The sequence below is a fragment of the Coloeus monedula genome (genome assembly GCF_965178545.1).
Source record: "Coloeus monedula genome assembly, chromosome: 9".
Classification (NCBI taxonomy): domain Eukaryota; kingdom Metazoa; phylum Chordata; class Aves; order Passeriformes; family Corvidae; genus Coloeus; species Coloeus monedula.
The window spans coordinates 22,009,773-22,581,364 of NC_138789.1; the positions used below are offsets into that span (position 1 = coordinate 22,009,773).

At 48.6% G+C, this 571,592-nt stretch overlaps 15 protein-coding genes across 21 annotated transcripts in view; 5 read left to right on the forward strand and 10 right to left on the reverse strand.

The window, feature by feature from the left end:
- The window catches only part of ERI3 (ERI1 exoribonuclease family member 3), a 130,074-nt gene extending 59,341 nt beyond the window's left edge, over positions 1-70,733 (reverse strand). Inside the window, exons 1-6 of the mRNA XM_082286756.1 lie at positions 70,677-70,733; positions 60,857-61,131; positions 46,870-46,986; positions 40,694-40,753; positions 38,399-38,490; positions 19,120-19,192 (exon numbers count right to left, since the gene is read on the reverse strand). Coding sequence (XP_082142882.1) covers positions 19,120-19,192; positions 38,399-38,490; positions 40,694-40,753; positions 46,870-46,986; positions 60,857-61,108 — 594 coding nt within the window. The 5' untranslated portion in view covers positions 61,109-61,131; positions 70,677-70,733. The remainder of the gene's footprint in view (positions 1-19,119; positions 19,193-38,398; positions 38,491-40,693; positions 40,754-46,869; positions 46,987-60,856; positions 61,132-70,676) is intronic.
- Positions 70,734-92,042: 21,309 nt separating this feature from the next.
- RNF220 (ring finger protein 220) lies at positions 92,043-312,218 on the forward strand. 6 transcript variants are annotated; one of them, XM_082287655.1, is made up of 16 exons: positions 92,043-92,189; positions 97,114-97,853; positions 181,288-181,362; positions 228,948-229,077; positions 242,296-242,341; positions 251,711-251,806; positions 255,850-255,892; positions 263,326-263,447; positions 264,463-264,595; positions 280,478-280,574; positions 281,568-281,654; positions 282,961-283,016; positions 284,738-284,816; positions 299,673-299,781; positions 300,910-300,984; positions 309,197-312,218. In XM_082287655.1, the coding sequence occupies exons 2-16, from the start codon at positions 97,229-97,231 to the stop codon at positions 309,266-309,268; spliced, it is 1,845 nt and encodes a 614-aa protein (XP_082143781.1). In that variant the 5' UTR covers positions 92,043-92,189; positions 97,114-97,228; the 3' UTR covers positions 309,269-312,218. The 6 variants fall into 6 exon arrangements, with proteins under 6 accessions (XP_082143781.1, XP_082143784.1, XP_082143783.1 ...); XM_082287658.1 differs by having other exon boundaries at positions 263,326-263,369; XM_082287656.1 differs by lacking the exon at positions 92,043-92,189 and adding an exon at positions 92,774-92,893.
- A 5,360-nt stretch (positions 312,219-317,578) lies between these two features.
- On the reverse strand, positions 317,579-321,896 carry TMEM53 (transmembrane protein 53). Its single transcript, XM_082287629.1, has 3 exons — positions 321,815-321,896; positions 321,249-321,343; positions 317,579-319,413 (listed from the first exon to the last, which is right to left on the reverse strand). Exons 1-3 carry the CDS (start codon positions 321,870-321,872, stop codon positions 318,751-318,753), a joined length of 816 nt encoding a protein of 271 aa, XP_082143755.1. The 5' UTR covers positions 321,873-321,896; the 3' UTR covers positions 317,579-318,750.
- Positions 321,897-332,626: 10,730 nt separating this feature from the next.
- Positions 332,627-349,355, reverse strand: KIF2C (kinesin family member 2C; the record flags this gene model as incomplete). Its single annotated transcript, XM_082286770.1, has 22 exons — positions 332,627-332,703; positions 332,895-333,021; positions 333,379-333,495; positions 333,573-333,675; positions 334,839-334,906; positions 335,428-335,538; positions 335,988-336,192; positions 337,587-337,729; positions 337,979-338,070; positions 339,164-339,227; positions 340,811-340,901; positions 341,179-341,341; positions 341,425-341,479; positions 342,474-342,569; positions 342,818-342,918; positions 343,318-343,434; positions 344,179-344,304; positions 345,162-345,194; positions 346,936-346,984; positions 347,203-347,304; positions 349,112-349,206; positions 349,292-349,355. The coding sequence occupies 22 exons, from the start codon at positions 349,353-349,355 to the stop codon at positions 332,627-332,629; spliced, it is 2,199 nt and encodes a 732-aa protein (XP_082142896.1).
- A 2,927-nt stretch (positions 349,356-352,282) lies between these two features.
- On the forward strand, positions 352,283-357,041 carry RPS8 (ribosomal protein S8). The gene is made up of 6 exons (XM_082287357.1): positions 352,283-352,330; positions 353,167-353,273; positions 353,643-353,742; positions 355,104-355,279; positions 356,226-356,355; positions 356,882-357,041. The coding sequence occupies exons 1-6, from the start codon at positions 352,327-352,329 to the stop codon at positions 356,989-356,991; spliced, it is 627 nt and encodes a 208-aa protein (XP_082143483.1). The 5' UTR covers positions 352,283-352,326; the 3' UTR covers positions 356,992-357,041.
- Positions 357,042-360,895: 3,854 nt separating this feature from the next.
- On the reverse strand, positions 360,896-363,016 carry LOC309575950 (uncharacterized protein). Its single transcript, XM_082286843.1, has 2 exons — positions 362,962-363,016; positions 360,896-362,680 (listed from the first exon to the last, which is right to left on the reverse strand). The coding sequence occupies exons 1-2, from the start codon at positions 362,978-362,980 to the stop codon at positions 361,473-361,475; spliced, it is 1,227 nt and encodes a 408-aa protein (XP_082142969.1). The 5' UTR covers positions 362,981-363,016; the 3' UTR covers positions 360,896-361,472.
- A 3,380-nt stretch (positions 363,017-366,396) lies between these two features.
- PLK3 (polo like kinase 3) lies at positions 366,397-373,466 on the forward strand. The gene is made up of 15 exons (XM_082286947.1): positions 366,397-366,601; positions 367,386-367,493; positions 367,580-367,696; positions 368,117-368,246; positions 368,333-368,420; positions 368,934-369,029; positions 369,696-369,891; positions 370,246-370,372; positions 370,770-370,879; positions 370,959-371,076; positions 371,181-371,264; positions 371,466-371,628; positions 371,734-371,863; positions 372,083-372,193; positions 372,487-373,466. The coding sequence occupies exons 1-15, from the start codon at positions 366,443-366,445 to the stop codon at positions 372,679-372,681; spliced, it is 1,932 nt and encodes a 643-aa protein (XP_082143073.1). The 5' UTR covers positions 366,397-366,442; the 3' UTR covers positions 372,682-373,466.
- A 780-nt stretch (positions 373,467-374,246) lies between these two features.
- DYNLT4 (dynein light chain Tctex-type 4) lies at positions 374,247-374,900 on the reverse strand (the record flags this gene model as incomplete). The annotated part of the gene is made up of 1 exon (XM_082287592.1): positions 374,247-374,900. The coding sequence occupies one exon, from the start codon at positions 374,898-374,900 to the stop codon at positions 374,247-374,249; it is 654 nt and encodes a 217-aa protein (XP_082143718.1).
- Positions 374,901-377,154: 2,254 nt separating this feature from the next.
- On the forward strand, positions 377,155-383,913 carry BTBD19 (BTB domain containing 19; the record flags this gene model as incomplete). Its single annotated transcript, XM_082287587.1, has 8 exons — positions 377,155-377,264; positions 379,274-379,511; positions 379,924-379,977; positions 381,487-381,546; positions 382,811-382,879; positions 383,203-383,334; positions 383,530-383,655; positions 383,779-383,913. The coding sequence occupies exons 1-8, from the start codon at positions 377,176-377,178 to the stop codon at positions 383,911-383,913; spliced, it is 903 nt and encodes a 300-aa protein (XP_082143713.1). The 5' UTR covers positions 377,155-377,175.
- Positions 383,914-386,087: 2,174 nt separating this feature from the next.
- On the reverse strand, positions 386,088-406,141 carry PTCH2 (patched 2; the record flags this gene model as incomplete). The annotated part of the gene is given in 25 exon segments (XM_082287506.1): positions 386,088-386,492; positions 386,636-386,881; positions 387,284-387,383; positions 387,653-387,795; positions 387,921-388,058; positions 388,562-388,845; positions 389,308-389,488; positions 389,577-389,719; positions 389,980-390,292; positions 390,380-390,785; positions 390,890-391,008; positions 391,088-391,213; positions 391,300-391,392; positions 391,516-391,671; positions 391,751-391,882; positions 392,113-392,260; positions 392,532-392,653; positions 392,747-392,942; positions 394,900-394,991; positions 395,233-395,302; positions 395,420-395,609; positions 405,380-405,624; positions 405,804-405,832; positions 405,834-406,069; positions 406,072-406,141. Coding segments are annotated over 25 exon segments (4,383 nt in total).
- A 12,811-nt stretch (positions 406,142-418,952) lies between these two features.
- On the reverse strand, positions 418,953-517,664 carry EIF2B3 (eukaryotic translation initiation factor 2B subunit gamma). The gene is made up of 11 exons (XM_082287074.1): positions 517,404-517,664; positions 513,800-513,939; positions 497,575-497,734; positions 491,951-492,062; positions 467,495-467,584; positions 449,151-449,281; positions 448,310-448,503; positions 444,310-444,387; positions 443,454-443,602; positions 429,610-429,713; positions 418,953-419,166 (listed from the first exon to the last, which is right to left on the reverse strand). The coding sequence occupies exons 1-11, from the start codon at positions 517,549-517,551 to the stop codon at positions 419,114-419,116; spliced, it is 1,359 nt and encodes a 452-aa protein (XP_082143200.1). The 5' UTR covers positions 517,552-517,664; the 3' UTR covers positions 418,953-419,113.
- A 607-nt stretch (positions 517,665-518,271) lies between these two features.
- LOC309576341 (E3 ubiquitin-protein ligase HECTD3-like) lies at positions 518,272-526,485 on the reverse strand (the record flags this gene model as incomplete). Its single annotated transcript, XM_082287575.1, has 21 exons — positions 518,272-518,356; positions 518,526-518,597; positions 518,702-518,783; positions 519,053-519,127; positions 519,520-519,649; positions 519,910-520,116; positions 520,209-520,298; positions 520,427-520,546; positions 520,796-520,899; positions 521,136-521,200; positions 521,321-521,370; positions 521,463-521,645; positions 521,904-521,985; positions 522,335-522,500; positions 522,701-522,783; positions 523,856-523,969; positions 524,240-524,355; positions 524,731-524,866; positions 525,285-525,377; positions 525,920-526,080; positions 526,159-526,485. 21 exons carry the CDS (start codon positions 526,483-526,485, stop codon positions 518,272-518,274), a joined length of 2,541 nt encoding a protein of 846 aa, XP_082143701.1.
- Positions 526,486-531,473: 4,988 nt separating this feature from the next.
- On the reverse strand, positions 531,474-541,405 carry LOC309576196 (E3 ubiquitin-protein ligase HECTD3-like). Of its 2 annotated transcripts, none has more exons than XM_082287311.1 (21): positions 541,042-541,405; positions 540,735-540,895; positions 540,263-540,355; positions 539,873-540,008; positions 539,317-539,432; positions 538,943-539,056; positions 538,490-538,572; positions 537,942-538,107; positions 537,389-537,470; positions 536,322-536,504; positions 535,737-535,789; positions 535,355-535,419; positions 534,817-534,920; positions 534,367-534,486; positions 533,936-534,025; positions 533,383-533,589; positions 532,865-532,994; positions 532,396-532,470; positions 532,119-532,200; positions 531,928-531,999; positions 531,474-531,670 (listed from the first exon to the last, which is right to left on the reverse strand). In XM_082287311.1, exons 1-21 carry the CDS (start codon positions 541,288-541,290, stop codon positions 531,586-531,588), a joined length of 2,466 nt encoding a protein of 821 aa, XP_082143437.1. In that variant the 5' UTR covers positions 541,291-541,405; the 3' UTR covers positions 531,474-531,585. The 2 variants fall into 2 exon arrangements, with proteins under 2 accessions (XP_082143437.1, XP_082143436.1); XM_082287310.1 differs by having other exon boundaries at positions 540,964-541,405.
- Positions 541,406-541,436: 31 nt separating this feature from the next.
- UROD (uroporphyrinogen decarboxylase) lies at positions 541,437-545,161 on the forward strand (the record flags this gene model as incomplete). Its single annotated transcript, XM_082287312.1, has 10 exons — positions 541,437-541,633; positions 542,451-542,563; positions 542,641-542,720; positions 542,910-542,972; positions 543,057-543,254; positions 543,497-543,658; positions 543,942-544,079; positions 544,222-544,322; positions 544,577-544,643; positions 544,849-545,161. The coding sequence occupies 10 exons, from the start codon at positions 541,437-541,439 to the stop codon at positions 545,011-545,013; spliced, it is 1,284 nt and encodes a 427-aa protein (XP_082143438.1). The 3' UTR covers positions 545,014-545,161.
- Positions 545,162-545,988: 827 nt separating this feature from the next.
- ZSWIM5 (zinc finger SWIM-type containing 5) overlaps positions 545,989-571,592 on the reverse strand; it is a 97,140-nt gene continuing 71,536 nt past the window's right edge. The window contains exons 3-14 of the mRNA XM_082287466.1: positions 566,859-567,007; positions 566,063-566,213; positions 560,622-560,801; positions 558,171-558,347; positions 555,749-555,895; positions 554,652-554,789; positions 553,915-554,175; positions 553,382-553,517; positions 551,539-551,696; positions 549,311-549,474; positions 548,923-549,004; positions 545,989-548,500 (exon numbers count right to left, since the gene is read on the reverse strand). Coding sequence (XP_082143592.1) covers positions 547,638-548,500; positions 548,923-549,004; positions 549,311-549,474; positions 551,539-551,696; positions 553,382-553,517; positions 553,915-554,175; positions 554,652-554,789; positions 555,749-555,895; positions 558,171-558,347; positions 560,622-560,801; positions 566,063-566,213; positions 566,859-567,007 — 2,606 coding nt within the window. The 3' untranslated portion in view covers positions 545,989-547,637. The remainder of the gene's footprint in view (positions 548,501-548,922; positions 549,005-549,310; positions 549,475-551,538; positions 551,697-553,381; positions 553,518-553,914; positions 554,176-554,651; positions 554,790-555,748; positions 555,896-558,170; positions 558,348-560,621; positions 560,802-566,062; positions 566,214-566,858; positions 567,008-571,592) is intronic.

Below are 571,592 nucleotides of genomic sequence, written 5' to 3' on the forward strand. Positions count from 1 at the left end.
CTCCAAGGAGCAACATACAGAACCACAGAAGTTCTTTTCCTTCCCCACTCTGGACCCTGGGTGCAGACCTCTCCTGTCCTGGCTTTGCTCCCCTTCAGTGGCTTGAATACCCACATACTGGGACTCACTGAGGTCCAGCTGTTGCCAAACCACCCTTGCTCTCTGCCCAGTTAAAAGAAGTTAAAATGTGAGCACTGTGCTTGACAGATAGCATTTCTCCCAAAGTCACAGTCCCAGGACCAATACACATAGCATGAAACTCGAGGAGGCAGGCACTATTGCCTTCCCCACCTCCCAGTGTGTTCTACTGGGCTGCATGTGCTTCTTGAACCTTTCCTGCTTTCATCCTTGACTACCCTGTCACACAAGCCTTGGGGAACCTGGCATTAACAGCCCTGGAGCACCTCCTGGCTACAGACACAGAGCTCCTGTTTCTTCTTACCCTCTCCAACCCACCCCGAGTTCAGTCAAAAATTTATTCACAGGAGACTGCTGGACAGACAAAGTGTCCTCCTCACCACATATGGCACCATGGGCTCTGCCACCAGAGATGGACACAGCTACCGCCACATGCTGTCCCCCAGTCTTCCAGGGGGACCAGAGTCAAAGAGACTCAGTGCTGGAAATGGAGTCAAATTCCCAAATCAATTGGGGCAGAGGATTGGAAACTTTCCAGATAATTGTCCATTAGAAATAAGAAGTTTCCTTCATCAAAAGCCAGATCTCACTCTCATCCAGGGAATTTGGAGCTCCTGGCCAAAGAGAGGATGAACTCCTGCCTGAGACATGGGCACGAATCCTCCACAGTCACACTTGGGGACAACATCCAAGTCCGGGCTCTAACTCATTTGGACTGGAGACAGTTTTGGTAACTCTGCCTGGCTCAAAGCAGCCCTCAGCCAGGAGAGCCCATCCCGTGGCCCCAGCTGCCCAGTAGGCTCTACTGTGATACCCCACAGCTTCCCAGGCAGCAGCATTATCCCCTTCATGCTAAATTCCGTAAGAGTCCCCAGTGCTCTTCCCATGGGGCAGTCCTGGTGTTGCAGAAGGCTCCTCCCTGTGGAGCTACAATGGGAAGATCCATCAGACAAAGCACCTTCTCTTCAAGCTGCCTGATGACGGATGTTCGGCCAACGGAGCAGTGGGATTGGCAGAGCACCGCAGAAGCTCTTTATAATTCCTGCTCCTCTCCTCCTTCCTCAGCGCCTCCTGGGAGAGACATGATGATGAACGGTGACATAACTGACTGTTCCCAATCAAGGTAATGTAAGTAATGACAGCTGACGTGATTCCTGGAACGTGCAGGCGCTACTGGCCCACGTGCCTTGCCTACCACAGGCAGCACTGCCAGAGCTCATGGAGGGAGAGGAGGCCAGAGCATGGAAGTCTGGCTGGGGGACAGGGGAGGGAGAGTCCCAACACAAGAGTCTGTCTCCAAACCAGCTGCAAATAACTCATTACATCAGTCTGCAAACGGAGCGGGAGCCAAGGGGAGGTGGAAAAACTGATAGCATCTATGTCATGGATCAAACGCCTCCTGGGCTGTGTACAATGCCTGCCCCACACCTGGACACCACACCAGAGTGACAACGGAGACTGTAGCATCCCTAGTCCTTAGGAGGTGGCTTATGGGGGTCTTGCTTGGTCCCTCAAGGTTCAACAAGGCTTTTATTGCCCTGGCACTGCCCGGGCTCCCCCCACCATCAGTGACTATCTGGAAACGGGAACATTAAGTCAGTAACCTGGACCTCACCTCCCCATGCAGCTGCTGTGCAGGCAGCACTATGTCATCTGAACTCAAGGCAAGGGGATGCAGCAGCCCCAGATTGCACACATGGGTATTCAGAGATTCACAGAGGGAAAGAAAATACTGTGCAATCTCATACCCACAGTCCTCTTCTACAGCCTTGAAATTAGTAGGCAAATTTAACATGCAGAGAAACGACCGATTAATAACCCAGCATTGACTTAAGAAGACCTTGAATAATACATAGTGCTTGTACACGGAAGGGGAAAAAGTCAAGTCCTTCTGCCTGTCAAGTGTATCTGCCTCCCAAGCACCGACACTTGATGAGAAACCTCCCTGCCAGACACACACAGTTCTAAGCAGCTCTTCAGAAATGTCTTTTGATAAGATGAATGGCAAAACTTTGTACCAAGTTAGGCTGGCACTTGGACAGGTCCAAGTATGGTGTTATTTTAAATGTAATTAGTACTGCCTGTTAATGAAGTCCCTTTACACCTGCCAAGCAGAGGATGCCACTGAGCATTTGGAGCCTTAACCATGAGGCTGCCCAAACCTCTCCTCCACCCTGTCTGCACTGCAATCCTCCCAGCAGCTCAGCCACAAGAAAAAGGCAGATCCAAATAGACAAAAGACTGGCAGAAGCTCAGCTGCAGGTGCTGGGCTCTACCACACTATAATGACAGCAGATGAAGCTATGAATGAACTATTCCCTTCCACAGCTTGGTTCCAGCTTCTGTTGTTTAATGCTGGTTTTGGTGTGACACACTGAGCAATGGCATCAGTATCCCTGTGTGGTGCTGTCTACTTTCCTAAATAATGATGGCTGGAGAAAAATTTGCTCCCTTTTGAGAATATTCCAAACCAGATCTAGCAGAAAAATGGTGTTTACCTTGACAACAGCCATTTTTGTGTAGGGGCTACATACAAAATGCCCATTGTGAGAGGGGTGGAATGCTGCAGAGCAGCAGGGATTTGTGTAGCATCAGTGGAATACTGTGTATCTCAAATGCTTTAATTTTTGAGATGGGGAGAAAAACTGAACAGCAGCTCAGGCAGAGGTTCCCAGCAACTGGTCGTTCTGACTCTTGCAGCTGAGTGACCCTCCTGTGTGCCAGCCCATGAGGATGCTGCATGGATTTAATGCCTGCAAAGCAATTTGAAAGTGAAAAGCCTCACGAACAAGCCTTGTGGCTGAAGTCCAGAGGCAAGAGAGATGAGACCTAATTTCTGTTCAGTCTCTGATATGGATTCACAGGAAAATCATCCAATCCCCCATGCCTCAGTATCCCCACAATAACATCTATTGAGTGGTATGAGCCTAAATTCATTCATGTCTTTAAAGAGCTTTAACATCTACTACCTGAAGACCAAAGGACCATCACTACGCAAAACACGAGCTGTGTAGAGCACAAGGTCAAAAGGCATTTAAAAAAGAAGCCACCCAGTGCAAAACACAATGGAAAAAAAGTGAGCAGGAAACGAGATTTGCCTTCTTCAGATGTAAATGAGTTCCAGGTAGCAGCAGAGCTCCAAAGACACCCATTTGAGCACCAAAAAGAGTTTCTACAAAGGGACCCAAGAAAAAAATGCAATAAACAGGCTCAATTCTCAGAGTTTGATTTCCAGAGCAATAAGAACAGAAACTAAGCCCAAAGAAAAGATCTGTATTAGAATCCAAATCCAATCATTCTGATAATAAAGAAAAGACATCTGAACTGGTGCAGAACTATTTCCAGAGAAAAGTTTGTCTCCCCATCCCTTTAACATTTTGCAGTGGCTCAATGGAAAAATACTTAAGAAGTTGCAAGTTTGGTCATAATGTGTAAAAAGCCCCTGAAATGCGACATCATTTACTCTTCTGTGGTATTGCTCAGCAGAGCTAATAAATCTTGCATGAGCAGAGCTGATTCTAATTTTCTAATATGAAAAGGCATTTGGATTGAGAGAGAGGGGAAGATAAAAGTGATTGAATCTCCAATAGCCCAGCGTCAGTGACAAGAAACATCCTGCCATGGACCCCAAGGAAGAATGGCTCCCCCTCCTCCCTGAACCACAGGCACACTCACCCGCTCACACATCCAATTCTCCCTGCTTTCTGCTCGCCACGTCTCAGTCTCCCCTATTGACAGGACGTGGTTTTAAACACAGTTACACAAGTTATCATTTCTGCCTTTTGATCAATCTGAATTTTCAGGACAATTACCCTCTTAATCAATGATTGCTATCAGCAGCCCCTTGGATTCTTCACCAAGGCAATCGTGCCGCCGGGGCAGACAGCGTGTGCATATGCAATGAAGCTGCGGGGAGGCACAAGTCCATCTTCCCCTGACGTAGTCGTCGGCTGAAAGGGTGGAGAGCTGTGAAGGCCACTTCAAGGAACACCTGACGTAAAAAATAAGCGGAGGGAATTAAAAGGGACATTGTGCGAGGCACTGGTGGCACAGCTGGGCTGGGGGATCAGGGACCTGCTGAAACATTGAGTTGAAAAATAAGCCAACTAACCCAACAGATTTAACATCCACTGAAACCAGATATTTAAGAGCTATCTATAGCCAGCACTAACCACTCCTAATGAGGCTAATAAAGTCAGTTTCCAATTAGAGACTGAAACACTAGAAGGAAAGGCAGAGAGGCAGCCTTTAAAAACCTCTGAAGATGTGGAATTTGGATATGGGGCTTTCTTTATTTTTTTTTCCATCAGAAATGACTTAACATCACCAAAATGCCCCTAGGATTTACACACACAAAGCAAGCCCCCCGCTGCTGTTCCCTGGCAGGGTATGTGTTTCAGTAATTGATGTTTGCGCAGAACCTCAGCTCTTGGAGGACATGGCTCCTTCGAGGCATCTCTCAGCACCACAGAAACATGGCCTCAGATATTTAGACACCACAGGAAACCTCAAAGCAGCCAAAACCCAATTGCAGGGGCTGTGGGCTGGCTGGGGGATAAGGCTTGGTATCCCTGCTCTTGTGAGAGCACCACTAGGCCGTTAGCAGGTTCACTACACGGCTTGTGTTTCCAGATGAGGCAGGGCAAAGGAGCACGTGGCTCCCACCCACACATCTCTCTGGGCTGCTTCCTCGACAACCTTAAGTGCTTCCCCATGGCATGGGACTCCTTAACACAGCATTCTGCCCAAAAAGTACCTCGGCCAGACCCAGGCACCATTGTGTCTTCCTGAGTAGGTCAGCAGGTAGAGAGGCTGCATCTTTTCCCAGGCTTGGGAAACATCCTGCACCTCTCGGGTGCTGATTTGACAGTAGGGAGCTTTGGGACCTGGATGGCAGCAGGAAAATGCTGCTGGAAAGCAGTCGAGCTCCTGCAGAGGAAGGCATTATGGTGGCTTCACCATCTTGACCACCAGATCAGGCTGGCAGAAAGCAACAGAGGCAGCGCCAGGTGAGGCTCGTGGGCCAGCTGCCTTTGCAGGCTGCTGGCTGGAGGAGCTCTCTGAAAGGCACAGTATTTCACTAGCTATTTTGCATGGAGAATTGCCGATCAAAGATATCCCCACTGTGTACTCCAGAGCAATAAAAATAAAAAAAACCCACAAGAAGAATTCTTTAGGCGGGTAATGGGCATTTTATTCCTTTTTATGACACTAAACATAGGCAGCTGGCATAATTACACCACAATAAAGGCATAATGTGCACCTAGCAGAACAAACTCATACTTTTGATAATTAGGCAGAGCAAACACAGTCTGGTATTCAGTCACATGGCTTCACTGTCTCCTGGATCTGTCAGAGCCCCTATCCCCACAGCACGTCAGCCCCATTCTTGCAGCTGGATTTAGCTGGGCCCCACGGGGAAGGCTGAGCAAGGAATCACTGGAACTCTCCTGCACCAAGAGGAATGACCATGCAGCTCCACTGCTTAGAGCAGACAGTCCGTGTGCAGCTCCTGGGAGGTAGCTGGAAACTGCGTGTGGCAGAGCACCAATAGAGGATCAGTCACCTCCTGATCAACACAGACTGTCCCCCCAGGGGAAGGAATGGTGCAGCAGAACTAGCTCCACGTGGGCAAAACATACGTGGTACAATGCCAAAGGGAGACCCAAAACACAGGAGAGACTCAGAGCTGTTTCTGGTTTGGCAGCTCCGCCAAGACCAGCTCCAGTACCTGGAAGGGGCTGAGGAGAGGCATGGGGACACCCCTCCACTGCAGTGGCCAAAACCATGGTGCCAAAAGGCAAGAACAGAATGAATGTCCCAGGAAGGCTGAAAGACCCTCACCTACAGAAATAAAGGCCCAGTGTGGACCTGCTGGAGGCTAGCAATTAGCTCTTTGAAAGTTTTGTGCTACCCTTAGTCCTGGTAGACCTGCCTCCTCCAAAACGTACTGTCAGGCTGCAAGCACACTCCTCTGGCAGCTGCAGGCGTCCACATAGGACAGCCCTTCCCTGAGTGAGGAGCGCAGCCAAGACGGAGATCCCAAATGATCTCTCAAATGTTAACAGCATCAATCAGGGCTGGGCTGACAGAGGTTACCACACTGGGAGAGCAGAGAGAACAAGCTTTCCTGAAATTGGCACCAAACCATACACTAAATGTCTACAGTTTGTTTAAAAATGCATCTGCAGGATGCATGCAAGAGGAGCACTGGTAGAACAGCACACTGAGGTTTCATCTCCACACCACTAAAACCCATCAGGGATGTCAACCAATGCTTGGAAGAGAGACAACAGCTCAGCTACACTCCATCCTGCATGGCTTAATGGAAGTAATTTGCTTTAAGGTATTTTGAGTGCAGCACTGAAATGCCAGTGTCCTGGCTCAAAGAAAGGTGGGGTGGGTGGAGCTGATCCACCAGCCATGAGTGAGACCTACACGTTCACCTGTGGATAGGATGCCCAGGAAAACATCAAACAACATGATTACGAGCTTTTGCAACACAACATTGAACACAAGGAAGGAAAGGTGCATGTTTGTCTGTAAATAAAAGCATCTTGCCCCACCATACCTACTGACACCCAGAAGGGACTGCTGAGAACTTGATGCGTACTGGGAAAGCTTGGGAATGGCCATTTGCTCAGGAGCTTTGATGCCCTATAAAGGTGGCAGCAACACTCATGTCAGAGCACCCAAGGAGAAGATGGTCCTGGTTTGTAGCAGTGCCCAGGCAACTGGGAAAACCAGTCACTGTGGGATAGACCCTGGCTGGGCTCATGCTTCAGTGATGAGAGCTGCCCTCCCCAGCAGGCCACAAAATAAGAGAAGTTTATGCCCAGACAAGGGCAAAAGATGGGTTTTTTCTAAATAAAAGGAGACCATATCTGTAGACTTTTCAGCCAGTTCTTAGAAAAGCCACTTTGACAGATTCAATCCTTGGGTTGCAGGCAGAGTTCAAGCAAGGAAACCTGCAAGTGGAAAGAGCAAAAGCCAGAATGAAGCCAGAAGCCAGCATGGGGGAAGGGTGACAGGAGACTTTTAATCCTAACTCTGAAATCAACTTGCTTAGTAGCCTTGGGGTTCTGAGGGATTTAATTAATTAATTTAATGAGTGTGAAGTACTGCAAGTTATTAATATACAAATTCCACTACTGTATCTCCCATCTCCCTGCTCACCATCTCTGGCTGCTTTATACTGAGCCCATGAGAAGCCAAAGCCAAGCCCTGCTATGCTTCTGTGCAATGGGGCAGAGGCTGCACACCAACACTTTCCCAGCCAAGAGACCAGTAGCAAAGCCCCAACCCTTTCAGTAGGACAGTGCAACGTACACAACACAGGGCACTAGGAACACCTCAAACAAAAAAAAAGTTCTGTTCTTCCCACTTACAGGTAAGCCAATGGCTACCATAAACCAGCCTCCTGTTGCTGGTGGTGATGGCAAGCAGTCAATCACTCTCCCTTTTGTAGTTATGTTAACCAGTTAATGTTTTAATCCCCAGTCAGAAAATCTGATAGCCCATCACACCCTCCCAGAGAACTGCACAAGTCTATTTTCATGCTCCTACATGGAGCTCTTGTCTTTCAAATACAGAGAAAACCAGCTCCTTTCCCAGGCACTAGGCAGCTGTGCTGGTACTCAAGTAAAGCTCCAGATGAAAGGCTGGGATGCAGGGATGCTCTGTCCCTTGCCTTTCCCATGGGACTATAGGAAAGGCCATCTTTCATGCATTGTGCCTTCAACTCCCAGCTCCTCCTGGCCTGGAATGCAGCACACGTTGTAGGATTATTGTAAAACATGCCCTGCCTCTAATCCCTTCTCCTCCAGCCTTGCTCTGGTATCGACTGCACGGAGCTGTGTTAGGCCTGGGGTCAGCTTCCCTCTCGCAATACCAGGGCTTGCAGAAGGTTCCAGCTTCTCTGGCAGACCTCAGTACTTGAGACACAGGGAAATGCAGGATGCTCCACAGCTTCACATAAACAGGCAGGTGAGGCTGGAGGCCCCAGTTTCTGCCAACAGCACCAATGCCCTGTAGGCACAGCTGCAGTCCTGCGTGCAGGTGAAATGCCAGACCTGTGCCAGACTGACATCCAGCTCACAAAGGCCTAATTTGGACCATTCTTGTGGTTCCCCTGGCTTGCTCCTGGCCTGCCATGCTAAGGGCACCAAGTCTGGGTGCAAGCTCTTTCTAAAACTTTGGCACCTACAGCACACACCCCCATAAAGAGGCAGGACCAGGAGTGTCAGCATGGCTCCTTCCTCAACCTGCAAGCAGCAACCAGACCCATGGAACAAAGGTCTGAGCAGTAGGCTTAACCTCAGCAGCAGCACACACAGAGCCAGATGGAAACCAGGAGGCTCCTCGGTGCAGGGGACAGATGTTCAAATCCCCCAATATGGGGAACACAGGCACAGTGAGGTGCAGCCGAGCAATATGGCACTCAGCAGGAAGAGCAGCACGCAAGGTCTGAGCAGCTGCCTTTCTGCCTTTTGCCTGCAGCTAAAACAATGTGTGTAGAAATGCCAACCTGCCTCCAACCATTTGCATAGACAAGGATGCTTTCAGTAAAGCGACCACTGCAGTGTGCTCAGCAAACCACTGCTCAGAATTTCACCTAAAAGGCAAATCTTTTGCTCTGGTTAAAAAAAGCTCAAAGGCAACAAATTCTACTCTCTGCTTTGTCCAATAGCTGCAGGCTGCATGGGGCCAAGGAACATAATTGTGCTCCTCAGTTTCTCTTGAATCAATACCTTCCGACCTTACCTGAGAGCCCTCTGTATCACATGTGGCTACAGGAGGCCCTGGTTCTTACTGAAGCCCAAAGGCACTGCCAAGTAATAAAGTCTGCCTTGGTATTTTCCCAGCTCAAACATCTAGGATCTGGGCAGACAGCATCAGGAGGGGAGTGGAGACTGTACATGGCACCCAAGGGAAATACCCCTTCTTTCCCTGCTCATGTACTCTGAGTTTCAGTGATGCGTCCCAAGGAATGCAGACAGCCCGCGTCCAAATGCAAGGGCAAAGGAAGTATCATAGCACACAGGGCAAGCAGGAGGGGAGAAGTGATTACCAACTGTCTGCTTCTAGGCAGGACCAGCTCCACCCAAACCATCCCCACCACATTCTTTTGAACTCCCAAGAACTAGAGGTCCCATATTCCTGCCCTTTTCCATGGAGACTGTTTACTGATCTCCTTGCAGCATGTAAGGATGTGATTGAGAGCCATACACCACTACCAGCCAGAAACTGAGCACTTTCATTCCTCAAAAATGATTTGTGCTTAGTCTTCTCTAGGCTGAATATCCCAGATCACAGAAGCAATCAGGTTGGAAAAGACCTCTGGGATCATCAAGTCTAACCTATGACCTAACACCACCTTGTCAACTAGACCATGGCACTGAGTGCCAAATCCAGTCTTTCCCTCAAACACTTCCAGGGATGGTGACTCCACCACCTCCCTGGGCAGCCCATTCTAATATCTAATCACCCTTTCTGTGAAGAAATTCTTCCTAATGTCCAACTTAAACATCCCCTGGCGCAGCTGGAGGCTTTGTCCTCTAAATCCCTCAATCTTCCTTTGGAGATCATGTCTTCCAGTTCTCTGACCCTTCCTCTGTTCCTCTCTGGGTTTTTCCACCTGTGCCAGGTCCTCCCCAAATGCAGTTATGTGAAATTCATTTGTTCCAAAGTCTAAGACCAGGCTGCAAAACACCCTGCCTAGGAAAAGAGGTTAACTTTAACATGCACCTAGCACATTTTAGCATGTATTAGCAAAAGAGAATGTAAGAGCACCCCTGATGGTAAAGAAGTTAACCTGTGTGTGAGATGCCATGAGAACACATGCAGCATAGCTACAAGAAGGACAGAAGGATGGAAGGAAGTTCCAGGAAGAGCTTGTTGTAAATAGGACCAAAATACTCATGCGTACCCTTTACCCTGGAGTAGCTCCAAGTGGCTTCCATGTAACTTACATTAACCCTCAGGGGATCACATCTTTCCTGTCTCTCCAAACAATTTGTACAGACACAAGTTCCACAGAAAACTGCTTCTGTGTTTTGATGATGTAATTTACAAAAAAAAACCCCAAAACCAAAAACCAAAGGAGAGAGAAACACAAAATCATTTGATTTAGGCAAAAATGGACACTGCTTATATCTGCCCTCCTGAGATGGGCATGTATGTTATCGTTCAAGTCATCTAAAACCAGTGAAGCCTCCAGGCTGCATCTAGAGCCCCTCTCAGCTGTAGCAAGACCAGCTCCTGAGACTGCAAGGAAAGGAAATGAAATGTGAGGCTGGGATCATTACTTTGAAACTATAAGCTCGTGCCACTGAGCCAAAGCCTGTTATATCGACATGGGTTTGTGTCACCCAGCAGCAGACATCATTCTCCATCTCTGACTGCTCAGTTCCCCTCCTCCCAGGACAGCTGGCAGCATGGTCACCTGCAATGCTCTGCAAAGTCTAGCTACAGAAAGCTCCCAACACCTTGCCCAGCAGGTTAAGTTATAGGACTGAGGTACTGCAGAGTGGAAAGTATCCTTCTGACTACTCCCATCATGCTTGGAAGCTGCTGACAAAGCACAAAGTGCCACTTGTAGAGGAATAAATAGCAAAAACCTCAAATTCCCTTCCCTGGTACAGAGAGCCCAGAGGGAGGTGTTGTTTCTTAAAGCCTGCAATGTTTAAAAGTCACTGAATTTGTACCTCTGCTGTCACAGAAGATACTCCTACTCTGTGTCTCCAGTCACCAGCTTAGGCAGCAGCTCTGAGGGACGGAGACAGCCTTGCCTGACAGTGAGTCCCAGGCTGAGAAAGTCTGGGGAAGAGCCATGAACAACAGCTACTGTCCACGCAGACCACACGCCGTGCCTGTGCTTTCTTTGTTTTATGTGGAAGAGGATGTCAAAATCAACCCTGCTGGTTACTCTGTATTACGTGAGCACTCTACCTTAGCATGTATTGCAAACCCACTACAACAACCCCTTGGTCTATGTGGTTACAACTTGTAGGGAAACTGAGGCACCAACCCATCCTGTACCACCTTCTAATGAATCCAGGAAGACAAAAGGGAAAAGACTGCCAAAAACTTCCAGAATCCCCTGTCTATTGGTTTTCCTTGGAAGTACATTTTTACTTAGCACTCCTTATTAAGTAAGAAAGGAAGGACAACTTGCTCTGCAGAAGGACAGAAAGGGCTGCTCCTTTAAGGCCTCTCCTCGATGCCCTTTCTCGTTGAGATGACTATCCTCAACTCCCTCCTCATCTCCCTCCCTTTGATTTAAGAGTTCCTCTCTTGGCCCTGACAGTAAGGTATTTCTGTCCCACAGATTATAACTCACTCTGGGCTATTATTCAACTCCCAAGCCCTGGCCCTGCTGCATTTAGTCCAAACATAATATCCTTCATGCATATATTATCTGTCTCCCTATTATCTGGAATCATTTCGGAATTAAATTTCAGTCCTGCAATATTGGCTTGAAGAGCGGCTCGCTTTATGGGCTAGTCAAAGGTTAGAATACCAATCAAAATAACACTGCCGATGCAGAGAGACATTTTAATATTCCAAAACCCGGTAATTGTAAAAGGACATAATATTTTTTCCCTGATTACCCCAAAGGCAACACATGTTAACAAGGCAAGGGAGAGAGTGAAAGAAATTTCAGAGTTCAGACAGCTGCACGACAGATTTAAAGGAGAAGTCATGGATGGCTGCTGTGCTCCAGCCCCGGAGAAGGAGGGCTCCTCTGCCCGTGCCAGAGGTGCCGCATTCCCCAGGATGCTTCCCCCTCCGTTCCCAGACTCGTGATGTGCGTGCTGTCTGGAAGCCAGCACGTCCCAAGCCAGGAGCCCTCCAGAGTGCTCTCACTGCAAGGGAACGGAGCAGCCAGAGCTGTGCAAGACCGATGGGCAAAGATCATCACGATAGAAGAGACAGCCATGATTGGCTGGCCTTACCTGCAAAGGCCACAGCACTGCCCCAAATTCCTGTCTGAACCAGAGCTGATGTTTTTAGGAAAAAACCCTTCCCTCCTGGGCTGGATAATCCACCACAGCCCTCGGTAAGTTGTTCCAATGGTTAATTACCCCACACTGTAAAGATCTGCGCCTGAATGACCTTGCTTTGGCTTCCAGGAACTGGAACTGCTTATGCTTTTGTCTGCTTCTGTGAAGGAACCTCTTGCCACGTCTTTAGATACTTGACAACTACCCTTCCCTGGTACCCTAAATGGCTCCCAGGGTTGTTACTGCATGGAGAGTGCTCCTTTGGTCTTGCAGTTCTCATCCAGTCTTCAAGTTTCCAGATTTCTGATGCAGATGGGACCCAATATCCCATACTGGTCAAACCAGACCCAAAGAAAGAAATGATCCAGCCCCTCTGCTCCTCCTCACCATTGCCTGTGTATAAATCCAACAACAGCTGCCTTCTGGATGCAGTACCTGCACGTTACCGAAAATGATTTTTATGTTTTCTTTCAGGGCATTGACAAAAGTGTTAAATACAAGAGGTCTGAGAAATAGATCCCTGTGGGACCCCACTAGGAAGATATGCACTCCATGATGATTATCCATTTACAATTAAATGCTAGGAGCTGTCAGTTTGCTCTTTCTTAATCAATGTAATGTGTGCCATGTTGATTTTGTATCACTCTTGTTTCTTAATCAAAATGTCATAAGGTACCAAGTCAAATGCCTTCCAGAAGTATATTACATTGACATGGTTACCTTTATCAACCAAACATGTATTCTCATAAAAAAAATATCAAGTTAGTTTGAAAAAGACCTAGTTTCCATAAATCCACATTGATTGGCATTATATTATCCTCTTTTCATTCTTTATTAATCAACTATGATATCTGGCTTTTCATTACTTTGCCCAGAATTAATGTCAAGATGATAGGGCTATAATTACTTCATCGGTCATCCCATTTGCCCTTCTAAATTACTGGTACAACATTAGCTTTCTTCCAGTCCTCTAGAACTTCCCCCTTGTTCAAAGACTTATTAATAGTCCAGGGCATCTCAGCCAGCTCTTTAAAACTCCTGTAAACCAGCTATGCAAAATGCCAACCAATTCACCACTTGACTTTATCAGAAAACTCTGTTGTAACAGCAAACCTCTTGCTCAGCAACATGGCAACCTCTGCCTTTCTGTATATACGGAGAAAAGTATTTATTAAACACAGTCATTTTGCTGTTATAAGCAATTCCTTCCATTTCCTTCCAACTATGAACCAATGCCATTCCACAGACACTTTCCTTTCCTCATCTCCCTGAAAGAGATACCCTAACTCCCCTGAGTGCCAGAGTCATATTTCTCCTTGTGTTTCCTTTCACAACCTCTCCAATTTCTGCCCTCTGAGACTTTCCAAAGCCAAGAGCTTCACCAATGGGGTGAGGAGCCAAGCAAGCCCAGGCTCCACTGAAGAAAGGTATGCCAGGGTCTCAGAACTGGCATCCATGCTGCAAACCAGCAAAGCCCTGGGCACAGTTCTTTGCAGTTAGGAGGTAACATTTATTCATGTGCTTGATGCTCTGGCCATGAAGTACTTTGCCTGAGGACTCCTCCTCTGGCACTTCTAACCTTACCAGGCATTTTATATTCCCTGCAACCAGTAACTCAATACACAGGAAATTGATAACAATCACTGTGAGTCCTTAAGAAGTTAGACTTCAAAAAAGCAACTTCCAGGTATACGGGTTAACACATAAACCATTTCTCACCCTTTTCAATGATCTTCATCCAAAGCACTCAAGACACTTCAGCACCAAGTGCCTGAGAAGTACTCAGAGCCCCTCCTCCCATTCCAAAGGCAGAAGGAATTGTTAATTCAGAGGAGAAACAGAAAGCTGTTAGCAAATCTTTGTTTGTTTAAGATGTGTTTATTTCTAGTAGCCAAATATTAACAAAAATATCCTATTACATGTTTCCTCTGCAGATTTCACAATGCAAGTAGGTGACCTTAAAACATTTGTGCATGTTTATTAACAGTTTGCTTCCAAACAGGAATATCTACAGATCAATAAAGGCTGACCCTGGAAAAGGCCAGCTCTGTGTACAGCCATAGCACCCCAGCATGGTCACGTTGTGCTCCCCAAGGCTCTGTCAACTCTGTTTCATCATGCCCAGAGAAGGAAAGTTGCATTCCTTCACACACATCATTCAACTCTTGCTTTTCATAAAAACTCTCATGAATTTCAGGATGTCAAACCAAGACCAGTTTTCTGTCACTCCTAAAGCAACCACTATTACTGTATCTAAAGACATGCTGCACCCTCTGAACAGAAATCAAAGATGGTCAAAGATGCCAGGGTAGCTGTGCAGAGAAAGGGACAGTTCTGTGATGGGTATGAAGATTGTCTTCTTTAAAAAAAAAAAAAAAAAAAAGATACATATAATTTGAAAAACAAGGAAGAAAACAAACCCTTAGTGGATACATAAAACACTCCTCTTATCTTTTAAATGCAAAACATCCAGAGAATAAATGGAAGATCAGGATAGTGTACACATGTTAAGAATAACTTCCACAGCCAGTTCTAGAGTCACAGAGCCCACAAGTGCCTTTCTGCCAGCCCTCCAACAAGTTTTGCTGTGGTGGAAAAGACAATTGAGCAAGAATATGACCAAAGTCTCAAATCAAGAATAGCACGATGAAGAAGAACTAGAAACACATTTTCTTTCACACAATACAATACCTACGCCGGAGAATATGATCTGACAATAGGCTGAAAAGAAACAAAGGGACCTGCATCTTCATACAACTTAAGAGTACATAGAGGATAACTGATACATCATTAAATAGCAAAAATCATTGCTGCAGGATGCTGTAGAAACTGAAAGCATGAGCAGATTCAGAAAAGGGTGTACAAGTTTCTGGTAGACATGGTAAAAACAGTGGGTGCTAGATACAGTGGTCCAGGGACAGCTCTCAGCTCTTGAGGAGACAGTTGCTGGGAATCAGAGAAAGCTGACTCGAGCCATGCTCTCCCTGTTAGACCTGTGAGCATTGGCTACTGGTCTCTGGCATAAAGATAATCTGGGTTACATCTTTGGTCTGGCCATTTTGATACCCTCATCATCCTTCTAACGTTCTTCTTGCACAAGCTCATTGTAAGAAAATCTATCTTCACCCCTCTTCTTCCACCCCCTCCCTCCATCAAACCACTCTCCCTTCAGTGATGTGCTCCCAGCCCAGTGGTGCTGGCAACTCCTACTGCCTGCTGGCTTTCCCATTCCCAGGCTCTTGGACAGCCTGTGATTGCAGGCACTGTGTCCTCAGCCTAACACACCACTGGTTCCAGCCCCTGGGGTGAGGATTCATCACAGGACCAACCATGCTGCTAACTCAAGTGGGACCTGGAAAACAAACCACAGAGGCTCCTGAAAGAGCACAGGAAGCACAAATGAGAGCTGATCCTTGTGTTAGAATAAGCAGTAATGGATTTACCCAGGCTACCTGAGGATACTCTCAAGGCAGCAGCTTGGTTGCAGCTTGCTAGCTGCAGGAGCTTTCCTTTTTGCATAAATCTTGACCCATGGCCTCCTGCATTCTGCACATACTACTCCACTGTTGTCCCTCTCTCCTGACATGAAGCACTCTCTGTTATTTCCACCCTGAGCACCCAGCTCCAGTGATGTAGCTCAGGTTCTGCACCTCAGCCTTAACCCACGGGGCCTCTGAAGATCGACATGACAGGTACCTAAGGAGAACTGGCAGATGGGATGGTGGCTCTCTATTGAGATGGTTTAGGGGGATATCTGAAATGTTGCAGCATTCAAAGAAAGCTTCCTCTGCTTTCTGCTGCCCTCCCATAAGGCTGAGCTAATCGAAGTGAAGAACATGATAAACTCTCTGCCCCGAGTCAGCTCACACTGACAGTTCACTAGAGATACAAGATCGCTCAGTGACATTAAAAATGTCAGCAAACACCGATCAGGCTTGATGGAAGGGATGCATTAGCAGGCTGGGGGGGCACAGGGCAAGGTAAAACTTCAGCAAACATGGTCAAGTGCATAGGCAGCTTTCTTCCCCCACTCTCTCCTCCACAGAAGGCTTTATTACAGATCCCAAGACACAGTGGCCACCATTGCAGCAGTCAGATGTGGAGCTCACTACCACCTGAACGGCCAGATCAATCCAACAAGGTTTGCCTGAGGCAAAACAAGCATGGCAGCTACCGGGGGCACTTCCTGTCTCCAGCTTGCCTGAGAGGGAGGTCTTGGAAATTGTGAAAGCTGCCTGCAGGCACAAGGTTCTCACCTCAACTGCTCCTGCAGCACAGCAGTGAAAAGGAAGTTTATTGGGAAATGAACTGAGAAAGACTCTCTCATCACTGTGGGAAGATCTGCTGAGCTCTGGAGCATTCCACGCTCTGGCAGAGGGAGTCCAGACAAGGACTGTTTTTTAAAATGACACAAAACAGAGACAAAGAGGACCTGAAGCTGTGTGTGCAGGGGCAGAGGGAATCTGGAACGTATTTTGTTGCTACACATAGATACACAAACTTGTCTGTGTGTAATCCTCCTTCAGCATTGCCTGGTAGTTGTAGCAGGAGCTCCCTAATTCAGAAGGGTCCTCTTGTTATCACTGCTCATAAGCAGAGACTCAAAGGAGGTACAGCAGGTGCAAGTGGGCCATCCTGCAGGAAACTGCTCTCTGTCCCATGTGCCTGTTTTCTTGAGATCTGAAACATTCAAGTCTCTGCATTATCCATGACCTAAAAATCAACAGTTTCACACTCCAAGCCCCACCCACCCCACAACACCTTCACTTACTTCATGGATCAGGTCAGAGGCAGACTCAGCCTAGGCAGTATTTCTAGGTCAGAAATGTGCTAGAGGGAGGGGAAAAGGGGCCACCTGAGCTATGCAGGAAAGAATGGGGTGTGTGGGGGGGGAGAAGTTGTTACCTGTCCACTCTTATCATCTTACCTGTTTTACACTGGGAGCTCAGTCAATAGAGACTGAGTCTCCGCTGGGTCCGTCTGCTTGGACAGAACCAGTTATCTAGGCTGGAAATCCTCTCTTGTGAAAACACACAGGCAGTTGCCCCACAAGCACCTGAAAGCAGTGTGTGGCATAGAAAGATCAGCACCCTGGGGTAAGAGCAAGTCCCAGGGACAGGAGAGGTCTCTGCTCCCCTCTGCAACATGGGTCACTTCCCAGAGGGACGCAGGGTCCCTGGAACCATTCTGTGTCAGAGGGTGTCAGGTATTAAAGTCTCAGAAAAAACTTCATTGTTTTTAAGGGACTAGAGGGGTTGGAAGAAGATCAGCATTTCTCTCTCACATTCCTGCACGATCTGAAGGAGGTTGAAACTTTACTTTCCAGTAACACATCTGCAGAGGAGGACAACCCAACCCACGTGCCCCCATCCTACACGCTCAACATGTGACCCTTTCAGGGAGCTGGGTAGGGGAACATTTCATTGCACCAACTTCCCTCCTGCTCCTGCATTTAGCTCTGTGCTTGGGACTTCATGGATGCTCAGCAGCCCTCAGCTTAGTATCACAATATTTGCTGACATGCAATACATGAACGGTCATCTTGAAGAAGAGACACTTGCCTGGACATCTACATAATGATGAATCCCAGCTCCTAACACACTAAATCCAGGAGCCTTGAACTATGGGAAAGAGCCATAAGTCATTCATCCTGCGGCCCAAAGGAGGAGCATGGATGGATCAACCTACTTCTTAGCAAACATCACAGTACACAGGGATTTTTTTTTTTGAGTATTATTATTCTGCAGCCATCAACCTGCTGGTTATATAGCTGCTATCCATTCACCGGAAGTTTAGTGAACTTCAAATGGCGATCATTAATGGTCACTGAACTGCAGAATGCCCCAATGTGCTTTCAGATTTCATTTACCAAGGACCAGCAATCAGCCAAAAGATTTGCTCTGACAGCAGGGAAATACAAGACCCTTTGACAAGTTCAGCCAGGAATGTGCTGCCAGCATCCCTTGTTAAGTTCATGTTCTACCCTATTTGACGGAACAGATCATGCAAATTGTCCTTCTGCGGCCGCTCAGCCTGTCACTCATGCTTCCATTTAAAACAATAAATAAATAAAAGAACAAAAGAAAAGACCACAAGAACAACGAGCTGTTTATAAGCAAATTCTGCTTCCTGAGCCCCCTAATTACCAGGAAAAGGCATAGAAACCCAAATAAAGCACTAAATTGGATACAAGGAGGGAATCTTACTCATCTGAAGGTTTAACCAGGACAGCCACCCCAATTTCTCTTGTGCACAGACTGCAACCTCCTCCCTCACCCTGCTACTGCTTGTAATCACATTTGTTCTTTTCTTCTCACTTTGGTTTGTGACTTACGGCATCACCATGTTTTTCTGTGTAGATGGAACAGCTGTGCCAGGAGTCCTTGTGGATGCACAGCATGCTGCTCCTTAACCACCCAGGGAAGGTGTGGAGCAAAAGACAAGGCACCAGACAGTACTGAGTCCAAGGCATTGTGCTTAGCAAAGTGATCACTGATCTCTTAGGTGGATGTGCTGCTGAGACAGCTCCCTTTCCCCACACCACAAAGAGAAATGCTGATTTTTACATTGGAGTATTTCCACATTTATTAACCGGAATTTCATCTGATGGGAACCATGCTCCTAGGAGCCTTATATGGCTGCAAAACAAAACAGAGTCAGCAGTACTGGTGACAACACAACCTTCACTGAAAAGAGGTCTCACAGTGTCCCAATATTATGCAGAGGCATCGCACTGTGCCTGCCACAATGGGATTCTCCCCAGCTGCAGAACACATCCCATCAAGTATAGTAAGACTCTATTAGAGGAGATACAATAGGGAGCTGGAGGACTCGCTCAGCCCAGCTTCTGAGAAAATAACTCATTTCAATGCAAAACAGCAGTAGTTATTAGACACCCCCTTAAAGAGGAAAAGTGAAGGACAAGGGGAGGAGGGAGACAGGGAGACAGGGACTGTGGCAGTTTGCACAGAAGTACCTTTTTCAGATTAATCCACTGTTTGAAGTAATCAGCAACCGGCAGCCCTAAGTACTGGCATTGTCCTGGTAACCTATAAGAGAGAAGAGAGAGCAAGTTTGATTCAATCAGTGTCTTGACAACACAAACTCTGTTTTCTTAAGTGCATTTCGTTCAGAGATGGAAAAGACTGAGTCTGCTGTAACATCATGCTGCACATCAGAAACACCACAGCTCTTGGCAAAAAAATCTCATGAGAGTAAAGCTTGGCTTAAGACTTTTATACATCCAGCCACATCCAGGCTGCTGAAACCTTTTAGACTAAACATTTTGAACAGCAGTTGTGTACAAGTGCAGCACTCAGCTCTTCTCCACGCTGGCTAACACACAAAGATGACTGGAGTATCCAGGCTGTTTTTGGCTAAGCAAACCCATCACAAATCCCTGCAAAACCATCCTGCTCTGCCAGCAGCTTACAGGGCAGACAGAAGGACTGACAATTTACCTGTCATGCCCTGGTGCTTCTCCATTTGGCCTTTATGGTTAAAACATCAAAAGAGACATGAAGGAGGGAAGGAGGCATCAAAACATTCATTTTTTGGGTAGCAGTGCTGTAGGGCTAAGAAAGCAGAGGCTGTTTTCCAAGCAGGTGCTTGGAAACAGGAGGAAGAGAGCAGACACAACTCTGAAGATACAAGTTGCTGCACAGTGCATCTCACTAGGGAGATACATCCCTGGCACAGCAGCCAGGGATGTGAGCACAGCAGCCAGAGCTGTGAGCACACATATTTATCCTTTCCCTTCCTACAGCAAGCCGATGGAATAGGGCTGAAAACAAAACTGCACCGGTAAGGGAGGCAGATTGCCTGAAGTGACAGCAGCACCTCAGGAAAGCTGCTTTTCCCACACTGTGCCGATCCCAGTGAGTTTGCAGGGGAGCAAGGATGTGCCCCTCAGCTGGGGAATGCTGAGTCGCAAACAGTGTGGCTCCAGCCAAGCCTGTGCAGGGGCATGAGTTATGTGAGTTTTCTCTGGCCACTTTGATCTGATCAAGAGTAATTGATGGATCTTGTTCATTCACATACTGCCGAGCATGCCTGGGGCACTGGTCATGGGATCTTTAAGTGAAGCAAAGGAACATCCCAAATAAATATGTCAACTAAATAAATGACTAAATTAGAGCTGTTTGTGCATGTTAAAAGTCACAACCCTAGAAATCGGCTTTTGCAAACAGAGAGAGGTGGGTAATCTCCCAAATTCCTCAAGCATATGGGGGTTGTAGGAGGAGATTGCAGGGGAGGAGGAAGAGCTACGAGTGTCGGCAGCAGCTGCTCAAATATCTGAACACAGACCACTACCATGTCCAGTGCAAAGCCCTCTCCTGCTCTCCAAGGAGGAAAGAGTGAATAGTCCAGACTAGACTGCAAACTCGAGACTGAAATATAGGAACAAACTCTGGATACAAGGTAAACACCCCAAGGTGCACCATCAGCATCCCAGGCAGTACTTGAGTGCTCAGCCCAGCTCCAATTCCTTTGGTGAATGGGAAAGCATCTTTCCAGACATTTCCCCAAGTAAGGAGATGAAGGAGCAACACAGATAATGCACTTGCAGATAATGTGAGACTCAGGGTAGTGCAGTACCAGAGCAGTCTGGTCTTGGTGACTCCTCCATTTCTATGCGAAGCAAAGGAAGGAAGCTGGGAATCATATCCAGAGGAATCTCCTGGGAGTATGTGGCCAACAGAGCCAGCACACACCGGGACCCACCTGTGTACCACCTTTGCCCTGCTTAGGCTAAGAAAGGAATAGATTTCCTGTGCCAAAGTCAAATGCCTGGTCCTGAGAAGATGCACGTGTGATGATTTAGGACCAATAATTTAAGTCATACAAACACATTTGAATAAGTATGTCCAGAGGAAGTTCTTTGAAAGCAGGAAGGCTGTCAAGAGAACGAGCCATGGCAGTGTGCAGTGCAAGCAGTGCAAGCTGACAGCACAGTCCCATTCCTGGGCACAGCTCATCTGATGCCACTATGCCGAAATAAAGCACCTGGAGTCACTCCTCACAACTGCACAGCTGCCACACAAACAGCAGCCTGGCCCATGCATTTTACAGTCATTACACAGATGTCCATGACATCCCTTAGTCAAACAGACCCAACCAGCCCCAATCAGCATGCTGAGAAAGCTCTTTCTCCAGGAAAGCTGCTTTTTGCTGGTGCCCAGATCAAGAAAGATCACAAGAAAAGGAACCATCTAAAACAAATAACTGGTCTAAATATAGGCACTTGATTAGGCCAACCTCTTTCAGATTGCTCACATTTAGCTAGACAGGATGATGACAGAAGTTAGCAAGAGGTATGTTAGAAAAAATTAGTTTCTCCTCCTAACCCAAGAGGAGTTAATACAGGTCTCAGCCTAGCTCCAGTTAGAGGAAAAATTATCAATTCACCTTACATCTGGATAGGGCCCAGATGAAGTGAGTGCAGCATTGTTCTTGTTAGCCACAGGAATTGACAGCAAACCACCCAGTGCAATGAATGACATCTAAAGCACTGCCATCCCTGTGGGACCAAAAGGCCCAGCAAACTGGACAGCCTGGTTCTATTTTCACCCTGAGACTGATGGCAGTGTGCCCTGGGCGCTGGACAGTGGGTCTTTAATTGGAGAAAATAAATGCTCCAAATAAATATGTCAACTAAATAAATGACGCATTTTTGCAAACAACTAACAACCCCAGAAACTGCCTGTGAAGCTGTGTGACCTCAGGACATTCCCCCTCCCCCTCGATGCTTGTGCTCCCCTCATTTCTTGTCAGCAGCAGAGGGGCTTCAAGTTTTTCAAGCACCAGGAGACCAACATGTTATAACCTGGGTGGGCTGTTAGCAGCATGGACCAAAACATAAGTCTATCCCTGAGCTGGAAGATGGCAGTCCTGGTGGCTCCAGGCCACTGGGGACACAGCCACTGAGCAAGGATTAGCACAGGATTCCTATATGGGTCTGGTCTAGTCTAAATATGCAGCACTCCTGGCATAGGGAACCAGAGGCTTTCACTGCACAGAACCTGGGTTTCCAGGTACCTACAGGGAGGAAAACACCCCTGCAACATCTTTTCCCAGCTCCAAGATTGTCACCTGTAGTGGTCCCCCCACTCTCCAGCCTGCTGACCAGGCAGGAGTTTTTCTATCATCTTTTCCAGGCTGGACTAAATAAGGCACATCTGTGGCTGTCCTGGGGAACAGAAATACCATGGCCTGTAAGGAAGCATGTCTATTTATCAGAGCCACCACTCACTTGAGCATTCACTTATTTGATAAATAAGCTCTTATACTCAATATGGCTTCTTGATCTTGCCAGAGCCAAACTTGCGCACTGAGGGCAGCTTTGCTTCAGCAGAGAGCTCAGTATTCAGCCCTTCCTCAGCTAAGGGAGAAGAGAAATGATGGCACATTTTTCTGCATTCAGCATCCCATGATCCTTCCAATTTTTGAATGAGGTCTAACTGGCTTCCCAAACACTAAAGCTCTCACTCCTTGGGAAGGAAGCTGGCTTTCAAAAACCACCCCATCAACCAAATGCTGACTGCATTCAATACAGAATAAACTTGAAAATGGCTGTGCGATTTTCCAGCCTCCAATGCAGCTCTGGTGCTCTGTCCTCCCAGAAGCAGAGATGGGAGTGCATAACCTCTGCCTGCTCCCAAAATGCACATCCCCTTTGGGTGGAAGAGCAAGTGACATCAAGTAGCACACTCTCCTCCACCAGCAAAGCAAGTCTAAGTCCTTCTTAGACCATGGTCAGTAGTGGCAACTCTGCACCATTTTCAGAGAGCTTTCACCACCCCAGGCTCTGATTTCCACCCAGCCCTGCTTCACTACCCTGCAGGGTAAATGGGGCCTGGAGATGAACGGGATGCAAATAGGAGGTGAGGTAACATGGCTGCATTTCTGCTGTGGAAGCCAGCTCTCTCCAAGGCGGCAAGAAGCGCACAGCTCGGCGGTGATAAACGGCCTTGCTTTAGTTATCACTTTCCTTAAGTTAAGGAGAGCAGCCTAGTGATGGATGGTCTGGAATTCGGTTATCAGGGAAGGCTGTCAGCCAGAGTTGCCTATCTCCACACACATTTAGCAGGGCGTCATTATGCGATGGCATGGAGTTAAAATATGACCAAGGGTATTGAAAGAAAAAGAACAGGATTAAAAAAAAAAAAAAGCAAATTGAGCAACAATAAAGGAGCACGAGGCAAGAACGTTATCATACTAGTGACACCTTTTATCTCAGTCTGGTTAGCTAAAGCAGGGCACAAATTGGTCCTTCCTCCACTATTGTATCCTCTTGTACAAACAGAGGCAGATAAAATGTGTCACCAGTGTGATAGCATATCAATTTAACCCTAATTATCTAGAGGGTCAAACGAAGAAATAGGGGTTTCTCATTTCAACAGGTCCCTCCATCTCTGCTCGGAGCCAACACATTAATATGGAAGGAGGAGGGGCAGCCATAATTGATTTCCATCACTCAGGTGGTTCTGGCGTATAAAAAATTAATGCTTGATTCTCCCAACTAATCAGAGCTGGTTAACGTCCATCTGCTTCTGGGTTCAGGATGTCAGGAGACAAAGAAATGGGGCCACTTGCTACACACAGGGTATATTGATATTGAGGCAGTTAAAAGAACAAGTTCCTCTATGGGAAGATAAAGGAACATTAAATCTTGGGGTTTATAGACACGATCTTACCCTTCCAAAAAAATCTGTTCCCTGGAGACCTTGCGTTGTAAGAGATGCATAACATTTTGTGTCCTGGCCAACACCAGTGCATTGGGCTGCAAAGGAGAGGACTGACAGGCTCCTGCCCTGGAAATCCTTCACTGAAGAAGGAAGCTGCTTGGATACTGAAGCACACAACAGCACCATTGTCAAAGAGAGGAGCTGTCAAACCACCTCAGCCTGGCACCTTCGTTCAAAGCAAGGTTCGTCAACTCTCTGGATCACGCAGTCCAGAGGTGCTGCTCTGTTTTGATGTAGAGTGGGATGTCAGCTCCACACACCACTCAAGGGGCCAGAGGAGCCCACCTGCTCTTGCTTTCCACCAGATAAGCCCTTGCCAGGTGACTGCACCCCACTCTCACCAAGCACACACAGTGCTGTCTCTCTCTGCCCCCCATCAGTGCAGGACAAACCACATTGCATGGCTGTACTTAAAATTCTCAAGCAGCAGCTGTGGAAATACTGTACATCTGGAGAGGGTCTGAACAGCCCTGGGCTTTCGCAGAAACCCTGAGACAGGTCCCATCTCCCTCCCTCTTTGCTTTCCTTCCACCCTCTCAGTTCTCTCAACCACCCCCAAACTTGTCACAGTGCAACAAGCCTATGAGCCACACATCAGCTTTAAATATCAGCATGCATGAAGCAGGGACATGAGAGCAGGGAAGTGGGAACAGACAGAGCAAGCCTCCATCGCCTGTCAGGTAACACTAATGAATTTCAACACCAGCAGCCATTGCCTCAGACGGGCTGGTGAGAGGAGACAGAGTTACAGCGAGAAGCCTTTGCAGGAGCAGCCTGCCTTTTTTCAAAGCCCCCTCTGTTAATAAATGTCATTGTTGAGCAGGCTGCAGCAGTCCTCAAGCCGGGATGGCGTGGGCTGGGGGAGAGACAGGCAACTGACAGCACTTAGGATGCCTGGACAGCACAGCCTTTTCTTCTCCTGCTTCCCCAGAGAAGCAAGAGTCAGGAAAAGGAAGAAGATGGGACATTGCTATTGGCATAAAGCTGTCTTCCATTAAGGCCCCCAGTACTCAAAACCCAAACCTCCACAAGGAGCCACAAGTGCAATGCCAACACCCTCCAGTCTGGTTCACCGGGATGGATGGAGGCTCTACAGCGAACAGTCCTGGAATGGGCAGAGGGATGTAGAGACATCCAGGCACACTGCCTGCATTCCTGACAGCAGCAAAGGGTTACAGAGCAGTTGGTCCCTTTGCTAACACAAATGCATTCCCGAGGCAGCGCAGGAAGAAGCATCCAGCACGGGGCACTATATGGCAACCGCACCGATGCACAACATGAAGGTCAATGCAAGTCTTCTTTACAAATGTCAACCTGTCATCTCTGGATATTAATGAGGGCTGACCAGCAGCTAAAATGCATCCATGCTCCATTAGTAATAAGAGAGACACAATGCAGGAGAAGAGCACACACCATGGCACATGGAGGCACCAGTGGGTCTGCAGGGCCTGGGGAGGTGTGGTGATGCACAACATAACTTAGGCCACTCCAGATGCCCAGGAAAGAAAGCAGTTGCCACACAAACCCTTTCACTGGACTGTGCATTATCTTTGCCCACCAATCTTTAATTGGATTAGTGTAATGAGGCCAAAAACACAGGCTAAGCAGCAAGGCTAATACCTGGCACTTTCAGATCTTCTTTCTTTTTCTGTGATGCCAATTCTGGACAGAGCTGTGTTCTCTCTCTACCAGACATATTCCTGCCTAGGAAGCCTAAAAGACAAACTGCACGCCTCAACACTCGGGACTCATAGCAGCATTGGCTGAAATATCTGAACACCCATCCCATGCTAACAGCATGATCCTTATTCTCGAAATTTTTGCTGGGTACTAAGAAATTTGGGAGAACCTCAAGACCCTTGCTTTCCAAGCCGCTAGCCAGAGAATGGAAACGGTGTTATCCCAGACTGCAGCCAGAGCAATGTATACACTAGGGACATAATTCTGCCACAAAAAGCACATAGGGCAAGTGGCTTGTCGTGACTTGCTCGTCCTGCAAAGCACTGTGTGCCTTCCACTGCCATCAACCTTAATGAAACATGAAGGCATTTAACACCAAGCAAGATCTGGCCCTTTTATGGGTATCTGTCTGTGCGTCAGCAAGATGCTGGCAGAGATGCTATCTCAACATTAAGAGCAAGGCTGTAACACAGCAGGTATTCAGCCTCCAACAGAAGATGTTCATCAACAATTGCACACACATGATGCTACAATAAATCTATGTGCTACTTCTTAACAGCTTCTCTTAAAAAGATTCATAGCTCTATTTACTGGGCCTGATTCTACTGCTAGGCATGTAGGAGTAAATCTAGAGTTACTCTCCCTGGAGTTTGTAAACAGCCAGGGATAGTAGGATCAGAACTGAGCTTTTTGATTTTAAATAAGTACTTAATTACCATGCAGGAAACCAGAGCTTACTAGCTCCATGGTTCAGCTGAGATGAGAAGCGCAGCAGGCAGAAGATTCACACTATTCCAGATTGGTGGAGGGATAGAGCAAATGCTCTCACCATCCCTTCCAGACACAGAGAACAACTAGGTGGACTTCCCTTTGACATCAGAAATGCATGACACTCCTCCCAAGAAAAGAGATACTGCAAAGTCTCCAAGGCTGAGATCGCCTCCCCAGCCTTGGGAACCTGCCCTATGAAGAACACTTAAAAACAGATTTTTACATGTAAACTTGGTGTGAAAGTCTGTCTGCATACTAAACATGACATTATACAGCATCTTATGAAGAGGAGTGTACAAAACTGAATACTGTGTTCTCAGTGAAAGTCACGCATCACGACCACAGGCTGTAGCAGGTGAAGAATGTCCAATCTGTCATCAGGAAACACTCTTCACCATGCAGGTAATAAAGCACTGGAACAGATTAGTGGTAAAATCTCCTTCCCTGGAGACATTCAAACTCATCTGGAGAAGACCCAGAGAAACCCAATGTAAGTTTGAAGTTAGCTCTGCTTTGATCAGGTGGTTGGATTAGAGATCTCTATTTAAATTATTCTGTGAATCATGCTCCAGCAGAGCCTGAATACATAGAGTGTGTGTCCTTTCTCTGTCTATATGGTCTCTTAGTAAGTGTTTCATACAGACATTAATTTAGTAATCACCTGGTTCTCTGCATACTAGCTGCTTTAAGAGGGAGCATTCAGACTCCTGCTGCAGAACACTGTAATTACACACTGAGTAAGGGAATATATCTGATGAAACGGATGCACCCACAATACATCGTGTCTAAGCCCCCTCAAAGCCAAAACATGCACAAAAACTAAGCTAAAATTAAACATGATTCTCCTCCCACTGCACAAATCCCATTACAGAAGTATTTCTCCCCAGGAAACCTGAACGTGTAAGACCTAGAGCAAGGTGCTGCTCTAAACTGAGAAGACACATCCTGTCCCAGGCCTTCCTTAGACCTGCTCTCTGACAGGCAGGAGTAAACCTTGCCTCTTCCAAGCCTTGCCTGTCCAGACCATTTAGTGTATAAACTCTTCAGGACAAGGGCTTCTCTGCTATGAGTCATAAACTGTTTAGTGCCTAATGGTAAAGCCTATAGACGCTTAACATAATACAATCATGTCACTTAAAGGCCATTAGTCTTCAGTCTAAACAGCACTTTTCCAGTCACAGAGGGGATCTGCCAACCCAGGAAGGCAGGATAAAGGACGTGGGTGGTCAGTCAGGTCACTGGACTTGCAGACACCTGACGTGAAGCCCCAAGCAGGAGAAAGCCTGGCCAAAAGGCATGGGGGAAAGCCATGGCAGCTCTAGCAATCAAAAGTTTTCTCTTTTGAGCTTGCTTGAACCACTTGAATCAGCTGAAAAACCCTGTCTGCCAGGTCTGCCTCCACCTCCAGCCATGGCTATACCACTTGTAAGGGGAAGAGCCCCTCATCCACAGAGGGAGTCTCCAGCCTTCTGCATCACCTCTCTCTCCACTCACTGAAGCAGACTATTTATCTGCATTCTGTTTTGTGACCCTGTTTGAACCCCTCTTCTTTCCTGGCACCATCTCTGTCTTCCTCTGGCACCACATCATCCAGTTCTACTCTCTCAACTGACTTCTGAGATTGCTTCTTCTTCCCACTCCCCACTAAAGGGAAAAGAGAAATCCTAATAGGAGCCAGTGGCATGGGGTAAACCACCTTCCCGTGCCCTCTGATGATACACAACCCAAAACTGCATGCACAGCAGCTTCATGGGCTCTCATGCTGACAGCAGTGGGGAGACTGGCACATTGGGTAACAAGGTCTGAGCATAGTTTTCTGTGCAAATTACACATGCACAGGGGAAAACAAGTTTGTCTTTTCCTTGTGGGGAAGAGACTGCTCCCACCTCCAAGCACAAGCGCTGCCATTAGTATTTGCTTCGCTGGAGAGAAGGAGCAGCAAATCCTCCAGAGCAAAGGACAAGTGCAGCAATTAGGATGCAGGGGCTGCGGGAGCTGTTTAACAGCACGACCTGGAGGTCAGTGCCGCCGACTCCCAGCCCTGCATAAATATTGTATGAGTCGGGGAGAGGGGCTGTTACGGCCACCCTCAGTGCCGGCCCTCCCCCATCCATCGCCATTCTGCATCCAGCTAGATACGCCAGCAACATTATTTACAGATGTGACAGTCAGGAAAATCACTTTAGTAACTAAGGGAATGGGAATGAAGGCTGCACAGTAGAGCAGGCGCCTGGGAGCAGGCTCCCATCCACACCTTCTGCCTCCCTTTGCAGCCCTGCCAGATGGCATGGCCTGTTCTCAAACTGGCGGATGAAATACCACCAGGAACAAGGAGGGGAGGGCAGGCTGTGAGCTCCCTCTCAAAGCCTGCCCAGGGGTTTGATTATCAATGCTGCTGAAGGACACTTCAGCCAGCAGCTGCCTTCCAGTTTCCTATCAGTATCTCTGCTAGACCTGCCCTTTGGAGGGAGCTTTATATCAATATAACGAGAGGCTTTAGAGGGAGCTTCCCTCAGACTCTGTGTAGCCCCACAGAAGGGTCCCCACTCCAACACAGCCACAGGGGCTCATCCCTGCAGAAACTCCCCCAGCTGCTCTATTTGGTACCAGCCACCTTCCTGACACATGACCTGTTCACTCCTTATTCCCTGAAGGATTGTCTTCACCTGCAGCTTCAATCACACTGATTGGCGCCAACTCTACTGTATCCTGGAATGTCCTCGTTCCTCTGCCCACTTTTTTTGCTGGACATGCCAGGTAACTGCATGTCTCCTGTGATGCTCTGCACAAATACAAACCTATTCTCAGATTCACCGAGACTGGAGGCTCCTGAGGACAAGGACATGGGCCATTCTCCAACTGTACCAATAGCCCACGAATTCCTAGGGGCATGCTGCTAATAAATATTACTGCCCAGGGCAACACATGAGAACTGCAAGATGGAAAACACAGCTTGGATGTGCTTCTGCCCATGAGACCTCTCCAGAATTTTTTTCATTGTTCTGTGGCTGGTTGCTGAATCCAGGGAAAGCAGAAGCCCTGTCTTACCATTAGCAGCTTTTCTAAATTCACTGTGCAATTAATGGGCTTAATTATTGATGGCAAAGGCAGGGAAGAGAGGAAAGAAAGAGCCAACGAGAAGGGAATGATGTGGGGGTGGCAGGCGCCAAAGGTCTCCGAAGATCTTCCCTCAGCCTAGAGCAGAGAAAGAGCCCCTAGCCGCTCTGCCGCTCCCACGGCCCTGCTCTAATGCTCCCTGACATGCCTCTGAAGACAGCGAGCTGTTTGCAGTCACCACCGTGATTTGTTAGTAATTATTTTCACGGTGTCACATTGCTGTCACTCTCTTAACAAAGAGACAGGCAGCCCGAGGCTGCCTGCAAGAAAGAACCAACAGAGAAAAGGAATTGTCAGGCACCCAGGGATCCTCTTTGCTTCCTGGGTTTCACAACCAGAGTCCTTACCAGCTTCTGAAGCAACTTCTGAGGAGAAGTGGCAAGTCAGAATCATCTCCCATCCTGGTCACAGGAAGAGGAATTAATTACTTAGCCCTTTCTCAATTTCACCTTACCTGTAAATCCAGTGCAAGACCCAGGTGCTTAGAGCCCAACAATTTGCTTCAGGCCTGCAGCAAACGCAAAACAACTTTGGCAATTGATGATTTTTAGTGCTCTTCTTTCAAGTCCCAATTTCTTTTCATGTGGTCTCGCCATTAGAATGTGCTTCCCAAACACAGCAATCCTGATGACAAACCCCTGCCTAAGTCTATCACCCTCACACATTAACGCTCCAGACTGTTCACGTGCTCTTCCTACACCAGACTCATTAATTCCAACACACTGCTGTGCTCTGCATGGCAGTAACATTTCACTTGGCATTTCACAATGCCAGAGGACCTCAGCAGCTTCCTCACACCTGAAATACAGTCTAATGGCTTGCTGCCTCTGTTTTCTCATACACAGCACAGTGACTTGACAAGAACCTCCCTGCTTGAACCACCTCCAGTCCATCCATCCAATCTTTGGCTGACCTGTCAGTCAGTCCAAGGTAATCACTCTTTTCCCAGTAAACATGGTGTTTGCTTGGGCCCCCAAGGAATGGAGGCTACTTTGGCTCCTGAAGTGTCACATGAAATAAGGATATAGAGATGAAAGACTGAGACACCTGGCCAGACAACCTTTAAAGCACTCTTGAGCACTATGCAGAAAGCAAGCAGACTTCCTCCAGAGCAATTCCAAGTCTGAACTACTCCCAGCACAAGTGTTCTTCCCCTGCCTGCTTACTGATGGTGCACAAGGGTCAGTCTCTGCAGCCATGGGGAAAGCTGGGTATTAATTCACCTTCTTAGCAAAGGGAGAGTTTGGAAATATTAAGCCTCACAGTCTAAGGAAAACCTTCCTGCAATTAACTGCATGGAAGAGCTCTGACTCAGAGGGCAGCTCCTTTTCAGGGGTCCTTTTAATAACCAAGAAATGGCATATACATGCTGTGAAGAATTAGGATCACCACTGGGAAGCTAAATGGTCCATAAAATGTAAAAGTTCTCTTCAGAGCTGGGAGCACTGAGAGCTGGAGGAGAGGTCTTGGCAACCTCCCGCCAGCCTACTCCATCCATCCGGTTTGCAGGGACAGACGTGACTCCAGGCAGGCATGAGGAACTGAACTCAGCCAGTGCCCAGGCACCTTTGGCATGCTGGCTGACAGTCAACACCGAGACCTGGCTCAACGCTCAGATGGAAAAACTGAAGCAAGGAAATTAAAGATGACCAAGGAGCACCTACGGAGGAAAAACAAAGGGTGTCCTAGAGTGTAGGTGCTGGGTGGAGAGGAGAGAAATCCTTGCTCCAAGAGAGGCAAAGCTGGTAGGACCAAGGCAGGATGAAGTCCTGGGCAGTATGAGCTTCCCCGCACACAACCCTGCCAGGATATCGCCCTGCTTCCTCTGTCTTCTTCCCACACACTTCTCTATTCTGCTTTCTTCTACTACCACCTCCATATGCCTCACATCATTGCTAATGCCTGGTCCACATCAATGTCTGAGCACATGACACTGCCTTTGGGGTGCCAGGCTGCTGAGGGCAGCACCTTGGCCAAACACAGAAAAAGGTGACTCCAACTTGAAATGGACTCAGCTCAAAAAGTTAGTCTGCAGCTCCAGTGTCCTTCCAAGTCCTGCACACACCCGGTCATCCACTCCTGAGGACACAGAGTGTCGCTGGACAAGGCACATGAGAATACGCTGGAGGGAAAATACCAGGGATGACCTCAAGATGGCCCAGTAGGTCTTTGCCAGCCAGGAGCTTCAGGAGGAAAGGGACTGAACCCATCCAGGAAAATGGCTCCCAACAGGAAACAAACATCCAAACAAAACATTTTCAAGAAAGCTATGGACTCACACAGTAGAGCAAGTGAAAAAGGAAGGATGCTGCTCCCAGGCTGGCAGTATTCTTCAAGCAGAGCTCTCTAGGCAGAGGAGCCATAAGCACATCTCTCCCAGCCAAGCCACTGAGAGGGCATCACGGGTGCCAACACACAACTGCTTTGCTTCAGCTGCGAAGTAAGAAGAGCTAGGATTCAAAGGAAGACAGCTGACATTTCAGACCCAGCATGAAACACTATGGCTGTCTAACCCTAGAAAAATTAAGCTGTTTTAAGAGAAAATGAATACTTTGTGCAGCTAATCCTGTTTTTCACACATGCCACAGACAACAAAATTCAGACGGCAAACAGCCCTCCAGTGGTTGTCCTCTGCAGTCCCAAGGCAACCAGCTTTTCAATTCCTCAAGGCACAGAATCACCACGATTGTGAACTGCTATTAGAGGGCTCTCATACAGACAGAGGCTAGGCTGTGTTTTTTACCAAGGACCCATTATAGATCCATTGATTTTGAAAACATTTTGCCTGAATTCACTAAAACGCTGGACACAGAATTCACCTTAGTGATTCCTGGTGCAGAGGGAATTATGGTTCCCTATTCTATGAGCAGATGGCATTGAGGTCATTGACTTACATCCAGTTCAGTGTGACTGTTTTCAAACATAGCTGAAGAGCACAGAGTTAAGTTACTCAGGGGTAGAAAATCCACCTTCTCCATTTATTACTCCATCCCAAAGGTTCAGTGCTGGAAATAAAGCACATGATGCAATGCCTATCTCATTCTCCCCTACACTGCAAACTTATCTGTAAGTTTCTCTAGCATCTTTCACGCTGCTTCCAACTTCTTCGGTCTTAATTCCCAGGCAGCAGAGTCCTGCTCCCCAGAGTGCACTGGGCAACACAGTTCAATAAATCTGTGGCCACTACAGCCCTGACTATGACAAATGTCTTTGCTATGATGTGCCAGACAAGGAGCAGACCTGAAGGTGACAGTCCATTGCATGATTATCCCTATGCAAAGATTTCATGTCCAAAGCTTAAACCAAAGGCACTCCCAGATATCTCGGACAATGTAACTTGCAGAAGCCCACACAACCAATTATTTCAAACAAAGACAAGAACAGGAGTCAGGCAGGGTAACTGGTACATAAGGATAACAGAAGTCAAGTCTGGTAAATTCATTTTAAATAACAGTGTACAAAGGGAGAATCTTAAAATCCAAAATTTGTTTTGCATCAGTGATATCATTTTCTTTAAAAACAAAAAGCTGGACTGCAGGGTCGCAGAAGTGAATGGGGGTCAGTGCTATTCCCTGTAAGTGCTCACAAGGCTCCCTTGCTTAGCTCCAGCAAAGCACTTTAGGATGTAATTACATGAACAACTCCATCAGCAAAGCTGACTCAAAAGGTTCCTGACCCTGGATACTCAGTCCCATCCCTTCACTGTAGTTCACACCACATTCTTTGTTCAGCCAATGTAACTGTGTGAAGAGATACAGCATAGGCTTGTTCAGCAAAATGATCCCCACTAAAAAAACACCACCAAGCTAATCTGAAGATCTTAGTTGGAAAGGAATTGTTTTATGAGCCTTAAATGCAGATGACTACGTTATCTTTCAGTTATCAGATCTTTCTTGTTACTCTCAACTCTGAACATACCTCTTGCCCTGCTGCCACACAACCAGCCCACCCTACACCTTCTCCTGCCTTTCCTCATGACTACCCAAGTGTTCCCACACCCCAGTCAGTGGCCATCTGCAATTTCTCTCCAAGGACGAGGCTACCAACCCCCTCCTGGTCGTCTGATAAAGAACAGCACATACAGGGGACACTAACACCAACAATTCTTTTCCATTCATGACCCAATGTTGATCTCAAAAACTTCCAGGACAGAAGTCTGGAAAGAACAACCCATTGCCACATTTGGAGCTGGTCTGAGAAGGCAAGCATCCTCCCAGCCTGTGTAATTTGCAAGGAAAGAATTAAAACAGTAAGACAAAATTAAGCAATGGTATAACTTACTGCTTCGAATTTACTAATATCCAACCTAGGAAGAGCACCAAGGCCAATAAACATTTCAAGACACTTCACTATGTTTTATCACTATATTACAGAGTACTTGCCTTTTAACACTTATTTAAGAAAATAAAAAACTTCTGAGCAGTAGTTTCCTGCGAAGACATAAATTAGCATGTTCTGATCAGCCACAGCAAGTGCACTACAAGCATCTTCATGTCAGAGTTATATAGACCAAAGCCTACAAATACTTTTAGCTACGCTCAATGCATTTACAGAATGATCCAAATCTGGAAGGAGAAGGATTAACTGATGATTCTGACATTATGGTATAGGTCTGAGATTTGGGACATGAGGCTTCAGCTCTGCCTCTGCCTGCCTGCACAGCCACAGGCATATATCACTTAACCTCACTGTATCTCAACTCTGTAGCTATGAACACATGGTAAAAAGGCCTCTTTCGTTGCCAAGATTAATTCACATTGTGTTTAAGAGGAACACAGAGGAAAGCAATTTGACATTTCAGCAGAGATAAACTACACTAAAGAGCTTATATTACAAGGGCTCAACTCTGGCAGATACTAAGTACCCTTTTTTCCACTAAGCCTGTCTCCTGCAGTCAGCAGCTCCCTCAGCCCCTTCAGAGGCACGTTACCCTCGCCACCCAATGCCACATCAATGCTATTTGCTTAATGACTAGTGTCAGTTCCAACCTAGGTGCAGAATGAGGTCCAAGCACTAAAGCAGACTACATCAGGTATCTGAATCCATCCCTGGAGCTGTTAAACTTGACTATAGCTCCTTGCAACAGGCTAAAGGAATCCTCCTGCTGAGCATGCAGAGGCCTGAGGACCGTGTGTCTAACGAGGCTGTATCCCCACTCATATTTTAGCTTGGCAGGTCTGGTGCACCTTTCATCTTTTGCTTCAGGTAGCTCTCTTTAATTAATAACATTTCTGAGTCGACACAGAGAACTTTCCACCCAGAATGAATGGCCCTCTCTCATTAGAACCACGACTTGTCATGATGTATTCAAGAGTAGAAGTGTGATTCATTCCCTTGTCTGGGAATGAGGGGTGTTGCTGGGGGGTGGGGGGGAGAAGAGTCTCTGTAATGAGTGACTGGTATTTGCTGAAGCTGATATGCGACTCTGTCGGCTTGAACTGCCTTGTCAGGACAAGCCTTCAAGAAAGGTGATGTTCCTACTCAAGAGGTTTTCCTCATTAAAGAAATTGCATCTTAACAAGAGGGAAGGGGAGGGCTGGTAGGAGAGCTGCTGTCTCCCCGACTCCAGCCTGGTTCACACACACCAAGCACTGAAAGCAGGTTGATCCAAGCGCAGCCAGCAGAGGATCAGCATTCCATTTAGGAGCCCTCTCATGCAATGGACTATCTCCAACAGCAACCAAATCCCCTCCAACAGGAACTCTCAACCTGATGGTGCAGCATACCCATGACAAAGCCTTTGCTAGCATGGCCGAGGACCTTGACTCATGCTTAACCTCCATAAGCCCTTCCCAGATGTGTGGTGTCCTGTTCTGGGCAGCCAGCTCCTTGTGAGTAGTGCTCCCTTGTTGTTTGAGGGAAGACAGACAAACAGCTTCCAAGGAAGCTCCAGTGTCCAAGAGCAGTCAAGTCTGTAGCCACACAGTGCTTCACTCCCTGAAGATCAGCAAGCCAAGCAAAGGTTTTACTGATCCTTTAGCAGCTAGTTTACATCTTGAATCCTGCAGACCCAGCAGTGCCAGACACCATCAGCAGAGAGCAATACCCTGACAATCACTGTTCCTCTGGTGCTTTTGTCTGAGCTACGAGTGCTACACACATTGCAACTCCTGGCTTAGATGGGGCTATTTCCCCACCATATCCCTACATCCACCACTGACAGGCTTGTAGGTTCCTCCTCTTTGTTACAGCCACTTCCCTGCATCCAGCTTGCTCATCCCACTGGGCCTCCCTGGCACCCACCAGTGGCATCTACTGGAAGCCCTCACAGTAGACAGGCCAGTCCAGAAGACACCATGCCTCAGCTCTAGACCAGCACATGCAGACAGAAGCCAAACTAAATGCCCAGGTCACTGCTGGAGAAGCCAGGAACAAGGCTGCATGGTTTAGCAGCCAAGCTAAGGACAACAGAGGATAGGAACTCCAAACCACTCAAGACATGGGTAAGAGGACTGCAGCTATGCAAGCAGCTGTCATTACTAAGGAAGCTGAGAAAAGAAAGAGCATTTAGGAGTGGACCTAACACAAGTCACAAGTGGTGACTCCTTAAGCCAGGAGTGTTACACTCACCTCATTGTCCTCAATTCCTCTGGAACCCCACCAGGTTTCTATCACGAAGTGCTTCCACCAACACTCCTCCAAATGTGGACAAGCAGTACCACCTCCCTTCCTACTGCCCCAATGCCTTTTGTGCCCAGTCTGTGTTCTCAACACCGTAGCAACGGGCATCAGCTACACCGCAGGTCTTGTAGGGAAGCGTGGGGTGATTCCCTGAAATAGCTTATGGATGTTGCATGTCTCCAAGCCTCTGTCTCCCTATCTGAGCAGCCTTGTTTCAGCTCTCTGCTTTCTCTCTTTAAAAAGAGATGCTCAGTTCTGCTTTGCTAAACCCTATTTGGCAATGTGTCTAAACACACGCAAACTTAATTAGTTCAGGAGGGAGACTCGGCATTTGTGGTGACGGATAAAAGTAATGGGAAATGAGACAAGTCAGAGCTGGCAGGGAGTCCTCACTCGAGCCTCATCCACTGGCACGGTGCTAATCAGATGTGACGCTGCACGCTGCAGCACCCAATCGGCGATGGAGCAGCGTGATGTGCTACTCACCAGGCGGCTGCAGCCAGACTCCTGCTATCCATGTGCTTGGAAACACAAAACATATTTTCTGCTTTGCCCTGGAGATGCTTTACGATTGAATTCTGGAGTTAATGGTTTAAAAAAAATTTTTTAAAGCAAGAGGGAGAAAATGAACCACTCACAACAACCTCATGGCCAGGAGTGGAGTCTTCTTTTTCAGCTGACTAGTGAGGGACAACCCAGGCGAGAGACCACTGCCAACGGTGAAGAGTATATCTCCACTACAGAACAGCATGTCCCTCTGAGCCAGCTCACCCCACAACCCCTATGGCTCACCAGAAATAGGGCTCATCTTTACCTCTATTTTGCTGCTGTAGAGGTCTGAAGAAAAAAACCCAAAAAACAAAAAAGCCACCCAACACATCCAGGTTGCTCTTTCCATATGGACACCAAGTTAGGATGTCATTACCTGGAAATCTTGTCAGCCTACTGTGAAAGAGATGGAAAGATGGGCTTGGAGCAAAGACAACTTTCTCACAACTATCAACAAAGTGGTAAATTGGACTCTCACAACAGCAATGCAGGAGTAAAGAACAGAGAAAATAGAATACTTGAGAAACAGAAGTTTAGCACAGCAACTGTTTGTGCTGGTCTCTAACAGAAGCTTAAACATGATATATAAAGAAAAATAACTCACTTGTAATTTAAGCAACTAACACAGGAACTTGCAATATATCCGAGCTCGTGACATAGCCTGAGCAAAGAACCAGATTTTGACTCAGAAGTTCACATACCACCCCTGTGTCTCCGTCTGGAGCCCATTTCTCATCTCCACTAGCGCTTGTGCTGAGCTTTGGTCCCCATATTTCATGTCTCACTAATCACACCAAGAAAAGGCAAGGAAGGAGCTGCCACTCTGCAAAGACCACTCGGCAGGGAAGAACTGGTGCTGATTGCTCCTAGGCTATGTGCAGTTTATTTAGGCTTCCAACTTGGGGAAACCAATGTCACAGTGAAAACCAAGTAACACTACTAACGAGTTGTGGCTGTCAGATCAGGATGGGATGTGTCAAACCCGTGCTTTACTGGTGTGATAACAACAGGAGTCTTTATCCAGCACTGCAGGGAAATGAACAGCTGAAGCAAGATTATATGAATCCAAGGGAATTCAGCACTATAGGACACTGATCTGCAAACACTTTGGAGACTGAATTAATTTAATTTTTGGACATTTAGCTCCATTCTTATAATAACCTTTCTTAGGTTGGTGGTCTAGCTATTTTCCTAACAAAACATGCACACACACACTCACTGACACTTGCAGATCCCAATGCAGGTCTCCACCTGGTACTTGCCAGATATTCACCCAGCTGATGAAGATGACCTTAACAATAAGAACACCACTGGAGCATGCCAGACCTGGCTTGTATTCTATTCTAAAGACTACTCTGTGATTCACATCGAGTTACTGTGCCAAGATGACAGAAAAAGCCTTAAATGCAGGAAGTCAGGTATGGATCATCACTTGATCATCCATGTATGCACTCAGAAATATCCATCCCTTTGGAAAGTATATTGGATAAAAGGCAAATGATCACAAAGCTCCAGTTTAAACTTTTCTTGGGGTTCTGAAAGGCTTCTCTCACTATAGGGAATATCCTAGGCAGTGATCTTGCACCATGCCCAGCAACCACCTGTCTTTTGAAACAACTCTCCACTCCCAATTATGCAAGGCAAACAACAATTTCCCTAAGAAACAATGACTAGGGACAGTTGGAGGCTTGCAAGGACAAAGACATAGGCACTAGAGGCAAGCATGGAGCAATAAAGCCCAGGAAAATCTCCCTCCCCTTCCATACTCACATCACTTTCAAATCCCAGTCTCCACAGGTCACAAAAATCGACTTGACGCTGGGATCTAAGAGGCCTTCCTTTGCCATCCACTCGTCAACCCTCTGAAAGGAAGGCAAGAAAAGGGGATGAGTTTTGCAGAGACAGTCCAAGCCACAACAGTTAAACTCAGATAAGCTGCTTGCAATCAAGACAGAAGAAAATTGTGATCTTATCCAACCTCTCCCTCTCTCTCTTCTCTCTTTGCTTGCCATCTCAACAACAGCACGTTTGGACCTTTGAAGATTTCTGATAGGAGACATCAGGCAACCAGAGCAGAGATGATCTTATCAGACACCGCAGCAGCTCTGCTTGTGGAGGGATGAAAGTTGTGCAGCGTTAACGGGACGACACAACTGTGCTGTTACCTGGCATTTCTCCTCTCCCTGTACCAAAGGGGCTCGTAGGGAGCATAACTTGTGTCCCCTCCAGTGAGGAGAAAAGACAGGTATATTGAGACAACATCCCTCCCCTGCAGCATTTCTCACATACTCTACTTCATATAGCACCAGGGGGATATAGAAAGGGGGAAAAATGGAAGGGCTGGGCACACACAGGCACTGTGTGGCAGTAACAAGAAAAGCCAGGTGTCCCCTTCCTCTCTAGGCTGGATCCCTCTTTCCTTCTTACAGTTCTGAAGAGGTGCTTGTTCAGGGTACTGTGGATTTAAAGTGAATCCACTATTCCTGATCAACTTCCCATAGGGACAGATGTTCTGGGTCCTCTTCAGAAATGGGCCACGTTAACCTGGAGGATGCAATCCACCTCAGGGATTAAGGAACTAACCTACACTAAAAGCCCTGCATAGACACTTACCCAGCTAAAAGTAGCAAACAGCATGCCCAAAATCTTGCAGTGGCAGTCCAATCAGGTGTTATTATGCAACCTCACTAGCAACATTTTCAATGCTTGAGCAAGAGAAATCCCTCCTCTTTTCCCTTGCTTGATACCTTTCACTCCTGAGTAAACCAGCATGCCTCAGAAGCTGCCTGACCTGAATCTCATTTTAACCTAGAAACATGCTGCTGTATGAACACCTTTTCTGTCCAAATAAAAAAAAAATTCTACAGAAGTGTTTCCACACCCTAAGGAGCTTCCAAAGAAACAGAACAAACCATTTTCTGGAATGTAGTGATCTACATTCACCCATCCAGGCAAAGAGGGCTCTCCCTCCTGGGGAAACAAGCACAAGCATCCATGTGTTTATGGACCTGCAAGGCTGCTACATGCTCTCTGGAGAGCACAGGGAGAGCTGGGGGTTTGCATGGATGCGAGATGTCACCTCTACAGAGTACCATCTTCGGTCTCATGTCACTGCCACAGCCTTTCCTGCCAGGCTTGATGCTTCTTCCTGTGACCAACTGGACAACAGCCCTCTCAGTAAGGTTCCCCAAAAAAGCAGCATCCAGCCTCTCAGTCACACTCCCTTGGGCTGGCAGGATCTCCCAGCCAGCCTCACATGAGCCTGCCTGGAGTCGGGGACAGCAGCAGTAACCTTTCTAAACTCCCTGATGTGAGCGCCCATCAAGTGCTGTCTCCATAGAGGATTTTAACGCCTTTAATTTAATTTCCTCAGGTAAGCAATTGTTGCAATTATTCTGATTAGGAACAATTAGGTAACACAGCAGTAGAAATCCTGACAGAGATGATGCATCGAACACCAACCTCCAGCCCAAGTGGGCTCTGCTTGAGGAGGTTTCCTTCACTATCCGACTACCAACAAAAGCTATTGATGGAGAAATACTTCCAAGCTAATTAAGCCTTAAATGCTTTAGGAATTCCACATTAAGCAGATGGTATTATTAGGGCTGTATCTGCATTCGCACATCCTTTAGATTAGATTTCAGAGGCATTTTCTTTCTATACTACATGTATTATTGAGCATTTAAATAGGTAGAAAAATTAATTTAATAAAGTGCTGAGGGAGGGGAAAAGAAATGAAAGCAGAAGCTCCAGGAGCAGTGGTCTTGAGCAACATCTTGGTGCTTTAAAACTGGCTCCAGAATCACCTCTTCTCCTATCTACTAGCAGGAGTTTGGATATCTTGTCAGCACCCTTGACATGAACAGCTGGAGATGACAGATCAATGGTTCAATACTCTCAGCAGTGTGTCACCAGTGTGACAGCAAATGTTATTCTAATGAAGCTGTAATCATAGTCAAATTACGCGGTTCAATTCTCAGCAAGGGGAGGGTGCAGGGAAAGAGATGAAGAGGGGACTACAGGACCAGAGGTCAGAGTTCGAGAACTAAAGGTTACTCTGCTTACCTCAAGCACTTGCTGGAGGCTCGGCTGCCCATCCACCATGCCTTGAATAATCCCAGTCAGCTGAAACAAACAGAAAGCAGTCATCAGAGCAGCGCTCAAAAGATCATTAGAGAGGTCTACTCTCCTGTCCATCTCTTTGCAACCAAAACATGCTCCTGTGACCCACATGGGTGTTGCTGAGGAACCAGCCACAGCAGTGTGACCCTGACAGCTCTCCAGCCACAGGTAAGGGCACAGCTACATCCCTACCACAGAAATGTAGGGGGCCTCCTACCCACACCACAAAACTGCAAATTATCAGCACGGCAGGGTCCATTTGGGGAGCAGTGTCATGCACCAGCATGATGCCCTTTTTCAACATGCATTTCAGCAGTTTCGGTATTGCCTCGAGGGACACAGGCAGCGGTAACTACCAAGGTCACTGCTATCACAGTGACACCAAAATTTCAGCGTTAGATGAACCAAACAGAGGAGTATTTGTAAGTGAGATCCTCCCCTGAGAGCTGGGCTGCCAGCACGTGCACTTTCCCATAGTCCACCACAGCATTCCTCGGCAGTTCAAAACTGTATTTAAAATAATGGAATGAAATCTGAAGAAAAGCACTTGCTTCCTGAACCCTTTCTGAAAGTCTGTTTTCCAAGAGGTTCCTTAGGAAGAGGTCCTGCCAACAGATACTTCCACTGACTGCTCCCAGACTGCTTGGCTGTTCAAAGCTAAACACATGCATTAAAAGATGCAGTCTCCTGGGCCTCTGCCTGTGTCTGCCCAGGAGAGCTTGAGGCACATGGAAAACAGGTAATTTTTCTGTCTGCCTTCCAACTGACAAAACTGTCTTTTAACATATTGAATATCGGAGGTCAGTAGCTTGCCATCAATGCACCCAAGTAATTAAAAAAATCATTATTAAAACAAGTGTACGCTATGGGATTTCACTTCATATGGCACTTCCTGAAGCTACACATCTCATACATTTTCATAAAATAAAGGTCAAGCCCAACCTAGAAGCATCCAAGCCTCTGGAAGCCATAGCATCCAGTCGAGACATACTGATGGCCCCACCACCACCCAGGAGTAACTCTTCCACACAGACCAGCTCAACCTACTCGTACAGTGTAAGTCCTCTCACAAACCACAGGGCTCTGCTTTATTAAACACGTGGCAACTGAAGGAAGCTAAATGGTTTCTATCTTTTAGTTTCTTTGGCTTATAGCACTAAACTTGGAGGATAGAAAAAGAAAAGATATTAAACTCCAATTAAATTGTAATTACATTTAATGAATACCAAATACCTGACTCACTGAATAAACTGTAAGTGGAAAGATTATTTTCTCATAGTGACTCCCATGAAATGGCAATACATACCTTTTAGGGAAAGTATTTTAATTTTAAGAATGTGGAGCTCCTCTAGGTGTGTTTCTCAAGTTCATCAAGCCATTAGGAAGTGGAATTTTAAGGAAGTGGAGGGATGCAGACACTCTCTTATATTTCAGAAACTGTTTTTATATTAATCTGTATTGTAATTGGGTTAACAGCTGCTACCTACAGACTTCCATACTCTGAGAAGCAAATAGATTTGAGGAATTAATGCATGGCTCTTGAGAGGAGTTTTTAAAGCTCACTAGCATGTTTTTTGCTTTTCTTGCCATCTTTCTCTCCATGCATTCTTCTGGCAGAGGTTGGCAGCTCACCTATTGCAAAGTGCTGGTTCTGTCTTCCAGACAGCAGCTCAACTCAAATCTCTGGAAGTGGCTGAAAGGTATGTTCAGAAGTGAACACAGAATCATTGAATAGTTTGGTTGGGAAGGGACCTTTGAAGCTGGCATCACATCCAGTCCAACCTCCCTCGCAATGAGCGGGGACATCCTAAACTAGATTAGGTTGCTCAGAGCCCCGTCCAACTCCACCTTGAATGTTACTTCTCTGGCAACCTGTGCCACTGTTTCACCACCCTCAGTGTAAAAATCTTGTTCTGTATACTTAGCTGTCTAGTTTAAAATCATTATTCCTTGTCCTGTCACAATGGGGCTGAGGTGAAAAGTCTATCTTACAGGCCCCCTTAAGTACTAAAAGGTCTCTTGGGAGCCTTCTCTTCTCCAAGCTGACCAACCCCAAAGCTCCCAGCCTTTCCTCACAGGAGAGGCGTTTCATCCCTCTGCTCATCTTCATGGCCCTCCTCTGAACCTGCTCCAAGAGGTCCAAGTCTTTTCTGTACTAAGGATGACAAGCAACCTTTCACTATCTCAGCCAGTACGAATGCAAATGGTTTCAACTGCTGCAGGCACCTTCAGGACTGTATCTGTGGAGCACTGCACCCCTGATGCCATGGGAAGACAGGGTATAATGGCCTCATCCAAACATTTCCCATCAGGAGGAGGGAGGGATATGAAGGCGGATGCAGAGGTGCCACCAAGAGTCACTGCTTATTCTTGCCCAAATCTCCTTCTCTCCTTCCCTGCCAGGCCAAGCAAAGTACCAGCTCATCTGTACAAGGACACGTCGCCAAGTATACGCACACAAGATTCATGCTGCAGAAATCACACACATGAATACAAAGGAATGTACCTGCTCCATAGGTACATTTCAATACAGGTCAGACAATGCTCAAACGGGACCAGATTTCTACTCTCTCATCCTTTCTGATACTCTTTGTTAGCAGTTATGCCCATCTGCCAAATCCAACCTAGTGCATTGGACCTCTGCAGCATTATCTGGTTTTGCAGCTTTGAAAAAGTATAAAAACATAAAACTGCACAATTGTAAAATTTCACTGGTTATCCCAAGAAGCATGAGGTACTTGGGAACATAAGCAAGTTATAATACCTTTATATTTTTGTATTTTCATTATCTCTTGCTTCAGGAAAAAACCAATAAAAATTAATCATAAAATGAGAGCAAAGTATCATGAAAAGATCTGTACAAGCACCTTGTATGTAGAGGGAACCTCTCCTTAAGCTCCCGACAAGAACTTTCTTGGGCATCAGACAAATCACCTGCATCTTCCAAAAGGGCATGATGAGCTTTATACATGTCACAACTGCTTTTAACAACTTGCAAGCACTTTCCACCTTCTCCGCCTGAACATTCAGCTCACCCCTCACCATAATCAAGGCTCACGACCTATTGTCTTACAGAATCAGGTCAGGAGAAAGGGGATGAGATGAGGTCTCAGAGTGAGCCAGCACTGGAAGATATGCTCCTGGACACTGGTGTGGGGAGTTGGAGAAACATCCTGTAGCCAGGGGAGAGCACAGACACACCAAAAGGTAAGCAAAGGGATGTCCTGAGGGCGGCAGCAAGATCTCCACCCTTCCAGGCAGCCTTCCCATGCTCTGCTGCTGTCTTCAAGAAGGAAGAGGGATGGAAGAGGTACTCCAGACCCAAGGAGTAATGTCAAGCAGCCACAGTAACCCCTCCAAACAGAGTCTACACCAAGCAGTTCTACTGCTTAGCAAAGGTAGCAAGCAGAGGGGACAGGGGAAATCAGCAGCACAGCAGACAGGCTCCCATGTAATGTCATCACCACCACTTTTCCTGGAGAGTTTATCTGGAAAACCACCGTATTTCTACTCCAAGACAGTCTGCTGATTACCTAAGCACTTGTCTCTGGTGTACAATCTGATAATCAGGCCTGGTCTTTCTTTGTAGACAAAGAGGCTAATAAATCTCACCCTTTGTAAGTAGAGGTGCCTAGACAAAGCCCTTTACTGGCATTTAGCAAAATGAGTATTTTTCAGAAAACATAAACCAGCAGAAAGTCAATAACAAGTGCTGGAGCAGTTCAGGCAGCAGCTCTGCAAGAGCACATCCTGGCTGTGTCCCTGGGGTCTCAAGCAAACCTACACCAGTGGCACAGGGACAATCCCTGCACCTACCTAGCAGCACCCCACTGTTTAGTAAGGTTCACCTGTGGCTCTTGGGGCAGGGTTTCAAACTCAGCCCCAGACACAGGCCCCAAGAACAAGCCCAGTTACACCTCCAGCATGATCCCACTCTTGGACCTCTTGGCAGACCCTGCAACAGGCCAGGCGACTGCCAAGACAGGAAGGAGAGGGGCCATTCCGGGCACTAAGTTGCAAGGGGTACAGCGTGGGGGTGACCAGGAGCCAGTGACGTCAAGGCGAGGATTAAAACCAGCTTCCTAAGCCATGCTGTTAATAAGAGAGGACTTGCCAAACCTCGTAAGTGGGACCTTTTTGTACCATTGATACACACAGGTGGGGGTTCTGCAATCATTTTGCCTGCTGGCCTCAGTACTGCCCATTTTCATCCAACTCTGGACATGATGCCAGACCAAGGTTAGCGGCAGAGTCTGCAGCAGAACGCTGACCTGGGACACCCGTGCCCATCCTGGACTCCTGCAAAAGCACAGCCAACACATACACACACACACACACACACACTCACTCAGCTTCGCTTGCTTCAAGGCTCCACACAGGAGACACAAACTCCTGCTCCAGACCCCTGAGAGCAAGAGAAGACCGACAGACCGTCACTGCAGTATGGGAGCATTAGATGGGCGGCGGACTGTTGGTCACAAGGTCATCATCCAGAGAACCTCTGAATGTCCCCAGGCTGCAGCAGGCTGGAGGCTCCGTTCAGCTCACCAAGCTGAACCACCAGCACACACCAAGCAAGTCATGCAGACTGTTGTGCAAGAACAGAGCTGCAGTCTTTAGCAGCAGGGGAAAGGATGTAATAGAAGGATTTCCAGAAAAAGGAGTTTTGGGGGGAGTTAATAAGACAACTTCTCTCCAGAATTTAGGTGACTTGTAAGGCAGACATTTTGGGCTCAGCTCTAGAAGATGACGTTGTCTTTAGCAAAGATCAGGTGCAAACTGTGAGATTTATCACATTTGTACAAGCATACGTCCAGCAAGTCTCATGGGGATAAGGACAGCCAAAGTAGTTGTCCAGCCTTCTAGCATTAAGTTTGCAAAACCATTTCCATTATAACCTTCTGTTCTCACACATTTATAGCTTTCTGAAAGCTCCTCTCTGGGGAATAATGTTTTCTGTGCTCAGTCTTTTTTTTTTTTTTTTTTAAGTTTAAATAAAATACCTTCAGATGGTTTTGAGTTACAGAAGAATAAAAATAAGTATTTGTTTTTACAATGTGAAAATATGGAAGGGGCTGGTTGGTCCTGGAGGGGACTCCACCTAACACAGAGGAGTCATTTTTCATCAGGTTAGTACAGGTGGGAGAAGCCCTCCAAGGGCTTAAGTCTGCAGCCACAGAGGTAGGGGGAAATATACCATGGTGTTGATGATTCTAGACAAGAAAGGGACAGAATGAAGAACTTAAATACATGGATTCCCACAGTCAGCATTTTAGTCATTGAGCTGGCCAAAACTGAACCAGTGGACCGACAGGAAAAAAAACCCAAAGCAAAAGGAACTTAAAGTTTCTTTTGATGATAATGGCAGGGAGGAAAAACACATTTGGAAAAATAGTTAACTTTTTGGGTTGAATGAAAAAAAAAACAAAAAATCCCCAAAACCAACAACAAACCCCAACCCCTGCTCCTCAATTCCTTTGAACCCTCAGGGATTGCATTTACCACCTTCATTCCATATCTGGGAAAAGGTGTCCACAGCTCAAGAGCATCTGTCCTCAGCAATGAGATTAAGCAAGTAAAGAGACGTCACTTCTCCAGCAATCATTTCAAGTGGCCCACAATTACAATATCAAAAAGACAGTCCTAAAAATACAGACATGAATTATCCTACCACTCTGAAGGACTCATCAAATCCCAACATGCAGGCCCACAGGTGAGTCATTTACTGCCTCTGCACCACACATACGCACAGCACTTTATTTCCTCAGTCCATGCTCTCTTCAACCTTCTCCACCACAGAGCAGCAGAGCAAAATCACAAGAGCTCATAAAGAGGTTACAGGATTTTGAACATCAGCTAACACGAGTGTGTTTATTTGGTGGTCACCCAGTTAGATGTTTGTTAGTTGTAAATTCACAGCTAGAGTTATTTATGAATCCAACTGAGGTCTTTATATGTTATGGCAATAACAAAAAATGATTCTCGTTGTCATTAACTCAAGGCTGGCATGACACGCTGCCTTGCAGCTGCACCGTGAAGAGGCGACCCAAGTCCCTGGTGCAATGGAAACCTGCTTCCCAGAGAGACTCTTGGAGCACCAGGGAACCTTTGCACTTTACCTCTGTACAGAAGGGCGTAAGCTGGGGATGCACCACAGGCTGAACATACATGTGAAAGGTGGATTCGATCTCCATTGTCCTGCCATTCAGCTTCAGGATAGGGAATTCGATGATTTCCTGAATAGGGCAAAAAGAAAAGGAGCTGTTCATTTAAAACAAACAAGAAACAAAACTGGAAATTATCCCATCTAGCAAGGTGGCCTGATAGTCCCAAACAGAAATAAACTCAACACAAAGCTCTGCAGAAGTGGGAAGGTGATGCTGCAGCACAGAGCACGTCCAACACCATCAGAACAGATGAGGACAATGCTGATGCTCATCGCAGCCGGGACGGGCAGCAGGGAGGTCTCTGTGCTCAGCACTGAAGCTGCACACATCACTGCTTAAGCTGAACCTAAGGAAGGTGGTCTCACAGCACACACACGTGCTACCCAGGGAACATGGAGATGTACTCGCATCGGGCTCGCAGCTGTTTAGGACAGCACAGGGGCTGTGCCCTCCCCAAGACCAGTCTCAGCCTTTCCAGCCCACCGTCCTTTTGGTGGATACTATCAGAGAGACAACAGGGACTACTGCACGAAGCACCTCCTTCCTCGGAGACGCTGAGGAGCACTGCCCTCCTCCAACAGACTGACAAGAGGAGCTGAAAGCTCCCCCCCAAATCCATCCCTACGGGATACAGCACAGTAGCAAGCCCCGCTTCATTTTCCTCTTTGTAGACAATTTATGCTGATAGGGAAATAAAAATGTTCCTTCATCAGAAGAATGTTCAATTATTTGAATAATCAGCAATCAAAAATTTACATGGACCTGTTAATAAAAAGTTTAAACAAATCCAGTTGCGATGGATTTCTCAATTATTAAAAAATATACATGAAATTAAAAAAGCCGCCCACTGAATAAAAACGATAAAATCCTTTGTGTTCACCCCCCTCCTTCTCCACTCCCTTTCTTCCTTCCAGTTTAATGTAAGAGGAGAAGTGACAATTTGTTTGGTGTCTTTAAAGAATAATTTGTCTATGTTATTTAATAGAGATCCATGGCACCAAGGTTCTGGAGTGCAAATGAGCCCGCTGAGTGATATCCATGCAACAAGCCTCTCAAATCACTTCTGGAGAAAAACAGAGAGAGGGAGAGAGAATAAAAAAAATATTGCTTTTTAATATTCAAAAACAGTTTGCAAAATTTAATCAAAGCAGAGCAAAAGCTAACATTTTTACCACTTTGACATTTTTATTAGCGCTTTCATAAATTTTTAAAACATGAATGGAATTAGTTTAACAACAAAAAAAAACTGCCTGAAAACATCTGGAAGAGACAAATAAGAAATAATAAAAAATGAAAAAAAATCCAACTCCTGTGAGTAAAATTAGCATGTGAAAAATGCAGCCGCTGCAGAGGAACTAACACACTTTTTTGGACCATGGTTGCAAACCTCATGACCTGCAGGCGGAAATTATCGTGAGGTTACACATATGAGCTGATGACATCACCACCCCACTAGGCAGCGGGAGGGCAAGAAACTGGGTGGGTAAATGGAAACAACAGATAATTTAAATAGCCAGGAGAAACGCCCGATTTCCATGGTGGGCAGAGCCCAGAGAGGCAGCATAGCAGCTCCCCAGCACAGCAGGGGCACAGCCCAGACCAGGGCACATGGAGAGCACGTGCTGCTGAGATGGAAAGTTAGAAAAAAATGAAAAAAAAAAAAAAAAAAAGTTAACAGTGTTGAAGTGCCCAGGTGTAGACATTGAGCAGTGAAGCTGCAAAGGACGCAAGGCTTAAGCATTTCCTCATGGTCAGCTGAGCCACACCCTGTGCGTGCTACGCTGGATGAGGCAGAGCAGATGGCTGGGCACATCCTTCCCCACAGCCGTACCACCCCACTGAGAGTCACCAACTTTTCCCAGGAAAGAGAGCAAACTTGACCCAGGGGTTGCAAGAGAAGGAGAAGGCACATGCCAAACACTTGAGCGTTAGCCAGATTGCCTGTTGTGGTGCAGCCAAACTCACCAGCTTCAGCCACCCAGGAGGACCCATGGAAACACAAGAGAGAAATGCTGGATACAGCTGATCCTCCCTTCAAAAGGGCCACCACAGATAGGCTCTGAAAGCAGCACATTTCTGTTCAGAAGGAAAACAGACTGCAAAGTTTGAAGTCAATGGACAGGCCGCCATAACAGAGCCAGGCTTAACTGCAGGATAATACCATCCCATCTTTCAAATTGGTCTGGGGCATCTCACTGCCCCTTAGGTCTGCATCCCAGCCAGAGGGTGACCATGGAGGCAGGCAAGCCCACGGCAAGGCGAGACGAACATTCCCCTTCCAGAGAGGGACACACACCGGCTGGATTTCACAGCAGGGCTGTGTTGCAATGCTGGGATGTGTCCTAAGGGACCAGAAACATCCTCAGGGGCCATCAAGTGGCTGGATGCAAAGAGACACTGAAAGACAGCCTGCTGCTGATCTGATACACAAAGGCGTCACTCGCCTTCCAGAACCAAAGGCAAAAAGCACTTCCAGGAGGGTCGGATTAAGACAGACGGAGGAAATAAAAAGCCATACTAAAAAAAAATGTGGAAAATTTAACAATATCCAGAATTACTGTAGGTCTGTGGGAAGTGCATGGCCAGGAGCAGGGGTGGAACCCCAGAGGCAACTCGAGAGTCTTAGGAGAAAGTGCAGCCACTCTCTTGGGCTTATTGGGTCAGTTTTTGAAGCAAGTGGTAAAGAACCTTTCCCAAAAGGCTGTTTATCTGCACGCTTCCTATAGCAGAGATTTTTCCAGTCTCTGGCAGTGTTTGCTCCACTGGTATCTAAGGCAACAGATACCAGCCCCATGAAATCAGCCCCACTCCTCACTAACGACGTTAGCCAGTCCTGCAATGAAATTTAACCTGTGACACTGCTGTACTTTTCATTTAAACTTTCATTTGGAGAGAAGCAGTGTTTGGAGACCCTGCAGTTTGTCCTGCTAATAAAGACAAGTGTTGGGACCTTTAAAGGTGCCATTCATCTTTTGCCTTTATTAAATTCAATTTTCTTAAGCCCATGATACATCATGAAATTAAGAGTTGACATTCCTGCAGAAACAAAAATATCTATCAAACATAAACAGAAAGGGGGGAGAAAAGAGGCCTCTATTACCAAGAATTTATGGCTTAAAGTTGATCTGTTTCCACTTTTTTTCTCTCTCTCTTTTTTTTTTTTACAAGCATATGGTTTGTTTTAGATATCTGAAATGTTATTACAGATCTAGAATTTCATTAGTAATTATTATGAAATGGTGAGCACTTAGACACTCACACACACAACCAACCCCCCAACAGACTGTGATGCAGGAAGGCAGCCGGGTGCTCTCTCACGTTTCACAGCAGCCCAGTGAGCTCAACATGCTCAGCTCCATCTCCACCATTCAAGGACCTTCACTGCTTCTTCCCAAGCAGGAAAGGTGAAGGAAAGCAGCATGAGGGAGTTAAGGGCAGAGATTCACTGACACTTCCTTTCTTCTGTCAGAGCCTGATCACCCATGTTACCTTGAGATCCTCACATATTTCCGCTCCAACACTGAGTAAATGTTCCAACTTTGGCAGTGATTTGTGCCAGCAGCACATGGGGCTTCTAAGTCTTCCCTCTGCCCCCACCGCCAGCTTTTCCTTATAGCACAACCAGGAGTTATGGATAAATAATGCTGAGGGTGTCCAGAGGCTGCAAATAGCCGCGAGCTACAGAAGAACAAATGTACTCATTTGAATTTTGCGAGCACTGCAATTAGGTATTTTATTTAGCACTGCAAAGTAACTTGAAAGGAAATCCAAGATTCAAACCACCACCAATAAATAAGCGGCTTTTTATTTTCCTTTCATTGTCAGAAAAGTTGAACATGTTTTCTGTTGAGAAATTCTGCACAAGGCTCCCAATTACAGGCATTTGCATTTATATTGTTGGAACACAGAGCTTCTAAAATCAATATTAACACGCTTAAAGAAAAAAACATCAGCACCCTGTCCCTCCCCTCAGCTGTGCCCCCAAACACAGTAACAATAGGAACCTACAGAGCCAGAGGCTTATACAGATCCATTACCGGGTCCGTTCTCTTTACAACAATCCTGCATTTACCATTTCAAGGTACTTCAAGCAAATCTGTGTGACAGCTTCCAGAGAACTTTCGTATTTTCTAAAAAACCAAGGGTATTAAAAAAAAAAGTTCCAGGTAGAAGCCTCCTGTGCAACCTGGCTGTCCCAAGCCAGTGGGTTGAGCAGCAGCAGGGTAACTGTGGCATGGCTAGGGACTTTGTTATAAGACGGATTTGAAAAATTCTTAATGGCATATGAAAGCACTGCTATAAACCCAGCCTTTCCCTACCCAATCGTCCTACATGAAACTCCCCTCCCTTTAACACTGGAGCAGGGATGCACCAATTCAGCTGTCTTGATCTTCTTGCTAATAAAAGAAATGAACAAGCACATAACTACACTTGCTAACCAATTTCTTGTCAGAGAAGAAAGCACCTGAAATTACACTAATTCCCGCAGAGGAACTTTTTTGCTTATCCTTTTGGATCTGGGTGCCACTAACATCATTATACAGAAAGAATAAAGTGCTCAGCAAGAGCTTCCCAGCTCTCAAAACCTTTTAATCCAGAAGCATATGTACAAAGTGGACAGGGCACGCTTCAGGATACAGAGTTATATATTTGAGGAAGACTGTATGGCCTATTCACTTCAAAAACTACCAGAGAATAATTTATCCCTTACTCTAACCCCCATGTGAAGAAGTTTAATAAACACAAGAATAAAAGATGCCCATAAAAATCAGAGCTGACTGCTCAAAATGCAATAAAAACAAGCAGAGGCTGTTGAGAGAAACGGATTTTGTCTGATAAGGAAAAGCATAAAACTTCTTACCAAAAGAACCTTTTACACCTTCAAAAAAGGTAAGGGCAGAAGAAGCAACGGAGTGTCTGTGGAGGGACAGAGCCTCAGTACCAGCTCTGTCCATTGAACCATTTTGTTCAAGGATGGTTTTTTTCCCCCCTCTCTTTAAAGAAAAAAAAAGTCATTTTATGCACAAGGAGCTTATTTCTTAAACAAACACTCGTGTTTTTGATTTACACCACGGGCTGCTCCTAAATAATTTATGGCGGGTTAAATTTATTGCACAGCCCTGGCCGGCTGCAAATTCGAATTGCCAAATAATTAGATTTTAGGGCAATGCTTATAAATTATCCGCCGATTTGTCCGGACTTGTTTGTCAGTTGCTTTGTGCTTCAGGTCATCTTTGGCATTTCGCTGTTTGTGTTTTAATTGCTGATTTACACTTTGACAGATGAGAGTTGATGCCTCCAAGATCGGGGAGAGGGTGTGGGGGGGTTGAAAAGCAGAAAGAATCAGAGCTTTTAAAGCCTTGTGATTTTCCTTTTTTTCCAAGGCAATTAAAATCGAAAAGGGACATAGTAAGGACAGCACTAGCCTAACAGATCTGCTTCCCCAGTTTCCATCCTCTGCCTTAATTATTATTTTAACTAAAGCCATTTCCAAGTGAGCAGCCTTGCACTGGTCCTCAGGGGCAGTAACCAAGATGACCTCATAGGTCTTTTCCCCACTTCTAAATTTTTATTAAACTAACCAAAACAAGTACCATAAAGGCAACACCTCTCCAGTGCGGAATAGCAGGACTTCTGCTGAATCAGGGCTATGCTGGCTTTCCAGAGGATGTCTGCCTGCACACACAGCACGGAGCCTCTCAGCACTTCAGTCCTGGCTAAGTTACTCTGTGTACTGATTAAACCTGTCAAAAGGTCTTTGGGGAAGCAGCTGACCTCCAAATTTCTTTTTTCTACCACTACCTATCTTAAAATACACATATGCACACACCTAACAATTTGATACATTTTAAAACAACTACTATATCCCAGAAAAGTGTGAAGGGAAATACACATCAAAAACAAAACACAAGAGAACTGGCAGGAATATGGGAAGATCACGAAACACTGTGACAAGATGATGTGAAGAGCAATTCTACTGCCTGACCATTGAATATCCAATGTTTCTTCTTCCCCCTGCTCTCAGGTGAATCTCATTGCCTACCCCCAACACTCAGGCACTGAAGCCCAATGTCAAAGGCTGGATTTCCTCAAAGATAAATTTTGAGTTGCATTTTATGTTCTGCACTGACATCAAACATGGCTCTTATTTCCCAGTGCTTCCTTACAACTCTGAGGGTGAGGGACCATTTCTCTTTCTTTAATAGAAGCTGAAATCCCCATCTAATCACACGCCTCCAGGAGCTTCAGCTTTAAAAGAGACATCTAGTCCATGCACCTGCCTGAGGGCAGCATCATCACCCCCTAAATAATTTCTGACTTTGTCTAGGCTGTTTTTACCGACTCCAATAAGAGAGACTCACACACTCCCCAGGCACTCACTCTATCCTCCTGTTTCATTAGTCTTATCATTGGAAAGTTTTTCCTAATGTCTAATCTGAATTTCCCTTGCTGTTGTTTAAATTCCTGACTGCTCTTCCTACCCACAGCAGACACAGGCCAGAACATTGCCTTTCTCATTTTTGCAACAAAGACCTCATCTTATATACACGTCTCATCACTGCACTAAACACAACCCCAATGCCATCCAGCCTGCACTCACAGTTGCATTTTGCAGACCCCTGATCACACACATCGATTCTCTTCTTCACCCTTTTGAAATAGTATATATATATATATTGTTTTTTTAAAGAGTATGGGAACCAAAGTGAAGTACTTCATCAGCTCGAGTCCCTTCTTACAGGGCCAACAAAAGGAAGATCCATGTCTCACAAATGACACTTTTCTCCTAAACTTACTGTTGTGGTCCTTGGGAGTTTTTCATGCCTGCCATTGCACCTGAAATCTTGACAGCAGGCTCACAACCCTTGCCCTGCCATCCTGAACAAAACTTTCAGTAATCACTTCCTCCCAGGCTAGTTCCTACCTCTCACCACCAGCATCATCTCTCCCTGCCAAAACCCACTAAGCTATTCTGATTTTTCCAGCAGGACCTAGACATCAAGAATAAGGCAGAATTTCCCTCCTCTTTTCACACATGGGATGAGAAATATAGACCAAGAGACATCAACACTTCAACTTGTTTCTTCAAGCACTATTGACATATATTTAACCACCCAGAACATCTCTACTGACACAGCCAACAACAATTTAAGCTTGACAGTTTGGGGGAAGTTTAGCACTCAATCCAGGTTAAAAACAGCACACATGCACACTTCCAAGTACTACCTTTGCACTGCAAGATGGCAACGACACTATATTCTTTTTCACATCCACTCCTCTCTATGGCAGACAAAAAGCCTGTGCAGTCCCTGTTGCAGAATTATCACATCATTTCAAGACCCAACCTCTTCACCTGATATTGAGCAGGACAAATGATCAATGTTCCCAACGACACTAAAACATCTGGGATGGGTAGAAAGGGCACATTAGTGCATGTAAATGAATACCCAGGGTTTTACAGACATCACAACTAGCTGCTGATGACAGCGCATTTCTGCCTGACAGAGAGGAACTAAATAACGTTACAAAGAGTATTTTGCCAGCTAACAAGTGCACAGACCAACAAAAACAACACAGGGATGGTTGCACAGCAAGCTTGGCATAAAGGGGAAAACCCCACAAGATTTATGCATGTCCTGTGTCCTTCTCACTAAAAGGGTTGAGTTGCATTGCTTCTTTATGAGGAAGGTTTTGTTCAAAGTGAAGACAAGACCACTTTAACACAGCAAAGACCATTTCCCAGGAACCACAGCAGCCTGAAGAGCACCATCCCCAAGCAGCACTAGATGGATGCCATGCCATAAAAGAATACTGCCTGTTTTTAAAACATTATGCTGGGAGTGATGCAAAATACTCCCCATACCTCAGAGGCTGCAAAAGAGCAGCAGGCACACACCGATCATCGACAACTGCACAGGGCCACGCACACAGCAGGACAGGCACAGCAAATATACAGACCTGTGACATCCACCCCCTTCACTTCAGAAATGCACGATGGGAGCAATTCCAGCAGCACATGTAGCCCTCATCAGTGGCTTTACGGAGAGGCGAACAAACCTTTAAACATGATCCAGCAGACTTGCACATTCCTGAGCTAGCCTGAATCTTTTCTTTTCAGGGTGACTGCCGCTCAACTGCTTTCTGCTGTAACAACAAGTCTACTTAACTTTGCAACTTGTCACCTAAACGATGTGTAATGTTTGCACAGCTAAGGATACAGTGTTCAAACAGCACAGGTGGGGAACTGCACGCTGGGATGCATAACTGATGTGGGGTCTCCACACACTGCGAGGGAAAGGGCAACATGACTGATTGCTTTAAAGTAGTCATCTCATTGGCCTGTCAATAACCAGCCAAAAGCTGAGCAGGTTAGGGCAGGTTAGGACTGCAGCCATTGGCCACCCGAGTGCCTTGGTATTTTAGAGTTGTTGCTATAATAATGCTGGGTTTATATCTTTAAATAAGAAATTGCTTTGAATCTTTTTTCATACATGAGATGACTTGCCTGGTGGTCTCATGGTTGTGCTCTCCAGGAGATTTGGGTTCAGTAACTGTTCATGTGCTCTAGCTCATCAGGGTTTAAATAAATACAGCTAATGCTGTTGCCTGAAGTTATAACCCACCCTGTCAGATTGACATGGGTCACAGTAAGGTTGTTCCCACTTGCTGGGAGAATGAGGGAGATCTCCAAGGCAAAGTGAGTGCAGGTCTGAGATGCCAGGTGCGGTGCAACCCTCTAAAGCTACAAGGCCTAAAGAAGTTTGTTCAAAACTCAATGCAAACAGGAAAATCCATCTGAATGGGCTCTTATATGAACTGTTTCCTGCCACTCTAGGAACTCAAAGCATTCTGATGTAAGAACAATGGCATAACAACAGCCATAACTGGCAAAGAGATGATAAATATATATATTTACTTACTTTCAGTAAAAAGAATAAAAAGCAACTTTTAAGTTGCTAAGTTAAATGCATTTTTAACAGCATTCCTCTAGAAACAGTATTGTAAGAAGCTAAATTGAGAAGTAAGTAATTAAAAGTACACCCAAGCCTAAAATGCATGAACATAGGTAATTGCAGATTAATATTCCACTATAATACTTATGCTGAATTAAAGTTGCCATGGGAAACAAGCCTGAATTTCTTTACTTTTCAGCAACTCACGATCATCCTCAGTAAGGGTTTTGGCAGGTGATTTCTAGTGCATTGAGCTTAACAGCCACATGAAAACAGTGCTAGAAGAAAACTACTACGTGGGGATGTCTAGATAGAACAGGCAGGCACAGGCACACACATGTCCTTTATCCACCTCTGGGTAGGACTGTGACAATGTCTGTTACTGTGTGAGGCATCTGCATTCCTATCCTGGCCTTCAGCTGGGATTGCCTTGATGCAGTCTCCACAGAAAACCACATGGAAAGCACACAGAAGGTACCTTGCAGCCTGCTTCCCAGCAGATAAGCAACCCCTCCATTGCTGCCTCCTGCAAGAAGTTTGTGATTTCAAGGACATATTCCTCCAACAAAGTAGCTTCAGCTGTGGCTCCCAAGACAGCCTCCCTATCCTCTATCTAGTCACCTATGCAGAGAGCTTGGCAGGGACTGCACATCTTTTGATATGGCCTAAATTTGGTGGAAATCAACATCCATTCCCATTACAAGGTCAGTCTATAAATCACAGCACCTCAGGAACAGAGACACATGGCTCAGTTTTCCCTGCTGCAGGAACAAAATCGCACATAGAGCAGGACAGGCAGCTGTACAGATCATCACAGCCACTCCAGCTGCACCTGCCCGTCACTGGGAGCTGGAACCACAAGATGAATGTCCAAGGGAAACACCTGTAATGTCTTTTACAGCAGCACTCAAGCAAATAGAGACTGAACCTGATATAACCTTCTCCTTCATTTGTACTTAATATTATCTTACAGAAGGACTGGCTCCTATTTGTTAATACACTTTTGCAAATCACAATATGTACTATGATCATCCAGATTTGTTTGTACACTTAAAAATAAATTAGTCACTGAACATCTGCTTAGTCACAGTGTCAGTGTTTACAGTTTTGTTGAAATGGTGAGTGATGTTTTGTATTTATTAGTATATCCAGTTTCATTTGACAGCAATTATAATTAAAAATTCTCCCCAAATAACAATCTAAATGCATGCTAAACAGATTTGAAGTATCTAGGATACACTAACAAAAAATATCAAGATATTTTTGCATTTAAAAAGTACTGTTTAGGACAACACAGAAAACATTGTAAACAATTTATTCTGCTTCTGGTCACAACCTTCTTCAGCAATGAGAAGATCTGAACATTTCATACATTCCCTTTACAGAGAGTTTGAAAGAGGCAAATTTCTAGTTCCCAAATGATTATCAAATTTGAGTGGATCTGAGACACTCAACACCTGAAAAAACTGACATGAGAAAAGGCAACTTTATCATTACCAAAGGCTCATTTAGCAGCTTAGCAACTCCTAGATAACAGCTCCTCCTACCAGGTCAGAGGTCTGATGCTCTTTTACACTTTCAGGCAGTAGACATCCAGAGCTTGAATTTTGATTTTCATTTAAGTAACTTCAATAGATCAGAGATTAACATCATATATAGAAGGCTAATTTCAAATTCAGCTTTGAACAGATCTGATTTCTACCTTCAGACTTTTTATATTTAAACCAAATCATTTCTTTTCATCCACTTGGCTGAAGTTGAACACAAGATACTTGGCTTGCTGACTGAAAGAGGCAAACCTTCTTACTGCTTTAATAAAATAAGGTTACAGGCAGCCACAGATGTGTCTGTGGAGCTGCTTAACACAGTCACTGAAAGCACTGACCACCATAAACATTGGTGTCTACAAGGACAAAGGGACAAAAGAGCAAGACTCCCACTTATTAATGCATCTTCTCATGAAGCTAAAGCTCCAGAGGTACCCAGCTCTATGGGCTGACAGTGTATAAAAGCAGAAGGTACTTATAAACTCTTACCAGACAGTAAAAGAAAAAACTCAGAGCTGAAAAATGAAACACACCACCACAGTTCTGGGTCCACCGACCTCCACAGAATGACAGCTCTCAACTGACCCCACTGGGCTTCGGATCACATTCCAAAGGCACAAGGTAAGCTTTAAAGAGATGCGAGAGGCCAGCCATAAACATCTCTTACTGCCAACCCCTAATGACCTTTGGCTGGCTAAAACACTACAAGACACAGACTGTGCAGTTAAACCCCCCCACGCCTTCTTTTCTCTCTGGGATGGTCCCATTAATTCATGAATACATCCAGAAAACCAAAGAAGCTGAACAGTTTCTATGTGTATATAAACAAGCACTTTGATGGAGGGGCATATCTGCTGAAAGCTATCAGAAGTCAGGGCTGCAAGGATGCTCCTGTTCCTTTGTGGGTGTAGGGCAGGGAACATGAAGTACCCTTGATGCCCGACCCAGGACTGACTGGTAAAGCACAGGCCAGCGGCCACAAGGCACTCAGCCAGCAGTCCCAGCCACTGGAGCCACAATGCAGATGGGTTCCCAGGAGAATACCACTGTCCTTGACCCTCCTTGATCCCCATTACAGAGGCCATACCACGAGACCTCAGAGAGAGATTGGACAATATGAAAGGGAATGGAAATGAAGGGGTCTTTAGGGCTCACGAATGAGCATGAAGGACTTCCCCAGGGATAAAGCCAGCAAGGTTGCCTGTTACAGAGGAGCACGAGTAAATACTACGGGAGGGGGAGCAGATGTGGCAGTCACACATATTAGTGTACATAAAAAGATAGCTCTTTCAATAGTTTCTAGTAAGAAGCCGGAATATTTTGAAGAGCAGTTAGTGAGAAATGTGAAATGTGCTGTATGGTGGCAAGTGAACTCTTTCAAGACTTTTAGGCTGAACTGGCTAAATTTACAGCTCTGCTTACACTTAAAATAACATGGATCCCAGCTTAGCTTAGGGCTGTATATACAGCCTTCTCATCAAATCCCAATGCATTTGAATTTCATTGTATCTAGACTTCTATTTTGCAGGCATTAAAATAAAAGCAGAAGAACTATCAGAATCACAGTGAAGATCAGCACCTGACCATTTCTAGCTCCCAGGTCTGACCTCAGACCAAACCTCCAAAACCTGTCTATCAATCCTGCAGTGAAAGATCCTGTCACTAAAACTTTGCAGAAAACATTGCTGAAATGCACGGCACCATTTGCTCACCATGATACACAGCTTAGCAGCAACGAGGACAAAAGCCATGCTGGTCAGCAAAGAGATAAGAGGTAGGTAAGGGCATCAACTAAAGTCTCATTTTATAAAGCTTCCCAATTTTGGCAGGCATCTTCAGCCTTTACAGCTACATTGAGCCCCACGTTGCAAAAGTAATTTCTTTATTTGTCAAACTAATTTGTTGGTGAGGATGTGAGGGACTGACAGCCCTTTCAACACATTATATGATGCAGACAGGCACTGAACACAGCAGACTGGAAAAACAACACTGAAGAACATCTCCACCTTAAAGGTGCTATCTCACCAACAAAATATATAGCAGACCTGCATTGGCCCAGACCATTACTTTCCCTGGCAAGGACTTGGGGACAAAGCTCCTTAAAACAGTAGTAATCATATTCCACTCATGCTCCTTTTTACTGCCAGCTGTAAACTAGCTCCACATGCATCATGGTTTTGCATCAAGATGTGCACAGACCAAACCCATATCCAAAGGGACAAGGTAGATCCAATTTACAGCTTTGACAGGTCTGTGCACCCGAGGCGGAGCATGCAGGAAATAGCCTGACATCTCACTTGGAGAGCGGTTAAGAGCCTGCTAGCAGAACTGGATGCAGAGCCACAACAGCCTCCCACAAAGAGCCAGCAAAAGAGCAAGGAATTTGCTATCCATTTTTCAAGAAACACGAAGGGCAGGCAGCACCCACCAAGGCACTACTGGGCAAGACAGGAGTCAAGTTTGATCCTAACTTGCAGCAACCCTGTGTTAGGACAAGCACGGCACTGGGAAATGAACACGCTGCATCGAGTCACTTCAGTATTGAGACATCACACTGAAAACTGCTTAAGCCTTTCATATAGTAGAAACAAAGCACAAGGAAGTTGTGCAATTGGTAATATCAATGCAGGTATTACCAGCAACACATGCAGACCAATTGCTTGGCAAAGGAGGGTGAGCTCACTTTAGACTCAGAAATTCTGTTTGTTTGCTGCCAACTTAATATCAGGGTTTTTTTCTTTTTAGTACAGTTTTCCAGTTGAAAACCTAGGCCCATCCTACTGACAACTGAGAATATTTTTACTAATCTGTTCTACACTACTATGGAAGAACTGTTTGCAGAAAAGCTCTGTACTTCATTTGGATCTCTGTATGTCTTAAGTGGGAGAGCACTGGAAGATCTCTCTGAAGCTGAACTCTTCCTGCCTCAATACATTCCAGAGTTAGAACACAGGCAAGATATTTGATCTTGCTGAAATTATCTAAAAACTGTTTTTCTTCTATAGTTAGAAACACCATTATGCTGCACATATTCTCATCATTCAAAATATTCTTTTCCTAGAGCTGTTCACTAACAACAGCCTTTTTCTTTGCAGAATCAACACGGCTGCCATCTATTAATGCAAGTTTCCAGCCAAAAACTTTTAGACCCTTCCCAGTTCAGACAAATGACAAGTACACGTGACTTAAAGATGTTTTCAGTAACACATGAATTGTGACTTCCTTGATGGAAATCAGACTCCTTCATTCATTCTCACCAATTCCTGGCATTGCTCCTGAGACAGCAGGTGACTGGCAAGAGGCCTGGAGAACCAGCAACAGAAAGTAGGTGGGACAAACCAGAAAAAATTAGTGAGCCAGCACTATGCTTTCTCCTTTTACCTCTCAGAAGAGCAGCAGCAACTTGCAAGATGATAATTAACAGGATTAACTATTTACCTGAGGATGAATCTGCGGTTTATCACATGTAGCCTCAAAATCCAGCACTAAGAAGTAGTGATATCTCTGTGGAGGGAAGGATGACATTGCTGCCATGGAAGCTCCAAAGCCGTGGGACGCCAGTTTCCTGCTTACGATGGAGCTGAACCCTTTGAGAACACCAGCTGGGAGGAGGAGGGACACAGCTTGTCTTGCCCTTGAAAGTAAGTTTTGGGGAAACTTTGCTGCTCCAGTATGGAGAAGTGCTATCATTGAACATCCAGAGGCATCTGAAACTGAAGAGAGACTCATGTTACTCATTCATATATACATCTCATCCCTACTGGTATCTCTTCACTGTCCTCCTCTGACAGGGATTCCCTTTGTGCTTCCCAGTGGACGTTCCAGCATCACAAACCCGAAATAACACAGTAACCTGCCCTAAGCAGAACAGATGACATTTGGACTGAGCTTAAGGTGTCCAGAATCACAAGCAACTGAAAATTAACCGCTGCAAATGACTCTAAATTAAGAACTATGAGATACACAACAGTCATGGCTCCAGGCACCAGATCACACCCCATTACAGCACTGCTGAACCTCATTACAGCACAACACAACACGAACCAACTAAAACACAGAATATCCAATCTAAGCCCCGCTGAAATTTCTGAGGCCTTTCATCTTTTCACATACAATGCAGTTTCTGATACACGGTAAAAATAAAACACAGCAATACACATACCAACACTACAACTTATCCAAACAGCTTGGCCCTGAAACGCCTGCCAGTTGCACCAAAACACTACACTTCCATTACAAACCCAGGTGGCTGGTGGCTGGAAGGCTCCTCCCAAGGAAATTTCTCATTTGCTCTGTATATAAGGTTTCTCAGAGATACTGTTTTAGTGCTACACACCATTTCTTACTTCAGGTATTTCTCAGAGGAGGGTATCAGTTCAACTAACCACACCCAGAGACTGCAGGAACTGTAAAATGCAAGCAGGACTCTATAGGTTACAGTCTCCGTCCCAAAGAAATCTCTCACTCAGCCATCACCTTTTGATGCTTTTATTTAACAAACACTATTTAATAAATTGCATTATTCATGTGAGACTACCTGGATTTCCCCTCCTGCTATTTTTCTTCTAAAACTTTGCAGGAAACAGTTGCCACGATTGTCATTATCCAAGATGGGGCAGCCTCAGGACTGTTAATAGATCTACAGGGGTGAGAGTTCAAGCCCAGCTCTTGGTGTTACATGGGTGGGTACAGGAACTGATAGCAAAACAAGCAAATTGCACCAACTCAGTCCTCTTGTGCAAGGGTAGGAGTGCCCCCTCTAACTGGGTATGCATACATATACACACACACCTTCCTACATAAATATTTAAATCTATCCCCACAGTTGGTCCCACTGCTTGTGGAAGAACTCCATCACATGACATGCTACCCACTTGCCTTTTTAGGAGCACAGCCTCCCCACACCTGTGCTGGCTTTTTGCTCTACCATGAAGGGATGGAAGCAACCACCATGAGACATGGAGACAAAATGGCCATGGCAAAACGGGGACTCGCTGCTCATGAACAAAGTCACTATTTGCACAAAAGGCAGCATTTGCTCTCGCCCATCCGTTAGTCTGTCAGGTAAATAATGCACGTGCCAAAATACACACTTAATGAGGTAAATAATACGCCTTGAATAACGGCTAAATCTGTATTTACCTGCGAGACCAGAGAAACTCGGAAGGACCAGATTAGGAGATAATTGCAGCTAAGCAGGTTGTGTGCTTCGAGTAAACATGCATTTGGTACCCTTCCCTTTCCAGGGTTTTGAGTGAAAGGCAAAAATCAAAGGAGTTGAGATGTTTAAGACCGAGACAGCGCCCACACTGCAATTCCATGGCATATATGCATCCCCTCTGCTTTAAGGCTATGATGTTTTGAAGCTGTTTGCTTTATTAAAGCAGTGTGCCAGGCAGCAGGTCCCTTGAAAACTGAAAATTCAAGTTGCAAAACCAAAAAAAAGAGCCCAACATGACATTTATTTTGAAGGGGCTCAGTTCAGTACCTATTGCCTTTCCATCTACAGCTTTGGCTGTCATTGATAAATGCATTACAGCCAAATAGAAGTTAGTTATACTTACTTCTAACATGTGCCAGATAAGAGATATTTAAGGTATACATGCTTTAAATCTTCAAGCTACTATGAATCTAAAAGCTCATCACAACAAATATAATCGCTCAGAATAAAGCAGCATGTAAGCTAGTTGCAGGAAAACCTGGTCCTTAGCCTACTGCATAAAGTAAAATACACAGTTGGAGTGGGGGAGGCAGGCAGGCTTCAACCCCTATATCAAACACAGGCAATAAAACACGTATTATCCACCCACCCACAGCAAGATCTCTAATATATCTTAACTGGCAAGACCAGGGTATCTGACAGGGACCCCATGAATCTTCAGCCTGGGTTGCACTACACACAGTGGTGCAGAGGCTCCTGAGCCCCTGAGTCCGTGACAAAGGTTAACCAGGCACCTTGGCAGGATTCAGGCATGGCCCCACACAGACACGGCAGCACCATGCCAGACCCTGGCATGGCAGGTCAGTGTCACACAAGTACCACGTGACATCAGTGGAGGGAAATAACAGCCAACATCCCGTGCCAGTTTACACTAACAACTTCTGCAGTGGTCCACGTCTAGCAACAGGATCAGGCTCCCCATCCTAAAAGCAGCCTCCCTCTGCACTCTCCCATGTAGCAGAGGGAGCAGTGCTCCGAACAAAGGTGCATGAGTGGGGTATTGCAAGTGGATTTCCCTACACAGGCAGCATATAAATAAGGGTAACCCCACTGCAAACTCTGCACCTTCAGCCAAATGAAGTTTTAACGGTATGTTTACCCAGCCACTGCTCTGGGTGCCCTGGGAAGACCTCACATCATCTTCTTTGGCAAGGTCAGAGTGCCTCAGAGCACAAGATAGCTGGTGAGCAAACACACTTTATTAGAAGTCATGTAAAGCATTTATAATGGCTATGACAATGCAAAGCACTAGTAATTATCCTGTATTTTTTTCCAACAGACAATGATATAAGCAATGCAGCTTCAAAAATTAAAAACCCAGCTCTAGCCATATAAATCCACATGTTCAGTGATTCCATTTCCAAACCTACATAAAACACCACATATATATTTCTTATACACACAGGATCAGATTATAATCTCAGACAGTGCAAGCTGTCACATCTGGCAGTCAACCCTACTAGGTTAATATTTCATATCACACAGCTCAAATTCCTCACACAGATACGTATGAAATGTAATGGGACCATGAACTGAGGTTGGACCTCGGGAATTATTTTGACAGATTGTACACAGACCTAGGAAAATGTGACAGCACTTTACATTTGCTACATGCAGTAAGATGGGAAATGGCCGTATGTGGTGGGTTTCAGCTGGAACATAAAGTTTGTGTTCTGTGCTGTATAATAGCGTGTGTCCCATGTGACAGTACTGGCTAAAATCAGCATCTATATTTTAAAAATAAATTTTAAAAAGAAAAAAATTCTCTGGACATCAGGTGCAGGTACCAAGACAAGTTCAGGCTGACCACAGCTCTTGCTTCTTTAGCAGTCCAAGCACATGGTACTGAAGCACGACAGTTTGATCACCAGTAAATAAGGAAAGCCAAGAGAAAGGCAAGTGCCAGCTGTAGCCACCAGCTTTGCCAGGGGTCCCACTGAGCGTGAAGCGGAGAATCTGCACTGGCAGCCGTTGCATGCCAGGCTTCCTACTGGGAAAGTTGCTTAGGGACAACCAAAGCAGCAAGGAACAAGACAGGGAACTCCTGCCACTGAAGAATGCTGGTGACAAGAGCCAGGAGGGCAGTGCAAATGCTGTCCCCTGCCTGCAGGGCAGCCCCAAAGCTACAGAGATGTGCACCACACAAGCTCCAGAGGATTCAAATTCATCAATGGCAAAACAAATTAGCCTACGAACTTGCGTTTAATGGCTCCTGGCACATAACACAAAAATGAAGTTTTTACAACTACATCTAATTAAAATTACAGTTTGCCTTTAAGCCCAAAATATTCCTCTTCACTGTCCAGTTTGATAAGCGGAGTAGGGAAGGGGCAGGAAGACAACACCTGACTTCACAATGGAGGGGTGGCCCAAGAAATTAAATTTTATGAGAGCCTTTTCTTACATGTTAAGTAACTTTGTTATGGCAAGACAGCCCTCCTGTTTATTACAAAATAAACAAACAAACAAGAAAACCCCCCCACTAATCTACACTACAAGACACACTGAAATTTAAAAATAAAAGCAAGCAAGCTCTGGGAGTAAAATGCTTCAGTTTATTATTTGTGCAAAGCCTGGGTAGGGGCAGCTGTGACTCCTGGCCTCCAACATACAACTGAACTCAAGGCTAGAGCAACCACAACCAATCAAAAATGTAAGTCAGGTTTGTCTATTTTATTAAAATTATGGAGGGAGATAGTTGGGGTAATAGGGATGCTTTCTGTAAAACAAAATTGCATACATTTAGCAACACCTGGAACACAGTATAACAAAAAATGCAGGACTTCAATTTTGGTAGCTGTTCAAATGCATACTCAGAGGTCAAATGTGAGCCCATATTTCACTTGTGTGAAGACATAACTGAAGAACAATAGAGATAACTCAGGATTTTTTTTTTAATCAACCTTAACCTAAACCCGAATATTTCATTAGATGAACTACAGTCCAAAAATGACAGCACCTGGCTAGCCTGTGAGGCAGGAAACGAGAGACTATGAACAAGACCAGCTTATCCACTTTCACCACTCAAACTTCCAAAAAGAAAAAAAACCAACATAAAGTAAAACAAATAACAAAAGACAAAGCTTTTAGAACTGTTTAATAAAGTAACACAATTTTAGACAGGTAAATTTGCTTCTTTAATTTGTTAACCTCACAGTATCATCACTTGAACATGAGAACAGTACACTTCACAGCTGCACTCCCTTCACGTTTGGCTGGGTTTGTCTCCGGCACTGCTAGACAACCACGCCTGTGTTTTGGAAAATTTGTAATGTCATGGCATGTCTATATGCTGCCCCATCATTACTCAGCTCAGATACAACTTGGCATCCATCATTTTGTTTTTACAGCACTCCACAATCACACCCAGGCTCTTCCCACTGCTGATGAGGAGGTCCCTGTTCTCAAGAACTTACAGTCTAAAATTAGAAGCAATACAAGTGAGGGGAACAACAGAAAAGAATGAGGGTTACAGGATGAAAGTTGGGCAACTGCTCATCTGGGAGAAACATGCATCTTGGTAGGTCAACTGAAAAAAATAATTCATCCTATACAGGCACTGGTTTCCCTCTGTATGGTCATTATGGAAGAGGTAAGTGAACACAGAAAAGGCTGACTAAAGGATGGAGGGCACTCTTGGGTTAAGGAACGTCTCTCCCATTTCTTGAGCTCATTCTTGCCGCTGGGTTCCTTGGCTGATTTGTCAAAGGCACGACCAGACATGTCAGAGCACCAGAATCTCTTCCATTGTGACATCACAGACGCGATGGCTTGTGAGATCACAATGTGCGAGGCCGAAGGCGCTGATTACTTAGGGAAGCACTTGCTGGAGCTATGGCACCCTACAAGGCTGGGAAACAAACACATCTCAGTTCACTTGACAACACAGTGAAACCCACATGAGACTCCACACCAGCAGGACATGAACTTGTCTGAACAGACCACCCAGAAGCCGTCCCAAAGATGCACAGCACAATTCCACTCCAATTTTATTAGGCCACCTCTGCTAGGCAACCCACTTTCGTCAGCTCCTTGACTGGTCTCCTAAGACAGGCTTTGCTGTGTATTTTTAAACCTTCTCCAAGAGTAACTGCAGATGAGCAAACGGGTCTAAGCTGGAGTCTGAAGAAGTTCCACACAGCAAAGGACTGGTCACTTAGAAGAAACGTAGAGAAAGGAAAGAACAAAAATTAAAACAAAGAAGCAATAACAGGGACACATACAGCAAAAGCTGAAGAGGAAGAACAGATTTGCTATTAAGGAAAAGAAAGTTGCACAGGATTAGACCAAAAATCCTCTAGTCCAGCCTCCTGCCTCTGTCTGGGAGCCATTAGAAAATGCACCAGTGTGAAACTACACAAAATGAAGTTAACCAAGCCAATAGTTCTGGGAGGCCAAAAGGAGGCAGATCTGTCCTTCCCTCTCAGTCTTACTCTCCTGCTGATTACATTACACCAGTTCCTGAGTTTGTCTGGCCCTTCTGTGAGCCGATTCAACCACAGGAACCTATAAAAGGACTAGCACAGCCAGAATAAAACACAATTAAAACAAGATAGTTTCCGGCTGGTTTAGTGAGACGAATTAGCTCAAGGCCAGGCTGAACAAATACCAAAGCTCAAAGAAGAGAATGGGCCCACACTGGCAGAGGCAGGAGTGACATAAGCCACTGGGAGCTGTTGGTCAGCTCAGCCTCTCACCAAACCACGCACTCAGACCAGGACAAAGACACCTGGGATGATGTGGCACTTTGCAGAGAATGGAGAAGTCATCTTGGCTCCAGCAGCGTAGACACATTAAACTTGAGTTCACAAAGCCCATCAGACCATGCTGTCTCAACCTCATGTAATGCTGGCCCTTAAGTTTCCATTTCCTTAGTCAAGCCCAAAGGCTTAACAGCTTTCAGAAAAGTTTCTGGCCTTGAATTGCAGCATGAAGAATGGAGGTTCCCCAGTACCTTCAGAACAGCTTGTTCCAATGGTCAATCAACTTGCTGTCAAAAAATAGTATGTCTTAGTTTTCATTCAAACTTTCCCAGCCCTGGTCTTTGAGACAAGTTCTGAAATTTATGGCACTTCAGTGCTCTCAATCCTCAGCACAGCTCCCAGTGCCAGGAGCCAGAGATCTGTAGCTACTACGCATCTAGTCAGTAAAAGCTACTATTGCATATTGGCCTGATTTAATGGAAAGGAGACATAGTAGGCCACCCTTTGTTTAATGGAATCTGGCACACATAATTACTTCATTTTCATACACATGAATGCCACAGTTGTTCAAACCACTTATACAGCTGCACACCTTTGTTATCTGAAAAATGAAGGTTAACATCTGAGTGCCAAATGAATCCCTGCCTGGATCAGGGAGACAAGATTTGCATTGCTCGATAAACTGATAACTTTTGATCTTCACAAATGAACTCAAAAGTGTTAAAAGAAAGCCAGAACTCTGGCAAAGCTCTGTCCTGATACACTGGCAAAGGCTCCAAGCAGGGTAGCAGCTACAATGGGGCATGGTTTCCACACAACCCAGTCTCAGCCCAGAAAATCCGCCAGGGAAGATGTTGACCCTAATATTCAACCACAGAAAAGTAAAAAAAATTATTGTAACAAATATAGCTGAAATTAAAATTTTTTTTTTGTTGTTTGGAAGAGAAGTATCTTTACCTGCACAACATATCTAGAGAGAACATAACTTTTCAGCTGGCCTCTGGCCAGCTGAGATCACCTCTCTTAGGGAAGGGAAATGGTCCAAATGGTCCCTAGCACAGCCAGCACTTCTGCTCTAGGTTATGTTTTGACAGCCACAAGTTGTCCAGTTCTTCCCTCATTCCCCTGCTTGCCATGGCACCATACTGATACGTTAGCTCATCACTACTAGAGTGAAACACCAGGAGTCTCAGCAGGACCATTTCTAGCAAAAATACCTGCTTCAGCTCCAAGGAGAGACTTGTGACAAAAGCACAGTTGCTTACAGCCTTCCATGCTCTCCTGCAAGCCCAGGCACAGTGGGCAGTCCTGCACCATTTACCTGGATGTCACCATACCTGCACTCCACAGCCTTGAGGCCCTTCACTGCAGGTGGCTACAGGACTGATACAGGGACAGGTGAAGTGCAAATAATTCACACACTGAAGTATCTTCCAGAACTCTACTTCCAAATTTTAGGGGGTAAAAAAAAAAAAAAAAAAAAAAAATCGAAATCAAATTAAGGCCTACCAAAGTTAACAGAATCAAAACAAGATAAGCACCAAACCAGCTGCAATCAGGCCTTCTAAAGAAAGCAAACTGAAGTATCTCTCAAGTGCAGAGCAGAAACTTTAGGTCCTATCAGCGTATATTCAACCCACGGTCTTCTTTATTTAGCATCAAGCACATAGGCATTTTTAAAAATTCTTTAATCACTTTCTTCTTTTGGATTTTGGTAACACTCAAATCTGTCTAGACACACTAACTTTACAAAAGAATACCAACCCCAACACACTGTCCATGTAGAGCAATCCAAAGTTTGAGATGAACAAGACGCATAAAAGGTCCACAGGGCCACTCTTTGAAACAAAACAAGCATTTAGTCCACACTGTAAATTAACATGAAAATTCAGTTGCAAAGGGCAGAATTCAGTGCTTCAAAATGGAAGCAAAAATATCTGAAATAAAAAACACCATCTGAGATCAAATTTCCCAAGCCTATGCAGTGAAGACTAACCAACTGGACTTCTAACATACTACTGAATTTCAGAATAATTCATTCTTGGATAAAAGTTCAAATGTCAACTTTAATATCAAGTGATATGCGATGCTACAAAGTTGCAAAAAGACACTACAGTACAAAAGAAATTCAAGTTACCAGTAGAAAGAAATCAAGTAAAATCCTCAAACAGCTGTCAACAGCATCTGATGGGACAAGTGCTCTGGAGATGTACTTTCCTGGAGCCCTGCGTACCTCATCCTTCCTGAGGCACAGTGCAAGCATTAACATATTAGAAAACTTGCTGGTCCCTTGCATCACAGCTTGAAAGAATATTAAGAGTTCAGACTAAACAGCAGCTGTCAATCCACCATTTCTGGAACCAAAAGCTCAATAAAGAAACTAGATAAGTGAAGAAGTAGCAAAACAAATGCTACACTTATTAGCAAACAGGCCAGCAATGACCACGTAAATCCACCAGACACAGGACTTGTAAAAGACAAAACATAAGCAGTAAATGACAACACCTCTTCATACATCTCAGTTTGGAAGAAACACCTGTAACAGCATAGCAGCAAGAAAACAAAAGGAGAAGAAATTCCTACTGCCACTCAGGAAACAAGTAAACAGACTGTACTTCTAAGCTTTCTCAAGTTTACTTCACTCTCAAGATATGAGACAGGTGATCTGTTCAATCTCACAGGGTAAAAAAATACGGAAAAAAAAAAAATCAAACCTCCTACTCCCTCATTACTTCCACCTATGAACCTCCACATCCCAAAACATAAAAAATCTTTGCTGCTGCTGCTGCCTCCAGCTCAGCCCGTGCCCACCCCCTGGGCAGACGGGCTGTTTTCCCTTCCTCAAGCCCTGAAAGCGACTGATCCCGCTCCAGCTGGGATGTGGGGGACTGCTGCCACCGCCACCCTCAAGACCTCCCGTCACGGCCGCGCCGGGGAGCGGAGGGCCCGGCAACTCGGGCGTCGAGCGGACGAGGCGCCGCCACCCCGCGCCCTCCCCTCGGGCCGGGGCCGCCCCCGGTCCCCGCCGGCACCCCCGCCCCGCCCCGCCGGGCCCGCAGCCCTACACGCCGCCCCACGCCCCCGGTTGGAGGCCCGCCGCCGCGGGGGGCCGGGCCGCGTCCCCGCTCCGCGCCGGGCCTTCACCCCCCGCCCCGGGCCACGGCGGCCCCACGTCTCCGCCAGGCCTGCGGGGCCCCCCGCGCCGGCCGAACCCCGCAGGGCCGGGCCGAGCCGCCGCCCGCCTCCCGCACCACCCCCGCGGCGGGGCCGCCCCGGCCCGGCCGGGCCCCGCGCCCCGCACTCCGCACCACGAGTGCCCGGCACCGCCACTCACCGCCCGCACTCTGACCCCCGACCCCGCGCTGAGCGGCAGCGCCGCCGCCCAACCGCAGCGCCGCCCGCCGCCGCCGGGGGCGGGGCTTCCGACCCGCCGCGCCCCCTCGCGCAGGCGCGTGCCGCGCGCCGCGCCGCGGGGCACGCTGGGGATCGTAGTTCCGGCCGTCCGGCCCCGCCGCGTGGCTTCCCTCGACGGCGCGCCGGCCCCCGATCCCCGCCCCGCCGTGCCCGGCGGACTCTCATCTTCTCCCTACCGACCCTACTCCTCGTCTACCCGGAGGCCACCGCTTACCCGTCCTGTGTCCTCAAGGGCCATCCCACCGTGTCCCCAGGACATCCCCCCCCCCCCCCCCCGACCCCTGACGCCTCCATCCTACTGTGCTCACTCATCGCTCCTATCCTAAACCTGTGTCTGGACCGTGCCTGGTCTTTGCTAGACACCCGTGAGCTGTGGCACCTCCTTCCCACTCACATGGCTGGTACCCTGAGCCAGGACATGTCAAATCTCACTGGCTGTCACACTCTGCAAGGGTTCTGAGCCCCCCATCCCTGACCACTAGACAGGGGACAGTAGCTACTACCAGACAGCATGGCAAGGAATACTGGAACAGGCTGCTCAGGGAGGTCGTGGGCTCTCCCTCTCTGGAGAGATTGAAAACCCACCTGGAAGTGTTCCTGTGTCACCTGCTCTGGTGACCCTGCCTCGGCAAGGGGATTGGGCTGGATGATCTCCAGAGATCCCTTCCAACCCTAACAATTCTGTGATTCTCTGAACTTACCTGCAGTGATACCTAATCTTTAGCCTACTGACGCAGTCACAACTCTTGGAATCTCAGCTGCAATGACAAGTGTTCTAGCTGGGGTCATTCCCTGCATTGCTTCCTTCCTTGCTCCTCACATTAACTCACACCTCCACACTTCAAGCCAGCAGCTCCTTTGCACCCCCCGATACTCCTCATATGTGTAATTAGCAAACTCAGAGCACTGACTCGTGCACATAGGACTGTGAGGGATTCTAGAGACCACCTCACCCATCCTTTGCCTGCAGGTAGGAGCAGTCCTACCTGCCATCTTGCTGTCCTCTTTAAATCATCCCTTAAGCCTTTCTCTGCCTCCATGCCTTAAAATACTGGACAAAGATAAGCACCAGAGTGCAGAGATCACTGACTGATGGTCCATGCAGCGTGGGTTGGCTGCCTGACTGAATCTGCCTGGTTCTTCTGCTTTTAATTGAGTTGCTGGCTCTTCAGGCTGGATTTATCCTTTCCTGTTTGTATGCGGCCTTGATCTTGGGAGGCCTGAACCATGAAAGTAGCCTGTCAGAACTATAAAAATACCAACAGCAAACCATTTAATAATAGAAAGAGTTCCTTTAAGCCCTCTTAGATTTGGCATCTCTCAGCCTCCCACCCACATAAGCAAGGATAATGTGAAATTTTACTTCTAAGCTTAGCTATATCACTGTGATTTGTCAAGTCTTTGGTGACTGATGTATGGTTTGCCAGGAGCCCAGGAGCGTGAATCAAAGGCCGTTGCACTGTGGTGTTTCTTGAGCAATCTGTCCCTGGCCCTCCCTTAGCAGGAATGGAAACTGGCTGAAATTATACTACAACCCCAAAGTTTGACATTTAGGGCTCACAGCCTGCCTGTGTTTCTAAGAGGATGAAAGAGAAGAGGCCTTTCCTCTGCTGACCTCTGCATCTTGCAGTAAAAAGTAATTCCTTGGTCCGGACAAACAATGAATGGCCCATAGATGTGTGCATATCCTTTTTTCATCAGCCAAGCCTAGTGCTGTTTTCCAGGTTTCCCAGGAAGTACAGCAGGCAGATTTCCTCCTGCCCAGTTTTTTTGGGGGAAACCCCTTTTCCCAGCTGAGTTATCTGCAGGTACCAGGGGCCACACCTTGGCTTCTGCCATGCTCCATGACCCTTGTGAGAACCGAACAAGGTTTGTAGGACATCAAAGAGATTCCCTTCAGCAACTGCACTTTCAAAGAGGGCATTTTTTTCCAGCATGGCTATCAGCACCCAAACCAGTTTGAAGAGAGCCATGTTTTATGAAATATTGTCACTGTTTCTGTATTGTTCATGTCTGAGCCTGTCTTTTGTGGGCGTGCATGCCTCAAATGAACACTGCAGGCCACTGAAAATGTCACCTACAGATTAATCTGGCTCACTCCAGGCTTCTGGAAAAATAAATGAGGGTGATCAATAGATATCCCTGTGGCGTGCCCATCACTGCACATGGCTCCTGTAGCATCCTCACTGGGAACAGCTTCCCTCCCCAAGGGACTCTGTCAGTAAAGGCAGACAATTGCCATGGGGCCCTGGGCAAGGAATGCTGAGAAACTGGGTCATGCAGGCAGGGAAGAGTGGCCAAAGGGCTGATAGTTGCTCAGTAGGGTCACCTTATTTATTCCAGGTAGCACAGCCCATGTCAGTCCCATTGACCCCATTGCCTCAGGACCAACTCTATCCGAGAGCAAGTGTGTTTCAGGAGTTGCTCTGGTGTCTTAATTGCTTGTCCTACTTTAGAGATTTTGAGATGGCTAGAAGGAGCCCAGCGGAAATAGGGTCCATGCTGGGGCAGTGTCTGCTCTGTCCTGATTTACATGAAGAACTAACTATCTTCAAACCTTGGGTGGAAATCATCTCAAAAATTTCAGCTGTGACCTTCTCTCCTATGGCTGGATCCCTCTGCTGCTGCCAGCAGATGCAAGAACCTGGTCTACAGTTACCTGAAATTTTATTTGTTTAAAAACCCCAACAGTTTCTTAACAAGGCATCATTTCATTCAGCACAGATGTTAAGCCACCACTGGGCCGATGGATGGACAGAGCTTGATTAGAAAGTAGCAAACCAGTGGGGCAGAGTAAGGCAGAAAATACAGAATAAACCCCCCTGACCCTACGTGGCAACTGCCAGGGTTCCTCTGTGAGAAGAAAAGGCTGAGCTCATCCTAACCCAAGATCATCTATCAGGTCTCTGCCTGCTGCTGGGTCAGCACAGAGAAGGAGGGACATTTCCCAGCCCTTCTCCCAGTGCCTCCTTCCCAAGGGCCCATGGAGCACAGCTCCTTTTAAAGCAATTGGATTTTACATGATTATGGCACAAAGAAACATCAGCTCATTTTAAAGGCAACTCCTTTAGTACTGTTCAGCTGCTTATGCTGAGTGAAACTTTTAAATGTCTTATAATACACATGACAAGTAGTTTTGTATCACTGTTTTCTACTTAACAAGTTAATAACGTGCCAACCCAAATCCTTCAGTTACTAATGCCACCGGTGGGACTCATTAACCAACGTGAGTACGTATTTAAGGGAATACTAATATTCACAACGTACATTTTTATATTCATGTTGTCATTCTTGAAACCGCAGCTCAGTTCATGTATTCTGTTGAAACATTTGTTTGCAGAGGATTTCTCTCTCCCTTTTCCTCTAAACATATACACTATCACTGGGGTATCATTCTGGTGAATGATATTAATGACAGCCTGTCATCATGGAAAGCTATTTCTAGCTGTCAATTAAAGGGTGTTTTGAAAGAAAGCAGCTCATTCAAACCCCGTGGGAGCAAGTGTGTCTCATTGTTTGACAGTGACCCCCTTGATGAATTTGGGAGCAACAGCAGCTCTGTGTGGCTATGAGCTTTGCAGATGCAGTGCAGGGCTCTTGGGTGACAATGACAGGAGATTTTAAAGGTGCTGATGTCCTTAGCAAAGAAAAGGCAAACGGGTATTTCAGATGATAAAAGCAATCCACATTGCGGAGTATAGGTCAGGAAAGGAGTCCCAGGGATACTAAGCCATTCTCCTCCATCTTGTAATATAATTTCCTCTCCAACATCCCAATTTATCAACCTCCATCTTCAAATATGTTTCTTTACCTGTCCATGCTAACCCAAGGCTTCTTCAGCTTTTCTCTACTTGATAGATGGAAAAACTTCTTATTCCCAGATAAAATGTATTTATAGCTAGTTTAATTTATTCTGGAAAAATGATCCTTTGATTTAACTTGTTGGTTTCTTTGCCTCTCCTGGTGTATTTATAGGCAGCTCTCAGATCCCAATCATTTTTGCCATCTTTGCTTTAGTGGCCTAAACAAGCCATTTTTTCTTGTGTCTCCTTACCACCTTATCTTTCCATTTCCCACTCCATCTTAGTAGACCTCCTCTGCACCTGCTTCAGTTTCAATTAAATTTTCTTGAGTATCAGTGCCCAGACTGGTATGTGGTATTCCTGAGCTGGGCTCCAAGGCCTCGTACAATATATGTCACTTGACCCTATAAATATCACTCATATAAACATGCTTGATTTCTACATTTCCCCCCTCAACAGGGTGGTCCGCTCTCAGGGCTTTCTTGTTCCTTTTATTTTCCTAAGCACTCCTTGCACAGTAATAAAAATGTACAGACTCAGTGGGGATCTGTTTTAACTTCAAATGTGCTGATTCAGTTCAAAAACCATTAATTCAGCCAGAATCAGGGCCATGGGGTGGAAATCCTTTTCCAGTTAAAACAGAGGTGAGAGGGACAGCCCTTGGCAGGCTAGGAAATAAAGTGCATTAGAAAAACATTGCAGGACATCAGAAAGTGGCTATTGACTGGGCTGTGTTAACAGAGGACAAGGGAGCCTTGGACATTTCACATCAGGATGGGATATCTCCATAGGAGATCTGCTTGGATTTGAGCAAACCTCTGGGGTTTGATGCATGGGAGCATTTTATTTCTCTAGTCTGTGCTTTGCTGAGTTGGACAAAATGGTCCCTACTGGACCTCATATTGACTGAGCACACAAAGCTAGTCAGACAGGCTGGTCCTGTCTCCAAAAAATCCCCCTTCAATGAAGAGTGCAGGAGGATGCAGTGAAATGCAAAACAAAGAAACAACTGTGTTGCTCAGGCTGCATATCAGTGCTCTTCCCTTTTTTGTGGGTCCCAGTGAATCCAGCTTCTGCCCCTCCCTCCCACTTTGCTGGTGGGATGAGCAGAAAAACTACCTACATGTGTCAGGAAGGCATCAGCACCAAAACACAAAATAAAATGACCCCTCAGCAAAGGATTTCCCCAAGATATTTGACCAAAGGAAAACATGGGCTGAACATCAGGAGAAATTTCCTGAGGCTATGATGCATTAAACTGTGGGATCACCTTCCGAGAGGAGCGGTGGGAACCATGAAACCAGCCACTTACAGCACTGTAAAATGTCCCATTGGTGCCAACGTGATTTTGGTTCAAGGGAGCTGCACTGAATCATCTACCATGCCTTTTCCAACTCTTGCTCCTAAAAATCAGACCCAAGAAGTACAAAGAAAGAAGTGCAAACAGTGATGTCAATTTTGTAAAGAAATACAAGTTTTGCTACATTATTGTACGTCATAAAACCCTTGTGCTTGCACTGTGTACTTAATCTTGATATTCCAATGCCATCCACAAAGAAATTCAGGCTTAACCCTGGTAAAAAATATTGTGCAATTGGGTGCAGTTTATTCTTTATATTTTAATAGCTATAGCAAAACTCCATTGCTAACTAGTAAAAAAAAAAAAAGAAGAAAAAAAAAGAAAAAATTGAATGTGTTTTACAGCTATGTCGTCATGGGAAAGCCGTATTTCAAAGTGAGGGCATCAACAGCGGTGAAATGGGACATTTTGAAACATTTTAAACATTTTTAATGGGACGTTAAAAAAACCCACTTCACCAAAATCTCTTTGCCAGTATTTTAGCTAATAGGGTTACAGTGTATAAAGGAAGGGTTCTGACGCCTGCACAGGCCACCCAATACTGAGCCGCTGCTCAAGTGTCTTGAACTCTAAGTGTAAATGGAAAAAACATCTAAAATTAAGCATTTCTCCTGGAGAAACACATTGCTGATAAAGCAAATCTTCCCATAGGACAAGCACACCTGCTGGAAGGTAGAGAGACATTTTTATGTGTGGGATTTTAACCTGAGATAAAATACTTTTCACGGGCAGTCATATGGGAGACAGCTGGCCAAAAATAATAACAGAGGAATTTGTGTCCCTTGGGAAATTCTGAGGTTTCAAAAAATAAGACTTTTGACCTACGTTGGGACAAAAAGTTTTGTGCTCGGATTTTTTTTGTTGTTAATGATACATTCCCAAATAAAAATAGTGTATTTCTTTTCACTTTACCACTTTGACATTTCTTTTGTTTTATTATTACATCATTCTAGAAGTCCAAACCATCCACTACACCACACTGTTTCCTTTCCTCATACTGTACATTACCTTGACAGGCATAATTCCCACCCTCTTTTAAGATTCCTATTAAACCAGCTAAATGTCTTTGTGAAACTGAATATCAGGAACAACAAGGATCCCTGCCCTAAGCTGGGGCAACAATGGGTTTTGACAATTATTTTTCAAATATGCCTTTCAAAGATGGACATAAGAGACTAGAGCAGGGGAAGAAATGCTTGGCCCAGTCTGAACAACCCCAGGGAACATGATTTTTCCTGAAAAATCTGATCTAGCTTTTGGTCTGATGGATGCCAGGCAAAGGGCCTGGCACAAGCCTGTCATCACTGATGGTTTGATTTTTGCTGTGGGCAGGGAAGCAAAACTTCACAAAGGAAAAATACCTTACCCAGAGAGCACCTGGTTTCCCCCCAGCTCAGGAGATTCCATGTTTGAGGCCAAGTGCTTGGACCAAATGGGGTATAAACATATAAGAGGAATAAAACAATACTGTCAGAAAGAGATGGGGGGAAAAAAACCAAAGAGCAAAACCGACATATGAATATTTTTAATAATGTCTCACCAAAAGCTTGGATAACATTGATACATCCTAGTAAATGCTCCCAGTTACTCCAATCATTGTTTTCTGGTAGAAAACTGGTCTGTTGGAAAAAAAAAAAAATACTTACTCTGCTATGAAATCTCTTAGGTTCACTGTTTATTTGAACTCAGTTGTGATGCTTTGTGCTACAGAAAACTTCCTGGACCCAACATTCCTCTAATCTGCCCCATCGAAACGAAATAATTACTTGGATAGTTCTATCCCCTGCTGCTCCAAGTGTCCAGAGGCCAAGTCTTTGAAGTAGTTCCTAAACTCCTGACCAGAGCAACTCCTTTTACCAAACTTAAGTCTCGCCTTTATCTCCAGAAATACTCACCTCCAATGGACAGCTAAAATCACCAGAGGGAGGGGAGTACGGGGTTGCTGCCTGGTCTGGGAGTCAGACCCTTGCTCTCACATACCTTCTGCCTACACTGCTTTAACTTCCCCACTATCTCCCCTTCTGTTTATTCTATTTTCTGCCTCTTTGTCTTTCCTCTCCAGTGTTTGGAGACCCTCTTTCCTTTTCCAGCCTCTCTCTTCCTCCCATCATTTCCCCTAGCTCACTCCTTCCTTCCTCTCTTTCTTCTTTCCTTCCTTCTCAGCACTCTCCCTGGAGTTTCTATTCTCTCTTCTCTCCTCCCTCTCTTCCACCAGGACTTCCCCTAATGCTGCAGGAGGTACCTAGTCTGCCAGGGGTAGAGAGGAGAAGGACATGCCGTGTCCAGAAAAATCTGAGACACAGATATCCCACTTGCCAGAGGACCAGTTGCAGATCCTGCTTCTCCTGCTGCTTTCAGTCCACAGGTACTAGCTGTGTGGATTGTCACATAGGAGCAGGAACACCTAAGGGGTCCTGGGAGAGACAGCACAGAGTTCAAAAGCTGGAGACCTTGACCTCTGTGTTTGCAATTGTCCTTTGAAACCCAAGAGAAAGAGCCTGTTAAAGTGAGTGGTGCATCCTCCCCCAGCCTCCTCCTTTGTTACAGCCCTGAAAGTAACTGAGCTTGGAAATACCAAAATTCTTTTCCCCCACCAAAATTCTCACTCACATTGGCTGCCATCAGAAAGCACAGCTGAGACCACTGAAATTCATCACACCTGTGACCTACACTGGATGGGAGGGAAAGCTCCTCCAGCTGAAGAGGCCTGTGTAGTAATGTGCTACCTTATCTCTAGTGCCACTGACTTCAGTCTATTTAATTTTCCCTTTGTTTTTAATATAGATTTATTGAAAACAACAGTTATCAAAACAAACTGCACTGGCAAATTGGTGTTCGTCTGTAGCTGTACAAGCACCTATAAAGCTGCCAGTGAATGAAATAAATGGTGCTATATGGGAGGTCAGTTATTGCAATTGAAGTTCCCCAAGGATTTGCACTGGGCAGTTTAATATTTTTCTTATTACCCTCTTTTCTTTTCTACTATTTATGCCTCTCTGTTTAAATTTAAAGCATACAGCCATCTGCCAAGGCAAGCATCTCTGATAAAATCATCTCTGCTAAACCTTTTCATGAGTGGGCTTCCCTCAGAGTACCAGCAAATACTGTTGTGTCCCACTTAAAATGTAGGCAAATGGAGACAGGGAAGTGAATTTTTCCAAGGTTTTACCAGCTAGGCCAGCTCTTTTTTTCCCCCTGATTTTGAAAGGGTTTGTCCTTACCTCATGCTCCTTGTAAAAACCCTACTGATTAAAGCCCTGCTTCTTGCCATGTTATTTAACCTCCATTTAAATTCTGTGGCTGTATCCCACCTTACACAAATCACACCTGGTATCTGTGGGCTCCTCCCTACACACGTTTGTAAAAAAATCAAATCCAATCATAGTCTAAACCTGCTCATGAGAAGAGATAAAAGGGTTTCTGTACTGATCTCCACATCAGGAGAACACAAATCAAATAACATAACTGTCAAATGAGGAGACGAGGTGTTTAAACGCCTATAGAAACAGGAACTCTAATTACAGAAACATCTATAATGTAACTAATATTATTTACATTAGAGCAATGCTAATCCAGATGAGGGTTAATGTCCCTGCTCCTAAAACATTACAGTTTAAATAGACACGAGACTGTGAGAGGATGGAAGGAGCATCAGCATGCTCATCCCTGCTTGAAGATCAGGGTTGGAGGCAAACTCCTCCCGATAGAAGAGGATGAAAGTGAGCCAAAATGTGCAATAATGAAGATAAGTTTAGTTGCAGCCAGAGAGAGCAAGCGACTTGCTCAGCCTCACACAAGCTGCCTGGGGGGGTGGCAGAAAATGAATAGAAACCATGGATGGCTTATATGAGTCTCTTACTCACAACAACATTACTCGGCAGTGGGCAGTGCTTGGATCTCACCGAGTCTTGCACTGTGCCCTGCAAACATCCAGTTCACTGGAAATGAGCTCCTACTGCCACTTCTTGAAGCCAGGCTGTGGGGTTTTAGGCCAGGCTGCTGCAGGTGGACCTTTTCCTTCAAGTGAGAGGCATAAGCCATCATTTTGGGGGCTCCAGGGAACAAGGCATCTTGACTTGGTTGACAGAGAAAGTGTCGAGCTGATGGAGAGCAATAAAACTACTCCATCCCCCAGACTGATTCACTGGTCAGCCCGTCAACATGCGGACAACCCACCACATGCTCAGAATTGAACCTTCAGGCCTTAAAGTCTACACCCTGGAGGAACTCACTCAGCTTCTCCAGGTCAAAATCCTCCTACTCTTTATCAGGCTCAACCAACTGGGTACAAAACATGCAAGTGCTTTGTCCTTTACCCACTGTGGTGCCCAGCTCTGGCAGCTGTTTCCCAACTTCAGAGTGCTAATGAGAGGACATACTTTCCTCCTCCTCCATCCTGCCCCTTCCCAGTCTCTTCTCAGTGCAAAAGCTCAACATTCAACACTTGCAACTATCAGCAGTTTAGAGACCACTTGTGGTCCTTCCTGTCTGTCCCAAGATACCCCACTACAACCTGGGGTTAGAAATGACCTGTTTAGACCATATTCCATTCGATGTGAATTGCTGAAGTGAGATAGAAAGAGCAAGTATGACCTTCTCTAGATAAAGCTGTTGCAATATTAAATGTAGCCCTGATCTCTTAAGGGATCTGAAACATTTCTCATACCCTTCAGAAACTTCCTGTAAGAATAACAGTCCCACACACCTAAAATGAGACAAAAATCTTCTGCACTTGGAGGGAAAGGATCCACATAATTTGTCACTGGACCCAGCAGGTTTCCCAAGGTTCTGGCAATAGTTCAGCACAAAAGGGAAAGCTAGCAGGTGAGAAACAGAGCATTAACAAGTCTGAATGACACATGCAGCCAGATTGTCTGCTTTGCTGACAATTGATGCCATCCCTATTACTGGAAGAATGCTGTGAGCATGCTTCCCTAGTGCTCAGTAGCTTAATGCTATGGATAGCCAGTGTTTCTTGTCATGCCTTACAGCTTCTCTGAGCTGGTGTAAAAAGGCTTGCTGTCCCCATGCCCAAGTTTACTGGTGGAGGCAGTCAATGCACAGCCAGAATGTGTCTCTCCAAGCATCTCATATGCTTTGGGATTCTGCAGAGTAGCAACTGTATTATTAACACTTCTCTGACACAGCTAGAGATACTGTCTTCTAGAGAAGCTCACTGTTATGTGTCACTGCTGAGCATCTAAATTCTGGACAAGGGAGAGAGAATCCCACAAACAAGACCTTCTGAACCTGCACAAGGGGAGTGCAAGGATTTCCACAGATGCTCCTCTAAATAGGACCACTAGGAGTCTAGGGCTGAGGTATTTAAATTAGACAATTTATTCTTACCATCTCAGGGAAGAGTTAGTGGGAAGACTGGGGACAGCAGCCACCGGACAGTAGATTTTGCAGTTTAGGACAGCAGCCTTGGGGCAGGCAGTGGATGGCTGAAGGAGTGGATCCAGGCAGCCAGGGACTGCAAGTAAGGATCTGCTACAGAAACAGTTGACAAACAGAGTGCTAGAGCACTCCCCTTGTTTCTGATGATATTCCCTCTTCACTCTCGCTCTCAGTTTCTTTTCCTTTCACTCCTGAAATGTCTCCTAAGGAAAGACACGCAATTTGCCTCTCTTGGCAGAGGAGATACGACACAAGCGTGTGGTTCCACATCTTTACATCCCTCTTACATCCTCCACCTACAGTCAGAAGTACCCTGTAGCTGTGGTGGGTAGGCAGAGCAGGGATGGCAGGGAGAGGAAAGAACAAGAAGAATTGGAGGCTGAGGCAGAGCATCACTGTGAATCACTGCAATTTCCTCTGATCCTGTTTTATCATTGGGGGTGGGAATGTAAAAGATGCAGAACCCGTGTGAACAAGGTCAAATTAAATCACATTTCCAGGCTGGGGAAATTACTTTTGCCTGCAGCAAGAGAGGTGCACAACACGAATGAAGAAGGGGAGGTTCATGCCACCAGGCATGCTGTATCCAGCTATTGCAAGACAGAAGGAATTTATAATTAGCCCACTGAAATATATCCCTGCAGGATTTCAGTGGAGGGGGGAATCACACCAATAGAATGTGTAACAGAAATACCAACTGAGATCTGATTCCAAACCTTGTGGGAGACAGCTCACCCTTATCTCAATGAACATGTGTTTCTGTCTCATGAGATGACATTACTCAACAGGGTCAACTACCCACATGCTCTGAAGAGAGAGACACTGAACATCTCCAGGACAATTAAAACCTGACAGCTTCAAGAGCATCACCGGGAGAAAGACCCAGATGCTACTCAAGTTCGAGATTTCCTACAAGAGCACACAAATTGTCAGGTCTGTTTAACACCTCTTGGTCAAACCTTATGTCTGTCTCTCACTGTCACAGCCTGTGGAGGGAGAAGAGTGCTGTGCATGGGTGGCTTGATGAACGGATGGAAGGATGGATGGAAAGGAGTCTCCTGAAAACCAGCCTAGAACACAGGACAGGAAGAAGTGACCTTTCACATACTTCACATACAACAGGGAGAAATTAATACATGCAGCTTCAGTGGATATACATGATGCATTGCAGGCACCTGGGAATTTGTGCATTTGCCTTAACCAACTCACTGTCTCACTGCTAACAAAGGAAAGTGGCTGACATGGTGAGTGCAGGTGATAGCTCTCAGCTGTGAGATGCTCAATTTGGGGTGCTGTCACCACATTTTTGAATTTTGAGTAGAGTCAAAAATGGAGAAGTGTGGAGATGGACCAGACCTAGAGCTCAGCTAATCCGTGTCTTGCCCCTGGTACCAGAAGGCACAGCAGGCATGCAAGCGAAAACTACACTGCAGGGCCAGACATTCCCTGTACCAGTTTCCTCTTCAAGCCAGCTACTGGTCCAACCTGTACAGTTAGGGCTTATGCCTCTTCCAAGTTTTATTGATGTTATTTGCTCTTAAAACTCAAGCTATTCTGGTTATCTGAATAATTATCTGAATTACAGTAAATTCTACCTTATAGATCCTATGGAGGGGTTGAGGTCTACAGGAAAACTGCAGAAGCAATGACATGTTGTTGCAGTGGGGATACTGCAACATACATATACCAAACCAGGAGTCCCGTGGCAAGGAAATATATATGGACAGACAGATTCTTGATAGATGTTTCAGAGATGTTTATTTCCCCAGCCGCATGGCCGGGGCTCTGCCCAGGAACTGTTCCAGTCACCGGACCAAGGGTCCTTCTGCCCGCGCAGGGAACACAAACCAACCCATGGGAACGAGGCTGAGCAGGGGCAGGGAAACCCCGTGCCTGTGCCCTCAGGGCCCCTCTGCCAGGGCTGCACGGCAGGGGAGGGACCCCAACAAGATGTTCCTCCAACAATCAAGGCAGGAATCTGAAGGGTTGTGATATGTGGGGCACTGGGACTGTGTGATGGGATATGAGGCATTTGAACTGGATGGCAGAAAAGGCTAGCTCAAGATAAAGCTGGGCCAAGATAAAGAAATTTTGAGTGTATCAGTTTCTGAACAGGCTTGTGTCTGACAGAAAGCTGGCTTGTTGCACGTATTTGCCTGCTTTAAATAATTTACTGCTAGAGTAATGTGAGCTGGATTAAAGGACAAGAGAGGGGCAAGAAAACGGAATGGGAAATGCATGTGAGAAGTGACTTGTGAGAAAGACTGGTAGAAGAGAGGTATTTCTCAGAGGAAGATGGGCAATTTCCTGGGAGGGGAATAGCCAGGCACCAAGTCCTGGAATTCAGCAGCAGTTTATTTCTGTATGAAAAAAAAAAAAATTCCAAAATTTTAAGAAGAGGTTGTGAAAATGGGCGCTGAAGCCAGGTTTGGTGACTGAGGTAAGGAACAGCTGAAGCTCTCAAGCATGTCAGCCTGTTGGAAAGGGAAGGGAGGATCCTGAGGAGTGATGCTCAGTTGGGTCTGTAGCAGCACCCTTCCTACTGCAAGTACCCTGACAGTGCTTCAGAGCTGGACTCTACTGGGCACCACGTTCCGGGGCAGGGCAGGAGGCAGGTTAGTCAGGCTGGGTACTCATGGGCAGTGTGGCAGCCATAGGGATGGGCTTTCCTCGTGCCGTGTCTCTGTTGGGGCCACACTGCTGTGGGACCAGGATAGGGGAGTTTCAGTATGGAAGTCCCAGGCCTGACCCAAATCCCCAGGGAGGGACTGGTTAGACAGAAATTCCTGCTCCCCTGCCCTGCCACAGGAGGGGTTTGCTTCACTGGAGAGGAGGCTTTGCACAGAGTGTTCTGCACAGCACAGAGTGGATGGATAGGGAAAAAGATGTTTTGCTCTGCTCTCATCTGAACAGAGACTGGTTTGTATTTCAGCCTGGATTTTCAGATTTAATCTCCAACTCCTATTAGACAGATCAGTCTAGAGTAAGCAAGTATTTATTTATTTGGTTATTATTATTTTTTCTAGGGAGGAATACCATCTCGTTGGCATGACAACGGTGCTGTGGGCCACCATAAACACTGGATCATTAGCACCAATGCATTGGGCCATTATGTAGGCTTGGCCATCAGCACGGCTAAGGTGCATGAGTTTATGGTGCAATCCCATTCATGTGACAGCATGGGAATTATCAAAGCAGTCACAGTAGTGAGCACTACAGCTGATGCTGAGGTCCAGCCTTATACAGGATTACTTACTGCATTGGCAGAAAGCATTTTTCCTTTGAAAGAAGGCAGACACAAAAGCATAGGCTTGTCTGAAGTCACCCATGGTGTGTGAGCTACTGCATATCTAATGCGGCTCCTGCGATGGACCACAACCACCATAATACTCAGCACTTTAAACTCCTAAACAACATCCTTGTGTGGTATGCAGTATCATGAGAAAGTACACATGCATGTAAGACACGAGTGTATTTTCTCCTAAGAACAGGCAGTTCCCACCACTACAGATGTGCGGGGTGGTAAGCATGGCCCTGAATTACATGCACAATCTGTATGTTCTTGGGAAAGAGCAACTTGTCTTCCTTTTTACTGTAAAGCCCCATTTTAGCTTATATATCTGTAGCATATATTAATAACAATCATGCTGCACTTGGCTGCTGCAAACTCTGACTGATGAGAGCAGCCCTAACTCACACAAGTTTCCAATTGATTTTATCTCATGTTAAGCTCTAACTAATCACACCAGAGAGCTGACTTAAAAGCTCACTAGACCTGTCCTGCTCAGGTTTGCTTGCCTGGCTAAAAGGGGAGGTGGGTATTGTTTCCCATCCTCTGCTGAATTGGGCTTCCCCATTGAACTGGGAAGAGAGGAGGAGCCTGGAGCCATAGGTCCAGGCTGTGGAGGTAGTGCTCCCCTGTCCCAGGCTATGCAGCTTGTTTGGGCCCCAAAAATAAGCACAACATTTTCCCTGTGGTACAGTCACAGCAAACACAACTAAATAAGAAGATCAAAGTGTTGCTCACCCTGTGCACTTTCCATGGGCCAAAGCAGGAGCCACCACTCTGAGCTGCTCTTGGACATGGCTCCAGCTTCCTCTGGCTTCTGTGGCACAGTTCAATAGCTCTGCCTTAGTTTTGCTTGATCCCATTAATGACAAAAATGACAAACACATATGCGTTGCCTTTATAGCTATTTCACGCTTTGACATGATCCTGGGCAAGTTACCTATGCTGTCAGCGTGATGGATAGTGCACAGAAGGGGGGTTGGACAGGTGTAGCTCTTCTCACAGGGAAATATTTTTCCACACCATTAGCCTGTGGAACTCCTAGCAACAGGATATTGCTCAGAGAGGGATTCAAAAAAGCCCTGAAAAAAGAGTGGATGCTTGTACAGAAAACAAGTGTCCAGTGCTGTAATCAAATTTTAGAAACAATTGATAGGAAAGGGTGTTGCTGCGTGCATGTGCTTAAATCACACACTGTGGCTACCAGAGTTTTGGAGAGAATTTTCCTCAGGAGCACATGGGCTCTGGACATCTTACCTGTGTCAGGCTTCAGCTGTAGAAATGATAATGTGGTTGATGTTCACATAAGAGCAGTGCTCCTTAAACAGTTGATATAGTTACTTGTATAACATCTGCCATCCAGTCTACAACCTCCCTTTTGGTGCAGGACTTTTCCAAGGGGAACGTCGTATCGGAAATGATACTGCAGGACAATGATTTATAAAGAACATTGGTTTACAAAATCCCAGGCATGGTCTCCACTCTGCTGTAGAGATTTGGTGATGAGCAAGGCTTAAAATTACAGTGGCATCTTGCAACGTGTTATGAAAAGCAAAACCAAGAGGTTCTCCTGTGTTAGCAGACTTTGGAAGAGATCTAGGTGATGGTGATGATAGCGATGCTGATAGTGACAACAACGATGATGATGATGATGATGATGAACAAGAAGAAAATGAGTTTATCTGTCAGCCATAGAAAATTTTTGTAGGCTGAAGAAAATTTTCTTAGTACTAGTTGTATGAGTCAACAAGTCATTTAAAGGACTTTTTTCTCATTCTGGGAAGACTAGTCACCGAGAGTGTGCCAGCTCTAAATTTCAAATTTCTGGCAGATAGTATGATTTCAGCCCTGCCTCTGCCAAATTCTTCTTCTGAAGAGAGAGGGGTCTGGCAGAGGGCAGCCACAGATGGCTCAGAAGATGAAGAGATCCCATGTTATCTCTCCTGAGCTCTGGGACAATCCTTACACCAACCACTAGAGTAAAGCCCAGATCAGCTGCTAAAACCAGAATAATACTCCCAAACTCATAAGTCAACCTTCCTCTCAGATGTCCTTGCTAATAGCATCAGAGTGAGACATGACTAACAGCAGAGCCTCCAAGCTCCTGTTCTCCTGGAATGTAGCCACCAGCTTAGGGATGCTTAAACCAGGGTCACAGCTCTGACAAAACCAGGGGATAAAATCATTTGGACAGCAGGGACTTCTGGCACTGGCAGCCTTGCCCAGCACCTCCTTCCCGGAGTGGCCGCTGTCGCAGCGGCGAGGGCAGGGTGGCGGTGGCACGCAGCTGAGACACGCTGGCTGTAGCCAGCAGAGGGCATGGACATTACACACGGCAGCCAGCCACCCACACCCCGCTGGGAGCGACTGCCGCCTCCGAGACTAATTGCGAGAAAAAGTTCGTTTTAATTAGTTAAGTAATTCGTTTGCCATCTTCCCCTCCTCCACCCATACTGCAGATGATGGGATGCAAGGAACGGTCTGGGTCTAGCTATGGGTGGTGATGGTGCCAGTGACTTCAGGACGTAGGTCCATAAGTGGAGAATTTCACCACTTTTTTGGGGTGTCACTTTTTGGGGGACCGAATAGGGCAGCTCCCAACAAATGCACCGCCCTCTCATAGGATCCCAATATGCTGCAGGTACACGTGTGACACAGTCTGCCCCTTGCTTTCTGCCATTGCTGCTACAGTTTATCACATTTCTCAATCTTATTTTATACAATAGCAGCTAGAGGACATAATGATGAGTGAGGGGATGTCTTGTTTTAAGAATGTACATTGGTACTGTAAGAATACAGCAGACTTCCAGTCAAGGCACTGTTCATGGTGGAATTTACATCTACACTTGACTTTATGTATTATTAGTAATCCTATTGAAATCTGTATGCATAAAGTTAAGTGCATCCAATCAACCCTGTAGGTTCAGGATTGTATATATTAATTTAGACTTTAGTATTTAGAACAGCATTTGCAACGGGAAGGGACAGCACTGTGATAGCCTGTAACAATCTCAAATTCTGCTTTAGTATTAAGTTAAAAAAAACCCCACAACTGGAGGTGTCCCCTATTACTCTTAGAGATGAGCAATACACACAAAGTTAAATCAGATGTTCAAAGTTATTTTGAGGCCCAAATAATCAGTGTAGCATATATATTTCAGTGGAAAATTTTCCTATGGGCCTCTGTGCATATCACAGCTCCATAGTGGTGCAGGAGTCCATGTTTATGGATCCATTTTCAGGATCAAAATCCTCATTAGTAATACAGATTAATGGTAATTACAAATATAAATAACTTGACTGTATCTTCTTATTTTCCTCTGAAGACATTGCTCACAGAAGCTAGCTAAATGCCAGATTTGTTCCCTGAATCCAAGCTGTATTAAGTTTGTGTGTGACGATGCAGTAACATAAAGTTAAATAAAGCTGCCTTTTTTTTCAAGCCTCAAAACACAGAGCTTGGTTCTCAGCTAGCATAAATTGGACACTGGTGCAGAAGTCAGATCCCTTTTTCCATACTAAGAAATTGAAAGAGTAAAAAAAAAAAAAATTGCTTTTTGGCTAAGAACAAAAGAAAGAAGTTTAAATCTGAGAGATCATTTTTCATGATGTTGTAAGTACTGAAAATACAGCTTTATAATAAGAGCACTTTTTTCCCCTGGAATTCTGTAATTTTGATGGTGAAGCTGTAGCACAAGCTGGGTTGTAACTGAATGTTTTCCTCAGGATCCCTGGGAGATAAGGGATGGTTTTTAATGTGGCTTCCTGAAGTGTGTCAAACTCTGATGTTATTTAAAATGTGGCTCATCTACACTACCCTGTGGAATATTTACTGAAGTCCTGAACTGTTGATGCTTTTGGTGAGGAGCATGCTGCAGGATGGAAATGTGTGTGGTGCCAACTAATTCAAAGTCCCCACACAAAATGGCAGGACTCAGGTGTTGAGACACGTCTCTGTGCACAGCCTGTGGGGCAGCTGTTTCCAAAGAGGTGTTTGAAATGACCAACACAAAAAAATTATAACTTTGGTTAATCAGAGGGTAACTACAAGGTGTTACTGATGAGCAAAATACATGCACAATTATGTTTGCTCAAATCTGTGAGAGATTTTTACCTGGACTATCCAAATGCCAGTTTTTACACAAAGCAGAAAAGGAGTTCTGGAATCTGAGCCCACTTTTACCATTGTGCCATGGCTGATCCATGGGAGAAGGCAGTGCTTGCTGCCTGCCTTGCCATCCTCCTTGGTCTTGCACACGGTGTGCAGGAAAGCAACAGTGGAGCAGATGCCTTGAAGGGAAGCAGGCTTTTTTTGGTGAGTATCATCAGCCTCTCAGTGGCTGTGCTGCAGGTCAGAGCAGGGAACAGGGCTGAGCTGGTGGTTATGTCAAGAACGTACATGAAGCTCCTTCACCCAGGTGCTTTCTTCCTGAGTTGAGAAGCTTGAAATGCACATTGTTTTATTTTTAAAATTTAAGTGTGAAAATAAGAAAGATTATTATTATTTCTAACACTTCCCAAGATTTTATCATTCAAAAGTCATGCAAGCACTCTGCATAAGACCTACCTCTGAAATGCTGCAGGAAGGATGGGTGAGTTTCAGTCCAGCAAGAAGCAAACCATCACGGTCTGCACCCAGTTAAGGCCTGAGGACACGCTTCATGCTGTGCCTGTGGACAGTTTTATAGGGGCTGGTGCATTCAGTGATCCTGGAGTAACAGGTAAACTCAGCCCATATACTTCAGTCATGAGTCACTGCTTACACAAAAGTTGTTGGATGACATAAGCCTGTGATCCCTCTTGCTCTCATACACAGAATATAGCCCAAGTGGTTGATGATGCTCACGGAGAGGACTTCTTTTTTCAGTGTATGTCACATAGCACAGTTGTATTTTGAGAATGCCAGTGCAGAATTAGAGAAGAGCCATAAAATGCTGCCCATTCACTATTTTTAAGAACAACCTGAAAATATTTAGTACTTGAAGAAAAAACTCAAAACATTTCACTCTTGAGCAAAACAAGTAAGTCTCTTGGATCAATGTTTGGTGTACTTCACAAGAAACAATGAGACAAGTGTTTCTTTTGAGTCCCCATCTAAAACTGGCTCTTCCATTTCCTATGACTGGCAGTTTTTGTTCGGGACACTCCTAGGGCTGGCAGGGAAGTTGCCTGTGGCCGAGGTGGAGCGTGTGTGCAGAAGGGTTTGTGCAGAGCTGCAACGTGCATTCAGGAAACATTAAAATAGCAGTGTGAGTGCCGTACGTGCGTGCGTGCCGCAGTTGGGAAACACTGGGAGTGTTAAGTCCCTAATTTGCTCTCTGGCTCTGCTGAGGCTGTCCAAGGCAAGTTTGGGGATGATGCCCACCCCTGGAAATCGTGCCCATCCCATGCCAGAAGATAGCGGAGGGTGCATGAGAGAAGCCTTCGTCCCCATGGGCATCCCGAGGGGACTCGGCTGCCTCAGGGCCGGAAGGGCACGGGGCTGCCCCGGAGCGGAGAAGCTGCCGCCCAGGGGGCCCAGCAGCGTCCCGCTGCAATTCGGGAGGGAGCTGCACGGTGGAAAATGTGACCGGTGCCAGGCGGGTGGGCGAGGCCGGCACGGCGGGGCTGGGAGGAGAAGCGGCGCCCCTGGGAGAGGAGCAGCCCCCGACGCCCCGTTTGGGCAACTCCGGGGGCCACGGCTGGCGGGCAGCCGGCGGGTGGGCGCCGGTCCTGGACTGCATTTCCCATACTGCCCGAGTGTCCTAATGTATGCAGTGCTCAGCCCGGCTCCGTGTGTGTGCGAGTGTATGTGTGCGTGTGTGTGTGCGCGCGTGTGTGTGCGTGTGTGTGTGCGGCGGGAGCCCCTCGGAGAGTGGAGGCTCATTCACTGATGAGAGCCGGCACTGAGAGGCAGCACTGCTCCTTCCCTCGCACCCCCGCCGCCTCCCGCGCTGCTACATGCGAGCGGCGGGCGGGCAGCGGGGCCAGCACGCCCGGGACTGCCCCGCTCCCCGCACGCCGCCAGCTCCGCGCAGCGCCCGCCGCCAGCCGCACCGTGAGTACCGGCCACCGCGCCCGCCCGGCCACACGCAAACTTTGCAGGGCAAGTTTCAACCCCCCCCTCCCCTACCTCCATCCCAGCCCCCGCGCCCTTTCCCCCTTCCTCCTTCTCCCTCCCCAGCGCCGGGGAAGCCGGGCAGCTCGCAGGCGGCGGGGAGCCGCGCCGGCCGCGGGGAGGGCCGGGTGGGTGGGGATCGGCATGGTAATGCCGAGGGGAAAGGCAGATAAAAGGGCCCCCCCCCCCCCCCCCCCCGCACCCTCGGAGAGCCCCGAGCTGCCTGGATCTCCCCCCCCCCGCCCCCCCGGTGGCTTTCCGAGGGGGACCGGTAGCCACCAGGGGGATCAGGTGCCGGGGACCGCCGCGGCAGCCCGGCTGGGGACCGCGCACGGCGAGGGGGAGCCCGGCCGGACCCGGAGACTGGCACAGATCCCTTGCTCCCGATAGATATCATTTTTTAAAAACTCTTTTTTTTTTTCCTTTTCTTTTTTCTTCCGTATTTTTCGGTGGGGCAAGCCGGGCAGTTATTTCCTCGCTTCCCTTCGCTGCTCCCGGCGCTCGCTCTCTCCGCGGTCGCTCTGGGCAGCGACAATTTCATTTCCCAGCAGCTGCAAAACAAAAACTTTTTTCAAAGGAAACAAGCAGATCCACGCACCCACCCAGGGGTTTGTTGGTTTGGGATTTTTTTTGTTTGTGGGGTTTTTTTCCCCTTTAAAATATAAAAACTCAGTCTTTTATTTTGCAATAAAAGTATCTGGGGAAAAAAAAACCCCAAACCAAACAACAAAAACCAAAACCAGCCCAAAACCAAAACACCCGCCAGGGTCTCTGTGCGTTCAAGCAACACTGCCCAGCCAATAATTTTATTTGCTCCGAAGCTTTCATTTTTGGGATCGTGCAGTCCCCGGGTGAACTTTAGTTTTAAGCCGTCTCCAAAATGCGCGATCCCCGCTCAAAGACCGATATTTTTTTTTCTGCCACTCGTTGTTAAGTCGCACTTAGCTTAATTTTGGACGCGGCTGAAGTTTATCCAACATCCTCGCCCCTCTTCGGGTCCTTCATCTCTAAAAGATTGCCGCCCTTGCCCCTGGCTGCTTCCAGGTAGGAATCAAGTGCCTGGATCTCACATGCGGTGTTGTTCTGGTTTTATTATTGCAGATAAAACAAAGGTAGAGAGGCGGTTTAAATTGGCAGCGTTATTCAACGAATGAGCTAAAATTACTCCACATGTGAATGGCGTAGCTTGGAAAGCCAGAAGAGGTGAAAGGAATTATCCCTGTTTTTGCTTTAGGTTCTTTAGAAAACTTTCTGGATCATCCAGCGATGCGATCGAGAAATTGCAGGATTTTCTTTCTTTTAAGCAACAACCCCAGCTCTAGACCAGGGAAGTCTGTAAATAGGTTGGAAGCATGGAAAATAATTCTTCACCTTCAGATCTAAATACATAAAAACCATCTGGTTGACCACAATGAAATCATTAGGAACTGTCTACTTAAAGAGTTGTATTGAATGCTTATCCTTCCACACAGGAAATGTGTATGGTAAGTGATTGTTGCAATAAATCCAAACAACTCTGGGCATCTTCGCGTTTGATGATCTTTGTAACTCGGGTTTTAAAGAGGAAGAAAAAGTGGAGGGGTGGAAAGGCGACTTAACGGGCTGTATGGAACGGGCTGGCGGTGCCCCCTCCCGTTGCCCTCCCCGGGAGTGAATAATTCCCGAGGCGGCAGGAGACGAGCGGCCCCGGCTGCGTCCCGATCGCCGCTTCCCGGCGGGACGTGCGGGGCCGGGCGGGAGCGAGCCGGGCCGGGCCGGACCGGGCCAAGCCGGGCCGGGCCGGGCCCTCAGCCCCGGCCCCGCCAAACACCTGTTTAATGCGCCGGCGGGGAGCGCGGAGCGGTGGGGCTTGGCGGCGTCGGTAGGCTCCAGCCCGGGGCTCACCCCCGACGGATTTTATTTTATTTGGGTTCATTGAACAATCTCCTCGGGCGGGAGAGAAAAACCGGGAGCGGGAGGGAGAGGGGGCGGCGAGCGAGTGCCAGCCCGGTTGGCCGCCCGCGGGGGGCGTGAGGGGCCGTGAGGGGCTGGTGCCCGGGGCCGGGGCGCGCCCGCCGCCCGCGCTGCCCGGCAGAGCGGGGCTTCCCCCGGAGCGACGCCGCCCGCCCGCGGTTTTCGTTCGGATTTCGCCAAGTCGGAAGCGTGGCCGGGAATGCGGGCCGGGGGCGAAGCGGCAGCAAACCTATCGGTAGGCTGTGGGTTGGGTTTTTTTCCCTTCTTTCTCTGTTTGCCTCTTCCCAAACCCTCGGCGCTTCCTCCCTCCGGCAGCCGCCGCCGCGGGAGCGCCCTCCAGGCCCGGGGGCTTTTCCCCGCGTTTTTTTATTAAAAAAAAAAAAAAAAAAAAGTAAAAGGGTTTTAATTTTTCTTTTTTTTTAAATTTTTTGAAGAAGAAGTTTACGGCCAAACAGAAGCGGGCGCAGTCCAGGTCCAGGGCTGGGGCCGGGACCGGGGCCGGAGCCACTCCGCCCGGCCCCCGCCGCCGCCTCCTCCGCTCACCGCGCTCCTAATTTTTTTCCTTTTCCCCTTAAACCGATTTCCACAGCAGCTGTCCGGGTGTGCGGCTGCAGTTGGCATATTTCACGCCTTGGAAAAAAAAATTAACTGTTTTTCCTTTGTATCTTAATCCAGTGATGAGAGCTCTCCTTTGTTGGCTTTCGAGCTTGCATTTGTTTTATTTATTATAAGGAAATCCAGTTTGGTTCAAATATATAATCCATTTGAGCACTTAAATCCCCAAACAGCTGGCATTATTTTGTTTTATAATCTTTGGCTTTTCTACGCAGAGCATATTTCTAAATTCCTACTTGACATTTATGGGAAAAAACTTTTTAATGTAAATGGATATTGTGATTTTTTTTCCTGGGTATTTCCTAATTTACATGCATCATCAATTTTCCTGGATTTCCTAATGTTTTAATCTTTTTTTCCTCCCCTATAGCTTGTTAATTAATTTTTTTTTCCCCAAGAAAACTTTTTTTTTCCCTGGAGGGAGAAAGACGTTAATTTGCCCCATTACTTTAATCTCTGGCATTTGGAAATGGTTGAGAGACCACAAAAATGCAACCTGTTGTAGAAACCAGAGTGGTGTGTTTTATTTATTTTAATCGATAGCAGAGAGGTGATTTAGTAATAGGAACTCTGAGTAACATTTAGTAAAAGATTTGCAGATCTGGTGGCTGTGTATGGGGTGTGCATGTGCTTGCATATGAGCGCGTTTCTTTGCAGGCTGATTAGCAAGAGGGTTTTACACTTCAAACCAGTGGTCACTGCTGTTTTCTCCACTTGGTGGGTGTTTGTGATGCCTGATAAATGCAGCTCTGTCATGGCTTCTACTTTTATCAGACTTCCCTCTTAACTAATGCAGCACAGTGCTACAACCTTTGTAAGCACGGGATTCAAAACTAAGCCATAGAGAACTGATTACTACTTGTTCCTTGGTGAGAGATTTTTTTTTTATGGTTCAGAGCTAAAGGCTCTTGCTACAATTTGCCTTGGTTGTGGCGTATTTAGCCTCGTTATTAGGAACATGCACGATTACACAGGTAATTTGTGTACACCTTAAACAGGGTAGCTCTAAAAGCCAATAACTATGCAAATAGGTAGCCATGAAAAAAATAATGCTAAAAAAATCAGTTAGTTTTCAGTATGTCCATCTAACCTTCATACTTGGTAGACAGTTCATGTAGCTTCCTAGATTGATCTCCACCCTCCCTCCCTCTACTCCTTGTTTAGTTAATTCAACAAAGACTTTTTGCAATCTGTTTGGAGTTTGTCTGATGCCGTGGAAAAGTAGCTGCTGATTTATTTGGTTGCTTTTCGATTTCTGTCTCTAGCCCGTCTTTTCTCCTCCTTTCAGCGGGGATGTCAGCTGTTATTACTTCCTATTGATCCCTTTGCAAAGTGAGAAGTGAACTAAAATTAATGTCAATTCCACTGCTCAGATCAATAGCTGGAGTTATTTTAATCTGGATTTGCGCGAGGTGCTAAATTAAAAAAAATCAGCATAGAGGCAGAAAAGTAGCAGCTCCTCACTCCACCTGTGCCCACTGCCTTCCCAGCACCCAAATGTTCCCTCCAGCTGATTACCCTGCAATCCATATTTTTTAATTAAGAAGGTCAGTTAGTTTTCTTATTTTTGGGTTCTGTATTTAAACCTATGACATTTTGACATTGGGAGTGTATTAACGATAGATTTTCATAATGACTGGTCCGCCGCAGCCTAATCTGTCCGTGTTGCTGGGGGGTGGGGAGGTGCTGGGCGACAAGGGAGCAAGAGAGAACGAAAAAGGAAGTGGGAGCTGAAAAAAAATTAAATTTGGCTGGCTGAGATATTGTAATGTGTTGATTTATTCCCGGTGTAATGAAGTTTGCAAACGAATAAACGGCCATAGTGATTCACAGTATCCTACAGGAGTGTCAAGTGTTGCGGCCAGATTACTAATTTATGAAATACATTTAACGTAATGGTGTGAAAGCACAAGCAAAAATAGAAAAGCAGGCAGAGGTGGTTGCCTTTTTTTTTTTTCCCCTGGAAATTTGTATTTTTCTGTGATTGCCCAGTTTTGCTTCCATGTTAATGATAATTTTTTTCTGAGAACAGTGGCTTATTTGCATGCATCTCTTTGAATATATAATTGTGTGTGTGTGTATGTATATACATATATATTTATATTTACATGGTTATATAAGCCCCCAACAACTCTAAATTTGCTAGTGGCTGCAGTTTTCTGACCTCCAGTTTTTGATCAGCCTCATGTGAAGCAGCAGAGCAAGTGTACCCAGGACTGCAGTGCTGACCAGGCTGCCCTTGGCATCCCTCACTCTTCCTCTCCCCCTTGCTCTCTGTGGCAAGAACTCAACGAGAAAGTTATTTAAAATTTGGAAGAGAGCAAATCCGTTAATGCGAGATACATAATCTGGTAATTTAGCAATGATGTCTGTAAGGATGGGTGCCAAATGAGGAAGCAGAGAGATGATGTCCACTCATCTTCACAATTCATAACAGTCAGTGGAGCAGTGGGTACAGGATGGGAGAGAGGAAATGCTATCACTGAACTGCATTAAAGCCCCAGACTGGATTTCATACACTTTGTTAACCTAGGCTCCCTCATTCATGGAGTACAAAAGGCACTCCATTAGGGAGACACTCTTTCACTAAGTTTTATTTGAGATGTTTGACCCTCTGGATTTAAGAGGCACAATTTGTAACAGCTTTTTATTATTATATGATTTTTCTGGCCCTTTGAGCTCCAGCGGCTAGTATATTGTTTCAAAGTTATAGTCCTTGTATTTTAAGCTGGGTTGTGGGGCCTGAATGGCAGGCGGCGGAAGCTTAAAAGAAAAGGCATGAGATTGATTGGGGGAGAAAATAACAACACAAAAAGGCACTGCGAACTGGGGGAGATAGAGAAAGAAGGATTTTCCTTTCTTTCACCCTGGGAGGGGGTTGTGGCTGGGTGGGTGGCTGCAGCCAACCTGGGAGGCTCAGCAAGATGCGAGGCAGAAATTTTGTTAACATTTCCCTCTAAATGTTAATGGCACATCCAGGGCAGTTTACAAATCTACTTAAGAGTGAGTGCATTAGGAACTAAAATTACTGATCCATCCTCTCTTGTCCCCGACCCGAAAGGCAGACGCTTGCAGAGATCAGATGGCAGAAGCACCCATTATGATTTTAAGTATTGTCAGAGACGCCAGGCATTTTACTGGGGAAGTCTCTTCTCTTTTGGCTCTCGGGGACCGCGTGTGCACGCGTGGGTGTTTGTGCTATACACACGCACCCGGCCACAGCCACATTCCTACATTCCAATGGTGTGCGTACATATATATGATGGTATGGAGCACTGTGTGTGCAAGTACACATCTACCCATATGTACTGTGAGAGTGAGAGAAAATACCTGTCAGTTATGTACGTCTCAAGCATCGTGTACAGTATAACTGTGTGTGCTGGCTGATTTGGGTAACTATGTACAATGGATGTTTTTATGTTGGTTATACACCCACAACCCCCAAGCAAATAGCAGGATGTTTGTACGTGGAGGCTTTCTTAAGTTTATTGCGGTTATATATATGTGCTGCTTGCTATATAAAATTCCAGTTATAATTTGGAGTTACTATGTTAATTTTAGACTGAACATTTTTTATTAGTGCATTATTAAATCTGCATGTTATTATGTTTGGTTTGCCTTTCATCCATCTGCACTGGATGATACCCTTTAACCTGGAGGGCCAGGGCTGACTCCAGTAGTGTGTGAAGTTGTCTATTGATTTTCTTGAATGAGAACAGTGGCGCATCTCCGGCCGGTGGCTTGTAACACATGTGGCCACCCTGCTGCTGGAGCATCCCAGAGAAACGAGTGCAGAAACCTAATTGGTTGTGTTTTCTTTCCCTTTCTGTTTCCTTGCAGTGTTCGAAGGGTGATGATGCTCCAGTAATTTTCCCACTCCATTCCTAGGCATCGCTTTGCTTTCCTTCCAGGGAAGATCATTCTGCTTGTGATCCTGCTGAGGAAAGAGACTCCGATGGACTTACACCGGGCAGCGTTCAAGATGGAGAACTCACCCTATCTCCCCAACCCACTGGCCTCCCCAGCACTGATGGTTCTCGCCTCCACTGCTGAAGCCAGCCGTGATGCTTCCATTCCCTGCCAGCAGCCAAGGCCTTTTGGGGTCCCCGTGTCAGCAGATAAGGACGTGCATATTCCCTTTACCAATGGCTCATATACTTTTGCCTCCATGTATCACCGCCAAGGCGGGGTGCCGGGAGCATTTGCAAACCGTGACTTTCCTCCATCCTTGCTTCACCTCCACCCCCAGTTTGCACCCCCCAACCTGGACTGCACCCCGATCAGTATGTTGAACCACAGCGGCGTCGGAGCTTTCCGCCCCTTTGCATCTACTGAAGACCGGGAGAGCTACCAGTCAGCTTTTACCCCGGCCAAGCGCCTGAAAAACTGCCATGACACTGACTCACCCCATCTGCGCTTCTCGGACACTGATGGGAAGGAGTACGAGTTTGGCACCCAGCTCCCCTCCAGCTCCCCTGGCTCCCTCAAAGTTGATGATACAGGGAAGAAGATCTTTGCTGTTTCTGGCCTCATTTCTGACCGTGAGACCTCATCCAGTCCCGAAGACCGAAGTGACAGATGTAAGTACCTTTGTTGACTTGGTGGCTCTTTAACTGTGCCTTGTTGAGATACTCAACAGGTGATTGTTCCGCAGTGCTGTGAGACTTACTGGAGGCAGAGGCAAAGCAGCCTTTCCTGCCTGCTGAGCTCAGCCATGCAATACCGCCTTGTTCTTCCAAAAGGACATTGACAGATTTTAAGGTGAGGTGCTCTTGAAGGAAACTCACCTTCCAGCAAACAGCTGGAGAGGCGATGTTGACCACGCAGAAAGCTGTCCGTGCACCAGTGTGAGGCTGTGGGTGCTGGTACATGTATGTATGTAAACAAGGATGCAGTTGGAATGTGTAGCCAGGAACTTCCCCAAACCTTGCAGCAAGCATGTGTCCCCTGCTTCTTCAGGTGTTTCTTTCTGACCCTTTCTTCATGCACACCATTCTTAGAGCAAATGCATTACTGACTGTCAGGATTCATGCCTCAGGTTAGGACAAAAGTTCCTTTTCTTCTGGTTAACTCAAGAATATTTTTGGCCACTGAGCTCCCTCTTTAAGACAAACACAAATTGTTCTTACAGTTCAATAAGCTGTTGCATCACGTGCTTTCTCTGAGTGTTTCCCCCATTTTGGTGCCCACTGAAAGGTGATGTGTCCTTTTGCAGGCCAGCGATCGGACTAAAGGAACCCAGTCCACTTGTTCATGACTAACTCCCTGTTCCCCCATCACCTTGTCCCTTGTGGTGTTGCCACACGTAGGGGCAGAGCTGTCTTTCATGAAGGGCAGGCTTCTAGGTTTGCAGAGCTGGGAGGTGATCCAAAATGGGGAGTGGTCTGGGGGCAACAGAGCGTGGTGCCCCAAGGAGGAGTGCTAACTTACGATCAGAGTTTTTCTGTAAGCCCAGACATGTAATCACGGAGTGAGTGGTTTGCTTTTCACATGGGCTCCTTTGTTCTACTGAATTTCATTCATAGAAAACAACTTTATTATTGTTGTTGTTATTATTACTACTTTTATTTTAAAACAAAAACCTACTGCACCGTTGCTTCCTCTCCCTTTCAGATGTGATTTTTCTTCTCCCCTTTATGATACTGAGGAGAGTAATAGAGACATTGTGGCTCTCTCTCCCCTGTCGGCGCTGCTTCCTCAGGCTGTCTCCTTGAATTAGGCACTGTGCTAACTTACCGGCGCTAAAAGACATCTGCCTAAACCCAGCGTACCTTTTCAATAAAAGTCATCATAAAATCAACCTGCCTTTTAAATCCATCGCTCTTTGGTTTTGAAATATGCTGCAAGTGTGTCTTTTATTGTCCGCGTTTGTGAGGGTAGGACAATTCCCACTGAAGGCAGGAGCCGTGTATTTCTCGCAGTACCAGTGTGATCTCTTGTGTCTCTCCCCCCTCTCCTTCTGATCCACCCCCGACTGTGCTACTTTTTGTGCCGTAAGCTCCTTTCATTGTTCAGCATCTCCTTTCTCTCCTTTTGGGTCCGTAGGGGAAGTAGCTGTAGGTGGGAGCACGTGTGGATGTGTGGAAGCTGGTAATATAATTATCCATGGGGGAGGCAGGTGAGATGGCAAGGCTTAGAGACATCTTTGTTGATGCTCTTTCCCTTATCGATACAACCTGGCTGTGAAAATGAAGCTTGCTCGAAAGAGTACTCTGAGAGATAGCAGCGGAGGAGAGAGTCCGCTGGCTAAATGAATTTAGAGCACATCAGCTGCTATGGATCTTGCTGGCAAAATCCTGTCAGATACCCCATTTAAAGAAGTAAATCTGTTAAATGAATTAGACCACATGGAGCACAGCTGCGGACAGACAGACGCATCCACATCCATTGCTGTGCCTTGCCTCTGCCAAGAGCGTGTGCCGAACGTGGTTCCTCTCCTTCGGGGAGCAGACAGGGCTTTGCACAGATGCAGGCAGGGTGACACCGGCTGCCAGCGCTGCTGCCAGTGCCGCTGCCAGTGCCATGGCAGGGGACTTGCCAGGGAAACGAAGCAGAATAAAAACTTTGCAGATAGCTTGGAAAACTTGAGCAGAAGTGGAAGGTGTTTTGTTGCATTGTTTTTGTTACCATGTTCAATCTCTTCAAGATGCTTTTCTGCACGGTAGAGCTGAGCAAATGCAACATCCCTGATACTTCATTGACATTAAAATTCTTCTGTAGCTACCGGGATGATGTACACTAAATACGTCTGTTGGCTCTGTATCATATTCCCATCACATATGGATACTGCACCATGGAAATTTCGCTCCATTAAGATGGCAAATTTATTTGGTGTGTGCATACACACATATGGGTGTGTTTGCTGGAGGCTGAGAGCGACTGGTGGAGCTTGTAGAGGATCCTAATGGTCGTTGATGCTGACCATCAGAAAACAGAAACTTCTGAAGTGAAAAATTCAAGAGATCACAGTTTGCAGATAGAATGGTGATCCTCTTTTGCATTAACATTTGCAGATATATTTTTGGAGTTTCTGTAGAAATGTGTCCTTTGGGAGGTTTGTTGTCTCTGAGAAGTTTTGTGGATTCCTTGTGTAACTGTTATGTATATCCCTTTGTAAAAGCTGCCTACTTGTGCTCCTTATGGAGCAGGTAGGTGGCTGTAGCTTCAAGGTAAAAATGTAACTGGGCTTTTCTACAACTGCAAGCAGAAATTGTAAAATTTTCATAGATCAGCAACACTTTCCCATATCTAACAGGTGTTTTTCATGTTTGCAAAGCTTCACCATTTCGGTGGATTTTTCAGATTGCTGAAAGGGTTTGTATTACATGGAAGCTGAATTATTATGATTGCCCTGCGTAGTATTCTGTTCCACCGCACAGGAGCCTTTTTTGAATAGATCATTAAAATATTTATTTTATCTCACAGCTTAAAGGGTGATTTTCTAGAGAAAGTTCCCCCCCCCCCTTTTTTTTTAAATAAAATTTAATCACTGAGTTTTAATTTCCCTGAAAAATAGGTTTTTGCTTGGAAGACTTTGCAAGAAAAGAAGGATCAAAGTGAGACATTTTCACATTAAGGAGTGTTTGGAAGGTGCATGTTTAGTCCTCTGTGTCATGGGAGGATAGTCTCAGCCTGTTTTCACCAGTGGAAGAAATTTGCAGAATTCAGTAAAATTATTTGGGATATTTGCTGGTGTAATTCAGATTAGCACCTGGTCCTATAAGAGATGTGTTTATGCAGGAGAGGATTCTCAGCCTTTTGCATGAACCTTTCCTTACTTTTAAAGCAGGATGTTGCTTGGACCCATACCCTGCATCCCACAAAAGGACAGCATTTTTGGGGTGCTTTTGGGTGGGACTGCACTCTTCGTTAATCAGCAAATTGGGCTGAGATGTCTGCATTTAGGTTAGTTGTCTCTTGCTGTAAAATGTGAGTATTCAGGACATCCGGAGTGATGGAGTGTGCAGGCAGCATGTGGAAAAGTGGAGTCTTTCCAGGGATAAGCAGACATACCATGCACTGGATGGGCCCATTCCCTTAGGTGCTTACTGAGAAAAATAATGCCATTTGTTAGGGTTTAGGAGCTTCTTGTAAAGCATGTGTTAAAGGCACTGGAAGACATATTTTATGGGTTTGCTTTAATAAGCGTACAATAATTGAGATTCCTAGAAGGAGTGGAAATAAATGGCATGTTCCTTTCTGCAAAAGAGATCTATAGCCCTATTTTAAAATCAGGGGGAAAAAAGAAAGATTCCTAGTTTTTTACTTCTAATAAAATCTGTCTCAGTGTCCTTCTGTACTCGGTTCCTGTGGCATTGCTTTCTCACAAAGTGACAGGCAGAGGTCAGTGCCGAAGCTGGGACCTCCTGGCAAAGAGCTGGACCTTATCAGAGCAGAGACCTCTGCCATCCCCATGGGGCTGCCCGTGCCCCCAGCCTCCCTGGAACCACAGAAGATGGTTTCCCATTACTGTCTGCTGCTTGGTCTCCGTCATGTGTTGTCTGTGACTTCTTGTGGAGCACAGACCAATGTGTGAAGGTGATCCTTTGCATCCTGGTCACTGATTCAGTTTCCATCCTCTGGCCAGTCTGGCTCTCCAAGTCTGTTTCCCTGCTCCTGTCTTGCCCAGCTCCTGCTGTGCCCAGGGGATAAACATTTGAGTTGGGAGCAGGCTGGGATCCTTGCTCTTCCCTTGGATCTGCTGAGTGTAGTAGGAGTGATTCTATTAACATTATTTTGATTATTACTATTTTTGATAATCATATTTCACCTTGGACATAGTTTGTGCTGCAACTGGTTTCTTTACTGCAGGAGAAGTTGTGTGATGTATTCGTGAGCTCTTTGGGGTTTGTTCATTCCACTTTGGGGTTTTAAAGAGCATCTCTAGCATGCAGTTAGTTTTCCTTTTGAAACAACTGGTTTGTTATCGATGAAATGTAAATTGCACTTCAGGTGATGGACATCAGGGCTATGATGATCACAGCATGAATTCTTGAATAATGTGGTGCTTTGGAAATCAGATCGAGGGCTGTTTGTGCTGTCACCCACCCGCTCAGACGTGTGTGTTGGGATTTATGTTATGACCTGTGTAGAGAGCTGTGTGTGTCTATGTACATGTGCTGCGGGGAAGAAGGTTTATTTTTTGTGGGGGAACAATAGACTGGAGGGGGAATGCATGTGTCCACATGTCCATTGCTCACAGCTCTTCCTGCTGGGATGCACCACTTCCAAGGCTGGTAAAATTTGGGGTCTAACATGAAGTGATGCTTTGTTGCTAATGATAATCAGCCATGACCATGGGAAATTGCAAGCTTAACTCTGCTTGTGAAATAATGAAATAAATTGAGTGGAATGTTTCTTTCTGTCGTGCAGTCCCCTGCGTAATATAGGACTGAAGAAGCAGCAGTGGAATTTTGGAAGGGCTGGGCAGGCAGATGGGCAGTAGCAGTAGCAGGGATGATGATCATGCATCCATCTCTGTTGCTCCACCAAATACTCGCCATCCTCGTGGAGTAAAGTGTACTGCACGGAGGGAGGTCTTGGAGCACGCAGCAGTCACCTCCTTTTCCTGCTTTTCTGGCAGCAACCTTCCCTCTCTCTCTGCAAGCGGTTGCCGAGACTCCTTTCCATGCTGTTCGGCTTAATTGTCTTGTTGGGATAAAGAAATGTTTGAACAGTTAAAAGTGGGGAAGGGCTGGATGGGAGCAGCCCCTGCCGGCTGTGGGGCCATCTGGCCTCCCTTGGATCTGCCGGTCTCCAGTTTGTATTTCTCTTTCTGTTATTTGGGGCTATCTGGTGCACTCAGAATACCTAATCACCATGGTGAGGGGAGGGATAGGGTTGCCTCCCCCGGCCTCCCCTTCCCATCAATTGTCATGCAGAGCCCGGCCGGGCACTGCTCCTCGCAGCCCTCATTTGCTGTCCTCACCCGCTCTCGGCAGAAGGATGGCTTTTAATTGATCGTTTGAGGGGGAGGGCTGGGGCTGTTTTCTCCTCCAAAATGTTTCCCCGTGCAGCCACAGCCATCCGGCCAGTCTTCACATCATCTCTGCCATGCCAGAGATGCCTCGTGTCTTCTCTCTTCATTTCTGGACGCCCCGGGAGCTGGTGTCAGGGCTTGTAACCACTGTCCTCGGAGTGGTGAGCAACACCAAAATGTTACATTTATCCATCTCCTGCTGAAGAGATGGGCATGGATGCAGTAAATATTGATTGCTCCTCTTTGCCCTGTGTGCCTGGATGCTGGCAGGAGGGTACTTACTCTACAATTGCAGGGAAACCCCCCCACCTTGCTCGGTATTTCCCATCAAAACCACGGCCTCCCAACCACTGGCCAAACCTTGCTTTTCGAGAAGGAATGAATCACATTAAATCTTCAGCCCCATCGATCAGGCTCGACTGCTGTCAGAGGATTGCGGCAGGAGAAGTGCAGCCAGACTTGGTGGCTGCCGTGCTGTGCTGGGGATTGGGAATCCTGACCTCGGGCATGGCTTGGAGTCACGGTTTCCCGATCCCTAACAGGGGAGTAGTGATACCTCCCTCACAGCGGAGTGTGCCGCTTTGATATCTTCTGACAGAAGACACTAGGCAAGGGCAAAGTATTAGTATTATTAATATAGTACAGTTAGTAGAATATTATGAACTATTATAAATCATTACTACTAAACTACAGTTATTAAAGGAAATGACCAAAGTGCACTTCGTGAGCCAGGATCTCTGACAGTTAAAACATTGTTTTATTATTTTACTTGCTAACTTGCAAAATTCAAGAGTTAGCAACAGTTTCCTGGTTGATTGGTGGTAGTTGCGTAAGGAATTGGGAGAAGCAGGGGGGAAGGTGAACATTTCAGGAGGGAGAGAATAAGCATTAGTGCCTCTGTGATTTATTTTTCTTTCCTTGATATTTTGAAGGTCTTGAAAGAAAGAGATGTACTCAGGCATGGGCCTAATCCTTCTCTGCAGTAGTGAAAGTGTTCAAGGCAACAAGGTCTTAATGTTTCTGGAATTCCCCAATGAAAAAAATAGAAGTGAAGGTGCTTGTGAATCACTGCTGGTTGTTATTTGTTTGATATCATTTAGACAAGTCCCATTAAATGCTAGCAGCAGATTCATTTTTTTCTCTTTGTTTGCCTTCCAAGGAGTAGAAAACAGACATAATTATATTTTACGTGAGACTGTAAGATTTCCTCTCATCTCTTTTTTCTGGCTAATATCTGCAGCTATAAAATAAATTATTTTTGTGCATACATGGTGCTAGACTGAGGTAAATAACTATCATCTAAAATCTGTCTAACCTTAATCTGCATCAGGAACACTATAGGGAACTGTACCCATTTGTATAATATTAAGCTTTATTTTTATTATGGATTTCTAATGCAAATTCATAGTGGGAACAAAGTTGTTTCCTTTTAATATCATATTCCAAGAAAAGCAGCCATTGATAGCAAATTGTGACAATTTTTATCCTGTGGTTCCTGTCACTGGTGGTCTTCTATCATGTCAATGTGCTTGATAGCCTGTGAATGTTTCACCTCTCTTCTTCAGGGCGGAATAGCAGATTTGGGGACTTTTGAGGACATTTTTCAGCTATGCAGAGCAATTGAAATTCTTCAGAAATAATGGATTTCTATTTTGGAAATCTAATACAGGATCGGATTCCTATACAGCATCCTCTGAAAAAGGGCATGTGCATCTTTGTAGATCTATACATGTAAGCTGTGACTTTCTCCCCTTTCATGCAACATCACTGTTAGCCTGCCTGGCTTTGCTGGCCTGAGTATAGAAACTCGTGGTTGTCAGACATTTGGGACAAATTCATCACCCTGAATTCAGGTTTTTTTACAACTGAATTATATTCCTGTTGTTGGTCAGGTATTGGGTATTTGCTGGCCAGATTGGCCGCTGTTCTCTGGGACTCAGCCCTGGAGTCAAGGAAAGCACTGGCTGAAGAAGTACTGCTGGGTTTGGTACTATCTGTATCTGTCCATTTCTTCTTTGTTCTATCTTTTAAAAACATGAGGGTGGCTGTGATAAACTGGGAGTTCTTCTTAGCCATCACTTTCTTCTCTCCTTCGACCATTTGCTGGTGTCTTGAATTACGGCAGTGCCCTGAGCAACAGAAGAGGGGGAAAAACAATGCTGGGGAGGAGCAAGACAAGGAGAGATTTATTGTCTTAAATGCAGATAACATGGAAGGGAGTCCTGGTGACAGCAAAACTGCTTGTGGAGTTCAGGTGTGGGACACTTCCCTCGTGTTTTTCCTCATTTGGGGCATGGTTTCTAATCAGTATTGCTTTTAAAATCTTCCCCTTTTGCTAACTTCAGGCTGAGAACAGCTTTCTCACTGAACTGCAGAGTAAGAATATGTTTTGTGCTTTTTCTTGTGAATCCTGGACTGCTCTGAAGTGGGAAAAGGAAGGCACCAAGTGTCTCTGGATACCCCTAAAAGGAAGAGCTGGCAACTGTGTCCTTGGTATCCCCCAGCAGTACTGATTCTTAAGAACTGTCTCTCACCAGAATAACCACATTAAATTTTCAATTTAGGAGAACCCAAGAGCTTTTGCACATGAGCTTTTTGCAGGTGCAATCCTTCAGTGTTACCTGGGCTTTCTAGGTGTGCAGTGCCACAGTCCTGGACAGGGTGAGGCTGGCAGGACACATCCAGCTGCAGCTGCTGGGCTGGCACGGCTGGCTCCCTGAGCACGGGCTTGTTCTTTGGGAGGCAGGTGAATGCCTCTTGGCACCTGTATGAAAACTAAATCAGAAGGCACTGGGACAAGCAGCTGGGGTGAAGGCTCCCTGTGACACCCTGCCCAAAAGCAATTGGCTTTGTAAACAGAGCAACAAGTAAAAGAGCACTGCCCTGAAGGACCCATTTCTTTCTACTGGGATTTTTGCCACTTTGATTTAAATTAAGGTATTTTTAATTAAAAAGGACTCAACCTTTTCATCTGATTTTTATATTGTTTCCCGGCGCTTTAGGAAACAACTTCCAAAGCCATTTAGAATGTGGAATTGTCTGTCCTGTAGCATCCCTCTCTATCAGGACTCATAGCATAATCATCCCTCATAGCAGAGAGCCTGCTTTGGCAGTTGGGCAGGGATGGGAAGAAACCTGGTACCAGATCACAGCTCTGCCTTGTTCTCCAGCCTGGCTGTTCAGGGGGATGCTCCACAAAATTCCCTACCAAAGGCCCCATGTGAGCCCCCATGTTGTTCAGGAGGTGATGTGAGGGTGTTTGTGAGTGAGAGAGGAGGACAGTGAATGGCACCCAGGGTGCTGCACCTCTGGCTGGGTAAGTGAAAGCCTTATCAGGGTGGCCTGGCCGTGCTGCAGCAGAGCTGCCCCGCACCCAGCCCAACCTTTGGCCCATGCAGGCTAGAGGGAACCTTGTCTCCTTGTCACTGTTTGCAGTGTGAGGAATCTCGCAAGGTCCATCTCACAATGGCTGTAGATGGGTGGAAATCCTGGGAGTTGGGTATCAGTGCAGGTCAGAGGGATCCAAACTCTGCAGCACCGTCGGGGGGGGGGCTGCAGAAACTCGCTTCCTTCCCTTGTTTATTCTTGTGATTGCAAACCAGCCTCACTTCATATTTCCAGCACTATAGGTGGGAGATAAGCCTCTAGCAAAGTCCTTAGCCAGGGTGACAGCTTTTACCTCCTGAGCACTTGTCTTCAGCCTCCCTGAGGAGGCAGCTTGACCACTGGCTTTTTTTTTTTTTCTGCTGGGGAGATGAAGGAGCAATCAGTGACCTGGATAACCCTGTGCTGAGCAGGAGCAGAGGAACTTAATGGTTACAATCAAAAAGTTGCCAGCCTGAGTGGATTCATACATCAGGAGGTGCCCCTTAGATGAGAGGAGGGGAGAATGGGCAGCCAAACTCTTACAACCCTGCTTCTTTGCCCTCAGATTTGCACTTTGCTCAGCATACAGCCTGTACAGGACAGCTGGTGTTGCTGCTGCCAGCTCTGCTCCTGGGGACTGGTTGCTGCCGTCTGTGCTGCTCCTTCCTTTCTGCATATTTGGGTTCATGCACAAAAGTGTTTCTCCCAAAGAGCTGATTACGGAAGAGGGGAGGTGACGGGCAGCCTGCCTTCACTCGAGATTTGGGGCTAATGTGTTCAGGGAAGCTGTATGGAAGGCATTGGGACATTAGTAGTGCGGGAAGCAGGGCGTCTGCAGACCAGAAATTTAATGTCAGCAAGAAGTGTTTGAGAGAGTGTGAAGTAGAAAAATGCTGCAAGTTATTTCTGTCTTAATTTGGCCAGTGTGTTGTGTCCAGTCCCACATTTGGTCCAGGACTGAAATAAGTATGATGATATTTGGATCAGGACTAGGATATACTGGAAAAAGTAAGCCATGGAAGTCTGCAGATCTCTGTCTCCACTAGCCAGAAGTAATGTTCCCACCATCTCATTATTTTCCCCTCTTAAAATGAAAACAATGCGTTAAGTGTGGAAACAGGGGAGGATTGTATTAGAGCAAGACAGAGCTGGGCAGAGAGAACTTGCATTGGCCTCATTCGCATGTAACAGAGATGTCGTGGGTGTAGGAGCCTGGGGAAGCTGTGTATGGCATGGTCCAGATCAGCCCCCAGGTTTATGGCACATCTCAAGGAAGAAAGAACCTTAAACAAACAAACAAAAAAGCTTCACCAGTGGTCATCTCTTCAGGAACACTGTGAGGACCCAGTGTGTATCTCCCACCTGGGCGCCCAGCCTGGGGCATGGGCACGTGCTGGTGAAGGTTGGGGAAGGTTATGATGTCAATGAGAAACATCTGTATGTGCGTTCTCCCAGATGTTGCCAGTTGTGTCTGGGTTGTTAGCTGCACCTGGGCTAAGAAGAAAAGGAAACCCCTGGGTGGTGTGATGGATTTTGCAGAGCCTGGGAGGAGAAGGCAGTTAGACATCACTTGCTGATAGTCTCTCTGCTATGTACTCAGGTGGCTCACTGACATTTGGGTGATCCAGGACCCACATTTTTCTGCATCTAAGGAAATGTGTCATCAACCCGTCACATACCAATTCTTTTACTTGTGTTGCTTGTTTCTAGCTTGAGTGGTGGGGGGGTATTGAAGAACACATTTATTGGCAGAGCTGAGCGTGCCTAATCCTTGCAGCCATGCGGAGCAGGAAGAGGGAAGGGCTGCCTGGGCAAAGCCCTGAGCATAGGTTGTGCTTGTGCTGTGGACCCTATTGACCCTGGACAAGCAGAGTAATTTCTCATTGTCTGTCTCTAAAGCAGGGATTATGATATTCTCCAGGTGAGGGTGGTTGTGTTCCTGTTTTGGAGGTGCCTGGATCCTAGAGCACTGGTCATAACCATAGTGCCTGGATTGAAAAGGCTGCACAGGGGGAGGGATGGAGGCCTGTTTAATAAACATGACAAATGGGATTTTTTTTTTTTCTGAGGAAACAGTTGCCAAATTTTTTTTTAATGAAACTTGGATGAACAGCTGAAATCAGTGGCTAGGAATGGTAGAGAAAGAATTGGGGGGAAGAATTTGGAGTAAGGTAGATAAAAGTGAGAGATAAAAGAAATAATGCAGGGAAGGATGAGTAATCAACATTCTTGGAGTGAAGCGCAAGCTCTGGCTTCCTTCCTGAGCAGTAAAATAAAATTTAAAAAAAAGTCTTTAGAACAACAAAACTCTGGACGCGCTGGTTTCCTTCCTGACAGGCCCAGCCTGGTGGTGTTTCGATGAGTCCTCATTGGCAACCAGGGCTGATCTAAAGGCCAAAGGCAGAAAGATGGGGGGGAAGGGAGAGGGATTTAACTCCTTGAGCTCTGCTGGAAAAACAGAGATCTTCTGCTTTGTGTGAGTTCCTTTTGCCATTGCTGGACTATGAGCAGTGTTCACTGTGGCTCAGAGGTCTGAGAGGTGATGGGATGACAGAGTGATGGGTACGTCTACCCAGGTGCTTGGTCATAGTCAGATTTTACAAAACAAAAGTGAATATTTTTAACCCTTGTGGACAAAATTCCTAGGTCTGTGAGTGGTACAATATGACACAACAGCATCAGTGACCAACAGGGGAGTGGACTGGTGACTCTGCTCTTGCCATCTCGAGGATACTCAATTTACTTGTGGCATCCAGTTTATAGTAAAGCGCTGCTCCAGTCCCTGTTTTCAGCATGTTTCCTGGCTGGGAAGGAGCTGCTGGGTGCAGGAGAGCCTGCCGTGCCCCAGTGGCTCTGGGCATCTTGCAGGGAGCTGGGAGTATGGGAGGGGAGGCTGTGTGTGTGCTAGACAGGTTGAATGGCTCGGGCAGAGCTTGTTTTGCAACTAACTCTCTGAGCCTTGCCGCTCTCTGCAGGGTTCCCCTCTCTGAAAGGTCGAAGCTACTTCTTAATTCTCAGCAGCTGACAAAATATTTATTTTCAGGTACTTAAAATATTATAATTTGAAGTGGAGTCCAGGGCCCTGGCTGGAGCTGAGCTTTTGTACTAACAGCTTCAGTGAAATGCCTTTTTCCTCCTACAACTTGCCAACAAATGCTTGGAAAATAATTGTGGGACAGTCATCCTTTTAGTGAGCAGATCAAGAAGATTTGAGACTTGCCAGAGACTTTCAAAGGACAGGCCAAAGGTTCAAGTTGTTGCCAGTTCTATTTGTCTTAGCCTTTATACTTACTTTTGTGTCATTAATTTCATCAAATGTCTGTGGGTAAAAGGCACCCAGCAGGCTGCTGCTTTCGCTGAGCTCTCTGGGTGTACTTGGACACCTCTTGGGAAATAAGCCCACCTTTTTGTCTAGGGAGAGAGATTAATCCCACTACGGCTGTAACAGAAAGAGGCTTACCCACTAATCTGACACAGAGACAGCTGAGCTGGGGGAGCAGGACCCTGGTGTCTTCTCTGCAGCCTTTTTTAACTGGTTATGGCAGAGACATGCGCAAATGAATGACGCTACCTCGGTGGTACTCTACCTACAGCACTCATAGAGACCTACAGAAACAAAATGCCACACTTGGATTTTCTGGAAGTTACTGAAATGAGGGCTCAGCAAGACGGAAAAGTGAGCAGAGGCCAGGCAGAAAGGACCTCAGTGTCCTGGGTCTTGTTCCTGGCCCTGCTGTTGGGTCCTTGGGATGATTATCTATGTTTTGGGCTGCTGGCAGGTCGTTCTGTTGATTTTGGTAGGCAGGGCATCACTGTTTGAGCTCTTTGCAAGGGCTCTTCTTGCTAGATTAACAACTCTGTTGGCATTATCCTCTCCTGGGGGCCATGCAGCAAAAAAAGCAGGGAGGAGGCTGTTTTCCCAGCACGGTCCCTGCAGGCAGAGCTTCCCTGCCCTTCTCTTGTGCTCTTGTGCTGCAAACTTCTTTCCTTGGTGCTCCCATTGCTGCCTGCATCCTGACAGCTGCTTTCCTACCCTTTCTGCCCCAGTGCAGACGGCCAAGCACATTAATTTTTCGGCAGAAGTGTTGTAATAATTAGGCAGCTCGTCGGAGGGTTTAGCAGTACTTAACCAGATGTGAGAAGACTCGTCCCATGGTCCCCGCTCTCTTGCTGGGCTCCAGCCAGCTGCCTTTTCCTGCCTGCTCAGGTTGCCTAGAACAGGCTGTAGGAGATCTCCTGGCTGCCCTGGCTCCTCTTGCCTCTCTTCTTATGTTAAACACTCATTTGTAAAGGAGAAAGAGGGAGGGTGGAAATCCTTGGGCTGTTTCGGAGAAGAGCAGCAAAGAATTAAAAGCAGACACCTGCAGGGCTTGGATTTGAGACCTCCACCATTAACTCTTCCCAGGTCAACATCCCCCAGGTTTGTGGCCCTTCTTTTGGTGCCAGCCAGGGACACATGGTGGGATGCAAGGGCTGGAGTGGGGGCTGCTGCTATTTGGAGCTCCAGACAGCTCCTTGTTATATATAATCTCCATCAAGTTTTATATATATGTAAGTATAGTATCTCTTGATATGTATGAAAAATTGCCATATCCCCTGCCTCAGTTTCCCTCCTGCCCTGTAGGGACGATACGTTTTCTCTGCACTCTATGCTCTATGACCATTTATACACAAGGCAGCAGTATCATCACTAACATGGTTATAAAACTAGGTTGTAGTAAACTGTATTGTCTGCCTAATCCATATTAATGGAAGAAACTGTTGCAGGCAGGATATTGGCCTGGATGGCCCTTGGATTAAGTCATTCTGACAATTGTTACACTTCTATGGTAAAGTTTTATAAATACACACTGATGCCATGTATTATCCTTAAGAAAATCTATACATACAATGTATAGGTTTATGGTTATAAAGAGAAAAGATGTATTAAATCAGCAAGACCAAGGGAACAGACAAGATATAAAAATGATACTGTATTATGCTGGAACTTATTGAAAATCCCAGTGCATCTTTTTTATGTAAATGGTAAATTCTTTTCTATGTTCTGAATATGTTTCCTAATGTGTGTCACGTACCAGAATAGTAGCATGAACACAGTTGCAAATACGGTGTGTGTTTTATTGTCAGTATTATACTGCATAGCAGAGTGAGGGTGTTGAATGCTGCAGTCAGTTATATACAGCTGTAAATGGGAGCTACCTGCTGTTCTGTATATAGCCAGCTGCATATTTATTAGTAAATACCAGTCTAGGTAAAAGAAAAATAAAACAGGAAGTTGTATTAAAGACTTGAAGGCTTAAAACTAGTTTGCCAAAGCTCCTGGGATCCCACTGCGGGGAATGGTCCTGCATTTTCCTGCATTAAGTCTTTTCCATCTTGATTTTTCTAGCTCTGTGAATTTAAAAGCCTCTTCTGAACTCCCCCTGCTCATCGGTTTGTGGAATGATTTGTCAGTGTTTCAAAGCAGGGTAAAGATTGGGTTCGGGGCTGGAGAAATTACGGGTTGGCTCCTTCCCTGCTGTAGCTCCAGCTGAACATATCAGAATCATGGAGTCACAGAATCACTTAGGTTGGAAAAGACCTGTAAGATCATCGAGTCGAACGATTTACTCAGCAGTGCCACATCCGCCACTAAAGTATGTCCCCAGGTGCCACATCTCAATGTGTTTTGAATACATGCCGGGTCAGAGCCGCTCTGGGTGAAGTTCCCAGGACCGGCGGCTCGGGCACGTGTCACACAGGTGTGCACGTCGCACGCAGGGCATGGGTGGCTGGTGTCCGCAGCAGGAGGGCCAGGTTGTGAGGGGAAAGCAAACCCCAGATTTTCTGCGGTGCCTGTGGGCTTCCTGACTGACGGACACTACTCCAGAGAAAGGCATCGGGGGCGAGCATGGGCTCCCAAACGAGCGATGGCTCTGAAATACCCGAGTGTTTGACCTAGAGGGAGCTCTCTTACATGAAGAATGAGACTTGGCACTGCCTGCCCGAACAGCTTTTAGCGTCCGTATTTTCAGCAAACCTCTGCTTCCTGTATTCTCAGTTCCCACTGCCAGGTACTGCCTTTCCCTGAGTGATGTACGGAGGGTTAGAGAAGTCCTGTGTTTAACTCCTGTGGTCGCAGCTCTGCAGGGGCCAGAGCCAGAGTCTCACTTGTTCTTCAGAGTTTGCTTCTTGTGGAAGTTGATGGAGATTTCTTCTGGCAATAGAAGTTGGTTCTAATTTTCCTGCTTCCAGTAGCACCATCACACCTCACAGATAAGTCATGGCTCTTGGGGTTCCAGGCACCTGCTCTGCTGGAAGGAGGAAGGGCTCCTTGGTGAGGAAAGAGCCTTTTGCTGGCAGCCTGTATCCAGCAACTGGAGATATTTATGTCATGTCCCGGCATGGCTCAGTTTTTCCCTTTGGGTCTTTCCTTTTAAATGGCTTCATATCCCCTCATCCTCCTTGGGGTAGGTTCATCTGCCTGAATGCAAATCCATGATGTTTTGGATTTAGATGAACTGGTATTTCCTTCCCTGGAAGCTGGGAGATGCTGGAGGTGATACAGATGGATGATGCCAGGGTGCTTCCTCAGTGCACAGGCAGATATGGCTCTGACCTGTTGCAAGTCCTTGAAATCCCACCAGTCCTGCTCCCAGTGGGTGCAGGAGCTCCGAGCTCCAAGAAAGCCTGTCTCTGGACACTGCAAAGCATCAGTGAGAGGCATGATTGAGCTGACAGGGAGCTCACAGCCTGCTGCACCCACTGCAGCAGGGCAGAGGGGACATGGCTCTCCAGAGGCAGCAGGTGTAGCTCTGCACCTCCAGGCCACCCACTGACTTAAGAGAGTGAAAGAGAAACTTGCCAAAGTGCTGGGGCAGAGGTCTTAAAGAGCTCACAGTGTCTGACAACTCTTGAAAAGAGGACTGAATAAAAGCAGGATGGTGCAATTCTTTCCTGGGTCCAGAAAGCTGCTATCTGGGAATGGGGGGCCCAAAAGAACAGCTTCATGGTGCAAGGGTCAAGCTGGAGGGATTGAAAGTGGTGATGCTGCCCTATTCCTCCATTCATTCCCAAGCAGTCCAGGTCCCTATGAGGCTGGGTCCAACTTTTCCAGTACCTGGCTTGTGATCCTTCTTCAGCCCCACTGTCTGGTTGCTGGGCTGCTTTAAAAGAGAATTGCAGAGAAGCAAATCTGGGAGGGAAATTAAGGACAGACAGGGTGAAATAGCACTATTTTCCTGTGGGTGCTTTTCTTTTCTTTTTTCCTTTTTTTTCCCCTCTTTTTTGTTTTTGTTTTGTTGAACAAAGGAGTTTCGGGAAGGAAAGGGTGTGTGTGAGGGTAAGGAACCAAATGGGGAAGGTGGTTGAAGAGAAGAAATTGAAAACTAAACCAGCTTTCACATCTAATTTTTAAAGACAGGTTTTGCACTAACATTTTGTGGGCCTTCAGTTTGTAGTCTAGTCCATGTTCTTTCTAGAGCAGGTGAGAAGTGTGAGCAGCAGAGGCAGGAGAAGTTACTTTGGTTCATACCCCCAATTTGACTAGAAAATGCCAGAAGAAAGTGAGTGGGATTAGAATAAGCACTTTTCTCGGGGATGACTTCTTGTCTCTGTGTCTCAGATGATGGCCATTCCTTCCCCATCTCTTGCTGTCCTTGCTTTGCTAGCCAGCAAACCATACCTGAGCCTCCATGTGCCCTTCTCCAAGTTGGCACAAGGAGATTGTGGGAAGCTGTTACTTGCAAGGCTGTCTCCCTTGGACTTCTAACAAGATGAGGGGATGCTGTGGAAGAGGGAGCTGGGTGAGTCAGCACAGCCAGCTTGGGGATCTCAGCAAATATATTTGCATGTCAGTAGTGCCCAGGCATCTCCCCATCCCGTTTCTGCCTTCAACAGGAGGAAGCCACTTGGTTGAGTACAGCTCCCACAAAATTCAACTTTCTAACCCCAACCCTCAGAAATCCTGAAGTAGCAGGTATTAGATATAAACTCTTGCAGGAACCTTAGTGAAATGCCTGAGGCGCCAACTGTGGATGTCCCCATGCAGCAGAAATGCTTCATCTTCTCTTCCTCTCTCCCTTTGTGGTCATAGGTCCATGGCCCAGATGGGCTATTCAGGGGGCTGGCTAGAGGAATCTTTTTATTCTACATCTAAATTTCTTGAGAGTGAGTTCACTGTGGGTCTCTGCACTTTGCTCAATACAAGCAGCTCTCCTTATGTGTTTCACCTTGTACAGAAAGTCAGTTTTATGTTTATGAGTCCCAGGGCAGGTGGGTGGCTCTTCTGGGAGCAGAGCAGGTTCTGTGTCCTGCACAGGGTGATGCAGACAGCTTTAGGGGTGCTGATTTCTCATCAGCAGTTCCCACCAGCTGTTTGGAATGAAATGCTTTGGCTCCTGAGAAATTCGTGGGAATCCCAAAGGGTTAAAAACACCTGGTCAGAAACAATCCTGGAACTTGGGTGGCTCAAAGTAAGTATTGAGAATCCTGCAAATACCTGCTGTGTGTGTCCCTAATAAAACCATACCCCCATATGAGGGGCCAGGTGGGGGATGATGAGTGTGTCCTGAACATGCAGAGAAAGGTGAGCAGAGGAACAGCTGTTTTCTCCCTCCAGGTCCAGTATGACTTAGAGCAGGCATTGAGGTGATGCTCTGCTGCACAGTGGAGGAGCAAGTGATGCTGGCTACTGCCCACTACCTGCTGGTCCCTTTGGGCCCTTTTGTGATGCCCAGTAGGGGAGAGGAGGACCAGAGCATCCTCAGCAAATGATTTTGAAAAGGCCTCTTTTTCTCTAGATAGATGTGTTTTCAGCTCTTACCTAGACTTTACACTTAAGAGGTCCTTGCTTAGTAAGCCAGGAGAGATGCAACTTTGGCAAACTCAGGCTTGATTTAAACAAGGACAGCACTTTAAAAATAAATCCTTCTTCTCCTGATTTCCTAAGATACATCCGGGTAGGGTGGCGTCACTGCTGGTTTAATGCTCCAGTTTAAAGGATAATTTTGGCCAAAGCCACCCTTCTGTAGTAGCCTATAATTAGCAATTAAAACATAAAAAATATTTCCATCGAGTGACTCCTAAATAAATGCTTGTCACTGCTGATCAGAGTTGGTTTATTTCCATGTGTGTTTTCCTTCCTTCTTTTTTTGTATAACTTACAGCCCTGTAAATGCTCAGCAGCTGTTAATATGATTCTGTCGATACATTTACCATGGTGATTTGGCTATATTTGGCGAGTGTGTGAAGAAATCACTCACCGGTTAGAAGAAGGAAAGACAAGCTGTCGATATCAAGGGAGAAATGCTAATAACCCTGGTGACAAATCATTCCTGGGAATCTCAAAGGGTTAAAAAAAAAGCAGCAGCACTTCCCGGAGAGAGGGGCCTTGTCGAGTGAAGGTGACTCATCCGGAGCTGCAGACACCAGCTGTCATCTCCAGCTCCTCCTGTGCTTAATCACTTCACTTTTCTAAAGAAATATTTTGTTCTAATTCAAACAGACCCGGGCTTGTTTGTCTTTTATGAATTATTTACTGGTGAGGAGAACCTCTTGAGGTATCCATCTTCACTCAGAAATAAGTGGACTCTCAGAGCCTGCTGAAGCACTTTAAAGCACACAGTCTGCTCCGTGATGAGCCTTTTTTTTTTTTTTAAACAACCACTTAAAATCAAGAATAAACCCTAGAAAGTCAGCTGTGGGCTTCGGACTATACTGAAGAAAATGCACGGGGACTTTGGCCTCATCTGGTTGCTTTTTGAAAGGCATCCCTGCCCATAGGTGGGGGGTGGTGATGCTCCAGGTGACCCCTGGGACTGCCACTGTTTTTCCAGTGTGGAGGTGGAGATGTGCCCCCATACCTGACTTGCTCCTAGATGCAGTCCCATAGGAATTATGAACTCATTGTGCATGGAGCAAGTGCATGAAGTAGCCTGTCTGGGCACTGACAATCTTCAGCTTTGGGTGATGTTTCTGTTACTTAATAAACCCACAGCCAAATTCCACCTGACTCTTCCTGACTTCAGCTCTTTGCACATTTATAGCTCTTCCAGTGGAAAGAGAAGCTTGTATGATATTTTGCAGTCCCAAAAGGTCTGATCCAGCAGCCATGGAAGTAAATAAATGGAAAAATTTGCACTGACTGGACTGGGCATCAGATTAGTCCCTAAATATTAGTTGATCTGCTTTGGGGTTAAGACAGACAAATATTTCCCCAAGGTTACTGCTACAGGAATAATCGATCTACCTGTCTTGGATATGTCTGGGCTGCCTATCATCACTGTAGTGTCTAAGTGAGTGTTACCTCCCAGGAAGTCTGTGCCTGACCAAATAAGTTGCCTTTTCTTTGTGTGGTTTGAGACCAAAGAGTGCAGTTTTCAGTATTTAAGATCATTGCTATTTGGCACTTACCTTCTCCACAGGATATTGGTACTTGACTGCAATGTCCTTATTACGTATATCTTACATTTATTTTTAAATTCTGGGTTTAAATTCATTTTTTCCTAAATAAATAACATCATCTGTAAATAAATTACTTGTTCCTGAAAACAATTTAGACAGACAGAGTGTCTTGAGTGTGATTTAGCTTGAGTGGTGTAAGTCACATGCTTATACAAGCCTCAAAATGACAGGAAAGATAATCACATCAGGCAGTCTGTAAAACAGAACAAGCCTGGAGAGGGGTTTTCTTGTATACAATTACACTTAGAGACACATGATGAGAAGGGATTCAGGACCTAGGGAGGCTGAAAGAGGCAGCTGGTTTTGTCTAGGCACTTACTTGCACTAAGGTCCCTTCATGCAAGCCTCCACAGCCTGTGGAAGCTGCAAGGGAGATGAGCACCTGGAAAGTAGGTCTGCCATACCTGCGTGGGTTTGGCTAAAGGGTTTTGCAGTGATGCCAGCTGCAATGCTGGTGTATTGCAGACCTGGGAACGCCACAGGCATGTGCTGCAGCCTTTTCTCCATCCCATAGGTTATGTGCAATGGGGCATATTTTAGCCTCATTTCAGGGCTGCTCTTGTGTGAGCCAGAAGCCTGCAGCCTGCCAGCTGCCCCTGAGCACAAGAGACAAAAGTTCCCGAAAGTCTCCTTTGTGCCCCATTTCTGTTCAGAGAATGGGAACATCTCCTGGAAAATAAGACCCATGAAAGCGATGCCCTTCCCAAAGTCAACAATATATTTGCTTTTGATTCCTCCTTTTTTTTTTCTTTTTCCTTGCAGAAGAGCCTTTAAGCAACACTTTTTTTAAGGGGCACTTTTGACACCCAAGCCTCTTCCTGCCTCTGTCCACCCCCTCCTACCTCCAGCCCACACAGTCTGCCGGATTCCCTTGCTGCTCCCTTCCTGGTGCAAAGATAAGACATTTGGAGTAAGAAGTTTGTGTCATACTCATTAGTTATGTGTAAGTTAGCAGAACTCAGGACTTTTGGGGGATTTCTGTCACTTCCTATGAACTGTGGGATCCCACTGTTTAAAAAGCAGCATCTGGTAGAAGGCACAAGATAAAATAACTGAGGTTAATTTCTGAGCCAGTTTCTTGCCTTTTTTCTTGTGTGAAAAGTTCCTGACTCCGTGTTGATTTTCTTGAGATCATGTTTATTTAAATCAGGATAATAATCTTCCAAATATACCCTAAAATTATATAGCCATATAAATCCTGTCATAATATATTCAGTAAAACTGTCAGGTGATCATTCTTAATGTAAAATGAGACCTTTTCATTTTCATCCAGTCAGTTAGCACTAAATTAACTCCTTGGAGCAGGCTCAGAGTCATTCATTTGAGTAAATATCCCAGTTATTTATTGAATATGCAGCATTGCTGTTTACCTTGAGGCTGGGCGCGAGGAGCTCCTGTCCTTATCCCAGCTCCAGCACCAAGCACTCAGGAGGCTTGAAAACTTCAATAATACCCACAAAAACATTCATTTTGTTCTTAATCTCAGTGCAGCCATGAGATGATTCCCAGTGACAGGCTCAAGCTGTGAGCTAGGCTGCAAGTTGGACTTCTGACAGCCTGGAAGCAGGAATCGCCCCAAGACGGCTCAGGTGCTTGGGGATGTGGGCAGGAGCTGTCTTGCCCATGCAGCTGAGGATGCTCTGCCAGTGGGCTCCTCAGAGGCGGACTCTGACACCCCAGCTCTGTTCTCCTTGGGCACCTCACTTCAGAGCATCTGTTCTGAATGGTTATTTTTCCACAAATATTTGGTTCCCGCCTAGGACAGGTCTTTTAAACTTCCAGTCAGCAGCTGGTCTGGGCACATCAGGACCTCTGTCTCCTCCTCTTGGGATGGAAAGCTGCCAGCAGCTGTGGGAGAGATTTGCTGTGGGATTTACCATGCATGGCTGTTTGGAAGAAGCATTCAGACTGATGCTGGAGTCCCAGAAGGGCTGTCACTGAGATAAAGACCTTCAAAGAGCTTCAGCTCATACTTTAGTAGGATTGTTTTGAGGTGTTACAGCCTCCTCTCAGTCCTCAGAAAGGCAAGGTCCCTCCTTTACCCCTCTTCATCCCTCCTCTGGCTGCCAGGCTAGTGGGGAGCATGAAAGGTGAGCAGAAGCCTGTCCCAGAGCTTGCCACAAACCAAGATGGAAATTGAAGTGCTCCCTGCAGGGGAGGACTCTAATATCTTATCAGCATACTCTGTTTAGATGTCTAATCTCATGATGGAGCAGGAGGGAGAGATGAGCTTCTTTCCTTGCATTCTTGAGCAGACAGTGGAAGTATCTCCAGAGATGTGCTGGCATCAAGCCCACTGCCTGGAAAGTACAGACTCAGCCAGGTTCAGGGAAGCACCTTCCTTCTCCTGGACCTAAGGAAAGAGCCTTATTTGCAGCCCTGTATTCAGCTTGCCAAACACAAAAGCCAAATAAAAGCAAACAAATCGATGAATCAAATCCTGACTGTCCGGAACTGGGCTGCCAGGAGACACACTCATCCTGCTCTTCTGGGAGATCAAATTCACTGCACAGATCAAAGAAAGAAGAGGAAAAGCTCTTCAAAAGTCAGGAAACAAAATCTCCTCAGCCTTCCTTTAAAGAAGGAAAGTTACTGGACTGCAGCCTAAAGATCCAGATGAGAAAGCATCAAAGGGAAGCTCTTAGTCACACATGGCTCTGTGAAAGGTGAGGTCTGCCAGGTACTACATGTCCAGTTTGAACTGACAAACTTCAGCTCCCAAAGAGCAGTCTCTTATCCTGCCTACAGGAGATCTACATCCCCTTTTCCTAGAAAAAATGAGAATATTGGAGTAAGGGAAAAAAGAAATTAAAGGGCTTGCCAAGTTTATTCATAAATTCTTGGTAGTCTTGCAGAAAATGGAGGGCTGTGTGCTTTCTTACTTCTTCTTCTTGATGACCATTTCAGCTGTAGCCTGCTGAAAAAACAAAGGTGGTGAGGGTGTTCAGGCTGGTCTCTCCTTAGGAGAGTGGAAAAGAAAGCCACCTTCATTTGAGGTGTGTGGTGAGTGTGCATTGCAGGTTGAGGAGTAGGAAGATGTGCCAACTGCAGATAAGGCCAGAAGTTCAGAGCTTAAACTGAATCCCTTCTGTCAGCTGTTATTTTCTAGCATGGAGGTGACAGAGCAGTGCAGTAGACTGCTTAGGCAGTGGGGAGCACTGATAAGTTTCAGGAGCAAATGGAGCCAAATTATTTTAGGAATGTGCTAAATTTAGCTGTTTCTGCTTTTGAACAGAAAGAAGGAAATAACCTCGTGTTCACCCTTCTACTTCTGCATGATTTTGTGACTGTCCAGGTATCAGGTTCCCACTGTTGTGCAGACACAAAGCGTGGAGCATCAGATGTTCTCTCAGAAATGCACTCCAGTTTCTGTGGGAACTCAGTTCTGAGGTAACCTGGTGGGCTGGGGAGATGGACAAGAGGTAGAGCAGGTTAAAGTGAAGGACCAGCAGCTGGCGAAAATGGTTCCATGTAAGTTTATCAGCACATGGTCAATAGGAAGAAGGGAGAAAGGAGTTCCCCCTCTCAGAAGAAAAGGAAAGGAGATGCAAAGGGGAAAGGTGTGAACAAATTGTACGGGGATTGGAAGCAGGGAGCACAGCTAGAAAGATGGCCCTTACATCTTTCAAATCTAGGAGCTGCAGGAGTACAGTGACCTCAACCATCTAGTTGGGTCGCCTGTCCAAAGAACTCACAAACTCCAAGATGCTGTGGGTGGCTGCCTGAGGAGGACCACTCGTTCGTAGGTACCAACGTCTCAGCAGAGAAAACTTAAGGGCTCAGTGTGGTAGGATGCTTCAGTCTGTTATCTCTGTTATCTCTGTTTTCTTAGTCTGGCTGACCCAGGGTGGTTTTGACACCTAACTGGGATTTCATGCAGTTTATTTTAGTTTTGTATGAGATTGTTTAGTGTTTAAAGGTTACCTGTATTAAAAATTTTACTGTTGTATTGATTGACGGGTCTTTTCTTCCTTGTTGCTGAAGACGAGAATGAATTGAAAAAACATGTTCCCAACTCCCCCACCAAACTGGAGCACTCTTTGCTAGGGATAGCTGGCAGTTTTCTTCCACCATTTTTTCATCTGCTTCCATCTTGCTATGCGCAAACGTGCTCACAAGGCATGGGCTTCTTCCAGGATTGCATGATATGCTTGCAACTCACATTTGTACACTGCTGTGTATTGCTGCCAGTGCAACTTCTACTTCTGGATATATGCAGCAAGATTTTAAAAAATCCAGCAGTAACCAGTGTGATCTTCTTGAGCAAGGTATTTGTGCAGGAAAAGCAGGTCAGAGACCACAGGGGGATGCTTTGCTTTACTGTAGCCTAAGCGGGGTCTTGCCAGCACTACCTCTGCTGTAGAGAGCAGAGCTGTGTTTGTAGACAGACCATTCACCTTCATCTGCTGGAAGGAGGTGTCCTTTGGGGGACTGCTACAAACCAATTCTGTGACAGCATCTGTTGCAGATTTGGTCCTTTTGTACCCTTTGAATAAGTGGAGGGTTTTTCACTGCCCCAGGTGCTTTCCACTAGGGTTGGTGTGTGTGATTCTGCCAAGAAGGATGCATTGGCCCCACAAAGCATGTCTGGGATGGTGCTGTCATATTTCCTCTGGCCCCTTTACTGTGTTTATTGATATCCACATTCCTCCATTTTAGTGCTTTAGCAATCGTGGTGATAAACAACACCATAACAATATCCCGTGGGCACCTCTATCCCTGTACTGCAAGGTGCTGCTTAAGTACCTGTGCTGTAGAGTATCTCCAGATGGGAGTTGGTTGGTATCCCAGCACAGGGTACCTCTGGAGGTCATGGTCCAAGGAGGCAGGTGGGCAGCAGGCATGAAGTTCTGCCTCTCATCTTTCACTCTACCCACAGAGTGCTGGAAAGCACAAATTCTGTTGAGATTAAGTTATAATTTAAGGCAGTGAACATGTGCTCTGTTGGCAGCTATAAAGATTCAAATCATAAAGTTTTACAGTGGAATGGTTTCTGTAAAAGCATCGTTAGAAAGGCGGAATCGTGCCTTTAATTCTTACGACTTATGGGGCTGCCTGGTTTGTTTTGGTTTTAGTGGTGCTTAGTGTGACATGAGGTGGGGTCCCAACCCCATCTTTCCATTTAAAGTCAGACCTTTCTTCCCCAAGGCCCTGCTATTCCAGTGCCTTGAGAAGGACTGGAGATGGTGCAGAGTTTTCTGTGTTCACCCCATCCATGTGAATTTTGGGACCCCTAATGAGTGCAGAGTTTTTCAACTAGCAGGAAGGAAGATGGTCGGCATCATCAGATGTGTGCTGCATAGTTGTGGTGTGGAGCATGGGGAAATCCAAGCTGGGATATGAGTATCTTGAGCATGTTGTATGTCCCCAGCTGAACTGTCAGTATAAGGTTAGGTTTGGGTTAGCCAGCTCCAGGGCTTTGAGGCTGTTGAATCATAGAATCATAGAAAGGTTTGGGTTGGAAGGCATCTTAAAGATCATCTAGTTCCAACCCTGCATGAGCAGGAACACCTTCCACTAGACCAGGTTACTTAATGCCCTGTCCAACCTGGCCTTGAACACTTCCAGGGATGGGGCATCCACAACTTCTCTGGAATATTCTTCCAAAGGACATTGGAAGCTTCCTCCTTTCAGACTTCGAAAGTTAGGTAGCCTTAGTCATGTCCCATAACATTGGTTAGCATTCAAAAGGAGGCACCAACACATGTTGCTTTGAGCTTTTGCAACATGCAGGGTGATGTACTCCACCTGTAATGCCTTTGCTCTGGAAGCACTGGAGTGGAGACCCAATTGCTTTCAGCAAGTGAGGGCTCTCAGGTCTGGACTTCGGAAGTGGTCTGACACAGATGGTGGAAATTGCAGCTGCTGCGTGAAAGACGAATGAATTAAATCATAATATGAATAATACAGTCAATACAGCAGCCATGAGTTGTTTATTTTTATGTTAAATTCAATGCATTTTTGTCGCCCTCATATTTTTAGTGATCAATAGGGCAAAGATTTTCATATTAACAATACTCAGCTGCATTGTAGAAGCGGGGGGAAGTGGGAGGTTTTGGCATCTGGATAGACACGTAAGGTTTTTGTCACCTCTTTGGGACATGTGGAAAGTAGTTTGAGATTATGAATAAGCATCATAGATACACATATTGGCTGAAAAATTAGCAGTGAAAGTTTTGGAGGTATTCCCATTTCAATGGTTATCTGCAGCTCCCAGATTTAGCACCCCACTGGGGGAAGTTCACTCCAGCAGCCCTTGTTGTGCAGTAATAGCAAGATGTTTACAGGGGAAGGAACACACCACTAGTGTGACTACACTTGGTTCATCTTTCATTTTATTTATAAATTAAAGCACAGGGACTTATTCTTCATGAAAATTAAGGTCTTTGGTGCAGGTGGTGTGTGTAATATTTAGAGCTTTGACCTTGTGTGCTGCTGAACTTTGCAGCTGGACCACTGGGTGAAACTGAGACGGGAATTAAGCTCAGCTGTAAGTCAGCTGGGTTTGAAATGGGAGAGTTTTACAGTCCCAAGTCATAGGATTTTATGAGATTCTGGCAAAGAGCTCAAATAGGGGACATGGAGATAGGCATTTCCCAGCCTTCATCTGCAAAATGGCGGAGCAGACGATTAGTGGAGGTGCTGTTGGTATTTTATGGATGGAAAGGAGGCATGTAATCTGTTTCACTGGGAGGTGGAAGTGACTTGCCAGCCTTGGTTGGCAGCTGCTGGCTGGCAGTATTGCCTTTAAAGCTGAGTGTCATGGGATTAAATTGAGTCCTGTGGCATTATGGCCCAGTCTTCTCCTGCTTTTGAACTGTGCCTTTGCCGAGCCCATAGATCAGCTCGGCTCAGGCTGTGCGGTGGCAGTAACTCGGCATTATTGAGCCTGTCCTCCTCGCTCTCCCAGGCAGTCACACGTGCGTCTGGCCAGATTTGCAGGACTCAGCAATGGACAGCCCAGGCCCCACTTACTCAGAGGAGCAGATCGATAACAGAGGCGGGTGATAGATGAGGAGAGTTAGGGATGGATAATCTGCTGAATTTACATGACCCAGGGTGGTCCAGGGAAGGCTTGCAGCTTTGCTGAGAGACTTTCAATAGGAGACAGAAGTTGCCTTAGTTTCCAGCTGCTGACTGCATTTTAAAAAACATTTCGGGGTCTGTTTGGGTGGGTGGAGGAAGCTGACAATTGTGAGCAGAAAATAAAGCGGCGTGTCCGCTGCTGCCTCCCGGGCTGCGTCCCCCGGTCCTGCCCAGAGCAGCCGAGCCGGCACTGCGGGAAAGGGAGCATGCAGTGCCATGCATCCATCTGCCTGTGCCATCAGGCTCCATCCCACAGTGGAGGTTCAGGAAAGAAGAAAATACTGCCAGGATGGGCAGGATGTGTTTTGAGATATTTTTTAGATACCAGTTTGATACCTGCATTAAATTGGTAGTGCTGACTCACTTGGTAAGAAGCAGCGGGTTTCAGGCCCAAAGCTCTGTATTTCCAGTACCTGCTTAGCAAACACATCATTAAACAAACACCAGTAGGTAGAAGAGAGAAGCAAAAAGCTTTGCTTTTAAAAAATAATAATATTAATAGAAAATATCCCAGCTTTCCAGTCCCACTGATACTGGAGAGTGGAGTTTTAGGGCTTAATCCTATAAGATGCTGTTAAATGCCTTCTGCCATTACCACAGAGCATATGCCAGTGGCCAGCTTTTGGGGAGGAAACTTCCCTTGAATTGAGGCTGCCCTGTAACTGTTTACAGTGGTGTCTTCCTTTTGTCTTACTTCGTTTGATCTTTCACAGAAGCATCTGGTCTGGCCTTTGCTGAAGACACCACACTGGGCTGGAAGGACCACAGGTCACTTCATCTACCCACAAGTGACATCTCTGGTGCCCATAAAACTATAACCTTCCTGCTGGCTGGAGTGCGTTGCTGACAGACCAACACTCTTTGATTTAAGTGGTTTAGCTTTTTCTGTAATGTGTCTATGTCATTTGGTCTCAGGTTCAGTTTTTGGCAAGAAATAATGTTTACAAAACCTCTAAAAGAAATAAAAAACCAAACCAAACAGTTACTTGAAATAAAAATGTATGCCAATTCTTTAAAAGCCAACCTTCCTCCTTTCCTTTCATCTGTTCATCTTGGAGCTCAGGCCTTGCAGTATGCACAAAATGTTAAAAGATAAGGCACTGCAGAGCAACTGGAAGCAAAAGTGAGGACAGGAAAGCTGTTTTCAATATGCGAACTGATAAAAGAGCCCAAATTCTGGGTAGTAGAAAATAAAATAGATTTTCATGATTCTTCCCAGTGCAACCATCACAGAAGTTTCTAAAAAAAAGAGAGATTATTTTTTTAAAAATACATATGATTTCAATCAAAGTATCTTTCTTTATTATTTTACCGAGTTAGAACCCAGTCCTACAGTTAGGTCTATTTTGGATGCAGCTGATTGAGAACCATCTTACTCCCTCTGGTATGAGGAGGCCTTTGCTGTCTTTAGAGTCTGTTCCTCTGTATATCCAGCTGCAGAGTTGATGTCTTGTGATGAAATGGTCCTCTTTTCTTACAAATGCCCTTCTGCAGGTAGAATTAATGTTTCAGAGTTGAGGATCTTCTGGGGGGAGCAGTGCTGGGAAAAAAGCAGGACACTAAGAGCTGCCTTGTGCAGAAGTGCACATGGCTGGCGTGGATGTAAAATTGCTCATCAGCTTTGTTCTCTGAATTTTGCTAGATATTTTAAGTAACCAGAGGTAGACCATGGCTAAGGACGAATGGTTTTCATACCAAAGGTCAGATGCAGCCAGAAGGGCAGCAAGGTGTCTTCACACCACACAAAAATTGCTGTTCTAATGCAAAAAGATTAAAGGGGTTGATTTTAAAGGCTTTTCCCTTCCCTTCCCTTCCCTTCCCTTCCCTTCCCTTCCCTTCCCTTCCCTTCCCTTCCCTTCCCTTCCCTTCCCTTCCCTTCCCTTCCCTTCCCTTCCCTTCCCTTCCCTTCCCTTCCCTTCCCTTCCCTTCCCTTCCCTTCCCTTCCCTTCCCTTCCCTTCCCTTCCCTTCCCTTCCCTTCCCTTTGTATTAGTAAATATGACTAAATGCTCAGGTCTTGGCCCTAGGTCAGGCTGTCCTGCTGGGAAGGGAGGCACTGAGCAGGGACGGCATGGGCTGATGGGCTGCAAGGAAGGCTGCAGGTATGGGAAGCTCTTGGCTGGAGGAGCCCTGCAGCTCTGTAAATCATCTTTTTGGGTAGCTGTGCTGGGTGCCACAGCACCCAAAGTGATTGAAAGTGACTGAAAGGAGCATCCTGGAGAGGGAAAACTACCTGTGCAAGTGTAGGGAGTTCAGAGGAGAGCAGTGGTACCCTAGGGGTGCTTGTATAATGGTCTCGGTAGAACATGTGCCCTCCAAACAAAGCACTTGTATTGCTACTCTCTATAGGCAAGGTCTGGATCTGAATTCTCTTCAGCATTTTGGCTGCCCTGGCCTCCTTCTAAGGAAGCAGAAGGAGCATTGCTAGGAGCCTGGCATGAGGGTATAAGCCCATACCTGTGAGCATGGTAGCCCAGCAGCGGGAGATGTGTTCGTGCCATAGCAAACCAGTGCAGCATTGGTGCTGGGGGCAGCTTCAAAGAGGAATGGGCTGTTCTACTGGACGAGTTGTATTTAAAGCAGAGAAGTCTTGAGAAGGCAAAGCTTTATGTTTCAAACAGTTCTGTATAACAGTGAAGAAGAAATGCTCTTGCACACCTGGGTCTCTGTTCATGTTAGGTATATATACATTGGCATATATATCTGTATACAAACACAGTGTATGTGTCTTCCGAGAAATCACAGTCACGGACGTATCTGGACACACGTACATTTCACCCAGAACAGAGCCTTTATACATTTGTGTTTATCGAGTGGGCTTTCTACAGGGCAAAGTTCCCTTTGCTTTCTGCTTCCTGACATTTCAGGGAGAAAAATGTCCTGCCGTAGCCTCAGGAAAATAACTGAGTGAATAACTTAAAGGAGGAAAAAAATATCCAGGATTGCTCCAGTTAAGGAATTAGCCTGCCTTGCCTCTGCAATAAAGCTCCTCTCCCTCTCCCTGTCAGCCCTGGGCACCCTCCTTGCTCGAGTTTTAATTCTAGTCTCTAATCTCAGCCGCTCCTGTGATAAATTAATTGTAATGATAGAGGCCCCAGTTACGAGGTCTGCACCGTTTGCTTGTAATCTGAGCGACAGGTTTAGGGCCTGCTTTATTTAAGATGCGAGGGTAATTACATGGGAGTTAGCATATGCAGGCAGGGAGATATGATTCATTCTCCCAGCGACGGCCATGACACAGCTGTTTGTCGGATAAAATAGAGGAACCGTGTTGTTACAAAATGTTCCCCTTATTATACCTCATTAAAAACAAGGCTGCGATAAGTCAGACCTGGCAATGAATAAAATGTATTGCCCCCTGTAAAAGCTGATAGGAGAGAAAGAGGGTCTTCCGAGCAGGCTTGGGTCATTTATTTATTTTTTGTTCTCTTTCATGCTCCCTCTTCTTTCTTTCCCTCTGGTTTTCTGCCTCGAACTGGCTGCTGGAGGAAAGAAAAGGAATGTTTTCTCTTGCTTTCTCTTCTTTCTTTTCTTCTTTCTTCCTTTCTTTGAACCTGCCTGTGCCCTCCCCTTCTGGGAGCGATCGCCGATAAGACAGGGTCGGGCCAACGGCAATTAGCGAAGACTTTGGCAGGGAACAAAAGGGGAGATTTGTTCCCATCGGCCTAACACGAGTTGTGCCTCTTCACCTTGCCTGAATGCAACAGGCTGAGAGGGACGGCGAGCTCCCTCTCCAGCCCAGGGGCCGAGGCCTTCCCAGGCAGGTTATTAAAAAAAATAAATCAAAATAACATTAAAACTCTCCTTTCAGAAGAGAATTTTTTTTTCTTTTTCTTTCCATTTCTTTTTAAATAACCCGAGAAATGTAAGGTGGTTCTCTCTCCCTTTTCCTCTGCAGGAAAACAGTGAAAGTTTAAACAATAGAAGCCAAAAGTGGGGGAGAAAGGCACAAGTGACTCTGAGAGCCCATCGGGGTGAGATGGATAGAAAGGGTCTCTCTGAACTGGCATGCCGGAGCAGAAGCATAAATCCGTCGCCTCTGAGAGTACTGGGGCTCGGGAGTTCAAAGGATGGCTTTCAGTCTCTCACCAGTGCTTTTTTCTTTGTGCACACTTTAAGCTGTCAGACTTGGTGGGTTGCAAGCATTCCTGCTTATTTATTTATTATTTTGGTGTCCTAAGGATACAATGTTGACTTTTGTCTTAAATTTTTTTTATTATTATTCTGGGAAAGATAGAGTAGTTTTAAAGCAGTAGGAGCAGTGAGAGGTCTTGCCCGCTCTGGAGGGCTGTCATTTGGGAGAGAGGCACCCACCAACTTGAGCAGAGCTCAAGGCATGCAGCTGTGGCCTTTTGGAGCTGTTTGTATGGGTTGCATTAAACCAAATGACGTGTGTCTGGGTTTTTCTAACTTTTTTTTTTTTTTTAAACTCTGATCAATACGTTCAGCTGCCTCTTCTCAGACCATTTGCTTCTCTCTTGCGAATGTTGTTCTTTTCTTCCCACAATAGCTGAGATGAATGAATAAGGCTGATTGATAGATTGGCTGGTTTATTTTTAACTTAAGCTATTGAGGGAGATTTGTAAAAGTATCATAATTTCTCTGGATGGATATTTAAGTCATAAACACCATAACATTTGGCTAACAAGATATTGAACTGCGTTCGATTTAAAAATTAGATGCAATATCATAGAAATAACTTAACTGAAGTACCAGACACAGCAAGTTAGTCCCTTTTTAGGTTTGTTCCCTTGGAAATGAGTCCTGTTTGTAAAAATGCATATCTGGTTTGCATTCAAAACACCAGGTTTTTGGAAGGGTAAATCATTGCTTGCCTGGCTTGTTGGCCTCTGTGCTGTACCCCAGTCCTATGCTGCCATGTGGCACATGGCGGGTGTTAGCAGCAGGCTCAGGAGTGACAGTGATAGCAGAAGGCATTGCAGGGTGATCATCATGCTGTTAAACTAGTTAGGGACTTGCAATGGTAGAGCTGGTGTCCTGGGCAAAGAAGAGCAGATTCCACGGTGTAAGCTGTGTTGATGTCCCATTGCTTCTCATGGCTTCTCCCCTGCCAGCCAAAGGAGGCACAAGTACTTCCAGGTCTTGCCTCTGTCTGGTGGTAGTACTGTAATAGAAACAGTGATTTCTGGGTTAGGGGCAGTGTCAGCTCGTGGCAGTCATGGCAGTACTGGTACTGTGCCCATTTTAGCTGTAGGGAGAGCAGTGCTGTGCACTTGTGAAGAGCCTGTTCACATCTCCTTGATCCAAGGACGAGGGGTACAGTGCTGAGAAGGCCTCTCGAGGCAAAACATCCCAGGTCCCCGTACAAGAGTCTACAGCATTGCCACGTAGTGCTGCAAGTTTCAGGATGAGACTGAAGGCTGATGTTGGAGTGATGGGGAGAAGTCAAATGCAGCATAGGCAGCTCTTGGACCGTTTTTTCCAAATCCCTGTGTTACCCACACTTTCCCAGACTGGCTTGCTTGCCCCCTCACCTCCTCTCCCCACTTCTGTATTGATCCTCTGCACCAGTTCTCCTTTCTGAGTAGATCTTGTTTACAGAGATGTAATGAAGTGTCTTATTTCCAAATAAAATCCCGAACAAGCAGGAGTAATGGTTCACAGATTCGACCACTCCCACAGTGGTAATTTACTAAAATTAAAACTTAATTAAGCCAGGCTCACTCAAAGGTTTTGCATAATTTAGTAGTCTGTCTTGGATAGCCACAGAGCTGTGCAGGCAGGCAGCTGAGTCAGGAGCCAGGTCTGTCATCCAGATCTGGAGTCGGAGCTATTACTTGGCAGTTTGTACACCTATTTATTCTCTCTTGTAAGATCTTAGAGCAGCTTAAAGGAGCGAGCTGGAATCACTGCCTCCCTTTTACTGAGGGGGAAAATGAGATCCAGAGAAAAGCATCAGCTGTCCAGGCTGGTGCTGTGAGTAGTAGTAGTAAAGAACCTGATGTCTGCACTCTTTCTTCCCTGTTCATGCATCACATCAGCCATTCTCAAGATTTTTTTAAATGGATTATCACTCAGTAGCAGCATCTGAACTAGGATATGTCTGCCGAGGGATGCAGCTTGCATTTTACGGTCACATCATGTGGGAATATGTCACCTTTGAGCACAGGACCACTTAGTGTCACTTAGGGATGACAGCTTGGAACTGTGTGCAGCCAGGTTGTGATGATGGTACCCATAGGACAGGCTGCTATGGCTTAGGGCTCCTGTGCAGGAGAGCAGGAAGCAGGGAGGAGAGCTGCTTCCAAAGGTCTTACAGTCTAGGGAGGGAAGACAGGTAGCATGAGCAGTATTGAAGGAAAAATGGAAAGGCTTGAGGCATCTTTAATGGAGCAGCAGCAGAAGTGCTGAGGAGCACGTAGGAGCAAAGACCAAATCGATGGGCTGCTATCAGTGTGTGTTAGGCTGTACTGTCTCTCCGCCCCAGTAGATGCCCTGTCAAAGACTGCTGTTGAACAGGGAAGAAATCTTTGTACCCACAGTTAACTTGGTTTCCTTTTTTAATTTCATAATGGAAAGGGATAACTTTTATCACTGGAGCCTACTGCCTCTGAGAGAGCTTTGGAGAGCCTTGACAGTAGAAATGCCAAGGCTCTCTGATCCTGTGAAGTGGTGTTGGTGGAAGCACCACTGTGGGAGGTGGGTAATGTCTGAAACCCATGGCTAAATCAGTGCAGTTTTGCTCTTCTACTGTGTGCAGGTACCCAGCTGCATCAGATATACCTGAGCACCCCTGTGGAGCGCTAAAGCCTGTCTATCTCAGTTGTCCCACTGTCAACATGGGGAAAATGGATGGGGACTGCCCAGTTGGGTCAGCCCAACAGGCCATAGGAGTGCTGGTGCTTTTGAGAGATGCTGGCATGGCTGCAAGGGATGGATGAGCTAGTGGAGTTTGCTTCCTACATAACCATGCACGAGCAGGGCTTACAGAGAAGATGTAAGAGAAGATACAGAGAAGGAAACAGCAGCTGTTTAGCTGTTGTAGATATGTAGAGGGGAGCTCACCTCAAACGTCACCCTGAAATGTCTGCCCCAAAGGTAAGGGAGCTGCAGAACTCAATGCCTGGACCATGAGCACTGAATGGGACACCCAGCGCTGGTATGGAGGGGAGGGACACCAGCGGGCTGCGACGTTAAGGATCACCCAGAAGATGCCGGCTCAAGAGAAGGGGGGGACAGCAACAAAAGCCGTGTGTGTGTGTGTGTGTGTGTGTGTGTGTGTGTGTGTGTGTGTGTGTGTAAAACCAAAGGCCAGCCCTCCCCTCCCCCTCGCCCCATAGAAACCCACGGGGGGCCGGAGAGGCAGGTGAGTAAATCACCCGCCCGGCTCCATCAGCGCCGGGCTCTTCTTTGTGTGCCGCACAAAGGCGGGGAGCGGGTTATTTTGGGTGCGTGCGGGTGTGTTGTGACGCTCGGGACCCCCCCCGGCCGAGGACGAGCGGGACGCGGGCAGCGGGAGCGGGGCCCCCGCCGGGCTGGGTGCCCCTTGTCGCTGGCCCGAACCCGCCCCGGCCAGACAATGCCGAGGGTGGGCTGGGGGAGGCTTTTGTCTCCCAGTTTTATACACTCTCTTTTCAAGGTGGGGAGGAGGGAGAGGGGCTGAAAAAGTTTTTGAATTTCAATCAGGTTGGGCTTTGAAAGCCTTTCGCTTTTGTTGCGGGGAGAGGAGGGGAGGTTTACATTTCAGCTGAGCCTGGTGGCCGGGCACTGGGGAGGCGAGGGGGAGGGGGGGGGACAGCCTCTTTAATGACATCAGTTTGGCTTTGGGGCTAGTTATCCAAAAAAAAGTGTCATCCCAGAGCCTGAGGATTTGGCAGGCACAGGGAGAGGGTGTTCCACAGGGACTGTGAGACGCTGCTGTGGTGGCTTTCTCAGTAGCTCCGAGACAGGCATGTCCACCCGAAGAGCTGGGTGTGACCCACAAGCCCGCCTGAATGGCTTGTCCTCGCGGAGGACTGGCCGCCTCCCGCCCGGCTCGTCCCCCCCACATCGGTGGTAGCTTTGACTTGCGTAAGCTGGTGAAGAATGGACCCACCGATGCCTAGAAATCCGCCTCCTCCCTCCTTCCCTTCCCACCCCTTCTCCCCGTTTCTGAGAGGTATAATGGAGCAGATCTTAACAGGGAGCAGCTGCTTCTGCCCCCGTGCCTGCCTGCCCTGCGCTCTGCTTTATAACCTTGGGGTGAAAGGGGGGCAAGGGGTGCCTGGTGCCTCCCAAGATACGATGGCTCGGGTCCTCTTTCCTGTGCAGTGTCACAGCTGTCACCACAGCACAGGCTTTGGAAGGTCTTGTTCAGCTGGGTGCTGAGGCTCCCCTCAGCTGGGCACCGTGCAATTTCCGATCTCACAGCACTGTGATGGGGTGAGAGCAGCATACTGCGATCTCCATGAGCTGGTTCATCTGTCTCTGCACCCCGCTCACCCCCTCCACAGGGCAGACGCAGCAGGGGATTACCCTCTCTTCATGGTCAGCCCTGGGGGAGAGGAGCATCACTCGTGCCAGTGTCATCTTCTCCAGTAATGTGTTCCTCTCACGTGCTGATGCTGCTTTTGCCCCCCATCTGCCCAGTGGTGGAGGGGCACCTGTACCAGCTTCCCTGGCTGAATCAGATAGTGCAGATGGCCCTTCCTCTTTTGTATGTGGTGCATTTGACTCTCCCATTCAGCTGCGGAAGAGCTTGTTTTCCTTTGTTTTGGGTAAACTCAAGAAAAACACACTTCCAAGAGCAGATCTCAGCTCTCCTAAGGGACACCTCTGATATTAAAAACCAAACACTGCCCTCTTCTTCTAGTTGCTGCAGTTCTTTGTGGACAAACTTGGAGTAAAAAATGTGGAAGCTCTCGTGGAATGAGGAGTACGGTTTCACATGATGATTTTCCATTTTTGAGGAAAATCCTTAATCCTAGGGCATGGATCCCAATACTCGGGTCATAGAAAGAGTGGGACATTTCTGGTTTAAAGAAAATAAACTCAACAACCTTTGGATTTTGATCAGAAACATTTTATGTCCCAGAAGTGTGTGTGCTGCCAGACCAGCATGCCCTTGGCAATGAAATAATTTCTTCCTCTTGTGCATCTGTCAGAAGCAGCAGAGCAAGTGAAGAGAGGTTGCCAGGAGCAGGTCTTAGCTCTTATAAAAGGAGGTCTCCTATTCTACAAATATGAAGAACCCATTGAGGAACCCAGTTCCTCAAAAGTCAGAAGATCCAGAACTTCTGTCCTTCCCCAGGGGCAACAACTTTTCCCAAGCCTTATTTCAATATAATTTGGGAGGAATTTCCACAATACAAAGGATGGTTTGAAAATGAGTCTCATTTAATCCTGAATCTTTCTTTTAAAGTTTAGTTTATTACCAAATATGGGCATCCAAATGAAACCCCAGCAGAGAAGTGCCTGGGAGAGCTCACCATCAACATTGCAGTGGCTCTGTGAGGCTCAGGTGTTCTCCATTGCTCTACATTGTGTTTGTGCATTTTTAAAAATCCATTAGCTTTGCCCCTGAACAGTACTTACTAGGTAGAAATGCAAAATACAAATCGTATTTCTCAGAGTAGTCTTGTTGTATGTCCTTTCTGCCTGGTGTGGACTTTTCTTTGTCTTTAAAACACTACAAAAATTCACATTGATTGCCTTGAGAGTTATAAAGCAGCTTCGTAGAATCACTGTGATGCTTGGCACAGAAGGACATTGCCGAATTGTTCCTGCTTTCTGTCTCTAATGTAAGCCCAGCAACTTCAGTGGATGGCTGCTATGGAGGTATCCCTGTTCACCATCTCCTCATCGAGCTGTAAGGGTCTGTTTTAGAAATGAGTTAGAAGAAAGTGTTGGTGGACAATGAAGACTAACCATCCCTTTCAGGAACATCACCATAACACAAGGGCATGTCTGCTGTTGACTCCTACGTTGGGCAGACATTGCCAGCAGCTGCAGGTGCTTTATACCCCTCATCATGAGGAGCTCTGGCAGTGACCCGAGGTTCTGTGGAAGATAGCGTGCAGTGTTCCATCTGTGCATCTGTCACCCCCTGTAGGACCACAGAGTTGGAGGTAGGAGCTGGTGCGCTTTGGAGCAAGTACCCTGGTACTTGGTACCTAGTACAAGGCTGGCATGAGTGAGGGTGAAGGAGGTACCTGTACCTGCCTGGGCTGCTGGGGTTGACCAGGGTGGCACAGCACCCAGAGTGTGACCCAGCATTGCTCAGAGGCAGAAGTTTGTCAAGAGAGGGAGAGGTTCAAAAGAGAAAGAGGTTTGGGGGAAAGCAGCTAGACCTTGAAAACAGAGGTGTTGAGATGTTTGTTTCTGAAACTAGTCAGCAGAGCTTGGGCAGATGTTGTCTCCTGGTGGGGCTGTGTGGATGCAGTGACAGGTGGAGCTCAAGTAGGGTAAATGTCCTTTGTTCATTAACCTGATCCACAGCTGTGGGAAGTCCTGCCATGATGTATGGATATGTCCTTATTTTATTTTTATCTATTTACCTCTCAATTTAAGCAAGATGGGACTGGATGTCCACTCATAGAGGACTCACGTCTAGTCTCAGCTACATCCTGCGAGTGTTCAGGAGCTCCTGGTTCCAGCAGCATTATAGCAGGATTTATGCTGGCAAGGTAAAAGTCAGAATCTGGCCCTGCCACCCCTCCTTCTTCTTGTAGGAACCTTTTTGGTTTGTGGCTTGCCCATGAGTCCATGCAACTCCATTTTGCTTCTCTCTTCTTTGAAAAAATCCCCACAATCTAATTTTTACTCTGATCCCAGGGCCTAAGGTGCCACCCCAAAATAAAAATGTATCCTCCCTTCCCCAGGTCCAAGGAAGTTGTTTTCCTCTGCCTTCTGCAGTGCAGGTTAAGCCAGTGCCAGCTCTGGTCTCGGGAGATTCCCTGCAACCCCCACTTGCCTCGCTCCGTCGCCGGCAGCTTTTTCATTATTTATTTAATGTCTTGTACCGTAAATAATGGTGACTTTATGGTTATTAGGAACGGGTTAAGGTACATGCGGGCAGCACCAGGCTGCCTTCAAAAGGAACAGGCCCGGCATAAAATGTTGCGATAATTGCTTTACTGCTGAGTGCTTGGTCTTTATTTTGTGTCCGATTTGTCTCTTAAGCCAGCGTAACATTCTCCCCGCTGCAGGAGAATGCAGAGAGCAAATTGAAGGTCTGAGCGTGAACAATGCAACATGGTGCACTGCTGGGTTTTTCTTTTCTTTCCTCTTTCTTCGTTCCTCTCTCGACCTCCCTCCAGTCATCCCTGCTCCCCCTCCCCCTCCAGCCTCCTCTCCCTCTCTGCTGCTCTGACTCTTCCACCTCTTGGCACCCTGTTTATGGCAGGTGAGATGGGAGGTGGGAAGCTGGCAGGTCCTCTTCAAAAGCAAAGAAAAAAATATAACAGTGGAAAGCACCTTCTTACACAAAGCCAGCATGTCCTTCAGCCTGAAGCACATGTCCCAACCCAAGAATAATGATGGCTTTTCCATAGTGCTAAGGACACAGCAGCTAAGGATGCTCCTAGGTGCCCACACCTGCACGGCAGCTGCCCACGCACCAAGTGTGCCAAGGAGGAGACAGGAGGGAACAGGTCATGGAGGCAGGTGGGCTTTTAAAACACAGCTCCTAAGGTACTGAGGCCTGGAATGTGTTTGTGTCATCCTGCTGTACAGGATAATTACCCTGTTAGAAGTAATTGCAGATGATGTCCTGGTTTCATTTGTGATTTTTCTAAGGTGAAGCTCCACTTTCCCTCTGCTTAACCATGAAAGGCAGCTGTGGTTGCACTGCTGACAATGGGAGCATTCTGGAGCAGGGCACCTGTGGTTGGTGCGTCGGCCATCCTGAAGATGATGCAGCTCTTTTCCCACCTGTATGCTTCTCCCTGGCCTGAAACCATCAGAATTGCTTTCCCCTAAGATTTATTTTTTGGTGGAGGGGGAAGCCAAGTGCCAGCCTGGTTCTTGGTGGCACTGCAAGTCAGTTCTGGACTTCTCCTGTGACCTGACAAAGCTGCTCAGTTTTCTTTGACCTCAGTTATCCTGGCTGTGAAATGGTATCACTGGCCCAAATTTGCCTTATTCTGAGTCTGTTTAATAACTGTCCAGAAAGTGCTGTACCAGAGGGACAGAGATCTGTCAGAGGCAGGCGGAAGCGAAGAATGCAGTTTCTCATCTAATCTCTGGTTGTAGAAAAATCATTGCTTATTGACGTGGCCTTGTGGACTCCTCTGGAGTTCCTGACTCTCCTTCATGATGGAGAAACCTCCTCTGATTGGAAAGTCAGCAGTTTCCTGTTTATGCAGTATGTGCTGGCAGGATGGGATGGGGTGATGGGAGCTGGCCTGGTACGGAGCAGTTAAACAGTCCTTTTTCCATGCCTTCCCAGCAGTGTTGGGGACAGTTGCTTTACTAGGAGGAAACAGAGAAATTTGGTTCAATTGTAAAGGAGTCCACAGCCTTCTCCTGAATGCCCAGCCAGCAGTTTTCTGAGAAGTTCAGAATCTCTCTCATTTGTGATTGGACCTTTATGCCTTTTATACCTGGTATGGAGAATTTAAACCAAAAAATATCCCCCAGGCAGATGTCATCTCCAAAAAAGCTTCAGTATGAATTTTGTTCTGGAGTTAAGATTTGGCTGTTACCCCAAGGACAACAGCTACCTGCTGAGAAGTTCATGTGGGCAAAAATTCAACTTTTTGCTTTGCTCTCTCTTCCTGCCTTAGCTAGAGATACGATGCTTACCCAAAATTTAAATTGAAGGACTTTTACCTTTGCTGGTCCTCTGGAAAATATGATTAGCAGAGCAAATTATTGCACAAAAAAAAAAGCGCTGTTGGTTTTTTTCCTTTGCAAGGTTCCAGGAATTATTTCAATCAGAAAGTGCTAGTCATCAATTTAAGCTTAAGAATCAATGGGTTGTAGCTGTGGCAAAAGCCAAATCAATGCTAAAAATCTGACCCATGGATAGGTTTGGTCCCCTTTCTCACACTCCCCACCTGCCTTCTTTCCCCCACCCCCTGTCCCCTAGAGCAGCAATAGAGGAATTAATACGGCATAAGGGGAAATATGAATGAATTGGGCTGAGTGAGAGAAGGAAGAGCAGGAGGAAGAATTTGCTCTTTGTATCTGAACAGCTTTAATTAGCTGTTTCTTAGTCTCTTTGGTTTGGTTGCTTGTAAGGGTAATCCAGTTAAAGAGGGTGCCTTTCATCTCCGTTAGACTTTTCTCAGCAGAGAGGGATGGGTGAGCTGTGCTGGAGCACAGGGTTCTGCAGGCGGGTGGGAGCTGAGGCCACCCCAAACCCCAAATGTGAATGTTCCTACAGGGCTGCCGCCTTCAAAAACAACTAAAATAATCCAACTCTGGTGCAGCCTTCTAGCTAGCCACGAAAGTCAGCGGTAAAATGGCCAATGTGCTTCTCTGGGCTTAATGTGTCCTGTTTTCTGACCCCGAAACGTTTTCTTTATGAAAGGATCAAGTTGGGAGCATTGTCCCAGCGCCTTGAAAAGAGCTGCACAGAATGCTCTTTTGTGTTAAGTTGCCTTTTTTTTTTTTTTTTTTTTGAGCCACTGCCTGCTGTGTTTTTTTCCTCCCCCTCCCTTCTGCATGATGGGGGGAGAGGCTGGGACGGACAGTGATACAGACAGAGACTGTCTTGATGAACCATCTGTGCCACAGTGTAATCCAGTGGAGCTGAAAAATTAAACAGCAGTTTCAATTAACTTTGTCTCTCTGGCTCTTTTTTCTTCTTCTTCTTATTCTTGGGGAAAAGTTTTATTTTAACCCCTTGAAAGCCGTTGATATGGAGAGGATATCAGAGTGGGCAGGGCACATGTGAAAACACACACCTGAAATCAGGACAGTGTCCATGAAACCCAGCATCCTGTGTGGTGCAGGACACGCTGTCTGCAGTAGAGGATGGTTCAGCAGGGCATATAATTTTGGAATAAATGGACCACAGGGGAACTTTTTCTTACTTGGTTGAAAGCGTGTGTACTCTGTTAAAAGATGACACTGACAGTTTTTGTTTACTCTCGTTGCTATAACCCAGGATGTTTCCATTATCCTGTTTAAATGGGTTTTTTTCTCTCTTTGACTGTAGCCTCAGCCTTGCGGCAGGGAGTTGCAGGGGTTAACTGTGCGTTGTCTATAGCTGTTGCCTTTTTATCAGTTTTGCCATTCATATTTTTAAATTTATTTCCCGTCTTCCTTTACCAGAGGAAAAGTGTAGTAGGTGTTACTTTATTAAAACTACTCCTGCTGCCTGTTTCATATGCCCTTTGTGGCCATTTCTGCTTCTCCTCTATAGAAAAGATAATCTCATTCTCTTTGGGGAAAAGGTTACTTCTGACCTCGGATGCTGACTATGGTTCATGTGAACATTTCTGTTTGCAGCAGAGTTGGCATCCCTGCTACTGGTGCATGTGTGGGTCACCCACCTTGTGGTTACTGTGGCTTTTTTTGGGGAGAATCCTGGTTTTTTTCCTGTTGATGACTCTGGCTGTCTTATGTGCATTGAGAAAACCCAAAAATGTTGCCAGCCAGTCATTGAGCTGAGAGTATTTGCCTTTGGAGGAGGCTTCCTGTGAGGGATGTGTTAAATTGTGACCATCTGAACACAGTCCTTAATTTGGGAACTGCTTCCAGCATTTCTGCTGGATACTGAAATGCAGCTTTGCTCATCTGTAATCCCCATGGCTGTCTTTTGGCCTCTTTGAGAAACATTACCAATGTTTTGCCCTCCAGTCCTCTGGCGTAGCAGTTGTGGTAATCCTCATACTATTTTGTTCTTACAAACTCCCTTTAAATCTATAGGACTCACAGTACCTCACTAGGGAGATGAACCTCATTAATACTTTATTTTGAAGGAGAAATGAAGCACAAGGAAACCAAGGGACTGGCCAGAGTAAGCAGGTAACCAGCATCATGGCTGAGTCTGGTCCATGAGCTGGAAATCCAGGCTGCTCCCTGTTTTCAGTGGAGTTGAGGAGGATACCCAGCCCTGTCACTCACACATTCCTTCATTTTCATCTCTTCTGGGCCTGGGAACTTGAATTTTTGTAACCCATGTGCTCTGCACACATAGAAGCAGAGTCTCCCAGCATCTCGCTCCTCCAGCTCATCTCTTGCCTCCCCCCTCAAGCATGCAGCAACTTTCCTGAGCCCTCCCAGCTCTACACCTTCCTCCTCCTCAGTCTTCCTCCTCAGCAACTTCTCTTCTCCTGCAGTTGTAGCACAGCAGCAGCAACTTTTTAGGGAAAGACCCATGAGGATGGCCCCATGCCTGTTTCCCCTCCCACTGCTCACACTGAGGGCATGGAGGTGGCAGGGGTGGGGTGCAGAGCCTGGGCCCGCTTGTTGTCCTTGGCTATTGAACACTCCAGGATTCCATCCACAGCTTTGTTGACTGAAGGACAGGGACCAAGGACCTTTGCTTCCCACCAGAACAAATTCAGGTGGTTCCTGGACCCAGGCTGCTCTGTCCCACTCTGTGGGAGGTGGGACAAGGGGGCTGTGGGTGACAGCAGAGCCATAGCTCTGCAGCCTGTGCATCTCTGCCTCAGGCCTACATCGTGCAGCTGGGTAGGGCCAGACAAAGCAAAAAATATGCCCCCCCAATCCACTGACTTCTGCAGCCAGGAGGGGAGGTTGCTGAGGCATGTGGGTCCTCCCGAGTCCCCCACTGCAACTCGAGCTAGTCACTTCCTAGGCTAGCAGACAAGCAGGGAATGTGGCTGCTGGCAGCAGCGTCCCGGTACCCACTTGCCCTGCCTTCGCCCTGAGCCCTCTGTGGCAAGGCAGCCGGAGGGTCTCCCCCTCCATGTGGGCAGCTTCCCAGTTACCAGGGGCTGCTGCTGGCATGACAGGGGGAAAGAATACTCAGCAAATTGCTTTGCTGCACATCTTAAAGCAGCCCTTGATTTGATTTAAACAAAAACAAAAGGGGGCTGGTGGAAAGCGGGGCAATTGGCGGGCGCAGCCCTTCTTCTGTGTCTCGCACACACAGGCTCGCATAAGTGACAGCTCAGTGGGCCGCTGTTGAGCGCTTTCATTGCACTGGCTCAGCCTTTAGCTCAGGAAAGCCAAAGTGTCTGTCACTGTGTCCCTCTCCGGCCCCCCCACGCCTTTTCTTTTGCTTTTCCTTTTCTTTCCCTCCCTCTCTCCGCAGAGGAATGGGCGAGACCTTTGCATTCAAAGGGAGGATGGCTCTGTGAGGTCTCACTGAGGGTGGAAATCGCTTTAGCAGAGATGATGTTTCTTTGTTTAGGGGCAAATTGTGCCCCTTCTCTGTGGCTCCAGAGTTGCCAGATGCTGTCATCTGCAGGGGGTCCCCAGAAAGGGGTGCAGGAGCCATGAGAGGGGAGGAAGGACTGGTTTGGGAGGGAAGCTGTTGGATACAGTAGTAGGGATACAATGGGGAACAGAGAAAGGTTTGGGAGATTTGTTGTCAGTGTCTGGGGAACTGCATGTAAGCAAGGGCCCAGAGAAGAAGTGCAGCCAGTTGGAAAGAACGTGTGCTCCTTCCTCACATCGTGGGACTGTGAGCTCCATGCGGTTTGAGTACAGCTTCTCTCTGGATGCTTTGGTCTGAGTTTCTGTGGTTATTTGATACCACATCAGATTCCCATGCTGCTTCTACCTCCAGCCTTGACCAAAATGGAGCCCTAGCACTGAATTAACTGGCACTGAGGGAGATGGATTGGGTATTGCATTTCAGTGTCTCTAGTTCATTTTACTGGAGATGACCATATCCAGCTCTCATAGCAAACTAGAGTAGATCCATTCCTTGGTTTCCACATGAACCTCACACAAAATGCAGCATAGTGGGATCAAGAAAAAGCAGTGAACAGCATCAAGGAACACACAGGGTGTTTGGAGATATGATGATGGGTGTGATGGGGCAGAGCCTCTTACTGCTCACCCTGGAATCACCCACTGCAGACACTGCTCTCCCTCTCTCAGCATCGCAGGGAGGAGCTGGACTCAACACCACCAGCAGAGTTTTGAGAACATGCCTAGTAGCCCTCTTCTGATGTCCAGGCATGTGGTCTTGTCCAGTTATGGCCAAGTGTGAATGTGTTTGAGGTGATACATTCTCCTGAGCTCCAGGACCAGGGCTGCTCTTACTTTGACAAGTGAGCAGCCCTCTCCAGCGCCTGTCCCTCATCATGCTTTTTGAGCTGACACCTTTGCTGAGCTCACTTCTCAGATGTGTGCATGTTCTTGTGTACTCTCATCCCTGAGAACTCTGAGCATGGTCACCTCAGTCCTCCTCTTCCTGGGCATGATCCTGCAGGCTCTCCCTTGACGGCAGCAGCTGTCAGGTCTGTGTACCTCTGAGGATGCTCTTAGATCACTTCCAGGCTCACTGCCAGCACTGTGGGTGGAGAGGCTGGTTGGTATTTGGAAGCAGACAGGGTGGCTGCTTTAGCAGCAAATTGCTGTAGCCCCTGCCATGGGGAGTGAGATGTGGAACATGAATTTCGTCTTGTGTGCTGCTCCCAACAGTCATTCTCTGTGTTCTCCATTCCCAGTGGCAATGTCAGGCTCACCACAGGTCTGCTTTGGCAGAGGTGAAGGGAAGAAAATATCTCCCCTGTGAGGGTTAAGGAGAGTGACTTGTGGGTGATCCTGCAGAGTACTCCTGCCAACCCCCAATTCATACACCTTGGCTGTGCTGAACGCTTTCTCTCAGTCCTTTTGGCAATCTCACAGTTAAAAACTTTACCAGTTTCTTTCTCTTTTTCCCTTCCTTCCTTTTCAGAGTTGACAGGGGCAAAATAAAGGCTTTATTTTTTTTTAAACAATTTTGTTCCTTCTGGGAGTGATGGAGCGAGAGTGAGTGAAGATTATAGCTCTGTGTGCCGAAGACCTTCATAATGGGGGGAGAAGCAGTGACATAATGGGAACCTAATGGCAGTAATTGGCCCTGGTTTTGACAGGGCCTATATCACAGCTCAGGAAAAAAAGAGATGTTTAAAGTAAAAATTTACACAAAATTATACGGTTTGGGGGGTGAAAACGGCTGTTTGGTTTTTATCTCTCTTTTTTTCCCATTCCTCTGAGGACATTGCCTTGCACTATGTTTGTGTGTCTGTGTGTTTTCATGTCCATCACTTAATCAAAGTCAGAATGCGGGTCCCTGAACAAGAGAGCCCTCTGTGCGGCACCCAGGTTTTTAAAGCTCCGGGTCAGATGCTGAAAGCCGGCACAACTGAAGTCTCCTTCAGGAGAGGTGGAACGTGGGGACCCCACTGAGATTTCTCTGAGGTTCAGCCATGCCAAGGCTGGTGGCACAGAAAGTGAGGAGCACAGTGGGGCACAGAAGCCAGAGCAGAAAAGAGGGGCTATGAGCAGGGGTGTCTTTCTTGTTGCTGTGCACACCACAGAGTGAGATCCCTTCTACCTTTCTCCACCTGCACTTGTTGGGGCTTGAAGACCCTCTAAAAGCCTCACTCTCTTGTAACAGTCCGCACAGGCAGAGGACAGTGAAAAGGATGTACATCCAGCGAGAAGGATGGATGTGAAAAGGATGTACAGTGAAGAAGAATGCACATCCAGGGAAGGGCAGCCCTGTATCCGGAGCCTGCTCCGCCGTCCTCTTAGCCCTCGGCTCACTGTGCTTCCTTTAATGTTTACTCTGGTATGCAGAGAGCAGAGGTCCACAGTATCTCACCCAACCTCAGACCCTTTGAACCTCCTTCCTTGAATGTAGGCACAGTTTCCCCAGCCCTAGGCAGCTCCTCGATCATCTCTCAGGATCTCTTGCTGCTGCAGTTCAGGTTCTCTGTTCCTCTCTCCAGCACTGTGGTACTTGGGGACAATGTCTTTTCTCCAACACAGCCATGTCAGCACCAGCCAAAGTAAAATGCTGGTCCAAGCTCTGATCCCTTTGCAGGCTTGGACCACACTGCATGTTTTTTGTTGCCATTCACAGTGCAAGCTGAAGTCCAGTTTGATGTCCTCTACCACACTCCAGCTTGATGTCCCCAAACATCACCCCGGTCTTCTCTTTTGATGCAACTTCCCCGCACATTTTCTTGCTCAACACATCTCAGTCAGTTTGTTTTCGCTTGGAATAGCAAAGGAATTGTGTGTGCTAATGAAAGGTTCTGTACCAGGGGGTTGCACACTTAGCCAGAGAGTGGCCACAGGACCAGAGCTGTGACTGCAAACAGAGGCTTGGAAGTGGAGCACCACAAGCATTTGTGTGTCTGTGCAATTTTATATTCACTGCTTGGGACGGGGACTCAAACTTGTACAAGACCCTGCAGATGCCTTCAAGAAGTGAGTGCACTACACATGGTTGTGCCAGCTCAGTGACAAAATGCATCACTACAATTTGGATCACAAAGCTATTCTAGATGTTTCTAGAGGGCATTGAGTGACAAACTCCTCTGTCTTTAAGCTGGATTTAGCACAAAGGGCTGCTGGTCTTATGAACAAAAGATGTTCAATTGGGATGCGGGTCTGCACTTGGTTTGTCTGTTGAAAAGGTCCCGATTCTTTCACTCTCCTGTCTTTAGGACCTCCAAGTGTATATAGTAAATCATCTCAAGGCTTGCCGTGTCCATCGCCCAGTAGAAGTTGGACAATTTTCTTCAAGGACTGACCCCAAGGGGGCAGCCTGGATGCACATCAGGTACATTTATCCCGTGGGAATGGCCAAAGGGTGCTTGTACAGATGTCTTGCCCCCATTTTGACCAAAATGAAACCAGTAGTTTTGCAGTAGTACAGTTTAAAAGAGACAAGGAGCTTAAAGTGGGATCTCTCAGTGAAAATGCCTGAGGGCTGTTGTTACACCTCTGTGTTAAGGGATCAATAGTCATTTGGACCAGATTGAGCAGAGAAAAAACTAGTCTCAGCAAGCACCATTCCCTGTGTAGCGGGGTTGGAAGTGGTATGCCCTGGTCTTGGAGAGTATCCTGGGCTCACTGGACACTTGGTGAGTTTGCAGGCCTCAGGTGGCCCACTCTGGTGCGATGTTTTGGGAATAAATAAATGCATCTGTTCTCTAAGCTGTGAGCAGTTGTCTGTTCTTCATTGCAGTTGAGTGACAGTCCTGACACAGAAGCTCTGTGCTGATCCACCAAGCCCACATGATCACCTACTGCTGTGGTCTGCCTGGAGAAGGTCTTACCTTGGCCCAGCTCCTGCAGCCATCTCAGCTCTCCCCATCTCCCAGAGAGGACAGAGAATTTGCTTAACTGCAGTTGAGAACATGGCAATGCAAAGTCCCAGCACCTGTACTGCTGGCTGGTTGTGGGGAAGAGGAGTCCTTTTAAACACTAAAGGTTGAGCATTGCTGTAACTTTTCCCAGTGCTTGCTTTGCTTTAGTCTGGGGTACCTCTGCCCACCCCACTGTCAAGCTCGTGTGTGAGAATGTGTGTGCCTGTGCGCATGCACCTGACTGATCTCAAACAAGTGTGCAAAACTCGTTTGCCTTCCCAGCTCAAAGGCTGCAGAGCTGCTGGGGACCTTGGGGGCAGGGGGAAGGCAACATCTGTTCAAAACAAAACAGTGCCTCCTGCTAAATGGCCTAGAAAGCTCCTGCGAGTGGGGTGCTGGGTGGAGACTCCAACGCTGGGAATGTTTTGTCTGGAGGAGCTGGAATCGGAGGTGGGTGTCCATGGGGGCTCCCACATCCTGAGAATGAGCCACATCTGGGGAAGTCATTTGGCTGGTGCTGATGATTCCCCAAGCACTCTTGGCTTTAATGACTCGTGATGCCGCAAGAAGTGGTCCTGTAATGGCCATTCCATGCTTGGCCAAGGGGCACATGCTCTGCCCCCACACCGGTGTGTTTTCTCATTCCCGCAGGGGACCAGCACCTTCCGCTCTCCAACTGCCCCAGGCAGGGCCACCTGGAGACCCCAGTGCTTTCGGGAAGGGTCTGGGGGATTTGCAGGTTGCAGTAAGGTGTACTGCTGGTGGCCATCCAGGTGTTTGTTCTGGCTCTGCTGTACCCACCACCGGTGCTGGACCAGTGTTAATTCTCCCTGCATGCAGAGGGTTCAGAGGTGCTGGCTAAGGCAGGAGGTGGATGCAGACCCAGGAGCGTAACTCTGAGCATGTATCTGCTGCTTGTACTGGGACGGAGGAGGGCAGCACCCTGACCTGGAGCAACAATCTTGGCTGTTCCACTGCCTGGGAGCTGGATTTTCAGTGAGGATGCTATCTATGTGTCATTGCCTATAGCTCAGCTGGCCAAGCCCCAAGACACCAGCACCATGCTTGCCTGCTGGAATTCGTACGGGACCAAGCACCCCCAAGCATGGCCCTGTGCTCACACAGCCCTTCTTACTGTGCAGCTGAGAGGCAGTGATGGCACATGTCCCCCTTGTCCCTGCTAGACTTCCACAGATTTCCATTCAGAAAAGTCCCTGCTTTGGACCTTGCACCCTTCATATAATCTACAGAAATCTGGGTGATCCTGTCAGCAGCTGGCCAGGTGTGCCGCTGTGGCCATTTTCAGCTCTTCTCAGAAAGGAGAATTGCTGTGGGACTCATCCTGCTGGGAAGCAAATTAGAGATCTGTTTAATCCAGCGCCTTGCCTGCAATGGTGAGCAGAGCTCAGTACTCCAGCAAGAGTGTAAGTGCTCTGTTGTTGACAGTTTGGGGTTATTCCCCTCCAACCCCTGTGCCACTCACTAATAGACTTCAGCTGAAATCCCCTGGCTGCATGACAAAACCCAAGGCAAAGTTCCCTCGACTGGAAGTTGCCTACTTCTGGCTTCTTGTCCAGTAGCCATGGTGCTCCTGTGGCTTTTCTACTGTCTGGGTACCATAATTATTCCTCCATGGGGGTATTTGGTGGGCCTCAGTGTAGTTTCCAGTGGTATGCACACATAGGGACTGGGGCTCTGCCATCAGCTTCTGTGTCAGCCTTGGCACAGAAGCTGAAGCCCAAGAGGAGCCAAGGATAAAGGAGCTGGCACTACACAAAGTGTGCATCACAGCTCTCCTGCAGCCTCTGAGGATGCTGCTGACCTCGCCAGATGTGTGGGGCTGCAGTGGGCTGACCCTGTCACATTGCTCCAGTCTCTCTTAACCCCAGAAAGCAGACTGCCATGGTTGAGTACCCACAAGTCAGTTTGTGTGCAGACACAATGTTCTTCAGGCTCCAGCTGCAGTGAAGGATAGAAAGGCAGGGTCATTGCCTGGTGCCTTCTGCTGTGCTTCCACGGTTGCGCTGGTTTGGGAGTCTGCTGCAGTCTGTTCCCACCTTTGCTGTCTTGACAGTGTCCAGATCTGTTTCTGGAACAGTCAACCTGCACTGTTGACTGTCTCCTTCTTCCATGCCTCCTGCCCCTGGCATGGGTCACCTTCCTTTGTTGGGTTCTCCTGCTTCCCACACAGACCCTGGCAAGAGGTTTGTTTTCATGCCAAACCAAATGCAAAGCCAGGACAGAACTATCAGTGAGCTTCACGTGTGCATTTAGGCCACTTGCAGGGCTCGGACCCTGCTCAGCCCCAGGTTGCAGCATCCGGTATCCCATCCTGGCAGGAGCCTGTCCATGCCAGTGGGGAGCAGGGAATTCCCTCCCCCTGGCTGCCTTGCACAGCAAGCGCTCATAAAGCCGCAGGTGTGGGATGTTTGTTATTTAGTCTACAGCCTGGTATGTGACAGTTTCTTTTCTACTCAGAGTGGTTTCAGATAATTAGTACATTATGATTCCACCACCTTGAGTGGGGGAGAGAGGAGGGGGCAGCCCACCCTCAGACTACTTGTAATTTCACATCCTGTGTTTTATGGACCCGAACTGTTCGGGGCGGGGAGTTGGATGGGGGGGGTCAGAGAGCAAACAGCAAGTCCTTCCCCCACTGTCACCATCCACCAAATCCTGGGGTTGTTAGGGTGGCCAAATGTTATTTTGCAGAGTTGTAACCAGCTTAATTCAGAGATGCTTGTTTGCACTTTTTCCCCCTTTTTTTTTCTTTTTTTTTTTCTTTTTTTTTTTTTTCTGTTTTAAGGCTTGAATGCCTTAAAAAAGGAAGAATGAAAAACAAGATGCTCTTTCTCCCGGCCTGTCCATGCTCCCCTCTCCCTTTTTATTACACGCTTATCGCTTCTTTCCCTCCTGCTTTTGAAATTGATTTCCTTTCCTTTCTCCCCTATTCAGGGCCTAAACGCTGAATGTTCGATATTTCATTTGAGGCCGCTAATCGCATTACCACCCTTGACGTTTTACAGATATCATATTATGGGCGCAAATTTGGCAAATTATTAGCGTTGTAATGTATAGCTTGTCAAAGGTATTTAAGACACTAAGAGCCCTGGGCTTATCAGGGTTCGCAGAGAGCTCTCGTTGAGCTTTTGAAATGCAGAGAGCCGGTTATAAAACACACTGTGACTCTCTTTTCAGCTTGTAAAAAAAGAGAGTGTGAGAGAGAGAAAGGAGGGGGGAAAAATATCATCCATCTATCAGGGTCTTCTAGGGCTGATAACAAGCAAAATTCTTCTCTGTGGGTTTCACTGGAAATGTGAGAAGCTTTTAAAACATTTCACAAGCTGTCTGGGAAAGAGGAAAAAATCTTTATTGAAAGGATGTAGCAATCTTTTTACTGAGGTCTATTTATCTCCTGGGAACAAGCTGTAAGTAGGAGTTCCCCTCCTCGTGACTGGAGGGGTTTGGGGGGGGAAATTGGGGTCCTTCAGTGCTTCTGTGGTGACTCCTTCTGGCCCAGCCTGGGATGCTGGGGTTGGAAATGGGTCCCAGCAGCTCTCCTTCACCCTGATCGGCTGGGATGCTCCTTCCACAACCCACTTGCCAGCCGCAGGAGAGAGGATAGGGGAAAAACCTCTTCCTTGGTGTCCCAGAGCAGCTCCGGGGTAGGCAGAGCAGGATAGAGACAGTGTTGGCATTTGCTCAGTGACCCTCTCCCAAGGGGAGGTGTTTCCTCTACGATCAGTTTATTAAAATGGTTTTAAGTCCTTTTAAAGCCCTGTGGGGGATTTGTGCCTTTCCTTGGTGTCGAGATGTGAGCGTGTGTGTTCCCCCCTCTCTTTTCAGACCAAGGGAGGAGGGGGTATGGCAGCGCTGGGTCACATTTTGCTCCCAATATTGTGATGCTAACAAGCTGCGGAGTTCGCCAAGGCGAAGCGGGGTGACAGGGTTGGCGTGATTCACTCCCCGCTGGCAGCAGAATGGATATCATGTGTCTTATTACAGAGTTAGACAGACAGAGCCCCACCACTGAGAGCTGTCAGTCCTGCCTCCGCTTGACAAAAACAAGCCATAAATAAGCAAATGCTTCACAGCAAGGGGGCTTGTGTGTGTGTGTGTGTGTGTGTGTCAAAGAGAGGGAGAATGGCTCTGTGCAAAATACCCATGGGGGGCTGTATTTGTAACCCTTGTTTGTAAGAGGGAAAATGGGTGGGATTTGTGCCACTGGGTCTCCACAGAAGAGAACGTCTGTCTTCCTATTGCCTTGTGTAAGTGTTTGGAAACATAATCTTGCGTACACCAGGCAGTGCACATCTGGGTCAGAGCAAGCCAGTACAGGGGGTATGCAAGCATGGTCAGAACATTTTGTTTGGGAGGCAGTGTCAGCAGGAGGGGTATCGGGGGGGTTCTTCTTGCAGAGGGATTTCACTGGGAGGACACAGTGAGGTGCTGAGGTTGGTAGAAGCTTTAAAAGTACCTGTTGCACACTCATGTAGGCCTATCTGCAATGCTTGTGTGCTGGGAAGATGCAAAACGGTAGGTTCAGGGAGCACAGAGCATCTCTGAAAAGAGCTGAGCATGGGCACTGGTTGTGCATAGGCATGGGTGAAGTGTCCATCATGTTCAGCCAGCTCTGCCAGCATCTGTTAAGGTAGGAGGACATGCAGCTCTCAAGGGCAGGGAGCCTGTCTTGTCTAGGGCAGGAAGGGTCCATGATCTTGTCAGAGATTTTCTAAGAGAGCATAAGTGAAGGACCCTGAGTCCATGCTCCTGCCTATGCCCTGTGATGGCTGCAGCCATGTCACCCATCCCTCCCGAGCTGAAACAGAGATTAGCACTCTTTCTCTTCTGGTAAATGCAGCAGGTTTTTCTGGCAGCCCCGTGCAGCCCCCTTCTGCTGCGGGTGCTCTGCCATTCACATCCTCCCAGCAGCTTTCAGCCCCTTCTCATTTTGTGGTGCCCCGGGGGTTTCCAGCGAAGGTGTAGAGCCCACATGCAGAGCACTGTTTGATCCTCAGTTCGCTTTTCTTGTTCAGCATTCCTGGGAAGCTGAGAAGTAGTCCATGGACCCCCGGGGGCCACAGACCAGGGGCTGCAAATCACTGCGCTCCGCTTAAGTCTGTCAGGTTTTGTAACTGCCCCTGTGCCTGTGGGAGGGCAGGGGATGCTGTCCTCTGACCAACCAGATAAAGCAGTGAACCACAAGATTTCCATGACTTGCAGTGCCATACAGAGCTGGTCAGCAGCCCTGTGCCGTGAAGGAGTTTTGGGGCAGTGGTACGGGCTGGAAGAGCAGAAACATCAGCCAGAGGTCAGGCAGCGGTGCACGGTCTGGAGAGGTGCTGGGAGCTGTGGTTTGTCGATTCTTGCAGACTGCTGGTGCCGTGATGGGAAAGAGAAGATGCTGCAAGATTTGGGCAGGGATTCTGGGTTGGATTTAGCTCCTCTGAGGAATTTGCCTCATTGCTGGCAAATGTGCCAGGCAAGCCCTTTCAAATACAGCTACTTTTCTCTGGTCTTGGTCCTTCTACCTTAGAAGAAGGCAGTAGGAAAAAGATATTGCCCTGTCCTCGGTTGGTTTCTGCTGAATTGAATACCGTCCTTAGGGCTCTGGTCCCATTTCCCTAATAGACAGAAGTTTGTTTGATTTGAACGTGGAGCCCTGGGCTCCCTTCCTGTCTCAGCCTCCTAAGGATGCAGCATTCCCCCTCTCTCTCATATGAAATGGCGCATCGGTAAGTGCTACTTAAGAAAACACATGTTTTCCCCCTTGAAAGCAGCCCCCCCACTCCCCCCTCACACCAACACCTTTCTTTATTCGACCCAAACCTCACCAAGGGGAATTTGCAACAACTGCGGTGATAAATCCGCCCGCAGATAATTGGCAAGAAAACAACACTTGTGCAGTATATAACGTTTTATGGTTGTTTCATGTACTTTATTATAATACTAATGAGCAGTTATATATCAGGAGCTAACTGCACGCCGGATTAGCTTGTTAGCATGATATGAAACGGCAGAGCAAATAGTCCAGTCCCCCTCACCCGTGCGCCCTCCCCCTACCCCTCGTTCCCATTTGCACTGAGTAATTAGTATGCAAATTAGGCCCCGGGACCACACAAGTTCTAGTATATTACAAGGGCTTTATTATGCTCTTGTGAGTAGATGATGGAAGCGGCCCATGACAGTGTTTATCTCACTACCTCTCTCTCTTTTTCTCTCTCACATACATTGGCAGAGAGTAAACACACACTGAGCTGGGCCCCGTACCATTATGGCTCCCTGAAGATGCCACCAGCTTGCCTTTATCCCGACGACCAGAGTTAAGAGCCTCCTCTGGAAACACCATAACAATGATGTTAATAATAGTAATAACAACCCTGATGATGGTGATGCTAAGAGCAGCCTTGGCTCTGGCAGTCATGGTGATGATTGCAGGAGCAAGAAGAAGGATCAGAATGAGCCAGAATGAGCTCTTTTTCACCTGGATCATGCTGCGGAGGAGCAAGGGTTGGCCTCAGTTTCCAGCCCTGCAGGGATATCCTGCTTTCTTGAGCACAGGATTATGGTGTGTTAACTGCTCTTGATGTGTGATGCTCAGAGCGGAGCATCTTTATAGTCTTTGGTGATTTCCAAGCTACTGAGCAATAGATCTCAGCTGAAGTATGCTCCTGGCCTCCTCTCCCCTTATGTTTTCTGTACACTGTCCTTGGTGTACCACTTTCCCTTTTTCCCTTTCTTTCTCACTGAGGTGGTCTCCAACCATATATCTGGTGATGGATAGACCTCCCTGAATATAAATGTCTTCCATTTAAATTAGACTGAAAGGCACCAACAGCATCCTCTGTCTCTGCTGCCAGCATGACTCATGTCACTGAGGCACAGACTGAAGTCTGTCTCCATGGTCCATGGGTGCTGTGCTGTGACATTGAACATGGTGCCTTGTGGCTGTACTCCCACCCACAGGAGCTGAGCCCACTAGCTTGGGTGCCCAGCACTCTTTTGAGCTATTAGTTAAAATTTCTGGTTGTTGTAACCAGGGCTGGTGCCAACCTGGTCACCTGGGTGGGAATGCATACAGTCTCATTCCCACCCCTGACCCAAACTGATCTCTTCAGGTCTGAGATCTGGTGTCTCACTTACTTGAGGGTTGAAGCAATGAGTATTGAGGAGCTGGCAGGAGTGAAGGAATGGAATGAGTCTCAATGAAACCTCATCCCCACTTTTTGGACCCTTGTGGCATGCAGTCACTTCCACAAGTGTGTTGAGCTCCATCTCAGAAAGAAGCAGGTTTTTGCGCAGAGAATTTCCCCTAGGAAACCCTGGCTGAGACGTTCTTGGGCTTTGACTGAAAGAAGATGTATGAGGAGGCATGTGTGCTCTGTGGAAGTGGAACCTCCTGCAGTCACCATAGCGCTTGTGCAGGTGCCTACGACTTCATAAAGGTGTGGTAGAGTCAGACGTTGGGCAGAGGGTGGGGGCAGAGAGACCTGGATCTGTACTAGACTCTGTGCTGGGCTGCCCATGGGGCAGGGCAAGTGTGGCAGACATCAGGTATTAAGCCATCTCCAGGGAGCTGCCTTTTTGGGGACCACTGCCAGCGTTTACTTTGATTTTTTCCCATTTGCATAGGTTTTTTTTCTCATCCTGGCAGCTGACCATCCTGGATGTTTGCTGTTCTGGGGGACACAGAGAAAGAAAACTAGAGGGATGGTTTGCTTTTCTGGGATGGGTCTTCTCAGGGCTTAATGCTGAAGAACTTTGTGCAGAAGGAGAGAGAGCATGAAATCCCAGAGCAAAAAAAAATTGGCCACATTCGTCCTAAGCATAAGCGAAGGGCAGGGGAGGATCTGTAGAGGCGGCAGTTTTTGTAAAGCACTGAAGTGCCCCACACATCATGCCCTGACAGGCCCTGATGTTAGCTCCCGGAATGGATCACAGGAGACTCATTAGAAAAAACAAATATTATCACACGCTGAAATGATTTATGGAGAAAAATGAAAAATTTTGTGTTGTTGCGTCCTCGCTCCCTGGCTCTCCTTTGCTTTCGCTCAGGGAAGTTATTTATGGCAGCGGGCCCTTAACAAGAGCAAGGCAAAGCGCCGAGCTGCTCGCTCCTGCAAACTGCCTGCATTTGATTTTTATTAGCGAGTTAAAACTTCCTTCTTTTCACCTCCCCCCTTCCCCTCGCACGCCTTTATTATCCCGGACTAACCGAAATGCATTTTAATGCCTACTACTTGTGCTTTTAATAGTGATCCTATCGCCACCCCAGCAGCAAATAAAGTGACATTGACGGGGGGAGGAAGGCCGGACAGACAGCCGGGCAGACAGGAAGGAGTTACAGCCCGCGTGCTCTCGCTCCTCGGCTGCTCGGCGCCGATACCTTCCCAGTAACCCGAGAGCTGTTTTATTGTCAGACCAGCAAATGCACACCCAACCGGGTGCCACCGATGTGTTCACAGCCCCGGCAGCTGCTGCTCTTGAGGCCAGGAGTGGGCAGTGCCCCGGCATGTGGCATTGGGTCCCTGAAGGGTGGCTGGTCCTCTCCTCCCATCCATGACCAGAGATGGTGGGTGGGAGGCTCCACAGTTCCTGTGGAAATGGCAGACCCTTTGCATCATATCTGTGACCAGAGGTCTTGGGCAGATCTGGAGCTTCCCCCCAGCTTTGTGTCCCTGGGTGGGGTCTCCATACCCTAAGCTCTGCTGACCAGGGGGAACAGCCCTACAACTTCCCAGTCAGGGCCCTTGTCTCCCAGCCTCACACAGGATGCTCCTTCACCATGGCCTCAGCTGGAGGGTGAAGAGGGGCCGGTGCTTTTCCTCTCTGGGACACAGCCTGGCCACTGGAGCAATTTTCCTGGCCTCAACTCCACCAAATTACCACCCTGAACTGTGCCCAGTAGGAGAACCCTGGCAGGGGTCAAAGTCAGCCTCCAAGCTTCCATCCCTTCCACTCAGTTGCTAAGTGTCTCCAGGGCCACAGTGACTATGCCAGGCCTTGGTCGCCCCCAGGAACTGTCTGGGTGGCTGGACAGATCTGTTCTTCCCTGTTGAAGCATCCCCAAAGTGGCAGGATAAACTTTCCGGAGCAATGGTTATTGTTTGGCCTTTCTCTCCACTCCCTCTTTGTGCGGGTCTTTTCACATGAGCCCAGTCTGGGCATCCTCCCAGTCAAGGGGTCCTTCCAGCCTTGGCCACAGCCCTTGACAGTTGCCTTCCTGGTGGTGTCCAGGGCTTTTGAGGGAGCTGGGGTCCCTGCACTGGTAAATGCCCGCTGACACCTGCAGCTCCTCAGCTGGTGCTGCTGGCTGGGGGAGGTGCAGGGAGGGGGGATCGTTGGTGGCATTATTATGAAGAGCTCAGCAGGCCCGGGGCCGTCCATTGTCCGGGTGGCAAATAAATAAATAGAAGAAAGCAAGTCTTTCCTATGGCTCGGCAACGGGAGGTTAACAGCTGGACATGACATGACAAATTGAGCATTTTTTTTTCCCGCAGGGGCTGATCCCAGCAGCTTGTTGTGAGGAGGAGGGATGAGGGAGAGCAGCTGAAGGAGGGGAGGGAGAAATTGGCAGGGTGAGCGTCCCACTGCTGTGGAGAGGCTTTGTCCCAAGCCAACCACCTCCTTCCCCACCAAGCCAGGGCCCCAGGACAGGTCTCTAGAAAACACGTTATGGGGGAACTGTCCTCCAGAAGGGAATCCCCACAGCCAAAACACCCACCTTAACCCTGCGCACCTGATTCATACCACGACAGGTCCCCGCAGCAAGCCCCCATGTTATGTCCCCCCTCAGCACAGCTTCGTTCCGAAATCAGGCAGCACACTGCCTTTTAACGGCCAATAAAACCCAGAATTCTCCAGCAGGAAAAGCAGGGGAATTAATCAAATCGTGGATCTGCTGTGAATTACGCGCTCACCTCCCATCTGCCTGTTCAGCCAGCTCACCTTCCCCTCCCTGCCTGCAGCCCCTTCAGCTTGCGGCAGGAGGGAACCTTTATGGCTGCGCCTGGAGCCCTTGCCATTTGTCGTGGGCTTAATAGAAAATGTGTTAAACATACAGGAAATGGCCCAAATGTTACCAACACGTCTAGTTTGCTTGATTTGTTTCTTCTTTTCACGAGTGGCAGGGAGTGGTTGATTTAATTTGGAAATTGCGGGATCCAATGGCAGCTGGCCTTGTCCCCAAGATGGTCCTTCCTGAAGGCCTCTGCTGAGATGGTGCCCCTGGCTGAGTGTGCTGCTGGTGACAATGATGCCTGTCACACCAAATGCCATCCCTTTTGTGAGCTGGGGTTTTTTTTGAGGCTTCTCCCCAGGTGTTTCCGCCAAACCCAGTCTCCTTCCTCTTTGAATGGCTGCTGCACTGCATGTCCAGTGATGGGGTCCATGGGTCCCTCCTTACGCTTTACTGTCTTCTCCCTGTCCCAGCATGTGGGCACCTTGGGTCTGGCCTGCCTCCATGACTTTTATTCCCACCCTTGTGCCTTCCAGGACCTGTCAAGGACCTTGGTGCCTCCAGGAGAGACGGCTGCATTTCTTTGGAGGGCCTCCATGTCCAAACATTGTTCTGTCCAGAGTTGCTCTGCAGCCCTTTCTGTACGATTACTCTTTGCAGTGTGTTGACTTGCTGAAGGCTTTGGGAGACCTGGAGTCTGCTCTGTGCCACCTGTGAAAGCCAGGGGCAGTTAAGGGACTCAATAGTCACTCATAGTTAGGCTTCACTGAGTTCCCATCACTGCATGGGTGTGGCTGGAGAGGAACTGCACGCTCTTGCCCATCCCAGCTGATGTGCCTGAGACCCAAATAAAGTCCTCTGAACCAGCAAATGTGACCCAGGCTACCCAGCAGAAGTAGCCAGGATGGTTTTTTCTGTGTGGTGGACACCAGTGGAGCCATTGCCATGACTGTGGTGTAGACAGGCCCAAGGGAGCTGGAGCCATGGTGGGTGGTCAGGAGGGAGACTCTATAAACCCCATCAATCTCCTCCTCTGGCTCCCATACATCTGCTTGCAAAGGGAGGGGGAGGCAATAACCTGGCTATCCGCTCACCATTGGCGCTTTGGGAGGTGGAAGGGGGAGGAAGGGGGGAAACGCCAGCCCCGATCCCTTGGCAACTGTGGGCTGAAATATTAACTGGAAGAATGTGCCCAAGACTTGGCCCCCACACTGGTCTGCTCCAGCACTGCCTCCTGGGGGGAAACAGGGAGGGGGCAGCCTGTTTGCACAGTCCAAGTGTCAACTAATTAATAGGAGTTTATAGGAACATTTCCAGGGCAGCTGGCTGAGGAGCAGTGGGGGAAGCGCCCCACGTTTCCTGAATCCCGGCCATCACCCAGTGCTCTTCAATGCATCTTGGAGAGACAGTAGCTGATTGGATGTGCTTGGGGGTCTGCATGACCAAAGCAGCTCAGCTGGTCACTGCATTGCTCCTTCCTGCCTGTGCTGCCAACATGCAAAGGGGTGCCCATGGCTTGTTCTGCAGACCTCTTCATTGCACAGACACACTTCTCTTCCCAGAATTTTAAAGTCCCTGTTGTATGACCCAAATGGGTAAATTGGTTGATGTGTGTCCTACAGTAGTTCCCTGAGCACCCATGTTTGGTTGAGGAGCAGCAAGTTTCACATTCTGCTCTCTGTCCTCCAGGGTACAGGATGTGTCCATTCCAGACCGTAATTCCTCATGTTTTCTCAAACAACATAAAACATGCTTCCTGGGAAGTGCATATGCTCCCAACAGTGTATGTGCTGGAGGGTTCCCTCAGAGCACCTCTATTGCTTCCTCTTGTCTTGACATCAGACTGTGTTGACATCAGTGAGAGGCTTTGCTTGTAGATCTGTCCCAATGCATAGCATGCTCCTTGGGACAGCTCCCCTCCTGTGCTTCACCTGGTCATGGTGTAGGGATCTTACAGAGGCTGTCAGGATGGAGCTGTCCTGGGATAGTGAAGGGCACAAGCTGGGGGAGGACCCTGAGGTGCCCCACAGAGAGTGAGGCTGGAGACCCATGCTCTGAGCATCCCTGAATCTAAGGCCTACCTGGCTGTGATCTTTGAACAAACCAATAAATGAAGTGTAATAACCAAAACAGTGATTGTTTTCCTCGCGGTAGCTGTGGAAATATCTCCTGGGGAAGCATAAAGCTGCCAGCCTCAGGTTTTAGATCACAATCCCACTAACCTTCCTGTCCCCTGGGCAATAGTGTACTGCTGCTGCCCTCAGAGCTAGGCTCTATTTATTATATATACTGGCCTCTGTGTGTGGCGGTGTGTTCGTAAAGCCTGATTGAGCTGTAAGGAAAAGTGCACTCAAGGGGAAGGAGGAGACAAATGCCTGATTTGGCCTGCCCTAAATATGGGCTTATAACCTCTGTGGGTTCTGCCAGAGGGTTCAAGTCGGTCATCCAGATGCAGCTCCCGCTGCATAAAGGTGTTCTTCGATAGTCGTCTTCCATGGAGGACCACAGCTGTCCCTGCCATTGTAACCACCCCTGAGGCACCCAAAAGGCTTCTGGAGCACAGCAGGACTTGGAACAGCTTTCTCTGAGCTGGTGGCTTGCCCTTTGCAAGGATCTGCAAAGTGCATCTTGGGGAAATCGAGACCCTTGACCATGCAGGTGCAGCTTGGAGCAGCCAGCAGATGGGACCCCAGCATGGCTGGGGATGCTGAGTCCAGAGCCTGCAAGGTGGTATAGCCACTGGATGGTAATGAATCATTCTGGGTGTGTCTGAAATGATAGTTACGTGTAGCCTGGACCAAAATCACCTGCAAGTGTTTGCCTTCAGGTGATGGATGGAAAACCAGGTCAGCATGGGAAGGACAGTGTTTTGATCTCCTAACTGTGCAGATCTTTGGCCCTGGGCTTGGAAGAACCTCATCAGGGTGACAGAGATAAGCAGAGATCCATGTCCCATGCTGTTCAACATCACTTGCGTGTGCCTTAGACCTTTATTGTTGCTGTGCTGGAGGGGGAGGATCCACAGAGAAAACCTTGGCCAAAGAGGGAAGAGGGGATTCTACAGGGCTGCTGTACTGGCTTGTGGGGGTGTGTGTATCTGTGCACAAGTGTACACAAATATGCCCAGCAGTGCTCAGCTGTGTGTTACAGATCTGGTATTGCTCAACTCTGGGAGCAAATCTTCTGTGCCAGTGCCAGCAGCCATCTGGTGTGGATGGCTGAGGGTCACAGCACTGCTGCTCCATCCCATGAGTCACTACGGAGCTCAGCGGGGCCTTGACTGGACTTTCCCATTTCACTTTGTCCAGTTTATCTGGTTTTATACAAATGTAAACTGAGGCTGTGATAAAACAGAAGACAAGATAGACTGGGCCTGGTCAACCTGCTGAGGGATGGCATGACCCAGGAAAGGCCCAAAGGACAAGCAAGACTCTGTTCTCTGCTCCAAAACCCCACTAAGAGTTGAGCATTGGCCTTAATTAACTCCTGGTTCTGGAAGCATTTACTCCTGGATCAGGGCTTGGTGTTCCAGAGCCATCTTCAGACCTACATCTCAAAGGTCACTCTCCTGGTATGGCTGGCAGCAGGAATGCACTCCAGCAAATTATGTGGCTGGCAGTTGCTGGAGTCATCAGCATATCCCTGCTTGTCTTGCTGTGGTTTCTACTGCAATGTCTTGGCTAGGTGAGAGCCCAGTACAGATTGACGTGGGAGCTGGCAGACTGGGAATGACAAGGCTGCCCCAGCCAGTCAAGAAGGGGCACAGTGGTACAGCACAGACATAGTTACTCTTCATTGGGGTAAGAGAGAGCTATAAGATCTTTCATTTTCCAGGAATCTGCTCCCTCCCCCTACATTTAGCTTTCCTATATAATATTCCATGCTGTAGCCTATAAATGCTGCTCTGAGCCCACAGCCTGATTGAATTTGGAAGCCTTTGTTTACAGATGTCTGGCTGTACAGGGGTATTTATTGAATTTTCCATGAAATGTTGCTCCTCTAATGCTGTAAAGCACAAGCTGCCCACATCAGAGGAGCTGCGTGTTAAGGGATCGGGTTTCGCAGAGATGCATTGCTCTCGCCATTGCTCTCCCTCACCATCCTTTCCCCTGACAGGGAAGGAAGGTGGGTGCTGGAGTCCATGAGCAGCAGGGATTTAAGGAGACTCTGGCCCTTGAGAAGAGGAGAACTGTCTGTCTTGTGCTCCAGGACTGGATGGTGCATTTGGTCCTGTGAGGCAGCAACTCCAGCCACGTGTAGTGCAGCCTGGCCAGTGCTGAGGGCAGAGCAACTCTCTGCAGGGCACAGCAGCAGCCATGTCTGCTGGTGGGACTGCAGGTGGGCCTGATTTTGGGCTGTTACAAGTACTGAACTGGCTATTGATGGCTCTAAAGAGACCTTGATGGCAGACAAACGTCATCAGGACTTTTTTGTGCCTTCCTTTGAGGCCTGAATTGTTGGGAAACAGTCAAAATAGAGGATAATTTATTAAGATGTCTCTTTGGTTGCTGTCTCTTCAGTCCATCTTTCCTTGCTCATTTGATCTACTGGTGCCCCACAAGAAGAAGGCTCTTATCAGGAAAAGAAACAGGATTTTCTTACTGGAAGACCTTTGTGGAGCCCCTCAGAGCATCCTCTGACCTCAGTGTGTCATTTTTAACCTTTGTCTTGGGAGGGAAATGAGGGAGAGCCTGATCTGTGAAGGACACATCTGGGACCTGCCATTCTTGCAGTGGTAGCTGGAGGAATGTGTCTTCCTTCCTCATGAGGGAAAGTACAAAACCATCTTGAAAAACTCTGGGTCAGGAGCCCCAGGATCTCTGATGTAAAATAAATGATTCTCGGGAGAGAGCATGTGTTCACCATGTTAGAAAAACAAGCCCCCTGCAAACAGCACATACCAAACTCTGCTCGGAGGAAGGGACTTCAAGGGTGGACGGAGGGAGCAGTCTGAGCATCAGAGCACAGCTTGCCCCCCTCTCTCAGGCTGGATCTTCACACTGGTCGGAGGAGGAGGCGGGAGGGATGGGGGCTTGTTTTCTCAGATTTGATTGGTTTATTTATGTTTGGTCCAGGCTCCCATCTGGTCCAACTTCAAACAGGGGCTGCCGCGAAGTGTGGAAGCCACCAAGAGAGAATCTGCAAACAACAGTTGTGCAAAGTATATAAATATTTCTGGACATAAAAATGACTGTGTCTGAGGAGGGTTCACATTGAGCTGTGGTGCAGGGTTCCCTGTCCTGCTTGAGATAAGTCCTGGAGAGTGGCTCGAGCAAGGAGAAATATGTGCTTATCTACAGTTTACATGTGCATGTGCAAGAGCAGAACCAGGCCTGCTGAGTGCTGCTATGCTGGAGACTGCAAGGCAAGGAACGGACAATGAGGAAGTCTGTCTGTGTGTTCCAGATATAATAGTCAGTGTGCAAAAATGTCCACTGATTTGGGGGGCCAGAATTGGATTTCAGGCTCGTAACTTGTTGAAAAATCCAGCATGGTCTGTCTCAGCTCCCAAAATATAGCAGCTGCATTTGAAAAGTTTGGTGTAGATGCTGGACGTGAACCTTTAATTGAAGATAGGGAGAAAATCCGGTTCTGTTCACAATGGCATTTTGTGCTGTTTGAACAGGAGCAAGTATCTGGGCCACCCTGAGCAATGCAGCTGGGGGCTTCAGAACTGGCTGCTAGATTGTGAATCAGATCAGCTCAAAGATTATAGTTTGGATGATATTCCTTCAGGAAAAAATGGGCAATGGCTGGTGTTTTGCCTGGCCGAAGACAGTGTCTGAGTTGGTGATGCTGAAGAGGACGTGAAGGCTGTGCAGGGGAATTTGTAGCTTATGCTGCAATGGTGGGAACTGTGAACACCACTGAGGACAAAGAAATAGTGTCGGGGTAGAGAGGACAGTGCATGCTGGGAGGGGATGCTCAGGTATAGGAACAGTATATGGCATTCCCAGATGCGCTTCTCCGTATTCAGGTACTGGTCCTTGCTTGTGCGAGGTAATGTGTATTTCTTGCTGGGATGAGGAGAGGGGCAAGGAGAACACAGCCACCTCTGTGGACCCATTGATACATTTGGGAATATTTGTGGGTGATGGGTCTTGTGGGGTTCACCTGGAGTGTGCCAGCCCCACACAAGACATTCTTTGTGCCACAGTTCCCCTGAGGCTAAGCTGTCCATTGACCTCTGACCACAGGGACTGGAATCAAACCACATGGGAGAAATCCAACCAGGCTGTTTGTTCTCAGATCAGATGAAGAAGAATCCAAAAGCAGGTATTTCTTTGGTTGGGTCCCGGTCAGGAGACAGAGGGCTGTTCCAGATCAGTGAATTGAAATCTGGACGGTTTATGTTCCCAGGATTCAGAGGTTTTAATCTCTAAGATATCTCTTAACATTAGCACACCCAGATGTGCCATATGCAGCAGCATGCATTTGTCCCTCCCTCAGGGAGAGCCAAGTGCCAACTGCTAACGATGGACAGGAATGACATGGTGCTTGGTTGGATGCTGTCCTTTCCTCTGCTACAGAGCTGCCTGGTTGGTGTCCCAGCCTTGCTTCAAGAGGAACATGGCAGCTAGAGCATAGACTCAGCCAAGGGAAGGCATGCAGCTCTACCCAGGCTTGGGGATTGTTACAAACTACATCAGGCAGCAGAGTCAGCAGCAAGGCAAAGCCAGAAGGCCCCTTAGTAGCAGAGACAGTATGCTGAGATTCCCAATTTGCCCCTTTTCCTCTTAGCAGGGACCAGGATCAGTCCCATGTGAGCTCTAAACCCCACCACCCTGTGGTACAGGTCTGTTTCTCCAGGAACCGTGACTCTCCTGCTGTGCAAGCACCACCAGCTTCCCACATCGGGGGCTCCCCAAAACTGGCAAAGACCTGGGGAAGTTCACTGGGAAGATCTCAGAGTTGAATTCAGCTGTTTGAGATGGAGAGTGTCTAAAATACGTCCTGCCCGTGCGGAGCCCTGGCCCAGCCACCGGCAGCCGCTCTCTGCAGCGGCCCTCAGTTAAACCTGATCCCTTGCTTTAAGGGGCTGCCTGGTACTTAGTGGAGACCATAAATAGCGATTTATAAACGATCTTCACGCCGATTCCTCTGCCGCTGCTCAGACATCAAAGTCTATAATTCACGCCCTCCCGCGTCCTGAGCCTTGCAAAACCGGAGCCTTTGATGTGAGCCCCCCTCGGTACCTGCGTGCAGGGCTGGGCCTGGCTGGGCTGCGGGCATGTGCGCTGCGTGCAGCAAGGCGCCAGGCCTGCTCAGCCAGGCATTTTATAAGGTGTCTGCTGTCACTCAGCCTGTTCCTGAGCCTGTTATCCCCTTTGGCGGGGCCGTGTGGGACGGCTCTGGAACAATGGGAAAGGACCAGGGGGAGATTGCTGGGGGCAGCGTCAAGAAAGCACCTGGCCTCTCCTTCCCCCCTTCCCCCCAGCACCTGCAAATTAATGGAAACTTCTCCTTCCAATAGTGCTGCCTGTACTGTTTAACAAGTCCAACTGCATGCTCCAAGGGCTAGAAACCAGCCTCACTTCTCGGGGTGCAGATGGCTCCCAGGATCCTTGCTCAGCCCAACTGTTCTTCAGGAAGGGGCAAACACTGGTGTGAGAACGATGTGGTGTGAACAGTCAGTGTTTATACGTAAGGTGAGGCTAAGAAAGTGTTTCTGTAACAGTTTTCTCTTCCTCATACATGTGAAACTGCAAAATGGAGGCTCCATGCTGTGGTCAGGCTGAGCTCCAAGTGAGCTTTGTGGGACAGGTGTCCCTGGGCATGTGTCACCAGCCTGGCAAGCTCTTCCTCTTTCTTCTGCCTCTTTCTCCCTCTTGTTTTTTAGTTTCTGGAGCTACAGAGAGTAATTTGAAGATGTGAAACCAGTGCAGACTCTGGAGAAGGCACACATCTGTGGTCACATCCCTCTTAAAACAAATGATTGTTCAACTGGAACATACTTGACGGTGGTACCAAAGTGTTGTGAGAAGGGGGAGAGAGAGGACTTAGGTCTGTATCCCTGATCATCACTGTCAGTTCAGCCTCTTGGTCCCCACATGAGGGCCTGCAGGGTCAGGCATCAGAGCTGGATAAGTCACATGTAAAGCACAAATGAAACTCTATCCATAAAAATGCTGCCTGGTGTGGTGTGAAATACTTTGTCTTACAAGCCAGACACTGCAAAGTTGATAGAGGCATTTGGGATGTTGGGAGTACTTCAATGTATTTTGCAGCTGGGATGGTTGTGGCTTTATTTTATTTTATTTTATTTTATTTTATTTTAGGCAAATGTCTGTAGAAATGTACTGAGGGAGTCTTGCATATGCTGTAGGCTGGCAAGTGGGGAAGAAAGGGCATGAATCATGTCACTTGGCTCTGTATTTAATCATATCAAACTGGTTTGGTTCTCCAACAAGTCAACATATATTATCTGTGTAAAAAAGGCATTTTACAGGACTAGGAGTCTAAATATCATTTATAAATATTTAATTCTACAAGTGATCTTTGCAAAAGAAGAATAGCTCTTCATTATCATACCTGTGTCTATTGAAATATCACCATTATTTATCATCCACTGTTGGTGCAGTGTCCCACTTGGGCCTGGAAGAGTTATTTTCTACTGGAGGCTACCACGGGACTGGTCTCGTCCTTCTCCCCATACAAGGCATTGTTTGAAATGGGACACACAGCCCTGGCATGGGTCCCCTCTGCCCTGGCCCCCAACTGCACCAGCGCAGCAGTGGGAGGGTCACACTGTGGAGGTGTTCAGTGACACACTGCCTAAGCTTGGGAGAGCCTCATGCTGTCAGGCTCCTTAACCTTAGCAACCAGAGCTGCTGAAACCCTCTTGGTCAAAGAGCTTTCGTGCAGTACTGGTCACCCATCTGGCTGTGAAAGTGCCCCGCTCTGGTGCAGTTGGACTGCTCCTATAGCTGCCAAAGTGAACCATAAAAAGCAGTGGCCTCCGCACTCATTCTGTCCCCATCCCCATCCCTGTGGCTTTCTGCCTGTTTAATCTCTCTGACATTCAGCCCAGCTTTGCCCTGCTCTGTTTTGACTCCTGACAAGCCTTTCAATTTGCTCTCCTCTCTGAAGAGCTGAGAAGCCATTGATAGCTCTCCCCCTGAATTATTGAACCTCAGTGTCGGGTTTCGGGCCCCAGGGAGCAGCCCCACACACCATTGATCTGTAGGGCTCAGGTTCATCCTCCTGCTGGCACATGCCTGTCCCTGGATCCCCAGGCAGACATGGCTCCCTGCATGCATGGCTTCTTGCTCTGCTATGGGAGGAGACTCCCATCTTTTAGGGACAGGGCTTTAAAAGATGACACCTTTTGGGCGTGCATCCTGCACCATCATCCTCTCTTATTTGACAAGGATGGGAGAAGACAGGCTTGTTCTTGGCCATTTTCCCATTTGTAACCAGTCTGACAGCTCTGGAACCTTGAGCCCTGTGTGTCCCCTCCTGTGAAACAGAGGTGTGTCATCGAGGTAGCACCAAGATCTTCTGTTGGAGCAGAAGGCTAGGAAAGGACAAAGGATTTGTTCTGTTAGAGTAGGGGAACCTCTGACTTTGCTCTTCTTGGAGAAACAATCCTCCCTGGAGAAGACACAGTGACAAGGAGTGTCTCATTTAAACCCCACTGGTGTCTTGCCCCAGCTGCCCAGGACTTTCTTCTTGTCACTGCGGTGCAGGCTGATCAGAAAGCAGACACCCTCTCACACCAGAAATATCCTCAGTGTTTTCATACGCTGTAGTGAATTGTTTTCCAAAGACCATGGGAATGTTTCTTGACAGGCTGCAGAAGACTGATAGCGTTTTTCACCGTATTTTCAACAGGAACATTATTCATCCCCTTTTTTCACTGCCATCCTTACAGCCACTGCATCATGAAAGGAAGCAAGGAGTAGGTAGCCCTCACACACCAGCCTGTGTCACCATGTGTGTCCCCTGGCACTGCTGGGCAGTGCTGATTACCCAGGAGAGGACAGATTTCCCATACTCTGTCCCTCACTTACCTAGACAGGGCATTTTTAGCCCCTGGCCACTCCATGGTCCTTTTCCCAGAGGCTGGCAGGATGTGGGGGCATGGCAGGAGCCAGAGTGCAAATGCATTTAAGTAAGGGGGGGGAAAGGAAGGGCAAGTGTGGATTTTATTAAGTGATAACACATCTTCAAATCAGATTATGGGAAATTTTCGGGGGCACCTCAGCATTGATTGGCTGGGCCAGCATTGGTGAGGCTGTGTGGGAGCACGTCGGAGCATGTGCAATCGGATCCCTTCCATTAGCCTGATCGATAGCCACCGTGTGGGGGGAGTGGGCAGGAGCGTGGACAAAACTGCATAAACACATACGCAGGAGCCAAGAAATCACATTACAGCCAAAGAATCCGAGCACAACATGGGTAACCCTTTCACCCCAGCGCCCAGGCCAGCATTAATGCTTTCAGGGCAGCCCTCTGTCTCCAGTGCTGGATTGGAGGATGACCAAGTTGTGGCTTGGTGTAGCAGTAGGAAGCACTGACACACCACTTCCCTGTGCCTGGCTTGCTGGAGGCCAGGTGTGTTTCTTTGGCTGCAAGGGGTCTGATGGCACATGCTCTCAAGTGCATGATGTGGTTGGGCACCAGGAGCATTACCAGCCTGTGCATGTTGTCCCCTCCAGTGGTGTCCCCTCCAGCAGTGTCCCCCCCACTCTTTGAAATGGAGAGCTTGTGGATTAGTATCAGACACTGCATCCATGTGATGCACAAGGAGAAGGAGCTGCCAAAGGGCTCGAGAGTCACCACAGAACTGAGCCAAGCCCAGCCTGCAGGCCAGGTCTTCCTCCATCGCTTCTCACCAGCAATTTGCAGTGCAGCCCCAGGAAACTGGGAGTTATGGGTCTCCCTTTTGCATCATCCATTGTCTTCAGCAACCCCTAGTGCTTGCAGGCAGGCAGGTTGGTGCATCCAGTCCAAGGCAGCCTGAGAGCAATGAGGGAGAGGAAGGAAGGAAGAACAACACTTCCCATGGGACAGAAAGTCAAACTAGATGAGGGGGATCTCAGAGTGTGAAGGACAGAGAGCTAACACTGAAGAGACAAATTATATTTATAAAATCTTCTCTGCTTCTTACGATCCTAAGAATTCATAGGAACATGGGACAAACCTTGTTGTCCTCTGAGCCCACGTCCTTTACATCTCACATTTAGGGTTTCTGAATAAAAAAGTGTCAGAGAAGAGCAATGCAGCTGCGGGAGCCTTCCCACTTTCACCTGCAGTGTGGTCTGGAGCCCCAGGATTTCATCTCCCTCTGCACCAAGCCCCATTTATCACATTTCCAGGCCCTCCCCAGCCATGCCTGCCTTTCCAATCCTGTTTTGACACTTCTAATTAGCAGACATTTAACACCTTGTTTTGCTTGGACTCTGCCTTCAGCCAGACAACACATCGATGGCCTTTGACTTCTCCCCTGACCTCGGCTAACCTGGCAGCGCGGAGCTCTTGGCATCGCTCTGAACACATCCTGTCCAATTTCCTCCTGCTGCCCTCTGCTCCCCGGTCCCCACGGCCCTCCCCAGCCGTGCCGGGGCAAAGGCATGGCAAGATGTGACGCGCAGCCTTTCCCTTCGTAAGCGCTTTCCTGAACATGATTTAAAGCACTGAAGCAAGAAGAGGGAAAAAAAAAAAGACCTGTAATAAAGTCAGCACTCTGCTTATTAAGGGGAAAAGGCTGTGTTTTACTTATACTAACATTAATTAGATAGATATATAGGGAGCAAAGAGGCGTCTGGGAGATTTATGCAGAGCCCCTGAAGATGGATGTGAGGATTGATAGACAGCAGCTCCCTTAGAGTGCCAGGAACAAGGTAACTGGGAAGCAGTGATGGGGAGCCAAACAGCAGTGGTCTCAGTGATGCTTAAGTGCAGCAAGTATGAGGGTAAATGAGGATATTTGGACCTGCCAAAAACACCTGGGGGTGCCATGAAGCTGTACAGAGATGCAGATGGGGAGTTCCGGGGAGGTTTCTGAGAGCGTCCTCAGAGAGGAGCATGTCTCCCTCTCCTGTTCCCCTCTGCTGTACAGGCAGGCAGGTGTTCTGGTAGCTGAAGTCTTTTGAGCAATACTTTGTCTTTCATTCTCCAGAAACCTGTAGCCATCTGGATGTCGTTACTAAACTGCGAAGACACTCAAAGCTGTTTATTTCCATTGTGAGACTTTTCTCCCTCTGCCCCCTTCCTCACTGCATCAATAAAATATTTTCCTACCATTCCCAGCATTGGACAGATAGCAGAGCAGCAAACTGATCATGGCCTTTTCACGGTCCCCCACAGAAGGGTACTCTGTTGGTGTCTGATAAGAGCTGGTCCCTCTCTGCTCAGTGTGTCATGTCGAGGTGGAAGAGCCATCGCTGCCCCAGCTGCCCCAGCTCCCATCCACACAGTGGGGCAGAACTGTGTGCATGCCACTAACACAGCAGAACAGGAGACCGTCTTCCTGGTTCTTCTGGGCCTGCCTTCATGGCCATATGAGCCATCCTTTTCTTGTATTTCTGTCTGGAGAGGTGACCACAATCTGTGGGTCCAGCAGGGGTAGCTGAGCCCATACCACCTGTATGCTCTATGCTTTTCACCCACCTTCCTCCTTCCTCATGTATCTCATTGCAGAGTGCAGAACTCCTCACTGGCCCTTTCCTAGAGGTGCAAGGACACATCTGGAAGCTCCATGTGACACCTTTGCAACTGTTGAACTTTCCACTTTGCCAAGACAATTAGCATCCTTCGGCTTTCTTCTCCAAGCATTTTTTTTACTTGCAAGGACAAAATCTGACTGAAACAGGAAAGGAAGCTTAACTGTATGTCCTTGCAGCCCCAGTGGAGAGGCCTCACTCATCCTAGGACTGCCAGGCATTTGCACACCAATGAGAGACTTCCCCAGCCTGCAGAGCTGGCTGTCTTGTTAAATTTCTGTTCCCATCTGCTTTGCACAGGGGCGTCCACACAGGGAAGAGCCCAGGGCTACATGGGGAGGCTGCAACAGAGGTGGGAGTTCAGCTGAGGTCTCTTTGATCTGTAGCCTTGTGCTTCACCATAAGCCCATCCTGCTCTTGGGTTAGGGCTTGTAAAAGACTTGTAGCTGCTGCTGACAAGTGGGGGGTGAAGGCTCTGGAGTTTTTATTTGCAATTGCTGCAGCAGGCCTTTGCCTGTGTCCGTGAGCCACATCAGGGCCATTCATCAGTGTGTCCTGCCTTTGCTTTCTGAACTGGGTATCTCCATCCTGCCCAGGCAGTGTCCCCTCCCCTCTTTCCCCCAGCCTGGGTTAAATATAGCAGCTAACTTTGGTGGTGATTAGTAATAAAATTTTAACAAGCATCCATATGAATGTCGTTCTGTCACTTTTATGAGGCCATTTACAGCAGGGAGATATAAGAGCACCTTAAATCTCCCCCTAACAGGAGGGGTCATGTCAGAAGGGTGAGAAGCAGAGGGCCCAATGTCCCATGTCACCTGCCTGGTGGTGCTGCAGGTACTCCCTGTCCCCGTGATGGCACAAGTGGCTCCCCTTTGTGGAGATGGTTTTGTCTTGACCAGTCACTTTCTGGACCAGTGGGTGGAAAAGCAGGGAGATGCTGTGGGCTGCTGGTGCCCACAGGCACTGCCCATCTGCAGAGGAGCACGGCACAGGGATGTTGCTGGAGCTGAGGACAGGCACAGTGGCATGAGGTTAGCTCAGGCCCTGCAGCAGGGCAGAGGCCTCAGTGCTAAGGCACTGCACTTAAAAAAATAAACTCCGGTAGGAAAAAGTGTTCACATCAACCATTTTCCATTCGCTTCCCAAGCGAGCTAACTGCAAAAAGGGGAATGAATGGTTCCTGTCTCTTTGCCCAAACCTAAATTTGGGGCCTGACTCTACTCTGACACTGCCTACTTTTTATAAGAAAGGCTTGTAAAAGCCATACACCCTTCCTTGTTTCCGATCCATTTGGCTGCACACCAAGGGCAGGGTTTGCTCCTGCTTCCAGCAGTATGGATCTGCCCCATCCTCAACCACGTCACAGCCTGCGTAAGCGGGATTGGATTCAGTCCCTGCTCGGCAATATATGTGTGAGCAGCTGAAGGGATTCTTTCCAGGAGAACAGCAGACGGAATAAGCCTTTGTGTCTCCTGTGTAGTTACACACCCCAGCTCTGCTTCTGTCTGTAGACTTAATTTGTGTCCCTGAAAACTTTCTGCTGCTGGTGCTGCTCAGCATGGCAACTGTATCAGGTTAGGACAGGTCCCAGGTCTGGCCAGGTTCTGGGCAGAGCACCAGGGACAAGCACGGTTTCTGAGCGGTCATCTAGCCAGCAAATTCAGGATGTGAGGCAGCACAGGTGGTATTTCATGCTGGGAAGCTCCTTCTGCCCCAGGTGGGAGGCAGCAGCAAACGTCTGCACCTATTGAAATCTCCATGCTCCCAGAGGAGGGCAAAGGGGAACCAGGACAGGGAGAGGTGCTGTGCCTTCCCAGGGTCACAGAACCCTTTGAGTGACAGCAAACCTCAAAATAAAGCCCTTCTGTCCTGATAGCCATCAAACCACATGGCTTCACAACTGCTCTGCAACACTCCTTTCGTGTGGGCGCTCTGCTTCCTGTGCCAGCAGTGCTGGCTCAAACACAGCTTCACCAAAACTTTTAATATTAAGAAAAACACCAAGACTTGTGGTCTGAGTTATGAGTGGAAGTTTAGGTTTGTTCCTTTTTCTAGTTTTGTTTCTTCAAAAAAAAAAGGAAACACACCTTTGAATAGTGAAATCAGAAAATAAGGAAGCAAAATGTTTCCAAAAGAAGGGCTTGCTTGTTGTGAGCGCTGCCTGGTCATTATTTTTGTTTAGTGTAAATAGCAATGTCTATACATATACATTAGTTATGTAAAGACACCTGATATCCAACCTTATATACACTATATATACCCAAGCACTAGCTGTGCAAGGCAAGTATAAAAACCACCTCTGCAAAGGCAAGGGAGCAGAGCAGGGAGCAGATGCCTTGTTCTAGGTCTAGAGCTGGAATTGTAATTTGCTGTTGCTAACCTGCTTCTTTCCAAGGAGGCGAGACAGAGCATCCAGCAATTCAATCTATTTTTTAGATAATGATAAAATGGTGTCAGTGATATCATGGCCAATGATAAAAGTAAGAGGAAAAGGTCGGTGTAGATTATTATGATTTTCTGATGAGGAGGGCAGAAGCCAATAGGTGGCTAAATCAGACTGCAATTTTTTTCTCAGAAAAGGTGAGTTTTCCATTCTGGAAATTTTCATTCTGGAGTCTTGTAGGATATGCTGGCCCTCTGGTTTTGACTAAGTGGGAAAGTGCTTCCACTCTGTTGCTGTTTCCTATGAAAAGCAAGGCTGTGTGAGCCAGCAGCCCAAGGAGACAGCATCTTCAGGACTCTGCCTGTATTGCTTGCAGGCCACAGGGTGAAGCAGGAGTAAGAGCACAAGACAGCTGCTGGCAGCTTTTGCGTGAGAGAAGGCAGTGGCTGCTGCCAAGCCAAGATGATGTTGGCACTGCCTGTGCTTGGCAGCAGCAGGATGACCCCGTGTCTTGCTCTCATGCCGCTCTGTTGAGTTTCACTTGGAGCCCAGGCTCCCCCTAGGCTGGTATTTGGGTGTTTTGCCTAATTGCTTCCTTGGGTCAGATGAGACATCTGTATCCCTGGGAGCAGGAAGGACCCAATGCTCACTGTGTGCATCACTTCACATTGCTACTGAGAGAGCCTTGCTGCCACGGATGAGGTTAGTGAGCCAGGATGTCCCACACATCCTTGGTGCTGTAAATTACATTCTCCATCCTCTGCACACCCATGCATGTGCCACATGTTCAGTGTGCATGTCAGTGCAGTCATTGATAAAGATTGGGATCCTGGGATCGCCACAGTGACCTGTGTTCAGGGGCAAGTTGCCTGAGCTTGGCAGAAGAAGATATCTCAAGGCCTTTAGCAGGTCAGGGAGGTAGGACGTGATGCTGAGGGAAAGTGAGCCCGTGGATGGTGGGATGCAGGGGTAGCCCTGCTCTGTGGGGTTAGAGCCTTCTCCAGCAGGAGGTCAAAAAGGCAAAGTTTCTTGGGAGGTGAATTATCAGTGGGAGCAATATCGTCAGGTCAAGCACATTGGTGCTGGGGTAATACAGTTAAGGTGCAGAGCCTTGGAGGGAGCCCGGCCGAGGAGTGCAGCATTAAAGCAATGAGCCCAGCTTAATCTGCCCCAAGTGAGGGCAGTGGGGTCTTTAATATTGTGTCAGGCTCGCAGGCCCTTGTTGGCGGGTTATTCTTCATGGCAGCTAATGCCACTGGGCTAACTGAATTAGCCCCTCCTTCCGCGGGGTGAGCATGGGGTTGCCGGGAGGGCGATCGTGCCTCGCAGCTGCAGGGAGAGCGAGTGATGGCCTGGAAATTCAATCAGGTGAGGAGCCATTGCCACCCCCGAAGGACAGGGAGCAGCCTGATTGGGGAGGAGAGCCCGGATGGGAATGCCAGTGACTGGCTCCATGCGGCCCCTGGGCAGGGTGTGCTCCAGGGATTGCTCCCTGCTCTGGATGGCATGGAGTGCTGTCCTGCAGTCTGCTGCTCTGCATCCATCAGCCTTCTGGGAGCACTTCAGTGGAGAGTTCATCCATACCTCTCTGCTCGTTTCCGACTTGCTCATGGCTAGGTGCCATATTCCCTTGTACATCCATAGGGAACCATGGTACAGGGACACACTGGGTGGGACATGCAGTATGTCTCCAGCCAAGCTGGGCATCCCTGGGGTCCATCCTCTGGCGAATTTGCAGCATTTCTGTTTGACTGGAGGTGAAGGTTGACTGGATGGCCTGGCCCAAGGAACTGGCAAGTGGCCTTCTTTCTGGCTTTGCTGTTGGGATGAGGGGCTCCCCAAACAAGCCACTGAGTGATTGCATGATCCTCTTTGGAAAGCCCCGAGGGAAGTGCAGCTAAGGAGGACAGCTAAGGGGCTGGGTACAGCAATAGCCTATCAGGAGTCCCCCATCTAGACTAATTTTCTGTCCTTAATACACGGAAGGAAAAAAGAAACTCTGAACCTTGTAGGCATTTGCTTGTTGTCCTCGAAATGGATTACTGCTTTTTTTCTCTCCCTGTCCCAGCAATGGCTTTCTTTTTCACATCTGATTACAAGCACACTCCTGGCGGATCCTGCAGCACACCCTGAGTGGGTGATGGTGGCCCTGTCCAGCACTGCCTGGATGGTGCCGAGCTTGCCTGTGTGCCTGGGGTCTGGAACGGCCTGCACCCAGGTGGTGACACGTTGTCAGCCCCAAAAGCTGGAGCGACTGGCAGAAGCCACAGAGAATGCTGTGGTCTCAGGGACTGGGACAGCAGAGCCATGGCAGAGGGTTGCTCCCTTCCCATAGGACACAGTGCCTCACCCCACCACACCAGCCCTGTCTGTCACTGAAGCCCCTGTCCCTTTGCCCCTGCCACCAAGGCAGACACAGTCTCCTTTGCTTCCCCAGGTGCCCCTTTGATCTTCAAACCTGCCCCATCTCTCTCTATCCCCCCTTCCCTCACATTATTATAAATGGAGGTTTTGGCTGCCTTTAAATAGTCATATCACTCAGACAAGCTCATGTCAGCCATAAATTTTACAATAATGATGATTTTCTAAGTGGGTTGACTGGAGCTATTTCCGCTTCAGCCTCAAGTTACTGCACATGTCCCCCCCAGGGTCTGGCAGCCTCATTTGTTGTCCCCCTAATTGTCATTTCTCCCATACTCACTTGGGCAGAAGCTGGAAGGAAAACTGACTCTGCTGCTGGCCCTGGCCCTCTTGGTTTTCCCACCTGGGAGGGGGTTTGGGAGGAGGGGAGAGGGCTGCTGGGGTGAGATGGCACTGGCTGCCTCTAATGCAGGCAGGGGCAATGGCTGCAGAATCCCAACATATGGATGCCCTTACTTCTCGCCGCTCTCCCCCCTCCTCAGCCGAGTGAAACCAGCCCCGACGTGTGAAAGCTGTAATTGCAGGTAATCCTCCAGCACTGCGCATGGTTTGAATTTGGCAGAGCAGGAATGTGGAAGGGAGAAGGGGAATTACTGCCCAGACGTGCTGTAGGGCCAACATCTGCACGAGTCATCAGTGCACATCTGGCTGCAGCAGCCTGCACTTGTAGCCCAGCCGGTCACTTTTTAGCCCATTGGGTCTGTCTCAAGCTCCCACTTAAGGGCAGGACATGGACACCCTGGTACTGGGAACCTTAGACTGTTGGAGGAATTACTTCCTTCACCTGCTATTGCTGCTGATGTTGAGTGGTCACTCAGACCTGGGGTGCCATAGTTTTTGTATTTGTAAAATAGATTCAGGCTGTCTGAAGTACCACACTCAAGGGTACCCATCTCTATATCTTCTGGAGAGAAGAGTGCCTGTGGCACCCTCTTCCAGGTTTGCCTAAGGCTGGCACTGCTTTAGAACACCCCCAATGAGATGCTGGAGCAAAGGAGCAGATTCCTGCCTCCACATACAGCTGGGATCAGTGAAGTGGGGGTCCTTGCTTACCTTCTGTTTCTCCTGAGTGTAGTCCCAAGAGACAGCAAGCTTTCTGCAGCATTTCTGCCTTGCAGGATCTGGCCTTTGCTAAGGAAGAAGCAAAGCAGGATGGGCAAAGTAGGACTCAAATGCTGTCAGTACCAGAGGGTCTTTGTTGGCTCCAGGTGCCCTGGACCCCAGTGATCTGTTTCCATTGAATAAGGATGGAAAGCCTCCATCACACTGACAAGATGTGCTCTTGGTAATTCTTTGCATTTTCTGGCTGTGGCTGGCAAGCTTGTCCTGCACCCTAGGAAGGTTGTTGGGACCAAGGAAGAAGCAGAAAGGGTGGGGGACATGGAATGGCTTGGGGCACAGACAGGGGCCGAGGTCTTGGTGAGGGGAAGCTGGTTTATCCAATGCCTGTTTTCTGTGGCTGGGCTTGATCTGATGTCCAGTGAGAGGGAGGTTAGAGAGACAGGCAAGTAGCTGAAGATCCACCTGCTGCTGTGCTCAGGATGAGGGCTGGCCCTGGGGAGCACTCTGATTGTCTCATCCCTGATTGTTTCAAGCCTGCTCTGTCTCCTTGACAGAAAAGACCTGCTGAACCTTCTCATCCTGACCCTTCATCTCTGAGGTTTTGTTTGGAATGTGCATTGTTAGAGTGTAAATCCTTGCTGCCAGTGAGCCACAATGTGCTGGGGGCCTTTAAGCAGCAGGTGTGTGTTGTGCATCTCCTCACAAATACGGCTCAGCACCGTCCCTCATAAGGAGCCTGCTTGGGGCTGACCCGGGAGCAAAAGCACCTTTTGGTCAGTCACTTACACCGCTCCCTGCTCTCCCAGCCCTCTGGAAAGCAGCCTGACCTCGTTCAGTGAGACAGCAAACACAGCCTCCTCCCAGGCAGGCGGATTCCCAGATAACCCCCCATCTTTCTGAGGGTAGTGCAGGCTTCAGAAGCATTGTCTCTTTGGAAATTAATTTTCCTGTCGATTTCCTTATTTCTCTTAATTGATGAGGGGCAAGTCTTAGGCACGTTGCCAGCGGCACCAGCCACAGCCTCCCGTAGGTATCAGTAGAGCCAAAAGCACTAGCGCTGAGGATTGGGGAGTGTAATGAACTCTCAGAGGACTCGTTGCAGCTCAGCCCGTGCTCTAGATTAGCTGAGGAATCATCTGGCCCAGCTATTAACTGTCCCATTTAACATCATAAATTATTAACCTAATTTTGAGGAGGGTCGGTGACAGATCACGCTGATTTTGTCCGCTTCTCTACAGCCTCTCAAACAGCCTGCTGGCGTGGAGTAAGCCACGGGCAGGGACTGAGGGTCTGTGCCTCCAGTGAAGGGGAAAGACAGGGCAGCACAGCCAGCTGGCTGCAGAAGGACCAGCTCTGGCTCTTCTCCCAGTCCAGTGGAGAGCTCAGCCTGAGCAGGGGGAGCCCCCAGAATGTAAGAGTTGCCCCAGGGAGGAGCAAAGCCACCCACTCCCCAACACATCTGCACTCATGTGGGGCACATCTGTGCCCCTGTGCATGGGTGTCCAGGACCTCTCCCCCTTGCTGGGTACTGGTATGTGCTGGCCACTCTCAGTGGAAAGTCTTTAGCAGAGGCATTTTGTAGATAGCTGAAGCTCTCTAGTTCGTATGGCAAAGGCCTGAAGTCAGGAGGTTTTTCTTCCTATGCTTATAGACTGGAGCTTGTTTGAAAAGTTTCCTTCCTGAGAAAAGTTTTAAATAGAATAGTGGGAAGAAAGTATTATTTGGTATAAAAGTTTTAAACCTTTCAGAAGGGTTTTTTAAAGCCAATTGAAGTATGAAAATTTAAGGGCTACCATCCTTTCTTTCACCTTTGTCTTTGTTTGAGAAGAGAGATATGTGCAGGAGGAAGGGGCTGAGAATTGCACTCAAACCAGCATTTCTTTTTATTGAGTGAAAAAATTTTGAAATCATTTGGTCTGTTGAAAAAAACATACAAACCTGAAGGAGAGCAAGCTCTGAAATCCTTGTAAAATGCCTCTTTCATTCTGGCATCACCAAAAGGACTTTTTGTTTCCCTTCAAGCAGCTGTGCTGCTCGGTGCTGCCTGTCCGTGGTGTGCGAGCACATGGCCCTGGGCTGGCCTTATGTGTGTCCCCAGGCTCTGTCCCAAAACGGGCATTTGGAAGTCAGCATTTCCCCCAGTCCCACCCCTCTTCAAGGCTGTACAAGCTTCAGTGGCTGTAGGACCAAGCATCACTGCCACACATCTCCCTGAATGGAGGTGCTTGGGGTCAGGATTAGCAGGCTGAATTGGTGGTAAAACACACCCCAAAAAAACCCCAACACAAGCACAAAGAAGTGCTTTTGGTTGTGGTGAGAACATGGAAAAGTGTCAGAGTCTGTATTAAATTAACAAGAGCCTGTACCACTAACCTGCTCATCCCTGAGTACCCACCTACTAACCACAAGTGCCTGTAGCTCATCGTGTGCTTCCTGCCATTCTTTCCCTTAAACAGTGAAACAGGGAGTCCTGAATTTGCAGACTCACAGCACTGGTGCTCTCATTCTCCCTGTACTTGATGTCAGGCTTTACACACATAGAATAGAGGAGGAAGTCGCCTTTGCCAGAGGCCTGAACCTCATTGTGCACATGCAGTACAGACCCGCACAGGACTGATGGCCAGCACACGGATATAAAATACAGCGCCCTGCCATAAAACATGCACCGCTAGTCTATATATTTTGCAATCCCTTTAAAGATTTTTTTTTCTTTAAACCCCTCACCCTAGCTCCCTCCCCGTTCTCCCCCCAAAAAATTATTATAAAGAATTATTGCCATTAGTACGTCTTTCCCAGTGAAAGGAGAAAATCGCCTCATTCATAATTTATACCCTCAATTACTATTAATAAAGAAATATTTCAGCAGAAAATCGCCTGGGAAAATTACACGTAACATTGCATTAACATTCTATTTGAACATTTTCATCACATTTGTTATAGAGTTAATAAGAGGGATATGCTCCCCTGACTTCTTCATGAAATTATGGGCTGCCTATGATAGTTTAATCTTTTAGACTTTATATAATATATTCACTTTACTAATTGAGCTATCCAAGGAGCAGTTAGGGATGTTCTTAAACGTGGAAGACAAAGTAATCAGGGCCGTGACTTCCTGACAAGAAGATCTTCTTCCGGAGATGAGGAGCTGCACGTGTGAGGGGCACACACGTATGTGTTTGTGTGCAGATGTGCCACTCCATTAGCCCTTCCCTTAATGTCCTGCCTGTATTTCGAAGTGAACATGAATGAAGGGTGGCGGCGATTTTCTGACTTGTGAAATATTCCCCAAAACTTCCATTTGTATTTCAGAGTGAAAGGGGGTCTGGTGAACTTGAGCAAAGTATTGTTTTGGGAATAGGAAATGCCTAGCATGGGGAGGGTTCTCCGGAGCAGCACTTCATGTAGACAAGCCTTTATGCTTAAATTCACCCCCACCCACCATCATGCACAGATCATCTCCAAAACTCTGGACAGGGAGATGGGCTGGGGTGTACAACCTCTCTTCTGCTCTCCCTGGAGCTTCTGCTTCACCATGTGGTGCCATTCAGGACATACAGTGCAGAAAGGCTTCCCTCCACCCAGGGGTACAAACAAACCCAAAACTGGGTTGTAAGCAAGAAGTGAGGTAGGTGTGAGCAGTGAGAGATAAGGAGGCACTTGGAAGATGGACACCATGACAGTGCCACCACGGGCATTGCTCTGGACAATCTATTTGTCTCCGGAAAATGTAGCGACAGGAAGGTTTTGGTAGCTCTCTCTTCTCCTGTGCCTGCAGCAACTGAAATCTTGGTCCAGACTCAGCTGCTCTTGGACCTTTCCTTGCACAGATGCAGCATTGGGTACTGAGATTTGAGCCCCTCAACCAGTTTAGGAGATGAACTCAGGTCAGGGTCTCTCTGTGAGATCCTCCTTTCCCCTCCATATGCACATGAGGGGCCCCTTATCACGAGCTGTGATCCAGGGCTCCTGGTTTCAAGCAGGAGGCTTCCCAGGGCAAAACCAGGCAGTGTTTTGCACCAGGTCTATGTGAGAAAAGGCTGCATCGTCAGCTTGCTGGTGGTTGCTCACTCATTAAGCCTAAGTGGATGTAGCCCACAGCAGGTGCAAAGAGGGATCCATCACTGCAGAGCAGTGGCCCTGCCACTGGGGATGAGGTGAGCTTCTGTTCACTGCCCTGATAAAGGAGACTGCAGGAGCACAAGATGAGCCGCTTCATTTCACATCCACAGGGCTCTCATGTCCCGTCTGCATCCACCAAGACCAGGCATGGACATGGAAAGGGTGACAGGGCAGAAGGTGGCACACAGGCTCCTAGGCGAGGGTTCTCAGTCACCCATGAAACCACTCTTGTGACTCCCAGCATCTCCAAACTTGTGGCCAGTGCTGACAGCAAGCCATAGGTTTAATGAAAAGCTTTCATGTATTGGGATTCTTTAGAGGGAACTCATTAAACAGCAAATAAGAGCCTGGATGTTGCCAACTGAGTCCTGCCAAAAGGAGCTCCTGCAGGTGAGGCAGACTGAGATGGCAGGAGACCCCCATGCTGGAGGGCAGGCAGGTGAGGTCCTGTCACTCTCCAGCATGGGGGACTGCATAGCCAGTGCATAGCATCAAAGATGGGAATGAGTGTGGGAAGAGTGCAAGGAGGGGGTTGGCAGTGAGCATCCCTCCTCCAGCTCCCCAAGGTTAGTCTGTTCACAAAGCCTTCAACCCATCATGTTTGGCCAGGCTCAGCAGTTCAGACTCCTGGAGCGACACCCAGTTCTGTCACCCAGAAGAGGAGCTAAGCTCCTGCCAGCCTTGCCCTCCCAGCCCATGGGAGCCCATCAGGAAGAGAGGGATGGACGAGTGACAGCAAGAAAAAAAAGTGACTGCAGTGTGAGGTGTGGAGAGCAGAGCATCCAGGCATGGCTGCGTGAGCTGTGCAGCTCCTCTAATGCTTTCATGGTGGAGTATGGTTGTTCCCAGCTGGCTTCACATGGAATGTGCTGCACCCTCACTGCTGAGCTTGCAACCAGCATTTTCCTGGGTGGTGGTTTGCCACCAGCCAGCACCGATGGAGGCTGTAGGCACCTGGATCACCATGGAACTGTGCTGGACAAGCATCAGCCCATGCAAGACCACATCACCTCATTGCTTCCCAGATGGGCAGGGGGCCACAGAGCTGCCATGTGTGCAAGCACACAGGGAGTGCAGGGGGTTGGGCATCTTTCCAGGGACCACATGGGCAGCCTGGGAACTGTGGAGGCCAAGGAAGGTGAGGCTTGAACTGTCCACCCCAGAGATGGCCACTGCCTGGCCCTGGGCAGGATGGACCACACTGTAAACAGGACAAGGCTTGTAAACAGGGCTCCAGCTGGGATAAATTTAGTCCTTTGGGGTTGCAGCCCTGGCGCGGCAGGACACGGTGTCAGGGTATTGTCGAGAGGAGAGAGGGAGAAAGAAGCTGAATAAACAAACACAGCTTGTCCTTTTTTTTCCTTTTTTTTTTTTTGTCCCAGCATTGTTGTTTCAGCCGGACAATTGCCCTGCAGATTGAGGGAACAGGCTGGAGTTCAAGTGAATTTGGCTTCCAGTGCCTCCCTTTTCACATTGTGTTTTCACATGAGAATGTATCCTGGCATATATGGGGAGAGTGTCCATAACTGTGTGTGTGGGCAACTCCATGGATGCTCTGCACACACCTTTGGGCTGGCCCACAGGGATAGGGGCTGCTTTGCCTCCCAGGTGAGGCTGAGCAAGTTGGCATCATCTCTCATGCAGGACTCGGCTTTCTCCTTATGCACCAGACTAACACTCATGGGTGTCCAGGAGCACACGTGCAAAGTATGTGTCTCCGTGGGTAGAGCAGCTCTGGAGGTGTCCCTCCACAGCAGAAGGACACTGTAGAGTTGAAAGTCTTTGCAGAAATCTAGAAACAGAGATCAGGACTCGAGTTCCTTTCCTCTTTTTCTGTCATAGGGTTTGGACAAGTCATATCCCCTTGACAAAATCATCTGTGATTTCAGGAGCAAAGGGCATGGATCTTCTCTTTCAGTCCTGCTGTGTGAGGACCTAAGTCTTTTTCTAAAGGCCGTGTTTAGAGGCAGCCTAACTTTCACATCCTAATTTTATTTTTCTCACATCTTTCTCTGACACACATATACACACGCATGCTTCTATTGGAAAAACGATTTTAATACCCATGGTACATTGTCCTGGTGTGATATAAAATCCAATGACATGTGGCATTTGGAAAAGGTCACTTCCCCCATCAGGATTCATTATCCTACCTCAGCCTGGGAAGCCATGGGGTTGCCCCCTCCTCTGCGGACCCCTTGCCCCCTCCCCAGCTACAGGAGGTGAGCAGGGAGAGGGAATGAGGCATTGGGTGGCCATGCCATGGGCCTTGGCAGTGTCAGGCAGTTTCTGCAGCGAGGGCTCTTGTTTCTCATTTGATGTCCCTGCCCTTCTGGGTGCCTTAATTTTCCTCCTGCCACAGAGCAAGAGGAGTTACAGGGATGTGCTGCTGGGAAAGCTCTGTGGGGTGCACAGGGCTGGGTTTGGCTTTTGCTTGCCTCCCCCTGCTCACTGCTCCCTGTCTGTTCCTTTCGAGTCAGAGCCAGCACCTGTGGTGCCCTCGCTCGGCATGGTTTCAGAAGAGAAACGCTCCTCTTCCCTGTTTTACTTGTTGAAATTTTTGGCTAGGTTGACTGGGAAGTGCCTGTCTGTGTTGGTGCTCACTGCCACCTAGACAGAACTGAGAAGAGAAAGTGGAGAGGACATGGAAAGCCCAGCTCCTCACCAGCTTCCCCACCAACCATGGAGATGCTCGCAGCAGAGCAGGAGAGACAAGCTGTCCTGGGGTTCTTGAATGTTTTTGCCTTTCCTTGGATTCATTTCTGCTCAGTTTTTCCCAGGACCATCTTTGTCCACCTATGTCCAAGTATATCCACCTCCCCAAGCTGCTTCCAGCCCAACTTGGAGCTATTCCCTGGAAGTCAGAAGGGTGGAGGTCAAACTTGCTGTGGAGGCTGTCTAGGGGTTCTTGGGGATGCAGTCCCTTGCAGAGCAGAGCATGAGCTGTTCCGTGGGAAGGGAACTGAAAGCAAGGACTTTTCCACTTGTCCACTAACTACCTTGGGGCACCTTGGCCAAGTCGTAACCCTGTTCCCCACCTAAAAGGGAGGGGAGAGGTGAGGGTGGGTGCACTGAGCATGCAATGGCCTCCAGGCTTAATGGGAAGGGCAGGAGGTGGGAAAGGGGAGCAGGTTTTACTGGGGGGAGAAGGATTGTTTTTGCACTGGGGAGTGGGGTTTAATGCTCGATGAAGATGACTTCTCAGAGTGCTGAGGGTGATGGTGACTGGAGCCCCTTCCTACCACATAAACACCAATGAGTTATGGGTACCCCAGCCTCTAATTACGCAGTCAGCCCCAAATAGGCTGTGTCTAATGAGGCTGACAGACTAATATCTCAAGAGCCCTTAATGTGTTATCATCTCTTGCTGTATGACCTCATATTTATAACTGCTCTGGTGGAAGGTTGAGAAATGTCCTTCTCTTCCCCCAGCCCCCTCCCCAACTTCCCCCCCGCCAAAGCAGCAGCTCTTCAGCCTCATCTGTTAGGATCAGGAGGAGAGAGGCGACTTCTCTCCATCCATCATCAGAGGAGTTTGCACTATTAGATGATTAAAGATATTTTTTATAATATTTGGAAGAGGCTTTGAAATGTCTCTCAAACAGTGTGATTAATGCCTGCTTAACCCTTGCCTGGTCGGGATGGTGTGGTAGGGAGGCAGGTGCATGCCAGGGCAGGACTCCCTGGGCATCTCAGCGGTCACCCAGCCGTTGGGCACCCCAGGCCCTGACAAGGTGTGATTCATGAGCGTGGGGCACCTGCAGGAAGCTCCAGCCTCCAGGCAGTTCCTAATGCACCCGGGGACATTGTGGTTTCTGAGGCTGCAACGGTTGGGGCAGGAGGAAGCACTGTCTGCCCCCTCCCCAGCACTTACACAAAGAGGCCCCAGGGCTGTGCCAGTCCAGGTCTGCAAGCTGAACCATTCCACACTGAAGCTGTGGGTTTCAAGGAAGGGCAAGGAGGGGGAGTGAACAACCCTTGCCCATTCCCAGCTGGCCTGAGCTGGTGGAGTGCTTGCTTTCCTCATTTCTCTTTCTTTTTATTTTGTTGCTCCAGATGAAGTCTCTCCCAAAAAATCATTGGCATCTTAGATGCTCCAGTAGGATCCACCTTTAAGGTGTTGCGACCTTGCTCTGAGTTTGCCCTGAAGACCCATGGGGCTGGTGGACACATTCACACTAAAATTGGTGTCAGCATTGTCTCGTATCTGCCAAAGGCAAAATTACTTGTGTTTCCTGATATTGGTTCCCATGGGGGAGTGGAGATTTGGCTTCAGATGGGGGAAGTATGCCCACCTCCTTTAATCACAGGCACAATGTTTCATAATCTCAATTTCTTGTCAATTGATTGCCAGATAGAAGCGACAACCAAAGAGGGCCCCAGGCGTCTGCAACTGCCACTCATCGTATGATTTTAACTCTCCCCCTCTGTAAGTTTGCATTATTTTCTTCTTCTTGTTGTTGTTATCTAAAGAAATCCCCCCTCCCTCCCCCTCCAAAAAGCCTCCTAGAAATTCCAACACCCTTGTTGATTTGGTATTCTATGTATAAATAGCTAAGAAGGGTTAATGCATGATTAGTAGGTGTTTTATTAAAATGGTTAATCTGTCATTATAGAGTCAAAAGGATCAATAGATTTCTTATAATCATGGCTTAAAATCATCTTTAGCATCAATACTTATGGGCTTAAAACCCTGGACAGGGCCTTTAGAGGACCTGGGGGTCTCCTGTTAACTCCTTCCAACTCTTTTGTCACCTGAAATGTGACTGTTCAGACGGAGAAAAGCCAACACAGGGCTGCATATTCTGTTGTGGTTACCATCCACCTTATTACTGATGGGTATTAAAATTGCCACACCTGAGTGACAGAAAAGGGAAATGGAAAGAGGGAGAAACTGGGGATGCAGCTGGATAAATGCTCTTTATTATAACAGTCAGCAGCACCTGACTGGAGCGAGGCTGGGGCATGGCCTGGCTGTCTCTGATCCATTAGGTGCCTCTGCAAAGCAGCAAACACTGGCCAAGCATTGCCCATCACAGCCTGGCTCCTTCTCTAAGGAGCACTGCCTCTACCCCAGGGTGAGGTGGGGGGATTCCAGCCTTGCACAGAGGTGAAGCTGTGCGCCTGCTGTGAGGCAGTGTCGCACTGGCCAGGGAGGACTTACCCAGTGCCATCCAAGTCACCTCAGCCCCAGGGGCTGCTTTTCTGGCAGCTGGATGGATGATGGTGGGTCTGGTTGACCCAGCCCTTTGGGATGCCTGTTCCAAGCTGCTGTTTGGTAACTCCAGTGACACTGTGACAAATCCCAGAGCCACTGAGCTGCTGACCCCCAGTGCGAGGTCTCTGCAGGAGGAGGTGCTGTTTAGACAGGCTGACATGCGAGCATCTGAGCCAGCCCAGGCAGGGGGGAGTGCAGCCCCCCTCTGTCCCCTCCCTGCCCGACACAGCATCCTCTCCTCCAGCAGAGGAGAGATCCAGAGGTCATGCAGGGGGTCTGTGGTGCAGCCTGGACAGCAATGCAGAGTGCTGCAACAGCGACTGGCACTGGCAAGTGTTTCCTGAGTGATTTTGGGAGCCTTGGCTGTGGATGTTGGCTACACCACTCATACAGTGGAGACCTAGAGCTGCTGCCTAGTGAGCAGAGCAGATATGGGTGTGCTGGGACCAGTCCTGGTGGCCTGAAACCCTCCTTGTGTCTCCATTTCTCCCTCCCAGGTGTATTTGTGCCATTATTGTGCAGCCCCTGGCAGTACAAGCCAGCCCAAGGTTGGAGACTCTCACTCAGAGGCTGCTGGGAGCTGGTGCTCTCTGATGATTTGGCCATGCAGAGTTACTCTGCTGCAGCCCCCCCTCCCTCACTTCCTTGCCCTGCATAAGGGCTCAGCCCCACTCCCCACCAGCTCTGCTCCCTGCCCAGCCCCACAGCCCAGGCCAGCCAGCTGGGTTCAAATCAGTCAAGATGAGATAAAGGCAAATTCACCCCATTACTTTCCCTTTGTCTTCCCTGCCTGTCCTGCACTCAGGCTGGCTTGAACAACTCCTGCTTCTTAAGAAATCCCAAGTCTGCCCCATCCAGCTGGCAGGTGTGTGCCTGGCACAGGGATCTCAGCCTGCCTGGAGGATATAGGTGCCTCCACCTCCCACCCCCACCAGTGCTCTGCATGGAGTTGGGCGGAGATTTTCCAGACTCCGAGTCCAACCCTCTCCATCCCTGTCTCATTGCTTATTTCTGGGCTATTATGTTCGACAGGGAGAATTTGTTTCTGTCCCGAGCAGATCCCCGGACAGTTTCAAACCTCTGAGGATTTATCATTTTGAGCTTTTGTTTGTGGGTCTCCAGGACCCTCTGCCCCACAGCCAAGCCCATATGTTTCTCTGTCTCCTCCATGGAGCCTGCTGGCCCCCAGGAGCACTGACCCTTCTCTTCCCCAATGGATGTCCAGGCATGCAGCTTCCCCACACCCCGGTCACACACATGCATGCAAAGGCTTCTGCTGGGGGCAGGATGCTGCAGTCACAGAAGAAGGGGACATGTCCATCCTATCGACCAGGAGCGTGATGGCTGTGACTCTTTCTGGCTTTGCTTTCCAGGGCTGCCAAGGGAGGTGGCCCAGAGCAGAGCACACTGGGCTCCCAGCACAGGAATCCCTTTAGATCATGTTCAGCCCACCCTGGGACTGATGTGCAAAGCCTGGGCTTCTCCCCTTGCAGCCCCCAAATTGCATCCCTGCTTGCCTCTCTGCTCCACAGCAGCTAAGCAGCTGGGAGAGCTGGGCACAAGCAAGGTGTGACCTCCCTCGCTTGTCTCAGGGGTCAGCAGGGACATACCCTTGTGTCTAGTACAGCTGAAACAGCAGCAGCTGCCTGTTCCGAGTGACAACACGGTGACAGTAGGAGCAACTCTTCATCTAAGCAGATGTTCAACTGCCCCATGACCAGGGTGGGGAGCGTTTGGGGTCGCTCCCAGCAAGTTCAGGTCTATTAGGACAGAGCTATTGACTGGCATGGTTAGCAACTGGGGCTATGTTTCCAAATCACTACCACTGCTGTGTTAGATGGGACCCCACTTGTCACCAGCCCCCCTGCTCACTCTCATCCTGTCCCGAGGCCACTGTGTCAGTGACAGAGAGCTGCTCTGGAGGGCAGTGGAGTGTGACAGAGAAGGAAAAGGGTGCAGGGCTGGTCCACCAAAGCACCACCCCTGCAGCCCCATCCCCTCCCTGGCTGCCCACATTCCTCTGCAGCAGCGCCAGGAAGGGGGGGGGGACCAACCTTTGGCATGTTTATTGACACTCCCTGAGTTCATACTGTGACTCTACAATCTTTCCGTGAGATTATTAAGAATTAATTGATCACTTTTATATTCCCCCCGATACCCGGTGCTGCTTTGCGACAGGCGGCAGGAGGAGGGAAGGGAGGCGGGAGGAGGGTGGGGTGTGTGTAAAAAACACACTGATAAATGTTAATTACTCTTTTACAGCCCTTGTCAAATTCCAGAGCAAGTCGTAAATTCATTAAACTCTAACGGATTAAGCACATGCAGCTTATTTAGTCGCCATAAACAAGATCATTTGGATGTTGATTTTCCCCTTTTTATTGCTGCAGCAGAAAAGGGGAAAAAAATCAGATGAGGGAAGCAGTTGGTGGTTACGAGGGAGTCAGAAAAGTTTGGATTTATTTTATATCTTGTTGCCTTGCTCTGTGGCAGCTCTTTGTAGTGTATCAGCCCTCGGGTTGTGCCAGGGCAGCGTCTTGCTGGGGAGTCTGGCCATCCCAGGAACCAAGCAGCATGGACAGCCCTGGGATGGAAGGTGTCCATGTCCTCTCCATGCTCCAACAATGCCTTCTTAGTGCTGAGGCTCTTAAAGACCCAAGCAAAACCTGGATGAGCAGAAATGGGATGCTTGAAGACCTTTCAGTGATGTTTTTGGTTGTGGTGGCTGCTCTGCTCTCAGTCATGCTGGGAGGTCTCCAAGGGTAGGTTGTCTCCAGGAAGGCTCATCCCGGCCTCTGGGATGCAGGAGTCTGCCTTCAGCCACTCTGCAAGGGATTGTGCAGGCCGAGTTAGCATAGAAGCAGCTCTGCTCATTCTGGGATGTTTCAGCTCATTTAATGCTATCCCCAAAGTGCTGACTGTGCCCAAGTAAGTGAGATGACCCCTATCAAACCCAGCCAAGTGAGAGAGGAGAGAGGGAAGGGAAGCCATGCTGTTGGGCAGGGACATGGTGCCTTTGACTGCTCCAAACATGGGAACGTGGCCCGAGGTCTGCCAACCCGCCCGGTGAGCTTGCCATCCTCTACTTGCCTGTGTTAATAATCCAGGCTGACCTCCTGAGCTGTGGGAGTGGTGGAAGGAGAATGAGAGGAGGGTCATGGAGATTAATTAATACTCAGGACTCTAATTATGAGTTTCTTCAGCACTGGATTTCTAATGAGGAACAGGCACTGAGGCAGCCCTGAGTCCTGCTGCCCCCCAGCTGGCCCTGCTGAAACACCTCCTGCCACCTTGCAGGAGTGGTTTTACTGGAAAGGGACAGCAATTAGCCCCTGGGCACTAGCATCTCCCACTGTAGCTCCGGGGCTCCAGGCTGTGTGTCCAAAAAGTTGCCACACTGCTGCATAACTCTGTCCATGCCTTGGGCTGAGCGTTGGAGACCTGCTGCCGTCCTTAACACGCCCAGCTCCCTGCCTTGGTCCAGTGGGACAAGAGCAGGAGGTGGCCTGGGGGACCAGAGGTCCTTGGTGGGTGTCACAGCCAGGCTCTGTGCAGTGGAGAGTGCTCTGCAGGTCTGATGCTGGCAGGAGCAGTGGCACGGCTGGTTCTGTGGTGCTGGTCACCCATCTCCAGCAGTGCTGGCCCTGGGACATGGCTCTCCTTCTCCAGCATCTCCCAGCCTCCAGCAAGGCTGTGCTCACCAGGAGCTGCAGGCAGCCGTGCACTGCAGGCAGCAGAGGGAACTCTAAACACCTCACTGGAGCTTGCTGCCTGGCTGCTGCCAGAAAAATTTCGGGCTTTCGCTTCAGAGTCCTCGGCAGCTCTTCACCTAAAGGAGGTGACCTGGGCACTGGAGGGATGGCTGACTTCCTCCCACCCCATCTTAACCCGTCTCTGAAACAGGTACACACCCAAAAGGCTGAGCTGTGAGAACATGCCTAACTGCCCCAGCCCTGCTCCCCTCTCCATTTGCTTCTTGAGGGGCAGAGGGAAGGAGAGGAGCTGCCAAAGGGCTCAAATAGGACAGCAAGAAGCTGCCAACCTTCAGAGCCCCATTCCCAGCAAGCATTTGCCTCCCTCAGCCTTCACAGCAAGTACAATGTGCACAGATAAGTGCCAACAGAAGCATCCCTGCCTGTCAGATGCCTCCATGCTTTCCTGCTGTGTGGAGGTGCCCTCCAGAGATATCCCTGGGGTTCTGAGCGCAGGCGGGGCATCCAGGGGTTAACGGAAGGAGCATGTCCCATGCTAAGCAGTAGCTAACAGCCACCAGCTAATAACTTTATGGCTTCAAAGCAGGGCATTTATCATGCTGAAGTTTGTTTATGCACTAGTTACATGGCACATTATACCAGCACTGTGTTTGGCTGATAAATTCTCCATGACAAGCGGGGCTACCAATGGGGACTCACCAAGTCCAAAAGACCAGTAGCTTTTTCCTGAACTCTGCTTTCCAAGATAAGGGTGTTTTTTCCCTCTTTTGTTTTGCAAGGAGGAAAGAAAAAAATTAGACAACCTGTAAACTTGGAAAAAAAAAAAAGGAGACTTGTATTGGGTAAGTTGCCCAGTGCCATGGTGCCCCAGTGGGGGCAGAGGAGAAGGTCCTGGTCCTGGTGAGGACCAGGTGAGCTGTGTTGGCAGGTGATGCTTATGGGCCTGTGGGCTCGTTGGGCATATACTGAGTGGGCACTGAAAGGCTCTGGGTGTCTCCAGGAACAGCCTATCTCAGTCCTGCCTGCATTAATGGAGGATATTTTATTTTGCAGAAGTGTTAGAAGGCACTCTGGCAGCCCTCTGGTTCTGCACAGTGTTTCTAAAATGATCCATAATCGTAGCATTTGTCACTATTTTGAGGTTGTGCATGTGCGCGATTTGTTACAGCTTCGACACAGCTGCTGTGTTCCCCTGTACGTCTTGCTCTGGGTTCAACTGCTTTAATCCCACTAATAATAATGACCTTCACATTTCTGGCTTGCTCTATCACAGGAGCCAAACCCACTTCGCAAACATTAACAAGCTCGGCCTCCCAGCTCCCTGCAAACATGATCGGTCAGGATTATTTTTCCTGCTGCAGTGGTGGGGAAACTGAGGCATAAAGCAAAGAGCATGCTGATCTGAGCCCACTCAGAGGGGAACCTTTTGCTTTAGCCAGTAGACGTCACCCTGCTCCAATTTTGACCAGCACAGACTTTCGTAGTCTCACCTCTGGAGCAAGGCCTGGGGCTGGTGGGATGCAGTGGGATGGGTCCTGAGGCCAGGACCTACGTCTGAAGTGCCACTGAGGGTTTGTGAGGCAGCAGCTGTTCCTCCTGCTGGGGAGTGGGACACGCACTTTAGGGATTGTGGTGTGCCAGCTCATCCTGGGCTCTTCCTGTGGAGCCATGCCCACAGTGCTTGCTTCCCTGCCCTGCTGCAACAAGCAGAAAGCCCCCACCATGGTCCAGCATCCAATGCCCAGGCAGTGGATGTGTGGGTGCCCGGCTCCCTGCATGAAACATGCTCCAATGTGCATCCACAGGGGCTGCCCAGGGAGGGCATCTTGGTGCATTTACCTGTGCACACACACAGGTGTGCATAAGCACAGATTGCTGACTGCACTGGCTGCATCTCCAGCTCCAGTGCTGTGTTAGGATCCATCCATGGCTGCCCATCTGCATGGGCGTCCCCAGACATGTAGCCATCCCAGCCTGTGCATCTCTGGCTGCATCCCTGTTGCATCCCCGGCTGTGTACCTGTGCTGGTGTGCGCGGCCGTGGATCTGCTTCAGTGGCTGCGTGCAGTGGCCCCTGCAGGCTGTAAATACTGGCAGTGTGGCGGGGAGGTTGAGCGGTTTATGGCTCAAGGTCAGGCCCGTGAATCATAAAAAGGTGTCGGAAGGAGCATTAACTCCTAGCCTTCACTTGGTCTCTGTGTGGTTTCAGGCGGGGCCCCGAAGGCAGTGATTAAAGGGTGCACCTTCCCCTTTCAGTTTTACGGTAAAAGGAAAGCAGTAAATTAGAAGCCCACAGGCTGGGGCAGGCCAGGTCCCACCAGCACAACAGCTAAGCAAGTACCTGCCGTGCACCCCGAGACTCCGCCGCTGGCTCTGCACACCCCCCCTGGCACAGCCCCCACACAGCTCCTTCCCATGGCAGTCGCTTTCCGAGGAGCAGCGTCCGGCCATGTGGCGGGCATGGCAGGGACATCCCTCCATCCTTGCCCAGCAACAGTTTGGGGTGGCCGAGGGTGTTCAGCCCCACTCACCCCATAGAACAGCAGCACCTCTTGCTCTGCACCTTTTTATTACTCCAGCTGTAATTAACTCCAGTAATAAATTTTTAAAAATCCAAATAGATATAATTAACGTTTAATGCCCCTGTTTTCTTGCGAATTGTCAGGACTATTAAGAACGGAGTATTGATTGAAGAGGCAGATGTTTCTGCTGCTGAGGTGGGACTGCTGGGACAGAGGCAGAGAGCCCTGACAAAATGGTCGGGTCCTGTCCCACATCTGGACCTCAGGACAGTGAGTTGGAGCTGGGGAGAGTTGGGGCAATGTCCAGCACTGCAGGGCTGACCCTGGCCTAGGGAAGCAGAGAGAAAGGGATGGACAGTTCTCCTATTTTTCCCCACCACTCAGTTATAGGTAGCCTCCAGCGCTGTGGCCTTTTTTGAGCACTCAGTCATGGGGCATTGCGGCCAGCATATGCTCTAAGCTCACCATCTCCTGGAGAAGGGCTTTCAGGGACAGAGGTGTGAACACACCCTGTTCCATTCTCATCCCACATCCTGCAGCTGACCCAGTTTGCAGCTGTCCTGGCACCCTGGCTCGTCACCACCGCCATCTGCCACGAGACACAGGAAACAGCACCTTCCCTGAGCTGCTGCTGCTGCAGCCAGTCCTGATAAGGCGCCGTACGAAGGGCTGGGCCACTGCCAGACTGATTTCTCCCAGCTCCTGACAGGATTAGTACACATCTGCCCCAGGAACACTGCAGGTACTGCAGCCCTTCTGGCCCTGTTTTCCAGTGGGAAGGCTGGGACTGGGCAGAATGAAGAATGCAGTAACATGCTGTGCCCCTGTCCCTGGGCTGGATTGAGCATTAGATGTCTCTGAGGAGGGGAGGAAGGGAACTTTGCAGGGTGCCAGGAGAGAAAATACTTCTCCTTTCCCTTAAAAGAATGTGCTTTTTCCCCTGAGGAATGGCATTGCGGAGCCCTGGAATTGACGCAGCTGCCAGAGGTGATGGATGGCGCCAGCTGATGGAGCAAAGCGGGTCAGCAGAGCAGAAACCAGCAGGCACAAAGAGGGAGCATCCCTGCTAACCAAGGCAGGCGGTGACACCCTGTGCCGGGGCTGGGCCCACAACAGCCCCCTCTGTGTTGGGCTGGAGAGCCGGCACAGCTGGAGTACCTGGGGTGCCATCCTGCGATGCCCCCGGCTTCACCCCGACTGCACCCGCCAACAAGAAGGGCCTTTCTTCATCTCCACACAAGCCCTGATTGTTCAGATGCTTCCCTTGCCACTGCCTTGTGCTTCTGCCCTTCCCAGAGACAGTTCTGGGAGGAAATGGAGGATTTGCAACATCTGCATGACCAGAGCTGCTGGGACTTCAGAGTTTCAAAAGGAACTGAGACTCCTCATGTTTGTCTTGGTCCACCAGTTTGTCTTGGTCCCCTCAGCAGCTCCAGACCAGGACATCTCAGTTCTCTCAGCAGCTGTGCTGTGTGGCTGTGCAAGCCCACAACCCACCCTATCTCAGTTTCCCCACCAGTGGCTGAAGTCCTGCTTCACCTTTGCAGATGTACGGCAAAGACTGCGTGCATACATTTGAGCCAAGGCACCTCCAAATATTGGGGAGCTGCAGTGCCAACTTCCCAGGGCAGTTGTGCTGCCAGGTCCTCTGCCTTCCCTCCTGGGCACACAGGACTGTGCTGGCCATCTCACAGATGAGAAGGGGGAAACTGAAATGTGGAAGCCTGGGCATTGTGAGTCTTGGAGGACTCTCCAAGAAGGGATCTGGCCACCTTTTGAGGCTGGTGGGAGGAACTGAGTTTTTGTAAATGGTGGAGGCAGTGGTTGCAGACAGAAATCAAAAGACAAGGCAGCTGTGTAAAATCAGCCCAAACATCACTGAAACTTGTGTGCAGTCTCTGTTTCTTCTGAGAGACATATAGAGAGCCTCTGGGCAGGGGATGGGACAGCAGCTTGCAGTGATGCCAAGGGGATGCTGGCACTTGTGCTGTGACTGGGGCTTACAGACACCCACTCCAGCCCAGAAGCTCCTTGGTCTGCCAGCAGGAAATGTCTTCTCCCCAAACATTGTCCCCATCAGCCACCCATGGGAGGGCAGGTTATGTCCCCCTCAAGCATGGGTGTGTGGGTAGGATCAGGAGGAGATCTGAATGAAGGCAGGCCACATCAAGTTGTAGAAAGTAAGAGCTCTTTGGAAGGCTGGAGGAAAACAGGATGCAGTGAGTCCCAGGCTTGAGACTCAGGACTGCAGGATGCTCCCTATCTCTCTTGTGGGGTTAACAGGACCTTTACTTTCCTTTCACCCAAGCCCAAGGAGGAGAAAAAGCTCCTGCCTCAGCTGGGAGGCCGTACTTTTTGTTCAGATCCCCTTGGATAGAGGCTCAAAATGTCCTCCAGGGATGCAGAGCTACATTGTCCCTCCTGCTGCTTGGGGATACTGAGCATGTCTCCCCAAGATGCGTGTCAGAAACGAGCCCAGGTGTCCTGGCTCTGATCCCATTCTCTGTCTCCAGCTGAGGAATGTATCTTAGCTGAAGCTGCTAGGCTGAGGGATGTATCTCTAGAAGGATCTGAACCCTGAACTGTCATCTCTGCTCTCCAGCAAACCCAGCTGCTGAGTCCCTGTGCAGCACCAACTGCTGCTCCAGGAGATGTGAGGAGGAGGAGGAGGAGGAGTGCAGGAAAGGGGCTCAGCTTCAAATCGATTCTGAGCACTGTGATAAGAATCTCTTATCACCCTTGTCATTGTAAGGGCTGGGACCGAAATGCTGGGCTGAGTACAGTCAGATTTTTGCAGACCAGAGGTGAGGAGGAGACAGGGCACAGCAGGGAGCAATTTTGGCTCTGGAATGAGTTCCCCGGGCTTTGAGAACCTGCTTGCTTTCCAGTGTCACTGTAAACCAGCTTTCTTTTCCCAGCCTTGGGGCTGCCCCCAGCTCCTTTCTCCAGCTCTTTCCAAAGAAGAGGAGCTCCTGGTGACACAGATGAAATGCAGTGAAGGAATGGGTCCAGCACATCCAGACCATGCGTGGTGGTCAGGGGCACACAGAAGAGTAGTCCTGGGGGCTGAATATTGCCAGGAGACTGAGAGCGAACGGAAGAACCAGGAAGTTCATGCTCCCACACCTGCAGCGTCCTCCAGCTTCTTCCCACCTTCCCCTGATCCGGGCTCATCTCCATCCTTTTAGGGGGTGCAGCACAGGTACAAGACAGGTGCCCAGGAGCCAGTGGAGCTGGCAGGGATGTAGCAGGGCTTTCCAGGCCTTTGGGAATTCCCTCTGTTCCCATTGCTGTCCAAAAGCAATGGGTAAGGAAAAAGGAACTGCTAAGGTTATGTACTCCAGGTGGTATTAGACAACATAGTGATAGCACAGAGTACCCTCAGCTGTAGGAGGCTCTCCAGGTGCCCTGCTGCATGTTTTGCCTTTAGCCCCTCACGCTTCTTCCCTGCGTTTATTAACAACTGTTGATTGGGATTCCAAGGTCATCAAGCCTTGCAGAGGTACAGATAAAATCTAAGTCTGCTGCAGTCCCCTGCATCTCTGGCTCCACCAATCCCCCTGTCTATCTACAATCTCTCTCCCCCTGCTAAGCTTTCCTCTGTCAGACAAGCCCCAGAAGGTTAAACAGCAGCACGGCCACTGCTCTGTTCTCCTCCAACAACTGTGCAGCTGGGGGATCTGTCATCTTTCCACCCTGTCACCCTGTTCCCCTTTGCAGTGGCTGTGTGGGATGCCCTGCTGCCAGGTGGGGATGGCCAGGGAGGGACCTCAGTACTGAGGTGGGCAACACTGTTCCAAAAGGCTTGCTGAGGGTCTGCAGTTGCCTGGGAGGTTTTGCTGCTGGCTCCACACTACTCACGTCAAAATAAACCTGCTTGAAAGACCCCATGAGCCCCCTGCACATGGGTGCCCTGCTGTTGGGAGCTCCTGGCCACTGTGAGGTGCCCCAGTGCATGGCAGAGCTGGGGACTCACACACCAGGGGCTTTGTTGGGCCCAGTAGTTGTTGTGCTAGAGAGGATGACTCTGAGCTATGGACTGGTTTTTCCTATCATGGACCAGATCCAGGTTTCATGGCTGCTTAGTGGTCAGGGAACTGGCCCACCACTCTCAAGAGACAGCTTAGGACTTGCACATTTAATTCCAGGAGGAACAGTGTCAGGTCGAGAGAAATTGGCCCCACCAGAGGATTTATTAATTTCTCCTTCCCTCTGCCTCCTCACAGGGGCTGTGCTGAGATCCTCTGCCTCAGAGTCATCTCGCTAAAGCCAAGGGGAGCTTAGTGCTTAAATGGTTTTCGTGCTGCAGCGGAGTTTAGTGCTTGTCAACAAGTCCGAGGTCTTGCCGAAAAACCTTGACAAAACACCAGCAGGGAGACAAGGAGAGCAGGCACCAGTGCTGAGAAGGGGGGAGCACATGAGCCAAATCTCCAAAGCACCTGCATATGTGGGAACATCACATACCCAGCTCCACATATCCCCACTAGCAAATTTGGCTGCCCCACACTCCAGCAAGAATTGTACTTGGCCCAGCTCTTAAGTTTAAACTTCATGGAAAAACCTTCATTAAACCTCACTAATGTGGAAAAGCAGAGCTGGCCTGTGGTTTTCAAGCCCTTGCTTTTGTAGGCTCTTGCAGAAATTGATGTACACTTATATTTTGTGTGCTGTATTCACCGGGATGCTTTTCCTGCCGAGGCCAGCCTGGAGCTGGTGGGGCTGAACACTGTTGCAGTAACGTGCTGGCTCTGCAGATGGGGATAGCAGAGCTCAGAAACTAAACCCGGCTCCAGATGCCACTGAAAAAGCTTGCCCTGCCTGGGGAGGACAAGGAAGACACCCTCACCTCCTCAGGCACCCCAGCTTGCCCCGCTTGGAGGAGAAAACCTTAAATTAATTTTCTTTCCTTTTGGGGAGCTGGATTTCCTGGCTATTAATTAGTCTGAGCATGGGATATAGCTCAGTTCAAGCTCTGGGACACAGATCTGGCACAGTGCAGATCTGGGAGGCACATGGCACAGGCGAGCTGGCAGTGCCAAGGTCTGGAGGCCACTCATTCTCTGGACTTCCGGGAAGCCACCCCACACCTTGGTGGCAGCACGAGGAGCAAGGAAGCACAGGTAGCAGGGCAGGCTGTCCCCATCATGGGAATGCTGCAGCAATAGCAGCCCCCAAGCCACCTGCTCCTATGGGATCTCTGGCTGCCAGTGGGTCACCCAAGTCCAATGTCTGAGCAGGATTTGGAGGAGAGCTGGGTAGCTTTATGGGCAGTAATAGTATTTACAGCCCTGCTGGCTGAGGTGCTGATCCGGGGGAAGGGAGACCCCTCCCAAGCAAAAACAAAATTGCAACAGTATCTGGCCTCCAGCCTTCCCAAAGGCAGGACTGGCCTCATCCTTTTATTGAAGCATGCTTGATGGACCAATGCCCCATGAACCCGTGGGTCGATCCCACCTGGCACAGTGAGCATTCCTGTGCTGGTGAGATCCTCACCTGGTGTAAACTCACACTTCTCCATGGATTAAGCCCTTCATTTTCATGGGAAGTGTCAAAGATTTCCTTTCCTCCCCCAACTCCATGGCTTCACCCTGACATCCACAGTGACTGCCTTCCTTGGCAGCTCCCCTGCCTGATGGGCAGGGATGGCAGGCAGGTCTGTGCACACCCCACACTGTTTTCCCATCACCTGCCATAGGGCCCGTATGTTTTCATTTAGTCAACATAGGGTAAAGCTGTAAAACATATGTCTGCTTCCCAAGGAGAGGGGAAAAAAATGACTCCAACAGCTTGGTCCAGTTAACAGCTTGGGCTCTTGACTCTGCAGTTGGCTTTGCAGGGACTTTGTTTCATGCTCCACATTAGCTGGCCCCCGTCTCTGGCTGCGCCAAGGTGTGCATCTGTGGGAAGGGATATTTGGGGGCAAGGATGCTCGTGGGGAGAAGGATACCCCCAGGATCTTGGGGAGCATGGTGGGGCTGTGCTGCCCCTTGAGAGCAGGCAGGCAGGCGCATTTCCACCCCACCCTTTGTGGGCTCCTCCCAGCACAGCTCCCCATCCATCCCATACATTTACCTAACGCTAATGAGACGTATTGATTGGAATGATGGGATTTGTAAAGGTCGCAGGGTTAAAGTACATAAAACCAGCCTTTCTGGAGCTGCAATATCAGGGCCGATGGGTCTGGTGGGAGAGATTAAAGGCCTCGTGCTGCAAGAATGGAGAGAGCTGACAGCAATTACATTTCAGATGTGTGCATAGTTATAACACCCCCCCCCCCCTTGCCTGTGGACAGGCAACCACGTCCCCACCACTACAGAGCAGGTCTCCAACATCCCCCATCTCCCTTTCAAAAGCAAGATTTCAACAGAGCAAATCCAGGAATGAAAGAATGAGAGAAAAGATGAAAGGGAGGGAAAAAGAAAGACTGAAGACCCCATTGGAGAGGTCATGCCCAGCCCTATCCCTCTGTTTTGTGCCCCTGTTTTGGGATTCCCACCTGAGCTGTTGTGCCATTACGGTGTGCTAAAGGTGGCAGAATGTGAACTCTGAAAACACTGTGGTCTCTTTTGTTAGGGCAGGACTCCCACTACTGGTAATGAGATCATCTGGCAGGTCATTAGAGATCTCTGTCCCCCAGAAAGGTTCTTGCTCAAGGGCTGGAGGAGTCCAGACCTCCAGAAGCACAAATACAGTTGGCTGGAGGTTTGTCCCAGATCAGGATTAACAGGTCTTGGAGTAAAAGACAAATCTGGACATCCCTTTTTCTAGAGGTGATTCTCAGCCACATGGGAGACACACAGGAGCTCTGTCTCTTGTGTTCTGCTCTGGGATGTGCCCATAAAAGTTTATTCCTAAAGCCTCAGAGCCAGCCCAGGTCTGGTGGAGCCATCTTAGTCCATCATCCCTCTTTGCAGGCCCCTCTCTACACCACATGTTTGTTTCTTGAGCCAAAACAGAGAGGAGCACTGCCAGGAGAGTTGTACCACCTGAAGGTGGTGTGCTTTTAACGTCACAGGTTCCTGCAGTGGTTATGATGTGCAGGGGAGTAAAATGTGCCTTGGGGTCTTTCCTGGGTCTCCAGAGGAAACACATAGAGACACAAGCTAGGCTGAGGGATGTGCTATGTTAAGGATCAGTGTTGACAATATCACTACACACAGAAACAGCTGAATTATCTCCATGAGTGACCTCCATTACCCCAGCCCCAGACAGGAGGAAGCTCAGCTCAGGGACCTTTCAGCCCCAGCTCATCTTGACTTCACATCACCCACTGTTCCTCTCACAGTGGGATTAACACCAGAGACACCTGGGACTTGAGAAGCTTGGCTCCATCTGGCATCACACCAAGCTAAGAACATGAGCTGGGGCTGCATTCCCCCAGGGATGAATCCTAGAAGGGAAAAGAAGCCTTTTATCATGCAAGGAAAAGGCACATTGCTCTCTGGTAATTGTAGCTGTGTCAGGCTCACAGCCTTTTCCTGGTGCCAAGGCAGGTCTTAGCATGTGATGTGAAGAACCAGTGATCTTCAAAACTCCTGCAGGGCACTTCTGCACAGCAGCATTCCCCTGGTGCCCATCCACACATGCTGGAGATTTAAATCCTCCCCCGGAGCCCTGCCAAAAGGACTGCCCTGGGAAGCAGGGGCTTCCCCAGTGCTGCAGCTCATCACCAGGCACTCACCCATACAGCTTTATTTATCCCTCCTGTGCGCTCTCTTTCCCTCTCAGATGGTAATGAGTGGTTTGCACTGGGAACTAAATGAAGTTGATTGCCCACTGGTGTCTGCCATTAGTGGTAATTAGTTAAAACATCAGAGTATAAACAGTAAATTGGCTCTAATAATTAATACTAGCACTCAAGCATATGAGAGACACAGAGACTGGGAGAGAATCAGCGGCAAGCTTGTAAAATCAGCTGGGGCTGCTTTAATTAAAAAAGAAGGAATGTAAGTAACACAGTATTGGAAAAAGGACAAAAGTCATCAGGATCTTGCTTGTTAGGAGTGTGGTCGTGTCTCCTCTGGAGTGCAGCAGGGCTAAGGACTCACCTCAGGCCTGGGTACCTGCCTGTGCAAGATGCAGAGCCTAGGGTGCAGAGGCTGCTGTATCCCTGAGATGCTGGGATGCCACTTTGGGGATGAGTTTTAGCCTTGTTGCCAGTAACCTGGGGCAATAGCAAGGACTGAAACATGTGAATGTGCTCCTACAGATGTGAGGATGAGGCAGACAGGTGAGATAATCCCATGGGATTTTTCAGGGGAGATCTGCTTGGATTAGAGGGGCTGGTTTATTTGGCTGCTCTCTGCTTATTAAAGGCACTATCCTCTTCTCTTTCCTTCAGTGACAGATTTGGCCTGAGGTGCCCTTTGGGGAACAAGGCATGGATAGGTCCTGCTAGGGAAGGTTGGGTTTACTCTTAGAATATTTTTTTTTTTCCCCACAGGTTTTGCCAACTTGCATCCTGCTCCTTCTTCCAGCCCCCTTCTTTGCCCGTGTACACCTTCCCCTTGCTCTGGGAAGGCAGGGGCTTCTCATAGCTCTCCTTTGGCAGAAACACCTTTGCCCCTGAGTGCCTTCAACACTTCATCTTAATGAAAAAACCCAACAAGAACCCAGCATAAAGCAGTGATACTGGTGATGCTGGGGTGATGCTGAGCACTTGGGGCTCCTGGTGAGGGGGTACTGTGTGGCCCTCCCTGCGAAGGCAGGTGAGCTGGCCATGCCCCTCACAGCCCCTGGCTTGGGCAGAGGTGGCAGAGCAGCGTTTGGGGAGGAGGGGCAGGCTGCATGTATATTGCTATTAATCATCCCCATGTACGTTAACCATGCTAATGTCCTAAGTGACAATAGCCCATCTCAGCTCATGATTTAGGGTCTGTGAACGGAAGCTGGGCTCCTGGGAGTAAATGCGTGAATCCTCCGCTGGTACTAAACCTTCTAATAAATCTAACGCACACCAAAAAGCCCTGGGCACTAAATCCCAGAATCCGGTAATTGAAACCCTTACAGCTCTCAGAAAAAGGTAACTGGTGAGTGGAAGTGAGTGTATGTTTTTACAGAATATATATCCTATCTGCACCTGATTATCTCCAGCAGAGACAAAGGAAACCTGGTGCCTCCTCATAAAGCACTTTGTTCCACAGACTTTAGATAATACCTTTGAAAATAAGAACCAAGCAGCCTCGTGCTGCAGGGGTTGATGCTGTGCTCTGCAGACGTGAGTGTGCAGGAGCAAGGAGCCGTGGCTCTTTGCTGGATCCCACTGCTGTCCCAGCTGTTGGCAAATGCTGCTGGGACTATGGCGCAGACCATCTGTCTGCTGCCCTGGACTGCTGTACCTTGGTATCATGCGGGTCGTTGGGCTGGCACGCCTGGGGACAGTCACCAACCCAACCTGGTTTGCATGTGCAGTAAGCTGTTAGTACTGGCAGAGGAACATTCCTGAACTGTCTCTGTCCTCCAAGTTGTAGGGGCAGAGGAAAGGCAGGATGTTCTGTGGGGCTCAGTATCCCAGATGATGTGGAGTGGTGCAGGGTGGGTGGAGATTTTACCTCATCGGCTGGGTCTCCAGTGCAGGGAGCAGCTGGCCAAGCAGAAGCCCCTGTGCAGGTCTGATCCCACCTCTGAGAGCAGAAGCACAAGTATGTCCCTGTTGTGGCAGCAATGAATTCGGCATCCTTCCCATGGCTGGTGTGTTTCTGATAGCCAGTGCTGAGACTGTTTATCGTTTTGTTTACTAGAGAAAAGATCATGTTGGTGTTTTATTCTGCTTTTAATCTCTGTTACAGACCACTCTGTAACGCCTTGGCAGGGGACTTAATAAATACAGTCATTTGGATAATGAAAGGTGATGATACAGGCGAGCTGGAGGGAGGGTGCAGAGGAGAGATGCTGCACCGGGCACCTGGTGGCGTTTGGAGGCAGGAGGATCATGTCCTCCTTGGATCAATCCTTCCCAAGGTCCTGCAGCCCTAGCTGGTGACTGGGACACAGGGGTTGCCCAGTGCTTTCCCAGTTCAGCATCCTTTGTTGTGTGAAGAGGGCTGAGAATGGCAGGGATCGATGCAGACCCCAGTGTCCTGCCTGGCAGGAGCCACAAGCCTGTCACCCACTGGGGGCAGGGATGTCTTGTGCCCTTGAACCCCGAGGAGCTGGGAGCTGTTTGTGCATGCTGCAGCACCATTTCATGCAGCACTTCTGTACAATGGCTTTCTGTGGGACATTTATCAGAAATGAGAGAATTGGGACTTTTATTCACTCTCTCCCTACCTTTCACTTTACTGCTGCCTGACTGTGCATCTGTATTACTGTGGATCATTCTTGCAGCCCCTCTTGCCATCTCCCACCCATCAGAATCCTGCATCCTTCTGACCATGCCTCTGCATAACAGCGCAGCTGTTTCCGAGTGAGCCAGTGCTGGGCAGTGAGCAAATGAGCTGTGCTGGCTGCCCACCTGCATCTCCCATCCCGGGGCACTGGCACTGTCCCCTTGGGACAAAAACAGCACTGCCATTGCCTCTCCCCTTCCTCCCCACCAAACCTGTGGGGAGCCTGAGCACCCTCATTTCTCAGGTCACCGCTTGGCTAATGGTCTATTAATTTGTTCAATTGTCCCCTGTGAGGCAAACTCAATTTCTGGCCAGGATTCCTCCCTGGCTGTCGACACGGTGATGGATAGGATGAGTGGCTGTCACCGCCAGCCCCGGCGCCCGCTCGGCACGCCGGGCACCCGCTCGGCTCTGCGTGCACCCTGGTGTGGCTCCAGCGGGACCAATCCGTCGCCTCATGCCCAAGGACCTGTCTCTGGCAATGAAAAATGACAGAAATATTTAAGGACAAATAACGTTTACAAACCCAATTTAAAATTATTATGGAAGGCCTTGGCTGCAGATGGGCTCAAGCTGATTCGTGGTGGCAATCAAATCGAATTTCCTTATCGTTGTATTATTTTAGGGCGTTATCTGGGCCCATAATGCAGTTATAAATTCAATTTCATCTGCGAGCATTCATTGTTTACTGTCGCCTGTTTGCTGGGGAAAATGTAAACACTTTGCAGCCCTCAGCTGCAAAATTAATTTCTGGCGGAAAACGGGAAAGAGGAAAAAAAGTGGAAGGTGCCCAAATAAAAAGAGAGAACAAGAGAAAGGTGGTGGCAGAAGTGCTGCCAGGCATGGCACAAGGGCTGGCAAGGGCACCAGAACCATCCGAGCTGCTTGTACCAGTCAGCTGCCATGGCTGGCTACCACTTTGTTCCATGCTTGGGATGGCAGTGGCTGGGAATGCAAGGGGGTGGATGGGGATGGGCAAGGATTGCTGGGGACAGGTACCTGGGTGGCACTGGCAGCTCTCACCTCTTCTCCCTGCTGCCACATTTCTCCTCTGTGCAAAAGGAGGAAGAAAATACTCAGTGACCTGATGGGGCTGCCAAGGGAAAGTTGAAGGTCTCCCATTAATTCCAGACTAAAAATGACAAATTCATCTTCTACGACAATTAAATGAAGTCAGTAATTGATGCTAATTGATCTTCAGCCGAGAGGGCTCTTACTGCTTTGCTGTGGTCTCCCTGATGCTCTGGCACTTTCCTCTCTTTCTCACTTCTCCTCCCTGCAGTCCCTGGCCATGGGGGTGTCCCCCGGGCCCCAACAGCTGCTCCTGCGCTTGCCCAGCTTGGCCAGCTCTATGCATCTTTTTCGGTTGCTCACTTCTTGGAGTTTGCGTGTATTTTCTGCTTTTTTTTTTTTTTTTTGGAGGCAGGTACCAGGCCTGGCTGTGTTAGCGACAAAGGATTTATAGCCTACAGCTGTGTAGGTTTCCACTTAATTTTTATAAGCCCAGCATAAGAGCCAGCAGGGGGTAAAGCACACTTGGATTTTCTCTACTTAAAATATTACAATGTTAGCACTTTTGCTTGAGCCCTGAAAAGGGGGCAGTGGGGGGGGCTGGATGCGTGTATGTGTGTATGTGTGTGTTTGGGGTTTTTTGGTGGTGTTTTTTCTTCTTTTTTTCTTTTTTATGAGAGCCCTTTAATCTCGAGCCAATATGTCAAAATCAAATTAAGCCTTGGAAGGGGAGCAGGCTCAGCGTGCCAAGCTCGCTCGCTGGGTTGTAAATGTACAATTGTTTCTAGGAGCTGTTATTAAAGCGAGGTGACTGCTGCCTGTTAAGGGACCCTGACGTCACGTCCTCCAGCCGCGCTCGGGAAGCGGCACCAGGAGGAGGGGAGCAGGGTTCGGCCATGTGGTGACCGCAGGGAGGGGATGAAAGCACGGTGTCCCCTAGGGCAGAGCAGAGGGAGGGTGGCACCAGCCCTTGCATGGATGGGCTGCATGGTGGCCCCAGCAGAGGAACCCCTGGGGACTCTTAGGGATCCCTGGGGACGTGGCTTGTGTTTCCACACAGAAGAGCAGGTTGAGAACTCCTCTAAGGAACCGTCAGAGAGGGTGGGTTTGGGGCTTACAGTGGGATCTGAGTTTTGGAGGCAGGAGAGTTTACTCAGCCAGAACTTCCCATGGCCCTTCAGGAGAAGCAAAAGGGGAAAATGGGGGGGGGGATGGAGGGGGGAAGTTTAATTTTCTGACTGAAAGGTTCCCATTTGCTTTGGCTGAGAGGCCCAGTTCTTGCCCAACCGAAACCCTTTCAGCAGGGTGGTAGGGCTGGCCAAGAGCCTCACCTGCAAAACCCCTTGCAAGGTGTGGTATAGCATCACTAATTTGGGGGTGCCAGGCCTCTGTGGGACCTTGGTTAGGGGCAGAGGGGGCAAGCCTTATCCCCCTGATGTGGAGGCAGGATTTGGGGTGCTCTGCTGTGGGGTACACACTCTGCAAGGAGGTCATGAGCCACTTTCAGGGGGTCTTACTGTGGTGAGATGCTGCCATCAACACTGCAATGAGTGTTTTGAATCCACGTTTCTGCTCAGCTTTGCTGCAAGCAAAGTAACAGCAATGAAAATACTGTAAAGTATCACTGTTTGTCACCTGAGACAGTTTGTAATTATCCATAATGCTGGTATTTGACATTATATTTACACTGTGCAGGTCTTTAAGGTCGTCACTTACTCCTTTTTATTTCTTGCAGTGGAGCTACAGGCTGGAGAAGCGTGGTGGGGGCAGTGAGGAGGTGCATTGGCACACTGAGATCTGTTCACTGCCCTCTCCCTCTGGCTTGACTTTAGCTCCTACAGATGCCAAGGCAGGTGGTCCCTGCTCCATATCTCCAAATCCCTGATTTCAGTGCATTGAGATGGGCAGTTTCATGGGAAGCCATAGGGGACTGGGTGCTGTGGTCCCAGCAGTTTTACCATCAACACTGGGATGAAGACCCAGCACAAGGACAGCAAGCAGACCTCACTCCTCCTCTTGGCCATGCCACATCGGGCAGGAGAGACCAGCTAATGTCCAGGATAATTAGTCCTGGTTTGAGACAGTGGTAATGAGACGGAGCAAAGCGCTGCACTAACAGGGCTGTCTGGCTTCCAGCCATGAGCCAGCAGCTCCACGCAGTCCTGGGCTGTCCCAGGTGGACACATGAGCTCATTAGGAGTAAACTAAGAGACACCTAACGTGATGCTGTGGGCAGGGTGTCAGACCCTGTGGCAAGCATTCCCTGGGGCCCCAAGGGCCATGGGCAGCAGCTCTCCATCACCTGGGCCATGTGCCCACTGCAGGCCACTTCCACTGGTCTTGCTGGGTTGCCCCTGGGAGCCAACAGCATGGGGAGTTGTGTTCTCAGGTCTTTATGGGTCCCACTAAATCCTATGTAATACACTGTAAATGAAGTTTATGGCTGAAATTGGTGTTTTACAGGGGCAAACTAAAGTCCAGCTGCAAAGCTACAAACAAGTGAACTGTATGCAAAGGGGCAATGGCACCAGTACCTCCTACTGAGCCGCGACCTGTTTTTTGGGCATGTTTCACTGGGTCTTAGGGAGAATGTAGCTCACACCAGCTGCCTCTGGCTCTGGTTATGCTCATCTGCTATACATGGCTCCCGACTCTTTTCCATAAGCAACTGAGACCAAAAGTCACTTGCAAAGTGAAAATAAATTACTTTCCGCAAGGTGCACAGGGAATCATCACTGAGGGCTGAGGTAAATGTAACATATGGGGAAACTGAGGCAAGGAGTTGTGCTTCAGGTCATGTAACGATGGTCTGGCAGAGCCAGGAGGAAGACTGAGAGCCCTTGTGTCACCTTCCTTGTGTCTCTGCAGTCGGTGCCTGACATATCATGCAGGGACTCAACGCCGTGCATGGGGCCATGGAAACCCCAGTGGGTCAGAGGCACCCCAGATAGCCCCATCACCCCTTTTCCCATGGCTCTGCAGCTGGAGCAGTGGGCAGGACTGTGCCTGAGAGAGCACACGGGTTGCTCAGTGATTCCCAGATGTGCTGTGCTCGCTGTTTTCCGGGAACCCGGCGGCCTGAGCAGAGATAAATAAGTGATACAGACATCTCTGCACTAAACACACACAACGCGCTCCCTCCTGCTCGCCCACCCCACGCACACAGTTCTATTAATCCTGACAAATTATGACGTACAGACGTGTAATGCAAACTGATTCATCATACATTCAAATCTGCTGTGTGGGAGCAGCGGGAGGGCAGAGGCAGACAAGTGTATTACACGGATAATGTATTTGACGTATTAATAAAACCAGCCACATTGCTCAATCTGGAGAGAGGGAGGGATGCCGATACATCATGACAGATCACATATTGATGGAATCCAGATGTTGGGAATCATAGTCTTGGGGCCTTTCTTGTATTGACTAAAGGTAAAAAATGCAGGCTGTCAGCACATTAAATCTCTGCTCTGCTCATGGAGGCTGGGGAATAATTATTTATTTGTGGAGGACAAGGAAACTGCTCCCTGTGTCCCCTGTCCCGTTAGCCCAGCCATCTGTGAGGGAAGGTCAGGGAAAGAATTTTTAACCCCACTGCTATTTTGTTACCTGTGGACTGCAATGACCAGCCAGAGCACATGTTACTGTGGTCCCATCATCTTGAAATCCTTGGTTCAGCTGATAGAATCAGTGTCAAAGTGATCCCAGCCGAGCACCTGGTCTTGGATTTTTAGCCAGTGAAGCACTCAAAAAACACCCCCCTTAGCTTTGCCAGCAATGCTTCCTGTGTTTTGCTCCTCTTGGATGGGGATGCCCATTCTGAGTGGTTTGAGGAAGTGCTACATTTATGCTTATACACACATATGTATGTGTATCCATAGGATATTTTTAGTATTTTTCAGGAAAAGATATTCTGTTACTCACGGTTTCATGGGTAAAGGTTGTTGTGCCAATAACAACTCCTACTTTAATTTTACCTTGCTGAGTCCTTTTAAAATGAAACTGTCTTGTTTCAGATCTGTTTGGGTTGGGCACCCTTTAGGGGCTGCTTGTGTTCGTAAAGCCTGATTGACTTTGGCTTGTGTGTGACAAGGCATTAAGCACATGGTAACATCATCTATTAGGGGACACAAATACATGGATGTCCTGGTTTGGCTTTGTGCTCCTCCACGGAAGGATGCTCCCTTGAGCATCTTTTTGTTGCAGTGGGTTAAACCGGCTGCTGGGTGCCTGGCCAGCACAGCACGATGAAATGACACTGAGATGATGACCGAGCTTTGTGCTAATGTTCTTTCCAGGGTTATTGCCAGCCTGGAGAAGGTGCTGTGCTGTGTATTTTTGGGCCCTGCCCCTGCATGGTCATGTTACTTGCAGACAGGAGGGACCAGGAGGTGGCTGGGACACAAATGGACATTACCTGGAAGGCCAGGGCAGCTCAAAGGAGAGGTGTGGATTTCAAAAATAATGACCTTGCAGCAAAGAGGGAAATATGTTTGAGCATTAGGAAGTGTTTAAAGGATTGGGGCATAGCTTTCTTGGATGTAGATCACTGGGACTTACATACAGGAGCCTACAGAACTATTATATAAGCTCAGAGAGAGAGAGCAAGGGAGAAAAACTCTATATTGGAGCTGTAGAACTATATACACACATTTAACTAGATACATAAAATACAGAAATATATATTATATTATATTATATTATATTATATTATATTATATTATATTATATTATATTATATTATATTATATTATATTAATATTTGGAGCCTATAGAACTACTTGCATGTTATTTTTCCCTTACCAGAATGGATCAAAAAGCAGAAATAACGAAATTTAGGGAAATACAGAAGCAGGCATTGACATGTTGGTGTTCTCCCCAGGAAAGCCTGGTGGGTACCTGCCATGGGTGTGTGCCCATCAAAGGGGGATGCTGGGACTTCTCCGGCGTGCAGAGGTGCAGATGCCAGGGCCACTCTGGCAGCCTTGCTACCCTGCAGAGCATTCCTCCAGTCCTCTGCTCCTGGGGAGGGTAGCCCAAATTGGAGCCATGTTGAGGGATTAGCCTCACTGAGCCTTCCAAAACATGTCCCCAGCCTCTTTGACTGTCTGGCAGTGGGGCAGCAAGTTTGCTGTGTGGAAGCAAGCCTGCCTCATGCTCTGGGGTCAGGGTTCCACTGCCATCTCTCCACAGCTTTGCAGTCTCAGCCGACTGAGCGTGAGCCAGCGCTGCCCACGGACAGCAGTGGCCCTGCTCGCTGTCCCCAGAGCGAGTGAGACCTGTCCGGCCCTGGCTTTGAGTGTGCACCGCGGGGCTGCTGCCCTCAGACACGGCCGGGGCACGGGGCTGGCAGCGGGGCAAGTCTCTGTCCCACGCTCAGCCACCAACTCCCTCTTGAGCTGTGGGTGACCTACACCATGCAGGGCTGTCAAAAGCAAGGACACAAGTCCCACAGAGTCCCAAAGTGGCTTTAAAATTCTTTCTTTAACCTCTGGAAGCCGTTTCCTTGCATGTGAAATGGAGACAATAAACACCTGAGATGAAAGGGCAGCTTTACTCTGCTAAGATAAAGGGGTTTGCTCTTTCCCTGGACTCATTCGGTACAAGTGGATGGGTCTGGAGGCTGAGCTGCTGGCAGGGAGAGCTCACCAGCCCCAGAAAGTAGCAAGGTCCTTTTTCAAGTTGGAGAAAAGCAGCTTAGAGGAAATATAAATTGTACTGAGTGAGGAGGACTTGAAAGCAGGGAGGGCTTCTCAGATGGGGAGCTGGGGAAAATGATGGAGGGAATGTAAGAATGACAAAGCATGTCGTTCCAGTGGAGTGCAAGATGATTTGCTTTAGCTCATTAAATACTGCAATAAAATATTAATAGTTATTGTCCCTCTATTTTTTGTAATTATCCTTGCAAAGAAGGATCTGCTGCAAGTCACTAATGTATTCCCAGCAGCGGGTTGCTTTTTAATACGGTGATGGCAGGCAGGGGTGAGGAGGGGGAGGAATGAAAGCGTTTATGTGTGGCCAGAAAATAGTTGTATGATCAGGGTCATTAAAGAACCAGTACTGTCTACAGAGGGAGAGACAGAACAAGGGGAAGAGGAGGCTGCAGGGAGAGCACTCAAGAAAGGATGAGATTTGAGGACAATCTGGTGTCTGCATCCCACCTAATCCCAAGGAAGAAATCTGTGCTGTGGCTGTGCAGCCCAGTGTGCCTGGATGTTTGCTGGTGAATGTGGTGATTTCTCCACCTGATCAAGCTGATGCAGCTTTGAAGGACCCTGGAAGTGCCAAGCTCTTGCTGCAGGTGCTCAGGTGCTCTGTGGGGTCAGCCCAGGCACATGGGAGGAAGACCTCAGGGTGTTGCATGACCATGGACGGTCCCCTCCATCACAGCCCTCAGCAAGGCAGACTTAGTGCATATTAGCTGTGTCCCTGCCTTTCAGTGTCCCTTTTCCTGTGCCTGTCCCTGAGGCTGTCCTTGCTCTGGTCAGAGCCATAGCTTGTGCTGTCACCTCCAGGTTCTTGGACCTCAGGATCTCTCAGTGGTCAGAGAACCCTTTGCAGGAGTTTCATCTGAGCAAACACCCTGTGAGAGGGTCCCCAGGGTGGCTGGGGACCTAGATGATGACTGGTGGGTCAGACACCATCTGTGGCACTAACAGTGTCTGGCAGAAAGCTTTAAAAAGTGAGGTGGAATGTCACCTGCCAGCAGCAAAGAGCCCCTCTAAGGCTTGAAGCTTCTGCAGCAGCACCAACATCGCATCCCATTGTGCTCAGGGCAGGAGAGACCTCACTGTGCTTCCACCTCTGGTTCCTGCTGCATGAGCAGAGTGGGATGCAGTGAGGCTCTTTGCTGAGCCTGGGCAAAGCTCTTGGCTTAAACACATCACATGGAGCAGGTGGGTCTTTTCCAGCTGGGGACAGCCCATGGTGCCTGGGGTGGATGGGCAAAGGCTGAGTCCCAGCCAAGGGCTCCTGGCATGTGAGACCAGGCTTGTGATCACCATGAGGTGGCTTGGAAAGCCTTGGCTGGAGGAGACAGAACACACTCTGCCATCAGAGGTGGAGAGAGCAGGAACTGGTGATCCTCAGGCTCCTGGCCCCAGGCCCCAGGAATGCAGGTGCTGTTTGGTAGCATGAGCAGCAGCAGCAGGACGCTTCCATGAGCCCAACTCAGGGAGCAAAGCCTGTCCTGGGATCTGCCCATCTATCTGTCCAGGCAAGCCAAAGGCCAGGCAGCCACATCCATGATGCTTCTGCTTCCCGAGCCAGAGGAGAGACCAGGGCTTCGGCCCCTCTCAGATCCCATCAGCTGACCCTTGGAAGAGAAACGGTGCTGACAGGTATCTAAGCGAGGCAGAATTAAGGGAAATGATAATAAATGTAGATGGTCAGACGGGAGAATGAAATGATCCATCTTTTGCATGTTAGTCAAGAGGTGCTCGCAGGCTCCCCCCCTCCCCGCTCCCATTCAATCAGGCCCTGTCAGACCTCCAGCAGGTTGGCATTTTTGTGAAGAATCTCTTGGCTAAAAATTGTTGTCATTCCTATTTCCTTGTTATCAGTTGGCGGCACCTCGGCGGAGCCCGGAGATTAACGCAGAATCGCCGGGCGAGCATCCATTCCCAAAGAGCCCTATCCATTACGCCGAGCTCGGCGGGTCCCTCCCGCCTCACCTCCCACATTCATCATCTTTAACGCTGACAGCTCGGCGCAGGCCTTTCAAATTTATCTCGCCGCGTCCCGGGCAGGCTCTATCCGTCAAACTGCACGAGAGGGAGCGAGCGGAGCGCCATCTCCTCTCCCCTGTACGTCGGGGAGGGAGAGGGGGGGAAGCAACCTGCCCGTGTGAGGGACTCGGTAAAAGATTGGTCCGAGATACACAATTAATCATGGCTCGCATCAATTTGCTTGATTTACTCCCTGGAGGGAGAAGGGGCGTAAACACGGCGTGTGCAGAGGCAGTGTGGAAACATAATGTGTCTGTCTATAGGAAAAACATTAACACATCATCCCCGTTGTGGGTGATTGATGGGGGAACGGGACAGGGACAGCCCAGAGCTGGCAGGGTGACAGAGAGCCAGGAGCTTGCCAGAAAGATGGACCCAATGGAGATGAACCTCGGGGGCCACCGGTCAGGGCAGGTGGCACTTGGCACATCTGACCCACCTTATACTTCCGGTGCTCTTCCTGAGGTGGCAGCCCATTCCAGGTATCTCCCCCGACACTGCAAGCCTCTGGGTGGGGAAGGGAGGTGGGAAGGGAAGCTTCCAGCCATTCTCCATGTGCAAGGCAGGTGCTTCAAGGTACCCATGTGTGAATTGTCTCCATCTTCAGGGTGATGCAGAATCCCAAGCAAAACTCCTTTTGCACATAAAAATTTCCAAGGTGTATTTTGTGTTTGCTACCGTGTCCTAAATAGGTGTCCATGCATCTCACTCTGCCTTTACCCTCCCTGAATTCTTCCTGTAAATAGCTTTTTCTGCCTGTCCCTGGAGGTGGGTGCGTTTCAGGATGAGATCCAAATGTGCAGAGCATGCTTGTGAAGCCCTTCAGTAGCCTTCAGGGCGGGAGATGCCGTAGCAATGAAAGATGCTGTTATTATTAGATTCCAAGCACTGGGTTGTGCCATCCCTTGATGGCTCTGGCGAAGAGGCTGACTTTTATGGAGAAAGTTACTGCTGTATTTACAATCCAAACCTCCTCGTAACCAGCCGCAGGGTGGAGGAGGAAATGCGGAGAGAGCGTGTGGTGATTTAGTGTGTCCTTCTCACTTGCCTTTCAGCCAAGGAGCCTTCTCCCTCCTTCACCAGCCCACACTTGGCAGGGCTCTGGCTCTGTGATTACATCCCCATGGACAAGGGGAGCAGGAGGAGAGGTGTAACCAAGGTCAGAATGGGGGACCAGCAACCTGGAGACTCAAGTCCCCAACTTGAGTGTTCCTTGATGAAATCTCTGCGTAAATAAATGGTACCCAGACCTCGTTGGGCCAGGTACTGCATTTCCCACTATCTTTCAGGAAGGTTATCACATTTGGAGGTGGATATGGGGGTTCATGTGAGCTCACTGCCACCTGGTATGTGTAGGGAATAACCCAGGTGATAGGAATACAGGAATATTGAGAAAGCAGCCCTCAGTGTTAGGGTTGTGCAGGATAAGCTGTTGCAGTTTACCAGATCTTAACACCCAAACAGACATGTTTCCCCAGGCAGTTTGAAGACCATGGGCCATTCCTATACTGAGCACCATTCCTGCTTTGAGCTGCAAATGCTGCCAGGTTTGCTCCCTGATTAGCTAGCAGTGATGTTGGACAGGCTCACTCCTCCCATCCACGTGTGGCCCTTGGCTGGGACCTTCCTGCAGGTGCACTCGTCATTTGGGATCTGAATAAGCATCAATTTCCACATATATGTTTCTTAACATGCCTAAGGTGGGGTTTAAAAGCTGGTCTTCCAGCTCTTCCACTGCCTTCCTGCATGGGATTTCCTTTAGCTGCACCCCAGAATTTCCACCTGGGAGGAAAAGATGCTAATACAGGGATGCTAACACTATCTGTCATCCATAGAGCACTGGACAGTGCTTTCTAAGTCAAAAATGGGTGAAACAGGTGTAGTCTGCCTTAAATGAAACATGGAGCTCTGTGGAATGATTTGAGTATCCAAAGAGACTGTCCATTAATTTCCCTCCTGTTTGCAGGGCCTTAGGAGAAAAGGCTACCGTGCTACCATCTTGTCCAGCTATCAGTACAGTAGTTCAGACTGTTCCTGTTTCTGATTCATGGTGTATGAATTAAATTCTGAAAATTAACACTCCTGCTGGGGGCTACTTCCATCCTCAGGAAAATTCCCATCCCTTCTCTATGATGTGCAGCACCAGCCCACACCTGTGTGCCTGATACACCCAGAAGCATCCCTCCTAGGAGCAGCTGCTGTCCCCAAAGCACCCAGCCTTTGGAGCTCAGGCAGGACCAGCTCCATGACCCGCATTTCTGGGGTTGCTTATGGTTTAAATTTATCAGTTTAATTTAGTTTTTTCTCCCTGATTTAGTTTCAACTGAAGAGGGGTTTTGTTTCATTTTATCTTGTGGAAATTACTCGTAATTTTGTAGTGGCTGTTTTATATATATATATATATATATATATATATATATATGTATGTATATGCTGGATTTTATAGCCCATTTTTATCACCTTTTTATTATCTTGGGTCAAAAGCTTTACTGGGTTGTATTCAGGGAATTATGCAAACTAAGAGAAAATACCATAGCAAAACTATAGATTTTCTCATTAAACTCTGCTTGGACATGTAGTTATTGTAGTAAAACTCTAGTAACTATTACAGGCCCTAATATAAAATTATAGTTTGACACCTCAGCGTGATTGGCCTTGCACTGCGGTTAAATTAACCCTTTCCATCCCTTGCCTGCTCACACTAAAGGCTTTTGCTGGAAGCTGGCAAGCTGGACGCAGTGGGCAAGCTGGGGTGGCTGTTTGAGGGCTTAGCCCAGGGCTGCACTCCCAACCCCTCTGTGGTCCAGTTCCAGCAGCTCCAGAGCAGCTTTGTCTGAGCTGTCAAAACACCTCACTCCAGCAAGAACTGAGAAAGAAGTGATGGTTGAAGAAGGGAGGATCCTGCAAGTCCAGGTGGATAAAGTCCAGCAAGGATGTAGGAGTTTGCTAGAGTTTGCAGCAGTTTCTCATCCCAGAAATTGCGTTGCTCCTACCGCCCAAGGACTGTGTAATTCTCCCTGCTCCATGCACAGTGGATTTAAGGAGCGGTAAGCATATTCAGCGACTTAATTATCTCAGACGAGATTTTCTTCTCAATTACACTCAAGTAAATCTGAAGTGATTCCATTCAAGTGGATGGTCTTAGTCCACCCTTGCAAAAAGTAAAGTCAGATAAAACATTGTCCATGCACGTTAGCAAATCTCCACGCCTTTGCTGTATCACTGCAGCAATGGTGGGAGGTTTTGGGGCCACCTGACGCAGTGCCAGTCTGTGTTTAAAACAACTTGGATGGTCCAGCAGGGATGGGGGCTATTTCCTTCTGATTGCTTGATTAACATTTTAAAACCATGTTGATAATAACCTGGGGTAGTGTGACAGTTCAGCAACTTCATTCGAGGGAAACACTTAATCATATTTATTATGTAAACACAGCTTGCCATGCCCCCATTAAATTATTAATAGTACCATTAACATATTTACATATAAATCTTATAGCAATTGATGGAAATGGCTCCAAGAACCTTGCGTTAGCTCCCTTTTTATAATGGATTCTCTCTTGAAAATACCCATTTATTAAAGAGACAAAATATTAATTTTTTGTTAAATGTTCATGTCAAAAATGTCACCTTTGCAGTTTTGCAAATTGCCATTTATGCAAAACCTACTGGGTTGGTATTTTCCTATCTTAAAAATGGCCTGTTTAAAAATAATGCTTCAATAGGAGCAATTAAGGAGAAAAAGAATAAAGATATTTCAGTGATCTGGGCAAGTTTTTTGCATTTTCATTAGTGATAAAATTGATAAGTTGAGCAAGACAAAAATGGGCGTTTGTTCCATCACTTCACACCTGGAGGTACCCAAAATGCCTGGGGCTTAACCACTGAGCAAAACCAGTTCCTTCAGTATCCTGAAGGAAATAGCTGGCATAATGGGGCATGAGGGAAACAGAAGAAAGAGCATAGGGAGTATGAAGGATTTACTGGACAGGATAAAGAGAAGAGGTTGGAGGGTAGGTTAGTCCTTGTCTGGTTTCTCCTCCAAATTCTGCATCTTTCTTAATCAGCCCTGCCCTGCTAATAAGCCTAATTAGGCTATATACTGTAATTCCTTAATACCTTCCAGGTAGCAGTATCCAAGGGTGATTCATTCTCAGGACTGCCAACTTTCACAAGTTTGTCACAAGACTCTCAGGATTTTATTTTTATTTTATTTTGCTTCTTAAAGTTTCGGCTTCTGCAATCAAATGGTGCTATAAGAATCTCAGTTTTCCTTTAAATAAATGGAAAATACACACTTTGAGCCCTGCAGTCAGGGCAGAAAGCTTGAGTATGTCCTGTGAGCCTGGTCCTTAGAGAGCACAGAAACCAGAGAGCAAAGACAAAGATAACCACAGGGTGGTGGAGTTGTAGGATAATTTAGGTTGAAAGGGGCCTAAGGAGGTCACAGTACACTTAATTTCTGGTGCATCTCATATTAAATGGCAGTTTCCATTAGCATTTTTAGTATTAAAAATAGTAAGGCATAGCTCACAGTTTTGTGTGAACTGTGTATTCTGTACATCTCCATATGGCCAAGTATAAACCTCCACTGAGAGCCCGGCTGCCCCTTGCCCCTCCAGCGCTCCCGCAGACATCCCACACTGGCAGTTCTGAGCTGAGCAGGGAGGGATAAAACCAGTTTGATGGTAAGGAGCCATAGCTGCCTGAACTGGGACCTGCTGGGGACCCAGCAAGGGACTCCTGTCCCAGCTCTGCTCAGGACACATGACCTTGGCAAGTTGTGTCTCCCTTCCACACCACCCCTCTCCCCACCTGAAAACAGGGCTGAGCAAGGCGCTTTCCTTTCTGGAGAATTATCGGAGAATTAGACCTTATTATGGTAATGCAGAAGCCGAACAAAGACGGACGAAGCATTACAAAGGATTTTTTTCCCTTTCTCAATTAAATGAATGTTCTCCTAACCCATCGTGCCCAGCCCTCGTGTGTGCTGTTACAATTGTCTCTAAAAACTCTGTCTGATTTTTCAAGCAATTTCTCACGAAACAGGCACTTTCAGAAAAATCATAAGAAAGCAATCGTTTCAAATTGGTCATTTGGGACTCAAATTACTAATCTAATACATTTTTTATAGAGGGTTCCTGAAAGGTTCCATAAAACACAGTCTTTGAAGCTGCCCAAACTTGCCAGCCTCCCAGTTTGACAAATCGAATCCAACAATCCACTTTTCAGCTCAGGTTTAGGGCTCGGGAAGCTGCCACCGAAATAGCAGCATTTATATTTCTCCATCAATAGTGCCTATCTGGTCAGATTTTTAAATTCCCTGGGGTGTTGTGTTGATTTTCTTTTGCCTGTGCTGGATTTTCGTGTCTGTGTCCAAGCTGCAGTGCTCACATTGGGGATATTTGTGGGGGAGGTTGACCTGGAATCTGCTGCTGAGCATCATCTCTGTTCCAACTCAGAAGGCCAAGCAGGACAGAAGTTGACCCAGGCAAGGAGAGAACTGGGAGCCAGAGGCTGACTTTTTTATTATTTTTATAACTTTTTTTTCTTTATAGAATTTGTATTATTTATTTTATTTTTTTATTATTTGTAATGTTATTTATGTTTTTCTTGAGGCTTAGGTGAGACCCCTTTAGCAGCAGAGCACTGTGCACAGTCCCATTGAGCTTAAAGGCTGAACAGAGAAAGAAACTAAAACATGGGACATACATGGAATTCTGGTCTTTTTTCTAGGAAAGAAGGCTTAAAGCACGGAAAATTAATGAGATCAAACAGACAATCTCTGGTCCTGAATCCCTGTGTCATGTCATGGGCACAAGACCATACTCCCCTCTTTGCAGCAGTTTTTTGGGAAATAGGGGTAGTGCTGACCCACTTCCCAGTGGCCACTCACAGTTACAAAGCATCAGCCTTCTCACACACAAGGCACTAATCAAATATATGTTAATTATTATTTTGGCAGATGCTGAGGGGTGTCTGAGTGCCGCCTTGAGGTACAACCAAAAAAAAGGTGCCTCTCTGATCAGGTCTAATAAAATCCAAAATAAAACTCTATGGGTTGACAGCCAGCTCCTTCTTGATGCTGGAGAGACAGCATCCAGCAAGGAAAATCCAACAGTGAGAGGCCAACACGAGCTCAGCCTGCCAAGAGCCCAACCAAAATTGCTTTTCTCCTTGAAGGTCTGGTGGCAGTTTTTCCTTTGCAAGATCTGCCAGTTGGGAGCAAGGCAGAAATGTGGTTTTGAGGAGGATTTTCAAGCAGTGTCTGCTTCTTGGTTCAGCCAGCACAAGAGTGCAGAAGGGAGAGGGAAGAGTGGGGCAGCTTGAGAGAAAGACAGAAAAAGCTGCTTGGCTTCAGGCAGAGATGGGGATGGAAAATTTGGGAAGAGAGGCATTACCTCTGCCTGCAGCTCAGCACCCACAGAAGCACAAGGTTCATGGAGCAGGGGTTACTGCAGCACTGATACTCAGACCTGGCATCTTGGTCTGAATTTCCCCCTCTGAGAGGAGCCATGCAAGCAGAAAAGGGGGCTTCGCTGCCAATCCCACTGCACCCAGACCACTCCTCACCTTGCAGCCCACCCTGTCCTCTGGCTGTGTGGCTCCCTTGGTGCTGATGTGGCCGGCTCACATGCTCCCCTCTAATGCCTCCAAGGGGGCCTGTTATTATTTATTGGGTTAGCATATAGTTTTCTGCTGCCATTACGGTTTTACTATGGGGATAATGCACAATACGTAGTCAAAAAGTAGAGCAGGAGTTGATTTCAGGCCAAATGTGGTCATTTTGGGTATCAACTGGGACTGCATTGCATGGGAGGCTGTTTTCAGCTGACTCTGCCTGTGGTGGTCACCCATGGGTGATGGTTGCCCTTCCAGCCCATGCTTGTCTGCAGCTTCCTGAGGAGTTTGACACCAGGATCCTGCCCTTGTGCAGGTAGGGAGCATGCACTCCCAGTGCATTTCCTTTTGCTCTGTTCAACCTATTTTTAGGCTCGTGTCAGCAGCAAGATGCCACAGGTTTCCATCAGAGGGGCTGCATGACTGTCGCAGCCCAGCTGGAGATAAAACACCATGCACCACCCTCCCCCTGCCACCCTGGTGGAATGGGGAGGAGAATCAAAGTAAAACTGGTGTACTGAGATAAGAACAGTTCAATAATTGAAAATAAAGTAAAATGCTGTAATAATGGTAAATAATAATGATAAAAAAAGGGGAAAAAACAAGTGTTACCCAATGCTGACCAGTGCAAGACCCCTCTTCCCAAATCCAGATTGGCCACACTTCCAGGTAATTCCCCCCAGTTTATATTCTAGGCATGGCATTCTATGGTGTGGAATATCCCTTTGGTCAGTTCAGGTCACCTGTCCCAGTCATGCATCCTCCCAGTTTCTTTTGCATACCCCTTCCCTGGCAGAGCATGAGACAAGGGGGAAGAAAGTCCTTGACTTAGGATAAACACAACTTCACAAAAAACTAAACATCAGTGTTATCAACACCATTCTCATTCCAAATCCAAAACACAGCACTGTAACAGCTAAAAGAGAAGAAATTAACTCTACCCTAGCTGAAACAAGGGCAATGACCCATGGCGATGCATTTCCCAAACTCAAATCTGTCTTTTCCTGTGCACCTACGCATTTGTCAGCACAGGACAGGTCCATCTCCCTCGAAACCTTCATGCACCAGCCTGCTCCGCCTCTGTCCCTGCCGGGTAGGAGGCTACCAGGACCAGGCACAGAGAGGTGTCAGGCTGTATCTTGGCACAAAGTCCCTGCAAAGAGATGCGTGGAGCCCATGGCAAGTCAGGACCATTTCTCCTTGCTCCGCCAAGCTGCAGGTGTAGCTCTGCCAACCCCGTGATCCTTCCCACCACCCTTCCTTGAATTCCCTCCAGCTGCTGGATGGCTCTGCAGTGTGAGTGTGCTCCATGTCCTCTTTACCCTCAGGATTCTCTCCTGTCCCTGTCGCTGTGTGCCATGGCCGTGTGCTGCAGCGTGGCGTCCCTGGGATGGTGTCTGAGGAGCTGTTTGCTTTAGTGGGAGGGAAGAGGCAGCCACGGGCAGGAGCAGTGGGCAGCTGTGACGGAATGTCTCCCAGCCTGCCGCTCCACAGACTTGGATGTTGAGAGGAGCAGAGGTGCCAAGTGCTGATCTGGCTTTTGTACTGTTGAAGTCCATGATGCTGCTTTGGATTTACACCCATGAAGTGGGATGGGAACTTGGCCTGGGTCTCAGTGCTGTCATAAAGCTGAGGGAGCCTTTGGACCCACCACCAGGCCTTTAATTGAAGTGGGGGAGGCAGTGGAGGAGAGGAGGGGTGAGGCTCAGGGCAAAGGAAAGGCGGCCCTGGGGGGAAAAATGGCCTCTGGGGGAAAAAGTGACAACTACAGCGACTGCCTGTCATGGGAGGGAACAACGAGGGTCTGAGCAGGTCAGGACTCAGAAGGAACAAGAAACCAGGACTTTCAGTCCCTTTCCCATGCTCCTCCACATCCCCTCAACCTAGCAAAGATGCATTTCCTTGTGCATTTGCCGAGGCAGCCTGGGGTATGGGGATATATCATATGTGAGGTTGTCCCTGTGCCCAAAAGCTGTGCCTGTGCAAGTCAGGACTGCATGTGAAACACCAGATCCCAGCAGCAGATTAAGAGGCTGAAGCATCAGGATGTGTCCCCACTTCGTGCTGAGCATCTCTCTCTGGGGAGGGAAGGCTCTTAGGGCAGATTTCACCTTGTGCTAAAGGGTCAGCAAAAGACTCCCATGCCACTTAAATCCCACTTAAGTACTCTGCACTGGGGTGAAATTAACTCTCTCCACAGAATAAGCCATCAAGAAAAACTGATCTAAAAATCTACGCTGGGCCACAACCGAGCCACGCTTCTATTAGCAGGTAAAAAAATATTTCCCGTCCTTAGAGTTAAATGAGCCAATAGTTCAATCACAGAGCAAAAAGCAGCAATAGAGACAGGGATGCTGAGTGCCTCAGGTATTGGGAATCTATGCTAGGAATCACAATAAGCAGGACTCGCCTGTGTTCTCTGTGTTTAGCAGCAGTGTTATTCAACAACCTATTTGCAAATGCCATCTTCCAAAGTCTTTTTTTCCCCCTCGTTAAAGTTGAAAGCGATAATAGGGCGATTACAGTGCAATAAGCTAAACGCAATCCATTAGAGGCATCACAGCCATTTTTAGATCTTGGGAGCAAAAAAAATCAAAGCTGTTTAAGTTTTCTTATTATGCACATTAAAAGGCAGGCAGCAGGGTCTGATCAAAGACACCACCACCCCTGTGCTCCCCCCGCCCGCCTCCTGTCCCTGAATCTTGCCCCCCCCTCTATTCATTAGTGGTCACAGCTGTGCAGTCGGCCAATTACTTGGGAATAATAAGTACATTTTGCAGTAAATTAAATATTAATTAGTCCTTGGCAGGTTGTTTTGGGGTTTTTTTTCCTCATTTCCCTCCCTCCACCTGAAAACAGTGGAAGGGATGTGACACTGTTATCGCCTGTGTCGGCATGTGGGTGAGAGCGGGGGTGGCTCTCCTCCATCCCTGTGCTCCTTCTCCTCCAAGCTAGCTTGCAGCAAGGTCTTTCCTGCTCTTCCTAGAGGGTTCACTGCTGCTGGGCCAGGATTTGCAAACACATCCTCAGCTTGAATGATACCTTCTTCCAACCTGGGCATATCCTGTCTCTGCCTGGCTTCCCATCCTGCCTGCTCCACTTGGGCACTTAACTCTCCAGGCAGAGCATCATCCCCAGTTGCTTATGATGTGCATGTGAGGCCTCATCCTGCCCTGCTCCTGTGCAGCAGGACCCCAACCCAAACAGTGTGTGTTGTGTCAGGTGATGAGGAAGAAGAGTAGTCGCTGGCCAGGGGCTCACAGGGTCAGCCAGCGGCTCACAGGGTCCACCAGGGACTCTGGGGACAGAATGACCTGGTTTGGATTTCTCTGTTCCCATGGAAGACAGACTGCCTTGAACAAGTGCAGACCCTGGGAAAAAAGCCCTGCAGACATTAGTGAGGTGAAGCCCAGACCAGATCCCAAGCATGGATCTGCTGGGATGAGCAGTTTCTTCTAGTGAGCCAGGTGGGCTAGTTTTGATGTTATCAACATATCAGCATTTATTACGGTTTAAAGAATGAATGCAGTGGAAAGAAAAAGTGGATGAAAAGAGCAGCTAAGCTCTGCATAGGAGGGATGAGAGCCTGACATGGAGGGGAGCCCTGTCCTTGCTCTGGAGCACCCCAGGAACACTACAGAGGCTGGCACAGGAGTCCCTGGGAGCCCTCAGCAGTTAGGACAGGAGGGGCAGATGCTCTGCTGGCTTACTCCAATTGGAGCTGCTGTCCCTGTCACCCGGCCTGTGCCTCCCTAAAGTGCAGCATTACCTTTGCTGTCTGTGGCCAGACAGGTAGCTGGAAACAAGGAGATGGGGTCTTAGAATCCAACTCACCACTCATCCTTCCTCCTTGCCACCAATGTCAGTGTGAGCAGATGAGAGGGCATTTTGTGCTCCTTTTCCTTACAAATCCATTACCAAGATTTTCTGGAGCAGAATGGGCTATGTTAGCAAAGGCAGAGTAATCTGTGCCTGTTGGCAGATTCCAAGGTAAAAGGTTCCACTTGTTCAGCTCTTTGATTTACACTTTACTAAACAGCTCTGTGGGCTGCCTTGTGATGCACCATGCACGACTTCGCCCCTTGGTGCTCTTGAGTGCAATTAAGTTGTGGGCTTTTTTTAAATGTAGTTTGACAATATGCAGGTTAGATTTGTATTTTATTTACAGCTTTTACTTGGGGACCAATAAAACCCCAGCTGGCTAATGTGAGATCTAAAACTTGCATCTCACTCTTTGCCTTGGATATCTTTTCTGTAGTAAACTATTTATTTGCTTTTCATCTTGCACAAGCTCCTCTTTCCATGCTGAGAAGCCAAGAGCTCCAGGGGCTCTTTGAAGACTATTTGCTATAGGATAGCAACTGGAATACTCTTTAAACATCCGTGCCTGCTTTGTCCTATAACTGGCCTCTTGGTGTCAACACGCAGTTTTGTGCGAGTTTCCTGTGCAAAGCTAACATTTGCACGTTCCCCTGCCAATTGTGCTTCCAGATCCCTCTTGTTCAGGCCTATCCCATCATTTATTCTTGCAGGAATGAGCAGCAGTTACTCCACGTGCCAAATCAGAGGCAGCATCAAGGCCTCTTTTAAAAGGAAGGTTTAACTGGGTTAAGAATGACCGCTGTGCTGCTTGGGTAGGAGGAACGTGCTGTGTGACCTACACGTCCAGTCAAAATGGTCCACATTTGGATTGCAAGTATGTGGTGCCCCTATCTCTGAGCTCCAGGCTCTCATCACACAATTAAAGTGCAACAAAATCTTCTTGCAAAATCCCAGTGCATTTCACTGTCGGGCAGTCAGACATCTCCACCTACGAGCATCCCTCGGACACTGACCCTGGCATGCCAGCAGAACACATGTGAAGGGTGAGATGGCATCAGGCTAATGACACAAATCATGCTAAAAATGCCAAATAGCTGTGTTTGCATGCATTCGCAACCCAAGGGTCGTGCTCTTGCCATAAAAAGGGAGATGAACCCTGGTGAGATGGGAGCCATGCTCCCAAGGATGCCTCTGGGAGGGAAAGATCAAGAGCTTTGCTCATAATGGCATTGGCTGCTAAAACAGTCAAAATAATCAGGGGGTGGGGAGGATGCTGAGGGGACAGATGCAGCTGTGTGATGAGTGCTCATCGTGTGCTGGTGTATCTGCCCAGTGACACCCCAATGTGCCCATTCTCCCTGGGATGGTACAGGTCTTCAGTGCACGTACCCCATCATCCAGCCCCCCTTTAAACCCCAGCAGTGGTTTCTGTTACATGGCTCAAACAGGCCAGGATGAGCCGTACGAAGACACAGAAGGGAAAATATTTTCTTTCTCTCCAGTGTTATTTTTCACTCCTTCTGTTTTCCTTTCTGCCATCTCACAACTCTCTAAATTCATGGGAGCTCTTCCTCAAGGTGAAATGAAGGCTCTGGGCTGCATTTGGTAGTGCCGACAACAGGGGATGAGGGTCAGGGAGGGTTAAGCAGGGAGGGGGCAGTGCAACAAGGCAGCCTGATCTAGTGATTAAACAAAGGGATTCAGCCAACATGTGTAAAATTAAGTGATCAAGAGTTGATTACAGAGTGCATTGATTGTGTACTGATGGATTAAACAGAGTCGTGCTCGGGATGCGATTTTCCGAGCTGGGCACGAAAAACGCAGGCAATTGACGTGTTGGCCAGAAGGACCCGCTTCTCCCAATCCCTGGCTTTTATACATTCTCCGGATAAATCTGCAGAGAGGCCCGTGGAATTATAATCGATTATCCATTTCTCAAAGTCACTTAAGGGCCCTGAGCTACAAGCTAAAGTGCCGGTGCTGCGAAGAGGCATTGGGTATGCGCCGGCATGTGCAGGTGCTGGCGCGAGGGGAAAATGTGGCAATGACCCTGTGTGCTGCAAGCTGATGAATCTATTTTCTTGTAGGAAATAGTTTTGACAGTTCAATATCTGTGTTTTCGATATGTGCCCCACACATCCCCAAGGGAGGAGAGGAGAGGAGCTGGAACGTGGCGGGGAGGGAGTGGGTGGGAAGCAGGGAAAGACTCTACCCCATCACCCCTTCAAATTATAGGCGTATCAGTATATCACCAACTTAACAGGCTGCCCTCCAAGTCAAGGGCATGGGAGCAGCATGGCTGCCTATGTCTTCTGCAGGCCCAGAATGGGGCTGGAGCTCCTCTTGGGGCACCTCACTGGGCTGTGGGGGGACCCTCAGGATGCCCCAGCCCACTGGCAGTGGGTAGACCCTAGGCTGTTGTTTCACTGCCAGTGGTGAAGGCAAAGACCCATTTCCAGGCTGATCCTGTCTCTCAGGATGCAGTCAGGTTCTTTGCCGAGGACTCAGAGATGCAGGCAGATGGGGCTGAGACAGTTGAGCAGCTGCAGCCTGATGCAGGATCACCTTGCACATTTTATAGGGAGCTGGATGTGATGGTGGAATGAGGGCGGGGCAAAAAACCCCTGCAGGTCTCCCCCAGTCCCTGTGCAGGGCTGTCGCTCCCGCTCTCAACTGCATCCCTGTTTCTGCTACAGATGAAGCAGTTGAGGCCCAAAACAGGCCCCAAATGTGTCCAGACCTCAGATCCCAGCTCTTGTACAGTCTCCCAGCCAGACATGAGGATGTTTCTGTGAAATTCACACCTTTTCTAGTTCCTACTGACATTATTTCTTGGCATTTAAAGAAGGTGCTTTGCTCCAGGTCTTTCCATCCCAAGAGCTGATGCAGAGAATGGATAGTTAAGGCATCCTTTGGCAATGCAGCTACACAACTCCTTCTCTCCACCCTCTCCCACCAGGCCAGCAGAAACTCCAGGTTGGGCAACTGGTTCAACCAGGAACACAAGTGGCCCTTGTAACAACAAACAGGGCCAGAGGCCAGGCACACTGGTGAATGCTGCCCAGCTGCCAGCCCTGGGTACACAGCCCCAGGCATTCCAGGTGGCTGAGGAGGAGGAGGAAGAGGGATGGTGAGGAGGCAGAATCATTCCCCACGCTCTGTCAGGCTATGATGCACACATGGCACAGGAGCTGAGAGAGCCCTGGGGTCTTCTGCCTGGCTGCCTGTGTGCTGGGAAGTGTGCTGTGTCCCAGTGCCTCATTTTGCAAGTCCCACTGAGGAAGGACCAGCCATGGGCCATGGAGTCTGCAGAACTGCAGACATGATCCCTGGATCTCACTGGCTCTGGTTAGTTTGTCCACAGCCTGGCCAGTCTTGGGTTCATAATATAAAAAGACCCATGGGATGGAGGGCAGCTCAAGGATGTGGGGGAAGGAGGTGCCTCACACCCCAGGAGATCCCCCAGGATGTAAGGACAGAGCTGTAGGATTCCCTCAGCAGTGTTTCTGCTGTGCTGTGTTCGCTGAAGTCAGGGATCCCTGACGGATGCTGTGGAGACCCAGCTGCTCCCGAGGACTTGTATGTTTGGGAGATGAATCAGTGTGTTGGAGGAGACTCCAGTTTCCTTCCCAGAGCAGAGGGTGGATGGCAGCAGGAAGATTCAACTCTGTGGTCCTGAGCTTTTCCAGACTCATACTGGCACCCATCAGAGAATCTGGAGCAGAGAAGGGATCATCTCTGTCCTTGGTCCCTGCTGATCCCATTTGGTCAATCTCCAGCCCAGTGAGGGGTGTGGCTGGGCGCTGTAGTGGTTCCTTGGGAGAAGCCTGCATGGGCAGGCTGCCCAGCTGGGAGCTGCAAGAGAGGAGGGCACGGATGAGGCAGTGCAACACCTTCCCTGGCTTGTTCTCAGCATTTCTCTGCTTTCCTCTTGTGAAACCTGGAGAAGTGTTTCTGCTCAGTTCGGCATCCCCACGCTGAGCAGCACCATGGGGAGACAGGATCACAGCCTGTCCCAGCCCTCCTCTTCCCCTCTCCCTTCCAGGTCCCTGTCATGTTCTCCCTTCCCAGCTCTCCCGGCGGCCTGCGTCCCTCTCATCGAGGATTCATTGTCTTGTCAGCCTCTAGTTAGCCGGCATGCGTACGAATCATAAATTACCCCGCCCGGGCCTCTGCTATGCTTCAGCACAGACAAAAAAATTGCACTCCATCACCGTGTCTACCGGCTTTTAGTGGTATTGATCAATGCTGCTCCCTTCCCGCCCCCCCCCTTTTCATTTTAACCGAGCTGGTTAAGTGCAGTATCTTATTTTGTGCTGGGACAAATGAAAAGAATATTAGCAAGGGCTGAAATATATCTCTTTTTTATCTCTCTGCTACTTTTTTATTGAATCTTTCTGAGTAGGTGGCTTTCCGCAGGATGACAGCCTCATGACAGGCTCCTCATTAGAGCTGAGACAGTAATTGTGATGCATTTCCCTGCGCGGCCTTTTCACTTCTCCCCCCCCTCCTGCCTTTCCTCCTCTCTCCCTTTCCCCTGATTTGTAAAGTGATTGGATGTACAGACTCACTCAGTTTCTTAAATTATTGCCCAGCTTAATCCATCTTCCACTGCCCCGCACCGGGCAGCCATGATCTCCGCAGATGGAGAGCCAGGGTCGGATCACGAGGAGTTCCTCACCTCTCCTGCTGCCAGGCTGCCACTCGCCATGAGAAACATGGTGCTGGACCCAATGGGACGTGCAACAGCCTCCAATGAGCCCAGGGTGCTGTTCAAACATGCATTTTTACTGAGTGACCCATGGGATCAGCCTCAGCTGGGGTTAACTGTGTGCAGTAGCACTGCACCACTTTACACCAGTCCTCTCCAGTATCCAGCTTGTCTGGACAGGCAGCTACAAGAACAACTCTTTCTTTGGAAGGAAATCAATATTTTAGCAAGCTTTTCTGCCTCAGATCCCTCTGTAGTTTTTACTCTCAGGAGAAGCAGGTGTATTTTCTAAGCTGCTTGGCAGCCTGGGCACATTAGCAGGGAGTAGTGTCGGGGATCAGGCTTTTGGTGGGGATGCAGCAGAGTGCAGGTCTTCTCTGTGACCCAGTTTGTTCATGGGGTTTTGAGGTCCCCCTGTCCATGTCTCTACGTGTTTTATACACTCATGGTATATAAAACCATCTGCCACTCATCCCTCTGCCTCTCTTTACTGGATTCAAGGCAGGAGGGGCCCTGTGCTGTGCCAAGCACAATCCAAGTCCAGTTTCTGCTGGTGCCCTGCAGCATCTTTGTGCTGTGATGCAGGAGTGATTCCTCAAAAACATTTTCTTACTTGAAAAGCCATCTCTTCAGACCTCTGCCACCTTCCCGCCTGCACAGACCTCCAAAAGGCATGTGCTCCTAGGGAGGTCTGCTCAATGCAGGGTGATTCCTCAGTGGTCTGGATGTGCTTGCTGCTCTGTGGGGTGTTTGCAGAGTTAAGTTGTGCTGTGGATGCAGTCATGGCCAGACACTGAACCCAGCCACAGCACACAAACCTTGAGTCACCTCACTGCCTATCACTGTCTCTGGCACCTGGATCTCCACTGCCATGTGTAGAGCAACTGCAGCAGGGGCCAGGTCCAGGGTACCTGGTCCTGGGCTGCAAGCTGAGGTCCGCATCCCACAGCCAGGCAGGAGCCTGAGAGATGGGAAGGCCCTGATGGAAGGAGTGGGACGTGCCCTGACCTCGTGCAGGTTTTTGGGGGCCTATACCTTTTGGTACAAACCAGCAGGATCCAAGACAGTGCCCAGCAGGCAGGATGCTGCGCCATGGGGATGGCACTGGGATCACACCAGTAAATAACAGGGAGATGGGGCAGCAGTGAGCAACATTATTCCTGCTCCCTCACTTTATTATCAAATATTTTTTGCCTCTACTGTTATTCTGGGATGCTCTGCACTGACACATGAACCATCTCTGCCTTGAGCCACCCTTGTAATCTCCCCTCCTTGGCTGCCACTTACTACCAGGGCTCTGTGAGCCTCATCGGTTGCGGCGTGGGCTCGCCAGGAGAAGAGTGAGTGTTTTGCTATTTCCAAGCTAATATGGGGCTTTCTTTGAATTATTGTTTTTTGAGCTGGAAGGAAAGGAGGCTTGTCACACGAGATACCTGCTATCAGTACACAAATAACAGCAAGCCCATCATCGAATGGAAAATAATCGCCGCGGAAACCGAGTTGCAGAGCAGCCGGGAGGGATTATTACAGGCGCTGGCAGTGGCGATGCTGTCAAGGAGCCTGTGTCAGCACTTCCATTACCACCCACCTGGCTTCAGCACGGCCCCTGAAGCAGGGCACAGGGCCGCAGGGCCCCTGCATAGGGTCATTTCTATTCAGAAGAGTTTCAGATCAACTGGTTTTGATTGGGTTTAAATGATGGAGTGTTTAAGAGGAAGAGAGCGCAAATAGGAGAGTGAGACGGAGGGAGGCATCTCAAAGGAGGGGGGTTTGGTACTCAGGAAGTGGAAAACAGTTTGATGTAGGAGAAATCAGGAGTTTGGACTGAAGAGGTGGTCCTCATGGGAGCAAGCTTCAGATGGTCACAAGGAAGGATAGCATGGGGAGGCACAGGTGGCAGCGCCTGTGCCACCCATGGCAGCAGTTCCTGGGGAGGCACCTTACTGTGCAAATAAGCCATCAGTGCCCCAGAGCAATGGAGTTATAAACAATTTATTTCACTCATTTGGCAACTTGCTGAGCTCCTGTACAGAGTGAGCCCTCATGCCTTGTAAACTTTGCTCATTGACTTGGAAGCACTGTTTACTCTGCGCTGCATAGTGGTGAGGGGCTGTATACATCCTGTGCTGTCAGGACTGTTGGTGGGCTGGGTTCCTTTTTTTTTTTTTAACTTATATTCTCTCCAAAACAGCAGTTTGCATTCTGCTTGTGAGGGAAAGCTCTGCCTTCCAAGTGATGCACTCCCATCCTGCATAAGCCTCCCAGTGCTGTCAGGGCACAGGTGCAGGGCAGGAGCAGGGATGACTTCATGGCTTCATGCCTATTCAATATCATGCTTGTGTCCCCAGAACCTGAGCCCAGCTCCTATCCTGGAGCCCAGGTCCCATTACCAGCTGCTTTGCAGTGAATCAGACCTTTCTCACGAGGACTCACGAGAATTATCTTCGATCCATATCAGTGTAACTGAGTGAAGAATCCGGCCCTCCATCCCCAGTGGGATCAGGAGGGTTTGGTCTAGTCCCTACCTGGGCTGGCATCCATTTGCAGGTGCCCTCTGAAAGAGGCTGGGGACAAATTCCTCCACACAGGGGTGCATGTGCGCATTGAGCGCTCTGCTCTCAGAGCAGGAAATATTCGGTTTCAGCACTTGGAGTTAAACATTTCCGCGGAGCCCAGGAGACCGTGCAAACAGCAGGAGCACCAAGGCTCTGCCTTTTCATCTCTCTGGCACTGGCAAGCGGGGGGTCAGCAGCAAGGGAAGCACGGCAGAGCCACGGAGGGTAAACACTGGAGCCGAGCCTACTGAGTAACCAGAGAGTGAAGGGGAGAGAGAGGGGCAAAGAAAACAAAAACACAGCTGCCAAAAAACAAAAGCCTGAAAAGAGCCATTCAGTGTCTCCCAGGAGCAGGTTTGGCACAGGGCAGGGAAGGACAAGCAGGGAGCAGGCGCAGGTCCCTCCAGCTCACAGATATGGGCCCTTTGTTTTGCCCTGGGCAAATCAATGCCCTCCGCTCCATCCAGAGGGGCAAGCACTTACACCCCAGCACCGTCCAGCCACACACATGGTGCAGCATGCTTTGTTTTCTCCTGGATATCAGGATGTCCCTGCTCTGGAGAGGAGAGGTGAGATGTATGCATCTCTCTCCACCCTGGCATTCACGAACAAAGCCTGAGGACTTGCCATGCCCATCCTCTCCCTCTCCGCACAACCCAGCATGCTACGCCATGGAGATGGGTACCACTGCCCGGAGCAAGACACCACAGCGTGGGTGTGCCAGGCTCTGGGCATGCTGCAGATGTAGATGCTGCTGATTTGGGGAGACGCATCCCAAGAGCAGCCTCTGTGGCACTGCAGGCATGCAGCGGGTTCCACAGACCTGAGGAGGCTTGTGTAGGTGTCCTCCTGGCACGGGAGAGGATCCCTCCTTTCTGCCTGTCACTTGTACTTAGCCCTGCTCCTGTGAAAGTGCAGTTGTCAGCCCCTTGGGCCAGGAGCCAGGGCTTCTTCTGTCTCCTGCTTTGCGATCTGTACGTCAGGGACTTGGCTGTGTGTCCGGGTTCCTGTTCTCCTGCCCCTCTGGAAGCCCTTGGTTCAGTGCAAGCACCAGCCTCCTCCACTCACTGGAGCAAGGGGATCTTCCCCAGCTGTCATGGGGATGCGGAATGACAGCTGTCACATCCTTCCTTGGCACAAATTTGTCACCGTATCATTGGTATAGCTGATGGCTAAGGCCACTGCTGCTCAGTTCTCCTGCTGGCCTGGGCTGGGGTTGGGAGCAGCCATGGAAGAGAGCAAGGCTTCTTCCCATGGCCTGAGATCGCTCCTGGTTGCCCCAGCCATTGAAAACCAAAGTCGCCTCTGTTTAGGAACATGCACTCCATGGGAGAGTACCAGAGAACCAGCAGGGTGCAAGGACTTGGGTGTGCAGGAGGTTAAAAATCCCACCAGTCTGGTGTACCAGCTGGTCCCCAGCAGGGGACCCTGACTATGCATCCTGATCCAAGGCTGCCAATCCCAGTTCTGTGGTCCGGGACAGTCCATCACCTCCTCCAACAAATGAACATCTCTGGGCTCCCCGTAGAGCAGGGACACGTGGATGCTCAACCTCTGTTCCACGCTTTGGTACTGCTGAGAGCATCCCAGCCCCAGCAGGCATCCCAGCCCCAGCAGCCAAAGCTGTGGATGGCAGGCGATGTGGGCCCCACAGTGGTGGCCTGGGCCAGGAGTGGGGATGCAGCATGGTAGGGCAGAGGGCAGCCTGTTTACCCATCCGTCTGTACACCCCACAGTGGGGATCCAGCAGGATTTCCCGTCCGCTCAAAGGCTGCCTGTTTATTTTGGGAGGGAGACTCAGACAGCTCCATTGTTTTGCTGTGAAGTTGGGGTTATAAATAGCAGGTGGTCGGGGACGCTCCTGGGCTATTTTGGGCCCCCACTAGACAAAAGTGGAAAAGCTCCAAGAGGAAGGTGGAATTACTGAAATGCTGACCTTTCCTGCAAGGGTCAGCAGGAGCTGGTTGTTTGGGTTTGGGTTGGATTCTGGGCATTATTTAAACATGAGGGAAGAAGGAGAGAGGAAGATGTTCCAAGTTGCATGAACAGCATTCTGTGTCCTCCCTGGCAGAAGGGTGGTGAGAATGAGGGGCCAAGGCACCTGGGATCTGCCTGGGAGCACCTGGGATCTGCCTGGGAGCCCCTGGGAGTGGCCCAAGTCCAGAGCAGAGACCAGCAGGGTTTTCCTCCTGGCTCTGCAGATGGGAGAGTTCCCAGTGGAGAGGGAAGCTGGGGAGGTAGGGAATGCCCCATAGCACTGGCCTGCCCCAACCTGCCCCTCATGCCTCAGTTTCTCCCACCTCCTATCAGGATGCTGAAGGAAAGGGCAAGTAATATCCCAATGATAGCCCTGCTTCTCCCAGGCACGACCACTTTGTCCTGCTGGAGGGCAAAGATAAGCCAAGGTGACTCTCAAACTTATTTCAGACGCTTTCTCTCGTTAAATGCCCGTGCCAGGCAGTTATACAGGGAGAAGCAGGGATCCAGTAAAGCTGCTCACACCAATGTTTTATCCTTTGAGAAGGTCTATTCCTTTAATGGGGATTCATTTAACTGGACTCCACCATCATTAGGAACCATAAAATGGCACCTTTTGGCTCCTGATTGGAAGGCCACATTGCACGCAGCCCCCCCGTATCCAGCACTGGCTGCTTTATTGTGCATTACTGCCTCTCACTCGGATTTAACCAATTTGATCCATGTCTAATACATAAATAAATAATCCAGCAGGAGGGTTCATGTTGGATGACAACAGGCAGCTATAAAGCACATTTCTCCCTGCCAGAGCCATCTGAGCCAGGCTCCGCACGCCCTCTCATGAGCAGAGCTGCTAGTACAGCTGGGAGAGGGGGCCTGGGGACCTGCGGGCTTCTCTCTTTTATGGGAACTTCATTGTTTGCTTTAGAGTTTTATTTTATGTTAAATAGATGCTGTATATTCCTTACAGAGGGGGCAATAAAGTTTCTGAGCTGGAAGAAATTGGCTTCAGAGCAGGGAGTGAACCAGGGAGATGTGGCTGGGCAGGGAAGTGGGGGAGAGGATTGAGGGTAAGGAGGGTGTGAGGAAACGCCTCACTTGCAGATCTGCCCCAGAGACTCAACCCAGCTAGAGATTGGGGTACACAGGCAGCCCCAAATCTCACCCAGGGGTGATACAGCCCCAAGGGACCCAGGGCTCCAGCAGCTGCAGGGTCTGGAGCTGCCAGTGGTGCAGGGAGGGCAAGGGGCCCCAGCCCAGCCCTGGAACAGGGTGAGCAATCCTGGGTGATGAGCATCCAGACCTGCTCCCTACCACATCCACAGCCTTGTGGCATGAGTTCTCCTCTGCCTCCCAACATTGTGTGCCCATGGAGGTTTGCTCTGCCCTTCACGGGGAGGATCATCCTGACCCACCCAACTTCAGGAGTGTCAAGGAGGATTAAGATGGCTCTTTATGAGTTAATAGTGAGCAGTGTTTTGTCATCCATCTACTCCAAGTCATATCACCTGAACCGCATATGAGAAGCTGGGTTTGCACAGGGTCACTTGCAAAATGTGGCTGCTGATGCTGTCCCTGAAAGACTGAAGGGCCCACAGCCAGGGCTGGGATGCTCTTGTGTCAGCTGCTGTCCCACCGCAGAAGAGAGCCAATCCCTGCCCCAGGGGTTGTGGGATGGGGACAGAATCAGGGCTATACCATGAGGAAATCCCTGGATTTCAGTCCTGTGCTAGAACAGGAACCAAGGCAGAGCACAGACGATGATGATGGCAGCTGATCTGAGCTAAAGCTTTTTCCCTTCTTTTCCTTCCCACAGGCAAAAAGAAAGCAACTTTGTTTGACAGCCAGGCTCCAATCTGCCCCATCTGCCAGGTCCTTCTTCGCCCTGGGGAGTTGCAGGAGCACATGGAGCAGGAGCTGGAGAAGCTCACCCAGCTGAACATCAGGTAAGCAGCTTCCTGGGGTCCACCAGCATCCCTGGTGACCTGGCTGGGGCACCTGCACGTGGCAGGGAAGATGGTGGTACCCACAGCTACCAGATATGGGAGATCTAGTGCTAGCCAGTGGGTCAGAAACATTTCCCTGGAGTTCACTGCCGTGGTAAAGTCAGGCAGAAATTCCTCCTGGAGGGCACAGACATCCCTTTCCCTGGGGACTTGTGTTTCAGTGAGCAGCTCTCATGTTGCTGACTCCTGTGACAGAGCAACCTTGCAGCATTGGTGCACACTGCTCTTCAGCTACCTTCAGCTCCCTTCTGCTACCCCCAGTGCAAAAAAGTCACCTATTTAAAAAAAAAATAATTGCCTTTTAACTGCTAGAAGTTCTTTAGGAAATGGCTGCAGCCAAGGGTTGGCAGATCCCTGCCCCTGCCTTAATAAAAGTCAGCAGCCTTGGGAAGGAGCGTGTTTATTTCAATTATTAATGAATTCTCTGGTCATTAAAAGGTGAGGAAAGGAATCAAACTGCCAACTAGAAGCAAAGTTACATCACCAGGTGGTAGGAGAGGAGGGACAGAATGTGTGTCTCTGTGTGTGTGTGTTTGTGTGTGTGTGTACCGGGGTGAGGGGTGCACGTGGCTGTGCACAGTGCAGAGGACGCAGAATCCATCACTTGGCTTGGCTTGGATCTTCTTTGGTTCAGCAATAGCCATTGCAGATGGAGGGAGCAGGAGGGAGCTTCAGTTAGAGAAAGAGAGACCTCCCAAAATGGATCTGGGTTGAGATATCCCAAATTCGGCACCCACACCCTCAGGCTGAGACCCTCATTCCCAGTGTTGCACAGGAGGATAGGGAAGGGGGAAAGTAGGGAACAGGCAGCCCATTTATCCCCTGCGACACCCAGTTCCCTTGCAAGTGTAATTTATGGTGTAATTTGGGCCACATCCAACTTAATAAAGGGCCACTGCAAATTAGTGAACAGGTTTAAATGAACAGAAGCAATTAGTGCTCGGAGGAGCCCATCAAAGAAGTTGGGCCAATATCAGAGTGAAACTGAAACTGCAAGCCAGGAGCAGAGGCTGGCTGGCGCAAAGCGGTGATGGGAAGGTGGCGTTTAATGGGAAAGGAAAGGAAACCCTAAATCATAAAGCGTGACAAGGGCCATTGTGGGCCAGCTGACAAATGAAAAAGAATGGCATTATTCCTTTAAATAACAGCAGCAGTTAGAGAGGAGACAGCTCTCCCTGGCTTGCCCTCGCTTCCCTGGCCTGCTCCACTCGGCCACGCAGGCGGCAAAGAAGAATCAGAGGTCTTTATTAATTATTGAATAACGACTCCCTCCGAAGTGTGATAGAAAACGTTCAATCTAGGCGATGGATTCAGGCGATGGAGGCTAATCTGTAACACAGCAGCTCCGCATGGGGATGGGCTCTCCCAGTCCCAGAGGGAGCCGATGCAGGGGCCAGCAGCAGCAGCAGGCAGAAAGGGCAGGAATAGTGGGCAGGATTAGCAGGCAGCAGGGTGTGAGGGGCTTGAAGTCCGTGCACTCCCCAGCCCCAGCAGGCAGCTCGCTATAGTGGGTTGCTCCATTTCCCACTCCCCCACCTTTCCTGCCTGGAGAAGCCAGGAGCAAGAACACATCAACAAGAGAAGAGAGAAACTAATAATGATCTCAAATAACCCAATAAACATAAAAATAAAATGTAGGCCTATAAACGTGACGGGCACCGGCAGCCCTGGCCGCTCCCTGCCAATACCGACTTGTTACCGAAATGGCTGAGCAGCTGTTACTTATCAGTGTGATGGGGAGAAGCAAACCAGGGGGCTGCTTTCCAAGGGCTTTTTTTTTTTTCCCTAATTTAAAGAGGATGCAGCCAATCATGGCTTGTGGTGTTAAGTTTTAATAAACCTTAATGATTTGCAACAAAATCATAAATTTCCTGTGCTCGGGGTTAGGAAGGCAGATCCCCTCCTGCCCACTGAGCCTGCAGCACTGGAGGTTTGGTGGGCACTGGATCAAGTCCCTGGAAAAGAGATTTCTGCAGGTGACCACAGGAGCTTCTTGGGGCTGAGATACAAGGAAGCTGTAGGCAGCACCTGGATGATGCTACCCATGGTCTCAGATCACCACAAGCAACTCACCCACTCCAGTGAACCCCTTGCTCAGCTGGTGGGAATGGGATTTGTTATCCCCCAGAGAGAGGGACAGCCCTTTTTCCTGCCATGGACAGTACTGGTATGACTATCCTGGCCTCAGATCAGGGACATCTCAAGGTCAACCCAGCTGGAGCATCACACAGAGAGGGAGAAGGAGCCATGCTGGCAACAGGGCAGCACCCACCCATGCCTAGGGAGTTCTGTGCGTGTCCAGGGGACGAAAACCAGTTGTTGGACCAGTGATGAACATCTCTCAGAAGGATCCGACCCTGGTGCAGGATCCAGCTTTCCCTTGAAAAAGCTATCTTGAGTGGGAATGAGGTTTCTAGCTCTGCTGCCTTCTTGGTGTGTCCAGTCTCCCAAACCATAGGGAGAGACCTGGTCGTGCTCGCCCCACAGCTCCTCCACCCTGTGTGGGTCCAGCCGAGCCTTGTGCACAGCTCCACGCAGTGAAGCAGGGCTCTCTGAATGCAAATTTCATTTCTGAGCCACTGGCGCTGTTTCAAGAGCCGGCAGCCTCCGAGCCCTTCTCGGTGTTACATATGTAACAGCCTCATTGAACTTGACATGTCAAATTCAGGCCATTTGTGCAAAATCTCCCTTTAATAATACCGTTTCATTTCGCTCAAATGAGACTTGAATGCATGTAAAATGGAAAAGGATATTTAAGCGCTAACATTAGGCAGATGTCTTGCCAGAGGCCGATTGAATATATGAGATTTTGAAGTGCTTAACACGTTTTCGGTGCTCCCTCTTAGAATATGTCACCTGGCTTTCTTTTTTCTCCCCCTCTTTCCCTCCCCACCCGCCCCCCCTTTAAGTGAAGGGTATAAATTGAAAGAAAACAAAACTACAAGCCTTGGTTTTATGGGGTTTAACTCTTGCCAGGCAAGACTGTTGGTATTCCTCCTCCAAACAGAAATTACCTTGGAGCTCACCTTTGCAGAGCACAGGCTCAAAGCAGCAGAGAGTGGGAGGCGGGAGAGTGGTGGCTCCACGATGCAGGGCAGAAGGGATGCTCTCCTTCCTCTGCCTGTACAGTCAGAGAGCAAAAGTTGCCCAGCTGAGCAGCTAAGTGCCACCCAAGGTAAAAATAAGAAATAATAACACAAACCCTTTGTGTATGCCTATGTCCTGTACCTCAGCCAGGCTGGTTGCCACAGAATACGTGAATATTCCTGGTTTGTGTGCACAAAGCTGATCTGGATGTGAGTCTCCTATCCTCACTCAATATACATTCACTTGTTTTACACCTCATCTGTGTTAAAGGCTTGCAGTAAAGCACACTGAAATGTGAGACTCATTCTGGAGCTGTGAGTGGCCGCAGCTCCAAGCTTCAGCCGGTGCTCTGGCTTGCAGCTGCATTTCCCCAGCCTAGAGCTACCTGGGGAGTGCAGGTGGGCACAGCGTTCTAGAGCAGCACCCAGGGCTGTCCCTCAGGACACGCACACACATCCCCGTGGGCATTGCTACATGTGTCACTGCAGGTAAATCCTGTGAGCAGGGGTGGCAGTGGGCAGGGGGACCCTTTATCCCTGCCTGCTCTCCCCAGGCAGTGACTGCAGAGCACTGCTGGTGGAGGGGAGGCTGGGTGGGGAGGGCAGGTTTGGGGCACTGGTTTGAGTTCGGGGTGGGAGGAAAGATGAATTTGAGGACAGAAGAGAAGTAAAGGAGGAAGAAAGAGCTGTAGAGCCAGCCTCAGCTGATGCTCCACAATGATTCTTTCTAGAGTTTGGGGAAGAGACATTTATTGGCCATTTTAAAAACCATAGGAAGTCACATCACAAATATTACAGTTGCTGAGTTCAGCACTTTGAAGGTTGGGAATGTGCCTTTGGATGCAGTGGTTTTAATAGCATAACAGTCTGTTCTTGAATATGCAATGATTCTTTTTTAAACAAAAATATTTGGCAGGTAGTGTTTTTATTTTGCTGTGTGACAGCTGCCAGATTCTCCCCTGCATTACCAGCAGCAAACCTATGCTTCAGAGCTGGGATTTCACCTCCCCAAAATGGATGAGGTGTATCAGTACAGATGGGGAGTGGTCCAGACGGTGGAGCAGTGAGGGTGATGATGTTCTCAAAGTCCCCCATGGCTGTGCAAACTCTCCCCCCATTCACTTTTCTTTCTTTTTGCCTTTGCAGTCAGTAATTAATCTGAGCACGTTTGTGTTATAAAGCCTGTGCCCACCTGTTGGCTGCTCCCAGCCTGGGCCAGCAGCTCTCATTGCTCTTTGCCATTCTGCTAGGGGTGTGGAGACACATCCCTGCACATCCAGCATCTCAGGAGCTACTGATTTCCCCTAATGACCTTCCTGTGTGTCCAGGAATAATTTCTCTTCTGCTTCTGTGATTACGAAGCATTTCCCGGAGCACAGAGGGCACCAGGGTCTCGCACCTTGGTGCAAATGGAAAGTGCTGCAGGCTGTTTTCTGTGACCTCAAAGATGCTGTCACAAAGAACCAAATAGTGTCAGGCAAAGGAGGGCAGAGTAAGATGCCGTGGGAAGGCCCGTGTCAAAACAGGTGAAGTGCCCAGATGGGGGATTTAGCTTGACTTTTGGAGCCAGCTTTGATTCATGTCAGAGGAAAGGAGCCAACCACAGGACTATGGTGCTCCAGCTCCTGTAGCAGCATTCAGTGCACCTCTGCCCAGGCTTAAATCTTCCTTTGGAAGCTCTGAAGCTTCCTCTCCCTTGTTTGCACACATGCTCTTTTCCTCTCACTGTTCTTAATCCTCCCTTCTTTCGCAGCCAGGGCAGAAGCAGAAAGTGCTTCCTCAGTTCCTGGCACTGCAGAGAGCATCCCCACCCTGCTGTGAGGAGCTTCAGCTCCAGGTTTCTTTATGCAGAGAGGCACAGCAGTAGCTCCTCTCAGGGGACAGAGGCAGCTCTGGGCTCAGTGGGATAAGGAATGAGGAGGAAACTGGCAATATAGCTAAAACATGAAGGCTGTGGGACCTTGGGAGATAAACTGGTCACAAGGCAAGTTGTTCTTGAGAGATATCTTCAGACCTCTGGAGATGCATCCTGCTTTTCACATCTTTCACAGGTTGCTTTCCCAGTGTTTTGTGGTCTTTCTGATTAAAGTCATCTTGTGCTAACCCCCCAGAGTCTGCATTGGAAACTCCTGCTAGTGGACAGGTGGGCAAGCACATCATCCTTGTGGTCCCTGTGTGCCCAAATGACAGGGGCTTGGTCGGTCTGTTGCTCCTGGTCACGATAAGGACCCAGAGCAAGTTATGAGATGTGGCTCACAGCCCTCTCCTGCTCAGGGAACCCTCTGTTTAAATACAGCTGCTCCTTGCACTGCCCCAGGGAAGTGTTCGCTTCATTTCTGTAGGATCTGCCGAGCACTGTGTTGTCCCAAAGAACCTTTGGAGGAGACCTTCCAGGGCCAGCATGGACAGCTGCTGTGGGAAGGGTGAGTGGCCGTGCTGCCAGGCCCAGCAGGATAAACAGAGTGTGTAAAACCCGAATTAGCTCTGTTGTCATGTGTCACATCAGGGTCATGGCTCTCACCTCAGGTCTCCTTGATTTATGCCTGGGGACTTTAACTTGATGACCAGGTACTTCCCCAGACTTCTTGTGCAGCAAATGCTGCAGGTCCCCCCGCCTCTTGATGAGAGAGGTTAGAGTGAGAAGGGCTTTTTCCAAGCTCTGTTGGAATACATGATTCCCTTCCTTGCATGCAGTAGACACCTGCGGGCTCTCCAGAGAAGGGAAAGAGCCCTGACCAACAAGTGAGATTGCAAGCAGGCATTGCAATCTCCTTCTCCTCAACTTATTCCTGTCTCTTTTCTTCCTTCTTTTTCCCTCTTTTTTTCCCACCCTCTTCTTTTCTTTTCTTCCCTTTCTCCCCCTCTTCTTCCCCCTCCCTCCATCTCTCCCCACCCCCCAGTATCGAGGCGACATCTCCAAGCCAAGTACTTTTAATTTCGCCCGTGGCCCTTGCTGACACGGTGGATATGCACAGCAAGTTAAATTCCCGCCTGATCAATAAAGCAGAAGCAGTGTGTCCGACTGGTCGATATTTTTTTATCTGTCTTCAGCCCAGTCCTGCTGATGACAGCCCCCTGTGCTTCAGCAAAGGCACTCAAGGGCATCGGGCTTTGGCAACACAGCTCTTTTTTTTATTTAAATTAAAAAAAAACCCAGATGCCTACAAAAAAAAAAAGTTCATGGAGTTTGGCCTTTGCTTAATAACGTTTTATGATTTATCTTAATTTTTAATTGAAAAAAATTTGCGAATTAATTGATTTCTGGGACTTGCCAATTAACATTGTAATTGGGTGCATGATAAATTTCGAGGGAGCATCATTTTTCTCCCTCTCCCCCTTGTCACCGAGAAGGGGAATCGCGAGGGCAGCTGCTTCCTATCCGTACGACCCCCGCTCTTTCCCGAGGTGCTGCTGCCCTCCTCCCCCCTTGCTACTGTATCTTAAAGAAGGAACAAGAAAGCTAATAAAGTCGTGTTATTAGAGTCTCGCCAGAGGTGACCCCTCAAGGCATAAATCCAGCCTGGGGAGATGCTGGGGACAGGTACTATTAAGTGCCTGAGCGTGCTTTGCAGGTGGGACTCGGTACTTCTCCTGCAGCACCCTCTCCCTGGCTGTGCCCTCCCAGTGCTCCCAGGGGCTTTCCCAAAGGGCTCTGGCATCCCCCAAGGTGTTCAATCGAGCAGTTAATTGCCTGTGATGTCTCCTCCGTGCTCCTCCTGGGTGTGAGTCCTCCATGCTTGTCCTGCAGCCAGTGTTCACCAGCAAAACCAGGCTGCGGGGACAGGCTGGTGTTTGAGAGCTGCTCTAGGGACACAGAACGGGTTGTTTGCATCCTGTTCTGGCCTGATTTCCTTGGGGAGCGAGTCCTGCCCCACAGCAGCAGTGGGGCATCCCATGCTGCCCACGGCAGAGGTGTTCAGCATGGAATCTCAGCCCTGGAGTCAGGGGTGTCCAGTTTCAGGCACAGATGCATCTCCAGCTGGGTGGTATCGCCTGAAGCTTTCTCCAGCAGTTTGACTACTGTCAGATTTAAATTAAACTTGCCTGGAAGTGTCAGCTTTTTGGTGATTCCCGGGCAAGGCCAGGACCACCTGCCACCACAAGGCAGCTAACAGGGTCACATCCCTGGGTGGGGTGTGGAGAAGTGGGTGAGCTGGCTGCTGCCAAAATGAGGACTGAGGACACAGTGTGGTGTTGAGGCAGTGAGAAGAAGCCACCCTGGGGAACGGAGACAGTGGAAATACCAAGTACATGGGAGCGTGCTTTGTGTCTCTGGTGATTCTCCCACCCACTCCACGTGCTGGTATGGATCACCTCGCCACAGTCGGCTCAGGTGTCCCATGCATCATCTAAAGCCCAACGAGCTTAGATGGGGCTCCACTGTCCTATCCTGCTGCTCCTGCTGCACCCCAGCCTGTGGAGGGAGTGAAGGATGCCAACCCAGGTGGAGGGTCCCAGGTTCCCTAGCAGAGCCACAGCTGTTCCCACCAGCCAGGACACGAGAAAGGCCAGGAGCAGTCCTGCTCCAGGTTTGCCAGTGTTGATGGCGGGGAAACATGGGGGAATGGAGAGAAATTTATGAGGAGAGGAGTCTGTTTATTATCTAGCCAATGTGGTGCTGCTGATACCATGGATTTATCCTCTTTCATCCCTCCTCTGATTTGTGTCCCTGCCCCTCACTGTGGCAGATTAATCATGGACAGAAAGGGAAGAGAAACCCTTCAGCTTCCTCCTGTGCATTTAGAGGGTGGCAATGACAGCAGCCTGGACCCTTCACCCACGGCTTTTCCAGCAGAGAGAGCACAAGCCAGGCAGCTGCCTGCCCTGCTTAGAGATGCCCCGTTCCTCTCCTCCATGGCAGACCACAGGGAAGGCAGAAGCTGTTGTCCATAATCCATAGGTGAGAAGCACCTCTCATGGGTCAGAACTTCCAGGGTAGCACAGTAAATGAAAAACCTGTGGGTCCTGTTTTCCCTTGCTCATGCAGTGCCCCAAAAAGGTTATGAATACTCCTTAAATTGCCTTCAGACCTGTGGTACCTACAGTCCATTCCCTGACTCCAGGGCAGGGATTTGAAGGCTGAGGTTTGGAACTCTGGAGGGTAAAGCCCTCCTCTGCTGCTGACTCTCGGAGAATGGGAGGCCTGGGAAGGAGTGTGTGGAAACCCAAGGGTGAGAAATAAATCTCCGGTCAGTTATTTGCCCTGGAGCAGTGCATGTCTTCTGCAGAGCCTCTTCTGAACTGCCACGTGAGCTGGGAATAATTAAACAGTCATTATAGCCATGGTAGCAAAGAGCCCCCCAAATCAATCTAATGCATGACCTTTCCCTCCAATTTTCCTTTTTATTTTTTCCAGCCACCTCCTTTTCAAATAGTGGGAGAGAAATGAAGCTACCCCCAGCCACAGTCTCCTGTTTGGCCCTGCACTCATCCTCACCCCAGAAATCTGTTATCCGCTCTGAACAGGGATGTGGGGTACCAGAGGTTGCTAAAGGAAAACCCAGCAGGGCAGAAAGAGTTGGGGATGTGAAGAGGACAGAGCAAATAGGGGATTTCGGCGTGGTCAGATCATGCCACAGTGTTTTATGATTCTGCTGCATTTCATCTCTTTGGGGGAGGTGGGTGACTGCCCTGTGGGTCAGATTTGTCACAACTGACTGTTGGACACTGAGGTCTCACAAATATTGACTGGGGGAGCATGTGGGAAGCACATCTGGCACTGTAGGTGTAGAACATTTCTATCCCTGACTGACTGCAGCCTCTTTGGCAATTTTTTACCATCACTCAGCCCTTTTCCCTTATCATGGGATGCAGGTGCCACTGGGGGAGCCACAGCAGGTTAAAAATCCCAGTGTGCTTCCTGTGATGGCACAGATCTCACTTGGCCATGCTGGGGGCTGTCACCTGCAGCTAGGTGTAAAATCAAACTCCCATTTCCTTATTTAAGCATCAAGTGACACTTCCACTTACTTAAACTGGCATTCACAAAAATCCAATTCCATCTCTACCCAGAGACTGTTCCCTTACAGCTGGCGTTGCCATCCACACAGCTCTGCTGGAGGCTTTCTCTGCTCCTGGGGCTCGCATCCCAAGGCTGCATGTTCAAGCCACAAGTCCTGCAGCTAAAAATAAATTGTTTCCAATTGTTTGGAGTTTTTTTACAAAATATATCCACTGGCTGCAGCCTGTAGAAATCTTTTGGTTTTGCAGGATCTCATGTGGGAGCTGAACAGGTTGGTGCCTGTCAAACAGGGGGCTGCTGAGAAGGGATTCCGCGGAAGAATGGCAGAGCTGGAAGACTCCAGCTGCATGGAAGCAGCCCTTTTACCTGCTCCTTACTGGTTCAGTGTCCTTCAGGGATAAGCAGAAACAACTGTAGCTGCCCAAGCTCCAGGAACTTCAAACCTTCAGCTAATGACGTGATTTTTCCTTGTGGGAAGAAGCAGCAGCCTACATTCATGGGGGTGATAAGGGACCACTCCTTGTGTATTGCCTTTTTATTTCCTATGGAAGCACACCCCAAAAGGCAGGACCATAACTAAGTAAATAGCTTGAAGGTCATTGTGTGTAATAGCAACCATGGCAGGGGTAGAGGAAACCCCAAGACTGTGGGTAAGGAGGGCACATGCTTGGCTTGCTGAGCTGCCCTTTGGGAAATCACGACAGAAGCACTGGGCCTGAACAGCCCCTTGAGGCTCGCTCAGGGACATGCCAGGGGATTCCCATTTACACCTGGGGATGCTCCTAACCAAATGTGCACCTAGCATTAAAGGACATCTGCATGTCTCTGGTATAGCCTGAATCCTGCTTTCATTGTGAAGAGCTCTGCTGAGAGGAAATGCTTCTCTTAAAGCTGATGGTCCCTAATATAGAGGAGCAGTGTGTCCCCAGCAAGCATCCTGGAGCACGTGGGGATCTGGCTGTGCTGCTCCTGTTAACGGGTGATGCAGCTGCAGCACTGGGCAGAGCTGTCTGGCAGCACCAGAGCAGGGGCCTTATTTTGTCCCCATGGGGGGCATCCAAACACATGGGGATACATGAATGCACAGACAGAATTGGTGTCTCAGCCCCAAGAAAGGGAGCCAGTGTGGAAACAGCACTGTCTTGCTTGGAAAGGCAAAGTCTTCAGGAGAGAGAGAAGGAAAAATCGCTGGGTCTTCCCAGGGTGTTCCTTGCTCTTCTTTGGTACTTTGGGGGGGTTGCCTAAAAGGGAAAGAAGTTGTTTTGCTGTAATGAACTAGATAAACAATTCCCCAAATAGATTAAAACTAACTGTAACTTAGAAAAGCGGGTAGTAATTATATTTTATTAGCTAGCAAAACACCATTTTTTTATTTCATAAGATAATTCTGTGTAAATCACCTTAATTAGAAGTGTCAGATGAGCCCGTGAATATCGTACTTAGTAACTAATTTCCTATGTACAGGTTATAATTTAAAACACATGGATCACTCGCTGAGTGGAAATATGCTAGCCATGAAATAATGTGGGGAGTGTTGGGGTTATTACTATGTAAATGTGTAATCATTTCAGACCACTGCAGCCTGGCTGGGTGATTAAAGAGAATCCCAAGGTCTCCGAAGATTGTGCTGTCTGCAAGGGCCTAGAGCAAAAAAACTTTAAAAGGCACCGAAAAGTGTTTGAACTTTAAAGGTCTTGATTTCCCTTTTACCATTTTTAATTTGTCTGCAGTGTTTATGGAGGGGAAGGTTTCTGTTTGCTGACAGCCTTTCGATCCTGAGCCCGCTGCCAGCATCCTTAAGATGTGCAGGGGGCTGCAGCCCTTGTACTTTGGGGGCTCTTTCATGGGATGGAGAAAAGCACCTTTAAATTGCAGGGTGTGGGTGCTTGGATGACCTGAGCTTGTGCGCATTCCTAACCCATCTCTGGATCTAAATAAAAACAAATTGCAAACTCTTACTAGCAATAGAGTAGAGCTACATAGTAAGAAAGGGGGTGGGTATTAATAATCCTCCAGATGAAGCATAAAATAAGTTTGCCAAGTTACCTAAACCGGTCCCATTCCTTATCGGTCCCAACAGCAGAGGCTTGATCTTTTGGCTGACCATTCTGAAAACTTCAGCTTCCTGGCCCTAACACCACTTCTAGGAGGAATTAATTATGTTCTTCCTCTTTCCCTTGAAAAGGAATAATTTTAAACACCTTTAACAAGAAAAGGGAGGAAATGGGTTTGTTTTTTTTAACAAGGCATTTGGTTTATAAAAGGTAAAAAATTTGTTTCACACTTCATGTGATTGAAAAATTCAGGGTACTGCTGGAGGTGGAGAGGGGATGCAAATCTTTCCCATCATGCTTGTTCTTGCACAGCTTGAGGTGGTGCCGGGGTTGTGTCTCAGTGGGCAGCAGGGACTAATTCTGCTCTGTGACACCTCCTGAGGGTAGAGAGCAGAGCTGGGGGACAGGACACAGGGGACATCCTGTACCCTTGGTGAGCATCCCACAGCACATCCCCTCAGGGAAGTGGGGCTGTGTAGGAGGTGACACCCCAGCCCATCCACCCGTGGTCCCCAGGAACCATAGCTGGAAGCAGAGCTGTGGCATTTGGAGTGACCTGATGGCAGTAGATAACTGTGTGTTTCCACCGTTTCAGGGCAGGGGGCAAAAGGCAGTGGCACTGGGAGAGGAGGGGGGCCATAGCCCCAGGAGAAAACACCTTCCTTCATCCCTGCTCATTTCATAACACCCAGCCATCTGCCAAATCAAGGCAGATTAAAGCCAGCCAAATTCAATTTTTCCCTGCTGGCACTGCAGCTCGGCATCTGGGGCTAAAGTGTCCCCGACAAAGCGAACATGACAGGCACATTGCTTTTTTGTCACATCTAGTACTGTGTTGATCTTCTAAAAGTCTCATAAAAATTTATTGATGTCTCCCATATTGCTGTGATTGAGAAGAAAGGAGCGCGGGTGTGCGGAGCCGGGTGCGCGCGCGCGGGCGAGCGTGTGTGTGTGTATATTAATGTTTCTGAAGTAGATCTGATTTGATATGTCTTGTTCTATTGTCAGCATCTGTTTAGCGAGGCTTTTTAATACTTTCTGGCTGCCGATCACTCATCCTTAGCCTGGGATGCAGGCTTGCATACAAATTTTGTTATTAAACACAATTCCATTCCCCCCCTTTCCCCAGCCCCCGCCTCCCCCCACTAACCTCCCCCCTCCACCACCCACCCATCCATCATCTCCCTGGGGCTATGGGGAGCTGGGAGCCAGCCGCCCCACCAGCGTCTTCTTACAAGCACAGGCACTGGGCTTGGCAACATATTTCAAGAGCCTTTTGCCTGCTGCAGGTGCTTTGCATTGACAAATCGAATCATGGGGAAATAATTTATTTCCTAATGCTGTTTGCAGCATGTTAGCAGGAGAATTTACATGAGAGAGATTACTTTAATAACCAAAAAATTACAGTGCAGGCCTCCCCGCCATGTTGGCTTTGATATGTAATTGTTTCAAGTTTAACCTGTCTGGAGGGGGGAAGGTGTTATTAAATCTATAGCATCTCCCGCTGGCGGGGGCAGGAGAGGAGGAGCACCGGGTAGGGACCTCCTTCCCTGCTAAATGGGGAACAAGCTGAATTAACAAATCACTCCAGCCTCCAGCAGAGCTGCTGCTTCCCCAGTGTGCCTGCAGCTGAGGAGATCTTTTTTCCCTTGCTCTTATACCGATTTAATCTCCTTCTCTTTCCTATTCTCCTTTTTTTCATTGTGCCTGACCCTTCACAGGGCTCACCACCTCTGCTCCCCTCTCCCTGGCTTTCTTCCCTGTCCGCCTGCAGATTTGCTCTCTGCTTTTTCCTGGTGCTCGGAGAGGATCTGTGCAAGCCCCAGGCAGGAGGAGAGTCAGTGCTTGACTCATGTGGCTGGGTTTGGGGACTTCCACTCATATGACCATTTTGTTACAGCTGGAAAAATAGTTGGCAGTGCCCTCCTTCCCATGCCCCTCCAGTCAGGGTGAGGAGGCTCTCGGCTTTGCTATTTGACCTTATAAGATCTCTCAAAGCACTCCTCTCCTTGCCTGCCAGTTTTGTGACTGACCCCGTTCTCTTCTCTCTTGGCAGCAAGAGCTCCATCCTGAAGGATGCCATGGCAGCAGGCACCCCCAAGGTAAGTGAGCACAACTCAGCATATTTCCCCTGCCCCCCAAGGGATGCTCTTTACACCCCGTGACCTTCCCAGCCTGCTCCCTGTCCTGCTACCTGATGTCTCCCAGGAAGGCGGCCACACTTTGGGGGCCAGCGACACTGGGGAAAGCTGCTGTCCCCACTCAGCTGCTGGGCTGGAGCAGCCAAGTGCCTGCACAGGGCTCTGCATTCCTCATGCAGCCAAGGAACGGCGGAGCTGCTGGGCTCTGGGACTCCAGATTGTGTCTAATGACAGCTAATGAAAGCTGATCACACACAGCCTGAGCTCAGCCTGGGAAATCAAGTGTGGGAGTTCCTGGAGCCAGAGCCATATGCCAGCTTTGGAAGGGGAGAGTGGGCCTGCCTCAAGGGAGTGAAGCACACCCAAGGAGCAGCCCAAATCACTGAAGACCCCATCTCAGCCACAACCCCCTCCCCAGGAGCCACCTACACCCCTTTGGCTCAGAATGCAGAAATACAAAACTCAAAGAGCATCATGGCATCACTGCAGAGGGCATCATTTACTGATTTGCTGCTGATTCGTTGGACTTCATGTGGCACAGGGGTGGGAAAGACCAGAGCTCGGGCAGGTGAGCAGGTGGCAGGAAGCACTGAAGGGCATCACCTCTGAAAACCATGCTGGGCTCCCCAAGGTGGTCAAAGGCCAGTGGTCCGGGTTCTCCTATACTGCTGGTGACACAGTCCAAGTGAGGGAGGCTCCTGGCTTCCAGACTAGTGCAGGGCATCTCTCACAGGAATTAACATCACATCTCATCAGAATTATTTTCCAGTCTCATTCCCCCTTGGTTTTTCTGGAAGCTTATGGTGATTTTTTTGGCATGTGATGTCAGAAACAAAGACTGACATTTCAACTCTAGATTTTCTCCTTGGGGCTGGGTGTCTTGCCAAGTACATCAACACCTTGTCTGCCCCACCAAGGGAGAGGCCTGGGAGCCACTGTGCTGACCTGAGTTCCTGGCAGGTAGGGATGACTTCCAAATAACTCCAACAATTTCCCAAACCTTTCAAGGGAAAATAGAAATTGCAGTGATCCTCCATAGTGCTCCACACCTTTGACCCCTGCATGACTATACTTTGCTCCTGTGCCCTGTCCCAGGGAGATTAGGAGGAGAGTGGAGACCTGACTATTTCTCCTGTGAAAAAACAAGCAGAGCACAGAGAAATCCCCAAACCCACCCACTGCTGATAATCCACAGAGTGTGAGGCTGCCTTGGGATGTCTTGAAGGAGCTGGAAAGGACACCAGCAAAATGAAAGCATCTGGACTCTGCAATCTTCCCATTCCCTCCTCATCAGGACTCAGTGTAGATAACTCAACGGCCCCAAACACATTGCCTGTGAGGGAGAAGGACGGCTAGGAAGACAGATTAGCTGTTTGGAGGCAAACACAGTGAGTGACTGACAGAGACCAGATAAAGAAGAAGGTCCATCTCACGGCAGGGCCAGGCTTTTGAAGTTTCCATTGACAAAGAATCCCATTTGCCTTGAGCGAGGGGATTAAACTGGGACTGGAGTATCGTTCTATGTAAAAGAGATCAATCGTCCCCTGTCACCACATGGATCTTTTCCCTTTGCCCGTCACGTCTGGGACTAAGAACATTAACTTCAAGAAGCCAGGAGAGCAGGGAGGGAGAGGGTAAAATCAGGAAATCTTTCATTCCCTTCTCAGAGAGCTTGAAAGCTTCTCAGCCCAGGAGGATTCATTATTTCTAGGTGGCTTTTGCTGGGAGACAAGTCCTGTGTGGCATGGGAAGGCACAGTGCTGTCACCTTCACCTGAGCTTGGTATTAAAGGCCTCTTTGTAACCAGGTGGGATTGAGGAGGAGGGTGGTGGGGAGATGAAGGCTGCTCTTTTCCTTTCTGCCCACTGCATGTTTGCAATATGGGGTGTGAATAGTCCATCAGGATGTGAAGTCCCTCTGATATGGTCCCAGGCAGAGGGATGGGGGACAGACCCCCCAGAGTGGGCGTGCAGTCCATGTCCAGGCACCCAGGCATCACTGGAGGTTTGGCAGGCACCTCCAGGGAAGACCTGTACCATGTCCCACTTCCCACTCTGGGAACTGGTGGAAGGAGACTGCTGCAATGTTTCCTGGCCAGTCCTTCTCAGGGTGCCAACAAAAAGGCCAGCAACGGGAGAAGGGGCTGCACCTCGCCATCCCTCAGGAGAATCCAATGGCAAAACGAACAGGGGCAAGCTGGTTTCACTCAGGGACATAGGAACTGGGATGGGTGTAGGCTGGTAGTTACTTCTGTGGTCACCAGTGGCTTTGACTCCACTTTAGGACTCATTTAGGACCTTTGCCTATAGCATCACTACCATTGCCACTTCTGTGCTGGCCTGAGGCTCTTCCTGGGGTGCAGCTGGGACAGGGGATTTAATCTTCCCATGATCTGTGTCCTGGCTTGGCTCCCACCCCATCCCCACAGTTGCCCCAGCAAATGTCTCTCTGGGCAATAAAAGCCCAGATGTAAATGCATATTCCTCACTCACTGCTCCCCTGCCCCTGAAGAACTGTCACTCACTGCACTGGGTCAATTTTCATGGCAATATGTCAAAGAAAATCCAATCACTCAACATGGGATGTGATGAATGCAGGATTATTGTATCAGGTTCTTCTATTATCAGAGCTGACTGAGGCAGTGATGGCCAAGCAAGGGCTGTGAGCTGGGGCTCCAGCCAGCACCACTGCCTGGTGCCTGGGCTCCCTCTCTGCAAAGGCAGCTCAAAGGCAGTGTTGAACACCACAGATCTCCAGCTTTCAGGATCCTCATCTGCCATTAGAGACCAAGCCTAATAGATGATGATACACCAGTGTGGACAAGGCACTTGGACAAGCAGATTGTCACTCAGAAGGTCCCTTTCTGAAAGTCTGTCCAAGCCAGCCATACCACAGACCTCTGTGAGCCCAGAGCTTCCCTGCAGCTCTCCCCAGCACGGCCAGAGATTGGGTCTCAGGCAGAGCAGGCAGCAGGAATGTCTCACAAAGGCATATGGAGAGCACCATAGACTCTGTTTGGCTGCCCAGGAGTCTGTACATAGCTGTCAGCAGCACGAGTTCCCCTTGAGTATCGTTCCTGGACTTCATGCTCTCCCCTTGCCTTTCTCCCCTTGCCTTGGCTGCCTCTTGCAAGGCAGGAGAGGAGCACACACTGGGTTGAACCCATATTGGCGAGGTGTAAATCCAACTGTTCCCACTCTTCCTTGAGCAGCTGGTGGTAACTGGAGAGTCAGCATTCCCAGGTCCTCATTGCTACCTAAGAGCACTTCAGTACTGCCCATATTTCAGGGTATCAGCTGCAGACCGTTACTTGTCACCTAACAGGTAAACTTATATCCCCTGTGGAAGAGCTGGTACTGATCACTGAAGGGGAACAGACTAGGATCCATGAAGCATCCCAGCTCTTGTGGTGGGTTCAGCATTCAGTTTCCACTGCTGCTTCCTAATACATGGCTGCAAATTGTGTCCTGGCCATGCTCTGGCTCTTGCTGCAAACAAACACTGATGTGAGTGGCCACGAGCAAAATCCATCCCACGCATCCAGCAGATGCCTGCAGCTGGTTTGTTTAGGTGTGCACCAGCTCCACGGAGGGTGCTCGCAGGCAGGCAGCCAGCACACTTCTCCCAGACCTCCGGCAGAGCTGGAAACCAAGTCACAGCGCCAGAGCTCTTTGCTTCCCCCACGCACCCCTGTGATTTTACAGCTTCACCGAGCAGTTTGAGAGAGAATTACAACATCTAGTGGGAAATTTGACCACTAAAGCCCTCCAAGGAAAAAGAGCTTCGAAGCAAGCAAGATTTGGAGCCTTAAACCTTGACAGAATGTCTGTATTAAGCCCTTCCCAGCTGCCTCACTTGAGATGAAATTTCTAGCACAATCATTTAACTTCTCCATATCATGTCTGGTGGTAGGAACAGGGGACTGGTGTCTGGGCCCTGGGGTTTTAACTCCTTCTCTTGTGTCACTGACAGACTGGGAGGTTGGAGAAGTCTTTTACTATATCTGTGCCCCCTCCCTCTGTAACTGTGATTTACAAGGAAAGATTAAAAAGCTTAATCTGGGTATTGCAGCAAAGCTATGGCCAAGCTGGGGACATGAGAACAGCCCACAGATATGTGAAGGAGAGGAAATTATGCAGGATGAGTGTTAGCTGGCTGTGCTTCCTGCAGTTTGGGGTGATGAATACCAGAGTCACTCCAAAACCAAGTATCTGCCAGGTTTTATTCCATAAAACAAATTACCCCATGACCAAATAAAGCCCCTCACTCCCCTTGGGCCAAACAGCTGTACCCTCCTGTTAGGCCAGGGGAAACCACTGCATTTGGCAGAAGGAGCAGAGAGGGGCAGACCTGGGCCAGACCTCTTTCCCCCTCCATCTCCAGAGTGCTGATGGGCAGTTCTGCTGGAAGGTGCCCCTTTTCCCACTACGTAGCTGGTGTCTCTTCCAGGAGGACGCAGAGCTTCATTACAGTCCCAGGTGTCACTGTAACATGCAGAAATGAATTAGTCGCTCACACTTCTGTAAGCTTATTCTGTTTGTGAACCACTGGAAATTTTCAGCGAAGGCCAGAAGCTGCTGATACCATTATTTCTGTTAACACCCTTCTCACATTTAAGCCTTTCATCCCCAGCTCCATCCTACCTTTATCTCTGCCAGCTAAAAGCCACTAGATAATTTTACCTCTAACTTTTCCGAGGAGCAAATGTGGACCCTCCAAAAGCTTCTAGGAAACTCAGCTCTAATAGTAGCATCTTTGTGTCGGGGATCCTCCAGCAATAACAAAAATGGCTAGCAGAGTTAAGGGGGAAAATCACAGCAAGGCCTGGTATCACTCATTGCTTTCAGGTTACAGTTCCCAAGTGATAACAGCTATTAGCAACACTTTGACGTCTTCCCTACCGTGGAGGGGAGGGCAGGAGACAGAAAACATGTCAAGCCATCACCTCCATGTTAAGTGATAAGTACCTATTTAGACAGCAGAGTTAAGGCTGAATGCATCAAGCAGGGAACACTTTGTGCCAAAAAAAAAAAAAAAAAAAAGATAAAATTTTAAAAGATAGATCAAAAAAAAAGCAGGGTTAGGGTATTTGTTCTGCTGACAGCAGCTGTGATGGATTGTTTAAGAAAAATAGACTCCTTATGTTTTTCCAGGGCTCTCAGAAAGCAGGAGTCCAGCACTTTAATACTCTCAAATGACTGGCCTTGAGAGGCAGCAGAATGTCAGAGCCACCGGCTGGGCTGTCCCCACGCTGACACCTGCCCCGGCTGCCGGCGAGAGGCCGCTCTTCGGGCTGGGGGCGGCGTGTGCCGGCAATTTCCGTCCATTTCCTCGGGCTGGCGGCTGCACCCTGACACCCGTCCCCTCCCCTCGAGCTGCCCCGGGCCCACGCCTGGCGCGCCTGCGGGTCAGGAGCCGGCGGCGAGTTGGCACGGGTGTCCTTGCCGACATTGCCTCAGCGCTGCCCACGGCTCCTCCACCCGAGGAGGGAGGAGCAGGTCTGGGGATCGATGGCCTGGGATCGCAGCAGCTGGCACGCAGGCTGCAGCATGCACGTTTGATTCATACCAATTGTATGATTGTATCTGTACACGTAAACCAGGTGTTGCTCCTAGTTTCGGTGAGCTGCTGAAACATTCCCAGCTCATCTCTGCAGGGTTGCACGGTCCATGGAGCGTGTCGGGAGCAACCGGCGTGAGCCTTGCAGCATGAGCAAGGCTTATGTGCCCTCGGGATCTGTGGACACAAGCAGGGAAAGCCATACATCCAGACACGTCTCTTCTCCTTGGCACGGCACAGCTGGGCTCCAAGGGGCAGGAAGGAATCACGGAGCAGGGCCATGGCTGCCCAGCATGGCAGGAGGGGCAGGAGGAAGGAGGGAGTGCAGGGCTTGGACAAGATTGATGGCCTCGTTGCCATTAAGAAAAAAATTAGCCGGTGGCGGCTATCATATTAAAGGGTGAAGAAGCCGTGAATTATTTTCTTAAAGATCTTATCACTTACAATGATAATTTTACCTTCCAAAAGGCCACTTTTAATGAGGCAAGGCAGGCAAAAAGTCATGATTTAATGCCAGATTTTTTTTTCCAAACACATTTTACTGCTTTTTTGTCCATGTTTAAAAAGCGCCAGTGACCTTTTTTTATTTAGCTTGCCCCAGGTGTAATGCTCAGTCTGATCCTCTCAGGGTTTATAACCTCCACAGAGAGTGCCTTTACCCAATGGAGAGATGATTTAAAGGGGAGGGAGAAATATGAAGCTTCACCACCACTCACATACAGCCCTTGCTCCATCTTTGATGGTGGGAGTTGTGGAGGGGAGACCAGGGAGGGAGGAGAGTCCTCTCCCCCAAATATCCTCACTCAGACACACTCTGAAGGGCAGCTGGGATGTACTGGCAGCTAGGCATGGATGAGCTGACTAGTGGCCTTTCCCCAAGGGAAAAGGGACATCTCAGCATCAAGGCTTGTTCCCACCTTGCTTAAGAACCTGGTCCCATGGTAGAGAGCATCTCCCCATCAGGAGTGTCTCACACAGAGCACTCAGTGCCATGTTTTTGGGCTGGGATGCCAGAATTTGGGTCTGCCATGCAGCATGGGCATGCAAAGCACATGTAAAGCTACCTTTTCCCTCCACAGCCATCTTCCCAGAGCCCAGTTGAGAGAGGAATGGGAATTGTATCACTGCCCTTTCTCTGCTTGCCAGGACCTGGGTGGAAATGAGCAGAGTGGGTGCAGGGAACAGCAAATCCTTGGCTTGGCATGCTGTGGTCAGGCATCCTCACTGCTTAGCCATTGGAAAACAGCTTCAGCATGACAATCTGGAGTAAAAGAGGCCAAAATTGGGATGGTAGAGGCTGGCCTAATGCAGGATTGAAAGTCACCCTGATGGTGAGTGCCTTTTCTAATCCCTTAGCCTCTGAGCCTGCATCCCTGCCTGCCCCCATGGCTGCCCGAGAGGCAAAGTGTGGCACAGCACAGGGAAATGAGAAAAACAAATGAAGTCAAGTTTCCTAAGAGTGAAGGGGAAGTGTGACTTGGCATCTCTAACACTGTGTTTAACATGCCGGCAAGGTATTTAGAATTGAAGTGCTTGCACACAATTTAAAAATAGACAGTTTATTAATCTAAACTGCAAGTGTATGTAGAAGAGGCCTCGAGATTGACATCTTTGGGATTAGTTTAGCCCTTCGTTTTTCCAGAGGTCATTGCCATGGTGCTCAGGAGGTTTGTGGAATAAATGGGGCCGGCGTTCTTCCCGGGACCACACGCTAAAAACTAATACATAACGTTTAATTTACTGTCTCCATAGCTAGCCCAACCATTTTTCACATAATAATATTGGATTAGAGCTACCAGAAGCTGAGGGGGGAGCTGGAGGCAGGCAGGGTTTGTCTGTCTGTCGTCAAGGAATGGGGAGATGGGTATTTTTTCCCCTTTTCTAGAATACACTGGAAGACAAAACAGATTTAACCCTCCCAGCTCCAGGTTGCTTGGCTTATTAGAGCATTAACACTGCTGCAGTCAGGGCTGTTACTCTGAGTCACAACTGAATGCTTTGAACCTCATCCCTCTCTTTTATAGGACATGTGCAATCCTGCTTATTCAGAAATCGTCCTCATCCTCCATTTAGAAAATAAAGAAACTAAACAACAGCAGGAGCTTGGGGTCTGCACTCTGCAGAAATTCTGCAGAGGGCTTTTCCAGAAATAAATGAGCTGTTCACCAAAGCCCACTAGCAGCTGGGTTCAGCCAACATATGAAGCCAGAGAGCCTCCCTGCTCTGCCCGTCTGTGCCCTGGAAAGTGGAGGCTGAGCTCTTGAGGCAGCCCTTGATGGGTGCTCCCAGCCCCACAGGCTCCCACTGGCCCTCCCAGTGCCTGGCATCCCTGTTGGGCTGGGCTGAGGAGCAAGCCAGCCCCAAGATGTGGTCAGCACAGCCCTCAGGTGGCAGAAGCAGTTGTGTCCAAGGAGGTAACCAAGCACCCCAGCAGGCAACTCCTCTGTGACCCCTTTCAGGACATCACATCTCCCCGCAGCCGGTAGAGCTGTGCTTTATGGCAGAGATCTGCACTGCACACTGGGCCATGCCTCTTGCCCTCATGGCAGGGCTGGCAGCTCATACCCATGGGGCTGAACTTGGTATCCCAAGCTGCCCTCCTCCACTGCCACCCCAAGCCTCCTTCCCTCCATGCCCGTGCTGGCTGCACTGCCGTGCTGTTCTCGTGGAGAGCTGTCCAAGCCTGGGGGATTGCTTGCTGCTGACTGAACCGATTTGTATGCTGAGTCATTTTTCCACTTTCTCATATCTTTCCCAAAAATGCACATTTTTTTTCACATTTCATTTCAGCCCAGAGGCAAATATTTCTGGAATACTTGCCTCTCTCCAAGGTATTATGCTTTTTAATAATGTTGTCACCACACTTGACCTGTCCAATTCAGATGATATCTACACTTCCCTTCACAAACACACACACACATCTCCAAGCAGTCATTTATTGTCAAATCTTGCCAGCTGATTCTCAGAAACAAACATCTGCAGAGCTGCATTTCCAGTGTACATTTTTTCACAATGTAGTGGGCTATATTTAGCCTAGTTGAGCTAATTTATAATTTAAATTAGAATTTTAAATTGCATTTTTCCCTCAAAGTACTCTAATAATAAAGTTCCATTGCAACTCAGCGTACATTTCTTTGGATGCTGTCAAACTCCCATAGTAATTTTCCTGCTAGAGTTCACTGTGTGTAGAATTTAGACTTACCTACTATTGACTTGAAGTTTATCAGTGATCTCTTAGGTCTCAAATATCACTGAGCTTTTTAACCTTCTAAAAGGCCCTTTTTTTTTTTTCTGTGCTACTTATTAAAATAAATAGCATCATTACTGAAGGAAGAGGTAGTTGCACTGCAAAGGTGCTGAGAGCTTTAGTGCAGTTTACAAAGCTATTGAGAGATTTAGTGGCACTTAAAAAGGGCGGATGAGGACATGTAAGCACTGCTCCACCTCAGCATTCCTGTGCCTTATCATGAGAATTTCTGGTGTGGTCCTCACATATCATTTCCAGCAGGGTCTGATTCTGCCCCAGCCACCAGACCTGGAGTAAAAATGCCTGTCACATTGTTGCAGGAATCATTTGTACTCTGCTAGACCCAGCAGCCTGGTCCCCTCGTGGGGCCAAGTCCCTTGGAAACGGCAGAGCCAGTCCCATAACCCAGTATTCCATCCCAGCACAGTCCTGCAGCTCAGCACATGCTCTCCATGGCTTTGAGGACAGCTTAGAGACAGGCAGAGCTTGACAATGCTCACATGAATTTCTCCTTTCTCTTGCAGTCAATTTTGTTGTCGGCCTCAATCAAGCGGGAAGGAGATTCTCCAACAGCATCACCCCACTCCTCAGATGACATCCATCACTCAGACAGATACCAGGTAAGCAGGTGGATGCTGTTGCTGGTCTCAGCCTTAGGCAGGGAGCCAGCTCACCCCAGTGCCCACAGCTCTCTCTGTGTGACAGCCTTACTCTTGGCTATGCATCACTGCCCCAGTTCTCCTGCCAGCATCATGGGGACATGAGCGCTTGGCCCCTCACAGGACTGCAAAGGTGGTCTTTTGTCTGCAAAGTCCTCCCAGCTCTGACTAGAACCACTGTGGTATTTAAAAATGTTTTAAATCTTTTTAGAGGTTTCTGTTGCATTATATTCACCATTTTGGTCTTATTTCCATGGCTGTGTTTGTCATTACCCACTCTGTGCCATTGAGAAACTTTCAGAGAAGTGACGTTTTTTACTCATGACTCCCACCCAAGACAGAAATTAATTTGGACCATCCACAGCCATGCCAGCCTGTTTTATAAAACACTCTCTGCCCAGAGGAGCAGCAGGTCTTGACTTGGGTGATGCAATAAGTAATGAGGGAGATGGAGCAAGAAATGAAGAAAAGGGCAGCAGCTCAGGTACAGCTTGGCTAGTTGTAAGTCTGTATTTTGGGGGCAGGCCGGCACACTCGACTCCAACTCAACACACATCCAAACTGTTTGGCTGCAAGCCTGTACTCAGCCACTGGCTTCAAGTAGGCTCTGAAAGGCAGCAGATAAATTAATGTTGGCCATCAGCACAGACCCAAGCGTGCATCCACCTGCTGTGTGGACAGGCTGGGTGGGCTGAGGCTGTACCAGCGTGGCAAACACCCATCACCCTCCATCCTGTGGTGATCTGCAGCCATACCCTGTGCCCAGGGTCAGACAGGCACTCACATCTTCCTGCATCAGCCACTTTGCACACACCAAGTCTGTGTTTGGACACGCAGAGAGAGGCTGACGACCAGGGCTGAGGCTCTTAACAGAGCAGACCCAGCTGCAACTTGTTTCCTGGAGATGGATCCAGTTAGTAGCAGATTCATACATTTGTTGCCCATTACTCCATCCTCTGTCTTATTTGTTAGTTATATTATCAACTGTGGATCATATTCCCTTGTGGCTTTGAGTTATAACTTGGTGTCACATCATAGCTGCTTTACCGTCCCATGAACAATAAAACCTGGTGCAAAGTAAGAGAAGCAAAACCTTGCAGAAGATACAGAAATGCCTGTTTCAGGTAATCCTGCTCTCTTTCCTGCCTGTTTATTAAGACTAATAAATAAATTACGTTCATTTCAAAAGGGCATGGAAGAGACTTTTGCCATGGCCCCCTTCGTTGGCGAACCCCCTTCCTTCCCACTCCGCCAGACATCAGTCTCTGTGAAATTGGTGGCCCCTTGCAGCCCTCTGTCCCTGTACATTTTTATGTCATACTCAAAGACAAATATTCTTAGCAGAAGCCCCTCTATGTGCTGAGTCCAGCTACTCTCTAATGTGCTTTAAGTTTGTGAGCATATTTTATGGAGGGTTGCAGCCCTTAATGCAAATGTGTAATGGGAGCTGTAAGTCTGCACTGCAGGGAGAAAACACCTCTGGGGCCTGATTTTCATTTACATTTGTGCTGGCTGCGTTATGCTGCGCTGGCAGTGTAAAGGGACCTCAGAGTGGATGCTAGGGGTGTGTAAAGCCTCACTGTATTCTTAATAAAGCCACAATATGAACGAGAATTCAGTCTGCCTGCCTTACCAAGGGACATGCCCAGGAAGCAGAGCAGAAGATTCTCACGGTGGTGATTTTAAGGTCTGCAAAGTTTAGCTTTCCATATGCAGAGGTGTGCTGGAATTATGACTGTCCCTTGTGTTGTGATCTAATGATTATACAGTGTATTAGTAACATGCTAGAACGTGAGTTATTGGCGTTTGGGTTTTCAGAATTCCTGTGGCTCCGTTTTCTTAGTCTTTGTGCTTATATACCATGGGGATACTTAGGGAAGGAGATTTATGAATAGGAGTGCTACGGAAATAGGGGCTGGCACAGCACTTGGGCTACTTGCTGCTTGCTGCATTGCTCCCCATGCTGAGAGGGAGCTCCAGCGAAGGCAGTGGGGTGCCTCCTGGATGTGGGGAGGAGGGGATCCTCTTGCCTCCCCTGTGCCAAGCCTGGTTGCTGGAGTTTGGTTACATGGACACTGATCAGACCGAGGTGGTGGCAGCCAATGGATTTGGTCAGTAGTGGCTGCTCCTCTTAAATACAGTATGTTCTGTCAGACGGAGCTTCGAGTAAAAACAATGCCATTTTAGTTATATTTAGATAAAACCCTGAATAAAACCCGGTGGAAAAATCAACAGCAAATTACAAGTGATACACCATACTGCAAATATGGCATTTCAGGCTTGAAGGGAGCCCACAGAATATTTGTGACTGAATAGCAAGTGTAGTGTGACTGAAAGCCCAATCCTTGTCGGGAGAAGGCTCACCTCCTTCCCCCGGAGCTCAGGTAAGCGTGCCTCCCGAAAAACAGCTCTATTCAGTGAAAGGGTGAAGCCAACAGTCAGCAGCTTTGATTTTGTAAGTAAGCGCATGTATGAAAATCCAGCTGCAGGTTCAGCAGGCAGACAGAGCTGGGATGTAGGACAGTCAGGACTGTGCAAAGCTCACCAGCAAGCACCTGAACTGTCCAGCTGCCCATCATCATCTGGGGCAGTGAAATGTATCAGGGGTTCTTTTGTTTTCCATCTGAAGAAGAAGCGACAGCCTGTCAGGTGCCAGAAAGGAGACCCAAAATTTAGGCTTGATTCCAGGAAACAAAGTCTGAGGAGTCTGCAGAGAGGGGAACAAATGGGATTTGTGCTTGTAGGAGCCTCTGCTGCCCAATTTGTAGCCCTCAGCTCTGTCCCAGCCTCAGGCTGGTCTGCTGGGGCCATCCTCCACCACAGCTGCACGGCAGATATGGGAAAGAAATCCATGAGACGGCTTTGACCTCCCAGGTTTGCTGAAACGTGGAAAGGAGAAGAGGGAGGAGAGACTGGAAACTGCAGGCTCTGCCTGTAGCCAAGGTGTCTTCATGGCAGGAACCATTTCTGGGTAGGGCGGGCAGGTGTCAGAGCCCTGGAGCTGAGGTGGATGCCCAGCCTAGCCCCGGCAGCTGCAGACAGTGTCAGCGGCCAGGAAGGACAGGGCTCCACCTGCCCAGGGCTCCAATTCCACTGCCAGGGCAGGCCCTGGGGGCTCCATGGCAGGGCCAGGGCTGGGCAGGGGCCAGGGAAAGGCCCATTGGCCACCTGGTCTTATTGTCCCTGGACACTGATTGGCCAACAGCCCTTCGTCCCCCAGTCCCTGACGGGGCAGAGGAAGTTGGAGAGTGTCGCCCTGGTGCCTGATTGGCCACTGCCTTGGGTTATTTTTGGGGCCAAGCCTCTGATTGGCCAGTGACCTGCGGCCTAAAGGGTGCTCCATCACTATTGGACAAGGAAAACTGCTTCCCCGTTGTTCCCAGGCTCTGATTGGTCAACTGCCCCTGGGGAGCAGCGTGCCTTTGGGGTCGGATTGATCATGGCCTCTTGGGTTCCAGTGGGTCCTGACTGCTGATTGATCAGGCACCCCAGGGTCTCAGTACCCCCGATTTCTGATTGGTCAGGTAGACAGGGTTCCAGTAGTCCCTGATTTCTGATTGGCCAGGTCGCCGGGGTTCCAGCCGTCCCGAGGCTCTGATTGGCCGGGCTCGCCGGGCGCTGCCGCCCCCTGTCGGTTGTCATGGGAACTGCCTAGTGAACTCTCACCCGCGCGCCGCGGGTCACATGACCGGGGCCAACATGGCGGCGGCCGCCGGGGGCTGATCGGCGGCGCCTGCCGGGCCGCGCCGCATCCACCCGCATCCCGGGCCCGCCGCCCGCTGCCCGCCCGCGGCGCCCGCGGCTATGCAGAGCGGCAAGAGGGGGCCCGGCGGCGGGGGCCGGGAAGAGGTGGGTGCTGCGGTGGGGGGGAGGCCCGCGGACGGTGCGTTGTCCCGGGGATGCGCGGGGAGTGGGGGGACCGGGCCGGGCCTTGTGTACGGGCGTGGGGCGAGATGTTTACATCCGCGTCCTGACGCTTCTTCCCTCTTGTTTCCCCTCTGCAGACCTTCCTGCGGGTGCGAGCGAACCGGCAGACCCGGCTGAACGGTGAGTGCGGCCCCCACCGCGCCTGCCCCTACGAAGTTTCCAGAGTTGGGCCGAGTTGTGTGACACTCTCACGCCCCCCACGCCGCAGGCCGGGAGCCGCCAGCAGCCTCGCCGGGGCCTCGACGTGCCGGGGGGGCACAGGGGGCATGGGGGTGAAGCCCTCCACGCTCTTCCCCGGCTCCCCAGGGAAGCGGCTCCCACCGCCCGGATCCCCGCAGCCGGTATAAAACAGGCCCCGAAAGCCGTGTTTTCTGTGTGGGGCCCAGCTGCTGAGCTTTCACAGCTCTTATGGCTGAATCTTGCAGTAAACTTTTAAGAAGCCTGACCATCATCTGACGTCATGGTTTGTTTTGTTTGGGGTTTTTTCTCTCAAACCCACGGATGCTGGGATGGTACTTCTATTCTTGTATGTCTGAGTGCCCCTAACAAGTAAACAACTTATTTTAGTGGACGGTGGCCTGGTATTTAAAAAAACCAAATCAGAGGTCCTTTTATTTCAGAGGGAGCCCCTTTCTGTGCTTTGAAATTGGAAAGAAAAGCTGAAAGGAAACTTTTTTTATTAGAGCTGAAGAAGTTGGAACTTTTCTCAAAGTTCAGAGGTCAGAACTTACCACGTACATAGTAACAATGTTCTGCCATCTGATTTTGTACTGCTTGTAGCTACCTTAGTATGTAACATTTAGTCAGAATTTGGTTATTCAGGCTATCAGGAGTCTCATTAATCTCGAGCTTCCATATGTGATAGTTCACGATAGCACCTCTGATGTTGCGCTGATGGAGTTTATTTAGAAGATCTACTGGAAAAAAAAAGCAAAGGCTTTAGATTATGCTGGTAGCAAAAGAGTTTGCTTGAATTTGGAGCTCTCCATGTTTAGTGTAGTCTTAAGCAAATAGAAGTTACTGACCCAGATCTTTGATGAGTTAGACATAGCTGAATTCAGAACTAGCCTCGGGAATTTTAAATATCAACATAGAGGGCCAAAAAACTGTGAGCTCTTGAAAGTCTATTAAGTTGTAGAACAAAGAGATAAGTTACCTTGCACCAGTTACAGGTAACTGCTGGCAGGTGCTCGCTCTGCACTCCAAGACGAGTGCAGAGAGCTGCCAGTGCTGGCAGGCAGACACAGAGACTTCAGATGGCTCAGATACACTGAGGTGTTGCACTGTGGTGACTTGTTTTGTGTGACAGAGGTCTCTGGAGTCAAGGATGTCAAACTGTTCCTTTATCATAGTTGGATAGCTAGGGCTAAGTTCCCACTTTCCACCTTTTTTCAGGCCAACAGTGTGCAGTCACCTTATTTTTAATATTTTTTTTTAAGGTCTGAGCCAGACTTGTGAAATTCTTGGTGTTGTGGAGTCCTTCAGTATGAAAGGAAGCTCTTGATGAGAGCATGCTCTGCTGAACTGGCTCAGTGGTGTTTTGTGCTTTTGTCTAACCTGAAGCTGGGCTGCAGCACAGTCTGTGATCTCCTCTTGGGAACTCCTCTTGGCCCCTCTTGTTGGATGTTTTTGTGAACCTGGGCTCATCTGAAGGGAGGCAGGTAGTTTTGTGCAGCATTTGCATTGTTTTTGCTGGACATTTTACTCTTTTTGTATGTACCTTTTGGGGTGCAGCCATATTGCAAACGAAAGAACATATATACAGCCCTAATAATGCTGGGGTTTCCTGTCCGTTCTCTTCTTCACCCTGAGATGAAGAGGGTCCAAATGTTAGGGAGCTGGATGCAGAAATTCAGGTGAAGTGCTTTGGGTCCCAAAGAAGGCCCAATGAGATCAGAACTGGTTCCTTCTGACCTTTGCTTTTTGTGACTGATTACTGCTGTTCCCAGAATATATCTGTAGTGATGCCTGGTCCAGTCTGCACCCAGCCAAATGGTTGGGTGGGTTCTACTGCTCCTTTCTCTGCATGTGTCTTTACATTTGTACTTCTGAACTCTGCCTGCTTTCTTGTTTCTTCCTCCACATTTGTTTGCACTGAAATAACTGTGATATTTATAAGCTTTGCCATATTATCGTTGAAGAGTTATTTGAGCAGTATTGCTTTAGGTGGAGAACACTGGAGTGCTTTAGGGGAAAAAAAATTCTATTTGGCTATATTTCACATTTTAATGAGCTTGTAATTGATCGTGCAACTTTAGTTTCCTAATCTTGATTATTTTACATGAAGAGAAGTTGTGCAGGACTTGTCCAAAGACAGCTGGCTCTTTGTTTCATATTTTTGTTGACACACTGCAGAAACTTAGGATATGGCAAATGCAGTCTGTCAAAGAAAAAATTCGTTTGTTTTTATTATGTTTTACATGTACTTTTCAATATTGTTGTAACCAGTTTATCTTGGTATTTCTGTCAATACCAAGCTGAGTTCCAGAAGCACTTCCCATAAAAAGGGTCCATGGTGTTTGCTCTTCTCCCACATTGTCCTTGACCCAAACCTTGGCTGCCCAGGCTGTTTGTGACTCAGTCTTGTTTGGACCTTGCTGTTTTCCATCCTGTTGTGTTCATTTGGAAATGTGCAAAAGGAGCTAAGGGAAGACAGGGTAGAGGGGAAATCTCTTCTGTGAGCTGCTGTTGGCCTGGCCACAAAGTGATTAAGTCCTAATAGTTACATGGTTCACATGTACCTGACTGGCCAGAATTTTACTTCTGTGAGTCAAACCTGTGGCTTAAATTGAGCTGTAAGTAAGACACATGCATTTTCAAGCTCTGCAGCAGGAGATTAATGTTCTGTCTGTTAGGCTCTTGGTTGAGTGTTTGTATCACAACTTCCCTGTCAGCCTCAGTGAGTCAATCCTGCACCTCTCACCTGTACTAAACTCACTTTTTCCAGAGGTTGTGTCCTTGTGAACCCAGGAGTATGAGGTGCTGATTCCTGGTGAACCTGTGTGATAAAGGAGGCATTTCTTTCATTTGCCTTATTTCCCCTGTTGCCAAACTGGAAACTTTAAGCCACCCTGTAAATTGATGCTTGTGGAGTTTAGCAGTGCAGAGCAGGTTAGGTAGTCATTCAAAATTAGAGACACACAGTTTGGGTTAGTGTATCAGAACATGGGTTAAGTAGGTGCCAACCCCAGAGAATAGCGTCAGATTGAAGGTTGCTGGAAATCATCTGTGTGGAACTTTGGCCATGCAAATCTGAGAACTGCACTGAGACCCTTTTGTGAATCTGGCCTTTAATGTTATCTCTTGGGCAGATGAGCAGCAAATTGTACTTAAGGTCTGAAACAGATTTCTTCTTGATGATCTGTTTTCTTGCTTTTGCTTATTCTTGAGATGGCTTTTTGTGCTCTGCCACTGCTGCCTTTGTTCCCTTGCATCAGATGCTCTGGATGAGTTGATGATTCACAAAAGCTTTTTGTGATAGGCCTAACAAAAGTAGGTATAAACACTCCTCAGGACTCCTCTCGAGGAGAGCAGGTGCTAGCTCTTGTGCTTGAATATCTTTGACTCAAATTTAGGGTTATTTCCAAAGCTGGCATTCTCAGGTGAGTTGTGAAATAGGTCCTTACAAAGCTCCTTTTGCACCTCCCTGAGAAGCTGATTCCAGTTTTGGTGGTGACCCTAAGCCTGTCTCTCCAAACAGACCGTGCAGTTTGTTCAACCACCACCACCACCATGTTCTGTGCTTTTGTAGCTGATGGGTGGGGGAGGAATAAAGCTGGATGATTTTCACTGGAAAGGAGACAAAAATGTTTCCACTTAATTTGATTGGCCTGCCATTGCAGGAGCTGATAATGATGTCTGCATAGGACTCAGGGGACCACTCAAACTGGTGGAGGGAATCATAAGAGATATTGCTAGTAACTTAATCATGTCCTTTGATGCTGCAGGAGAGGTTGGTGCAGTGTCCACTGCTAGATGCTGCATAAGAGCACTTCTGAGGTAATTAGTGCCCTGTCCTGAAGGTGAATTTTTGCTTGGGAAGGGAGTACCAGTGAAAACTAAAATCCATTAGCTTTTCTCCCAGGAAGTTCGGCTGAACTAGAGAGTAACACGATCTTTTGGCATTAATAAGGCTCAGCCTTGATGGGGAGAGCCTATTGTTAGAAAAGATCCTTGGTCTCTTCTGCCAGTAAGGCAGCAGCGGTGGGTTGGCTCTTTCTCTCTGCAGCTGTGGGAAGGCAGGGACCAGTGTGCCTTCAGCAGCAGAGGCTTTGTCAAGTGCTGTTTGGCTCCTTCTCTAGTGCAAGCAGCCTCTCACCTTCCATAGCCCCATATTAGGGAACTACATACCAAGGAAGGGAAGAGCAATTCCCCTAGCCAGCACAGCTCCTAGGTTAAGTCAGAGACCGTAACTCAGACTCTCAGCCCTTGCAGAGTGTCCCAATTCTTGCTCACCTCCATGTGCTACTTTCTCATTCATCTGCTGTGGGGACTTAAACTCCCTGGGTGCCTGATGGTTTCGTGTAATCTTGAAGGAGAATATGCACTTGCAGCAGGAGCAGTGTGTAGGGTAATGTACATCCTTAAAAGTGAGGCCTCAGAGGTGCTGGAAGCCCTCTGATAGCCTAATAATAATTATTAATGCTAATAATAATTAGTGAACTCCTCACCTCCTGGCAGAAGGTTGGAATAATAACTACAGAGTCTTTGTTCAGTCAGAGGTAAGAATGGGTCAGGCTTGTGCAAAAACCTCCTTCCCTGAGTCCTGTCCTCTTTGTACATCCAGTCCTCAACTGGCTGCATTTTTATCTTCCTGAATTACAGGAGGGAATGACTTTTTCTTTTTTTTTTCCCTTCTCCCATGCTCTCTCGAAAGGAGAGAGGGGGAGAGGGATTAGTGAGCTAATTAGAAATGATCGCATCTATCAACACTAATTAGCAATCTGTGGTCTCACTTGCGTGTTCTTTTGAGCTGCTCCCCTTCGGGACAGCACCACAATCAGCCCCTGCCTTTGGGGCCGCTCCGTCCCTGCCGCGCTGATTGGAAGTGATGGCCGGGCTGCGTGTGTCGGGCAGGGACAGCGCCGCTCGGATGTGCTTTCCAGGCTGCTCCTTTTCCATTCCTCCTGTCACCAGGGGCACCCTTGGCCTCCACGGGCACGACGCTGCCGCTGCTAATGACCACAGAATGAAAATGGCAGGGGGATTTGTTTTCAACACCTCTTTCCTCCAGTGCCTTTTTCACTTGTGGCACCGCAACTCAAAGGGCTGCTTCTCTGCAGAGCTAAATGAGCCAAGATTGGGGCTGGCTGCTGGGTCTGGTGTAGAGCTGGAGCAGAATGAGGTTCTCTTCCCAGCTCTGCACTAGCATTTCAACAGCAGATCAGGTGCTTGTTCTGGCAAAATAGTCCCAAGATTTTATTAGAAGACCCAAAATAAGTTGTCTTCCTTTTGTCACTGCTACAGTGCATGGACTGGGGGTTGGCAGTAAAAAACCCCTAAAAATACTATCAAATTCACTAGGCAGGCTGCTTTAACTGAATTGTGTGGCCATGGGGAGTCCTACCAGAATAATTAAACTGCTCCTTCCCTGCGTTTCCCTGTTAAAAACATGATGAGGTGAGAGAAATTTGTGACTGCAATCGGGATAGAGAAGGCTTTGTTTCTGTGTTTCTCTCCAGCTTGGTGTTTGCTGAGGAATGCTAAGTCAAGTCTGATTCCAGCCTCTTTCCCTATTTTGTGCTGGCTCTACAGAGCTAGTGAGGCAAGGAAAGAGCATTTTAAACTTACATGAAAGAGCCATGCTGAAGGATAGAGGCATGCACTAAACCAGAACTTCAGAAATCTCTTGCACACTGAAGTACAAGCCAGAAAGAGCGTGGGTTAACTCTGCGTAAAAGAGAGGGTTGTGGAGCTTCAGTAAATAAAACTTAGACAAACTATGAAAGTTGTGTGTGTTAACTTGAGAGTCTCTGTTGTTCAAAGTGCCAGATATCAAAAACATTCTTGTTTTGGTTTCTAGTTGCTTTCTCTTATTTTAGGAATGTCACGTTTACAGAATCCTTTCCAGGATCTGAGGAATGGAGATTTATTTTTCAGGAAGTTTTTGCACTTACGTATTTCAGTGAGGAAAAACAATGCCTAGGGTATGATTTGAAGCTTTCTTAGTGCTGGAGCATGAGAGAGCATAGGGGATGATAAATACTCCTAGTTCCAGATTGTGGGAAAATATATCTTAACCCAGAGAGTCCTGAGTCCAGGGAAGCCAACAAGAAAGTCTTGAGGGAGGCCTTTGCGGTCTGTGTTGATGTGTTCAGCTGAAACTTTATAATTCTCTTGATGTGTGTGCTCTAAACAGATGCTCTTTAGAAAACAATTGACAGAAACTTTCCTGTGCACTGGTCCTTCTCATCCTGGCATTCCAGCAGCTTTCTCTGACTCGTTGGCTGCAGGGAGCTGTTGATCCCACAGTGTTCAGGCATGAAGGCTTTCAGAGCATGCTGCGGTGCTCACAATGTCAGTAACGATTTCTGGCTAACACAGCTTTTTGGTGGTGTCATCTCACATTATCACATGGGCTTTCCTTGGGCTTTTTGTTGTCTCTCATTCAGAATTTTGACCTTCCTTATTAATTAAACAGTGACTTTCCTGCAGCCAGTGATTGAGTTATTCAGTAATACCTGCCTAAAGCCATCATAATAAAAGACAGAAGTTCTTTTTAATGCAAATTATTTGGTTCCAGATGTTTTGATCACATTAAACGATGGCTCAAATTAACCAGCTATTGGATTAAGCAACAGGCTACCTTGGCTGCTTTTTCTAATCATCGTGATTCCTAAGATGTTTGTTTCCCGGAGCATGCTCTCAGGAAGGCAATGTAGCCCCTAGTTTTCATAAAATAAAAACAATAGAGCGCCAGAAGCTATCTAGCATGGGTCCTGTTTCCTTTCCATAAATATTACCTGCTAGCAAGATGGTGCTCTGACTTGTTTGTGGTGTTCTGGGAAGGAATTTTTCAGGGTGTACAGGAGGCTCTGTGGTCCTGGAAGTGTTTGTTAAATACCTTGTCCAAGGCTATCAGGTGCTACATCATCCTTCTACACTCTAAGCAAGTTCTTGTAGAGGGAATAGACGTGTTTGTGGAATGGCCTCAGACTTAGAAGACAAAATCCAAAACAGGGTTCAGTGGCTTGATCATTCAACTTTGAAAACAATTTCAGATTTCCAAGGGAAAGATTTTAACTGTTTTAATAACTTACCATGGGATGTGCAGCAGATATTCCTCCTCCTAGTTGTTAAATTGTGAGTAGCTGCCTCTGTGGAATTGGAGTGCTCAGCTACAGGTTACAAATTTCCTCTGAAAAGTGCCAAGTAACAGTCTCTGTACTCTTTATAGAGGTCAGAATAGGGAGTTGCAATGGGATTTTCTGGTGTGAAAGCTTACCATTTCTGCCAAGGGTTTATTATTTGGAGCTGAGCAAATAAAGTCTGCATCACAAACTTGACATGTCTTCCTTTTTTGTTTGTTTTCTTTCCCTGATTTCTCCATGCAGCTCGGATTGGAAAAATGAAACGGAGGAAGCAAGACGAAGGGCAGGTATGTCCCCTCTGCAGCCGACCTCTGTCAGGATCCGAGGAGGAGATGAGTAGGCATGTGGAACAATGCCTTGCAAAGGTAGAGGCGCAGCAGGATCACCAGCTGCCATTCCCTTCTCCCTACTCCCAGCTTTGTCTGCAGTTGACCTAATGTGGGGCAAAAACTAACATTGCTGAGCTTGCAGGCAATGCTAACTGTCTCCCTAAGATCTGTAGTCAGTTCTTTGTCTGGGAAGATGGATTCTTCTGGATTTTTCTGTTCTGTTGCATTAGTAACTTTTTACTTCATGCACCCTTCTGCTATTACAGAAGTCTAATTTGTAGATTTTTAAGGGTGGAGCTATTGAAGTTTGTGAACCTTTTGTAGGACTTCAGGCATCCTATACAGCACAGGAAGAACAGTTCTCTCTGATTTGTGCCTTTGACAACGTTAGAATTATTGTTTGGTTGGTTCTTTTGTAGCAGATTGAGATTTGTAAAGGTTGCATGACCACCTTACTCCAGGAAGTGCATTTAAGCAGAACCGTTCTCTTGCTGTTCATCCCAAAGACAGCAAGGAAGGAGAAACAAGCCCTGGGGGAGGGAGAGAGTTGTGTCATAGAGCTTTTTGTTCATGTTTCTCAGGAAAAACCTTCAGTAGAGGACTTGTTGCCTCAAGAGGTCCATAATATAAAGAGAGGTGTATTTTGATCAGTATGCCCCAAAAATATGTTACTGGAGAGCACTTCTGCTAGGGGTCAAAGGAATCTGTGGTATCACGTTCCTCTGTGATAGAGGAATTTTGCATGCAAGGCAGGGGAATGCATGTTGAAACGAACACTAGCATTGTTGTAGGGACCAGACCTTAAATTTCCATGAGTAAAAATTACGGAACTTGCAACTTGTTTTGATCTTAGGCTGTCAAGTTTTTTCAGTACCTATTTACTTCTAGTTTCGATCAGAAGGAGCAGGGGTGGGAATAGAGGCTGCTGTACGCTCTATACTTAGCTGTCCTGGGAGCAGTCCAGCTTTTCTTCCCCATCCCACCATGAGTTATGAACCCCAAAGAGCTATTTCATGCATCTCAACACTCTGCCCCGCTTTACCCCCTGCAGAGAGAAGGTTCATGCATGACTGAGGATGACTCTGTGGACATCGAGAATGAGAACGGCAACCGCTTTGAAGAGTACGAGTGGTGCGGCCAGAAGAGGATACGGGCTACTACTCTCCTGGAGGGAGGATTTCGAGGTGCGCCGGTGTTTTGGGGGCACTTGTAAATCATTCTGCTGTGGAAGTTGATCATTACCTATCTTTAAAGGGAGGGACATGGGGATTTCCCTTCCACAAAAGGCAGAACCATCAGCTTTTGCCAGAATGTAAAGTGATTTCAGTTTTTTGTCCCTCTTGAATGATGAGAGTCAAAATTTGTGCCAATCTTGGAACAAAGCATGGGGTTATTTCTCAAGAAATGTGGCTGAAGAGGGAATGGGTAAATCATTTTGGGAAAAGAGCATTTTATATCTCACACATAGTAAGAAATACGTGGAAATATGCGAAGAGAGGGAAATAGAAATGAAACTGTAAAAATTCCCAGCCTGGAGTGACGAAAGCTGGTGTATCAGCCTCTGGTGATGTATTGGAGGTGACAGCTAAGTTGCTTTAGCACCTGCATAAAATATTAAAGGGCCAGTTGTGCATTTATCACTCCATCCCTTTTAAGGTTGATAAATGAGAATCCAGGAACCTGCTCCGCACCTCCAGCACTGCAAGCCCTTAGGGCTCTCAGACAAACACATTTTATTTTTCCTCCTTCTTTTGCTCCTTCCCCAGTGACGGGGAAATCAGTTACCAAGGAGAGAGTGAGTTATGGCAAAATTTGACCTCTCGTGAGCTTTATTGGTGAAAGTAATTTTAGCTAGAAACCTGGCCCCTTTCTTACATTCAGCCCTTTGGCCTCAAAGAGGAGGATTTACTAAACTGTTCGTTGGCATGAACCTCAGGCACTCACAAGAGTCTCGCAAGCAATCCACGTAGCGCATGCTTAATGAGAGGAGGAATGCTGGCTCCCTTGGTTCAATAAGGAGGATGGGATGTGATCTCTTCCTATATCAGCTTGTATTTTAATTTAAAATATCTAGAGGGGAAAGGCTACTGCATAAGGGAGTTGGACTTAAAAGCCAGCCGTATGCTCAGCTAAAACCAGGCACTCCTGGTCTGCTCTTGCCTTCCTCTGTAATTAAATTGTAGTTGTGTTATAGCAGAGAAGATGATCAGGAGCACAGAGTTGAAGGAGCAGTTTCTTTGGGCTTTAAAGGATACCCAGTGAAGCTCACGCTGTTGAATCCTGTGTCAGTAGCCTAACTTTTCTTGTGACTGTATGGAGAGTTCTGTCTGCATGATTCCCGGTAGAGGCCTGATAAGACCATGCAGGATCTTAGACTATGTTTATATAGTATAGACGCTACAATCTATAGCAGGGAAGCGTGAGATGTCTGTGTGCCTCTGTTGTTGTCACTACTAGTCCTGATTAGAAAAAGCTATTCAATTCATTTCTTCCCTTTTTGTGCATGAGTAGTTTCTTCCTTCACCCCCACCAAACACCTGCATTTGAGGAGAGCATGATCTTCTACTTCCTTTGGTGTGGACATGGTGCTGTCTTCACCTGGTTAATGTTCCAGTTGTTTTTGAGTTAACTCACTGAAGTGTGATCTGAACCTTCCACATTGCCTTGGTTATATGGAGACCCTCTTTTCAAATGAGGCTTCATGTGGACAAAATGCGTGTAATTTATGTGGTTAGGCTGGGTAAATATAAAGTACTTGCTCTATGTTGCATTTTCTTCAGTATTTTAAGGAATTCTGGATGTGTTAGTTGTTATTATGTAGATCACCTGCTTTCCTCCACCAGAAGTTAGACAGGTTCTAGCATCAGTCAGTGTTGTAACCTCTGCGATATGGCTGCACACACATGAACAGATACTTGGACCATTCGTTCATATTTAGAGATGGCCTTGCTTCTGTCAGGAATTATGGGGTCTGTCTCTTCTTTCCTTTTTGGCACATTTGTGACACTTTAAAGAATTACATGGACAGATCCAGGAAAAGATGGGAAGTCCAGGAGAAAAGCAGAATACAACTACATGCAGTTCTAAAACTCTCCATCATCACTCTGCTGACAAGGCTTTTGGGTTAGACTCCTCTTTGTGGTGCTGGATGAAAGGTGTCTGTAGATCAGCTCACAAGCACAGGAACATCCCTGTAGTATTTCTAGTGAGAAACATCCTCCCTGTGCAGCATTTTGTGACAGAACCACTGCTGAGGAAGAGACTCCTGATACCTGAGCAGCTGGGAGGTCTCTAGCACCTGGCCTTCCTCCTCTGGAGCACACCTCTGCTGGCAGCTGGATTCAACAGCTGCCATGCTTCTCTAGAGAAGTGTCCTCTTCCCTAAACAGTGGAATTCTTTCCTACCAACTTTCTACCTAGTATTTTGGGATAATCAGACATAAAGTACAGGGTACCTACCTACTCTGTGCAAGAAGTTGTTGTAAAATTTGAAAAGCCAAAGCAAAGCTGGAGTGATCTCCTACAGCTGGCTGCTTGCATTTATTTTTAATTAAGTTACACTTTTTCATGCTCTCTTTTGTGGCTCTCCTGTTGGTCTCTGACTGCTGGCATTCATGCATCTCCATCACTCAGGGCTGCTACGTGCACTCTCAGGTAACCTTAAGGTGACTATCTTTCTTCTTTCTCTGCCAGTGTTGGCTCTTGCCAGACAGAATTCTTAATTTACAGCCCTGAAGCATAGCATAACGTTTGGTAGATGCTTTCTAATTCTTAAAACTGCTTTGTGTGGAGTTGGCAAGGCCCTCGTTAACCCCCGTCACCTGAGGCTTTGCATTTGGCTCTGTTCCCTTTGCTGAGAAGTAGCAGTGATGTGGAAATCAAAGGTCTTTTATAATGCCAGACAGCCTTTGCCAGGCTACAGGGATGTCACCAATGTCTAAAGAGATGACATGGGGAAATACATGAAACCGGAGGGGAAAAGAGATGGCCATGTGTCTCATTAATTTTCGGTTAATGGTGTGTTGCTTTGAGGAGATGTCACAGCTGGGTGAAGGGGGGGAGCAGGACACTGTGGCCAGTGTGTGTTGCACATAAGTCCATTGGGCAGCATTACAGCAGTGACTCGAACTTAACACTGATCCTGGCTTCTTTTTATCATTTTTGGTTAGCAGACAAGGTTCATACCACTCTCAACATGAGGAAAATTCTTGCCAATTATATGGAAAATCCTGACAGATTCCCAGCTGGAGTAAGGTTGAGAAACCTTGGGGTTTTTCTTCTTAAAAACAGAAACATCACGGAAATGAACAGCCCTGTTTGGATTTTCTGGAAGGTGGTCTAAAACCTAGGACCAATCATAGGCTGAAACTCTCACTTGTAAAGTTCCTAAGATGACACTCTTCTGCTTCCAAAGCACTTGCAGGGAAAACTTGCTCTTCTAACCTGAGGGGCTGTCTTAGAAGCTGTAAATTCTTTGTGTTCTCTGTTTGTGTTAGAGCTGCAAGCCCCCAGTCAGGTCTAGTGTAGCAGAGCCAAAGTGCACCTACTTGGCCGCCACAGCTTGGCATAGCTGAGGCAGCAGGTGGAAAGAACAGGCTATGGCAGCAAGCAGGAATATGGCATTACTGAGAAGTCCAGGGATCAGTGTGTTGTCTCTGAAGCTGTTTGGTTTGGTGAAGGATTTCAGTCAGGAAATGTTTAGTACTTCTATCTGCCCTCCTGGCTTCTTAAAGCATCATTTTCAATCATTCAATTTGCTCTCCAAAACCAGAAGGATGCAGGGTGTAAATGAAGATTATTGGCAATTATATAGGGTTTGGTACCACTTTGTTTCAGCAGAGGTCCTGCTTGAAGTAGGGGTTTGTAGGAGAGCTTGTGGTTCTGTTTGGGGTTAGGTGCAGAAGAACACCAGCATGAAATACCAAGCTCCGTTTAGGTCAAGCTTGTACTTCAAAGTGTAAAACTGTACAGATAAAATAATCAAATATTCCCCTGCCTCAGCACAGTGTCACAAGACTACAATTTCTCTTGAAATACCTGAACATTCAGTAACTATCTCTCCGCATGTCTCTGAATCATCCCTCTCCGAAGCTCTTTGTTGCACAGGATTATTTCATGCCATCTTTAATGAGTTTCTGTGTTTAGGATGCCAGCAAGGCTTCGCAAGTGAAAGCGTCAAGTGGTTTCCTCTCTGATGTGGGGTTTGTTGGGTTTTTTTTAATGCTCAACATATTTGTAGCAATTCTTCTCTTCCAGTCCGGAATGGATGCACATTACCCTCAGTGTTTACACTGTAAGGTTATCCCTTTAAAGAATTCCTGAGGGAAGTTCAAAAGGGTTTTTTTTTCTTTGAAAGATTCGGTGTCTCTTTTTGTGTGTATGTTTCTTACTTGAAAGAAGAGAAGGGAGGGGGGGAAGTGGAAAAAAAGTGCTTTATCTGAAAAGAATCACATCAGCTTCACACTGATAGAAGCTGCTGTCATCTCTTAAACGGCTTAGCACAGTCAAAAGGCAAGAGGACTTAAAACAGTGTCTTACACAGGGATCGATGGGTGGAACACATAACTCGTAACTGAAAAAAAAAAGGCAGCTCGGGGGGAGAGATAACGGTAATGATTGCATTGAGGGAAGCTTGAGGGAGGCTTGTTCTTTGTAACACAGCTTCAAAGGTGTCTGGACTGGTGCCTAAGCAAACTGTCCTGTGAAGTTGCTGCCTCTGTAGGTCTGGGGAAGGCAGGGGGGTGGGGGATGCTTGCACCCTTCTGTTTCTTAACAGATGGGACAAAGATTAGTAAATGCCAGGTTAGCAGCTCCCTTCTGCTGCCTCGGATTTGAGGAGAGGATTTTGTCACTTGGTCTCTTTCCGTCCGTTCCAGGAGGCAGCTTGTCCGGGAGAGGGGAAGGAGGAGAGCACGGCTGGGGCGGTTGGGGAGCTGGGTGTGGGGCAGGATGTCAGTTTATCGATCGCACCTCAGTCAGGAGAGCTGCGGGCGCAGCGCTCTGAGCACGAGCGGCAGCGTGCTTAATGTGATTGAAAGGCAGTTAAAATGGCGGTGACCTTTTCAGGGGGAATTAGATTGCCTGCCAAGAGTGGTTAGAGGGAGTGATAACGCCAGCTTGAGGAAGCTGTCCAGTCTGCTTCAAAGGGAGAGAGACAGGGAAAGCAAGCTGGCAGCAAGTACCATTTAAAGCACGAACCGTGCGGTCTGATAGAACAGAGATTGCTGTCCTCTTTAGATATGAAAGAATTGAAGAATTGTAGCTAAGTTCTCTCCACCCGCCCTGTCCTCCTCTTCTCCCCTTCAGCTCCCCCACCAAAAAGCCTTCCTCTAGGTGCAGTAGCAAGCTAGTCACCATTGCTCTTCTGGGTTTCTTTTGCTTCAGCAGATCAGTTGCATCAAAAATAACACAGAACAGAGAAAGACTTTGAAAATGTTAGAATGGCAAGCAGGGCATTTTCAGGGAAGGATACTTTCTAAGAAAGATCAACATGACAAGGATCTGTCTGATAGATTGTAATACTCTTGAAGAAGGAGAAACACACAGGGATTACTTAGCTCTGAAGTTTCTCTTTATTTTTCTGTGTTTCTTTTTATTTTTCCATGCTGCCCTCTTCCCAGGCTAGCAAAGGCCTTGGATCTGTTTGTTAATGTCTTACCAAGGGAAAAGAACAGCACAACTAAGCATATGCATAGAGGAACTTGGTAAAGCCTTTATAAGCTGTAACAAACTACAGTTATCCTTGGGTGTCCATTTGCATTGGATCTCATGTCATGTACAATTAGGGCAGCTGTCTGGAAAGTGGGACTGTATTAAAATGTTTAAAAGTTTCTAGCAAATGGCTGCAGTCCTCCCACTGTCAGCTTTCTATCGCCACAGAATCAAGATATGCTTCAGTTTGCGCAGCAAGTGTTGTAGGCCAGCCTTAATCCGGTGTGGCTTAGTTGTCCCAGAAGGAGCATTGGGGCACTAGCTGTATGCTCCTCCAGTTTGTTCTCCTTCTAAATCCATGCAGCATTAGAATAATTCTTTCACGTGTGAGGACCTGGCCTCAGAACCTAAATAGATACCTTTTTGTTCTCCTACCTCAACAACAGGATTTTGTGATTGCAGTGACTTCTTGGGTCTGGTAACTGCCTGGCAGAAAGCTCCAAGTAGAGAAGGAAAACTCACTTGTGCATCTCTCTGTGATCTCATGAAAGCAGAGCTCTACAATGAAACTCTTAAAATCTGTGTTTGACACGTGTGGAAACATGGAGAAGCGTCTTCTCTAGTGTTACAAAGATAGTAGCAGAGCTGGTGACAAACCTTAAAAGTCTTGCTCTAGAATCTCACTTAGTAGCCAGCTGTGCCCTCTTTTTCAAATAAAATATAATGAGACATGCAGGAAAGCTTCAAGAGGCAAGGAGACTTCTCTTTTTCCATGTCAGGAGATTAAGGCTGTATTTAAGGTTATACTGGTAAGAGGGTATAAACTGTTCTACTCAAATGCAGCAAGAGCATTTGAGCTGAACAGTAAGTGTGTGACTTCTCTTAAGACACTGTGTGGGAAATGGAAGATGTCACTGGCATATTTAGGCCTTTTGGAAGAGTGGTTTAGTAACTAGAATCAGTTTTGTTGTTGCTGTATAGATGAGCAAGAATTCATTTTACCTTGGCAGGCTGAAGCAAACTTCAGCCTGGATGCAAGAGCAGTCTGTGGTAAGAGTATAGGGAATCTTTGCTGTAGTGAAATTCTTAATCTTCCCCCATTTTGCAAGAGCTCAGTTCAGTACATTTCTCTGCCACGTTTCCAGTGTCAGCCTCTCTCTCTAAGGCAAATGTGTCTGTACATCTGAGCATCTTTCCCAGCCTCTCAGTCCTTGAATTTTAGCCTTCCTATGTTTGGGTTGCTACCTTCTGCTGGTCACTTCTACCTGCTGTAAGCTTCCAAGTGGGCAAGATGTATAAATTTCATGTTTCTCATATGCTTATTCTGTGCCCTATCCCTCTTAGAGAGGGCTGCTGAGCCCCAGAGCACTTGTATCCCTTACCTCAGCCGTTGTGTAAAAGTGGTAATCCTGGTAATCCCTCCATTGCAGAAGCACAATAATTTGGACTGGTCTGATGTAATAGCCCAACCACTTCTTAATGTTTGCACCTCTCTCCTTTGACAGCAAGTATTTGCCCAGAAGATAATAGTTGACCTAAAAATGCTAACAAAATCTGTTTGCATAGTGTTAGATACAATAATCACATGGGCTGCACCTGATTCTTCCTCTGTAGTTTGTGTCTGCATATAGAATTTGAAGGGTTCTATGGTTAATAAATATTTCTTAAGTATTGTCCTGTATATTATTATCATAGGTTGACTCTAGTGAGCCAGAAAAACAGATTAGAGTAGTATGTGATCTAAGAAGAAAAAACCTCTTACGTTACTTACAAAAGCCAGCATGACCTGCCATGTAGTTGATGCCCAATGTCATGTGTGTTTGAAGTTCACATAATTCTTCAAGGAACACCATTTTCTTCATTTTAGAACACAAAGTAATCAATGGGACTTAGCAAAGTAAAAATAATTTTAACTGGAAAAAAAGAAATTGGTGAGGATAGCCGTTAACATTTGTCATTGTTGATTGTACATTTTTGGTAACTTGAATGCATACAAAAACCTAAGAATCTAATTTTTATGCTCAGACTGCCAGAATGCATTAGCTGAAAGGAGCACAATCAACTAGACCTTGGTGGCTGATTTATGTAATACTGACAGCACTCTAACCAGGCAAAGATTTTCTTTGGGACGAAGTGGGATTCTCTCCATTTTACAGTATTATGTATCATATTTGGGGGATGAAAAGGGATGTCTGTCACTCTCTTCCTAGAGGAAGGAGGGCAAAAAAAGAAACCAGAAAATGTGGTTGTAACACCATGAAAATTAGCAGGGGGAGTAAGGGAGCAGGTAGAGCACCTGAAACTACTCAATTTTTTGAAGTAGACTGGGTTTCAAGTTGACAGTTCCTTTAAACTTCAGTTTTCATCGATCTCAGACATCAGTTGCTCTGCAATCCAGTTTTCTAGTGGTCTGTTAGCTGTGGTTTTGAAAATCCCCAGCTTTAAGATAGTAATCTGATAAATTTTTAATTTTTTTCCCTCAAGGGTCTGCAGTTTTGCTAGAACTGCAACCTACTTCTTGGACACTCAGGTCAAACTTGAGCTTTAAGCACACAATAGTTGATTGACGTGATTTTAATAGCATTTTAGAATACAGTTGTTAAGTCAGGGGCAGTGAGATGCTTCTAAAGGAAAAAGGGAGCACAGGTCTCAATGGCTCTAAACAGCTCCTGTCTCCGTGTGTCGTCTCCTACACACGGCGGTGAAACGCATTATCGAGTAGTGCCCGGAAAGTGGCTAACTGCGTTTGACACACGCCAACTCCCTGCCTCCACACTGGATAATTGCATTGTCAACTGTTCAGCAAAGTGGCAGGTGACACTGCAGCCGGATTGATTGTCCTACTATGGAGGCTCCCAAGACTGTCAGCCACCCAATCGATAGAGTTTACACAAGACACTGTGACTGCATCTGTAACTAATTTCAGTTTGAACCTCGCAAGCTGCAGCTGTCCCTGTTTCCTGGCCTCTCTTCTTTGCTTGCATCTTCTCCCTGGATGAGGAAGTTGTTTTTCCACTGAAAGCCCAGTTTTATTTCTTGTTTTGGAGCTGGAAGTGAAGAGATCAATGGTGTGTTTTGTGGTTTCAGAGTTGAGGGCATTACAGCACATGGCTAACTAGCAGCTCCAGTTTTGCAATCAATAGACTGATCAATTGATTAAATTAGCACTGATTTTTCTTTCTTCTTTCCACCCCAGAAAAGAATTAGTTTGGGAGGAAGAGCACATGTGTTTGGCCTATGAAATTTAGCCCTTGGTTTTTCCAGTCCTTGGTTGCCTTTCCCCCATGAATACAATCTCTGTGCTCATCATTATTTAAAGCAAACTGCATTGAGCCCCACCACTGGCAGCAGCCCGATGTAAGCCCGGGTGTCACTTTCAGCTGTTCACCAGCCTTGCTGCTTCATGCTCGGCTGCCTTAGAAAAGTCATCCTCCAAGCTCTGCTGTGCTGCTTTATTATTGGCAAAGTTGCGACATTCCTGTGATCCCTGTCAGTGGTGCTTATTGATCCAGTGATGTGAATCTGCTTAGTGATTCAAGATTACTTTAATTCTCCTCTTCCTTTTTTGTTTGTTTCCACCCTCTCCCCAGGGGAACAAAAGCTTTCAGATCCACCTTTCCCTAACCGTGGAAAACGAGCTGTAGCTGCAAAGACCATGGCTGTTGCTGCTGCTTTTGTACTTTAGCTCTGGGTTTTGAAGAGCAGCCTTTGAGACAGACATGAGGCTGTTCTCACCTTCCTGTATCACACTAGCACGAGGCTCTAGGAGGCAGCCATGAATGGCCAAACCAGATCAGACCTGTGGTCCGAGTGTGTTTTCCCCTCTGCAGCCATAATCTGTACCTGGAGGCATAAAAGACATCTCTGGAATACTCCTCAATGCTGCAAGGGGTGGGGAAGCCTTTTCCTGAGCCTTGCAGCAGCTGGCTCTTACTCTGTACAGCAGTGCTTGCCTGCCCTTTGTTCAGCATGCTGCTGCAAAATTATGTTAATGGTCGTAAAATTATATGGCCCCTTTCTTTAAAGGCAGCTGTTTGTGTGATCTGTGAGCAGAGATCCCTGTAAGCATCCACACTGGTAAGCAGTCAGGTCTGACAGCCCATTTGTGCCTCTGTGGGAGCTAATAGATGGCATCAGATGGATGCATCTGCTCTTTCAGGTGTGTGCTGTAACAACACAGTTGGGTGTCAGTTTTCCAGGTAAATCACCGTTTAGCTTTAAATGGATCTGGCTCCAGAGAAATGAAACTCTTGTTTTGTAAGCAGCTTTTCTTGGCTTCTGATTGTCATCTTTTTTTCTGCAACAGGCTGGGAACCTCACCAGAAGTATTCTATCCCTGTTGGTGCTAGGAAAAAGTGGGGGAACAATTTCACTGCTGAAAAATTAAGCTGGGGAGGCATTATGGATCTGTAGGTTCAACATGGCCTCATCTCTTCCTTGCTCTCATTTTCAAGAATTTTTAGCGGCTTTCTGTGTCTTCCCAGATGTCTCACAATAAAATGGCATCCATGCCACCTTGTCCTCTTAGTACTAGCTTGGGATACTTCAGCAGATGATGAAATAAACCCAGTTTAGAGCCATTCTTGGAAGTATGTGAGGCCTGGCCGTGAGTCTGCATAAACTACTTTTATTGCCTTCATTGTTTTTACTCTCCAAGAAGCCAATGAGTGACATTTCGATAAGAAAATAGAGTGAATGTGCTGGAAAGGGAGGTTGTACAGAAGGGGGTCACTGCAAGGAGTGTAATTAGCAAAGGCCACAGTTCTGGAGATTTATGGGAGGCTTTTCTTCTTTCCTGAACACATGTATACTACCTGCAAACAGAATGAATGCCTCTTCCCAGCCAAAATAGGCCCCAGTAGAGCTCTGTGCCTCTGAGATGGATTTTAATTTCGACCCATTTACGGGATTTACACAAAATTCAGGATTTCTAGAATATTTCCAGTATAGATTTCACACACACCCCCACCCCCCATTCCTTGGGGGCCAAACTGAAGAAATGTTAGTTATCCAGATGAGTTTGATCCTCTGCATGAGCAGCATCCAGTAGCTGCATTCACAGTGGTAGCACAAATTATAATACTGATGTCTTAGTTTTCTTCCTTGGCTTTCTTTGGAGTGATAATTAAATATAAACATATAATTTAAAATATATACAGAACAGCTGGCCACCAAAAGTGATCTGCCTAGATAGGAGTTGAGGAGCACAGGTCAGGCACAGTAGGTCTGTGTTTTCCTACCTGTGCCCGTGAAATTAAGCTGGGTCATTTGGGTCTGCAGTGGTCTGGTTGTGTTACCATTCTACCCTTAAGACTGCCAGTCTCCGTGTGAGCTCGTGCCTGTGCAGGAGCCAGCAGTGCTGTCAGCACCTGTAGCAGCATATGTTGTCACTTTGACCATCTGCCACTGAATGTGATGGAGAAAAGGAGGGACTTGAATGTGAAATCCTTTTATCTGTATTGTGAATCTGCTTATTATATATCATGTTAATGCCTCTTGATCTTAGCCTGGGCCACCATTCACTCAAGGGTTGTTCAGGTGACCACTCATCAGGAGGACTGCACAAAGGAAGTGAGATTTGAGAAGCAGTGCAGAGGTCAGAGAGGATGCTTAGGCATAGGGGACAACTTAGGAGAAAGAAAAGTGCTATGATAACTTACAAAAAGGGGAAGGAAAAGATTTCTGGTGAGATTTATCTACACTCATTATTAATAGGTACATGACAAGAATGGGAAGCGTTTTCACCTTCAAGCTCAGCTGATTCCTGTAGCCTGCCAGTGCTTGAAGCTGGCAGCAGTTAAGAGGCATGCGAATTTTTCCTGCTTTTCTGACTCTGAGTCAGTATTTCAGAAACACTGTTGCTTGTGTAGAGTACCTAAATTTTTCAGAAACTAACTCGAATTGGTGCTCAGGCAGACTGCTCTAAGACAAGCCCAAGCAAAGAAAGCTGTGTACACAGTGCTAGGTAAGTGATGTTGATAGGTACATTCTGATTGATGGGTGAGTTTGTCTCCCAAACTGTCACAGGGTTTATAGAGGTGCCACTCAATACCAGTGCTGGAATTGCTTGTCAGGGCACCTGGCTACAAGAGCAATGGGGATTGGAGACAGAGCTGTAACTTTGTTTCTTCTCTGCTTAATGGCCCCAGCGTCTGACCTGCCTGTTCGCTTCTGTTTGTCTGGTCCTTGAGGAGGCAGCTGGGATTGAGACTGTCAGAGAATTGTGCTGCTTTAGCATCAGGAGGCTAATTGTATTGGGGCTGGCAGCATATGACAAGGGATTGCCTCCTATGAAATGCACAGCAAGAGCAAAAAACTCTCAACAAGGAAGAGGAAAGGTATAGGAGAGTACTGAGATGCCACCAAGCTGCTCAGCAGTAATGTGCACTGTGTTTGTTCTTTTTTCATCTAAAAGCAGCATTTTCAAGTTCACATGTGCAATTACATTCCTCAGGCCTTGGGTGACTCCTAAGAAGTCACAGCTGCTTCTGTGAATAACAGATCACGTCTCTTATGAATTCCTAGGTCAAACTCACAAGTTAACATTCAGTTGTTGGATTTCACTTTGTTAACATTTGGGGATAAAGTTCTGGTCCCGAGCATTGACCTCTGGATAACACACTGGCTTTAGAGGTCTGCTCTAGGCGGTGTTGCTGATGGCTGTGAATTGCTGTGTGACCTTCAGAAGCAGAGCCTTGCTGGAGGAACCCTTCCCTGTTCCCAGTGCATGCTACTGAATTGCAAATCACCCGAGTGGAGTGGTAGGGGGTCTTCTGGAAGCTCCTGTCCTCTGTGCTCCATTTCATGTTTTCCTTTCTCCTGGATAGCAGCGCACACCACCAGCAGGAGCTTGAAGTTGTGAGCCCTCTTTACATTTGGGCTGAGTTAGTGAGAAGCAGGTGTGGTCCTTTTGGGCCTTCCTTGCATTTAGTGGTCTTCTTAATCCATTTATAACAGCACTTGTCCAGAAATCTGGTTTGAATGAGCCTGAGATGAATGAATAATGTCAACTAGTTCAGACGTCAAATATTTGAACAGCTGCATGGGTGTTTTCACTGGCTTTGTTCATGGAAGCAACCCCAGGAAGTTAGACAAGGAGGGTCAGGTTGAAATTGTGGCATCAAACCCCATCCCACTGGAACTGGCCTCAAAATCCATCCCTGCTGCAGAATGAAAAGGTATTAGGATGCTGGTTGCAGGCCATTCATTCCCCAGGTGATGCTGGGCCAAGCTTTGCATCCCATTCTTTAGTGTTTTCTTGTGTGCAGGAGCAGTACTGGGATTTATGGATCTTTTGATTCGCATCAGAAACATATTTTGTGGCTTTTGTTTTTCCGTTTTATTTAAAGCAGCTTCTGAAGTCCTAAAACTGATGGCACGACTTATATTCCAAGTATTTTTTGGCTTCATGGAGGTTACTTTTATTAGCATACAGTTTCTAAATCATTGTTTATTACCATGTTGCAATGGACTGCACTTGGTGACATAAAAAAAAATTTCCATATTAAGTGAAAAACTGAGCGTTGGATCACCTTATTGTGCCTTCCTTTAGGTGTTGGTCTGGGAGTCCTTGTTTGATCAGAAAAGAAAATTTATCTTTCTCCTGCCCCTCATTTTAACCTGTGAACTTCTCTGCTCTGCTGTCCTCTGACTGAAAGGCTCTCTCAGATCATCCCAGTGTGTGTTTGCCATCTTAACACACACTGTCCAAACTCTCCCCTTGTACCCTCTCTGCGTAGGAAGTATAGTAGTCTGCTGGCAGTGCAGTAGACAATAGATCTAAATTCAGCCGAAGCTCTGGAATATTTTCCTTCCAGACTTAAAAGGGATTTTCCTAAGTACAAAGGTCTTGAGAGCAAGGACACAAGGATTCTGAAGTCAAGGTGCCTTAATATTTGTAAACTGTATTGCAGTAAGCAGATCTTCTTGTCTTAAGCTCTAGCCATAAACCACCAGTTGGCCTGAGTCACTTGGAAACAAAACAGACGGAAAGGTGCATGTCTGCTGTGTGCTTGGCATCCTTGCAGAGACAGTAACACATAAGTGGGTTGGTCCCACTTATGTTCATTCATTTGGCCACCTTCCCCCCCACCAAGGCACTTGCTCCAAGTATTCATTGTCTGGCTAATGTTCAGATCACCTCCTGGGACTGGCCAAGTCACAGCTCTAGCTTTGCATGATTTGTGTCTCCCACAGCGACAAGAAAAATGAAGACCTGTGTGTCCAAAGTTTATGGCCTTTGAGAAGTGATGGGCTAAAGTAATGCCAGGTGCAGGGGATGGTGTTACTGCAGGTTAAATGCCATGCCTATAAATTACCACCCCATCACCCACTCTTGACTTTTAAAGCAGCTTTGAAAGACTATCCAGCTTCTTTGACAGGTCTCTCTTACCCCTCTAAATCTTCTCCCAAACATTGTGATGAACTGAATGAATGAAGATTTACTAGATGAGCCATTGCAGCAAGAGGAGGCGGTTCGTGACACGTGTTGGCTGGCAGTGTGTAGCCAGCATGTGGAGCACTCTGAAAGGGGTCTGCTGGAAAAGGGCTGCCCCAGTGACGCCATGGGGCTGACCTGCAGGCAGGGCTGCCACAGTACCTGGCACAGACATGAGTGCTGCATTGTTGGTGCTAGTTGTGTTACCTCCGCTGAAAATTAAGGCTGGCAATTACTTTGAAGTAAAAGCTAGTTTATGCTTCTAGGGAAAGGTTAGTCTTAAAATCATTGTCATGCTACAGTTGTCACTTGTTAAGGACCTTCTTGATATTCAGGGAAGAGAAATATCAAATCCATATAAACAAATTTTATTGGGGGCTTAATGAATCAGTGAGAGCATCCGTTCCTAGAGAGCGACAGTAAAGAACTGTGTCTGCATGGTATCCTTGGAAATGAGACCTTTGCTTTGCCCTGCTCTCTGCACAGATGCAGACTGTTAGAAATATAGTTCATTCTTCTGGGCTTATGTTAAGTGTGCTGGTGAGAACCCAGTGGGATGAACAGACTCGGACATCTGTATCCCTGAAAAGGCTGTCATAATGCTTTGGAATGTCCTCATTCTGCAGACATGCATATAATACTCAGTGCTTCTACAATAATTTTAGCCTGTATTCTGCATTTAGAACCACAATCACAGTACAGGAACATAGCCCTTTTGGGGCATTGGTGCAAGGCCAAGGTGACATCTACCTTACTCTGTCAGTGTCTACAGTTGGGATGTGCACCCTGGTCTGCCACAATCCTAGGTCACCAGCCCTTAGGATATGCCAGGTCCTTCAGGCTCTGGCAAGTACCTCTCTCTGAGCCAGGTGTCCAGCTCTGCTGGACAGGGGTGCTAAGTGAGGGAATACTGGAGGCAGCTGCAGTGAGCACATTTCCATCCACGTGGCTTATGTACCCAAACAGCTTAGATCTCCTGAGGAATTGGACACAAATGGGGACCTTGCAACACTCAAGAGTTCAGGAGGTCTTTGCTTAATATCCAGTCTTATGGGAGAGAGCATATTCAATGTTAGCTGTCATGAAGAGTAAATATGCCTTCTGTAGTTTCCCTTCCATTAATAAACCCTTGGCAGCAAATACCATGTGAAGATTCATCTTTGTAGGTGTTTGTGCAGATTCAATTAAAAGAAGCCTGGTTACAGTTTACAAAATGCTTGGGACCAAAATAAATATATAAATTAGAAAGTGACAATTGTTGCACAGTCAGCCTCAGGTGGAACTGTATAAGTGCTTGCATCCTGCTGGAGTTGGGACTGGATGTGTGCCTGACCCACCTGTGCTGGAAGAGCGGAACTCTTGAGGAGTTGCATTGCAATTTGCTCATATAAGTGCTTGTAAGAAGCTGTTAATGACAGAAGTCTGATTTTTTTTCCTCCTCTCACAGAAACAGGTTTGCTGTTCTTAAATGTTTAAAATTTTAAAAATCTAAGCCATGACTAAAGGCATTTTAAAATGAAAGAGATATTTCTAATTATGTTTTAGCCTCTGCCTGCCCTCTGCATCTGAATTAGGAAGTAATTCAGAACGTCCTTGTGGCCTTTTCTTACCTGCTAGTAGTGTGGATTTTGCATTAACTACTTCTGTGAAAAATTACTCTTTCCTATTTTGCCTCATTGTTTTTTCTGCCTTTGAGAGAGACCCTTACAGTGACTTCAGTTTTAAAATAGTTCATGTGGTGAGCTAAAAGTCAAGAATGTTTCATTTTCAATGTTGGGGGGCATCTAGAGCATAAAATCTAGGAAGTTACAGCATTTCTGTGAGTGTTCTTGTGCAATCTTTGGAGAGGGCACCTTTTATGAGGCTGTTAAGAGTAAAGGACAAGCCTGCAAACTGGTGCCGTAGCACCTTTCTTGGGAGATCTCCTACACTTCATCTCCAATTCAAATGCTCATCTGTGTGTTTTATTTTCTTTCAGGTTCTGGGTTTATCATGTGCAGCGGGAAGGAGAATCCAGACAGCGACGCTGACCTGGATGTGGATGGAGACGACACACTCGAATACGGGAAACCACAGTATCGTTTTTGAAAGGCTCTTACTGAGAGGGAAGCCAGAGGTGCATCTGCCCTGGGTGGAAAATCTGTGTCCGGCCCTACTGGAAATGACACAGCCTTCTCCAGTTACTGTGTTACTTGAACTAGGAAGGATTCCCAGTTACTCCCTCTGAGATCATCCCTTGATGCAGCATTACTTCAGACCTGGTTGAAGTCTATAGGAGACATTGCAAAGGATCAGTTAGTTTCTCTATTCTGTTTCATAAGCAATCTGTTGCCTCCATCCAGGTTTCTTCCATATGGATAGCTTTTCCTGCTTCATGGGTAGGAATTGAGTTTATTTTCCACAAGATACCCTTTTGTTTTCAAGGGGTTTGTGCAGTAAGCGCTATTCACCTTCCACTCTGAGAGGTTTGATTTTCTTTTTTCCTTTCATTAGACAGTTCATGGGAAGCATTATCATTAAGGCGTATTTTGGGAACTTCTCCATCTGGGGGCAGGCTCTTTGGGGACAGCTCTGGGTGAGCTATGGGCAGACTTCTGTCCCACAGCAGTTGTAATAGGCATCAAGGAAGAATTCCTGCAAGGGCATGAGGCAGACACTGCCTTAGCTGTGATGAGGGGCAATGTATAACTGTAGAATTAGGCTTATTGAAATCTGTACCAGCCTTTTAAGAGTGAAGCTTCAACCCTTCACTGGTAAAAGAGCTCTCTACTTCAAACAGAATTTGTGAAATTATGCAGGTTAGGTTTGCACAGGTTTGAGAACTGGTTTTCCCTTTCCAAGCTGTGGAATCATGTTACTGTCAAAAGGTTTCTGCTTCTTTCCATCTAAAACAAAATGTTAATCCAGAATTTAAAAGCAAGCCCTTTCATGAATACCAACCCCTCTTTTTTTAAGGTGTTCCCAGTTGGAAATAATTTGTTTTATATCCCAGACAGCGTCCTAACCATCTCAAAAGCCTTTCCACTGTCTGCAGCAGGGTTGTACATTCCTTAACCCTTTGTGCTCAGGTACACAGAGGCAGACATTATCCCTTGCACTGGAGAAGAGCCAGGTGAAGCCAAAGAAAGGGAGGCTCTCCGAGGTGCTGTTTTAAAGTAAGTATCACGCCTTTCTAAATTGCAGCATTCATTACTTACGGGGAGTCTCAGTTTGTGGAAAATACCTGTTAACTTGAGTGCAAGGGTTGCAACAAGAGACTTACAAAGAAGCATAGTCCGACAGGTGGGTCTCCATTTCTACCTGTGCAGCCTCAATAAAGCCTCCCTGCACACTCTCCCTCTCTGAGCCACCCCGCTGCCCTGCCAGTGCTATCTTTGCCCTGAACAGTGCTGGACAGAGGATGAATTCTGGCTGTGAGGAACTGTGCTGTACTAAGGCCTTACGCATCATCTTGCTTCTTGATGAAATGTGGCCTCTTAGCAGTACAGTGTGATGGCACTGGAATCTTGGTTGGCACAGTAGGAGTCTGGCACCCCATGCGTGACTTCATTGCATCCAATTACATTACAACATTACATGTTGTGGGATGTGCAAACTAATCCTTCTGTATTCAGCTCTGGGTTGGGGCAGGATGAGTGCTTTGCCCACATACATATATGGAGAATGTAGGCAGCCAGCATTCAGGGAACTCGGGGAAGCATTTCAGGCAAATAAAATGAGTCTTAACAGGAAGCTAGGATTGCTTTCTAAGCCCTCTGCCCTGCATAAAACAGGACTTAAATTACCCCTCTATCTCTTTCACTGAGTGATCCTGTGGGGTCAAGGTTGAAGTGATTGATAGAGCAGTGAAATGAAGTTTTCTTACTGCTTAGCCTGTCGCAAACACTAGTTCAAAATTAGGTTTCACTCCATAGAAAAGTGGCGTTTGCCACATGGATCCAAATCACTGGTCTGTTCAATACTTTGCTAACCATGCTAGTCCAAAGGCTAGGCCTCAAAGATGCTGAAGCTCCTTCACAGCCAGGACTCTGGTATTGTAGCAGGAGGATGCTGGGTTATCAGTGGCTATGGACACTTAGTGCTTGGTGAGAGAACTGAGGACCTGAGGCCAGGTGACCCAGTTCTTTCATGTGGCTTGCACCTAACACATTGTTTTGCTGTTTGAGCAAGGTCTTTCCTTGCACGTTTCCTGGACTTGTTTGCCCATCTCTACAACGTGAGAGGTGATGTTGTTGGTAAAAGCACCTTGAAATTCTGTCGAGTTTCTGTAGCGATGCAGTAGTGTTGCTGATGCCATGAAGTATGAGCATGTTTTTTGGCTGGCCATCTGCTCACATTTTGAAGCTTAGACTGATGGATAGAAGTATTGAGAGAGAAGTGGTGGGTGAAAGGGGTAGCTTTTCCTGAGCAGCAAAATTTTTTTGTGTTCAATCTTTAGCATATTGTCCTTTTCTCTTTTAGTGGTGGCACACCAAGTACTCGAATAACACCAGAGTTTTCTAAATGGGCCAGCGATGGTGAGTGTTGAAATTGTAAATTGTTAATTTATATACTGCAGGAGGGCAGATAGATAGTCCATGTCTTCTGCTTGCCAGTACTTAGGAGAGGTAGTTACTAATGCTCTTGCAGAGTGTCATCAGATATATATGCACAAAAACACGCTCTCTTTTTGAAACTTTACAGCACAATTAATTGTCGTTAATGGCATCTAGGGAAGTTCCCAAAAATGCCACTGTAACAGATATGGTGATGAGAGATGGGGATTGGATTGACTTGATGTCATGTCACTGAAAGGCAAGCTGCTGTATTACAGAGGGAGCCGCAGAGCCTGACAATGTGATGCTGGTGTTCAGCTGCTGGGCATTTAAACTACACAGGTGCACCTATTGTTGAGTATTTTTCAACTGCTTTCTTATATTCCCTTCTTTGAGAGGATATGCTAGAGACTTGTATCTTTTGGATAGATCTTGTCCTTGCTGGCCTTTGTATGGCAAGAAAAGCCTACAGCTCTGAAGCCCTCACCTTTGGAGTGGAATCTCTAGGATCTGTCCTACTTCATGACCTGTAGTTGAGACTCCAGAGCAAATGAGTAAATGTGAATATGTACCATTGCATACATTACTTGAAAGCTCATTGCATTAAGAAGGAAGGGGGAAGTGTTAAACCCATTCTACTTCTGGGGGTTTTTATTCAATGCCAGCAGCACTGTAAGTGTAAGCAGCAACCTAGTGGAAATATGAGAATAATAAAACCTGGCGCTTTCCAGCTGTAGATGCCAAATCCATTTCCAGAGCTGGGCAGTGCTGCTCCAGCTCCCTTAGGAATGAAACTGAAGCTCACCGACCTGAAGAGACATGTCCCAATGATTTTGTTCCATGTTCTGTTCCTGTCATGCTTTGGGCATTTGATTCCCAGCTTTGAAAGTACCTACAAGACACAACTACTTGCCAGTGGGAGTGGGGGAAGGGAGTAAAACCAGTTTTGCCAAGGGCATGATGGTTAAATGGAGAACATAGGATATCTATCGCAGGCATTTTCTTCTGTGGGATAGGCAATCATATTTCTTTTCTGTGATGTAGAAGCACTTGCTTGTAGGTATGAGCAGCTTCAGTAGCTACAGCCACGGAGGTGATGAGGAGGCAGCCCTGATGACATTTGCTATGAGCTGTTTTCTTCATACCTTCTACCTGAATCCGCAGTTATGAATTTACAGCCCTGGGGCTGGTTCATCTTCTCACCTCCAGCTGGTGTCTCACACTCTCTCCAGTGCTGGGAGCAGCCATGATGAGCAGACTATTCTGTCATTCTAGTTACCTGGCATATATTTTTCTGCTTGTATCTGAGGGGTCTCAGCAACTGGAAGAGGCTGAGAGCAGGATCTGGGCTGGGTGGATTTGCTCTGAGCCCACCTTTCTAGAAGTACACTTTCATGTGGCAGCTGCATCGACCCTTCTGAATTAAATCCTTGCTTAAACAATGAGTACATCAGTGGGGGTCAGATCACTATGAAGTGGGGAGAGAGCAGGGGTTGTATTTTGAGCCCTGAATCATAGAAATGTACTGTCCAGAGAGGCCCCCCCACCAGACAGGGACACTTAGCATCAGTCACTTCTCTCTGTTACCAAGAACTGGCATGAAAATGACTCACTGGGGTCCTCTGAAACTGTGACTTGCTCAGACTATTTCATTGCAATGATCTAATGTTGTCTTACTAATTTTTCTGTTCTTCCCTCAACAGAAATGCCCTCAACGAGTAATGGTGAAAGCAGTAAACAGGAGACCATGCAGAAGACCTGTAAGAACAGTGACATTGAAAAGTGAGTGTGAAGTGGGTAGCTTCCCTTTTTCTTGTTAAAGAACCATAGTGTCCCATCTGGTGCTCGCAGCAGCAGTGGTAATCCAAAGGTAGGCCTATTTGAAGCTTTTACCACTGGGAAGGGAAGTTGTGGTGCAACACAAAACCTGAACTTGGAACACTCACCACTGCTGTGTTCACAGAGGGTTTGTGTGGAGTTCTCCACCAGATATATCTATGAGGGCAGGTACCCAGTGACAAGGAATTGGGCACAGCTTCGGAAGGTCTTCTCCACTGCAAATTGCCTTCTTTTAAATTATGTAAATAGATACTTCCATGCTTTCTTACTGTATGTTCCACCTTTCATCTCTTGACAAAAGAGAGTCTCCCCCCTAGCAGCACTGTAACTTAGCAGAAATCTCACAGAGGGAATTCCTTTTTCCTGAAGATCTATTTTGAGCCTTTGTATGGTTCCTAACAGAAATAATGTCTCAGTTTCTGAGTTTTTTACCTGGAGCCCTTTCAGTGGTTCAGAAGTTTAAGTCCCAGTGTTAGAATATACAGTGGTGCAGGGACTGCTGGGCATCTCCTTTCCGTCCTCTTCTGCTCACTGAATGTGCTGCAGTCTAATGTGGAATAGAAATAAAAGGGTTTATCTGCACTGTTCATTTGAGTAACCTCTATTCTAAGTCTCCTTCCACATGCTGCTGGGGTGACTGACTACTTGGGCGATTTGATGGTCCAAGTGTAAAACTACAGGCTGTTCTCTGCTGCCGTGGGATGGAGCAGTGTTTTAAGTTGATTATTGCCTGATATAAAACATTGCCCCAAGATCAACTGAGAGACCAAACAACTTGAATGAGGTGGAAACAATGATTTAATGGTGGGTTTTAAATATTACATTTTGGGGTAAGATCCATGGATAATTTGGGATGGGGAAACATCTAGTGGTGTAGCATTAAGCTGACTTTACAGAAAGTTGTCGTTTTCCTAACGTAGTTTGTTCTCCTGCCCCTGGTCCTGACTTGAGAGGTTGCATCCCTGGCACATTTTTGGATCTCTGCCATTTCAGGCAGCCTGGCAGAGCATATGTTCAGAGTCAGAGTTAAGTGGGGAAACTCGCTGCTGCAGAGGGAACTTTAACACTGCTTTGCTGTCTCAGCACTTTTCCTTTCTACAAGCCCTTTTGTTAGCCTGTCCCAAATGTTGGCTAGCTGCCATTCGATGCTTCTCGGTCAGCAGACTTTGGCCAAGGACCGCTAAGTCTGGGAGCCTGCAGGTCAGTGCAGAACCAGCTTTGTCCTTAGAGCCAGCCAACTTTTGCATGCTGTCTTGGTGGCAAGGACTCATCCCTTCTGCCCTAATCTGTCAGCCTCTGTCTCAGCTGCTGCATGGCTTCCCTTTGGGCCTCCTGCCTGTCAGCCCAGCAGCCCTCCACCCTCCCAGATCCACTCCTATTGAAAATCTTTAAACTGTAGGAGCTGAAAGGATTTGACATTTTCCAGAACACTTGAGCTCAAGTGATAAAATTGACATAGCTTTAATAATCTGATCAAAGAGGCTTTAGCTAGCACCTTTTGAAGGGTCCCAGAATCCTTTCCAAACAACTCTCGTGCTAACGCTGCTGTGAAGTGTGGAGAGTGAGTATGTGTGTGCATCTGTGCACACACACCTTGCTCTTTAATAACCTTGCCTACTAAAGCTTCAGTTCTGCTAAAAGCCAGTAAAACCCAATAGAAATTACAGGAAATTCCTTAAATGTCTTGTTCAGTCTTTCCAATAATGTTAATTTTTGAAAGTAGCAGAGGGACCTTTTTTATTTAAGGTACTTTATTTAACTGAGGTTCAGAAAACAAGATGGTGTTTCAGGTGGAGAATTCCTAGCTGCCTTTTTTTTTTCCCCTCTCTCCTTTCCTTTGAGATTCATGTGTGATAAATAGTTTCTGTCCTGCCATTTAAGGAGTCTGAATGCTCTGTGTGCTTGTCTGTGTAGAGGGGTTCTGTTAAATTAATTGATAACAGGGATCAGAGCTAGAAGCCAGCAGAAAAGGAGGGGGAAGGGTTTCTCACTGTCTGGCTGCTTCCCACTCCACTGCTGAGCCATGATATATGGCGACCCAGCCCAACAGGCTAAATTGATTCATCTCTAGTTCCTGTTTCTTAATCTGGAGCTAAATTGGTTTCATTTTTCTTGTTTTGGGTGGTGCTTACAGGAAGTTTTTGGCAGCATCACTTTACTCCATTGTTTGTAACTTCAATTTTTGCCTTTAAATCTGAGCATTATTGATTGGCATGTTAAACCTTGTGTAGCATCTGATTAGCATTTTTAAAATTGTCCAGAAGCACATGGCTTAGCACCTGTGTCAGCTGTGCGCTCTGTTTAGAGCAATGGCTAATAGAGTTAGCAGTGATCTGCCTATTGATCCTTCTCTCATAAGAATGACGTTCCTTCCTCCCCTCTTCCAAAAATAAGTCCAGGCAAAGAGAGTAGTGTGTTTTTGTTTTTTAATCCATTGATACAGTACAATGAGCAGTTCTCCTTTTGGCACACAGCTGAATTTCTTCACTTGAGCAAGTTAATTTAATCCAAACGTGGGGTTTTAAGGCAGAGTCTCTTGCATGGTTGAACAGCTAGATGGGGTTTGGGGTAAGTCTGTGTTTCTTGCTCTGCTCCTTGTGCTGTGCCAGATCATCAGGAGCTTGGACAAACTGATCTTATCTGTGTAGTGTTGAACTTCAGGTGGCAGCCAGGGGTAGTGGGAAACATGATGCTGGTCCCAGCTCTCCTTCCCAGCACTGTGGGGTATCTCAGTGCTGAGCTGTTCTAATCTTGCCAATGTGAGGTGTCTGGAAGACATGCTGGGGTGCTGAAGGCTTTTGGGGAGACGTGAAGGAGCATCACACCATCTGAGCCCTGGCTGTCTGCTGAAGACCCCAGCCACCACCAAGGCAAAGCTCAGTTTGTTCAATGCTCCTTTACGTCAGCTTGGGAGGCAGCTTTGCTCAGAGAGCAGCTGGTCCCTAATTGCCCAGGCACCCCCCCCACCCCGATGCCTCCACTGATGTTGGACTCTCAGCAGAAGCAGTGCTGCTCACAGAGAGCTGCAAAAAGATCCTTCTCCACAAAAAGTCTTTCTCCCTGCCTTCTGAGGGTCTGGTGCCATTTTGAAACCGAGGTTCCCCGGGGTTAAAAGCCAGCATCTTAATTCAGAGTGCCAATGTTCAATTTTGCTTTCTGCCACCAGACTAGATTGCAGGCCAGCGAGAGAGTCTGGGTTAGTGGCCCACTGGGTCACCTCCCATTTGTTTTCCTCAATTTTGTGTTGTCATAAATTCATTCCAGCCCGTTGTGGTTGATCAGTTTATCTCCGCCGGGGCAGGGAGCGCTGCGAGCATGATATATGGCACAGAGCATTGTAGCCAGCCTCTCCATGAATCACTCCAGCTGTTTGGTGTCAGCCCCAAAGCAAACAGGACCCGGCCGCTGAGCATTGACTACGATGAGCTCAGTATGGGAAGAGACATGACGTATGAATGTTTATTTAATAATTCTCTAATATTTCCAGCGGAGTGTGGCTGTGCCTTCTGGGAGGGGTGAAAGGGGGGGAGGTTGAAGAGGGAAACTCTAATCTGTTGGGGTGGGTCATAAATCAGGCAGACAACATCATTAATCAGGGATGGGACAGAAGTGGAAGGAGGTGGGACTGAAACTGCCATCCTCGTTGGGAAGGGTGCTGTGGTTTTTTTGTGGTTTTTTTTTTTTTTTTTTTTTTTTTTGTAAAACGAATCTTGTTTTTGATTCTGCTTGGTCCCAGCCACACTGCCCACATAATAGCAAACCCGGACACAGGGCTGTTTAAGTGAGTATGCTACCTCTGCTCTGAACCTTGCAATACAAGCCTGCCAAGCATTAAATCCCTTTATAATTATGTTCTTTATATAACACTTCATGCTTATCATGCTTCATTGGATGAGACGCTTGTTGGGTTAAAAAGAGGGTTTTAGAGACAAAAAGCAATTGTATTTGTTTTATTTTTCCTGTCTCCTCTTTCTTCCCCCCCACCTTGCCTCTTTCTAATCCAGCTGTTTTGAAACACTGGCTCTGGAGGGGCTCTGGCACAGCAGCACAGGGAGGAGCATCAGTTAAAATTAAACAAAGTTTAGATAGGGGTCCCTGTGCAGAGAGACAGGCATGTGAGAGCAGTCAGGGAGGTAGCAGTGTCTGTTGGGGAGACCCTGCTCCCAGGCAGACGCGTCCAGGCGGGAGTGGAGTGTGAAGCCAGAGGATTAGCAGAGGCCTAAAAGGGAAGGAGCTGCACTTAAGCTGGTATGTCAGAGGAAAACAGAAGCTGTTGAGAATTCACACCACAGGATAAGCGCTTCCTAGCCCTTCTCCACAGTGTCACACCATTAACAGGCTTTGCTGAGAGACAAGAACATCTCATAGCAAAGACAGAATTAAAAAATTAACTTGAGTCATAAGTGAACTAACGCTTTGTGCTCTGCTAAGTGAGAGCATGATGCTGCTGGTGGGTCCAGTACTAGAGCAGCCCACGTGAACTTGGGAGAGGATTCAGGACACTGAACTGAAGTGTGGGATTGTCAAAGCCAGGCTGAGAAAGAGCTGCTGGGCTGTGCTGCTTGTGTCCAGGTTTTTATCTTTATTAGGTTTTAGTCCTTTTCAGTAGTTCAGTAGTATGTAATACTGTGTTTGTGCTGTATACTGATGTTCAGTGTTGAAAGGATACAAAGATAGATGCTCCATTTCTTTATGATGTGAGGCTTTGGCATTGCTTCTTCCTCTGGGATGTGACAGTGGAGACCAGAGTGCCGGGCTGTGTTTATTCTGCTCCCTCTTTTAACTGTTGGAGAGAAGTTGTACGTGCCAGTGATGGTCTCAAACATCATAACCGCTGTTATAATGACCACTGTGCAAACTGAAATTGTATCAGTGTCTGGTTCTTCACAGGCTGGTGGTTAACGAAGCTCAGCGAGGCAGGCTGTGACTGTACAAGCTCAGACCTGGGGGGTAGATGGTATCTCTCTTTAGTGCAGCGTTGTCCAGAGGTCTGGTCTGATTTCATGCCTTGAGGCAGTTTTCCATAGATTTTGACATCTACATATAGGAAGGGACTCTTGTTTCTGTTGAACCTATAATGTTTTAAAGCTGAAGCATCTGCAAACCCAAGGGAGCTGCTGGCTTCAGGGGCAGTTAGGTTCTGCATTCCTGTCCCATAACTGGTGAAAAAAACAGGATGGAATTTTATTCCTACGCTGGGGGCGCAGTTTAGGCGTCTTGCAATTGACGTCTCTTTGCCTGCCCCTTCTTTTCTTTTTTCTTTTCTTAGTTTCAGAAATGCTGTTAACTTTAATTTGTAGAGTTGCTTCCTGGGAATGAAAAATCGATGGGGGGCTATCGCAGTGTGAAATTCGACTGTCACTATTGAGCTATAGAGTTACCAAGATGTCTTAGAAGGTAAAAAATAAATCGTGGCCCAGCAAGTGCTCAGCTGTGCTATTTCAAAGGGGATATGAGGCTGATGGTCTGTTAGAGGGTACTTCAGTTAGATGGATGATGATTCCCTGTGAAATATTGGAGTTATTCCATAGGTAAGAGAAACTTTAGCTTATAAAACACAAACAGCTGCCTTCTAGCAGACGAATTCTGCCCTTAGATGTGTGAGCAGCTTATCAGAGAGAGGACTCGTCCCTAAAATTAGCCTGTTTTGTTTAACATTGTCTCTGATGGAGCATTGTGGATCTTGCCGTGTTCCTTCTGAAAATATTTTGAGGATGTGACTGTTTATTCACATCCCTTAGCTATGCTGCAAGTATTGAGAGTCAGGGACTGATACTATTTTTTTTAGGAAATGTTTGTGTGGTGCCCAGATGCTCTCAAGAGAAAAGTAACAATTATCTTTACGTAGGCTGCATTCCCTGTTTGGATGAAAGTGTTCCTTTGAAGAGCAGAAAAGGGATCATGTTGTGTCCCATCCGCTGCCAGGTTGCTGTCTCTCTCCTGCATCTGCTGAGGGGCAGCCCTGGCTGCACAGGGCTGGCTCTGTGCTGGTGGTGACAGCGCTACTGCTTTCCTTGGCACTCACGGACTGTTGTGGCAGGACTCAGTAAGTGTTTGTGCTCTGCCAGCTGCAGTATGACAACAGGATGGTTGTAATTACAGCTCTTGGTAGTTTATGCATTTCTTAGGCTACAGTTAGTAAGTATAAATGTGAAATAGGACTTTAAAAAGGACCAGTTTGAGTTAGTTCTCACTAGAGTGGGTAATTATTTCTCTTAAACTTGCATGCACAGTTGCAGTACCACTGAGGGGTGCTTACTGCTGCAAGGAGGAGCATTAAGACACATTTAGTTGGAGCTTGGTAAAGATTTCCCAAAGAATTTAATGACAGAAGAATTCATTGTGCTTTCGTATCTCCTTCAACTCTGTAACACAGAACCCAGCACTGCCTTTACTGCCTTTAAGTAATGTAATTAAAGTAGTTTAATATCCATGTTGATTTTTTGTCCTCACTTCAGTGTTGTTGCTTTTCCTAACCTTACACCCCACTGCTACAGGCACTTCATCCTATTTCTCCATTATCTTTTTTCTTCCTTTTTGATTATTTTGTCTGCAAAAAGCTGTTGTTTCCTGCACAGTTGCATAAGCATTCCTGCTTTTTCCTCAGATAGCCAGCTCGTGACCTGTCCTTCCACCGTACTGCTGGTTTCCTCTTCTAGCTCTGGGACCACAATTGGTTATATGATACTAATGTGCCCTGGCCTCCTTTAATAGCCTCATGTTTCTTTTTGAAGGCACGATTACCTTAAATGATGCTAATTCTGATCCTTTTTTTCCCCGTAAAGGAAACAGCAACAGTGTAAAAGTTCTAGGGCGGCAGCAGCAGTTGTGGGAAGCTGTCTGGAGGATGTGTTACCGCACTGCCCTTGTGTGCCTCCAATCAGCAGTCGTGAATGGAGGTTCTGGAAAGCATATCACCTCCACAGTAAAGCCCTTAAAAGGCTATAGATGAATCCAAGTGCTGCTGTAGTAGCATAGATATTTCCTGTTTATTTCAGTCGTTTGGATGGGGGCCATGGGAGTAGAAGACATTTATTTAATTGCTCACAGAGGCTGGCTGCAAGACTCAGCTGCCTGTCCAACCTTCTGAGCAACTTTCAGCCCTAGGAATTTGCTATTCCTCTTTCACTTCATGGATATTTTATAATTTTGTGCCCTGATCATCCAACCAAAGCTACCAATAATCCCAGACCAGCTCCAGGCCACAGTAAAATGACAAGTTACAGCTGCTGTAAGTCTTCCAGTAGAAAAATAGACCTGCCTAGCTATACATGGAGCTTGGTCATAATGCAAACATGTTTACTTGTGGATGGAGGCAAGTTTCAGTAGGCTGGAACCTTTAGCCTGCGTACCTCAGCAAGGAGAGGATCTGCATTTTCCATTTCCACTTCCTGCCTTTTGAGGCTCTGGCTTGTATTAAGGTAGAGACCACAATGCACCTTCACAGATCTGTTAGAAGTACAATTAGGGTCAGCAGGATGAAGGATACATTTGCAAAATGAATCGAGATATTAACACATTAGATGAGTAATTATTTCTCTTTAGAAACACTGTTTAGAGAATCATTTTCTGATTCAGCCTGTGCTGCCTCAACAAAACCTTGCTGCAGCAAGCCACTTTTCCAGAGCACGGCTTTTTCCTTTATCGCCAAAGCTGCTCCAGTAAAGCAATGGGATTGCATTTATTTTCTCTTTGGAACAGCGAACATAGTCTCTAAATCTAATCAGAATGACCCATGCATTCTTTCTCCCAGCTTTCATGTCGAATCATAATTGCTCAAATGGCACATTTAAAATTTTGGCGCAAGCTCAGACTTTCACTCGCCGCCTTTTTAAATCAGTCCCAGTGGCCAGTGGATACTGTGTAGCCCTACAAATGCATCTAAACATGCTGACTCCGAGGCTCCTTCTATTCTGAATGATCAGCGGTGCCATCTGTCTCTGTTTTGATTGGGGCTGGGCACATGTGTCCCAGCAAAACACGGGCCAAAAAAACAGAAGAGAAAGAGCCAGCGCCTGAATTTACTTCCTGCTTCTGTAAAGACATTGTTGGGTTCTGTGTTACGGAGGCGGGGGAGATATGAAAGCAAAATTAATTCTTCTGTCATTAAATTCTTCAGGGAATCTTTACCCAAGTCCCTACTAAATGCAGCTTAAAATGCCTTCTTGCAGTGGTAAGCTCCCCTCAGTGGTATTGCGACGGTGCATGAAAGTGTAAGAGAAATAATTCTTCTGTGGGGGAAAAAAAGAGACAACATTTTTGGTTTGCATCAAGATGAAATTAGTCAGAAGCAAACTCTGAATTTGGCAAGCAGATGCCAGTATTAACAAGTTGTGCGAGCAAGTATAAAATAGAGGCGCTCGTGACTGGGAGTGCCTCGCAATCGTGTGTGTGTGCCCTTGCATGCACCCCGCTCCAAATTCACAACTTAGAACACGGAAATTAGAATGGGGAACATTGCATTATTCATAACTTGGCAACCAGAAGCCGGGGCGCTTTGCCAAAGTAAACTATTCTCTATAATTACAGGTGAAGCAACATTCTTTAATATCTTACAATACAAAAACATACATTAATCAAGGAAAGAGGGCTTTTTTTTTCCTAGAGGACAATAAATTAGCATCCTTGCCAATTTCCTCAATACATGTGACAATGTTTTACAGGATTATAAGTCAGCCTCTTTAAAGGAGGTTAGTCTAAAAACAAATAAACCAAATAAATGAGATTTTTAGCTAAATAAAGGGGTAGCCAACTCCTAAAACATTGATGTCTTGCCAGGAGATTTACTTTTAGCATTGGCAGTCTTGCAGACCCTTTAGAGGGTCTGAACTTCACTTGGTGTGATTTGACATGGCTCTTCTGTAAACAGCTTTGCTGGGCAGTTTTCTACAGCAAGGGATGCTGTAGAAACCCCTTCTGCTATAACCAGCTCATCTAGTGAAATAAAATCTCAGTACATTGTGCCAGTCCGGTAGCCCACATGTTGTGGGGTGATTCACAGTCAATCTGCCACCAGTGCCTGACATCGGGCTTCTTTCAGAGATGTAAGATACTGAAAATGCCTGAGCTGTATCTGTTTTATTTTAAAGCCACCTGTCACTTTTCTTTTGAAAAACTTACATGTCAGTTTAAGTGTTTTGCTTGTTAGTAGCAAAGGGGCTTTTTCAGCTTTATGTTATGTTCTTGCACTCCAGTAAGTGTAAAAGGCCTTTGAGTCTGTGGATGTCCCACTGACTTCAGTACTGCTCGCCCACATCTGCCAAAATAAACTCCCCGTATCTTTAGCTCTTGTACTTGTTGCAGGTGATGCTTGCTAAATTGAAAGTGGGGACAGATTCTTTCATCAGGTTGAAAACGAAAGCAATTCTTATCCCAAAAAATATAGGGGTGTTTACAGTTAGTGTTTGAAGCTCAGATAGTGAGGGAGTTGTGTTGAAGACAGTGTATGAGTGAGAGCTGAGACAGCATCACTGTGCTCTGCCATTCTGCAATGCTCCTGGGTGTCACAGAGCTGTGCACAGCATGTTAGAGGCTAATAAAACAGGGACTCTTCTCTGAAAGAGTTGCCCTCTCACCCAAATGTAAATTGGCTGTGAGAGGCTTGCAATTACATGACTGTGCACTGATGTTGGGGTCATTTTATCAAGTCTTGAAGATTTGTGCCCCACAAAGTGAGGACTGCACCAGGCTTTCTCTCCTGCAGCGTAGAGGTGGTTATGATAATTGTCATCTACAGCCGTGGTTGGATATGGCCAGGGGCAATTTCTCTGCTCCTGGAACCTTGCTTTGGTTTGATTCTGCCTTCAAAGCATCGACTAGTCTGTTTCTAATATTTATGATATGTAAGCTGCTAGTGACATGACCTCTGCCCTTGGTGCAGGGAGGTGGCATGTGTGTTCTGCAGGGTTCTCCACTTTGGACAAGGGAGGATAAAGGCTTTGTTTAAAAATAAATACATCACGTTCAGGTTTGTCAGTGGTACTGTACGTTTCCCTCTCTGCCAGTCTGTGTTTACAGGCATAAGAAAGCAAAAATAAATGTATGAGGAAGAGAGAAGTTCAGGATATCAAGTGTCAAAAGTAGCCCATGAAATTTTATTGGTGGTGCATTTAATCAGTGCTAAGCGTTTTTTACAAGGTACACACAAACAGTGGAATTGTAAAAATTTATGGAATGCTGTGTACAGTGTGGCCATTTATGAAGAAAGGAAAATTTATATCCAGTTGAAATAAACCAAAGGGGAATGTTTTATGGAGACTCCTCAACAGCAGGATACATCAAATGAGATCTGGATAAGATAAGGATGGGGTATTTGCAGGGGCTTCTTTGAGGTGTTTTCCGGCTTCTTCAGCAGCTAACAGTTTGCGTTTTTCTGTGGCACTCAAACAGGCAGGATGCTGGATGCAGGGACAGTGTGGTGTTTGTGTTTCTCTGTACAGTGGAAAGGAAACACAAGTGAACAGCTGCTACTGGTATCTGTGCTGCAAGGCTCTCGCTCTTGGGCTTGTTCCAGTACAACAGTTTCTTGAGCAGCCCTTAATATCCAGCTGGGAAGGGTTAACTGAAGCCAATCACTCTGACATCAGCATTTTTTGTTTCCTTTTTGGTCCAGTATTTTGTTGATGATAAAGCACAGACATAGTCAATTGAGAGATTCCAGAGCTGCAGAATCAGAGATAATTTAATTAACGGAATTGCTTGTGATTGCCCACTGGGACAGCGGGTAGGAATTGCTCGATTTAATTTGGAGAAACAAAGATCACATGCATGCTAATGTTTAACAAATAACCCGTGTTTGGGTTAAAGTTTTTTAGCAAAGAGGGGGGCAGCCATTTCCCAGGGGAGATTTCCCAGGAGGTGATTGCTGCCTAACAGCTCAAAGCTACAGATAGGTCCTTTTTACTCTTCCATAGTATTTCTGTGCACTTCTTCTGGCCTTTTACCTGAATAAAGCAAGGATTTTCTCAGAGAAAGTGTTCTTATTTTCAGTGTTCAGGGGAAAATGCTATGAGTAGTAGAAAAATACACACTGGGCACAAAGACTGAAAATTATCATATGCTCTGCCCAGTCTCACAGACTTGCATCTTGATACCCAGAATCCTCAGCTGTGACTGCCAAGGTGTGGAAAACTTAACCACAAAGTCCAGGGAGAAGTACAGGACCCAGCTTCTTCCACGAAGACCCCTCCCTTCCTGTTTTTGCTCTTGTATAAACATTCTCCTTCAGGCTCCCATTTGTGGTGGTACCACAGCGAGTCTCTGCTCCAGGAGGGAGATCCCCTCTTGGTACATCCTCAGCCAGGAAGGACAATTCAGGTATCAGTGAGGCCTCTCACACCTGCTGGAGCAGCACGAGCACTGGGGCTCAAGGTATTGCTCTTGGCAGCAGTTGTGCTCAGCAGGTCTCTCTGGAGGCTGATAAATGACGTTATCCAAACGCGTCAAATCAGAGCGCTGAGGCGCAAAATTGTTAAGAGTCCTCCTCCATCCAGTATGAGGTCAAGGCAAAGCAGAGAGCCAATTCCTTCTCTGTGATTCCCTCTGCCTCACTTGGCAGGGTAACTTGTACACAGCTTTCCCCCGTTCATGGCACTTGGCTTTCTGACCCTCGCTCCACCCTGGCGTTACCCTGTAAAAATTCTGCCCAAGGCTGCTCCCAGCTGTGTCCAGGCAGGCGCACACAAGGTGCACACACAAGAGGGAATCCTGAGGGAGTTCCCAAGATTGCTGCTGCAGGAAGAGTTGCTCCTAAGCGATGCTTATCTTTAGGATACAAGCAGCAGGTTGACGGTAAAATGACACTAAATGGAATGGCATGTGAACCAAGTGTGCTGGCCACCACGGGAGCCAGACACATGGGAAGTGACTCTCGTCTTTATTCCATCCCTGGAGGTAGTTTCAGTTTCCTTTATTTACTAATGTTCTCCCTATTTCCCTTGACCTCATTTCCTCCAGCTTTTCGGAAGCAACCATGCAATTATCGCTCACTTTGGGTTGACCCTTGGCCGCCACGTCCCTTGTTGCTGCTGCTCCAAGAGGTTTTCCTGAAGTCTCAAGTGCAAAATGCTCACAGCCAAAACTCCTATCTCTCATGTGACGTAGGAGCTGTGTCTTCAGCACTGTGCTGTGCGTCGGGATTTGTCCTGTGAGCTTGCTTGGCCTGGAGAACATGGAGTTTAAATTCTGTCATAGCTGAGCTTTGATCAGTGCTGGGAGATACTGCAGTGGCTAAAGCTCCCTCTCTTACCAATGCACCCCAGTCTTGTTAATAAATGTATATTTAACAATGTCTGGAGCGTATGAAGTGATAATAACTAAATCAATACCTCCCACATTGATTGTCCAGGATCCCTACAGCGTGACGCACGCAGCGGTGCGGTAATTTTCCAGCTAACTAGCACCCTGATCTACAGCCCTCCTATTGATTGGCCATTGTATCAGGCAGCCTCTGAGCATTATTGCTTATACCTCTATTCAGCCTCCTTTTCTGATTCATTCGTTTATTACTGGACAGGTGCGATTATCTCAGAGACTTTCCGAAATTGGCCAGTGGGGGTCAGCTGTTTAGATTTCTATAAACAAGCCATTTTCTATCTCCTCTAGTTGTTGCAGTGGAAAATTTTTCCTTTTCAAGTTTTGTCTGTTACTGGGCTGGGACTGGGGGTGAATGGGCATTTGCTTGTATCTGCTTAAGGAATCAACTTTTCCCTTTCCTTGCTGAGTTGCCCACCTGTCTGAGGAGGATGGATAGCTCCACAGATGGTAAAAGGAGAATTTAGCGAGGGTTGAGGTTCTGCTTGCCGCCTGCTTTGGGCAGGAGTCATCACATTCACTCTTGTCTTTACACCTCCAGTGCCCTTGCGCGTGCAGGAAAGAGAAATGGATTCCGTGAAGTCAAATTCAGCTGCAGCCTTCACCCAGCATCAGTTCAATGATGGGCCAGACTGGAAGAGAAACACTTTTCTCAGCCAACAATAATCTTCAAGCTATAAATAAATAAATCTGTTTCTTCCTTGGACAAAACTAACACCTTTCTAGACTTTCTTTGAAAATGCTAGCAACTCTTCCTTGCGGGTGAGAACTCAAGCTGGGATATAGTAATAATTTATACCAAAGAGCAGGAGCAAGTGGGTGTTTTCACAGCAGGGAGGACTGTCTCCTACTGAAACTCTTTCATCTTGCTCCCAAGAATGTTTATTGATTCCAAGACTTGAATCCACAGTGTCCCTGTCCCCAGACAGTCCTCACCCACTAGGATATCATGGGACATTTGTATTTCTTTGCCTTTTTTTTTCAGTTTTAAAATTGTTACCATTTCCTAGCAGTTGTCACTTGCAATGAATCTCCTTCTGATGAAGATCTCAGTTAGCTCATGCAGAACATGTCTCATCTGTACAAAGGCAGAAGTGAAGCTGAAGGAGCTTTGTAACACTGGTAGTTAACCATATGCATTCCAGCAGCTTCACTTTCTTCTGAAGTGTCATATTAGAAAAATCACCCAAGATCTCTTTGACTAGTTCTGTTACGAAAGCCTTGGGAAAAGCCAGTAGAATCAGCTTGTGGGAGATAGCCCAAGTCCCTCCCTGCATGCCAGCAACAAGTGACTAATGAACAAAGGAGTGAGTGCCTGCCTGCAGCGAGAGTGCTGAGATTGCAGCTCACTGTACTGGCTGTAGTAATTCCACTAGACCTGTGTTTTAGCCACCTGTTGATGAATCATCCTCTAAAAAGGCAGAAGACATAGGTGCCACTGTGGGTTATCTTGTGATTGATGATGCAGCTTCTGGTGTCGAAATGCTCTTCAAGAGGTTCTTCTGAGCTGGAGTCTGCTTGGAGATGCCAGAAAGTTACTGACATACATGAAAATTGTTGGTTTGTTTTGTTTTTATTTGAGAGAGTGAGAGCCTTTATGTGAATGCTCTAAACCTTTTCTGGGGAATACTTGTGGGCCCCTCCCTAGGCGTGCACTGTGTAGAAATTGGATTTTGCAGCATGCTGGAGTGACACATCCTTGTCTGTAATGCTCCCTGCATTTCATTTGCTAAGCATTGCTGTCTGCCCTTGCTTTTAGGTTGGCAAGTTGCTCTTTTCACCAGCCTTGCAGAACCATGAAAATACACTTGCCTGGCCTCAGCACAGTGCTTCTGTGACAAAAGAGATAATGCTGCCCATCAAAAACGACCCTAGGAAATGGGAAAACTGAGATTGTAAAGCTGCCTTTATAGCCACCCTGTTGGCACTGTGTCCAGTGCTTTTGGTTTCTCTGTTTTTTTAGTATTAGAATCAAAAAGCTGGGACTTCGTTTAATATAAGCCATTGTGTTGATCCTGTGTAATGAGCTGATTTTGCATTTCACAAGGCTGATAGCCAGCAAAGGCCTCCATTCTCTAAAGGGAAGAACATCTCCTATTGCCCACAGAAGGTTATCTCAGCAGCTTTAAAGCGGCTATAGAACTTTGTCTCAAGCATGTGGTCCTAAGTAATCTCTTAAGGGAGACAAGAAAAAAGGCACAAAACAAACAAACAAAAAACCCCAACAAAATATCTATTCTTTAAATGTCTGTCTTGCTTTGTATGAAGCTGTCAACTCCAGCACTGGTTGTGTTCTTTTGTGATGTGTTTGGAAGTGTTTAGAAAGACACTTGAAAGAATTCGCACTGGGTTTTAACCCAAGTTGGATGTATTAGTTTGAAATACAATGCTGTTTCCTGTGCAGTACCTGTTGAGGGATTCTTTTTCCCCCAAACTCTTAACAGTCTTGTGTGCTCAGTGATGTTCACTCTCCATCATCTTTTGCAGAATTACAGAAGACTCTGCAGTGACAACATTTGAAGCGTTAAAGGCTCGTGTCCGTGAGTTAGAAAGGCAGCTTTCCCGTGGGGACCGCTATAAATGTCTCATTTGCATGGTGAGTAGCACTCCACTTGTGGTAATGAATCAGAAATGTCTTGGTATCTTCGCCGAGGAGGAGAGAAGCTTTTCTCCTTTTTCAGGCAGAGTGGGGGAACTCATCACCAATTAGCCTTCTGAATTAAGGTCTTAACAACTGCAATTTCTGTATGAATTACATTGTTTCCACTGGTATTTGTAGCTGTCCCTCTATATCGGGCAAGAAAGGCCCAACTTCAGAAGACTTTCTGCCTTCCTGTAGAAAACTCCCAGATACCAGCAGCCTTTTCCTGCATGTGCAGATTTACATATGCAGGAGAGAGCAGAATCTGTGATCAGAGACTCACCTTCACTGATTTGGGAACAGGAATGCTGCCTGAGCATTTAAAAGTTGCCGGTGTCCTGCATGCTCTTTGGTGATGCTGTGGCCTTCCTCAGGAAGGGCAGCAGCTCCCTCTGATGGTCCGAGCCTGCAGGGCTCTACATCTCCTGTTGGGTTTGTGTTCTGAGAGCAGAACATTCTGCTTGGTGGAGAGCTCCCTCTGCAACTTCAGTTTGATGCATGGGCTTTTCTCTCCCAGCCAGGCTCACAACTTGGAGGTGTGGGTGTGCAGTCCTTGCACCCATCCCACAGAAAGGATGACAGCTTGCTGCTGATTTCCAGAGGTTTGTCAACAATGATAGAAGATACTCAAGAAGGCATGTCAGCTGAAATAGCAGCAGCATTCTTGGGATGTAGTTAAGCTGTTCCTGCAGAGCTGAGTTGTGATAAGGGTTGATCTTACCCTGTCACTGGTTTTTGTATGATCTGGTGACCTTTCTGATGAGAATAATGGCAGGTGGCCAGAGCAACTTCAGATGCTTTTGCAATAACTGTGTTGAGCCAGGTCACCACTTTGAGTGGATTATGGGCTTCCAACAGGAGTTCTGGGAAGTCAAGAAAAGGAACTGCAGGAGACTTTCTGCCACTTCTATACAAACATTATGAAAATACAACTTACATGATACACAAGTTGGTTCTTTTAACCAACTTTTTAACAAAATACAAGACAGTGTTACCCACATAAAAAGGCATTGTGATGGGGTTGGGAGTGAAGAATCACTAGATCCCTGCTATGGAAGTAACCTATTTGCTTCTTTTCCTCAGGACTCCTACACAATGCCCCTGACTTCTATTCAGTGCTGGCATGTGCACTGTGAAGAATGCTGGCTGCGGACTCTGGTGAGGCTCTTGACTACTTTCTTGTTGACTTACAGCCTTTTTCCTTTCTTCTCAGATACTTTCTTCTAGATTGCCATAGGGAAAGGTGCTTTTTGGTTTATTTTAAACAATCTGAGTGCTGTGCTTGCAGATTTCCCAAGCCTGGCTGTTTAACACCCCACTCAAGCTTTGACATGAGAGAGTTTTGTTTGAGTCGTTGTGACCCAAGTTCTGTCCTGCCCCTTGCTTTTTCTTGCTCTGCTGAGGGAAGAGTTCTGTGTCAGGGACTACCTTGCCTTTCAGTGATTTCCTGTGGGGCGTCCATGCAGAGAGGTAAAGCTGTGAGCAAATCCAGGGAGATTTCATGGAATGGGTAGCTTCTGAGAAACGTGATATTCCCTTGAAGGAAAGGGAATCATCTTCAGGGGAGAGGATATGGAAGGGAGCTTTTATAATGTGAATCTATGTTTTTTAGGTTATTTGTAATAGCACTGTGTGGTTTTCAAGCCATTCTGTTTAGAAGATTGGGGACTACCTTAAACATTGAGTGGGTGACCCAGTGGAGTACTAATCTATACATTTATTAAAGGATATCAGGTTAAAATTTAAGGTGTTATTAAATAAAGTGTTTTCTTTTCCTGTGTTAAAAATGTGGGCTTTGTAATCGGCCTTTAATGTCCCCTCTGCAGCTGATTTTCAAGCTTTCATTTTGTTCAGGCTGGGGAGTGGAAAATAGTCAACTGTGCTTTCTAGTTCTCCTGTTAGCAAGATGATACAGTGTTGGGTTGCAAAAAATGTAAGGGAATGCCACTCCTAAAAACGTGTTCCTGGAAGGCATTACTCTACTTTATAAAACACATTGTGTGCTTGGAATTACGATTAAGCTGATCATGCTCCTTTAAATCCTGCCTTTTAAAAGTCTTGTCCAAGAAAAGTTACCAGGATGGTGAAGTGCCTGTGGGCTCGAGTACTAATAGCAACTCAATAACTTGGCTATCCCTAGGGCTGTATTTTATAGCTCTTCAGCTACACCCCGTCACTATTTACATTATACAAGCTTTTGTAAACATTTTAGCAGCATGTTATAAAAGACGCATATGTGGGTACGTAGCTGTGAGGTGTCTGGATGAATATGTGCTCTGCCACCTTTGCTAAGTGAAGAGTGATCTTGTCTTTCAGCAGTGCTGCAAGCACAGGATAAAACACTTAATTTCCTCTTCATTTTCTTTACTCCTAAGTCTTTGTCTTCTCCTCTTCCCACCAGCCTCAAGTCATCTAATTCCATGGCACCAATTTCAGGCTGTTTTTAGGCTCAGGAACAACTTAGTTCAACTTCAGTCAGGTCCCTTTTTGTCATGTTCAGCAATCACAGCTGCTCATGAGAACGGGGAAACTCACTCCAGGGGCTCAGGGATTAACATTTCCCTTGCAGAGGGGAAGCCATCTCCCCCTAGAATTCCGTGAGAAAGGTGGCGAGGAAGCTGGCTGTGTGTGATCTGCACATGGCTCTTCTGCTGACCAGGCAGGCAGGATGGGAATAGGCCAGCAAGACATCATGTTAGGACTTGGCACTTGCATAGGGGAAGCAATTAATAAGTGGCTACTCATGTGTTCCCCAGTCCTAGTCTCTCCCTGCAGCCCCAAATTTATTAAACCAGGCCTTTTCACAAGGCATGCTTGCACTCCCTCTCCCATCTCAAAAAAAATTTCCCAGCCTGTGTTCGCATGTTTCTAATGTAACCATTAAAATGTAGCCTGAAGACAGCAATAAAAACCCTGGAACGCCTTGGTGCTTTTGTGTCTTGATCAAAGTCAATGTGTGTAATCTCGTTAAGACTGCCCTCCTTCCCCCCTCCTTTTTTATGAATTTAATGGCATACAGCAGCTGGGCTCAGTGTTTAATGCTTACCAACCTGCATTGTTCTAATTAAGGTATCTCCTTTTATTTCGGGCACAAAAGAGACTCTTGTTTTTTTTAACAAGCGAGGAGCTGTGGGATAGTGTGTGTAATAATCACTGCTGTTACCTTTCCCTGGGTATAAAGCTGGCTCCCCAGTGGGGTTGGGAGGAGAGAGCCTGCGCATGCAGCACACATGGAAAGACTTGGCTGGGGGAGAGGGGCAGCATTTTTCTTCTGTTGTGCAATAAACAATTTGTTGGAGTTAATAGGAGTTGGAGCAGGCATGTTGTGTCAGGCTTCCGGCCCCTTTTGAGCAGTCTGGAGATCTGCCATCCATGTTGGTGAAAAGTCCTCTTTCTCCTGTGTGCCTGTGGTTCACATGCCTGGCCAGGATCTCATATTAAATTAGTGTGAGTGTGTCTGAGAGAGCAAGGATCATGTACCGAACAAGGCCCTGGAACTGAAGGCTCACAGTGCCTGGGAGCACTTCTGAACCTTTGCAGGGTATTGAAGACAGGGTGAAATTTGATGCTCGCATGTGTCTATGGACCTATGGTTTAAACATTTTCTAGGATACGATACTACAATGATCTGAGCATCTTACTTTAGTGGTGTTTAGGGCACTGATGAGGATTGAGTCTTTAAATGCTTAGACTTTATGAAAATAAAATTTTTAGACTTTTGGCTCTGGATGTTCAATTCCAAATTATAGCTGTTCTGTTGGTAAGGGCAAGGGAGAGACTTTTAATCACTAGCTCTACAAATGATTGCTGGGCTCTTTAGCTTAGGTACCATTATACTGGAGCTCAGCACGTCAACTGGCTGTAAGTTCTGGGGTTGAAACATTGACCATAGAAGAGACTCCATCTCTGTCTGTTGTTGCTTTGTCAGATTAATGTGAAGCAAAGGCTGGGGTTGCAGAAAGGGACCTTGGAGATGCCTTAAGAGAACCAAGATAATGGAGTGATTTACCTATGATCCCTTTTGGAAACCCTGAAAACATGTGGAGGTTCTTCAAAGATAGGAAATGGTGTTGCAGGAGCAAGGTTTAGCCTGGGCAGCAGCACATGGAGTTCCTTTCCCTGAATGTCAATGGTCCTCATGGTGGGTGTCCATCCTCAGCTGGTTGTTCAACTGCAGCCTGAGTCAGCCCGAGTCTCCCTCTGTAAGAGTCTGCCCCTTCTCCATCCTTCCCCATTAACTGAGATGGACCCTACAGGTAATAGTGGGTGAGATTGTGTTTTCCTTCTCCTGAGGAGAGTCCTCTAACAGAAGAGATTGGCCATCTACTCTAGTGATTTCCTGGGGAAGTTTGGAGCCTCCATCCTTGGAGATTTGTGAGAACAGACTTGATGTGTGTCTGTCATCAGTAATTCAGGTTGAGGTGATCTTGCCCAGGGAATGGGTTCGCGAGTTCTTGACATCCCTCTGAGCTGTAGTTCCGTGATTTCCCAATCCTTGGTATCCTTCTTTACGAAGTAAATAGAGTTAGAAGCTAAGTCAGGCTGGTTTTTGCCAGTGATGGAGCTGTTGGTGGGTGCAAAGGCTGAAAGAGGACAGGTTTATCTGAGCAAATGCAGTTTACCAAGTTTCCCCCATCACCTGTACAAGCCAGATCCAGCATTTCCTATGTGAGTTTGCTGACTCTAGGCTTGTGCTTGCCCGTCTTGGGCTTATTTGAAAATGACAACTACAAGAGCAGGAGAAAATCACTTCTAAAAAGCCTTCTTCATCACCAAATGCTTCCAGGGGATCCATCAATATATATGTGTGCTCTGCAGTTGACACATTTATATCTTTGGTAATTACTACATTCTTAGCCCTGCCACATTTTCTAGGCTCTAGTACCATATATCCCATGTGAGCTGGAGTAGTTCTGCACAAAACAGCACAGATACAGAGCAGCCCTTCAGTGTGATTTCTCAGAGCTTCTGCAACATACAGGGACCTCCTGAGTCAGCAGCTGCATGGAGGATGCTGCGCTTGAGCCTTTATGATCTCATCTGCCATGAGGTTCTCTGGTAATTAATTAGCAATTTTCAATTCTGGCCTCCGGCAGCCTGTGGGGATGAGCTCCACCCTTTGAGGAGTCTCCATGAAGCAAGTTGTTCTCCTGGTGATTTAAACCCATTACCTAACAGCTGGAGGGTACCCCACAATGGCAGTGGAGGACAACTGTTTCTCTGGGAATTAGCATCTGCCGAGAAGCAGCTCCACGCTTGGTGTGGAGGCATGGGTGGGAGAGCAGGCTGACGCCTTGGTTGAGAATTGGATCTTGACATTCAACTCCTTTCCTGGCAAGAAGCTGGCTCTTGGTTTGGGTCCCTCCTGTCATCTCTCTACTTTGATTTTACTTCCGTTGCCTGCTCTGTTTGTGTGTCTCTTTATTCTCTGTGCCTGGTAACATATTCTGCTTGGAAATTGCCCATTTTTAGACCCACAGGACAGCAGGAAGTGCCTAAATCCTTCCTTGTGAGTTTCCTTGCTTTAGCCAATTTATAGCAGACGTCACACCATTTTTTTTAAGAGGCAACTTTAAGACAAACTACTCCAATCCTTCCTGGCACCATGTAAGCCCTAACGACTTTTCAACATCTCAGCTCTCGTTAATGCATTTTTCAAACTACTACCCCAAGTGATTAGCCTGTATTGTGGATCAATCACTTGCCAAATTTTAATTAAGAAAGGAGGAGAAAAAATAAACTCCATCCTGGTTCCAGCCCCGTTTCTTTGCTTTGTAACAGCCCTGGAGCAAACTTCTTGCAGCAGAGTTTTATAAACCCCTCAAAACTGGGGTTTATAATGGAAAAGCTGAGGTGGCCTTTACTCCAGCGCACACAGCTATAACACATCAAGGCTTTTCCATGTAGCTATGATGAAAGGAGCAGAAGGACCTGGAAAAAAAAGAAAAATAAATGGCCGACAGGTGGGACTTATTATTCCACAGTATTTTTATTTCAAGGGAAAAGTTTAGTAACCCCAGCTGGCAGGTGAGCGGTGGGGGAGCAAACGCTTTTTCATTGTGCCTGTGCCAGCATGTGTGTGTGTACAAGCTTATGTGCCTCTCCACAAGAGAGGAGAGCTTAATCACTGGTGCAGATAAATGTTGTACACCTACACCAATAAGTAAGGAACAAGGTTCTGAGCAACTTCAATCTAAGAAGTAAAAAATCAGGACTTAGTTCTGAATTTACCACACATACTTAATGTGTGCAGAGGAGGACAGTTTTGTATAATATAAAAGAAAAATTCATCCCCAAGTGTCCAAAGTGTTAGAGAGACCCAGAGCCCTGAGTCCAGCGTGCCACATGCAGCCTGCACAGCATTCAGGCCAGGCTGCTGAAGGTTTCCAGGATGCAGTTGCTCCCTTCAATGTACCCAGGCTTCAGAGCTCAAGGATGAGCCGCACTTCCCACATGCAGGTGAAGCGGCATCCACCACTTCCCCAAATCAGTCTGTGATCATGTAGCTTTTGCAGAAAATAGGTCAAGCTCCATGTGGTTGCGTTCTGCTTTGTGACATGTTTGAAAATTTGTCCCTGGCTATGTATGTGCAGCTCTCAGCCTTAGGTGGGAGAGTGGATCCCCCTAAAGCCATCAGCCTGCAGTGCAGAAAACAGATCTCTGGGACAAGATCCCAAGGTGTCTGGCAAGATAAATCCAGCCATCTTCCCTTTCCCTGTAGTGTGAGGGAATTGCATACCTGACCTTGCTTTGCCATGCCAAGAGAGCAGCAAGGATGCAGTTGGTTTCATCAGGCTGGTTCTGCCATCCCTGTGGGCTGAATGTGGAAGGCTGGTGCTTATAATGAGCACCAGCAGCCTTTGGTTGGATGCTTTGCTGCCTCTTGCCTGTAAGCCTGTCTTAGGAAGGAGAGCTTGGACACAGATGTGGGCACTAGTCACATCTGGAATGCTTGAAGTCCCCATGCACACTTCTGCTTGTCAGGACACACAGGAAAGCTTGAACAGGCAGCTGCTAACTGCTGTCCCTCAGACAACATGCTGTGAGTTAATTTCTCAGCACCTCCCTGCCACTTCGTTTGGGACTCCTTCCAGCTACAGAGATGATGCCAGTAGGGCAACTAGATGCAACAGGTGCCTCCAAGGACAAGGGAACTGCATGAGACTGAGCAGAGACTCAACTGAAACAGGATATTTTGTGGCATTTGCCTCCAGATTAGTGAGCCCCTCCTTGGTAGTGCTGCTGTGTCACCACAGTGGCAGACAGGGCAGATGTTTAGATTTTTCTCTTTCATGTTTTCACCATTACTCTGCATGTCCCCATTTTTACTGGGACGTGCAGAGTAGAGCGTGCCATTTCTAATTCTAGAGATCCAAAGCTGTGATGTTGAGTATAAGCAAAAAGGCATGTTAAATAAACAGGCTCTGCCAAAGTCCAGTGCAGTCAAGTTTCCATTTCATCAGCATTTTAAGCCTTTCCTTTGAGTTACAGTTTGCACTTGCTCCTCCCAGAATCCAGCATGCCAAGTCCACTCTCAGTGAAGACCACTGCAGAGGGCTGCATGATGCATTGCACAGGCACAGTGAGATGGTCCCTGCCCTGGAAGGCTGAAAATCAGTAGTTGTCCCAAAATAACTAGAAGGATATGCCTACAGGCCTCAGCACCGGTGTTAGGTGTGCCATCCAGACCACCAGTGGTCTGTCCTTCAGACTGCCAGCTTGTCACTCACCCTGAGAGTGATGCCCAGGGTGTTTTGGGTGTCTTTTACATTTCATTCAACTCTAGCTCAACAGGACTTTGTGTGTGGCTGGTTTAGATGAGGTGCAGGTGCCCGTGGTCCCCACGTGTGTTCCATCAACAGCTGAGCCGCTGGCAGCAAGGGCTGTCCTGGTTGTTCAGAAGTCCAAAGCTCAGGGAATGGTGTGTGAGTCCACGTCTGCCAGGACTTATGTGCAGTGGGAGCAGGGAGGGAGCTGGTTCCAAACTGCAGTAGGACTCAGTACTACAGAACCAACATGACATGTAAATTTTCTGTTCCCTGGGGCTGTCTCCTCCAGATTCTCCTTAGTCCAGGTAGCTTCAAGGGGAGAAGGCTTCTGTCCTGTCTTTGCAGGTGTGGTCACAGAACAGAGAGGACCTGTTCTAAGGATGCTTGCCTTTGGTAAGCAGCAGTGCCAGCTGCTCTGCTAACAATGTACCCAAGTGCAGGTAGCAGTCCAAGTGTGGCAGGTCATGGTCCTGCCCTGCTGCTGCTCTCAGTGCTGCAGGTACTGCAGCAAGCCCTGCTCAGGGAGAGCAGCAGCACCACTGAACTGAACAGCCTCAGCTGTGCCAGAAAGCCCCATGCAAGCCTGCAGGCTCTCACAAGGGGTTGCATTCCTGGCAGCTCACTTGTCACACCAAGTGCTGCAGGAAGGGCCTGTCTGACAGCAGTGAACAAAACTTGGGGTGCTCTGGCGGAGCCTGTGCTCAGTTCTGAGCATCAGGAGGTCATGTTAAGGCTGTGGTGGGTATGAAAAGCCAGGCCATCCCAATTTCCCACAGGTGCTGTAGATGGGACGCTGCCTCACAGCAGAGCCATCTTTCTGTCGTTTTTCCCATCAAGTGTCTGTCACATCTGCCAATCTAATGATGACCAGCTTAGGTTGACCCCGATTCTGAAGCTTATTAACACCTTCTTGCTGTCAGGCTCAGTGATAGATGGCACATCAGCCCTTGTTTTATTTCATGTACTGTTCCTGTCGGCCACCCATTACCCCACCCCAGCTCACATCAATTGGCTGTTTTCAGCTCACCTTGGCAGAACAGACTCACCTCTGCAGCATCAGTGTGAGCTGGGGGGGGATAGGACAGGGGGTTCCTTCATGCCAGCAGCTCATAGGCTTTTGCGGGATGGGCGAGGCAGTGCCCCATTGCACTGCCCTGAAAGGGATGGTCCAAGCTCCCCGTGAACCAGCTCAGTCATCCCTGCTGAAAACTTCACTTGTTCCTGCTGGGTTGATTTTCTGCATGTTCAGTGACCTGAAGTGCTCATTGAGGGATGCAGGTGAGCAAGGGAAACAAAAAGGAGCAGATCTCCCTGGCAACCAGTGGTGACAGCAGTGCTGAGTTGGGTGACACACCTTGGCTCTGGGTTTTAGCCCCCTGCAGAGCTCCTGCTTGTCCAGCTGCCTCATACCAGGGACTGGAACAGGACAAGGGGCTTGCAGGGCAGGCAAGGAAGGCACTGGGATTCCCCGTCACACAACTTGTGCTCACTGTTGGAGGCCATGGCCCTGCCTGGAGGGCCTTGCTGCTCCTGCGATCCCAGGCCAAGGGCAGGGATGTCCTTCACGCTCTCACGCTGTGCATCTCATCTGCTGGTTGCAGGGTGCCAAGAAGCTCTGTCCTCAGTGTAACACCATCACGTCTCCTGGAGACCTTCGGCGCATCTACTTATGAAGGACCCAGCAGGAGGGCGGGACCCAGCGACTCGGCTCAGCTCATCACACCCAGGGGGAGAAGAACGACCACAACAAAAAAAAGACGTTTTAAAATTAAAAGAAAAAAGAAACCAGAGACTCCAGACATGGACTCGAGGACACAGGAGCAGTGGGGAGCCTCGGCTGCCAGGTCCCGCAATTTGAGACCTCCTTCAGCATCTGCAGCGGGCAAAACCAAATCCTTTGTTGTGAAGCCCCCTTTTTTAAAACCAGTGTTCCCCATCACCCGTTCCCTGGAGCTGGCTTTGCATTGCGGATGGCTTGTGAGCTCTCCTTTGGACTGTGTTGTTGACCACTCTGCCCCCAGGAGACTGGGGAAGGGACCCTTGACAGATGTTAAATAACCTGTAACTTGTGTTCTTTGATCAGTTTTTGTTTTGTTTTTATTTGTTTTGGTTTGATTTTTTTGTTTGGTTCTGTTTTGGTTTTTTGTGGTGTTCTAGTGATAACTAAAAGGTTTAAAGAAAAAAAAAAACACACCCAGGCAGAAATGAAGCACATGTAATATAGATTATATATGTTTACAATGTTGTGTATAAATGGGATAGACTCAAACATTACATACTAATAAGTTTCCCTTTCTTTTCTTTGGGTTGTATTTTTTTTAAAGAATAAAAAAAAATGAGCAGAGAACATTAAACCCATATTTTTCTTGGTTCAGCAAAGTTTTGGCATTAAAGTCATTAGTTTAAAAAAAGTATATATATACATATATATAATATAAATGGTTTAATGTTCTGTGGTGTATATTTCCTCATTCAGATATGAAGTTAACAGCTTTTAGTAATGGCTGTAGCATTGCCCATAACTTACAGAACTTATGGGGAGTAGAGGAGGTGGATTTTTGTCATTAGTTGTAGCTAATGGGGCTATTTATAATAGAATCGTTATCCCCGGAAAGACACAGCTTTTAACTCCTCACCGGGGGGCCAGGCAGGACAGGGGGAATCTGGCTCAGCCCCCTTTGTCTTTCCCAGCTGGGGAAGGGGCAAATGGTGAGGAGCTGGAAGGAGGGGGTCTGTCAGAGCACTGCCCTCTCCCCTGGCTGGGAGTGCCTGCTCGAGGCTCCGGCTGATCCCTGTGCTCCTCCAGGCCATAGCCCCTTCCCCTCCCTGGCCTGGCTTTGATTTCCTCCTCTGGGCAGTGTTTCCTGGGTGAGGATGCCTGGGCTGCTCAGGAGGGTGCTGAGGCAGGACAGTGGGGATGGCAGGGGGCAGGATGGTCCTGCTGGTGGCTTTGCCCGGAGAGACTCAGCCAGTTCCCTTGTGGGGCTGCCTGGCAGAGCCGTGCAAGCCCTGCAGAGCCAGCCCTGCCCTGCTCTCGCTTCCCCCAGCTCCCACTCTCCTGCAGCCTGCATTTTTCCTGAGAGGTTTTGGCACTAGGGCAGAGAGCCGAGACGAGCCCTGTCTCGTCCCCACTGCCACCCCCGAGGTCCAGCAGAGACACTCTCAGCTGGACCTAGAGGTCCCCCGCAGCCCCAGCTTCTTCCATGCAGTCTCATCCTCATCCCTGTCTCTCCCGTATCCTCAGCCTTAACCAAAGCTGCCATCTGGCCTGGTTTTTTGTTGTTCTTTCTTTTATTGTCAGGATCCAAAAAACAGATACTGACCCATTTCCCAAGGCCTTGGGACTTGTCCCAGCCCCACACCATGTATCCCTGCCACAGCTCCCTGGGTAGTTGTGGGGTGCCAGCTCACTGCAGCCAGAAGACCAGAAGATGGGAAAGCTCATCTGACCCACTCCTTTCCAAGCAGATCCCACCTGGCAGCACAACATAGCTGGGTCATTTTAAGACAGTCTGGAAACAACAGTGGATGAGGGGTTTGGAGTTGGTACCCCAGTGCTGCTGGGCTGCTGAGGTATTTCCAGAGAGGGAGGGACTGGGGATGCAGGATGCATGGGGGATGTGACAGTCCCACTGCTGCTTCCCTACCCTGAGCTCTTTGCAGAGAACAGCTGCAGCCTTGGCATCTCCTGAGTGATTTCAGAAGGATCCCACTGCACCCAGAAAAAACCCAAATGAAATTGAAGGAGCTGTTATTTCATAAACATCTCATCAAAAGGTGACAATTCCTAATTGGGAGTTTCCGTTGTCTCCAAGCTCATAGTGGTGTGTGGCCTCTGAGACCAGAGAGCTGCAGCCCTCTCTGCTCAGGGACATGTGCCAGCAGAGCTCCTGGGAACGAGGGGAAGCCGAGGCACCCCAGAGGGTCCTGCCTCCATGGGGAGACTGCAGGCAGGGGCTGTCAATGCAGGGTAACCCTGCGGCCAGCAGCACAAGGCAGGGGATGGGCAGGCATGCACAGCTCAGGCTGGATTTGTAAAGGGAGAAAAACTTGCAGGGCACATGGCTGAGCTGGGAGTGTGCTGGTGCTGAGGTCTCAGAGATGGAGAGGGTGCAGCCAGGTGGGTTTGAGAGGCAGCCAGGAAGGGCAAGAGGGTAGGACACACCAACCCAGGCCTTCCTTGGAAACAGCCTGGCTCCTTCCCAGGACCTTTCTGGCAGGTGTTGTGGACCAGCAGTGTGCTCTGTGTACCAAGTGTAAAACCATATGTAACTAGTCATTGGTTCTTTGTTTTGGGGTTTATTTTGGGGGTTTTTTTGTTTGTTTAAATTGTAAAGCCATCCCCTGTTTTCAAGGGGGAAGCTGCAGGGGGAATGCTGGGGAGAGAGGCATCCAAGTTTGTACCAGGCATCCGCCACTTCCCCTCTTCTGTAATGAGTTTAAATGATTTTTAAAAAAAACCTGAAATATCGGAGTTACCTATCTTTGCCCAAAGAATCCCAGTTGCACAAAGCGATATTCCGGTGTGTCAATGATTGTGTGTCAGTGTATACTATACAAAGAGGTACTTGTCACTCCCGTTTGTAAACTACATTTGACATTAATTAAACAAGTATAAATCTTCTCGTGCGCTTTCTGCCTCTCTGTGTTTCCCTTTGCAGGCGAGAGGCAGCGGAGGAGACACCCCCCACATGCTGCAGGCACTGGATGTGAGTAAGGTCTCGGAGGGGAGTCCTGGTCCTGTTTGGGATGCAGGGACAGATGCAGGGGGATGCTGGGACACACGCCAGACCCCACCATGGATGGGTTCCCCCAACTGGCCCACCCTCATAGAGCCAGGAGGGCAGGGCGAAGGGCACCCCTCGGGGGACACCCCCATAATGAAGTCTCATTGGCTGCATTAGTTGGGGGCAGGAGACGCCCAGCCCCAACAGATCTATACATCCTGCATTAGGGGCCCCTGGTGCAGTGTAGGGTTACCCCGACACAGGGGCTGGGAGGCTGCTGGGGGGGGGGGGGGGCAGAGGTCGGGTTCCCCCCGGCACGCGGCTGGCGCCGACGCTTTTGGTTTACAAACATTCTGCAGATGGGTCAATGGGCTGTTTTCAAACCCCTCCCCACTGCTGTGTCGCCCAGGGATGGGGTGCTGGCAGTCCCCAGGCTGGTGGGAGGAGGCAGCAGGGATGTCAGGGACCTCTTTCCATCTGCTGTGGCAAGGAGAGGGAAAGGGGGAGATTTGGCCATTTTTTTGGCTGGCGAGGAGCAGCAGAGTGTCTCAGCCACTCTCCCATCCACTTTCAGCCCAAAGGAGGCCTGAGGCCAGGGAAAGGGGCAGAAACCCTCCGTCCTTCCCTCTCCACCTACCCCACAGCAGGCTGCTAATATTTTATTTAAAATATCTTTAGGAAGCAGAGGACCGTGATGTATCGGATATATTGAGAAAATGCTAATGTGTAATAGCGTGTGTCAGGGGCCTCGTTCATCACCCCGCGCCGCCTTCTGGGGGATCCATATCTAATTAACAGTAATGAATGAGGGAGCCCACCTAATGACAGCCCGCCAGTTTGTTATGGAAATGAGGCAATCCCATTAGGCAAAACACTTAATTAAACAAACTGCTCGGAGTGTAGGCCAGTGCAGGATGGGCACAGGCCCTTTAGGGAACAAGGGAGGCCCTGGTACCCAGCCCTCCACATGCCAGGTTGGGGGCACAGAGGCTGCTGCAGCCTCTAGAGCTGGGTGCCCATGGTCAACTCCAGCAGCAGGGGGCTGGGGAAGCTGAGAGGGACCTGCCGGGGGGGTCCCAGCTGGGGAGGGGGCAGCAGGACAGTTCACATCCCCCTCTCATCTCTCCCCTTCGGTGGGCTCAGAGGCAGCAGAGGCCAAACACAGATTTCCAATCAAACGTGTGTACTTGGCTCCTGCTCTATTGACACTGAAGCAAGAAGGGCTCAAGGTTAATTCCTTATCAATACCCTATTGTCAGCTCATCCATCACTCTGCGGGGGCAGGGGCTGCCCAAGCTCTCCCTGCCCCAGCCCCCATAGGTTTGGGAGGGTGACTGAAGGATGCCATGCCCACCTCTGCCCACCCCAGCCCTGCCCTCATAGCCTGTCTCTGAAGGTGCTGGGGTGGGCTTGCAGCCATGTGAGGATGCAGAAATGAGGGGATAGGGGGGTCAAGTTCAAAGGGAAGGGCATAGAGGGATGCCCATGCTCCAGGCTAGGTGAAGGAGCTGTGTGGGTGTGCTGGAGAAGGGGGCATTAGGAGAGGGATCAGCTGGTGGCTGTGGGCCCCCATTTGTGCTATCCTGTTTCCTAATTGCCTCCTAAGCTCCAGCCCTGTGTGCTGGGGGTTCTGCCAGCTGCTTCAGGACTAAGCTCAAGCTCCTTTCCCAGGACTTGGGGACTACAGGGAACCCAAGGGAACTCCAGAGTCCTGATACATGGAGTTCCCAGAAGTTGGGCCATGGTCTGCTTGATCACACAGATTCACTTAAAAAACAGATAACCTTCCCTGGGGTGATGGAGAGGCAAGTGCTGCGACCTAGCCTGCTGGTGTGGAAGGTCAGGAAAGCTATTCCTGCTGTTAGATAGACTTGGTTTTAACAATCAGTTAAAGCTGAGAAATGGGATCTAGTAAAAATGCCAGAGGCGGGCAGCCCTAGGGAGAGATGCTGTTCTGTATTAACTCACAATCTCTAGTTCTTGTCATCGGAGTGAGTTCTTGCTGGTCTTTTTCCCTGCCCCAAGAGGAGACCTTTTGTAGGAGATGCTCTCAGGCACACAGAAGCGCTGGGCTGAGCCGTGCTGTTGGGATCTTCCGCAGGACCTGCTCAGCTGTCTCCTAGAGTAGAAATCCCTGCATGCAGGAAAGAGGGGTCCTGCTGCCACCTCGTGGAGCTGTTCTCGCCCGGCACGGGGCCCCCGCGGGGATCTGCACAGCCGCCCCTGCCAGTTCCTCCTCCGTCACCTCCACGGGCAATGGAGACCGGCCTCACACCTCCCTCCTTCACCTTTCGGGATGTACCACGGGGTTGGATTGCTTGGTTCCATCCCGTCCATTCCCACTTTTCCATCACTGGCAGAGCTCCACACATATACCTGCAGCATCCCAACACACATAAAAATGGGATCTCAGCCAGCACATCTTTAAAACACCATTATGAGGTGTGGGCACAGGTCAGTCGCCACCCAGGGACCTAATTTGAATTACTCTTGCTGCAAGATGTTCCCCCAGCTCCAAAACCTGACCCCTGACTGGCTGGATCCTGCCCCTTGTCTGCCCAGTTCCCCACCACAGCCTCCCCCAGTGCCACAAGGAGCTCTGGCTGCACAGACACCCTCCCAGCCCTGTCAGGAGCAGCTGAGCACTCTCCAGCCCAGGCACACGGGCCACCCTGACCACTGAGTGGCTTTTTTTCTTTTTCAAAACCATCATGTAACATCACCACTGCCTGGGGAGAGAAGGCAGGACGGGAGCAAGCCAGGAGTCAGTTCCCTCACAGGAAACACTCAAATGGATTTTGTTACTGAGGGGAAGTTAATTTTGTTTTACCACAACCATGGCAGCCAGCCTTAAGCATCCTCCTCTCCCACCACTGTTGGTGTTTCACCCACAGTTTCACAATCTGCACATGAGGGTTGGACTGCAGGAAAACAAGCTCTGGGCCACATCCCACTCCCTACCCTCGAGGCAAGCCCAGGGATGCCGCATTTTTCCTCCCAATGAACAGATCTGCAGTGCCCCTCCTCCCCATAGCTCGTCTCAGAGATTTACCTGGATTTGCCAAGATATCACAACCTTTGGGCTTTCAGTGTTCAGGCTGAAGCTCTTTAGGAACACCGGCTGCGCCAAACCGTGACAGTTTAGCAAGGATTAAGGGTCTGAGGCTGGGTTTTTGTAAATCCAGTAGTGCTTGGATCAGTTCTCAGCAATGTGCCTTTGGGCTCCAAGTTATTAACCTTCTGTTTCAAGTAACAAGCCACAGGAATATGGAGGGCAGGAAGGTGGGGGCACACACTCAGTACAGGAAAGCAGAGGGCACTATATCACACCATGCTCACAATTGGAATTAAAACTTGCTGGGACTTGGAAAACAAAACCCACCCAGAAGATCGGCGCTGTAAATCACTGGCTTGCCCGAGATCATCCTGCTCTCAGGGAGGTGTGTACACAAATTACCCCCGAATTTCAAGGCACTTTTGCAGCAGTGGAAATGCGTGTGAGCAGGTTCCTGTTTGCAAAGCTCAGGACACCTCCGACTGTGGAGCTCCAGCAGGCAGCACCCGCTCCCTGCCTGCTGCCCTGGAAAGTGGGGAAGTAGGGCTGAGCTGGGCTGAGCTGGGGAAGCGGCAATCCCGCGGTGGGGAGGTGAAAGTGGGGATGGAAGGTGCAGCTGGCATGTGAGGCTCTTCCCAGAGGAAGCTTCACCATCCTGTCAGGCACAGGCAGAGGGTTTAGCTCCAGCTCCTGCCAGCCATGTTCTGCAATAGCCTGAGTCCTTCAACACCCACCGCAATAAACAGGAACAGCAGATTCCCAGGAACAACTGTATTAATTCAGAGGCATCTATTATGGAGTGTTTAACTGATCTGTAAATACTGAACCTGTGGAAACCAGCATGAGGGCAAGTGCTGGTTAAATAGCCTTTATCACCTCGGCTCCCCAAGAGTGTTCATAGTGCCACGAACAGGCTGCATACTGAGAAGCCCCAGCCCAGATCTCTGAAAAGGCAGATGAACACATCACAGCTCAGGAGTTACAGCACTGACAGCACAAACCAGGTGTCTTTAAAAAGCTGGGAGATCTCTGATGGGCTTTCTGGAGATGGGGAACCATGCCTGGATTTCACAAGTCCAGGCTGGTGAAGGGCTTGGAATACAAGCCCTATGAGGAACGACTGAGGGAGCTGGGGTTGTTTAGTCTGGAGAAAAGGAGACTCAGAGGTGACTTTATTGCTCTCTACAACTTCCTGAAGGGTGGTTGTAGTCAGGTGGGGGTTGCCCTCTTTCACCAGGTGGCAACTGACAGATCGAGAGGGCAGAGTCTCAAGCTGCATCAAGGGAAATATAGGTTGGATATCAGGAAAAAGTTTTTTACAGAAAGGGTGATAAAGTGCTGGAATGGACTGCCTGGGGAGGTGGTGGAATCACCATCCCTGGATGTGTTTAAAAATAGACTGGATACGGCACTCAATGCCATTATCTAGTTGAGGTGCTAGGACACGGGGTTGGACTCGATGATCTTGAAGGTCTCTTCCAACCCAGACATTCTGTGAATTCTGTGAAAACCCTAGAAACAAGAATTTCTCCATGAAAAGGGGAAGGCTGAAGGCTCTTACCACAGGGTAGCCCTCACAGCCCATTGTCACAGTGGAAGCTGGAACTGGGATTACACCTACAGAAGACTTAATACCGAGCAACAACGGCTCCTACACCTGGAGACAGTTTTCACTTTAAAAAAATTAAAGACAAACCAGGTCATCAGCCCCTTTACAGTTATATCCCATATACAACCCAGCCCACCCTCTAAAACCACACACATCATGGGGTTATTCTGTAAATAAGCCCTGTCACAATAGTCTGCTACAAACAGCCAGTGTGGTCACCACTGCGACTCACCCTGTGCTTTCACTGCTGTGAGGTGTTACAGTTCTTGTTTTAAACTTCCAAATCATTTTAGTGCTTCCCAAGGACCTCCTCCTCTGCATTTCAATCCAGAACAGCAAGAGTTTTGTAATTGTGGATGACAGCACCCCAAGGGTGGGCAAGACCAGCACAGCCACCCACTGGCAGAACCTTTTGCAAAAATCCTCCTGCTTTTTAAGTGCCTACTTCTCCAGGGCAGCTCCTTGTTCAAGCAGGCCCATGTCACAGCCCGCCAGAGCTTCTTCCTGGCAATTTAAAGTTGGCTAAACCTGTTCACCGTGTTATTAATTAGCTTGCTATGCTGTGACATAGCATAAACATATATCCTCTGTCTTTATCCCCCAAACAAACAAAACCTAAACCCAAACATGGATGAAGTGCAGTGCAATGTGCTACTTTTTCACTAGGTGGAAGGAATTAATTTCTTGTACACATTCCATGGACTGCAAAGACTGATCATCTGAAGAGAACATTATGGACAAAAACATCATATTTCATGGCCATTTGTAGACTGGAGGTGATTTAAGAAATACCCGGTGTGAAGTATAGCTCCAACAGACAGTTCCATTTTCTTCTGCAATTCCACCTTTCTGTTTCTGGGGTCTGGTACAGCTGTAATCCAAAAGTTTCCCTGAATATCCAGATGCAAAATAGAGGCTGCTCAAAGACATACAATAACAAATGAGTAGCTCTCCAAGAAAGCAAAACTACTCAGAACACACACAAGACTGGAAGGAAGAGAAACAAAACACTAGACACATTCAAAAATGTTACCTTAAACCTCTGGGTTGAAGAACACAAAAGTTATCACAAACATTTGAGCTCCCACCAAGGATCAGAGAGCTTTGACTGTTCTATCTCAGCTATTTAATGGAACCAGATGACAGTCTGGTCATACTGCCCTACACACACCTTTTCCACATCTTACACTTGGTTTCAGGGCCTGATCTCCAGCAAGGAGAGTACTACAAGAGCTGGGATGCACTGAGAAAAGCAAAAAGTCCTGCAGACTTGGCTTTGTTTGCTCACTGCAAGATAAAAGAAATGGCAGAGAGAAAAATTAAAAAAAAAAGACAAAAAAAGACAACAAAGACATGGAAGAGCTGTACTGTAAAATTAGTACAAGCAACAGAACATGCACATCAGACATCAGGGACAAAGAGACAACAAGGAAAGCAGAGAACAAGAAGAGACAGGAAGAAACAAATAATACTCAATGTGAGATTCTGGTCTGTGACACCTTGGTAAAGTACATCAACATGAACCATGACAGGATTTCACCTTCAGGACTTTAAACTAATCCATATCTACTTTCTGCTCTAATGTGGCTGGTCCAAAGGCCATGCTGGAGGCTTTCAGACTTGTAGACCATAGAGGGGGAAAAAAAAAAAAACCCAAACAAGAAGACTCTGCTTTCTTCCCTTCAAAGACACAAAAGCAAAGGGGGTGACATTTCCCATAGGATCTGAGCAAAGCAGAGGCAAACACTGAAGGTCATTACAGCACTAAGGAGGCGAGCCCCCAACACAGTCAGAGAGGAAAGTCGTGCAGAGGCTGCGGTAATAGGTGGGGTACACCCGCATGTGGCTGACATGAGCCGAATCCGAGAAGTCCACAGCTTTCACAGGGACACCGAGCTGCTGCCGGGCGTTGGCCATGTGCTGAACCTCGCTAGCCTTGATGATGAGATCAGCCTGGGAATAGAGGTAGAGCTCGGGCCAGCGCGAGGGCGCTTTCAGCAGGGCATCGTAATGGCTCTCGTGGATGAAGCGGGTCAGGGGGTACAGCAGGATCCGCAGCACAACGGCCATGCTGGCAAAAGTGAACAGCAGGAAATACTTGAGCAGCACGTTCATGGAGACCAAGACAGTTGCCAGGGCACGAAGGCCTCCTCGTAAGTTTCTTCTGCCAGGGGCGCTATCAAAAATGGTGCCAGCTACTCTGAGGTTCTTAAACGTCTTGTGGGTGTGGAGTGCCTCGATGATGTAACGGTACAGCATGACACCACCATTGCTGAAAACGTGGAAAAGAACTGGTCTGTTTTCAACACTGTAGTCAAAGAGCAGCTCCAGGAGTCGCCTGGCTGGGGTCTGCAGGGATCTGATGCCAAAGGTCTCAGAGAAGAATATCATCCTCCATGGAGCCGTGTAACGGATGACGGTGCACCCCTAAGAAAAACAGAAAGAGACCCCACACACATTTACGCTGTGCTGCAAATTACAGAGAGTAGGCAAGCAGCAGTACAAAGAACATGAAAATTTGGGACAGGCTTCCAAAAGAAACCATAGGGCCAGAAGAAAGTCTTTAGTGTCAGCAGCAAGGCACTGACACAAATAGGGATTACATTAATCATAATAGCACACAGTATTATGAAAAGGCCTCTGCGGTGGCAGAGGCCTGGCTTTGGTCATGTCTGAGATCCTTTCAAATCTTGTGCTAACTGGCACAACCCCTGGGGACCCTGCCACCCACTTTTATGAGTGTTAATCCGAACCCAGGAGGAGAAAACCATCTCCTTGATTCACAGACCTTTGGTATCAGCCATTTTGGTAAGGGGAGCCTGCTCTGGTACACATCCAGCTCATGACACTGAAGCAAATATAAGAAGAAAGAGGAACTTCCTCCTCTCCTTGGGTGCACTTGTTTGCAGCTGTCTCTAAGACTCACCCCCAGCCAACACCGACATGATTTTTGTAAACCTTCCTGAAACGCTCCAGCTGTGCAAAGGAAGAGCTCTGGCTCAAGGACTCAGAACTCCTAAGCAACTGCCTTTACACTTAAGGCCTTACATTTAGGTATAGATTTGGAAACAGGATCTTGGAGGAGTTTCAAAATAGAGCAGATGGAACTACATTTATAAATGCTTTAGACCTTTTCTATCACCTGAGCTCACTGACATTACACACTGACAAGAACAAAGCAAAGTCACCAAAACAACCCCACCAGAGCACCCTAAACAGTGAACGAGGAAGAAGAGGATACCAAGTTCTCAAATAAAAACCTTCTCTACCATTTTACCATGGTTACAGCCACTTCCTCTTAGTGAGCTAAGAAAACCCATCCTCTCCTTTCCCATTTCTATGATCTTCCTGAGAGAAAAGTATTTTCCAATAAGTTGTCATGCTGCCCTGCAATGTGCTCCTCATCGGCTCAGCAGCATCTTAAAGCCAGTTAACAACTAATTCTTCACTAGATCAAGCCGATTAATGACTCCTGCACTGGATTACACATTAACAATAGGCTTGTTAATGTACAAACTTTACCACCTATAGTTGGAACAGATTTGGATAAATACAAGATTCCTTTTATGCTGACCAAGAAAAAAAAAATGTAATGTTTCACTGGGTCCCCATGCTACAAGCTGGGGTCATTCCAGTAAAATACAGCATTAGAAAGGAAAATATCATAACTTAGGGGACTGGCAGTAGGACAGATCTCTCTAGTTCAAACAAGGAATTCCTAGTGAGCAGCTATGACTATCACAGGATGCCTGTTTCACAGACAGGATAAAATTAATTTGGCTTACAACATTTAGATGAATCATTTTCACAGGAAGGAAGAGCCAAAGGCACAACAGATGCCGATGTGTTCTGTCAGTTCCCACCCCAGCCTCACCAAGTCTGTGCTGTGGCCTAGCAGCAAGCAGTACACACAGAATCCTTCCCTGCATGTTTACCTGTTTGGAAATCTAACACAGCTCAAGTCATTCCAGAATAATCCCACAATTTCAAAAGCCATAAAATACTTCAGTGAGCCACAGAGCAGCTGAAAGCTTCTCCACAGGAGTATTTCTGTCTTAGCTGCACACACGAAGGTGACATCAGCAGCTGTTAGGTAACACTGCCCGGGCTGTGAGAGACAAGGAGCTTTCAATGACAGGAGAACTCTCACTCACTCCCCATGACTGAGACCGAGAGAGGCTTCTGAGAGACTTTACCAACATGCAGGAAAAAGGCAGTTTCACAGTATGACAGTGTCATGAAAATACAGACAAGCTACTCACCTTCTGGCTGTAGATTGCACTGTATTTGGCCAGGTATTTGTCCTGGCAGCCGGCCCAGCCGAGGAGGATCACCACAGGCTCTCTCTCGGCACTGCCTTCTGAAACAAATCACAAGTGTTACAGTAACAGCCCTCCAGTCTACCCGAGTCAGAACTTACAGCAACTTGTCTGGTTAGTAAAGTTGAAAGACAATGGTGAAGCAAGTATAAGCTTGACTTCTCGGTCAGTTCCGAATATTGCCTCACGCCGGTTCCACTCCGTGGGCGTGCTCGGCAGGACAGCACAGCTGCAGCTCTCCAGTGATGCAAAGCCAGCACCGAACCGATCCCTACGGGGGACGAGACCGCTCTTCCCGCCTCCCGGCGAGGTAGCAGCAGCCGCTGCCACTTCCAGGGGATGAAGGGAAGAGTCCTGCCCTGTCCTCCAGGGACTGCCAGACACCTGCTAGAGCACCAATGCCCCCCGGCTCCTCCTCCCACACCCCAGCCCGCTCCCCCCTTCTCCGCTGGCAGAGGCCCCCCAGTCCCTGCTGTCACTGATGTCCCCGGTCCCGCTCGCCTCCGCACCGCGGGCCTGTCCCGGCTCCAGCTCCACCACGGCCGCCTTCAGCCCGCGGGTGCCCATGGCCGCGCTCCCCGCACCGGCCGCCGCTTCCACCCTCCCGCCGGAAGCTCCGCCCACCTCCATCCCCGCAGCCAATGGGAAGGGAAAGCGCCCATCCCGCACCACCGTCCGCCCCGCCCCCTACCCGCCTCCCACTTCCTTAGCAACGCGCCCTTAGCACCGGCCCGGCGCCCCGCCCACTGGCCGCCCATTGGGCAAGGGGGAAAGTCGGGCAGCGATTGGTTCAGCTGCGTGTCAGTCATTTCGCGGGGTAACCGCCCCCTCGGGGTAGGGGTCCGGCAGTGCGGGGCTGAGGCGGGCGAGGGCCGCAGGGCCGGGATGGGCGGAATTGTAGGGCTTGGAGTTGGGATTGCAGTCAGGGGGACCGGGGGATAGGGAGGGCATGAGGGGTGAGAGGGGTTGTTGGCCCTGAGCTGGGTGTTTGGGTCAGGAGGCGTGTGAGGGAGTGTAGGGCCTGGAGTGGGGTTTGGGGTGTGAGGGAGCACAGGGCCTGTGGTTGGGCTGGATCAGGCCTGTGGGATGGTGGTCTGGGGCAGGGAATGCTGAGGCTGCAGTGGCTCAGACGGGGAAGGGGTTGGGATGGATGCAGGAGCCAGTGCAGGGCCTGTCTGGGGGTGAGTTTGGGGCTGTGGCTTAGCAAGGGGGCTGGGAGGCAGGACACGCGGGTGAGAGAGGGCCTGGTGGGACTGTGGGTTGAGGGGCTGGGGATGTTGGGGTACACTGAGGAAGGTGCACTGTGCATGGGAGGACTTGAGATGTGCCAGGAAAGGGTGGAACCTGCCAGGGAAACAAGCTCTTCAGTTCTGCTTGAGGCTGGGCACAACCTTAATGTTGCAAGATGCAAAGGTAACACCAAATCATCGCCACTCTGTCCTTCCATGAGTCCAAGGCTATGATTCCCTGGCACCTCACACTCGGTCTGAGGTTGAAGCAGCACCAGTCTGCCTTTTGATCTCGATCTGATGATTTAGCAGTACTCTGGATGTAAAGAACTGCTGAATTGCCAGAGCCAGTTCCTAAATCACTGGGTTTTTTTCTTGGCAGGAATAAAGCCCTGCCCTGACCCAGCCTTGTTCTGATTATTAGGTCCAGTGAACTGGGTGGCAGCCCAGCACTGTTGACAGCAGAGTTTGAAGCCAACAACTAGGAGTTACATGCTGATGCTAGCACTGACAAACGATTCAGTCAAGTCATTTAACTTCCCTGTGTCTGTATGTTCCCATATGTAAAATGGTCATAATAAAAACATTAATGTACATATTCAGGGTACTTTGCAATGTTGGCTTAAAGACTCCTGTGTCAGCAGATGCTGTTATTACAGCAGCCAGAGACAAGACACCACTGTATCCTCTGAAGCCATGTCATCATTGTTTCAAACTTCTTTTTTTTTTGCCATTGATTCATAAGCAAGCCCTTTGTATCACTAAAATCCTCACGTCCAGAGGCTGGTGCTGCTATTTCTGAGTAGTGGCGGGGGGGTGTGTTACTGCAGCTTTATAATAAAAATGGGAGAACATTACACCACCAACATCTTAAACATAAATATGGAAACGTTAATTTAGAATCAATTTTGGGATGTTTCAGACTGTAAAGTTCTTTTAACTAGATCTCTGTTGAGGACAGAGGAGCACTTTATGGGACTGTAAATTTCATGCAAACAGTCTCTGTGAAATACAGATTCCCCCTACACACGAGCTGTTCTCTCAATATCAATCATATGCCTTGTAAGTAATGTTTCACAAATATTCTGTAAATCACAGGAAAATGCTTGCAATAATGTGAAATATGACTTTCACTTGACTGTTTCAGCAGAGGCCCCTAACAGGCCATTCTCCTGTCAGCAGTAACATTTGTTATGGCTAATAACATTTTCAATCACAACTATTTTGGGAAAATGGATTTATTTTAAACCTGCTTCCCCGCAAAGGAGGTCCTGAAAATGCCCTGCCAAGGACACAGATGCCTTACAGAGCACAGACCGTTAATTCCCAAATGAAATTTCATCTCGTCTTAATTCTCAAGCATTGTTACTTAGCCGGGTTTTTGAAGACTTGACTTGTTTGTTTTTAGGCACTGAGATACATGTTCACATTGTAGTAGTTGTTTTCAGTCTGGTTCACATAATAGGAGTAGAAAGTTACTTTTGAACAGGTATCTTGGGGATGTTTTGGAACTGATTTGAAATTTTGCTCCAGATACTAGGAGAAAGGGCTTAAGAACTTTATAGATAGGGAATTGCTAATCTTGATGATTTGTATTACACTGAAAGAAACTTCTTATTCTGAAACACAAAGATTTTGTGTCATTTTAACTCTTTTTCTCATAAACTGCACTTAAATAAAACTTTAAATGGTGCTTTTGTTAGGTAGGAAGTCCAAGAAGTGCATTAGACAAACTGTGAATTCCTTTCTTATCCTTAGGCATGTTGATACAGCTTGGTTGAGGACAAGGCACCTGTGTTAATGCCGCTGTTTGGGACCGTATCCCTCTTTCTGCATCTGTGTGTGGACACAGATCCTGGTGTTTAACTGCGAGGCTCTTTGACACTGGTCAGTGTCCTCCAGCCAAGGCGTGCACAGCTGTGGGATTGCCACACAAATGGAGAGCTTAATCCCTGACATTTCATCTCCCTTACTAAGTGCACCTTCACATTTGTCAAGCTGCTCTAGGGGATATCATACTGAGCCAGAAGTGTGTCAAAGACACTTGGCAAAATGTGGGTTTCTTTATTTAACACCTGTGTGAAGAAATAGAAGGAACTGCAGACAAGAAATGTTTCTGGAGCTTCTGTCTTCTTGCCTATAGCTCTTATCATTTTAGCTTTTCTTAGATTGTTTAAAAACATTCCAGGAAAACTAGATAGGGAAAAACGGAACAAATGTCTGTCATGCTAAAGGGTGCCAAAGCACTTTCCCACTGCCAAGGCCAGGCACATATTCCTGGGGTGGATGTGGGCCCAGTCCAAATGGCTGTTGTTCCAGCACATGAGTGAGGACTGTGCTGCTGTGCTAACAGGCATTTATAGCCCCTTTGACCCTGTCACTCCCCATAAATCCATACCTATTTCTGCTCTCATTTCACTCTATTTATTCCCTGGCAGGTCAGATATGAGATGCAGTGTTCATATCATGAGGCTAGTGAGAAACAGGGCTGGGGTAATGGGTAACATCAAAATGACTTTATTAGCAAAGCGGAGAAGAGAGCTTCTGTGGTGAAACCACCTGCCCTGGAAAATAATCTCAAGTCTGTCACAGATTCATTGTGCAGCTTCAGACATATCAGGAACTCTCCTTTTGCCTGTTTTCCTATCTATGAAATGAGTATAAGAGAAAATGAGATTAAATGGTTACTAAGTGCTTTAATATTGTTTGCCAGAGATTTTAAATGTGATTCTAGTGGTAATTCATTAGTACAGTCTTTCTTCACAGACCTTTTTAAACTTCCTTCTCATTTTTCTCTCGGCAGAAAAGATCGTGGCATCTGTCAAAGAGCAGGAAGCCATTAGCCATAATGGTTTTCTTGCAGGAACGGGATAGTGCCCACAAAGTTGCTCAAAGTTGCATGCTGAACAGCTTCATTAAAAGCAAGGCAGAACCAGAGCTGGAGCTGGAGTTCCCAGGGAGCCAGCTTGATTCTGGCTCAACTAACAGTGTAGCTCAGGACGATACATCTGTTTCCTTGGACAGCTGGAGGTGCTGTGTGGTAGTGAGATGGAGATGGGCAAGATCTCTACTGAAAATGTGTTTAATGAATAAGCTTTTGGACAGAGACATCCACATCCAGCCACATTCTGCAGGTTTAAAAAACAACCTGGCTATCGAAAGACGGAACTGAAGGGAAAGGCATGTAACCCATCTCTCAGGAACCTAGAATCAGTGGGTTTTCTCACATCTGGATGAGTGTGCTGCCTCTCCCTGCCTGTAAGAGGATGGTCCATGCTCTTCTGCAGAGACAGTACCCCAGCTCAGACCTCTACCCACTGCAGTGAAATGGGAGGTGATGGCTCCCAAGACATGGCATGCTGGCAGAGGAAGATGGGCTCCAAGGCAAGTGACACTTCTGGCCTTGTTCCCCCTATTCTTGCAGCCCTGCAGCCACAGATACCTTACTGAATTTCTGGAGAACAGAAGTGTCTTGATTCCTCTGGAAATACTGGGGCTGAATCACATGAAAGAAGAGGACAAAAGAGAGTCTGTAAAGCTGCTGTTGCTCACTGGAGACACTGGCAGGGAGTGTGAGGAGCTCATTTGTGAAAGCTGTGGTACGCAGCATGTCCATTTGTGTTTTGTCCTGATTCAGGCGAGGATGTTCTCCCTGTCCTCTGGCCCCTGGCGCTGCTTGCTGCACTGAGCCACTCCCTTCTCTCCGCCTGAGGATGGCAGATTCAGCAGCGCTGCTCCGGCTGGAAGGAGTTCAGAGTCTCAGCTATTGTGGAGCGGTTGCATTTCATCCCCTCTCGTTTTTTAACAAGCTCACTTTCTTCACAGACATTTTGGTGAGATATTGCTGCCTTGCTGGTGGCAATTCCTCCTGTTAAAGCCACAAAATAGTTTCCATCCTTACCTGCATCATTCACCTACTGCAAACTTTCCCAGAGTTCCTCTCTGGGGTGGGAGAGTTTTGTGGCTTGTATTTTTTGAAAGAGCATTACAGCTTTTTCTTCCTGTTTTTCCTCCTAGGTAGTGGAAGCCAAACCCTGTTAGTTCTGTACTTCAGAGGACATTCTCAGAGGCCATAGGGTGATACATGCTGTCACAGCTTCCTCCAGGAGAGACAAAGCAGCATGCTCAGTAGTGGGATCTGTAGCAACTCTGTCAGTATGCCAGTGCCAGACTCTGTTTCTGTAAATGTCTGCAGAAGGGCCTTCCTTGGCCACTTACTCCAGCTGAGAATTTTGCTAACTGGTTTTCTAGTTGTGGCTCCTGACAAGGACAGAGAAATTTTCTCCTGGCTGTTTGAGGCACGCTTCAAGTGGGATGCAGTACTGGGTTCTCGCAGAGTGACAGTGAGACAGCTGAGGTGGCTGATCCAGGCTCATCCAGGCACACAGGTTGGCATCTCTTCCTCTGCACAAGGGTGCAAGGCCTCACCAAGTTCTTAAACACCTCCAACTCAGCAGAAGATCAAAAAGATGCATAGATTCTGCTGGACTCTTTGGGCCACAGCAATCCCAAGTACCAGAGCCAAGATTCCCAATGCCTCATAGCTGTGCTATTTTGTACCTTCCCCCAGGCCCAGCAAGGGGCTCTGCAGATGCTCTGGGTCATGCAGGTGAAGAGTGGGTCTTGCTGGGGACAACGGGCAGTGTTGCCACCTGTGTCCATCCCTGCTCAGGCAGGGGCTGTGCCTGTCTCCTCGGCATTGTGGCTGCACTGAGTTGCCCTACTGCCTGGAAGAGAACAGCCTGGAGAACTGTGTGAAGACTGTTCCTGTCACTCCATCCTTTTCCCCCAGGATATGATGGGAGAGGTGCCCTGTGTGCTCATGGAGCTCATGCTAGGTGTCCTGTGTTCAGTACATCTGGAGGTCCGGAACAAAGGTAGGATCTGTCTAGCCACCGTAGGTGGTCTGGGGCTGGCCTGGGAAAGTGTGCCGGGGGCGAAGGGCAGGCACAGGAGGTCTCGGCCTTGCGTCCCTGGGGCCCCGGTCCTGCCTGGCTGCGGCTGATACGGGGCCGGGCGGCGACGGGCGCCTTATTAGTATTCATAGTAATTTGCATACCCAGAGTGCACCGCGCGGCGGCGCCGCAAACAGCGGGTAAAGTTCGGGTCGGCACTCCCCGAGATCGCTGGTCCGGTGTAAGTCGGGCTTTGTCCGCTCCCGAGAGAACGGGACGGAGCGGTACAGGGTTAAACCAGGGCGAAAACATGGTCGCTGTAACCTTTAGAAGGACAGCCACAGATGGGTAGCTCCTGAGGGGAATGAGGCGGCATACTCTGGTTTCTCTTCAGATCGTATAAATCTTTCGCCTTTTACTAAAGATTTCCGTGGAGAGGAACAGGCACGAGTGTCGAGAAATTTTTTGAGGCTCCATTTCGGTGGAGCTACATATACATGGTAAAAGACAGAATGAACTCTTATATATGGCAAAGCGAGCTATATATTGAGATCAGAGTTTATGGTAACAGTTACCGGCTCTACTGCCATGGCTGCCGGCAGCACGGACTCTCTGTTTAGGATGCTTTCGCACCGCCTCTGTCTATCCCGCCAGGGCGGCCACCTCATTACCCTCGTCTGGTCAGAAGATACGCGGTGACGGGGCGGGGCTCGGGCAACCCCTTCTCCCGGCTCGGGCGATGCAGCGGAGCAGCTGCGTGCCGCCGGTTCGGACTCCGGCAGAAGCGGCAGCCGGGGACCTGCCCGAAAGTCCCGGGCACTCCAGGCCTGCCCGGGGGCATAGGGGTGGTGTTGGCGCCCGCCCGGAGCTCAGCACCATGCGTGGGGCCGTACCGCGAGCCCTCTCGCTGTCGAGCTCCGGTCCGTGGCGGCGGCGTACGCTGGCCTTTCTCGGAGCCGAATTTTTGCCTCTGCGTGGTGCTGCTCGTGCCGACGATGCGAGCACACCCGAGCGCCGCGGGGTCCTTGTCCACTACCGCTCGCTTTGTTCTCAGCTGCCCCGCTCCGCTCCGCCCTCGCCAGCAGGAGGGCCGGAAGCACCGGGCTTGGTCGGGGCGGGCCGCCTCCTCCGCTTGGTGTGATCAGCATACCCGGAATGCTGTGCGGGCAGCGCCGGGCCGGCCCCGCCGAGCGCCGTGGTCGTGGGCTCGGGCCATCCGGGCTGTGGTACCGGCGGGGGCCTGGTGCCGAGCCGGGTGAGGCGCCGGAAGGAGTGGGAAGTGGGGGAAGGAACTGAGTGAGGGTCGCCGTCTCCTGTGGGACAGGAATCGGGAGTGAGCATATGTGCGGGAAAGTTTAGGATCATACTCTGGTTTCTCTTCAGATCGTATAAATCTTTCGCCTTTTACTAAAGATTTCCGTGGAGAGGAACAAGTACGAGTCTTGAGAAATTTTTTGAGGCTCCATTTCGGTGGAGCTGACCTTATTCTGGTTAAAGAAAGAGAAAGTGTTGGGGGAGAGATGGCTGGCATGGGTTGTTGTTGTTGGATCACGGCATTAACGCGCGGGATTGGGGTTTATAAGCGGTCTCACGCGGTTCGGACCGTGGGGATAACGTATGCGCTGGGACACCGGTGGCAGCAGAACCAACGTGCTCCGCCCATCCCCGTCCCGGGCTCCTCCTACTCATTACCGGCGCCTCGTTACCGGGCTAATTTGCATACCCAGGGTGCCCAGCGGCTCCGCCGGTGTCCGGCGTTGCGGCTGCTGTCCCGTCCGGGCTGTGAGGGCTGTCCAGTGTGTGCGTCCCGTGGGGCCGGGCCGGGGGTGCGGGGCCGGGAGCGCTGGCTGGGCTAGCGGGCGTCGCCCTGACTTCTGGGGGATGGAGCAGAAGGTGCCTATGTTGGAGAGGAACGTTGGGGGTATACTCTGGTTTCTCTTCAAATCGTATAAATCTTTCGCCTTTTACTAAAGATTTCCGTGGAGAGGAACAAGTACGAGTCTTAGGAAATTTTTTGAGGCTCCATTTCGGTGGAGCTACATATACTTGGTTTAAAAACAGAGAAAGAAAGTGCTATACCTTTAGAGGGGTAACCCGGGTTTTACAGTGGTTGTTGTAGCCTGTTATTTGTATACTCTCTGACTTGACTGCCACAAACGCTAGCCAAGGTACGCCCGGGTGACGTTCCAGGGTGACAGGGAGGGTCTTTCATTCAAGATCCATCACCACCTGCCGGGCTCAGCCGTCACCTTGACAGGTAGGGGAGGTGCAGGGGGCTGTCCCCTGAGGCGAGGAGTGCAGCAGCAAAGACTGCCCGGGTCGAGGCGGGGGTTGCCTGTAGCACTAATGCTACCCTGCAGGCCTCCAGAGATGTGCTGAGGGCTGCTGGGTGCGGCTGGGGAACAGTTCCAGCACTGGCTGATTGCTGTCCTGGCTCAGCAGTGCAGGCCACAGTAGCCCCGGCTGCCTGAGCTGTGGTATGTGCATAGATCATGAGATATAGCCACACTGTTACCTGAAAAACTACATCCATCGTCCTTTCATGCTAGCAGTGTAACTCCACCTCTCTTTGAAGTGTTTCGAAGCATCATTCTCTCCTTCATAATGGTCCTCGTACACACAATCACACTTTGTCTGAGGGAGCCTGGGCTGGTGTATGTTTAACAGGCAGCTACTACAAAAGTCATTCAGTGAGAAACTGGAGTAGAAGCTACAGGACCATAAAAAGAACCTTAGATAAGTGGCATCGTTTTGGTAGAAAAGGACTGGGACATGTCCCTCCCAGGAAAGATTCACCCATTCACATCTGGCACTCGTCTCTGCTGAGTATCTCAGCTCTGCCAAGTCTCCAGCCCTAAGCTGGTTAGAGATAGGCTGGATAGAGATGTTTGGGAATGGGGGAGAGTTGCTGCCTACAGGTAGAAGTGCTCAAACCCTCCCTGCTACTGCCACCGGAGCTGGCTTGAAGTTTTACTTATAGGGAGATGGAAAATCTGCTCTGGCCTTGTGTGCTGTCACTGCTGACGGCTGGGCCTGGAAGCAACATCTGTCCTGCACAGGGATGAAGGGTGTTGGATTGCTCATGGCCACTGTATTCTCCACACAACTGGGAGCCACAGCCAGCAGTGAAACACCCTTGTATAACATCAGCGACCCAGTGAACAACCTGGTGCCTATGGTTGGTTGACCACACAATCCTTAATGAAATTCAGCCATTTGTACTAAAATTCAGTATGAATTTCCTGCACTGTCCACAAGATAGTGCTGTCAGAACACTTTTTCTGCAGAAGCAGATGACAGAAAATGCTTGGTGGGTAGGAAGACAAACCTGAGGAGTTTTCCAGTGACACCCTCTCAGAAGGAAGTGTGGTGATGTTTGAGTCCTGGGGTTTTTATGGTCACACAAGAAACTTGCCAGACTTTAACATACACCAGGAAGCTCCCGCTGACTATTAAACAGTTGGTTCTCAGCAAGCCCCACTGTTAAATGATTGTTAATCCATGCACAGCTGAACATTCCTTGTTTGTTTTGGGACTCTCGTGTCTGTTGGTGCTACAAGGGCAGGACAGGAACACAGCATTTTCCATTGCAATTACACCAAGAGGCCCAGACTCAGGTCATTGTGTACTTCTTCCCCCATCCAGGGTAGGAGCTGATGGCCTGCAGACCAGGTCTCCAACTCCTAGGGTGGATATATGGAAAACAAGCATTGTTAGGTCCACAGATGGAAGGTAGTGGGCAATACTTTGTTCCTTGCCCAGGGAAAGGCTGGATAATCCAAGATAACACCTGAAGCAGAACAGGAGTGTCTTGCTTTTGTCTAGACTTAGGGCATAACAGCCCTTTTACTCTGGCTGTGCTATCTTAGTATGATGCAGGCAGAGCCCAGGTACAAGTCAGCTTTGACAGTTCAGAAACACTCAGAATGCTCAGCCCCACTCTGCTCCCAGAACCTAAACTGTTGAGTACAAAGTGCCCCAGCTGTGGAGGAGGATTGTGCCTGGGCTGAAGTATCCCTTCTTTAGGTGCTTGTGACTAATGTCTACTCCCATCCCTCAAAGATCTTTTGCTGTAATTCCCAGGCCAACCCTGAAACATGGCACACAAAAGTTGATCCCATCCAGGCTGAATAACTGACCTCCACAAGAGTTGGCATCCCCAGACACACAGCAATGATGCAGTCCATAGACAGGAGGTGCTGAGCTAGGGGGGCATTGTCACTTAAATTAGAGCCTTGACTTTCAGAGGGAGAAGGCAACTCTAAGAAAAGAGGGAGTAAGGGTAGAAGGATCCCTTTGTGATTTGATGTTTGCATAGCTGGCTCCTGTGTTGCTGAACCCAGAGCCCACACAACTATTTTGTGCTTTTGAAGACAAATGCTGAACTGAGCTGAACAAATAAGAAAGAGCAGGCACCAGCACATCCCTCACAACTGTTCCTGCCCTGAACCTGCTCTTTCCCAGACAACAGGGTGAGCAGGACGATCTGAACCCAGGCTGCACACAAGGGCCATGGCAGCAGATAGCTGCACCTAAGCCAGCTTCCCCCTTGTCAGGGGATCCCAGCAGGATCTCAAAATTAAGAGACAAAATGTATTTTGAGTGATTTTTATGTAAACTTTACAAGTATAAAGATTTTGAAAAGAAACTTCATCCAAGAAATCAGCCTCCCTACCAACAATGAGCCAGTCTTTAGGAGCTGTTAGACTTTACCAAAATCAGCAATAAATATTTTTTATAGGACAGGTAACTAGATCCAACAACATTTATTTATTCAACTTCTTAAAATACTGGATTTTACAATCACATAGTCCACTTTCTTTCTAGAAAAGCAAAACTTGCAACAGTTTTGCAATGTTTCAAGCACATCTGGAAAAGGTTATATACTATACATATGTATTTAGTTCTGTTAGGGGAGACCATTGTCACTAGCAAAGGGCCAGATGCCAGACATCTCAGGCAGAGACTACAGACTCTCAGGCCCCCTACGCGAGCATTGCAGTGGGTGCATTTTAGCACTTTGCTGAGTACCCTGATACAGGCCATGAAGAAAAAGGCTGCTGTGTTCACTGCCCTTGGGCATGTGACCTGCAGACACTACCACATTTAAAACAGGAGTGATACAAACCACTGATGAACATGAAAGACAAGACAAGTGCATGCAAGATTGCTTGTGAACCAGGTTTTGCTGTAATAACTAAGGCCTCTGCCAGCTTATCTGCTTGCTGGCTTGCTCCTCCAGTTGCATGGCTGTCCCCAGGGCATCCAGTGTTTCTGTAAAGAAAGATAAGAGCAACAGGGTGACTGATCTGGAAGCTGAATTTTCCAGCCCAGCTGTCGCTCTCAGCAGACTTCAGAGCTGTGCAGGACTGGGTACTCAAACCCCCCCAGGTATGCTGGCATTACTTTCAAGTCGTTGGAAAAGCCTTAGTAACAGTGCTAGTCAGATACAGGGTCTAACATACCTCTGACACTGAGGAAATTTCTTGAGCTGTCCTCTACAAAGTACTTAGCTCTGGCCACAAAGGTCTCAAGATCATAGTCTGGTTTCTCTGCAGTTCCCAAGAGGTAGTCAAGTTCAGTCGTCATTCTCTGTATTTACAAGGATAACAGTGATGAGAAATGGACTTTCTGGAAATTCAATTAGTTTCTTCAAATCTGGCAATCTAATCAACATAGCTGAGCTTCTACAGACCAGGAGCAGTCAGTGCTCATTAGCAGCAAGTAGAGGTTGCTATTTGGAGGGGAAAAGGAACTGGCAAAAGCACTGGAATGCCCCAGTTTAACCAGCTGAGCCAGAAACTACAGGAAAAAGTTGGCAGTGAGGAAAAAGTAACACCACCAGTACATCTTGCATTGTTGCCTCCCCAGCCACACTTGGCTCAGACAAAGCAAGCTGCTATCAACATATAGAAGGCAGTCTGGGCTGGGTTTGCTGCTTCCCCATACCTGTCTCAGTTCTCTGAGCTGTTCTACAACTTTCTCCTCCCATTCACTAATTTGAGTCATAACCTCTCGATAGCTGAACATGTGGGGAGAGAGTTCTTCCTCTTCATCCTTGGAGAACTGCAAGAAACAGCCCAGGTAAGAACAGCAAGTTGTTCCCAGCTTTGAGTTCTGTTTAGCCCACTGCACACACATACATTGAATTGAAGACCTGAGCCTTCTATACTGGTCTCTGTCTCCTCAGTCTCCATCTGACTCTGTGTGTCACTACATCCATCATGAGGGCTGAGCTCTTTCACTCTGCAACAAGAAGATTTGTCACTCAAATTCATCTTCGTCAGTTTCTTGGCTACAGCATCACAAAGCAGCTACTGCAATCAATCAGTGCTCAGCAAGAAACAATCAATCAGCTGCACTTCAAAAGTGGCACAATTACCATCCCCATTACGTGGGCAGAAGCCCCTGAAGACTGTGGGAAGGAAAGCCAGGAGATGTTTGTGTTAAGGAAACTTTCCTGTCCGGGCATCCAGGAGCCACTCTGGCAGTTACACTCACATCACCTGAGCTGTGGGTGGTACATATAACCTTGCACATAGTTCCTCAGGTCTCTGTGTGTGTGGCTAGGCTATATGAAGGTTGCTCTCTTAGATTCTTAAATCTGTTGGATTTGTAAGTAAGTTAGGCCTGTAAGTGAGATACTTTGTGCTTATAGTAAATTCAATAGAATCTTATGTTAAATTATTTAAATTAGGCTACAGATTAGGTGCAGTTAAAATCTTTAGGCCTAAACCATCGGTCTAGTGGGGGGTCAAGGGGGTCACATTAATCTTGTGACTCAAGGGGAGGGTCTCCCTTATTCCTTTTCATCCTTACCCCTTTTTCCATTTTTCAGGCTTTCAGGTAGATAATATTAGGTTGATTTTGGTTTTAGATAGACTGATTTTAGTCAAATTTTTCTCTGTGTGCTTTAACCACCTAGTAAGTAGTAGAGTGAACCTTGACAACAAACTCTGTCTTTCATTTAATTTTAAACCTGTTTTTGCTGATACCTTTGCCAGTGATTCTATGAGTGACCTAAAACACTCATTTGTGACACACTCTTAGCACACCCTTACAGATGGGTCAACAAAGTACTACAAAAAGTAAAAGGCACGGAGGCAACCATTCAGGACAGGATAAACTCCCTACAAGAACCAGGCCAGTCTGAAGTCTAGCATGAGAGGAGATTCCTTTGAGGAAAAGAGATATTACTCATGGGTTTGCATCATCTCTATTATGCCTCACACAGAACACCCAGGTTAGTTTCATATGACAGCTCTAAGATACTTTGCTCCTAACAACCAACCTCCAGGTTGCCAATACAAACAATACAAGAGAACCTGAGGTTCCAAAGGTCAGAGTAAAAGCAGCTAAAACACCTTTTTACAATAAGATTAGAATCCCCAGGTCAGAAAGGCCATTACCTGTCAGCGTATCTCAGTGTGTTTAAGGTGTACTCACACGAACTCATGCCTGGAGAAATCATTGCTATCTGCAAACACAAAAGAAACCTTAGTGACTCCTATCTTGACTTTTGCTTGTTAATGGTCCTACAGATCTCACCACACAGGTGGGACATTTGAGGACAAAGGGTTGGAGTTGAGACAGTCAAGTCCATTTTTCTTTATGGATTCTGTGGGACATGCCAGCATCCCTGTATCCAATTTTCTACTGGCTTTGTGTGGACCTGCTGTGCCTCACCATCCACAGAAAGCAAAGCCCTTTGAGAGCACACCAAGCTCTCACAGATTCACTGTATTAAAAAGACTTCCACAGCCCTGCTTCTACTGGAGCTGGGCATAACTCACCAATTTATTATCTCACTCACCATGGGCAAGTTTCCATGAGGTAAATGGGGTTTTTTGGTTGGTTGGGTTTTTGTTTTTTTGTTTTTTTTTTTTTTTAAAAGATCTGAAGCTTTCTGACATCAAAACCCCCTCTCTCTAGAGGAACATGCAGCTATTTGGTCAAATTATAGAACCTAAGCATTGGGTTTGACATGTGCATACTCACCATGCAGGTCCTTGAGTTTGCTCCTATGAAAGAGTCTCTTAGCACCTGGGTCAGCTTGCTCTCCCGAAAAGGGGTGTGAGACTTGTTCTGTCCTAAAGCTCGGATGCACTCCTACGAAATGACAAGTCTTGTGAATGCAGTATCGGCATCTCTCTTCAAACACCCCTGCAAGCTATCAACCACCAACTGCTGGTAAACCCAACAGGCTGAAGAATGGTCACATGTATTGCTCTAAGCTCTTAGTCTTTAAAATATACTCTGGGTATTTGACTGTCACAGGGCAGTAGGTGTAGTCATCATATGTCATAAAACCCCCACAAAAAACAAGATCAACTTGAATGAAGCTTGAAATAGCTATACCAGTGTCTGTCCTGACAAGACTGCACTACTGTCCTGGAAACATTCTAAATGGAAGTATCTATTCTTAGGTTGCTCACATCCTAAACTAGTACTTCTTCAGTTGTTTTTTCCTTGTACTGGAAAGAAACAGAACAGATAACCCCAGAGTTGAACAGAATCCACATGTGGATTATCACTCTGCTCCATGAGCTGTAGCTCACCTTCAAAGCCAGCAAGCTCTTATTGATTTCAGCACCTTCCATCCGTGTCTGCCGATCAGCACTAGATGTGTCTGCACCCCTTTCATTTCCTGCCAGGTCCACCAAGGAAAACTTGCCAATCATTTGTCCTCTTCGGCGCAGTATGATTTGGAAGCAGGCGTGTGAGCGTGAAGAGCTGGCATTTGCAAAAGTCTGCCCAGATGTCCTACAGCAAAGATGCAAACAAGCTTTAGAAAAGTGTCACAGAAGACAACAGGTCCTGACAGCACTAGACAAGACTTGTAGCCATTCAATTAATCTCCTAGGGTTTATCCTGCACATTAATACTCTGAGTTTGTGTGAATTATGGAATTGCTGCTGATATAAGAGCACAGAACTACTTGTGAAAAATATGAAGCTGCACCCTGCTTATAGAGATTTAAGACTATTCAAGCTGCCTGGATCAACTTAGCCAGCCTACACTGGAATGCCTTTCTGAGTGCTAAGGCCTCACATGGACTTGAGCTGGAAGTCACACCTTCAGCATGCCACACGTCATTTTCCTAATGCATCTGCCATTATACAGTAAGCTCAGCCAAGCTCCCCACTAAACAGCATTAGCTGTGCTAGCACATTACAATCATGGTAAATCCCTTTCTCCAGCCAAGCTGCCTTGGCACTTCACCTCTGCTGTGCAGCTGCACCTGCCCCATCACTGCAAGGCACAGAGTGATATCTTTCAATTTAAACCTCCCTGTGACCTTCACTGTCAATTATTCCCTGAGAATGCTGGCAGGTTCATTGTTCCACCCACTACTGGTTAAAAAGGAGGGAGTAGCCTGAAAAGTTAAAACAGTTCTTAGCTAAATTGCCAGCCAAAAAAGGATGCACAGAACACTGAATAAGCTTTTAGGATGAACATATTTGCCCACACAGTGCAGTACAGAAGCCAAGGAGCTCTCATTTGCCTATTAACATTTCCACAGCAGTTGCAACTTAACTGAAGCAGGTAACACTTGGTAATATAGATTTTAGCTCCCAATCAAAGACACCAGTATGATGCCAGAGCTGCCCCTACCACAGCCTTTCCTGCCAGGATGATGCGCCAAGCCTACAGCTGTCCCTTGGCACCTGCTTTCAAGGATTCTTTAGACAAGATTCCTGAACCACATACAGTATTTTTGTTGCCATTGGAATAACTCATCTGCCTGCAGTTAAGCCAAACCATTTTTGCAACTATGGTTCTTACCAACTGCTGTTCCCTGATCCTACAAGCCCACATGGAGCTGTTTGTATTCCTGTAAACTAGCTGATACTTCTAGAAAGCTCCAAGGCAGCCATCTCCTCATGTGAATGGTTTCTCTTATTGGAGTTCCATGAGGACACATGAACGGGGAGCTCTGACGTTTTCTATGGAAGGCAGGCTGAACCCATCCCATCTAGTCTTTTGTTGAGTAACCACTTTGTGGTATTCATGCAGAGGTGCTGCTCAGTGCCTTTACTGGGAACAACAAGCTTCTGTTTAAATCTCAAAGCACCAGCTACAGGCATCATATATGTTTTTCTAAACATGGAGATGCCACAGGACATGACCTTCTTAAATGTTTTAAGGCACCAAACCTGCAGGCACTGCCAGTCGTGATCATTCTGATGACATCCTCAGCACAGCCAACTGGTTTCTCTTGGAGACCAACCACCTGGACCTGTTGCTTGCCATCCTCCAGGACTCGAAGCTTGGCCTTCTTATTCAAGAGGTCAAACACCTATATTTAGGCAACAAGATTGAGGCAAACCTGAACAGGGACTCCTTGTAAGTATTTTTCCCTGTCTTTATACAAAGCTATATAGAAACAGCATCTTTAACACAGACTTTCAATTCAATTCCAAACACACCAATAAAAACAAAATACATAGAACGATCTAAAGTATTAAGTGTGACTCAGCTACTTATGAAATATTCAACCAAAGAAATCAGGTCAAGATTTGAAAATTAAAAAAAAAAAAAATCATACCTTTCCATTGTATATTTCAAAGAAAGTCACATAGACTTCCAGATTCTGACTCCTGTACCTGGGCTGATTTAGGAGGAGGAATACATCTTGTGCTAGTGAGGAAAGACAGAAGTTAACTGGTTTAAAACACTTTCTAGTTGCTACTTGATCTACTTTCAAACACTGCACAGCTATAAGGCAGTGTCTAGCACTGAGTGACAGTTATCCAAACAAATGCTAACAATCAGTGCTGTGCTACCATCTGGAGAACAGATTCAGCAGAATCCTTATCCAGGGACTGAAAACAGGGGAATACAGAAGTTTCAACTGCTAATGTCACCCACAGACAACAATCCTTACTGCTCTGAGGGAACACTGGGATCCTCTATTGTTCTGGACAGGCCTGAAAAAGTCACGTGTTTGCATTTCAAGTGCATCTTGCAGAAAGTCTAGAAAACACACATCCCTGACCATCTGCATTGCTGCGGTTTGGAGACAATATACCAGATTAGTTGAGCCTGTGGCTGGATCCAGCACAGCTTTTCACAATTAAGCTCCAGACTTTGAAGCTGAGCTGAAAAGCAAAGACTCCTTCAGGGCCAGTCATAACTATTTTTCAGAGATCAGCCAACAGTTGTTCCTGGTTCAGCTGCCTTGCTGCAGACTAGTTTCACACTGTGTCTTTCTAAAGGGAAGGTAAAGGTTGGGTTTCATAGTACTTTCCAGGCATTCTATTAAGAAGGGGCTTCTAAGCATCCATTTTCTGAAATAATTTTGGACATGCGAGGTTTTTTTTGCATTTAAGGCTTATAGGAAGAAACACAATGCATACATCACATGCATGTATTTCACATAAGTTTTATATCAAAAATGGGTAGAGTTGTGTTGTACTCAGATATGTCTGAGACAAAAGCAAAGCAGAAGAATCAAAATGAAATTATTCTGCCCAGCAAATGCCTAATTAGAAAATGTGTCATCTCTTTGCATCATAAAAAAATATCTTCTGGTGGAGGAAAAATATTTTGTTAAATGAATAAAAAAAACAATCATACCTCCTGCAAACACCAGCTCTTATTATTGAAAACACAATTACTTTATGTATCTTCTACTGGACATGTTTAAAATAACCATACAAAACCATATCTTCTCTAGTTAAGAACAACAAGCATTAATTTGACTTTTGTATCTATAGGAGAATCAACTTACAGGCAAAAGCATATATGCCCTTTGAGGCATTCTGGGTTCTCCCAGAGAAGTCTCCACCCATAGTCTGTGAAGAGAAAAGGCCAGAGGTCAGGCATGGCACCAACAAGTCAGCCTATCTGATCTTGGTCCCAAAAACAGACTAGGAAGTTCCCATAGATAAGCCCAAATGCCAGTGAGATTACTGGAACACAGTGCCAAATTAGTTTGCAGATTCCCTATCAGTTCAGAAAGAAGATCTGGCCTACACAAAGCAACAGCTGAATGCCTGTAAGGCTCTGGTGTGCAGAGTCAAAGCAGTTTTTCCTCCAAGGAAAATGTATGGCATTGACAGTACAACCAAACTGCCTCTGGTCAGAAGAGATAAAGCTTCATTTGTTAGGGTCTAGGTTGAATAACATTTTTGCTGCTACTTGGAAAAGTTAACATGACATGAAAATACAAATTTAGAGCAGACAATACCTTTAACTCCTTTGACCAAAGTATCTTTAATCACAACAAAATTTTCAGTTAGTGTGATCCTAGTGACTTGCTCTACCACTGTTATTTAAAACACAGCTCAATCCCATGACATATCTCGATCTACCAGAATTTAATGTGCAGCACTCCAGTCTCAAGGTACAGCTGTTGTCCTTGCTGTCCTAGTTGTCCGCTAGGACTGGGAAGGGAAAGTAACTTCACCTATGATTTTAGTGCATCACAGCTGTATTCCACAGCTGCAATGATGCTCAGATAAGCAGGTTTCTCTGCCCTTCCCAGTGCAATGAAAGCAGCCTGTGTTCAAACTTCTATCAACTTCCAACTTTCTGTCTGGATTACTGGAAGAGATCTACAGCTCACTATATAACACTTAAGATAAAAGGTGCTAGCCTAAAACTTGCCTCTGACACTGAATGACAGCAACAACTCTGATTACTCAAAGCAGTGAGTTAGCCCAGCCCAGTGCAGATCACTGTGGTTTGAAGCAAGCACTTCTTGCGGATCAGAACAGCACATTTGGCTCCACTATCATGCTGTGAGGATTCTTCCCCATAGTTCCCAGAAGAAGAAAGTTAAAGACAACACAGCTGTTGAAAATTTAGAGCAAGCTTTATCTTTTGAGACAGAAAACAATTTTCACAACTCTTGAAACTGCAGCTGTTAGACTGGAAGGAGTGGTTAGAAAGCAAACACGCTAACTCACCCACTTCACAAACAATACCAGATCACTTAAGTATTTATGTGCATCAAGAGGGGTATTCTTATATAATTGCTGAAGTCTTTGGAGTGTCTCCAAGCTCAAAACACAGGATAGACAGTCGCCTTTGTCTCAGATGGAGGCTAACAGCCCCACTTTTCAGTCAGGAGTTAAACAGCAACAGGCATTTGAGGCAAGGAATAGTCATGACTAAAACTGACATGTCAGGACATCCTCAATCTTTGAAAAGCCACCTATGGGGGATTTTAGTACACTTTTCCTGACAACCTCGAAGGAAACCCACTGGTACATATAGCTACAGAAAAAGAGATAACATCTTACAAAGTATTAGCTTTAAGACAATAAAACCAAGGTCCAAACTTCTTACACAATCCTACTCATGCTCAAACATCAGGGAGCTTTGAAATACTTGATCAAAGCTAGAAAATTTGAGACCCTGGGGAAAAACTTACATGTGTCTTGCCACTGCCTGTCTGGCCATACGCAAAGCATGTCGCCTTCCCACCCTCAAAGATGGTCTCTACAAGAGGTCTAGCAGTGAATCTGAATATTCAACAGATAAAAACTAGTTAAGGCAAATATTTCATACCCTGCTTCATCATCATCAGTTTTAAGGAAAAAAAACTAAAACAAAAGCAAATCCATAGGCAATCAGCAAGGCCATGCCAAAAATAAGCTTGAGACTTTTCAGTCCTTTGGCTTCCTCCAAGAAGGATTTTAATACTTATTTCAGGTAACAGTTTCTTTAAGCTTAGATGCCATCTAGCCATAGCTGCATGCTTTTATCTGAAAGTCATTCCCAGTGGGCAGCAAGCATTACCTGTACACCATTTCATTTGAAGAAGTTTCATCAAATGAAAAGTCAAATCTAAATGTTTGGGTTTCAAGGTATTTTGTTAGGTCCACTTTCTGCTTTGGCTCATGCACCATCAGGACATACTTGCTTGGAACAGTAACCACATCACATTCCTTTTTGAGAAGTTCTGTTGACAGAAAAGACCCTCAGTTTTAACAAAAATGAACAAAGTCAAACTGTTCAAGACAGCTGTTTGGTCAGTACACTCACCTTGCCTATTGAGAGGGCGCTTTCTCACACAGACACAAATCCTGTGCTCTTCTATCTAAGAGAAAAGTAAGAAAATACGTAATTATCTTCCAGTTACACTCACTCTTTATTACAGAGAGATCAGATGCTCCCTCACATCCATTTTTCTATACGCTGATCAGTTGCTTCTGAGCCAACCCACTCATGCAGGGATGTCAATCTTAAAGTGCATTCAGTGAAAAAGCAACACTACAAATAATTTACCTTTATGTAGCATTCTCCAACATATCAGGTGAAAATGCTGCAATGCTATAGAAAGTGCCCCAAGTACTCTGTACCAGAAATAGTAAAAAGTGTAGTCCTCAGCCAGCTTTCCAACAAAACTTACAATATCAATGCTGCAGCTATGGTCAAATAATTAATCAGGCAAATTAATACTGTCATTTACCCCAGAGGTTTTTGTGATCTGGAGTTCTTTACTGATGCAGCAAGTTTAGCTATTTGTGCAGCACAGCTACACATCAGATGAGCTGGGAAGTGCATATGCCATTGGGTGAGACAGAAGGCAAAGGTAACAAGCTCTTCTCCTGTCACACAGTGATATGTACACTGTGGTTTTTAATGGCTCAGGGTACTGACCGAGCCAGGGTTCTCTAGTTTTTAACCTCTACTTTTGCTCCTCCACTTTTTGAGGTATTTAAAATCCATATAACCTACTTATATTAACATATTCTGTAATAGGTCAACAGTCCATTTTAAATTATACCTATTTCTACAACAATGGCTGTGCCACTAAAACTGAAAAACACTGATGATCACACATCATTGCATGTTAATTGTTGAACCACAGGCTCTTCACTAGTGACACATGCAAACTAAAACAAGACAGCTTAGCCCTAAATAGGGAAGGCAAGTGACCTCACGGATACCACCAGCTGCCTCAAGCTCACAATGTGCTCAGACAACTTCCAAGGTGCAGTGATGCACCAACTGCTTGATGTCAACATTTTCAATACAAAATAGAGAAGTCTATCTACAGGCTGCAGTTAGTAGCCTCAGTATTTACTTACTGGATCACTTATAGATATTGGCTGGCAGTTTAACGTTTCTCTGAATTCCTTGATCATACGTGCAAACTCCCAGTTTGGACAGGTGCTGTCAAACTCCTGCATGGAAAAACCATGGATGTGAATGTAATTGATCTGTTACAGCAAAAAAGGCCCCAGAACCTGTTAAATAAGCAGCTGTGTACAATTAAAAGCATTTTACAACATTCAGAACTTTCTGAAACCAGAATCAATCCACCTTTATGTACAGCTTTCTAAGAACTGTCCAAACTATGTTTTGTTTTCAACTACTGTTGTACAGTGTCCTACAGAATTTCCCCTTAGAGGTGTATTGTAGAGTACTCCACCTGTGCTCGTTTTATCCTGATTTCACTAATTTGAGCTCTCTTTTCTTCTCTCTTGTTTCTCATTTTCTCCATCTCTTTCACAATGTTAGATCTTCTTCGAACTAGATAGAATGAAAACAGTTCCTTGGATTAAATTTTCATACTAGGTTTTAAGCACAAGACAAACATTTCAACTTTTCCAGGTTGCTGACAGACTAGCTCATACAGGAAACAATCACCTTCAGAAGGATGGCCATTAATTTTGCAGCACTTCCTTCCCAAACCAGATTTGTCACAGAAACTGCCTCTGAAGTCACGCTACCACCCTAAAGCAAAGGCAGCATTTCTGAGGCAATACCACTATAACAGAATTACACATCTCTAATAAAAATTGATCAAGATATTCTGTCTTGCTGCCAAAGTCACCTTTTCAAAGCTTTAGTTTCTGAGTGTACAAAGCAGCAATCACAGTGATTCATTGCTGACTGATGAGTCAGTTTTTATCCACTGCTCTCTGGTACCTGGGCTGTCTGAAGAGCACTTTCTAGCAGCAGGCAGATGACTCTCTGTATTTCCAGTTACACTTGATAGTGAGGCTTCTGTAACACAACCCAGCCCACTAGCCCTGGTTTGGCCAGCTGCAGAAAGAAGCCAGACCAAAACCAATAATTAGATTGCAGAGATCAAGAATAATTTTGTAATTTCTAAAGCCTCACAGACCAGAGGCATCGCTCAACTCCTGCAGCAGGAGATAGAACAATCTAAAACCTGTGGTAAATGTCCAAGTAAACTTTTAAATCCTTTGCCAATCACCAACTTTTATGCAATGCTGCAAATCAAGGCCAAAACAACTAGACAAAAGTTTATTATCAAGCTTCTTATTTCAGTGTTTTTGTAGAACTTAACATGCAAGGCATGCCCTCAGCTATTCATAGAGTGGCCTGGTAAAATAAATAACTACAATTTTGTAATTCAAGAAGGCTCAAGTTCTTTCTTTACTCAACCTGTATAGGTAAAACTATTACCAGTATAGTTACAGGGTGTGTTGTCTGCAGTGTTAAGGCACTTCTCTTCCCACTCTAGCCCCATGAACACCACTTTATGGCATTAAGCAGCTACCATATCCACCTAACATGCACAACCACAGCTCTCTGGATAAGAAAATACATCATTATGCACAACATTGTTTCCAAAGTCCTTTGGAAAACACTTCAGGTAGGAGCTCTGGATATTTGCAGAGTGGCAGACCTCTAGGTCTCTCATTTTATCTATGAAAGAGTTCAGGTTGCTCTCCCACTAGGATTTGCAGTTTGAATAATTACATGCACACAAAGTGAAAATTGTTTCACATTAAGAATTCACTGGAATGTTTCTCCACTCACCAGGAAGTGACAAATATTTTCTGGATTGCAAAGAAGTGCAGGGATCTACTGCCATCTCATTTTCCTGCACTGGGAAGCTGCACTGGGATTCTGTGATAGCAGTCATCCTGGAACGGCCACGCACAGCTTTGGAAACAGGAATCCAGAGACACTCAGACACTTGCAATTAATCAATTGCTCACAAAGTACAGAGCAGTGGAGAACAAAGTATGGTTAAAAGAATCTTTCCGATCAGCAAAGTGCAGGACAAAGCAATGCATATGGGTGAAAAGTGATCAATAAACACAGCACTACAGAAAAGCAAACACTTCATTCCAGATTTGCAATTCCAGTGAATTTCTTTCAGATACCACTAAGGATTCACATAAGGATATGGCAGTTACAGCACCTTAATACCTAGGAAGGAGGAAGTTTCAAGTTAGAGAATTGCTAAAACCTCCAAAGCTTCACACTTGCAGGGCTGTTTGAATTAACTCTTTGATGGTGACAAGGGTACTGCAGCCTGGCAAATGGCCATGGGCAGCATTGTGCCCACCCACCATGAGGGCACCCACACACAGGCTGTGTGTGGTGCACAGTAGGCTGGGAGCTCCATGGCACTACATTCAGTGAAAAGACCCTGTATAATCACAACAGCAAGTCTTTGAAAAAAGTCCCTTTGTAGGCAGTCTCCATTTTCATATGCCAAGGTATTTCTTTCACTGAGATCAATTCCTTTGCAAAGCTTCCTAGGGGAAGGATTGGAATGTTTACCTCAATAGGTTTAAAAAAAGCAAATCTGATATGAAAAAGAAAGTTGTGATGTGCAAGCTAGAACTCCCTTCACCTCTCATGACTAGCAATTATTAGAATTTATCCAGAATGAATCACTATTATTTCAAAAGACACCAGATCTATTGAAGACCAAAGGTTCATTTCAATTCTGAATCAAATTCCTTAGAACCATACCCAAAATTCAGTGCCCCTGCCTGTTAACTCTTTACCTTGAATCTTCTGCTCATGTGCAGAGGTGACTGCTGCAATTTTAGAAACAAAAAGCATCAGTTTCATTATACTCAAAAAGGGCATTTTATTCCCTTTTCTCTTGTCACACATGTCCAGACCTGATCTCATCTCACACTCAGCAGCACTGTTTCTATAAATACTGGTGCTCCTGGACAAGGAGATTAACTGGAGGATTCACTTCATGTAAATGGGTTTCATTCAATGATTCTTGTATGTGAGGATATTCAGCATCCTCAAAACTTCCTATTGATTTGTGGGATTGAGGCAGTATCTATTTCTTAATTCTGAAAGCACTGCTTCTACTTCTCTCCTTTCCTTAAGATGGAGACAGACACCTTCTGATCTTCTTTAATTTGTTTAGTCTAAGAACAAGTCTGAAGCCAATGTTAGCTTTCTAATTGGTGCAGCACAGAGTTTGCAACAGGACAGATGCCCTGACACTCCTGGGCTTTAGCTAATTATAACAACAGAAATTATTTGATGAATACTGAGAACACTGCTTCTCTTAAGCTCTGAGGAGGTCTTCAGGGACAAGACTGTGCCAGTAGGACAGGCAACAGATATTTCAGACATACAATTAGATTCTATACTTCAGGAGAGCTGTGACCTCTGCAAGGACATCTTTCCATCAACCAGTGACAGGATTAACACACCTTGTGTTTTCCAGCTGGCTATCCAGTTCTATTAACAGACCTATATATAGACAGTTATAATTTTACCACATCATTTTGCTTGTCAGTTCACAAAATTTATGGAGTTCTCTGAATTTGAGAAAGATCAGGATACTCTAGTACAGAACAATTTCTTACACTTTAAGATTCTTGGACAACTCCTGCCTCTCTGGTGCCAGGCAATTTGTACTGTTGTCTTCTGGGACCAGCTTCCCTGTCTTGCATTGCATGCAACAGAAGAGGGTAGACAAGCCCAGATGTTTTGTTTACAGCTCAATTGCATGGAGAAGCACAGGTTTTGGCTAACTATGCACTTTAAGAGAATCATTAAATTAGTAATGATTCAAGCTCAGCATCACACAGTGATAGACAAATAGACCTGTAATGCTGCTATTTGCAATTCAAACAGCATAAAGAGTCAGCTAATAAAGCTAAAAGAAGGTAGACAATAGGCATTTTCTAACTCCTGACACCTCAGGAAGAACAATTTCTTAGCAATCCCACACTGACATCTCTATCTACTCTTCTGGCTTTGCTCAACACATTGTACTGACATGCAATCAGGGAGCTGGGCACACCAGCTGGCACTTTGGCTGCCTGCTCTGAAAACGTCTCCAAGCATAAAGATCTACTTATTGTCTAGGGAGACTGCTTGATGACGAGACATACATTTGTCACTGCTATTTCTTTCTTGTCCTTTCCACTCTCATTTTGACACTTTTAATCTTAATAACTGCCACTTAACTTCTGTTGTTTGTGGCATTTGCAGAACTCCATACAGAACTTTAAAACTCACTACAACAGCAACTGCCTAGTGACATTTAAAGCAGGGAAGAACTACAGCAGAAGAGGAGAACACATCCACAAACCCCAGCTCACAGTAGCAGGACAGCAACCTGTTAGGAAACTTTCTGCCCTCAGGAGTCCAAACTATTGGTATGAAACAGTATCCTCTTTGTTAGCACTGCCTGAATGAGCAGCCTTATGATGTACTAAAGTAGAATATTATAGCTACAATGACAGGCCAGCACAGTTCCACAAGTGTATAGCAGAGGAAAAAAAAACCCAAACACTTTCTCACCTTCCCGAGGAGCAGGAATTTTTGAAAGTGTTGTTCTACGCTTCTGTTTCTGAAAAACAAGGAATGCTGTAAACAATTGCAGTAAGCAGCAAACACCTAGCACTGCTCTTCAGGGCACCATCAATACAACAAGAATTTCTGACCGAAGTTTAACTATGAGACAGAAAAGACAAGTAGAGATCTCAAACTTTAAGACTAAGAGTATTATATATAACAAACCTATGCTTTAGTACCTTAGAAAAAACTGAACTACTTTAAAGCACTTACCTGTAAAGTTACATTGTCTTGCAAAGGAACATTCTCTTTCACATCAGCAGCAGGTAGTTCTAATAATTCAGGATTTATTGCAATCACATCATTAATATCAACCTGCAAGAGCAAAGGCAGAATTTTACATAGTGGAATATTGCTGCTACCACTTAGGAATTGTTTTTTCCTAATCTGGACTTTCAGTGAAGGCAAACAAACCTGACCCACTGCCTGCTAAATGTTACATTAAAATTGCTTGGAAGAGTAAAACAGTAGTTCCTATTCCATTTGAACAGTCTGGTACATCTAAATACACCAGACAAAATGTGCTAGTTAAGCCATTTACCGTCATCTGCCAAACACCACACAGCTCTGCAGGTGCCATAGAGCACTTCTGAAGAGAAGGGCACAGCCCATTTGGCATCCCCTGCTCTAATCTCTCACTGCTAATCTTAGTAAATCTCAGCAGCTCTGTGGCTTCTGTGCTAGGAGAGCATTAAGTGTTTACTGTGCAATTGTGCTTACCGAAATAAACGTCAAATAGCTGCTTAGAATCTGAGAAATGAAGGATTCAGCATTTAATCCATAACTTAACTCAGCTGTATCTTCACTTACTACTGCAAATGATTTCACCTGAGGTCAGCTATCACTTCCTGACTGACCCTCCTGTGAAATTATAATCCTGCCACACGATGGGGCACCCTGGCAAAGCCAGGGATAGGGCAGGCTCGAGCACAAATACAGAAACGCAGTCTCTGTTCTGTTTTTCAAAACTATCTCTGATGAAGAGATTGGAAGCACCTATACACAAAAATTCCACTATCACAGCAGCTTGCAACTGGAATTGCAACCTAACAAGGCAACACAAGCACCACCAGGAAGTTCTTTGGTTCTCAATTAACTTTGGAATTATTTAAATAAGAGTCCATGAAAACAGAAGAAAGCAAGTAGGTGAACCTCTCTAAAATGTGAAAATACCACTTTCTAGCATAAGCGAAATAATCTGTGAAGTCTAATTCATATGGAATTGGTTAGCAGCTAATTGGAAAGTGAATTAGCTCAGAAACAGGTATGTGGACAATATATATATGTGTAAGCACATAGTATATATACATAAGCACATAAGAAAACTGCTGGATTTTGAAGTATCTTCCTAAAGATTTAACATCTTGACACATGCAAGCAACTTAGCCAGAAATTATATCTGAACATGTATTTTTTTTTATATATTTGAATGCAGCAGGCACATGCACAGAGTAAGATTTGGTTTCAAACAACCAGCCAATGGCAACTTCTAAGATTTTCACTGAAATCCAGAGTCTGCACGTTTCTAGAGACACCAGAAGGACAAGTACTTTTGCTCAGTGACAGAGACTTTTTTAAGTGACAGGATTTCAGCCACATCAGCCTCAAATGCCCCAGACTCTCCTCTCTCCCATCCCATCTCACACTGTATTTATGTTATATTGGTGCAGAGACTCAGGAAATCAAACCCAGCCCTGTTAACACAGCACCTTATTAGTAACAGATTTTAAGGAAAGCCTGAAGGCCATAGTAAAAGACATGGAAAGCCAACAAACAGCCCAAAGAGCTGGAAAACTAGAACCTTGGGACATTCAGCATCAGCAGTCAACAGTGCAAGAGGCCCAACACCTCCTTGATCCCTTCTGGAAGGCAAAAGGTGCAGCTTCGGCACTGCAGCTCTCACACCTTACCTTAGTGCATATGGGGCATTGCTTTCATTATGTATAAAACAAGGAGAGCGCAGAGCGAGCTGCAGCAGCGCGGGACGAGCACTGCCAATCCAGCGGGGCAGAAGAGCTGCGCCGCTCCTGACGAGCCTCGGGCTTCCCGGGGCACATCCCGCCAGGGCCCGGGAGCGTTGGAGCACCCGGGGAAGAAGGGGCCGCGAGCAGCTCTCACCCACCTCCTTGCCTTTGGTGGCGCTGCCCTCAGACCACTCCACGGTCACGCAGGAGTGCTCCACGTTCACCACCTTCACCGTTGCCTTATGGATTAAGCCTGGAAAAAGTCGGCATTGAGCCCCAACCTGGCCGCCCCACGCCGCGGCCGGGACTCTGCAAACTCCCCGTTCCCCACTCCTCACCATTGCTCCGCTGGATGTTAATGACGACGCCAGGGTGGACGTTGCGGTAGAGGCCGGACTCCATGGCACGGGCACAGGAACCACGTCCCACCCCAGCAGCGAAACACCCGCCCGGCAACCGCCGCCGGTTTAAACCCCGCGCGCCGGCGTGCCGCGAGGGCTGCCGGGAGTCGCAGCGGGACTACATCTCCCGGCAGGCCCCGCCCCCACGGCAATCCCGGGATTGTCGTAGGCTGTGGGGCGCGAGGTCTGCCGGGAGATGTAGTCCCTTGGGCGCGGGCAGGACTGCGGCTCCCGGGGAAGGGCGGTCGGGGCGGTCGGCCCTGCTGCGTGAGTTGCGGCTTGGAGCGGGCGGGGACGGCGGTCCCGGGAAGGACTGCGGGATGCCCCAACCGCGGTCGGACAGACCAGCCTCGGGGCCGGTGGAACGAGTGGAGACCCCGCAGAAAGTAGACAAGCGTGAGTGCTATCGGAACACGCACGCAATTGGTTCTATAGCACTGAACAACATCTCCAGTGAACACATGGAATTTCGGCTGTTTTTAAACTGCAACAAATGTAGCTCTACCGAAATAGAGCCTCAAAAAATTTCTCGACACTCGTGCCTGTTCCTCTCCACGGAAATCTTTAGTAAAAGGCGAAAGATTTATACGATCTGAAGAGAAACCAGAGTATACCACCTCCTCCCTCCCCGACATAGCCGCCGTCTGCTCCACCCTCCCGCAGTCAGGGCGACACTCGGCCCGTTTGTTGTTCCCGGCTCCGCATCCCCGGTCCGGCCCCGGGGAGCGCATACGCCGGGCAGCCCTCATAGCCCGGCGGGGCAGCGGCCGCAGCGCTGGACAGCAGCGGGACCGGACACCGGCGGGACCGCGGGGCAGCCTGGGTATGCAAATCAGGCCGGTGACGGGGCGGGGCGGACTCAGCTCCGCCGGGCGCTCGGGGCTGGGGCCGGTCCCGGTCCTCAACCTCAACAGGGCTCGCGGGTTCCCATCGTGGTTTAACCCCAGCTGGGCACCGTGGGGCCCCTCGCTCACTGCCCCCACCCCGCGGGAAGGGTAAAAATGAGAAACTCACGGGTTGAGACTAAGGAGTTTAACAATTAAAATAAAATAGTATTAAATTAAAAACTGTAAGGAAAATAAAATAGAATCATAGAATGGTCTGGGTTGGAAGGGGCCCTAAAGATCATCTCGTTCCCATCCCTGTGCCATGATTAGGCACACCTCCTACTAGACCAGATCACTCCAAAGCCCCATCCAACCTGGTCTTGAGCACTTCCAGGGATAGGGCAGGCACAGCTTCCCTGGGCAACCTGTTCCAGCGCCTCGCCACCCTCACAATAAAGAATTCCTTTCAAATATTCAGTCTAAATCTCTCCTCTTTTAATTTTAAAACGTTCTCTCTTGCCCTATCACTACATGCCTTTGTAAAAAGTCATTCTCTCTTTTTTATAGGCCCCCTCTAAGTATTGGAAGGCCTCAATAAGATCTCTCCAGAGCCTTTTCCAGGTTCAACAACCCCAGCTCTATCAGCCTATCTTCACAGGAGAGAGGCTCCAGCCCTCTGACTATCTTCATAGCTTCTTCTGGATTTGCTCCAACAGATCCATGTCTTTCCTGTATTGGGGACCAGAGAGCTGGATTCAGCAGTGAAAGGGCAGAATTGCCTCCCCTGACCTGCTGCCCAGGATGCAGTTGGCTTTCTCACTGTTGGCTCATGTCCAGCTTTTCACCCCTAAGAACCCCCAATTCCTTCTCAGCAGAGCTGCTCTCAGTGAGTTTTCCAGTCTGTGTTCTCCAGTTCTTCTCATGTCTGGGATTGTCCAGACCCAGAGGCAACACGGGGCACTTGGACTTGTTGAAATTCATGAGGTTCTTGTGCCCCGGATGGCACCCTGTCCTTCAGGTATGTCACCCACACCACTCACCTTGCAAACTGGCTGCGGGTGCACTCAACTCCCACTGTCTGTGTCCTTGATAAAGATACTAAAAGCTCCAGCCCCAAGACACAGCCCTGAGGCACCGCCTTTGTCACCTGTGTCCATGTAGACATAGTGTCAATGGCCACAGCATCCTGGCCGCGCCCGTCCAGCCAGTTGTTATAATCTACCCTTGAAATCTGGACACAGACCCATCGTGGATGATCCAATTACCAAGGTTTCCTACTTTTTACACGACCTCCCCGATGACAGCTCCCTCCGCTGTCTATGGACAACACCCACACCCCTCAGGAACTCTTAATTTTCTTCTATTTTTGAACCAGAAAAGAGATAGCTCCACCGAAATGGAGCCTCAAAAAATTTCTCGACACTCGTGCCTGTTCCTCTCCACGGAAATCTTTAGTAAAAGGCGAAAGATTTATACGATCTGAAGAGAAACCAGAGTATGCCACCATTCTTCCTCGCGCATATGCCGTCCCTCCGCTGTCTCTCTCTAGGACACGGCGACTATGGGGCGTCTCCATCGGCTCTCCCGCCGCCCCGGCCTGTTCCCGTGGCAGGGACATGGATCCAGCCCGCGCCCGGACGCAGAAGTCCCGGGAACAGGGGCTGAAAGCGCGACCGGGGCCGTCCCGCCGACGCGCGAGGCACACTGGGTAAGGCAATAAATCTGAATACTAATGCAGGATATGCTAATGAACCCAGCGGTGCACATCGAGCATGCAAATGATTATGACGCTATCACGACACGCAGCTCATGTGCGCGAGGGCTGTTGCGCTCCCTCGGCCCCGCCGTGGGACGCCGGGCCCTGGGCCCTGTCCGGAGGCGTTCGCGCGGTGACCCGCGGGGCAGGAAGGACGGGCCTGCGCCAGACAGACCCCCGACAATGCCCACTTCGTTCGGGGCCCGCGGGCAGAGCCGCCCCCGCAGGCCGCCGCCATTGCCCACTGCCTCCCCTCGGCGCCGCCGCGTTTCCAGGCAACGGCGCGCGCCTCGCGCTGGCGGCGTGGTGACGTCACCGCCTCGCGAGAGCTCGCCCCGCCAAGCCGCCCCGCGAGCTTCCGCCCCGCCTCTTTGCGCCGGTGCCGCACCATGGGTGAGTGGAGAGACCCGGGGCCTGCCGACATCCGCCGCCATCCCCCCGCTGCGCTGCCGCATCCGCCCCAGTCCCTCACCGGGTGGCAGCGGGGACTGCCGCTGGCCTGCGCCGTCTTCCATCGGGGGCGGCTGCGGTAGTGCCGAGCCGCTGGCGGGGGGAGGGTGAGCGGGCCCAACATGGCGGCTGGTGGATGATGGGGGCGGGCGGCTTCGTCTCGGTGTGCCTTGATTTCCTGCAGATCCCGAGCGCTGGGCTTGCTCTTGGTGTCTGCTGCAGATGAGCAGATGCGGGTGAGGTGGAACAGCGTCCAGTGAACTCAGCAGGAGGGGTGCGGGCTGGCACTGTGTAACACTTAACAAGTTGGCGGCTTGTGCCCTTGCGGGAGGTGGCGTGTTGTGCAGGGATGGTCCCCGTTGGGGGCCTAGCAGGCTGAGTTGATTTGGGGTGTCTTCCGTAGGGACTCAGCGGACAGGGGGGATGGGGGTCCCTTCCTATAGCAGACCCACCACATCCTGCCAGTAGCGTAGGATGACTGCTGTAGTGTGCCTGTGAGATCGGCATCGGGCAGAGAGTGCCCAGCACGCGAGGTACGTTGGGAGGCAGCTTCCCAAAGAAGACACAGAAGAGGGGTCTGTGTTCTTTATACAGCTCTGCTGGAAGGGATGTGTTCGGGGCAGATCTGAGTATCAATGATGAAGCTTCTCTAACTGCTGCATAAGGCTGAGTGCACTGTGCGGATACCAACCTTGGAGAGCTGAGGACTCAGAGCCGTGCCCTGCTGCTGCAGCCAGGCGGGTTCGTCCCACCCTCTGACCACACTGCTCTCCGTTCAGGTATCTCCAGGGACAACTGGCATAAGCGTCGCAAGACTGGGGGCAAGAGGAAGCCCTACCATAAGAAGAGGAAGTATGAGTTAGGGCGACCTCCCGCCAACACTAAGGTGAGTGATTGGGTGAGGGTGGTCAGAACTGTGTTTTCAAACTCGAGTTGCTGTTCTTGTGCTGTTAAAGGTTTAAATGCATGCTCTGTGGTGTGGGGTTGAATATCTAACACTGCTTCTCTAAAGGTGGTATTTGCCCCTCTGCTGATGGAAAGCAGTGATACATTTTTGCAGTAAGAGGCAATTGGAGTGATGAAGCTTTGACCTTAGGTAGATGCAACAGACCGTTCTGGTCAATTACTGCATCTGCCGGTGCTGGGCTTTGTCATAGTTACACTGACCACATTGCCTTCGAGGTTAGGATTGTGCTGGGCTCCTGTGAGGGCCATGCAGCACCATCAGCAGCCTGGTGTTTATTTTTGATTGCAGATTGGCCCACGCAGGATTCATACCGTGAGGGTTCGTGGGGGAAATAAGAAGTACCGAGCCCTTCGGTTGGACGTCGGCAACTTCTCCTGGGGGTCAGAATGTAAGTACATGGTGAGCCTGCTGCGTGGAAGAGAAACCTGTGCTGGTTTTCAGTACTGCAGCAGAGTAGAGGGATGCAAGCATGGATTTGTGGGCTTTGATTGAACATCCTGGAGCTTGCAGCTGAAGCAGCATGCATGGTGATGATGATAACTTTGACTTTATGTGACTTTAGGGGACTTGGATTTCCACTAAGTTCACAGTGATAGGAGTGTCATAGTTACACTGAATGACATGCTTGCCTTTTTATGGGGGAGGGGGGCTGAAGAGGGTCTGAAATCCTAAATATGAATAGTTCTTCATAAATGCAGGTTTGTTCAGCAGTGAATATGGTTACTGAAAGGTAAGTGATGCTGTGCAACAGAGAAAGGTGCTGAGGATGCTTGTGAGGCCTGACCAGAGGACAGTATTACATTAGCATGTGCCATTTATTTCATATTCCTGTTTTGCTGAGCAAAAGTGGGAATCCTAGAAGCAAGAGGGGAATCTCTCATATTTTCCCTGAGGAAGGTGGGTTTTCTTTGATCTACAAACTGACAACACTATCACTTGAGCCTGGGCCCAGTTAGTGTTCCTGAGTAGGACGGTAAAACACCAGTAAGGAAGGTGGTGGGTTAGTGACCTCCGTGGTGTGAGGGGACAGGATGTGCTTTCAGTTATCTCAGAGCACTGTCTGTGCAGTGAAAAGTGCCATTACAGTCAGTATTGCACATGTGAAGAGGCTGGGCATGCCTTGTGACAGGGACGAGGTACATCGGTGAGGGGAGAAGACCCATCTTGTGCATGACCTTTGCATATGTGGAGGGCTGTTTTCAGGGCAAGTGACTGCTAAACAGTCAAGTCTAGTAGCTAAGACTGCATGATTCAGGTGGGTCTTGGAAGGGTGAAAACACCAGCTTCCCCTCTCAGTTTATTCATAACCCTCACCCTAGAGAAATTATTTCTGGAATGTGTTGCAGAGCAGTCCCGCTTAGTATGGCTTAATTCAGTAATTCTAGGAAGTGCATATAGCATTGAGCCCTGTGTGCAATGTTAGTTGGCATCTGCTGATCTTGCAGTCTAGAAATTCTATTTTCTAGCATTGCTTAGATATTTTTGAGATGAGTTTCAGCAAGGCCACTGATCCTGGTTTTTCATGTAGGAGGGATTTAATTTCCAGGTGTAGATTTCTGTCCTAACAACAGAAAGTTTGACTGATGAAAAATAGATGCATCTTTTAGTTATGTTTAGTTCAGTGCCAGGCAGGCTGGAGGACCCTGGATGGGATGTTGAGTGTGAAGTTATTTAAAGGGTATATGTGAGATGCTGTATACTCAGCTGTCTGATCCCTGTAGGTCTGAACTCGTGCTCTTCTTTTGAAAGGCTGCACTCGCAAGACCAGAATTATTGATGTTGTGTACAACGCTTCCAACAACGAGCTGGTGCGGACAAAGACCCTGGTGAAGAACTGCATCGTGCTCATTGACAGCACCCCGTACCGGCAGTGGTACGAGGCTCACTATGCCCTGCCCCTCGGACGCAAGAAGGGCGCCAAACTGGTACGCCTGGGGTTGTGCTTCTGGCTCCTGGCAGAGCAGAGTGTGCCCTGCCAGGGGCAGTTACCCATCCTGAACAGACAGGGCCTGCCAGAAGAGGGGTTGGGTACCCAGAAGTGCTGGCATTGGTTATCCGAGCTGTGTTCCCATAGGTTCCCAGGATAAGTCTGGCTCTCCTAATGGGGTGCTCAGTTCCAGGAGCTCTCCCTGAGGTGTTACACCCATTTGTGCACAAGGACCTGCCTGTCGAAATCTTTGTCTTCTAATGATGATACCTTTGTCCAGTTCTGCTACTGAAGGGAGAGCGATGACAATTTAGGATGCTGAGGAAGACTTTGCAGGTCGGGTTCTTGTGCTGGTGAGAAGCTTGGGGATTGCTAATTAAACTTAAGCATGTTTTTAAGTGTCTCGAAACTATGCTGAGCCATTCATCTAAGAATCAAACCCTGAACTGCTAGAAGGTATTTAAAACCCCACATGTAGCATTCAGGTTAATCCTTGCATTAAAAGCAAAGCACTTCTCATCTGAGTGCTGTGTAGTGCAGAAGCAGGGGGAGAGCTTGTAACTTGTCTGCCTGGACTTGCACCACACCCAAGCACTTTAATTATTTCTGCAGAGGGAAAGAGTATTCACTGATTTTTGTAGGAGTATTAATTCACCAAGGAAACCTTTGCAGTTTCATTGACTTGAGATCAGCCTTCCCTAGGGCATTGTGTTCAGTTGCCAGCAGTGATTCTGGTTAGCAATGTTTCATTTCTTGGTCTCAAAAGCGAAATGCAGCACCTGGTTCTGTGAGATCCAAGTATTTGTACTTTGGCCAGGTATGACTTGGAAAACAGTACAGTGCTGAGAATACAAGGGTCTCCTTCATCATAGTGGAAAACACCTGTGTTAGTGGAAGGTGGCCATTTGTTTAACAATTTTTTTTGCCTTTTCTCTTGGGTTCAGACTCCTGAAGAGGAGGAAATACTGAACAAGAAACGTTCAAAGAAGATCCAGAAAAAATACGATGAGCGAAAGAAGAATGCCAAGATAGCAAGTATTCTTGAGGAGCAGTTCCAGCAAGGAAAGCTACTTGGTGAGTCCCTGGCAGCATTAATGTAACTTGTACTTTCATCTTCTCCAGAGATAACCCACTTGTGGCAGGATGGGGAAATCTGCCTAGCCAGGCTCCTGCAGTTGGTAATTCCTGTTTGGGCTTTGAGAAAGAAATGGGTCTCAAGACTTGCAAAATGGGCAAGTGTGTGTCAGAAAAATGTGCTGCAGGCATCTAAGAGCTTTGATGTTTCAAGCTCTGGCAAATAGTTGAGTGAGTGTTCTGAAGTCTTCTGGTGATGAGACCTTTGTCCAGTTCTGCTACTGAACCCGAGCGATGACATTTGGAGATCTGAGGAGGACTTCATTAGGGACTGAGCAGCAGCGCAGGTTCCAGAGCACAGTACCTCAGGAGGGGCTGCTGATGTATGCACATGAACTGGGGACTCGGTTACTGAAGAGCTGCTCGTCTGTGCTGCTGCAGAGAGGCTGCGTGCAGTGTTTGTTCTTTGGTGTGTGCACTGGGGTGGGGAATTGCCAGACTTTAACTGGATGACTTCTCCTTGCAGCCTGCATTGCCTCCAGACCTGGACAGTGTGGCCGAGCTGATGGCTACGTGTTGGAAGGCAAGGAATTAGAGTTCTACTTGAGGAAGATCAAGGCCAGAAAAGGCAAATGAAAAGCTGTTGTGCTGAGAGAACGAATAAAACCCAGAGTCTACTACCATAACAGGTTGTGTGCTCATTTGTGTGTGCAGTGTGGAGGGGGCTTCTGTAGCTCCACCTGCATTGTAAAATGTGAAGGAACATGGAACTCTAGGAATCCCTGAGCCCTTTCATGTCTTCAGGCAAAACTTGACCCTGCATGTGCTCAACTAAAACATCTCCGTGGGTTCTAAGTGACTTAAAGGACCAAGTATGTGTGAAAAAGTTGGAGAATGTCCAGTACTGGCAGCCTATGAGCAGGAGGAAGGTGCAAGTGCCCACCCCCTTTAAGAGTTCTGGGTTCCTGGGAGCTCCTGAGGTCTGTCTGGGCCCCCCTGTTCCTGTGCTGTGTTAGGTCAGCATGTGCTGTGGTTGGGGTGTTGGAGAGGTCAGTGGGGAAATGGGCTAAGTCTGGCTGAAAACTTGGCTGTTACGCCTTCAGCCTCTGCAGCTGGTAACTCGTGCGTCTGCCCTCCACATTACACGAGCTCCCGTCCCCTGGTTCAGGCCAGCAGCCCCTTTTGGTGTTTCCTGCCTGGTTGTACAATTCCCGGCAGGATCCAGTATCTTTTAACCAAACTAGGTGGCACTGCTTAGTGACCAGCTGGTCTTTCCCTGACCTCCTTGGTCTCATTCCAGTGCAAGATCAATTCCTTCTAGCAGAAGGGCCAGGCTCACATCATGGTCTGTCCCTTTCGAAAGCTGGATACAAACTCCAGCTTTCTGTCCTGTCACTTGTGGTGGAATTGGAAAGCTGTGGTGAACAAAAGCTCTTCTGGATGTTTTGGGCTGATGGTGATACTATTCCTAGAGGCTTATGTCCTTAAGGAAAGTAAATCTCTGCAAATAGTTGCCCTTTTTGCAGGTATTGGGGGAAGTCAGGAGCCCATCTGAGGGCCGGCCCTGTGCCATGGGACAGGCCAGGCTCACACACCTTGTGCCTGTCAGGTGAACACACCGCACACTTCATGCCATTTCTGTATTTTCACAAAAGCCTCCTTTATCCATTGGATCACTGGTGCAGGTTAGGCTTCCTGCAGCCCCAGCATCACAGTTAGTAGCTCTGGAGGATGTGGCCATGATCATCTTGCCCCAAGGAGAGTTGTGGCGAGACCCAAGTATCATGCTTTAAAAATCCAACTCTCTGCCCCTCAAATAGCTTGGTTTTGGGGAGAGGGTTTTTTTCCTGTGATGCTGCGCTGTGTTTGCCAGGTGTAACAGCAGGAGGTGCCCTGGGGAGTGTGGGTTTATCCTGTGTTGCTGGCAGGGAGCTGAGCATGAGTCAATGCCAGAGTTGCGTTCTGGAGATTGGTACCTGTTCCAATGGCAGCAGGTTGTGACATGAGTGTGCACTGGCACTGCCTGACAGAACAGGTCTGTGTTCATGGGCACTGAGCAGAGCTGTGCCCAGCTGCGTGCCACTGCAGTTCAGGAGTCCCTGGCAGTGGGACCTGGGCTGGGTGGGATGTTTGCACAAGCATGTTCCTTCTCCATGGTGATCCAGCGTAAACTTACCCTGCTCTCCAGCAACGCCTGCTTTCCAGAGAGGTGGGGTGGAGGCGATAAGGGCACTTGGCAGGGATGTGTCATGGCTGCTTCCTCTGAGTGTGTTTCTTCTCTCCCCTTGTCCTCCACAGAGTGCAAACAGCATTCAGGGTGTTTATGGGGAACTTTGTACAGATGGAGAAACTCAGGCTTATGGAGCAAATGCCAGCTTGGTGTCAGAGCAGGGTTATAAACCTGTCCCCTGATGAGCAGGATTATGGCTCATCAGTGCATGCTGCTTACAAAGTTACTGCTCTGAGAAATGCAGCTGCCAAGGGCAACCGCCCACGGGAACGAAAGTGGCACCTGGAGCTGCGCTGGAGGTGTGACATGGAAACAGGACAGGGGCAGCCGGCCAGGAATGTGTGGCACTTCACTCACAAGGTGGCTCAGGCTGTGGGATGCACAGCCCTATGGATGGCGCAGGGAGTGGGCAAGCCTGCCGTGCTCTGAGCCAGGAAGTGATGGGCAGGGGCTGGGGCTAAGCGCAGCTTTAGCCTGGCTAGACTTAGGAAGTGCAAAAGCCTGGGCTAAGGACCTTACCCACTTCTGATAGGTGCAGAGTCTGAATTTTAAGAGCTGCTTTCATAGGATGACCAGTCAGCACCATAACCCAGGTGGAGTCACTTGTTTTGTGTGCTGCTCCTTGCTGTTGAGTGGCTCAGCTCCACACAGTATTAACTTTGGGGTATTTTCACAGGACATGATCCAAGCCAGGAAATGACCTTGTGGTTACACTTCAATAGGTCCAGTAGTGACCTGGAAGGCAGTGGGGGAGAAGCAGGGATGGCTTGTTGAGGAAATTCGGGAGCTTTAAAGGAAGGGGGACTTGCAGGAAAGGGAGCATTTTAACTAATATAGAGAAAACACGTGTCTGAGTGTGCTGGGGCTGTCATAGGCAAAGAGGAGGGAACACCAGGTTTGGTGACACCTCCCTGCCACCTGTCACAGATTGAGATTTGGGAGGGGGCTGCAGGTACCAGAGCAGGGGCTGGACAAGACCCAGTGGGGTGATTTGGGTCACTCCCCTTTGCAGCCGTGGCATCTGAGTTTAGGCTTCATGAGAAGGAGGGGAAAGGACAGGACATTACATCATTCCCAGCAGCCCTGGGAATGGGAGCCCGGGGTATGTGATCAGAGGGGGCACCCAGGAAAGGGCTGAAGGTATTTCTAGAGCACAGGTGAAAAATGCAGCTGTTGTTTACCCTACTCAAAATCTGCAGCCATGGGCTGGGCTGTAGCCCCTGAAGACAGCTGCTAACCCTGCCTGTCCTGTCTGCCCTGTGGCAGTTTCTGGTCCTTCTGTGTCCCTGTGGGGATTTGGGGATGGCATGAGCCAGGGTACACTGAAATACTCTGGCTGTAGTACTTGGCAGAGGGTGGTGGAGGGATATTAAAGGCTGGGATACTTTCCCAGGGCCCAGGAGGGAGCAGGGAAGGAAAAATTCCAGCTGGATATAAACCAGTGGGAAACATTCATGAGTGACAGGAGACATGAAGGGAAATCAACCCATCCTCATCCCCAACCCAGGTGGGGCTGGGACTGAGCAGTGCTAGGACTGAGCAGTCCCACCATGGCTGCTGGAAACCACACTGCACTGCAGGAAACACCACTTCCTTTGCCGGCCAGAGCACCGCGTCCTGCCCTGCCCAGCTCCCTCCCTTCCTGCCTGGGCACCAAGCCCAGGACAGCTCCAGAGCAGACAGGGTGGCCAATGCAGCTTCCAGCCTGGAGAATGTCCCCCTGGGCAGAGGGAGCAGGACTTAAGGGTCCCCCCCCCATCCCCAGAGAAGGGCTGGAGCACCATGGGTGAGACTTGCTGGGGGTGCCTGTGTTGGGCAGTGATTTACAGCACCCCCAGCCTTTGCCCTGCTCCCAGGAGTCCCACGAATTCTTGTTTTGTTCAGGAACTGCAGCATTTACAGCAGGCTGACACCTTCCCCACCCGAGTTGTAAATCCTGGTCCAAGGCAAAGGCTCTGCTGACCTTTAGCCAGTGCCCAGCTCTGCTCTGCCAGGGTGACAAAGTGACTCCAGGGATGCTGGGCAAGACCTGCACTGGGCCATCACCCAGGGCATGGGAAGATAGATGGGGTAGGAGTGAAGTCCACCATTTCTGCACTCTTCCACATCCCACTGGTTGGCTCCCCACCACCTCAAACCGCACAGACAAAGGAATAGAGCCACACTGCCGGAAGTAAAATGATTTATTTCTTACTGAGAGCTGGATCCTACAGGGCTAGCTGCAAGGGGCCCTTCTGATGCCGCCCTGCATGTGTGTGCACTTCACGCACCCACTCACACAAGTGTGCATGCACACTCCATGAAGCAGCTCATGTGCATTGACTGTTTCAAGTCCCTGTGCCACAGTGGGGTGTGGGGTGGGCAGCAGGCAGAGCCACCACAGGCTTCCCCTGACAAGCCCAGGGCACCTCATCCAAATGTGACACCCCCTGCAGACCACACAGGCAGGGCCAGCCCTGTTTCATGTCTCCAGACCCTGTTCTCTGCAGGTTGGAGAGCAGCAGTCCCCACAGGTCCCCCCTGTGCCAGATACCAGCTGGTTCCAGCAAGAGAGGAAGCTCTGGTCAGTGGGTCTGGTGCACACAACATCATCACTTCATCCCCAAAACCACCTTCCCTCCATGTCCTTCCTCAGGCACCACCAGCCTGTGGCAGGGTCCCCAGAGTCTGAAGCATCCTTGCACCCTTGCCCAGCTGCAGCACATGGCAAGCGAGGGGTTCACACGGGAGCACAGGGGAAGGGATGGGTATCTGGGGGTGCAGCTTTGCAAACAGCCACTGTAAGCCACGGCAGAACAGCTCATGCCTCTCCTGCACTGGCAGCTTTCACTCCTGCCCAGCCCCTGCCATCCTGCTGGTGTGTCCCAGACACAGCCCAATCCTGGCATCAGTGCAGGTCAATGGTCTCATACTCCAGGTTGTCTGAGTCCTCCAGCTCGATGCCAGGCACCAGGTTGTAATAGCTGGTTGACTGACTCATGTAGATCTTCTCCCGGTCAGCAGAGTCCTTCAGGACTTCACTCACGCTGACAGTGTCCACCTCTGGCTCACTGCCCAGCTCCTCTGCCCTTGGTGCTGGGGTGCCCAGCTGCCCTTCATGGGATGGCACCTGGGAACTGCCAGGGGATCCCACCTGTATCTCCACCTCCTCATAGAGGTCTCTGCTACTCTCCAGTGGATCCACGAAGGGCTGGAGCACAACCTGTTTCCCCAGGAGCACTTTCTTCTCAGTCCTGGAGGGAGCGGCAGGCAGCTCATAGGGGATGTAGTGGTGGGGCTCTGCAGACACTGGAACGCTGCTCCTCTCTGCCATGGCCCGGTGGCTCTGGGACCTGCTCTGCAGGCTGTAGTTTGTCTTTTTCTTCCGCCGGCAGAAGCACCAAGTGATGGTGGTGAGGATGAGGAGAGGGGGCAGGCAGATGAAGAGAGCGGTGAGGCTGTGTGAGCGACACAGCTCATCCCGGGGGATGCTCTGGAGACCCACACCGTGGTAGTGCTCTGGTGTGTGGCAGATAACCTCAGCAGCCTGGCTGGACCAACCCTCCAGGTTGGTGAGCAAAGCACAGCTGCAGTCCCAGCTGTTGTTGGAGAGCTGAAGCTGGAGCAGAGATGGCTTCAGGAGGCTGGCAGGAAGGAAGGTGAGGGCATTGAAGCCCAGGTAGACCTCCTGGACCTGGGAAGATGCTTTCAGGAAGGACTTGGGTAGCTCCTGGAGCTGGTTGCTGTCCAGATAAAGAACCCTCAAATTAGGGGCATCTTCCAGAAAGCTTCCAGGGAGACTTTCCAGCAGGTTGTGACTTAAATGTAAGACTTCCAAGGCAGGAGGGACTCCCTGTGCATTGCTGATGGCCGTGATGCTGCAGTGCGAGAGGTAGAGCTCCCGCAGCCCCTGCACCCCCACCAGTGCACCCCAGTCCAGGTGGGTGATGTTGGAGCTGGTGAAGTTGAGGCAGCAGCTCTCAGGGAGCGGAGCCTCCCGGAAAGCCTGGTAGTCCATGGGCTCTGAGCAGTTGCAGATTGGCGGTGCTGGGTCGAGGGCAAGGCCGGCAGCGAGCAGGAGGCTGCCCCAGAGGGACACGGTGCCCAGCCCAGCGCCTGCGGAGAGAGCAGAGGGAACGGTGACTCCCTGTGCGACCTGCCCTCCCCTTCCCTTTCTCCAGCCTTCCCGGCGGGGGAAAGTGAACCCCACTTTTCCTCCCCACCACGAAAGGACCCGGTGGCTGCAGGTCCTCCCGGAGCCGTCCCCCAGTGCCACCGTCCCCCGCCAGCCCGGGGCGGCCTCTCCCGCGACGTCCCGCTGCTCCGGGCGGGTGCCCGCGGGCAACGAGCGACCCCCGGAGCTACGGCCGTGCCCCCGGTGCCCTGCCCGGCCTCACCTGCCGCCGCTCGCCCCATCCTCCGGGGCCGCTCCGCGTCCCGCCGCGCTCCCACCGGGCGCGGCCGCCGGCTCCGCCTCGCCGCGGGGCGGCCCCGCCGCATCCCGCCTTGGCCCCGCCGCCGTCCGCCCCGGCCCGGCCCGGCCCATGGTCGCCCTTCAGTCCCCCGTTCCCAGTCCCCTCGCAGGGGTCCCGCCAGCCACGGACCCTCCAGCCACACTCTGCAGCGGCACCCCCAAATTACGCTTGACCCAGCTCCCCTGCAGTCAATCAATTTGGTGTCCCCCCTTATTCTGCCCCTCCTCCATAAGCCAGAGCACCCATCCTTTCATCATCCTTCCCCTCTCCATTCCCCAGAAACAATGTCCCTTCCCAACTTCTCCCTCTCCACCCCCTCTGCCCTGCCAGAAGCCATGTGTCCCTCCAGCCCCCTCCATACTCCATCATCAGCCCCCCCCCAAGCTCCTGGAGAGGGGCTGGGCTGGGCTCTGCTGAGTTTGTCTCTCTCCTGGGGTGGGGAGAGGACTCTGCACGGTTGGGTGCAACTGCCAGCTCCACTGGGGAAAGGATGCAGAGTGGATAATTCAGCTGGATGGGGACCAAAAAAGGGCCAGCATCGCACTCCACCACTGGACCCCTTATGAATTCCTTCCATCCCACATAGGTCCCAGGCCAGTAAGGAGGAACAGAGTCAGACATGAGCACTATATCCCACAGAAAAGCAGTGCTGGAGAGGGGAGCTCTGTTTCCACACCCTGAAAGTGCATGTGTGCTCACTGCAGGGTGAATTGGGTAAACTGAGGCATGTGGAGTTGTACCTACAGCTCTTTGCTTTGGTACTGGTGGAGGTGGGTAAGATGGGACCTAGGCTGACCATGTGCAGTGCTGTGGTGCCTCGTGGAACCTGTCCATTCCTGGGGTGCCTTGGCCTCTGCTGTTGCTGGTTCTTCTTCCCCAGTTCACCCAAAGGACCAACCACCCTCTCCATCCTCCTCCTTGGTGGCTGCAACCCCATGCCTTGCAGAGCTGTGCTGAGAGATGGGAAAAAGCCACTCCTGGAGGGGTCAGGACTGTCACCCCAATCTTGGGGAGCTTGTCTGCACCCCAGTGCTCCACTGGTGTTGCTCTTGCAGCCCGGGAATTGTATGCAGGGCACACAGCAGGGCACACAGCAGTGCCATGCAGCTGCCCCAGGAAGGCAGCCCTGATGCAGATGTGAGTTGGCATCTGGGTTCAGCTCCACTGCTCCTGATGTTGCTGAGCATCACTGAATGTTGCAAGGGTGGGGGGACCAGGCCAGGGCTGAGTATCACAGAGGACAGAGATCCCACAGCCTCGCTGGGCTCCTGTGGTATTTTACCACATGCACAGGAGAAAAAGGTTTCCTAATATGTAGATGGAATTTCCCTTGATGCAGCTTGCATTGGGTGCCTGTCCTGATTTAGCTGTACACCTCCCCAAAGAGCCTGGCTCCCTTTTCCTGTAACTCCACCTAAATAGCTGCAGGCAGTCAGGAGTTCACCCCAGAGCCCCCCTTCCCCAGGCCCAACAGGCTGGTGATCTTAAACCACAGTTCCTTCCACTGCCCCAGATCAGTGATGGGAAAAACCTGTGACTGAGATGCTCTGCATCACAGGGGACCCCAGCTGCAGGTGGCAGCGGGCTGCTCCCAGGCTTCATCCCTCTTGGAGAGGAGGTGCCTCAGCCACGGCAGGACAAGGGTTGTGGGGTCCATCCATGCCCCTTGCCCAAGACCTCACCCAGAGGCAGTGGGGAGCAGGAGCAGAGATGGCAGCTCCCAGTCCCCACAGGTCCCCCCTGTGCCTCTGCGGGGGATCCCGGGACAGCCCCTGTCTGTCACATCATCCCCAGACAGGTCCCCCGGGGCCTCCCTGCACTCCTGGGTGCCTCCACCCACACATTGCCTGCTGACGCTGACTCAGCTCCGGCAGCCCTGAGCTGGGGCCTCCATCGGAAAACCTGTGATGCCACCAGTGCCCCAGGGAGCCCCGGGGCCGTGATGGAAGCAGGCAGCCTCCCCCAAGGGCAGCAGCATCCCAGCCTGCTCCTGGGCCATGGTTGCTGATGGGCAGTGAATTTGTGTGTGCTTCCCCTACAAAAGCTGGAAACCCAAGAGAAAAACCAGACAGATCTGTATCGTTTCCTGTTTCTCTTCAGGCGGGTTTTCTCTGTTTCTCTGCAGAAAAAAATAGGGAGTTAATTCATCTCCAGTACCCTGGGGTGAAAGGGGCTGTGCTGGGAAGAACGGGACTGTTTGCCAGAGGTGCTCATGCAAAACCTTCAGCGTATTTAGGAGCACAGTGAGCATCAGTGGTGAGAGCCCTGAGGTGCCGTGGGGGGAAACTGAGGCACAGAGCAAGGGATGGTCACACAGCCACCCTGTATGTGGTGGGAGCAAGGGAAGGGCACCGGGATCTGCTCTTGAGGGGCTCTTGCAACAGTGCTGCTTCAGACTCGTGGGAGCTGTGGGTTTGCAGCCACCTCTGCCAGCTCCCACGCCCGCGGGGAGGGAGAGATGCCAAGCATCCTTCCATGATCCGTTTCGGGTGGCAGCGAGGCGTGTTCTCGTCACGGCCATTAGAGAGCAGCACCGCTATGGCGCCTTGCCCGGCCACCACTGCACACCCAGCACAGCCTGGCCACCCCGCAGCACCAGAGCTCCCAGGATGGGGTGCCCAGGCACCGAGGGGCAAGGATGGTGAATCCCATCACCCCTGCATCTCCTGCTGTTCCCTGTGTGCCCAGCGCCCCAGCTGGGGTAGGCTGTGACCCTCTTTGCCTGGGCCCTGGCACAGAGTGAAAGGCTCTTGGGGAGTGTCTGCCTACATCCTTGTCACAAGGGAGGGCAGGTCAAGGCCCACAGGGGCTTTGAAATCCCTCTTTAGGCCACAACCTTTCCATGGGAGGGAGGTTGACACACACTGGTAACAGCTGTGAGGGGATATACCCTGTGAGCAGGTGTTGTGTGTGTGTATTTACAGTTGTGCATGGGGAGGGGGCTCTGTGTGTCCTGGGAGGCAGGGGAGGGAGCTCTGCATGTTTGTGGGATCTCGGTGTGACCGTAGGGGAACCCTGAGTCAAGGGGAGGTTGTCGGTGTCTATGCCTGTAGGAGGGGGATGCATCTATTGGGGGGACCCCGTGCTGGGGGGCTGTCACTGTGTGTGCATGGGAAGGCCCCTGTGCGGTGGAGGCAGCGAGATCCTGGCTGGGCTTCCCCGCCGGTGTCACAGCCGGCAACGGGGCACCACGGCATTCCTGGAACCCCTTCCCCGTGCTGCGGCCCCTTTAAGGGCGGCGGGGGCCGCTCGGGGGCGGGGCTTCTCGGGTGACGTCATCGCGGCCCCTGATAAAGGCGGCGGGATTCCCGGGGCGGCAGCGGCGGCGCGCGCCGGCGGGGCCACGTGCGCGGGGCGCGGCGGAGCCCCGGCCCGGGAGCCTCCTCATCCTCCCGCGCCCGCCATGGAGTCCGCCGGCCTCTTCCCCCCTTTCGCCGCCGCCTCCCTCCCCGCGCGGCCCGCGCCCGCCCCGGCGCCGCCGCCCCGCGCGGCCGAGACCACCCGCATCATCACCGACCCGATCTCCGGCCGCTCCTACTGCAAGGGCCGCCTGCTGGGAAAGGTACCGGGAATGGGGGAAGGGGGCTGGGCCGCCGCGGAGGGCGCCGGCTGCGCCGGGGTGAGCTGGTGTGGGCGAGAGGAGAGGCGGGGGCTGCGTGCCTGCTCGACCCCCCATTCTGAGCGGCCCGGGGCTGGATGCAGCCCCTCACCCGCCGCCCCCACCCTCCCCGCCTCTCCCGGCGGGCCCGCAGCAGTGCTGGAAGCAGTGAATCACCCGGGCTGGCTGCGTGCCTCGGCGGCTATCGGAGCCGCATCGGTTTCGGGGCGCCCCGCGGGGTGTGCGTGGGCCGGTGGGTGCCCCGGTTCCCAGGGGTGCCGGCCCGCGCCGCTCCGCCGCACGCAACTTTTCCTCCGGCTGACAGCAGCGTGTGTAGGAGGAGGGTGCCGGTTCCCAGCCCGGCCCGAGCGGGCTCGGCGGCTGAGTGTGCAGATTGGAGGGTGACATCACGGCAGGAAAAACCTGTCTCCATGGGGCTGCCTTTCGATGGCCTCCGGTCTCCGGGCTTCCTGCTCTGCGCAGGACTTTCCAGGTTGATCTATCATGTGGAAAGACCCAAAATCCGGCCACAGAGGGAGGAAAAATGCCCTGGAGGTTTTACAAGAAATGTGAAGAAAATACCTGGTTGAGAGCATCATAGTTCAGATCTTAGTGGGCGACGCAGCAGGAGGGAGCGTGTGACGCTTGCCGGGCTCTGCTGCCAGGGAAGGGAGGAGGAGGAGGTTTATAAGCAGGGAGGGATAAGGAGCTGTCTCTCACCCATCCGTAACCACCTATTCCCTTGCAGGGCGGGTTTGCACGATGCTATGAAATGACAGACCTCTCCAGCAACAAAACCTATGCCGTGAAGGTCATTCCTCACAGCCGGGTGGCCAAACCCCACCAGCGGGAGAAGGTGGGTGCCATGGGGCTGGTAGGGTGCTGGGCTGGTGGGGGGCAGCAGGGGCCCTGTGCTCACCTGACACTGCTGCTCTCTTTCAGATCACCAATGAGATTGAGCTACATCGGGACTTGCATCATAAGCACATTGTCAAGTTCTCCCACTACTTTGAGGACTCAGAAAGCATCTACATCTTCCTGGAGCACTGCAGTAGGAAGGTCAGTGCTGCTGTGCCCTCCTTGGCAAAGGATCTAAACAGCCATAGCTGGTTGGAGCAGGCCTTACCCAGGTGTTTTGTCAGCACTCCCCTTCTCCTGAGCTGTCAGCTGTCACACCCTCTGAGCTCACCATAAGCTGTGTGGTTTTGCACAGCACTGGGCACTCCATCATCTGTCCATGTTTCTCGGACTGCCTGCTCACGGTGGGGCCACCATAAAGCCAGTGGTTCCCATGGCTCTGCTGAGCAGCCACAACCTCGTGTGGGGAGTCTGCTGAGGTCATGGCTGTGAAAGAAGGATTATTTGTGAATGTGCAACTTCTGGAAGAACTGGCTTTGACCCTGCCTAGCCTATGCCTAGTCAGCAGGGCTGCCTGTTCTCCCTGCCTGCGATCACAAGCTGCCTTCTCTCCCTTTGCAGTCCCTGGCCCACATCTGGAAGGCCCGCCATACTCTGCTGGAGCCCGAAGTGCGCTATTACCTCAAACAGATCATCTCAGGCTTGAAATACCTTCACCTCAAGGGCATCCTGCACAGAGACCTCAAGCTTGGTGAGTGCTGTGGTTGGCACATGGTGTTGTGTGGGGAGCAGCTGTTCCCAAGGGACTTGTGGTGACGCATCACCCTTGACTTGCAGGCAATTTCTTCATCAATGAAAACATGGAGCTGAAGGTGGGGGACTTTGGGCTGGCTGCTTGCCAGGATGTCTCTGACCAGAAGAAAAAGTACGTGTCCTGTTCCAGGGTTTCACTCTTCTTCCTCCTGTGGCTTCCCAGGAGAGCAGAGGGGCAAGGGGTCCCTCCCGGTCTTGGGAAAGGAAGCCTTAGGGCCCCTTCCTGGGGTGAGGGAGCGATTCCTGCTCCAGCTGCAGGCAAGGCGAGGGGGCTGGGGGCTTTGTGGCTCCTCCAGGAGTGAGCTTGCAGCCGTCGGGGAGAACAATGTGTTGACTATTGCTATTGTGCCTGCCCGGCTGCCGTGCCGGCTGCACAGGCTGGGACACAAAGGCTCTGTTCCTCCTCAGCTCTGGGACAGGCTCTTCCCAGCAGCTCCCCAAGAGCAGCTGCTCCTGACCCCTGTAAGCTGGAGAGGAGGGAGCCTGTATCCTTGTAGATGGAGGGGGGCTTTGGGCCACAAAGAGCAAAAGGGAGTGGGGAGAACAAGGCTGTAAGCTTGGAGCAGGGGGAGGCTGTCTATGAGGGGATGCAGAGCATGCTCTGATCTGGTGCTCTGCCCCACAGGACAATATGTGGGACCCCCAACTACCTGGCCCCAGAAGTGCTGCTGAGACAGGGTCATGGGCCAGAGTCGGATGTGTGGTCTCTGGGTTGTGTCATGTAAGTCTGTGCATGTGTGGGGAGGGGTCCAGGCACCCTGCCTGGGGTGGGGGGCATCTGCTCTGTGGGCAGCCCAATGAGGAAGTTTTCTTGCGCTTTGCCTCGTGGCTCTGCAGTGGTTGCTGAGGGGCAGGGGAAGGGGAGTGAGTGGCTGGATCCTGCTCAGCCCCACTTTGGAGCAGGTGCTGCCTGTAGCCATCCTGGGATGCTGTGGGGACTGTGCAAGCAAGACCTGCACGGGGCAGGTATGCTCATGCTCCAGTTCAAAGCAGGCTTGACCACACTGTGAACCTGATAAACAATGGAAAATCTCTGTGGCTGCCGCACTGTTTGCTCAGGGAGCAATTGCTATTTTGGCACATCCAACCCCTTGCCTGGCCGCTGGCTGCAAGCTTCCTGCTCCATTTTCCACCCTGGTGGCCACGAGGGTGGGAGCAGCGGGAGCCTTTGCCTGCCAGCTCTTTGTCCTTCCTCAAGGCTCCTTGCCTGTTACTCTAAACAGTTGCTAGGAGGAAGCGTGGCCGGATGTGAGCATGGCTGTCTGGGCTGGAAGTGGTGCTCTCAGCCAGGTGTGGCCGGCCAAATGCCAATAACTTCCTTGCCTTAAGTACTGCTGAGTCACAAACCTGGTGGGGATCTGACAGTGGAATGCATGTCCCCTCCCAGGTACACCCTGCTGTGTGGGAACCCTCCCTTTGAGACCTCTGACCTCAAGGAAACCTACAGGTGTATCAAGCAGGTGGAATACACCCTCCCAGTTTTCCTCTCCCTGCCTGCCAAGCACCTCATTGCTGGTATCCTCAGGCGTAACCCCCAGGACCGCTTCACCCTCGAGGAGATTTTGGACCATGAGTTCTTCAAGGTGAGTGGGTGGGGGCCTGGGTCAAGGGGCCCTTCTCCAAGTGGGATGAGGCTTTTTGGGCTGTGCAAGGTGCTGTTCTTGTCCTGTCCTAAGTCTCAGGCCTTCAAAGGGAGCAGCCGCTGTCCTGCCCAAATGCCAGCCAGAGGAACTGAGGGATCTGGTGTGCTTCTGCTGCGTTGTTGCTATAGCAAGGGGTTGTTTCCTGTACTAATGCCAGTCATGGCTCTTAGGCTTGACGGAAACACAAGCTGGCTGTCAGGAGGGATGTGAATGACTGCGGTCAGCCCAGAGCAGCTGCTCTGCCTGGAGCATGTGGCCTATGGAAACCAAACCTCTCCCTTGACCTCTCTGCAGGGCTACACGCCTGAGAAGCTCCCTCCCAGCAGCTGTGTGATGGCTCCAGAGCTGAGTCCCCCAAATCCTGCAAAGACTCTGTTTGCTAAAGTCACCAAGACACTCTTCGGGAAGAAAAAATCTAAGGGTGAGTTTGTGCCTTGCCAAGGAGCCTCTGGGTGACCCTTTCTTCAGGGAGAAGTGGATCCTGTCTTCTGGAGAGAGACCTCCTGATGCATCTGTCTGGACCCCTTGCCTAGGGATGGCACAGGCTGGGTGTGCCCCTGCCCTTCTTGTGCTGGTGGCCTGGCATGGGTGTGTGCCTGGAGAGCGGATGCTGTGCTGCAACCCATGGGGCAGTTCCTCCTGGAAGCCCTGTGTTGCATGAGAACTGGGAAGTGAAAGTGGGAGGCAGCTATCTAACTCCCTCCTTGCCTCCGTGGGCATGGGAATAGATAAGGGAGAGCTGAGCTATTGGGAGGGATGGCCTGGATATCCCCAGCCTCTGTGCTCAGCAGCATGCTCATCTCTTGCTCTCTCCTCAGCCAAGAAGGGCTCTTCAGAGGACAGGGATGACATCTCCAAGCTGGTTACTGGGCTGATGAAGACCTCAATCTGTCGGCAGATGAGCTATAAAACTGTGGAAGGGAATGAGGTGAGAACATCTCTGAGGCCATGCACGCCTTTCTTTGGGGGAGCAGGCAGGACTGTGGTAAAGCCAGCTCTCTCTGCAGGCCACTCCTGTATCATGCCGCAGTGCCAGCTCCAGCCCTGTGGAGACGGTGGTGGAGGAGACGTCTCACAAGTCTGCGTCCCCCTCCATCCGGGGAACGATGGCCAGCAGCTGTGAAGGTGAGCAATACCTGCCCCAGCCACCCCAGCCTGCCCCAAGCTTCCTGTCGTGCCTGGGCTGATAGCGGGGCCAGCTGACTCAGCCTGTGATCTTCTGCCCACAGCCTTTGAAGATTGCATCAGCGCCTCTGCCATCATCGAGTCAGCTGTCCGGCTCCTGCGGGCCTGCCTCTCCTCCATGCCTCCAGGTAAACTGGTTGGACTGCTCTGGGGTGGGATAGGGTGCTGTGCATCCCCTTCCTTGTGGGATGAAGGCATGGCTGCTATTTGGGGTACAAACAGCACCCTAAATGGTGCCAGAGCCTGCTGTAGGGATCTGCTACCCCTGGGGAGGTGAGAGGGACAGGGGCTGGCTGGCTGCTCTGCTCACCTCCTCTCTTCTCCAACAGCGGAGAAAAACCCAGCTTCCCTGGCCCGCCACGAGCACTTTGTGTGGGTGAGCAAGTGGGTGGATTATTCCAACAAGTACGGCTTTGGCTACCAGCTCTCCAACCACAGCATTGGAGTGCTCTTCAACAATGGCACGCACATGACGCTTTCCCCCAACCACAGGTGAGCAGTGGGAATGGGGCTGATCTCTGTCTCTGGGGAAGCCCCTTGAGTGGGGAGTCTGTGCCAGGGTGGGCATCCCTAAAACTCATGCTGTGCTCTGTCCAGGACTGTACATTACAACCCGACCAACAGCAAACACCTGGTGTTCTCTGTGGCTGCCATCCCTGAGCAGCTGCAGGGACAGATGAGTGTCTTGCGCTACTTTGCGTCCTACATGGAGCAGCATCTCATGAAGGTGAGTGCTGGAGCCCAGGGCTGGACATTGGGTCATGGCTTGACCACACCACTTGGGCTGGTTGGACTCCCTGCTTGCAGGCTGTGGCTGGGTGGACACCAAGTTGTTCCCTGGGAGTGGGGACCCCACTGAGGGGATGCCCAGCTTTGGTGTTGTGTGTGCTGGTGGCAGTGCTCCTGTGTGTGGGACCAGTGGCTTATGCAGACCCTTCTCTCAAAGGGAGGTGACCTGCCCAGCATAGATGACCTCGGGCAGCCAGCCCTGCTCCTCCTGCAGTGGGTGAAGACTGACCAAGCCTTGCTCATGCTCTTCAGCAGTGGCACCCTCCAGGTATGTGTGGGGCACAGTGGAGATGCCCAGATCTTTGTGCATGAAGGGGGGGGGGGGGGTCTTCTGGTCTGTTTTGAATCATGTCTTCCCCAGCCCATGGGGGGCTTCAGTTGGATGCTTCTGTCTGCCCCTGTGCTAGGGCTGGCTCATTCCTGCCATAGGACATGGGCAGGGGGATGCTCCTGGGCAGGTTGGGGAGGAGGAATGGGTTGAGGCAGGAAATGTGGCTCTATCCTGGCTCCCAACATGCTGTGGGAAGCATGGGGTTAAACCAAGCCCAACCTGTCTCCTAGGTGAATTTCTACAATGACCACACCAAGGTGATCATTAGCAAGCCTGACCACTCCTGCCTTGTCACCTACATCAACCGGGAGCGCAACTCCTACACTTACAAGCTGTGCAGCATCCAGGAGCTGGGCTGCTCTCCTGAGCTCCACCACCGCCTCAGATACATCCTCAAGCTTCTCCAAGAATGGGCTGAGGCCTAGCCTGGGACTTTGGGGGACTCTGTCTGGACACAGAGGTTTCCCCCTGCCCTCCCATGGGATGGGAGGTATGATGTGGTGCTGGCTAGCCCTTGGGCACCCTGTATCCTGGTGCTCAGCTGGATTCTGGACTAAGACATGTGGATGTGGTTACAGCAGCAGGTCTGGATATCCTTGCTGCTCCCTGGCTCTGGGCAATCGCTGTCTTCCCACTGGCAGCTCCTGCTCTAGTGGTGCTGGTCTTGATGGAATGGACTGGGGTGTTACAGGGTGGTGGTGGTGGGTGAGTGTCCTGCAGCCAGGTTTGGGGCTGGTAACTGCCTGTGATGGGGGCTCAGGCTGCCCTGTCCTGGTTGATGCATCAGTTGCACAGACCCTCTGCATGGCCTGGAGACAGCTGCCACAGCCTTGATCTCAAACTTTGGGTGCTGTAGGGTAGGAAAAACCCCTTCCCCAGGGATGAAGGGTCCTGCCTGCCCTGCCAGGGGTTCCATGGGCTGGTGGGTGCCACTCCACAACTGCTACACTAAGGAGGGGGCTGTGCTGGGCCCATCTGTGCCCTGTCTCTTCCCAAATTGTGAATTGTCTGGTACAACCTGAGGTTTGATAAAGGGTGGGGGATGGGACCTGAGGACTTGCCTGGAGAAGCCCTCATTTTGTTGGGACCCAGGGTTGTTTCTTATTTCAAGGCAGTCTCTGCCATGTGGGACTATTTATGTATCTTATTTATATGGAATTATTTATTTTCCTGTTGGTCTGTCCACGTGCAGTTCCCCTCTCCCTGACTCGCCTCAATAAAAACTTATTTGTGTAAGGGCAAACTGTGTCTGCCTTGTTTGAAGCTGGAGTCACAAAAGGGCTTCAGCCTTTTTCTTGCTCCAGAGCTGCTTCTGCCTGCCAGGGATGACCCTTCTTGCCACTGATTGTTGCTGTGGGACAAAGGCAGGGAGGCAGGATGGGTGTGATGAGCCCAGGTGCTACCTGCACTGGTTTCATGGGACTGGCACGAAGAGTTAGCTCTTGCTCATGATTGTGGAGCCCTGGAGCTGCCTCAACTTCTTGCTGCTGCCAAACTCATTCCCATTCCTTTCTGCACTTGGACCCAACCCAGCTGCTCTCCTGATTCTTCTGAGCTGCAGGAGGCAGGAACTATGACCCAGGTGATGGAGGGGTTGCCTGGGTCCTTGCACTGGCATCTTCTGTGATGGGATATGAGCTGGGCATGAAGCCAGGAAAGAGCTCTGTGTAAGCTTGCTTTGAAGGTGATCTGTGTAATCAATCTGCCTGGGAGCAGCTTGTGCTGTGAGAAGCAGCCTGGGCTGCTCCAACAGCCTTGGGCAGTTCCAGGGAAATCCAGCCTGTTGTGTTTGCTGCCACTTGGGTCTTTTTGCAAGCCATAGTAGTGGGAACTGCAGCGTGGGTGCGAGCTGAAGCTGGAGTGAGCATCCATATCTTGCTCCCTGCACACACCCTGGCCCAAGACTCCAGGTAAGACACAAAGCTGGACAAAACCTCTTTATTTCAGGCTGCTCTCTCCCTACAGCTCTACAAGAATGGAGAGGCACATGCTACTCAAAGTAGACCCCGTGCACTGTGGCCACAGCAAAGAGGGAGGCATTGGAGAAGGTGGCGGAGGCAAAGCTGTCAGTCTCAGGGTCCCATAGTCCCCGGCTGGCCACCACTAGGCTCTGCTGGCCCTGCTGGCCTAGCACCACGTGGCAGACCAGCTTGTAGCGGGGTGGCACCACCTCCTTGGCCCGGCTCTGCAGCAGCTCAGTCAGGCTCTGGGCTAGTGGCGCACTGCCCTGGGGACTGTACACAGTGGTCCCCAAGGCCCTGGCCAGGGTCCCCTCCAGCACCCGCTGCACCCGCTCCACATTGAACTTGCAGCCTTTGTCTGGCCCCATCCTGTAAGTGTTTTCGAGGCGGGTCTTGAGGATGGGTTGGAAAATAGGGAGCCCAGAGAAGCTAACACGTCTGTGGAGCATGCAGGGGCCAATGGAGGGACGTCTGCTCCCCGGGACCATCCCAAATGAGCTGCGGCGGCTGAGGATGGAGTTGCGGCGGGAGAGCAGCGGGGGTGGTTTGCTGTCCTCGCTGCCCTTGGCTGGGGCTGGGGGCTGGGAGCCACGGCGTGTAGTGCGCAGCGGAGGGGCTTCAGTGTTGTCTGCAGCCAGCACCTGGGCTAGCAGGGCCATCTCTGGGAAGGGCTGCTCAGCCATAGGGGTGGCCTGCAAAGGAGATGACCTGAGTGAGGTGTGAGGCAGGTGTCCTGTAGCCTGTCCATCCCCCTGCCTCTCTGCTTCACTTCTCCCTGTCCTCTGCAAATCCCATGCCTCCTGGCATGTGAGTCTCTGTGAGGCAAGATGCAGAGGGGCTGGGAGATCCGTGGCAGCTGTCTTCCCTTCTCCAGCACCTCCATGCCCAGCAGACTTGGCCAGCTGGGGCTGAGCCAGTGCAGCTATGCATGGTCCACACACCCCTCTGTTCTCCCGTCCCTAGCCTTTCCCCTGGCACAGGTGAGTGGCTCCTTCCCCAGTGTTCTTGTCTGCATCTGATCCCACACTTACCCTCAGTCCCACTCCCGTCCTTCCAGAGTAAACCCAGGGGCCTTGCCTCTGGCAGATGTCACTGCCCAGGACCAATCTTCGTCTTGCAAGTTGCTGTGAGCAGGGCCAAACCTGTTGTGCTCCTGGAACAAACCTGTTGGTCTCCTGGAAGGTGAAGTGTTGCTACGTGACACTGTAGGTCTCCACGGCTGTTCTGGGGCATGGTTTCTGTAACTCCTTGTTTCCTGGTCCCTGGCCAGCCCTGTTCTGCTTCACTCCTGCCATCTCTGCACTTTCAGCTGTGCCACCACAGGGACATGGTTACTCCAGGCAGGTTACTTCTTCAACCTCAGCTCCCTGCCAGCCCTGAAAAATGCGGGCTGGTGTTGGATATGCAAGAGAAGAGCTGGGGGGAGGAGAATAGCCACTGTGATTGCTACTTTGTGCCCTAACTATGGGATGCACTGGGGCTGGGACCTCTAACAGCTTGATTTTGCTCAGACATTTGCATCCTTTGGGTACTTATGCACCACTGCACCAAGGGACAGTCTGAGTGGGTGAGCACCCATTGAATCATATAATCACATAGTGGGTTCTGTTGTCCTTAAAGGTCATCTAGTTCCAAACCACCTGCAGTGAGCAGAGATGCCACCCCTAGACCAGATTCCTCAGGGCCCTATCCAACCCAGCCCAGAACACTTCCATGAAATGGATGGAGCACAGCCCTGCCACATGCCAGGGACCCTGCTGCTGTAATGCCCAGGGCGGGGAGGGGGGGGGGCAGGTCCCTGGGGGCTCCTGGCCCTGGCCGGGGTCTCTCTCTGCCAGCGGAGCCCAGCCCAGCTGGTACGACAGGCTGCTCCATCAATGTGCCTTTGTCTGGCCCGGCTGCCGAGCTATTTGAGGAAAGTGGAGACGGCTTTTGTGTTTCTATCTCCCATCAGAGGTATTTATAGCCTGCCTCTGACTAGCGCTGCCAAGCTCGCTGCCAGCTGGACCCCATTCCCTTGGGAATGGGGCCTCAGCTCCGGGCCCCATTCCTGCCTCTCCCTCGCACCACCCACTGACAAGCAAGGATGGATCCCTCCATGGGCAATCCCGTCCTTGGGCTGCTTGAGACCAGCCAAGGGTTGGAGAACAGGTATGAGGCATCCCCTGGCATAGCACTTGGTCTGGGCTTAGGTGAGCAACCTAATCTAGTGGGGGACATCCCTGCCCATGGCAGGGGGGTTGGAACTAGATGGTCCCTTCCAACCCAAGCCTTTCTTTGAGGCTGGTGATGCTTTTTTCTGCCTGCACTCACCTGTGCCCTAAGCAGACATGAGAGCTGCAGGGCTCTGGCCTGGAGCATCACAGGGGAGAACGCTTCCCCCATTTCAGGGGACAAATCTCCCTGCTGGGCTCCAGTCAGCTCCAGTGCTGCTGCTGGGGACCCAGCTATGCCCAGCGGCTTTCCATGGGGGCTGTGCAGGTGGAGGTGAGGGTGATCTCCGCGCGTGTGCTGCCTTTTCCAAAATCCCAGCTGCCTGCCTCTCTTCACCCCTATCTCCTTGCTCCACAGCAAAGACACCAGCTTGGGACCCATGTCCCCGTGCCAGAGCCAAGCCATGAAACACGGCAAGGAATTCCACTCGCAGCAAGACGCAGCCCTGCTTCCCCATCCGGTGAGTGCCGGACGGAGCTGCCTCGGCGAGGTTGTGCTTCACGCCTCGCTCTCCCGTCGCTCCCTCCCACTGCCCCCCCGGCAGCCCGGCCTCCAGCCCCAGCGCTGCCTGCCAGGTTTCCCTAGCAATGGGCCGTGTCGTAGGACGCAGCGTGCTGGCTTCCTCCCTGCGGCCTCCCCAGGCTGGCCGGCCTCCCGACAGCCTCCAGATTGCCTCCCGCCATCCTCCAGCCCCGTCCCGCCTGCCCGCACCGCCTTCCGCCGCCGCGCTCCCTGAGGCAGCCCATGGCCGGACCCTGCTCGGCGCGGCTGCAGGGCGACGTGGCCGCCTTCACCGCTGCCCTGCGCACCCTGGTCAACAACCCCCAGTTCAGGTGAGGGCCCGGGCCGTGCCGCCTCCCCCCAGCCACGCCGAACCCCCGGCGGCTGCTCCGTGCTGTTTTCCCGCAGCCCCGAGCCCTCCCTGCCGGGGGGATTGGGGCCCGCAGGCAGCTCGGGGAGCCCCGGGCAGCTGGTGGGGCCGACGTGGCTTGTGCGGCACTCCCCACACACCCGCATGACAACAAGAGTGCAGGATTGCCCAGGTGTAGCCCACCCTGGACAACCATCATCTCTCAGGAGGAGGGAAAGTTCCCGGGTGTGCCCAGACCCCCTCTGTCCCTGGGCATGGTGCCAACAGGGCAAGGCAGTGTCCCTGGATAAACCCTGTGCTGGGGCTCCTGCCCGTGCCAGGAATTGGGGTGCTGCATCCATTGAACTCCCCAGAAGCAGCTTCCTCCCTGCTCAGTTCCTCTCCCACCTGGCTTCATTGGTGCTTTACTCCAACCTCCCTGGAGGGCATTCGCCAGCCTAGCCATCCCTCCTCACAGGGTTTGGCATTCCTGCTACCTCTTGCCAGAGCAGGGAGCAGAGATGGAGATGCTGCCTTGGCTTCCCTCACCTCCATGGTATGTCCTGCCTGGCTGTAGTCCTCTTCGCTTGCTTCCTGCTGAGGCCTGCCCTGCCTATCTATGGAACACAGCTATCTAAGGAAATCCCCATTCCTGCTGAAATTTTTGGCCACCTAGAAGAGAAATCCCAGTGAAAACCCCCCAGCCACAGCGCCAGGTAGTGGGGGAGTGGCTGGCAGTGCCTGGTCATTCTCAGCCTACGTCTTGCTGCTCACATCTTGCAACCCGCAGCCCTTATCTAACGTCCTGCAATCTGCATCCTGCAACCTGAAATCTGTGCTCTTCATCCATCTACTTCGTCCCACATCCTGCATGCTTTCTCCTACAGTCTGTACCTCACAGCCTACACTCTGTAGCCTTTGTTCTGCATCCCACATCCTGCAACCTTCATCCCAAACCCATCCTGCAGCCTGTGTCCTGCATCCCAGACCTTGCATGCCATAATCACAGCTGGCATTCCCACATCTCACAGCCTGTATCCTGCCCCTCTTGGCCTGTGGACCTCAACCACAGAACAGTTTATCATGGTCCCCCTTGCAGTAGCAGTCATGGAGGCCCCATCAGGCTTTCCTCACACCACCCATCCTGCCCCAGCTGTGTGTCTCCTGGTAGACACTTGGGATGGCCCAGATATCCTTCTGGTGGGCACATCCACCTCCCTGTGGGGCACTCTGAGGGTCAGGCCATGGATTTGTGCATGTCTTCATGGCAGCCAGAATTTGGGTGGCACCTTCTGCTCATTGGCCTGCTGGGATGGAGGAAGGGACAAGGGGATGGATGGGCCATGGCCACAGGTGCACACAGGCTGGAAACTCCCTCTCCTTTGCCTGCTTCCTTTCCCCTGATCTTGCCCCCCTTTCCTGGGGCCATGGAGCTGGGAAACCCTTTTAGGGAGAGGAGTGTTATAGGGGATCAGGGCAACAGGATGGGCCCTGTGCCCCAGTGTGTGCCACAGGCTGCCGTGCTGGGCCAGTGCCAGCCGTGCTGGCAGCTATGCCAGAGGCTTCGAATCCCTGAGACGATGAGTCAGTTCCCATGAGTCAAGGAGGCTGATCCCGGTGACAGCCACACTTGCCTTGGCTCTGCTGTGCCAAAAGAGAAAGTCACTTTCTCCAGCTGTCCTTGCCTTTCTCTGCCCTGCTCAGTGCCAGCACCCTGGGCTCTCTGTGCCAGTACCTAGGGCTCTCCGTGCTTGCCAGAGGACCTGTCTTGCTCACCTTGCCTGCAGCATTCAAATAACTGGAAAGAGCTGCCAACAAGGTCTCTCCTCTGTGCCCCTGTTGGGACAAACCCCTGGGTTAAAATTAAAGGGTACTGCCCCACTGCGACAGGCACTCAGCAGGTCCCTTCCTGTGTGCCCTGTCCCAGCCCAGGGCAGGCTGTGCCCTTGCTCTCCAGGCAGTGTGTCCCTCACAGTGCCCTCTCCCCCGCAGTGATGTGATGTTTGTGGTGGGCCGGGAGCAGCAGAAGGTGTTTGCGCACCGCTGTGTGCTGGCGTGCCGCTGCCAGGCGTTCCGCGGGATGCTCAGCCAGGCGCCAGTGGGCAGCCAGGACTCCTCCAGCAGCGTCCCACCCCAGGGCCCCTTCATCCTGGGCAACGTGCAGCCTGAGGTCTTCCTGGCTGTTATCGAGTTCCTCTACACCAACAGTGTCACCCTCAACAGTCACATTGTGAGTGGGGATGGGGCTGGTGGGGGCGATGGACATGGGAGGGACAAGAGGGGGATGCAGGGGAAGGGGGTGCTTTGCAGCTCTGGGTGTGCTAAAGTTGGAGGAGATGGTCTGTGTGATGTTCTCTGGCTGGCTAACAGTGCAATGAATGTGTGGGGTCTCAACCCAGCACAGTGGGGTGTCCAGAGCACCTTGTCCCAGCCTTGGGACATCTGGCTGTGCACGCCCTGGATGGTGGGAATGAGGACACCACAGCAGGAGACCTAAATTTTTCTCCATGCAGCAGCCTTATCATCCATGCCCCACTCGAGAGCTCCCACGGAGGCAGGAGCACACCTGCCCTTTACCCTGGGCTGCTCTGCCCATCCATGCCCCTGCACACTGATGCTCACAAGGTCCCCCTTGCCTGCAGGCTCTGGAGGTGCTGACCTCATCAGTGGAGTACGGCTTGCAGGACCTGTGCAAGGTATGACCCTTAGGCTGGGGGCAGTGGTCCCTGAGTGTCCCCGGACTGGGCAGCACCCCAAGATGATCCCTGCATGGCTGGTAGCTGGAGGTGCCTCTGAGGAAAGCACCATGGTGCATCATGCAGGCTTGGCCCTGCTTCTCGATCCTGGAAGGTCTCTCCAGTGGGATCCCCCTTGGGAGGGTGCAGCAGCGGCTGGGAATCCCACAGGGGAATCCCGAGAAATCATGGGGAAGGACATGGAGTTTCACATCTCCTGCATAGCAAAGGTCAGAAGGAAAGCCCCTGTGCCATCGCCCACGCATGATCTCCGGTCATCTGACAGGATGATGCAGTTAAAGAGAGCCCTGATCCTTGGGTCCAGTCAGCACCCCAGCTGTGGTGCTGCCAAGGGGATACTGCTTCGGGCGGGAAGGTTTTGGGAAGGCAGCAGGGAGCAGAGAGGAAGGGTGGGAGCTGGATGAGGAGGGGGCAGGGAGCTGGAGCAGCTCGGTGTTGGGGAGGACAGCCAGGCCACGTCATCAGCCTGATTCCTGAATTACAGCCTGGCTGTACACGTGACTTGCCATCTCACACCCAGACTTCCCCTCCCTCCCTGTCGTGCCGGGAAAGTACCTCAGGAGCTGAGGAATCATGGGCTCCTCTCTGCCAGGGCAGTGGGATGGGACCTGTGGGAACAAGCTCAGCAAAATCCCAGATGTGGCACAGAGCTGTCAAACAGCTGTCTGGGCAGGGAAGGAATATAAGGGGTATAGCAGAAAGGGGGATCTGGTGCTCCTGTCACATGAGTCACACCCCACCACCCAGCAAATGCATCCTGAGGGGGATGACCTGCATAGAGGAGGGATGGGAGGGAAAGGAGCTGACCAAGGACAGCTGGGGAAACCATGGCAGTGTGCCCAGCTGCAGGGTGACCTCATATCCCTCCTGCCAATGACTCAGGGCCCTTCTGCCCCATGTGCCAGCTCCTCCCTGCATGTCACATCCCCTTGGGTTTCCCAGAGATTCTGGTAGGCAGCTGAGATAGGCAGAAGAGATGTCCCACTCACTGATAAACATGCTGGTCTGTCTGCATCCCACCTGCATCATCCTTGTATGGGATGCAGCTGGAGATGCTGGTCCCCCAGCAGTCACAGCCAGAGCACAGCTGGCAGGTAGGGCTGGGGCAAAGCTGAGGTCACTCAATGCACTGCAGCTGGCACCAGGATTGTGCCCTGCGGCAGAACATAGATAGCATTTGTAGACAGGGTTTGGGGACCTGCCTGGGGCTGTCAGATTGGCTGGGTTTGGTCACATCAATCTTGGTCCCTGGCTCCATCAGTGGCCAAGCTGGCTGCCCAGATCCACACTGCAAGACCTCATCCCACAGGCCATTGCTTATGAAACCCTTGAGGGGCTGGAGGTGCCACATTCCATGTGCTGGGGGCTCAGGGGATGCTGACAGTTGTGTGGGCGGATGGCAGGGTTGTGTCCCTCCCTCTGCCCACCCTCTCTCTGTCTACCTTCCAGCTCTGTGTCAAGTTCATCAAGGACACACTGAGTGTGGAGCAGGTCTGCGAGGCCCTGCAGGTGAGAATGACACCAGAAGGGTCACAAAGGGTTAAAAATAACCTGTACAATTTTGGGGCAGGAGCAGACTTGACCCTCCTGTTCTCAGCTGGACAGTGGGCCGGATTTGCCATTCATCCCTGGCCTGGCAGCTGCCCTGCCAGCTCCCAGACCACTGGGATTGTACCAGGGATGCAAGGGACAGTGGGGCCACCAGAGCCTAGTAGAGAACTGTCTTCACACTGCCCTGAGCAGGGCTGGCCAGAACTCCCCAGTGCTAGGGCTTTGTCATCATCTGCATGTAACTGGGGGGCACTGGGTTTTGGGGAGCCAGTCCCAAAACCCCTGCTGAGAGGTGAGGCACCTAAAAATAGCCTTGGGAAGATCCTAATGGCCCTGGCCATGCTACTTCGTGGGACCAAGGCTGCTCCCCTGAGAAGGGGGATTTGTTTCATCTCCCATGAGCTGAAACAATCTTGGGGTGAGGTGCCTGCCCCAGAACACAGAGCTCCAGCCAGATGTGATGCCAGACCACTGCGACATAAACAGAGCTAAAACTGGTCCAGAGGAAACAAAACAAGAAACCCCAAAACCCCAGAACAAAACAAACCTGAAGAAAACAGCTTGCCTTCCCTCCCCACTTACGTCAGTGCTGGTCCCCTGCTGTGGTGGAGGGGGAGGTGATGTTCACCCTGCCTGTGCTGGTCCCGAGTACCCCACACACTGCTGTGGGGGGTAGGGACATGCCCTCCTGGTAACCAGATGGGCCGTGCCAGCCCTGGGACTAGCATTGCTCAGTAGAGCCGGGAGAAAATGGGAGCAACCCCAAATTCCTGCTGCAGTGAGGGATGGCAGCTGTGGGTCAGGCTGGGGCTGGCACCTCAGCTGGCCTGGGGCACTTGTGGGAGTGCTTTAAGCTGACCCTGTGCCCACAACTGATGGTTTCACATGCCTGCAGTGTGACCTTGTGAGAACAACACCAGGGCCTCTCCCCCACTGTGGGCTGTGTGATGTCCCTGAGCAGTGGTGGAAAATCACACGTGCTGCTGAGGGTGGGGCTGGGTGACCGTTGTGGGCGTTAGAGCCACCAGAACATTTGTTGTGGCGTAGGCCAGAAAAGGAGGGGACCTTGGCATCCCTTCCTCCCTACACTCTCACCATGGTACCCAACCCAGAGGGATGTCTGCCTCACCTGTGTCCCTGAGAGTGCCCATGTTTCTGTAGGGCTTTGGCAGGGAGTCCCTCCTGCCCTGGACCCTTTTGCAGTGTCTGTGTTGTCTCACAGGCTGCGGTGACCTATGGGCAGGTGGACCTCCAGCAGCACTGCCTGGCCTTCATCGAGGGCTGCACTGCGGTACGTGATGGGGGAGCATGGTGTGGGGTACCCCAGGGCATGGCAGGGCACGTGGCATGGAGAACACTGCATGAGGCGAGGGAGCAGGGCCCCTAAGGATGGGATGCCTGGAGGCTGGGAGGGGAGCAAAGGGTGTTTGGAGAGAAGATGCTGCATGACAGGCAGAGGCAGGCTGGGGGGTACTGGAGTGCCAGGGGATTGGAGTTTGGGTTGGGGAATGCTGGGGTGCCAGGCAGGGATTGCACTAGGATGTGTCTGATGGATGGGGGTGGTGGTTGTGTGGGGTCCTGGTTCCAGTGCCCGGTGTTGTGGTGTGCTGGCAGGCAGTGGTGCGGACACAGGGCTTCCGTGAGCTCTCCGACGTGGTGTTGGCGTGGGTGCTGCGCAGTGACCGCCTGGCTGTGGATGAGCTGGACCTGGTGCAGGCTGTGCGGGAGTGGGCACACGTCAGCTCGGTGAGTGTCGCACAAGCAGGGACCACCCAGGGGTGCCTGGGCCCCCACCAGCCTGGGCTGGGAATGTAGGCACCCTTCCCCTGAGCCCAGGGGTCTGTGATACACACAGAAGCTGTGTCACTCCTCCCAGGCCCCTGCCTCCCTTGGTGCCCAGGACATCACCAGCCTCATCCCTCACATCCTGATGTCTGACAGGCTGTCCTGGAGCGTCCGGTGCCAGAGGTGGCTGCCCTGCCCGTGAGGGAGCTGCGTCTGCCCTTGCTGGCACCCAGCGAACTGGTGACACTGGAGAGCTACAACCAGCAGGACCTCCTCATCCCGGTGAGCTGCTGACTGTAGGGTGTCCTGACTGACCTCCAGGGGCTGGAGGATGCTGCAGGATGGGCTGGGGAGGACCATGCTGTGGCCATGCTGATGCCCTCATCCCTCTCCCCATCCCCACAGGTGGAGAACATCGCGGCAGCCTGGCGTGCCCACGCACTGAGGAAGGGCAGTGGGGTGCCCTCCCACCTCTGCCGTCCCCGCCGGGGCACACGGCCCCGTGACCATCACCGTCACCTCGAGCCACACGCCAAGTAGGAGCTGGCAACGAGTTTTGTCCAGCCCAACCAGGAGCTCTGCAGCGGAGCTGGGGGTGGGGCTGGGCACGGATGCTTCTGTGGCCTAGAGCATCGATAAGGTGCTTTGTCCCATGTCACAGCGTTAGGGCCAGGGCAGGATGCCTGGGTCACCCCAAAAAGTGATGTAGGGGCGGTGGGTAGGGTCGATCTGGGCTATGTGATGGGTGCAAGGACACTGCAGGCGGCCCAGGCAGTGACCCCAGGGTGTCGGGGCTGCAGGGATCCCTGCGGGATGGGGACCCAAGATGAGCTCCCCCTTCCCCGCGGCCGTGCTGCCCTCCCCCGGCAGCGAGGCCATGCTGCAGCGGGAGAGGGATCCGGCACCTGCCCGGGCAAGGGCACGGGGACCCTGGGGCTTGGAGGCGGGCAGGTAGGAGGGGACACACGGGCATCTTTGCACGCACCGCCGCACCGACAGGCTCCCGTCCCCCGCGCCCCCCAAGCCCTGCCAGCAGGCCACACACACGTAGGACAGGCTGCCAGCCCCCCATGTGCCACACACACTCTACACACGGTGTGCAGCCCCCCCTTGCACCCCCCGTCGTGTGTGTGCACACAGAGCTGGGTCTGTCTCAAGCACACATACCCCCCTTCCAGCTGTGTTCCCCAGGAGAAAGGGCCGGACACAGCAGGTAATTTATATATAATATATATATTTACTCTTTAAAAATAAACCTTCGGTCCCCACTACCGCCTGTACAAACTACAAAAATAAACCTTTGCTCTTTTTGATATAAATAACTTAGATGGCGTGTTGGGGGGGAAGGGCTGCCCGCCGTGCCCACGCCTGGCACGGGGACAGGGTCCCCAAGGCCACCCCTGCTCAGCGGCAGTGTTGGGGGTCTGGGGGGGCTGGGGCCGCAGGCACAGCAAACACCGCTGGAGTTAAAGTGCTGGGTAACGGCGCGGACGGTGCCCGGGATGGGGACGGGGATGGGGACAGGGGCTGGCTGCAGGGACAGCCCCGTTGCACGGGGACACGGTGAGAAATACGGTTTCCCAGCAAGATGTGCCTGCTGGCACCGTGGGAGCCCACATCAGCGTGCACTGTCCTGTGCGTGCTCAAGCCTGTGCCATCCCCTGGGCAGAGCACGAGTGTGACACGGGGGGGCTGTGATCATGGGACAGCTCAGGGGCTTGGCGCAGCAAGGACCACTCCAAGGATCTCCCCCTTCCAAAACCCCGCCTGTGCTTTGGGGAGCAACAGGCTCCCTTTCTCCACTGTGGCACATCCATGATCTCCAGCCTTCCCATCCTTGCCGCTGGGGAAACTGAGGCACGGACTAGCATGTTGGAAGGGGTGAGCTGCCCGTGGAGTGGGGGCATGAACAGGTCTGTGCCCCCGGGTTCCTGCTGCCTCCAGTGGGCAAAGGGTCTGCCCGCTCCCTGCCTGCACCCTGGGCAGCCGGGCGAGGCTGTAGGCTGAGAAATAAATCTTTTAAAATAAAAATATATATCTCTCTATAGATAGTTTCCCTTTGCAATAAATAAAGGTGAGGGTGCCCACCCCAGGCCTTGCCCATGGCACGCCAGGGCATAGCTGGCTCTGGGGCTGCCCCCTTATCGGGACAGGGGGCATCAGGGCACCCTGTTGGGGTACCCCAGCTCATGGCCCGGGATGGGTGGTCCCGGGAGGAGGTGATGGGGAGCAGGCAGTGACCCCACAGAGGGGGAGCTGGCATGGCACCAAGTCCACCTTGCCAGCAGCTCCAGAAACAGAGGGGGGAGTTAGTGCTTCCATTTCTGGGGGGCAACAAGCCCAGGGCAGGATAACCCCAAGCCCTGGGTGACGAGACATGGCACCAACGGTACAGCCTCAGGTGAGGGACACGCGGGCACGGCGTGGCCTGCACACAGCTTGCATAGAAGTGCCAGCCTGCCCTGCCAAGCCCCGGTGCAGGGTGCAGGGGGGCCGGTCCTCCTCGGCCAAGACCGCTCCGGCAATTAGCAGCACGACGCGGGCGACCCCGCTCTGCACCCTCCTGTGCCCACCGGGTGCTGGGGAGATGCTCTGCCCAGGAACCAGCAATCTGCAGGGAGAGAGATTCGGGAGGTCACTTGGATCCCTCCACACCCACCTCACACCCCCACGCTGCCATACACCAGCCCTGGGTAGGGTGTCCCCAAGCTCACCTAGCGCCGGGCACCTGCCCCGTGGTGTCCCATGTTCTGCATCTCAAAGGTGTCAGGCACAGCAGTGCCACTGGTGCTGGGCTCGTCCAGGCAGTCCCGCTCACTGCTGGTGAAGCCCTCAGGGCTGAAGTTGGGGTAGGAGCCAGGCAGTGTTGGGTGCAGGGCCACCGTCACCGATGCAGTGGCTGTGACGGTGGTGTAGCTGCCGGCAGGACCCTGCAGGTGGGTGCTGTAGGTGGGCAGGGCTGCGGGGGGGGCTGGCCGGGTTCCTGGCGGGCCGGGCTGTGGGTGCTCTCGGGGCAGTGTGGTGCACGGCTCCCCGAAGGGCAGGGGGGCTGCAGGCTGAGGGCCAGAAGCCTCTTTCTTCCCCTGAACCTCCAGGCTGTCCTTGTAGGGCTTCAGCACCTGGAGGGGGAACGTGAAGCATGAGGATGAATGTGAGCATCCCTCTGGCAACACCACCAGCCCCTGTCCCCCAGCTCTATCCATGACCCTCTCCCTGGGGATGCAGGGGAGCTGGCAATGCCACAATGGGCAGAGACACTCACGGTGATGCGGGGGAAGCTGGGGTCCTTGCCAGCCTCCAGTAGGATGTGTGCCGGGGCAGGGGGCACGATGAAGGGTCCCCGTGGGCTGCCTGGCCCCATGCTCTCCATATAGTGCTCTGTGTCCGAGGCCTCAGGGAAGGTGGCGGGCCAGGCTGGAGCGCGCCGGACATACATTGCCCCAGGGCCCAGGCATGGGGGTACCGACTCCGGTGGGGGTAGGCAGGGGCCATTATCCACCAGGGATGCCTGGGGAGAGAAGACAGGTCAGAGGAGCCAGGGACAGAGGAGTATGGAGAAGTAGGGAGTATGGGTTGATGTGAGGATGGGGATGCAGGTGATACCAGGTGAAGCAGGGATGGGGTCAAATGGATCAGGGAGGGATGGGGGAAATTGAGTGTGGGATGGGGCCGGAACAGGGTCAGGTAGGTATGGGGCAAGTAGGATATGGGTCAGAGAAAGGATTAGGTAAAGGAGGGATGGTACCGGGCAATGGAAGGACTGAGGTGGGTTTGAGATGAGGTTGGGACTGGACAAGGCAAAGATGGATAAAGGGTGAAAGGTGCACAGGGAGAAGGGCAATGGGGGATGGAGAGAGGTGGGTACAGGGTTGGGAGGACCAGGGAGAGGCAGAATGGAGGGGTCTTGTACCTCAGGGGGTGGCCCGATGACAGAGAGCAGGACAGGCAGAAGCACCAGCCCGTTGAGCAGCCCCAGCAGCGTCAGGATGGTCAGCACCGCAAAGAAATACCTGATGGGGCCACAGGCACATGGGGTAAGCAGGCATAGCCATCATGAACCACATCCTATCCCAAATATGGCTTTCCATGCCACACACCCTGGCCCTGCCATGTCTCCCCCAGCCTCCAGGCAAGATGGAATGCAAGTCCCCAGCAAGACATCCTCCCCAGCTGCCCCACATCCCCACCACCAGACGGGAGGCCGCCCCACCTACCAGCCCCCACTGCCAAGGCTTTCGTCGGGCAGCAAGTGGCTGGTTTACCTTTCTTCAGTGCTCACCTCATGATGAAGTCAAACTCAGAACCAGCCAGCATGAGGACACCCAGGAGGGTGGAGACAGCACCATCCATCACAGGGGCAAAAGTGTGCTCCAGTGCTGCGGCTGAGCGCACGTTCCTGCTCCCTGCAGCTGTCAGGAATCCCTGAGTGGGATAGAAATGTCATGCAGGGCTGTCCCCGTGTGCCACCCATGATGGGCCATCCATCAGCACATGGCCAAGGGGATGAGGGTGCCAGGGAGTGGAAACTGGGATCTGCCTGTGCTCACCAGGGCCACGTGGACTGTAAACTCCACACCAATGCCCACCGAGGCGATGAGGATGACCACGGGGATGGCGCTCAGCTTGATGCCCATCAGCCCCATGATGCCAAACAATTCCACAGCCATCATGGCCAGGATGGAGACCTGGAGGGTGGTGGGGTCAGTGAGGGATGGCTTTGACTGGCTGTCCCCTCTCCCTGGCAAACCTGATCCTACTCCATATAGGGCAGCCTCACCTCACTGACCCTTTTCCCTCTATTTGGGGTGTCCTTCTGTCCCATTTTCTGGGTGTAGCCCTCACCCTGCTCTGCACGGATGTCATCAAACCCCTGCCCACTACACACATTTCCTTCATAACGGGTTCCCTGACCCCTCCATATGGGTGTTCCCCTCACATTCTTCTACCTGGATGTATCCAGGGCGCCCTGTTCCCTTCGTTGATGATATAACTGATCCCTCCATACAGAGTCCCCCACCTACTGCCACTCCCATATGGGTGTCCCTTCCCCCCAGGGTGCCCCTGCCCACTCCATCACCCAATTCCCATGAAGCAGGTACTCAGGGACACTCAGCAGGATGGGAGAAAGGCTGGATGCCCCCGACCCCACCCATCAGGACCATCCCCATGCATCAGGGTGCGTACTCACGATGATGCCGGCGGTCCAGGGGTTGAGCAGCAGCAGGGCGCAGACGAAGAAGGTGCAGGCCAGCAGGATGCTGATGGCCAGCAGGAACCAGTGCCGCAGGCCAATGTACTGCTCCCAGAAGAGGAAGGGGTAGCCACTGGGGTAGCTCAGCACGCCGTGGCGCTGGGCAGCCTCTCGGCAGATGGCCCGTACGCTCTCAATTGCCTCCACGAAGTCAGATGTGCGACGCAGCCCGCTCAGGTAGAAAGGGAACTGGGCGAACTCCAGCGGCTGGGCTGCTGGGACTGGTGAGGAAATCACAGGCAGTATGAGGGTACAGGCAGTATGGGTGCACAGGCAGCACGAGAGCACCACAGTCACACCAGCCTGAGCGCAGCTTGGGCAGCCTGATGCCTGGCTGGGTAACACAGGCCTGGGGAGTGTGTAGGGAACAGACTGGGGTCAAGGTGGAGGGCATTTCTCTGCCTGCAGGATTTTTGTGCATTAGCAGCTTACTCTTTGTAGTGAGATGCTCATGGGCTGGAGCAGGGGTATGTTGCTAAGGGCACAGGGAATTTATGGTGGGATGCTCAGGGCGTGGGGTGCAGGAGGACGAAGGTGAAGCATGTGGAAGCAAGGCAGTTTACCTGATGGAGTAAGGGATGTGGGGGGTTTCCCTTCAGGGCAAAAAGGTGTAGGGAGTGGGGTACTCTGCAGGAGGATGCTGGGGGCAGAGGGGCACTGGGGAGCCCACCATGCTCACTCACTTCGCAGATTCTCGCCCGTGGTGTCGTACTTGTCATGAATCCACTCAGGGGGTGGGGGGTAGAAGTTGGCCTGGGAGGCGGCAAAGCCCAGGGGGTCGTTGCTGGCCCACACTGTCAGGCAGATGTAGAAGGTGTCAGGGGGGATGATGCCATTCTCGTCCACCAGCCGCCGCGTGGTCAGCTACAGGAGAGACCAGGAGCGGGCATGAGCTGGGCAGCTGGGGTGGAGTCATCCCCAGCCCAGTCAGCCCAGCCCTGTCACTACTCACCTGATTGAAGTTGAAGGGCTCCTTCTTGTTGCCAGTCTGGATGAGGAGCTTGTAGGCCAGTGCCCCATCCTCGGAGCCGTTGCGGTAGCTGTCATGGGTGATGCGCCCGGCTTGCCAGTCCCTGTCGAAGGTGGCCTGGAGCCCTGGGGATGCAGCATGGGGGATGAGTATCCCTGGGGACACACCACCCTGCACACCACCCCATGTGATCCAGGGAGTGTGGTGCCAGAGGGACGGGCACACAGAAACCCCAGGGCTCAGCTTCCAGTGCTGGGCACCTTGGGACCACTCTCCCCAGGGTACTGCACACAAGGGAAGGCATTCCCAGGCCAGTGGGGAGCATGCAGGCTGGGGAAAGGACTGTCAGGCAGGGGAGGTCATGGAGAAGAGGCATGTCCCTCACCTCGTAGCCAGTCCTGGAAGTAATGGAGCCACATTTTGGGCAGGTCGCGGTTGCCCTCCCGCACCACGTACTTGACGGTGCTGAAGGCCTGGTGCAGACTCAGCAGGGCAGCCTGGGCACCCGGGTAATGGAAGCCACCCTTGGTGACAATGAACATGTTGTAGAAGGAGAAGTACTTGAACTGGGCCGAGATGAAAGCGTGTGCCTTGGTGTCCCGTGGCACGATGTCCGTCAGGTAGAGGCCATCATGCACCATGGTGGTGCCGTAGAGGCTCAGTCCCAGCAGTGCCAGGAACAGCACCACCACTACCGCCTGCGGGGACAGAAGGCAGGTCAGGCAGGATCCTGTGCCACCCACCTGCTTTGAGTGGCACCACCACCAGGGCCGCCCCCACCTCACCTTGGTCCGGGTGCGCAGGAGGAGCGGGGCGTACTTCTCCCGGGCAAAGTCAGCGAGGCTCCAGCGACAGAAGGGCAGGGGGACACACTCCCGCCCGCCCTTGGCCTCATCCAGCTGGGACAGCAGATCCCGGGTGGAGCTGGATGGGGCGAAGACCTGCGAGCCCAAGGGGTCAGTGTGCGGCAGGAGGACAGCAGGTGAGGTGCACACCTGGGAGGTGGGTGGCAGGACGGTGACAATGTGGTGGCCTGAGGGGTCACACCGGGTGAAGGCTTGCACGGTGGTGGTGATCTGAGTGCTGGTGGCCATGCCAGGGTGCCCATAAGGAGACGGGTGGCAAGCATGGTTGTCATTGGCGTCAGCAAGCTCTTGGGGCTGGATCTGGATGACCCGTGAGGAGCAAGGGCTGCATGGAGAGAGTGAAGGAGCAGAGAGAGAAGATGTTTAGTCACCCCAGTGACAGAGGGAACACTGGGGTCAGACCCATCCCAGCCAGCCCGGTGCTGGTACCTGTAGAAGCAGCAGAGGATGTCAAGCCGGCGTTTCTCCCGGCGGTGCAGGTCCAGGCTCAGGATAGCAGGGAAAACAAAGAGCACCATGGCGAAGTTGAACACCACAACCACTGCAGCCTGCAGGTATTGGGGGACACACATCAGAGCAGAGTCCGGCCATCCCTTCCCATCCCCTGGAAAGGGACCATGGCTCTACCTGGAGAGAGAAGGCGCGCAGGGCAGGGATAGGCACCAGGGCTGCCATGAAGAAGGCGATCATGTTGCTGACAGAGGTGAGAGCCACACTGGTCCCCGTGCGCTTCAGACACTCGCCCGTCCGCTCCTGCAGGGACAGAGACGGCGTGGTGAGAGGGACCATAGGGAGGGAGGAGGAAGCCAAGAAGCCCCTGGGCAGTGCTCAGTGCTCACCTTGAAGGGGATGTGCTGGCTCGTCTCAGTAAAGGCGTGAGCCAAGAGGAACATGTCATCCACCCCAATGCCGAGGGCCAGGAAGGGCAGGACCTGCCACAGAGCAGTTGGTGTCAGTAGAGGGACATGGCCACCATTTGAGAGGAGACTTGACTACCCCAGAGCCCCCAGGGTCCTGCCCACCTCGCAGTACCCAGCTCTTCCCCCAGCACATACCTGGGTGGTGGCTGCATTGAAGGAGATGCCCAGCAGTGAGCAGAGCCCCAGGCCAGAGGCAACGGAGAGAGCCACAAGCAGGACCCCAGCCAGGCCCACAGCCCCTTGGGACTTGGAGCAGTCCCACCGCAGCATGGTGACACAGGCGTAGGCCAGCTGGAAGAGCACAGTGGGTTAGCAGGGAGAGGGGGGCAGTGGAGGGCTGGCGGAGGACTGAGAGAAGGGGCACACGCACCATGAGGAGGTAGCCCCCAGCCACCCGGATGACGCTGACGTCAGAGAAGGACTTCATGATGTCGTTGAGCGTGGTGGTGGAGAAAGCGTGGACGCTCTGTGTGGCGTTGGGAGGGATGGAGTCCTGTGCCAGCTGCCAGAGGTGCACCCCATTAGAGGAGTCAGGACCCCCCTGCTCTACAGTACACCCGCCCCAGAGCAATTCAGGGTGTCAGCATCGCCACTGACAGTCCCCAGGGACCCACCGGACCACAAGAGAGTAGTGCCAGGACCTGTGGCCACATGAAAACCTGGGCACAGAGGGACGCCATGCACAGGCTCACCCCTGCCCAGCCCCATGGGGGGGCTGTTCCTGGTGCTCACCTCCACAAATTTCCTCTGCCAGGCCTCCAGGATGGCTCCCGCCTTCTCCTCGCTCCAGCTGATGTCATGGATCTCGTAGTCATCCTTGAAGTGCTCATAGAGCTGCCGGGGGCTCATGAGGAGGAACATGGTCTGCAGGGCCTCGGCGCTGGGGGACAGGCACGCACCTCGCTGGGACCGGCTGCAGCGCCCCAGGATGCAGGAATGGGTCCATCCCCCACCCCACAGCACCCATCCCCATCACAGACACCCAGGAGAGGACCCAGGCATCCTGCCCTCCTGCCCGGTCTTGCTCCAAAGTGCTGTCTTGCTCACTGGCCCCACACATCAACCTCCCAGACAGCCCCACAGCTCCTCCTGCAGCCAGGGCAGGTGTCCTGCCCTGTGCCTGGGGATGCCCACACCACAGCAGCTCTCACCGTAGCAGCTTGCCCTGGGAGTCTTTGGTTGTGCCACCTAAAATCAGCTCCTGCTGCCAGCGCATGAACTTCCTGGAGAAGCCGTGGCAGCCCCCCGAGAGTTCAGCTGGGATGTCGGGGCTCTGCAGGTGGAGGGGAGGTGTCAGGATCGTGGGGCAGGCAGGAGAGCAGTAAGCCCCCACACCCAATGCTGGTCCTCATGGACTGTGACCCACCTGCTGGCTCTGCTTGTTGGGGGCACTGGGGGGACATTGGGGGTCCTGGGGGTCCAGGCAGGGCCGCTCCATGTAAGCCTGTCCCACCTCTGCCTTGTCTAGCAGCTCTTTGAAGCCTTCCAAAGATGTGAACTGCCCCAGCTCCTCCATCAGCTGCAGAGGGTCCAGGTTGCTCCACTGGATGTCTGGGCGGCCCCTGGGCAGAGAGCAGCACTGGGGTCATGGGGGATGCCAAAACCACATGCAGTACCACCACCACCGTTGCCAACCCATCCTGTGGATGCTGGGGATGCCCTCAAAAGCAGGATGTGAGGATGCAGATGAGCAGCATCAGTCTCCAGCGCATCCCTTACCCCCTCCCGGGGCCGCCCACAGCATCCCCTGTGCCCTGTGCGCCGCAGCGGGCCATGCCCCGAGTCAAGTAGCGTGCCTGATCCTGTTAGTCCGGGACAAAGCGGGGGGAGCCGGCCCTGCTGCCTGGCCCCGCTTTGTGTGAGCAGTCAGGCCGATTACTGCCCATGGGCTAACATCTTGATAGAGGGGAGCAGGCAGGCAATAGCTCCTGGTATCCCTTACAGCCCTTCCTGCCATTTTTCCCCAGGCTGGAGTTTGAGGCTCATCAGAGGTCCTGGGGGCTCAGCACAGTGCTGGGTGTGGAGTAGGTTCTTGGAGGTCCAGCAGGACTCCACGGGACTTGGATACCCAGGAAAAGGGTTTTTCCCATTGCCTGCAGATGCTCTGCTCCCTCCACCCCAGCCTGGGGAGCTGGGGGCCAGCTTCCAGCCTCACTTGGCTTCTTTTTTAGGACAGAAAGGACACACAAAAAAGCCAATAACCCAGCCCAGTGCTCCAAAGAGGGGAAGAAAAAGCCCCGAGCAAGTGTGGGCTCTGGGGAGAAACACAGCCTAATAATTCATGAAGGCTGGCTGGGCCAGAGCCGGCCGCTCGAGATTCCCACATACCAACCGGAGCTGCTGCTGCTTCCAAAGAGAGCCCCTTTTATCTGCTTTCGCTTGCTTCACTGAGCCAGGGCAAATCCCTTTGTCTTTCCATAGATTGCTGCTCTTTGTTCTCCCAGCTCCCGCCCCGCTCACCCCTCGGCGTTAAAAAGGGGGACGAGTCCCCATGGGCTGGCCGGCACTCAGCCGGGGTGCCCGCCCGGGCACCCGTTCACTCGGCTTCGAGGAGAGTTGAGTCCCATCGCTGCTCTGGTGCCACCCTGCTTCCCACGTACCCCAGGCCCAGGACGCTGCCCACCCTGGCAGGCAATGCCACCAGCATCCCGTTGGGCACAGACACCCCAGCCCCACTTGCTCCTGCTCCCTGCAGTTCCCCAGCCTGGGATGGGGAGAACCTGAGGTGTTGGGGGGGCAAAACCAGCCCCCTAGTCCTGGCTGGGGATGCTGCGGCCCCTTTCCCCTCCTCCCGTCCGCAGCAGCCTGAATAAGGCCACTATTTCATCTATTTGGCAAGGGGCAGCTTTCAGAGCAGCATTAGCATGAGAAAGCACAGGGCTGCGTTTACTGACAATGCACAAGCCGCCCCAGCTCTCCCGGACAAACACACCCGTAAACAGAAGGAATGTGGGGGAGGCTCCCCCGGCCCAGCCCGGGGTCCCCAGCCCCACCACCGTGGTGCAAGGAGCTGGCTGGGAGTCACTCGCCACCCAGCCCAGGAACTCTGTGCCCTCCGCACCCCTGGACACAGCTCAGGAGTGTGGGTACCCCCTCACAATCGTGGCACCCACAAAGCACTGCCAAGGGCAGGAGAGCAGCCTCAGGGACTGCCCGCAGCACAGCCACTGTCCCTGCATCCCCATCCCTGGCTGGTGGGAAAGCACGGCATGGCAGGGATGGGCAGCTCCTGCCTGTGGGCTGCAGCCCCCCTGCAGCAGTGCAGCCCTACCTGTGCCACCGAAGCCAGGCAGGGGAGGACAGGGACCCGTCCCCAGGGTGTTGACCCAGTAGGACAGCAATGGTGGTGGGACCAACCTAGGGCTGAGCAGGACAAGCTGCAGCAGCACTGAGGCACCTTAGAGCAGGCAGAGCCAAGCTGCAAAGGGAGGTCAAGCACAGCCCCTTGGCAGCATCCCCAGCTCCTGCTCCCACCCATGGCCCTCCCATGCCTCAGGACAGTGCCACACACACACTCACGGGAGATAGGCTGAGCCTCCCTGCAGCTTGGAGCCTTCCCAGAAGCAGTCCAGTGGTGTCAGGATCACACAGGGGAACAGCTTCTCTATCATCTGTAGGAGGAGATGCAAGGGGTCAGCAGGGAGGGATCAGACCCCTCAGTCTCCCCCAGCCTTACTGGGCCTCTCAGACCTGGGTCTTCCCACATCCAGCCAGCAGTGCTTTCACAGCACCTGGGGCTGACAAGCCCTGTCCCCACCACAGCCCGTCCACTGCCATTCTTTGATGGACTGATCCCGTGGGTCAACAGCCACCCCCAGGGGCTCCGGGGGGGCATCCGTGACCAGCACTTACCCTCTCGATCATGCCGTTCTCAATGATGGGGACACCCGACTTGTAGCAGATCTTGTTCAAATCCCACGATCTGGAAAGGCAGAAGGAGGAGCTGAGAATGGGCATATCCCACCGGGGACATGACAAAGGGTAGGGGGATGTGCGGGCACGGCGGGGGTCCCCGTCCCCCATCTGGAGCCGGACTCACTTTCCGTACAGTGAGACTTGAACCTTGCTGGCAGCCAGGGCCGCCTCGAGGTGGAGCTGCAGGGCCTCCTGCGTCAGGATGTTATCCCCATCCCTCTTCGGGGTCTGGATCAACATCTGGGAGGTGTAGACGGACTCCTCGCCCAACTTCTCCTTGGTGTAGCGCAGCTCCTGGCTCACACGGCTGCCCGCTGTGAAGGGGACCATGATGTGCCCTGTCAGTGCCAGGGCAGGCAGAGCCCCCATCCCACCAATTTGTCCTGCCCACTAGCAGGGAATGGGACGAGCAGAATCAAGGCCGCGCAGCATCAGATGGTGCCACATTAATTCACAGGGGCTTCTTGGTGTGGGGTTCCCCAATTGGTGCATCCTCTGGGTGCTCACACCCAAGGGATCCAAACAGGGACCACCTGAGGACACACTGGACCAGGCATCGCCCTTCCCACCAACACAGTACCCAGCACCTGAACAGCTTGTTGAATTTGCTTTTCCCAGAAAAAATCCACAGACAGATGATTGGTGAAGCAGAGCAGACCCAACCTGCCCACTCCCACCTGTGCACTGTGGTGGGTGCTGCAGATGCCCAAAACCAGCCCACAACATAGGAAGCAAAAATGGGGGCACCCCAAGCTAGCCCAGCTCCTGCATGGCACCCCAAGGCAGGCCGGGAATGAGTATAGGGAGAGGCAGGCACCCCAAAGTCCTTGCAGGTGTAGGCTGCCCCACGAGAGGTTTGGGGACAGGGGAGGGAGGTGGTGCTGGGGACATCACTCTTCCCTGCCAAGGCTCTGGGATGTGTTCCCCTTCAGCAGCAGGAGAGCTCCAAGCACAGCAGGGCCAAGGTTTCCGGCTGAAGCCGCCGACTTCATTTGTGGCTGCCTCGGCGTGGAAGAGGAATCCCCTCCCAGCCAACGTGGCTGGGGCTGGGACCAAACCCTGCATGGCATTTTGTGTGGCTGAGCACCATCCCGGGGACAGTTGTCCCCATCCCCTTCGAATGCGGGGCTCCCATCCCTCCTGGCGTAGCAAAGGGGAGACAACACAGCCCGGAGGAGGGTAGGAAGTGGATCCTGAGACCCCTCCCACGTGCAGCACTTGCCTGCCCTGCTCCCAGCCCCCTGCCCAGGGTGGGAGGGATGCTGCCCTGGCACATCTGGGGTGTAGCCTCCATCCCAGTGCCACCCACTGGAGTACCCCAGGATGCCCAGCATGGGATGCATCTCAAGGCAGTGCTGCTGGCAGGGGCGAGGCCAGCTCCTGCCCAGCCCCGGGAAAGCGGGGGGAGGTCACGATTCATCTGCACCAGGACGCTCCCTCAGCAAGAGGCGGGGGCCCCGGCGGGCCTGGCCCCCCGCCAGCACCGAGGAGGCCATAGTGAGGCCGCAAATAAGGAGCAGAATCTTCCCTTTTAATGACTTATTATATGGGTTGGTGTTTTGGTTTTTTTTTTTTTTCCCCCTGCTTTTTGGGAACGGGGAGGGCAAAGCATCTTTATTGTTCCTGGCTGGGCCAGGGAGCAGCTGGTGTCCATCAGATGCCAGTTGGGATAGAGGTTGTGCCAGGGACAGGGAGGGGGGGACATGGCCGCGGCTTTTGTGTGTGTGTCAGAGGGGATAGCAGCACCCAGGGTGAGGGGACGAGGACACAGGGAGGGTGGGTGTCGGGGCGGGGGGGGAAGGGGGGGAAGCAGGACGCCCATCCCGTTCCCAGCAGGCTGGGAGGTCGGGCAGGAGGTGCGCCAGGCTGCTCTGATCTCAGCCATGCCACCCACGCCGAACCCGGGCGGGAGGTGGGACACAGCGATGAGGGGGTGCCCGACAGCGCTGCTGCTCCCGGGGGATGCATCCTGCTACGCCCTGCCGGCATCTCCGCCCAGCGCGGCTGCGGGAGGAGCCACACATCTGCAAGCATGGGGTGGGGGCGAGCCCCCCGAAAAATTAAAGAGAGAAAAAAAAAAAAATAAAAAAGAGAGAGAAAATAAAAAGCCGTCCCTTGTAATTAGTGTTAATTTGGAACAGGGCACTTCGAGCCGTCAGCAAGCTTCAAAGGCCGTGAGGAAGCCTCAAATTCCAACACCCTAATTAACCAAAGAGCAACATGAAAAGACAAGGCAGCGCACACAGGGCTGCCAAGGACACTTCAAACGGGCGCGCGCCCGCCGGCCGGCCAGCCCGGGAGCGGGGCGAGACGCCCCACGCCGCACGCAGCCCCCCGGCCCGGGAGGAGGCGGGGGGGGCACCCCGATACCAACAATGAGCACGTTAATGAGGAACTGTATGTAAAATCTTCCCTTTTTCGTTGTTGTTGTTGTGTTGTTTTGTTGTTGTTGTTGTTGTTTTGTTGGTTTTTTTAAAATTCCAATTAACAAAGGGAGCCCTTGGCTTTTTCATGCAAAGGGCTCTCTGGTTCCAATCAGGCGTCCGGTCCTGCTTACTAACAGCCTGCTCTGCTCCCCGACAGGGTTTGGCTTCACTGCCCTGGACCACCACATCCCCCCGAAATCCCACAGCAGGGCTTGGGGGCAGGACAGTGCCCCGAGGCAGTCATGCCCTGCAAGAGCATCCTCGCTGGGGTGGGCACTGCTCCTTGGTACCACTGGCTGAGGGTTTCATGCTGGGGGGGGTCACGGGGTGCAGGCTCAGAGCAGTTCAGGCTGGACGGTGTATTGGGACCCTATGCCCACATGCACTCCAAACAGCCAGGGTGCAGAGCAGGCTCCTCCTGTGCCCAAGCAGGGAGAGTGGATGCCAAGGATGGGACAGGGTCCCTGGCAGCGAGGGCGGCTGCGTGTGCGGCTGCCTCCCATCCACAGGCCACGCGGGGGGAGCCCTCCCCATAATTACAGCATCCACCACAAAATTATAGAGCAGGGCCGGAGCCTCCCTGCCCCCTTCCCGGCCACCCTGCCTGAGCCATTCCCCTGCCACTGCTCCCTAAACCCTCCTGGCACAGGACCCACAGCAGGCACTGCAGCCAGCTCACCCTCACACAGTGGGACCAACTTGTGCCCTCAGCTGCTCCAGCCAAGACAGAGCTTCAGCCCCTGTGTTGCCCCCCTGCCCTGGAAGCTCATTCCACATTCCCCCCAGCGGCAGCCAGAACCTCCCAGACTCATCTCAGAGGGTTTGGGGTCAGATGAGCCCATGCCAGGTCTTGCAAAGCCCCCCAGCCCGGCTGGTTATGACAGCAAGGGGACCTCCCACCATGCTCTCCCAGTGCAGGAGGTGGACAAACCTCGTGGTGCCCTGTTTCCAAGCACCCAAGGGTGGGGGGCAGCAAGCTGAGTGTGCCAGGGCAGCATGTCTGGGTGGCATGGGGAGGGCAGTGGGTCGGGGCAGGCTGCCAGCCCCACACAGAGCCCTCCCTGCCTGGCAAGGGTGAAGGCGAGGGAGGGATGTGGGAGGTTCTGGGGACCACAGAGAGGCACTGGTGTCTCCCCACGAGACACATGCTGCAAAAACCAGGCTGTGTCCCCTCAGGGTGGGTAGAGGCCATGGTCAACAGCACTGCCACCACACTGCAGATGGTACCCAGACACTGCCAGTGTTGTCACCACTTGGGTGACTTGGGTGGGACAGGATGGCGGGGAGGGAACACTCCTGGGTACGCATTCTCGCTTGGCCCCCAAAAACCAGGCCCTGTCCCGCTTGGCATCATGGGGCTACGGGATGTGGCAACAAATGCTGTTGAGTCCCAGATTCGGCTGGTGCACAGCTGATGACAGGGGATGCTGCAGCCCTGACCCCAGCTCCAGCTGGGCCCACTAGCAAGGGACTTGACGAGCAGCCCCCTTTCTACAGCACAACATCCCAGTGCTAGGGTTGGGAACCACCACAAAGGCACAGCTGGGAGTGGGGCAAGGTCAGGTTGAGATCCCCCGGGAAAAGCCATCCCCATGGGGAACCCCCTTTGCAGTACCCCCACTGCTACAAGAGGCACCCACGGGGGCAAACAGCAGCACAGACTGAGTGCATCCCGCTGGCAGAGATGCCCACCCTGGGTGATTAGAGCCACGGAGGCTTCAGAGGGATGCCAGAACCATCCTGCAACTCAAGCACTATCCCGTATCCCGGTGGGAGGGGGTCCCGAGGCACCGCCCCAAGCATCCCTCGGCTGCAGCTTCCCCGTGCTGAGCGGCGTGCAAGCCGGAGGCCACCTTCAAAGTGTTGTGGGGCGGATTAGCTGGATTAGGGAGGCAGTGAAAGGACCCATGCTGCTCCGGAGGAAGTCTCGCCCAGGGCACACTGAAAGAGCCATTTTTACCTGTCCCGGCCGCTACCGCCAGCCTCGCCAAAAGCCCGGCGGCCCCATCCTGTCAAAACACGTCCTCCCGGCCCCATTCACCCCACGGCTGGTCCCGGGAAGGGGGGCAGCTGCGTGACAGATGGGTGCCCCCAGCAGCACCAAGGGACGGACGAGGGCTCGGCGCCGCCCCAGCACCTCCAACTAAACCCAGCCCCACCGAAGGGGCTCCCAACTAAGTCAAGAGGGGCGGCAGAAGACGGGGATGCCTTCAAAAAGCCAGCGGCGGAGGGGCTGAAAGGGCCCGTTTGGGGCCAGCTCCCCAGCCGCCGGCCCCGGCCGAAGTCTTTTGTTTAACGGCAAAGCTAAATTAATGTCTTTATTACCCCAAATCGGGGGGCGGCGGTTCCCAGCACAGGGAGGGGGGCAGCCGGGAGCTCGCACCGCCCCGGCCAGCGCCGAGGGGACAGCGCGACCCCCGAAAAAGAGAGAGAGGGGGGAAAAAAAAAGGGGGGGGGGAGAGGGGATTCAGTTGGGAACTATTCACCGCTAAGACTCCTGTCAGCATTGACATAAATTTCCACTGGTGTTGGCATTTAGGCATTTGCCATTTCCATATGTATAGGGCTGCCTGTACTAATTATGCTAATCACCCCCTCTGTTGGCTGCTGTGAAAAATGGCCACATTAGGCACTCCACTGCTTGCTAATGTCACTTAATGTGTGGTTGAAACATACATTCATCCCCCTCTGAATGGTGAAATTTTTCCACATTGCTGGCTTCATTCAGGCAAGAAATGAATTTTTTGAACTCAGACCACTTTTCCAGGCCCGAGGGAGAGGCAGATAATAAAACCCTCTTCTTGGGCCCTGGCGCTGCCCCCTCCCAGCCGCCAAATAACATTTAAAACACACAAAAAAAAGAGCCCCTTCCCTAAGTCCGTAGATATGTCCAAGTTAAAAAAAAAAAAAAAAAAAAAAAAAGAAGAGGGGAAAGAAAAAGGAAAAACACTTTCTAGGAAATAAAAAAATATATAAGTTGAAAAGCAAAGCAAAATGGATAGGGGCAGACAAGCCACAGCCATCTGTAAAGAGTCTTCCAGTCTCTTTGGGTTAATTAGCAAAATTTTCCAGCCCAAAAAAGCTGATCAAGCTGTCAAGGAAGGGAAAAGGAAGAGCAAGAGGTTTTGCACTCACCTCCCAAAGATAAATAAATAAAGGTGAACTGCCTGGACCCCATCTCCTGGTGGGTGGGGGGCTACTGGGTGAGCTTCCTTCTCCCCCCTCCCTTCTTGAGAAGAAAGGTTCTTTCAGAGCCAGAGGGGACTTTGGAGCAGAGGGGAGAGCCAGGCAGGCAGGTTTTTGGGATAACAGGGATCTCAGGAGTTCGTGGCAGCAACATCCCAGCTGCTTCTCACTCCTCCAAGCCCCTGAGGACAGGGGAACAGTGTCCCCACAGATACCCAGACCCTGCAAACAGAAGACAGCAGGGTCCTGAAGGAAAAGTCCCACCTGGCCAAGCAAGACAGTCCCCAAGGACCCTGGGCTGTCCCTTCCCTTCCCACAGAGCAATACCTGTGTCACCACACCCTAAGAAAAATGGGGACCCTCTTTCCCCAGGACACCCATCTGGAGACAGAGCAGGGACATGGCAGTCCAGGAGCCACCCCTTAGGAGTGAAGCCAGCTGTGGCCAGATCCTAGCAGGCGTCTTGCTGCCCCAGACACGGGGACAAACTGCCATTAGAACCCCCCAACCTGTCAGTACCAGCCCTACACAGCCCCCCCCCCGATTCACCCTCTCCTTTCTCAGCCCCTGCACAAACATCCCACCCCACAAACCCACCCGCCGGCAGCAACGAGACCACCCACCTCTCCGTGTGCCCACCCAGGAATGGCTGTGGCATCCCACTCAGCCCCACTGCTGCTGTCCCACACCCCTCCATGGGACCCACCAAGCACAGTGGGGACAGGGGCTGGGAAGAGGGGCCACACAGACAGCGGAGAGGGCGTTCAATCCCCGTCCTTGGCTTCCTGTTGTGGCTTTCCCATTCCCTATGCCCCTCTCTCTGCAAAGAGAGTCAGCCAGTGTCTCCTCTCCATCTTGCCCTGTCGCAGGGGGAGCTCCAGGCTGCATCCCAGCCCTGTCCTGGGTGCCGAGGAAGGGATGCCCTGTGCCAAGAACTGTTGCAGAGATCAAAGAAGGACAAAAGCCACTGCCAAGAGGGTTGGGGGTGTCTCAGCTTTGTGCCCCAAGCTGAGAACAAGGGAGTAAATTCCCCTCACCCCCATAAGATGAATCTTATTTCATCCCACCAGCACATTTGGGGTGTCCATGACCCCTCCGAGAAAGGGACAGGGTCTTCTCCAGGGAGACTCGGCATCTCTTTGAGAGCGCGACGGCTGTGCGGGGCGCTCGGCTGTTCCGGTTAGGAATTAACCCGGCCTTCCTTTGAACCAGCCCTCAGCGCTATAAATCAGGCAGACCCATTCACCACCCAGGGCTCTGCCTGCCCAGAGCTTGCCTCCCCGGCCCCTTGGCCCTAAAGACGCCCTGGGAGAGCCAGGAACAGCTGCCAGGTGTCTAGAGGTAACTCAACACTCGCCGCTAGCCGGGATTTCAAAGCCTCCGAGTGGCTAATTGCTTCGGAGGAGCCTAATTGAACATTTCCACAGTCGAGTCCAATTTATGGGGTGACACTGCCTCCTTCCATCTCCCAAACAGGGATGCAGGTCAGGCGTAACCCCAGAACACCACAAGAACCCCTCAGCCAACTCCCTGGTCTAAGGACATTCCCAGAATTGGGACAGGGGACCCTCTGCTTTCCCACAGTGGCTGGGATCACAGCCGAGGCTCAGGAGGACATACCATCAGTATGGCCCGAATGCTGACCCCAGTCATGGGGCCAGAACAGGGCTGCCCCACCCTGCTCCCCTCTTTGGGGAGGAGGGGGATGGGACAGCAGCACCATGCTCCCATGGGAAGCAGCTCCCTTCCCTCCCCTGCTCGCCAGGATCCCAGCTCCCAGAGGGCTGAGCTCAGCCTGAAGCGGGGACTGTCTGGCACAGCGTCACACTCTGCTTCTGCAGCTCTGGGACCTCACCTGGGTGAGGTGGTTTGGGCTGGAGCATCACCACCCTTCATCCCTCAGCCTGGCTAGGCAGAGGCAGGTGATCAGGTACAGTCGCCAGAGGCTTCCTGAAACCCTAAACCACCCTGCCCCTGAGCTGGGACTCACTGGGCTAGGATGATGGGCCTGGGATTCCCTGCGCACATACCCTGCCCCTTAGACATCCCACAGCGCTGCCTCAGGGCTAGGATGAACCACACTCCCACAAGCATCTCACAGACCCAGAGGAGGTAGGAGCTCAGGGACCCTGGGGATCCCAAACCTTTGGAACCAAGCTGATGAGACACCAACTTTTCCAGCCAAGGAGCAAGAACTGCATTGCTTCAGCCTGGCAAAGTGGTACCAGGCTCACTGCAGAGGATGCACACTCCAACCCTGCCACACACCGGGGAATGTGAGAAAATAGGGGCTGAGAAAAAACCCAAAGCAGCTTCAAGTGCTCTGGATCCAACCACAGAGTCTGGGAAATTGTGTCCCGCTCTCTAGGGGCATCCAGGCCCTCCTGTCCCCTGATAATGCCCATCACCACAGCAGCAGGATGGGGTGCAGTGAACAGGGCAGGGTATACACAGGTGATGCTCTGATCTCACCAGAAAAGTGAAGCTGAGACCAGTAATGAGGCCAGGACCTCATTACCAGATGGTTATGGGGTGCAGCTCCACAGCTGATACACGAGACTGAAAGTGTCACTGCAAACCTTCCTTCCACATCCTGACCCATGTGTGCCTGCCAGGGACCCCATGGGACTAAAGCCATCTCAGACACATCATCATTGTCGGTCACAGGTTGTGCCAGCGCCTGAGGACACTGGGGCTGTGCCTCCCAAGAGCAAGGCACAGAGGGGTCTGCCCCAAGTGCACACTCCCGGGGGAAGAGCCCTGTCAGGAAGGACAAGGGGAGGCTCTGAGTATCACCCTTGGCATCACACGCCATCCTCAGCCTGGCACTGCAGATCCAGAGCAGGGGCTGTGCGCAGACCCAGTGCACCCACTGCCCAGGAAGGGGCAGGACACCCCAGGTCAGCGGTGTTTCACCACGGAGTGAAAAAAAAAAATTAAATCCAGTCCCTGACACTGAAGAGGATGGGAAGCCATGAGAAAGAGAAGGTTCCTGAGAGAGGCCCCCGGCACCCACACTACAGCCAGACCGCAGTGTGGGGGAAATCCCCCAAGAGCAGCCGCAGTTGCTCCTGGCTGTGCCCGTGCGAGCAGGGAAGCACAGTGGGGCACAGGAAAAGCCGGGTTTCTGGGCGCTTCCAGCCGTCCCCAGGCTTGGCCCCTTCCCCATCCCACTCTCCACCCTGATGTGCCGCAAGTCCCATTCCCCTTAACAGGAACAACCACAGCCGCTTTCCTGGCCACAGTTCTACAAAACTCTTGACTCCTTGCTACCCCAAAAGCACAATAAAAATTCAATGGAGCCGGAGCCACGACCCAGAGTGAGGGAACCACGGAGGGAGCACGTCCCTGCTTCAGCAGCCACGGCTCAGGCGCTGGCTGGACCGGGAGGTATCACTGGATTTCTCTGCTACGTGTTGCAGCAGAAAGGGGTGATGGAGACGAGATCCGGGGAGGGGGGACAAACACCCTTGGGGAGTGGGGAGCAGGTGGGAAAGCCGGGCATTCCTGGGCAGAGGTCCGTGCGTGCATCTGTGTGCAAGCAGCCAGGGAGCGCAGAGCTCTTTTTTTTAAATTAAAAAAAAAAAAAAAAAAAAGGGGGTGGGAGAGCAAAGTTGCTTCTATTGTTGAACCAAATCCAAGAGTAGCTGAGGACCACACAGGGAGCGGGGCGTGGGGGAGGAGGCAGCGCTCCCGCACAAAGATGGCTGACACCCCTCCGCTGAGCAACATCTGCCCCTGCACAGCACCCCGCGGGGACCCCCGCCCGGGGGATCCCCCCGCCGCGCCCGGCGGCACGGACGGGGGGTACGACTCGGGGCGCTGCCCCCCCAGGGCCCCCCAAAGCCGGAGGGAGGCGCAGCAAAAGCAAATCCCAGACCCGTGAAGCGGGGCTGCAGGGATCGGGGAGAGAAAATCCACGCTGGAGTTATTAATAACAAAGGAGGGGGATCAGCCGCTTCCACTCGGAAACGGGGATTTGCTCCTGCCTGACCCTACCCGCGCTCCCGTTCCTCCCGGGCAAGGGTCCCGGGCCGGGACTGGCGGCTCCGCGGCGCCGGCTCTGCCCCGGTGAGGGCTGCGGCCGTCCCCGGGGGTTCTTCCCACCGGGAGAGGGGTGTCCAGCACCATCCCCGTCGCATGTGTCTCCACCGTCCCGCGGGGACCCCCGTCGGGACACGCGTGGGGGTCCCTCTGCAACTCGGCACCACGCACTCGCGCAAGGCGCAGCCCGAGCGGCCGCGCACACGGGACCCCCGCTCGTGGGCACCCACGGGCCCGTCCTCCGCGGCCCCGCTGGCGGGACGCCCGGCGGCGGCATCCTCATCTTCCTCCTCCCGCCCCGCTCCCGCGCTGTCACCTGCCTGCCGGCCGGCCCCGCACTCCGCGCCGCGCGTGGGGGACAAAGCCGCGGCCGGGAGAGGGACCGGGACCGTTCCCACGGGCGGCCAAGCCCGCAGGGCCGCGCTTACCTTCCACCCAGAGGTGCTCGATGTCGGTCTCGATGGAGGCCACCCGTAGCCCCACGGCCAGCGCCCCGAACACCAGCAGCCCCACGAAGAGCACCTTCCCGCAGTGCCGCTGGATCCGGCAACCCAGGGCGAAGAGCAGCGCCTGAAAGCGGGCCCGCAGCCACAGCGGGGTCCTCTGGCCCACGGCCCTGCCCTGCGAAGGGGGCGAGGATCGGGTCAGCCCGGGAGAGGAGACGGGGGAGCCCCTGCCCAGGGAAGGGGACCCGCAGCGGGGCGGGATGCCCGCGGCCGCCGCGCTCTGTTGGCTGCGGAGCGGGACCGTGAGTGCCGGAGGTTCACGGAGCCGGGGGACAGGGGGATCCCCGCACCCGCCCGGCCCGCCCCGGGCTCCTCCACGCTCTCCGAACTCCCCTCCCCGGCCCACAGCCTCCGCGAGAGCGGGCGATGCTCTCCCCTCACTCACCTCGGGCAGCGGCTTGCGGCGGGCGGCGCGGAGCGGCGGCGGCGCGGCGCGGGGGGGCTCGGCCGGCATGGCGGGGCGGCTGGCGGGGCTGGGCACCCCCGTTATGTGGGGCCGAGCGCGGCGGCGGCCCCCATGCGCGCGGCGGGGCCGTGCCGGTGCCGGTGCCGGTGCGGATGGAGGGCTGTGTGTGCGCCGCCGGCCGCCCGCCGCGCCTCTAAAGGGGAGGCGGGGGCGGGGGGCGCCGGGGCCGCGCCGCCGCCGCCGCTCCCATTGGCCGCCGCCGCCGCGGCAGCGCCCATCGCCGCTGCTAAGCAACGGCGCGCCCGCCGCCGGCGGCCACACACCGCGCTCCCCCCCGCGCCGCCCCGCGCCGCACCGCACCGGCCCCGCCGCGGGGGGGAGCGCGGCGGCGGCGGCACCGGGGCACCGGCACGGCCCGCGCCCGGGGCTGCCCGCACCTCCCGCTCCGGCACCGGCAGCCCTCCACAGACGGCCCCGGGGACGGGCATCCCCCTGTAAGCGCCCCCAAGGGGGGGGTACGCTGCCCTCCGCCTCCCCCCCCCTCCCCCGCCATAGCTGTCTCCCCGAGGATGGGGACCCGACAAATAAAGCATTCCCTACATCCTTCTTCCACAGCTACCCCGCAAAGGGCAGGCAGCCCCCTGGAGATGCCCCAAGGGATGCACATCCCTCCTAAGGGTGTCCCAAGGGCAGGGTGTTGTGCCCATAGCCTCTCCCCGAGGATGACCCGCCCCCGTCCCCCCCGCTTGGGGGACCACCTTGGTCCAGGCATTCCCCCATATGCTCTCTCTCCCCAGTGCTGGGCAGACCCCCCCCATAGCCACCCCAAAGGCCAGGTATCCCTTCCAGGGCCAGGCATCTTCCCACAGCTACTTCCCAAGAGATAGGCAGCCCTCCTAAAGGCTGGATATCCTGCCACCACCCAAGGGGCTTGGCAGCCCCCACATAGCTATATCGAGGGAAAGGCAGTGCTCTCCCAGAGTCTGTGCATCTCTCTTACAGCCATCCCAAGAGACGGATATCTCTTCTTCAAGGGCCAGGTGTCCTCCCCCAAAGGAGCAGGTATCCCAATTAATGCCTTTTCCCCAGAAAATCCATCCCCTCCCCCACAAAAGCAGGCTGTCCGCCCACCCCCAGTGCCAGCTGCTCTCCCTAAAGGCCAAGTATTCCTCCAGGCCATAGTGGGGGGCAGGAAGATGCTCCACTCCTTAGGTGCACCCACAAGCGCTGCCCCATCCCCTGCCATGGGGAGCCAAGCCCAACACGCCAGAGCTGGAGGCAGGGGGCACAGAAACCCCATCCATGGGGCACAGGAAGTGTGCTGGGGGTAAATGCCACCAATAATTTGTGGGGTGCTTTGGATTATTTCTCTGCTCATTTCACTCCTTTCTCAGGTCTTTATTGGATAGACCTGGTGCTGCTCCCACCTTGAAAGGTGCCCCAAGGAGCTGCTGAGGGCACCGAGGGAGGTTGGTAAACCAACATGGAACACCCAACCCATGTGCAATGCTCCCATCTCTCCCTTGGAGTAATGCCGGAGATGCTCAACTTGGTGTTTCCTTACTGGCCAAAAATGGGGGAAACCCTGATAAATAAACTGAGTTCCTGGGGCAGTTTCTCCATGCCCCCCAGTCACGGCCCCCACCAGCCCAACCTGCTGCTGCCAAGCTCTCCTGGGCCTTAGCGGCACGTAAAGGGTTTCTCCCTCGTCCAGCGATAGGCCTGTAGCATCTGGCGTGTCCCCAAATACAGAAGGGAAACGGCTATTCAGCACTTCTGCTGCCTGATTGCTATTAACAGCTCCACCATTCCCCTTCCCAGTGGACCCTCACTACCGCTGGGCAGCTGCAGCTTTTTATCAGCTTAGTATTTTAAATATAAGTTGTTGTCCTCCTTTCCAGCATGGCTGGTTCCCCCACCCCGTGTTCCCCATCAGCTCCCTATCTGTCATCATTGGTTTCCACCTGGGGCTCTCCCACCACTGCCCTGCACCCTGGGAAATGTCATCAATGTCCTCAGAAAAGTCATGGAATGGTCCATGGAGACCTGCTCAGCGTCTGCCAGGGCCTGGGGATGAGCTGGCTTTGCCCCATCCCAGGGTATCAAAGGTTTTCTTAGGGCATGGGCACCCAGTGCTGCAGGAGCAGCTTCCATGACCCCATCCTGGCTCATGCATGCTGGCAGCAGGGTGCTGTGCCACAGGAGCACCATGCAGGACAGGATCACCCCTGGCACCCCTGCCTGCTCCACACCATGCACCCCTATTCCACTGCCCACCCGCTGCCACTGTGGTCCCCAGAGACCAGCTGGCCCCAGGACCTGTGTGCCATGGGGGCACCATCATGGTGTGGTGATTTGCACCCCAAGCAAGAGGCTATAGGGCTTGGCAGGAGGGCAGCTGGTTTGGGGATCCCAAGCTTTGCAGCGGGAGTGACAATACCAGTGACAGGGCCAGATCCTGCCACACCAGTGAGGATTGAAAACCCAACTGGAAAACGTCTGTGGGCAGGACAGGGCTCAGCCTGCCCTGCCCTGACACCACAGAGATGGGCTTTGAGTCTCCCTGCAGGGTACATATTTCCCCCGGAGCCACCCGAAAGGGGACTGGGAGCCCTGCAGGCCACCGGCCTTGGGGGAGCAGGATGGGGACAGGGGCTCGGCTCGCACGCAGGGAGACTTCTCTTGCCGCTTCTTGCTGACCGGCTGTTTTATATCAAGGCGGGAGGGGGGATTTGCTGTTCTAGATGGTATTTTAATGGGCAGGCAGGCAGCTGGAGCCTGGGAGAAGCCTGCTTTACATTGTTTGGGGTTGTAACAAATAAATTCAATTAAAGGCAAATGGCTCCGCGCAGCCCCCACCCTGCGCAGTGTCTCTGTGGCACTGGTGGCTGTGGGAGCTGCGGGTGCGAGGGGGGAGCCCCGCGCAGGGGCCACCTGGGGCTCTGCCCACCCTCGCCCCTCGCCCCCGCCACAGGGAGATGCCGGGGTGAGCTGGCAGGATGCGGTGGGAGCTGTGAAGCGCAGGGCACCGCACCCACAGAGCACCCACAGAGCCAACGGAGTGTCCAGGGAGTCCACCCTGTCCCCACACTGCGTGTCCCACCCCGCTGAGCAAAGGAGATGTGAAAACCCCGTGGCAGCAGCCCCGCCACAGCGAGCACTCCTCAGGAAGGGCAGCCCAGGACAACAGCCTCGGCGGGCAGCAGCATCCTCCGGGCAAACAGAGACTGGGCAGAGGCTGGGGCGTGGAACTGGGCTTTGCACGGCCACCATGCAGTCCCAGAGCCCCGTGGCCGGGGGCAGAAGCAGAGGGGACTTGGCAGGGACATGCCAGAGCCTCAGCACGCTGTAAACAGCCGCCGCCGCAGCAGCAACTCGTCTGCCGGGAGCCAGCGCCGGGCGTTAGTTAGTTGGAAACCAGATGGTGCTCTCCCAACCACCGGCACTGCCCGCTGGCCACGGCCTGGAGCCAGGCGCAGGCTCGCAGGGTCCTCAGGGCTGCACAGCACCCAGCACTGGGACCCCATCGAGGTGGCCAGAGAGCTGGGGGTGCAGGGAGGGCCCCACAGATGGACAGGCAATGTCTGTGTGTCCCTGGCCCCATTGCTTCTTTAGCCAGTACCTGTGTGTCCCAAGAGATGATGTGTCTCAAGGGATGGAGAAGGGAGAGAGCATTCACTGGAGGGGATTGGAGATAGGGTGTTAACATCCCTTAAACCCTCCATGCACCCCTGCATGCCACACCGTGCCTCAGTTTCCCTGTGCCTCCCAAAGAGCAGGGAACAACCAACAGATGGACCACAGGTCAGAGTCCACTTTGTCCACCCACACAGGGGTAAGAGAGCAGGGAAGGGTTAGAGCCCCATCTTCCAGGCCAGGGAAAGCCTGAGCAGTCGCTGCCACATCACACCTGGAGTAACTCTCCATGGGAAATATTACATGGAAGCCCCCATCCCAGCACCACCAGCAGGACCTGGGGCTCCGAGCGCTTCCCCACTCCCCAGCAGTCTTAGGGGCAGGTGCACCGAGGGGGCACAGTGGACCCATCCCAGCCCTGGGATTCTGGGGGGGGTCTGCAGTAAGAAGACAAACAGCCAGGGCTGGGGAGGGGCTGGGGGGAAGGACGGCATCCCTGGTAGCTGTGGCGGGGGTCTTGTGGTGTTTACAGAGCTTAAAACCCGCCTAAGCCCTGCAGGGCCACGGCGCACAATAGCGTGTGGACGTGGTGACACCGGCCGTCCCCACACCACCTTGGAAGACAGAGAGCCCTGCCACCCACCGCCAGCACCGGGATTAATTATGATAATGTAGTTCTTTCCCCCTTTGTCACCCTAATGAATGGGCCCCTTTAGGATTTTAAGGCCTTTGTTTGGTGCCTCTTTACTGCGGTATTGTAGGATGGGGACTAGCAGGTGGCAGGTCCCCAAACAGCCCCTTTTGTCTCCTTTGGGGGCTGTTTTGTGGTGGGGTTGGGGAGGGGGGTGCGAGGATGCAGGAGCGTGGGTGTGCTGCAAGGGAGCTCCTGGGTGGAACCGTAGTACCCGCGCCATCGCTGTGGGGCCACGGCACCCCATACTGTGCATCGTGGCATTGGGGATTGCTGGCCTCAGCCGTGCCCCGAGCCACCCGTGCCCTGGCCTGCTCAGTGGGCAGATGCCGGGAGCCACCGTCTGAGCCCCTGCCTTGATCTTTTACTGCCTGGGCAAATCAATTACCCAGCAGAAAAGTCCCTAAATCCCACCACAAAACCCGTTTAGCAGCCGCCGTGGTGCTCGCCAGGCCCTGGGCAAACCTCTCTCACTGACGGCACAGAGCTGGAGCGATTTTTCGCGGGGACAGTGGGTAAGTGCTGCTGGGGAAGGTCCGGCTGCAGCCACAGCCGCACAGCATCTCCCCACTCCCGGGAGGCAGATGGGGGCTTCCCAGGAGTCCCGGCTGTGCTCAGACCCTTCCGAGACCTCCACAACTCTGTGCCCTTCTGCACCAGTCTGTTCCCCTCCACATCCCCTGAGTGTGGGAGCAGCTGGGGATGTGACAGCACTGGGCATGGCACTGGTGACCAGGGACAGACAGATGAGGTGGCACAGAGGCACAGGGGGCAGGGACAAGGCAGGGCACAGAGGCACTCTAATGGCAATGCCCTGTGCCAGCGTGGATCCATGGGCTTTGTGTCAGGGCCATTGGCTGTACTCAGAACTGAGCATGGTGCTACCACAGTTGTGATGATGGAGTCTTGCTTCCTCCCATGCAGACACATAGAAGCGTCTTTAATACCAATGCCGGCACAGGGATGACATCAGCACAGGGCTGAGAGGCCTGGGATGGCTTATGTCCCCCTGATTGCAGGCTGGGCTGGGTGATACCTTCAGGGAGCACTGGAGACACTGCATGGTTCTGCCTGGGGGCATCGTCAGGTGCCGAGCATTGGGGATCTCTCTGCTGTGCTGCACCTTCCGGCACAGGGGACCCCGGCTGCCATGTCCCTGAGGAGGGGGCAGATCTTGGCCAGGCACTGCCGGGGGCTGCAACTGGTGAGCAGCGGGGTGGTAAAACGGTGACAAGTAATTGGTGTCCCGGCCAGTCCTTTCATGCCGACGCCGTTTTATGGGTGAGGAAATTGCTTGTGAGTCAGGAACACAGGAGACAAATTTAGGAAGTGCTCTCTGAATGTGCCGGGGTCAGGCGCCGAGGCCGAGTGCTTGAAACCTGGGTGGCCTCGCCGCTCGCCCCGCGTTCCCCCCCCCGGGCTCCTCGGCATGGGAAAGCAGACCTTTTATCTTATCACTGCTCTTCCGCCGCCCCGGCCTCCCTCGCATGGCCCCCTCCCGGCACAGCCGCTCGCGCCGCAGACACAATGCGCGGTGGCGGCCAAACGCGCACCCGTGACCCTCCGGGTGTGCCTGGCACAGGGGGCTGCTCCCACCCGCCTGCCAAAGGGCTCAGGATCCTTTGCATCACTCCACATTCCCTCGTCCAACGGCACCTTGCTGGCCAGAGGGCTGGCACAAGGCGCCGTGGGATGAGGGGACATGGCATCCTCCCCCCTCTTGGGAACCAGCCCTGGCACAAGCTGCTGTGGCCCCAGGGATGCAGTGATGGGGAAACGCTGGTGCAAAGGTGACCACATGCCATGGGGTGCCTGGTCCCCACCCCACTGGCAAAGGTGCTGGAGCAGGCAGACCCCCCCGTGCTGCAGTGCTGCACCCCATGCCAGCCTTCCCCACGTTCCCCCACATGGTGGGAATTTGGTACTCCCTTTTCTTCCCTTTTAACTGGGAGGAAAGGCCTCAGCTCCATTAAGGTGCACCCGAATACAGCTGCCGGCTACCTTGAGCGCGCAGCCCCCATCCTCGGCCGCGGCCGAGCCGCCGCATCGGGCGGTTTGGATGTATTTTTCTTGATCGCTGGCCAAGCACTCTCTCCTGCAAAGCAGCATGTTTCTCATTTTCTGTAGGTTTAACTCCAAATTAATTTGTAAGTGATCTAGGTTTCTTGTTCCCCGAAAGATACCTAATAGCGGCGGGAGAGCTCCTGCCAACCGAAACGTCTCAGCGGGGTAAAGGGAAAGCAGGAAAAAGAATCCCAGGAACTGTGACCCCTGGTGGGTATTTAACAAGGTGTCAGGGCAAGGGATTTTCGGAGCCAACTAAGTGGTTGTGACACCGGCCCCGTGGGTCGGGACGGGGTGTGGGGATGCTCCCGCCGCGGCAGAGTTTGCTGCTGCCAGGTCTCATCCTGATCCAAGCCTTGGGGGCAGCAGGAGCAGGGAGGGATGCTCAGTACTCCATTGCTTGCGCTGGCGGGGCGCTGCGAGAAAAGCTGGGGGAACAGGAGGTGTTTTGGGGATGGGGCGAGCCATCCACAGCACGAGCCGGTGGAGGTGCCCTCTCTGGGGGACCAAGGGAGCGCATTCATGCTGGACGAGGGCTGCGGAAGCGCTGGCGCCTGCAGGGACGCAGGGGAGGCCCCACAGGGTGGTGGTCCCCTGGGGCCGGTGGGTGGTGGGAGGGGGCCAGCGAGCCCGCCGGGCGCCCCTGCCGCATGGGAAGCGGGCACGGTTTAATTGGGCGGGCGGCCGCTCGGCGGGGCCGGCTGCTGGCAGGCGGACACAAGCTCTTTTGTCTCCACTCTCGCTCCCGGCACCGGCTGGGGCTGGCAGGGCCCGGAGCGGTGCAGCCACTGAGAGCCGAGCTCGCCACCGGGGCAAGCAGCCAAACCCACCCCGACTCCTCGGGCTGTCACAGGCCCTCGCTGCACGCGAGGAAGCGTCCAGGTGGCCAGCGAGGCTTCCTGGCTGATGAGGGGTTAGGAAATGTGTGGCAATCCCCAGCAAAGTGCCCTGCAGTCCTCCCCGTGTCCCCTTCTCGCCAGGAGACCAGGAACAGTCAAGACCCCTGCCCTCTCCACTGACTGGGCTCCGGAGCTGCATGGCCGGGGATCCTGGGGCAACAGGGGTGTGAAAGCACCCTGGCTTTTGCTCTCCAAGCTGGGATCTACAAGAGGATGCCAAGGAGGGATCTATAGTGACAGCAGCCACTACTTTTGGATCCTGGTTCCTCTTGCATCCCTCCCGTCCCTCAGCTCCATTCAGATCCTTTCCACGGAGTGGGGTCACCAGCCAGGGGCTGCGCCTCTCCTCCCTACCCCAGCACCCTCCAGGTACGGTGGCTCTCCAACCCCACGGGTGACCTCCATGAGGGTGGATGATGACAGGGCTGGAGAACAAGGGGCAGACCCCCACCATGTGCATTCTTCATCTGCCCAGTCTTCCAGGGACATTCCCAGGAGCCTCCTTTCCCAGAACTCTCTTGCTACAGGAAGAATAGGGGCTATGAAGACTGGAAAGGACATAACGGTGAGACCATCGAGGAGCGATCCCCAGGTGATGGGGTGGATGGTCTGGCCACCATCCAGTGCAGACTGGACTCCTCACAGAGCAGTCCCAGCCCCTTGCACAGAGGGAGCATGGCTGGGGCGGCCAGGTGCGTCATAGCCAGCTGTGGATCAGCGGTGGCTGCAAGCAGAGCACGGCCAAATCCCTTCTTCCCAGCATCTGGCACCAACCGCCCCCTTTGCAGAAAGGCCCAAGCAGGGGAAGATGTCACTGTTGCTCAGTGACCCTGTGAGGGCCTGGGTCCTTCCTGGCGCCACTGGAAATAGCTGGGTGACACGGCTGAGTTGCCAACCCAAAGAGCAGGCACCATCATCACCATGGTGAGCAACCTCTCATGGGTGGCACAAACTGGCCAGGTTTGCCTCCTCAATCTCTCAACCAATCACCAGGGGATTCATGGCTTTCCTTGCCTGGGAGGACAGCTGGATGCTTTGGGGAACCCTAGTGCTGGGGTGGAGATCAGAGGGAAGGGGCTGGGGGACCATTACCCACTGACCATCTCAAACACGCCCATCACCGCTGCCAGCATTGCCGGTTGGTTGCTCCTCTCCCAGCGCCGGCAGGCGGCTGCACCCCGGCCCCAGGCGCAGGTGTTCGTACTGGAGACCGCAGTCCTGGGGAACAGTGCTGCCTTCCCTGCCTGGGGCAACCCGCATCCTGCCACAGGGTTAAACTCCCCAAGGAAAGGAGGGAGGAAGATAGGAAAAACAATCACAAGAATTTGTTTCATGCTGCCTGGATCCCTCCCCGCACGCAGCAGTGTTTTTGGACGGCCGATTTATAATCAGCAGTGTGGAATGTTGTAAATTAAATATTTTTAAACAACTTTGCTCTCTCTCTGGTTAAACATTTCAGAGATCGCTCTTTCTTGTCTGTCTCTTGCTGGGTGGTCCCTCCATTCGCCCGTACATCTTCCTCAAACACAATTAACCATTTAGATGTTGCACAAAGGAATAGCTTATGCATACAACACCAGTCGCTCGCTGCTCCGGCGCTGGGGGAGGGAGGCAAATAAGAAGGCAGCTTCTTTTATTTTCTACTAAAAACAAAAACAAGAAAATCCCTTTTTCCTTCCCAAACTATCCCATTTTTCCTTGAATTGTAAAGGCACTGATCCAAGCTCATCAGCTGTCTTGGTCCTCAGTCCAACAATCCCCTTGTCGTCCCCCATCCCCTGAAATTCAACATTAGCATTTTAAAAGCCTAAAACATACAAATTTATTTAGACTCAAGCTCTCCCAAGCTCTTGCCTTCCATATTTATATACACACGTATTTTAACGTATATAAAATGTCTGTCTATAGGACCTGGAAGGAAGTTCCCGTCTGCCGGCCCGTCTGGGAGGCACAGGCGCGGCTGTGGACCTTGGCTCCTGGGAGATGGAGTGAAAACGACAGGATCCAGAAATCAGCCTCCTGGCTGAGAGGGAGCAAGCCTCGGTGGGCAGGCTGCTGCAGAAGTCCTAGGGGTGCTGGGCGCTGGTGAGAGAATCTCCACATCCCCAAATTAACTCTGCAGGTTGCCAGGTTGCCAGTGAGAAGGGCCCTGTGCTCTGCTCTCCCCCACGGCACTGGGATGGGCTGGGGCACAGTGAGCAGCCTGCAATGCCAAAGGCCCCAGCCCCAGTTGCCCGCAGCAATAATCAGTTTTAAAACAGGTGACCAAAGGGCACAGGAGTGGCTGTGTGTGTCGGGAGGGCGGCACTGCAGTGTCCCGGGGCTGGATTACACCACACACTGTGCAACGTGCGTCTGTCACACCACTGCTGCCGGCACAGGCGGCTCCTCTGTGAGCCCCACGTGCGGCTTGATCTCACTCTGCCCCTTGCAAGACATTGGCCAGGGACCACAGCAGCCACTACTGGCCCTCACTGGGGACTCGGGCCAGCGTGAAGGCAGTAAGGCATCTCTGGAAAACAATGGTGCTCCAGACCTGTGCGGTTTTAATAGGAAAATTCTTGTCTCTGGACCAGAAAAGTCCAAAGGATGGGCAGGGGCATGGTGAAAAACACTCCTTCCAGGCAGCCAGAGGAAGGACAGTGGGGTGCAGAAACCAGCAAGGAGAAGAAGCATGGCTCTGCACAATCAGCCTTGGAGACTGAAGGCAGTAAAAGACTGCAGAGTCCTTGTGATCCCAACCCTAAGAGGTTCAGGAGAGTCCTATTGCTAGGGCTGCACACACAGTGTCAGCTGGATAGGTGATGGGGGAGTCAGACCTATGTATCTGAGACCATATGACTGCTCAGGCTCTGCTCTCCCCTTGCTGCCCACAAGCCAAAAAATCGTCCTAAAGTCAAGATCAGAGCTGGGTGCAAAGGTTTTGTGTCCATTTGAACACCATGGGGGTGGGAAGCCCACCATCCCTGGGAATGGCTGTTTGTCTTCGCCTCACGTGGCTCTGCTCCAGGGCTGCCAGGAAGATGGGAGCCATCCGCTTTGGTTTGACTGCAGAAGGGATCAGATGAGCTGCTGCTTCCTGAGAGATCCCAACAGTCACCTACAAAAGCAAACGTGAACGGCTGAGGGAGGCAAGCCACAGCTCTGGGTGTCTGCAACTGCCCAACAAGTGCTCTTCCCAATTCTGTGTCATACAAATGGGCTTGGCTGCAAAAATCCTGGCAAGGACCTGGCTGCAGAGCTGCTACCGGTTGCACCCAGCTCTCATGGGAGATAGGATGATGGGGCAGAGCTTCAGGTGCCCTGGTTGTGGTGTGCCAGGGGGCAGGACCCACAGGAAGGAATGTTGCCAGGTGTGCACACACTGCTCTGCACCCACACCAACCCTGCTGCCCTGGTCACAGGAAAAACCTTTTGGGAGCAGCTGGCAAGACACTGCTCAGGGAAAACCATGAGCCAGAGGTCCTGCTGGCCATCATGGCAAACCTCTGTTTTACCCCACACAGATTCAGCACATGACAAGCCACTGCAAGAACCTTTTCACAGCAACCCTGGAAGTACATCTGCCAAGGAAGTGTTCAGGACAAGTCTGTCCAGAAAGAGCCAGTAACTACAGAGCTACTTTAAGGAAAGTGTTGCCTATAAAGCACCACTTTGATGCCAATAACACCATGATGGGCACAGGCTGTAATGCTCAGCTGCCTGGGAGTGACAGAGCAACTTATTTGTGTCTGAGAGGTGCCCCATTCCTCAAAGCTGGTGAGCAGCCTGTACCAGTAACACTTTCCAGAAGGTCTCTGTGACCTGGGACCAAACAGTCACGTCCTGGGAACAGAACTTCATGTCCTCAGTCGCCTCTCCAATTTTCTCAATGACTGTAATATCACTCGGTTTGTGAAGTTGCCTGACCCAACCCATCACATGCTCACCTGATGATGACACCAGCGTGGAGGCCAGGTTAGATGAGGAAGGGTTAACCTCCCAGTGCCCGCCTTGGGATTCCTGAAGGCCCTATTATCCCGAACTATTTTTCATAATTACCGCCACACACGTAGACTACATCAAGAGTGAATCTTCACTTTGATAATTTGTGCTGTGAAATCTCTCTTTGGGATCTACTTTTATCTCACACCAAACACCTGCAGGTCGTAAAAGGCAAAAAGGAAAAGAAAATGCCTCAAATCCCGGCCAGGTTTTCAAGTGTCAGAGAACACTAAATTAATGCTAAATTCTAACCGACACAGTAAAGAGCCCCTCACCCTCTTCTTAAATTAGCTAAACAAAAGGACGGAGACTTTAGCATATAATTAAGGCACAAGGAGGTAAAGCTGTAGCTGCTAAACAAGGCGATGCGGACTTTTCAGAAGTTAAGATGTATCCTAAAAAGAGAGGGGGAGAAGGCTTTGTGTTTAAGCAAAAGGACTGTGAGTCAAAGTCCCTGCAAACCTCTCTTGGCTTTGCCAGCCTTCTGGTAAAATGCAAAGCCAGGTAATTACACTCCACTCTGCTTCTGTCTCTACACACCCAAAATGGAGCCTCTCTCCCTTGCCGCACACAGAGACAAGAACTCTCTTTAATTAACCTTTGTAAAGCCTCTGCGATCCTTGGATGAAAAAGGCTTCGTACCTTAGGAACATGTTTGCGCACATACGGGAGGCAAAACCTCCAGCACGAAGCTGGAGCTGGATTGCAGCACATTTCTTCTCTGCAGCTTGTCACAGGCCTTGAAGCTCATCCTTACCCATAGTTTCCATTCCAACCCGGTCCTTTAGAGGAAGGATTTTGTTTATGAAACTCAGAGAATGTCTGGATTATAATCTCACTCCTGTCAAATTAACTAGGAAACGGTAACTCTCCTCAGGGGTCACTGATGCCCATGAAGCACACATTTAACATTTATCACTCCAGTTAATGAAATACCATCACTGCCAGTTGCTGTAAGCACCTCTGGATGTCAAACTGCCAGGGGCAGATAAATGCCCTGTTCAATCCTACTACATTCTAATAAACAGCTTTTAGGTAGGAACTTGTGTCCAATTTATAAACATTAAAGCACAGCTTGTGTTTCAATCCCATCCAGGTGCTTTACAATCCTGGCACAGGCCCTGACCACAAGGCTGTGCGTTTCACATTAACACACGCAACTCATCTCAGAGACATAGGTACAGTCATCCACAGATCATCCAAGTGTGGGGAGGGACCTCTTGTCTGGGATTGGGAACAGTGGACTGACAGGAAGAACCACCAAAATAAGGCAGGGAGTACCCACTGCTTACAACCCACGCCTCCTTCATGCTCCACCAGCCCTCACATACTTGCTCTCGGGCAAGATTTCAAAGTATCAGACCAAACTCAGCCCTGATGGAAATGGGTGCCAAACTCCTCGACTGCATTACAGAGGAGAAGAGGCACAGATTAAACACTTCTGTGCTGTGGGGCAGCATCACGAGTGACAGCAAGGAGGAGGAGGAGGCTGGCAAAGCTGCCAGGCTGCAAAGAGCAGCCGGCACCGCTGCTGTTCTCGCCGTCCGCCTGCTGCGTTGATGAGATGCACAAGCAGCATCCCGAGCAGTTTCTCCCAGGCTCAGGGACGGTGGTGCAGGACTGCAAGGACGTGGTTTACACTGCAGGGAGGGCGGCTAAGTCATTCTTTGGAGTGGGCACAGTCTGTGTGGTCCCCGCTCTCCCTTCTGCTGGAAAAGTACAGTGCGTTGGCCGGGCGCGCAGGAACAGATATAACCCGGTACAAACCCGCGCGCATCCCAATGAGGGGGGAGGGGCTGATGGACACTCTGCTCTGCAAATACTTCTTTATTAAGACATAAATATAAAGCCGAACAGGAAAGGAGCAATGACAGGGTAAACCATGCCAGTACTGATCTGTACGGATGATCTTACGATGCTTGAACATCTGGTTCTGCTGCTGGCTTCCATAAAATCATCTTTAAAACCTACTCGGGTTATATCTCCATCAGCTGTTCGGTGCCCACAATGACTTCATTAACATGTTTGGCTGAAAAGATAGAGGGAGAAAAAGAAGAGCAATTGAGTTTTGCAGCAGAGCTTCAGACCTTGCATTTTTCAAATCTGCAACTTTAAAACAAATGAGAAAAGCAGATTCTGGGGAACTCCAACAGAGATTTGCTGGACTCCAGCATCTCTCCGACAGTATCCCACACACATGGTGAAAGCCTAAACAACTGACTAAACATCAGGAGATTTCACTAATGAGAGTTTTCACATGTATGTGTCACTAATAAACAAGAGAGGCCTTACGGAAGTCACAGCTGCTACTGACAGGTGTACACCTAGGTCAAGGCAAGGAACCATCAACATCCTAAATGGAGATAGGACATAAAATTAAAGATCATTAATCCACCCTGGCCCTAAAGAGCACTGTCTGCCTCAAACTGCTTGGAGGCTGGGGACGAGAGGGGCTGCTAAGCATCAGGGGGCCATCACCAAAGCAGTGTGAGATCCTCTCAGCAATCTCAACTCAGCCCTGGCAGCTTAAAAACAAGAGCTTTTTTGTGTTTTGTTTTTTGCCTTTTTTTTTTTTAATTTAAACCTGACCCTCCTGTGCAGCAAATTTGTTGGAGGGGCAATTTCTGCAAGGTCACTCCTTTGCCTGTTCCCAGGAGCTTTGCACAGCCCCAGTGGACACATTAATGTGCCAGTCCCTGCCCCAGTACTGTTAATGCACTGTACTGAAAGAGCCTCCCCTTTAAAATGCAAAAGCAGCTTGTCAGGGAAGGACTGCAAATAAGGGATCTAAAGCCAAAATAATAAAAACACGCAACTGAAAGCCCAGTGCCTAAAAAACCCAAGCATGTGGCCTAAGAGCATGACACAAAGCTGGTGTGCTCAAAGTGGGTGTCCTCAGGGTACTGTGGGGGAGGTGGTGAATCTAAACTGCACTCCAGGAGCTGGACACCTATTCAGGTGGAGCTCACGTGGTGTGTCCTGTGCCCCTAGGCTATTCATCTTACCTCCTGCAATTAGGAATAATAATTGGCTCTGGAGCCTGGGATAAAGTGTCAAGGCCTGTGAGGTGCTGGGATACACCAATGGAGGCTCTGGTGTCTCTCACACCTTACACAGCAGTGGGGGTGGATAGCCAAGGATGATGAAAATGATGAGTTGTGTTTTATTTACTCACCTAAAACTCCTCCCCTCAGGGGAGTGGATCTTACAAGACTGTTGCAAAACAACAAATATGCCACCTTTAGCTAAATGAAGAAATCCCTGGCAATCCCCAAAGTGGCCAGGCCAACATGATGCTTCTCTTGGTTTAAAATTCAAGATGCAACCTTTGTACCATGCAAACCATTGCTCCAGTAAAGTAAAATTGATAAAATTCTGCTCTATAAACTTCAAGGAGTTTTGGACTGTGGCAAGATAATTTTTCAGTACAAACTCAACCCCATAATCATATGGATCATATGCAGTCTCCTCAGCCTGAAGGACTTTAAGAATGGGTGAGCCACACCACTTCCTTTCAGAGACCCTTCGTGAAGGTTAAAATAAGGAGATCAAGGGGCTGCTTCTCACCTGCAGCATCAGATTGAGACATTTAGCTCTTTGCTCAAGGTATTTATCATCAACTGATAATTAATCCTGGAGCCTCACACTAACATCCTGGAGCTCAATCTCCAGCACTTTGGGCAGGATGAGCAGAGGTGGATGCAGTGCTCAGGAAAATGAGGGGCTGACTGTACAAGTGCCAGGTGCAAGCATGATGTAGGTAGCACCACACAACTTCTCCAGCACAGCTCTTGCCAATAGCCCCAAGTCCAGCCTTCAGCGCCTCTCTCCTCCCGTCCTGGACCCCACACAGCTTTGCCAAGGTACCTCAAATCCAACCTGCAGCATTTCTTGCTATAACATTCCTCACCCCCAACAACTTTCCCAATATATCTCAAACAGGCCCTGTAGCAACTCCTGTGACTCCATTCCTGAACCTCCTCCAAGCAGACTTACCTATCACGTTGATTTCTATGATGTGAATAAGACCCTGGCTACCATCCAGTGAGAGTAATTACATTATGCCTCTGCAGATTAAACATGCCTTCATCTAGGCTTATAGAGAGCCATGTCAATTTATGGTTCTATATATAGGTTATCTATAGCAATATTTTTTAATAAGGAACTTCTTGCTTCATTTCAGACAGCATCCTCCATGGTCCTAAATGTGCAGAGCTGGGATGGGTCCTATCACATACCTTGCTGCAGAGGTGGTACCAACTATTTGTATTTTGCACTGACGTGCTTGCAGCAGCCTTATGGTATCTTGTATTTTACACCTGATGAGTTCAAAATGCTTTTTGAGAATTGGTGAGTAAGAACATTCCTGTTTTACAGATGGGGAAACCAAGGCAGCAGTGAGTTTAGGGAGCTTAAGCAGCCAAAGCCACATGGGAAATTGGAGCCTACATTCCCTCATCTCTCATCCCTCTGCCTGTTTCATCTCCTCCTTGATCCCTGTGGCCCAGATTCCACAAAGCAGGCACACATGGTATGTCACTGCTACCTCAGACTCACATGAAATCACCAAATTCATTTCTTCTTGTAAAGGCTTAAAGAAAACACATGAATCTGCCTGTCTAAAATCCGTGAGGAAGTTTTCAGGCGATAAAGGGAATGGTTTTGCTAGAAACAAAGCCCCATTCCGCACCCTGAGGGGATGCGATAGGCAGATAAGGATTCACCCTGCTTCCCTCTTCCATTCCCAAAGCCCTCCTTGTGGAGCGAAGGGAATTCAGACGCCAGTGTGTGTGCCAGAGAGCTGAGCTGTGGATAGCGTTTCATTATCAGACGTAGCTGCCAGTTGCCAGTGGCTCTGGCTGGTACCAGCAAGCTCAGTTCCTGCAGAAACTCTGCCTGAAACTCTGGGGGAGGAGGGAGAAGTACCTCACATGCTTTGCTGTTCAGCTCCCTTTCTCCTTCCCCAGCTCCCCATTAGGGATTTCTTACCAGGCTGCCTTTTATCTGACACTGGCAGGGTTACAGATGCATTCAGCCCACAGAGAAAGAAGAGGGATTAGAGAAAGGACTTTGAGAAAGCCTTAAGAGTTGGACTCTTCAACCTTAAATCATGTTCAACTAGATCTTCTCAGATTGGGAGCATCTGGTGCTAAGCAAATCCAGAGCTGATCAACACATTCAACCTCCTGATTAGCACTTTGCTTCAACTTGCTGACGCAGCCCAGCCTGAAGTCAGCCTGGGTGCTTGAACCGAGTGTCCACGGAGACTTTACTGAGTGTAAATCAAAAACCTGTCACTCGTTATATATGTGTTCCTGCTTGGGAAGACATTTGTTTACACATACTGTACACTAGCCCCTTAAAAACATACGCACAAGGCGAGCTAGAGAGCAGAGCAGCTTTTGGTGCTTGGCTAAAAACAAATTGTAATGCAAATAAACAGAGGGGCGGAAATGACTGCGCAGCCCAGCACAAACCCCACCAGCAGGCTGGGGGCCGGGGACCCAGCGCTCCCCAGCCTTCCTGGCAGGTTCCTGCCAAGCCGCTCACAGAAAGGGGATGCCGGAGCATTCCTTTAAAAGCCATGTGAAAGCATCTCCTTGTTGTTTGCTCAATTAGCCCCAGACAGATTGCTGCTGCTGCTGCTGGTGGCAACGCTGGGTTGTAAAGGAGGAGGGGAAGGAGGGGAAAGGGAGGAAAAAAAAAGAGAGAGAAAAAAAAGGGTTAGGGCCTAGGCCCAGGACCACCACGAAGTTTCAGCCCTCAGGGGCTCCAGAAAACGTTCAGTTTACTCACTCAATTACATACACTGTTTTATAAACCCTTTAAAATAAAATAGAAAACAGTCCCTGGCACAGAATTACTGCTCTATTATACAGCAGTGATGAAAGCCACTGCTGTGTATTTGCTCTCTTTAAAGCAAGAGATAGTTTAACTTAAAAAACTAGGCGTGGGGGAGGGGTGGCTGCAGAAACGCATGCACGAAAACACGCTGTGGGTGGTTCCCACCACATTCACCCAGGACAGAAAGGATCAGAGAGTGGGAGAGAAGAGCAACTTGTCTCTGCAGTGATGGTTGGCTCTGGAAAAGCAGCCAGGTTAGCGGGGGGAGAGGAACTAAAGGGGCTTAAGGGGATGGGAAGCAGCTGAAGCTTGACTTTGGGAGGCTGGAGGGTGTTTTAAATTACATGTACAGATAAAGAAGGGAAGCAGGTGATGGGGGCTGATTTGTTTGTGTTTACAGAGCAGTGGGACTTTCCAGTTAAGGCCTGTTCTCTCCTCAGCCAAGCTTTACTTACATGATTGCTGGAGACCAGGGCGACCACACTGTGGCCCCTAAGGCCAGGAGCATCTCAAAATTTCTCCGAGGTGCCAGGTCAGCCCTGCTGTGCAGCCATCAGCTGAGCCCATGGGTCGCCAGCAACGATGCTCCCCATGAGCTGAGTGCTCCAGCTGCTCCCAGGGTGGGATGTACGGCTCATCCAGGGGGCTGGTGGTAGCTTCAGGCAGATCAGCTCTGGTCCACAGCTGGGGCCTTCAGCCCACAGAACAGGCAGGCAGTAGAGATCTTACTTCTGCCTTCTGTCCAACAATCACCAGTTCTCAGTGCTGGTGGCCCCATGGTTCAGCTGAGGATTTTTTCGCAGTTCAAGCAGAATTAATCCCTTTGCTTTCAAACCCTTCTGAGAACTAGATGTGTCTTGAGAGTGTAAAGGTAACAGTGAACTCAGTGTCCAATGAGAGATGACTTTACTGTGGCTTGGAGCAGATAGATTGAGGGAGTGAAGGAACAGGAGAGAGATGTATGGGAAAGTGATCAGTCAGGATCTTAGAAGAAAGGTTAGCAAAGGGAAAAGGAGACCCAGAGCTCGGGATGTGCCTAATATAGCAAGCTCCTGGGGGAGGGGGACATGCTTGAAGTCCTTGTATTGGGAGGGAGTCCTAGCAAAGTGTGTGAGAAGGGATTGGACTATATCCATTAGGGTGCTCCCATGGGCTATCACTACCTCATAGCAAGTGCAAGCAGGGATCTCAAAACAAGTCTGACTGTCCACATCTTAACTCCCTGATATGATGGCAGAGGTGCCATATTTGCCTGCAGCACCGGACACAGATCCTTTTCCTTTCTCAGCATCCATTGGGGTGTTCTTCCTGGCTCTTTCATGTGGCTGAGCTCTAGCAGAGCAGAAGTGGTTATTTTCTCTGCGTGGAGCATGTAAAAATATTTCCACAAGGTTATGAACTGCTGCCTTATGGGTAGACTTCACAATCAGCATGCTGCGAATGTGGCAGCACATTTAACCTGCTCACTCAGGAAGCCTTAACTTGCCTGGCTGGGAATGACAGTGTGCACAAGTGTGACAGTCCCCAATGGCAGACAGGAGGACAAAGCATCGCTGGATGGATATTCTAGGGAAGTTTTATGCCACTGCTAAGGCCAGAACTCATAAACCATTTTTATACAACTTGGAAAGGAGGCTTATTAGGATTAGCTAGCAATGTAGTCACTGCACAGTCTCTGAAACAAAAATGTCAACTATTTAAGAGATGCCTGTTTTAACTGCCAACAATATCTTTGTCATGGACACTCAGTAGTTAAACTACTTTAGGGAGAAATCTTATAGATCTCTCAGTTTTGCTATTAATTCACACCATTCCTACATCACCTCCAGCTCATTTTGCACCCCTGTGCACAATATACATGTGTGCACTGTTTAGTCTGTGTCTGTTCTTCGTGAGCTTTCATAACTCCCATCTGCACAGCAGCATGCCTTCTGATCCCGACCCTGTGTCGTGCTAAGTGTTTTCAGTTCCTGAAGACTGCACCAGGAGGTACTCAGCATCTTGCAAGAGCAGATGCTCGCCCCTACTTGAATGCAGTGAGAACATCAGAAAGTCTCTCGATTCCTTTCTGTCCCTATCCTGCTAAATCTTGGCTCATGTGAAGCCTCCTCACAAGCAGGGACCCATTCACATGTGGAGGTTTCATAAAACATACCTGCCTTCAGAGGATGACATTAGAGAAAAATGTGTTCTTTGGCCCTCATTAAAATAAAACAATCTAATTCTGTTTCATTGAGAAGTCCTAGGACTCCAAGCTTGGAACAGGACTTGGAAAATGATTGGAAATGGGAGCCAGTCCTTACTGGATATGTGCCTTTTTCTCTTCTTGTGAGAAACCACACAGTTTTTGCTATGTGATAAGCCTTTGAAAAAAATCTCAAGTTTGCACGTGTTCTCAGGAGGGCAGCAAAAAACTCCAGAGACTATCTGCAGTGAGCACTCTTGACCATGGAAGTGCAGGAGGAAGGCAGGGCTTCCTCCAAGCTGTATGGACCAGTGGAGCACTCCCCTCCTGTGCCCAGTATGAGCCTGCCTTGGCATGACAGAAGGGGATGCAGTCCAAATGAAAGCAGTCAGGGAATGATTGCCAGATGAAAAATGGAGCATGGGACTGTTGGGCAAGGGGACTGGAAATAGCAGCTATGGTCAGACCAGAAGAGGTGTCAGGTGGGTGTCTGGGAATAACCGAGTAAGAGAGAAAAACAAAAGTCTCTTTGGGAGAAAGACTAGGAGGAAAACTAAAGAGAAGGCAAGAATTGGGATGAGCCTGGTGCAGGGACAGAGCCACAGTGGAGAGCTGTGAAGCAGGAGTCAAGATCAGGTAGGACATAGATCTAGCTGGAGCCCCATGGCTGATGCTGGAAATAAATATGCAAATAAAACATCCCTGCCCCAACGACAACAGAGATGAAAGCAAGGGATAAGGTGGTGAATTTTGTATCAGTTTTGCTAGTTCTATACATTGTATGAGTGTTTACTGTCTCTGTTCCCGGTGTTGCTTTGAAGAAAGGTTAGGCCGCTTTACCTTGAAGAAGGGTTAGGCTGCTTTACCATATACGCCTGTTCCTGGCTAACTTATGCCAGATGTATAATGTTCTCCCTGCTGAATCTGGCTGAGAGACTCCTTTTGGAGCTGTACTTAGTGACTTCAGGCTCATCTGACTCCTTGACTGCCCCATCACCAGCACTCCCTCTCTCTAGTCCTACTTCACTGAGCACATGCTGCTTTTGAGCTCCTCTTTAAAAGCAGGTTTATCAAAAAGGCTGCAGTATAATCCTAATAACTGTCTTCAAAACAGTGATTGAATGCTCTGTGCAATTATGTTCTTTCAGAATGCTGTCTGCCATTTCCTACCCCTCTAATAATTAGTGCCTTTTTCTTAGGTACCAACATGTTTTTCAAACTGCTACCTGGTGAGGTAGCTTTCACAAAGCCCATCTGTTAATTCTCTGCTAGCAAATTCCTTAATATATCAAAGAGGAAGGAAAGTGGATGCTTCCAAGGCATGGTAATAAAAGCAGTAGGAGAATAGTAGGGCTCTCAGGAGGCATGGCTTGCAAATCCAGCAGTTAAATAAAACACCATACCTTGACTTCAACAGAGACATTTAAAAATACCGTCTCTAGCCAGTGCTGTGACAGGGCTGAAGTCAGTGCAGGACTGGGACAACATTGCTGACAGTCACCTGCACTCCTGTGTCTCCAATTTTCTTTTTAGTTTGAAAGTACCAGGTTGCCTCTGATCTATCCCACTAACCAGTGTTGGAGTATTCCCTCCATTTAGGTGTCCAGAGATTTGCCAAGCCCATTATTAAGTGATGAGGTCTCCCACCACGTCCCCAGGGAGATTATACCACAGCCTACCAGACCACATCGTTAAGAAAATGCTCCAGATAGCCAACCTAAATTGTGTTTAATTCAACCCCATTACTCCCAGCTGTACCATTTGGACCACCCTAAATATGTCCATATTATTCTGCAGAAGGAGAAGGATGAGAGCTGGTTTAAGTTAAGTTTGCCTGTCATTTGTGGTAACTGTTCTCCTGCCATCCCCCTTGCATGGGACTGGAATTCATTTCATGAAAGGAGGTCAGTGCACCACTGGCTCAAAGAGTTCTTGTACCCTGAGCTGCCTGGGCAGCGTGGCCAAGACTCATATGGTAGAGCAGGGAGCACACAGCCAGTTCTGCAGCAAAGTCAACTGTTAGATCTGCTTGGGGCTGTGTAGGATGATTCAGGGATATTTCTACCTTTGATGAATCCTGGCTGATGCTCTGGAATAAGGGACTGCTGTATTTTTATTTTTAAAATGTTCCTGGGAAGGTGTATGCAGTTTTGCTGAGGAGGTTTCTACTCCCAGAAACTGGAGTATGTAACTCCCAGACTAGGGTCAGCAGCCAGCATAAGCTACTGCTTATGTCTGCTGAAGGGTGATCAGCTTGCAAGAAAAGGTGGCTCCTACCCAAGAGAACTAGGTTTTTTCTTAACCTGGCCACGGAAGCTCGAGTTTGAAGAAGGAAAAGTTACCAAACAGAAAAATACAGCCAAAGTCTTGATGAAAGGGGCAATATGGAAACAGACTTACAGGGCCACACCAAAAGCTTGGCACAAGGTACAGGAAGTCTTGGGCAGGGGAAAGAAAGTCATGGCATGCTTTCACAGCGAAAAAGAGAAGACCCGGTTTACTACGGGACCAGTCAAGGTCAGAAGAGACATGCTGGGCTGGAAAGACTCAACAGTGCAGGAAATAAGTCATGAACTTCACAGACAGATCCCAGACCACCGAGGCAAACCTGACCCCCAGCCCAAAGAAATTCTAGAATGGTTAGGAAACTGAGGCAGGAAAATGAACTGAGGCTTTATTATTTTTTCTTGCTCAGCATAATGGTGTATTTATAATCATATGAATGTGTCTCTGCTAACGTCAATCATACATTTCTAAACAGTTTAACTAGAGGGCCCCCAGCCTCTAGTTAACCCAAGGAGTGGGTTTAAGCTTTGGGGAGGGGAGCAGTAGACTCTCAAGAATAGGCAAATGAACCACTGGTACAGCTCTGTTACTCTCACTGCAAATACATCTACAGACCCTGAAAAATATTCAGGCAAGGATGACAAGGACAACCAAGAAGAAAGACCAGTTTTCATACTATGATCAACCATACTGGGTTCTGCACCCTGGAAGATGCTTCTGAAGCAGTTGTGAGCAAGGTCAAAGGGTGATATTTTTGTTTGGTATCATCTACTAAAGAAATCAAATACACTCCTGTTTCCTAAAATATTAGCTAAATCTACAGTCCATGTCCTCATAGTTCACACTGCAGGTTAACAACCAAACATGACCTGATTCATCTCTCCTGGTGATTCATGCAGATGTGTAGATGTGGCACTTGGAGACATGGTTTAATGGTAGACTTGGCAGCATTACGTTTATGGTTGGACTTGATGATATGAAAAGGACTTTTCCAACCTAAATGATTCTGTGATAGGGGGCAATGAACCCCACAAGGGACACCGATTCAGACTGATGTGATGGGCAAAGCTATGAGTAGACACAGTCACACAGAGACCGAGACCACAGAGAACTCACTGTGTTACCTACAGTATCAGAGACTTGAAACTGCAAGATCAATACTTTGTTTTCATAAGTCCTTTTTACTTTTAGTTTCAACTCAAAGGAAAATTTGTCATATGCAAAGCTGACAATAGGTTACACTCTACCACATTAAGTTCAAACTCTGCTCCGTATCAAGACACTTAGAACTGGGAATCCACCCACAAAGACAAAGCAAGCAAATAAATCCTGATCTGACTAAATAACTTCACATGGAGCCTGCAAAGGAACTCACTTTTGTCCTCAGTCTACACACTGGAGCAGGGACCTGCCAAACCCCAACCATAAATATTCATTAAAAAGCCTCTGCTTGGGATGCAGTCACTGAAACAGCCATTTCCTGCCCATTATCTCTTAGGGCAGGAAATCAACAGTTCCACTCATGCGGTTACCACCGAGCCCTCACCACGCGCACTCCCACTGGATGGCTGAACTTTGTATAAATGAGGGCCACGTAGTTGTATCCTTTCTGAAGCCCCAAAATAGCACTTCATGGCAGTAAAGCAGATCTCAATGTAGCTGCCCTTGTATTTCATACTGAGCAGAGCAGCTCCCAATATGATGCTCCACCTCAAGCTTTTGCTTAGAGCAAAGTGAATGGGAGCATACTGGCACTGTGGGTTGGGAGCATCTACAGAGAAGGATGTTTGTGTGATCAATAGTTTGCCTGCTTTGCCCTGTCACTTACAAAGATTACTAGTCAAAATAATGGCTCCTTCTGCTGAGGACAACCTCAGGCTGATCTAATTGTGGTCTCTGGGAAAAGACTGTCTCAGCACCCCATCTTACTCTTTATAAGAACAACAGAGCTTTGCTGCCAACTTCAGAGGAGCAAGTCCCTGAACTTATGCCAAGAAGCTGTACTTTCCATGAAAAACAAATCCTGATATTATACGACACCCCACTGTAGAACTGCCACAGTTTACTGGCACTTCATGAAGAAGCAGGAGTAAAATCTCAAGGAAAAAGTTTTGAAAATTACTACAAAAGCACAGTAAATACAGCTTTTGAACTCACCTTTGGACTCCAGCCTCTGATCACTTCCAATCAAACAGTCCTTGATGTCTGCACCCTTCTCTATCACAGCATTATGACAAATAACACTGCCCTGAAGACAGCACCTACAACACAAACACAAGCAAAGCAAGAAAATAATTTAAATGACAGGTATGAAACAATGGAATATCTAATGACTCTGTGACACGATCCTGTAAGTAGGTTCAGTTCAGCTCTTTTCTCAAAAACTCCATTCTTCTCTTGATCTTCACAGCCAGTTGCTGGAAAAACTTAAATGCCATGTGTCAGAATGGGTTTGCAAAAAAGCATTTGCAGTTTTACCTCCTGTTAGAAGAGCTTTCCTCTACATTTCCTCAACAGAATAAATACTTAACTGAATAAATAAAGACTTGAGACCTGGATCAAGTCTTGTATTTTCCACAGACAGTCTGGGTAACTGAGGGGGTGGCTTCTCTGCTCAGCTCCCCAGCTAAAAACAGGACCAGCAGCCCAGTCCTTTCCCTGAAAATTTTGCTGAGCAGTTTTATACATTCCAGCTTGCCAGGCACTAAGAAAAGGTAGAGAGATGGGGCAGATCAATGGCTCAGCTGGTTGGCTTTGTTCACGTTATATTCAAGCACCCAAACATGATTATTCTGCAGTACTAAACCAGTCAAACCCACACTAGACCTACTCTACCTGCCTTGGGTATCTTCATGCTCATGTTGCCTTTGACACCACTAAGTCTGAAATGCTACACAAGATGGAACTTTAGCAAAAGCTACCTTATTCCAAAATGTATTTGAATCTGTATTAACCGGCTTTCAAATCTGCTGATCCAACTGTCCAGAGAGGAAAGGAGTTCAAACTGCTGGGTTTGTAACTTCTCTGTTGACAGATTCTGAGTTACTGCATTGTTTTGAGCCCCTTCTTCCAGTAAGGTCGAACTTGTCAACCTTTACTAGTATCTGTGATGTGTCCTGAAATGCTGTTCCCTCAGCACAATGAGTAGTGTTAAATAGCATTAAATGTAATTTCTTTCAAAGCTACAGAGAAAAAAATAGCTATGAATCAAATTATTTCTTTCCTTATTTTCACATGTGCAAAGGTAGATAGGAGTCACTGAAGGACAGAAAACATAGCTAAGATGTACCTAAAAATATTAACACACATTGAAACCAGCTGATTGGGAAGAAGATACAAGTGAGATCTATAACCCTGGAGAGATGCAGGTAATCTGCTCCCCCTAGATTACCCCAATAATAATCCTACTGTCAACCCTAGCATCTCATATCTGCTTCCCAGTATTTCTGCCAACATTATTTACAATAACTGTGAATATTGTCAGTCCAACAACTGATCTCTGTCAAAACTAGAAGTTTTTGGCTTCAGTGACTTTCTGCACAGTGAGTTGCACAGTTTAATGACCTGTAGCCATTCCCCATCTTGGTTACAAGCATCACCACTACTCTCTACATTAGTGAAGCACACCTTCTTGTGTGGCTTGTGGACAGAACTGTTAGCCTGGAGTCTGAACTAACAGAGGGGTTTTGGTATCAGGTCAAAGCCCTGAGCCTCAGTTCTGTATTGAATAGAGCACTAGTCAGCTGAGGTCCTCAGAAGTGAGAAACATCGATCCTCACTCCAGACCACTGATTCCAAAATTAATTAATAGTATTTTCCTGCTTACACATCACTATTATTTAGTACAAAGAATTTATCATTAAATATATTACAATTCTGTTGCTTGTGTGAGTCAGAGCAGAAACCATCTGCCCCACAAAACCACCATTAATTCTGCAGGAGTAAAAGCAATAAAACTGGACCTCAGTTGCAGTGGTTCGCAGTTACGACCCCCCTTGAACAGACTGTCCCCTCTGAACAATTATTCTTTTAACTCACTTAAACTCCCCCTCTGCTGACCTATAAGGAGGCAATATGAGCAATTATTCTACAAGCAACCAGCTCAGGTTGCCTTGGCAGGGTTTTTACTAACATGTTAATAAGATAAAAAGCGGCAAAGATACACAGCAGACCCCTGCCTGTCTTTGCTCTCACACTGTCACAATCTGTTTCCTTTCCAATAGCCTCATGTGCCCGCACAGCAGCTCAGGCCATCATCTTTTGCAATAGCAGTTGCTGAGAGCAAGAGCAACTTGGCATTTATGCTGGGCTAGGGAAGGGATCAGTGGAAGTGGGACTGCCCACCGCTGCATCCTGACTTGGCTTTCAATAGGACTAGTGAAGGGAATGGGAGAAGTTGCTCATTTCCCACTGAAATGGCTCCCATCCAAAACGTGCACTCCAGAATACCTCCTCCTCCCTTGCTTTGAGCCAGTCAGATGAAAGCTTTCCACTGCAAACTTTTAGGTTCCCACCATCTATCACTTCTCCTGAGCATGAGAGCAGCTGTGAGTGTTCTACACCTCTCAGCATTACCCTCATGCAGGAGGATATTCCCCAAAAGAGAGGGGATTTAAGCTGTCGGTCTGGAGTTCAGGCTGGAAAATACTGCATGTGTGTTCAGAGCCTACTTGAGGATAGGCTTTCAACTCCCCGAGAAAGAATAGCATTGTAACCAAGAAACTGCTGATGACATTAACATCAAAGATAACGGGGGTTCCTGCCAAACCATTTGTTGGGAGGGACAGGCCAGGGAACCCAGATGAACTTGTCTGTGCCAGGTGCTTGCAAATCAACCCTTCCCTGGTGCCAGGGTAAAACAAAACCCAAGAACTCCACCACCCCAGGAGTTTCTTAAAACTTATAAACCCAACAACTGCAGAAGTTTTAAAGCCATACTCAACGCTCAGATTACCCCAATCACACAAACCAGCAGCAAATCCGGCTTTTATTGCTCAAGTGGAACAAAACTTCAAGAGATAAAAACACAATTTGTGGGTGTTCCCTTCACCCGCTGACAGATGTAACACAGCCATTTTGAAACCACTTGTAAATGCCTTTTTTCTAAAAAAAAAAAAAAAAGAAAAAAGAAAAAAGAAAAGAAAAAAGCTATAAATCCTGCCAAGAGAAGTATTTTGTGTTTAATTTTTACTATTTTTTCAAGTTGAAGAGTAAGGAATACGTTTTTATTCTCTTACAGGGTAAATATCACATCTCAGGGCACTGCTGTAGTCTACTTGGCTAAACTGCCACCACAGTTCCTGCCTTCCATAACAATTAGGTGCTATTAGCCCTCAAAGGTGCTCTGACAGCATCCAGCTTCACCAACTCTGCTGTGTGTGTGCATACACACACATTGATGTACTGCTTTATAATGCAAACCATATTTATTTTTTCCCCTGAAAATGTAGTATATTTTTAAACTTTTCAGCACGGTGAAAATGGATATCTCCTGACCTTAAAATCCAAAGAGCATGTTCAAACCCACAAGAGGAACTAATTTGGGGCATTTGATTTACGGCTGAAATTTCAATTTGAATTTGTTTTAAGTGTAATCACAAACTGAAAGTCTGGCAGCTGTGTGTTTTTCAGAAAATAAATAAAGATATTCAGTGTGCGTCTGCATTCTAGAGAGAGCATTTTACAAGCCCAGTCCTGTAGTGGGAACAGATGTAGCTAAAACATTAATTTGTTCTACAGGTACAACGTGCAAATGGGAGCATGTGAGAGAGAGTGTGCGCCTATGTCTGTGTGTCCGCTACGCGCCTGTATCTGAGAGACAGAGCCTGACTTTGGGGTGGGTTTTTTTGAAAGTGAGAGAACAAGAGCAAAAGGAGTAGTGGCCAAGGAGGCATGGGGGGATTACAAGGATTTAGGTCTTTAAACTGCAGACCACCTAACAAGATCACTCTGAAATGCCACTAATTTCAGTTAAGGCCACAGACCTCCCTTCCTCTGCCCTCCCTCTCTCCCCCATTGTAAACAACTAATCCCAGCAGAAAACAACAGAGAGCAAAATGTACACACATTCTGCAACATTCCAGGTCCTTCTTTATCTTTTATTTATTTTTCTAAAAGGTCAGCGTATGTATGGAGGGAGGGGGGAGGGGAAGAAAGCCAAAAAAACCTCAAGTCCATCTCTTGTGTGGGCTTGAAGGAAGCTGGGAGAAAGCAAAGTCCAAGAGCACACAATATGGAGCTTTTATAGCACAGCAATTCCTGGACTCAGCTTACTTTCCCCTCCCTTTATTTGTGGCAAAGTCACATAGCTTTAAACCAAAGGACAGGGTGGTCGATTACATCTGAAAGAAATGTAAAGAATTGGGAAAGAATTCCATCTCCTGTCGAAATTATAAATAAGGAAGTATTAATCCCAGAGACAGGCTGATTTATGCAGCCCTGGAACTGCTGACTTTCAGCCCAAGTATCGGTCTATAAATCAAACTCTTAAATCAAGTGTGTCAATCGCTGCAGCACTGTGATACTCAGGCAAAGCAAGGCACCTACCACTGAAAGCAGGAAGATTGCCAGGGGACTGAGGTGCCATACCCTTCTTAATTTTCTAAAGTGTAAATCTGAGATCAAACATCCTTTGGGGGAACGGGAAATCAAAATACGCAGTGCTCAGCACACCGGGAGCAGGCAGCAGGAGTCCAAGACACAACCCCCTAATTACAGGCTACCCACTGATTATTTAGGACTCTGTGATTAAAGTGATGAACACTCCTGGGAGAAAGGGGCTTAAGTAACTGAGGTCAAGACCTCAACTGCAGCTCTCACCCTAGTTGTGCAAGCTTAGGAAGGTATGAATGTCACAGGTTTGCCTTACAGCAAATCTCCTGAAATGCCAATAGAAGTTATCCAGGCCTGGTACTTTAATCCAATTGTGCCAAAACCCCGACATAATCTCTGTTGGGCAGCAAAGCAAATGAGGTGTCTATAATGCAACGCTTAAAACTGTAGACTCACAAGAAATAAAGCCTGGAGCACAAAGCTTGGGACAGCCTGTTGGTACTGCTCTGCTGTGCCAAGAAGTCGGGTCGCCTGCTCCTCCAGAAGAGCTATGAAACAGAGACGCTGACGCACAAGTTAAAAGCAAAGGGTGACATGCCTCGGCAGCTACTTTGCTGACTGAGGGGTAACAGATGTGGATTCCCCTGGGAGCAACACCTCCTTCTGCCCTGACCAAGAAGATAACAGCCACCACAGGCACCTTAACAACACTAAGAGGTGGCAAGGAGTCAGGGAGAGTTCTAAAACCTATGAGCAACCCCTCAAGGAATCCCCTGCTAGCTAGTGAGCTGGTGGCTGGGACTCATGATCACAGGGGTGAGGCACAAAGACCATGGAAAAACAGGAGAAAGGCAAAACCACTACTAGGGAACGTGGGAACCAAAAATGTTGCCTTCATCAACATGCTTTACACACCAATAACATTCTTACACCAAGATGCTTTCACACACCAACAGAACAACTCCAGGCACTGTGAATCTCACGTTATACACTCAAGTAAATACCGAAGACTACAATAGATGCCAGCAGTACATGCTATAATTTATAGATACATTTCAAAGCAAGCATTCGTAAGTGAATTTGGGCTTTGATCTCCTGTTTCTCCCCTTGGGGGTAACAAAATCATTCTACCAACCTCTCTAAATTCTTCGCCCGTCTCTGAGGGTGTTTTCACTAAGGAACTTGTTTCATGTCTCTTTACTAGCCAAGCTCATCACTGTGGTATGGCTCCTTTACACTTCTTCCCCACACCCTAAACATTTTGCATTACATATTGCATATACTTGCCAGCACTCGTATTTTCCAGTGAAAGTTCAACTGACCTTAAAGGATTGCCTCAAACCTACCTTAATGTGTTCTATTAAGTGAAACTTAGGGTGCGGGGGGAGGTCTCCAGGAAGGTCATGCCTCACCTCTGAAACTTCAGTTACATCCAGCTGATCTTGCAACAAACAAATTGGTGGCCTTTTATGTATCCGCAAGCTTGAGGTTGCACACTTCAGCAAAAGTATGCTGCAAGGAGTTTACACCAGGAAACCCCACACACAGGAAAGCTGACCTCCCTCTGGATTCTCTTTTGCAGAGTGGGAGGGCCAGGTCCCACATGATTTTACAAACACTCCACTGATGGCCAGGAAAAGCTACTCGTGTCTATGTGAAGGAAACAAAGCAGGAAAATTATATGTTCACTACCACCTCTGGGTTTGCTTCACTTTCCCACCAGCTCCCACAGTCAGACTGAGCGAGGTAACAGACACAGTAAAAGGACACTTTCTCTGGGGTTTTTGAAGCACAGTTCTGGGTTGAGAGCTGTGGCCCTTCACAAGACATTATTGGTTAAGTCAGTTTCCATATCATGGGAGCTAGGTTGACATGGAAAAGGCTTTTGTAAATGTTACCCTCACAAACTGAACCTGGCTTCTTAGATCCAAGCTGAACTTGTTAAACTCTTGTCTCCCTAGGAACTTAAGAGGCACAATGTAGTAATTTCTTCCGTTTCCATACCCAGATGGGGGAAGATTTTAAAGAGCATCAGAGACATTCACACCCAGATTCCCACCAAAATCAACAGCAATCAGCTGCTTGTGAAAAATCTCCATACTCTTCCATTAGACCCATGTGGTTAGCAGGAGGCAGAAGCTTATTTATAGCTCTGAAGTCAGACATAACCCTGTCCACCTGAAGAAGCAGATCAGCAGAATGAGAGGAGATATTTTAAAATGCCACTTTTCAGAGCTCATCTGTGCTTTAAGTTCAACATTTGATGTACAAGATGTTTGGAAAACTGGGATGAGCTCCCTGCACTATCAGGGAAACATCTGCATCTGAGATTAAAGAACAGGTGATTTATTTAAGACAGATTGATGTACCAGGAAGCTAGCCAGAAGAAAAAATTTTTTGAGGAGCTGCTAGTAATAATGTTTCAGACACTCACAAGATAACAGGTATTATAAGAGAAACTTCCTCAATACATTAGATACAGTAGAATTTGACTTCAGTTGTAAGTAATTGAAAACCAGTTCTGCAAGTAGCTCCACCGTTTCCTACTTACTAGTTTCCTACTTTGCACTTTCTTCCTCAATTTATCTTCCTGAAAGCAAACTCTGCTGGCCAAAGGTTATCTCTATTCAGTATCTTACATAGCATGTGCAGTGAATTAAATAGTAGAATGAAAATTTTGGTTCCTGACCAAAAATGTTCACAGTTTAAAACCAAGAGGTGTGACAGAAAGGACAGAATTGCTACATACTCAAGAGAAATCAAGACCCCAGGGGCAAGGACTATGATACACAGGTTCCTTCACGGATTTAATTTTTATCCATATCCATTATATACTTTATCCATATATTTAAGCCGAGCATGTGCTTTTTCTGAATGAAGTTCTCTCTTTTCATGTGCTTTCTGCGATATCTATTCTAAACTCATTCTTCTTTCTAGGGAGGCAGGGAGCCAACTGGTGGCATGAGACAAAGTGCCCAGGAGACAACAGCCATCTTAAAAAACAGTTCAAGATACAAAATGTTTGAGAATTTTAGCATAAGTAGATCTTTATTTTCAGCTTTGCAAGCTATGGTGCTGGAAACAACTTCGCCTCCTCATTCCTTTTCATGAGGTTATGTACTGTAAAATATGTTGCCTTGGCAATAGGATCATTCCTTTGTACTGCCATTGTCCAAGGGGAAAAAGACTACTTATGCACTGAACCCCTATAAAGACTCAATTCCACCCTGGTTTTAATTAGAACTTTCTTCAAGCCACTGACTGTTTCTACATCAGGTGCTGATTTGGCACTATTGAGGAAACAACCAATAAACTTCACAATCAATCTGCAGTTAGTAGTCAATCCAGCTCGCCTTGCTTGTTGTTTTCCTCCTTTGTACATTTTCTCATAGAAACTAGCAATAAATTGAAGACATGTGGTAAACTAGAGTAGCCTTAACCAGTCACATGTGGTCTCTCTCCAGTCCCCTCACAGAGCAGCACCACAGCATCTGTCCATCTACTTTCACAGAGGTAGCCCGAACCCCTTTAACAAAATCCAGTGCATAACTGACTGTCTTCGCACGACTGAAGAAGGACGATGCTAGTTTTGGCTGACAAAACATTTTTGGTGCCAGTTCTTTCTCCACATATCTGGGTACTTTAGTCCTTCATACTAATTTTTAATCTAGCCTATTCTTTCTGCCCAGGGAGTCGGAACTCCCTAAGGTTTACCACATCTTCTGGTGGGACTCTTCTAACTTTCCCTCTGTTCCCAACATTCACATCACCTCCCTGCAGTTTGTAACTCGAAGCCTTTGGTGTCACCTCCCTTGCATTCCAAGTTTCTTGATGCTGCAACACTCTGCAATTTGCTGCCATCATGTGCAGACTGACCCAAAACGTATCTGCCTATCTTTTTAACCCCTTCCCTTTCCAAAAGATGACCTTATCAGAGTGCCACAAGGGGAACTTCAGCAGTTCTTCTGGGTAGTATGTTTGTCTGTGGTTCCAACAGCATGCTGTAAACTTTACAAAGATATGAGGTTATTATTCAATGATTTCTGCCCCTGCACAAACTCAGTAACTTCAGTCACACCTGCAATCCCAGACTTACAGTTCCTGAATCAACTGCCCACTGTATCAGGCTATCTGGCAACTGTCTGCTGCAAACTCCTTTCTGGAAGGAACTCTCTCCTTTTCCCACTGCTAATCCCAGTTTGGGATACAGTTTTTCTGATAAAATTATAGGTGAGACAGGTTCAGCTTCCTTGGTTGCTCTGTGAAGATCTGGTACTTTCTTGCTGCGGAGGTGAAATCTAGATGCAAATTTTGGGCTGTTTGCCCTCTCTGATAATCACAGCAGCCTATTTATGATTTCCATAAAAACCTCATTTGAAGCAGAATGCTTTCTTGTATTTCCACGAAAAAGGAAAAGCAGCAAAATACTTCATTTCAGACTAAACCTACCACAGAGTCCTTATGGTACTGACTACTGACTACCACCACGTGAACAAGACCTTTCCAAAGCATGGCTTATGGTGGACTCAGTATTTATCTGAGCTTTTCATGCTTGCCTTCTCTACTAACCTCTAAGTAGTCCAAAGACCAGATTTTTTTCCCCTACTAAACAGTCCCTTCCCCTGAATTTTTCCTAGGGAAATATTAATTTTCCACGACCAAGGAAAAAGGATATAATGCGCACATAACAAAATGGCCAGGGTCCTTCCCGTAAGTGTATACACTGGGATAGTTTTACTAACAAACAAGAGATTTCGAAATATTTATCTGCAGGGATGGAATAAAGGATTCAACATGTTTTTCCTGTTAATATTATTTGTAATGCTCAGAGCGCTTCAGCACAAGGTCCTGTATGACCAGAGCAATTAGATGTTCCTGCTGCCAGAAGCTAGCGAACTAAATAAAACAACAAGACTGGTAAAAATAAAGACAATGTTTGATAAAAACCAACAAACCAACCAGTGACTGCAAAAACAAAAGCCAGAACAGGAACCTGAAACCAAATTAATCCATCCATATCTAGGTCTCATTTCAAAACAGCTGAGTGTGCCTAAGTCTACCAAATGAAACAACACTATAAAACCATAAAGTAATTTGGGTTGGAAGGGACCTTTAAAGGCTATGTAGTCCATGCCCCCTTAAATGAGCAGGGACATCTTTAGCTACACCAGGTTGATCAGCATCCCAGCCAGCCTGGGCTTGAACACTTCCAGGGATGAGGCAGTCCCAACTTCTCTGGTCAACTCGTGCCAATGCCTCAAAACCCTCACACAGCAAACAATTTCTTCCTTATATCTAATCTAAGTCTACCTTCTTTTAGTTTAAAGCCGTTAGCCCTTGTCCTGTTGCAGCAGGCTGTGCTAACAAGTTTGTAACCATCAATCTTATAAATCCCCTTCAAGTTCTGAGAGGCCACAATGAGGTGTCCCTGGAGCCTTCTCTTCTGACCAACCCCAACTCTTTCAGTCTTCACAGAAGTAGTGTTCCAGCCCTCTGATATGTCCCCATATTACGGTCCATAAAGCTGAGAGATGTGGGAAGAGAGACTGACAGTGAAGAATGAGGCAAAAAAAGTGGTTGAGTACCTCAGCCTTCTCCTTATCTGTTTCGACCAGTTTGCCAGCCCTGCTTATCAGGGCGTTAAATCTACCAAGCATTACTTTTCACTTGCAAATGGCACAATCCCCTTAGGCAAGGGGCTTCAGTCAGTCTGTGGGTGTTACAGGCTGCCCCTTTGCACGAGAGCTATAAATGAGGGGAATCCTGCACCAAAGATGCAACAATCCAGAGACCCTGTTGTGCTGCTCCACCCCTGATGCAAACAGAACAAAGAGAAGGGGAAGTCCCAAGCCACTACAGAGACTAAGGACACACACAGCTACTGCAGGAACATCCAGATAGACAAAGTTCTCAAGTGACCTATGATTTTAGCTCAATTAGTAGTTTTTCTCCAACTATGTAAGTCAGTTCGGTCATTTGTCACTGAGCTCTGGGGAGCCGTCCAGAGGGATAAAGAACCATTCTGCCACTGCAGCCTGTCACCTGGGCAGTCAGCATCTCTCAGCACTTGTGCTGTTGTATAAATTACATCCCTCCCAGCTTGGTCAACTATGTCCATCATTCAGCACATATGTAATCTTTGCTATTTTATTGTCTCATTGATGGAAGAATTAGCTGCACAGTGGGAAACACATTAAGAAAGGACTACCAATTATTTTGCCCTGTTACTAACTTCTTTAATCCCCTGTAATCTCTTCTGAGGGGGGATTCATATCTACTCAAATCACTTCACAGGAGACATATATAATGTAACAGAAGCCCTACACACCAGGACAAACAAAAATCCCAGCTTCTGGTACTCCAGAGTATCAAATGCACCAGCCATTCCTGGAGGACAGATCCTAATTTGCAAACAGTATGCAATGGACTGTCCAAACTAAGCCCAGTTCCTTGATCCATTCAGTTGGGAAAGTTATTGTCACCTAGGCCATGACCTCTGTTTCTCCAATAATGAGGCAACCACTGCCTAACAGGAGATACCTGGTTTTGTTCTAAGCACCTTGTGGTGTTCCCACGTGTACAGCAAGAATTTTTCCATTTCAGAAGCTGGTACTAAATGTGGTGAGCCCATTCAAAACCTTTTTTCTGGTTTGGAGTTATAATTTGTGGATCTTGATACTGCAGGAATTACGGCACAGGATCCTCAAATCACATTATAGGAAAACTACCAAGAGATGAACATTTTTCATTTGGTTTTTGGTGCATTTTGTTTGTTTTTTATTATGCATTGTTGTTCATTTTTTTTGCTTTTTCTATATTGACATAGTGAACTGAAGCTGCTGATCACTTTTGCAGCTGAGATGGGAAAAAAAAAGAAAGTAAGATTCAACCCAGAGAAGCTAGACATGATGGAAGAAGCAAGGGGAATACCAAGGCAGTGCCATGTAACTCTTGATAAATGAACTTAGAAAGAAGAGCAATTTTTGCATTTGGTTGTTCCCAGTATCCCAACTTTCAGAAAAGATTTACCTGATCTTTCTTTCTTCTCTGAGTTATCTAAACACCTTTGTCTTTTGCATAATAAGTGTCCTCTAAAGCCTACTGCTTCAAGTTGGTGTTACTGCAATGAACACTCCTGGGAATGGCCTTCCTTCAGTTACCACTCATGTTTGACTTGGGCATTATTATAGTACACTATTAGTCTGGTTGAGCTGCTTGAGTCAGCATTAAAATGTATATTCTTTAAATGACACAGTTTTTATCCACTTCTCAATGCAATTTCAGAAGTTTCTAATATACAATACTTTAGATGGTAAAACTGGCTTACTTGTAGGACATCTGCTGTGCAATAAAAAAAATGAATTAGATCTGTCAAGGCACTTTATTACGCTCATTTTGACTCATATCAGCCAACACATACTGACTTTCTAATTAAAGATGAAGACATTTTCTGAAGTTGGTGATTAGATAAAGCCTGAGCTGTTTTAGAGACACTTGGGGGAAGAGGTGTTTATAAGGAGTTGTCCACTGTGGGCAGTTTAAAGCAAAACCACATATAATTTATCCACCTGTTGCAAATGGATCCATCAACATGAGTAAGAATAATTAGCATTTTAACAAAAATCCATCAGATTTAACCAAAGTAAGGAAAGAGAGTCAAAATACATAAAAAAATACACAGAAATCCTTCACTACAAGCAAGGCTTCTTTCAACAAAACTCAGCAGCTAGAATATTTCTGTTTCTCACTACCTGTGTATGCATGACTTCATACCCCTCTAATCTTAAGACTTACTATGATGCATTAAGAAATACTTTATCAGCTCTGTATCTATGCAGATCTACACCATATTAATTACAGTATGCTTTGCAATAAAGATCCAGGGTCTATAGTCTTAATTCCAGTTGGAGAGGAATAATTACAAATTCGACTCCAGTGCATCAGTGTGCAGTAACCATAGAGCAGGTAAAAGGGGGTAAAGGGGGTAAACCCCTAGGACTGTGAGGTTTTTCATTCTTTGGTGGCTATATTGTTTTCACCAAGAGTGACTAGGGATCACACTGTTTTCTAGAATTCCCAAAAACATTACCCCAAAAGTCAGTTTATCCCTCTTAAAAATAACATATCACCAACTTTACGATGCTTGTGGAATTTTGTGAAATGCTTAACATAACAGCTCTGGGCTCGATTTAGGATTTAGAATACTACTAAATGCCAATGCAGACAAACACAAGATGATTTGGGACTCTTCATAAAAACAGTGCTATTTATACACTTAGCTGCCTCTGTGATTTAATGGTAGAGCTGCTGACCTCATATGTAAAACAATACCATTATGATTGTGGCATCAATTCATTAATCAAAATGACAGAGGGTCTCATGATCAAATGAGAGAGGTTCTTCTACTTTTTATGACAGCAGTGCTTGTGATACAGCCATACTGGATCCATCTGTGATCGAACTGGAAACCAGCTATTTTCTATACTCAATGGAATTCTGATTTATGATGTGCTTGAAATTACTGTGGATTTCTATTAAAGACAAACACTTTGTGGTAAGGTACCATACTTACCTGTAATTTAGTTATGTAACAGTAGTATCCTCCATAGACCCCACATCCTCTGGGGTTTTACGTTTTTCAGATATGCAACTTTCAGAGCCAACTTGGCATTTTTTAAGAGTTTGGCCTTTTTCCTGAGGCCCTAAGCAAACCTCAAGCCATGAAGGAGCAGGGAATTTATACAGGTCTGCACAGACTCAATCAGCAGTTTCCTTTCCACTGACATCCACAGGAAGCCAGCATGTATGGAAAGATGGGGGCATGCAGACATCAACAATTACAGACAGGCCACTTTTCCCACATTTGGAAATGTACAGCTCAAGGCTAACTATTTAGTCAGTGTCTTTAGTGCATGAGAAACCTCTAGGAGCTGGCAGATTTTCTCTTTGAAAAGTTTATTCATTTATTCTATTACTCAGCATAGGCAATGGTAAAGGCTGCAGGATGACAAAAAAGGGCCAAAGAAAATGACATTTTAGGTGAAGCTGTAATGTTCAAATGTGAGAAGAACATTTCTAGCTGGCAAGTGTACCGCTTTAAAATGTGCTTTGTGCCTCAAATATTTTAGGCATACTCACTGATCCAGCCACTAAAATAAAGCTTGGAAGAATGACACGCAAGCTCATACAGACTCATACATTAACTTACTTACACATTCTGAAGAGGACAGGATCTACTGTAAAAAGAAGAAATTTACGTTCCAAGACTGCAGCCCTCTTGTTAGGTTATTTCACCTGTGCACTTCCAGACTGCTTATAGAGACTTATTTGCGATTCGGTCTTTAGAAACACAGCCTCTGGCATCACCTCTTCGGGCTCAGGATTCTTTACAGGACAAAAATTACTGACTCAGGATCTATCTAGAACTGAGATACAAAAAGGTAACCTACCCTTCCTCAATTGTAACAGAATTCATGATGATACAGTTTGTTATCTTAACTTTGTCTTTTATGGTACACATGTTGCCAATGATGGAGTGTTTGATGGATGTCTTCTCTCCAATTTGTGTGGATGACCCAATCATACTATCTGATCCAACCTAGGGAAGAAAAGAACAGAAACTAGCAAAAGTACATGGAGTTCTCCAACATGTGCTCTCCATACACCTCTTCCAAAGTGTGTCTCAAGCACTTATCAATAAGGTTTACCCTGCTCTACCCTGAGGGATCCTTGGCAGAGGAAAGACCTGGAAATTTGGGGCCCACCCCATAGGCAGATAGTTAGACAGCCTTCCCAAGGTCCATTAGCTTGGTAAAACTCCATTAGTGGATCTGGCTCTGTAGGCTTCATGCAGAAAGGTAAGCAAGGTAGGCACAGGCCTGCTGGTACTCACTGGTTTCACTCAGGTTTGCCCAGTGAGACCTGTCAAAGGGAGGCTTGAAGCTGGTATTGAACCAAAATGTGCTAGCAAGAAGCAAAGCTTCTGATGCTTTCTGGGTTTCGTGTCCTTTGGGAGGCAAACTGCTCAACTACCAAGAACCGCCATTATGGAACAAGAGACTGCAGTGTCCAACTTGGGACTATGATAGACTTTTTACCAAACACTTTAGAAGAGAGACACTGAAAGGCAGGAACCCGTGGGTGAGCCTACAGAAGACTCTGAGCTGTATCACCTACATTCCATCATTCCACACTTCAGAACTTGGCTTCACTTCCAACAATGGGACTGAATTTTAGCAAGCAATTCTTGAAACAAAGTGTTTGCAGACTACTGAAAGAGCAGAGATGGGAAAAGGGAACACTTACCATGCCTCTATCAGTGATCTGTGCAGACCCATGAACCAGTGGCTCTTCCAGACCCAGATTAAGCAATAACTTGGGAACCTGAATGAAAAACCCACATCACAAATTAACATGTTAGTGCTGTATCCACACGTTACATAAGCAGCTCAAAGATGGCTTTGGTTTCCATTGCACTGCTGCATTTGCCATAAACATTTTAACTTATGGGAAATGGGTTACTGCATTTCAAATGTCCACCAGCTATGTGTGATTTATCATCTTTCACTTTTGTAAAGGAGACAGGTACAGTGCTACCACAGTGCACTGCATCAACTCAGCTTCCCACCTGTGGAGAAGCAGTGGATCAGCAGCAGCAAGCAGGCTGGCTCCAGCTGAACACAGTGACATCCTGTATGTTACCACAATGTCCAGCATCTGCCATTTCAAATGCAGCTCAGCGTGTTTTACGCTGTCTAGTAAAGCAAGGGAGGGAAGCAAGTAATACCAAATATAAACCAGTAAACTGCATAAAAAGATGACTGTGTCCAGCCCACTCCACTAGGTAGTATTCTGAGGCATGGGCGACAAAATTGTATTTCAGATGTTTAAGTAGAAACTAAAGTTGATCAAGTGGCTATTCCAGATGGTAGAAAGCTGCACAAGAAAAGGCTCCTGACAGGGAGAAGGCAGGTGTTGGATAAGCAGACAGAGCAGTGGTGGTAATAGAGAGAGACACAGGCCATGAAATAGCCAAGAACAAATCCATAGAGAGCAATTCTGAACTGGCTCCTGAAAGGAAAGGGAGCCAGCATTGTAGGAGGATGGGATATCACTCCATCATTCCTCCTTTTGTGGGTGAAAGAGCAGCCTGAGGCATCCTGCATCTCCTGGAGTCAGGCTGAGGCCAAGGTCACACCACAGAAGAGGTGATGACAGCACGGATGGGGATGGCAGGGGAGGTGGGAGCCTTGCAACACTGCACAGACACAGTGCTGCACAGTTACTGGCAGGGATGATGCAATGTACGATGTCTCCTGATAGGACAGAGATGGCTTTCAAAGGAACATAGGAGATGCAGATATATGAGGGCTAAGAGGTCTGTATCACAGCAAACTGTATGGCTGAATGAGAGGCAGTATGTGCTGGGGCTGGTGTGGAGTTCTGCACACACTGCTTGGCCAGCCAGGACGTGGACACTGACTATCCATCTGGGAGGTCAACTGGAGTCACAGCACTGTGATGGTACAACTGAGTTTGCCTCAAAGGAGGAAGCAGCACTCATTAAGTCTCCCTTTTCTCTACCCAAGCACCTATTTTTACAAAAGTCTTAGAAAAGTTCATCTCTGAGATCTCTATTGCTGTTAAACTTGGCTGAATGTTGCCAGCAATTTCCAAAGCTGCTATTAAGGAACTGCTATACAGTACAACTGTGTAAAATGACTTCCTTAGAAAGCTGGGATAACAAGAGCTGATGGCTAAGGAGTGAAGCTCAAAAAGCAAATCCTACAGATCTGAAGAAGTTGGGATCAGAGGAGCTCGCATTTCTGAGCTATCATTTCAATTTGCCCATTGTCACCAGTAGACATTTTCACATCTGTAGCTCTTTACATCTTGAAGTTGGCCCTTCCCACTAGAATTGTTTATTTTTTAAAAAGCAAGAGTAGATTAGATCCTTCAGTCCAAGGTCCAGGCACTACAGAAAACCACCAGTTTACCAGAATACCACAAACCAGGTGAATCCACCCGCATGATGCTGGCAGGGTGAAGGGATGCTGTCCTGACACGTCACCTGACACATGGATCCAAGAGAGGAACACACACCAAAGCATACCTACAGCATAGGTTGGAAAGATTCCTACTATCCAGCGTTGATCTGCAGGACAGGAAAGAAGTGAAAAAAGACTCTTGCCCTCCTCAGTGGAAAGGTGGTATAGTGAAATAAATAAAGGATTTTACTGGCCAGAGCAAAGCCCTTATTAGAATCAGTCAGTGTTAGTGCAGCCTGAGGGGTAACCCATGAAAGCTACAAGCTCAAGCATTTTGCTCTGAAAAGAAAGGTTAGACTGGGGGCAGGAGTCAGAGGGAGTGCCTGGGTCAAGGGAAGGTTTAAGATGTGTTTGGATTTAATTCATCTTACAAAGAAACTATTTCCTGCTATTGAAGATAACTCCCTCCTGAACCCACCTGCCCACACACAGGCTGCAGGCATCCAGAAACCCAGCTGGAAGTGAAATGATGTGAGCAAAGTGTTTCCTCACCAGAAGGGCAACGGGTTAGGATGCCATTCCTTCCCACAGCTACTGGACTGGACTGCTACTGCTGTGCAAGTCTGTCCTTTGGGACCTCAAAGTTATAGGTCCCACCTTTGCAGCAAGGGGATCAGAATCTGGTCTGTGAAGGCCAAGATAAGAGCAAACTAAACACCCAAAATCTTCCTTAGAGACCAACAAAACAGGTAACCGCCCACCCAGATCAAATTAAATGTGCATCTTTTATGAGGATTAGAAAGAGAAACAAAATGCAGTGGCACTGAAAAAAGGAACTACTTTCTCACAACTCCTCATTAAGCTCCATTTTATGTTTTACCTCCACATAGTTTCCTTAGAAATTTTACCATCCTGAAAAAGTTCAAAATTCAAAGAAAATCCTTTCCAATGTTGAAAGCCCCAACGTGACTTCAAAACACTAATTCTTTGTACCACCCAGGAGCAAACATATTTCCTGAACTAACCAAAATGTAGAATATTTAGGTTAAAAAAAACCCAACCAAAAACAAAAACCAACACAAAAAAAACCCACATGGAGTCTGACTGGCTTAACTCAATAACTTTTTACTGAAGTGGCTGCTGCCAAACGTGCATGCACACTTCCCCTAGCAAGTGGTATTCTCCCTTAACCCTTTGGGCACACTTGTTCCTGCTGGTTTTGGGGAAGGTTTTCTCCTTCTGCTGAAAAGCAGTGCTGCCTCTCTTCCTCATCTCCCTAAGCAAATCACTTTATTTCTGTGTTCCTCTACAAGCATCAAGGAGAAAGAGCCCCAATGCATAAACTCATGCTGCCATTCTGCAATTCTGGTTTGCATGAATTAATCCATTAATGTTATTAAAAAGAAATCAACTCAGTCTGAGAGCAAAGGCAAGGCAGTGACCACTTCCAGAATTCCCAATACAACTTTATCACCTTTCCAGCCCCACTTCCAGAAATCTTCAGTTTTTCCTTACGGCACTCCTTATTGGTCTTTCAAAACTAGAGGAAACTGTCCATTCCTGATAGCAATGAAACTCATCACTAGCAGAGTGAAGTGAGAACGTGTATATTGCATCAGCCAGTGTAGTAAAAAAAACCCAAAACCCCAAATCCCTGCCCCACAAAGATATTAAGAGTTTTAATCATCAGCTCGTTAGGTGGTACAGGATCTCCCTAATTCTCATCTGTGATTTTTTAAATTTTATGGGTTCTCAGTCATGTGAAAGTGAAAGCTGCAACAGACTCTGCATCAGATCAAGAGTTCACCTCTGTGTTTACTTGGAGTACCACAGTAGGGAAACCTGTTCATAAAAGAATTCTTTAATAATGGAAATCATTAGGCAATTTAAATGAAAGCGTAGTTTAAGTCTTTCTGCAAATTGTTAACAACCTTTGTTATTATCACAAACAAACATCTGCTAGGAAGAGTCCAGTCGAAACTGATCTTGCTTTTAGGACATGGATTAAATGAGCTATCAAAGCTACTTCCATTCTGATTTTCCACACTTCTTGGCTCTTTAGCTGCAGGTCTTGCCCCTCCCGAAAAAACACAAGAGTGTTTAGGGTGAGAGTTTGTTTACCTAAATCAAATCTATAGTAAATCAGCAACAGAACTGTTCCCTGGCCTCACATCCCTACCTGACAAGCAGTAGGGTGCCTGGATAATGTGGCACTGGTTCAATTCCCACATACTCCTCAGCTGTATCACAGGGAGTCACTCCCACGGGCTGAAATGTCCCATAAGCTACTACAGGTGGCACTTCTGTACTTTCCTCACCTGTCTGTTGGCTTCAATGTACAGCCCAAGAGTATTCACTCGGTAGCACAGCCCCTCCTTCATGATATGGACGTAGCAGCGCACTTTTCCTTCGTGGAGAGTTACATTCATATCTCCTCTATGATCATTCCAACAAGAGTTATCTGGAGCAGGTTTCAGCAAGCTATTATCTTCCTTTATGAAACTATAAATGTCTGGAGAACACACACACGCATGAAGTTAGACAGGATTTAATGAAATACTTTCTGAAGAGGAATACTATTAAAATACTGTTGGTGAAGGGAAATCTTTGCCTCACCTCATCTCCATGGCTAGATACTCGGCAGTCATTACCAGATTTTATCACATGAAGTGAGTAAGTGCTTATTTTTATTCTGCAGGTGTGAATCAAGGAATCAGGACAGATGCAATGTTTTGCCCAAGGTCACACAAGGAGACAGCGGAAATGCTAAAAATAAATTCCAGGATCTGAGATCCTGTCCAGTTCCCAGTGCAGGGTGTTTAAGGCTTAGCTTAGCCTGTTGTCCTATGCAATTTTAGGAACTCCCTCCTAAAACTACGTTTTCAAAAATCAATCTTTTTTCCCAGAAAAAAAAAAAATACAGACCCTCTAGCTGATTTGCTTATGGTTTACACCAAAATAAGGGAAGACAAAAAAATTTATATAGTACACAATACTGTTTGAAAAATAAATCTACCAGAATCTTTGCTATCAGGAGTAAAAAGAAGCTGAATCTCTAAAATAGTGTTTCAGGCTAGTTCTGTAGTCTACTCAATAGCTCAGCTGTAGCATATGGACTTTAAAACTTGCATAAACCCAAGTTTTTGATATTGTACTGACCTAGGGATGCTTGCTCTTTTTTCTTTTGGTCCTCTTCTTTGTTGTCTAGTCCTTGCTGCAATGATGCAGGAGAAGAAAACTGTTTCCTAACCAGATGTGGAATCAGTTCACTCCGGAGAGATGTGATTGTCCTGGGGAAGGAGGCGCACACACGAAGTCTGTGAATGCTAGAACTTACATGTCTTCATTTTCTTTGCATAACATTATCAGACATTTTGCACACTTCATGAGGATGAATCAAAATGGCAAGACATTAAGACGATGTCCACTAGTCACCTGCTTCCTTAATGCATTAAAATATAAAGAAAAGATTCAAAATGAGGAAGAAGCTCCATTTTCAGAACTGTATTCCCTATATTTTAACAGAGGTGCCTATAATTTAATGTCATCATCCTAGAATTCATACTTGTGCGCAGATGGAATGCAGAAAGTACCAACACTGTAATGACAAAAACTGAAATCCCTTTATGTGGCTTAAAAAATTGCATCAATTGACAGGAAAAGAGAGAATTAAGTGCCTATAGAGAGAAAACCAAAGCAGCTCCTCCTTTTCTTCATGATAAAAATATGGAAATGCTGAAGGATATATGAAATATCAGATCCTTCAATTAAAATATTTATGATGCATACAGTGATATTCCTGCTCACGTGAAACATCAGAATATTTTAGACTCAATCCTTTAACCAAGAGAAATGAGCACATTTTAACCAGTTTGGGCCCCAAGACTTTCATGCTCTTTAGAGGCTCCTATGCAAAACACGTAAGTGAACAGAAAGCTTCCAGAGGCTTCAGCTGGCAATACACCCATCTTCCCTGTTTACAGATTTCAACTTTTGTTATATCCATTCTGATACCCCAATACTAGGAGGTGGAGAAATCATGAGGGGTTTTATCCCAAGCCACCTATGCCTTAAACAAGGGCCCCAGTCACTAGATTATCTTTACTCTTGCACTGATTTATACATTGCAATGAATCAACAAAAAACTCTCCCGAAAGACAAATATCAATGTAGGAAGTCTATTGTACAATGGGATTATAACCCAGCTAATTTAATTTTGACTATGAGAAGATAATTTTATTTTTCAATAAAGTATTTGGCAAAAAATCCCAAATCAACAGTTTTTTACAGTTGGAGTGCAGTCTTAAAAGAGCTTTATTGTTGTTTCATTATTTTAACAATCTCCATTTAGTTACTGAATTGTGGATTATTTAAAGTAGTGCTTAGGAAAATCATGCGGAAAATGAACTCAAAGTTGGCATGTGTAAGAGGAAGTACTAAACTTCAGAGGAAGGATTGGGAGAACTAACACAGTGAGCTTGGCTAGAGGAACTCAACAAATAATAACCCACAAAGAAAGAGGAGTTGTTTAGAATGGAAGACAGCAAATCTAGGAACTAACTAATAGATTAAATTACAAAAGGCAAGTACTAAAATGAGTACATTGAAAATTATTTTGGTTGGCAAAATCTCTAGCAAAGGGGGATCTTACACAGTTGAAACTTTAAGACCAGCTCAAAGCCCACCCAGACCCCTGTTCAGGTCAAAGATAGTGAGGCAGACTTAAGGACTGAAACAGTCTTTCATGTCTCTAGCTTTGAAAGGAAGATTCAGATGTGATTGCCAGTTCAGTCCTATGAACAAATACAGTGTGTTTCTTTTTTCTGACAAACTTTTCCTTCAGTCCTCAGTGCAAGTTGTGTCACATCCTCTGTCCTGCAGTGGGATGACCAACCCCAGTCCACCTCTGAAATTTTGCTTTTATGTTTTATTACGGACAAGGAAAAGCTTAGTCTTTAGTCTCTCCTCCTGCTTAAAAATAAGATTATAATCACCTTCAGATAGCTGTATTTCAGGAACTAACGAAGCAAAACACTTCATTCTTTAATCACCGAATTTCTGCCTGCTAACCACTTACAGGCGCGCTCTGCCACGGCCGCGCCGGCCCCGCGCTCCCACACACGTGTGGCTGTGCAGATGGGCAGTTTACTAGCTCACAGTGTTTGCCTGCAGCTGTGCCATTCAGCAATGATTTCCTGCTTGGGTTTTATACTTCATCCAAAACCGACAATCCTCTGTTTCCCTCAGAGGCTGGCTATGGCATTTATAAGATATATTACCTATAAAATACCCAAGTATTTGGCAGTCTTAAATAGTCTGATGCAGAGGACAACACAACACGGTAGGAAATGAAAGCAGTGGAAAGGGGAAAAGACAAAGTTTTGCAGTTTTGCCTGGGTTTTGATGGTTTAATCTTTCTTGGCCAAACTCCTGAAGCTTTCTTGCAATTCTCTGAAGTGCTAGCCACATTCCTTTGCCAAAGGTGGAGCAAATCTCTGGGTCATCCATAAGATGTGGCTCAGAAACACACCCTTCTTACTGGAAAAGGAAAACCAGGAAGGTTTGCCTCTGCTTGCTGTTGAAGCAATTTATATGTGACATTAAAGGAATTTGCCTTTGGAAAGTAGTAAAAATACACAGTAAGGCCCTCTGTGAGAAAGATTTGGGAATTTTTTTGCAACAGATCTTGCAAATGTAGATATACGAACTGATAGCATGAGACTATTATCTGACTGTCAACAGCGGGGGAAACCAAACATCTGGCTGGAACTAGGAAAGGAATTTAAATCAAAAGAGATGCAGAGGGACTGAAGACCCTTCATCAAGAGAGAGAGAAAAATTAGCAGGAGTTTGGAAGAACCAACTGGCCTGTAACCCAGATACAGAAGAAGACAAACCAAAAGGTTTCTGGTCTAGTGTGTTTAAAATCCTTACAATCAAATCCCAAACTTCACATGCCTATATTAAGAAGAAATAAATGTAAAACCCTATAAGCTGAAGAAAGCATCTTTTTTTTATTCTCTTCACGTTTTAAAACTTGGAGCCCCCTGGTTTCTAAAGCTCGTTGTTTCTGTCCGTGCCGAGAAGTGAAAATGAAATACGCACTGAGATCGACAGAAGGAAAAATCTGCTACAACCAGGAGAAAGAAAGTAAAGGGGTGAGAGGAAGGAGAGGAGGGCACACAGAATTTTGGCAGAAATCCAATTCTAAGCCAATGTGGAGTAAGCATGCTCTTGACACCTCACAGCAAACTCCAGACGGTGAGGAGCATAAACATGAACCTGCCTTTGAGATACATTTGCCAAAATAAATATGTTTTCATAAAATCTAGCCCAAGTGACAGGCCCTTTTTCATGACTTTTCCTTTCCTAAACTTTGATATTTGAAGTTCTATCTGTTTTCACCTCAACAGAAAGTAGTAGGTTTTCAAGAAAACCACCAAAGATGGAGAGTGTTGTTAGATGTCTGCTTGTAAATGAAGAGAGGGGGACACACTAGTCCCTGATGTGGCTCCAGTATCCTGAGAACAAGAGCTGGCAGCAATTTTGAAAGGGGTTGATACTGATCACATTTTAAGCATGCAAAAAGAAGTAGTATCTCTGGCATGGAATCTGCAGCAAGTCACAACTACAGGACATGTAGCAAGAAATCGTGCATAAGTGGGGGAAACGAAGACAACTGGGCAGTTGAAATTCATGGTGCAAGTGCAAGAAAAAAACTGGGAATTCAAGTGAAGATGAAATATTTTAAAAGCAAAAGAACCTCCTGGAAAATTCAGTATTAAATGTACCTAAAAGCTTAGAGCACACATCAGCCACTCGCAGTCAGCCATGCAGATTGCAGACTCAGACCCAGGTATTATAAACCTAGAACATTCAAGGTTAATTTTATTTCAAACCTAAAACATTAAGGTGCAAAAATGTCTACTTGGTCTGACAACTGTTATTTTACCAAGTACTGTTATTACCAGCAAGAAATAACGACATCTTTAGAACCCCTATATCCCTGGTCCCTGTGCACTTTATATATTCCCAGTATTTCTGGGATTTTTGCATCTCAGTAAAGGCACAGATAAGGTTCACGCTAAATTAAAAAGTTTTACTTGTGAAAGAACATTAGGTGAAAACACCCTAGGTCAAAAAGCTTAATATTTACACACAGCTATGCAGAGGTTTTCAGAGACTTTTAACCATAAATAAACTTAAAACAGCCTACAACATGGCAGAACTAAGTTTGTATCTATGTATGTTATATTATATTACATTACATTATGGCCCACAGAGGGCCAACTTTTACTTGTTGCTGAAATGCAACTGCCTCTGGGATGAAGATTATTGAAACTTCAGCAAGAAATGAAGAACAATGTGGCCAACTGAAACACAAGAAGAGTTTTGGGGGATAAAAACTAATACTGACCCCTTAAAAAAAGACAAAAAAGGATTTCACAATTATGCTTTAATGGGCTGGGATTTCTGCTCTTAGATATATGTATTGCTGGAGACTCTGTCTGCCATAGGACATGGAAAATAATGGCTCTGACCAACGATGGTAAGGAAAAGAATCTCATAAAGTATTCTACAGTAATAGAAGAGTCTATTTGAATCTAAGTTTAGGTGACCTTGCACAAGTCTACATAACTGTAGGTGCTGTTTGGCTTTATCCACAGCAGGAATAGGAGCATCCACAGCTTTTGCTTCCTGCAGCTAATTCTCACCAGTTTAGGACACCCTGAACACAACTGTCAGTTCCATTTACCGGCTGTCATTCATTTTCATTTTCCATGTTTCATGTTAAACACCATAAAATAGTATTAATGAGTATTAGCATTTTAATATCCTCCCTGTTTTATTAATCTGTGATGAACCATGAAATCTACTGTTGCTGTCAGCACCCACCTGTGAAATCTGCTGTTACCCACCCTCCTTGGGTAGTTGCAGAGGGTTTCCCTTGCTATCACTGTCAGCACAATCAGTTAAATCTACAGGTGCAGATAGTGTTTGTGATTCCTCACTACAAACAAGCAGATCATTAGCCCTTTTATACTTATTTGTATCTTTTTTTTTTTTTTTTAAACAGGCAAATGTTAGCTCTTATACAGCTATGCAAGCATACATGGACTTGGGTTCTGATCTTAGCTCCATGGCCTTCAACAGAGATTCTTCAGATCACATCAAAAGAACATGAGGCTGTATTTCAGACTGGGGCTCATAATTAATGTAAGAAATGTATACATAAATACAACTAAACAAATCCTAAGGCAACTTAGAGTTTTGGCCAGAAAGGAGTTGCATGTTTATGCAGAACAATAAAGATGTAAGAAAAAGGGAGGGAAGAAGAAGAAAAAAAAAGAGGGTGTGTTGGAAGAAAGAGAAAAGTTAATTCTGAACCCTGTAGGTACATAGTTCATGGTTCTCATCGTTTAAAGGATAAAGCCAAATAACATTTAAAAATTCCATGTAAGCTGGGAGCTCTCTTGTTGAATCTCAACGTTATTTTCTCCTGATCCTTTGATGGAGATTAAAAATTTCCATGTGAATACAAAGAAAGAAACAACAGTTACTCTGAGATTTTTTTCCCTGAGCATTTAATGCTCCAAACTAGAGCAGCCAGCCACCATTCCCACCTCCTCCCCCCTCCTTCAAGAAAAAAAAGTCAACTCACTTTGAAGAAAAGACAAAACAGGGTCAGGGCAAGGGGGATTAGGGAAATGATATTTATATCATGGACCAAATTAAAATGTCAATGCAAGAGGCAGGCAAACAGCCCATGCCACATATATACACCAGGCATGTTTCCTCAAGGAAACAGGAAAGAGATTTGAAAAGAGTTAATGCAGTCCTGAGTTAATACCACCTGCCTCAGACTCAACACCACTTAAAAGACAGTGTTTGGGTCCATTTCCCACAACGCCGTTTTAACAAGCACAATGGAAAAAGCAATTACAGGACTTTTCCCCTTCTTCTCACTGATTCATTACTAAAAATGCTGGAATTTCTGAGACATGCTAAGAATGCGGAGAAAGCAGAGAAGGACTGCATACAAAAGGAAAAAAAAAATCAAGTGATAAATCTCTAGGGTGTGCCACATCTCTGCAGAAGGCTAATTCTGCCCTTACATCTTGCAGTAATCCTTTTGCCTTTGTCTGGTGTACCCAAGACCAATTATAATAAAGGAAAACTCCAAAGTAACCAGGCAAGCCAATAAACTATCAGGCAATTAATTGTGCCTAATTCAATAACCTGAAGCACCCATCACAGCATTGAACATCTGTTAAATCTTGCTATGTTCTATTTCTCCTGTTCTACTCTCAAAATCTGGACCACAAAAAGAGTAAATATATTTTTCACACCCTGCCACAACTTCATATTAATTAATTGCCAGTGTCTCTTATTTTTGAAGTTAAAAGCCTAGGGAGAAGACAAGGAAACTTTGAGAAATATTCTACTACAAGGTAATTCCACATGACTGCATTTGTGCTTCATTTGTCTTTCCATACTGTTTTCTAACTAAAACCTTCAAGCCTGACAGCAACATACTCCCAATGCTCACAAGAACGTGCATGACTCATTCAAAAATCCATTACACAGCAAGCCAGTAATGCTGCACAGCTTTGCTTTGCAGGCTCACGTTTATGAATAACTTCCCAAAACTGCAGAATCACCACCAAAACCCCCCATTCCAGATGATGGAGGGAAAGCAGAAGACACGCAAGTGACAGTCACAGACAGTATAACATGGAGAGGAACCAGATCAAAGTATGAAAGGGATGGTATGGATGCAAACCACATAAAAAGCTGTTCTCAAGTTCCACCAAGTCTGGATGCAGTTAAAGGAGCAGGGATCTAACTTCCACTTCTGCCAAAAAGCCCTTTGGGAAACAAGGCAGCTTTCTGAAAAATTGACCACAGAAATTAAAACTCCTCAATTACATACTCAAATCCTTTGAAAGCATGTGCACACTCAGCTCAGGTCATCTAAGTAACCTTAACTCTGCCCACTTGCCAAACAGTCAGGAACACCCCACAGCTCCTGACTAACGCAGCTTTTGCATGGGAATGCCAGCAAGTTTAGACATTTTTAGAACTTCTTTCTGACCAAAAGTCTCTGAGGCCATCGGAGGCCACCCAGGGTGTTTGGCAGGTTGTACATGCTGCTGAGGAATGGATCTCATTCACTCCCAGACAGCATCCCATTCTTCTAAAACAAGCGCACCTGCAACAAATGTGGTTCCTTGCCAGAACTCATCTTTCCCCTTTCTCTCCCACCTCCGCTTTTGCAGCCATCTGTGTCTGAGTTACCAACATTTTTCTAAGTGCCTTTGAAATTAGGCTCCTTTTCTGAAAAAGAAACAGAGGAATTCTGACAATTTGCCTAAACAAACACACATATGTGATGCATTTGATAAGGCTGACATGTATCCATAAACTGAAGAATTATGTAAACTTTAGGTGCGTAATTATATATTTAGACAAAATAGATTTAAACACTTCAGACTTGTCTTATAAAACATGTGAGTGTCAGAAAATAGAGGCATGGCCATAGCTTCACGTGGGCAACCTCTTCCACCCCGCTCCACTGGTATTGCATTGCAGGCACTGGAGATGCCCACATGACTTTGCTGTTTCTCCATGCAGATACTGTGTTTGGTGGTCTGCAATCAAACGGACCTAACCTCAGTTTGACTAATTTCTCTTAGCAGTCTGGAAGATAAACTGGAAGCTCTGGTGTGTAATTCAATCCTGCTTTCACCTATACAAGTACCATTTCTACACCCTTCTCCCCAGCAACCATTCTACCTTAGTTAATTCCTATCCCCTGTACTGATTGCTAATCCTTGCTCCACGCCTCCCTGTAGGACAACTCTGTTCTTTTTACCATGGTGTTTGCAAGATGATCTTCTGTCTGTGATAAGGCTAAACTTTTTTTTTGTCTTCACTTTATCCTTTCTTGAAGAACTTTGAAAGTTTTTTGGCTAATGAATCCCATCTCTTTTTCATGAGACAGCTTTTATTTATAATGTTCTTTCCAGATGGTATTAATCCATAAAAGTTCAGTGTAAAATGCTGCATGAGCTACATTTCATCTCTGCATCTTTGATTTAGGGGAAATATCACTCCTTCTCTCTATTCACCTCTTAGACTTCTTCAAAACCAGTAGCTTAACAAGACAGCATTCAGCATTTCCCATAGACTATTTAAAATGTTATACTCCCCCTTTTTTTAGTTTTTTCACTTTTAAGTAAAGAAATTCACAGTTGCTCCTCTTTGGTTCAAGACTGTTCTAAGATCAACCCTTACCTCACGCTCTAGGCTCCTTATCACATTCAGAATGGAAGTCAGAGTACCATTACTGACTGAATGATGGTTCACCAACTTACTGAAGACACTTCTTAGCTACTCTATTCATGCATGTGTGCCCTATCATCACTGGTAGCATTTATTGTCCTATCTATATGCAGGAATTTAAAAGTCTCCCACCACAATAATTCAATGCAATAATAAAGTCAGCAACAGTGTTACAGACATATTATTGTTCATGTTTCACTTGCCTGGCTAAGGCACAATGAAATTTAACATTGAGCTAACACCTAGAATAAAAAAACCTTTAAGAAAATGTGAAATACTAGGAAAATAATAATTCTTTTCTCTGTTTACCCAAAATTCAACCTGTCAGTAAAAGGGGACACAGAATTTCAGAATGATGTGTCAGTGACTGAGGTGTTGTGGACGAAGAGCGATTTAGAAGCAAAACAGAGAGGGGTAAAAAGGAAACCATTATCTTGAAAATTGTACATTCAGATCATCTGAATGGAGAATACAAGGGTATTCTGTTTTCCACTGCAAGAGACATAGATATGATATCATAGTATAAGGATTGTATCCTCACAGTGAGATGTTCAACAAGGCAAGATAATAACTTCACCCAGACGATTATCTTACATGCAAGTAGTGCTGAGTACAGAAAATGCACTGCATTGATAAAAGAATGCTTAGGGTGATACTGTCCAAGTGGCAATGATTTAAGAAAAAACAATAAAGGGGGAAAAAAGCACACAAAGATGGATAAACAAATTTATTCTTGGCTCCAAATTCACATCTTGTGTGAAGACAAAAGTCAACTTGGCTGAAGGTTACCCAAGGAAACTGAAACTGCATCAAACAGTGGAAAAAAATAGTTAACAATTTTTAATGTTTATTATCAGATCAGAGCAAGCCCAGCTGAGGCCACCAAGAGGGCCAAGAGCACATGACACAGGAGGAAAAGCTGGGGGAGCTGGGTTTGTTCAGCCTTGAGAAGAGAAGGCTTTGAGGGAATCTGATGACACTTTTCCACTACCACAAGTGAAGTGATATAGAAGACAGCCAGACTTTTCCAAGAGGTGCACAGTGAGAGGGCAAGAGGCAACAGATGCAAGTTGCAACAAGGGAAATTCCAGTTGGGACATAAAGAAAACAACTTTTCAGTGAGTGGTGCAGTCCTGGGACAAGGCCCAGTTTCCATCCTTAGAGATTTTCAAAACTCAACTGCAAAAAAACCCCCGAGAAACATAAAAGTTAGACTTACTTGAGCAGGAGGTTGGACTAGATTCTGCTAGACATCCCTCCCCAGTCTAAATATTTCTATGATTCTATAACTGAATGACGTTTTTTATGACCTTCCTAAATTAACTTCTTTTACAGAATCCAGAGGGTCATCATATGATGCTGTAAATCATAGTTAGAGAACAAAATTAACACATTTTAACATTTACCTTAGAAAAATTTGCACTAGGAGCAGCTTGGATGCACAGAATACCGTGCTGTGACCAAGCACACTTTGGGATCTCAGGCACGTGGCCACTATGTAGTATGATGGTCTCACAGAAAGGTTTGCAGTTATTCATGAAGTTGATCAGCCCCAATTTAGCACATCTAAAGACATGCCTACTCCCAGATAGTCTGCCAACAGGAAAAGGAATTGTATTTCTTACAGAAGGCATTTGCTGAAAATCATAATGTGTTTAAATCTAGTTTGGATCATTAGGGCTTTTCCCCCTGAGGTTTCACGAGTAAGGTTGATTGATACCATGGAAAGATGATAATAGTAATGATACCCTGGAGGAGCGGGACATCAACAAATTTCAAATCCTGGCATTTCGGGTAGGGAGCAGGGAAGGTTCCAACAGCTGGATATGTTTGACAAGGAAAGGAAATGGGAAAGATGAATTGCCATTTCACATTGTAATAGATTAAATGCACTAAGGAGGAACTTGGGCTGGGTTGATTGTGGGTTTTTTTTCCTCCCCCTTTTTCTCTTGTTTGGAAAGCTACAATCTATTTGCCCTGTCTTCACACAGTATACTTCCTGTAAGAGCTATTTGTTTATTTATCCGTTTTAATCACAAGGAAAGTATTCATTATAAAATCTCTCTTTACAGCAAAGGAGAAACCTTCCAGCCACACGGCTGACACATGTTAACTCGCAGGTATTCACAGAGCAGGTTCTGTTTTAAGCCATCTTTCAGGCAGCCACACAAAGACCACCAAAGCTGGGTGTTCAGCTCTGCCAGACCTCCCCCAGCCAGCAGCCCTTGCCAGGAAACACAGGTGACAGCCTGAATGATAAAAAGGCATTTAGAGGGGAAAAAGAAAAAATGCACTGGTTTAGTCTGGGCAGCACCTTAATATAAACCTGCAGGGGCCTTTGTGTACAGCATAGCACACAGCCATCCAAGCAGGAGCTCCAGAGCCAGTCACTCGCACCTCCAGTTTCCAAAGATCTCACACTACCCTGCCCTTTATTGAGGGGGAGAAGGGTAGCTCTGCTGCAGCTCTTTTCATGGCCACAGATCTCCCAACACAGCACTGAGACAGCAAACCTTCCTCTCCCCACTTGGTGCTGGCCCAGCAGAGGCTCTCTGGACACAGCAGAAGGGAACTGAGCAAAGAAGTGTGCTCTGGGATTGCAGCTGAAGCAGTTTGGAAAGACAGAGCACTATGACCTCACACAATTTGCTCTTATTTATTTCAGCAGTTAAAAAAAACCCAAAAAACCAACCCAAACCCCAGTGTTTAACATTGTAAACAAATCATACTGACTTTGGCTACAAAGTTTACTGCAAATTTTCTCAGTTCAGAAAAGAGTTTCTACTGGCAAATTCTGGCAGGCAGCTCTCCAGTGCTGGAAGAACTGCAGAAAGCGGATTTGTTTTCTTAGCTACAGCTCCAACTCTCACGGGGTGCACCCTGAGGGGAGGGCTCCCCCGGGAAAGTGGATTTCCCTGGCGGCAGGCAAGATGTTAGCACTCAGCATTCCCAGGATAAGGCACTGTGAATTGCTAACTCAGACCTTTTGAAGTGACCACAGTGCTGCTGTTTATCATTCTTGCCTTTCCAGTACCACACATGATCCTTCTGGCCGTAGGAAGAGCTGCCCACTTCCCAGGCGACTCTACCAGGGAAACTGTGGCTTTTTCTACACCCCAAACTTCAGAAGGGCTAGATTCTGGACAAAATGGTGATTTGCAAAACACATTACTAAACACAATAAAATTTTACCTGGCTTTTAGGAGGAAGAAGGGTGGAGAAAAAAAGGGGAAAGGACACCCTAAAAGTATGTGAAATGTCCTAATGTGTAAGAGGAATTTTGTTTCACATATGCCTACACAGTCTTTTGAAATGAAGTCTGAAGATCTTATGTCAGAAAGTGCATGCGACACTGGTGAACAGAGAACATCTAAGCAAATACACGGTGGCATCTGCCCCTATCAAATCTGAGATGACCAACATTCAGAGGTGGTGCAACTAGGGTGCCTTAAGAAAATTGCCCAGAATTTCCTATTGTAAGTTTCTGTCTTCATCTGTTTGTAAACTCTGCCAAAGTGTAACTGCTTTGGCTGAAATTACACATGCCAGGTGTTTCCCTGAAGCTGATTATTTTTTGGATAGCGTCATCAAAAATGTCTCAGCTACTTCCAAGAACAAAATTATGGAAAAACCCCTTTGTTTTGACCATGTTAAAAATATTTCATCTGCTCTGAAAAACTCTTGCACTTCCATGCTTGGAATTTGGCACAGCACAGGGTTGTCTTTTCGTCTGGGCATTACATTTGTAAACAGGAAAAGTGCCCATACTACATCAGGCTAAGTCTGAAAAAAACACTATTTGCACATGCTTGGAAGAGACCTGTTTGTTTTGGGTTTTTTTACTTCAAAAAGGTAGAAGTCCTTCTACCTTGGGCATGCTCCATTCTCTCTTTTCTGCAAGGTAATAGAAGTGCTTGAGCATTGCTCCACAGAGAAACAGAGTATATGCTCCAAGGTTATAAATGCTGAGGTGGATATTCTTTAAAGTTTAGAGCATCCCATATCCTTCTGGTGGCTGACCTGAAAGGTGATAAATCTATGTTGATAACAGCTACTCCATTAGCAAGAGTCACAGTAGACTCACTAATTAATTCTAGAAGTGTCACATACATATATACACACACTTAAAGAATATCATGGTAACAGTTTGGGCATTATGATACAACCCTTAAGAACAGGACTACTTTTCCTCTCCCAGTGTCAATCTCTTCTTCACCCAATGCAAAGATGGACTATGCCCTGGGGATGAATCACTGTTGTGTAATGAGGCAGAAGAATGACTGCCTCATTTGTTAGAACATGTGTGTTAAATGTACAAGGCAGGGAGCTGCAAGAGGAGAAAATAACTGCTAAGATGTAAGGCAAACGACTGATGCCTGAAGAACTGATTTTTAAATTTTTTTTTTTTTTTTTGTAATTCCCTTCTGTCAGAGGATTTTATGGATGCTGGTGAATGCAGAGCATAAATCCAATTTCTGCAGGTTGCCATTGATTATCACCCTGCAACAGCTATCATCAATGGAAATGATTTTTTCAACATTATAAGCTCTCTGTAAAACGTCAAGAATTGAAAAATGGCATACTTAAGACAAAGATGCTTCAAACCTGAGCTCTTGTGTACCCTGGTTTCCCACTTTCAGAAGGGGAAAAACCAATGCTTCACTAGTAGAGGTGCTGAAAAGACAGTTAATGGGCATTAGAGTATCAGTGATGAGCGCCAAGAGCAATGTATTTTCCTTTACCTTTCCAAAAGGAAAGTATTTACCTTGTTTTCAGAACAAGGTTTAAACAGGGAATGAGGCTGGTGGCCTTCACCTGAACTACAGAAGTTATGTACAACACTGAACAGTATCTCCTTCAGCAAACATCTCAGGTAATAAATGAAGCAATGGTCACAGAGGGGAAAAAAACCCAAAAGGAGGTACAAAGTCACATAACTGAGGCCGTACCATAATACGTGGGAAATACAAAAGTAAAAAGTTGCACAGGGAGTCTCAGCTGCAGCACTTATTAACTGGCAAGTGCTACAATTTACGAAGTTAGTATTTTTAAATGTAGCTGTTTGAATGCTCAACCTGTAACTAAGGTTTGGTTAGTATATTGCTGACAAGCTCTGCACTGATGAAATTGGAGAAAAGTTATTTTGGAGACCTTATTGATTAGGACCACATACTGCTTTCCTTTAGGCAGCCTTGCTCTGGCTTTGGACCTTCTGGTCTACCTTGATGAGGGGTGAAAACAGCAGTCTCCATATGCCTACAGGTTTCAGCTGCAAGCATGGTAGAATTCTTACAAATACAACAAATGCTGTCATCTGTACCTGCACAACTGACTTTGGGCACAATGCCATTCATGCATACGTATATTATAAATGCTTACTATGTATGTTCTTAAGCATATTCACAGGATATACAGAGAGACAGATCTTCAAGATTTAAATTTCCAAAGCAAGTTTGAATTTTTCATATTAAAACTTTACAAGGAAAGGGGTTGCTCTGTATTTATCTCCCCTCTGCCTTCCCTTAAATTAGGTATCTTACTTGACCAAGCCAAAGCTTCAGAAATTCTCAGGAAAAAAAGAACACAAGCTACCATGCAACTTCCCTTTGATCATATTTCTCCTGGTAGCAGCTTTGCTGGGATTGTTAGCAAGCCGACTGTCAGCACACAGCAAAGAAATACCAGCGCATGTCTGTGCAACACACGGGGCTCACACGGCACAGGCCCACATCCTGCCCTCTGCTACACATGAACTTCATGGGGGAAAGGGAATAAGGACTCTCTTCTTCCATCTGCTCTGAATGCAGCAGCAAGGCAGGATTCCAACCTAGCACTCAGGAGAGTGCCAAAAAAGGGACTGGCTACTGTGCTGGCTGCCACCCCAGGGCCCCAGGGGTGTGAGGCCCGCCAGCTGTGGGGTGGAGCCGTGCCCCCAGCCAGCTACAGCCTCTGCTTCTGTCTCACTGCTGGCTCAGCTCATGGAATGATCACTTTAAGAAAAGCAATATTGTGCAGTTCATCATGTGGTGCAGGTGTTCACCTTCAACTATCCCTGCCCTGTGCTGGCAGAGCAGCTCCAGCAGCACGCACAGCCTGTGCTTGCCTGCCTTCCCACGCCACAAAGTGCGGCACCTAAGAGATCCCCAGGCTGGCTTTGCTCTGAAAGAGGAAATGCTGAGGAAAGGAAAGCTCTCACCTAAATACAAGGAGCTCGTATTTTTAACTGATTTCCCTCCTGTGCGGAGGTTGTGATACAACTCCACAATCTCTACCAACACCAACCTCAGCAACTCTAATTTCACTGATGAAGAAAGGAACCCGGTGAAGAACCAAAGGCCTCTGCTGAAATAAACCCCAGGATCAGGTACCACCAGCAGAAAAGTCAGCCCAAACAAGAGCTGCTTCACACTGAGGTGACAGTTCCTGTTCAGACAGGATAAATCCAGTTGGTAGCAGGGTATGGGCTGTGACCTCTTGTGAATCTCATGTGGACAGACCAGTGACAGAAGTCACCAGTGTTGGGTATCCGAGGGCAGAGCTCCCAATCTCGTACTGGCACCCCTGTGCAGAGGCTGCCAGTCTAGTGCAGCTGATTAAAGAGCACTTTTTAATCAACCTAGCCTGGTGAAGCAGAAGTGTGGAAAGAAGAGAAGGAACAAATTCCAGCTGTTGGAAAGAAACTGCTATGGGTAAGAATTTCTTCAGCTGTTCCCCAAGCCAGCATGGAACCATAAGTGTTTGAGCTTGGTAGATTTGGACAGGGTAGAACCTTTGCACACTTGATTTCACTAGGATCCAGTGCTGAACTAGTGGATGAATGATAGATAGAGATTTAACTGCCAAAATTCATTTTTTCCTGCTAGGAGAGGAAAGAAAAAGCACTCTCATTCCTGAAAAATAAATTCCCCAGGTTTAAATTACATTAGAGGCATGGTATTTTTTATTTTTGTCTCGACATACATATTTGAGGGGGTTCTAATAAACAGAATATTTCCTCTGACTTTTATTCAAAGGCACTAGCAAGTTCTGCCTTTTAAAACTCAAGAATTTGATTTGCTATAGTGCAATAAAACTTCAGGCAGGATAATAATAAATTCAGGCCTTTAAAAATAGTTCATAAAAATGTACTAAAGGACTACAAAGTGAGTTACAGGCTACCAAACAGTATTTTGACCTTTCCTAACATCCCTCATCACAGAATCTCACTGCTGCCAAACAAATACTGATTATTTTCCAAACAATCCCACCCAGAAGAGGAAACAAGTGCATAGAAAAATCAAAGGATCTGTCTAGTACCACAAAGCAAGGCAGTGATAAAGCTGATGAAAAAAATCTTTGATATCATGACTTCATCTTGGAGCTGAATATTCAGCCTTTTTCCAAAGCTGCTACACAACAAAGTTGTTCCAAATCCTAAAGCAAGATTTATATACTTAGACAGAACCAAGGTTTAGCCATTTCATGTTCTCTTTTCCCTGTTTTCATATTAGTTGCCTGTGACTTTGTACTTTACCTACACCATATATATTAATCTGAATGCAATCTACCCTTACAGATACAGCTATAAACAAACTAGATTCACCAGACAGAGCTTATTCTTGCCACATCTTTGCACCGAAGCTGGGAGTCACTGAAGAAGAAACAGGTCCCATATGCATAACCATATTAGTTTTCATGTAATGCTGCAACCTGGGAGTAATCATAATTTTCCTCTACAAAAGCCAGTTGTAGCATCTGAATTTTTTACTGCTGGGTAATATCTTTTCAACTTTTGTATGTCAAAAAAACATTTGAAAAAATGTAAATGCTTCACTGAGCTACAAACAATGAAAAAAGGTGTTCTGCCTGCCATCAAACCCCGCTGCTAAAATATTAACACAATGTAAATATTGTAATATTGAGGAAGTACACTGTGTCAGTACTTCCTGGCACCGTACAAGAGCTTCACTGTTCACTTCAGTCCCTGCTGTTAGTTTTAAACACGCACAACTTAAACAAGGCATCTGAGCTTCTCCAGTCCTGGTGCGGAATTGCAGAGGGCAAAATCTTACTGTAGGTTCTCTCTGGACTAAAAACCAAAGTATTAAGAAGAATCCTTAAACCCAAACAATTATGTAGATGTCAGTACTTTTGAGGCAAAAAAAAAATCCCCAGTCTTTCAAAAGTCTTGCATACTGCTGCCAAACATGGAAAGATCTTTGGGTATGCACTGTCCTCCCCTTCCTCAGAGAAGAAAAACAAGCTGCAAATGCCCACCAGTGCCAGAAGTCTGAAAGCTGAAGTTATTCCTCATGGCAAAAGTCCCATTCCCCAGATTTGCCAGTTAAGCACATTACTTGCAATTGACTCTCTCAATTGACTGAATAAGCAGCATTTGTGTAAAAAAGAGAATGAAGCAGCTACCTACCATTAGTAAGCCAGATGTTGCTATCAGGCCTTAAGAAACTTTGCCTAGCTGCTGTAATGATCTATTTGTCATGGAAGTGTCACAGAAAAGCAGCACAGCTTCAAAAAATAGTGAAGACAGAGAATGACCTCACTAGAGAAAACAACAAAAAAACCCCACTTGGTCGTACTCGCAAAAAGTCAGTAGACTTGTTCTATGGGGATCTGAGGGCAGAATTTCACTCTACTGGCTTTGGTTAATACAAGGTAAAATCCTGACTGACAAAGTCAAAGATCTCACCAGTTTCCACTGAAATAGCATAAAGCCTTGAAATCTGAAGTAACTGCTGTTTAAACTCAGAGGCCTCTCTGAGTGACGTATCTGACAAAGACCATCCTTGTCCCACAGATTTAAATTCAAAACCAAATGAAGTACTAGAGAAAAATAACTGAATGTGTGAAATGTCTAATATTCCAGAAATGTCTAATCCCAGCAAAACTACGTGCTAGGATTTCATGTACATAGTCGTATGTGCTGTATTGTGACAAAAGAAAAGTGTAAACACTGCTTCATGCTACCACAGGAAGCACAAGAATTCCAAACCCTCACCAACTTTCTGAAATACACTGAATAAATGGTTTATTCCAGGTTTAAAGCATCTGCTGCTCCTGAAGCTTTCTCACCTTTCACGTATGTTTCTGTACACAAGTGGGAACCAAAATAACTTGTACAATGCCCCCATGTACTAGTCAAAGTATCAGATAAGCCTTATTCTTATGTATGGTAAGAAATTGCCCTGGGGGTTAATACAGATTTTCCACTTAATTTTAACTCACTCACAGACCCTTATTCTGGAAGAGCTCCTTGAAGCATGTACCCAGCTGTATCACCAGATTTGTATATGGTCAAGACTAACATAAATCTCCCACCCTCAATGTTTTTTCACATGTCAGTTTATCTGCTAAGAAAATGTACTATGAACACAACACTTAGCCCTTGTATCTTTTATCTTAAAAGGGGAGAAAAGCTCTTGAGAACTCAGTGAGCATTCAGTATATGTAATGGACATGAGAGGGCTATAAAAAGTCTAGGAACAGGACATCCTTCCAAAACTGAACTAGTTACTGTGAGGGGGAGTGTTCATTTGTTTGTTTTTTAAAGACAAACAGGGTTGGGTTTTTCTGTCTGTTTCATGAAATATTATAGCTAAGATCCTTCTCCACTTCCATAAATGGATGTTTTTCTTACTCTCAGTGGGTGGTCTCAGAGTTTTGACAGAGCAGTATCACAAGCTAAAAACATAGGATGCTACAGAGATAGCCCACCTGCAGTGGTGGTGGACGTGTAGGGGCAGAGAGAAGGTGATTGCAAAGACCAAAACAGACTGTGGTGGGGGAAATCAAAGGTCAGAAATATATTCACAAGCCTAACAATGGGGAAGCCCTGGTAAAATGAGCAGCCAAAAAGAACAGATACATTAGAAAAAGAAGGCATGCATAAAAGAGACAAAAATGTTAGTTTTCACTTATGCTGGTTTGTTAGTTTTTTGGCTTTTGTTCTGTTTTTTCGAAAAGATCCTAATAAGAAACTCAGACTAATGCTTGGCATTCCTTTTAGTATAGTTAAAATATTCTGAAAACTGGATTCTTTTATATTTCTATTTTATGCTGGCTAATTTAATGAAAAGAAAATCTTCCTTTAAAAGCTCTGGTGTAAACCATATGTCAGTGCAATTACCTGCTACTACCTTGTGTGTTGCTTGGTTTCTTACCTGTTTTCTACCAGGAAGTCTACCACATATTTCTTCAGACAGTAGAGATGGGCATCCATCAGCCCTGTTCTGATGTGCATTCTGGGGTGCCTGGAAAAGAATAAAAAAGGGAAATCATGGAGCTTTTGCATAGCTGTTTACAAGAGCTTGCCTTTGCAATGAGGTCAGGGGATAGAGACAAATGTGCAAAGGTCTGTTCCTTGCCATCTACTGCTGGATTGCCAGAAGAGAAGAGCTCAGGGTGCCATTATAGGGCTGTGTCTATAAACTTACACCTGCTGGCCCTGGGCTGATTTGCTGCAAAAGAAAACACCTCTTCCAAGGAGTCATTACTCCTGCTACATCTTCTCATGTAAGTGGAAATTGCACATTACTGGGCAGGAAGCCAAAGTAATGGGCCCAGAGTGCTAAAAGTTACAGTGGGTAATGTCAGGGTACAATAATTCAAAGCTTCTGGCTAAGTGCCTGCCTTAATATATATGCAAGGCTGGGCATGTTCTGCTAGCAAACACAACAACACTACTGTATTTTCTCCAACACTTCCTGGAGGGGAAGAGGGGAAGGAGATGGGGTCTGCTTATCTTTCCTACACTACACATTACAAATGATTGCCACAGCTCAATTACAAAGCATTTGGCTATCCAGCCCAGTAAGGTGGGAAAGATCAGTAAAACTCCCACTCATCCTAAGACAAACAATGGCAAACAGGGAAGTCTGCTTTCAGAGCAGTGGCAGGTTAATATTTCAGAACCTCAGGAATCTCTGGTAGCTTCAAAATTTTAAGAACAAAGTTTAAATCATAAAGACTTACTGACTGCTTCTATTGCTTCTCTTTATATTTTCTCTGTTCTTGGATAATGGAAATCCTTTTTGGAACCTGTCTCAAACCAGCCAGATATTTTAGGCCAGTATTACTTTCCCTTCCACAAATCTGTGGCCTCATTTGAGAGCATTCTGGCTGTCTGAACACTTGCCACTAGTTCTCAGAACAGAACAGCCACAAGAGTATTTAGCCTGCAGATTAAAAAGACAAAACACAGCAACAGGGACTATGCTGAGCTGTTCAAGACATCCATAACTGCACTCACAATCAGAGGCTATTAAGGAGACAAATTTCATTCCACACCTGAAATTGTCTCTGTATTCATTTTTCTTCCTTTGATGTGAGGATTTCATAATTAAGTTTGAATGAACATATTTTATCAGTGTACTCTATCCAACTTAGTTTGCTTATTCCAGAACATGCTAAAGTCAGATGTTTGTGATCATGATACTTTTATTATGCAGTTAGCTCAGCAGAAGGATCACTCACAAATTGGGCATGCATATATATATATATAAATAGTAAACCAATACTGTCACAACAAATATTTAATAACACCAAAGCTACCAAGAACATCAGGTGTTCTAGTAAGCCATTTTCCAGTCCATTTCTCAATTAATGCCTTGAACTACTAAAGTATTTAAGTCTTAACATTTCATGACTTATGTGGCATTTCTCAAGCATGCCATTCAAGCTATGCATATTTTTGACTATAACAAAATCCTTTAAGTCCCATTTGCAAAGGAAAGCTCCTATAATAGTAGTACAACACTTTGCAGTGAAGTATGTGGTCCTAGAAAATGATATATGCACTTTCAGTAGATTACTTCAATAACTAAACATGAGCTCACCTAGAAATGCTCCAGTTCTGATGTTATCAGTGGCCCAGATGTTGCTGTGGAAGGCAGCCCAAACAGCAATGTTCCTTATGCAAAGAGGATAGGGAATCCACTAATTTTAATGAGATCTTGCAGTTGGTAGTCACCAGATTCCCTCCTGCTCTGCATCCTGAGAACAGTTTCCATATTTTGTGTATGTATGAGAGGGAGAAATTTCCTATCTTCTCTGAGAAAGGTTCCTTTGTATTTATGTAACAAATATAATCGTTTACTGGGAAAATTAACAAACAATGGAACAAGGCAATAGACATGTAAAAATATAGAAATGGATGCAACATGGGAAGGAGAGGCAAAAATGGGAGGAAAAAAATCTAATTCTTAACTTGAAGATGACGAACAAGAAAAAATTTCTTTAGTGCCAGAATGCCTGTTTTTTCTCTTCCTATTCAAGATCTTTCATACACCCCTGTTAAACACCAGGCAGGGGAAGGCTGCAGCGGCTAGGCATCAAGCAAGGGTGTAAAACAGGAACTCCTCAGTAAATGCTGGTTCTGTTGCCAATGTCTGTGTGGCTCTGACACATGCAGTCTCCCCACCTGCAAACTGGAATAACTCTATTTAGCTACACCACAGGACACTGAGGATTTGTGGGCTGAAGTTTGTATGTGCATGCAAGCATTGTACCAAGTTTTTCTGTAGCTAAGCAACTTTGCTATTAAGTTATACAAAATCAGTGCAAGTGGACAAATAGAAACACAGTGCTATCTCAGCTCCTCCATCCCACACAAAAAAACCCCCACAAAACGCAGCCAGACAACAAGATGTACTGAAACACCAGTCTGAGTTAGCTTTCAACGAAGAATATACTAACAATAATGGAACATCATGCTGGACAAGAGGGAGGTCCCACAATGAAATCCTCTGAAATACAGACCACCTAAGTGATTTGCAACAGAATAGTCCCATAGATTAATATTATAATCACAGCTTCAAAGGTCAAACAGGCAAGTTTGGGCACATGCATAAACAAAGCTGTGATTTCTGTAAACCAGACTCAAGGAGAGAATAGCCACACTAAACCAGACTGATAAGAGTACTCTATCATAACAAGCCACTAAAGATGATGTTAATTTTCATTGACTAGTACTTAAACCAGTTTATCTTCAGGTAAAAGCAAAGGAACCAAATAATCTAACAGATAACAGCAAACCCCATCACCATTTCAAATGAGCATCTGGTTACTAATATCAAGAGCCACACTCCGGTCTCATGCCTCTGATCTCCCACTCCATCAACTAATCTTTACAGCATATGAAAAATGAGCCCGTCCCAAGGAACAGCTGATACAGAGAGAATCAAATAACAAACAATGCAGGAGCTGATGCACCTAGACTTATTGCTCTGGGGGAGATAATACAGAAGGCTTTTAATTATATCATCAAAGCAAGGGAGAAGGTACTAGGAGGGGCTGGCTGCAGATGGTTAAGTGTTAATGAATGCCGGGTTGGGTGGTTTATCAAAAGAAAAAGACTGGATATGTATCTGAGAGGGTCACCCTTGAGATGAAAGTTGCAACAGCCATTGTTGGAGCTCCTTAATGAGGGAGGAATGTCAAATGTGTACCCTGTAAGAATCATACCAATTACTAAATGAACTTCGGTTCAATCTAGCAAATGTAATCAAGCACAAGTCATTAAAATACATGGTAAAACTCCCTTTGGTGCTGCCACTATAGTGTCTATTACTGTCTGTGCTCCCGTGCAAGGGAGGGGGCTGCTCCCAGTTACAAGCTCTGTGTGTTAACTGATGGCAGATTTTAGTCCTAATGATGAGGCACGGAGGGCTTCCTGGCAGAAAGTCGACAATGAGAAGGCTAGGAGAGATCTGTGGAGAAGTCAGGGAAAGATCAGCAATTAAAAGAGCAATTTCAAAGAATGCAATTTAATGTGTAAAATTAGCTTTTATTAGCACATAATTCCACAAAATCCTGACTCAGGATGAGAGAGCATAAAGGTCTGCAAGAGTCCTTAGAAAGGTCTGTGCCTGTAATTCCTGACACGCCATTGTGAAATAATAAGCAGTACTAACAGGATTGATGCATGCTTCATACATGGCATTGCTTTGAAAGTGGAGCCCAGAGCTTTTCTTTCCCTGATAACCCGCTTCAAGATTTCCTCCCTCAGGGAAATCAACCACTGATAGAGCAAACTTCCCTTGTTTAAAGGCAAAAAGTCGGACAATTGTTTCAACTGTAAACTAATTAAGAGAGATTACCACCAAGAGCTGGAGGTTCCAACCAGCTCCATACTCCCACTGACAGTGTGATAATGCCAGGCTGGGGTCAAAATCATAAATCTGAAGGGAGCACACACAATGCTTAAAGCCAAAAAGCCTCTCTACTAAGCATGGGATATTGCCACATTAACCTCACCACCTCACAAATAAACTAGCTGAGAAAGAGAAATCCCATGGCCTCTTTCCCTTTAACTTCATACAGCTGTTGATGGAAAATATGAAGGTCTTTAAATAAGCGCAAGGACCTGAGGCTGTCCGTACTCTAACACTAATCCAAGCAATGACACAATAAAAATCTAATCATACCTGCAATTAACCTGGCTCCTAAACTGATACCTGAATTACATCCATTGTGGGCTGATGGGGTATTAATTCATCTTCCTCCCCGTCCTTCCAAAGTAAATAAATAACAACACGCTAAGTGCAAACTATGCATTCCACACTTGCATCTTTTCTAACTAATGGCATGTAGCTCACAGTCTATATAGCCAAACACTCTATCACATTCTTCCTATCCCCCACACCACAAACCGTGCTCTCGGATGAAGTAGCGCGTGGTCCAGTTCAAACACAGTGCTGACCCCTGCCTGTCTGCAAGAACGTGGTGCTCTCGTGTTGATACAAAGCCAGTGTACAGATCAACATGAAGAGAAGTCTCACAGCAAAAGCTGCCAGACCACCTTTAATGTCTCAAGCATTCCTGCTTTTAAAGGAAAAAAAAATAATCCCTAAATCGCATTGCTCATTTACGGGACAGCTCTTGGCTGTAAACTCACTAATAATAAAAGACCACTGTTACATTGGCTCTTCAAAAATCCCAGACACCTTATGACCTTAATTTTTTTTTATTTTTTACACAGTGCTTTTGGCCAAAAAGATCCCAAAGCACTTAGCCAAATGAATGTCCCCACTGTATGCCGGGGCTCCTTTGCCCACCGGTGAAATGCTGCCACCTCTGGGCTGCAGAGCCGCGGTGGCGGCGCCGGCCGGGCCCCCCCGCGCCCCTCGATCGCCGCTGCAGAGGAGGGTGGGCAGAGGGGAATCGGTGGATGCTGCTTCTTGGGTGGAACTGCTTCAGTTCTGGCTGAGGAACATCTCAGCAATGGGACCCCAAGAGTTCAAGACAGCACAGACTACTATGAGGTGTCTCCCAACACGTGCCATGAGCCCTGCACGACCCTGACCTCCGTTTCCCTGCCCAGGGGCACCCCCTCACTGTTCCCCCCTTCCTCCAGTTTTGTAACAACCTTATTTAAAAAGACAGGAGGGCAGGATGTGCTTTGGTCCCTTGAGGATCTGGCAAGGGAGGACAGGCCACTGCAGTTCTGGTAACAACTACCCACCATCCATCCTCACAGCTGCTGCTACTAAAGAGACACTACACCAGGAATGGGAAGTACTTTCCAAATGAAAATGTTTTATTGATCTAGTGACCTAAGTTGCTCGAAAGCCTTCTGAATAATAAATATTTTTCATTTAAAACCTTCACCACATGCCATTTTTCTTTGTTGCACTATGTTATTAATATACCCATGAGACTATAACACAAACTCTGAACCTACTTCTGACAAAAACATGCTGAAAACTTTTTGGTAAAGGAACTAACTTTCATTGAAAGCCAAAGATTAAATAATTTTCTTTAGTATAAAGAGTATAGGTTAGCAGTCAGAACTCAGGATTAATATTTGCTCAAGGTCAGTAACGGTTTACAATAAGCCAGTGTGACCTCCCTGTAGAAAGAGTCATTTTCTTGGCAAGAATGCTGTGTTTTAACGTTAACATCTCTTTTGACTTTGATGCTGAAGAGCAAGGGGGCCAACGGCTCTGCAGCCATCTCATCACGTGAACCTATAAAAAATGTTTTTCTCCATCCTGTTTCAGCTTCCCCATATGAAAAGGAGAACAACAGTAATTCCTCACCCACCCCAAGTCCAAGGAGTGCTCCCCGGGGAGTGCACAGCCACGTCGCTGGCTGCACGTGCATCCCCCTGGGAGCACACCAGACACAGCTGCCTGTGAGAGCACTTCCCTAAACTTGGTTCTAAGGGTCTTCTCTACCATAGTGAGTGTGAACAGCTGTAGGAAATAACACAGGGGCCAGGCTGCCCACAATGCTACCACCCCTCTTCTCTTTCCCTGTCACTGGAAAAACAGAGTTCATGCAAATATTTTATACTAGACACTTTTATACTAGATACTGTTCTGCTAGAATACCCTGATTGCTATGTAGAAACTGGGAAAGCAAAAGAGAGAGACCAAAATGATAATAAGCCTGGAGTTTGGTGTGAACAGAAGAGAATACACTGTGAAGGAGGGCGGGGACTGCCAGAGACATTATTAATAGGTTTTACCCTTGAGCTCTGGCAGCTACTTGTTCTATACACAGAGGAAAAGGATTAATCAAGCCTTGCACGTAAAGGTTCTTTCTATGGTCTGCCAAAATATTTAAAGGGCTATATACAAAGTGTAAGCCTTATTATTATACACATTCAGTGTAATCATCTTATGCTACAGTTAAGGCCAGGATGACAATAAAGTAGATTATTGTGTGCTATAACCAATTCAATTCCAACACAACGGGACATGGCTTAGTCACTTAGTTCAGATCTGGTGTTTGAGCTTATTTTTCTTATGCTGGGCTAAACTGTGATTTAAGAGATTTAATTGAGCTTTGGGAAATGCTTTCTTTGCTGAAGAAGGAGAAAGAACTAAAAGTCTGCACCTGGCAAGCCTAATCATTTCCAATTTTCAGCTCATTTTCCTTCCTACTTCATGGAAATTCACCTTAGTAAATAATTGTTCCCTAAAATCACCAGGGCTGAAAGGATGACAACACATCAGAGGAACAAGTTTCAAGAAAACAACTGAAGCTGGAGGATTGTATAGAGGCTACTGAAGAACAGCAGCTCCTGCTGATCCCTCCTACATCAGTTCCCAAAGGGCTATGCAGTAGACATATGATATATTTTTTAAAATCAAATAATTACAGTAAATGCATGGGAAACAGTGAAACTGAATAGCAGGTCAAAGCTGCAGGTCACTAGCAATATATAGCTTAAACACAGCAAGGCTGACACAATTTCGTCATGCCACTGGCCTGGACTCAACAGCAAATAAAACTGTACTTGGCAGCGTGAGCTTTGCTTGACAAGGCTCTAAAGACCTTCTGCACCTTCCAGGTGAGGTGGGTCCTACTTAGAATATATGATCTGCAAAATTTGGGAATTTAAGGTAAGGGCATACCTTTCGGCTACTAAAAATACATAGGCAAAAAGAAATTCTTCCTCCTCCAACCTTAAATTGCAAGTAAAAACATAAGCAAAAAAACCCCTCTAAAGTTGAAATAACCATAAATGTTTCCCTTGTATTTGACAGAGCCCAGGAACAGAACAATTGAAGCTCTCACACATATCCTTGGGTTTCCCATTGTGAATTGCTGTCCAGGTACCTCATGAGAATCACCTACTTCTGCACCACCAGTTTATTAAAATTAAAAATCTCTCTTTAAACCTGTCACTATGCACAGGCCATAGCTGATCACTCACTTCCCTTTGCTAGGATCTTTGCCTGACAAGCGAATGGGCTCTTCGGGATGGAAGGTGCACGTTTGTGAGTTCTTCTGTAGAAGATATTTGCATTCAAAACAGTTAAATTTCACCAGGCTGAAGAACAACCTGACAAGAGCCTGATAGCAGGTCATTAGGGTTAAAAGGAAGAAGAGACGTGGAGAAGAAAGAAAAGACTACTTGTCAGACAAAGCAGCATGTGGCTCCCACCAAAACTTACAGTCTAGAAAGCAAGAAGACATGAGCTTTGAGTCCAAAGATGGGAAAAATTGAAGTGTTATGTTTTAAATTACCAAAATCTACTCAAATCCAGCCCATGTAAATCTAGCCCTTCTGCCATAAACCTGGCAATGCTCATTGCCTTCATTTACTGTAAGTGAATTATACTTTGTTCCTGCTCCTTGAAGGTCTGTAGCTTCCTTAGCTGATGCTTTGACCTGTGGGTTTTTTCAATTTTCCCCTGGCAACTACTGCTTCTGCCTCAGTTTTTATTCGCAATAAGCTTTTACTACCGTATCTACTCACATCTCAATTCCACTGGAACCTGGACACTTTAGCACTTGACACAGTAACCACTTTTCATACTGACAAGATCCCAACAATTGCAAGTGTCAAATATTTAATTAGGTAATGAGAACAGCTTTATCTCAGACAGAAATTAAAGTGGGCACAGAATTTGGCTCTGCTGCCACTGTGGAGGGAGCCAGGATACAGGCTGCTCCACATCTCGGCAGTGCTGAAAGGGTACACAAAAGAAAAATACGTTAGAGGAAATTCTGCTAAGGGATCAGCACTCAGACTTCATGAATCCTGCTTCCCTACAGGAAAACAGAGGGGTTTCCTGGCTTGGTTACAGTGAAGTCATGACTCAGCCTGTGTATTCAGATACATCCTCAGAGACAGGCTAGCTTGGATTTAAGGCAGCATCAACCTTGAGCCATGAGATTTCAGGACAGTGAGAGCCATCAGAGCTTGGGACATCACCAACTTTAGAGTATAGCCCAGTTCTGCAGTCAAAAAATACCCCAGGTGATAGGAACATCACACAAGAAATACAGATAAACTTACACTCTTTCCTAGTTTAAAAGAACCTGTACTATTTATCAACTATTATTTGACAGTATCAAACAAGAACTTCATTAAAAGAATGTCTTAAAATTAGCAAGTGTAACATTCTTTTTGCAGAGTGACAACAGAATTAAAAGCCAAAGGAGAACTGAAGTCAGACTGAAGCCACTGACAGACACCGCTCGTCTTTTCAGCCCAGAAGAACTTTATGATAAATTCTTTTAATAGCTAACTGGCATTTTACAAAATACCATTAGAAATACTATGGAATGATCAATGTAAGTATCAGAGGGAAAAAGAAGGAAAAAAGACTAGACACAGAAAACTATCATTACAAGACGACCTTAACATTCACCCAAAGTCCAAATTTGCATTTTTTAAACACGTAATTACAGTGGTTACAACCACACTGGATTAGTTTCTGGTTAGACCAGATTACTCATGATTTAAAATTTCCAAACTTGTTAATAGCTATAACAGAAGTTGCTGCTTCTTATTACTACAAGAAACTGAACTTACAACTAAAGCGCTTTCAGGAAGATGCTGAAGTTGGAACTCTATAGCATTACACCCAGCTGAACAAAAACATACACTGCACTAAGGACAGAGCTGGATTTTCAAAAATCTCTCTCACCTTTCACTCATTAGTAGCATCTGAACAAAAGCTTAAGGTTGAGCCGGAAGAATTTTACTCCTTTGGAACACTGATCATACAGCAATTAGAATACTGGTGAATCCTGGTGAATTCAATGCAGTGAGATGATACTTTGAGCAGGTTTCCTTCCTTCTCTGGACCAGTTACCGCTGACTGAGAAACTTCACACACACTAGAGTGAAGTTTCTCACTTCAGCACATGCTAAGGTGGGAGCTGCCTTTATAAAAAGGTAGGCAAAAACCCCAAACAAATAACAAAAAAAACCCCAAAACAGATTCTTGAAGGAAAAGCTGTCTGGACAGCTAATAAAACACTGTTAATCTGTGTATTTTCACAATTTCAATATTTATTTTTAAGATTTTAGCCATAGTTATAAAGTCCAATTTTTAGCCAGAATTATCACATATTTTACTGCTATGACACCCAGCACATTACTTGTCCAGAGACAGAGTGGCTTCAGCAATTAAATAGATAGGATAAAGGTCATTAATCTAGACTTCAGCAGTCCCTCATAGTGAAAGCTGCAGTAGAGAACATTTCAGTAGACAGCATTTTCAGCACAGATCACAAGCTGCTATTGAAAAGCAAGTGAGAAGACAGCAACTGAACCCTCTGCTGTTTATACCACCTGGAGCAGTGAGTTAAACCTTGCAGCGTAGCAGCAAAAAACTGGCCATGGCAAGTACCAGAGCTCAGATGTTCCACCATTTGCTCTTGGAAGAGCTCTCTGTACAGAAACCAGAGTGACAACAAATCCAATCCTTGTCTTTTGCAAGGCTAAACTCATGGTAGGATAATTTCCTCATCTTGAAACATTTAGCCTAACAGAAAGAAAAAGAAAATAGATGGGGGATGACCTGAAGATTATCATTTACAATTTTACATCAACCTCAGATACTGTTAAAACAAAACAACTTCTATTCCTTTCTTGCTTGGAAAAGACTGGGACCATTCTGTCTGTGGCTGTAGACTGTTTCAGTATTATCCAACTGCATAAATGAAACTAGTGTCAAAATTAAGTTTTAAATGGCTTGAGGTTTATAGGAATTAAAGAAGGAAAAATTAAATTTGAAACTCTGCTTGTTTACTAGCACTAATTAAATATGCCAGATTTCTGGGCAAGCTTCCTAGCCTGTGGCTACTACGTTACTGGCTTGTAAAACAGTCAACAAGTGCATGAGTACAAAGCACAAATACAATAACAGATTTCGTGTACAGTCCTGCCCTTAGTTTATAAAGAAAAAATGTATTAGAACCAATCTGTAACTATAAAGATCTGTGCTAACCTTCTAGACCATGTTAGGAATATAAAAAAGGCCCAAGTCTACAATGGCTGCTTTTGCAGAGACAGTTGAAAAAAAGCAAACACAGAGAGAGGTAAGAAGCAATAAGCACAACAAAAATTAACAGGAAGCCTTAAAAGACCAGTTTACTTCTAAAAATTCCATGCTTCTGGGCTCTGCTCTCAAAATAAATTGCTATTAAAAATAAAAGGGAGTTTTAGCACTGCAACAGAAGAGGTGGGTCTGGCTCTTCACACCACAGAAGCTGCACTCCTCACAAATAGATTTTATTATTATATTTGACTTCACTAGAAAACAGCTTTATTCTGAAGAGCTGGAATTGCACATTTAATGGGAGCATGGACCATATCTTTAAGCGTACAGTCCTTTACATTCTATACTTTAAAGACAGATAATATCTTTGTGTTCTGCATTTTAAAGAAACCAGCACAATGAGCTCATAGTCTGTGAGGAAACTACAACAACCAAGAAACAACAAACTGAAGCCAATCTCAGAAAAAAAAAGGAGTCTCTGGGGACAGAACAAAATGCAATGGTACCTGTATCATCCCTAGGTAGGTAGAGAAAGAAGAAGGAGGGACAGTAAGAGACCACGACCTAAACACTATTCTTTGCACACCCTTCTTTCTGGAAAAGCTCCCCATTTACTTTCTGTGGCTGAAGCAGCTGTTTCTACAAAAGCAGCAAACAACTCTTAATGAAAAAACACTTGAGGACAATTTGCTGCCTTGACAGCTTTAACGTGAACAGCCTTTCACAGAAACTCAAATTAATGTGTGTTCCCACTGTACAGTAGTCTTGCTCAGCTTTAAGGAAACGAGGAATTTTGCTTCAATAAAAGTTCAGCCACGCAAATATTCTGCTGTAAAAAGAGGCATAAACAAATAACTCTCCAACTTCCAGAATCACATACATGAGGCAAAGGGAAATGATATAAAAATAACTAGGTTTTTGTTTACATCTCAGATTTAGAAGAGCAATTCCAGAAACTAAATTGCTTCCACAGAGGCATTGATTTAATTAGTCTACATAGCATGCTTTATTTGTGTTCAGACCTCTGACGTACACTGATAAAAAAAGAAAAAAAAATACACAGTGGACACACACAAAATAATTGCCTAAACTTTTTCTATGCAAGATGCAAGTAGGAATTCTCAAACACACTTTCATGGACTCTTCCCTACATGCAAATGATCCCTTTTTAATATACACAAACTATATATGCTTTCAATTAAAAACATGACTGGATCGATTAGATCATATATTTTTTGCAAACCAGCCAAAAATCAAACACAAACCGAAGCCATGAAGGAATTTCTGGAAGTACAAACCATACTACAGTTCTACTTCTGGCAATGAGAATCACCTCTCATTTTGACACAATGCTAGAACTGACAGCAGTGCACAAAAACATGCTGTCATTCAGCAATGAAATAACTGCATTAATGAACAGGACCCAGAATCCTAAAAACCCCTAAGTGGTCAAAATCTTAGCTTAGAAAATAAGCCCACTATGATCAAGTAACAGCAGAACACTGGCTTCTTGCTTTTTGGTAACTGTTAATCTCAATTTTGGGTCTTACTATTCAACAGGATGACAACATGAGCTCCTCAGAGATGTGAACAACTCTCTTACTTCTCTTACTGAAGAGAAGCCTCTTCAGGACACAAACAGTGGCAGGGAGGGTGACATTTTTGCTTAAAGTAACAAACAGGACTCCTAAGAATGGGCTCTCATACACTTTCCCCCCCACTGCATTTTGATCCTTGTGAGTACAGACTTTGCTTGTCATTCCTTACACTAGATTCAAAAGCCAAAACATCCCAGAATTTTGGGAATGAACATTCAACTGTGAGTGTAAATAAGATATTACTCACTTTTAGAGACAACATAAAAGTAACGTAAAAGTTCAAATCAGTGCCTACCTTGAATGAATACTTCTAAAGTTCATCAATTTTTCTGCTCTTTATAACCTCATCCAATTCTCCCTACGCATGCTCCACCCAGGAAGCAGGGATCAACAATTCTGACAAGCAAACTTACACACAGAAGTCAGATCAGCCCTTGCAAAGCCACAACCTCTTTCCCTTGTGTACACTGCAGTTCTCCTTAACTCTCCTGTGTGCACAGCACACAGCTGGTGGTGGTGGCCTCATATCACCTTCCCAAAACTCCTGCTCATTTCAAGCCTTTGGATGCTGAACAATGTGGTTCAGCTTTCACCTCTTCACCATACAATAACTTTTCAGGCACTGCCCAATGATAAAAACATTCACATGTCAGAGTATCTAGAACTTAGGAAACAGCCATATCCTAAGATACCTAAGACTCTGGATATTTCCACTGAGACGTGAATTAACACTCATGGCCAATTTTTTTATTGCCATTGGAAGAGCAGTGAAATCAGCAGTAGATATACAGGCATATGGCAGGTAGCAGACTGAAGCCTTCCAGAAGTCTTGACTGGAACTTGTGAGTCACTTCCACTGTGAACACAACATGTTTTCATGTAGGAAAATTAAGAAGTCAAAGCACAGAGTGTCAAAGTAAAACGAACTTTTAAATTATTGTGCTGCAATTTGCAAAGATCTTTTTATCACTCATACTCAGTACTAGACACCTTTCTCATACGGACAAGTTCATATGTTTTCATCCACTGCCTCCAAGATGGTGAATTAGTTAGAATTTCAAGACACAGAAATAAAGGAGCAGGTAAAGTAACAGGATTCTTTGCAGCAGGCTACTGAACTGCAAGGTTATTTCAGCTCTGGAGTCTGGCATTTCTGCTGTTAGTGGCATTCTTGATTTACAGGTTCATTATTATATGCACATAACCTTTATGAGGCCACTATTTACTAGGGCAGCATCACTTTGTTTTACTACCATAACCTGTCATTCAGAAAAAATTCACTCTTTCTGTTTAAGGATAAAACTGTCATTAAAAAGGTGAAGAAGCAGATCATACACAGCTGCCCAAATCAACTTGGAAGGTGTTTTATAACAGATTGCTTGCAAAAATAGCTGTCACATTTTTAAAATATTTAGGAAAAATAAAAGCAGTTAGTCTTTGGAATGATCACCTTCTAAAGGGAATTACTTTTCTACTGTGAAAATTAACTACTTGAAGAATTATAAAAGATGATACTCTTGTTTGATATTTGTATTCTGCTGGATCCTGAAAGTGCTGACCAAAGCTGTTCATATGGGTAACAAAACCACAGTTCACATCACAGAATTTAAAAGCTGCCATCAGGTGGCCAAACTGGAACCAGAGAGCAGCAAACAAATGCAAGGATTGAAGAAACATTAACATCACTTTTTCTCCTTTATTCAGAACAATAAGGACCTGACAAGGCCCAGATGATACTACTGTTTCTGCAGCAGGACCGGCTCCTCCCAAGGAGTCCTTGTGGTACTCCCGCAGGATACACAAGCCCCGGGGCTGCTCCGCCCGCCCAGCGGTGCCGCTGCCGGCCCGGCCGTGGCAGCACTTGGGTGTCAGCTCAGGGGCATCGCTCGGCCCTGCCAGACTCAAGTCAGCATTTGTAAAACCAGTTCGTATGCATGCAAGGAGTCACCTATCTACAAATTCCTGCCCACCCAGGAGGAGTGGCTTGTTAATGCAAAAGAAAATATATTTAATTTTTCACTGCATGCCCAGTGCCTTTGTACCAAAAAAAAAAATGGAGAATTAGTACGTTGAAAGTGAATTAGAGACAGTGGAATGGTAAGAGTAGCAGTGCATAACAATGTAACACACAATACACTACACAGTAAGAAATACTACAGGCTTGTAGTGCTGAAATGCAAGTGCTGAAACTGAAAATCTGAGTTCAAACATGACCTGTAGCTCATGCTACAGTGTTAGATCAGCTGCATCCTGCAGGTCATTTTAACAAGTACTACTCTTACTCAAAGTGTGGGAAAGCCAACAGTTAATACCCTGTACTCAGAGCAGCATTTTACATTTGCACTACTGACATAAATGTTCACAAGTTCTGTATGCCCCTATGAGACAGTAAAGTAATATTGCATTCATTTTAAAAGCAAAGAACGTATGAGACACTAACATTAAGTGGATTTCTCAAGGCCACAAAGCCAAGTAGAGAGGTGAGGTCTCTTTGTGTATTAATTACAAGGTATTCTTAGTGCAAACAGGCAATAACACACCAATTCATTTGAAGTTTATCCCTTCCAGCATCAGATCTCCTAGAGAACTCTTCCTATGTAAACACAAAGGTTGCTTATTTTAATGGTTCTCTACAACAAACAGATTATTTCTATTTTTTTCTAAGAGAAGGACAGATTAGGAAGAAGTAAGGTCAGACAACTTTTCTGCAAACTCTTTAATTCAACAGTTGTCTAGGACAGGAGAAGTCATTTTTTACCCCCAGGCATGACGTTACCCCTATCACATATGAAGGCCTGGAATCTACATTATATTCCTACTATTGTAACACTTTTTTCAAACAAGTATCAAAGACATAAAAAAAAACCCCCTAAAGTCTGCTTTTTTCCAGTATGCTTCCTTCATATAATAATGTAAATCAGAAAACACATAGAATCCTGTGTTCTAAAGCTACACTAGGTACATCTAAAACAAAAACATGCAAAGGACATATTCCTTAAATCTGAAATATACACTATTTTCTCAAAGGGTAAGATACAGAAAAACATACCAGCAAGCATCATTTGTCTCACTGATCTACCCCCTCAATAGCCAGAGGCTATTTTTAAGTATGCTGACTTAACATACGAATCTGAATTGTATAAATCAACGTCTCAATTAACATTTTGTTTAGGAAGAGTTACGGAAGAAAAACAGAATGTAATCATTTGCTAGCACAGTGGCTCCAGAGGTCTGGGAGTGTGTGCAAGAAGAATGGAGTTAAATGTGGGAAGGGTCCATTATTCTTTCAATAGCGTCTGGTACTGCGAAGTATGTACTTGCATACTTTCCTACTGGAAAAGCTTAAGGCTTCAGTAGCTCCTTGGTCTGGGAAAATGGCAGGCACCCAAATGCTAACCCAGGGATCTAGGAACAAGATCTACCTGAAGAACAATATTTTTCAAGTGGCCTTAGAACTGAAAAATGGCCATAAAAAGAAGTCTCATTCCCAAGGGATTTTATTCCTTCTGTCTGGCTGCTGTTTGTCAGGTGCCATTCCCCACACACATCCTCAGCACATTCTAAAGCAAGAATGGAGAGAGGGCCTCTCTGAAAATAATCACACTTGCTGAAAGACCAGCCCTGCATAAATATCTCTAACAACAGTACAAACAGAAATCAGACTTCTTGCCCGATACTTTAGTTGAAATTTATAGCACCACTGGCCATGATTCTGTTATTACTATTCTACCTGGCTAAGGCTCAAAGTTACAGAAGTGGGAATTTCAGAGGTATTTTCAGAAATGATGTAGCTCATTTGGGGGAAGAAAACCAACCAAAAAAATATACTTAGTTCTACAAATGCTATACCAATGCCATCAGTGAATAAAGCTATATGTTACACATATATGTATACATATATGAACACATGTACCATAGAGATGGGACAGAGAAGTTAAGGACACACATGGCCTCTGAAATTATATTTAATGCTACACCTTGGGACTAATAAAGCAAAGGGGGGGAAAATAAAATCAAAGGGAATACTAGAAGACAGTCTCTTGTGTTCTTGCAAATATCACCAGCTGCTGGATGATTTATATGCAAAAAAACTAGAAGTTGAGCTTTAACTTAAATTTCCCTGCTTTCTTACTGGTTTGCTTCCAACCCTAGGAGTTTAATTAAAGTCCATCAGCCAAATTTTTCTGTCTGAAGGACCTAAGTTATTCCTTTTTAAAATCTTCCTGTACTGACTGACCCAGATTTTTTAAACTCTTGAGCTTTCACCAACCTGATTATGAATACACACACACGTAACACACACATTTTTTAGAAGGCTAAGGAATTTCAAGATGACCAACCCTAGAAATACCAACAGCTCCTGCTGCCAATATGCAGGTATATGCAAGTTATACTTAAAATGAGTAACTGGGCAAGATACAGCATTCTGTACTGCCAGTTCACATGTCAAGATCGAATAGCCACCTCCTCTTCATTCTTAACAGAGTATATAGTATTTGGTGACTGGGGAAGGAAAGTTCTACAAGAGATCTCAAAGAAAAGTGGAAAAGCAGTTTTACTTCTTGTAAAAGGAATCTCTATCTCATCCTCTCTAGCTGGAGAAATGGTGCAATAAATTTGATGAAGAAAGGAAGGATTTAAAGCCAGAGAAAATTAGGATTTCTCAAAGCAGAAACATAGAGAAACATGCTGCCCTTAGGAATAGATCCCTGCTATTTACTTGATCTACTGGAAGAACTCCTGGGGAGCATGTCTTAGCAAGAGAAAGGAAAGTTTGCTATGCTCTTCATTTCCTGTGTAATTCCAGAAACTGCCAGCACAATGCTGTTTGGGGAGAACCACACTACAGCTATTCAACAGGGAATTCGGCATTGTATTCTGAATGAATGGAAACATTCTCAAAGATATATATTTGCTGCAACTGAAGTAGAATGCAAACCCAGTAAGGATGTGAGCCCACATACACCTTCAATCAGCTAATTGCAAATTGTGACTCTTTCCATTATGACTTTCGCAATATTCTTCGCAGTGCGAAACATCACAGTAAATCACCCGGGTTAGAGTTCACAGGAGCCACGAACTAAGTGCAATAAATCAGCACTAAAAATATTATGCAACTGCAGTTCAACTGATACCAAGTGTAGCTAATTTTAACAGAGAGGCCATCACTTTTATGTGTCCTTGCAAGTTAGTGATTTGGAATCTTGGTGACCAGGATGAAGGAAAGGCTCTCAGAAATCTGGATTTCTTAGAATAAACTAGATGAATGGTTCCCTGCAAAAACCCCAGTGGTATTTCCCGCCTGTCCACTGCAAAAACCTTCTGCTAAGCATGACAGTGTAAAGGACTAAAAATGCATCAGTAACACAGAACGGTAAGGGAACCACAAACTTTGGCTGGGTTCGTGAGCTGGGACCTCATCCCCAAGCAGAATCAGACCTTTTAACTGAAGAGGAACAGTCATATGCCTCATTTCACCCTTACTTTGCTTTAAACTAGGCTGTTCCCCCCCCGCCATATTCCACATTGGCTGATAAATTCCCCAACGGCGGGTGTTAACTAACTCCGCATTCCAGTCTGCTCTGCGTCATGGAGTTCCACATCCCGCTGATGAGGAACACATGGCGGACATGTGGTAGGGGAGAGCCTGACAGCGCTCGCACAAGCAGGGATAACTCCTCTGACCTTTGGCTTTTTTTCTCTCTGTACCATCCCAACTGCACAATGAAGAGTCTGTGTCCCTCTGTCGCATACTGGTCACTCTGGGATCACTGGACACAAGCTGAAACCCTAACATTTCAACAGGCAGCTACATTGAATACACATTATGGCTGAAAATGTATGTTGAAAGCAAGCAATTGATCGTTCTGTGTCTCTGCCCTAAGCAAACCATACAGAGGAACTTTTAGACCATACAGGGTTACATCTGGATCAACTGGGGTAAGTATGTCACAAAAAGAACTGGTGATGGCTATGCTTCCTCATCAACTCTGTGATATAACTCACAGCCTTGCTAAAAAGTACACAGTGGCAACTGTATTGAAGTATTAAGATGTCTTTCTAAAATGAACAGACCATTTATCATCTTTTCAAGACCCAAGCCTGGCTTAGAGTAACAATGAGCTTCAACTTCAGTGTTGTCCAGCCTGAATGACTCATGCAGAGTACTGCATTTACCAAATCACATGGACTTGAGGGTGTCCAAGCAATACAGTCATCCCCTCCTCCTTTGAAACCTCTGAAAAGTAAAACCGAAGCACAGGCTAAGTGCTGGTCTGAGACCGCAGCAGACAGACAGACAGACAAATGACTAATGACAATCCATGCAACATACATTTACTGCCAATTAGAAACCAAATGCTGAGCCTCAAGCTCTCTGCTTTTAGCCTTACGTGTACAAGAACACTGGCAAGAATCTTGCAGTAAAACGAAAGCCATTGCCAATAAGCCTTTCTATAGCTACATTCAGTAGAAGTTCCTGCTAATATTCCAGATTCTGAGATTCATGACCTCTTACCTGTACAAGCTGTCAAGACACAGCATGACCTTTCTTTTATAAATAGGACCTGGATATGCCATACATTCCTTTCAACCCCCCGCCAATGAATGAATAAAATAACAAGGCAGCAGCAAAACAATAAAATCCTGTGGAAGCAACAGTATTAAAATCAGTAATAGCACTATGTTCTTTAAAATATGAAATCAATGTCTCACTAACTGCTCTTATACTATGTTCACATTTATTGTACAAGTGTAACATATAAATGCACCAAATTAAAGAGTTTTCGTTATACTTGGCTAAATTGGTTTTAGAAATAGTAAAACATTTTAAAAATACTCAATTTCTGAAGTTGAAGGCTACACTCATCCCCAACAAATTTACAGAAAAAGCAGAGCAAGTTAAGCAAAGTTTAAATGCATAATAAAAAGAGCAAACTTTCCGAGAAAAAGAATGGCTTTTAGTTACAGCAACTACTCTTAGTTAGCTGAGAAACTAAACAGGCATGCAAAACCTACTCAGGGCATCCTGAGAACATCTAGTCCCAACTCATGTCTCAAAAAACAACTCATGGGTCAATATTTTTCTGAAATGTTCAGCAAAATCCTCTTTTCGAAAGAAATATGATTAAAGCTACACCAACATTTTTAAAGTGTGGTTATAGTCTGAGAAGTTAGTGTGTAAAAGTCACACCCTTTTATTCAATAGACTTAGTTCCCCTGTTTTGATTCAGTCAGATCCGCTTGCTTTACTGGCTAAAATAACTTTTTACAGCTTTCTAAATTCCTATTAGTACTGTGAAACCAATTCAATTCTGGGAAGGGGAACCAGATTCTTTTCTGGCTTGTGCATCTGTAAAAGGATTATTACCTAAATCAACACATACAATTTCTATTTTTTGATGGAGGAGCCAGAAAGAACCTCACTTATTTTTTGGATGCTAGTCAGAAAATTTTATTTTTATTTGTGAGAAGAGCAGACCTGGACTAATTGAAAGAGCAGATCTGGATCAACAGAAAAGACATCACTCTAGAGAAGTCATATTTTAGACAAAAGAAGTTATATCCAACAACCTTCTACGGTATTTCTCAAAATACCACTTGAATGCACAGGAAACTTAGTCAGAAAAATTTGCTAATACCGAAAACTCTGGATTTTTCAAAGAGAAGACTACCACCAAAGCTAGGATGTGTATTCATTCTGCACATAGCTGGGACCAGCAAAGAGTTTTTGCTCCCTGGTCTGTCCTGAACTGCTCCTCAGGATTTTCATAAGGAGTTGCATTACTGCTTTCCCCCCTTCCCTGCCAGTGGCCCTGCTTGTGGGGACATCTCCCAAATGCACAAAGTAAAAGGTTATTAAAGTCCTGCTGTTTAATCTAACAGAAATCATGAAGCTATTTTTGACACATGTGGCTAATGGAGTACTCAACTGTATGTCCAGCTGGGCATAAGCTTGGGGTGGTGGCCCCCTTCACCAGCACAGCTGGATCTGGAAGAGGACATCTGCCCATGATCTAGTTTAGGATGCTTCACACAGTAGAGCATCTGCCCTATACCCGTGTCATTCCCAGCTTTTCTAAAGGAAATAGATTTTAAAAGAAAAAAAGAACCACCATAGGAGCAGCAGAGTATTTCAGAGATGCCAATTTCCCAAGAACAACAGATTTAGAGAACAGAAACATTAAGGAAGTTGCAGCATGTTTATATATGATCCACTTATTTAAAACAAATTATCAGGAGGAAAAAAAAAAGGACAATATCCCAAGGCAACAGAAAGGAAATCAAGCGTATCAAAGCTGTTTCTGAACTCCCATTACCTACCCACTTGGCAATGCTGACTTTTGAAATTATACTACACCATTCATTTTTACTCGGAGAAAAGGAAGAAAAAACTCCCCCATCTTACCCCCTCTTTTTATTAAAATATCTTAAAAACAGATCTGCATTGTTACTTCAAGGTTACTAATGTTAGTACTATATATATTTATAGATGAGGTATTCCTTTCTGTCTGAAGCACATGAGGTAATAAGTAGCTGGAATTGTCACGGTGATTTATTAACATATTCTCTAGGAGAAGCCCTGCACCTGCATCTGTGCAGACAGAACACCCACGAAGGCTGAACTCACCCCTACACAGCCCACAAAATCTTAAAAGGAAATGCTCCAAATTTAGACCTGCTTCAACAGGTGTCTTTTACTGTTTCACTTTGCATGACCATAAATATCAGAGGTGGAGCAAAAAACTCCCTGTCCATTGTAATTGTGCTTTGAAAACAAATACCTTTGCCCCCTCCCAAAGCAGAGGCAGCAGCTATGGAATTCTCATCATTTCCTCACTCCTTCATCCTGTCAAGACCCAAGTCAGAAAGATGTCACCGGCAAAACCAGGCTCCAGGGATGAGCACATAACTTTATTTTTTTCTCTTCAAAGGGCCCTAAGCTGGCTCTGAAACTTCCCCAAACTGTATTTCTTTCATTCTAGTATCTCATCTTGCAGCTATTTGCCAAAGTGAATGACATGCACAGGCTGTTCATGGCTTTTTATAAGCTCTCATTACCCAAACAGGGAACCATTTCCTTGAAAATGCTTTGCCCAGCAGAATTAGTCTCTCTAGGCACCACCAATAAATTTGTCTTTTGGCCCAGCCTATTGCACTCCAAAACGTGCCTGGATAGATGTATTTGATATTGTTTTCCACTTGTTTACTGAGGGAGGATGCTACCTGTGGGACTTGTCATCAGGGTGATTAACAGCACAGGGAAAATAAAAGATAATTTTACCAGCTGAGTTGAAAGCTTTGCCAGACTTGCTCTGGCAAGCAAAGGAGCAAAATCCAGACTCCTTTCTGTGGTATAACAAGGAGATGCAATCCCAGCCCCAAAATGGCTATCCACGACTTACAAAACCAACACAAATCAACACAAAAAATCTGGAAAAGAAATCCTAACCAAACTGAGAAAGAGAATAACAGGTTACACCATGAGCTTAGAAATCCCACTAAAATGTTTCCTTTTGTAACACTTCCATTATTACAAAATGCCCAAGTCAAGAGCAAATAAATATTCAATACTCAAAAGGTACTCAGGAGAATGTGTGTTTTTCCCCGGCCCTCCTCACCAGCTGCTCTTTTATGGCAGGAAAGTGAAGAGCATGAAATCCAATGATAGGAAGAAGGCAAAGGTCAGGAAAAAGGTTTTTCTTCAAGGATTTAAATTAGTGTTCTACAGCTTTGCATGTTTTGTCAACACAACTTCCCTCCTGTGAGGAGGGGAAGCCAAAGGGCCTTTGAACCATTTCTGTATGGGATCTAGATTTTTACCAGTAACAAGATTCCTAGCTTTAAAGAAAAGCTCATCTTCCCTCTCCCCACTCCTTTCACCACTCCCTCCCTGTCCCTCCTCCCACTCCCCTCCTTAAAAAGAGAGAGGAAAAAGAAAATAGAAAAAGGATCTGAAGAACAAAACAAGCACTGGAGGAGTTCTAGAGTTCATGTAACGAGACCACTATAGCCCTTCAAAGGGACCATTAAAAGCAAAACAAACAAAAGCAACACCCTCAAGATGTCTATTGTATTTTACAGAGGAACGAATGCGTGTACTGGAAATTCTCCCACCATCTTGCCACAAAGTCTGTTATTTCATCAAAACAAAGTTCAGAGATCAAGAAACAGCCAACATGGCAGCTGAAAGTCAGTCACATCAAGTGATCCATGAAGAAAACGAGATTGGGCTTGCTTTTTTTCTTTTTTTTTGCTCTCCTCTCTTTACTGTGATGTATTAAAAAAAGACTTCAAAGATTGTTTCAAGCGTCGCTTTTGTTTCTCACATGAGAAATTCAGGGGTTGAGCAGGTCTAGACAACACAGTGGTTGAAACACCATTAGCTGCCAACACTTTGTCTTCCTACAGCTCCCACAGTTGTTGCTACCCTGCATTTGCCTCAACTGAAATTATTTGATGATTTCCATATACTATTTTGCTTCCCTCAGAGCTTCCCAAAGATGGCAGCTGTAGGACAGAGAGAGCACAGCAACATCAACAGTTTCAGACGTCAGAGGCTCTCGCCCAGGTGTGTACTGGCCCAATACTTCTGCCTGATGCTTCAAAGCATCTTTTTTTTTTTAAAATTATTTTTAACACTTAACAGATCTCTTTTTATTCTTCTAGACTATCCTAGCATCTTTGGGCTTTACTTGGAGGGTGGCTAACACTTTACATTTGCTTTCATAGCTGTGCATGTAAGAAAGACAGGGAGACAGAGATTTTTATCCCATCTGTATATCATCAACACTCCATTTACCAAATCCCAAACAGTTATGCTCAAGATCTGCTGAAGACAATGTAACTGAACAGGTGCTACTGAGGGCAAAGTTTAGCCTGCAGGATAAAGCCTGATTAATTTAGCTATAGGAATGAGAATCTTCTGGTTAGATGAACCTGTAAAATCAGGGGTCAACCAAGGTCACATATGTTACAGCAATTTCTAAGCCATTATACCACAGCCACCCTCTAGTGCCAGGAGGAAGCCATAAAGACAAGCTTGTCACTAACAGTAGATAAAATATTCCTCCCCTAGCCCAAAATATATCTATTGATCTTCATGTGCACAACCCACAGAATGCATCAGTGATGAATTTCCTCCTCTATGCAGATCAGCTGCTGTGTATGCACAGAAGGCTTGCCTGCAGCTTGGTTCCTGCGATGCCCAAGATAAGCCCAGGAGAGAGCCAGTGGAAACATGCTTGGATTGGCTCCTTCCATTGTAACAGTTAATAGGGCCCACTCTTGGTCATTCCTTCTAGGATAATCCTTAAACTTGGGCAGAGGAGGTGTCATCTTTCCATGGGCACAGAGCATCTCCGTCACATCTGGTAGTGGGATGTTAAAGAAAAGATTACACTGAGCCGTGGCCTACAGCACACACCAGAGGCATTTTCACAGCAGAGATTTATCTGAGAGCAGACCCCAGATGTCCGCATCCTTGACTTAAAAGGTCCACATGGATGAATTCCCAGCTCTCAAATGGCTGTTCCACAGGTGTCTCATCTCACAGAGGTGAAAGTCTGACTGTCAGCCTGGGACAGACTACAAAGGTTGGCCTCTCAAGGAGCCAGCACAGCTTTGCACAGAACACGTCAGACGTGTGCCTGAGAAAACTAAAATCACTGTACAGGAGAGCATAAAGAACAAGTCATCTTTCCTTCTCCTCCTAATGGATATGAATTACACCATGCAGGAAGCTCAGCTTGTCTGGCATATTTGATAAATTCATCCAAGTCCCCAGTGAAGTTTAATGGTGGATATAGCATGGTTTCTCTAATGAATCTTTTGGGGCCTGGAAAGACAGCTGAGGTTTTGTGCCTTAAATGTGCAAGAGGGTCATGAAATCCTGAGAGCCTCTCATGGATAGTCTGCAAATCCATGAGACAACCAACGGGACTAGCATTTCATTTATGGACATAGGTCTAACACTTCACAATCTCTGAATCTAAACTGTATCTGACCTATCGCAATATAGGTTTCATTTCAACAAGAGTTACCTTTTCATGCATTCCTTTTCTTTCCCTGGAATTTTTCCCAATAAAGGTATCAGACAAGCCTATCAATTGGTTCTAATGATGTAAAAAATAATAAATACTGCTCCCTGAATATTGCAAAAGCAGTTTTTCCTCTTCCCTTCTCATCCTACTTTGTCTTTAACCATCTCTCCTACTACACAATTATTTTATCTCATCCCAAGTTTGGTTTTTATTACAAGGACTCATGAGCTTACTTCTGAAGGATGGATCTTTTAATGACAAGTTCTTCATCCAAGTCAGCTTCATTAGCCATGAAGAGCAGTCTTTTTCCTGTGTCATCCACTCCAATGAAGTCGCGCTGCTCCACTGAAGTAGAAAATCAAACACAATCATTATATAACCCCATTTTAATGCAGGCTGGAAAGACAAATGAGACCACCAACCACCCCCAAAATATGAAATGCAGCTATCCCAGCAAATCCATGAATTTAATATATATTGTTGATAACTTTTTCAACTTCTTTTCAGCTGGGGGACCTTATATATATCATGGCATTCAAAACACTGGCCCTGAAAGGTTTTTGCATCCTTTTTATGAAGATGACAACTACAGGTCCTGACATGAAACAGTCTTGAGCTGTGCCTTCCATTTCTCTCTTTTTAATTTTTTTTTTAAATAAAAAACCCCTGCTACCCGAATTAAAACAGCAACAAATCTGAGGCAAGCAGCGAGTTCTTCAAATCCAACTGCTTCTTCCTCATAGTAAGTCACTCCACATTAGAATTAGGTGGTCTGGAGAGGATTATGATTTCAGTTAAGACACAAGTATTTTGCAACTCATCTATTTTAGATAAATACCAATATGTAAATCACAAACACACATAAAAGTATATATGCTAAGACTTCTACCATTGATGTTTCTGGGTGGGTTAACTTGGTTTAAACATCTTTTTATGAAACTGCCGACCAAGATAATACCTAACACTCACACGTATTATTGTGGCAATCCCCATCTCCTGCAATCAGTGACTGTGGATCAACAGGGACTTTGGCCTACTGAAATGTAAAGCATTTGTTTTTGAATAGTTTTCCACAACATCTGAATACAGTGGTGGCAGCTCATTCTCATTTGCACTCTGTAGTTGAGCCACCACTCTGGTGGCAGCCATATACCGATCTTTACAGACACAGGCTGTACAAGAAAGCCACGGTAGAATTTTTTTCTCCCAATAAAAAGAATCTTTTTTCTCCCAATAAAATTATTTTGGGCCAAACTGGCACATATTTGATCTCCTAAGTTCTATGCCTTTAACCACACTTGGAGTAACAACATACCCCAGAAGTAGCTAATTCTCTAAGATCTTTTTCAGACAAACTATTTTTAACTTTATTTTTCCCAGTTTAGGCCTATCCCTTGTTTCACTTTTACCTGCTCTTTCAGAGTTACCACAGTAATAACCACTGTTAAAACACAGTCAAGTCTATGCAATTGTAGAAAGTTCTCCTGTGCAATCCTTGATCAAAGTGATCAAGCATACCCTCTTCAGAAAACTCCCCAACCCTTCTCAGAAATTAATTACACAGCAAAGAAGTACAAAAATAGGCCTGAACATCTAACAACACTATGACAGATTAAGTACAATTACAATAAAGCTTACTTGCTGTAAAAACTCAGAAATAAGTCTTGAAAGCAGTGCCAATTCTCATTCTATGGAGGGCAATGAAGTTTGAGATTAGGGGCTAATGAATCCTCACCTCTGCCACCTAACTGGGGTCACCTGACAGGCTGGAAATACAACAGTGACCGACTTTCCTCCATCGAGGCACCAACACTTCTCTCAAAGTTCAGGTCCTGCCTGCCCATCTCCTGGCTGTTCTTACAATAACATGTGACACTGCTATAGCAAAACTCTATGCAACAGGAAAAAGGGAAAAAAAACAACTTGATGAAGGCTGGACTGTACATGGCTGACACCAAACCAGTTTCTCTTGCTTGTGTGGACAGATAAGAAACAAACAGTGAAACCATGAGAGTGCACTGTGGGATTTTTCATAGCAGATGCCAGGTCAGGCTTTTCCTTGAATACTGACAATAAATAACATTACTTCCGTAATCCAAAAAAAGACAAAGCTTATATACTAAAATCAATTATCCAGAGGTACAAGAGTGCTGCTTCAAATCCCACTGGTATCACTTAGCGAGGAAAAAATAAATGGAAGAGTAGACACATAACTAGGTTACAAAATCCCTGCAAGGAAGTATGAGAAAAATGTTTAAGTGACAATAATTTAACAAAATCATTTAAAGTATAAAAATGAAATGCAGGATGTTTTGCCTCCTCACGATAGATAAATAAGGACTTGATACTGCTATTGCAATTTATTAATTATCTTACAAATTAGATCCCCATCAATTTTAAGGGCTTTAATGATCTAAAGAAATCATGACATCACAAGAGAATGTCATGCACTTTAGTGTCAAAAAGAAATAAATTTCGGTCAGATTTTTGAAAATGCTTTTTAATCAATCATAATTAATTGACACTTGAGAAAAAGACACATTTGTTAAAGATTCAGTATCCCCACCCTTTCAATTAAATGAGGAGGATTTCACATGATGCAACCTTCAAGACCACCAAGAGGTCGTCTGGCAAACACAGAGAATACCAGTGATGACATGCTTGCTGCTTTCAAGACAAGAAAAATAAGCAGGAAAGAGTCACCATCCCCATCTTTTCTGCCTTTCTTTATACACAGAAAGGTTCAGACACTATTTTCCACTCAATCCCTTGCAAGTCATCTGTAAGCACACAGCTCCATTCTGGGTATCTGAATTCCTGACACTCTGTTTATTTGGGTTACTACCATTGACTAGCATTTTCATGTTGTGTTTCTTTTATTGCTATGGTTCTTACTGCTCAATTTAAAAAGCCAATGAGATTATTATTGTCAATATATGATCCCCTAAATATAAAACCCAATGAGTTTGACCCTGTAATTTGCAGCTGAGTCAAGCATTGCAGGAAACCACCCGGATGAATTTATAACACTTAATACACTGCAATAAAGAAGTGTTCTTTATATCACAGTTCTTGAATGTTCAATAATACCCCAAAAGCAACAACTTTGTATCAGATTCCATGACATATGCAAAATAAAATCTTGTTGATCCTTCTCAAAAAATGAATTGCTTTGTAGAAACAGTGAAAAAATAAAGCTGCAAATAAATCTAGTGGCTTGTCATGAGATCAATTTTCTAATACAAACACTTGAACAGTACAGTGCAAGTATATAGAAACCTGTATGTGTCACAACTTAGAGGAGCTGATAGTGCCACCTACTACAAAAAGCTGCCTAACATACTCCACGTTAATATCTTGTCTTTAAGTGCTTATAAGCTTCACCAAGTTCATCCCTGTCTGGGATGAAATTTCCAATGCCAGGTGCCTGCCTTAAGAGGAACATTTGAAAAACTTCAGCAAAAACCATTCAGCTGGTTCTACGGCTAAGGAAAAAAGTGTTTAGCATAAATGGAAATGGTTTGGTGTCCTTCCCCTTGAAAAGCTCTAATCAATCTTTGAAAAACTGCAGGTTCACATGCTCTATTCTTCTCTAGCCTTCTATTTTTGATGGAAAAGTTTCTGCATATTTTATTCTTAAGAATAGGTTGTTCCAATTCCTCAGCTCCTAAAACTGATCAAATAGCAGGTGCTACCTAAGGTTTTCTGTACTGTCAAGTGGTACAAGAAAAGCACACAAGCCACGAGGCTCCACAGCCATGCTGCAATGACTGGTCCATGGGAAAAAGTTTCATCTGTTGTCTTTTTGCAATCTGTTTTTTACAAGGAAATAAAAGTCATAAACTCAAAGGCGTCAGAGGAAAGAAAAAAATGTAAAAACAAGGATTCTGCAAGACAGGCTGGAAGGCAGAGAAAGCAGCCCCTGAAAACTACTGGAAACTCTGACTATCTGTTAAAGGACACTAGAAGGGACAAGAATCAGAAGAGAACAGGTGACTACAGGCAGATAAACGAACTAGATGAAGATGAGAAGTCAGAAACTGAACAGAGGATGGAACTGGTAGTGAAAGAAAAGAGTAATATATGACAGAGAAAAGCCAGGCTCTTGACAAGGATCCTTGAGGAAGGAAACTAAGGCGAGAGAACAAGAATGGAGTCTGGTGGCAGCAAGAAGCCAGCATAGGAAAAGAAAGATGGATGAGCTAAGGCAATGTTGACAGCGATAGGGTCAACATTTAATCAAGTCAATATAGCATTTAGTCAAGTAGGAATGAAAAACGGGAGGGTCTGGTGCTCCCTAAAATGTACTTCCCTCCTCCAGAACCTGGAGAAGAACCTAAAATTCCTCTCTTGGCACTCCCCTGCTTTTAACAAATGACTGAAACAGGCCTGGTAGGGCTCATGTCTAATCTGAGGCAGCTCACAGGAAACATGTCACTAGTGCTGTCCATGGCAGCTCAAGTGGTGCTTTGGGTGGGAGATCTTAACATTGAGCCCCACAGAAAAACAACAGGGGTGACGAAACACTTTGACATAATGGAATTTTAGTCTTTTCAAGTTTGGTCTTTTACAAATCTGAAAAACCACACACAAATTTTAACAAGTCATGTAGGAAGAGTTATGCTACAAAGTCAAGCACACAGACATAAAAAACAAGCAAAATAAGAATGCGTACAATCTGATGTGTTTATATTTGCAAAGAGTCTTCAAATGATCTTGTTTATCCTCTCAGACCTCCTCACCCCCATCCTGTGTGCTCAGAGCTCACATGCTGGGCAGCTCTATGATGTTTAACCACAGACCCATTCGTTTACAACTCCTGAATGCTCAACTCTGTGCTGTAGCAGTGCTCTTGACAATGTTTTATGTGCCATTAGCACTTAGATTGCCTTTTCAAAAATAGGGGGATAGAGCTGTTTGAGAGTCCAAGTACTAAATGCTTTCAGTCCTACTAACCCACACGTTGCTCCAGAAAAATCTTCATGCAGAGCCTAAGCAGTTTTCTTTTTAAAACTTATTTCCTCCACTTTCAGACAACTGTTGGCTTGCATTTCACTCCTCTCTCAGTTTGAAGCTACACTTTCTTACTTGTATTCTGGTAATGCCTCTGAACTTTAATCAAGGACCAGGACCCACTAAGCTGGAAATAATCAAGGCTCAGCATTTTAACAGATATCATTAAAAGAAAATGAGAGGTATGGTGTGGGAACAACTGTGTGGTATTTAGTACTTTTAGCATATAAGTAAAACAGGGATAATAGCCCTGCTCTGCCTTACAGCAGTGCTGTGAGAACAGATACATTAAAGATTACAAGGCACTAGCTAAGATATTATGGTAAGAGGGACAAGATAAGCATCTAATCAAGTCCTTGAAATCAGTGGGAGTTTTGACTAGCAAAAGGCTCTTGGGTGTGATTTCAGAGGAGTAATTCACTACATACCATGAGAGGGGAGAATTTCTAGAAGTGTTTGTTACCCACCTAGTGCTGGTCCCTACCGCCAGTGTAAAGTTCCCAGCTATAATCTGGCTGATGCTTAGTGCTCTTGAAAAACCTAACGGTTTTAATGTTCATATGTAACAAAAATTCAGGGTTTCATCCAAAACTCACTGAAGTCACCTGGACCTTTTCCCTTAACTCTTGTGAGCTTTGGATCACAGCCTGCAAGATTACATTAGTCTAATACTTAATTCTGAGCTGGAAAAAACCAAGTCACACCCTCACCAGGGAATCTGAGGAAAAATAGGGTATCTGTGCCTTTTTTATTTCTTTTGCTCTGGGACTGATAACTAAACATATCATACATACCAGTGGTTTCTCTATAATTTATTAAGAAATATGTATTCCTACCTACATACCTGGCTTTTTTTTCCCTTTCTGTCCTGGTACCACTTCTGTTGGTTCATGAGTTTTCTTCATCAACATGGAGAGAGTAGCATCATGTGTCCGAAAGAGGTCCACAACTTTATATAAATCAACATCTGTGATCAGATCGCAGCTCAACACCAAGACATCAGTCTGACAAAGAAGGAAAAAAACCAACAAACCTTTCAGAGATACAAATTACCACATACAGACTAGCATTTGAGGATCAAAAACCAAATACACATCTTAATTTTTTTTTTTTTTAAATTTTTTATTTACAACTGCCAAAAATAGCTCCTGGTTTTTACCAGTGTGCTTTTCTTGAGTCCTGCTGTTACTGTTATTTGGTTAATGCTTATCCAGCTCTGGACCATAAAGAATATGTGACCATCTCAATTGTCTTTGCTCCTAAAGACACAGAAGCCATGGTTTTCAAGACTAACAAGAAATTCTGCAGTATTTTCAACAGCTACTTTTAGTTATATAATGATGTAGAAAAGAAATCTTTCTGAAGAACTCCTTTTTAGCTGACTTTGCATCTGGCTACAAACCACTGGAAAAGATATTTAAACTATGTTATTTTATCGGGGGACAAAAAAAACAAAGACTATCTAGGATGTGATTTGCTCAGTAATTGCACTGCGATGGTGGGCTCAGTTTAGAAATACATTTCCTAAACCCAGCAATACTCCATTTAAAAAAAAAAAAAAAGAAAGGAAAAAAAAGAAAAGAGGAAGTTAGGCCCTATTTAATAGGAGGCTTGTATTTAATTTTGATCTCAAAGGATTCCAAAGTCCCTTACAAAGTTTTTAAGAGAACTGCTGCACAGATCACAGGAACATTGTCACAAATTAACCAAGACATAGCAGCTTCATTAACAGGGCACACTATCAATATAATCCAGCTAAAAACTCTTATTTAGAAAAAAATTCTGTATTTCATGTGGGTTGTGGAATATGCTGCCAAAAACCTAGGATTTCAGCAATTATCTTCATTTAAACTAATCCTAACATAATATTTGTGCAGCACGGCCTACAGAAAAGTAGCAAATTTCCACTTTTTGTTAATGATCAACCTTCTAAAGGCCTCTCAAGAAGACAGTGTTTCTTTCCTGACAGTTCCCATTTTCACATTTTCTGCTACCACTTCCCATGCTAAGCCTCCCTGCAGTGTGACATGGCTGTCTAGTTTTGTCTTTTTAAAAGACAATATTGATTAAGAAGGGCATTAGACAATACTTAGTAAAACTTGAATTAATCGATGGAGGATCAACCAGTAGTTCTACTCTTACTTTTGAAGACTATCTTGGTTTAAAGCAAACTATTTCAGGATTGACCTCTCATTCCAGAAAGGTTTATTATAGAAAAGCTTGGTTTACAGACTTTATCTAACCCTAGGAGATTCCACACTGTAGTTGAGACTAGCTGAGGTCTGGTATTTACATTATTTGACAGGTTCTCCTATAACTGCTAGTTTCATGTGTTTACCAATAAGGCAGTGGAATTCATCATGTCACAAACTGTTGGAGCTGCTGATTTGGCATGCTGTGCAAAAGGTCAAGCTCTTCAATTTCCATGTGATTTCTCCCCACTTTACTGAGAAACACCTGGCTGCTTTACAGGAAGGAACAATGTGCAGGTTGAGAATTTTACACATTCAAAACCTGACTTGTATCACTCCTTTTAACATATTTTCAAAAATGTGTATTTTATATTACAGTTTTGCCCAGGAAAAGTGTTTTAATTAGCACTTCTCTAAAAAAACCCAACATGCACACATTGGGAAAAAACCCAACAACCCAAACCACTAAAGCAAGTTGCCCAGCCTTCTGGAGCAGCCCTGCTCCAACATTCTAGGGTGTACAAAGAAAATAAGAAAAAAATTCATCTTGGTATGGAAGTAAATCTCCCACTTCACAACTGTAAACTGTGAAGAAACACATATTAAATATCCTGGAAAATCCTGCAAAATTTTCAGATATTCTGTTTTTACAAGAGCACAAATGAGTTACAACATTTACAGAAAACACCAAAAGGTATTCAAGACCCGTTTAAATAGACCTGTACTTTTCAAACTCCCTTTTTTATTGGAAGAAAGAGATTGCTAGCTTCAAATCTAAATGCATTTGCTCCAGCGGTGAAAATAAGAAATAATAAAATGAGAGAGACTGACATCCCAACAGTCTTATACTAAGGAACAAGTATCTGGACTTGTAAAACAAACCTTGTAATTATTTCACATTTTACTAAATGCTTTAATCTGTCACTAGTGCAAAAACCCAACAAGCATTTCATAGTTCTGACCAGGCTCCTGGGTTTTTTCTTCTCACTATAGGACAAGCTTTTTGCAAAAACTGAATGCAAGACCCCTGAGGAGCATACGGGAACAGAACCACCAAATGTCTGGTTGCCATCTGTTCTACCCATTTACTCTCCCAATATGTAAATAAACGTCAGTGAGCACAGGGACCAGTGAAACACACAGTTGCTCTGTAAAGCCCACATTTCTGCCTCTCCTCCTGATGAGCAGAGCAGTGGCCTCAGAAGCACGCTGAGAATACACCATGAAAGGCTCTTTTGGGACTTGACAGCCTCCCCTTTGAAACACCACCCCCCTCATAAATAAAGCCCTCACTGTCTAATGGATGCACTTTTTTTTCCAGTGTACAACTCCTGAACGAATAAACTAATGGCTGAATGAAAAAATAAACTATCCTAGAACCTTAGCAGAAGTGTGTGTTTTTCTTTACGTTTTCAGGGTGGGTGTAGAAGAAAGAAAATAAATGGTAGAACTTGTGTGTTTTTTACATATATACATGCCAAATAAATGCAGTGCACCTTTCCCAATGAACCACTGATACAAAGAAGAGAAGTACGTACTTACTACATGCACTCACGTGCTAACAAGGGGTATGTGAACATACTTGACTTCATGAATTATGCAAACACCTAAGTATACACACACATCTCTTAATGAAATACATGTAACAATGATTACATCAACCCCAAACTATTATACAAACAGACGATAAGAATCAACATGAACTGATTAAAAAACCCCAGCAAGAACACACCTCAAGCAGAACGACTACAAAGGAAAAAAATGCACACACAACTGCACTCTCAACAATGATTACAACCATGGGCAGGGCAAGCCAAGGGTCTTAACTCAAGGAGGACCATCTAATGGATGAAGCATGAAATAAATACTTGGAATATCTGGCATTTTCCTGCTCTGCCGAACTTGATACATGCCATTTTGTCTCTAGTACTTCTATGACAAAGAGAAGCCCTCATTAACAGACCAGGGCTCTACCACAGAAGCTGCTGTACAGAGCAGGTGAAAAGGTCATCAAGCATAAGAGAACAGCAAAAGATTTTGGGTTGAGGAACACAGGAAAACATTGCAGTGCTGCTCACAGGGACAGCAGCCCTGCCCTGCTGGTAACACAGCTCACGTTTTTGTGAGCATCACAAGAGCCACAGAAAAGACAAGGGGAATATGATGCTCCTTGGAAGAGTTAACTTGGGCCTTAGCAATCCTTTTTAACCTCAGATTTGCAATTCACTCACTCAAATGAAAACTTGAGACTAGGCTACTGATCAGTGGAGAAAAGTGGGATTCTGCAGAGAACATCCCACCTATGATCCAAGTTTCAAGAAGACCCTTCTGCGTCCCTACTGACTTCATAAATTTTTGGAGCTCTGGGCTTCCAGTCCAACCATCCCTGAACACACAGTATTCAGTCAAGTCAAGTATGAAAACATGGCACTAAGGTTCCCAAATCTCCACTCTACCTTTCTAACACTGGCTAACAGCACATCACCATTAAATGTTATGAACTGTGAAACGGTCAAATATGAAATAAGTTAAACACTTTATCCGGATAAATAAAACAGTGTAACATAAAACATGAAGAGATTCATACAAAATAGAGAAAACAGTAAAGAAAAAACACTGAAAACCAGTATGTCAACGATTATATTAAGCTCAGCCCAATATGGAAAATATACACAAAAACAAGACCAAAAAGCAGATTGTTTCAAGAACTCGGATCAAGACGACCGATTTAAAAATAGAAAACATGTTTTCAATGGAACTAATTCATACCACAGATCAAAAGATGGATGCAATTATATGGTGTAATATACCAGCATAAATAAAAAGCCTTGGACTTTCTCACACCCTGCATACAAAGGCAATGCTAAAAATCCTTTTATATTAGGCAATTATTGCCGGAGCCCTTATGATCAAACAGGAGATGTCAAGGTTTCCACAGACAGCTGGCAGCAAATTATGAATTTTTAGGGGTATTCACTATGCTTTTTCTATCAAGTATAGACAAGGGCAGGACCTCATAGCCTAAACTGCTGATGGCCTCAAAAACAGCAGACTAGAAAATGAGAAAACATGTGTTGCAAGGAAACTGTAATATGAACAAAATCAGCCTCGAGAGAAAGAGGAAAACAAATGTCAGATTTCATCATAAACAGAAAAGAAGCAAAACATCCACAAGCAGTAGAACCAGCTTCTAACAGAACTGAAAACAGACAAAACATTGAAGTTAAATCCTAAAAGTTTCCAATTGCAAAGTATTACAGCTGAGACTTTGACAGAAAAAGAAAATCAAGAGATTAGATATACTCAACCTAAGTTAATACATGCACAAACAGAGAACTTTGCATCACTTCCTGCAGTGTCACCAAACAACAGGGGAGAGAGAGAGAGGAACAAGTTATAATTATTGCTGGAATTAAGACTGAGTTTTATACACAATAGCCTGGAACTTCACCCACATGTTGCATTAACAGTGGAGTTTGTGTGTAATGCTTTTTATTATTCTAAAGAGTGGAATAGGAAAAAACAGTTTGGCTGTGGGCAAGCGTTTTGATTGCTTGTTAGCATTCTCCAGGCAAAGCCAAAGATACCTCCCAGCAATTGCATTACTCACTACTCTTCAGATCAGAAACTTACATCCAAGGCTTTAGAGAATCCCTTTTTATCTCAGTCTCCATTAAGAGACCTCCAGTTTCCACACCTGTTACCTCTTTGAAGCTCTGTGGCTGTTGCTGTAACTGGAGCAGAGAACGTCATTTATTTTTTGAGGTCTGTAAGATCTTGTTAGCTACCAGCTGAAATGGCCGCCTTTGGCTGGGAATTCCCACTCTGATTTTGTAATGTCCTTGATGGCAAGATTCAGAAGAAAATCATGATTTAGTACTTTACTACATATATGAAGCATTTACCTACTCTGCTCTCACCTCGCACCAGGAAGTTTGCTGTAGACCAGCACCTTCATAACTCTTCTGTGGAGAGAGGATAGTGAAGGCACAGAATGTCCCTCAATCTGAAATGCAGCAGCAACCTCTCCTCATTAAAGGATGGAAGACTTATTTTTTTTTAAGACATGTGTGAAAGAAGATTCTTAGAGGCTTCTTTTTTCCTTAAAAAAAAAAAAAAAGAAAACTGAAAAGTCTAATGTGGGAGCCAAGGGAGTCTCTTCTAATTTCTTGGATGGCCCTGAATTCATCAGGTGAGGATATCTTAAGGCAATGTGAATGCCTTCACATACGTAACCTGTCAGCATCACTGTTTATCTTCTCAAAGAAAGCTGGAAGAAAGATGCCAGAAGCTGGGGAGGAGACTTAACCCCAGTCCCATCATATGGCTCATCCTATGTGTTGTATCAGATGAGATCATACAACGAAAACACCATTTTAGATTATCTTTGCATCTCACGAGCTACCATTAAAAATCAGTATTTTTTAAATTTACATACATATAAGCTAGGAACAGGAAAGATATTCAAGCCTAGAAGGCATCCTGTCTCCTCCCAGAAGGAAGCCTTGTTACCAATGCTCAAACTGACATGTGGGGTGGAAAAGAGTAATTTACAGTTCTCAGCAACCAAAATCCAGAAGTTTAGAGATGAACCGAAGTTCATGAACTTATTAAGGATGTTCTCAAAGCAGGACATTGGTATTATGACACTTATTGAACTGTAAAACTTCTGGTCTGGAACATTAGCTTTGCAGTCCACCTTTTCCTCTGGTTTCAACTAATTCAATTTTGTCCTACTTATACAGTACTCCAAAAGTAATTTTCCCAGTTTATTCCTCTACCCACATCACTCTTCTTCACTGGTTCTATTTTCTATCACATCAAGCACAAGCTGTTTACCTTCCTTTTAATAGCCTATCCCTTCCACTTGTCATGCACTTAGCAAATCTACCTCACATCAATACAGGATGACAGCTCTAGTATCTATTTGTGTCTTCTAAAGGGTGTGGCTTTAGCCTCTGCTTTTTATCTTTCTTTTTTTAATAAAAGAAATTTGCTACCCTTACACTGACAGAACACTGACAATTGTCATCCTGTCAGTACGCTGGGGCACCAGACTGACACAGTTGATCCTATCTTGGTAGGCTCTCTCATTCGTCTGAGATCAGAGTCATCTCCTGGGTTTATGTCCTGATCCTGAGTATGCCACAGAGGAGACTGTTTTTCCCATCTAAGTGCATCCAGAAGTGTGCACCATGCCTGCTAAGGCTCAGGAGAGCACCCCAGAACCCAGACCCCAAATTTGCCAGTTCATGGAGGGTAAGCATGGCAAGGAAAATTCTTTCCAGGCTCAATGCAGTGCACGGACAGATCCCTTCTCCACAGGCAGAACTCCAGAAACAAACGGCAGTCTCCTTGTCACTGCTATTCCTGGAAGGCAGGTTTCCAAGACTACCTGGACGGCAGCACTACCAGACCTGCTGCGCAGCTGATCTTGGACTCTGCCTCACATGAACAGAGGGGAGGACACAGCAGTCAGGCTCCAACCTCAACAGCAGCAGCGCAGCAGGAATTGCTGCCAAAGCCCAGAGCTCAAGCCCAGGCTTAACACTTAATGTAAGCAGAGCCTTAGGCAGTCAGGTGCTGCAGTCATACACACAATAATAATAAAAAGTAGTCCTAATGGAGCTCAACCAGCTCAACTTATTGAAGGGAAAGAAGGCCTCTGCCCACAGCCAGCAATCACTTTGACTGCAGATCTCTCGGCAGCACAACAAAAAGCAGGAACAACCAGATTCAGGGGCTAGGAACCAGGGATCAGTGTAGGAATAAAATGCGAAGAGGTTTAAGAGGAAGAGTAAGTATAACCTGGAATAAAATATCAAAGTACGTAACAGGCAAGTCATACATTCTAGAAGATGAAGAAAGTCTTGTTATATTTCAGAAACACTTTCACTAAGTCATCCCTAAGTTTCAGGGCTAACAGCCCCAACTAGTGAGTGCAAACTCCCATACAGACTAGAAGATCATAATGGTTCCTTGCAGTCTCAAACCAGACAGTAAATAAAAACCAAAACATACAGCATGTGTCCTCAGGAATCATTCTGCCATCCTGCAGCTAGTATCAGCACGATCTTAAATTTTAAAAAACTCTTTCCAAGGTCAAAACAAGTAATTACACAATGCCCAGTTTCAACTCTGCTTCAAAAGAAAACCCAAATTCTAAGGTACAATGCAAGGCACAGGCTCCGTGAGACAGCTCAGTGGCACTGCTACTGTGCATCAGCCTGCACAACCACCTGCATGAAACCCCCTCAGCCTTGTTCAAATGTTGGGGCTCTTTTCCTCAAAACACTAATCATGCCATGGTAAATAAAAGCACTGTTATAAACTGTAGATTCCTAAACTATCTTCCACACAGTATCATTTTCTCCTCTAGCACCTTTCCAATTTTTCCAGTGGTGTTTGGTCTGCAGCAACTGCTGTTGTAAGAAAAATGTTATGAAAACTTCAAGACCTCCACTGCTTTTTCCAGCACTATTAGCCTACATCCAGAATTTTCACCATCTTCCCAAAGAAGCTAATTGAATTTATACTACAGAAGAATACATAAATTTGCTTCAATAAAATATGAATGCACATTTGCTTTTCCATTTTCAGCACAGAACCAAGGAAAAATGAGGTAACCTGTTTGGGTTTCCCAGTTAACATAGCATGATAAAAATGCAAAATTAAATTCCAGGCATCTTAAAGTCCACTGATCTTCACCATGGCTTTCACCAAATTAAACAGTGACAGAAAACCAGTGCTGAGAGGAGTGACAGTCTCTGGGATAGCCTGTACTGTTCACAGCACCACATTCCTATTATCAATATTACACAACTGTACCAAGCTGCAAAACCAGACATAGGAAAACCCTCTCCAGCACAGTAAGTCCATGGGCTGACATTTAGCATCTCCTTCCTCCCACATTCCCCAATAACTGGAACTAGGTACTTAGACTCCAACACATAGTTGTGTCTGAACAATTCCATTTTCTCTTCAGGGGAGGAATATCACCTGCAATGATACCTTTTTTGGACATTTTTCTGGAAGAACATTCCTTCCTTGCCACCTGCAGCCTTTTTTACTTTGTTTCTAGCCTGTGGGATTTCTCCTTGTGTATTTTCCCCATGTTTGGATCTTAACAGCTCCTCCCTCATAGAAGGTTCAGGCTTTTCATGGTAATTGTGGGCATTACAGCTGTCACAGTGTCATGGTTAAAGGACAGTAAGTTATTTACATAGGGCAGCTGTATATACTTTAAATAGGGAAAATGAAGGAGGATTTACCAAAATGGAACACTACTATTTACTCCCCAGAAATGAAAACTAGTAGTGGCTGACAAAACCAGGAAAATATTTTCACCAGGATGCTTTTAAATAAATTACTTCAGCTACATACATGTGCAAAGAGCTTGCTGTGTCTGCAAGTAGAATAGGCTGAATTTGTGTAATTCATCAGAAACCACAGAGGACCTAAATGAAAACACACACTGTAATACAGGAAAAGCACTGACCATTAACTACTACATGGGAACAAGAGGTATTGGTTAACATAATGAGCACAGGCCTGGAGTTCCCAGGAGCATGAAAAGGATAAGGACATGCAGTGGGAGATGCAACAATTGAAATAGACAGGCATCTCAGGTCTGTCAATGACTCTTCTTGCAGAACACCTAGGGTTTTGTCGGCCTCTATAACGGAAGGCATCCTCTTTAGCTGACAGTGGGCAGAATAGTAAATGCCCTAATAATCATTCTTGATCCAACCTTCACAGCTAGTTGCCTTACTCAAACTTCTGATGTTTTAGCCATTATCCATACTAAATCTGGACAGCAAAATAATTTAATTAGCTAGAGTCTTCTAAAGCTGAGTAACATTAAAAAAAATAAAATAAAACAACAAAGAAGCAACGCCAACAATTGCTGAATTGGCTACCCTGCCAGGAAAAATAATGATCAGCTGAAAGTCCTGAACACATTCTTCAAGCACAGAGTCAGTCAGTGCTGCATTGTTCCCTACAGCCACACAGCCTGAGCACCTGCCTGTGTAACTGCTTTCTACTAAGACAATCAGCTGTGCTTTGGGAATGGGACTTGGGCATGCAAGCTGTAATAAATTTTGCCTAGTGCCTTCAGTGGTGGCAGCTTTCAGTAAGAGACAGAGAGGGAAAAAAGATGCTACATACCCTGTGAGCTGCCATCTGATACATCCGCTTTCCCCACTAACATTGTGAAAGGCGGAATCAGAAAAACCAGCAAGACAGCATTTTCATTTGCAATTTTAAACACTTAAGTAAACAATGTTTGCTGTCAAGTGTGCTGGAAGAAAATGATGAAATTCTTTTTACTACTTCAAAACAGATTAACAGAATATTTAGTTCAGTCTTGCTAATATATAGAGACCTTGTCTTTTACAAATGAATTTAATTTGGGTTTTTTATTTCCACTGACAGTACAAAAAAATGCATAACTCTATATTATGGGGACCTCAGCTTTTCTTTCCATGCTCACCAAACTCTGCTCAGTCGTACCAAAAGGATTCAGATTCCATCTTCCAGTCGTTCCAGCAGGCTTACTTACATCATGTGTTTGGAAAGGAGATTTTTCAGCAGAGGAAGCGGAGCGCTTCGCCATGCTGGCCAAGACTCCACGGATCAGTGACCCTCAGCAGCACACGGACCACCACTGTGACATCACACTTTCCACAACACGGATCCCAAAGATGCACATACCAAGAGAATCTGGAGTTTCAATCTTTGTTTATTTGTTCAAAGAAAGTTGGTTTTTCTTCTTCTTTTTGGTAGCTTTTTAGGGTTTGTTTTGCTTTATTTTTTAAGAGCTGTATTACTTTGTAATCCTACTTTTTGAAACTGAGAAAACCAGGTGGACCACCTGAGACGAGACATTTCTCTCACAAGCACTCACCAGCGATAGCAGCAGAAGACAAGCTGATTAATTCACACCATATTATTCAGGGCTGCCATTAACATAGCTAAGGGCTCATCAAGAGAGGAAAATATGAAATTGTTCCATTGCTGTTACTGTGCTGGAACACCACATTTTAATCACTGCCTGGAGTATAGCTGAGTGACACAAGGGAGAGAAATGCTTAATAGAAGACAAAAATAATATAGTCTCAGTGAAGACAAATGTTTGATCCAGGCACACCCAATCCACCCAAAACACAGATTCATGAGTTAAACAGGTTTTTCAACCTGCTGCCTGGAGAGCCCCAGCCTGGGAGGTGGTGCCAGACAGCAGCTGTGTGGGTCCGGTAAAATTTGGCACAGGAAACAAAATGGTCAAATATTAGAGATGCCTAAATTTCAGAGGAACTCATTTGTAAACTATAGTGACATCCCTTGCATTTATTTTTTTTCCATCAACAATAATCTACAATCTGCAAAAAGGGCTTTAGCAGCCTGATGAATGGTACAAGCAGAAGGTCACAGAAATACAGTTCTCAAAGGGGTTTCCTGAGTCAGAGTTTTGTCTCCTGCCATTCCAGCTATTGATCTACTTAGTTTATTTAAAAGAAAACAAAAATACAACAAAAAAACAGATTCTCATTCTGGGAGGAAATTAGGGGATTCTTATCTTGTTTACTGCTGGAAAACTGTCTCACAATCCTATTCTGCTCTGATTAAAACCTTTCTGTAATTTTCAGTCTATGTTTTCTCACAGCAAATTTAAACCAAATTATACTCCACTCTGAATATCTTATCTTCTCTTCTAGTGTTTGGTCCACATTTGATACATTTGAGTTCCACACCTGCTCAGTATTCCTGGCAAACAACCCCTTCTCATTGCCTTAAGCAACAGTATTAATTTCTCATGTCTAACACAAAAAAATACTTTACCTGATACATTCTAGTCTTGCATTAACCTTTCCTTCCTCTATCAGAGTGGCTGCTTAACCATCACACTATTTCAGCTAGTACATTCTGAGACATTGAAAGTTACTCTTGGGCTTCTAGCTCCTATTACAAATTTCTTGTTACTATTTCCCAAAATCACAAGTTCTGTGTTACTAGCCAAACTCTATGTGCTATAACTGTGCTGTAACATGGCAGGTGATGGCACACATTTTGCATACTGGTCCTGTGAATCAGCCAAAGGAGGTCTACTGAACTGCAAGAGAAGACCTCTAAGAATGGCAGCAGAAGTCAAATAAATGAAGACCTATATCTGGACTGCAAAAAACCACACAGGACATACCAGAAGACTTTACAATATGACTTGAAAAAAGCACATCCATTAATACCAGCTACAGAGGAAAAGCCTCCCTAAGTGAGCCAGGGGATTTAATTACATAAAATTTCAAGGAACATCAAAATAAGTTCACTTTTTAAAAGGCTACTCCCCATAATAATGAAAAAAAAATCACCACTGAAAGACAAGCTGCCTACAAAAAACTGCATCATCTGCTACCACAGCCTGCAGCAGACAACACTCAGTCTCTTTTCTTGCTAGAGAAACTCTCACAACCGAAACTGTCAAGACTTTTACTGGTTTTCCTATTACTCAGATTCAACTCATCTGAATGCTCCATCCAGTGCTGCTTACCAATGAAAACCAGAAACAAGGACTAGTAATAGTTATTGAGAAGAAAGCAATTATACATGATTTTAAAGAAAAGCCATATCTCTTACACAGAATCCCTTCCACACTGCTCCAGGCAATTAGCACGCTTAAGATGCTAAATAAAAATAAGTAAAAACAAGATCATGGAACCTACTAAATTACACCCTAGTCCCTGCTGTGTCCACCTGCAAAATCAGGCTGTTTTACTAAAAATGCCAAACACTGATGACATTTAAAAACCCCTATCTTGAAGCAGTATGTATGAAGAAATTTGAGAAAAAATCCAGAGCAAGATTAGTGTTTTCTCATCATCTATGGAGGAGGTATTCAGTTGTTCATGCCCAAGGCTAGATTAAACCTTCCTTACACTCAAATTGTTTGCTCTTTCATCCCTAATGGAAATTTAGCTTTTAGAGAACCTGATTCTTAAGAAAGCAAACTATTTCTTCCCCCACACAGATTCTCCAGGCTGCTAGGAAAGTGTGCAAAGGCAACATGCCTCCCATGACTGTAATGGGTGAAACACAGACCTCTAAACACCCCTATGGTGGTAAAGCTGCAGTTCAACAACAGCATTGCTATACCATCAACTGTGAGTGTACAGCCCATGTTCTACCACTTCTAATCCTATATATAAACAAGAAAATAATTAAATCTTTGGAGCTTTACTTTCATTTTTGTATTTTGGAAAGCCATTCATTAGCAGTCCTTCAAAGGATGAGCAGAAAACTGGGAATTTAAAGGGCCAAAAGAATAAAACTGACAGTGATATTAAAACTGTTTGAAAACCCAAAGACTGGACATTAAAATGCTACCCATGAAAGCATGGGTCATAAGACAGACCACAGCAGGATCCTGAAACAAACTGCATTCCAGGGAAATGCTGGGATGGTCCATAGGAAGGCAATTAAGGGATCTGTACAACAGCTGTCACAATGTTCTTTAACAAACTGTTTTCATATCCCTGTATTAAACAAAACATTTAAGAAATAAATAAGTCCTACACCCACTTTTTTACTTTTTGACAGCATAATTTTAAGTGCTGCACTTAGTGTAAAACATTGATAAGTGTCTTTTTTTATTTGGTAATATAAACACAGGCAAAAAAATCCCAAAGTTTCTACTTCATACACTGCAAAATTATTTTTCAGTTACTTATATTCAGACTGACAGATTTCCAGATTGAGGGTCTATTTAAAGTCATAATCTAGCACACATGGAATAAACCACAACACTGGAAATTCAGAAACTGAACTACAGCTCTAATGAAATTTCCTCAACTGTTTTCATTTAAAACAGCTTCAACTTGTGTTTAATCTCGTCCTGCTGGCTTTCTGAAGGTGGGGAAACAGAGTATGTAATATTACACAGAATATGTAACATCATAAGATTATCTTATGCATGAAACTGTAAGAGATTTGAGACAGATGTCCACTTTCCAGTACTGGTACAAATTTCTTTAATAATCCCAGGTAAGAAAAAAAAAAAAGGTAACTTCACCTCATTATGCCTCAGTTCTCCGTTGTAGAGCTGTGAGGACCAACTAATTAATAGTGTTTGCTATTCAGATCCCAGAACTGAATGTTTAATAAAACCAAACAAAACAACCCACTACACAAGTCAATTAGAAAAGTACTGGTAAAAAACAGGCCAGACTGACACCCAGGCCTAGGAATCCACAAAGTGAAGCTTACAAGTTTTCTAGGAATCAAGTTTAGCGTAATACTTTTATTGTATGAAGGATCCAGGAAAAGGATACATTCAGACTGGTAATGAACATGAAAACCCTAATGAAGCTGCTACTTTGTCAATCAGGTGTAGGCTGAGACAGCCAAAAATAACAAGAAGACTTCCAATAGAGCAAAGAACTTGCATCTAGTATATCAACTTTTGAAGCAAGGATGTCAAAAACCTTACTGTGTGTGCAGAGTGGGCAAACAGCAAATAAAAACTTCAATGGATTTCCTTTGCTCTCATGAACTTCTGAACAACCAGCAAAATGTAAGACTGGCAGAGTCAGATGCTTGCTACTGTGAATGAAGAGTCAGTCTTACCTGCCACCAAAAACACCAGCACCATAAAGAGAGAAAACAGTGGAAACTACATTTCCTTTGCCCTTACAAGTTTTGCACGTACGTGCTCTCACGCTACTACTGAATGCAATTCTGTAAGTCTAATCTTGACATCTAAAGTATCAAACTTCATTAACCAAGGTGCAGCACAACAGAAAGGCCCAAAACTGCAGGCACAGCAAGCAGCAGTGAGACTCCCTTCAGTCAAAGCTAGACAAGGCAGCAAGTCATGAAATGTTATGATTTCGAGTGCTTTATGAACATCTCAGAATTTGTGATCAGCAATTCTGCTACCCTTAGACATATTTCTTACTGTGCATTTATAATCTTGGCTTTACTCCCTGTCACTTGCACTGTACACAAGCAAGTTGTCTATACTGTGCCGCGTTACCTCGCTTTCACTGAGCATACTTGCTCTTCTGTCTGTGGGCAATTAACTCAATTTGTGACAACTAAGTTTCAGCAACCAGCTTAAACTTCTCATCAGACTTTTGGCATGGGCTGCAAAAAGCCTGCCAGCAAACTATGGCCACAAGAAGCAGTTGTTTTCACCAGGGAAACTCATTCTTCAACGAGATCACTCTTGCGCTGCACCGCAAATACAGCCAACATACAGCAGCTTTTCAGCTACCTCTACTGTGGCGTTCTCTCACCTATATCACACAGGAGAGGGCATACCCTGTAAGAGGTGCACCAGTGGTATGAATTTACTAGAGGAATGACTCCAAAATACACAGTGCAGCAATCTGCTCAAGAACTTAGTACAGGCTTCTTTCAAATAAGAGACCACTTTGTCCTCTGTGCCCAGACAAGCAGACATGGAATAAAAAGGGCAGAAGCAGCTGCTGCCGTTCATACGCAGTATCTGACTTAGGAAAACTTGTGAGGTTTTCAGGACTACCTCACATCTTCTCTAAGCCTTTTTTCTGGAAAATAAACAGAAGATCAACACTGCCGCCTGTGAAGACACACTATTTTCTAACTCACAGACGCTCCACTTGTTGTCTCCCAGGGCCCCTAAGCAGACCTGCCTGGATTACCAAAAAGAGGGACACCCCAACAGATGGACTTGTCACTGATCAGGCAATAAAACTGTAAGGTCAGGGTCCCTATTTGCAGTGCAGATACTTCCTTACTGCATGCACATATTCAGAAAATACTGCCAAACCGAGTTATGACAAAATGGGATTCTCCACATGACAGAAACGTTCAGTTCAGTTAAACTGATTTCGTTAATTTTGATTTTCTTTGTTATGTACTCTCTTCACCCTCTAAATATTCTAGTCTGTGCATTAATCCCTTGCAGGATCTGTCTTCTTGTGCCACCTACACATCAGTGTTTGCCTTGGAAGTTTCACCTTGTCTCAACTGAAGTCTTTCTCTTGGGAGTATGTAGACTGTAACACTGAAGTTTATTAGTTTCTAAAAGAGCTTCAAAAAGAAACCTCAGGACTTAGGCACTCATTGATGTTCTGTTGCAACATTTATTTAAACAGGCAATTTGGCTAAAATGGCCTAAACAGAGAGGGAACAAATCCTAAGATTAAGTCTATGACAATAACAAAAAATTCTGTCCCAGATCACAGCAAGAGCTCTGAGCAGCATTTCTACCTTACATGGGAGTGTTTTAATTATGCAGCTGGAAATTAAAATTCTATAAACTATTGGTTCTATTCGAACAGCAGCCCTTCATCACATCTGGGCACTGTTTATTGAAGAGCTTACTGTAAGACCAAGCCAGCAAAAGCAGAGGAAAAGCAGAAAACTGAAGCCCAGCACAAGTCACTGACCCCAAAGTGCAGGCATGCCTGTGGCAGGGCCAAGAGTGAACACAAACTTTCTTGAGCATCACTGCATTGCCTAAGACAAAGAACGTTTATTCAGGGCTACTTCCCCAAGCACTATGTGGACAACAACTATCACACATTGTATCAAGAAATCGTAAAAACAAATACAACCTTTCAATTACCTTGCCAGAAAGCTAACACTGCCTAAGAAACAGCCAGAGCCCAGCCTCAGCAGGCTCCAGCCTTCCCAGCTGTCAATTCCAGTCACTCAGAGTCTTTGTGTGAGTTCCCCTGTGAGGTGACCTTTACAAGATCCAACTCTTCTGAAGATCAGGAAATTCAGTTATGCACAATATCATTACACAGGACACTTCTTACAACACAACACACACAAAAAAAAAGTATTATAAACAAGTAACTTCTAGTGAAGTTTAATAAAAGACAGTAATACCTTAATTTTCTGGTGAATATGCCTCAGTGAATCTGCTGTACCCATGTCCATGTTGTCACTGATGCACACAAAATCAAGCTTCATTTTTGTGTCCAAGTTTAACATCTTTTGGATTTCCTTCCTCGTAATCACAATGACCTCTAGGAGAAAGGAAAGTGAGATGAGACCAGCAGAAAAAAATCTAAGTAGTATTTATCACAAATAGGATACACCCACTTTTTTATTTAGAAAGGCTGATGGAACTGTCAAAAGGTTTGAGTAACATAACTGGGCTCTCCACTCAGCCAAGCTCTTTTGGCAACAGTAACTTTTCAAGAAAAGAATTAAAACTCCTAATGAATATGAAAACAATCTCCCTGCTTTGCTGGGTGAAGATTGTTACTGAAAGGCACACACGCATGCGTGGCATCAGTTAGCAAGACAGAACAGAGGCTTCTTCTATCATTAACCAGCAACCTCAAACCATATGTCCTCAAACAGACCAATGAGACCCCGTGTTCATGTCACCAACACTCCAGAGCTTTGTCTTTTGCCGCCCCGATCCTGTGTAATCCTCTGTGGACAACACCGCCAACCACACTATTACAATACAATGGTTAAACTATTTCTCAGCATCAGCTTGGCAAGAAAGTGGAGTAATAGATGAGCAACAAACTCATTCCATCTACAAAAAAAAAAGGATAAATGCGTATTTGAAGGAAATCAACAGTGGCATGAAAGCATACTTTCCAAAATGAAGAATGTGAGAACAGAAGAAAAGATTGAGGAAGCAAAATGACAAGCAACCTTTTCCCCAGTCTCAAGAAGGGGAGGGAAAAGCAACAATAAAACTTTCCAATTAAAATATCCTACCCCTCAAAACACCCCAACACTATAATATTGTATTCCACACAGAATTTTAACAGAGAAGTATGGGAAATGATAAATAATAATAATAGTATAGGCAAGATGAAAACACATCGAGAATAAATCTGCATCAATCAAAACTCATCTTGAATCTATTAACAGAAAAGAGGAAGGAACTGTAAACATGGGAATTGTGTGGCAGTTTGGTGCCAGAGATATTGGTGCTCTCCCATTCCCATACTGGATGCCAGCATGGATTCAAAAGAGGATGAAGAACCTTGAGAAAGGGACTGAAAGCACACCTTGAATCAGGCAAAGAATTAACTCCTGAAGAGGGAACTGGTGTCAGGTGCAAATTGTAAGCTCATGCAGTTCAGCATGAACCTGGTTAGCTGAGCGAAGGTCTCCTAAATATTAGGAGAGATGGAGCACTTGCAATTAGGGCAAAAGAGACACAGTGAGTCAGCCCATGGGAACACCTACTTACTTACATAAGCAAGTATGAGGAACTAAATTCTTACGTAGTACTTAATAAAAATCATCCAGGGAGAGAATTCATGCCACTGGATCATTTAATGCAGGAATGTACAGCTTGGTCAGGGGAGTGAAGCAAGGAAGGAACAGGAAGGTGGCAGTTTGCTTACCGAAGCTGAATACATGTGCTGAACACAACCCTGCACGTCCACATTTTCACTGTAGACAGATAAGCTGAAGAGCTACGTGTGAGAAAGGAGAAAGATCTGGCTGTAGCAGTATCACAGAGTCACAGCACGGTTCGGGTTGGAAGGGACCACACTGGGTCATCTGGTCCAACCTCCCTGCTCAAGCAGGGTCATCTCAGAGCACATTGCACAGGATTGCATCCAGACAGCTCTGGAATATCTCCAGTGACAGAGATCCCACACCCTCTCTGGACAGTCTGTTCCAGTGCTCGGTCGCCTGCACAGTGAAGAAGTTTTTTCTCATGTTCAGGTGGAACTTCCTGGGAATCAGTTTTTGCCTGTTTCCTCTTGTACCATTGTTTGGCACCACTGAGCAGAGCCTGGTCCATCCTCCTGATACCCTCCCTTCAGAGACTGACAGGCATTGATGAGGTTCCCTCTCAGTTGTCTCTTCTCGAGGCTGAACAGGCCCAGCTCCCTCAGTGTTTCCTCATAAGAGAGATGCTCCAGACCCTTCACCATTTTTGTGGCCCTCCCCTGGACCTGCTCCAGGAGCCCCATGTCTCTCCTGTCCTGAGGAGCCCAGAACTGGACACAGCACTCCAGATGCAGCTTCACTAGGGCTGAGTAGACAGGCAGCTACTAGTGGCCAAGAGCATCAAGTGAAAATTGTTATTTCCGAATAAAGAGCCTCACAAAACACAATACTGATTACACAGAAGCTTTTAGCTATTTAAATTTCCATTGCAGGATAAAAGTATTGCAAAAAAAAAGAGACAGGAGAACGGGCAAAGAAGGCAGACATTCAGAATGCAGATTTCAACAAACAACAAGCAAAAAACAAATCCAAAGAACAAAAGTTCTTTAGGATTTTCTAATGAAACAGAACAAAGGCAAAGTCTACTCCTAGTTTTGTTCTTTCACACTGAAATTTTAAGAGGCTAACCTAACATAAGCTGATCTTTGCGTCTTCACAGAAGAAAGAAGCAGTCAGGAAAAAAGCCACAGACTCAGGATGAAGTACAGGATAATCACAGAGACAAAACAAAGAAGTAGAAATGCAAAAGACAAACACAAACATAAAAAAACCAGAGGCTTGAAAGGTGTCAGGAAGAAGCTTTAGAAGCAGCTGGAGGGACATCACTGAAAGATTTCATCCAGCACTCAAAAGGTGAACAAAAGCCTAAACTCAGAAGATACTGAAGAAGCTCACCAGGTACTAAATACCACCCCAGCCCCACTGTGAAACAAAGCCCACAGGTGAGCAACACGAGCCTGCCATTCCCCCTGCCCTGTCCTGGCCAAACCCCAGCACTCGGCTCTGCGCTGCCACATGGACTGAATGCCTCAGACAGAGCAAGTAACCCTGAACTTCAGGCCAGGCTGAAACAACAAACCATGAGCCATCCCCAGAGAGCTGACACTTCTCACGCTGCTGCCATTAATGACTCTGAGAAAGAAACATGAGAGACTCAAGGTTAGCAACCCAGGGAAAGACATCAAAGTTGGGAAAAGCCTCGAATCAGAGAACCACTAATGTTGGAAAAGACCTTTAAGATCGTCAACTCCAACCATCAGCCCAGCACCACCACCATATTTACCACTAAACCCCGTCCTTAAGTGTCATATACTCATGGGTTTTGAACACTTCCAGGGATGATGACTCCACCACTTCTCTGGGAAATCTGTTCCAATGCTTTAAAACCCCTTCAGTGAAAAAAATTTCGCAATATCCAATCTAAACCTCCCCTGGTGCAACTTGAGACCATTTCCTCTCATTCTGTCACTCATTGCCTGGGCGAAGAGACCGACAGACACCTCACTACAACCCCCTTTCAGACATCCCCGGCCCTTGGTGAGAAGAGGGGTAGAGGGTGCAGGCACAGGGAGCCGAGAGGGCAGGAAGAGATGTGACACGGGTCAACAGCACAGCTCCAGCGCAGAGGGGAGATGCGCTACAGGACCTGCCCCGTCCAACAGGGCACCTGCGACAGGGCATTAGAACAGGGGGAGAACGGACGGGAGCAGCGGCGGCGGAGGCCGGGGACAGCCCGCAGTGAGCAGGGGCAGCACGCCCAGACCCCGCCATGCCTCACCTTCGAAGCCGGCGCGCTCCAGCAGGTTCAGCGGGTACCAGAGCAGGGGCCGGTTTCCCACTGGGAGCAGCGGCTTCGGGATGCTGGAGGTCAGGTCCGTCATGCGGGAGCCGCCTCCGGCCGCCATCACCACGGCCTGGAACTCCATCGTGCTGCGGAGTGACACAGAGACAGGGCAGGTTCTCACCGGGACAGGTGAGACAAGGCCAGTTCACTCCTCCGCTCCCCGCCACCGCTCCCGGCACTGACAGCGCAGCAATGGCGGCGCGGCCGCGCTGCGCCTGCGCGCGCACAGCCGAGAGCGTCGATCGCGGGCGAGCGCCGATAGAATCGATCCGCCTCCCCGGCGGGCTGGGGGCGGCCTCCACCCGGCCAGGGCGGCGAGAGGAACACCGAGCGAAGGACCCCGCGCTGCCGAGCGCCGAGTCATGGATCCCTACCCGGCGACGGGGAGCGCTCGGCGGAACAGCGCCCCCAGGCGGCCTCAGGAGGGGCTGCAGGCGGGGGCCGGGGGGCACTGAGGGCACTGGGGGCACTGGGGGCTCTCTATGGGGTGTATTGGGGGGCACTTCGGGGTCAGTTTGCAGCTCTGCTCCCCACATCATGTCCAGAGAGGGGACAGGACTCACAGCGCCCCCCACCCCCGCATGCCACGCTCTCCACCCCGCAGGACCCTGTGCGAGCACAGCACCCAGCAGACAGTGCCATGCTGACCCCTCCAGTAGCAGCACTGGCCACACGCTCCAGTCCCAGCTTTCGCGAAACACAGACAGCAACAGGACCTGGGGCAGGACAGCAGGATCTGGCCCTGCAGTTTTATTGAATCCAGTGTCCCCGAGGCTCCCATGGCATGGGGCACATGGGGGTCTCATTCGTCCCAGGGGTTCTTGTCAGTGTCGATGGACATGCAGTTGTACACGGCATAGCGCAGCAGCTCCTCACAGACCTTGGCCCTGGCAGGGGGAACGCTGGGTCACAGCCATGATGGACACAGAAAACTTCCAAGCTTCCCTCCCCACACCTGTCTGGACACTCCCCAGGGGAAGGCCTGGAGAGTCTTCATGGGAACCCCAATACCAGCCCCAGGGAGTGGGGAGCATCCCTATGCCCAGCTTGACTCACGAGGAATAGTTGGGCAAGAAGAAGGTGCAGGAGCACGTGCAGGCCTGTGGCATCAGGTCAAACGCATCCAAGCTTGGGAGAAAGAAGAATCAGACCCCAACACAGCGCAGGGACCTCACATCATGTGGGGATCCCAGCATGGCACAGGGACCCCAACACAGGCAGGACAGACTCACTTTGACCTTTCCGGGTAGATGTTGATCTGAACTGGGAGGCGGCTCCGGCCAGTGACAAACTTGAGGAAGCGGCTGAGATCCTCTGAGGGGAAGGACAGAGCTCAGGTCTCAGGGACAGACTGTCCCAGCTGCTGCTGTTGCAGCAAGATCTGCCTTGCAGAATCACCCCAGGAGCATGAGGCAAAGCTAAGGGATGCTCTCAGGATCTCAGGAAGGGCCAGGTAGGATGACCCCAGCCAGTTTCCAGGGAAGCACCTGGTGAGCACCCCTGGGGCACAGGGCAGTGGGTACCCTGTGCTCTGGCCTGTCCTACTGCACGTGAAGAGCAGGGAAAGGTTTGGGGTCACTCACCGCTGGTGAAGTTGTTGAGTGCCTCCAAGAAGTACTGGACACGGGTATCATCAGAGGGGAAGTCATCAAACTTGACTGTGACAAAGAATGTGCAGTGGCTTAATTAGAAACTCCCAGCAAAGCAAAGGAAAGGAGGAGACCCTCTGCTCCTCGGTGAGCCCATGAGAAACCCTGGCACCTCTGAATGGGACCAGCACCCTGTGCCATGGTGGGTGGAGAAACAGAGGTCCTAGTTTAAAGAGCGGCCACTCGCCTCTGCCCATAGCAGCTAAGGATCAGACAGACCAGAGTGAGGACCAGTGGGGTTTGCTGCTAAACCTGAAGCATCCAGGGACCCTCTGGCTTATCCTCCCCCAGTCTCTCAGGCATCCCATGACCAGGATGCATGTGCAGGACAAGCATTATCAAGGGGATCCACTGCCCTTGTGGAGGGCAGGGAGCAGCTCTGGGCTGGCCCTGTGACTTACTGAACTTCTGCAGTTCAGCCACTGTGATCTCCGGGTCCCCGCAGATCCTCTTCTCCATCTGCTGCCAGGTGAGCAGGTCCAGCACAGGCTGGGGCACCACGCGGAGCAGCCCAGCACGTATGGCTGCGATCTGTGAGGGCACAGGATGGGCTTCGTGTCACCACAGGGGGTCTCAACCCTGGCCAGCCACCAAAGGCTCTGGGGACAGCGACCAAATGACCCCAAAAGGGGTCCCCAGGGCACATGGACATCCTGAGCATGGGATGCACAAAGAACACCCAGCTGGAGCTGGGGGACACGTTTTGGCAACCATGAATCCCACAGGTACCGGCATGGCTTGCCACAGGAGCAGGGTCCCCTTGCAGCCTGTCAGCCCTGGGGAAGTGTCACCTGCTCCTTGCTCTCCTCCAGCCGAGCCTTTTGCACCAGGCGGATGAACTCCTTGCGGTCCTCGTAGCGCACAGCGGTGTTGCTGCCATTGGGGATCAGCTCCACCATGCGCTGGTCACTCAGCACTGTCGTGTAGGTCAGCTCTCTGCCAAACGTGAACTCGAAGCCTTCCCTGTCTACCCTCTCCAGCACCTCCAGCAGCTTCACCTGCAACCCAAATGAGCAATAGCCACCCCAGTGGAGCCAGCGCAGCCATGAGAGAGCACAGCACTGCCCTGCCAGCACCCAGCCCTGCTCACCAGCTCTGAGTCCACAGTGGGAAAGTCCTTGCTCCAGCTGACCTCCTCCCCTGCCAGCTGCTTCCACACCAGCGCTGGCAAAGACAGGATCTACCAAAGGGAATGGACACAAGCATTCTCCCCGTGCCCCTCCTTCACCCATGGGCAGCCCCTCTGCCCAAGACAGGGCAGCCCCTGCCAAGCCCCGTCACTGGCCAGGGAGACTCTGCTGTGCTCACCAGAAACTCCTTGCTCCTCAGGGCTGCTCCCATCAGCTGCCCGATCCACTCATACTTGGGAAAGTCCTTGCAAGAGGGGTTGGGGACATACATGTCCCTGGTGTCACTGCTGCTGTTAGCCTGTCGGACAGATGCTTAGGACACACAGAGATTTGACGAGCCCAGCACGGTCTCTCCTGCAGCCTTCCCCACCATCACCCCTCCACCTGCCTCTCCAGCCCTTTACACCCTTCCAGGAGATCTCCACCACCCAGGTACAAGCACAGCTTCCCCAGACAATAGCTCTGCAAACATTAAGATAGGGCTAACATCCCAGGTTCTGCTGACTGACTCCCCTGGCCTGGACAGGCAGACAGTGGGATGCCAAACCTGATTAGAAGTGCGCACAAAGAAGGGCAGGGGCACCGGGACATCGCCCGAGCTGGGACACAGCTCCTCTGACACATCTGACAGGCTGTCCCGAAAGCCACCACCTGCAGTGGGGGCAGAGGCTGGTTAGGGCCTGACACACCAGGGCCAGACACTGAGCCACAGGATCTGGCCAAGCTGCCCGCCTCCCTGGGACAGCAGCAGTACTGGCAGGGTAGGGGAGATATGGGGACCACCTCATGTGTGCAGAGCAGGGCTGCCTCTCCCAGAGCAGCTGGGACAGTGTGGGCACCCACTGAGCTGCACCCCAACATAGGAGACACCAGGGGAGAGCTCTCACCATTGTCAATGATGCCCTCAGTGATGAAATCGCACTCCCACCACTGGCTGTAGGTTAGGGGCCACCTGTGAGGAAGCAACAGCCCCATGCACATCCCTCCTCGGAGCATACCAGCAGCACCTGGAATCCCCTTGCACCCTGCTCTGGGGAAGTGACACCCCACAAATATGACACTGAAGACCTACCTGTAGTCCAGGGGCTGATTGTTCTTGGAAGATCTGAGGCCTTCATACAGCTGGAGAGTAGCAGAGCAGAAAGGGGATGAGATGGGGGCAAGATACCTGCTGAAGTGACAGATACCTGGCACAGGGCATGGCGCTGCCATACCTGGGTGAAGACGGCGTTCCTGCAGCTGGGGTCCAGTGTGGGGTTGGCACGGTGCTCCCGGGCCAGGAGCCGGTTGATGTAGAGCTTTGGCAGGGTGTGAGGAGCAGAGCTCTCTGAGGACTGGAGACAGTGGGCAATGACAGCTTCGCTCTGCTTGGACAGCACCAGGAATGGCTTCATGTTCTAACAAGGGACAAGCTGGGATGGTTAGAGGCCTGATCCTGCCACCACCTCCTGTCTTTTCCGTCTCCCCAGGTCAGCCCTGGTGTCACAGGGGATGCTCCTCCATCCCTCTGGCAATGCCAAGCACGGCAGCTCTCAGCCCTGGGCTGGTCTGTCCCCACTGGATCAAGGAGGACACACTACAGCCCCCAGAAAACCACCTGAACTTGTGAGATGCCCCTACTGGCATCATCCCAGGGGAGCCTGGCAAATGCTCACCCTGAGTGCATCAAAGGTGCCGATGCTGTCCTCAGAGAGGGGGATCAGGTAACACAGGACACTTTCCAGGAGCTGGACAAACCTGGAGACAGGAGAGAAGCAATGTGAGGCTGCAGGAGAGTGGCATTTCACCACAACCCCTGGCCACTGTGCTCCCTGCACATGGGTCCCCACCAGCCCATGGAGGGACACCAGACACAAGGGCAACACCCACCCAGCACCCCCTGGCCACTCCCTTTATTTCTTTTCCCCCAAGAAAATGCCGCAAAGAAGAGCAGCCCAGCCCATGCTGCTGTACTGCAGCTGGATCACTGCAGAGGGTCTCTGTAGGGCCAGTGCTGACCCCAGCCTGAGGCTGCCCCTACAGGTCAGGGCATGATTCTTTTTGGGATTGAACTCACTGTGGGGATGGTGGCATCCCTGTGCCATACCTCTGAATGAGCACCGCACGCCGGTACAGCACATCAGCATCCACCCCTTCCAGGAGAGGGTAGCGAACCAGCCGTGCTGGCTGGAACATGTCAGCGTTGAGGATCAGGTCCCACTCCCAGAAGGACATGATCTTAATCCCCTGCAGACGGACATTGTACCCTTGGTCTGCCAAGAAAGAACAGTCATGTTGCGTGTGCTGCGGCCAGCACAGCTTGGACGCTGCAACCAGGGGCGAGGTGACCCCAACACCTGCAGCAGCTCATATGAAGTTCATTCCTCAACCTTCCCACCAGTGGATCCCAAAAAGCAGCCAGTGTGACAGGAAGAGCTGCAGGTTTAGGGCCAGGCTGGGCGCACAGGCTCACCCCGGCACTCCAGGAAGCGGATCTCCAGCACCGGCATGTGGATTTTCATGTCGCGGAGGATGCAGACATTCTGGTAGCTGTTCCTGCACACAGCATGGAGGGAGATGGCAGAGCCATGAGGCACAGACAACCGTGAGGCGGCCAGCGAGGCACAGGCCACTCTGGCTCCCCAGCTGAGGATGTGCTGCTACCCATGCACAAGCCCCCCCACCTCACCAGGGCTGTGGCAGGAGGTGCCCAAGCAGAGAGAAGAGGTTGTCAGAGGCACAGAGACGTTCTGGAGAAGGTGGAAGCTGCATCCAAAAAGCCAGAAAAGAGCACAAATTCAAAGCAGTACAGAAAGACAAGATGGCTGAGAGCATGTCACTGTTCTTGAGGGGTCCCAGCACATCTCACAAGCGCAGAACCATCCTTCAAGTGGAGTTGGTCATGCAAGGGTGGTGTGTTTTTGAAGGAAACAGGGATTTGGGTAGATTAGCAATTTACTAAGTGTATTTTCAATGCCTTTGTCAAGGTTCCATCAAAGTCCTGTGAGCCCATGGGGAAAAACCACTGCAAGTATTCAGACGCAGTGAGGAGTTGGCTCCTGTCACTGCAAAGGACACCTCTGCAGTCTCATGGATGCTTCTTCAGAGACAGATCTCACTGCTCAGCCAAAGAACATCAAATGGGCAAGTTTTGGGGGAAGGCAAAGGAGACCTTTGCGCTCCCATGTATACCCCCGGCTGCCTCGAGAAGGGCAGGGTGAAGATGGAGAGCTGAAGTGCCCCAGGACTTCTTGGCTACAGCACAGCAGAGATGCTCAGGAAGGTGACAGCAGTGGTGTGTGTCCCCAGACGTGAGGAGGAGGAGGCAGAAAGACCGCCAAAGTCACCAGGCAGAAGGAAGCATGCTGCAGACCAGGTGCCGCAGCGTGGGTGAGGAGCAGGAAAGGAGATTAAGGCACTTGACTGGCACATGGAGGTGAGGGACCACCACACTTGTGGGAGCAGATGTAGTCTGCACACAGGGAGTTCCAACCCTTGGAGAGCCACTGTCACTGGCAAGTCACCCAGGACCAACCTCAGCCCCATCCTTAACATCTGCTCAGGATGCAGAGACAGCTCAGGAGTTTGGCACAAGCTGGGCATAAGCTGCTCCTCATTCATTACTCACTCATTAATTAGGACTGTTCTCAGGTGCTCCAGCCTGCTTAGTGTTCCCCCATACACAGCCACCCGCCTGGGTACATAGGAGCTGGACTGCCCATCCAGCATCAGCCACAGTCTCCTGGGGGTGAGAAGAGCAAGGAAGAGCATTGTCCTCCCCTCATGAGCTGCCTGGGCCTAGAGATGCCCCCAGAGTTGTCCCAGGCCTGGGGCAAAGTTGTGTCTTCCTAGGGTGCCTCCGGCAGCAGCTGTCCCCCACCTCAACCCCATGCCCCCAGCTGCAGCCCCAGCTGGAGGAAAGCTGGGTTGAAGAGGAAGATGGTGCTTTGCCCCGCACCCTGCCCTTCCCCGGCACAGCTGTTGGCATGGAGGGCACACCCCGAGCTCTCACTTGACAATGGCGCCTTTCTTCATGTTGAGCCGCACCCAGTGCTGTCCCGGGGGCCCGCTGCTCTCCCAGAAGGTGTATGTCAGGTTGTCTGTCAGATGGGCTGCAACACAATCCTCCTGCAAGAGTGCAGCGAGCAGAGGGAGGGAGATGAGCATCCTTGCACATGCCATGGCCTCCTCTGAGATGGGTTTTGTCGGTCCAAAGGAGGTCAGGAACAGGCCAGCCCCTTGGTTTGTTGGGCTGTGGGTGGACAGTGGCTCCCTGACATAGCAAACTGGGCATGGCTGTGGACCCCTAGTGCTCCAGAGACACAATGGGATTTTGCTCCCAATGCCCAACTCCTGGCAGCTTTGCTAGAGCAGCAAAACCCCACCACCATCCCCTGCCCCTTGCAGAGGGGACAGCCACCACTGGTCCCTCCTCCCTGCATCTGTGGTGATGCTCATGTGTCTTATGCTGATTTTAGGCTGCAGAGGAGCCCCACTACACACCGTCTGTGAGGAGACCTCGATGCTGTTGATGTGTTCCTTGGTGCAGTCTGCGTGCTGCAGCTTCTTCTCACTGTGATCATACAGGAAGCGCCCCAGCTCCATGTCACGCTCATAGCTCCAGCCTGGGGGCAAAGACCTGCAGGGAATCTCTGTGTTAATGGGATGAGGACACCAGGCTGCACCCCAAACCTGCCCACCAGCAGTGTGCAGGACCCCGGCTGAGACTGGCTGCAGTGTCTCATGGCCACCAAATCGGCATGGTGCCAGGCCACTGTCCCTGCAGCAGGCAGATGGCATGGCTGTATCTCATCACCAGCACACCAGGTATTTATGGCCACTCCAGCCCAGTGGGAGTAGCAGCATACAGTCACTCCAATGGTCTGTGGAGCAAAGGCCATCTTTGCTTGAGCAGTGCTGAGAGGTACCAATGTAAAAGGCATCTCATCCTCCCCACTCCAGACCCTGAAGCCAATCATGGCCCTTCAGGCATGTCCAGGCCCTGGCCAGCAGCCCCTTGGGGTGCTGCAGTCCTGCTCTAGGAGATGCATTCATACCGAAACTTCTGCACCGCAGCCTCATCCTGCTCTATGAGTCTGGGCATCTCTCCAAGGCGCATGGAGTACGTCAGGTCCACCACTTGTTCCCAGCTGGAGCAGCACCGGCGGAGTCGCACAATGGAAAAGATGTGTCAGTGCTCAGTGTGTCCATTGCTGCCTTAGCCTGAAGTGTAGTCAGCAGTAGTGGAGCACTGGGGTGACACCCGGGAACAGCTGTGGGAAGGATGAGTGTCCCTGCACCCGGGTACAGGCTGGGACAGAGCAGGGGAATCCCACCCTGCACACGACCTTATATCATGAAAATAAAATTTGAGGTCTCTGATCACTGCACTACCTCTGTGACATCGCTCAGCCCAAATCCAAGTGACTCAGAACCCCCCTAGCATCATCTTTATTCCGTGCAGGCTCTGCCACAAGCAAACGGGATTAGTGTACGCGGGAGCACCCACCTGCCCACCGGTGCTCGGCGGGGGTGTGTCCCACCTGCGCTGGAGGGAGTGAGTGGGTTGTACTGGGCGTGTCCAAGGGACTGGGGATGGCTGGGTCGCATGTCCCCTGTGGGGACCGGTCACACGCGTCTCCAGCGCCCAGAGCCCAGTTCCTGCCCGGGGCGCAGCGGGTCGGGGCCATACCTGACAGCAGGTCTGTAATCAACCCCCAGCGTTTGGTGCTGACACTGGATCCGCTGCACGGAGTCAACCGGGACTAACTTATCTCCTCCCTCTCCGAACCTCTGCGCCAGCACCCAGCCCTCCGCCAGGCCATGGGTGCCCGTGTACTCCTCCAGCTGCTCCTGAAGGCACATCCCGTCCTGTCACCGCCGTCGGGACCCGGCACGCCCGAGTGGTTCCCGGTGCCGGTCCCGCGTTACCTTGCTGAGCTTGACCCAGAGCCCGGCGCCGTTGCAGTACTCCTCGCCGGTGGCGCGCAGGCAGCCGCCCTTCCGCACCTCGATCGTGGCCCGCGCCGCCCGCTTGCCGCCCCGCGCCGGCCCCGGGCTGTCCCACACGCTGAGCAGGCTGCGGGCGGCGGCGGCCGCGGCGGCCGAGGGGTCCTTGCAGATCTTGTACTGCACCTCCCGCGGCACGTAGCAGAGCGCGGCGGGCAGCGCCTGGGCGCGGCGGAAGCACTCGCTGCACTGCAGCAGGAACCGCAGCCGGCCCAGCATCTGGTGCGGCGCCTCCCCGCCTGCCCTCATCGCGCTCCGGGCACCGCTGCGCTGCGCCCCGGGCTGTCCCGACCGCGGCCGCCCAGGAGTGCCCGCCGGGCCGGGGCGCCTCCGGCGGGACCGCCGCGCCCGCCTCCCTCCGGGGCGCCCCGCCTCGGGCAGCCCTCCCTCGCCGGCTGCCGCCTCCTCCCCTGGCAGGCGCCGCTCCGCCCGTGCCCCGGGCACGCCCCAGCGCTTCTTCATCCCTCTCGGGTAGCAGTTGCTCCGCTCTCCAGCTCCGGGCCCACCTTGCCAAGATGTGACTCTGTTACGCTCACTTCAGTATCCGGCAGGAGCTGACCGGGTCACAGGCATCCCCTTGCTTAGGACTGTGGCTTAGGACCGGCCTCCAACATCTCTGTCATTGCCTGCATTCCTACAAGCAGGGAGGGAGTCCTGTGGCGTTAGAGCACAGGGCTACATCTCCAGCATGGATAGGAGAAAGAGGTGAGTGGGAATCCTGGTATGGGAGAGCCAGCTTCTGGCTGGCATATCCCTGCCCTGGGCAGGCCTGCAGCAGGTGGAGGTGCTCCAAGCACTTGCTGGAGAGGGGGACAGGCTTCCCTGCACAGCTTTATCCCAGCCAGCAGAGGCATCCTGGCAGCAGGAGTGAGGCCATGACACCCAGCAGCACCCAATCCCCTCCCCCCACCCCCAAACACTGGCAGCTTGTCACCCCATGTCATTCTGCTTGTTGCATACCATAGCAAGGCGGTGGCAGAGAGCAACTCAGCTCCACCCCACACTACCTTAATTTTTTCAGGTTGGGCACAAAGGGCTGAGTTTAGGGATCATGAAACAAGCAGGCTGGCAGAGCTCAAAGGTCTCCACACCCCTCTGGTGCCTGCCTGTGCTCCTGGCAGGTCAGAGTCCAGTTCCATCCCTGCCTGCAAAGGCATGGTGCAGAGAGATCCAACAGCTGTGCATCCCTGCAGTGTTATCTATTGAACAGGTGCAACTGTGCCTCACCGCAGCAATGGGCACCTGCCTTGCTGTGAACCACGGTGCAGAAGAAATGCAGACTTTGACCCTGCTCTTACCTGCAGTAACCACAGCCAGGATGGTCCTGGGCCTGCCCTCTGCAGCCACGTCACCCTGTACCACTGGTTTGCAGAGCTGCTGGAAAGGGTTGAGCCAGTTAATACTCTGAGTTACCTCGGTGCCACGACTTTGTGTGCAAGGCGACAGGGCCAATTTCTGCTTCACTGCCTGCCTCTCACAACACCAGTCTTCATTGCTGTTTAGAATCACAGAAGTATTTAGGTTGGAAAAGACCTCCAAGTTCATGGAGTCCAAGTGTTAACCCAGCACTGCCATGTTTATCACTAAACCATGTCCCCAGGTGTCACATGCACTATTTAATCCAACAGAAGGACACAAGAGCCCCAGCCAGACCAGAGAAATCATCAGGAATGCCAGGAGCAGTTAAATTCATTCATTTTATTTTAGATCCTACATGAGGTAGGGACAGACAGAACCTGTCAAACTACTTAGAGTTTGTCATACTCCAGGGCAGTAGTGGAATAACAAGAACAGCTAGACTATGTGTGCGTTATTAATCACCCGAAACTATTCTATGACAATCCAGCAAGTTGAAGGCAGGAGAGATCAGGTGGTTACATGGAGCCATGTCCTTCCCCCAGCTCAGCCCTACCCACCCTGTAGAGCTGCAGCTCTGGCATACAGAGATGCTCCGCAGCACCACAGAGACACCAGCACCTTCCTTAGGATGGCACTAGCTTGAAAATTAATCCCCACTGACTTGAGTCTGGTTGTTGGGGTGAGGATGCGCAGCCACTGGATCCTGATGCTCAGGAGGTCTCTCACCCCAGGCCACATGCAGCAGGAGTCAAGGGCAGGGGTACTTGATTTGTGCCTTGTCAAACATGATAGGAGACAGTTCCTACCCACAGCTTTAGAGATCAGAGAAGAAAAGTGACCCAGCACTGACATAACACCTATTTTGGGCCCCTGAGATTGGCCAGAGTTGAGCAGAAATTCAGTTTGTGATTGGCTTTAAAACACTGCAGATGAGAGAGGACCACACAGAGGAGATCCGGGCCAGCTCCCAGCTCCCCCCCTCCCAGCTTACCTTTGCACAGCAAACTTAACAGCACAATCTGTGCATTATCCTGGCATCATTCCATAACAGCCATGTTTTTCCAGACCCTCTGACCATGCACCAAACGATCTCACTGCTGCAATGGGCTTCTCCTCCTACTGGAAGGGCTTTCACAGGTCTCTCCACCCCAGTATACCACCACAGCAGCAACTAGTGCAATTCTCCAACATATATATGGTGATAACACAAAATAAGACAGTAAAACAATGGTTTATATGGTAAAAAAAAGTTTTTCTCAGTATGCTTGTAGGAGTTAAATCCAGACCATCCTGAGTGATCCCTTCTGCTAGGGCCAGGGTCCTGTTACTACAAGTATTTTTTAAACAGAAATCCCTATCACCAGCTAGATCCTTTCCCCAGAGTTCCAGCAAGCCCCTGGGCAGCACTCAGTGGCAGGAAATAAGAGCTCAGATGCTAAAAGGCCTTGCTGGAAGGAAGAACAGAGAAATGTGGGAAATACGGGAAAAACTAGTTGATAATTCCACAGTCATCAACTGCTTCAGGTTAGGGAGGACCTGGATCTCAAGCCAGCAGAATGAGACTGGAAGTTTGATCACAGGTCCCAGGGCTGTACACCCAGTCTTGAGCATCTCCAAAGATAGAGGTGCCATGATGCTTCTAGGGAAGGATCCCACCATTTCAGCCAGGTTCTGATCTCAGCATTGCCTTGCACAGCAACTCTCCTCATCATTGAAGGCAGGGGCTGTGTACATGGATAATGAGAGAGAACAGAGCTGTCTAAATACATCTCCATGAGAAACCTGAGCTGTTTTAGGTATACACCCCTGTATACACACCTGTTACCCTCCGTCAGCTGCAGTTGCTTCCAAGGGCAGGAGAGCCAGAGTTGTTTGCTCCCCCACAGCTGATCAACCCAAGCAGCCCTAGATGGCTCCTAACCTGCCCATTCCCACTGGTGACATCAGCTCACCCTCCACCAAAGACTAGGGCCATCATATCTATCCCACCCTGAACCACTTGCCAACCAACCCCTGCCCAGCAATAAAGAGAGGAATCTATCTTATTGCTGCTTCTAATTTGCTCAGTAAATAATGTGATCTCCTGCTGATCTCCTGTAGAGGCAAGTGGGCAAGGTTGGAAAAAGCAGTATGAATTCCATCCCAATGTCAGTCCCTTTTCAGATGGCTCATTTTAAATCCTAGCTTGCTGCTGCAGCCTTCTTCCTCAACGCTCCTGACTGAGGACAAACCAGCAGATCAAAGTCCTTTCACCAGCTTACTCATGCCCATGTAAAACAGACACCCTAGGAAGTGACTCAGCCACCAGCACGGAAAAGTATCACACTGGCTCTGCTCCTGTTCCTGTCCACACTGGTGGTTGGAATCGGCCACAAAGCCACAGAGATCAATTCTGAGACAACTCTAGGATTTACAAAAGACCTCCTCCAGCAGACAGGACTTCCCACCCACCCAGCTGAGCATGGAAGGCCCTGCTGCAGGCAAGGGCTGCCATAAACAGCTTCCCCATTCACCCTGTGCTCTCTCCATTCACCACAAAGCAGGAGATGGCAGCACATACTCCTCCCTGGTCCTACATCCCTATTAGTAACAACCTTCCTTGGCAGATCTGGGAAGACACATTTTAAAAGAAACTTGTGAAGGGAAGGACTTTGTTTACAACTGCAAGCAATTTCTGGATGATAGACTCCTTCAACAGAGGAGAAAAAGCCATGAAACATTAAGACAGGATAAATCTTAACACACAGCATCAGCCCCAGTGACTCTGTGACTCACAGTAGTGGTGGTCCAACAGACCACACATGCTGAAGATGGAACTGGGGGTATAAATGTAGATTAACATCTAGTATCTCCCAGTGCTAGGCAATGACTAGCCCTGCCCGGAGCTGGGAAGATCCACAAATGTTTCCAAGAAGTTGTAAAGGTTTCATTGCCCACTCCTCACTCACACAGCACATGTCCATCTGCTCAAGGACCTCCAGCTCTTGGTACCCAGTTTCTACACTGCCCTAGGGCAAACACTTTTCCTGCTCACCTGAAACCTCCATGTCCCTTCCCACGGACGGGGGAAGGGAGCAGAGCCTGACACTGCCATGCCTCCTACTGCTTTAACCTCTGCAGTCTGGAAGATGAACTTGGCCCTGAGGGCAGATCTCCACGAGAACTAGAATAAATTAGTTTTAACACTGGCTTTCAGGGGTAAACTGAAGCTCAAAGAGCCTGGGAGAACAGCTGCCAGGCCACCAGCATGCTGGATGCAGAACTAAAAGAACAAAAGGGAAGCAGACAGCTCCCACCCACTGTGAGGGAGCAGCTTCCCCAGCAGTCACTGCTGTACAAGAGGTGCCAGGAACCACAGGAACTCAGATTTTGTGTAACGTAGAAACGTGGGAGTCCCTTTGGAAGCACCCATAGTCCTGCTGTGCAGGTCTGTTGTGACACCTGGTGGCCAAAGACACCCCTGCAGCACCTACCACCAGCCTGCCCCATTCTTCTTAATCCTAGATGAATGATCTTATTTCCATTGACCTCATGTGAGAGCAGGAACAAGGCAAAGGAGTGTGGTCAGGACACACTGAGCATCTTGGCCACCCCACAGTCTCAGCAGCAGCTCTCAGTTCTCTGTCCTGTGCTGTAAGCTGCTGTGCAGCTTTACCTCCTTACCCCACTTTTGTTTGAGCAGAGTGCAGCCTGGCAGGAGCGAGCATTGTGGAGCTACAAGAAGACGTGGAGAAGAAACTCATTACAAAAGCCTACCAGACCCTTCTGATACATGAGAGCTTGGCCAGGGTTCCATCACCACAACCACATTTACAATCCAAGCTAGCTCCCACCCTGCTGAATACCCAACCCTCCATGTTCACTGTCGGGAGCCAGGCTTCACACATCTATATATTTATTATATATACACATCCCGTGGGGACAAGGGAACTCTTCCCACTGCATGGTTTTCTTGAACAATTATCCATGCTGCTTGGTCAGGCTGTGACATCACTCTTCCCACGGACTCATATCTGTGTCAATGGCCACGCAGTTATAGGCAGCATAGCGCAACTTCTCTTCACATACCTTGGCTCTAGGGATGGCAGGAAGGGAAAAAAAAAATATAAGGAGGAGCTGCCATTGCTGCATTGGCCAGTTGAGAGGACAAGATGTTTTCTGAAATGGAGGATATGCTTCACCAGGGACTCACACAGAGAAACCCAGCAGCCACGTGGGACAGGCAGGGGACATAAGTGTGGCAAAGTGATGGGGCCTCATGGGTCAGCACCAAGGTTAAGAAGAGAGCCCAGACACAGAGTCCGCCAGACACAGGGAAGCACCAAAACTTACGTGGCATAGTTGGGCAAGAAGAGAGTGCTGGAGCAGGTGGATGACTCTGGCAAAGCGTCTGTTGTCTCTGAGCTGTGGAGAAGGTTTCAGACTGGTTAGAACCAGCAGGCCAGCAAGGTGGGGAGCCCAGACAACACACCCCTGTGGTGTGGGATCTGTTAGCCTTGCAGTGTACAGAAGAATGGACTTACCCCATCTTGTCTGGATAGATGTAGATCCGTGCTGGAAGGCGGCTTCTGCCAGTGACAAATCTGAGGAAGCGGCTGCGATCCTCTGTGAAGGAAAAGCAAAGACATCAGCAAACCCTAGAGGGATGTGAGATGCAGTACAGCCACTTTCAGGTATCTCCAGCATTAGCAAGCAGTCCCTTCAGCCTAGCTCCTTGCTTTCCTTGAGTGGTTTGCCTCCCAGCCAGCAGACAGGAGCTGTCATGGCACAAGATATGCAGGGACAGAGCAAATTGCTCACCATTAGTGAAGTTGTTGAGTGCTTCCCAGAAGTACTGAACACGGGTGTCCTGTGGCTCAAAGTCCTCAAACCGGGCTGTCAGGATACAGAAAAGGGGTTTAATAAAGATCTGAGCTCCTCCCTCTTTGGCAGTGCAGAAAGAAACCCCTGGGTGCCTGCAGGATGTGACCACATAGACCCCAAGGTCCAAGCAACATACATAGTCAGGCCCCTCCCAGGAAGCACAGCCAGATACGCATCTCGGCTCCACAGGGGCTCAGATACTAGCGGCCTAGGGATGCCCCAGCCTCTAGTCTGAGGCCCAGCATGGAGTCAAGGGACACTCCTACCCCCATCAGCACCCAGCTAAAGGCAAGAAGTACACAGGCCCATATTCTCATTGTAAGAAAGGCCTCCCACACTTCTTGTGCCAGCACAGACAGAAGACAGTCTTGTTTCCAGGAAGTTTTCAGCAAAGCCCTTCACTTACTGAGCCTCTTCAGGGCATCAACTGTGACTTCAGGGTCTCCACAGACCTTTTTTTCCAGCTCCTGCCATGTAAGGAGGTCAAGAACAGCTTGGGGTACCACCTTCAGCAGCCCAGCCTGCATGGCCATGATCTGAAAAGGAGACAAGACAGGTAAGCAGCATGTCTTGCCCATTTCCCGGACTCATGGTTGAGCCTAGGGACTCTTCTGGATTCAAGCCATGTGACTGCTCAGCACATGCTCCAAGGAACCTGAAGAAAGGGGACACGATCCCAGAGAGTTGCATCCCTGATCATTCAGAAAGCCTGTGTCAGAGCCGTGAGTAAAACTCCCTATCACCCATGCTACTAAAGCCACTTTGCTTCTCAATAACTCCACAGGCTCCAGGACATCACCGAAAGGGTTGGATACCATTGCCCTAATGAGCACAGGGACACTAACCATGGTGCATTTTACCAGAAACAGGCTGTGGGCATGTCTCTGGGAGCCAATGACCACCCACACGGTGGGACAGTGTCACCTGCTCCTTGCTCTCCTCCAGCCGAGCCTTTTGCACCAGGCGGATGAACTCCTTGCGGTCCTCGTAGCGCACAGCGGTGTTGCTGCCGTTGGGGATCAGCTCCACCATGCGCTGGTCACTCAGCACTGTCGTGTAGGTCAGCTCATTCCCAAATTTGAACTCAAAGGTGTCTTTGTCCATGACTTCCATCACCTCCAGCAGCTTCACCTGTCCAGGCCCCAAGTAAGTGCATGTTAGAGAGATGGCCAGTGAGCAGTGATGTGCCCAAGTCCTCATGTTCTCCCTTCCCAGACAAGTGACAGTGACACAACATGGGATATGCTGCCCTAAAGCTGTTTAGCAGACCCTGGACCATTGCATGCTTGAAGCAGCAGTCAGCATGGCTGTGTCTCTATAACAGCATTTGGTGCGTCCTACAGCTAAAAGTTGCCCTTTGTTGTGTTTATTTGACATATCATAGGAGGAAGCCAGTACTTGAGGACAGGGACACAAATCACTGCCTTGCTGAGTGCCACAAGGAATAGCATAGGCACAGCCTCCCCGTCCTTCTCACCAACACTGAATCCACAGCAGGGAAGTCTTTGCTCCAGCTGACCTCTTCCCCTGTTAATTGTTTCCATACAAAGCCAGGAAGAGCCAGGACCTGAAGAAAACCAGAGATTTTATTGAATTTGTGTCAAAATGAGACATCCCAAAGATGGAGATAGGACTCAACAATGCAGACACAAAGGATCTTCCCTACTTCCTCCTCCACATGCAGAGCTCATTGTAGCTGAGTAAAGACCAGACACTATCTCCCAAGCTCTCAGCAGCATCCCCCAAAACTTAGGCTGTGAGTTCTTCAAACTTCTTGGCCCCAAATACCTCTTGTCCCAGTGTGTGACCACGGAGCTTTCCCATGCTCCTGCTGGGACAGGCTGCAGAAGAGAGCTAACAACTCCCTTTGCAGCAAATCTCCTCACAAGGACAGGGTTGAAAACTTACCAGAAACTCCTTGCCCCTCAGAGCTGCTCCCATGATCTGCCCGATCCACTCATACTTTGGGAAGTCCTTACAGGAGGGGTTGGGGACATACATGTCCCTGGCTTCTCCAGTGCCGTTACCCTGCAGGAGTGGGAGGCAAAACTCCAAGTCATAATTTCAGCACAGCATGAAACACCACAGATCACTCCTGCCATGCCCCTGGGCACTTCTCACAGCAGAAGTGGGCTAAACCCCCCATCCCCCTTGGCAGTATTCCCAGTGAGAGACCAGTATCCAGGCACTTGTCAGCATACTCTAAAATGAAATGCCACAAAGCAAACTACCCACCCCTCACAAAGAAAAGCTCTGGACCCACAAAAGTAGGTATGTCCCTGGCATGCAAGGGGACAGGGACAACACTGCATTGCCAGGTATGCAAGGGTTTGCCCCAAACATCCCGATACACAGCACCTGGTTGGACGTGCGCACAAAGAAGGGCAGAGGCACGGGGGTGTCTGCTGAGCTGGGGCACAGCTCCTCTGACATGTCCGCCAGGCTGTCCCGAAAACCACCACCTGCAATCCCAAAAGAAGGGCATTTTTAGTGATGTGAACTCCCCATGTGCTGATCCTCAGAGATATGGAGCAAAGATGAGGAATTCTGGCCCAACCTGGGCCTGGATTGAGCAGAAGGCTTCTGTTAGAGCCTTATGGCACTGGAAAAAGTAAGACAGGAGAAATAACATCACTGCTTGGCCTGTGGAGAACAGCCAGAAGGGTCAATGGCACTGGTAAAACTGCTGTTAGTGACTAATGGAGGTTTAGTCCACCTCCCACCAAACAGCACCCCTTATCTGGGACATACCCAGGGGTGGCAGGACAAGGCAACCTGCCTTCCCTCTCTCCTCCATGGGAATTAACACTGGGACCAAACAAGAGCCCCTAGAGCAACAGTCACCTCATCAACCCCCGTGTGCTCCACAGGAGCCCTGGCCCCCCGCAGCCCCTACCTTGGTCGATGATGCCCTCTGCGATAAATTTGCACTCCCACCACTGGTCATAACGCAACGGCCACCTGTGGAGAACCAGGCATCGCCTGAGGTGCTGCTCAGAGCCAAGGAGGTGCTGGGACAAGCACAGCAGGAGCACCAAGGGACTACGGTGGAGCAGCCTGGCCTTAAAGCAGGACAAGAGCTCAACCTCCAGAGACAGCTGCATCCTCAGTAGGAAGGTGACACCTTGGGGAATGGGCCCTGATCCCATGGCTGAGCTGGCTCCTGTCCTACAACACCCTCTCCAGAATATAGGACGTAGGCTTCCCAAACACCCTGCTGTGACAGGACATAGCTCCCAGCACTGCATGGTGCGTTCCCTCACCCAGACACTCCTTACCTGTAATCTAGAGGCTTTTCAAACTTGTCTGAGGGTTTCAGGCCTTCATATACCTGCAACAAGCAGAGACAATCAAGGTTGGTATCCCCTCTACAGGGGAACTAGTGCCAGGTGAAGGCAGGTACACCAAGCCTCACAGCAGTTTGGGGTGCTTGTGCACACACAGAACCCCAGATCTCTCAGAAGTGGGGAGAGAATGCACACAGGAAGATCAGCACTGCTGTAAAACCACAACACAGGACTTGTATGCAGCTACTTGATCGTTGTCACACGAGAATTCTTTGCTGCCTTTTCAGTGCAACAAGATTGTTACACTCTCCATTAACAACATGCCACAGAAAGCATCCAGGACAGAATACAGATTCCAACTCAGAGATCCCAAATCCCTCCTAGATGTTATTCCTGGATATGGGACCATCAGCACATGTAATTATGGAGCCTGTGAGTCATGTGAAGAGGCCTTGAAGGCTTGGGCTATCTCCAGGTCCAAGCTGTCCCTTCCACCCATCTTTATGCAGATCATTTTGATTTTGGGATGCCCCACTCTCCCCAGAGCAGCAGGGACCCTCGCAGGAGGGACAGTACCTGGGTGAAGACAGCATTCTTGCAGCTGGGGTCCAGGGCAGGGTTGTCCCGGTGCTCCATGGCCAGGCGTCGGTTAATGTAGAGCCTTGGCATGAAGTTGGGCTTGCTGGTCTCTGAGTCCTTCAGACACTGGGTAATGAGAGCTGTGCGCTTCTTGGACAGCAGCAAGAACTGCTTGATGTGCTGTCAACAGGGATGCACAAAACATGTCACCTACTTCCTGCTGAAGCCATTGCACCTCCAGGTTTCTCCCTTTCCCAGGGCCTTCCCACACAGACACATTCTCATTGACAGTATTTGCTCCCCCTCTGCCTCTGAAAGACTCTGCATTCTGGCTTAAGGCAGATAACAAGCTCAGCCCTCAATGCACCAGCTGTCATCTGATGCTCACACTCCAGTATTGCTTAGACTCTCCTTTACCCTCACTCTTACCAGAACACTGATCTTACTATCCCTTTTAGTTGTAATCAAAGCCAGCTCCTCCAAACAAACAAGAATCCTCAAATGCTTTGGGTCACATGTTGACCAGGCACAGGAATTACAGTGCTTTCTGACACTAGGCCTGGAAACACACAGAATGGGTCTATCCCAAAAAAATCCAGCATGTGTATTCTTGGAGAGGATGTAAGGAAAACAGACAACTGGAGGGATGAACTCAGCACTATGCAAAGGATGAAAAGCAAAAGCTTATTAAAGCCAGGAAAAATGTTACTGATAAAAGCCTTGATGTTTGGACAAGCCAGCTCAAAGCTGCTGGCAGGAAGTGCAGGAACAGAGTGTCCTGGGCTGAGATCTCGGAGGGGATGTGCGTCCAGCTTGCATGCCCAGTGCTGCTGTGGTCCAAGTCCCTTTGAGGGTGAAATGCTCTGTTTGAGTCCACTTGTTAGCCCACAGCTACATGCTTCCACATCACCAGTTTAGCAGGAAAATAAACAATGTCACCTTCCACAGTGTTAATGACCTGAGCTCAGACAGGTATTTCCCTCCAGCTGCCTCCCTTGCCACAGCCCGAGCACCATCCTCCTGCCAGACTGAGGCCCCAATGAGACACAGAGCCAATTGTTCACCTTGAGTTTGCTGAATGTGCCAACAGTGTGGTCCCAGGCTGGCACCAAGTGATGCAGGACACTGTCCAAGAGCTTGATGAACCTAAATCCCAAAGAAGAAGGTATTGCAACAAGGAGCAATGGCGATCTGCACAAGTCTATTCCAGACCACACACCCCTGAACACAAGCAGAAAAATAACTGATCCAAACCAAACCCAGCACAGTTTTTTACATCATGGAGTCTTTGGTACTAAATTCCCACTCCCTGCACTGAAGGGATCTTGCACCCTTCACAATGCACTCTGCATGTACCTGCCCCCCACACTGCACAGATATGTTGTGCTTTTGACACACAAGACACTGTGAACCTGAGCTACGGATCTCCTCTGAAAGCATGGGGGAGCTACCCTAGAGAGCTCACTTTGTTCCCAAATGACTGCTATTTTCTCCAGTGTCCAGGATGTCTGTCTCAAGGGAAGTGTCACAGTTTTACAGCTTCCAGTCATGTACACGCTAGAGATGGCACCAATCCCCGCAGGCAAAGGCACCTGTCTGCTCCCCTCCACACAGTACCTTTGAATGAGCACAGCCCGTCGGTACAGCAGGTCAGGGTCAGTCCCTTCCAGGCGAGGGTAACGCACCAAATTGGGCAACTGGAACATGTCAGCACTGAGCCCCAAGTCCCGCTGCCGGGAGGATTTGATTTTGATGCCTCGGATACGAACATCAATTCCATCATCTGCCAAGGAAGACCATGGATGATACGCTAAGATCACAAGAAAGCAAGCCTTAAATAAAGTGGGGGAAGTCTATTAAGCAGAAACAGTAGGAATGTACCAGCTCCACGAGCTCTGGGGCTGGGCACCAAAAGCCTCAAATACCTCTGTGAAGAAGAAGCGGGGCATTTACAGGAAAAAAGAATTAAACAATTGAAGGCAGAGAAAGATAGGATGAAAGCTGAGAACCTGCAAAACTTCAGATCTCCCAGGAGTTTCCCAGGGCTCTTTTGCATCTCATCTAAAACAGCCCACAGGGAGAAGAAGTACAAGTCACAGAATAAACTCTTAGTGTACAGTATCTTACAGATGCATTATGGATGGGGCCACAATAGCCAGCCCTACCTCTGCACTCCACAATCCTGATCTCGATGACAGGCAGGTGTGTTGTCATGTCCTCAAGGATGCACACATCCCCAATATAGCTCCTGTAAACACAGCACAGATGAGGACTGATGGGCTGCTCCCTTACTCTTCTTGCCAAAATCCACTCAGACACTTGTAAGGGAAGAGGGTTTGCATCGTTTGAAATGGGAGCCTATGGCAAGAACTCAGACCAATTGCCTACAACACAGGTGAATGCCTGAACCTCCTGGTGACTCCGGTTCAGGTACCATGATTCTGATGTGTCCCACAATCGAATCAGGAGAGCCCTGACAACTGGACCATGCCATTTTGGGCAGAGTGAACCTGCATCCCAGAGAGCCTGGCTGGTGCTGCATGACTGCTTAAGGCCAGTGTTCAGCACCTTGGGCCCCTGCAAGAGCCATGACACTTTGTGCACCTCCACACACTCACTCGTCAATGCCGACGTCATTCAGTTTCTTCAGATTGTCCCCCTCGCCCCCATACACAGCGACCCGCTTGGGCATGAAGTTCTCATCAGTGGTATCCACTGTCAGCAGCAACTTCCTGCAAAAGGAAGCAGGACATGAGAAGGCAACTGCATCTGAACACCTATCACTACTCCCCCTCATCACCTGGTCACACTGTTACCGAGCTGGGATTCCCAGGTACCTGTGACAATGCTAAGATCCCTTCAAGCCCAGAGCAAGAGTAAGGGCTGAGGGGCAGGGAGCACAGGGCAAATTTGGGCCATGACACTCAGGCAGAGAGGGAGAGGCAAAGTTTGCCCCAGTCACAAGCTAGCATGTACAGCAGAGATGACTCACTTGACAATGGTGCCTTTCTTCATGTTGAGCCGCACCCAGTGCTGGCCCTGGGACCCATCACTCTCCCAGTAGGTGTCAGCATGGCTGTCGGTCAGGCATGACACATTGAAGTCCTCCTGGAAGAGGGCAAGTGAATGAAAGAAAGATCAGATGGGGGTATGATTAACTTCTCTTTAGTGGTTATTTTTATCATGAATCTTAGTGTCAGAGGATGTCACATTGGCTCATTCCCTTTGCTGGGCTGTGGGTAGACACTGGGAGCGCAGAGCACACAGGACACTGGGGCTGACCTTCTGAGGTGCTCTGGGGTCTCACACACACAGCACAGGGTATCAAACGCTCCCCAAAATCAGCTTAGCAGCTAATATTAGTATTGGCTTCTCAAAACACTGTCACTCCAGGGGTTACATTGCACAGCATGCTGCATGATGCTCCCCAGGCTCTTCTCCCATATCCTCAGAGTCCAGTCCAGGCAAGAGCAGCACAGCAAGCACTATCCATGCTCTCCAGCCCCACGGCACAGCGGGGCTGATGCAGCCTCATCCCTTTAACCCACCGTGTAGGACGAGACATCGATGCTGTCCACGTACTGCTTAACGCTGCCCAAGTTCTCATCCTCCTTCCCAATGTGGTCATACAGGAAATGTACCAGGTCTTCATCACATTCGTAAGTCCATGTTGGGGGCACAAACCTAGCAGGGAAAAGAGATTACTGGGTCTGGAGAGCCAGAGGTAGCCAGGCTAATGGGAAAAAAAAGGAAGGTCCACATTGTCTTGCTCTGTTTACTGCTTTTTGCAGGCATATCTAGGACAAGACTGTGCTAGATATGCCTAGGAAGACAGAGCTGCCTGTCTTACCCCCTCTCCCCCATGTCTGCAGGAGATGGCTGTCTGGGCAGCCAGAGAGAGAGAGCAGCTTGTCCCCCACCATAGCAGAAGTTCATACCGAAGCTTCTCTACTGCGGCTTCATCCTGCTCCATAGGCCTGGGCTTTGCTCCGAGGCGCAGGGAGTATGTCAGATCCACCACCTGTTCCCATCTAAAACAATGGAGAAGTGGAAGGAATGAGGAACAAGAAGCTGGTGATCGAGGAGTAGCTGTAAGGGGAAGGTTTGGGTTTAAGACCCCACCGTGCTGCATCCTTCATCGCCTCAAGCATCATCCGCTGCCCTTTCCTTTCTAACCACATCTACTCCTTCCACACCCCGATGGGCATGTGACAAGCACAGTGCCCGAGCCAAACTCGGTTCACTCCACATCCGGCATCCCTCTTGCCTCACTTCCATGAAACCTGTCCAAGCAGGCCGGGGTTCCCCAGCCCAAGGCAGGAGGGCCGTGGGGCAGCATCCCGAGCCCGTATAGGGGTGAGGACCTCCGCGCTCCCGGGGACCCAGCGGGACACCGCGGCGGCCCCGTACCTGATGACGGGTTTGTAGTCCACCCCAAACAGCTGCTGCTGCCGCTGGATCCGCTCCGTGGACTCCACGGGCACCAGCCGGTCCCCGCCGTCGGCGTGCTTGCACACCAGCACCCAGCCCTCCTCGAGATCGCAGCCGCTCCGGTACTCCTCCAGCTGCTCCTGTGGGGACAGCCGGCGGTCAGGCGGGGCCGGGCCGGGCCCTTCGCGGGCCGCCGCACCGGCGTTACCTTGCTGAGCTTGACCCAGAGCCCGGCGCCGTTGCAGTACTCCTCGCCGGTGGCGCGCAGGCAGCCGCCCTTCCGCACCTCGATCGTGGCCCGCGCCGCCCGCTTGCCGCCCCGCGCCGGCCCCGGGCTGTCCCACACGCTGAGCAGGCTGCGGGCGGCGGCGGCCGCGGCGGCCGAGGGGTCCTTGCAGATCTTGTACTGCACCTCCCGCGGCACGTAGCAGAGCGCGGCGGGCAACGCCTGGGCGCGGCGGAAGCACTCGCTGCACTGCAGCAGGAACCGCAGCCGGCCCAGCACCTGGTGCGGGGCCTCCCCGCCTGCCCTCATCGCGCTCCGGGCACCGGCTCCGCGCCGCTCCGGTTTACGGCCGAACCCCGCCCGCCGACAGGCAAGATGGCGGCGCCCGGCGGGGCAGACGTAGGGCAAGATGGCGGCGCCCGTGTCACGTACGGAGGAGCAAGGCGCCGGGCAAGATGGCAGCGTACGGAGGGGCGGGAAACGGGGCAGGGGGGCGGGGAAAGATGGCGGCGGGAGGAGAGGCGGGAGTACGTCGAGATGGCGGCGCCGGCGGGGCGGGACGGGGGCGGGACGGGGTGGACCGCGCCGCGTCGGGAGGCAACGGAGAGGCCGGGGAGCGGCGCAGGAGGATGGAGGGTGGCGAGCGGCTCCTGTGAGTAACCGGGACCAGGCAGGCCTGCGCTCCTTCCTAGTGTGGTGATGGGGGCAGGCACCGAGGCCTGCACGGGGGATACTGGTGTGGCTCTGGGAATGGCGATCTGGCACTATGGGGGCGCTGGGTAGTGCTATCACCAGGATAGTGCTTTCGTGTTGAGATCCTGTACTGGGGACACTGGTGTGGCTCTGGGGACACTGCTGATGCACTGGAGTGGCCCTGGGGTTATGGTGCTGGCACAAGAGTCCGGTACTGGGTCACTGGAGAGGCTCTGGGCGAGTGTTGCTGATCCTGCACTGGGAGGGATCACCAAGGCCACCGGTGTGGTAGTTAAGTCACTGGTCCCAAGTGGAGATTTTGGGGACTTTGTTCCCATAGGCCCCGCGGTTGCCGGGGTCCCCCTCCCCGGGGCAGGCCGGGCTCCAGCAGCCCCGCGGCGGGGAGGCTGGGGACGGGGGAGCCTGGGGACGCGTTGTCTGGCACAGACGGGGGGAGAAATGCAGAACTGCCCGCCCCGCTCGTCCCAAATCTCTCCTGGCGGGAGCAACTGGTGGCCCTGATAACTTAATCTCGCGGGCCCTGGGCATGGCATCGCCTCTTCCCGGGGTGGGGGGCCCGCTCTCCTTTGCAGGAAGAGGTCCTGGACTGTGGTGGGGAGAATTTATCACGTTTGTCACAGCTAGGCGCAAGCCTCTTCTGCGGTCAGGAAGTGGGGACGAGCCGCTGACGCTGGCACCCTCTGCCCCAGCCGTGGGGGCCTGGCAGGGCACCCAGAATCATGGGTGACAGTCTGTACCTGCTCTTTGCTCCACAGCCCCAAAGGCTTCCCCAAGCTGAAGAACGACACGTTCCTGCGCGCGGCGCGCGGGGAGGAGACAGAGCACGTCCCGGTGTGGTGCATGCGGCAGGCGGGGCGCTACCTGCCAGGTGAGCGGCGGAGGTGTGGGGGGGTGGCGAGAGGGCATCAGCAAGCAGCTGGTAACATTTGTGCTGATCCCTTGTAGAGTTTCGGGAGACACGGGCGTCACAGGATTTCTTTGCCACTTGCCGGAGCCCCAAATTGTGCTGTGAGCTGACGCTGCAGGTGAGCACCACTCGGGGGTCTGTGTGTCCCCTCTCCCTGCCCAGATGGGGAAAAACCTTGGTTCTGGCCATCCTGGGTGGTCTCAGGAAATTGTGCAGCCCCTGGGGACTCCAGTACCCCATGGGCTTGACCAGGTCTTCCATGGGGAGGGAGTCACAACCCCTCACTAACATTGCTTCTCCTGTGCAGCCACTAAGACGATTCCCCCTGGATGCTGCCATCATCTTCTCTGACATCTTGGTGGTGCCCCAGGTGAGAGCCATGGCCATGGGGAACAGCAGCTGGTAATGGGGCAGAGTTCAGGGCTGCCCCATTCTCCATTTTCCCTGTCCCCAGGCACTGGGCATGGAGGTTGTCATGGTCCCTGGCAATGGACCGACGTTCACAGAGCCCCTGAAGGAGGTGGAGGATCTGCTGAAACTGCGACAGAAGGTGGATGTCACCGCGGAGTTAGGTTACGTCTTCCAGGCCATCACACTGACACGACACAGCCTGGAGGGCAAGGTGCCCCTCATCGGCTTCTCGGGGGCACCGGTAGGTGATGTGGCTCCTCCGTGTGGGTTCCCCTGATGGGCTCGTCTGCTTTCCTGGGGTGACACCAGCTATGGCACCCCCAGCTGTGGGTGCTACATGGGTGCGTTAGGGGGAGCATTCAGTGCAGGAGCAGCTGTGCCCCAGGCTCTGGGTTGCTCGCAGGTCCTACGTTCACCATTGTGACTGGGGCTTTGTGTCTTCTTTCATCTCCATCACCCTCCTCACTTCTCTCCTTCCCACAGTGGACGCTCATGTCCTACATGATTGAGGGTGGTGGCTCCACTACAATGGCCAAGGCCAAGAGCTGGCTCTACCGTCACCCCAAGGCAAGCCACCGGCTGCTGCAGCTGCTGGCCGATGTCATCATTGACTACCTGGTGGGGCAAGTGGCTGCTGGAGCGCAGGTGTGTCCTGGGGCATGGGTACAGGGCCGGGAAGGAGGGCAGGGACTGGACACAGGGACCAGAGAGGGTCCAGCATCTGGAAGGAGGAGGAGAGACTGAGGTGCTGCTTTCCCAGTCCCATGGAAAAGTGGTTGAATCACCATCCCTGGAGGTATTTAATAGACAAGTAGATGTGGCACTTGGGGACATGCTTTACTGGTGGATTTGGCAGTGCTGGGTTAACCTTCGGACTCAATAACCTTAAAGGTCTTTTCCAACCTAAAGGATTCTGTGTCCCTGGCAGGCACTCCAGCTGTTTGAGTCCCATGCAGGGCACCTGGGCCCGGAGCTGTTTCAGGACTTCGCCCTGCCTTACATCCGAGATATTGCCCAGGCTGTCAAGAGCAAGCTGAAGGAGAAGGCACTGCCCCTGGTGCCCATGGTGAGTCAGGGCTGCCTGGATTGACCCTGACGTGTGGGGGCTGCTGGAGAGGGGTGCATCCCCTGGTACCTGCTTCCCTCAGTCCAGCCTGTGGAGAGGGGTCTGACTCAGAGCAGCTGCTGCCCATCTCCTCCCTCCCCAGATCATCTTTGCCAAGGATGCGCACTACGCCCTGCGCGACCTGGCCCACGCCGGTTACGAGGTGGTTGGTCTCGACTGGACCATCCGGCCCCAGGAAGCTCGGTAAGAGTCTGGCACAGGGCTCAGGTGTCTGGGCAGGACCCCAGGCCAGGTACTCTGGCCTCCTCCTCTGCCCTGAGCCATCCCAGGCCTGCACATTGCTGCTCTAAAGGTGGGGATAGTTGGGCTGCCATGCTACAGCCTCTAAGGGCTGCACTGAGGCGTCCTGGGTGTGCCGTGGTGGGGGCTGCAGGCACTAGGCTGTCCTTAGCCTCTGTAGCACATGCAACAACTCACCTGCTTCCTCCCTGCTGCAGTGCACAGATAGGAAAAGATGTCACCCTGCAAGGGAACTTGGATCCGTGTGCTCTCTATGCACCCAAGGTGAGCTATGGCCATCGCCAGCAACCAGGGCTACTTCCAGCCTGTGTTAATGGCCTTCTGCCTCAGCTTCCCCACCTGCAGTGCTGGCTCGTGTCCCAGCAGTCTCCCAGGCTGGCTGGGGGGGGGGGGGGGGGGGGGGTACTAGTGGGGGTGAAATACCCTGGCCTGGATGGGACTGATGCATGGTTTCTTACCATACCTACAGGAGAAGATTGGCGAGCTGGTGAAGAAGATGCTGGAGGGTTTTGGGACCCAACGCTATATTGCCAACCTGGGCCATGGCCTCTACCCTGACATGAATCCTGAACATGTGGGTGCCTTTGTGGAGGCTGTGCATGCTCATTCCCGTCACATCAACAAGCACAGCTGAGCCTGGGATCTTGGGGACAAGACTCTGGTTTGGGCACAGTCATCCCTGTATTGTCACAGGGCTCACTCCAGGCAGGGCTGCAGCATTAAACCAGCACCTTCTCCACAGCAGCTGTGTGGCTCTGGCTGGGTGGATGGGGAACTGGATGGCCTGAAGGAGATGGGCAGTCATGGCAGGCTGCTAGAGGAACAAGTGAGGTGAGGGGGAGCTCCTGAACCCCATCCTGCAGGTCAAAATGGGCAAACAGGGATGGCAGTCATTTGGGGGGGATGCCTCTCCCTGTCAGGCTGCACAGTGTCCATGCTTGAAACAGAGGATGTGAGCCCAGGGCACAGCAGCCATCTCCTGACGATGGATGTGCTCAGCTCTCCTAGGGAAAGTGAGCTGCCTGAGGCTGGCAGGGTCACAGCTTGGGAGCTTGGAGCTCACAGCCCACCACAGGCAGAGGCTTAGCATCAGCTGTCCCACAGTCCTGCTCAGGTCAGAATGGCCAATGTGGCATAAACACAGGGTAGTCTCAAGGGGCTGGGAGACCCAGCAGGACTCACCTGGGGGAACAACTGGCAAAACTGGCAGGAGAACCTCTGACACACCACCACCAGCACCCTGCCACACTGGCTGAGATGACAGCAGAGGCACCATGGCACTCCTCCTCCAGCTCCCAAAGCCTCTTTGTGACCATCCCGCTGGTCCTGGAGTGTTCCCCCACGGACACCTCCTCGTCTCCTCTGATCCTCGGAGCCAAGCTTGCCTGGGGATCAGCAAACCCTGCAAAAGGCAGCCCCAGAAGCCTGAGTTGCAACTCCTTGCCACCCCATCCCACACTGCAGCATGCTCACATGGGCACCAACACTGCTCGAGCTGGCATGGATCGGGCAGTGTCTCCAGCATGGGCAAGGACCTGCTAACGCTGTGTGTGGCAGGGAATTGCACTCAGAAGCAGGCAGGGTGCCTTGTCTCTGCTCTGTCCCCCTCCTTGGGGCACAGGAGCTGGGTACCACAAGGGACTGCAACACTGCTCTGTACAAGTGTGACCCCCTGACCTCAGAGAAAGGCAGGAGAGACGCAGGCGGTAATGTTCATCCCTTTTATTATTAAACATCAGATGAAGAGGTCGCACACACACATACACGCACGCACGCAAAAAAAAAAAAAAAAAAAAAAAAGGGAAGGAAAAAAAGAGAGAAACAGACTGGTTGAAGACCACTATTTCGGTGGCAACAGAGACTGAGTACAATCGGGTTCCTGGCCGGAGCGCGGACACAAGTCACTTGCCAAAAAATTAAACCAGACAGCAGATAACTAGCGCACGTTCTCTAACTACAAGTCACCGCCCAGACCGGCCCTGGTCCCCCCAGCCCTCCCAACCCGCTGGCAAAGAAATGAACCAAAACTGAGAGCCACTGGCCCGGGGCTGGAGTGTGCCCCCGGCGCGGGGCGAGCCGGGAAGGGCCGGGCGCTGGCTGCACCACGGAGCTGGGAACGGTGCGGGAAGGCGACGCGGCTGCCCCTCCCTCCCCCGGAGCCGGCAGCCCTGGTGCCCGCCCAGGCACTCGCACCCTGCACCCGCCCTGCGATGGGCTCGAGTCCTCCATCGCCAGCATCCGCGTGTGTCCGAGCGAGCATCGCCCCGAGTTCCTTCCTTCGCTGTCCTCCAGCGCTGGGCACCTGCTCCTCCGTCCGTCTGTCCGTCTGTCCCAGGGCTGTGAGTCGAGTAGATGTTCGCCTCCCCCCCACACCCTTCTTGCTGCTGACGATGCCATGGGAACCTGAGAAATGTTCGCGTGCCTCCTCCTCTTTTTGTCTGTGGTTTTGTGTGGGTTTTTTAAATAATAGTTATAATAATAATAACAATAATAATAATAATAGCAATAATAAAAATAATCGCCCCAGCCCACAACAATTTCAAGTATCCCCCAAATAAAAGACAGAATTATAAATAATTATAACTTTACAATTTAATAATTGACACATATACTATAGTATTTACAGTATCATAAATGCTTTTTTTTGTGTTACTTTTAGTAAGCAATCCCTGAGAACAGTTACTTTTACTTGTTTTTATTGAAGTATCTTCACAAATAGAGGAGTTTGCATGTCTCGGGCGGGCAGGAGAAGCGCTCTGCAAAGCCATCGCTTTTGGTGACGCATGAGGTTCTAGTGTCGCAGGTTTCTTTGCTCGCTTTTTTTTTTCCTTTCTTTTTTTTTTTTGTTAAATTCCCCACATAATTGTAAAGATTTTTCACTTTGCAACCTTCGTATCCCTCCAGCGACCACGTCCTTCAGGAAAGAGGTATTAGATTTCCAGGTTAGCTTTTGGTATTGGCAAGGGAGGGCAGGGGGCTGAGTGAACCATCCTTTTTCCCCGTGGTTGCCTTTTGGTTTGTGCCCAAGGAATCTCTGGATCCTCTCAGTGTGTGAAATGGTTAAATCCAAGAAAGAGTAACACTAAAAGAAAAAAAAAAAAAAAAGAAAGAAAACAAACAAAAAAAAGAAACAGAAGACCAGAACAGAGCAGCCTCTGCCGATGGGGGGGAAGGTGATCTCCACTTTCCTTCCTTCTTCTCTCCCGAGTCCCCGTGCTGCGGCCAGACCCTGCCAGTGAACATGGCAGGAGCCGGGGCTCACCCAAACCGTTCCCGCACCAGCAGCATCAGTTTTTTCTTGCCTTTGTAGATTTGTTTAAGATTGTCAATGAACTGGGCAAACTGTATGTGCCCATCCTGCGCCAGGAGGAAGGTCTCCCTGGCCTTGCTGAGGAACTCGATGAATTCCCCATAGTGCCGTGGGCTGATGTGGGTGAGCCGGGAGTGGGTGGTGTTGATGTAGGCGCTTATCGTCGCATCCAGCAGCTGCCGCAGGGGGGCTTTGTCGGTGGACATCAGCTTCCCCGAGTTCCTGCGCCCAGGGATGCCGGCCAGCCCTGGTGCCGTCATGGTGCAGCGGCGAAGGATGTCCGAGAGCACCGTGGCACAGTGCACACTCTTCACCACCAGTGGGATGATGGCTGCCAGCTCGTTTTTGCCCAGAGAGTGGCTCAAGGCGCAGGCCCAGAGCACATCATTGATGGCCGGGTGCGTGTCCTGGTTGTAGGCCAGGTTGAGATGTGTCATGGCCAACGAGGCCAGTTTGAAGGCTCGGAGTGGGTAGCCCCGGTGTTCCATGTAGCGGGCGATGGTGAAGAGCTGGGTGTAGGTCATGCCGGTGGAGGCGGCGTCGATGACGATCTGGTAGGCAGTCTCGAAGGCGATGTGGTCCTTCTCGCAGAGGGTCAGGGCGGACAGGGCGCAGTTCTGGGGGTCCTTCATGGCACACTGCAGGGCCAGGGTGCGGGCACAGCTGGCCAGCTCTTCCCGCTGTGGGTAGTCCAGGCTCAGGCGCAGGATGGTGTTGTGGGACATCACTGTGGCTGCCACAATGCTGGTGGCTTCCGTGGGAGTGAACAGTGAGTACCAGCTCTGCAGGATGCTCACCAGGGCCCTCACTCCTGCAAGAAAACACAGGGGTCACAGCACAGCCCTGGAACCTGGCTCAGTTCATGGGGCTCCTCTGAGACCCGGAGACAGGGCAAAACCAGCCCACAGCACTGCTGAGCTGTTGCCTCTACCCCAAGAGGGACAGGGCAGAGGGGGACAGGCAGAGGCTGACCTGCACCACTGTGCTGCAGGGCACAGAGAGCACCACTGGCCTGGCACAGGTACAGGGCACCCATCCCAGTCTCCAAACCAGCCACTGCTCCAGTTCCAACCCTGCCAGCTGGTGCTCTGAGGTGAATTCAGTTACCCAGGAAGAAATGAGACACCCAGGAGAACTCAGATGTTCAGGGCTAGGCATGAGCCAGGGACATCCATGCCCAATCCCGCTCCCACTGCATGCAGGCCAGATCCCCCCAGCGCACATGGAACTCACCCACTTCAGTAGCACACGTCACCAGCCACCTCACCATCTCCCGCCGCCGCCAGTTGAGGGTGGACAGGGTCATGCGCATCACCTGCAAGGCAAACTTGGGGTGACTGGCTGCCCTGCAGGGCTCTAGTGAGGCCACCCAACCGAGCAGTGCTCCCCACAAATCCCTCTGGTTCAACTGGCTACCAACTCCCTGGCACTGCCCCACCTCCACTCAAACCACAGTGCGCACAGGCGCTTCCCAGGGCTGAGGTCCCCTGCTCAGGACCACACAGGGATCAATTTACTCCTTCCATGGGGGACACCCTGCTTGGTGGAAGACCATCACCAGCACCACTGCCACGGAGTGGGGGGCAGAAGGGCCACCAGCAACCCCCGCATCACCCCATACCTGGAGCCCCAGTTCCAGGGCCACATTGAGCAGTGTCGTGTCAGAGTTGCTGTCGGCTGGCGTGGCAATCTTGAATGCGTCCTGAGCCAGCTTGAAGATCAAGGAGGAGGAGTGGATGTTCTTCTGGATGGCCTCCAGCACCGTGCGTAGGCGCAGCATGTCCCCTGGGCACAGGCAAGAACAGTCAGATGGCTCAGGCATCCCCCCAACTTGCCCTGGAGCCCCATCTCTTGCCTGCCCTTCACCATGGCCAGCCCCTCTGGACACACACAAGGACACACAGCAATGTTGGATCAGGTCCTGCAGTCCAACAGTTGAAAATGGAGCACCCTCCCCAGGAAGTGATACACCCTACAGCATCCGGCCTCACTCAAGTTCATCCTTTCAAAGAGGACAAACAAACCTGAGTGATCCCAGACACGTCCTGTCTTTAGCAGACATCTCCAGGCACCTGGATATTCCACCCTGGCCTCAAGTTTGACAGCTGTACAGCAGCCTCTTCCCAGAAAAGGAGGGGCTTGGGGAGATGCCTAGTACTGAATGGCTGCAGAAACATCAGTCTTCATCCAAGAACATTAGGAAGAAGAGGAAAGGCTGTTTGCTGCACACGCTGCCTTGCCCAGCAAGTCCGTTCTGCAGGACTGGACTGGGGTCACCCAGACTTGCTGCACCTTGGTCCTCGATGTCCCAGGTCAGGCACACAGCACTCACAACCAAGACAGGCTGAGCTATCCCCAAAGAAGGGGGTTCATGGCACAACACCCAGGCATATTAATATCATGATCCTGCATCTAAGTTGGGAAATCCTCCTATCAGTCCCTGTGGGACACAGTGTGGGGAGTGGGACCTTTGAGGTGTGTGCAGACCACAGGTGCCAACATGCCACATTAGGTTCCAGCTTTGTTTCTACTCCCAGCCACAGACTGAGCAGATGAACTTCATCCAAAGACAACCAAATCGTGCACAGCCGTGTGAAAAACCCAGTGCTGCACCTGGACACACGGAGACATCTCGAGTGACTCATAGCTAAAGATAACACCTGCCACCCACTGCAGCCGCTTGCACTGCCACCAAAATCCAAGCCTCCCTAAAATGGCTCGTGGGGGCGTGGACAAGAGAGGCTGCAGGATCACACTGGGACATGCTGCAGCAGGGGAACACCTGAGGAAGGGGACGGTGGGAAAAACAGATGCAATCCAACAGCCCTACATCCCCGGCATAAAAATCTCATCCCATTAGGCACTGGAAGGGAGAAAAAGACCTAAAGGATAAGCCAAGTGCCAGCTCCTCATCAGGGCACTGCAAATCAGGGGCAGGACATCATCAGCCCTGGTAAAGCAGCCTAGAGGAAGAGGATGGAAGGGGAGGAGAGGAGAGGCTGCCAAGGCAGCAAGGCTGGAGCTTTCTGACAGCTCATTTTCCTTCCCTCTCACTGGGAAAGAAAAACCTTCTCTGCCAGGCTGGCAGTACCAGGACATCAGAGGGTAGTGGCAACTGCTTGGCTCACTGACCCTCAAGGGACACAAGACCCTCGCCATCCTGCTGGGGTTGGTTTCTGGTCAGGGGGATATTTAATGAAAAGCCTGTGCTCGCCTTCATAATAATGCCTGGGCAGGAACCGAAGAGGCCCAAGAGACCAGTGAGGTGTTTCACAAGCCCCCTGCAGCTGGGACCAAAATGTCCCACCCAGCACTGCTGATCCCATCTCCCACAAAAGCCACTTGTGGTTTGGTGCACAGGGAGGTCTTCTCCCTCCCACAGCCCACGCAGGATCATTACCACAGGGCTGGAAGAGACAAAGCAGAGGTGAAAGGATAAACAGCTTCAAACTAAACCATGGCATGACCCCACGACATGCCTGGCATGGACTGCTGACCTGGCAGCTGGCTGTGCTGCAGGGCAGGCATGGTCCTGCATCACCCAGGGCACTACCCAGGACCTGCAGCACCGTGGCTGCAAGACCTGCCTGCACCGCATGGGAAATTCCCATCCTGCCCTGCTGGACCATGAGCCCTTTGGGACAAGAATTCCAGAAACTCTAGATTCTCAAGGCCAGCTCACCGTGCCCTGCCCACAGCAGGCTGTCAGCGGGGCACTCAGCCAGTCACCTCTGCCAGTGCTTGAGGGAGCAGAAGCAACAGCTCCCTCTTTTCTCCCGGAAAAACCCTTCAATGCTCTTGTGCAGCATCGTCCCATCAACCCTGCCCCAGAACTGCCCTGCCACCGACCTTTGGCTGCTGTGAGCATGGTGGAGGCCAGCTCGCACTGCTGTGACTCCAGGTGCCCCAGGGTGAACCAGCGTGGGTACCTGCTGGGGACCACTGAGACCAGGTGGTGAGGGTGAGTCACGTCGCCAGACGGTGCTGTGGTCTCCAGGACAGGCAACCTGAAGGGAAAGCAGGAGGAGGCAACATCAGACCCAGCCCAGCCCGAGCTTCACCCCGTCTCCCTGAGGTGCTGCCAAGGCGAGGCAGGGGCTGCCTGCAGGCAGCTGCCTGCAGCAATGCCTTTGAACACATCCTGCTGCTGTGCATGTGTGGGGCTCCCAAGGCTGCGTGCTCAACACATGGGCATGGGGATCAATCTCAGACTGACTTGAAAGGGGGAGAAAGATCCGTGGAGTGATTTATAAACTTGCAAGGAAAAGCACAGACCTCAGAGAAAACAAAAAGGAAGAAAAAAAATAAAATCCCTCCTCCCCTCCTGCTCCTTTCATGTCAAAGCACCCAGCAGAACTCCTAACTGTATCATCTGGTTCTTCTTAAAACGCTTGGCTATGATCAGAAGCAGCAGCACATTTCCCCAGGGCCTCTGCAGCCAGGTTAGGTTGCCTGATTTTGTGGGCATATCTAAAAGCCTGGAAAACCTGGGGGAGAAGCAAGCCTAAAGAAAGGGAGCAGGAGTCTCACATCACCAGCCTAAACTCCTGAGTTGGTGCTGTTGTTGCTAACTTGATGGCTAATTATGCAGGAGGGAAACCGCCCTGGACATGAAGAGCATCCAAGGGTCTCTGCTCTCCCTGCTTGCAGGCTTGAGGTAACCACAAGGCAGCAGAAGCCCAACCTTTCCAGCCCTGGACATAGATACCCTAACACAGGGAATCCTAGCTGGGAGCAGGGGATAGGTACTAATAGATGGCATCCCTAGGGCCCTTGGTCTTGTTTGATGGCCAGAGGTCTCAGGTCTGGCAGGACATGGTGTCTCCACAGACCACAGAGGCCCTTGGCTTCTTACTAGGGCTGAGCAGCTCTTCCCAGGATAGGGGGATTTCAAACTTTCCCCCAGTATTGGGGAGAGATGACCCATGTCACTGCAGAAATGCTGCAAAAAAGGTGATGCTCTGGGCCATGACTTTTAACAGAGGGAGAGAGCACTGGGATGCTCTGGAGTTGAACAGTCCTCCAAGCATTGACTTGCTGGGGAAACTCCAGCCTTTCCAGAACCCATCCCTGTCAAAACAGTGCAGTACATGAGCTGATGTCTGAAGTGCGTCATGCACAGGGGAGGGAGATGGGACAGCTCTCAGCATCAGCTGTGTTCCCAGTCCCAGAGACAGAGATGCATTTTAATGGAGAGCAGAGTGCAACTGTGTTCTCCACCTGGCTCTGCGACACCCTGGAGCCTGGGGCAAACCATCCGCCCATCTGTGCCAGGGTAACAGCCCGTCTTGCAGGCAGGGAGGGCTGCAGGGTGCCCGAGGCCTGGCAGACAGAAGGCAGATGACAGCCCTGTGTGTGCCTGGGACCCACTCTGGCAGAGGATGCCTGTCACAGGGACAGGCAAGTGGTGGTCCAGCCTGGAGCGAGGGGGCCAGCAGACATTATTGGACCCATGCAAATCCCTACAGATGGAGCTGATAAACTAGGAATCATCCAGATGGAAAGTAGGAACCTCTTTGCACTGCTGCTGTGCCCAGTGGCCCTACATACTGCACAGGATCCCATGGATGGCAAGCTCCAAGCCTGTCTCCACTCTCATCCCCGCTCTAAAGTTGCAAAGCATCCCAGATTCCCACCAAGCATAGGAAAGAGACAAAAAGGGGGGCAGAGACAGAATTAAACATGCACCAACCTCATGGCCCGCAAAGCCAGCTTGTATGCCAGGTCAGCATCATGGGGCAGCAGGGCAGAGAACAGGTATTTGGCAAAGGTGTGCATGGGGACACTCTCCCGGTGGATGACTTCTCCCAAGCCGCTGAAGGGACCACCTAGGTAGAAGCAGAGCCCATCAGCCATAATTAGCACAGCAGGATCTGTGGCTGGGGTTTGCACCACCCCAAAGCTCTGAGGATCTGCTGTTCAGCTCCCTGGCATGTTACTCAAGTTGGACCCAGGGCTGCTCTTTCCTTTTCTAAAAGAAAATAAGAAACTGAGCCCATGTGCTTAGCACCCTTCTCCATATTGCCTCTGAGTTGGTCTTTTTCTAGGGATGCCAGTAAACGCTTGCTTTGCCAGGCGATGGGGCAGAGCAGCCATGCTACAGTCTCTGCACCACATCCAGAGAGGAAGAAGCACGATGGGCATAAATTTTGAAAAGGGCACCTCAGAGATGTTACCAACACTTGGCTAAGACACAAAAGTCAGCCAGATGAACCAGGTCCCCACCTTCCAGCAGCAAGATGCACTGCTTCCGCAGGGTCTGCACCAGCACCGGGTCCAGCTCCAGGTCCTGCAGCCGGGCAATGATCTGCTCCTCATTGCGGCACACCTTGTCCTGGGCATAGAGACCTTCAGGCATCACCCTCTGCTGACCCATCCCCATCAGGGCTACCTCTAAGGCCAGGGACAGGTAGGACTCGCCATTGTCTTGGCTGCCGGTCACAACGGGCACATGTTGATACACTGGGGGTTTGGAGTCCCCAGCATCTGAAAGGAGGGAGAGGAGATACAGTGGGATTAGAAGAGTCTTCCCAGATAGCAGAATCATTGCAGAGAAAAACCTCTCACTTCAGAAGACCTACACTTCTCTTCCTGCCTGCTTTCAGTTACCCAGAAACAATGGATTAAAGTTCCCTGAGGGAGATACGGGCTTCACCCTCCCTCCCTGCTCTCACTAGGAGATGCAGGAGACCCAAGACATGTGCAACAGAGTGCACAGCTGACACCGGAGCCTTCCCCTGGACCAGCATGCCTCATCCCTGCTCTGCTCTGGCTGCAAACCCTGGGGCTGGGAAAACTCTGTTTCTTTCTCCTCACTACCTTCCTTGCCTGCACTGCAGCTCTGCCCTGGCTGCTCCTGCCAGGGCAGAGGGGGGACTCAGAGCCCAGGTGTCCAGAGCCCCAGATCTGCACCCACCTCAGCCACAGCCATCAGGAAGAGATCCAGGAGGAGCACTTGGTACCTGAAATTTCAAGGCAATTTTCCTCTTCTAGTCTACAAGCTTCAGTCAGGGTGAGAAAGAGGCAGCCGATGGGGTTCAGAGGGTGGCCTACCCAGCCCTCCAGGTTGGTGATGGTTGTTGCTCCTCGCTGCAGCAGCTCTGGATAAAATAGAACAGGACAATGGTAAAAGTAAGGAATTTAAAGACAAGTTCCGCACCCACAGAGGCTTCTGAGACCAGAGGACTTTTCTTATCCCACAACTTGGGTCACAAGGACCTCCAGGGCCAACTCTGGCATGGTAGTTCACAAGGGCAAGGAGTAGCAAGGAGCAGCCACCCTGCACAGATAACTGAGGGAGCAGGCACACACACAAAAAAAGGTGTCCCTAAGGCCACATAAGATGCAGCAACTCATTCTCTGTTCCAAGAGGACATGAGGGTCAGCAGAGTCCCTCTATAGGTCCGTAATGCCAGACCTGCAGCTCATGGACTGATTTGCAGTGGTAACCTGAATGTTTTGGAAACACAAGGAGAAATCTCTCCTGAGATAACAAAGACTTCCAGTGATTCTTAAAAACTCCATCTTTTGGTGATCTCAAGCTGGCTGAGCTGGCAAGGACCAGAAGTCGCTGACCTTCAGCAGTGCTGCAGTAACTGACCCCGGCTCCCTGCCAATTGCAACTGCAAAAGGAGGAACACTGGGCTTGTCTCCTGGAACATCTACTCAGAAAATGCAAGGTGGAAGTAGCACACACAGCCAGTTACTGCTGCTCTGCAGTCAGGCAGCTCCTCTTGAATGCAGGCAGCACTTGCCTGGGCAACCCTTACAGGCAACCAGACACAGTGACAGTGGGAACAAGAACATCCCTACTCCAGCAGCCTGAAGACAGCATGGGGGCAGCTCTGTCCTTAGCATGGGGGTGTCAAACCCAGCTTGGCTCAAGCAACTCAGTTTGTCTTCCTAGGACATGAGCAATCCTCTGCAGGGCTGCCCACCCTCCACTTCTGGCACTCTGAATGGGGCAGCACAATTCTTGGAGGTGGAAAAGACTTTTCCAACCAACCGAGACACCCCAGCCAGACATCACAAGACACTTCTCACGTAGCTCTACTCATACCTTTCTTCTGATGCTTATATATTTCCAGCTGCCTTTGCTGCTGCAGTCGCAGGGTGTTGATTATGGCAACAGTTAGTCGGAGAGCTTCTCTAGGATAACCGTGGGAGCGCAGCGCATCCACCCGGGCACAGGCTGTCGGGACGTGTTCTGCAAGGCAAGGAACAGGGGCACGGCTGAGCCAGAGGAGCACAGGCATTTACAGGATGGTACTCACGGGGCCTCTTCTACTCATCTTTCCCACACCCCAGCTAAACTCGTGAATTCATCCATTTCTCCCTGCTCCTGGAAAGGATGCCTACCAGGAATACTAACGGGACTCCTGCCACATTCAACCCACAGCAGCCACGTCAATACCTAAATCCCCACCTCCGCAAAGATTCTCTAATGGAGGCTGTTCCAACACACCATTGCTGCAATACGACAGCTCCAGCACAGGCTGTTACAATCTTGACACTCATTTCTCCTAAAATCTGCATGGCTTATCCCAACTTCTCTCACTGCTCTGCCCACAAACACTTCTTGCTGTCCTGTCCCACATCTCTCTCTGCTCTCATGGCACAGGTGATGATACATGGGGTGAGGCTGGGCATCCAGCACTGTGCTGGAGGCACTGGAAGACTTGGGGCGATGCTTTGAACTGATTCCTTAACACCTCCATGGAGCGAGCTCTGCAGACATCCTGTCTCTTCTGCAGTTCTCCTACCTGGTGTTTTATTATTAGGAACAGTTGCACGAAACCCCCTCCCAAGACTCACAGTTGCTTAGGAATTCATCTGCTCCTCCTGCTTATTGCTCACCTGAAATCACAAGCAACTGTGGAGAGGATTATGACTGAGTGAGAAATTAGCAGGAGCAGATGACATGACATGCTGCATAACAAGCAGCAAAAATTCCATTTTCTTTCAAAATGTCCTACCAAGGGGAGAAAAAAAACCCAGGCAAACACAGAAGATCTGAAGGTATGGTAGAGGGATAATTTCTACTCCTGGAAGAACTCAGAAAGCTCTGAAAATGCAGACAACCACCTCCACAAATGGAGTATCCACATCCCAAAGGTCACCCACAAGGAATACACGAGGAAGAGATTTCAGAACAAACACATCTGTAAAAGAGCTTCTTGTTGCTCCCTCTTTTCATTTGCTAAATGGATGAAATATTCATCTTCTCGCTGAATTCATCACTGGAAGTTGCTGACAAATCACACTCCTCTCCCAGCACTGAGTCCCTGAAGAGGTGCCAAGAAAGCAAAAGCGCAAAATCCAAAAATCATGGCAAATACATCAGAAAAATAACATGCACCAACCAGGTGGGGAAAAGGGCCCACCAGAATCCAGATTAGGCTCAGGACGGGGGAGCTGTGGCCACCATGTCCATTCCAGATGGAGTCCATGGATGTGCTAACCCAGCACTGCTGTCTGTGGCTGTGTGGGAAGGCGATTTGCTGCCTGCAGCTGCCCAGAACTCTTCCCATAGCAGAAATATCCTCTCCTGCTCCAGCTAAGGTGTCCCAGCAGCCTTCATATGGGCCCTTCCTATCTCCTGGCATTAACAGCAACTTAGTGCCTGCTACTCCAGAAACTACATCTCTAGACAACTTTAAATATTCTCTTTCCTGGTGGCAGACCCCAGCTTCTGGAGTGGATGACAGTGCAGTGGTGGGCTTTGACCTGTTCTGTGTTCATATATTCAACTCTTTAACTGTAGGGTAATCCCCCTTCCTGAAGGTGAGTGGGGACTTGTGTCTCCCATTCTGGGGTCTGAGGGCTGACAGCCACACCAGGATCCCCCCAAAGCCCTTCATGACACTCGTTCTCATCCCAGACAAGGAACTGTTGAGGGTCTGCAGATCTGCCCAGGGTCATGACTTTGCAGGAGAGAATTTGTGTGGCTTGAGGTACTTGGGCTAAAAGTCTTCAACATGGGAGGGCTCTGGGCTTGCCTGGCCCAGCATGCCTTAAGCTCACATGAGGCTTAACTGTATTGACGGCTAATTGCCTTTCAGGGAAGACTAACAAGAGGGTGAGAGCAGGAAAGAGAAAATCCAGAGGATACAGCTGTGCTTTGCAGTCAACTTTCAAAAGACTTTAAGTGCCCAGACCCCCAGTACTGGAAACAGTGAGAGCTTGCTCTGGGGACAGCTAAACACTGGCAGGATGAAAAGGGACATGATGAGCTTGGTCCAAGCTGCCCAAGAGAAGCCCAGACTGTAAATATGTGGAGATTGCTCTAAGGACTGTGGCTGGGGTTTGGGTGGGCATCAAATTCTTCTGCTCATCCCACTCCTCAGGCCAAGGGCCAGAGCAGCAATTTCAGTCTAGGATGCAGAAACTTGCAACGACCCAGGGTAGCCTCGGGTGACTCCTCTCCACGAGCAACCCTACTCACACAGGCCATGCGAGGGGCTGCTGGTTTGGATGCTCACCCAGCCACAGGGGCTGTCCCTGGGAGTTGAAGAGGAGGCTCTCGCCCTCCCGCTGGTAGGAGGGGGACATGTAGAAGTCACTGCTGATAATGCGCTGCAGGTGGCTGTCCTGCCAGTGAAGGTCACAGCCCTCGATCGCCCGGGTGAACACGGTTCGTCTTGGCCTGGCCAGCGAGTCTGCAAAGAGAAAAACCATCAGTGCCCTGCTGGGGCAGGGGCAGCCTGTTCCTCCTCCCAGATATGACCTCCCTGGGCAGAGATCTGCTTTTACAATGAAAGCAAAACCTGGTCTCACCTCAGTCATTTCCGAGATGGACATGAGCTCTGACTTTGGATCCCTGTACTGCCTACCCCATCTCTGAGGGAGACTAATGTCTCCTCAGACAGCATTGCTAAGTAACTTGCTAGAACAGCTGACTTGGTCAGAGAGGTGAGAAAAGAGGCAGGGACCACCCATCCATTTGCTTTGTGACCGCAATCCACTGTCACACACAAGGCTGATGCCTTGAAACCTGGCACTGCATTCCCTTCCCTGTGACACTGAGCATGCAGGCAGCTGCCCCAGGGTCAGGACTGGGCTCCCTCAGCATTACAGCCCTGCCAGCACCATGAGCTCTCCTCTGCTCCAACACAGTCTCAGCTTCACTGAACTGCAGCTTCTTAGATCAGCAGCACATGAAGCCACAAAGGGAACCACATGAGTGTGTCTGATCTACCTCCGGGTGACGGGGGGAACTTCCATCTTCCAGCAACCTTTGTGGGCTGCGTGAGAGGGCTGGAAGGGAGGAGACAGCATCATCTGAAACCCCACTGCTGCCTTGCACAGGATGTCTGCTCTCCTCTTCAGAGCTGCTCTGTAACTTCATGGACATTTCTGAAGCTACCAAATGCTAGATTAGCATTTCACCCCATCCAGATTGATCAAGACAAGTGGTTTGTCATGAGGAAAAAGCCTGTCCGGAGCAACCCCACTATCACTCCAGCCACATTGGATCACGAAGGCCAAACACAGCTGGCAGGCTGCAAAACAGGAAGCCCCAAAGGGGGTGCAACACTCCATGTTAGGTCCTGCAACCCGCAGGAGGGGCCGAGTTAAATGCATTCAAGGGTGGAAAACAAAAGGCACTGTTCAAAGCTGATCCAGGGAGGCTGGGTAAACATGCTCCGGAAACGATGGCAACAAGCAATTAGCCGGAATGCTGCAGGCACCCTGAGGTGGAGAGAAATTAAACAGGTGTTTGTATGTTGAGAACCAAGCCTGCTCACTTTACCAGGAAGGATTTCAAGAATCAGCTGTTCTTCAGTAATAAAAGAGGCTGGCAACAATCCGGAGCAGTATTTGCATATGCACAAACATGAACCCCGGGACACCTCCAGGACCCATGCTGCTTTCAGTCCCCTTCTTGGAGAAGCAGGAGCACAGGGAGAAGGGGACAACCCTGGCATGTGCTTTGGGAACTCCCTGCAAGTCTAAAAAAAGTGATCTGTTCAGCCCCAGCAACCTTCCCCAAATGCCAGAGCAAATCCTTGGGAGAGCTGGGAACACCACGGGGATAGTCCATGGTGCAGGACACAGAGCAGGGCCAGGTTTAAATTAAGCTGCTCCCTGAGGAAGAGCATAGGGAGGCTGGGCATGCAGTCCTGACCATGGCTGGGGTGGCTGGAAGGACAGTCACGCTCCCAAACTGCTGCTGAGGGACTAATCCCACCCAGAAGAATGAAGTTTCCCCTGTGGTATGGCTGCTGTCCCCCTCTCCTCCACCCACTTTGGCCATGCATAATACACCAAAGAGCAATTCCAGTGCAGCAGACAGAGGCATGTGAAGAGCAATAACTTTCAATTAATGTCTACTTCAGGCAAAAGGAAGGAGAAAGAGTGCTTAAATTTAAAGGGATCAAATGCTTTGTCAGCGGTTGAAAAACTATTTTAGCACTAAGGAACAACCCCATAACTACATTGCTCTGTCTGTGCTCTGCACTTGAACTGCGTTAACATTCCTGGCTAATGACCTCCCTGTCACCTGAATCACAGCCTTTAAGTGAGGCTCAAGGGCTGGGAAAGGGGCTCTGCACCATCTCCAGCTCCTCACTCTCACATTACAGCCAGGACTTCTGAGCTCAGCTCTGCTCTGTTGCAAGCAGTACTGTTTCGCTGTATTACCCCATGCCCAAACCTGGACACACTGTAGGGGTCTAAACTCCCCCAAAGTCAAATTGCTTTAAAATGGTCTCTAATTTGATACTCAAAACACGGGCGACTTTGCCCTGTAGCAAAGAAGTGAACATTTATATAGAAAACAAGAGACTGGGAAGAGAAATATTTTGTATTCCTATGACTCCCAGAAACATCAACAGCAGCTGAAGCAAGTTCTCTTAGCTTTGGGGTGAGTTTTAACCTGGACCCAACCCCTGTGGCTGTCAGCTGGATTTCCACTCCCTGCCCAGACTCACCTTGGCTGTGACCGGAGCTCTGCGTAAGCGCATTAGTGATGTTGGGAAGCTCGTTACCATAATTGCCATCTTCCAGGGGACAGACGTCCATCTCACCCCACTTGCGCAGCTGCCGGAGCCAGCAGGATTTCTCTTCCAGCTTGCAGTGCGGGTTTAACACCACACACACCCACAGCGCCCCTAAACAAAGCCAAGAAATCACGGAGGTGCCACCGCCATACACACAGGGCAAAGCTCTCTGGCCGCCGTGCTCACCCTGAGAGCCTGCAAGGTTCCATCGAGGTTTGTAAACTCATTTCAGCACAATGCATGGACCCAGGAGGGGGATTTACATGGCTTTTAAATAAAATGGAAATTAACTCTATCCCAGCTGAAACCAGGACAAAGTAAAACTCCTCCGTAATGAAGCTAAATTATAATCTCATGAGATGGGGGACAGTGGGGAGGAGGGAAGGAGAGAGCGGCTGTGTATGAATTTGTGAGTGCTTCTGTCTGCCAGGACAAATCTAGTGTTTGAACTACACATCAAAGCATGCTTAAAAACACCCTGGCAAGCTGCAGTGTCTGTATCTCCAAAGACTAACCTGATTTTGATCCTACCCACGTTCCAAGTGCTTTAAAACCTGCTCTGAATGCTATTTCATCTGCCATTGTTCTTCAGGCCATTTGCATTCAACTATTTAAAAAGGAGATTTGGTGTATTTTCTTTCTTTTTTTTTTCCTTTTTCAATCCCTAGTAGCCCCCAGCCTTCAGAGGAGGCAGCAGAGGAACCTGGAGCTTGGCTTGATGTCTTGCAGGCAAGAGCCCTCCCAGATGCAAGTCCTTCGGATCTCGCAAGCCAAGTTGCCCACCAGTAGGACACCCACACTGACACCCTCTGGGTCAACCATGGGACCTCACATGATGCTGATGATGCTGTCTGCTGTGTGAGAGGCAAAACTAGGACCAAGGACATCTGTGATCATTAAGATCCAGCTCATCCTTTCATAACACAGGGCTCACACTGCTGCTGCTACCTGAGCCTTGCAGACTATTCCGGGTCACTCACTGCTCTGACAAGGGCAACAGCAACCTAAGTAAGTGCAAACCCATGAATTCTTCTTTAGCTAATTCCATTTCTACCCAAATTTCCCTGCAAGGCTGCCAAGATGCAGCAAGTCCCCTCCTTTGTGCCTCCCTGCGGGGTGGGATGGCTGTGGGCTGCCACAGCTGCAATGTGAGGTATCCCCAGGGATCCCCTCCGGCTGAGCAGTCCCTGCTGCTCCTCTCTCTGCCCATGTCAAATCCTGTCACACACGTGGGACAGCACAGCCTCCTGCAGAAACACCCTCCCTGCCTCTCCTCCATGAGCTCAGCAGAGACATGGAGCACCTTCCTTCTCCCTGCCCAGCCTGCTGCTCTCCCTCACCTCTCCATCACTCCCAGAGCCAAAGTTCCCATCCCAAAGTGACAGCCAGTGGCAGGACAACATCACCCAACATGCCTCCACTGCGCAACAAGGAGATTCCTCCACAAGCCCAAGCCACCTCCCTCGCTGGCTGTGTTTTGAGCAGCAGTTCCCCAGCTGCACAGCCCTGCCATTGAGCCAAACAGCCCCAAGCGAGGCTGCAGTTCCGACAGGAGCCAGAGCAGCCGGTCCCCTTGCCAGACAACACGAGGCAAAACCAGGCTGAGCAGCAATGTCCTGGCCCTGGCTCCACTCTGGTGTCTCTCCGCTCCTCTGCGTTAACGCTGAGCTTTGGTGGTGCTTTTTGGGGTGCATGTCCCCAGACCAATCCTTTGCCAGCTGGAACTTGTGGACATGTCTGGTTCAAAACATTATTAAGGCATGGTGGCTGTGCATGTCTGGCTCCTTGGAGCCGCCAGGCTTGGCAGGAGAGACGTCACCGCGTCACAGCGCAGATGGTGGCAGCAGCATCGCATCCAGGAATGGGCACGGGAAAAGCAATTGCAGGCATTGATCATCAGCAAATGTCCAAAGCAGCCCTTGCCCAGTTCAGCTCCAGCTCTGCTTCCAGGACATCCCACCAAAACCCCACTTCTTTCTGATGAACTGGGGGGGCGGGGCATGTTAAGATTTTTGTGCTGCATCATCAGCAATTAATTAATGTGTAAAAGAGGTACCTCCTTAGGGGCCCATCCTTCCCAGGGTAGGTCCATGTCACTCACTCCCAGGCTCCTGCAGGCTCCACAGGGGACACACAGACATGGCATGTTTTTAAAAATCAGATCTCGGCTCCAGAAAATGAGTCTTCCTTAAGGAAGGGGATAAAACTTCCCACCTCCTTGGGTGGCCATGAGATAAAACCTGCACTCCACTCTGGGTGTCGGGCATTCCCTTCCCATCAGCACTCCTGCCTGTTGTCGTTGCTCTTCTTCACCCACTTTGGGGCTGCTTGTGTGAAAAGCAGCCTCAGGCAGTTTCAACTCAGCATGTCTGAGGGTGCACAGAACTTGGCTGATAGGCAGTAACAAGGCTTGGTGCTCCAGCTTCACCGCCCCCAGGAATGGGATGCACCCACTGGATTTTTGGCTCCCATAGCTCCGCTAATATGCGTTCCTCGGAAGCCTCATGACTTTGCTGCCTATTTTTGGGAGCCCTCCGAGGCATCCTTTGCATGCCAAAACATTATGCCCCTGGGCTCTCCTGCAGAAGGAACTATGTGCTGGGGAGATGGGAAGCAGGAGCGAAGTGAGATTTGCATCTCTCTCGGTCATGATAATTATCTGGGAGATATAATAGAGTAGTTTTCTGAGCCCTGTGGTCAAGTGACATCAGCTGACAGCACAAGTGACTCCTGTCCTGAGCCGAAATGCCACGCCAAGTCAGACTCCATGTCTCTTCACATGCTGCAGAAACCTTCATCTGAACTTTCTGATAGCAGGAGGTTAAGTGGGGAACAAAGCAGCAGATCACGATTAAGCTAAGCCTCTAAACAAAAATGCTTTTCAATGACGGGGCTGGGTGCAGGGACAGGGGGGTCAGAGCCTTCCCAGACCAGTGGTCCTGGCTGCCGGCCCCAGAGAAGACAGGCACTCCGATCCCGCGCCCAAGTTTCCAAACCATCAAAGAAATTCTCCTGTTTCCCACAGGGTCGCTCCCCAGCTTAATCTGCTGAAATTCCCCACTGTAAACAAGTGGCCGAGATAAATAAACCCGTCTCCAGGCAGATTAAGGTCAGGCTGCACTTCAGCTGGTTTTTCATCTATTTTTTGTAATTAGGCTTTAATCGTAAGTACTAATGCGCCAGGGCAAATACTCCCACGCTGTTGAGCTCTCCATCCAGCAGGTCCTTCCTTTGGCTCCCCAGCAGACGGGGCAATAGAGGTTCAGTTGGCAGCACATGCACAAGCGAATGATCCCGTTTTTATTTTAATTTTGGGGGTTTTTTTATAACTCTGAAATCCTGCAAAATCCTTTACATTTTCCCCAGCATAAATCCACAATCTTCTTTAAGGCTGATCTTCTTCCAATCCCACGCAAGTCTGTGATGCAGTCTTTGCTAAAATCAATTATTAATTATTAAACACGTGCCCAAAATAATTTCCAAAAGGCCCATTTTTTGCTTCTAAGTGGTGGAGGATTGTGGTCTGTGCCAGGGCTTCCCATGGCAGCTGGCAACAGGCCCCTCATCTCTCCCTTCAGCAGCAATGGTAATGCTGGCAGCTTTGGCAGTGGTTAAACGTGGTGCTTCCACTGCCCCACGTGCCCTGGCTACTGTTACCCACCCACAGGTAGTTTGGGACACCACTCTGCATTCCTGATGTTTGTTACTGGCGAACACCCCCAACTCAGAGCAGCTCTGGTCTCTCTGTGCCTCCACAACTCCTTCAGAGAGATGCTCTGCTCCTACAGTAAACACTGCCCAAGGCACACACTGCCCAACACAGAAGGCTTCTGTAAAATGGGGAATAATCCCTGCTTTGAGTATAGTCCATGCCCATCTTGTCCTGGAGCTGCTTCTTGGAACATCATCGTGTCCTCTACAGGAGCTTCTCTTCAGCATGGAGATGCTCAGACCCTCATGTGTGACATGCCTACGCCAGGTGAGCTGCTCTGACGTGTGTTGGCTGGCACTACGCTTCCCCTGCTGTCGTGTTGATCCAGCACTGGTAGGGCCCTGACATTCCCCAGCCACTTTGCCATCTGCCAACAGGGACATGCTGCCACCTCCTCCCACTCTGCTGACCAAAACTGTGTGCACCAACCTGGTCCTTGTACAGTTAAGCCAGGACTGAAACCCAACCACTCTACCCTCGCCTGTGCAGGAAGGGAGGGAGGGCTCTCGGCTTGGATAGCAGCTTGGAAATCTGGCCAAATTATCTGTAATTCTGAGCAAATTGCTTCCTGCGTCCAGACCTACCCACACACCCATCCATTCATATATCACCAATGTGTTTGCTTTTTTCCATGTGGAAATTCTGGCTTGGTGGACTTGGCCACCTCTCCAGGATCCTTGCATATCCAATTGTCTAGCTGCAGCATCCCAAAATCCTGGAAATATCTTCTTGGCAAGCAAGCATAGATGAGCTCTCCAGAGCTGGTGTGGTTATTTCCATCCAGGAAACTTCATACAGAAGCAAGACATCCCACCCCTGCCCAGATCTTGTCTGCATAGCTTGGCCAGAGTCCCCAGGCTCATTTCTGTTTGCATTTGTTGGGCACTTGGTAGGTGGGTCTGCAGTCTCAGATGCTCCAAATCCCAGGTCATCCTAATCCTTCTTCCTGCTCTACCATATCTCTTTGGTGCCAGACCATCAGCCCTTGCCCTTGCATAGTATCTCCTACCAGCAGGCTGCACAGGAGCTCAAACTTACTCATCAAACTATGGCTCAAGTCAAACTATTCACCCAAGATCCCATATGTCCAGGAAGAGCCCAGAACTGCAGGGTTAACTTCACCACACAACCAACCTCCCCAAGCCCACGTCATCTAAATGTTTTATTCTAATGATATTACAGGGTCAGCCAGCTGAGCTGGTGTCTAAGGTGCTTAGCTAGAATTACCCAGAACTGCATTTCCCTTACAGCCAGGCTCTGTGCTGCCCATCCTGCCCCCCTCACCCTGGAAACGTGCACCACAACAGGCAGAATCTGTGAGATGTGACAAGACTTGAGAACCTGCCTTTCCCTCTCTGGATCACAGCTCCTCCAGGAACAGCACTTCCACATGCAGGCTACAGCCAGCCCCTAGGGCTAACCAGCCCTGTGTCCTCCCTTGCAAAGGCTTTGGGGCAGCTCACCAAGCACCAGCCTGCTGGAAGTATGGGACCAGCCACACACAGCACACCCGTCATCCTTGATCCCTGTGCAGGAGAGGGGCTGGTTTAAGGTGTTGAACTGTGTGGTTTGGGCCTGATCCAGGGCCTCTGTGATGATGTCCCCATTGGACCAGCAGCCCAGGTAACTCTGCTCCTCTCTGCAAGGCAGTGACCCTTACCCAGCTCATCCCAGAGCTGCCGGCACTTCTCTGTTATGCCCGTCCCCTGCTGCCTCCAGAGGGAGAGCCGAGGATCAGCCATGAACTGCTCTGTTATCAACGTCAGCATCCTGGCCCCGTTGGAGTCCCTCATGCGCAGCATCTCCCGGACCTGGGAAGGACAAAGAGAAAGTCTTCAGTGAGACAAACCATGGCTCCTCAGAGGTGTTTAAGACATTTTCATGCGGCTGGCAACCCACAGCTCCTTTAGCCTGAGGGTCCAAACTGTAAATACATACATATATGACATATGTGTGTGTATGTATAATGTGTAGCCATAAATTATAACCCTCATGCAATGGCTGTGATGAGGTTAGTTGGAGCTCAATTGAGTAGCAGATACAGCCAGGCTGTGAAGGGGATCGAGATTAAGAACATGTAAACAAGGCCCTTCTGCAAAGAAAGAGAAAAGCCCATAGGTTGGTGGGACTTGTGGGTTATGATCCCACCTTCCCATGGTCTTAGTAAGCTCTGCAGAATTGGCTTTTTCCCCACTGTGCTGAAGGGGAGATGGGGGAATGCCCTTCCTTGCACAGGGATCAATGGCACTCATGGGAGGAAGGGACCTGCCAGGGCAGCAGGTGAGACAATCCAGGCCTGACCCAGAGCCTGGATTACAACCGCCTGCTCGGCGACAGGGCGAGAAGGCACTGGAGCAGAGATTCCCAGCTGTGATGGGCACTCTGCCAGGGCAGCCAGCGACTGCCAGCTATGTGACACGCCGAGCAGAGATGGGAGAGAGCAGCCGGCTCCTCACCTTGGCAAACATGGAGTTGAGCTGCTTCCCCGAGCCGTAGTACCCTCCCTGAGATAGGAACAGCTTCACCTGCTCTCGGACTTGCTCCTCGTCCAAGTGCCAGCAGTTCTCGTCGTCGATGCTGGCCCCAGCAGTGGGGTCAGGAGCACCTGAGAGGATGGGAGGGGAGGAGAAGAGAGACAACCATGTTTATGGCAGCAGGATCAGCAGCCCCACTAGCAAGGAGTGGACATACCTCAATTTTATAGGGACCCACCTTTATCATCTCAGTGACAGAAAACCAGCTTGATTCCTTGTGACCGATAGATAAAGCTTTGTAAAGGGAAGGCCTGGTAAAATCATGGCTCTGGCCTGTTACTTAGCCTGAGTAGAAATGGACTGTGGGAGAATGACTCAGCTAGAATAGAGGAAGTGAGGCATGCTGCATGAACGCCTCATGCCTGCACCGTGGTGTATGGTGGTTGGTTAAATTTGGTTTGTTGTGCCTTAAAACTATGTAAACTAACAACCAACTAATGGCATAAAAAGGCCGGGTTTTTTGTAAATAAAGTTCCTCCTTTGAACCTGCCTGGGGACTCCTCGCTGCTCCATAGCATTACAACTCCTAGGCAGTGAGCCCCAGCTGGCAGCACTGTGCTGTCCTCTAACAGCGGTGGCAGCAGCCATAAGGAGGCATCCTGACCACAGGGCTAATGCTTGTACGGCCCCTCACCCTCTCCACCCCATGTGAAGTGAGGCTGAGGAAGACCAGGGACCTGCCTTCCTCCAAAGCCCCAGGAGTGTGGGCAGCACAGCTGCAGAGCCCGGAGCGCTCCATGGCTCCAGGGATTGCCCAGGGTGCTCCTGCTCCACATCACCGGTTTGTTAAAACATCAGTAAAGCTCCAATTCCTGCAAGCCCTTCCCCATGTTCGGAACAGCGTAACAAAGGTGACTACTGCATATGGGCTCCAGAGCCCTGGGTTAAACACCTGATCCTGCCCCTCGTTTGCTTTAGGACAGGAGACAAGTCCCTGGGCATCAATATACCTGCCTGGGAGAAACCCTCCACAGGAAAGAAAAAAGGATCAATAATCCTTCAAAGAGCAAACTGTGACCAGAGCAGGGCTTTTGGCAGGCACACATATGCATTCACAGGCTGCATTTCATCTTCCAGAGAACAAAAGAAAACCCACAATTGATTTAAACAAGTTGGACCGAATTTCCCTTGCCTTGCCCCTTTCGATTCCCATTTTCCCCCCCAAGCACTACCCTACCTCCCCCAGTCATGGGTTCCAGGGCTCACAGGACAGGCAGCAGCACAACTCCAGCGAGCAGCCAAGAGCACAAAATGGAACCGGAACTTGGATTTTCAGCTGTCTGCTTTTGGGTCCTGCTATACAAAAGCTCCTGAGGGAAAACCAGTGCCAAGGAGGGACTGCTGCAGCTGGAGGATGCTCCACTCCACTTTCGTCTGCTTCTCCCATCTCATCTCCCTCTCAAGAGGGGAAGAGGGTCAGCACAGGAAGAGCAAGGTGCTGCATGAGGAGCCATGGGATGGTGTAGCTGACACATTCCCAATTAAATCTTCATGATGTCTTTTCCACAACTGGGATCTGGTTGGGGAGCAGACACCACTTTCCTCCAGAGGCAGCCTGGGACGCTGTGCACACCCCAGTCTTGTGTGTTGCTGAACCAGGAGCTCAAATACAATTCATGAAAATCGTGCTCCAGGATGCCTGTTCAGCAGGGCAAGTGTCTGTTCCTGGCTTGTAAGCAAGACAACATCAACCTCAGGGGTTCTGCTCCTCCAGCAAAGGCTGAGAACACTCCTGACCTGGTAAGATACAGTTATTTGTATTTAATGTCCTTTACAAAATTACTTTTATTTCTCCTAACACTCACTGCCTGAGAGAAGTTCCAGCAAGCTCTAGGCATGCTGAAGGGACAGGATGCTCCTGCTCCCTCTGCAGAATAATTTATAGTCGACACAATCACATAATTGGGACGAGAGCTGAAGCAGCAGAAAGGAAATCACAGCTCCTGGAGGAGCATGAGGACTTTTGTCACACATGCCCTGATCCTGATCCCACTCCCACTCCTCTGCCATAGGCCTGGAGACGCAGTTAAACCCTGAGCCCTCAGCGAGGGGCGAATCCTGCTCAGAGGGTACCATCAGAGTCAGCTCAGAGTCCTGACATAAGGCACGAGGGACAATCACAGCCAGGGACAGTCCATGCTGGCCCTCTGAGCTTTTCTGTGCCTTTTCCTTCCCTCCCCCAGCCTCATCCTTATCTCGAAGATAAAGAGCAGACAAGCCAGCGATTATCCCCTATCAGGAACCGATGACTAATCTGTCTACCATGAGCGCTTATCCGGCCCCATCACTAGGTATCCCAGACGCTTGCACTCTTAATATCCTCCTCCCCAGCATCCTGCCCGCCACTCCCAGCTGCAGCTATCCAGAGCAGCCTCGACTGCCTCTATAGGGTCACCTGTCTGCATCTACAGGGACCAGGAGGGCATGGACGCCTGGGGTGACTCAACCCACCAAAGCTCAGCTCATCCCTGATCCCTCACCGCGGCCGCTGTGACAGATTAAGGAGGAGGAGGTCGCAAGGTGCAAAAAGTAGGTGCGTTTTTTTGGGGTTCCCGGGGCTACCCCTCAGTGCCTGCTGCTCACACATAGCGTTAGCGACGGAAAGCCTGAGCAGCGAGGAAGGGAGCGTGCAGCTAAATAAAACCTCCTCCTCCCACGCAACACATTGAGCACTTCGCACGTTGGGGTTCGGGCCGCAGCCAAATTAGCAACGCGCCTCCCGCGCCTCCAAATAAAGCCCAAATTTGCTTGTAAATGTATTTTGCTCTCCTATAAAAGATTCAGAGAGGGCTGTAATAGCAAATTCCCACACGTGCAGCACAAACCGGCAGATAACGGGCTGCCCAATTACGCTGGGGAGCTGGATAAACATTTAAGAGCAAACAACGGGATTTGTGCTGGGTTTAAATATTAATGGCAGGATTTGTCCACTTCCCCTTGCCAACGTTCACACTGTGGGGGCTTCGGCAGCGGCATGCCGTGACGCAGCTGATGAGTGATTCCATGTCTCAGCTCCAAGGAGCTGGGAACGGCATGTAAAACAGCCCAGCGCCTGCATAACACATTTCTCATATAGCAGCATTCGTGCTCCAAAGAGCCCTGTTTCAGATGTGCTGGATCTTGGTCCTACCGGATTCAGATTTAAGGAAACACCATTGCACATCTTGAGTGGAAAGAGTGTTTCACCAGCCCATTTACACTGGCTGTAGAAACTGAGATAAAAATGCAATCCATCACACCCAGAGCTGGGCTCCCACCTCATTGGGAGCTCAGGGGTTTAACTGTTTGACAGCCAAGTGAGACTTGGCAAATACAAAGACCGAGAAATAAGGACTGGAAAAACCTACAAATTAAAAAACAGAGGCATGGAAAACTCAACTCCTTGCTCAGAATTTAGCTACCCAACATGAAGAAAACAAAAAGGGCTCCTGGACCGGAAAGCTGCAGGTTTCCAGGGCTGAGGAGGCAGTAGGACCTTATAGGTCACGACAAGGCATTGGCACATCCCAAACCCAAGCTCCAGAACCCAAGAAGGGGAGATACATCAGCTAAGTAGTGTGGAAAGCATTCCCACAGCATCTGACCTGAAGCAGGATTGGTGATACAAAGAAAAAGGGATGATTATTATTTTTAACCAGTACCTGGAGCTGATAAACTGATGCTAAAAGCCACCCAGGGATAAAGGTGGCTGCTCCAGCATCTCCACCATGGTTGTTTTACCCGACCGTGCCCAGCACCCTTCGGTGGTTCAGGGCCTGACCGTGTCAGCCCCAGGGTCAGTGGTGCCTGGAGCAGGGCTGGCCATCGTGGTGGCCATTCACAAGGGCCATCTCATGACTGCACATGGTGGTGTTGCTGAATGCCTCCAGGCTCCTCTCAGGCGTCCAGAGAGAAAACAGATGTGAAGGATCAGCTCAGGGCGGGGGGTGGGGAGGACATGGACAAATAAGCAAATGGCAGAAAACCTCGAAGAGAAAATAACCAGGCACCAGAAAGGAAATGAACTCTAATAAGGGATTAAAAATAGCAGCAAAGCAAGGAATCCAGCTCTGCCAAGACTCCCGGTTTGTTTTCAAGTGGAGGCAAGTCAGAAGGAGCTGCCAGGGCAGCCTGAAGATTCACATACACCTGACAGCAACAGGGCAAGTGAATCCAGACTGGCTCCCAGCATGGTGGACAGGAGCAGTGTGGTCCAGCTGGTACCAGTATCTGGGGCAGCTCACTTTGGAAGATGCTTGTCAAGCACCACTCATGTGCTCTGGAGTAATTTGGCAACCTCAGTCTCTCTGCAAAACAAGGGAAGAGCTACCTTTCTCTCCAGCACTCAGGTGTGGCTTTTTCCCTTAAATCCCCATCAGCTCAGCAAACAGGAACACGAATGCCCTGGAGATCTGACCTTCTCCTCCTCCCCTGTGGGAAGGCAGAATTTCAAATAGATTTACTGGTGCTGCCCTCCAGACACTGTCTCGGGATGACCTGAAAGTCAAAGAGCACCCGAAGACTCCTCAAACATCAGCCTTGGCTCTGTGCGACAGGACAGGCAGGGACCTCCTGCACACTGACCTGGCAGCCGACTTCCTGTGCAGAAGGAGCAAGATGGGACAGTGGGTGAAGGACAGTATTAGCCCAGGAGTTGAATGAAAGCTCAAGGTGGTC

Coding starts and splice junctions, on each gene's coding strand:
- TMEM53 (XM_082287629.1), bottom strand. CDS start 321,872: ATGGGCACCCGCGGGCTGAAGGCGGCCGTGGTGGAGCTGGAGCCGGGA. Junction 321,344..321,814: donor GGAGCCGGGACAGGCCCGCG/GTGCGGAGGCGA, acceptor TTGTTTCAGAAG/GCAGTGCCGAGAGAGAGCCT. Junction 319,414..321,248: donor GTGCAATCTACAGCCAGAAG/GTGAGTAGCTTG, acceptor TGTTTTTCTTAG/GGGTGCACCGTCATCCGTTA.
- EIF2B3 (XM_082287074.1), bottom strand. CDS start 517,551: ATGGAGTTCCAGGCCGTGGTGATGGCGGCCGGAGGCGGCTCCCGCATG. Junction 448,504..449,150: donor AAAAGAGCAAGCATCCCTAG/GTCAGTACAATA, acceptor TGTGTTCTCCAG/ACATTTATAGTTTCATAAAG. Junction 429,714..443,453: donor TCTGTTACAATTGAGGAAGG/GTAGGTTACCTT, acceptor TTTGTGTTGTAG/GTGCTGTCTTCAGGGCAGTG.
- RPS8 (XM_082287357.1), top strand. Junction 353,743..355,103: donor CTTCTCCTGGGGGTCAGAAT/GTAAGTACATGG, acceptor TTCTTTTGAAAG/GCTGCACTCGCAAGACCAGA. Junction 356,356..356,881: donor CCAGCAAGGAAAGCTACTTG/GTGAGTCCCTGG, acceptor TTCTCCTTGCAG/CCTGCATTGCCTCCAGACCT.
- RNF220 (XM_082287655.1), top strand. CDS start 97,229: ATGGACTTACACCGGGCAGCGTTCAAGATGGAGAACTCACCCTATCTC. Junction 229,078..242,295: donor CTCACCCAGCTGAACATCAG/GTAAGCAGCTTC, acceptor CTCTCTTGGCAG/CAAGAGCTCCATCCTGAAGG. Junction 251,807..255,849: donor ATCACTCAGACAGATACCAG/GTAAGCAGGTGG, acceptor TCCCCTCTGCAG/ACCTTCCTGCGGGTGCGAGC.
- LOC309576196 (XM_082287310.1), bottom strand. CDS start 541,290: ATGAGGGCAGGCGGGGAGGCCCCGCACCAGGTGCTGGGCCGGCTGCGG. Junction 540,896..540,963: donor TCTGGGTCAAGCTCAGCAAG/GTAACGCCGGTG, acceptor CTGTCCCCACAG/GAGCAGCTGGAGGAGTACCG. Junction 534,026..534,366: donor TGAGGGGCAAGGAGTTTCTG/GTAAGTTTTCAA, acceptor GGTTTTCTTCAG/GTCCTGGCTCTTCCTGGCTT.
- PLK3 (XM_082286947.1), top strand. CDS start 366,443: ATGGAGTCCGCCGGCCTCTTCCCCCCTTTCGCCGCCGCCTCCCTCCCC. Junction 367,494..367,579: donor AACCCCACCAGCGGGAGAAG/GTGGGTGCCATG, acceptor GCTCTCTTTCAG/ATCACCAATGAGATTGAGCT. Junction 370,373..370,769: donor CGGGAAGAAAAAATCTAAGG/GTGAGTTTGTGC, acceptor CTCTCTCCTCAG/CCAAGAAGGGCTCTTCAGAG.